The sequence below is a fragment of the Cydia pomonella genome, chromosome 28 (genome assembly GCF_033807575.1).
Source record: "Cydia pomonella isolate Wapato2018A chromosome 28, ilCydPomo1, whole genome shotgun sequence".
Classification (NCBI taxonomy): Eukaryota; Metazoa; Arthropoda; class Insecta; order Lepidoptera; family Tortricidae; genus Cydia; species Cydia pomonella.
This window is the reverse complement of record NC_084730.1, coordinates 7,520,814-8,091,434: the sequence shown is the minus strand read 5'-3', so window position 1 is coordinate 8,091,434 and position 570,621 is coordinate 7,520,814. Positions and strand designations below refer to the sequence as shown.

Below are 570,621 nucleotides of genomic sequence, written 5' to 3'. Positions count from 1 at the left end.
ATCTCAGTGCGTAAATTCATTCGATTCTACTCGCTAAATTGACCTACTTTTACTATGGGACTGACCCAGAAATCGCGAAAACATTTTTTGTTTTTCCATAAAAAATATCTCATCATCATTTAAGAGCATGGCTCTTGTCGGTGGAGTAGACGCCAGTTTTCGCGGTCCTCGGCCAAGTTCTTTAGGTTTTAAAAAATATCTGATCAGCCAAAATGTATCAATTGTATCTAAAGCCCCATGGTGGGAGACATACTGTATACTCGTTGATATTTGTACATTTATTATAATTATACTAATTACACTTTAGTTCGTAATTTATGTTCAGGTGCTAGTTTATAATAATGATCTCGTTATTTATAAGTTTATTATAAGCGCTGGCAGTTGCAAAGGATACACTGATGTACTAAGGTTATGCAAATTAAAATGTCTGTTAATAAAACACCTTTACAGTACATATGGGGCTACTTTATAGCACTAGTGCGAGAAGTAGCATATTACGTTACTGTGTCGAACATTTAAAGGGCCATATGTACTGTAAAACGTTGTACGATACATGTGCGAATAGGTAATTCGCAACTCGTGTCGATTTAAAACACTCCCTTCGGTCGTGTTTTAATTTATCGCCACTCGTTTCGAATTTCCTATTTTTCGCACTTGTATCGTAATGTACTATTTTACACATCAAATAATAGACAACTTTACCAACTTACCACATGACATGACACAACGTTCACGGTCCTAGCTGGTATTTATTCAGTTCGATGAAATTTAAATCGTTTTCAATTGGGACAGGGTTGAATTTGTTTGGTATCGTTCGTAAAACAATATCAACTATATATCTTATACGATTTAAATTTCACAAGCATATTTTGGATTATTCCTAATTGTATGGCTGGACCTTAGGAGGATAACACGACACTAAACACTAACCCCCTTATTCATAAACGTCTACTAAAGTTTACAAGCCGCTAATAATCGTTTGTCCCTTTCCGACGTATTGGTATGATGGAAAGGGACAAACGATTATTAGAGGCTTATCAACTTTAGTAGACGTTTATGAATAAGGAGGTAATTTACTAAGTAAATGGCCCATAATGACCAATCATTTAGACAACTCAAATAACAGTTGCTCTTTTTAGGTTTGAAAGTCCAGAGTAGTATTGTACCTTGTCAACTGCCACAAACATTTGTACATACATTTTTTTGTCACCACACATTGCCCCTGTCATGCATATATCATTGATTACCTGAAGTCACATATCATGTCAGGTATAATATATCTTTACCGTACTTAACTATTTTCCGCCATCTTACTTTCAGATTATCAGAGTAGAAATTTTTTAAATGATGACCAGTCAGCCAACTATAAGACCTTGTCTTTTCTTCTTCCGATGAATTTTATCATAATGTTCATTTGTGATTTTTATCGGGAAAAAATATCCAACATGGTAAAAACACGGTTTCACAGTACAGTACATTAAAATTGTCTTGAAAGGCATCATGCATTGCTTATAATTAAATAAGTCATAAGTCTAAAAAACATGCACTTGTCAATCTTCATCGTCTGGTTCTTATCAAAAGTACAAATAATCTTGTACCAAAATACTTCAGTCCTAATATGGCGTCCAGTTTCCCCAACTCTTTAGGTATGTTTAAAATTGCAATAGAATTTGCCTTAAAAAAGATAAGTCGGTAAAGGTAGGTTATGTCATAGTTGAGAGAATGGATGGATCATTTAAATCATAAATAAATTGTATATTGTTTATTGTAATGATATTGCCTTTAAGTCAGACCCCACGTGTATAAATAAAAATATGATATATTTTTGTGTTCAAAAATGTGAAGGTCTAAGTAAAATGGGATCTTGCGGCATCTTAGTACTCATTGTATTATAAGCTGACCTATGGTCCCATTTTATTTTGGACCATCTAAACATTGTGAAATGTAATTTTGTACTCAATTAATGAAAGTATATTGGTAATTTAGCTTTTTATGATATAAACGACTTAAACGTTTAGCAAAAATGGCCAATACAAAATATTCATTTTCTTCTTGTTTGTGACAACATGAAAAGGCCTGAAATGTAAACAAAAGACCCCTCATGGGTTACGCTAAAAAATGAGTCATCAGCACGACATGTTTATTGATTCTAGACAAAAAATATTGTACAAAATCGGACACGTTAACAAATGTACAACAATCTTTTCATGAATTGTCACATCTATTCTATCATTTCAAATATCTAAACTTTTTCCTGTTTTTCCTAATTTATACTTACGTTGATTATAAAAAAGCTTGTTAAAATTTTGGTTTACCTTAACCTTTTCGACGGCGTGTAAAACACAAAAGCTGTCACTCGGACGCCACGTCACCGAAGTGTCAAACTGAAATTGAACTTTTTGCATGTGCACGTAGGTCTATGTTGCTCTGTGTGACGAATTCATCCGTCTTCGGCGTCAAAAAGGTTTCACTTGTTACTTTTTCTAGTGTTCCTTGTATATTTACCATTTAATATGGAAGATGAACATAGGAACCTTACAAACTCACTCGAGGCATTCGACGTCTTTTTAAATTGCTATAAAAACCTTCAAATGCTTCTAGTGATCAACTGAACGGGCAAAATGTAATACTAATAATAACTTGTTATTATGATGTGTTTGTGACTATTGTAATATATTTAAGGTCTTCGAAGTTAGTCGTTTGCTTTTTGTTTGGAGACCTACGCCCGGAGAAGGCGTGAGCTCTAATAATGTGACTTATGCCTTTTCGAAGGCGACTGCTGTACATTCGTAATATAAGCATCGCTATCTGTACTGTATTGCTTAAGGTATTGGTTAATAAAAAAATAATAAATAAAACAACTATTTAAAATATGCCGTTTCATTTCAAGTTTAGAGGCTCAATTATTACATACTTACAATTGAATATAAATTGGGGCAAAGTTGTAATTAATTAGGGCAAAGTTAGAGAGTAATTAAAAAATATATATATTATTGTAGTTTAATAACCATTAATCACGCACCTTATTCACAATAATTAAGTCAGTTACAACTAATGTTACAGTTTTTACCAAAATCCTTCGAAACTACACAAAAAATATTTCCATCTTCCTGAATTTGTGATGTTTTATATCATAAATTAAACGATACCTTTATTAAGTAGTTTAGTTACATCAAACAAAAAATTGGATTTCAGCAAAAACAAATGCAAATTACATATACTATAAACTAGGTACCTATATCTACATACATAATGGCAATGTGATGTCATATGTACAGCGTTCATGTTTGTGACTTACGAGTTATGCTAATTTACTTAACGAGACAAAGCCCCTATTTTCTTAATAGTTTTTTTATGCGAGAGGGAGTCTAGTCTGTAAAAAATACTAACTTCCCTCTTTTCTAAGCACATAATTTGTCTCCTAGTTTATATATATATATATATGTAGTAAATATTCCAATCTATAAGAATAATCGAAAGTTTTATAATAATTCCATGTCATTTCGTTTATCCTTAATAAACTAGAAAAATAATGCTCCATTTTCCAAAAAATATTCCCTACATCTCTCGTTTGGACGGCAAACATAAAAATAACACACTTCTTAATCCTAAAAAGCAAGATTTTGACAGAGTACCTGCTTAGAGGTAGCATTTGCTAGTCGAACCTATCAAATAGCGGCTAATATATATAGTATATACGTATATATAATTATTTACCTATTAGAATTAACGCCCACAATAAGGGAGGGCGTGATATCGCTCACCCGATTTCATAGAAATAGTATAAACAGCAAAACGCCCTGGCATTTAGAGGTTTGACTTAATTTATGGCTTGGTATAGGCTTATCTTTTGGTGCTTAATTTTTCTGATCAAAAAAGAAAGAAAATATGTCGATTGCGAGTCATTTGAAATCCAGTCCGTAAAGCTATTTGAAGCTTTACGAAACGCCAATGCGATGTTTGTCTTTTTTTAACTTTACTATTCTTGTAAGATAGATACAATACCATTTCAATAAAATAGGTGTTTTTACGAAAAAGCATAGAAAGCTCAGCAATAGCACCTAAGAGTAGAAATTGACATTACACACGTCTTTTATATTACAACCATTTTACATTTATTTGTCCAAGCATACGACCATGGTTAATAAAATGATCATATAACTTCGTATCGTCAACTTTGCCCACTCAACTAGTGGGTGACTTTGCCCACATAATTAGAAAATTGTTAATATCTAAATTCGCTTGAATAAATTTTACTAGTTAATTATTTAATTACTACAAACGTAAAAGGAAATTATTCGTTAGGCAAAGTTGACATGCTTTCATTACTATGGCCATTTATCTATACGTATATTAATATTGATATACAAAAGACGAAACACTGCTTTGGACAAAAGATAGACATAACACATACTGACCATTTTATCACTGTGTTGCTAGAATTTTTGAAATAATAAATAATCGACACCTTTATAAGTTAACCTTTTTTTCCTGATGCAATAGGCACTCTAATTGCCTTGATTTACTCATAATTATGTAATAAAAATAAGTACTAACATTTGGAGAAAAATGCGGGTTCCTTTAAATTAAAGTTAGTATCTGTCATTAAAAATATATATTTACGTCTAAGTTGTAAGGTAGAAGTACTAGTGCTCGACGCTGCACTAGTCACCGACATGGGCACTTTATTTCATGGAAATATAGGTTAAATTTGAACAACGAAGATTTTTCTGTCTCTCTTCTTCCTCGCGTTGTCCCGGCATTTTGCCACGGCTCATGGGAGCCTGGGGTCCGCTTGACAACTAATCCCAAGATTTGGCGTAGGCACTAATTTTTACGAAAGCGACTGCCATCTGCCCTTCCAACCCAGAGGGTAAACTAGGCCTTGTTGGGATTAGTCCGGTTTCCTCACGATGTTTTCCTTCACCGAAAAGCGACTGGTAAATATCAAATGATATTCCGTACATAAGTTCCGAAAAACTCATTGGTACGAGCCGGGGTCTGAACCCGCGACCTCCGGATTGCAAGTCGCAAGCTCTTACCGCTAGGCCACCAGATTTTTCTGAGAACGAAGATTTTTCTGTATTCGAACTTAATCCTTGTCACTTTGGCATAAAGTGCCCATGTCGAGTACTAGTGCAGCGTCGAGCACTAGTACTTCTACCTTATTGTGATTATTTTCATTTTATACTTAATCCTAAAACTTGGTGATGTTTTAATACACTGTAAAAAGGGGTACGTACAGTCAGCATCAAAAGTAGCGGATGAAACAACGCGCCAAAAGTATCTGATATTCCGGATAACATCTCCAAATATAGATTAATTTCTAAAATTCGCGTTCAAAAGTACATCTTTTACAGTCTTAGTTGTACTATATTAAAGACATCACTTTTTGTTAAGCTGTTACAGAATGGTAGTTACTTATGAAACGGTATTTGATCCGCTACTTTTGATGCTGACTGTACACCCGTGCATTTTTCCATATACTTATGCGTAGTAGGAGCAATATTTTTTCCTATTAATAATTGTGTATATAAAGTACCAGCAGGTACATTAATCACTTATATTATTTACCCAGAGACCCGTAACAATAAAGACTGTATATAACTGGTTCTCAGTAATAATTTGTTGTAGATAGTTAAGCTTTAATCCTATATGATTTGTATAGACATTAGTCTCTATTATTTATTTATCTGGTTAAGTCTGACTACAAGACTTTAAAAATGCTGAAAAATACGTATGACACATTAAAAAATGTCTAAACCCAAAATCATGATTCTAACCTATCCTCCTAAGACCCTGAGTACAAATTTTTGTACATATTCCAAAATCTATTTTGAACTTTTATTATGTAACTAAGGGTTCCAAATTCAAAAAACAAATTATTTGTTCTGGGTCTTAGGAGGCTATAGTAAATCCGATTATAGCAAGCAAAATTTTAAAAGTATACCTATGGCCAAATATTCAAACTAGGCCTTCCTATTTTTTAACCGACTTCAAGATTTCAAAAGACGAGGTCATCAATTCGGTTGTATGTTTATTTTTTTTAGATATATGGTCAGATAATTTTGAACACAAACCCACCCACCCACTTAATACGAGTACTTCTACTGCTTACTGTACTTCAGTGGCAGCGTAAGCATACTTAGGCAAGCCGGAGCTTGCCTTTTCTTCAAAACTTGTAAGATAAGGAGGTCAATAGGCATGCCGACTTGCCTTTCGTTAAACACTTGTAGAATCCGTGTATGGTAGGCAAGCCAGTAGGAACCGAGTTGTATGGACGCGCCGCCACTGCTGTGAGTGAGCCGTTATTATAGTTTAGTAGAATCTAAGAACTCTGTGTCTCAGGCGCCCACTTTGTTCCGTCTCTTGTTCAGCAGGGAGTTGTTGCTCTGCTCCAGTGCTTTGATTTGTACCTGCAATTTAAAAAGTAACATTAAACCCAAGAATTTAAATCTAAGAAAAAAAAAATTGGGACTGCCGTGGTTGATACGTGTCATATTGGCAATGAATACCGCGGCAATATTAGCCATATTGCCAAACACTACCGCAGAAACTTAAAAACCTGGTCGTAGACGGTTGTAGTACTTATTCCCAGCTCACAATTAATGTAATTTTGTTCAATGACTACCATGACAATCATCATCATCATGTCCTAGCCGTTTTCGGCCACAGCGACTGCGTTCTACCGCCGAGAGCGTCGCTGGTGCGCTCTCAGGTGACTGATATAGCCAATTTTTGCAGCAAATGTACGACCACACTCGTTGCAAGTCAGCACCCCTCCGACATAATTGTAAAGTATGGCCGCAGGTGGTCAGGCCTTCAGCTCGTCGCGCTTAGCGTCGAGTTCTGTGAGCCGCCTGGCTTCAAACTGACGCACCTGAGTCTGCACAATTTGCCTCCAACGTGGACGGTCACTGGCTAGACTCTCCCACTTCGTTGGCTCTATCATATATCAAGAGTCAGAAAGGAACAGATCTATGTCGGTTATCACACTGCTCCGCACTTCGGAACGACGTCCAATGCTGCGATTTTTAACTTTGTACTGTAGAATCTCGATTTGTATAACCGCTTGGTATAACAAATTGGCGCCGCCTCTCCGTGCGAAGGTGCGAATGCTTTCGTACGGAAATATGCCACACCGTATGGATTTATGTCATATAATCAATTATCGCGGCAATTAGAAACTACCACTGCAAGATACCTGGTCGTAGTCAACGCGCATTGTAGCGAGTGATCGAGTTATTTCATCCACGTCACGTTTCAAGTTCAAAGTTCAAAGTTCAAAGTTATTTATTGTATATAAGAATCAGGTTACATTGCAGGTCGAATATACAATTACACATTCCGTTACACTGAGACTTTACCTTTTCAGGTGTACATACATTTGCATCATATATAGGTATTTACATATTTATCTAAAGAATAACAATACTTATGAGTCACTTAAATAATCATTAACACAATAAAAACATTTTTCTATAAGCCACATTTTTGTGTTTGATTTGAACAGTTTGAGATCCATATCCTTAAAACGATCAGGTAACTTGTTATAAATTGTGATACACATAATATAGGCATTTTTTGCAGTGAGTGACAAGTTTACATATGGCTTAGGTAATCTGTGTCTGTATTTAGGTCTAGTTACGCGGCAATCCAATGGGTTATTATTCGTGAATAGGTATTTATATTTGTGAACGAAAACAGAAACTTCATAAATATAGAGACTGGGAAAAGTAAGAATGCTATGTTTTATAAAATATGGACGGCATGAATCTCTAGGATGAACTGAAAATATGGCTCGAATGCAGCGCTTTTGGACAATGAATACGTTATGTTTATCAGTGCAGTATCCCCAGATTGTTATGCCATATCTTAAAATCGAATGTACATATCCATGATATGCTATTAACGCTGCCTGAATGGAAATAGTTTGGCTAACTCTTCTCAGGGCAAATACAAATCTATTTACTTTGGAACATAATGTGTCTACATGTTCTCTCCAGTTTAGATGTTTGTCAATAAAAATACCCAAAAATCGCGCATGCTGTACTTCTTTTATGGAAATATTGTCATATTGTATGTCTAACTGTTGTGACTTGCCTTTACTAGTATGGAATTCATTGGTCATATAGTCAGTGACTACCGCGGCAATATTAGAGACTAGCGCTGCAACATACCTGGTCGTAGTCCACACGCATTATAGCGAGTGATCGAGTCATTTCATCCACGTCACGTTTCACTGGTCATATAATCAGTGATTACCGCGGCAATATTAGAGACTAGCACTGCAACATACCTGGTCGTAGTCAACGCGCATGGTAGCGAGTGATCGAGTCATTTCATCCACGTCACGTTTCACTGGTCATATAGTCAGTGACTACCGCGGCAATATTAGAGACTAGCACTGCAACATACCTGGTCGTAGTCAACGCGCATGGTAGCGAGTGATCGAGTCATTTCATCCACGTCACGTTTCACTGGTCATATAGTCGGTGATTACCGCGGCAATATTAGAGACTAGCACTGCAACATACCTGGTCGTAGTCAACGCGCATGGTAGCGAGTGATCGAGTCATTTCATCCACGTCACGTTTCACTGGTCATATAGTCAGTGATTACCGCGGCAATATTAGAGACTAGCACTGCAACATACCTGGTCGTAGTCAACGCGCATGGTAGCGAGTGATAGAGTCATTTCATCCACGTCACGTTTCACTGGTCATATAGTCAGTGATTACCGCGGCAATATTAGAGACTAGCACTGCAACATACCTGGTCGTAGTCAACGCGCATGGTAGCGAGTGATCGAGTCATTTCATCCTGGACATCAGCCCAAGCTTCTCCAGTTTCGCGGAGTAACGTGTTGGTGTATAGAGGCGTTTGGGGTACTTGGGTGTATTGGCGGATCCAGGGGCTGGACATCACCTGGGAAACAAATATAGTGTTAGGTTTTGGAAAAAAATAATTAGAAATCCGAATGTATGTGCTTTATTCTTGGTCGTCTTCGAGCAACGCCGGGAAGGGAGACGGCATTCATACTATTTCCCCTCTGCCGAAGCATAGGTACAACTGTACCTATGGCGGTGCATGTTGTGACTCGTCCATACCATGTGAAAGATTTGTCTTTGACGTGTGTCATTTTCTATGTATTTGTGTCGTCATTACAGATTGAATTTTGTATGTAGTGAGTGAGAAGAACTGTGTGCACGTTGCCCCCCGCAAAAAATGGCAGAACGATTTGTACGGTGAGATATCGCTTGGCCTCCTTCCTTCCGACGTGTTGGAAGCCGGTGTTGCTCGAAGTTGGTCGTAGTGCAGGTTGAGTAAGGCTTGTGTCCAGCAGTGGATTTCTTTCGACTCATCATATAATATATGATTTTTATCGTTGAGATCTTTATCGTAGGAGTAGCCTTTGAAATATTTTCCTAAATACTTATAATCAGGACGAGCCATGGAAAATAGAAAAGCTATCGGTGTCCTTATTGGTACCTAAATCTGTTTAGGAGTTATTGCGTAGTTGAGTAAGAGTAACAAAACGTGTAGGAATTAATTAAGGTAAGTAAGTAAGTAAGTAATCATTTATTGCATACCATGGTACAATACAAGTTGTTACAAGTGATAAAAGAGTTCACATGGCACCCCGGGGGGTATGGCAATTTCCTTAAAACTATATTTACACAAGGCTACCTATATCTAAAATATGATTTTTCTTAACTAATTTGTGTAACAATTGTGAAGCTACCACTATATAATATCTATATCGTTGTCCTGCATGAATTCGTCTATGGAATAGTATGATTTTTTTATAAGGATAGTCTTGAGTCGATTTGCAAATAAATGTACTTTTTGTATGTTTTTTATAACCTTTGGTAGCTTATTATATATTTTTATCGCGCGGTAATATGGGCCTTTTTTGAAGATATCTAAAACGGATTCTGGGAGCATTAAGATGTCCTTACGGCGCTCACTTTTATTATATTGGAAAAGATTTATATTGTTTTTTACGAAGGTCGTTATTTCTAGAATGTATAGTGAGGGAAGGGTCAATATTCGAAGATTCTGGAAATGAGACTTACAATTTTCAGTCTGGTGGGGAGTGTTAATTAATATGCGGATGCATTTTTTTTGCATGATAAAGAGGTCATGTGCGTCGCTGGTATGGCCCCAGAGCAATAGACCGTAGCTCAGCCAGGATTGCACATATGCGTAGTAAGCAGACAAGGCGCAATTGGTGTGTGTGTTAGACTTAAGTATGCTGAAGGCGAACAGGAAAGAAGATAATTTTGATTTTATTTTTGCTATATGTTTTTTCCAGTTGAGATGGGTGTCTATAGTTAGTCCTAGAAGGTTGCATTCAGCCTCTTCTTGTATGTTCAGGTCCTTTAGAACTGGTGTTAGATCAAGAGGTCGTTTTTGATATGGTCTAAATTGTATTGTTTTTGTTTTGGATGTGTTTATTACCAAGTTGTGGTCTCGTAGCCACTCCGAAATATTAGTGAACGCTTCTTTTATACTTGAAAAATCGTTAGAGTAGTTTTCGTGTTTAAAAAGGAGGGATATATCGTCCGCGAATAGGATACATTTATGGTTAGTGACTTTTGGGAGGTCGTTGATATATATTAAGAATAACACACATCCAAGGACACTGCCTTGGGGAATGGAGTTGTTAATTGTAATCCACTTAGATTGTATTTTTTGTAGTTGCCCAGAGTCTGTATGGTGATGTTCGATTTGTACGAATTGTTGTCGGTTTTTGAGGTATGATTTAAGCCAGTAGTAGGCATTGCCTCTGATACCTATTTCATACAGTTTCGTTAAGAGGATTGGATGGGATACTCTGTCATACGCTTTAGACATATCCAGCAGAAGACCGAGAGCGTAATGTTTATTTTTAAGGTATTCTAGTATAGTTTGTATGTATGAGTAAACTGCGAGGGTAGTAGAGCGTTTTTTGCGAAAAGCAAACTGGTTTTCTTCCAGCAAATCATATTTTTCTAAAAATGTATAGATTCGGTCTGCCATGCATCTTTCAAATATTTTTGATATGGTTGGAAGGAGGGCGATAGGTCTATAGTCAGGTCAAAGTAAGTAGGTATTTAAATTGAATTGTACACGCTGTTATTCTCTTCACAATATAGTTTTGGGATCAATTCTCAAGCGGCACTGACAGTATATAAAACAGCATTATCATATAAATCGTGGGACAATAAAACCCGACGGTTTTGAAGCATGGAATTCTGAGGTCACAAGGAGCCAAAAATGTTATATGAGTTTTGACCAAATTAGCAAAAAAAAATTTTTTTCCGAAAAAAAAAAAACATACAACGAATGATTAAAGTTTATTTTTATTTACAGATAAAAATTGCGACTTTAAAACGTTAATGTTTGCCTAAAAAGGCGTTTATCACTAAATTATACCAGAAACAAATTTTCACTAAAAATGTCATTTATTCATTAATTTAATCATTATTGCACAAAAGAAAAACAATCTTATAGTACAAAAGGCGGACTTAATGCCACGAGGCATTCTCTACCAGTCAACCAATCAATTATTCTAAAACAAGATCGATTTCAGGAAACTTTGTATGACATTTTAGTCTCTAAATGGTTTAATTTCTGTCGGGGTTTCTTAGTTTTAAGTTTTGACATTTTAACTAAATTTAAGCACTTTAGCAAGATTAATCTTTTAATAATCAATTCATTTTATTATTATCTATCAATGAAATGTCAACTTATCTTTATTTTATCAATTATAAAATGCTCTGTTAATTTAATTTTAATGTCTAGTCAACAATTTTTCTGTTATACACCATTTTTTTTTTGTAAATGTAAATGTATACCTATGGATCGATGTTGTCTGGAATAAATTATTAATTACTATTTATTGGCCCACGGTGTATATGATGATGTCTGCAAGATTCATCAAATACCTGATATATGGTGAGGCGCTTGGCACTATCCACGCAAAGCATGCCCCGGATGAGGTTCTTGGCTTCAGACGATACGTTGGACCACTCCGGCTCGGGGAAGTCGTACTGGCCTAGTCGGATACGCTGGAAGATAAAGTTAGAATTATAATAACTATTAGAGGAATGTTACGCGCTCGTATATCGTTAATATAAGTTAAACTGGCCTAGTTGAATACACTGAAAGATATAATACAATTGGTTACAGTTTGGTTGACAGTTTTTTGTAAATAATGTCAATCGATCATGATTTACTTGAGGATAAAATGATGTTGTAATGTGACGTCACATTACATTAGTCTGTCCTAAATGTATCAAGATCAAGAAAACTTCTATTTTGATCCTGAAATATTCATGCCGGGCGATATGGCGAGCCCGTGGTTGGAGCAGAAGGGAGGGAAGCCGCAGAGTAGGATGTACATCACTTCGCCTAGTGACCAGATGTCGCTTGATTGGTCGTATTTCTTACCTTTTTCATGCCGGGCGATATGGCGAGCCAGTGATTGGAGTAGAAGGGGGGAAAGCCGCAGAGTAGGATGTACATGACTTCGCCTAGTGACCAGATGTCGCATGATTGGTCGTATTTCTTACCTTTTTCATGCCGGGCGATATGGCGAGCCCGTGGTTGGAGCAGAAGCGAGGGAAGCCGCAGAGTAGGATGTACATCACTTCGCCTAGTGACCAGATGTCGCATGATTGGTCGTATTTCTTACCTTTTTCATGCCGGGCGATATGGCGAGCCCGTGGTTGGAGTAGAAGGGGGGAAAGCCGCAGAGTAGGATGTACATCACCACGCCTAATGACCAGATGTCGCATGATTTGTCGTATTTTTCAGGCCCTAGGACCTGTAACAATACAATACAACAACTGCATTATTTCTCTTATTAACGGGGGTTGCATGGAACCAAAGAAGTATATTGAGATAACCTTTGCTTTTTTTTAATACCACGTCGGTGGCAAACAAGCATACGGCCCACCTGATGGTAAGCAGTCACCGTAGCCTATGGACGCCTGCTTAGAAATACAATGAAAATATTAACCATACAAAATAATTCTTCTGCTCGCAATGTAGAGCAAACACACGAGTTACGAGATGCGAGCTTTCTATAGTAACTGTCAACGCTTTAAAAAGCTCGTATTTAATTTAATTTTAATTTATTTATTTAAGAAACAAACAGTCTTTTATAGTTATATATAGCACAGGAACTTTTCTTAAAACTAGACTTACAGTTTCCTTAATGAAAATATTTTAACATCATGCTTATTAAGTAGTTTCTACATAGTAAAACAGAGCTATTTGTGCGCGCAAAAACAAAAAACAAACAAAAGAAAAGAAAAATTATGAGAATAAAAACATAAGAGCATTATAAATAATTATGAATAATTATTAATGTGTAATAATGTCCTATAATATTTATTATTATATTATAATTTTTCGTATCTCGTAATGTCATGTGATGTTGTCTCGTATTGTTTACAGTACATTGTTGCTCGGTAAATTTATAAGTAACTATAAAACACTTCTTGATTCATGATTACACAGGTAATTTCTATGCCTGTCTGGACTTATTGCCCGTATTGGATTAACACACTGTATAAATATGTCTAATAAATACAATGTGTCATAATCATAGATCATATGATATATTTCAAAAGTTTTAATCATGTGTCGAAAGATGGCAGTAAATTTACTGTGGCTACAAAATTTACTTTGACAATCCACCTCAATTTCAAATTTTCTTTGCTATTATAACAAACTATAAGTTAAAGGATGTAGTTAAGCTTCAAATGTGCATAGAAATGTTATAGTATTTTATGCAACAAGAAGGGTCAAAAAAGGCGAGTGGCGTGAGTTACAATGTGAGCCGGAGGCGAAGGCGTAGGCGAACATTGTAAAGGAATACGCTACGAGCATTTTTTGACCTACTTATACAACGTTGCATACAATACTTTTCCTACGAGTCAACAAAAATAAATCTTAATTTAGGTAAACAAAGCAAAAGTGTATAGCCAGGACGCGCGAGCATACCTTGTTACGCGCCCGGCCCGCCCCGGGCCGCGGCCGGCCGGTCGGCGACACCTCCTCGTAACTCATGAGGCCCTGGTACTTGCTACTTGCTAAATTAAATTTTCGGACAGTTTTTTCTCGATTTTGGCCACCGTAGCCTACGGAGACTAACAAGCAACGCTAAGCGGTCTTCGTAGTCTATGGGTGTTTGATATATTACGGGTGTCACATGCGTGTTTCTGACTTATGAAGTAATTGTTTTTACTATGCAACCAAATGAATATTTTGTAAGTTGGCAACAATGCACTTAGTTTAAAACTGTATTCGTTTTGATTTTGTTAGGTTGGTAGCCATTAATCGCAGTAACGTTATAGCGATTAAAAGCACAAGTGCTATAGACTTTCTTTGAAACCTTTTATGTATGTTCTTATATTCGTGTTAATGAATGCATAAATGACAGATAACAGTAGAGGAGTAGGATTTTTTTTTTACAGTGTTTACTTATATTTTGTCTTGTGTAAAACATACCCGCACCAAAAACCAACGGGTTTGTATTAACTGTCTGTGCCACTCCATCCACCTCGGTGTATGTTTACCTATTTAGTCCCTATACCCATAGTAAAATTAGCTTGGCTGGTAAAGATAGTTTATTATTCAAGTAGGCATATTATGTACGTCAAATAAAGCTACGCCGGCTCTAACCCTACACCTCTGACCCGAGAAGATTTAAATCCCTCCTAAATTGTAGAAGGGTATCCCAATATGTGGGCGGCAAGAAACTCGCCGGGACACAACTTTTTAAAACATTACATCTTATAACTAACATGCAATAAAAAATACAATTTAAATTAATAAGGATTTAAAAAAAATAAAAGAAAGGTAAAGAATGTCTTAAGAGGCTGTCAATACCTAAAGCGCGCACACTGTCTATTTGTATCGGAGTAAATGAGATAGCACTGTCGCATGTTACTGGGCCTGGGCAAGGGAATAATAAGAAAAATATTTAAATAAAAAAAGTGGATTATCTATTAGTGTAATATTTAACTCGACCACGGTTTAGATATAAATGTTTTGAAATTGTGATTTTAATTGCAGACCCATAAGTCAAAACAATAAAGACATAAAACCGTTTAATTGTGATTTTAAGACTAATCTTTGCAATTATTTTCTATCGAGCGGATTTCGTTCAATCGTGTATCGAGTACAACCACGGTCTTTGAAATATAATTAATATGAACATATATTTTTCTTACTTGACTAAAACAAATAGTCTTTCTTAAAAAAACTGTTTAAGTAACATCAATTTCAAGGACATTGGGTGTTGACAGCCTCTTAAGGCACTTAATCTGCTATTTGTATAAAATTTACACAACTAATAAAACCCGTTAATAACGCCAATTCCTTTACTCCCACGAAAGCTTTATGAATTTGTGATGAAGCTAATATTATTACAGCTTCGTGTAAAACAGGCTAATGTAAATAATAATCATTTTCCCCCGGGCGGCGCTTTGTGAATTATCCCCTTGGAGAGTTAAAATAGAAAATTATTCGTACTTTTATGAGAAAAAAATTATTCAATGTCCATCAAATTTGATTTATTAGTTTAACTCGTTCTAGCTAGTTCAAGCTTGTTACGCTCCGCAGCGGGCTAAGGAAATTGACATACTAATTACGATGTGTGACCGCGGCCGGCAAAACGTCCCACTCGCTTGCCATAAGGACGAGATATGCTTGTATCTTTATACGAATAATCTGACAAGACGTGCATATGGCAAGCGGGACGTTTGGGACGATAAAGTGGGAAGTTTCGCCGGCCGCGGTCACATATACACTGAAAAGGTTGAGAGATAAACCATTTTTAAATGCGTGCAAGCACGAATCCGCAGTGGGTTTACAGGAATTACTTCTTCTTTTGTGAAGGTATTCCAGTATCTTTATTATAGCTCCTCTACACGATGGGCCATCATACTGGGCACTGGCCAAGATGGGCCAGCATGTAGAGAAGGTAGTAGTGGTGTCGGATGGCTTATGACGCGGCGAGATGGCGATGGGATGCGGCGATTTTTCGTCGAAGGTAGTGGGCCAGCGATGGTGCGTACGCATCTACACGTAGCCCATTCCATAGTGCGTGCTCTCAACCATCGCATGGCCATCTCGCTGGTCCAGCGCTGGGCCATCGTGTAGAAGAGCCATTATACTAATCCTATCGGTATGGTCATGAATGTGCGCCTGTCTACTACTGTTAGTACTGAGATGTCTTTGTATATTATATTTTTGTTAGCTCAGGTGCGACATAATAAGGTGTATAACATGGCGCCTGCAAAGTAACGGCCGGTGTGAGAAGCTCAATATGTGTAATTTCAAGATGGCGTTGGGTTCCCCTGAAGTGTATAAGTTCTTAGTATTAGTATGGTCTTTACTAGAGTCTACTATTCTGTTGCTACCGAGATTTGCGTATATTTTGCATGCTTACCTCAGGTGCGACATAATAAGGTGTGTAACAGGGTGTCTGCAGCGTGTCCGCCGGTGTGAGAGTCTCCTTCGCGAACCCGAAGTCAGTTAATTTCAAGATGGCGTTGGGTTCCGCTGAAGTGTATAATAGGTTCTCGGGTTTGATGTCGCGGTGGGCTATGTTTGACTCGTGCAGGTGGCGGACGGCGACGCATATTGAATGCATTATCTGAAAAAAAAAAAGGTTTGATGAAGTAAAAAAAAAGTCTGAAAAAAAAATTCGCAAGAAACTAGCCGCGGGTACACACAATCGAAGTCATATTGTCATTTCAAACCGAACGACAACTGACGAACTGTCTTTTGGTATCTGTCAAGATTAACATCTTCAAGGCCTCATGAATATCGCAAGGTACCTTAAGATGCTTTACTATGAGATATTGTAAGATACCAAATAGTTATTTACGATACAAGTGCGAAAAATAGGAAATACGCAACGATTAGATATTTAATACAGGCGTCACTTTTTGATATTTAACAAATTTAACACATGTCAGTGAAAGAATAAGGATCAAAGTCAAATGGCGATCTAAAAGTTTTAATCATGTGTCTAACCTCCTGAGTCCCAGAGGCCTTTATAAAGGACAAATTCCAAAACAATATTTTTAACTTTCACTAAACAAGACATGGTTCCAAATTCAAAAACAAAACATCGCTTCTGGGATCCAGGAGGCTAAAGATGACAGTAAATTTACTGTGGCTAAAGTTTTCTTTGACAATCCACCCCTATTTCAAATTCTCTTTGATTGAATGTTGCAATACTAACGCCATCTGTTAGATTGTGGTGACACGACGTCGGACTCACCTCAGCGGCCTGTCGTTCAGTGAACGCTCCGTCTCTGTTGTCCTGTATGCGTTGGAAGAGTTCGCCGCCGTCCATACATTCCATGACTACGAGTAAGCATCGCTTGCCGCTGTATGTGTTGTCGTATACGTCGATTATCTGTGGGCAAAGTTAGGTTTATTTTAGACACTTGTTAGTTAGTTAAACAGTTTGATGAAAATACACGGTGTATTTTTTTAAAGTCCGTTAATTTCAAGAGTGGATATAGTTTCAAGAAAGGCTTACAGTTCTGCCGGTGGGAAGACGAAATAACGCTAACAGCGGGACCGTTTTGGAGAAGAGCGGCTATGGACAGGAACCACTGGAGAGATTTAGAGGAGGCCTTTGCTATACTTGCCGCAAAACTAACTGGCCACTGAGATCATAATGCTATCTCCTTTACCCTTGTTAAGACCAACCAAGAGTGAAAGAGATGGCATTATGACCTGACCGGCCAGATAGTTTTGGCGGATAGTATAGTAAATGCAAAATGTCATTGATATGTCATTGTTTTCAATTGTTTGGTGGATTTAAATGTAATGCCCGTGTTACAACGCGATTAATTACTTTACAAAAATAATAAAAATACTCATTTCATTTCTTTATTTGCATTCAATACACTACACGGTATAACAGTATAGTACATGAAACCCCTAGGGGTGTGGCAAAAGATAAAAATTAATATTTACAGAACAGTCACTGATTATAGCAGTCAAAAAAGTCAGAGCAAAATATAATACATATTATTGGTCAGCATTAAAAACATGTTCGCTTGTATAGAAACTAGCAATTAAAAAATTACAATATAAAATAAATATAAAATAGAAATAAAATATAAATATAAAATAGAACTAGAGTCAGACCAAGGCAAGTCTGCAACGATTTTGATAGCACGCGCTGTGCAAGTGTTATTTATACGTCATAATTTCATAGAAGTTTGACGTATAAATAACACTGGCACTGCATGTGTATAGAAAGAAACCCGCATTGGTCTCAGGAACAAAATTCAATACAAATGGTGACGCAATCGTTTCTTGAATGTCGCAGTGACTAAGCACTTTTACACATTGTACAACAATTGAAGTTGTTTCACGAATGTTTCGAAATATTTTGAGCATACGGTGATATAATTATGAACGTATAAGTAAAGATTTACTTGTAATTACTAGACATGTGTCGTTCACGAGCGAGTGATTTAAATGAACTATATCTTTTGATTGAACTCACTCATTCTTTAACTCACTGAAGATTTAACTCGCTGAGTAACTCATCTATCTCAGCGTTACTCGGTCGCGCTTTCCCACTCATGATTCGAATGAGCCCGCCGAGTCAAACGAGTGAGACGATGCGAATATGCGAAATTAGCGGTTCGGAGGGTGTCGGGAAAACATGGCGGGATCGTATCGAGTGAGTCGCCATCTTGGTCGTACAGTCAAGGTATTAAATATCGACACAGACAAGGTGCCAAAAATATATACACACTAATTTAATATATAGGCAATAAGGTCGTGTATACATATTTTTGGCGCGTTGTCCGTGTCGATATTTAATACCTTGACTGTACTTATGGCTGCGTGTATTACATCTTTTACGCACTCTAGAGATCCACTGAGCGAAATGAGTGATATATATCTCAGCGCATCTTTAGAATATACATAACAGTCATAGCCACGTCTATACCCGACATACCGGTTAAAATCATAACACCTTTTCTTCCCGCCAACGGGGGCAAAAGAAACTAGGAATCACTAAATTGTATTTTTAACAAATCAAGTTATAAAATTAATAAAACACAACACTTTATATTTTTTTTACTAATAAATTACACAATATAAATAAATATGTGTAATGTATATGAAGAACAGCCGAGATAAATATCAAGATAAATGGCGTCACATACATGATAAAAAACGCTCTAAAAGCCCGTCAATGTCGAGTCAGAGGTTTTTATCTATGTGTATATCTAGTTGCATCATAATACAATACTACACATTTTTCCGGTTACATCCTAAAGGAGCACAGAGGCCACATGGACAAACATTATTTAGGATGGAGACAGTCGAAGATGATGATTAAGGGTATAGATTATAGGAGATCCAGGTGACAGATCGTCGTGCAACAAAACTGAAAACCTGGAACTGTATTATATGAACTGTATTCAACGGGTTGACAGTGTGGTTTATGGTTGGTATTTGATTACCACGCCACGTAGTTTCACGGCTTTCCCGTTATCGTTTGCATTCAACCCATTTTACTACTACACGGTCGGAAACGAGGCTTCCGACCACAGCGACCTTGATACTTCCCGACCGTGTTGGTAGTTGGCTGACAAATTGTATAGCATTCCAACCAAGGTCAGTGATCTTGTACTGTCAGAAGCTTAGTTGCTAGTCGTGTACAGTCTTAACAATGTGAACGATGGTATGTGGTTACCTCAACGATGTGTATGCACCCGTTGGCACGCCAGTGTAGTTTCACGGCTTTCGCGTTGTCGTTTAGCGCCTTCAACCCACTTTACTACTACACGGTCGGAAACGAGGCTTCCGACCACTGCGACCTTGATACTTCCCGACCGTGTTGGTAGTTGGCTGACAAAATGTATTGCATTCCAACCAAGGTCAGAGTGATCTTGGACTGTCAGTAGCTTGGTTGCTAGTCGTGTACAGTCTTGACAGTGTGAACGATGGTATGTGATTACCTCAACGATGTGTATGAACCCATTGGCACGCCAGTGATCTTGTACTGTCAGAAGCTTAGTTGTTAGTCGTGTACAGTCTTAACAGTGTGAACGATGGTATGTGATTACCTCAACGATGTGTATGCACCCGCTGGCTCGCCAGTGAAGTTCCACTTCTCTTCTGGCTTTCACGTTGTCGTGGAGCACCTTCAACGCTCGCTTTACGCCTGTGCGCTTTTCTCTGCATTCTACCACCTGGAAAAAACAAATTTATTAAAATTGTAAATATATAAAAATACTTTCGAGAACTTCCTCTTCAAGTTCCTCCCTGAGACTGACTGAAGACTGAAGCTGGGCCGAATTTCACCTTACCATACGAACGGAGTTTCGTTTTCATTTTAAAACTACGTGTTGGATTATAATGAAACTTTGCATCTGAATTAGAGAGATGAAAATGTACCCTTTTAAAATTGATACGGTATCTTTACTACCTTCATGTTCGTGTGTGAAGTCAACACGCCTTGAAAGTTGCAATAATTGACAGTCTTTCTTAGAAAGCACTTAATGTCAATCGTATAAAACTGAGTTTAACTGTTTAGTTTTAACAAATAACACATAACTACATATTTATGTATGATCATAGAATGATTTGCTTCTTCTTCTTCCTCGCGTTGTCCCGGCATTTGCCACGGCTCATGGGAGCCTGGGGTCCGCTTGACAACTAATCCCAAGATTTGGCGTAGGCACTAGTTTTTGCGAAAGCGGCTGCCATCTGACCTTCCAACCCAGAGGGTAAACTAGGCCTTGTTGGGATTAGTCCGGTTTCCTCACGATGTTTTCCTTCACCGAAAAGCGACTGGTAAATATCAAATGATATTTCGTACATAAGTTCCGAAAAACTCATTGGTACGAGCCGGGGTTTGAACCCGCGACCTCCGGATTGCAAGTCGCACGTTCTTACCGCTAGGCCACCAGCGCTTTTTTGATCATAGAATGATTTGCACATAACGATATTGATTTTATGTCGACCGACTTCAAAATAACGAAGCATTGAATGAAACGTGTATTTATTCTTCAGTAAAATGATTTGAATGGGCCTATAGAAATTTTGCGGTTTCATTTTGCAAAAATTTTTGAGCGATGTTTTATTTGTTTACAATTTCGATCTGCTCGACAACCGCAACGTACTTATGTAATATCCAACTAAATCGACTCGTTTTCATTTTTATTTATTACATAATAAATATATCAGAGGTATTACTGTAATTGTACAAATACTAAACTAAATTAACTAGCTTAAATCTAAAATAGGCCCATTTTTTTATACCACGACGGTGGCAAGCAAGCATACGGCCCGCCTGATGGTAAGCAGTCACCGTAGCCTATGGGCGCATGCAACTCCAGAGGTGTTACATGCGCGTTGCCGACCCTTTAAAAATCTGTACACTCCTTTTTTGAAAAACCTCATATTGTAGACCCTCGGGAAAGCCTTTGAGGCATTGTACCAAGGATGCTCTTCGGTCACCAGTTACGTCAACCAGACATTTTGCGATTTCCTGGGACCCACGTTTTCATTGCCTTTGATAAAAGCAATTTACAATATGTGTGTACTAGCGACCCAAACCTTAACAAATTATACACCTAAGGTCCTCAGCACACTGAGCGTAAGCGTGAGACGCGTAAGAGACGCGTAAGCGTATCGTAATACGCGCGTAGAAAGAGAGCGCTGCAAGCACAAACAACTTAACACAAGTCCGCACACGAAGCGTCGTCGTAGCGCAGCGTATCAGGTTTCTGTCGTCATTACGACAGGTGTAGCGTAATACAGGCGTAAAAAACAAAACTACTGATATAATCAAACAATAAAAAATCTTCTTCACGAGAAAGTAAGATCGTCGATCCATCCGCCAAAGACTGAGAGATATCTGACGCCAGCGACGCCATGATTTCAACTAAGTAATTATATTTCACATGTAAAACGATTACGCTTACGCGACGCTTGGTGCCCAGTACCCCTAGTGTAAATTTTATCGACATCATAACGTGACGAACGCGTTTGCGTTAAGTCTCATTTTGTATAGGATTTTGAGTTTCCAAAACGTCCCGCTTGGCGCGCTCTTTCTAAATCCAATACAAAATGAGACTAAACGCAAACGCGTACGTCACGTTTCAAAATCGAATTTATTTACACTAGGGGTACAGTACCCCTAGTGTAACTTTGATCGACATCATAACGTGACGAACGCGTTTGCGTTAAGTGTCATTTTGTATAGGATTTTGAGTTTCCAAAACGTCCCGCTTGGCGCGCTCTTTCGAAATTCAATACAAAATGAGACTAAACGCAAACGCGTACGTCACGTTTGGAAATCGAATTTATTTACACTAGGGGTACTGAACTCTACGAGTCTCGTACTCGTAACGTTTTTACGATACGCTTACGTTTCCACTCCGAGTACTGAGGGCCAAATCACTCAATTGATAGGAGAAAACCGCATGAAAATCCGTTCAGTAGTTTTTGAGTTTCTTGCGACCATACAGACAGACGCGGTAGGGAATTTGTTTTATAAGATGTAATGATTTACTTGGATTAAATTAATTTAAAGAAATTAATGGAATACATCATGAACTCATATTACATAATTACTAATTATAATTACCGTTCAGTATTTATTTATGCGCATAATTTATCTGCTTTGCGCATTTTGCTTTTAATTACCAAATGATCCACACTTTGACTTATTGTCACGTAGTTAAATTACGTCGTTAATCCCTTAATCGAAACAGGATTGAATGGATACTTGAATGGGGCCTATACTTGCCGCAAAACTGGCGACTGAGATCATAGTGCTATCTCCTTTACCCTTGTTAAGACCAACCAAGAGTGAAAGAGATGGCATTATGATCTGACTTGCCACTTAGTTCTGCAGCAAGTATAAGTTCAAGGTTTGCAGAAAACTACACGAAACGCTATTATCTCTGTATCACTCTTCTATGTTAGTGCGATAGAGACAGACAGCGTTTCGTTTCTCTGCGAACGATTGTCATCTTGGCTAGGCCCCCAGAACTTTGAGCAGACGGCGCAGCGCAGCAACCATATTGGTGACGCTCTACGTGTAAAGGTACCGCTTGGCGGTTGGCGCTTACGTCGTTATTAACGACGCTCCAATTCTATACTAATGCGATACTATGCGACATAAGCGACAACCGCCATAAGGTACCTTTACCCGTACAACGTCACAATTTTATAGTGCTTCGTATAAATCTTATGGGATCACTTCCGTCTTGAAAACCGGTAAAATGCGTTTTTGACTCTATGATCGAGTTCCAGGTTTAGAATATAAAAAATAGACCAATTATTCTGTTATGTATGGTGTACGGCAAAAATAGTAGATTACGATACAAGTGCGAAAAATAGGAAATTCGAAACGAGTGGCGATAAATTAAAACACGACCGAAGGGAGTGTTTTAAATCGACACGAGTTGCGAATTACCTATTCGCACATGTATCGTACAACGTTTTACAGTACATATGGCCCTTTAAATGTTCGACACAGTAACGTAATATGCTACTTCTCGCACTAGTGCTATAAAGTAGCCCCATATGTACTGTAATAGTAGATTACGATACAAGTGCGAAAAGTAGGAAATTCGCAACCAGTGGCGATAATTTAAAACCAGACCGAAGGGAGTGTTTTAAATCTACACGAGTCCCCAATTACCTATTTGCACGTACATATATCATACAACGTTTTACAGTACATATGGTGCTAGTTTACCGCACTAGTGCGATAATTAGCACCTTACGTGACTATGTCGAAAATTTAAAGAGCCATTTGTTCTGTATACGTTGTACGATACATGTGCGAGTTTTTTAAATGCGCATTACCTATTCGCACGTGTATCGTTAAACGTTTTACAGTACATATGGCTCTTTAAACTTTCGACAAGGGCACGGAAAGTGCTCGTTCCCGCGCCAGTGAGGAAAAGTAGCACCATATGTATTCCAAAAATATTATTGATGATAAAGTACACCAAAGAAAAATCGGCCATTATCTAAAAATCACTTTTTTGTATGGGAGCCCCTATAAATATTTATTTTATTCTGTTTTTAGTATTTGTTGTTATAGCGGCAAGAGAAATACATAATCTGTAGAAATTTCACCTGGCTAACTATCACGGCTCATGAGATACAGCCTGGTGACAGACGGACGGACGGACGGACAGCGGAGTCTCATAAATAAATAAGTAAATAATAAATATTATAGGACATTATTACACAAATTGACTAAGTCCCACAGTAAGCTCAATAAGGCTTGTGTTGAGGGTACTTACATAGACAACGATATATATAATATATAGATATTAATTTATAAATACTTAAATACATATAAAACACCCATGTCCCAGGAACAAATATCCATGCTCATCACACGAACAAATGCCCTTACCAGGATTTGAACCCGGGGCCATCAGCTTCGTAGGCAGGGTCACTACCCACTAGGCCAAACCGGTCGTCAAAAATACCGGTCCCGTTTGACCCTTTGGGTACGGAACCCTAAAAAACTTGCAGCTACCATAGCGTATATTGGCATTGGCATATTACGCGATATTTTTTCATATACTGTATTCACGTTTAATTGGAGTTAGCACGCAAAAGTGGGCATTGTTGACGTTTTTGTCGGTGAGTAGGTCACGGCCTCGGCTCGGCCGTGACACATTCCGATTTTTTGCTGAATTCAGAGGCCGATCTTACCTCTCGCGTAAATGATGGTACCTATTACAGTTCTTTCAAGTCTTAGGATAGGGCTTAATTACAAGCTTTTATTTACTTTCACCTGACCGTTGTCTGTTTGTAATCAAATCATGCAAGTTAAATTTGACCCACTTCCCGATTTCCAATGAAGCTAAAAATTTGCATACATATGTAAGTCGGGTGACAATGCAATATTATGGTACCATCGAGATGATCTGATGATGGAGACAGGAGGTGGCCATAGGAACTCTGTTTGTTGAATTGTCTCGATGAGTATTAGTTACTTGTGGAAAGAAAAGTACAGTCAGCGATAAAAGCTTGTACCAAAAATGAAGTTTTTGCCAAAAACTTTTTAATAGTACATTGTGCAACGTGCAACGAGCGGGGCACACTGACATAAATGTACTAGACAGGCTATAGGGAGCGTGCATGAACTGTAGGAGGCAGCACAGGAGCCGTCAGATTATTGGCGCGAGGCGTAAATTTGATGTTTATTGTTCTGATGTAGCCCACAAGATGGCAGAACCGAATATGCACAAGAAAACACGTGACGTGTAAATGTACATATTTATTGTTCCGATTCAGGCCACAAGATGGCAGATCCTCCAACGCGCGCGGTCCCTATCGCGAACAAATTGTGTCCGCCATTTTAGGCGTTTGACATCTGTCACTAAGCTAAAGAATAAGCATAGCTGCTGCATATACTTATAATAATAATAATAATAATTCAGCCTATATACGTCCCACTGCTGGGCACAGGCCTCCTCTCATGTGCGAGAGGGCTCGGGCTATAGTCTCCACGCTAGCCCAATGCGGATTGGGGACTTCACATACACCTTTGAATTTCTTCACAAATGTATGCAGGTTTCCTCACGATGTTTTCCTTTACCGAAAAGCTAGTGGTAAATATCAAATGATATTTCGTACATAAGTTCCGAAAAACTCATTGGTACGAGCCAGGATTTGAACCCGCGACCTTCGGATTGAAAGTCAGACGTCATATCTACTCGGCCACCACCGCTAAGCATACAGAATATATATATATATATATATATATATATATATATATATATATATATATATTTTAAACTGTATTTTGAAATAACGAATTTTTACGTCAACGGCATGATATGTACGGGCCCTGTACATAATATTTACTCTCGTTATCCATACTCGGTAACGACAAGGTTCTGTTATTTCGAACGTATGAATGCAAAACGGTTACCCGCCCACGTAACACCTGCCTGACTCACTTATCGCAAGATATATCAGAAATCAGAAATATTTATTGTGCAAACTGTGTAGGTACAAGAATATGACTTAGGTACATTTTTTGATGAGTATCAACAGTTTTACCCTTCTCGGGTATACAATTATTTTTAACTTAAACTAGGTTTTAATATTTTATCTTAAACTATATTTTAATATACATTTAGGTTTACATAGTTATAAAATTCTTTTAAATTATAGAAAACTTTGTCTATTAAAAAGTTTTTTAAGCATCTTTTAAAAGTATTTCCTTCGAGGATTTTTATTTCGTTTGGCAGATGGTTGAAGACATTAATAGCAGATATGAACGTACTTTTTTTATATATTGAGGTGCTAGTTCTCGGAAGTACCATATTGTACTTATGTATATTGTGATCTGATATTTTCTTTGCATGAACGCTTATATATATAACACCAACATACAATTTATATCCGATAAACGAATCCGTGAAATGCCTAGCGTAGAAAATCTAGATCAGTGGTGGTGGGAGAAGTACGGCCCGCAGACCAGCCCCGGCCCGCGAAAGGATTATATCCGGCCTGCCTAAGGTCCTAAGGAAAATATTAATACTTGCTAAATCACTGTCTGACACTGCCTTTACTGTTCCGAGCTATCTTCTTGCCCTGGGCTCCACGGAAGACCAGCGCTGTAGCATATATATGTTAGAGCATATGCTGAGTGGTGTCCAATTGTAGCCTCTATTACAGCATCATCACTGTAACTATTGCATGTTAGTATAAGTTACAAGTATTTATAACTGTTTAGTGTATTAGATCTTCTTTCTTACTTTTTTTGTTTTCTAATGTGGTGCTGTTTGTAGATGGTTTTGCAATAAACGTTTTTTCTATTCTATTCTATTCTACCAAAAAGTAAAGTAAGGGTCCTACGAAGTAATTAGTAGTACATACAAGGCCGTGAAAAAAAAATTAAATTAAATAATCATTTATTTCAGGTATTTACAGCCCATATGTGTGTGTAACATACAAAGTAAAAAATAAAAAATAATGTTAAGAAGACTTACAGCTATATAAAACCTAACATGCAAAAGGTACAGTGCGCTGCGAGATTGCATGGAGAAATTATGAATGAATTCATTGACAAAATCGCCATGCACTTTTACACAAAGCGGATGAGCTTTATATTTTTAAAATGCATTATTGCTGCAATTCCGTCCCTCTGAATTTTCTTAAACTCTGGTCTCCCATGAAGAAAGTTTGCCCAGCTCTAGATCATCGTCATCTTTTTAGCGTTGCCCCGGCTTTTTTTGCCACGGCTCATGTGAGCCTGGGGTCCGCTTGACAACTAATCCCGAGAATTGACGTAGGCACTAGTTTTAACGAAATGGGTCATCCATTAATTACATCACACGAATTTCTAGGTTTTTTGACCCCTCCCCCCCTACTTGTCACACTTGGTCACGTTTGGCAACCCCCCCCCCCTGGTGTGAAATCACATTTTTGGCATTTTTTTTCAACAAAATCGGCGAAGAGAATTAGGTACTATTGATATTTTATAATAATTTTCGCTTAAATCGATTATCGTTCCAAAAACTCGTTAATTAACTGTACTGTACAGCGAATACAAAAATTAAATAAACACTGATGAAGTTAAAGTGACGTCACAAAGTTTGTGACTCCCCCCTCCCCCTTGTCACATTTTCTTGAACCCCTCCCTCCCCCTGTTTGGGAGCTATACATGGCTTAGGCCTCAGATGAGCAGTTAAGGTTTTTTTTAATACCACGTCGGTGGCAAACATGTATACGACCCGCTTGATGGTAAGCAGTCACCGTAGCCTATGGACGCCTGCAACTCGTCGAAAGACGGCAGTAAATTTACTGTGGCCACTAAGTTTTCTTTGACAATCCACCTCTATTTCAAATTCTCTTTGGTATAACGGACCGTTACACTATCAACTTCCCTATTTAAAAAAAAATTATAATTCGTTTATTTATTTTACTGACATACCATGTAACTATTTATTAAGCAAATTAACGTAAGATACAATATACATGAACTTCTCTATTATTTCTGACACATACAAATTCTAAATTCCATTTTCAAATCCTTCTTGGAATCCCTTTCGCTGGTTTTAATTTTCACCCTGATCCACTTCGATCTTTCGAGCAACACCGGGAAGGGAGACGGCATTCGTACTATTTCCCCTCTACCGAAGCATAGGTACAACTGTACCTAGGGCGGTGCATGTTGTGACTCGTCCATACACAAAAAGAGATCGAGGTGTGCAAGATTTGTCTTTGACGTGTGTCATTTTCTATGTATTTGTGTCGTCATTACAGATTGGATTTTGTATGTAGTGAGTGAGAAGTGCGACTGTGTGCACGTTTACCCCGCAAAAAATGGCAGTAAGATTTGTACGGTAAGATATCTTCTTCTTCGATTGATCGGTCGATGAACATCTTTATATTCCAACGTAAAACGTTTCGCGTTAATGTTTTGTATGATGCATGTTTACTTCTCGCAGTTATCAGGAATCAGTGTTCTTGGTAAGTAAATATTTGCTGCTATTTCCCACATTGCGCAGAGCATACATATGTATAACGTGCGAACGTCACGGAATAATGTATGTGCGTTCAAACCAGAGTTAAAACATTTTCATCACATTTATGCTCGTAAACGGCGTTATTATATGCATAATGAGATGGAATGAGCTATATTATGCCCACGGGCGTAATATTTTTTTTTATTAAGCCCATGGTATATTGGGCATCATGTTTTTTTCAAGTAGGTATAAATGAATTTTACTTTTTAAATAATGACGTTGATAATTTTAATATTTTTGTTTATATTTAAAAATATTTAATTTAATTAATTTAATAGCCGTTTAATAGTACATTATGGCAGAGGCCGGGAATTGGAAATACACGGATGAGTATCGATTTTGTCGGACGATGCGTAGCAGAGTCCGACACAGAAGACGAATCCACGAAACTATTCCTGCCGATGCATATATAGTGCTTTACTCCAAACATGCGAGGAAATAAGGTAAACTAATCATTAAGCATCGCCCAAATCGGCCCTTAACATCAAAAACGTCAAAAACAATTTCACTCCTAAAGGACCGTCACAATAGATCACTTCTTGGTCGACGTGACACTCAAAGGCCCACAACACCCCAATAATAATAATAATAATAAATCTGAGAAGGGACTCATACAGTGTGTACCTAGCCATTGGACAAAGCTGAAATGTACGTATGCATTAGGGTATTTAGAACCAGTGTACAAAGTATCATAACAACCGGTGTAGCGGTTTCGAAGAAATTAACAAATTACCATTTTTTTACTTTGGAGCAGCCTGTATGTGTTAGTAACTCCTAAGGTACCTCAAAGAATAGTATGGAACCTTCTTCGACCTTTTTGATTATCTTTTTTATTTATGACACTAATAAGCTTCTGACTTTTGAAAAATGTCATCATTATCAAATATTTCGAACAAATTGTCAAAAACACTGCCAAAGATTAAGAGCCCGGTAACGATTTTAGAGCAAAAATTTTAAAATGATAGATTTAGTCGTTGAAATTGTACACCTTTTGTTACGTAATATCTAAATAACAAGTATTGGTTTCAGTTAGCACGTTCTTTCATCTTACCTTTTCATAATGAGGTCGCAAGCGTGCGTCCCCGGTAATAGGTGACGAGAAGGGATAGTTTTTAAAAATTCATCAAAAAATTATGGTAGTAAATTATACAAAATGATGTATAAGAACAGTTTCAGCAAATGTTGTAGATTGTTTAAGTATCAAAATTACGTTGAAATATAGTCAATTTTCAGAGAAGTTGTCACTTGTTTTGAAGTAATTTCTGGAGAAAATTGATTTCGTCTAACTTTCATTTACACCACTTCAAATTTATAATAACAAAAATGTAGTTTATTAAAGTTGAAGTACAGGATATGTGTAATACAAAATTACCATTTTTAGCAGTCCAAACTTTACGAAATTTACAAATAAGATCGACAAAATCACTGCTTTACGCGCGTTTACCTAAACGTCCATCAGAAAAAAAATCATTACTAATTAAGTGAGCCTGTTTTCAAAAAAATGATTTATTATAATGAAAGATAACATGACGTGCTAATAGAAACCAGTACTTGTTATTTTTAATAGTTAACAAAAAGTCATGCGCTAAACCTATCAATTTGACATTTTTGCGACTAAAATCGATAACGGCCTCTTAACAGTGTTTCTTTTTGTTGTCGATTATCGCAAATAACTTTTGTTCGAACAATTTAACTTTTGTTCTAATTAAAAAAAACATTAACGTCAAAGCATTCCTGAGAAGTAACCCTACGTGGAATTTCAGGGTTTGTCCAATGGCTAAGGTCACCCTGTATACTCTCTTAAGTCCTTTTAACACGAACGACAATTTAATATTGGCAGATATTGCTCCGAACTCTGACCTTTGCCAATGTAAATGAGAATTCAAATTGGCTTGCTCCAGTGTATTTTGTTCAGGATTGGGCAATTGTATTTTTTGCTTAAAGTCAATGTTGACATTATGGAAATGGGTGAAACTTGGTTTTATAAGGTAATGGCTGTTGTATTTATAAATGTTGTTATGTATTTTTCATGTCACTATATGATGTTACTATAAATGTTGTATTGACTTGTAAAAGAGCCCTTGAGGCCTACTTGCAGAATAAATTTTTGAATTTTGAATTTAAGTTTCGAGGCAGTTTTGTATTTTTGCAAGATAACTATTATATTCATTAATTTCCAAAATTAGTCCGGTTCCTCACGATGTTTTCCTTCACCGAAATGCGACTGGTAAATGTCAAATGATATTTCGTACATAAGTTCCGAATAACTTATACGAGCCGGGGTTTGAATCCGGATGTTCTCTACAGGTCGCAATTCTAATAATATTTAGTAAGTAATATATTTTTAAATTTTTTATTAGTATAATTTAATGTATCTCTCTCTCTTTTACTTTAATGTATGTATCTGACCAAAGATAATTGATTGTATCTTTGCTCTGACCATGGGCCACATAGTTTACGCAGTATACAACAGGTGGCGCTGTGCTTTGCTTAACGTGAATGTTCAGTCGGAATTGTATGCACGGGCTTACCTTTACTTTAGATCTGTGTCGCTGTGTTCGTTCCGAACCCGACCGCATACGTACTTCGCTATGACGTCAGCGGCACTATTGATCTGTCGTTTCGCTGAGTTCAAATGGTATTTCATAGGAACCAGTCGACACGCGGCGGCGTGTCGTCTGCGGTCGCCTCACGTCGCCGGGTTCCAATTTGTACCTTTACGCTCATAAGAGTCACACGATCCTGGCCGCCACCATATAATCGTTATGAAATTACATGAAACTTGCCATGTACAGTCAGCAAAGCTATTAGAGTTAGACCAAGTAAAGTTGGCAGCGCAAGAGACTGTGCAAGGGTTAAACGTCAAATTTCCATCAAATTATGACGTTTACATAACACATTCACAGTCTGCGCTGTCAAAATCGATGCCAACTTAGCTTGGTTTAACTGTTGCTTGGCATCCCTGCATACACATATAGAGGGAGTATATTAATTTTAAATTCCTCTACTTCCTCAATTTTCTTGGTATAAGAATTTCAATGAACTGTGAAGAAGATACGACCGTAGAAATCGTACTGAAAATTCTTCCTTATTCCCTTATCAATAGAGTTGTATTCGTTTCACTGACTACACAATGCAGTATTGTGTTGCAGACATTTTCCCAGTGCGCAAAGGGGGGATTTGTATCATATTAGCACCCTTGGGATTCACGATGAGTCATCAGCCAACATCGTTATTGCAGCAATATCATCCAGCGTAGTTGAATTAAATGATGTTGCTAATATAGGAAACTTTCTGCAACTTCTTCCTTAGATAATAAAGTCGTATTTGCAAAGATATAAATCCGTATAAGATAGTCTAAGAAAAAAACGTTCCTCTAAAAATCAAGTAAAATGTATGTTCGAATAGATGGCGATATACCTTTGGCATGAACTCGAGTAGATGGCGACACCGTTACAGTTAACACATATCAGTGAAAGAACATGGGTCGAATACGAATAGCTATATGTCATTCTAAGGGTCTGTTCGCAATGTCCAAGTAAAGTCCCGAATAAGCTTCTTGCCACTTATCTGACGAATAAAGTCATCGTTGGCGTTTCATAATGTTGAAGTTTTATCTAACAGTTAGGGCCTCCGCTAGCTGGCGCGGGTGCACGGAGCGGACGAGCGGGTTAACGAAAAATAGTATGAGCAACGCTAACTGAGGGCCAACGCTAGCAGACGCAGACGCCCGCCGCGTGCGCACGCACGCGGGTGCTATTTGTAGGTGAAATCCACCGCACGCGTCCGCTTCAGTTAGCGTCGCTCATACTATTTTTCGTTAACCCGCTCGTCCGCTCCGTGCACCCGCGTCAGCTAGCGGAGGCCCTGAAGCGGACGCGTGCGGCGGAGTTCACCTACAAATAGCACCCGCGTGCGTGCGCACGCGGCGGGCGTCTGCGTCTGCTAGCGTTGGCCCTAAATTTCTCAATTAACTATCTAATGCTTTACTTGGACGTTGTGAAACAGGCCCTAAGAGTTTTAGTCCTGTGTCGAAAGATGGCAGTAAACTTAGTTGACTACAAAATTTACTTTGACAATACGCTCAATTCTCTTTGGTATTACTGTCGCTGAGTGTACACAACGCAGTATTGTGCCAGTCAATTTCTCAGTGCGCAGTGGGAATTTTTATCACAGCATTAGCTCCCTTGGGTTTTAAGATGAGTCATCATTTATCACGTACCGAGCAATAGAATTACTAAATAACTTCATAGCTACAGTCTAAAACGCAGACATATTGTCAGACAACTGGCCGTCCGTCTAGTTATGTACAGAATGTAGCATTAGTTTATGAGACTGCTAGTTTAACAGTCCAGACGCGGTTTATTTATTTAGTATAAATTATATTTTGACACTTGGAGAGACTTTACACCTCCAAATTTTATTAGTATTAGTACTCTGACATTGGGGACCTTTTACATCTCCAGATTTAATGTGTTTTTAACCATAGAGACTATACATCTCTATTGTATTGTATTAATTATTTATTTTAAGATTATTATAATGTAATGTTTACCCAGGTATTGGCTGTTGTATTTATAAATGTTGTTATGTATTTTTCATGTCACTATATGATGTTACTATAAATGTTGTATTGACTTGTAAAAGAGCCCTTGAGGCCTACTTGCAGAATACATTTTTGAATTTTGAATTTGAATTTTGTCCCTACAACGTAGTATCAGGATTTTTTTAAACTCTACCTATGTTACTTAATATCTTAGTAATACATTATATGTATGTTTCATTCTAGAGACAGTTCAAAAAATGTATGTGTGTAATACAAGTTTACTAATTTTATGTTCTGACTACATAATTATGTATTAACAGTATAAGTGCCTTGGCTGTAGCTGTAAACTTATATTTTGTGTTTGCCTGAATAAAGAATAAGAACTTAGGCGTAGGGTTGCAATACATCAAGATTTTTAAGGTTTTTCAGGCTGATATCTGGAATTTTATCAGGATATTTTTTTTTCATATATTAACCGTATTTTGGCGGCGCTTTTATTATCGTATCCCATTCGTATCCTAATAGGATAATCCTATACATGACTGACTGAAAACGGATTTTATGCGTAAATATTTGCGGGCGTGCATTTAAATGAGACCGCGTTAATATAAGGTTACATTATTTATAAATCGATGTTTATTTTATTTTTATGGTACGACATTTGTCCTCGTTTATTTATTTTTCGATAACATGTTTGTGTTGTCATCTCATCTCAGAAATAATATAATTTAAAAAAAATCAATACACGGATAAAACAAAGAATAAACAAAATTCAGGTCTTAAATTAGCCTATTTACGTGATAAAATGTATAAAAGTTTTTTTTTTTGTAAAACGGTGTTTTCATTGTCTTATAGACAAATATTACTAATTTTGTGTAGTTTATCGTTATACTATTCGCATATTTGTCAGGACAACCGACATTACTTATTCGTAATTTTATATTCGATAAATGACTCATTATTAATGAGATTGCATACCAACTTACCAAGTGTTTTCCTCATTACATTTGTAGACCAAAAGGATCTCGACTCGATTGAACACTCGAAATCCCAATCGATTCGTCACAAATCGATTAGGAAATCGTTTAACCGTGAAGCGGTTCTTAGAAGATCATTACAAAATGACGATAACCAGAGATCGGAAACCGGTATTTTTTGTATGGGAACGAAAACGGTATTTTTTCGTTCTTTGCTAATTATTTCATTTCTAATTGGGCAATTTCATAATACGAAGTCGTTATCTAAAAACTCAACCGAGTCCTATATTTGGAGTATAAAATAAACCGAAATATATGTTTATTTCAAAGTTTTTCCAAAAAACCGGTTCCGATCCCTGATGATAACTATGTTGGGTATGTATTATGACTTTGATATGATTAAACTAAGCGTATGAAAGTACATAGTTTAAACAATGTAAATGTTTAGAAAATACCATTTATGTTTCATCCATGAACATTGCATAGACGTAGAAACGGCTAGATTTTTATTCTGTCGTCCATTTGAATAAAATTCGGATGGTTTGAAGAACTCTGCAGAATAAATTATAATTATCTATTTGTCAAGTAATAGAGTCGAAAAGTGGTAAACTTTCTTGGCTGACTGTACTATAAATTCTCAATATAACATTTTATATGCGAGCCGGGAGGTACAACCATGCTGCCACCGCTGGTTTATAATTAAATTTTTTTATTCAAAAAACTGCAGGTTATCAGTACCCCTAATGTAAATTTGATCGACATCATAACGTGACGAACGCGTTTGCGTTAAGTCTCATTTTGTATAGGATTTTGAGTATCCAAAACGTCCCGCTTGGCGCGCTCTTTCTAAATCCAATACAAAATGAGACTAAACGCAAACGCGTACGTCACGTTTCGAAATCGAATTTATTTACACTAGGGGTACTGAAAATACTATAGCAAGTCATACATTATAGTATTTCCTGATCCTTATAAGATCGAAAACACATTAATGACTAATCATGATTAGGCATAATTATTACTATACATTCGGTCGACTGATAGTCCATTGTTTTATCAGATAAACTGTATCTATATTTATGATAAAACAGGCTTGGCGCCATGAAAATCATTGTTTTAATTTTAGAATATAGTAGCTATCGATTCTGTCATGTCATGACTCATGACCATGCAGTACCCTTACGATAGAGAAATAAGTAAGCATAAAACGCGTATTATTTTCGTAGTCGACATCTAGCGTCAAGTAGCGGTTTTATCAGTACCGCTACTTGGCAATTCCTTTGTTTTTTGCTCATTAATATTGTTTAAAGTGTAATATCGATAGCTTATTATCATACGTCGGGGTTTTCGGTGCGGGAATGTTTTCTTGTATTTATAACTTTGTCTATTGTAAAATAATTACCAAACTATGAATTAAAAATAGAAGGTAAGCTTCAAATGCGCTTAGAAATATTAAAATAGTATTGGTTTTTATAGTTTTAACCTGTTTTTTGGCAAGTGTAAAACATTCCTGCACCGAAAACCCCGGGGTATGCTTATTATACAGTAAACTAATGTGGTAGTGTGCAGTTAATGTAGAATTAATCTTGTAGCGCTTTTGCGTAACCCAAGGACTGATTTCGGTTATGGTAAAACGGTATGGTAGCGGTATAAAATTACGATACCGATACATTACACCGGTTAGCCCGCGCGGCTCCGATATAAAAGTATCGCTACTGTTTTAAAATAACGGTACCGGTATTTTTGCGGTATATACCTAAACCGTTATTATATCGAAACTGATAGTATTAAATAAAATCGAAAGGACTTACGGTCTTACACTTACATAGACAGCTTCATCCAACAGGAACCAACTTGGCGCAAGGCGCGGGCGGCCTGGCAACGACGCCTTAGCTGATAGCGTACCTTTATGAAAGCGGTTAAGGTACCCGAAAAAATAACGGTACCGTTATTTACCGGTACCGAAATAAATTTATTCGGCTAACTAAATGGTTCGGATTAAACCGGTATGACGTCATACAGTTATATAAAGGCATCGTTATTTCTCGGCAGTCCCCGGTTTAACCACCATTTTGGAGTCAATGGCCGCTAGTCCACGTGCTACTTGTTAAGTCGTGCTATCGCTTTACGAATGCTAATAAAATCACCGCACACTGTCTTGTACTAACCGTACAATTTAAGTCGTATTTAAAGCTCCTAATACCTTGATACTGTCGAAACAGTCCCACTGGACTGAAGCCATAATTATAAAAGAAGGAATGAACGAATATGAAAGGTCTAAACATTAAATTCCTTGACAGTTACGTCTACCTATTCTTTATAATGTATATGTACGGTCGAGGAAATTGATTCTTTAGCAATTTGCAGTTCAAGTAAATTTGGTTGTACATACTTATGCTATGAGCTTTCCAGTGTAAAGTGAACCACAACCTGCTAAACAATCAATTTCCTCGACTGTACAAAACAACATTGAAATGTATTAAATTTTTTCTTGTAAATGAATATATTTTTAATATTTGCCGCGTTAGGAGTCACCTACAAGAAGGGGTCAAATAGAAGACCTCTCATTTTGAAACCGGTCCCAAACGCATCATCTTTCTAGAGTTCCGTACCCAATGGGTAGAACAGGACCCTATTACTAAGACTCCGCTGTCCGTCCGTCTGTCACCACCATGATATTTGAATTTTTTACAGATGATGTATTTCTGCTGCCGCTATAACAACAAATACTAAAAAGTACGGAACTCTCGGTGGGCGAGTACGACTCGCACTTGTCCGGGTTTTTAAGGTAGATTGTTTGTTAATTTAGACATTTAGACACTCGCTACCAATACTAGCTATGGAAGGTAGAGGCAAGGAACAGAAACTCCTTAGTCAGAATTGTTGCAAAAGTGTTCAGCTGTCAGCTATAAATAATAGTTCCAAATCTCTTCAGAGTAGCTAAGAACCTAGGCGTTATTGGCGGAGCGAATTGCGCTGTCTATGATTAGATTTTTTTCTCAAGTATTCTAGGTATTGTAGCGCCACCTATTTATGGTTTTTTGTCGGACACATTTTGGTATATGGAGATTTTGTTCCTTGCTCTACCTTCCATACTAGTAACCGTACAACGAAATTGCAGTAAAAGAAAAAAATGCCCGCAATTTGCGATTGTCGGTGTGCGCGGTAGGCCGTCTGACATCGAGTCTGACGAACAGTACCTAAGTACAGTACCCCTAGTGTAAATTTATTCAATAACGTGACGTAACGTACACGTTTAGTCTAATTTTGTATGGGATTTAGAAACAGCACGCCAAGTGGGACGTTTTGGAAACTCAAAATCCCATACAAAATGAAACTTAACGCAAACGCGTACGTCACGTTTCGCTATCGAATAAATGTACACTAGGAATACAGATATATACTTAACAGTTAATGAAATTAGTGAGTTACAGAAAGTGGAGTAATTAGGAAGAGACTTCTCGCCTCCTGTATGGTCGGAAGTGAAAAAGGCCACTTTTCGAGAACTAAACTAAAAAGAACATTCTTTTTTTATTGAGAAAGGCCTTTTTACCTTTTTTGAATAAGTGAAAAGGTTGTAGTACTTTTTATACTATTTAAAAACTGGTATTTATGCTAAATTTATTAGATCCCACTATTTGATTCCTAAGAGAGGCATACAGTCGTATTTTGACTTACACCCAATCAATACGTTGAATACCTATTTTAGGATTTTTAGGCATAAGGTCTTAAGTTCAGATCCGAAACGTAGTATTGTTACTAAAATTATAGGCAAAATGTCGTATCTACTGAGACACACCTAACAATGTGTCTACATTTAAGATGCATAAAGTCTCAAGTCCCTTACCGCCAACCACGAAAATAAAGAAAATCATGAAATCCGACCTTATACACTTTCGGTAACTCGGAACCTAAAAATGATACAAATACCAGAGTCAGTTTGTTAGAAAGATAATTCATTTTTATTACCGTTATGTTAAAATGTCATTTTGGTCGGATGTTCATATCCGACCTCATGGAATTCGTATCGAGACATATTATTTTTTTCTTTTTTTTTCTATTTTTCTCTTATACTTCGCAGTGGATGGATACGGGCTGAATAGATAGCTAGAATATATATACAGTACGTAGTAGTAGTAGTCATATCTACCCCGTTGTTTGCCATTTCTCAACCGTACATCTACCTGTATTACAATATATGTCGTAACTGCATAATGCCATCACTACAGCAATATTTACACTATTCTGATCTTTATTCCGTAGACATAAGCTCTGCAGATATAACATGCCGATAAGATAATTAGTGTAAATAGTGTGTTAATGTATACATTGTTAACTATTATAGAACTTGATGTTAAAGACATAAGGTTTATCTTCGATTAGTTAAATGTTGCTGTTCAGTTATGTGGGAATAAAAATGATCGCTTCGCTATCTGTGTGTGCTATCTGTGTGTATGTGTATGTGTTCCATGGTATTCCCTGTCGCAATTATATAATAATAATTCAGCCAATATACGTCCCACTGCTGGGCACAGGCCTTCTCTCATGTGCGAGAGGGCTTGGGCTATAGTCCCCACGCTGGCCCAATGCGGGTTGGGGACTTCACATACACCTTTGAATTTCTTCGCGGATGTATGCAGGTTTCCTCACGATGATTTCCTTCACCGAAAAGCTAGTGGTGAATATCAAATAATTTTCCGTAACATAAGTTCTATGTCGCAATTTCTCTTATATTATTTATAACACTAATTATTGTTAAGAAAAAAAAATTAAAAAGGAGGGCTAACGGAAAATTACTTTTTGAAACTTTTATTTAATTTGCCCTGTTAGTATGTATGTTGGAAATCTTGGAAGCTAAATTTGACCCACTTCCCGGTATCAGATTGAACTGTAATTTTGCATACATATGTAAGTCGGGTGACAATGACTATGCAATATTATGGTACCATCGAGTTGATCTGATGATGGAGGTAGGAGGTGGCCATGGGAACTATGTGATAAAACAGCGCAACTTAATTGTCTTTGGGGTTTTTAGAATTGACTCGATGAGTATTAGTTGCCTGTGGAAACAAAAGTACAGTCAGCGATAAAAGCTTGTACCAAAAATGAAATTTTTGCCAAAAACTTATTTAATTGAATATTTACATGTTTTAATCAAGATCAAACGTCATAAAAAAACATGGTACTTGGCGACGGAGAGACATTAGCGTATCGTTCACAACGGAGCGAACGATTGGCATCTTGGCTAGGCACCCTGAACTTACGGCGCCTTAAAATAAGACCTTAACTAAATTAATTTTTAACAAGCAGAAACGTTTGCGAACGATGCTATTAAGCTTAGAATAAATTTAAAAGTGCAAAAATTACTGTCTTGGGTGAGACTTGATCCAGAGGCCGTGAGTTCATTTCATTACCTATACATATAATGCAGGCTGTTTATTTAGTCACCTGCAATAATTTACGGGCTGAATATATAGGTCATATTGACCAACCTTTTTGATTTATTGGTATTCAGGATAACAACAGCCGCAAATATAACTAAACATATAAATGCTTACATAAAAGAAGGCCAATGACAGTCATCCATTTAATTGCAATACGTAACAAAGTAAAATAACAAAAAATTTAAAAACGACGAAAATGTACAATATACACACAAATGCTCGAAACCTTAAAAATACATACCGGTCGTAAAATATGTACTTAATGAATAATCGAGTTTAATTTACTTTTGGCAAAAGACCATAAAATTTGCATTAGTTACAAGTCAGTCATCAACAGGAATTACACAAAATATATCCCAATAAATACCTGAACATAGTATTTGAACTGAATTTTTATTAATGGTTGAATTAGGTAGTAAGAAATAAAAATTTCAACATTTAGAAAGAAACTCCATAAAAAAAAACCTATAACAAATTGCATTGTATTTCCCTAGTACCCATCAACACATAGCTTGAAGAAGAACACATTTAGTATGGGACCAATCCCAAAATCGCGAAAAAAATTTACTCTCCCATAGAAAATGTCAAGGTCAGACAGCCAAGATATCTTTTTTTTTTTTATACTACGTCGTTGGCAAACAAGCATACGGCCTGCCTGATGGTAAGCAGTATCCGTAGCCTATGTACGCCTGCAACTCCAGAGGAGTTACATGCGCGTTGCCGACCCTAACCCCCTCCCACCCTCGTTGAGCTCTGGCAACCTTACTCACCGGCAGGAACACAACACTATGAGTAGGGTCTAGTGTTATTTGGCTGCAATTTTCTGTAAGGTGGAGGTACTTCCCCAGTTGGACTCTGCTCTAGATCTGGAATGACATCCGCTGTGCTGTGCCCTACCACACAGAGCGAGATGACATTCACAATGCCCATACCTCTCTTGTGGACGTAGTTCAAGGACATACCCGGGTCCGAAATATCGATAAACAGCCAGTTTTTTTTCGTGATTTCGGGGTTGGTCCCATAGTAAGTTTCTCAGTATGACCTATATATTAACCCCGTAAATTATTGCAGGTGACTACATATATAAATACTTGAATACATAGACAACACACAAGGCTCAAGAACCAATATCCATGCTCATCACACAAATGGCCTTAACGGCTTGAACCTAGAACCATCGGCTTCATAGGCAGGGTCACTACCCACTAGGCCAGAACGGTCGTCAAAATATATATGTATCATTCTAACATAGAAACTTTATTATCATAATTCATAACATAATGCAAGAATGTGGCTAAAGTCCGCATAAGACGTTTTCAATCCGAATAAGGTACTTATCAGATGGCAAGAAAGTCACAATTGCCTTGAACGTTCAAGGGCGTGTATGACGTTTCAATTATGAGTCAAAGTCGTCAAAGATGAGTCATGGAATGTTATCAGCAGCACAGTTATTCCTAATGCGAATACCTAATGCAAGACTAAGTTGAGATAAACCAGCATACATGCTATTATATATTTGAAGCAAATAAATTTCATGCACAGTCTAAATCAGTAACATTAGTAAATAATATTTTTTTACAAAATCCTATACAAAATATAATAATTTAGTTTATATGTAAGAAATCTGCACAGCCAGGCGGCACTCTTGGCCCTAACCTCTGATGTTACTACATCAAGGCTGGTCGAGAACTGAAGGCAGCTACTGAACAACCTTGGAGCCAGGAACAAGGTTGTTCTACGTTGGATACCGGGGCACGCGGGTATCGCGGGAAACGAAAAGGCCTACGAACTCGCGCGAGCAGGGGCTAAGGGGAAGGACTTCAGTCCTGAGAACTCCAGTTTTGTGGCTCACCCTAAAGACCTACTGTAACTACAAAACCATTCAACTCAGGAGAGAAACTACAGGCTTGAATCATTCCAAGGCGGTTATCAAGGCCTTCAGCAAAAAGGCGGCCTCGAACTGAACTGACTGCGCAACTGGCAGCGCAACTTGGTAAGGGTGCTTATTGGGCACTACGGCCTAAATAAGCACTTGCTCACTATGGGGAAACGTGACATGGGGCGGTGCAGACTCTGCATGAAGGCAGAGCAGACGCCTTTGCACATCCTCACAGAGTGCCCTTGCCTTATGCGCACTCGTGACTCAATCCTGGGCAGACATGTACATATTACGCTCGGAGAAGTTAAGGTCTCTCGAGATTAAGAAGATCCTGCAGCTGTTTGAAGTTGCAGGTTTGGATCGAGAGTTGTAGTAGGTGGCGATCACAATAGATCAGGAATGGTCGCAGTGATATATAGGCTATAGACAAAGAAGAAATCTGCAACGCAGGCTTTCATCAGATGACTAGAAATACAACATGTTACGTCCCAAATATAAGTGTTCTGACGACCGGCTTGGCCTAGTGGGTAGTGACCCTGCCTACGAAGCTGATGGTCCCGGGTTCAAATCCTGGTAAGGGCATTTATTCGTGTGATGAGCATGGATATTTGTTCCTGAGTCATGGGTGTTTTCTATGTATTTAAGTATTTATAAATATTTATATATTATATATATCGTTGTCTAAGTCCCCTAAACACAAGCCTTATTGAGCTTACTGTGGGACTTAGTCAATTTGTGTAATAATGTCCTATAATATTTATTTATTTTATTTATTTATAAGTGTGACAAGGAGGGGTCAAAAAACCTAAAAATTCGTGTGAGGTATTTAATGGATGACCCCTTATGGCCTCATTGCATTCGTCTTCTCATACTTTAAATTGATTATAGGACAGTTATAATGGTCTCAAGCATTTAATTCGCCTATACTTTGTAAGCAATGATAATACAGTAATTATCTCTGTCCCTAAATGGAGAGATAGAAAAAGGTGACAAGTCACGTTTACTGCTACTTAAATTTGAGTTTACTGGTGTGTAATTAAGGTTGAATTTTCATTGCCACGTAAATTATTATTGCAATTCCTGGGGATAGGGAGTGGGTGAAATCACGGGAATTCCGAATTCCGAAAATCTGATGTTATTCCTTCAGTAATTGTTACTGTGTTGTTAGTAAATGTTATTTAATGAGTCGTTTATTTATAGTAAAGGGGCTGTTGTGTTAACAATGTTTATATTGTAACTTTTATATATATAGTTACTTTGCAACTCCAGAGATGTTAATATGTCCATAACCTTGGTTTTTCCTCTTATCGCTGAGTTTGAGATTTTATCGCTTAGCTTAACTCCTAGGATACTTCTCTCCATTGCCCTTTGACATTTTGCCAATTTCTCTCTATCGTTGACAGTAAGTGACCAGGTCTCGCACCCATATGTTATGCATGGTAGAACACAAGTGTTGAAAGTCTCTCTTAATATGCATACTGATATCTAGTGTGGACCGTGTGATGGACCGGACCGGCAGGACAGAGGCTCCGAAGAAGGCCCAAAAAGAAGTGGATAGACGACATCTACTCCGTCGCAGGAAAAGACTGGCTCCAAAAAGCCCAAGACAGGGATGAGTGGAGAAAAAGTGAGGAGGCTTTCACCCAGCAGATGGGATCTGCAGTCAGCCCCAAAACAAAGTTAAAGAATTAAAAAATAAATAAATAACAACAATCTGACTGTATAACAAATAAAGCCCTTATAATAATCTAGTATAGAATATACTCTTAGTTTCACTAAAGATAATTGATAGACCTCTCTATTCTTAAGCCTAAACCAAGCTTAGTTTGACATCCAAAACAGATGGCGCTATACCGCGCCATATGTTTTGCAGTCACTGAATTGTCTAATGTCTACTTTTGCAAGTGATTGAGCAAAATGTATGGAGCTGTACAGCGCCATCTCGTTTCCCTGTCAAATTCGAAGCACGAAATTGTCTAAGATTGTACACATCTTATTTAATCAATGTAAGATCTTTCTTTTCATGCATCTTTCACCAGAAATTTCGAAAAAAATGGTGGCATTGTAAACAAAAATATCTTTTTATCAAGCAAGTGTGAAATGCAAGCAAAGAATATCAGTTTTAGCTAGGGAGGTACAAAAACACTTTCGCATGTCCAACTCTTCTCTACAAATGGCATTTCTCAACAAGTTCTAGTGAAATTTGGTGAGCAAATTTGAGAGTTAAGGTGTATTTGGGTAATTCCAAAAATGGACATTAATGTGATGGGTAATTTTCGGAATTAGCGAACATTTTGAAGTAGTTAGAATAACCTGAATACACTTTATATGGAAATTTTGTGTTGATAAAATTTTTGGAAAGTTTCAAGATAGTGGAGTCGTAGGTGTTTCTAGGTGAATAATGTACAGCTCATGGTGCCACTAGTATTAAGTCTTCGCTCGAGGATCACATTTTAAATAATAATGTTAGTACAGTTATCATATGATTTCAATGCTTTTGTATTGAAAACTAACAGTTTTTTTTTCACCTGGAAATTCAAATTCCCATCTTGGGTACAACCTTAGCATGCGGTATTTTTTAAAGTTATACTATTGACTGAACATTATTAGTTTTTATTACACACAATGAAGTCTTGTTTTAATTTTTCTCAGTGTAAATAAATAAATGATTGAAGTAAAAATTAATGTTCTTAACATTTTAACTTTAAAGTCATGGTTGGTGTAACTTTGAAATTTGTTTAATCTAAGTACATAGTAAAAATAACACAAGACACTATAAAATAAGTAAATAGTACAAGTAAACATCCTCAATACAAACTAAAAATGTGAAAAACTTCCTCAACCTGAATGTTTAATTTACCCGTCTACTCAAACCAAAGGAGTCTACGAAAACGAGATAAAAACCGTCGTCTAAAATTATACATTTACGTCATACGGGTAAACAATGAAAATAACATTCTTAGATACGGAGTTTTCAAGTTATCTGCCTTAAAAAGTAAAAAACTCACCTTTCCATTGATGCCTAGACCGAGTACGGTATTTGATATATCGTAATCATCTGTAATAGGCGTAGTTTTCGGTTGCCTCGTACTGTTATTCATGTTTGAAGTTCGCGTACTGTTTCTAAACAATTTTTTCTGCTACACACATGTGCTTGTTCACTTATAACAGAAGATTCGTCACTGACACCGTATTTAATCTTCCACTTACTCACTACACTCGCGTGTGTTCAATGAACAATTATTCAGTTGTAAATTTTTATCTAAATTCGTACGGATGACAAACACCCGTTGAGCAATCGCTGTCGTCACTGTACTACACTACCACAGACTAATTATTAGAAATACTACGGCTTGTGAAATTGATTGCGAGTAGTTCATACAGTGCTACCAACCTAATATTATGAATGGCATAGACAAATTATTCGACGCCGTGACATCTAGTGGCGAGTAGCAAAACTGGTTTGACATGACATTTTACATGGTATAGCGTTTATCACCTAAAGTAGTTCAGCTATTCACTCGTAGATGTCCTTAATTTCTGTATTGGTATTCAGTAAAATACCAGTAATATAAAAGCGTTTTCACTTGATTTTGACATTGGCTGACCCGTATCGGATGTCGGATGACCCTATGCTTGGAGAAGAACAGACGCTATATAGAGAATAACTTATGACACCAAACCATTTGAATTTAGCATTTAAAAAAACATTCATTAAATGTATATTGATATAAAAGGCACTATTTTACATTTCCCTTCTTAGAGGGCGTATCCGAAATCCGATATCCGATCGGACAATGTAAAATCGCTTCAAAATTAAACACATGGTCAGTGATTGTTTTTTTTTTTTAACTTTATTATATCAGTACATGAAAGTACAAATGGCTCAGTTAAGAGTCCGCGGCAAGCTTGGCCGAATTTCACCTTCCGATACAAACAAAGTTTCGTTCTCATTTTTAATACTTGTTGGATTGTAATGAAACTGCACATACAATGACATGGGGTATATCTATGCTTGTAATTAGTTTATATAGCTCCAGCTCATAAAATAAACGAATTAGAGCAAAAAGGAATTGTGTATGAAAAACTTAATTGGATGTATTTTTTTAACTGTGGTATCTGAAGCTACATACATAGTGATTATATGCTCTTTGCTACATAAACGAATTACAGGCATAGATATACCTTGTCCTGTTGTAAGTACAAAGTTTCAGAGCAATCTAGAGCGTACCTACTTAAATTAGGCGTGGTAGGCTGAACCATGAACAAACCCAATAGGTACCTACTTAATTAAGATCTCAGTAACGTGAACAGTGAATATGATGTTTGTAATATCTGGAACAAAATAAACAATAGTATTTATAAAGAGTTTCACAGATTATCGACATACTGTCGACTTAAGGGCCAATTACATCCAAACTCGCTATCGCCCGATGCCAGGCCCGATGTCGGGCCCGAGAAAGAGCCCGTTTAATATTTGACGTTAAAAAACAATACTTTGTTTCTAATCGCCAATAATGTTCAATGTTTGATATTTTTGCATATTAACCATTTTTGTACATTTCAAATATTGTTAACATTGTGCTGATATTTCGTAAAACGGAAAACAATTATCAGGCTCGGCATCGGGACTGGCTTCGGGCCCGATATCGGGAAATCTGGATGTAATTGGCCCATTTGTATTTGGCCATAGTGCATCGGTCGATCAAAACGCGGCAACGTAAAGGCCCGTGCAGACAGGATGACCAAGCGTCCAACGTACACAATTTCATAGTCCTTCGATTTCATTTTCGCGTCCACACCATTTGATTAAGTTGACAATTTAATCAAACCGTCTGCAAGGGCCTTTACGTTGCCGGGTTACTCTACAATAAAGACTTATAATCTAATCTAGATAATCTATACCAAAGATACATTGATTGAGTAAGATGTGTAAAATCTAAGACAATTTTGTGCTCCGAATTTGAGAGGTAAATGAGATAGCGCTGTACAGCTCCATACATTTTGCGGTAACTTTGATTGTCAAAAGTTGACGTTTGACAATTCAGTGACCACAAAACATATGGCGCTGTTTTGGATGTCAAACTAAGGGGCACGTTTTTTTCTTAGACTGTAAAGTCTATTATAAATCTATTATACTACGGAAGGTGGAGGTAAGGAAATAAATCTCCATGTACCAAAAAGTGTCATCAAAAAACCTTAAATAGGTGGCGCTACAATACCTAGAATACTTGAACAAAAAATCTAATCATAGACAACGCACTTCACTCCGTCAATAGCGTCTAGGTTCTTAGCTACTCTAGCGCTACTCTGGAGAGATTTGGAACTATTATTTATAGCTGACAGCTGGGCACTTTTGCAACAGTTCTACCATAAGAGATGTCACTCCTCTTAATTCCACACTCCATATATTATACAATCAATAGGGTTGTTTCCGTCTACAAATTTTAGGGCAGAATTGTATCCCAATAAATTCTTTTGGATTATAAGAACATGTTAAACTACTTTTAGGGGACCTGTAATGACCATATTTTTGTAAATATTAAATTTAAAATATCTTTTGGCACACGTCACGTGACCAAACTCGAAACGTCATTGAAGATTCTGATGATGTCACAACTCTCGGATTGACACTGTTGACAAGCGATAAACAACAAATGACAAATGTCAGTTGACAGTTCGTATGTTCTACGTGTGAATGTAGTTATGTGTCAAACCGTAAACTGTGACGTCAGACAATTTTCAAAGAGCGTTTTGGGCGCGAAAGCATCTGTCAAAATATATTTTGTTAATTAACATATTTAAAGTCGTTTTAGTATGAAAGTTGAATTTTAGGGCAACTTTTAGTTTATATAGAACGTAATACAAGCGTTTCAAAAAATTGGAAACAACCCTATTCTCTTTGTCTACACTTAATTTTGTAGATTCCCTATTTCACCCTAGTTCAGGCCGTTCAGGAGTTCCCAAACTTTTTTGCGACTCTCTTGTAAACGAAGAATACCGCGTAGCTTCTGAATGTAGAGCAAATATAGAGCCAGTGAAGTATGACAATAATATGACAGAATGAGGCGGATTGCAGTCTGGGATATCAAAATAGCCCGATTAGTATGAATGAATGAATGAATTGTTTATTGCATATCACAAACCAGTTATAAAGGTGGTACATATTATGTGGTTAGTTTTAGTGACGTCCTGTAAGGACACAGGACACAGTAAAATAAAGGGTATACTCACAGAAACGAAAAGGTCCATATCGAAATAAAACATATTGAAGGCTGTGATCTTCAGTGGGATCTGAAAAAGTGCAATGTATATTTAAAAAGACAGTAAAAAAATTCAAGAAAATTGGGAGAAATAAGAGCTAGAGGTAGATCTGTTACAGTGAGAAGACAATAATTACGTATATTGCTTTCTCATTCTCGTAGATTAGGGCCTCTACTCATCTTTCAAAAAGTGCCATGATATTTTTGATACATTGCGGCTTTATACTTTATTCGTTGAATTTATACTTTTCACCTCAGCAGTTCGAACAAGCATACTTTCGTCACTCCGGGGAGTGATGAAAGTGCGACTTTCCTCACTCCAGGGAGTGAGACAAGCTTTCGTCATAATGATGATGCCTTTCATTCATGAATGTAAATAAATGTGGTTAATTTTACTTGATGTTGAATTTATTTAACCTTTAATATGTTCTCACTACTGAGGTGAAAAGTTGTATGTGTCACACGAGAGCAAAGTTATTTTACATCTCGTGTTTTTGAGTCCCTCGCTACGCTCAAGATTCTAACTTAGAATCTTTCGCTTACTCAGGACTTAAAATCAACACTCGCAAGAAAAACCAACTTTCCTCTTTTGTTGCACAAATAACTATTGTCGGCAACGTATAGCCGGTGAAACAAGTTTGTTAGTAGAAAAAGGCGCAAATTTTAGATTTTATATGGGACACCGTTTGCGCCTACATTTTTTAAATTTGCCGCTTTTTTCTACTGACGGAAATTGCTTGACAGACTATATCTGAAATAGCATGCGATTTGTTGCAAGGTTTGTAGAAGCCTTAAGATGAAGGTGGACGACCGCCCCGAAACTGCCTTTCCATACAAACGGTGTCCCCATTTTCTTCTCTGGATATTAAAAAATGAGGACCGCTCCTCCATACAAAGTATGGATAAGTGGTCGCCCCCTTTCCTCTTAACGCACTTGCAGAAATCCAAACAGCCATGCAAACTACAGTACCATTCTTAAACCAAACTGACAACCGTGGTCATACTATCTCTTTCACTCTAGCTACGACCATGCAAGTGCGATCGAGAAGTTTTACGTTTACTTTACCTGTGCTCGTGCAATCATGAAGGCGACCATCTTGCGCGCTCGCTCGTCGTTCACGTGCTCCCAACCGCAGCAGTATAGATGTGTGGCGACATCTAGTGCCTGAATGGAGAAATATTACATTAAAATATAAAATTGATAAGGCCGCTTTATATTCAGTGCGTAGAATAGGCAAAAAAAAACAACTAAACAACAGACTATAAGATATTCTTAACCCTCTGCGTTAAACTAACCATAGAGATGTCGATTCTTAATTCTAGAACACCGTGTTAAATGAGCTAGAGGAGCACACCCACTAAAGAGGGCTAACGCGGTTAATTTCGCCGCTAGGGGCGCTAGTGTAGACTGGAGACGGAGTTCTATAGAATGTTAAATGCATAGTATTTTTGGGTACTTTTTTTATCGCGATTTTTCACTCTCAATTCATAATTGTGGAAAATATTATTTCTATCTTTGGTTATTCATGGTAAACATTCGATATAGTTCAAAATTTTCAATATAATCAAATGTTAGTGGTTTAAAAAAGTCCTAACCAAAATGTATGCAAAATAAACAGGTTTAAAAGCGGCAAATTAAGACGTTAAATTACTTTTGTGTATACTATCAGAACGTATTGTCTGTCAAGCCATTTCCGTCAGTAGAAAAAAGCGGCCAAATTAAAAAAATGTAGGCGCTAAGGGTTATCGTGCCCTAGAAAATTGTAATTTATTATTTATTTATTTAATCATTATTGCACAGTACATGGAGGTACAAATGTCGGACTTAATGCCTTAAGGCATTCTCTACCAGTCAACCACTGGATAAAACCAGAAAGATTAAGTAGGTGCAGTGTCTTGTTAAAGTAAATAGTAATAGTAGTGGTAGTAATTTCGCACCTTTTTCTACTGACAAAGTTGTGTGATAGGCTATTTTTTTTTTACCCACGATGGAACGGAGACGGTATATGCGTTTGGGGTGAGAGGATGTTTGTGCAAACCAATGTTGCCATTTTTCTTAAAAACTACTAGTCCGATTTTGATGCGGTTTTCAGTGATCGGTTCGGGTTTGATTGTTGCATGTTCTTAGATAGATGTTACGGTGACAACTCACCAGAGGGCGCTGCAGTAAACATTTGTTTGTGCATCCTTTTTCAACTATAGGTTTTAACCATCGTGGGTTTTTCAAAATCTTTAATTTTGTTTTTGTTATAATATGCTTAGATGCAGAATTTTGAGAGCTGTTTCTCTGGATCACCATCTAAAGTGGCGCCAACTGGTGAGCACACAAACGGTAGCCCTCATTGAGTTTTAAATTTGGAATTGAATTTTCGAAGTCTTTGCTGACCCGATATCGATATGGCCTTACTCGCTTGGTACAAACAGATTGAAACTATTCATAAGTACTTATTGCTAGGCTTTTTTTTTAATAAATATGTAATATTTTGAATCTTGAATCAATTAATTAACTTTGAACTTACACTAATTATAAAAAACTATATTAATTATAATTCCACCTACGGTAACTTGTAACTTGGCCGCATATCGGCATGGCAGATAGATGTGCGCGATGGTGCCTAAAATGAATATTATGTATTTGGGATCAATTCCATACCCCTGCAAAATTAAATCATTAAACATAATTTATTTATAAAGGTAAAGATAGTTTATTATAAAGATAGTAAATTGAGTATCATTTATTTATAAAGATAGGGGATAAAGACGACCGGTTTGGCCTAGTGGGTAGTGAGTTAGTGACCCTGCCTACGAAGCTGATGGTCCCGGGTTCAAATCCTGGTAAGGGCATTTATTCGTGTGATGAGCATGGATATTTGTTCCTGAGTCATGGGTGTTTTCTATGTATTTAAGTATTTATAAATATTTATATATTATATATATCGTTGTCTAGGTACCCTCAACACAAGCCTTATTGAGCTTACTGTGGGAATTAGTCAATTTGTGTAATAATGTCCTATAATATTTATTTATTTATTTATAAAGATTATTTTCCAAGTAAGCATATGTTAAAAATCATGGAACATTCAAGAGAAAAATTTGAGTATTTTTTATATTTCACCGACATTTGTAAAATTCCTACCGCTTTATGCTTTAAAAGTTGAATGTCCAATTCATCCTTTATGTGTTCTATGTATTTAATGAAAGCTACTGCAATTGATTTCAATATTATTAACCAATTAAAACTATGGCTTTTTGCTCCAGTCATGGGATGTATGGCGTCATTAATTTTCAAACTAACAAATATCAATGAAAAGTTAAACTTAAGCAGCTCTGTGGCTTTTGTTTATGGTAAAATGTTGCCAGCGTTTAAAAACTGATGGTAAATACTTGGTTTACAGGATTTGTCTATACCATCCCATTACTGGTGCCTGTTCCATTATAGGGGTGTTTACTATATTACGCTTATGAACGTCTAATAAAGCTTCGACGACTCTAACCCTACACCCCTGACCCGATACATGATCAACTCCAACTTATCAGTAGAAAAAGGCGGCAATTTGAAAAACGTAGGCGCAAACGGTTGATCTCCCATATAAATTTTGAATTTAGCGCCTTTTTCTATTGACAAGTTGTTGCTTTGTGGCTTACCGTGGGACTTAGTAAATTTTGATCATCGCGCCTTTTTCTACTGACAAGTTGGGGCTGACAAGGTATATTTAAACTTCATTGCACGGTAAAATAGCAAACGTACAGGCACAAAAGGCACAGGCCGCGTAGCCAACGTGCATATCGTTCACGCTCCGTGGCGAACGAAACGCAACTGTCACAGTCGCACTAATATGGAAGAGTGATAGAGAGAGATAGCTACGATACGCTACAGAGAGTGAAAGATTGTAACGTTGGCTACGTGGCCAGGACATTCTCTACCAGTCATCCTTTAGGCCAAACAGAACAGTGGGGCGACACTCCTCGTTTCGGGCATTCCCGGCTCCGTTCGGCTCAGCTTTGCTCCGAGTAATTATTAGGGTTGACACAACTTGACGTCCCTTTGCTTGCACAACCACAGATAAGATAATGACTTGTATTAAATTATTGTATGATTTAGAATTTAAGACAAAATTAACGAGATGGCTTCAGGAACATTGTTTCTACTCTGTTAAGGAGTATCTGGACTTGTAAATAATTTTAATGCTGTCGATACTTATTCCTAAAATTTGCATGCCAAATGGCTGAATATTGTTACTCGCTATTTATAAGAACACCTTTGTACATACATATTCTTGCGAATAAATTATTCTATAGAATACTATTCTTGAATATTGACAACCCTAAATAGCCGAAAGGGATAGTGACATACATTAGAACAGGACAGCATGATTCGTCCCTGAAACACAGAATAAATAATAGAATAGAAGAAATAGAAATAGAATTTGTTTTATTCATAAACACACAAACAGTAATAGACAGACATAAAAGAGAACATAGTGAGAGTAAAGTGTCACGAAATGGCCTCATCTCAGCATGTTGCTGGCGACTTCCAGCGCTGATCTTCCGATGAGACCATCGAGTGCGAAATAGTCACGGAAGGTAACAGAAAAAAGGAAAGAAACATAAAATAAACATGACGAACATACTTAACACTAAATAAAATTGCACGGACGAAACGAATGTCCAGTCTGTACCGGTCCGGTCGGATCGTATCGTGGTGCGGCATTAAGCGTGCGCAACTAGCGCCAGGTCAGCGGTAGCTACACGAATTAAATCCAGTGACAGATTTGACAAACATAATAATAAGATGAAACTCATAATCTCAATCCGTTTTCGATCATGAAAACCATAAAACAAAGTTGACTAAAATATGTAAACAAAAGAAAAACTAATAGTAGCATAATCAGCTTAAATAAAATAACTATTATAAGGATGGTGTGTGGGGAATGGTGTCGATTCCATTGCGGAAGGAGCAAAAAAAATTTAAAAATTATTATTCTAGTCATTATCTTATATTTGGTCATGCACGTATAGGGACGTCAAGTTGTGCCAACCCTAATAATTGCCGAACGGAGCCGGGAAAAGCCGAAAGGAGGAGTGTCGCTCCACTGCCTGAATCGCTGTTAAACTTCGGTTTTGTAGGACGTGTCATTTCTGTACGGATTCTGTGGTATAGTTGGTGCGGGATATGTAAACACTAATAATACTCGTAGTAACTAGATTTAGAATAAAGATTGTGGAGTTTTTTCATTGAACCGTCGATTATAAAATACATTTACCTCAATAATTTGGTACATGCAGTTGCATATCTGACACATTGTTGCTATGACGATTAAACCAAGCCAAAAGTTGAATGTTTCTTGTATTAGTTCCACCATACTGTACACAAATAAAATAATATATCCTGAAAACTAAACACTTAAAAGAGTGTTCATATTTTTCCTTTTTTATGCCACACTACAATCTATAAATTGTATAGGGACCGTGCGCGTTGGAGGGTCTGCCATCTTGTGGCCTGAATCGGAACCATAAACATGTACATTTACACGTCACGTGTTTTCTTGTGCATAGTAGGTTCTGCCATCTTGCGGGCTACATCGGAACAATAAACATCACAGTTACGCCTCGCGCCAAAAATATGACGGCTCCTGTGCTGCCTCCTACAGTTCATGCACGCTCCCTATATGCTGGGGGCCTACCGCGAAAATCGAAGTTCGTCAATTGCGGGAATTTTTCTCTGTCACTCTAATTACGTCTTAGTAAGAGTAAAAGAGAAAGATCCCCGCAATTGGCGAATTTCGGTTTTCGCGGTAGGCCCCCTGATGTCAATCACAACAAAGAGAATTAAAAAGACCAAGAGTGAGAGACGATTTTCCGCTAATATTATAACCAGAGTAACCAGTGTAAATTTGATCGACATCATAACGTGACGAACGCGTTTGCGTTAAGTCTCATTTTGTATAGGATTTTGAGTTTCCAAAACGTCCCGCTTGGCGCGCTCTTTCTAAATCCAATACAAAATGAGACTAAACGCAAACGCGTACGTCACGTTTCGAAATCGAATTTATTTACACTAGGGGTACTGAACTCTATTTTCAATTCCTACGTTTACTCTGATTATAATATTAGTTGAAAATCGTTGAGCATTAGAATTTTTGTTTGCCGCGACATCTATTGTCGAGTAGCAGTACTGAGAGTTCCGCTACTTGACGCTAAATGTAGACTACGACAATAATAGTATTTTTGGTAACAAAACCGTTGTATGGAGTGAACACTCTTGGTCTTCTTAATTCTCTTTGCCAACGTGGGACTCGAATCCACATTTTTGGATTAACGGGCCAACGCGTGCGGAATTGGTAACGCGTGTTTTGTATCGTATAGTAACATAACATATGGCAGAACATATTAAAGTATATTGCTTACAAACAAGCCTTACCTAAAAAAGTCATTCTGCTCCGATATTACTTCCTTCATCCTTCTCTGCCGACTATCTCTATCCTCCTCTAACATAGCATCCTCCATTATTTTACAAGCCAACTCCAACTTCATACAAGCATGGTTAATAGTTACACCGAAAAAACGCATCAAATCCTATAAAACTGATAATATACCACAGCGAACAGTACGCCATATAGCCAAACATTATTTCAAAATATGGGGATGCAAATCTGTCTTCTGGGGGTGAAAATGGTTTTTCTAGATCATGGATCATGTATTTGACGGGTTCTTCTTTGAAGACGAAATTGTAGAAGTTGAGTACGACAGCGGTGAGTGGAAACGTGAGGACGGTAACGGCGACTGTTATGGCCCAGCATTTTTCGCTATAATAAAGAAAATTATTTTTAGATTCTGTCCGTGACTTAATTAGAATGAAATTCATATGACACTGATAATATTTGACGACCGGTCTGGCCTCGTGGGTAGTGACCCTGCCTATGAAGCCGATGGTCCCGGGTTCAAATCCTGGTAAGGTCATTTATTCGTGTGATGAGCATGGATATTTGTTCCCGAGTCATGGGTGTTTTCTATGTATTTAAGTATTTATAAATATTTATATATTATATATATCGTCGTCTAAGTACCCTCAACACAAGCCTTATTGAGCTTACTGAGCTTAGTGAATTTGTGTAATAATGTCCTATAATATTATTAATATTAAAATATAAAAAAAGGAAATTCTGCATTTGTGTGGACAGGGTGTCATATGAATATGAACTATGGATTACTATGGATCTCCAAGAAAAACGCAAGAGCGAGATAGACGGAGGAGCCCAAACTTAAACGTTGACAAACATGTAAAGTATAGGTACACTTTATCATATAGGTACAATATAAATAGAACATCGGTTTTTTTTAACATCTTTACAGCGACATCAGAAGTAAAACGAGCGATGTTACGTTCGCATTTCAATGTTTGCAACGGGACACACTGGGGCGTGTGTCTTGCAAGTTGGCCGTGTCGGAGTCCAGAATTTTTGGAAATTAAAACCCGACCAGAAATATATGATCATTGTCAAGAGGGCGCTGTTATTCTCATGTATAGGGTGACAGTTCAATTTTGTATGAAAAAAAATAGTCCCAATGAAATTCCGCAATATGGCGCGTGATCATATATTACTGGTCAGGCTTTATTTATCGATCAATTTCTGTTAATAAGCTGTAACTTTTAAAACTGCTTACTTATTAGAGTTATTAAGGTTTTGAGCCTGAAAGCTATTATTTACCTGTAGTATTGTGTGTTCTGTATGTGACGACGAGCGATTTCTTTATGCGATTCGGAAAGTATATTATACCGTGCGTGATCTGCATCTATCTTTCTGATGATACGCCACGCCTCATCCCGTGTGTAATAGAATAGCATCATCTGTGAAAAACAGTTTTAAGGGGCGTGAAACTTTAGAGCCATCCCACACTAGCGTCTTTTAAGCGTCGGCGTCTAGCGCTATGGAATGACGATCTGACGAATGCTCGACTCCAAAGTCTGGAGCATCGTCGCAAGGTTGCCAGCCTAACGATCTTTTACAGGATACATTTCGGAGAGTGTGCCGAGGAACTGCACAACCTTATTCCTCCGTCCCCATTTGACCATCGGACTACCAGACAATCGGCACTCCGGCATCGCTTCATGGTAGGTATTCCACAAATACGCACGAAGCGTTTTGCTTCAACATTTCTTATGCGAACTGCCAAGGAGTGCAATGCCCTGCCCGAGTCTGTGTTTCCGCATGAGTACAATCTGGGTCCTTCAAGACTAGGGTAAATAGGTATCTCATAGGTAAGCGTGCTCCACCGTAGACCGCATCATCACTTACCATCAGGTGAGATCGTGGTCAAACGCCTGCCTATCGTTATATATAAAAAAAAAAAAAACTAAAATAGGGACTGCTAGACACAAGGCCTTTTTGTTGAGTTGAAAGATTAATGGTGTTTGCTTTTTGAGACAGATTCTTGACTTAAGTTAGCAAGAGGCTAGCCTCTTTTAGCGTGTGATACCCAAAATTCGTCGTATTACCTTAAAAATCGCTGCAAGACATGGCCCCAACACGGTGATATGTCTGACGATGTTGATGATGTCCCCTCGCTGCCAGCTATGCCATACGTCAAGAAGAGCGATGAGAGCCGCCGGTGAAATTGATATCAGTACTAGAGCTGCGGAAAATTAAATGCCAAATTAAAGCTTGTTGTCTACTTCGTACCGACTGATATGTCGCATCCTGGTCATAATTACGGATCGTCAATTGACTCAAATGGTCATGAGTCCGTACTCATGACTCGTCGGAAGTTGCTGCGGAGCGTAAGCGCCATCTGTGGCGCTCTAGGAGAAGGGGGCACTAGACTAGCGAGAGCACAGGGCTATAACCGCGAAAATCGAAGTTCGTCAATTGCGGGCATTTTTCTATGTCACTCTAATTACGTCTTAATCGGATTAAAAGAGAAAAATCCCCGCAAGTCGCGAATTTCGGTTTTCGCGGTAGGCACCCAGAACTAGATGACAAGCGTTAGCGTTTGATAGGTCTGTGATGTGATGCATCCACCGTGTGCGTGGCGCCAGTGTAGAAATGCCTTTAACTCTTACAAACTTAAGGCCAATCCAGACGGGAACAATTGTTCGCCAATCTGATTAAATTGCCTGTTCAAATCAGGTCGTTCCACATGAACCGGAACTCTATTTTCAACTCCTACGCTTACTCTGGTTAAAATATTAGCTGAAAATCGTTGAGCATTAGACTTTTTGTTTACCGCGACATCTATTGTCGAGTAGCAGTACTGAGAGTTCCGCTACTTGACGCTAGATGTAGATTACGAAAATAATAGTATTTTTAGTAACAAAACCGTTGTATGGAGTGAGCACTCTTGGTCTTCTTAATTCTCTTTGGCTATGCTTACTTATTTCTCGTTTTTATACCACGACGGTGGCAAACAAGCATACGGCCCGCCTGATGGTAAGCAGTCACCGCAGCCTATAGACTCCTGCCACTCCAGAGGTGTTACATGCGCGTTGCCGACCCTTTAAAAACCTGTAAACTCCTTTTTTGGAGAACCCCATACTGTAGACCCTCGGGAAAACTTCGGAAGGGAGCTCATTCCACAGCCGGAGCGTCCGTGGGAGGAAATTCCTCTTGAACCGCACAGTACGCGACCATTTAGGTTCTAAGGTGTGAGGATGAACACCCTGCCGACGGCGAGCGGTGCGGTGATAGAAATAAGTGGCCGTTGGCATCATGTCAAACAATTCCTCAGAGCACAGCCCATTGTACAAGCGGTATAACACACACAAGGAGGCAGTCTCTCCTTAGACTTAAGGTTCAATACCGCTTGTGAGTTTGGGATCGTCAACGATTCGCACAGCGTGCCTTTGGACTGAGTCAAAGGGTCCAAGCTGGCAATGCAGGTGCTCCTGCCCAAAGGTGTCTATGAATAAGTACTTCATAAGTAGTAAAAAGTAGAAAGCTTTACCAATTCCAAGTAGCCTGCACACGGCGGTCTCCGGGGTGGGGTACAGCATACCCACTATCATGTTAAACGTGATAATTTTGTACGTTTCGCGAAACGGCTTGAATTCCACGTCTTCGAATACTGGAGCTGTAAGTATGTAATCATTATTAGTACATTTATGTGATTTACGAATATTATGCTAGTATCTGCACTTATATCCCTAGCTTATATTATAGATAAACCTAATTCACTAGCCCTAACTGGCATCCTAAATAGGATCCTTAAAATAATGATTCCAGTTAGAGCGGGCTCTTATTAAAAGCAGTTACACCTTTACGATTTAAGGCTTCAATCGCACGAGAAAGTCGGACTCGCCCATCGAGGGTTTCGTACTTTTTAGTATCATCATCATCTGTGAAAATTTCAACTGTCTAGCTATCACGGTTCATGAGATACAGCCTGGTGACAGACGGACGGACAGCGGAGTCTTAGTAATAGGGTCCCGTTTTACCCTTTGGGTACGGAACCCTAAAAAGCGTTGGGTTAAAAGTGTTTAAAACGTGACGTTAGAAGTTCCGTACGCTAAATTCAATTTAACGGCTCGATAAAAAAAACGCCACCGCCATCGTGTGATATACATACATGGGTATCCATTTGTATCATTTAAACGCTTTTTTAATGCGTGTTTTAAAAGCTTTTAGTGAAAATGAGGCCAAAGATTCTTAATTATATAAAAGGTGACATGTAAAATTGTAATTTTATTAATAAATGATTGAATTGATGTGTTAAGCGCTTTACGTATGGAGTGTGGAGTTAAAAGGAGTGAAAAATATTATGGTAGAACTGTTGCAAAAGTGTCCAGCTGTCAGCTATAATAATAATAAATAAAATAATTATGTTTATATGTATTTTGTATTATTTTGTAAGTGTTTTTATATTTTACTTTTATATTCATATTATAAATGACCTAGCCTAAGATCAAAAATAAATAAAGGGAATAATTAAATAATAACATTATTACACAAATTGACTAAGTCCCACAGTCAGCTCAATATTCTCAATAAGGCTTGTGTTGAGGGTACTTAGACAAAGATATATAATATATAAATACTTAAATACATAGAAAACACCCATGACTCAGAAATAAAGTATCATGCTCATCACACAAATAGGTAAATACCCTTGCCAGGATTTGAACCCGGGACCATCAGCTTCGTAGGCAGGGTCACTTCCCACTAGGCCAAACCGGTCGTCAAAAATAATAATAATAGTTCCAAATCTCTCCAAAGTAGCGCTAGAGTAGCTAGGGACCTAAGCGTTATTGATCGAGTGAAGGGCGCTGTCTATGATTTGTTTTTTTTTTCAAGTATTCTAGGTATCCTAGCGCACCTAATTTAAGGTTTTTTGATGACACTTTTTGGTACATGGAGATACCATTCCTTACCTCCTCCTTCCTTTACTTACACACCGTGTTTTTATTGATTTCCTTTAACTCCGGGGTATGGGTAAGTACGTTTAAGGAAACTAAATGGCATAGTTTATTTTTTTTTTCTTAAAAAGTAATTAAATGCTGCATATAGCGTTGTGATAATACGGGCATTCTATTGAATTAAACCAAACAATTGAAAACTATGACATCAATGTCATTTCGAACATCAATCGTCCGAGATAGTATTTACGTTTAGTAGCAAATGTACACGCTCGTACTAAACACTTATTAATATGCAAACAGGTCCTAAGGTGCTTAGCTATTATGCTGAGTCAGCGCCTTTTCTGTGCCACGACACATGGCGTATTAATTAACTAAAAAATGTTTTTATTAAATTAAGTTTGCATGTTATTATTTTACACTTTTCTTTTTTGTTTGTTTTGATGCTAATGCCATGTATGTTGTGGGTATGAATAAAGAATGTATCTATCTATCTATCTATCTAAGGTAAGTGTATGTACGCTTGTAAGGACCTTATAAGATAAAAATAAATTATTGATTATCTCCGAAATGGAGTTAATATAATAAGAATACCGGTGTCTTTAAGAAAGTTACTTAATTTAAGCTTAAGAAATCACCCTTGAAACTAACGGAAATAAAAAAACACAGTGTATATAGCTTTACGGCTTTAGTGACGCACGATATACGGGGCTGGCGGGACTCTGCGCTCTGCGAATGTGGTGAAGAGGTTCAAACCATCGAGCATATTATACAGCGCTGCCCTTTGCACTCTTTTCCAGGCCCCCCGAAAGATCTGTTTAAATTAACACCAGACGCAATCTCGTGGCTTGAGACCCTGAATGTAGATTTATAATTATTTTATTTAGCTATATATTTTTGAAATGTTTATGTTTATACGCCATACGATTAAATAAATAAATAAATAAATTCTTACATCGAAATGTCCAAAATCTTCTCGCTAGTTTGTCCAGAAGATAGGAGCGGGACGATTTTTCCTAAGACGGAATATCCTAGTATGGGGGTTGAAGTTGTCAGCCAAACGCCAATGAAAAAACCTGTTGAATAAAAAAAAAAAGTTAAAAAATAATACTTACCCAATACAGCTGAACTATCACTTGTCCTAAACGTCTTCGTTGCATCCATTTTTATTTCCGATTGAGTTTCATGACACAATTGTACGAAGGTACGACAAATCTTATGAAGTAGGGTTGTGCATTAATAAACATCGCCTTCGGCAATAGGGTTGTTTCCATCTACAAATCTTAGGGCAGAATTGTATCCCAATAAATTCTTTTGGATTACAAGAACATGTTAAACTACTTTTAGGGGACCTGTAATGACCATATTTTTGTAAATATTGAATTTAAAATATCTTTTGGCACACGTCACGTGACCGAACTCGAAACGTCTTTGAAGATTCTGATGACGTCACAACTCTCGGATTGACACTGTTGACAGTTAGTCGATAAACAACAACTGACAAATGTCAGTTGACAGTTCTATCTTCTACGTGTGTATGTAGTTATGTGTCAAACCGTAAACTGGGACGTCACACAATTTTCAAAGAGCGTTTTGGGCGCGAAAGCATCTGTCAAAATATATTTTGTTAATTTAACATATTTAAAGCCGTTTTTAGTATAAAAGTTGAATTTTAGGGCAACTTTTAGTTAATATAGAACGTAATACTAGCGTTTAAAAAAATTGAAAACAACCCTATTCTTGTTTAGGTACTAGCTTTTGTTCGCGACTTTATTTCCTTCCCATTTTACCTCTAGGTACACGATTATTTCAGAAATAATCCGGACAGATACAGTGACGTAGCCTTGGCGGGGCCCCGTATAAGAAATTCTTTGGGGGCCCTTAGGAAGGGTAAAGATTTCTCACAAATACGCACATTGGGGGCCCCCGTGGCCCGAGGCACCCGTATAATTGATACGGCAGATACGGCGGTAGCTACGCCTCTGGACAGATACGACCCAAAACAACACAAGATTTGACCCACAGTAACTAACAGGGCGAGTTAAATAAAAACTTGTAAAAAGTAACAGACAGAAAAAGTTACTTTCGTTAGAAGCACGTATTAATTTGACGATGATAGGAGGCATTACAATTGTGTCATTCACGAAGACGCACGCCTTGACTCATAATGTTATGTAATTAAAGATTAGATTTGACAAATGTGCGCGTCATTGTGGATGCCACGAACTTTACCAGCTGCATATGACACGGCGATGAAAAGGTTACTTATAATTTGTAAGATTGAAGAGGGTTAAGGGATATATCAAAATGTCAAGCTTACATGTCAGGAATGCGTGAAATAACACATGTTGACAATTACTAGAATCTATTTAAGAGGAAAAGGGATTATCGCTTCTGCATACAAACGTAGTACCCATTTTCCTCTATATCAAAAAATCAAAATCAAAAATCAAAATTGTTTATTTCTTTCAAAAACCATGACAAATGTTACAGTGGCTGGTGTCTCCTTGTAAGTTATTTACAAAATAACCTGTGCTAGGAGGCACCGCTCTTCCATAGCTAAGTACAGTCAGTATTATACAATTCTATTCTTAAAGCTATGTTCCTTAATTATTATATGAGTATGTGTGTGTGTGTGTGTGTGTGCGTGTGTGTGTGTGTGTGTGTGTGTGTGTGTGTGTGTGTGTGTGTGTGTGTGTGTGTGTGTGCCCATGTGTGTATGTATGTTTGTGTGATCTGGCTAGGCTACATATCCTAATAATTCTTCCACCTGATCGTAATTTTTATCTTCCAACCACTTTGTTATTTTATTTTTTACATCATATTGCAGCATTGGATATATATCTAGTGCTTTGTTTAAGGTATTATAAAAGTGAGATGAACGTTTGTTATACTGTCTACTAGCAAAAGTTGTGTACGTTTTAGGTAGGTGCATAGCAATATCTTTCCTCCGTCTTGTCAGAATGTTGCGGTCATAAGTTGTGGTTTTATGCTTTCTTAGGACAGCGGTTAATATATACAATTTTCTGACAGTAAGCAACTTACACATTTGATATAGCTTGTCAGTTGAGAACCACATCTTCTTAAAATACATAATTTTGAGAAGACTACGCTGAGCTCTCTCAACGTCAATAAAGCGAGTCTTAGCAGCGCCACCCCAAACAGGCAAACAATAGGTTAACACGGATTGAACTAATGATGTGTAGATCTCTTTTAAAAGATCTCTACCGTGACCAAGGGCACCCGGAACGACCCTTGGCACCACATGTCTTAAATTTTTAAAAATCCAATTAAGCTTTCGTAGACGTAATATAACATATTCGAGATGTTGGTACCAAGAGAGCCCCCGATCCACAAAGACTCCCAGATATTTTGTGCTATCAACTTTAAGTATAGCGGGACAGGTTTGCTGGGAACAGTTCAGTAGATTGTTACAACAGCTATGTATTTTAATGTCGAAACTATTCACAGGTTGTGTATTACTGTATATACTGTGACATATATAATTTGTTTTAGCGGTATTTAACGTAAGAATATTGTTCTTAAGCCATACATTAATAATTTCAAGTCCATTTTCCGCGAATTTCTGTACATCTTCCCATGAAGTACCAGTGAAGACGATGGCAGTGTCGTCAGCATACGAGAATATATCTGCATGTGGGATCTTTAAGTCGCACAAGTCATTAATATAAATTAGAAATAGCGTTGGTCCAAGCACAGAGCCTTGAGGTACTCCGTACGTCACGTCTTCATCTTCACTTGTACAGCTGCAGTCTCCCAGTTTCACCCTCTGTTTCCTGTTTGTTAAATAGTCCTGGAGAAGACGAAGCGGAATATCTCTTATCCCCATCCTTTCCAACTTGTGTAACAGTATAGGGACAGAGACGGTGTCAAAGGCCTTTTTGATATCTAAATACACAGACATACATTTAGATCCATTGTCAAGATGGTCAACTATTAGTGAAGTTAGAGCAGATACAGCATCTTCGGTAGATTTACCAGGTCTGAAGCCGTATTGAGACGGGGATAATAGGTTGAATTTATTTAAGTACTTAAATAATCTGGTATTCAATAACTTCTCCAGTATTTTGGAAATTGCTGGTAGAACAGATATAGGTCTATAATTATTTACATCGTCTCTGTCTCCACTTTTAAAAACTGGTGTAATGATTGATTGTTTAAGTGGATCTGGAAAAATTCCCTTATCAAAACAAATATTTACTAAATGCGTAATTATTGGAATCAGTACTGGCTTTGCAAGTTTAAGAAATTTATTGGAGATATTATCCCAGCCTGGTGCACTATTATTCTTAAGGCTTGATATTATGGATTGAACTTCATCATGGTCAGTATGGGACAGTATAAAGGAGTTTGGCTGAGACCGAAGGTTTAGAAGGTATGTTTGTTGTACGTTTTTATCCGGTTTAATATTTGTCGCAAGTTGCTTTCCTATATTGGAGAAGTAGCGATTGATGTAGTTTGCAGAAGCAACAGGTGTTGATTTGAGATGAAGGAGCTCAGAATTAGTCCTATTATTTTTATTAGTGTATGTAATATTTTTTATATTTTTCCACAGAAGTTTATTATTTTTAGAAGATTTACTCAATAGCTCTCTCTCATAATTACGTTTTAGTTTTTTTATTAATTTATTGCAATTATTTCTATATCTTTTATATGTTATTTTTAGTATTTCGTTGAAAGGATCACTTTTTAAGTTCTTTTGCATAATATCTCTATTACGTATACAACGTAAAATTCCTGGTGTAATCCAGGGTTTTAAATTTCTGTATTGTTTAGGTATCGTTTTGATTGTAGTATGTTTATTTAGCACCGCTGTTATCTCAAAGATTAGACTATCTATAACTATATTTGGATCGCTGTAGTACAGGAGATTATTAAGATTTTTATTTTTTAATTCCTCAAGAGCTGCATTAAAATCTACTACAGTTTTAGTCTTATTTAAAACGACATTATTTTTCATTTTAGAAATACATAACAACACAGTAAAATGGTCGGTAGTAGTAGTTTGCAATACACATACCGAGGCTTGGAATTTGCATCTATTTATCTTTAGCATTACGTGATCGAGGCAGTTTTCTTCCCTAGTGGGCAAGGTATGTGCAGCTAAAATTCCATGTAAAGAAAGCATATCTAAATACTGAAGTCTATTGTTACGCTCTTGTGGGCGTTCATCAGTCTTAAGTTTTATGTTTATATTAATATCCCCAGTGATTATGATGCTTTTGCTAGTGGATTTGATAGAATTTAAATGATTATTTAATGAAAGTATAAAGGGGTCAGCATTCGTGTTAGACGGGGATCTGTATATACATAGGATTGAATTATTCATAACCTCTATCTGCAAACAAGATGCATGTAATAATTTTACCTCTTTTACTTTGTGCCGAAGAACATTTTTTACATATATAACCACCCCATCATTCTGATTAAGTTGATGTGTGGAAGAGTACATGTTGTAGTTTGGCAATTGGGGGACGAGCTTATTCGAGTCAAGCCTACATTCCGTTAAAACGATTACATCTGTTTCAAACTTAAGACATGCCAATGATAATAGAAAGCTATCAAAGTTACAATATATACTCCTTATGTTTTGAGTAATTAACGTAAAATCGTTACTTTTAACATTTAAATAGTTAGTTAGGTTCAAAGTATCACATTCAAAAGATTGGGCTATCTCTAGTCTATCAATTTCATTAATTGTTTGTAATGTATCAGCCATAGTGGGAGTAGGTGGTATGGCAAAAGCACTTCATTATTAGTTCCGTATTATGTACGTTTTTTATGCATAATGTGTAATAAAAAATGAGATGAGATATAAACCCAAAACAATGCTTAACAATAATTATATTTTTTCTATATGTAAATTGGTGATGTGAAATATGTATATATGCAATTTTATTTTGTTTCGTAGATGATGGTAATGAAATAGCGCCAGAATCATATTGTGTATAATTAAATGTAGAAGTGTGTGTTGTTTGTGTGTGCTGTGTTAACAATATGTGAAAGTTCAATACTAGAATTAAGAGTAATAGCTTTAGATACATGCTGCTATTTAAGTAAACAAAAAATGAATGAATTATTATGTACACTAATTGTCAATCTCCTTGTAGTAAGTGATGTACTTGATCCTCATGTTTTATCAGGATGATTGGCGATTGATCACTTTTCCGGACATATACTTTACCGTACGATGTCCAGCAATATTTATAGTTCTTTGACCTGGACAAGTCACGAGCCAAGAAATGTAGGCGAGCTGCCTTCGAGGTAAGGTTTTCAGAGAGAAATATAGGAGTGTCTTCCTGAGTTTTAAGTCCTAGATGCTTAGCACAGAGTTTGGATTTATTCCTTACATTATATGACTTTGCCATTTTAAGGAAATCGTTTTTCAAGAAGGTGGAGTTGGTCTCAACTACAATAGGTGCATTTTTGTGAGCGGAGTTTTTATAACGAACTCTGTAAATATCGCTAATATCACTTTTGTTGATCTTGCAATCAATGGTTTCAGACAAGGTAGTGACCATTTCAACTAAGTCTTGCTTGCTCTCATTTTCCTTCCTAGGGACATTTTTTATTTCAAAGTTACTTTTCCGGCTCATACATTGCATTTCGTCCAATTTATCTTCCAAAAATGCTATGTGCTCTCTGTCTTCCTTTATATGGTTTTCAAGTTCAGTAATTTGTTTTTTCAGCTCTTGATTTTCCAGGTGTAAGTCATCCAGAGAAGCTTCTATATTGTTGGTTGAATGTCTTATGTCTTTGACAGTGTCTTTCAAGTCGGAGATATCTTTGTGCTGACAGCCCGTGTAGTATCTAATTAAACTTCTCATCTCCTCCTTAAACTCATTAAAGTCTGTAATAGTAATGTAATCTGTCTGTCTTTCCTGTTTTTGTTGCCGTAGAGTTACATAGTCTGTGGAGAATTTGTCATCTATCTCAATCGACATGTTGTCCATAGACACATTCTCATCATTTTTACCGGCCATATTGTACCAGGGTAGCAGTAGTTGCGAAGAGATAAAACAGTAAGTAACAAAACGGGTCACGCGTAGCTGATGACGTACTCACAAAATGTACCAGCGCAGTACCAGGAGCGCATAAGTGCACAGCAGGAGGTCACAGAACCGGGCGCGGCGTAGCAAATGATGCGTAGCGTAGTAGGTGCGTCGGGGGACGGCGTAGCAGCGTAGCACTCACCCGGTCTGCAGCATAGCGTAGGCGTGACGTACTACAGCGGTACGGCAACTGGTCTTTCAAGCTTATGCACTCCTAATATTTCACTTGAATTAAATTAAGTAAATTGTTTATTTATTTTTTTATAAATAAAGTCGCGCGTAATTATGACACGTCTAACCCTTGCGGGGGTCCGAGGGGAAGAGGAGGAGGATCTATATATCAACATAATATGCTTTACTATTATTTTGGACCCGGGTATGTCCTTAACAGGGCCGGATTTAGGGGAGGGCAACCGGGGCTACTGCCCCGGGCCTCCACAAAAGAGGGGCCCCCACAATAGAGAATTCGGAAAATTTACCATTTTATTTGGAAAAAATTTGGGGCCAGGGGGCCTCCACTCCTTTATTGCCCGAGGCCTCCAGACCTCTAAATCCGGCATTGGTCCTTAAACTACGTCCAAAAGAGAGGTATGGGCATTGTGAATGTCATCTCGCTTTGTATGGTAGGGCACAGCACAGCGGATGTCATTCCAGATCTAGAGCAGAGCCCAACTGGGGAAGTATCTCCACCTTACAGAAAACCGCAGCCAAATAACACTAGACCCTACTCATAGTGCTGGTTTCCTGCCAGTAAGGTTGCCAGAGCTCAAAGAGGGTGCGGAGTGTTAGAGTCGGCAACGCGCATGTAACTCCTGTGGAGTTGCAGGCATCCATAGGCTACGGTAACCGCTTACCACCAGGCAGGCCGTATGCTTGTTTGCCACCGATGTAATATAAAAAAAAAATAGTTTATTAATCGGGCATATGTCCATTCGTTTAACTTTATTTCGATTCCTTGATTATTATAAAAGTTAGTAGCGAAAAACAAATTTTTATATATACATTATGATGCAGATTAATATCGAGAGAGGAAAATGAGGACTACGTTTGTATGGAGAAGTGGTCGTCCCTTTTTCTCTTAAGCTTTGTACCAATTTAGCTAGCGGCAGGCAGTGTGTATAAGTGTTGTAAGTGCCACCACATGGTCAAACTCCTGTGAAATATGTATGTCGTCTATAGTGGCACCACTACACTTCGTCTGGGAAATCGTCACATTTACGTGCGAAGTTACAAGTGCGACAGAGAGGCAACACGTCAAACGTGGTTCGCGGTAGGCCCTCTGCTTAGTCGGATCACTTTCTGCTACTATAGTATGGGTACGCTGACAGATGTCATCTCAGTGCAATTTTGAAAGATTTTGTGTTTTAAGGTTATACATTTCGTGGAGATGTCATCGATTCTGTGCGTATTCAAAAATACTTTATTCTTTATTGTATTGCTGTAGAGTATGTTTAGTTTGTCTTTGACTTTTATGTTTTTGTGTCTATGATGAAACAGATGAATAAATCATTCTTAGACCAAACTAGATATGGTTGTTGTTTATTTTAAATACTAATATTACATGGCGCAGTCGGTAGGATGGCTACAGGATTGCAATTGCAGTCATGCTCATTATACATAAGGTGTTACAATTTGAAGAAGAAGAGAATAGGTACATGACACCCTGTAAGGGCACTCAATATTTCTTAAGTCTAGGTATTTAATACTTATGGCAACGAAATCTATATTTATAACGTTATATTTTATCGAGGTTTATGCAATACTAAGGTTACTTCTCAGGAATGCTCTGACGTTCATATTTTTTTAATTAGAACTAAAGATAAAAAAATAAATTTTTCGAACAAAAGTTATTTGCAATAATCGACAACAAAAAGAAACACTGTGTTAATCTTTGGCAGTGTTTTTGACAATTTGTTCGAAATATTTGATAATTATGACATTTTTCAAAAGTCAGAAGTATATTAGGTAGTGTCATAAATAAAAAAGATAATCAAAAAGGTCGAAGAAGGTTCCACACTATTCTTTGAGGATATTACCATAGGAGCTACTAACACATACAGGCTGCTCCAAAGTAAAAAATGGTAATTTGTTAATTTCTTCGAAACCGCTACACCGGCTGTTATCATACTTTGTACACTGGTTCTAAATACCCTAATGCATATGTACATTTCGGCTTTGTCCAATGGCTAGGGACACACTGTATAAGATATAAAATGTCAAGTTCGTTTATTTATCCTGCTTAGTCCCGAAACCGTTAGTTACGCTTTTGAATTTGGAACGAATTGTAATTGAATTATTTAATCAAAGTTAACATTACGTTTTGGAATAAAGACTTTATAAGGGTCTCCGGGACTCGTGAGGATAGATTTTTTGTACCACGTCGGTGACAAACAAGCATACAGCTCGCCTGATGATAAGCAGTCACTGTAGTCTATGGACGCCTGCAACTCCAGAGAAGAACTCTTGTTTACATGTGCGTTGCGTTAAATTTAATTCATTTTTGAAACAAGCTTTTCTCGCTGACTGTTCGCACCTGCAGTGTTGTCACATACAATTTTGGCGAAATGGTAGAACAGGGTGCAAAAATAGGTAGAAATGGGTGAAGATTAAAATGAAAAATAGGTAGATCTACTATTCTACTCTACTACTCTATTTTATGATTAAAAATGTGTATAAAATGTTTTGAATTATTTATAAGTTTTTAATATTGTGACGTTAGTTAGTACACGTGTTTATTAAAGAAATTGAAACAAAATTAGGATTTCCATTGTTTGTAGGTAATAAACCTGCTTGTATAATCTGTTTCTTTGGCAAGTTTTCATTAAATCGAATCTAAATTTGGTAGAAATTAAGTAATTTTCCGTCACATGTATTGAGAATTGCTTACAATTGTACCATTTTGAAAAATAGGTAGATTTCAGGCCGAGGGAGGTAGATAGGTAGAACGCAGGCAAAATAGGTAGATCTACCGAAAAGTTGGTAGGTGTGACAACACTGCGCACCTGGCTGTTGTAAATCCGCACTTAAATGTTCCCTTTACCGTTACTGAACACTGTTAGTTTACTACTACTTCACTGTATCACTGTCACTTCATAATTCATTCTTGGTTACTGACTTGACTATGGGAACTGTTTGACTCCCATTGTTTTAGGAAAACACATCATTATTTAGTTTGAATTTTAAAAATCGACATCTAGCGATCAATTCAGTAACTAATTTACAGTATGTACTCCAAAGAGTATAGTAAGTATATGTACTCTTTACTCGTAGTTACTCGAGAAATTGGGACAGTTAACACCATGACGGGGCCCTTATAGTAGGAGAGCCCACGAGGGGATTTTTCTAGTTACTCGAGCATGTCAGATTAAGATATAAAATTTATATCTCATGCAATCGAGTAGTAGATTTAATATTATAGGACATTATAAATATTATAAAAGATATGAGTGATATCTTGCTACTTGGTTCCATTGGTTGGTGGGGGGTTAAAAAATCGTTATAGTTAGACCAAGTAAGTAAGTAAATATTCTTTATTGCACCAACAATTATACATTGCAAGCTAAGTTGGCAGCGATTTTGATAGCACACTATGCAAGTGTTATTTTAAACGTCAAACTTCTATGAAAATATGACGTTTAAAATACCACTTGCACAGCCTGTGCTATAGACTACGAAAAAAATTCGTAGTTTTGGTAACAAAACCGTAGTATGGAGTGAGTACTCTTGGTCTTCTTAATTCTCTTTGCTTGAAGCGAACGGGTAATAGAGGTGTATTGTCAAAGAAAAGTTTTATTTGAAAGTACACCTTTATTTCAAATTCTCTTTGGTACTATGTACTTAGTACTTAATCTGTGGTAATGAATTAAGAACAAGTATTTAAAACAAAACGTTTATTACAATATTAACGACTCTCAAACTACTATTTACAATGAAATTCATTAATTATAAAGCCTAAAATAATTACGGCATTTGTATAGGAAGGTGAGTACACTTTAATTAGTATGTAACTGCAAATATATATTTTTCAGCCTGGTCAGAAATTGTTATTAATTTATTACATAGAGAAATATAAGTAAAGAAAGAGTGGTTACTCTATAGGGAGCGTGCATGAACTATAGGAGGCAGCACAGGAGCCGTCAGATTTCTGGCGCGAGGCGTAAATGTGATGTTTATTGTTCCAATGTAGCCCACGAGATGGCAGAACCTACTATGCACAACAAAACACGTAACGTGTAAATTTACATGTTTATTGTTCCGATTCAGGCCACAAGATGGCAGACCCTCCAACGCGCACGGTCCCTATACATCAGTTTTCTTACCAAAACGCGAGATATTTCGTAGTCGACATCGAGCGTCAAGTAGTGGATTTATCAGTACCGCTAATTGACACCAGATGTCACAAGTGTCGCAACTGATGAAAAATGTATTGCAAAAGCAATTTACAACTTATATTACAAGCAGAAGGAGTTGAAAAGTTATATTAACTAAAAATTGTTGAGCATTAGTTTTCGTTCGTCGCGCCATCTATTGTCGACTAGCAGTACTGATGAATTTCGCTACTAGATGTCGACTACGAAATAACTCGCGTTTTGGAGTATGGAGTTACCACTCTTTTTTACTTATATTTCTCTATGCTTATAATCACGTTATGACGGTGATAACCACGACGATCTTACTACTAATCTAGAGTACTTAAAAAAAAAACTATATTTTGAACAAGATAGAGTAAATTACAGTAGCCCGAACAATGTTTCGTGATTAGGCGGGTCCACACAGAGCGAGCATACGCGCGAGGCAATTTCCTCACGCACAAACCGGCCAGTGTAGACGTGCCTCGGCCGAGACGGGGCGCTCAGCGCTCAGGCGAGGAAAACGCGCGCGAAATTGCCTCGCGCGTATGCTCGCTCTGTGTATACCCGCCTATTAAGGTACATTTCCACAAATACAAATGTGAAACGTTAGATAACCGAGAAAAAACAACTATCATTAACAGTAAAAATTTATTCCAGATGGATCTAAAAAAAAAACATAAAAACATGTTACTCGGAATATAGATCAGAAGGCCTACCGCGAACCACGTTCGACGTGTTGCCTACCTGTCATACTTACGCACGAATTTACAAGTGCGACAGAGAGGCAACACGTCGAACGTGGTTCGCGGTAGGCCCTCTGTTCCCCAAACGTGTTAGTTCCGTTCCGCGTAGCATTATTTCCATTTTGCCCACTAGGGTTTTTTCCGTTCATGAGTACCTCCCCATTCGCATGGGCTAACAGGCGTTATTTTCTCTAATAGATTTTTATTCGTTTAGTCGTTGCTTTTCCAAAAACATGTCCTTCACAACTTAACTAGACGGAGCCCCGGGGCTCCTGTTTCTGGTCTGTTTGCCTTTCGGGCATCTGGGGGCCTACCGCGAAAACCGAAATTCGTAAATTGCGGGGATCTTTCTCTTTTACTCTATACGTAGAGTGACAGAGAAAAATGACCGCAATTGACGAACTTCGATTTTCACGGTTATAACCCTGAAGCTAACACCTAATGAACCTATACGATTTATTGTTACTACCGTTACAACATTAAACTTTGGGGAAAAAGGGACAAGGGTCACTTATAATAAAACGTATAACTATAAAAATAAACGATAGATTAAAATATAAAATGGGAAAAATGCGAATGGAAATAATGCTACGCGAACTAACGCGTTTGGGGTGTAGATCGAGCTTCTCGGAATAAGACCCAATGAGGTACAACATTTTGTATCTGTGGAATAATGCCATTGGTCGAATGTCATGACTTTTTTGTTTGCAGTCTTCTACACATGGACAATGCATGGAACAGGCTTTAGGTCGGCAACCATCAGAGGCTCCCGCGAATGACGAAAATCGTAATAACGTTATTTGCCTCTCCAGGCAGACAATAAGAACTCCAGCAATACTTTTGACTAATTGATTACTAAGTTCACGATTTGAAAATTAAATACGGAATTATAAGAAATTGGCGGCGATCGGCGGCGCTCTTCTAGCTGCGTCTCGCTTTTCGCGTGTACTGCCTCTATCTCTTGCGTATTCGAGCGATAGAGAGAATAGAGAGGCAAAATACCGAAATATCGATTTTCGTGTTTCGCGGTAGGCCCCCACTTTACTCCAAGTTTACTCAAATTCTGCATACTTCAAAGTAAGACTACATACTTATAATTGTTATTTATCTATTTTTGTAACGACGGTGCTACATTTTTCCCTAACACATTTTCCTTATACTTCAGCTTCTCTACGTTGGTAGGGTCCGTGAGCAGCTTGTCTTCCTGCCTCTCTAGTCTCTGGTCTTCTATTGCTTCTGCAATTAGAAATTCTCTATGTCAAGAGTCGTTAAAACTTGTTTTATAGTATTTATAGACGGCCGCACAGGACCGTGACCTTGGTGCGGTCCGGCGCACGTTCGATCGTGTGGAAGGTGGTCCGCCGTATAGTCGTTAGCTTTGTAGCTGGCCTCTAGCGGCCAGTTAAGGACGCCGATAGCGGCGTCCTCGGCGTCGTCACTTATAGAAGTGAAAGCGAAAAAATATATTCTGAGTGCACCAAGGTCGCGGTCCGGTACGCCCTTCTGTAATTGGCTTTTGAAAAAATGAAAATGAAAAAAAAAAATGAAAAATGTTTTATTTGTTAATGATACAGGGTTCAATTGTAAAGGTTGCTTTTAGGCTACACTATTTCTCGGATGCCCTATCCGATTTACAGACTTAGAGAGTGGGGTAGGGATATATAGGGTACTACGCCGATACATAGGGCCCGAAAAATCGTATAGTCTAAAACGCATTTTAGGGTGCGTCCGATAAAGACGCGGCTATAAGTTAGAACGAGAAATACGATCGAGGTGGTTCGGTACCCCAGTTCGCTTCAAGTTGGCGACCGTTACATGAGAACATCACAGGTACAATTACTAGTACTGTCGACAAAAAATAATTTCGAGTATATAACTTTTTGTGTCTGAATTAAAATATTTGGCCTACTCGTAGTTTAGAGCCTCCTGGGTCCTGGGGCTCACGAGTTACAAAAATATCTTGATAAGGGATTTGTAAAGCACATCAGATTGTGTTATGTTATTAGGCGCGCTCAGGGTAGGAAAACGCACGCGCCGCCTCGGCCGAGGCACGTCGCCGCCGTTTTGTGCCCGAGGAAATTGCCTCGCGCGTATGCTCGTTGTGTGGACCCGCCTATTATTAAGCTTAATAATTGTCTTGCATAATATTAATAATGTGATTGACAGTTGATAACACTCAAATAATATAAAAGGATTATGAAAGTTAATTTTGTCAATTTTTTTGCCCCACCACACACTTGGCTCAGAATTCGCAGCAGAGTGGTATTAAAGAAAAACACTTTTACGAATCTCAGTCTTTTCTTTATTTCTGGTCTTCTATTTAACACATGGCAATATTAAAAAACAAAACTTATTCGTATATCCATTCTTCCATAGCTGGTTTCCATTGAACAAGTTCTTCATCAGAAAACCACAGATCAATCTCTCTTTTTGCACTTTCCACACTGTTTGAACCATAAACAATATTACAATTATCTTTAACGCAAAAGTCTCCTTCAATAGTCCCTGGTTGAGATTGAGACGTACCAAGTATCATCTGTGATATTTTCACAGCATTAAGACCTTCCCAAACCATAGGAATAGCAGGTCCGGATATTCCCAATTTATTATTCTCGTAGTTATCCTGTAACTCTTCAGATTCCATCAGTTTTAGGGCGACCAGCTTTAGACCTTTGCTTTCGAATCGGTTGATAACTGTGCCGATGATTCCTTGATCTAAACCGTCAGAGGTGATCATGATGAATGTTCTTTCGCGAGTTTCTTGCAGGTTTGCTGATAATGGGAATTAGGATAGAAATAAAATCATTTTCATACATCACACTTCGTATTCCATTTTATGGTTCAAGTCATTACACCAAGAAACAATAAAAAATTAACCATATAAGGCAATAAAAGATAGCATACACCAGAGAATTTGGGACGGGTACCACCATGGACGGGTGGTCAATAAGGTAAGGTACGTAAAATAATGTAAATAAGTAAGCATACAGTGCTCCATAGAATAGACATCAATGAATATTTTACTCTTAGATATGTAAATCAAAAATATTTTAAAAGGTAAATAAAAAATAAAACAAAATTATTTTGTTATTTCTTTCCTTTTGTTAATTGCGCGTAACGAAAAGACGAAAGTGGCATCACAGATTATACTGGATTTAACAGACTTATAAATGCTGATTTTCACGCCCTCTGTTGTTAATTTACCCAAGCATATCCAAGTACATCGAATTCACGATTTCCTTTAACTGAAAACACTGTGGAGTGCTCACTCCATATATCAGTTTTCTTACCAAAACTTGTCTTAGTCGACATCTAGTATCGGATTTATTAGTACTGCTACTTGACAATAGGGAGCGTGCATGAACTATAGGAGGCAGCACAGGAGCCGTCAGATTTTTGGTGCGAGGCGTAAATGTGATGTTTTTTGTTCCGATGCATCCCACAAGATGGCAGAACCTACTATGCACAAGAAAACACTTGACGTGTAAATGTGCCTGTTTATGGTTCCGATTCAGACCACAAGATGGCAGACCCTCCAACGCGCACGGTCCCTATAGCTGTCGCGACGAATGAATAGTCTAACGCTCAACAATTTTCAGTTAATATTATAACCGGAACTCTATTTTCACCTTCTGCTTGTAATTCGTTGTATATTTTTGAGCACACTTTTCGTCAGTCGCGACATCTTGTGTCAAGTAGTGGTACTGATAAATCCGCTACTTGACGCTAGAGGTCGACTACGAAAATAAGCGTATTGGTAAGACAACTGATGTGTGGAGTGAGCACTCTATGCTTACTTATTTCTCTATGGCCGCTTAACTTGAAGACGCGACTTCGATTCCCGCCTCGGCCACCAGTGGACTTTGTAACTTTTTCTTTAGTGTGTGATATCTATTTCAAATTATAATAAAAAAATGGTTTTATGAAAATTTATTAAAAATTGAATGTAGTAGCGTTTTATTAAGTGAATATTTAAACATTGTCGCAAACTTTTTATCATACACCACACTGGCAGTAAGAGATGTATAGGCCTGACTTTAGAAATGTTTATAAATAAAAATAAGGGTTACATTCAAGTATAAAAAAAAGAAACATGAAATAAGAGTGAGAGGCTAAGTGCAACACGATTAATTGTGACGGTGATTCCCAAAGTTGACTGGGCTCTGACCCACCTAACAAAAACTTCTTAATTCGGGACCCACCTAATTGACCCGGCCTTACTTAGCTTAGTTTCATCAAACAGGCGAGGATAGTTGCCAGCAACTGAGATCCAGAATTCCGTTAGCTGCATTTTGTTGTTGTTATGTTTCAGGGCCTACTAAAATTTCGCTCACGATCCACCTTTGGGCCGCAACCCATAGTTTGGGAAATGCTGATGTTAATATGTTTATTTCGATATGTTTTTAATTTTCAGTTAGGGTAAAATGGGGTAGCTTTAGGAAGCTTGGGGTTACTTTGATAGCTTTTAATTTTATGGCTATAAATTTACAATTATTCATTGTTTACTGAAACTGTTTGTGTAACTAGTTAAATTACTATAATTTTAAAGATGTCCCTGTATTTCAAAGCCCTGTTTTACCTAAAATGAATTTTGATATCCTTCGAATCTGTAATTTTAGTGTCTGGGAAATAAAACCAAGGCTATATATAATTATAAGCCTTAATCCAGGTAAGCTAAAATAGTTTTTAAATGAACCTGACATATTAAGTACTTACTGTTGTAAGGAGTATATCTATCAGAAAAGTATCCTTCTAAGTTGTACCCTATAACACCAATAACGGCTGCAAAGGGGAGTGTCAAATATGGAGCATTGCTCCGGAGAAACTGCATCAATATTGGCCACATCTGAAAAAATATGAATTGTTTGTTAATTAGTATTGTACAAAGATAACAGATTTTAAGCATGCATTCCTGAAGTAGTAAGGAGCAAAAATGTCTTAGAAATTAATGTGAAATACATAAAATAAATTCCTCTAAAAAGAAGGTTGGAGGAGGCCTTTTGCCAATAAATGGCACACAGACAGGAATAAAAAAAAAATGCAAGAAATGTAGGAAAATTGAAATTTACTTTACTGTCTGAAATAAAGGATTTATATACATAAAATAAATATTCTTAAAATACACTTCTATTGAGCATGTCATTTTTACAAATTTAGATTAACTTTTTACAATTACTTTAGGAATAGATTAGAATAATTCTTATAAAATGTCCCTCAGACACAGTTTATTCTTACATTTTGCACCTGTAAAGGCTGTACACATATTGTGAAACCAAAACACGCGCACGCATAATATGTTTATCTGATTATTTATTACCGAGTTAAAGTACTCTGTATAGTGCAACTAAACTAATATTTACTTTTAGAAACCTAGTAAACTTAAAGGTTATGTTCAGATTTTTTGATGAGCAATGATCGAAACTGTGATTACTTACTGTATTTACGGGAGTGTGTCTATCAGACTCTAAATAATGATGTAAATAGCTAATAAACTTTCATTTCCTCTCTAAAATAAATTTTGAATGAAAATTCGGCATAACCTAACCTTCAAAGTTGACACTATTGACAGTTTTTGGAGCGTTTTTCATGACTCACCAAATAACTTTTTTCCAGTTGTCATTAACGTCTGGGTTAGCATGCATTTTTATCGCTTATTTATTCCAATGTTTTATATCAGCGATAAGCGATATGTGCTGTTTTTAAGAACAATTGATTAATAAATATAAATATAAACGTAAAAACAAATAAATATAATTTAAACGTAATAAATATAAGAGCCTCCGTAGAGAGTACCATTTTGTACCATTTGGCGTTGAAACTCTAGGTCCATGGGGTCCCAGCGCGCACTAAAACGTAGTGATTATATGCTCTTTGGCGCGCACAAGTTTTTTGGAGAAATCGCGAAACGTCTGGTTGACGTAACTGGTGACCGAAGAGCTGGCGGCTTCCTCGCACAACGTATCAGTATTGCGATACAACGAGGAAATGCCGCCAGCATCCTTGGTACAATGCTTCAAGGGCCTATTTTAGATATAAGCTAGTTATAGTTTTGGTTATAGTAATCATCTGTATATATCCATTCGGTTAACTTTCAGAACGAAATTATTATGTCAACTGTCAAACACAACAAAAACAACCTCGAAACGTATAATTTCGCAGCTCTGAAAAACGTAAAAACTATGTTAAAACTGTCTAATTGGTAGTATTAAATATTATATCAAAAACAAAATGTCTCACACACAACTACTTACCATCACAACCCGGCTATGTTGGTTAAACAGCATGAAATACGAGTGTAAATATTTACGTAATGCAACCAAAGTTTTAGTAAGATGTAAAGGCACAAATGCCGCTAAAAAGAAGACTGCGAGCTCTGTGTACCGCACTATGAACATATTTGATAGGCAGGCGAAGATTCTGCAAAGGGAGCGGTCGGCGCAGAGGGAAGATTATCATTTAGCAGAATATATAAAAGAAGAGGTTGGGTGGCGTACGGCAGATAGAATATTGGATATCAAGAGGCTATTTAAAAATGCGGTGGAGCTTGGTAAGTGTGTAAGGTAAATACAGCAGAACCTAAACGAAGATAGGTACTTTTACGTGCTTCTATATAAAGATATGTTTAACAAAAATGGAAATTATAGGTCTAGATTAAGAGAAGAAACAGTAGTAATATTTTCATATTTAAATAAATATAATTTTTTGTTCAATTATTAGTGACTCAATTTTTTTTAACTAGTTTTTATCCCATTTTAATAAAAAAATGGAACAAAGATGGTATGCCTATAAGGGATAAAAAACTAGAGTTTCGTATTGTTTAACCTTTTGACCGCCAAAGACGTCATATCGTCGGGGATAGTGCAATACCGCGTAACTAACAAATGCAGTAAGGTCCAATTACCTTGTACAGTCGAGGAAATTGATTCATTAGCAGGTTGTGGTTCACTTTACACTGGAAAGCTCATAGCATAAGTATGTACAACCAAATTTACTTGAATCGCAAATTGCTAAAGAATCAATTTCCTCGACCGTAGGTACATTGTTTGAATTTCGCACTCTTACGACTTTGTTAGTTGCGCGGTATTGTACTATCCCCGACGATATGACGCACACGGCTACAGCCCAATATCAACCTTCATGCGTACCGACAAGGTTTATGATTACGCGCCGCGTGCGATAAGCGTGGCGTTCAAAAGGGTAATCATTTCAGGTGCTGGCCGCGGCTATGTCTCCAGACACCTTCTACCAGACTCCGTAGAGAAGGTCACACTCTGTGACACATCACAAACGCACCTTGACAAAGCTATCATTGGGGATGGAGTGCAATTTGAGAAACGGGTTATGGACGAAGAGAACATTGATGTAAGTTGTAATGGTTGGTGATAGAACTCAATGTCTATGCTTTTGGAAATCAGTGGAGTTTTGGTTGATTAATCTGCTCTATATAAATAAAAAAATAAAAATAGCCTTTATTATTGAAGTTTTTACATTTGTAAGTATATTTATTTATCATTTCCATCAGCAACTCCAACTCGTCCCTTGACGAAGGCCTCTTCCAAAGTCTTCATCCAAGCTTTTCCTCCAGTCTTTTTTAGGTCGGACCTGCTCTGTAGATATTTAAATTTAAATAAGTTAGCATTTTTTTTTATCCACTGCATATTGTTTGGTTTTGCTTTTTTTTATTATTATTATTATAGCCTTTTTGTCATGACACCCATATGCTGTTTATTTGTTTCTTCACTAATGTGTTGTTAAATGTATGTTGGGTGCCCGCTTGCCAGTCGGCATAGGCCTCCTCCAGCCTTCTCCATTTGTTCCTGTCTGTGGCAACCCTGCTCCATGTGGCTCCAGCAACAGGCCTGATGTCGTCATCCCATCGTTTGAACTGCCTTCCTTTTTAGGGTTCCGTAGCCAAATGGCAAAAAACGGAACCCTTATAGATTTTTCCTTTTACAGTCTCTTGGGTACCACTGGATCACCTTTTTACTCCATTCGTCCATGCCTCTACTGGTATGACCTGACCACTTCCATTTCTGCCTTCTAATTTTTGTTACAATGTCGTGCATCTTGGTTCTGCTTCTTATCACCTGGTTCCTTATCCGATCAGCTTTTCTTATTCCTAGCATGCTTCGTTCCATGGAAACTTGGCAGATACGTAACTTGTTCAGTTGGCGTTTGGTTTTGCTATCCCGTCCTAAATGTAATAGTGTTAATGTTTCTGCTGTTCTTAGCTAGATTTTTTTTTTTTTGTATACTACGTCGGTGGCAAACATACGGCCTGCCTGATGGTAAGCAGTCTCCGTAGCCAATGTACACCTGCAACTCCAGAGGAGTTACATGCGCGTTGCCGACCCTAAACCCTCCCTCATTGAGCTCTGGCAACCTTAGTAGGGTCAAGTGTTATTTGGCTGCAGTTTTCTGTAAGGTGGAGGTATCCCCAGGTCCCCAGTTGGGCTCTGCTCTAGATCTGGAATGACAAATACCGCGGTGGCAGAATAACAGCGTCCGTTGCTGGAAGTCTTTAGAGCCGCTGTGCCCCAAGGCCTTTTGGCGCAGACATTAGCTGAGCCACTTTCCCTTTCAATTAGTTAGTTAGTAGTTCCATATCTGATTGGTACTTTCATACTGTTAGGTAATTTACATATTTAGCACTTATTTATATAACTTTAAACTTCCTTAACTAGTACTTATTCTTAGACATCTTTTACCTGCTACCCCCCAATAGATGGCGCTCTATCAATACCTGTTAATTCTCTGTGCAGTTACCCGAAAACAGTATGGACTTGGTGGTCTCATCATTATGCCTGCACTGGGTCAATGACCTCCCAGGCACCTTTGACAAAATTATGAACGTGCTCAAACCTGACGGCGTAAGTACCCAAATCCCAGAAGGCCTACCGCGAACCACGTTCGACGTATTGCCTTCCTGTCACACTTAGGTACGAATTTACCAGTGCGCCAGAGAGGCAACACGTCCAACGTGGTTCGCGGTAGGCCCTCTGGTATCTAAATTGGCCTACGAAAAAACTACTTAGAATATTTTTTACAGTACATATGGGGCTACTTTATAGCACTAGTGCGAGAAGTAGCATATTATGTTACTGTGTCGAACATTTAAAGGGCCATATGTACTGTAAAACGTTGTACGATACATGTGCGAATAGGTAATTCGCAACTCGTGTCGATTTAAAACACTCCCTTCGGTCGTGTTTTAATTTATCGCCACTCGTTTCGAATTTCCTATTTTTCGCACTTGTATCGTAATGTACTATATATATATTTTTGAATTAAGAATTGAATTTTGATTCTCTTTGCTGATTCAATTCCGAATCTGTAGAAAGCCAAGTGGTGCATTAATGAATGCTAGAGAAAGTCAAAAGATGAATTTTTATCTTTAAGATACTGCTTACCATCAGGCAGGCCGTACGCTTGTTTGCTACCGACGTAGTATAAAAAAAAAGATGCTTCAAGTAATGAATGCTAGAGAAAGTCAAAACATGAATCTTTATCTTTAAGATGCTTCATTGATGCTTACATCAATGACGAATGTAAATCTAAGTCCCGTTTATAAATCGTTACCATGGTATCAGTCGGGTGAAAAGTGTTTCATTTTGTGATTCCTGTACGATTTTACACATTATTATACCTAATATGTCGTGATTTCAATAATTTTATTTATTTCGCAGGCATTCATGGCATCTCTATTCGGTGGTGACACCCTCATGGAACTCCGACAGTCCCTCCAACTAGCAGATGCTGAGAGATTAGGGGGCATGGCCCCACACGTCTCCCCTTTCGTACGAGTGAGGGACATTGGCGGACTTTTGAATGCGTAAGTCATCCTAATCGTCTCAGTTGGAAAGCTTAGGATCCTCTGCTATCTAAACTTGCGAAACAAACATTAAATACTTAAACACATACATAAATCACTTAGATGGTTGGCAGTCCTCACCTGTGCGTTTCTCCAGAAACTTCTTGCCTCGCACAGCTAAACTGTGGAATGAACTGTCGCCTGCGGTACTTCCGAACCGATACGACCTTCAAACCTTCAAGAAAAGAGCGTACTCCTATCTTAAAGGCCGGCAACGCACTTACAACCCCTCTGGTATTGTAGGTGTCCATGGGCGGCGGTAATCGCTTTCCATCAGGTGATCCGTCTGCTCGTTTGCCTCCTGTATCATAAAAAAAATTCAAATCGAACGAAGCCCCGTTTCGATAGCCCCGTTTACAAAAGGGGCATTTTGCGAATAGGCCATTCATATATTTTTTTTAATGCAGGCGGTTAAAAAAACGCGCGTTTTTCAGGAGCGGCTACACACTACAAACCGTCGACGTAGACACAATCACAGTGTGGTACCCGAGCGCGTGGCACGTGATGAACGACCTGCGCACCCTGGGCGAGGGGAACGCGGCGTTTAATCGTCCGCTGCGGTTGAACCGTGACGTGCAGTTCGCAGCCGCAGCGATTTACGAAGAGATGTATGGGAAGGTGAGTGTAATCGTAAGGGTAAACTAAAAACCAGTTATTGCACCAAATTTTATAAGGTCATTCGCGCTCACACATACTGAGGTGCTCTTCTTACTACAAGGGCGGGTGAAGTCTGATATTCGGAGCGTGCTTCGCGCGCTCTCACTTAGGTACTGAGGCGCTCTTCTTACTATTAAAGTCGGGTGAAACCCGACATTCGGAGCGTGCTTCGCGCGCTCACACATATGCACTAAGGCGCTCTTCTAACTATTAAGGTCGGGTGAAACCCGAGATCCACAGCGTAGCTCATACTGAGACGCCCATTTTACTTTAAGGTCGAGTGAAGCCGTCGATAAGTAGAAACAGTGAAGTCAATGGCTTATTTTATTTTATTAGGAAAAGGTAAGCATTTGACCACAATCTCACCTGATGGTAAGTGCCGATACAGTCTAGGATGGAACATGCTTACCTAAAAGATGTTTATTCACTCTCGATTTAAAAAGATCCAAATTATAGTGGACTGGGAATAGATTTGCAGTTAGTGAATTCCACTCCTTAGCCGTTCGCATGATAAAGCTGGATGCGTAGCGTTTAGTGCGAATCAGCGGCAGAGTAACGACGTAAGGGTGAAACGCAAGTCCGCGTCTAGTCCCACGGTGGCAGAACGGAGATGGGGGATTAGATTATGTAATCCCATCGCACACTCCCCGAAATGTATCCTGTAGAATACCGATAAACAGGCTACCTTTCTACGGTGTTCTAGGCTCTGCAGTCTAGCCTCAACCAGTCTCTTATCTCCAATAAGCTTCCTAGCGCGTTTGTCTATTGAATCTAAGGCGGCTAGCTGATACTTGGCGGAACCACCCCAAAGCAAAAATAACTTTGATTTTAGGACCTCCCCGAGCATAAGTCCCACGGAGTTCCCGTGACCTTCGAGATAGTGAACCTTCTCGGTTGGAAGCCGTCGCCCGACCAGCCCCAGCCTCTGCCCCGGGGCTCTGGACAGCTGTCCCTCAAGGACCTTCACCGCATCGACGAAATTGTGAAGGATGTGAAGACGGTTGAGCTTAGTGATGAGGACAAGAAATAAATTGTTGAATGTTTTTAATTAGTTTCATTTGAAGCCTTCCACCTCGGTTATCTTAAAGCACGCCCATCTGTAAGTAGAGTTAGACCAAGCTAAGTTGGCAGTGATTTTGATACTCGACTATGAATGTGTTATTTAAATGTCATAATCATATCATAATGCGATAGAAGTTAGACGTACGGAAGGTGGAGGTAAGGAAATAAATCTCCATGAACCATACCCCCCACCACCCACCTTTCATCACCCCCCGTCCAGGATGTGAACTCCGTTCCTCCTGTTCTCTCAAACTCTCGATTCCTTCACACCGTACTGGTTTTATGTCTAACTCTTTCGCCGTTGAGGCAATCCGTCTCTGGAATTCCCTCCCTCTCTTTATTCGACAAGCCCCAAGCAAACCCGTTTTCAAACGACTACTTCGCAAGCATCTTCTGTCAGAAGAACTTAAATAAGGTTCACCATCATGTATATGTACATAATTATATGTATTAGTCTATCTTTTATACATTATATAAGTAGTAGTATTTAACTATTTATATAATTTTGATATTATTTGACTTCACGTTTAATTTTTTCCTTATTATTTGTTATTATTTTTTCCTGCACCAACATACACAAATGTCTCTGTTTGACCCAATGGTTGACTGGTAGAGAATGCCTTTTGGCATTAAGTTCGCCATTTGTACATTTTTCTTTATATTGTGTGCAATAAAGTTTAAATAAATAAATAAACCATAAAGTGTCCGTCAAAAAACCTTAAATAGGTGGCGCTACAATACCTAGAATACTTGAACAAAAAAAATCAGATCATAGCGCACTTCACTCCGTCAATAACGCCTAGGTTCTTAGCTACTCTAGCGCTACTCTGGAGAGATTTCGAACTATTATTTATAGCTGACAGCTGGACACTTTTGCAACAGTTCCACCATAAGAGATGTCACTCCACTTAATTCCAAACTCCATTTATGAAGTGTGTTTAAAAAATCCTTAAATAGGTGGCGCCAGTATACATCGCGAACAAATTTGATTTTGATAAAAAATGTCAAATCACGGACAGCGCACTTCACTCCGTAAATAACGTCTAAGTTCATGTCATCATGTCCTTTTGCTACCCTATCGCCACCGGAGAGATTTCGAACTATTATTTACAGCTGCCAGCTGGACACTTGCAACAGCTCCCCCATTAGAGATTGTTCTCCTTACCTCTACCCTCCATAATGTAACCCTTGCACAGTCTGGGCTACCACAATCGATGCACGATGGAAAGAGATGCAATCCTCTTTAGATCTGGACTTTTTTGAAAAATCACGAAAAATATCGCAATAAGTATTGTAATTTTGACGACCGGTCTACGAAGCTGATGGTCCCGGGTTCAAATCCTGGTAAGGGCATGTATTCGTGAGATGAGCATGGATATTTGTTCCTGAGTCATGGGTGTTTTCTATGTATTTAAGTATTTATATCGTTGTCTAAGTACCCTCAACACAAGCCTTATTGAGCTTACTGTAGGACTTAGTCAATTTGTGTAATAATGTCCTATAATATTTATTTATTAAATTACAAGTTAGGAAGTTGAAGCAACTCGAGTAAGAGTCTTTTCATCGCACTTGCTCAGTAAGTGTGCTATTTCACGCATAGCCATTTTACTCCCACGGGAGATATGGATTTATTTAGGGTTTCGTAGTCACCTAGAAACCTATTATAATTCCGCCATGTTCATCTGTCCGTCCGTCCGAGGCTTTGCTCCGTGATCGTTAGTGCTAGAAAGCTGCATTTTGGCATGCATACATAAATCATGCATTGCGACAAAACGGTAAAAAAATCTTTATGGGAATCAACTTTTGTCTTTTTTTACATTGGAATATTGCTTACGAAATGAACACCAAAACCTAGTGTTTATTGAAGCCTAATGCTTAATTATCGTTTACACTTTTCTTAATTGGGTAAACTATTTTCTAAAAATTTAACTCACCTATAGGTACGAGAAGCAATCCTTTTTCCAAACATATGGAATGTTTGTGAGTCTCGTACAGGCCACTAAACGTCTGTCAAAAGATAAAATACCATTCCAATATGACAAAACCATGTCATCCGTCATATTAGGCTAGGATACCAAAATTTTGGTGTAGAATTATACACAGAATAAAAACGTAAAATGTAGAAAAAAAAACAGAAAATGCCGTAAGTATTTCAGTAACAGGTTATTCCAGGATAGGATTCTAAATTAAATCAAACTAAAGAAACATGTAAATTACTTATTTATCTTCGGTTCGATTATAAATAAACGTCCCCTACCCATTCTCATATATATGTAGCTCGTAATGAAAATTATAGGTAGGGATATAGACATATATCTAAGGACGGGCCTTACAATAAGAATGGGGCCAGTACAGCGGTGTCGCTCACGAATTCGAGCCAATCGTGCAGTCTAACGCAACTAGTTGCGACCAATCGCGCACGTGATGCAACACATGGAAAATAATGGTTTTAGTCATTTTCTGCCCTCCAGTCGAAAAGCGGCGCTGAGCTAAGTTGCCGATTTAATTCCGGCTCAGTTGAGCAGAAAAATAGCATACCTTCGTAAGAGCCACCCCACACTAGCGTCTCCCGAGCGTCGGCGTCTAGTCAACTACGGCTGCTGCTCGACGCAGCGTTGGTGTAACTGTCCATTTTCCATAGCGCTGGCTACACCCCGACGCTCAAAAGACGCTAGTGTAGGGTGGCCCTAAATCAGTGATTTAGCCAACCAATTTCCGATCTATCTCACTTCTGCTGATCGAATCTGAAATCTGGATGGTTTCTAGAAGCTACGAGGTGTGCCAGCACTGCAGCCACTCCGTGCGGAACAGCGACGCTGCCTTCAGAGGATACAGCTACCACAGACATTGTCGGAAGTGTTGTGAGTACATATAATACCTGTCTTAAAGACTATATTTGGGTTGCCAGGAACTGATACGGGACAATGGGGTAGTTACGGGGAAGGGGGGGGGGGGGGATGTTAGGGGTAAATATGTATTTACAAACAGAGATGATTTTGTCACCCAATGCCGGATTTAGAGGTCTGGAGGCCTCGGGCAATAAAGGAGTGGAGGCCCCCTGGCCCCAAATTATTTTCCTAATAAAATGGTAAATTTTCCGAAGTCTCTATTGTGGGGGCCCCTCTTTTGTGGAGGCCCCGGGGCTGTAGCCCCGGTTGCCCTCCCCTAAATCCGGCCCTGTTGTCACCATTTCTGCGTATTCTGCAGCGGTGTTGATATATGGGATATTCGGAACTCGTCGTAGAAGTTGTTATTTAGGAAATGCGTTTTAAGTCAGAGCTATGAAAACTTCAACATCCAATCTAAACAAATCTAAGCGAGACAGCCGAAGCTGTTATAAGATTCCACTCCCACTTTTGCATTTGTTTCCTAATCAAAATCATTGGAACTAAAAAGGGGCCAAGCAAATCAGGCGTATCAGGTACTACATGCTTAAACAGGCAATATTTAAACGGATCATTTCACAAGAGAGGCATTTAGAGAGACCACACACTAACGTCTCTGACTCTATGACTGCTGCTCGACGCAACGTTGGCGCAATTGCGCAGCGACGCCATTTTACATAGTGCTAACTAGACGTCGACGCTCAAAAGACGCTAGTGTCCGTGGCCCTAAGACATTAAGCACCGGCCACCCCACAGCGTATAAGAAGTTCCCTATGCAGCGTCTTGTGTTCCATCGCATATTTACTACCTAAGAGACGGTGCGTTAACGTCTTTTCGGCTGCGGTGGGGTCGATCATAAGCACGTATACTACATGCCGTTACTATATATTTTACCATTGCAATAATTGAAATAACGCTGTCTCACCCTCTATTACGAGTCAACTTGTATGCCTGTGTGTGTAACTTTCAGACGTGTGCAGCGAAACCGACCTGCACGGTGCGGAGGTATTTAGAGGCGTCATTTTCTGCGCAAGTTGTGCTAAACGCATCTTCAGAGGTTGGTAAAATACTACAACACAACTTTTTAAAACAATTCTACGTCGCCATCAGATATATCGGGGCGGCCAAGGCGCTCACAAATATCTGAACACGCCTTTATTGTCAAGGCGTTTGAGTGCGTGTTCAGATATTGTGAACACTTCGGCCGCTCCGATATATCTGATGGCGGCTGTTCATATAAAACAGTATTAAATAAATAAATATTATAGGACATTATTACACAAATTGACTAAGTCCCACAGTAAGCTCAATGTTAATAAGGCTTGTGTTGAGGGTACTTAGACAACGATATATATTATAATATATAAATATTCTTAAATACTTAAATACATAGAAAACATCCATGACTTCTGAACAAATATCCATGCTCATCACACGAATACATGCCCTTACCAGGATTTGAACCCGGGACCATCAGCTTCGTAGGCAGGGTCACTACCCACTAGGCCAAACCGGTCGTCAAAGTATTCTTTTCATAATTAAAGGTTGTTCATCGGCTCGAAGAGCAAGGCCTGCGCGTACGCAGCGCCGCCGTCGTCGACGCGCTCCCGTGCACGGGGTTATTGAGCGTGCACGAGCACAATCTGACACTACCTCCTCACAGGATAACAGGTTTGTTTCTAAGCTGTTGTGAGTAGGTACAACATAAAACACCAACGGCAAAATATCCCTTCCATATTACTTTGTGGAAGGGATAAATTTTCTTTTTTGAGATCAGCGGTCATCGTCGCCCATGGACGTAAGCAACACCATAGGTGCCACTTAAGCGTTGCCGACTCTTGAGAACCCTAAATACCCGCTTCTTGAAGAATCCCGTGTGGTAGCGCAAAGGACCTCAGGAGGCAACTCATTCCACATTCTGCACGTTCTAGGAAGAAACGAGCGAGATGCCGGCTTATTCTTGATGTGCCATGTATCTAAGAAGTAAAGATAATTTGAAATAGAGGTAAATTGTCAAAGAAAACTTTGTAGCAACAGTAAATTTACTGCCATCATTTGACACATGATTAAAACTTTTAAGAACGCTATTTGACTTTGATCCTTATTGTTTCACTGATATGTGTTAAATTTGTTAAATATCAAAAAGTGACGCCATCTAATAGAGCATAGGCCAAAGGTATGGCATGGCAGCATCGTTTCAGCGCCACTTTTTGATATTTAACAAATGTAACACATGTCAGTGAAAGAATAAGTATCAAAGTGAAATGGCGTTCTAAAAAGTTTTAATCATGTGTTGAACGATGGCAGTAAATTTACTGTGGCTACAAAGTTTTATTTGACAGTCCACCTCTATTTCAAATGCTCTTTGCTAAGAAGTGAGGATGAGCTTTGCTCCTTTGACAGGAGGTGTGGTAATAAAAAGGAGGAGATTACCTTAAGTATAAAAAATGCATTTTGTGAACGGGATATTATCCGCATTGTCCGGTGACCGATAGGATCAGTCGGTGTCGGTATACCTATAATACTAACAATGGCATCTGATCTGTAACTATGTTATTAATAATATGGCCTTAAGAGGCTGTCAATACCTAAAGCGCGCACACTGTCTATTTGTATCGGAGTAAATGAGATAGCACTGTCGCATGTTACTGGGCCTGGGCAAGGGAATAATAAGAAAAATATTTATGTAAAAAAAAGTGGATTACCTATTAGTGTAATATTTTACTCAATAGCGGTTTAGATATAAATGTTTTGAAATTGTGATTTTAATTGCAGACCCATAAGTCAAAACAATAAAGACATAGAACCGTTTAATTGTGATTTTAAGACCAATCTTTGCAATTATTTTCTATCGAGCCGATTTCGTTCAATCATGTATCGAGTACAACCACGGTCTTTGAAATATAATTAATATGAACATATATTTTTCTTACTTGACTAAAACAAATAGTCTTTCTTAAAAAACTGTTAAGTAACATCAATTTCAAGGACATTGGGTGTTGACAGCCTCTTAAATGGATCCTTTTTAGGATTCCGTACCCAAAGGGTAAAAACGGGACCCTATTAGGTACTAAGACTCCACTGTCCGTCCGTCCGTCTGTCTGTCACCAGGCTGTATCTCATGAACCGTGATAGTTAGACAGTTGAAATTTTCACAGATGATGTATTTCCGTTGCCGCTATAATAACAAATACTACAAACAGAATAAAATAAATATTTAAGTGGGGCAAATGTAAACTATACACCGTGTTTTTTTTTATTTCCGTTAATTTCAAGGGTGCATCCCTGAGCTTAAATTAAGTAACGTTCTCATTAACTAATTAACTCCATTTGGGAGATAATCAATATTTGATTTTTATCTTATAAGGCCCTTACGAGCGTGTACACTTGCCTTAGGGCCTGTTTACATATTGATTAGTGTTTAGTATGAGATAACAAACACATTTGCTACTAAACTTAAATACCATTTCGGACGATTGATGTTCGTGAATGACAGTGATATGTCACAGTTTTCAATTGTTTGGTTGAGTTAAATGTAATGCCCGTGTTACAACAACGCTATATGCAAAATTTGATTACTTTTATAATATTAATAATAGGTAATTTAAAAAAAAGTTTTTTTTTTTTAATTAACTATCCCATTTAGTTTCCTTTAACGTTCTTACTGATATCCCGAAGTTAACGGAATTCAATAAAAACACGGTGTATAAGTATACCACGGGATCGTCCATACAAAAAGAGAAAACGTTTTTCCACTTCTAAATATTTTCCATCTCCATGATTTTTTAGTATGTTATTGACACAATAAAAATTAGGTTTATAGGAAAAAAAAATTTTCAAAATTTGCAAATAAAAAAAAGGCTATATATCTAGAATATATTATGCTGAAGCGATCGACATCAAAATCAAAAATTTTACAATAAACTTCCTAATATTATAACTGAATTGTCTGTTAGTAAATTTAAAAATTATGTAAAACGTAAGCTTATCTCTAAAGCCTATTATAGCACACAAGACTACATGAATGATGAAACACCGTGGGATTAAGTGTGATTGTAAAGAATGAATTATTTATTGTTATGTTATTAATGATGAAATTGATAATTCAATGTATATATGTTACTGTAAAAGCCCGAAGTACGGTAAAATCTAGGATATACCGGTAAGACCTAGGTTTTACCAATGCCGATCGGTAAAACCCCGAAATGTGAAATAATTATTGTTCACTTCGGGCTTTTACCGACATGGATTTGGTAAATCCTAGGTCTTACCACGGCGACCGGTAAAGGTTGAATCATGCACTGGTTTTTGACAGTATTAGATGAAAATCTTGTATCAGTGTAAGGGGCGTTACATGTAGCGCCATTTAGAGTGATGCTTCGTATTGTTTCGGCTATTTTACTAGTCATATAGGTCTAGGTTTTTCGGTTTTGCTGAAGGTGAGAGTGAACTCTACTCACTGCAAATTCGAACGCCGTGAGTAGGGATGTAGAAGTCCTGAGAGCAGAGTAATGTACAGTGTGTCACATACCCTTTGTAAGGAATGTGCCCAGTTGGTGGGAATTTTCGGGCTGTAGCTAGCCGCTGTAATGGGTAACAGAAACGCGTTCCGTATGTGCTTCGTTTTCCAGATGACTAGGGTGCACTGCATAATGCAGAGATTATTATATCGCGAACGATTGGCATCTTGACTAGGTACCAAGGTTTAGGTATAGTTTACAGTAAAAACAAATTAGGTATCTATTAATAGTTCTCGCTTGTTGAAGCGATCAAATAACACCCGCTTTCAATTAAATCAATCAACCTTGAGGATGCTGTTGCGGCTGTCGAAGCACTGCAGCGCGTCCGGCATGTTCGCTGAGGCGCGAGTAGATGACTTTTTTGCCATTAGGCAGAAAAGAATCGCCTCCATGCTGAGACGGGTGCGCGGCAGCAGCAATAGTCTACTCAAGGTATTGGCCGAGCGCCTCGAGTGCCCCGTTATAAAGTTTTGGGTGGAGGTGGCAATTGGGGCAGCGAAATAGAGTATGGCAACCTGCGCTCCTACTCTCCACACATCTTAGTTTTTAGTTATAAGTTCTCATTTTTATTTTTCTCTAAGTACCTAAATAGCATAGTTTTAAGTTTATACTAATAGTCGTTATGGATCAGTGATCTGAAATAAACGGTGTCTTTTGTTTTTTTTTTATACCCAGGGTACGACGCGAAACTTAAATACGTCTTTTTCTACACATTAAAGGTTGTGCTAAACTATTTCTTTTATACCTAACATTTTATTCTGTAAGAAAAGGAGACCCTTGACCTGTCCGATGCGTCGCGTGTGATGTCACGGTGCGAAGCTCATGAACACGACCGCACAGGACCGTATCCTAAAGGCAGCAGTGCATCAGCGCCAGAGTACTCTGAACGTACCGCACGAAAGAAAAGTACGGTAAGCGATAAAAACTTGTACAAACAATGTTTTTTGTTTCCAAAAAAATACTAAATCGTACTTTTCTTCCGATTTACATAAACCAAAATTCAAGTGTCAAGTTTAGGTCCCAAGATTAAGTTTTATAAAAGCTTGTAAAAACTCAAGTATGCGAAAAACACATGTACAAAGAAACAACTTGATATAAATAATAAATAGTTTGTATTCAAAATACTACGGACGCCTTATAAAGAAATGTGTCGGAGAATTTTCCGGAGAATATTCTTAGGAGTAATGAGAAATTTGCTCTATTAAGTTTAAAATATTGTTTCGAGACCAGGTCGCTTTACTAATATCAATAAAACACACATAGGCATTTAATTTGAGCAAAAAAAGGAACATTATCCTAATAAATAAGTACCGAGGGACCGCGCTGGAGCTCAGGCAGTACTGAGCGAGGCCATCGCCTCTTGGAACTCCAGCTCGAGTAATAATTAATGCCCTTTACATTTTCGGGGGTCGGTGTGGGTGGTGCAACTAACACCTCTTGAACAGATGGACACATGATTCTACGGGGCATAATTGGATCGCCATTTAGAGGCGACGGGGTTACGTCAGGGTTACGCGGGGTAGTTATTCTGGAAAGCAACAGCATGAATGATAAGCGTGTTCTCCCTGTCCTCTTTTTTTTGACGCAGGGGTAAATGCATTTACGCATCTCACCTCGGGCTGGGGAAGCCCATTGGGGGGTGCACGGTGGGCTGCGCGCCAAGGGAAGGCGGCCATAACTAATATTTTATGATTTTTCCTGATTTCTTCTACTTTTTCTTTAAGGTAGTATATTTAAAAAAAACGTGTTGCATGCAAAATATATTCATAAATTCTAACAAAAAAGTCATTCTCTTACCACCCGGGTGGTATGTGGGACTCGCTCCTCCCGTAACTCCCTCTGTTAGCCAGAGGAAGGGGAAGAGAATACCCACTAACATCCCCTGCGGTGTCATCCTCTTTGCCGTTAGGGGAGCGTCAGGGGATCGCTTGCGGCATTCTATCCGCGACGCCCCTCGGCAGCCCGACTGACCTGTGTTGGACACCCGCGCCAATGAGGAAGAGCACCAGGACGCTTGGCTCTCCTCCCACACGTGCAGAGCCATTCCGTCTGGGCCCCCCAATCCACTGGCTCTACGAAGGGGAGGAACTAGCTGTTGGCTAGGGCACATTGCCTACCTAGGGAGGAGACCCTCCCTCTCCGCCTACGCCGGAGCGGTAGCGCATCTGCACTATCTTCGCGCAACCGCTCCGCTGCTTCCTTTAGGGAAATCACGGTTTCGCAAAAGACCTCAACTTCCTTCCATGCCCTCTTGCTGCGCAACATGGGCGACACGACGTCGTGCAGCGAGAGGTCCCCACTCGTGATTTCCGCTGCCACCACCATGTTTTGGCGTACCACAGCCCATCGCCTGCACGATTCAAGTGTGTGCTGGGCCGTGTCATGGCAGATTGTTGAAGCAACCGTGTCCGGTTGTTACCTGCGTCAATCTGTAGCTGGGCACCCCGTGTTCTCTATGGAGCCACTGGTTGAATGACTGGAGGAGAGCCCCTATACTGCGGACTCTATAGGAGGAATCCTCCTGGTCGCTCTTTCAGCGGTCCCACAGTCTCTTGACAGCCTGTCGTTGCTCTCTCTTCGCCTCCTCTGGGTCGAGGCGTTCTCCACGCGCTCTGGCCTCTGCTTTCATACGGTAATTTCCAGCTATCATTTTAGCTTCCAGCTACCAGGGTGGAGTACCTGCCAGGGCTCATGCCACCGCGAAATAAACCGTATGGTATGCCTTTATTATGCGCAAGGCCACCACCCTCAGCGGACGCCTTAGGAGAGGCTTGGCTTTAGCCAAGAGCCTGTCTGCCCAAATTCGTGCCCCGTATAAGGCCATGCTCCGAACAACGCCCACGTACAGGCACCGACAAGGGGCTATCGGCCCACCCACGTTTGGTAATAGCCGGCTAAGGGCTGAGGCAGCACCCACGATTCGGGGCGCTAACCTGAGGAAATACTGTTCAAAATTCCACCTCCGGTCAAGAACAAGACCCAGGTACTTCATGTGTGAATTGACCGGAACCCTCTCACCTGCAACAGCTATAGTTAAGTCCTCAGGTAGCGCCCTTCCAGGTCCCTCGAAGACAATTGCTTCAGTCTTCGAGAGGGACACATTCAATCCTAGGCGTTCGATGCGACCCACTGACATCTCTGTCGCTACCGCCGCTCTGAAAAAGTTATCGTCCATGTGCCTTCCCCGCACAGCCACCATGGTGTCGTCAGCATAGCAGATGGTGATCATGCAGGGAAGCTGGGCCCCCCTTATGGCCCAGTCATACGATATATTCCATATCAGGGGAGTGTTCTCCCTGTCCCACCTTCCGTACTCCAGAGAGAGCCGCCGCGGCTTGTTGTTGAAAAATTGTAACTAAACCTACAGCAAAACCAGAACATTAACAGTCAGCACTATGACTATTTTTATGAAATACGAGTGTTAAATATATTATCAGTGGGAGCGGGACAGCAATAAACAGTGTAACGATGCACGTTATTCTAATCAAAGTAAGATTAGGTTATACTCTGCGCGACTGTACAATCGCGAGAGTAGTTTCAGCGTAGCAACAACGTTAGCAGTTTTGATCGCGCGGTACGTTCAAAGTACTCTGGCGCTGATGCCTTTAGGGTCCGGTCCTGTGCGGTCGCGTTCATGAGCTTCGCGCCGTGACATCACACGCGACGCGTCGGATAGGTCAAGTGTCTCCTTTTCTTAGAGAATAAAATGTTAGGTATAAAAGAAATAGTTTAGCACAACCTTTAATATGTAGAAAAGGACGTATTTAAGTTTTGTCTCGTACCCTGAGTATAAATAAAAAAAAACCGTTTATTTCAGATCACTAATCCATAACGACTATTAGTATAAACTTAAAACTATGCTAATTAGGTAGGTACTAAGAGAAAAACAAAAATAAGAACTTATAACTAAACACTAAGATGTGTGGAGAGTAGGGGGCGCAGGTTGCCATACTCTATTTCGCTCTCCCAATTGCCACCTCCACCCAAAACTTTATAACGGGGCACTCGAGGCGCTCGGCCAACACCTTGAGTAGACTGTTGCTGCTGCCGCGCACCCGTCTCAGCATGGAGGCGATTCTTTTCCGCCTAATGGCAAAAAAGTCATCTACTCGCTCCTCAGCGAACATGACGGACGCGCTGCAGTGCTTCGGCAGCCGCAACAGCATCCTCAATATGTTATTATATTTAACGCGCAATGCGTTCTAGGCTGGTTGTGTAAACTTCACCCACAGGCTGCATGTGTAGAAAGTCTGACAGTAAGCTCTAAAGAGCGTCAATTTAACTGATGTATTACACCGTGGGAACCTGCGGGCAAGCATATTGCCTCTCACTGCTGTCGCTCTTTTTTCCCTTTCCAGATCCAGATCGTCATTCAATTCAGTTGTAAGCTATGCCCCAGATACTTAAAGCGATCTACAACTTTGAGGGGTACAACATGATCCTCGGCTCCGTAGACGGGTTATACTTACGAGCTTTGAATATAACAAACTGACTTTGGGCCGTGTTGTATTTTAGACCATGCTGCCCGGCGTATTCCTCACAAATATTGATGAGCTGTCGTACCGCGTCAGCCGAAGGCCTCAGCAACGCCATGTCGTCAGCGTAACTTATATTGTTAAAACACACATCATCTGTATGGCAACCGACATGTGCCCTGCTGAGTGCCTCGATCAACTCGTTTACGTAGACGTTGAAAAGGAGAAAGGATGTTAGCCCTCCCTGTCTCGCTCCACTTTGTAGTTTGTACTCGTCAGACTCCTTTCCCGCCCATCTTACTCGGTTGACCTGGCTGTTGTACCAATGTTTAAGCAACGCGATATATTCAATGGAATCTCCCGTTTTTGTAAGCTTGTACTATAGCTTGTCTTACACAACCAGGTCAAACGTCTTTGACAAGTCCAGAAAGTACGCATAGATCGGCGTGTTCCTGTCCTTGTAGTACCTGACAGCTTGCTTAAGACACAAAATCGCATTTTCGGTCGACAGCAGTCTTACAGAATAGAGCTGTAAGATTCCGGTTCAAATAACCCTTTAGCGGCGCGGTTCCTTTGTTCCGACCGGCCGTACTAATAGTTCCTAGGGACGCGGAGGCCTCCTTTCGCATTCACATCAGCTGTCCACGGCGCTTAAAGACGTTCCTGGCTAACCAGGAGCGGCCCTCGGTACGACCAACTAGCATGACAGGGGAGTACCAACATACCACGGAACCAGACAGGCTTATTTCTCTCCCTTACGAACCACTACCATAACCCACGTTTGGCAAAAGGTTTTTTACTTAAAACAAAATTATTTAATTGAAAGCATCTGGGTGTCATTTGATCACCCATCCATAGTCGCTTCAACAGGCGGGAACTATTAATAGATACCTAATTTGTTTTTACTGTAAACTATACCTAAACCTTGGTACCTAGTCAAGATGCCAATCGTTCGCGATATGCACCCTAGTCATCTGGAAAACGAACCACATACGGAACGCGTTTCTGTTACCCATTACAGCGGCTAGCTACAGCCCGAAAATTCCCACCAACTGGGCATATTGCTTACAATGGGTATGTGACACACTGTACATTACTTACGAAGCATCACTCTAACTGGCGCTACATGTAACGCGCCTTACACTGATACAAGATTTTCATCTAATAATGTCAAGAACCAGTGGATGATTCAACCTTTACCGGTCGACGTGGTAAGACCTAGGATTTACCAAATCCATGTCGGTAAAAGCCCGAAGTGAACAATAATTATTTCACATTTCGGGCTTTTACCGATCGGCATCGGTAAAACCTAGGTCTTACTGGTATATCCTAGGTTTTACCGTACTTCGGGCTTTTACAGTAACATATATATACCGTATTATTTGACATTTAGATTTTATTCTAGAAAGGTTCTAGACTAGTATTTTTATACATTTTTGATGTTTGACGATCCTTTTGTGAAATTCTTATTATTAAGTTTACCATATCTATAATAGTACAATGTTTTTTTTAGAACAATAATAACTGCATCAATAAATTGCTCTGATATTTAGATTAAGATGATATTTGTAAAATTTGACGATTTAAAAGTGCTTGTTGCTAGGCCTATTTGAATAAAGAATATTTTGACTTTGACTTTGACTTTGAAAGTGATTTGTTAAGATTTAGTTAGTGGAAAACGTTGTCTCCCGAAATGGAATTTCATAGAAAAATTACCGTTATTTCGTTAGATTTGAAAAGCTATTTTTCCCTCTTAAGGATTAATACAGTATTGTTGTACATTTACAGCAAGACAGAGACCGCAGTGCCGGCGACGGACCCTCGTACCTGTCCCGTCTGCTACTGCGTTTCGGACGTCGTCACGCAGGCGCGTCGGCTCATCAACTTCATCTATTACCAGACGCAGAATCTCATACAAAACGATACAACCGGTAGGTAACTAGTATCTACTGCATAGTCAGTCAACAATAGGGTTGTTTCCATCTACAAATCTTAGGGCAGAAGTTTATCCCAATAAATTCTTTTGGATTAGAAGAACATGTTAAAAACTACTTTTAGGGGACCTGTAATGATCATATTTTTGTAAATACATATTGAATTTAAAATATCTTTTCGCACACGTCACGTGACCAAACTCGAAACGTCATTGAAGATTCTGATGACGTCACAACTCTCGGATTGACACTGTTGACAGTTAGGCGATAAACAACAAATGACAAATGTCAGTTGACAGTTCGTATCTTCTACGTGTGTATGTAGATATGTGTCAAACCGTAAACTGTGACGTCACACAATTTTCAAAGAGCGTTTTGGGCGCGAAAGCATTTGTCAAAATATATTTTGTTAATTTAACATATTTAAAGCCGTTTTTAGTATAAAAGTTGAATTTTGGGGCAACTTTTAGTTAATATAGAACGTAATACAAGCGTTTAATAAAATTGGAAACAACCCTATTGTATAGGTTTTATATAAGTACCTTGAGGCTTTAAATATCTGGAGCGTTGCTTTATACGCGTGTGAGACGTGGACACTGACACAACGGGACAGAGGGCTATTGGAGGCCTTTGTTGTTGGCGGAGAATGCTAAGGATTATAATAAATAAATAAAATAAAAAGTCTCTTTATTTTCTTATCAACTACTTACACACTTGGTATCATTTAGGTACATACTATTAATTAAACTTATTATGGTTAGGTTAGATGCTAAGGATTAGCTGGACAGAAATGAAAACGAACGATGAGGTACTGAGCAAGACAGAGAGAAGAGATGCCTGAGACACAGCAGCTAACAGAAGGGGCAAGATGGTTGGCCATCTGATACGGCACGTCACATTCTTTTTAAACATGCTGGAGGTGGAGGGCAAGATTGAGAGGGAAAAGACACAGAGGAATGTGCAGGCTCACATTTTTTTTTATACTACGTCGGTGGCAAACAAGCATACAGTCCGCCTGATGGTAAGCTGTCTCCGTAGCCTATGTACGCTTGCAACTCCAGAGGTTAACCTCTTTGTTTTTCGATAACAAATGACAAATTGAATGTCATCGGAGTCTGGTTACTTTTGAAAAATCGTATCTCACTCATTTATTTTCTTCATAATCAAACTGCTGTCATAACGGTTAAAGAGGTTTTATCTTTGTTAATTACGTGTTGTAGGGTGTCCATGATTGTAGATAATCAAATTTGTCTTTAAAAAACATAGATAACAGAAAAAAGCGTGATTGTTTTACTTAAATAACATACCCCCTCCAATACGTAACTCTAAAACATTATTCACTTTTAAACTTAAATTTAAACAATATCTTTTCAGGTTTCAACTGCCGTGTTCTTCGCGTTACATGCACCTTAGATAGATCATGATTATTTTATGTTATAAATTGAATTATTTATTTATCTTTAGCGAGTTGCCTTTTTTATGTATATGCTCCACTACATATTAAACTAAATATATGTCTGACTTTACCTGTTTATATTTTTATATATTTTTAGATATTTCCAACCCACTCACTTCCGATTTTGAAATTTTTCTATGCATTCGTTTCTAACTTGTAGGTATTAAATATTACTTGCTAAATCACTGTCTGTCATTGTCTTTACTGTTCTGAGCTACTTGCCCTGGGCTCCAAGGAAGACCAGCGCTGTAGCATATATATGTTAGAGCATATCATATCATATCATATCATTTATTCCATTGAATCATGTTCATTTGTACATTTTGGTCTTAAATATAGTCAAGTAGGTACATGATACCCTGCTAGGGTGTACAATTTAGGACTTCTAGTAGTTATAACTGTTTAGTTTATTAGATCTTCTTTCTTTCACTTTTTCTTTTACTGATGTCGTGCTGTTTGTAGATGGTTTTGCAATAAACGTTTTTCTATTATATTCTATTCTATTCTATTCTAAATATGACGGTGAACGATTCATTAACATTTGCTGATTGTGTAGGCTTGGTCCTGCTCACGTCTCATGAATCACCCTGTATTAAACCAGAAAACTACACCGAGCGTTTATTTTCCATCACAATCTAGGCGACACATTTTACAGGAAGATGTCTCCTAATATTTATTTATTTATTAACATTGAAAAATCGAAATCCTTCTCTATCTCTGTATCAATTTTCGATTTTTATTATTACAAGCTTTTATTTACTTTCACCTGACCGTTGTCTGTTTGTAATCAAATCTTGCAAGTTAAATTTGACCCACTTCCCGGTTTCCGATTGAGCTGAAAATTTGCATACATATGTAAGTCGGGTGAAAATGCAATATTATGGTACCATCGAGCTGATCTGATGATGGAGACAAGAGGTGGACATAGGAACTCTGTGATAAAACAACGCAACCTAATTGTGTTGGGGTTTTTAGAATTTGCTCGATCAGTATTAGTTGCCAGTGGAAAGAAAAGTACAGTCAGCGATAAAAGCTTGTACCAAAAATGGAATTTTTGCCAAAAACTTATTTTCCAGTTACCTTTACCAAAACATTTTGTTTTATTGACAGATATCGCCCAATGTACCGAAATGTGCCAGCGTATGCTTGAAGATTTGAAGTGTCCGATACCAGAGCCCAGGTCACAAGCATTCCCAATACCCTCGCAGCCCGACAGCCTCTTACGGTATAATTACCATGTATTCTATAATTAAGTAAAAAATAAGTCCACTCATAACAGTTTTGAATGATTCACGGTTAGTTTCACTAGACTTAAATCGACCGGGATATAAGTGGTAACGTTGAAAGCGAACGCAGCCGACGCGTACGAATGAGGGTAGACTTTGACACCCACCCGCTATCTCCAGTTACCCGTGAACAAGATGCATGTACCTGCGTCGAAATATCAGGAGCTCACATACAATATAAAAGGTAATATCCCGGTTTATATCCCGGTCGATTTAATTCTAGTGAAGTCCATTCATAGTTTGTAATCAGCAAATATAAATAATTGGGAGACCGAGCTTCTCAAAAATGCGCGTTTTCCCTGAGATAAGATCTAGCTAGATCGATTTTTCGCCTCCGAAAATCCATATAGTAAATTTAATTGTTAGAGTCGTTTCCGAGATCCCCAAATATATGATTTTAGGTCAATTTCACAAAAAAAATTTTATACGAATTCAAAAAGAATTTTTACTTTTTTTTTGTAAAACCTATTTTTTGCAAAGTGTTACTTGTCACTTTTTGACATCTATCACTATAAGGATATTTGTACGGAAGGTGATTTACCAAAAAGTGTTATCAAAAAACCTTAAATAGGTGGCGCTACAATACCTAGAATACTTGAACAAAAACATCAAATCATAGACAGCGCACTTCACTCCGTCAATAGCGCCTAGGTTCTTAGCTACCCTAGCGCTACTCTCGAGAGATTTGGAACTATTATTTATAGCTGACAGCTGGACACTTTTGCAACAGTTCTACCATAAGAGATGACACTCTTCTTAATTCCACACTTCATAGATATTTGGATTAGGTCCCATAGTGCCAACATCGCCGTCAAAAAGACGTTTTGCACTAAGTAACAATAAAAAGATGATTTTTTGTAAGTGGCTTTAACGCTAAAAATTAGGTGAATTCCAAAAAAGTTTAAATATGATCAGGAATATACTGTTTAAATCTCTCGCAATGCTCACGGGCACCGTGTATATGTATATATTTATTTATGTTATTTATGTATATTGTACGGTCAACCAATTTGATTCCTAGGCCACTATAGAACCATGTCATAATGACTTCTACGACAGTGCTTATTGAGTGATGCTTGTCATGTATAGAGTAGTTAAAGCGACAAGGTTCTTATAGTGGCCTACGATTCAAATTGGTTGACTGTACATGGAGGTTGCAATGTGCGTAATCTTTTTTGCGACCAGTGTTGTCACATACAATTTTGCCGAAATGGTAGAACAGGGTGCAAAAATAGGTAGAAATGAGTGGAATTTAAAATGAAAAATAGGTAGATCTACCACTCAATAGAAGTACATCTTTACGATTAAAAATGTTTTGAATTATTTATGTTTTTAATATTGTGACATTAGTACATTAAAGTTCATTACAGAAATGGAAACATTAGTTAGGATTTCCATTGTTTGTAGGTAATAAACCTGCTTGTATAATCTGTTTCTTTGGCAAGTTTTCATCAAATCGAATCTAAAGTCGGTAGAAATTAGGTAATGTTCCGTCACATGTATTGAGAATTGCTTACAATTGTACCATTTTGAAAAATAGGTAGATTTCAGGCTGAGGGAGGTAGATAGGTAGAACGCAGGTAAAATAGGTAGATCTACCAAAAAGTAGGTAGATGTGACAACACTGTTTGCGACTAAATTATTTGGTATGGGTATATGTACCTTATCCTTTATTTTTCTATTTTCTAGTATGAAGTACCAACTGGATTATTTTGAAAAATATATATATTGTAGACCGTAATATATAAGCAATAACGCAACAAAGAACTGATGGTGTCGCTCTTCTAGACATAAGAAAAAAATACTGAAGTTTTAATTCCTACATTAATCCAAGATTTTTTAAAGAAAAATAACATATTATTTAAAGAATATATGAGTATCTATATAGAGATTACCGTACCACAATTTTACGTAAATCGCATTAGCCAGTGTGGGATTTTTTTTATTATTTATGAAATGCGGATGCGGTGGTGGCCGAGTGGATATGACGTCCGACTTTCAATCCGGAGGTCGTGGGTTCAAATCCTGGCTGGTACCAATGAGTTTTTCGGAACTTATGTACGAAATATCATTTGATATTTACCACTAGCTTTTCGGTGAGGGAAAACATCGTGAGGAAACCTGCATACATCTGCGAAGAAATTCAAAGGTGTATGTGAAGTCCCCAATCCGCATTGGGCTAGCGTGGGGACTATAGCCCGAGCCCTCTCGCGCATGAGAGGAGGTCTGTGCCCAGCAGTGAGACGTATATAGGCTGAATTATTATTATTATTTATAAAAAGTTTAATGAAATCATATCTCAGAAAGTAACAGAGGTAGGTAGCTGAAACTAACAGGAAATAATGCTTGTCATGAGGGCTTTTAATAAAAAAGATACTGTAAGGGCCTCCGCTAGCTGGCGCGGGTGCACGGAGCGGACGAGCGGGTTAACGAAAAATAGTATGAGCGACGCTAACTGAAGCGGACGCGTGCGGCGGATTTCACCTACAAATAGCACTCGCGTGCGTGCGCACGCGGCGGGCGTCCGCGTCAGCTAGCGTAGGCCCTAAGGATTTCGTGGAAGGGCCGCTTTACCATGAAAACACGGCTACTTCCTTTGACAACTCTGTTTTTTTAAGGAATTCGATGCCAGCGAAAATAAGCTCAAGAGACACGGGCACGTCTCACTCGCAGTCCCGGTTTCACTGCAAACGCAGAGACAAAAAGAAGATGAAAAAAGAAAAACCGTGTAGTGATCTCAGGATAGCAGGTGATGTAAAGAACATGATTTTTGTACTAAGCTAGAGTTACACCAAGACACTCCTGCAGCGATTTTAATAGTTCATAATGTGCAAGTGTTATTTTAAAAGTCAAACTTCTGTGAGATTCTTCTTCCTCGCGTTGTCCCGGATTGCCACGGCTCATGGGAGCCTGGGGTCCGCTTGACAATTAATCCCAAGATTTGGCGTAGGCACTAGTTTTTACGAAAGCGACTGCCATCTGACCTTCCAAGCCATAGGGTAAACTAGGCCTGGAACCAAAGTATAGGTATAGGTTTTGTACTTCCAGACGTGACAGGCATGGTCCAGACAGGTAAAGACCCTTTATCATTTGTCACCATGCCTGTCACGTTCTAACAAGTATGTAAGCGCGAAAGTGACGGGCATAGTGACAGGTGATAAAAATGGAGCAATGCTGCCATTGCAGCTCCCTTTTCTATTTCTCCTTTATACATTCTCTTACACAACTTTCTCTTCTAAGAATAACATACTTACAATTAGTTTAATATTGTCATTATTTTTAGAACTCGGCGCCTCCTTTGAGATAGCTAATATGGCTTTGAGAAAGACGTCTACAAAAAAAGTGCAATCTGAGTAAGTAAATTTTTCGAAAATGATGTCATCACAAATTCTTAGAAACATTCCTTTATTTATACTCTGTATCTTTAGGTATTTAAATAAAAGTAAATAATTTGTACTTTTTCGGGCAGTTATAACATTTAATTGGTTAAACAACCAAATACAAAACCGCCTGGATCTGTCACTGAACGACCTGAACTTTAACCTACATTATTTGATCATGTAATGTTTTCATCTACCCTCATCTGGCTTGAGCAGCCATTTTAGGGTAGATTTTGTTTACTTTTATTTAAATACCTAAAGATACAAAGTATAGGTTCATTACATAATAGATTTATACTATTAATAACTAGCTTAAATGTAAAATAGGCCCTTGAAGCATTGTAACAAAGATGCTGGCAGAATTTCCTCGTTGTATCGCAATGCTGATACGTTGTGCGAGGAAGCCGCCAGCTCTTCGATCACCAGTTACGTCAGCCAGACGCTTCGCGATTTCTGCAAAAAACTTGTGCGCGCTGGGACCCCATGGACCTAGATACTACTTTCTACATAATGTTTTAGCATTTTTATTCCTCGCTCCCGGGCACGCACTTCCATATCTCGCTCTCATTTACGCTCAGTGGGAGTGAGAGACGAATACGAACTTACTGGGTCTTAAAAGCGTCGTAACTCATCATCATCATCATCATTCGCTTGCCCTTATCCCATTCATTTGGGGTCGGCGCAGCATGTCTTTTTCTTCCATATCTTTCTGTCACCCGTCATCTCATCATTCACTCGCGTTCGTTTCATGTCATCTCTCACACAATCCATCCACCTTTTCCTAGGTTTTCCTCTCCCGTTCCATCCCTCCACATTCATTCGTAATACCTTTCTCGTCACATGACTTTCATCCCTCCGCATCACATGCCCATACCACGCTAGGCGATTCGCTCTTACTTTATCTATTATGGGTGCAACTTTCAGGCTTCCTCTTATATACTCATTCCTTATCCTAAAAAAAAAAAAGCGTCGTAACTATTGATATATAAATCTAAGGACGGGCCCTACGGACAATAAGAATGGGGCCCGTACACCGGTGTCACGCATACGAATTCGAGCCAATCGTGCAGTCTAACGCCGCAACGCGATTGGTTGATGAGTTCGCATCACGCGCGCGATAGGTCGTAACTAGTTGCGTTAGACTGCACGATTGACTCGAATTCGAGGGACACCAGTGAACTAGCGCCATTCTTAGTGCCCGTAAGGCCCGTCCTGAGATATACAGGTTGACCTTAGCTATTGGACAAACCCTGAAATCCCACGTAGGGTTACTTCTCAGGAATGCTCTGACGTTAATATTTTTTTTAATTAGAACAAAAGATAAAAAAAAAATTCTAACAAAAGTTATTTGCAATAATCGACAACAAAAACAAAACACACTTTGTTAATCTTTTTCAGTGTTTTTGACAATTTGTTCGAAATATTTGATAATGATGACATTTTTCAAAAGTCAGAAGCTTATTAGTGTCATAAATAAAAAAGATAATCAAAAAGGTCTAAGATGGTTCCATACTATTCTTTGAGGATATTACCTTAGGAGCTATAACACATACAGGCTGCTTCAAAGTAAAAATTGGTAATTTGTTATTTTCTTCAAAACCGCTACACCGGCTGTTATGATACTTTGTACACTGGTTCTAAATACCCTAATGCATATGTACCTTTCGGCTTTGTCCAATGGCTAGGGACATACTGTATATGTCAATGGTCGTAACCAGTTGTGCCCTTGGCGCCAAGAACGTGTATTTGGGGTCTTGGGAATTGTCTCCATGAGTATTAGTTGCATGTGGACAGAAAAGTACAGTCAGCTATAAAAGCTTGTACTATAATAGTACATTACGATACAAGTGCGAAGAATAGGAAATTCGAAACGAGTGGCGATAAATTAAAATACGACCGAAGGGAGTGTTTTAAATCGACACGAGTTGCGAATTACCTATTCGCACATGTATCGTACAACGTTTTACAGTACATATGGCCATTACAGTATAATTTGGTTGATGACGATTTTATATTATTTTTCAGATTTAAAATAACGACGAATGCTGACGCTCTGGAAACTATCAGTATGTTCACCAACGTAGACTCAGGTACAGCACTAGCAAAGAACATTTAGTATAGAGTTGTACCCGTACGTATTGTAAAAGTAAATTTGTAGTCAAGGGGTCATCCATTAATTACATTACACGTTTAGGGGGAGGGAGGGGTTCAACAAAATGTGACATGTTGTGACAAGGGGGAGGGGGGAGTCACAAACTTTGTGACGTCACTGTAACGTCATCAGTATTTATTTCATTTTTTTATTCGCTGTATAGTTAATAACAAGTTTTTGGAACGATAATAATAGTAATAAATAATAAAATGCTTTATTGCACACTACAAAAAAAAGGTATATATTGTGTAAAGGTATAAATACTATAATAGGCCTATTCATCTGTGTGAGATGTTTTAAGCAGCATCCTGGTAACGACACTTGCGTTCGTGGCTGTATAGCCCTATGCGAGAGAGGATCCCACGTCCACACACGCGGCAGGTGTATGCTTGCCCACGTGGGCGAGGGTTGGAGGCCTGCTCGTGGCGCCTCATACGTTTCTCTCTTAAAGAGGTAAACCAGGCATCGTCGTGTTTGGCTTGACCATCGTGAACAGCACGACGCCATACGGGTCGGTCTTCGGCCAGTTTTTGCCATTGGTTACATGTGATATTAAAAGCAACCATATCACGCTTGACGCAATCTTTGAAGCGCAGCATTGGCCGCCCGACCAGTCTTTTTGCGTCTGCAACCTCCCCTAGCAGGATTTGACGTGGCAAACGAGTCCGTTCCATTCGATACACATGCCCAAGCCACCTCAGTCGTCTCTTCTTTAGTATGGCTGTGATACTATGGAGCTGTGCCTCGCTTAGAACAGACTCATTTGTCACGCGATCCTTCCATGTGATGCCAAGTATGCTTCGCAGACAGCGCATATGAAAGGAGTTCAGCCGGCGTTCTTGTTTTGCGTAAGTTATCCAGGATTCCGCTCCGTACAGAAGAGTGCTTAGGACACACGCTTGGTAAATAAGCATTTTCGTTTTTACCGTAAGATGTTTGTTGTCCCAAGCCCTTGCACGGAGTCTTCCGAACGTAGTGGCCGCTTTGCCGATGCGGGAGTCGATCTCCACGTCGAGCGAGAGATTGCTAAAGATTGAAGGTATAAATATGTAGGTAACAACAGGCGGACTTATCGCTAAACAGCGATCTCTTCCAGACAACCTTCAGATAGTGAAATGACGAACGTAATCAAGTTATAATCGTTTTATGCGATTAATCATCTTTCCTAATCGGTTTTGTGTTATAATTAATTACCTACTAATACCTATTTCCTCTGTCAAAAATATAATGATAAAATATCAATAGTACCTAATTCGCTTCGCCGATTTTATTGAAAAAAATTGCCAAAAATGTGACGTCACTACGGGGGAGAGGAGTTTGCCAAATGTGACCAAGTGTGACAAGGAGGGGGGGAGGGGTCAAAAAACCTAGAAATTCGTGTGATGTAATTAATGGATGACCCCTGAACTAAATTTATTGCCATCTTTCGACACAGGACTAAAACTATTAGGATGACATATAGTAAACACCCCTATAATGGAACAGGCACCAGTAATGGAATGGTATAGACAAATTCTGTAAAGCAGGTATGTAGGTACCTACCTACCATCAGTTTTAATCGCTGGTAACATTTTACCATAAACAAGAGCCAAAGAGCTGCTTAAGTTTACTTTTTCATTGATAGTTGTTATTTTGAAAATGGCGCCATACATTCCATGACTGGAGCAAAAAACACAGTTTTAATTGGTTAATAATATTGAAACCAATTGCAGTAGCCTTCATTAAATACATAGAAAACATAAAGGACGAATTGGATATTCAACTTTTAAAGCGTAAAGCGGTAGAAATTTTACAGGTGTCGGTGAAATATCAAAACCACTCCAATTTTTCCCTTAAATGTTCCATGATTGGTGCCGTTAACATATATATGGCTATCTGACCCATAATATGTTCTTTCAGTGATATGTGTTAAATATCAAACGGTGTCTCCATCTACTCGATTATACAACAAAAGTATATCGCCATCTATTCGAGCAAACATTTTTCTTGATTTTTCGAGGCACGTTTTTTTCTTAGAAAATTTTCAAAGAAAATTTTGTAGCCACAGTCAATTTACTGCCATCTTTCGACACATTATTAAAACTTTGAGAACGCCATTTGACTTTGATCCTTATTCTTTTAGTAATATGTGTTAAATCAGTGTTCCGCAAAATGTCAAATTCGAAGCACGAAGTTGTCTTAGATTATACACATCCTACTCTGTGTATAATCTAATGTATCTTTGGCAATGTTTTACAGACATTAAAATTGTATATGTTGAAATGGAATTTGTTGTACTAATTATATGTATTTCGGTTGTATATTTCAGTCATTTCCCACACAAGTAACGAAGAATATCTAGACTCGGAATGTCACGATTATCGAGGATCGAAGGAATTGGACAGGTAATTTAAAACAATAATTTGTTCGCAAGCACAAACACGAAAAAGAAAATTATGCAATGCAAAACAGAATCACATAAAAAAATGGCCACAACTTAATACAGAACCTCGATACCTCCTCCTTCTGTAAGGTGTGTGAAATATACATGTGCAAAGAATAACTTTGCACATATATATTTCAGAGGGCATGTAAGGTGCTGTGTAGAAAGAAACGTATTGCGTAAAAGAGACAGTATGCTTGAATATACATCAGAAAGAAAGAGAAGAATGATTGATCGAATGAAAGGGATAGAAATAGAATTAAGTAACGAGTAAGATGAAAAAGAAATATATGCATTATGGCCGAAAACGTTGTTTCAATCTTACACTTCTATGAAATTGAAGTCTGTTAAAAAGGAAGTGTCAGGAAATACAAAAACTTCATAAAAAATGGTCTCATCTCAGCATGATGCTGGCGACTTCCAGCTCTGAGGACCTACCGCGAACCATGTTCAACGTGTTGCCTCTCTGTCGCACTTGTAAAGGTGTACGTAAGTGTGACACGGAGGTAATACGTCAAACGTGGTTCGCGGTAGGCTTTATGATCTTCCGATGAGACCATCTGGTGGAACAATCATGACATGTACCGTCTAGTAGGGTAATTGAGACAATATGTTTTATACTACGTCGGTGGCAAACAAGCATACAGCCCGCCTGATGGTTAGCAGTCCCAGTAACCTATGTACGCCTGCAGCTCCGGAGTTAGATGCTCGTTGCCGACCCTAAAACTCCGCACCCTCGTTGAGCTCTGGGAACCTTACTCACCGGCAGGAACGCAACACTATGAGTAGGGTCTAGTGTTATTTGGCTGCGGTTTTCTGTAAGGTGGAGATACTTCCCCAGTTGGGCTCTGCTTTAGATCTGGAATGACCCGCTGTGCTGTGCCCTACGCACAACGTATCAGCATTGCGATGCAACGAGGAAATGCCGCCAGCATCCTTGGTACAATGCCTCAATGGCCTATTTTAGATGTAAGCTAGTTATAGTATTCCTCTGCATATATCCATTATGCATAATGTTATTGTTTTTTTTTTTTTTTATTGTAAATAAAATGAATAAATTTTCAATAAAGAACAACACATCCGATATCCTATATTGGATCAGACAGTGTGAAAACGCTCTTATTCAAATTTCGTTCTTCTCATTTCAGGGATATTCCGGACCAAATACTTAAATACATAATTAAACATCCTTGCAAATTCTGTAAGTATTTATATACAGTTTACCTATTCTGCGCCGATATGGCAAGCAACAGCGTGTGGCAGCGCCACTATTAACATAATAACTATATTAAGAGGGAAGAATAGCTTTTTGAATGTATTCAAAAAGCGCTGGTGGCCTAGCGGTAAGAGCGTGCGACTTGCAATCCGGAGATCGCGGGTTCAAACCCCGGCTCGTACCAATAAGAGTTTTTCGAAACTTATGTACGAAATATCATTTTTTTATGGTAGAGGAGGCAAACGAGCAGACGGATCACCTGATGGTAAGCGATTACCGCCGCCCATGGACACCTGAAACACCAGAGGGGTTGTATTTGATATTTACCAGTCGCTTTTCGGTGAAGGAAAACATCGTGAGGAAACCGGACTAATCCCCACAAGGCCTAGTTTTACCCTCTGGGTTGGAAGGTCGGACGGCAGTCGCTTTCGTAAAAACTAGTGCCTACGCCAAATCTTGGGATTAGTTATCAAGCGGACCCCAGGCTCTCATAAGCTGTGGCAATATGCCGGGACAACGCGAGGAAGAAGAAGTAACTCAATTTCGGGAGAAAACGGTTTCCACTAACTCAATCTTCAGGTTCAGCATAATATATTCTAGGTTTATAGATTTCGATTTAAAGAAAAAAAAATTGTTTTGAAAATTTTGAAAAAAAAGGTAAACCTATAAGCCTAGTTTTTTATTGTGTCTACAACATACTAAAAATTCATGGAGAATGGAATGTATTTAGATGTGGAAGAACGTTATCTCTTATTTCTCGTTTATCACGTGGTATACTCCCCTCTTAAAGAAGAGACGCTTAGCATGAGATTTTTTTTTTTTTTTCTAAAAAAAAAGACAGTATTTTACACAAAAGGATAAAACAAAGGCTTTCACTAAAAGATCGTCAACTTAACATTAAAACAAAAAATATAAAATTAATAAATAAAGAAATGTCACGACAAAAAAGAAAATGTCAATAGCTAGCTAACATAGCTAGGGACAACCTAGGTGTTGTCGAAATGTCAAAAAGAATTAAAAAAAAACAAACATATTTACAAAAACACTAAGTTATAAATAACTTTATCTGTAAAATAATTTAAATGAAAAATATAATGGAAATTTCATACATGTTCGTATTTTGGCGATGAAGTGAGAGGATGGCAGGAACATTGAAGAACCACCGTGTAGTGTAGGATACAACGTTTATTTGTTACATTGTACATACCTTACTCATCACCTCATCAGGATGTATACAGTATACACTATTGGTTTCTAACAATCTAATTTTTTTTGGAGAAATCGCGTCTGGTTGTCGTAACTGGTGCCCGAAGAGCTGGCGGCTTCCTCGCACAACGTATCAGTATTGCGATACAACGAGGAAATGCCGCCGGCATCCTGGTACAATGCCTCAAGGGCCTATTTTAGATATAAGCTAGTTATAGTAATCATCTGTATATATCCATTATGTATATTGTTATCTCAATAAATATATTTTAGTAAAACAATCTAAAATACATGGGTAATAATTCCCTCGCTTACGGAAGGTGGAGGTAAGGAAATAAATCTCCATGTACCAAAAAGTGTCATCAAAAAACCTAGAATACTTGAACAAAAAAGTCAAATCATAGACAGAGCACTTCACTCCGTCAATAGCGCCTAGGTTCTTAGCTATTCTAGCGCTACTCTGGAGAGATTTGGAACTATTATTTATAGCTAACAGCTGGACACTTTTGCAACAGTTCTACCATAAGAGATGTCACTCCTCTTAATTCCACACTCCATACCCTCGCTTTTCTCTCTCTGTCAACATGACAGTCTGAGTGTTGCCGTGGTTGTTTGAAATGGTGGCTATACACGAATGTATGTGGTCGCCACAGTATCTTTGTCGCACGCGCGTAATTTTATATTGCTGTCCCGCCCATGATGCTGGCTGTCTATGTCACTGTGCGAGCGGGACAATATAGTTAACCGCGTACGATAGAGATAGAAACAGGCGGTTTATTTATTTATTTATTTTTAAACTTTATTGCACAATAAAAATAAGTACAAATGGCGGACTTAATGCCTTAAGGCATTCTCTACCAGTCAACCATAGGGCAAAACAGAAATTCTCGAATTCAATGTACAAAATAGGGTTGTTTCCAATTTTTAGAAACGCTTGTATTACGTTCTATATTAACTAAAAGTTGCCCTAAAATTCAACTTTAATACTAAAAACGGCTCTAAATATGTTCAATTAACAAAATATATTTTGACAGATGCTTTCGCGCCCAAAACGCTCTTCGAAAATTGTGTGACTTTCACAGTTGACGGTTTGACACATAACTACATACACACGTAGAAGATACGAGCTGTCAACTGACATATGCCATTTGTTGTTTATCGCCTAACTGTCAACAGTGTCAATCCGAGAGTTGTGACGTCATCATATTCATATTCATATATTCATATTCATATATTTATTCATAATAATTCATATTATATGTCACAATATTATTTAAAATTAATTATTTACAAAACATGATTTGTAACATTTTACATAATAATAAAAAAATAAAATTAATATTAAATCTAAGTTTTTAGGTACTTGTTTTGTACTCTAAAAACTCATTAAAGCTATAAAAAGTGTGCTCGATAAGCCATTTTTTCAGTTGCATTTTAAAATTAATTAATGACGGCGCATTCGTGACATGACCCGGCAGTCGGTTGTACACAGTCGGCCCCATCACGTGCGTTAGTTTCGCTGACTTAGCTAACCTATGCTGAACACCCAAGAGTTTGTGGGCGTTCCGCAAGTTACGACCGTGGACGTCAGCTCCTCTCGCGTATTCATACTTGCCACTTGGTATATCACCATGGAGGGCAGCGTGAGTATCTGGAGGTCCTTGAAGAGCGGTTTTGCAGATGTACTTTGTCCTACCTGCACAATCGCTCGGATGGCTCTTTTTTGCACTCGGAAGACACGCTCCCATTCGGCAGCGCGGCCCCACAGCTCCACGCCGTATTGGAGGATCGAGTGCACAGTGGCAAAATAGCAAGACCTTACCACATCCCTGGACACCACCCTTGCCAGGCGTCGCAATGCGAAGCAAGCACTTGCCAGTTTGTTACAAACTTTAATAGTGTGTGCTCCCCACTGGAGGCCCCTATCAAGTTCAATACCCAGAAATGCGGTGTTTTGGACCTGACCTACTTTGACACGGTCCACGAGTACGATTAACTCCCTAGGATCTTTTCCCCCAAGTTGGAAATGCAGGAAATGGGTCTTTTTTAGGTTTAGTACTAAGCCGTTCACACTAAAATACTGCGACACCTGACTAGCAACTTCATTTAGGCGCTGCTCGAGTTCATCTATATTAGCTGCCGATACTACAACAGCGACGTCATCGGCATACATATAAGCTTCTCCTGCTGTTATTGCTTTCGGGAGGTCATTCAGAAGCAGCGAGAAAAGTATATTCGATACCGACGACCCTTGCGGAACTCCCATTGCCGTCGATATCGGCTCCGATCTCACTGTACCTCCGTCAGCAACCACTGCCTGGGACCTACCATGAAGCATATCTGTTAGGAGTGCGTGAGCTTTACCTCTTATGCCATAGTGTCGCAGTTTGATAGAGAGCACGCTGTGGTCGGCAACATCAAACGCCTTCGACAGGTCGCAGCACAACAAAGCGACCTGTTGGCCCTGTTCGCGAGCGCCCACAATACATCGCACCAGCTCGCGCGTCATCGCGCAAGTCGAGTGGCCCGCGCGGTAGGCATACTGTCGTGCAGACAGAGCCTCGGTAGCCGTAAGAAACTCTGTTAATCGCGAGCTGAGGCCATTTTCGAACACCTTAGCCACCGCTGGTATTATGGAGACGGGTCTGTATCCATCAATGTCTTCTCTTTTCCCTTTTCCCTTAAACACAGGAGAAATTTTACTAGTTTTAAGGGAGGAGGGATAAACTCCTTCGGAAATGCATTGATTACACAGATCCGCCAGCGCAGGTGACAGGGGAGCGGCAGCGGTATATATGAGGTCCATAGAAATGCCGTATAGATCTTTAGTAGCTTTGTGTGGGATGTTTTTGGTGATTATTCGATATACCTCATCTGCGGAGAACGGACGGAGGAGCAGGCCACAATCGGCTGGCGCGCATCAGAGGGCATCAGAATCTTCAATGACGTTTCGAGCTTGGTCACGTGACGTGTGCCAAAAGATATTTAAAATTCAATATTTACAAAAATATGGTCATTACAGGTCCCCTAAAAGTAGTTTAACATGTTCTTATAATCCAAAAGAATTTATTGGGATACAATTCTGCCCTAGGATTTGTAGATGGAAACAACCCTATTGTCATCATACTCTATGTAGCGTGACGTCCTTTTTTTGTCAACGGCATGAAAGAGTTGTGACGTCATCAGAATCTTCAGTGACGTTTCGAGCTTGGTCACGTGACGTGTGCCAAAAGATATTTTAAATTCAATTTTACAAAAATATGGTCATTACAGGTCCCCTAAAAGTAGTTTAACATGTTCTTACAATCCAAAAGAATTTATTGGGATACAATTCTGCCCTAAGATTTGTAGATGGAAACAACCGTATTCCTCGTGTTAAGCGTCTCCTATTTAGCTTATTAGGTAAGATGAAAATATTTAGTTTACCGGTATCATAAGATGAATAATTTCATAAATTTCCAGTCAGAAAGAAGATTCTACAACGCAGTTCCCTCATCAGCGTGATCGCTGGAATCAACGATGGCAAAGAGTGTGTATTTTCTCATACATTTTTGAAACATATTTAACGCGTTCGCTGAAGGTGTAGAGCAGTGTTGTCACATACAATTTTGCCGAAATGGTAGAACAGGGTGCAAAAATAGGTAGAAATGAGTGGAATTTAAAATGAAAAATAGGTAGATCTACCACTCAATAGAAGTACATCTTTACGATTAAAAATGTTTTGAATTATTTATAAGTTTTTAATATTGTGACATTAGTACATTAAAGTTCATTAAAGAAATGGAAACATTAGTTAGGATTTCCATTGTTTGTAGGTAATAAACCTGCTTGTATAATCTGTTTCTTTGGCAAGTTTTCATCAAATCGAATCTAAAGTCGGTAGAAATTAGGTAATGTTCCGTCACATGTATTGAGAATTGCTTACAATTGTACCATTTTGAAAAATAGGTAGATTTCAGGCTGAGGGAGGTAGATAGGTAGAACGCAGGTAAAATAGGTAGATCTACCAAAAAGTAGGTAGATGTGACAACACTGGTGTAGAGGGCGCTTGGAACACAATTTTTGACTTCTTAACTTTGTTTAGACTAGTTAGAAGGTGAAAATATCAAAAATCCCCGGCCGTAGCTCTTGTTCTGGGAGGAGAGATGGGTTTGATTTTCATTTATATCTTGGAAACTTTCCGTCTTAGCGACATGCTCCAAGTATTTCTATAACTTTTTTTGAGCATAAGTTGCCTGGCCTATATTTTGTTTCTTTAATTTCAAGCTTTTCCCATATCTTTAGATAGTTAAATAAATGTAAACAATATATTTTTACATTTTCGGGTACTTGAAAATTTATCAGTTAACCAACCCAATAGAAAACTGCCTGGATCTGTTCCTTCATCGTTCTGGCCTTAACCTATTTCATTTAATCGTGTAATGTTTTTATCTACCCTCAAATAGCTAAATATTCGATCTCGTTTTAGGTTCTTGAATAGGGCGAAGCAATAGCAAATATGACAAAACTAAATTACTATTGTTTAAGAGGCTGTCAACACCCAATGTCCTTGAAATTGGTGCTACTTAAACAGTTTTTTAAGAAAGACTATTTGTTTTAGTCAAGTAAGAAAAATATACGTTCATATTAATTATATTTCAAAGACCGTGGTTGTACTCGATACATTATTGAACGAAATCGGCTCGATAGAAAATAATTGCAAAGATTGGTCTTAAAATCACAATTAAACGCTTTTATGTCTTTATTGTTTTGACTTAAATAAATAAATAAATAATAAAAGCCTTTTATTACCCAACTATAAATGTTACAAATATATTATACAGTTAACACATTTTTTTATTTATTTACAATACAAAAAAAGAAATTAAAACTAAGTTTCATTATGTGGGTTTGTCCATTTTTGGACGTAGGCCTCCTCCATGTTACACCATAGCTTTCTGTCGGCGGCCAGACTGGCCCAGGCTATTCCTGCCTGCTCGGTTATGTCGTCTCGCCAGCGGCGGAGCGGATGACCTTGCCCTCGCCCGCCATCTGGTGGGTACCAGTGCAGAACCCTTTTGCTCCATCGGTCGTCTTTTGCTCTCGCTGTGTGTCCGGCCCATCGCCACTTAAGGCGGCATGCCATTTCCGCTGCATCCATTATATTTGTCCTCTTACGAATGTCAGTGTTTCTTACTCTGTCTTTTAATTTTATACCGAGTAGGCTTCGTTCTATGGCTCTTTGAAATTTCTGTATTTTGTCAATAATTTCTTTGTTTATTGCCCAAGTTTGGCATCCGTAAAGAAGGGTCGGTGTCACTACAGTGTCGATAGCTGTTTTCTTTAGTGTGATTTCTAGTTTGGATTTAAAAATATGTTTGTGTGACCAATATGAGTTCCAAGCTTTCTGAATTCTACGTTCCACTTCATTTATATAGTGACCACTAAAAGAGATGACTTGTCCCAAGTATTTATACTCGGTCACGTATTCGATAATGGTATTTTCTACATGTATACTCTCCTTCTTCCTATTTGTCATGACGCAAGTTTTCTCTAAGTTCATCTCCAGACCACATTCCTTACTGTAAAAATTTAACGTTTCGATCATGTACTGGAGATCTTTGTGGCTTTCAGATAGTAAAACAATATCATCCGCAAAGCGTAAATGATTTAAATACTCGCCGTAGATATAAATTCCTATTTTTGACCACTCTACTTTCCTGAAAATGTGCTCTAAGAGAGAATTAAAAAGGTTTGGTGAAATGGGGTCGCCCTGCCTGACTCCTCGCTGTATTTCAAAGGTATCCCCTGTTTTATCAAGTTTCACCAGCGCCTTGCTGCTTTGATAGATAACTTTCAGGATGTTTATATACTTTTTGTGTATTCCCTGTTCCTTTAAGGCGACCCAGAGCGCTTGATGAGATATAGAGTCGAACGCCTTCGAGTAGTCTATAAAACATAGGTAGAGCGGTTTACGATACTCTGTATAATTTTCAATTATTTGTCTAACTGTGAATATGTGATCCAGGGTAGAGTAATTGCGTCTGAACCCAGCCTGCTCTTTTGGTTGTTGAAACTCTAGTTCATTCCTCACTCTCGAGAGCACGATATTTGTGAAGAGCTTATATGTGCTTTGAAGTAGACTTATTGGACGGTAATTGCTTATATTGTGGGGGTCACCCTTTTTGTAGAGTAGGGTTATTACAGACGATTCCCATTGTTTAGGTATTCTTTCCTGTGTTAGGATCTCATTAAATAATTTAGTCAGAAAAGGAGTTAATGGCTCGTTTAGCGCTTTGATAACGTCGTTGGTTATGTTGTCTTCTCCAGGACTTTTCATTGTTTTTAAAGAATTTATTGCATGGCATACTTCGCTTTTCAGTATGATGGGGATGTCTTCTTCACTATTATTCGAGTCTTGATTTGATTCTAAGGTATACATTGACGACTGTTGCCTGTCACTATATAAATTTTGGTAGAATGTTGTAGCTGCCTGTATGATAGTATGCCGGTTTGTTGTAGATTGTCCTGTTACTTGTTTCAGTGCCGGGATCCATTGCTTCGCATTATTTATTCTCTTGTATCCTCTTTTTACTGACCTTCTATTGCTTAGCTCTTCTTTAAGTACATTGTAGTTATACTGACATTTGTTTCGTTTTAAGTTTTTTCTGATTTTTTCGTACAGCCGTTTGATTTCCTTCTTTTCTAGCGTAGATAAATTAGATTTTTGTTTTAATTCTGACCTTTTTTTAATTAAGCATTTTACGTGGTCAGTGACGATAAGATCCAGTTTGTTTTTCTTTTGTAAGGGGGGCAATATATTGACGCATTCTTTAATGGTGCCTACTATTGTTGTATAGGCCTCTTGAATATTATTTGGGTCAGGTATTATATCCGATTTTTCTAAAAACATGTTTTTGAGACTTTCCTTCTCGATTGGTAGAAATTCGGATTGTTTTCGTCTAAAGTGAGCTCTAGATTTGTTTTGTTTACTATTCAAACTCCATGTCGCTCGTACTAATCTGTGATCAGTCGGGTGAGTTGTGTTTATCACCTCTATATTTTTTAGAAAGCGTATATCACGTCTTCGTGTTATGAAAAAATCTATTTCGTTTTTCGTGTTTCCATTGGGGGATTTCCAGGTCCACTTTGTTTTCAGGTTTTTCTTAAAGTGTGGGTTTAATATGTAAAGTTCGTTTTCCAAGCAGAAATTGATTAATAAGCTTCCTCTTTCATTCCTAGTTCCGTAGCCAAATTGTCCCATTACTAATTTTTCGTTTGATTTTTGTTGACCTATTTTTGCGTTGAAATCACCAGTTAGAATTACATGCAATAGAGTATTTTTCAGTGCTTTTCTTATGTCATTATAAAAAAAATTGATTTCTTTCTCGGGTGCCTTTTTTGTCGGTGCGTAAACCTGGATAATACTGAATGTAGAGTTTGTAAATTTCATGTCTAGACGGGCAACTCTATCTGACACGGCGTTGAAACTGAGTATATTACTTTTTAGATCTTTTTTCAGCATAAATCCCACGCCGTTTCGTCCGCTTTTGCTTCCCGTGTAGTATAGGATATAATTGTCATATTCTGTTATATTTGTTCCTTTTAGTTTTACTTCCGAGAGTCCTAAGATATCCCATTTTATGTTTTGTAGAGCATTTTCCAATTCTTCTCGGCGTCCGATTCCTACTAGCGATCTTACGTTTAGTGTTCCAATATATGTTTGGTGTATGGAGGGTGGTGGTCTACAGCTCCCGCGGGGACCAGCCGTATTGGGAGAGGTATTGTGATTATTTTGTTCTGATAGATTTTGGTTGATAGAGAGAGGCCTTAACTCTAGTTGCTATGAGTTTTGAGGTATTTGTTCTTGGTGGTCTTGGTTGGTATCCGTTTCTTGGGGTGTCATGAACTTAGGTGTCCAGTAGGAGGTAATAGTGCTGTTGGCGGTTTTATTCTTCTTGTTTGCTTTATTAATTTTATCCCTGCCAGATGATGTATTTGGGGTCTCCAGAGATGACGATAGGGTGCGTTTGTTGTTATTTTGTTGATTTTTTGTTTGTCTAGCAGGTTTGTTATTTAAGATCACGATTCTATCATATTTCAGTACAGCGTTTTTCCCCTCATCTCTCAGTCTTGTAACCTCTCCTGATAAGAGTTTCCGTTTTTCTTGAATTTCAGGTGAAAAATCCTCCTTTATGTAACAATTTAAATTAAGTAACATTTTTTTATTTTTTTAAAATTTGAATTTTTTTCCCAAGTGTGGATAGTGTTATCACAATAGGTCTGATCTTATTTTCTTCTCTTTTCCCCCTTCTCGCTGCAGCTTCTATTTCTAGTCTTGTTAACTGTATTTTCATTGTATTTGTAAAAATATCAATTAAATTATTTTCCAGTTTTTCGTAGCTCGTTTCCGTCTCTGCGACTCCAAAAAGCAAGATGTTTTTCTTCCTTATTTCCCTTTCAATGTAACTGAGCCTATGTCCATGTTTTTCTATTTTTTCTTCCAGCCCCTTGTGTTTCTGTTCTAATTTTTCGAATTTATCGTCTATTCTTTGTATGATTGTGTTTGTAATTCTATTTTCCATATCCTTGTTATCGGATTTAAGTCCTTGCATGTCTGCTTGTATTTGTTTGAGCATTTTATTGAGTTCCTCCATTTTAAGTTGCACGCCCTCTTTCGTTATATCTATAAAACTGTTGACGTGTTGGCCCGATGCGGCGATAAATTTTAGATCACTAGCTTCGATCTATTGCGGACAGGTGGTTCGAGTAGTTCGAGAAGGTTGTAATAGATGGCAGCACCAAGTTATTGGTATCAGCGCCCTCTATCGTTGTTGTGTGGATTCTTATTCCCATATGGTTATTAATTTTATTATTGATGGTTATACACAATTTTTATATATTAATTTCATCACAATTTTTATATAGTATCCCGTCTGGCTTCTCACTAGGCAGTTATTCTTGGCTCACTTGGTTTTAGTGTATAAATGTCATTGAAGGTCTCCAATTAATGTTTGTTGACACTGTAAGCACTTGCACTTTTCATTGTTTTTTTTTTACATTTTAACTGTTTGTTTTCACTGTTTTACAATTAATATATATTTATTACACTTAGTTTTTCAACTCAGATATATTTTTCAATGCTATTCACCACTTAATTATTTTAAAAATAGTTTTTTTCACAGAGCAGATGTTACTGCAAACTAGGGCCTACCCTCTCTCTCTTGTTTTGACTTATGGGTCTGCAATTAAAATCACAATTTCAAAACATTTATATCTAAACCGCTATTGTGTAAAATATTACACTAATAATCCACTTTTTTTATTTAAATATTTTTCTTATTATTCCCTTGCCCAGGCCCAGTAACATGCGACAGTGCTATCTCATTTACTCCGATACAAATAGACAGTGTGCGCGCTTCAGGTATTGACAGCCTCTTAATCAAATCATCCCGATATATTCCTATTAACAAAAGGACCCGATTACAACAGCTTCGTTGTTACGTTGAGTAAGTAATATCCAAGAGAATTTGAAATAGAAGTGGATTGTCAAAGAAAACTTTGTAGCCACGGTAAATTTACTGCCTTTCGACACATGATTAAAACTTTTAGAACGCCATTTGAATTTGATCCTTATTCTTTCACTGATATGTGTTAAATTTGTTAAATATCAAAAAGTGGTACCATCTTATAGATCGAAGGCCAATGTTACGGCGGCATCGTTTCGAGCGATGGCGCCACAACCTTTGAGTTATGCCCGGTGAGATGGCGCCACTTTTTGATATTTAACACATATCAGTTCTTTCACTGATATAAGTATCAAATTCAAATGGCGTTCTAAGTTTTAATCATGTGTCTAAAGATGGCAGTAAATTTACTGTTGTTACAAAATTTTCTTTGATAATCCACCTCTATTTCAAATTCTTTTCGGTATTACATCAATAGTATGTATGTATGTATATACTTTATTGTACATAGAAATAAAAACACGAAAAACACAGTTACAGAGTAAATTAAATACAACAAAGGCGAACTTATCCCTGTATGGGATCTCTTCCAGTTAACCTTTGAGGAAATGAGTAAAACAGAAGTAACGGTGAATGAATGACAAATACAAACAAAAGTGTACAATCACTGAAATTAATGAAATGCACGTTTTGAATACACATTGATACAAATATACATAGATAGAAAAATAACCATAAAATAATGCATACATATATATATAAATAAAAATAAATAAACATTCAATATATAATATAAATAAATATGAATTCGAACCAGAAAAGTAAAGGAAATTAAAATATCAATAGTATATCGTAGTGAAACTTCTGTCAGTTTAGGCACATCAAGTTAAATTAATGAAAAATTAATGAATGAATTGAAGTTTTGGACGAAAAATACCTAATTGTGGTTTGTTTACATTCTTTTAACCCTTTACCAGGCTAAGGGATATATATTTCCCACATGCGGCTCTTCAAACGTGTTCTATTGTCGATGAGTAAGACCGACATTCGATTGTGATTTTTGAACTGTCAGCCTGGTAAAGGGTTAAATACCTAAAGATGCAGATTATAGACAGTACTTCGACGGGTGTTTTATGTCTAAGGTTGTGAGGGTTATCTTCAAATTTTAATTTGTTTTAATCCTTTTCCAGGCATAGTACGATTTACCACATAGGCGCCAATAAAATTTCAACTTAAGCATTTCAATTTACGGTTCAGTACCCCTAGTGTAAATATTTTCGACAGCGAAACGTGACGTACGCGTTTGCGTTAAGTGTCATTTTGTATGAGATTTTTGACTTTCCAAAACGTCCCGCTTGGCGCGCTGTTCAAAAACCCATACAAAATGAGACTTAACGCAAACGCGTACGTCACGTTTCGCTATCGACTAAAATTACACTAGGGGTACAGATTAGATTTTACTTTCGGGAAATGTGACTTGTCTTCAAATGAATCATCAAAGCTGGATTTATTGGAATATATTTGGATTTTTTGGGAAAACCTTGTAGATTGGTGGGGCCTGGAAAAGGGTTAATAAGAAGTTTTTCACTATACATGTTCAGTTACAGATCAGCCTACGAACGTATCAAAAGGCTTTTCCATGATGAGGTCTTGGATCACCAACGTAAGTATATTATATCACCAAGGACAAATTCTGCACAATAGTTATTGAATAATTTATTAAATTATGTACATAGAAACTAAATTGACCTAATTTATAAGCTATAAGAATAGTTTTTAGTAAATAATGTCAACCAATCTTTATTTTCCTGAGGATCAAATGTTTATATAGGGCTCATGCAGGACTCATGGCATTTAAGCAACACAAAGGTCAGAAAAGAGAGTTAAAGTCTGACGCTCGCACTCGGCGATTGAAACGTCTCTAACAAAATGATATTCTAATGTGACGTCACATTACATTAGTCTGTCCTAAATGTATAGAAGATCAAGAAAATTGCTATTTTTACCCCAAAATATTGCGTTTATGTGTATAGTTGTCATAGAATTTATTTTTCATTAAAATGTAAGGAATCGAATGGTCCCATTTTCTATTTTCTTTATGAAAGTAAAAATAATAATATTATTTTATTATTTTGATATTTTTTGGCATAGACCGATTATTATTATTATTAATAGAAAACGAGCGATCCATTATAAAAAAGTGGCATTTATAAAGACACATTGAGATTATAAAAAAATACAAGGGTCCAAAGTCTCAAAAAATATTATTATTTTTACTTTCATAAAGAAAATAGAAAATGGGACCATTCGATTCCTTACATTTTAATGAAAAATAAATTGTATGACAACTATACACATCAACTATACAGTCTCCGTAGCCTATGTACGCCTGCAACTCCAGAGGAGTTACATGCGCGTTGCCGACCCTAGCATCCCCCCCCTCGTTGACCTCTGGCAACCTTACTCACCGACACTATGAGTAGGGTCTAGTGTTATTTGGCTGCGGATTTCAGTGAGATGGAGGTACTTCCCCAGTTGTGCTCCGCTCTAGATCTGGAATGACATCCGCTGTGCTATGCCCGACCACACAAAGCGAGATGACATTCACAATGCCCATACCTCTCTTTTGGACGTAGTTTAAGGACGTACCCGGGTTAACCCTTTACCAGGCCAAGGGATATATATTTCCCACGTGCGGCTCTTCAAACATGTGTTCTATTTTCGATGAGTAAGACTGACATTCGATTGTCATTTTTGAACTGTCAGCCTGGTAAAGGGTTAAGGGCTTTAGACCTATCGCAGCCGCGTTATCTAGGGCGTTGAACAGTGAGGGCGAGGCGATTAACGTTTTGAACGCCACGCCTATAGTACGCGGCGTGTAATCGTGAATCTTGTCGGTATGCTTGAAGGTTGATATTGAGCTGTCGCCGCGCGCGTCATATGACGTCTTTGGCAGTCAAAAGGTTAAATTATGACACTAAGAATAAATTATAATCTTATAACTCCTTTCAGATAATGGATACAAGAAACTTTATTCAACTATTAACAAGAAAAACACTCCTTACAAACTGGGGTGGTAAGTAATAATTAACACTTAATAACAGTTAATTTATTTTATTTTATTAGGAAAAGGTAAGCATTTGACCACAATCTCACCTTGCAGTCTAGGATGGAACATGCTTACCTAAAACATGTCTATTCACTCTCGATTTAAAAAGATCCAAATTATAGTGGACTGGGAATAGATTTGCAGTTAGTGAATTCCACTCCTTCGCCGTTCGCATGATAAAACTGGATGCGTAGCGTTTAGTGCGAATCAGCGGCCGAGTAACGACGTAAGGGTGAAACGCAAGTCCGCGTCTAGTCCCACGGTGGCAGAACGGAGATGGGGGGATTAGATTATGTAATCCCATCGCACACTCCCCGAAATGTATCCTGTAGAATACCGATAAACAGGCTACCTTTCTACGGTACGGTTAATGTAGGTAAAGTCACATTAAATCAGGTAAAATTGCTAGTGAATGTTTCTCTTCTTCTTCCTCGCGTTGTCCCGGCATTTTGCCACGGCTCATGAGAGCCTGGGGTCCGCTTGACAACTAATCCCAAGATTTAGCGTAGGCACTAGTTTTTACGAAAGGGACTGCCATCTGACCTTCCAACCCAGAGGGTAAAACTAGGCCTTGTGGGGATTGGTCCGGTTTCCTCACGATGTTTTCCTTCACCGAAAAGCGACTGGTAAATATCAAATGATATTTTGTACATAAGTTCCGAAAAACTCATTGGTACGAGCCGGGGTTTGAACCCGCGACCTCCGGATTGCAAGTCGCACGCTCTTACCGCTAGGCCACCAGCGCTTGCTAGTGAAAGTTTCTAAAAATCCGAAATATTTATTTGAATAAATTACTATAATAGATAACACACTTCACATGAATATTGACGACCGGTCTGGCTTAGTGGGTAGTGACTCTGCTTATGAAGTCAGTGCTCCTGGGTCCGAATCCCGGTAAGGGCTTGTGTGATCAATATCAATATATCAATATCAATATCAATATCAAATATCAATATCAATATCAAACATTTATTCAGCAAATAGGCCACAGGGGCACTTTTACATGTCCATTTTTACAAACAATAAATTAAAAAAAAAAAAAAAACAATTACAAATATCGAATCTATGAAATAATAAATACTTTATTAGAGATGTATACTGTCTCTAAATGTCAAATTACACAAAAAAAACTATGATAAAAAAATAAAAACATAAAATACTAAAATTCTTTAGAGATGTTTAAGTCTCTAAGTGTCAGAGATAAAATATAAAAAATATATTAAATTATCCTTAGAGATGTAGAGGGTCGCCAAGGCTTGAATTCTTATATAAATAATTAAAAGACAAAAAAATTAAAACAGACAAGAACCGAATGAAGTGTCTCACGTTAATGTCACTCAAAAGTAAAGTTACATACTTTAACATAACCTGTACCCCGTGTAAGCTTAAACAGACCGGTCTCCACAAACAGCACCCGTTCCTGTTCCTGAGGTTTTCTATGTATATAAGTATGTACTATATACATCGCCTAGTATCCATAGTAAGAGCTTTCCTTAGTTTGAGGCTAGGACGATCTGTGTAAGATTGTTCCCTATTTTTTTCTAGGCTTGAAGTTGATGGGCCTGGCGACGGCAAAACTAGCCCGTGAGTATGATTTTTATCATTTGCAATGCCGGATTTAGAGGTCTGGAGGCCTCGGGCAATAAAGGAGTGGAGCCCTCCTGGCCCCAATTTTTTTCCAAATAAAATGGTAAATTTTCCGAATTTTCTATTGTGGAGGCCCCGGGGCAGTAGCCCCGGTTGCCCTCCCCTAAATCCGGCCCCGATCACTTGTCACTATGCCCGTCACTTTCGCACTTACATACTTGTTAGAACAGGACAGGCATGGTGACAGGCAAATAAAAATGGAACCATGCTGCATGCTGGAGTGGATTAGTGGATCATCGATTTTCATAGCACAGACGTGCAATATTTTAAACGTCTAACTTATATGAATTTGTGACGTTTAAATAACAATTACTCGTCTGTAATAATGAATAGACGCTGTCCATATAGATTTTCGTACATTGACCCACCTGTTTGCTATTTCTATTGCATAACGTGCCGCGACCGCTGCAGGGGACCATCGAATGCGCCGACTTCTGGCCGAAGGGTGTCGTGTTTCGGAGGTTCCGGGGCAAACTGCCGAATCCGACACAAGAGCAGCCGATTCAACGGAGCCACGCCGTTTTGTCGCCTAAATAGTGTTTAGTTATAATTTTATAAAATGTATATGTATGTTAGTCTGTAAGGTATTTGTAATATGGGCCTTGTTGCCTGAATCAAATTTTAAATAAAATTAAATAAATAAATAATTATATTCTGTTCCGTCCATGATGCCAGTTGTCAATGTCACCGTGCAAGCTTGACAGCAAATTATGGGCGTGCAAAAGAGATCGCCACAGCGGGTCAATATACGTAAATTTACGTGGAATGAGTCTGTTTTATAAAAATCGCTGTAGAGTTATGTATATATATATATATTGAGAGGGAACGCAGAGCGCTGGCTGTGCGCTGCAATATGCTTGCTCGTAGATTTGCACGATGTGCCGAAAGGGTGAAGGCTACGCTTTTTAAAGCATATTGCCAGTCCTACACGTGCAGCCTATGGATCAGCTATACGCAGTGGGCATACAGCGCTTTGCGGGTGCAGTACAACAACGCGTACAGGGTGGTGTTTGGGCTGCCGCAACACTAGTGCCTCGGGTATGTTCACGGAAGGATCGATGGCTTCCACGCGATCAGCAGCAAGCGATGTAGCTCGCTGATGAGGCGGTGGCGCGCCAGCTCGAATACCATCCTGTGCACGTTGGCCGACCGGTGGGACTCACCGTGGCTGAAGCATTGGCTACTATAAGTAGTTAAAAGAACATTATCGATTTACAGGTGTAGACACTTTCACCAGTGCCACAGCTACCGGTGTATGAGGAAGCAGGTCATGCGTCTCGCTGGACCGACAAAGAGCAAGTGAGTAAAGGTTTTTTAACCCTTTGAACGCTTTATATCATAAACGCAAACATCACTCAAACGCCAAGCTCCCAGCCGCAAGGGAGCTGATATAAACCTTACTTTCCTCGTATTAGAATTCATTTCGAGTCGAGTGTTTAACTCGGGTGTATGTGTATGGCATCATTTCAGTCTTAGACTATTGGCTCACTGCATTCGAGCACCAAACTACCTCGACAAAAATGGGTGCCTTTCATCCCTTGGTTAACAATCTACTATTCGCATTAACTACGTCATTGGCATTACATTGATACAATGTGTTTGACGATCCCAGACAATGTTGAGAAATTAATGATTATCTACTCCTATCACTAAAACTAAGTAAAATGTCATGTGCTGCTGTGTGTACTGACATGGATTTCGAAGAATAAATTGCACCTGTTTATATATAGGGACCGTACGCGTTGCCATCTTGTGGCCTGAATCGGAACCATAAACATGTACATTTACACGTCACGTTCTTGTGCATAGTAGGTTCTGCCATCTTGTGGGCTACATCGGAACAATAAACATCACATTTACGCCTGGCGCCAAAATTCCGACGGCTCCTGTGCTGCCTCCTACAGTTCATGCACTCTCTCTATAATCTAATCACTACATCACAGGCCTTTGCGTCTATTGCAGACGATTTAAGCATTGCTGTTTAGACAACGGGTTTGGTGACTGTGGAGGCCGATGCGTGAGCGGCACGACCTCCCACATTTTTGGCAGAGAAAGCTCATGCCACCTGAGGTTCCAGTCCCGATTTGCTTTCTGCGACACCTGATATCGAATGTATTAAACCAGGCTTCGTCGCATAGCCTTCTCCCCTCCACAACACGCTTGCGCCATCCATCACGGTCTTCAGCTAAAGTTTCCCAGGCATGGTGGTCGATTTCAAATGCTGACATGTCTCGCTTAACACAGTCTTTTAGTCTAATCACTACACCTAGGTTATAAAACAAAGTCCCCCGCCGCGTCTGTCTGTGTATGTATGTTGGCATTAACTCGAAAACTACTGAACGGATTTTCATGCGGTTTTCACCTATCAATAGAGTGATTCTTTTTTTTATGTTTCATTAAAAATGTTTTTGCAGAATGGACATCTTTCGAACGAAAATCAAGAAGTTCGTAGTGCCTCCGTTTTTAAAGAGAATATCCTTTCAATGTAAGTAAAGAGTATTCATAAAGAACATACTCTAATATAGAGTGTTCTTAATGAATTCCGTTAACTTCGGGTTATTAAGTATACCCCATTTCATTTACCATGGCGGGATTCCACTTGAAACTGCACAAAGAAAACCATAATGATGATCTATTGTTTAACAATTGCTTTACGCTTTAGCTCTGCTCTTCAAAGCCAGCGTGTGGCCAAATAATAACACAATAGGATCAAGACTGAACAGTTACAAGCAATAAAAGTATCTTTTGTTGTCACTACATGTATTGTGACGCCCAATGACCGTCTCACGTGGAATCCCGCCATGGTAAATGAAATGGGGTATGGTATATTGATTAGTGTTTAGTACGAGTAAAATTACACTTGCTACTAAACGTAAGTACTTACTATCTCGGACGATCGATGTTCGAAATGACATTGATATGTCATAGTTTTCAATTGTTTGTTTGAGCTAAAAAATACCCGTGTGACAAAAATGCTATATGTAACATCTAATTATTTTTTATGAAAAATAAAAATAAAACTTTTTTAAAATTAACCATGCTATTTAGTTTGCTGAAACGCACTTACCCATAGGTACCCCGAAGTTGACGAAATTCAATGAAAAACACGGTGTATATAACGTCAAGAGACAAGCAAAACTCACTAATTACCACCACGAGTTCGTATACATAATGAACCATATTGCTACGGAGTAAGGTTGATTTTTGTTTAATTATTTTTTAGTAATTAGTGAGTTTTGCTTGTCACCATATATATCGTCGCGTTGTATCCATAGTACAATCAGCTGTAGATAAAAGATACCCCTCCTGCATAGAAATTTATATGCAGGGGGGGTGGGTTACCTTTCCTTTGCGGCTGACTGTACAAGCTTTGCTTAGTTTGGGGCTAGGTCGATTTGTGTAGGGCCCACTCTAGCGTCTTTTAAGCGTCGGCGTCCAGTCAGCGCTATGGAAAATGGCGTCGCTTCGCAGTTGCATCAACGTTGCGTTGAGCAGCAACCATATATTGATTTAAACCAACACGTTTTCCATTCATAATTTTAAAATCTGACGTGTCGAACGTGACGTTACGTTCGTGGTCACAGGCAGACTGGCGAGGAATTGTATCAACATCTTGCTGCGCGGGTTTTGCGCACTACCCGCACTTGATCTTGATCAGGCCATATAATAAACGTAAGTTTACGCGATTAAGTCCCATATTAGTTTTAAAATTGATATCTGAATCTTGAGTAGCTAATGGGTCTTTCCTTAGGGGGCAACTACACAAAAGATCCCTATGGGTCGAAGTGTATCCGCAAGGGCCCCCGGAAATTAGAAGATAAGTTTTAAAATTAGCAACCATATAGTTGGCTAGAACGCTCGGCAGACACTAGTTATGCAAAATGGCGTTGCTGCGCCGTTGCGTCAACGTTGCGTTGAGCAGCAACTATAGAGTTGACTAGACGCCGACGCTCGGGAGACGCTAGTATGGGGTGGCAGTTATCCCCAAATATTTATTTATTTATTTTCACAGACAAGACTCCAGCCATAGTGAAGCCCGAAGCTCGTGGCAAGAGTGACAGCCGACTGCCCAAGTCATCTCTGACCTCAAAATCACGGAGCCATGAGAAGAAGAAATGCGACTCACGGCTAAACATGTCTTTACATAAAATGAATCATTGACAGGGGCTATACCTGGGGGGCTAGCCAACATGCCAATCGTTAACGCTCCGTAGCGAACGAAATGCAATTGTCACTGTCGCGCTAATATGGAAGAGTGATAAAGAGACGCTACGCTAATGAGCGTTTACAATTGGCATGTTGGCTATGCGGGCTGGGGGCTTAGCCAAGATAATCATTTGCGGAAAACAGAATGAAATTATCTCCCTATAGTTCGTTTTTTTGCATTAGAAAAAAGGTAACCAATCTAATTTTTTTTAATCAATTTTGTAAAATAAGTCACATCACAGCAAATCCGTATCAATTATAAATCATATACGATCTTTTACATTCTTTTACTTTCATAATTAATATAATCTATTAATTTAAAAGCGTTTTCAATAATTTTCAATAAAAAGACACGTCAAGATTGTTTACCTTTTTTTTTAATGCTAAAAAAACGAAAACCACTCATCGAATTAACACGTGAATAAAAACGAACATAACACGCGAGTTTAAACAGTGAAATGAGTGCGATAGAGACGGGTAGTAGCGTTTCGTTTCGTTTCTCTGCGAACGATTGTCATCTTGGCTAAGCCTCCTGGGGTCTCCAACCAGCGGCCCGCGAGCCACCCTTTCAAAAAGTCAAAAGTTTGGAGGCCCGCGTGAGCCTGGCCGTGGCCCTCGACTCAAAAGTTGATCCTGAGACCCCTAGATAACGAAAGGAAAAGGCGCCATAAACCTTTAACCTTTTGAACGCTTTGAGTCATAAACATAAACGTCACTAACAAGCCAAGGTCCCGGACCCGGGCGCAAGCGAGCTTACTTGAAAGTGTGAAGGTTACTTTGACAGCGTCCGCCATAACACTTAAAGTTGTACTTGGTGCTATGGGCACTAATAGTTACGACGCCTTTAGGTGTTATTGGCGTTCAAAATAGTTAAGATATTGGTATATTCTCGGGAAAATTTATAGAAATTATTCATTCACATAAGTTTAAATCGATTATTGCTCTAGGTACATATTTTGATCCGTTACGAGGATCATCAGCAGGAGCTATAACTTCAGCGAGTGCACGGCGCACACTACAGGCACGGCCATGCGCCCTGATCGCTATCAATTTCAAATGGACTTCACATTAATTACTTGACAATTTATTTCAAATTCAATTGCCAATATTTTTAACGTTGGACCTTAGGAGGATATATGTGACATTCCAAATCAAAAGGGACCTTATGGCGGTCGCTTACGCCATTATTAGCGCGTCAATACTAATGCGGTACAGTCATGTCTGAAAATATCGATACGAAAAAAGTGCCAAAAATATGTATACTCGACTTAATTGCCCATATATTAAGGTAGGTAGTGTATACATATTTTTGCCACTTTTTTCTTATCGATATTTTCAGACGCGACAGTACTACGACGTAAGCACCGACCGCCATAAGGTCTCTTTTGATTTGGACTGTCACATATGTCATATGTATAATCGGCTTGCCGTTCAAAGGGTTAAAATATTTGGGTCTTAGAAACAAATGTAATAAAAACAGCACTATTTAAAATACAATTTATTCTTAAACTAGAACATATCTTTTTCTTCGTCCGTCTCTATGACTTTCTTCCTGCATTTAGTGAAGATTCCACGCCTCCACAGCAACACCACTAAGATTACCATCGGGAACGTGACAAATACACCTGGAACAACGAAAACGTTCTAAAAATCCGGCTTATGTATTCCCATCGACCAGCTGGAGTTGGGCGCGCCGGAGCGCATTTTCAATGTGCCTATACATTATGTATGGCAGAAGCGATGGAGTCCGTCCGGAGCCACGAGGATCCGACCGGCTTGCGGCCGTATAAATATGAAATGCGCTCCGATTCCGCCCGTTCGCTGGGAATCGTAATAAAAAAAAAAATATTCACACTCAAGTTTGGTTAACATCTGTATGTTTACAATTATTTTCTTTGCTTAGTGGTGAACCCCTCTTTGGGTGAAGGCCTCCTCCAACTCTAAAGCTATTTCCATCCATTGCTCTCCTACGGCCTGGGTTAGGTCGTCAGCCCAACGTTGCTGCGGCCGGCCAGACCCCCGCTCCCCTAGTTGTCCTTTCCATTTTGTTGTTTCATCGGGAATCGTTTTAGGATTTATTGTCACTCGTTGCTATGGTTACGGTCACTTGGGTCACTCTTTACTGGTATTATGGCATTTACATAAACGAACAAAATTATATATATATATATTTATATGTATTTGTGTGGTAGTTATAAGCCCTTTACTCAATGGGCCATCTGCAAAGCACGTTAATAGCGCGTCGCCGGGCAAACGGGACAGAATGGCAACAAGAAATAGTTGATTCACCCTTGTTCAGAACCTAATTTTTAAAAGTTGGTAAAACATTTAACCAATATCATTCGCGTTATGGAAAAGGAATCGGTTGACACCTTGTTCATCAAAATAAGCTTAGTAGTTAGTTTCGGTAATGTGGAACTTACGTAACAAATTTCTTGTATACTCGGGAAAAATACGGCCATTGTTATCAAGCCATTACCACGAATTGTTACGACCATTGTTAGCTGCGTAAAGTTTTGGAAAGTTCACGAAAAATAAATAAAATAATTTTATAAAATATAGAACGTTTCCGATTTGTTTTGGTTTATTTTGTTTTCCGAAAGTTTTTGAAAGTTCTCGGAACATAAATAAAATAATTCTATAAAACATAGAACGTTTCCGATTACTCCGAAGAATTGTTGGCATCTGACACATTAGTCACCCATGCGCCTTACCTATGGCCGCCCAGCATGTGGCCGAATCCCTCACTGGCTGCACGATGTTATCCAAACAAACTAATGCCTGGTCGAATTTACATCCAAGGCCAAAAATATGGAAATAAGGTTGTTTTCTTTAATATCTCATGTTTCTGTACTTGTGTACTTTGTTACAATGTTAAATTTACATTAAACAACCACAAAAGGTATTTTTTTAAATAGCCTATTTTGTGTCCCACTGTTGGGCAAAGGCGACCCCTTTTTTCCGCCACTGATCACGGTTTGGAGCATGTTCCCGCCAGTCGCTGCAAAAAGCGTGGATGTCATCCCGCCATCTCTTTTTTGGTCTGCCTCTACCCCGGTTAATCTGCGGTGTCCATTCGGTAACCAATTTGGCCCACCGATCCGGGTGCATACGGTAGACGTGTCCATACTCGCTAAATATTAAAACATCCTAAAATATTGTCAAAAAGATAAAGAAATAAATTAGGAAAAAGTAACTTAATTATACCCTTTTAATTGCTTTGAAAAATATTGAACTAGCAAGTATCATAGCCACAACTTGATTATTTAAAGGGAATTTGAGTAATTTCCTTTTAAAATGGTCTACTATTATATTTACCATTTTGTTTCTAATGAGTAATATATTTATATTACATCGCTTAAAAAATCACACTTTTCTATTAAAATATAAGCTAGCTTGTTTCCATACTTTTGGCCTTGGGACTATGACTAGATTGCAGGTCAGTTTTAACACCATTTGTTAACACCACAGACCAACCAAGGCGGTTTTCTGTGATCTTTATGCACATTCAATGGATTATAAAATAAGTCTACGGGTATCCTTTTTCAGGCAGCTTTCTACGGACCGGGTGAGACAAAACTATATGTTTTTCCCTGTCTCTCTTAGAAGCACGATATCATAATGTGTTCGGTGGACGGATAAATGTAAAAACTTCTTCAGACACATACCTATCATAATTCCCAGCATAATGGCGGAATCAGTCACTGGCTGCTCGAGGTTCTCCATACAGACGAGCGGCCTCGTCGAGTTTATGACCTGGTTGTAGGTTAGGCCACGGAACGGCTCTGGCGTTTTACATCTGAAAAGAAATTACATGGGTGAATCTATCTTTTCTTGTCACTCGTTGCCATGGTTACGGTCGCCTGGGTCACTTATGAGTCACTCTTTAAATGCTGGATTTAGGGCATTTAAATTACCCAAACATGCATTATGTTAGTTTAAGGCCTTTTCTACAATGAGCCATAGCAATTTGTAAAGTGTAACTGAGTATCAAGGACCATGAAATATGGCGTACAATTTGTGAAATAAATTCTTTTTAGTGTTTCTCGTGAAGATTTATCGTAGTTTCAGTATTTGGAGAATTAAGTATCTCAGGCCATATAAGCCATCTGGACGCCGCAGCCGGCTTGTGCCATTATTTTATAAAGGAATGAAAGAATGAATAATGATTGAAATAATGCATATTTGAAATAATATTGAAATTGATCAATGAGTGGATTTATGAATGCTTAATTAATTATTTAATAAATTAATGAATGATAGAATGAAATGGATGGATAGGTACGATGGATGGCATTCGCACGGGTTGATGGTCAAGTCACCGGTTTATAGAAGATTCTAGTCGAGGTAGTGTTTTGACCCATTTTTAGAAGACTGGGATCTCCTGGGGCAATCAATGTGTAAAATTTAGCCATTTTGTAAGAGGTTTTAAAGTTGCTTTTAGATAAAAATTGTATTTAGAATGTTGTGTCCGTACTTTACAAAATACTAAATAAATGAAAGAATATATGAATGAATGGAGAATGAATGAATGAAAAAATTAATTAATGGCTGATTGAAAAAATGAATCAATGAGTATATGTGGAAACGCAGTTAGAAAGCGAATCATGAAAGTTTGAAATTAAATCGGTCTAATAGTGTCTCATTTTAGCGATCTTTAAGAGAAAAAAAATCCTTTTATTTATTTTCAGCAAATTTTGGGGGAATTGAATCTTACGTCATATATGCCATCTGATCTCCACGGCCAGGCAATTCTTGCAGAAGCGGTATGAGCACATCCACCATCCACTGGCTGTCGCAGTCGCAGTCGTAGGGGTTGTTGGTGAAGTCACCGGTTTCCAGAAGGTTCCAGCGATCGAGGTAGTATGCGCTGATTTCGGTTAAGTTGTTGTTGTTTAGGTATAGCTATAAAGAAAAGAAGAGAGTTAAAATGGTGGCAGTGAAGGTGATTTTAAGTCAGCCATTCTCAGTAAGGGCTTGCCTTTTTTGAGGTCTTATCAACAGTATATTCGTTTACCGTCATCAAAAATCTGCTGATGACAATAGATAAACTATTCTGACCTTCAAAATAAAGAATTATTTGGTAGTGACATGTGACTCGTTGTCTATCTCTTTGATCAATGAGTGTCTCATCGTCGTATTTTAATCAAAAAATTTGGGTTTTAATGAATTCCGTTGAGAGTATCGTTTTTCGTATTTTTTTAAATATATTTTATCTCGACAATCAGCATCATCGACGGTTATAAGGGATAAGGAGGATAGAGATAGGCCTCAAATATAAGTAATTGAAGAAACAAGCAAAGTAACAATCTCCAAGCCGCAAAAAGAAACAAATAAACATTTGTGGTTCCTTTGATACCTGACCTCTTTGATTAATGGATGTTTCTCCACCTCATTGTCATCTTCCCACACCAAAAACTTGGATTCCAGAGTGCTTAATCGTGGATTATAAGATATGTGTAGAATAGAGAGGCTCTCCAGCCCTCCGAGAGCACCAGCGGTGATGGATTTAAGCTTACTGCAGCGCCGGATGTAGAGCTCTCGTAGTTTTATTAATGTTTTGAAGGGACTGAAAAAAAGTACAGTCTTTTAAAGTTACTTTTTAAGAAGTTTAGGTTAGTGCAAGTAGCGAAAGGTTTCGAAAAGTTGGAAAAGCTCTCTGAGATGTCAGGAAAAATTCATAGACAACAAAGGAAACTTTTATTTTATAAATGGAAAATACCGATTTTGTTTATTCGCAAGGAAGGAATTGAAAGATAAGTATGCTTCTAGTAACTAACTCACGTGTTGTCATTAATAGTCTCTAAAGGATTCTTGTCCAAGATTAAGACCTGAAGGTTCGAAGCCTCATTAATGATGGCAGGCACGGTGGTGAACCTGTTCGAACTGAGGTCTAAGCCTTGCAGCCGCCGCAGCCGTCGGAATATGCCCTCGGGAAGCGTCTCAAGGTCGCAGGAGCTGAGGGACAGGTTCTAAAAGAGTTTAATTCATATTAGGCCTTTGACCACGCTATGTTTGCAACGACTTGGCAGTAACAATCCCGAAAGATCGCCAGTCTTGAATATGCACTTGACACGAAAACTTGGTGGTCACTAAAAGGAGCCTAGATTAAGCGAAACAACCAAGACTAAGTCTACTTGTAATTAATTTAAATTCGTCCTACTTATGCTATTGATTTGTTCCATATCACGTTCTAAATTAAAAGTTTCCGAATTTCATACAGCAACAAGTCAGGGTATAATGTACTAAAGTATACACACACACACACACTAGTATTGTATAGTAGTAACACGACCTGCGCGATTACGTAACTTAGCCAACCTCCCGACATTTGAAGTTGCAAAAACAAACAATGTATACGGGCAAAGAGTGTGGAAGTGCATGTTACCGAGTATCTTGAATAGATTTCCACAGGAATTATTAAAACTTATAGAAGGACGAACAAGTGGACAAGCTAGAAATATGATTAAAAAATACTTTATTAAAATAAGAGGGCAGTCTACCGAAATCATTTAATTAGATGACCTATGTACCTAAAACTAATAATAATTAAAATGTATAAATATTTCATATAGACTCCTTAACTCAAAAAATCTTTTGAATTTAAGATTAGTAGTTAAGTTTAAGATTACGTAATGTGATTTTTTTATTGAAATAAACAGCTGAAATTTAATTTAATTTTTTTTTTTTTATAAAGAATCGTCCAAATCAAGTGAATATTGTAATTTTAATACAATCCTTTGACTTTGTTAAGGCGTTCAAATCAGTTTTGGTCACGATTCTTCAAATAAATTGAAGTTCTCGGAATCACAGGCAACTTCGTGATTTGTTTTTTAGTAGGTATATCAGATATAAATTTATCTCATAAATGTGGGGAAATTAAAGACAATGGAGTAACTGTTGACCTATTGCGGTGTTTCACAAGGGAGTGTTCTAGACCCGGCACTCTTTATTCTATCATATATGACATAGAGAAATAAGTAAACATAGAGTGCTCACTCCGTACATCACAGTTTTCTTACAAAAACGCTTATTATTTTCGTAGTCGACATCTAGTGTCAAATAGTGGTACTGATAAATCCGCTACTTGACGCTAGATGTCGACTAAGAAAATAATAAGCCTTTAGGTAAGAAAAGTAATGAATGGAATGAGCGCTCCATGCTTACATATTTCTCTATGTCATTGATGAAATCGTTAATATTGGCTGATGTACTAATGATAATTTAATGCTCACCCTCAACATAGTTAAATCACTGATCGTGCCCAACGTAATAGAGTCGATGTAGGCCAGTGGGTTCCCGCTGAGGTCCAGGTGTGTTATCTCTGGCGTGGAGAAGAACATATCTTTGGGTAGAGAGTGGATATCATTGTTCGCCAGGCTGAGGAACGTCAGTTTGCTGAATGGGAGGAGTTTATCTCCTTCCACTATGGTCTGTAATGAAACACAAATTTTCCTTTTTCTTTAATTTTTAATGTAAATAGAAGTACCGTTTTTGACTACTTTAACACACTTTTTAGCCAGTTGAAATTTTAAAGGATATATAGAAAACTTTGTTTAAAATAATCTTTTTTTTGACCTTTTGAAGCGTATATTTACGAATAAGTTTGTAATAGTATATAATGAATAAAATTATTTTATATTAAGTTTATACCAAAATAGCCAAAACCGGCCCAATGGCTAAGCATCTGCCCTTTAAGAAAGTACTTGATCGTGCTTTGGGCATAGCTTCCTAAACGTGCTTAAAACATGATTAGTGAAAGTGAAAGTCTTCAATTTAGGCATATTACAATGCACTTATTATGAATGTCAGAAACTACCACCGGTTCTAACCCTACATCGTATTATTAAGTCTACCACCATTTGTACAATGATATTTAAATAAATAAATAATAAAAATATGTTTTTTTTTTATATGTAGGTATTCTTTAAATCAGAAATTAGTGTATTAAAGTCGATCAACTATATATTTCTTGTTGGTATCTACTCCCGTCAACCAGGGGACTAAAGTAACCTCAGATCATTCTTATATCTATGAAAGTAGCACAATTCGTTAAAATAAATGTTAACTTACGTTCTACTAATATGCTAAATAACTGCTCATTATGGGAAAGACTTATAAACGCCATAATAATGTATGTTTGGTTTTTTTAACCAACCATCAAACCACAAAACCAGGGTTTTAAGGGTGGCCAAGGCGACATTAACCATGTGATCGAGTGATAAGAAAAAGTTGATTTACCCACTATGTCGGATGGGGCCTGTCTGTAATACGAGCAAATAATTGAAACATATATTATACTCCTCAAACGATGACATCGTTTAATAACCTCACAAATTATTTATTTATTTAATCTTTATTGCACAAAAGAAAAACAATCTTATAGTACAAAAGGCGGACTTAATGCCACGAGGCATTCTCTACCAGTCAACCTTAAGGCTAAGCAGAGAGATTGTAAGCGGTGCTACAATTACAACAGTAAAACAAATCAAACAAAAATACATATAATAACATATACATACAAATATAATACACACATATACTATATACATATATGTAGGATCTCAATTGTAACGTTCCTTATTCCTGAACCGAATTAGGAGCGTGCGACCAAGAGAGTGAGTGTAAAAAGGAGAGAGAGGGAAGATGAGAGCTATGGCGGATGGTGAAAATAAAGAAAAGTGTTATTAGTTAAAGTTTGTTTAATTTTGGACTCCATTATATATATATAAATAAAAAGACGAAACATATGAAGCTAATAAATAAATACATTAAGAATCTTTTATTCTGCTGGCAAAGAAAGCACGTAATGATTTTTTGAAAGCGAACTTATTTGGCGCATTTTTGATGTAAAAAGGAAGTCCATTCCAAAGACGCGCCACCTGCACGGTGAACGAATTTGACATGAACCCGGTCCGGTGAAGAGGGATGGACAGAGACATATTGCCAGAAGAGCGAAGTTGACATAATAAAATTCACAATGCATTGCTTAGAATAAACTTTAAACTATGCTAAAAATCAAACAACAAGTTATTTTTATATGTTTATTTTTTGCCTACAGTATATTTTTTGATCCCGATATAAATCAGTACCTAGTAAATTTATTCGATAGCGAAACGTGACGTACGCGTTCGCGTTAAGTCTGATTTTGAGTTTCCAAAACGTCTGTTTCTAAGTCCCATACAAACTGAGACTTAACGCAAACACGTACGTCACATCACGCTATCGAATAAATTTACAATAGGAGTTCAGAAGCAGATTAAAACATTACCCCACATGAACTTACCATAAAAATCCTCCTATCTAACGAAGACGTAGTTATCCTATTATGACTCAAATCCAAAGTAACTAGTGTATCTCTCAAATGCTTGAAACAGGCGGACTCTATCACCTCGATCTCACTGTATGAAACCGTTAGATTCCGCACTGGGAGCGATGGCAGCTCCGATAGAGTGGCTATGCGGTTTCTACTGAGGTCGATCTCTGTTGGTCGGAAGGTCTCTAGAGCTGAAATTATGATCATAATCAGGACTCGGAGTTTTCATGGCACGGTAAGATAAAAGTAACCTATGGAGTCGATGTTTACAGGAATAGTAAATAATAAATATATAAATAATAATAAATATTATAGGATTGGACATTACCTTATTACACAAATTGTTTGACGACCGGTTTGGCCTAGTGGGTAGTGACCCTGCCTACGAAGCTGATGGTCCCGGGTTCAAATCCTGGTAAGGGCATTTATTCGTGTGATGAGCATGGATATTTGTTCCTGAGTCATGGGTGTTTTCTATGTATTTAAGTATTTATAAATATTTATATATTATATATATCGTTGTCTAAGTACCCAAACACAAGCCTTATTGAGCTTACTATGGGACTTAGTCAATTTGTGTAATAATGTCCTATAATATTTATTTATTTATTGACTAAGTCCCACAGTAAGCTCAATAAGGCTTGTGTTGTAGGTACCTAGACAACGATATATATAATATATAATTATAAATACTTAAATACATAGAAAACACCCATGACTCAGAAACAAAGATCCGTGTTCATCACACAAATATATGCTCTTACCAGGATTTGAACCCGGGACCATCAGCTTCGTAGGCAGGGTCACTACCCACTAGGCCAAACCGGTCGTCGAATAGTATTGTATACAATCGTGATATAATAGAGAGCTTTTCAGTCAAGTACTGTGTTTAGGCAACGAAGCTTGCTGAGCTGCCTAAGTAAGGTACGAGATTGAAAAGCTTGATTATATCACTATTATACACAATACTGTTTCTATGAGTCACCTAAAATTATACTTTTTTTATTATAAAAAAATAATATTAAATGAAAATTGGTAAGTATCTCAGTAGACAAAAATATAGTACAAAAGACTTAAAGCGCGACTCCTACCCCGCGCCCTGCGCCCATTTAGTATTTTCTATGGGTACGCGGCGGCACGTGATTGGTCAATTATTTTATAGTTGACTACAGCGTATTCAAATGAATCTTATAGTTGAGTTTGGGAGCCCATACATGAAAAGTACATCAATTACAGTTTGGTATACGAAATCTTGCACGACGAGTAGAAAAATCGTATTAAATCATACTTGCGCATTTTCAATGAAATGTAACAATTTTTATTTTATTTTATTTTATTTATTCATTTTAATTAACACAGTATAACAGTTAAAACTAAAGCACTGTGAAATTACATATTGAACCTAGACAATCTAGACATGTATAATTGGAAAGAGTTGACATGAAACATCAAAATACTAATTAGAATACAGGTGACACTTATAACACAGAGGAGGGACGAATATCCATCATCTCGCTGAACCTCAGACATTCATCACGCACTGACATCCATCTACTTGCAAACACATCACATTCAGGCGCTGATGCGAGGAGTGAATTCAAGCTGCGTAAAGCTCGAACAAAAGGAGCGTTCCTGCGCGACACAGTTCGGGAACCCGGCACAGATAAAAGACAGCGATTACGAGGCCGAAACTCAAATCTAGAAGGTGTTGGGACAAACAGACGCACTACTTGTGTTGTTAACTCGACACAATCAGAGTCACCGCGTAAGATATTACAGATTGTAGTGAGAAGTGCTGAGCTGCGTCTTACCTCTAGGGAGTTAAATCCCATCATTCCCAACAAAAACTTGGTAGGATAAAGGAATGGGTAATACCCGTACATTTTTTTGTATAGGAAGCGCAAGAACACTTTCTGTACTTTTTCCAGTTGTAAGACATATGTTGTCTCGTAGGGACACCAAACGACAGAGGCCGTCTCAAGCTTACTCCTCACTAAGGCATTGTAGAGCAGTTTTATTGTTCTTGAGTCAGTAAAATCCCTGGCATTTCGAATGACAAATCCCAACCTCTTGTAACAATTACGGGTCAATGCATTCAGGTGCTCATGGAAATTGAGACGAGAGTCTAGAATGACACCGAGATCGCGGATGGAGCTAACACGAACTATTGCGTCTGAACCCAAAATATATGTGTAGTTAAGTGGATTTCGTGCCTTGCTAAAACTTATAACCGCACATTTAGAGACATTAAAGGATAGTCTATTTTTTACGCTCCACTCGCGCAGTTGGTCAAGATCCTTTTGAAGAGATTCACAATCTGAGATTCCTTGTACTCCATAGATCAACTTCAAGTCATCGGCATAAAGAAGGCATCTAGCGAAACTCGGAACGGATGCCAAGTCATTAATCATTATACCGAAGAGCAAAGGGCCCAGTACCGATCCCTGACTGACGCCAGACCTAGTCTGATAAGTGTTCGATATAAAGCAGCCATGTTGCACATATTGACTCCTATCGCGGAGATAACTAGCGAAGAAACGGAGTAGTTGCGGGGAAAAACCGATATCGCACAACTTGCTCAATAGCACATCGTTATCCACGCGATCGAATGCTTTTTGGAAGTCGAAGTATAACACGTCTACTTGTATACCCTTGTCCATATGATCGGAAACCGAGTCCACCAAAGTTAGAAGATTCGACTCCACTGAACGCCGAGGCCTAAAACCGTGCTGGGAATCGCTAAGAAAGGGCTTAATTTGAGGAGCTACGAGCCTATTTACAATGCTCTCAAATACCTTGGCAATCGACGAAAGAATGGCTATAGGTCGATAGTCTTCCACGCGAGTTGAGTTACAAGTTTTAGGAATAGGTCTCACTCGTGTGACTTTCCACTGATGCGGGTAAACTCCAGTACACAATGATATGTTCAAAATGTGGCATAAAGGTTGTATAAGCCACTCACTACACCCTTTTAAAATATAGGCCGGGACATTATCAGGTCCAGGGGAGCTACGTGGTTTTAATCGTTTTATTGAGGCTTCTATGTCTTGCGGAGATATTTGGTTAACGTGAACGTAATTAGAATTACAAGACAAATCCTCGCGAACAATTTGTTCAAAGTCAAGATTTGGAACATTTGACAAAAAGACAGATGAAAAGAAATCTGCGAAGGCCTGGGCTGCCTCTGTCCCCTCAAACTCTGCCCCCTGGAAGGTAACTTGAGACTCGAACCCTCCTTTAGCTTTTAAGTTTCCAATATGCTGCCAAAACGCTTGAGGGTTGGACGCAAGCTTGACTTGCAAGTTATTAATGTAGTCATCGTATGCACTTGATATACGAAGTTTGAGACTAGCCCTAAGCCTAGAAAAGGTGGTATATATAGACTCGTCTCCTGAACGTTTCCAATCCCTATGCAATTTAGCCTTCTTCTTAAGGCCCATAATAATATCAGACGTAAACCAAACTGGATAACGCTTACTTGGCTTATTAGGTCTTGCTTTCCTAGGTATACATGCATCGAAAATATCGTATAATATGCCATAAAAGAGATCTACAGCCACATTGGCATCACGAGTCTCAAGAAGATCATGCCAGGACACCTTTGATAATAACAGGTAGAGGAGTTCATAATTGCCCTTCGAAAAATTCCAATCACGGCTTAAATCGACATTGCTGGGTGTCATGAAAACAGATTTGTGCCCTGATCCTGTAAACGGCACTTCAATTTCCAGCGGTAATAACAATGATAATTGTTATGGCAGGTGTCCGGATGTCTTTGCAATAACCCAGTCTCATTGTCCTCCCAAACTTTAATCCATAGACCGTTATACTGTTCACTTTACTATAATAGTCCCAATGCCTGCTGCGACCGGTTCATGGGTGTCTATTGTTGCGCCCGTGAACGGGTTACAGCAGGCGTTCTTCATGACATTAAAGCTCTCCAAGAGGCCTCTACGTGTTGGATCTATATCCCCACGCAAGCCTATCAAAAGACCGGGATTTATAGGCCCGTGAAATCCAAGGAGATACAATGATAATAGGGCTTGGTTATATGGGTTTACCTTTAACGCATAATCATTATTTCAAATGCCTACCTTTCCATTCATCTACGGAGAAAGACGTCCGGATGTCCTTATTGGCGCAGTCGACGCGGCTGTCTGCGCACGAGCATGTTGTGCAAATCACGCCAGAGGGCGCCTCTGTAACATACATCATGTTATATATTTTATGGACGAATAGAACAAGAAGACAGATAATGTCTATTATATTAGACCTCAACTCATTCGTTCAATAGATGGCGTTGTATATTTGAGGAACATAATTTTGTGCAGGATGCAAGGGAAACCAAATCTCTTTAGTTTAAAAGTAAAAACAAATATAAAGCTGGCCATACACACTAGGGTATGCCTGCGCAGTTTTATCAACTGCACAGGTAAAACGGAGCGTGTGTGGTGTAACTTCCCCTACCTACACCCCAAATCTACCCCATCTATTCAACCCCGGACCTAATAAAATACTGAACCTAATCGTTAACAATCCCACCTTTAAAATTACCCCTAAAATTTACCCCAACAATAATTTTACCTTAACAATAATTTGGCCAAGTGATCGTCTAGTTACAGGTTAGGACCCCTCGAAGCGAACCGCGGTACCCTAGATTCTTTAATGAGTAACAACTAAATCTTGGACTCTGATTCTACCTGATTAAGTATTACCTAGACGTTAAGACTCGGAAATTTACTATACTAAATAATTTATTATGTTGAGAGGAAATAATCGATAGGATATTATGTTAAAATTCAACCTTCAGCAAAATACCATAAGATTAAGTTATTCCAAACCATTTCTATATTAAATATGACACCTTATAAGTAGAATGAAAATATATAACAATCGACAAGGTATGAGCAGTGTCGCGATAAAGGATATGGGCTCCGCCCCCACGCGCAAGGTCGTAGACGACGGGTGTAGCCTTAAGTTACAGAAACTATCAATGATTTTTGATGTAATGTAAGATATATTTTTAATAATTAATTAGAAAGATATTTAGTTATTGCAGCATATATGATTATATAAATATAAAAATATTTTTGGTAAAATCCTGCTACTCCTATTAAGTCTTCGGGGTAACATTGAAGCAGCACTCCTGGGATAAGCCCATTTACACATTATTATTTTAAACTAAATGTTATTACCTATTATCTTCTAAACGAGGAGTGAATGGATCACACGTGCTGCCTCTAATGCTAGATGCAGGTCTGAAGACTCTTACTCCGATTAGCAATATCAATCGGGCCACCTACTATCTTATTAGCCAGACGGGCTATGACCAACGCTTCGCAACCCAATGCAAACCTAAGGACTGACGAAAAGAAGCGATAAGTATTCGTCAGACACCATTTACTTATCTCTTTTTTTTATATCCAAAAGCTAAGGCTACTAAGCCAATATCCCAGTCCCCATAGCTAAAAGTAGGCTGAATTCCTAGGCCTTTCAAATGTATAAACGAAGTACAAGTTTAACTCATTACTGTACTTTATGAGATCGAACTATCAAGGTGAGTATTATTCCACTCAAAGATTCCAATGGACTGCGCTCGCCTGCCAAAGGGTCTCTAAAACTAACCATTCTTTAATCCCAGAATAGTCTGTGTTCCTAAACCCAACTTGATATTTAAGGATTGAATATATAAATACCTTAGGACCTGATCGTAATACTCAGTACTTCGTCTCTACACCAAAAACCCAGAAATGAAAATACATAGATAAGATGTTACAGATAACCCTCAACTTTCCACTCAGAGTAACAGTCTGGAAGATTTAGGTAATTAAAACCCATTACCAGTATTTCACTAATATTATCATCAGTACACGTTATAAAACCATAGCTTCACATCATTAGAACCTTTTGAAAGATATATATATACACTAACCAATCAAATTTCTAGATCAAACCTAAGAAAGACCCTATAACAGTGTGTGTGACTCTACCCTATTCCTACCCTTAGACCCTAATCTAGTATGTCCAGAACACAGATCGTACTTACCATTGATCTAGTGATTTGGAACATACACAAGTGTATCCCTAAGTCTAAGCTGTAAGCATTCGGCCGACAAAACCGAGGTATAGCAAACCCTAGTGTCTGTGTGATTGGCCCCCTCCTCATCGCCACGTGGGCACGGTGGATGAGAATAGACCGCCCTAGCATGTCTATAAGTAATCAGCACACTAGCACACACACCCGTACCAGTCACATGGGATACCCTGCCATGACTAAAACTTTATCTGTGTTTGTTACCAATCATGACAGAAGCCCTCCCGTGACCAGCACTAGCATGAGCCAGAGCACCGAAATATATAAATATATTTAATACGAGACCTAGCCTCAATTACTGCAGACTTCAGTGAGCTGAGATTACTCTCAATGGCACGCACGTGATGCCCTCACATTCATCTAACAGCTGGACCTTGAGACTAAGGAGAGTATGCTCGCCTCTTATGTTGGTAAAGAAGAGACGCCAAGTCCTCTCAACTTGGAGCAAAAGACTTCTAAACAGCTGCAATTTGACACCGTTAGGGAGCAGCTGATTAGATGGACAAACTGTTAGTCCAAACAGTGATCTGGCTTTATAAAATAACAAACTAACCTCATAGAAAGGTAATAAAATAACAAAATTAGTTTTTACTAACAAAAAACTCACAATATAGTAACACAGATAAGGAAGTAAAGAATCTCCACCACAGCCTAAGCTTAGCTCTACGACAACATTGTCCCCGCAATGCCAAACATAGACACAATTTACAAGTTTAAATTTACCAGGATAATTCCCAGCAAACACAAACAAATAGAAGGAATAGTAGAGAAACTTTACTTACTCAAAGCCAGAGATACCGCCAGTCCGATGGTTAAAGAATGAATCCCCATCCTCCGTACTTTACGGCCCTTTTATATACTTTAGTAGCGACATAACAGCGACATAACGGCGACATAACGGCGACTAGCGACATAATAGCGACATAACAGCGACATATTGGCGACTAGCGACATAATAGCGACATATTGGCGACATAATAGCGACATAACGGCGACATAACAGCGACATAATAGCGACATAACGGCGACATAATAGCGACATAACGGCGACATAGTAGCGACATAACGGCGACATAGTAGCGACATAGTAGCGACATAACGGCGACATAGTAGCGACATAACGGCGACATAGTAGCGACATAACGGCGACATAGTAGCGACATAACGGCGACATAGTAGCGACATAACGGCGACATAGTAGCGACATAACGGCGACATAGTAGCGACATAACGGCGACATAGTAGCGACATAACGGCGACATAGTAGCGACATAACGGCGACATAGTAGCGACACAACGGCGACATAGTAGCGACACAACGGCGACATAATGGCGACATAGTAGCGACACAACGGCGACATAATAGCGACACAACGGCGACATAGTAGCGACACAACGGCGACATAATAGCGACATAATAGCGACATAACGGCGACATAGTAGCGACATAACGGCGACATAGTAGCGACATAGTAGCGACATAACGGCGACATAGTAACGACATAACGGCGACATAATAGCGACATAACGGCGACATAGTAGCGACACAACGGCGACATAGTAGCGACATAACGGCGACATAGTAGCGACATAACGGCGACATAATGGCGACATAAAGGCGACATAACGGCGACATAGTAGCGACACAACGGCGACATAATGTTTTTTACGCACACAACGACAGTATTCGCTTAGTAGTCAGTTTAAGTAGACCAAAAAAATGATAAAATGAAACGTTTCAAAACCTATCAAGCATGAATATGCTAACATTATTATTTAACTTCAGGTATTATAGTTTTGTTTTCTGAAAATAACGTCTGTATTGTAATATTTTACGTTTATTATTATGTTAGTAACTCAATGTTCTTTATTAAACCAATAATTATGCATTTATTCTAGGTTAACTTCAATTGATTATTATCATTCTTCGCAGCATTTTAAAATAATAAAAAAATGAAAATTTACTGAGTGTTATGTATTTAATCGAAATCACAAGTGGTAAAATACGGAAACGTGTCCTTCAAGTTGTAATTGTTAGAATACGGAGTGAAATCATGAATGAAAGATGCAAACGAAGAGTACTGTAGTTTATAATTATTTTCTATGTGTTTTAATATAAAACCAAGGCCAATATTACGAAATAGGCATATGGCTAGTCACATCCGCCCCCAAATTTAAGGTTTTTATGAATTACCACAGGAATTTATAAAAAACTTCAATTTCCTCTAGATTTAGTCGGAAAATTTCCCCCCCTTTTTTAAACGTGTAGTGTGTATTCCAATACTAAGTGACTGTTAACGACTTGGCGTTGAAATCAGTTCATCAGAACTTCGTCAATGAACCAAGACAACTTTTTCCCCAGAAACCTCGCTCCGCCAGAGATACCAGATTGTGAGTCCGATAGGTCCTATTAACCCGTTCTTGCCAGCTCACCCCGGTCTCGGCGAGATCTTTTTCTCTGTGGACCGTACACTTCCGTAGAAGAGCATCTAATGAGACAGCAAAAACTCCCCATGCAAAACGAAGAAACCTTTAATTTTTATAAGTACGAAGCTTTCAAGTTCCATTGCCAAAATTCGAACCAAATTTCACTGCCTTATCACTCTCAGCCACGTGTTCTTGGCGCGTGTCTCATACTTAAATAAGATACACCGACCTTTAAGTTTGTTTGGGTGTTTTTTTTTTTTTTTTTTTGTTTTTAAACAAACTTAAAATTGACATTAGTTGACACTAGAGAGTACCTCAACATGGTACAGTAAAAATATTTTTGTCTAAACTAAAGAATCATTTTTTTTTTTCTAATTATTAAACCTTAGACCTTATACCAATAAACAACCTTATAATTATGTTTAATTAATTCTTGAGAAGAGCCTCGTCTGTTCTAGACGCTCACGGCCCATAAAATATGTCGAATGTCGGATATATCCCATCCAAGATGAGTGTGTGGATTTCGTAAGTGTCTTCATACCTTGTAGAGTACTAACTAGAAAAATCTACCCTTTTAAATGGGTCTAATCCAAAGGATTTTAACCTACTGATAAGACTTTTCCAGTTAGTTGTGTTTCCCCTTCCCCCCCTTTTTGTTCCCCTGCAAACACCGACAAATCTAGTTCGATTGCACTCCAGCCTTTGTCTATCTGTATCAATCCATTTTTTCCAACAAAGGTACATCCGTCTACTACACGTCCATCATCTAATATACATACATCTCATTCATAAAACCTCACATATTCTTAATTATAAGCACTCATCGCACATATACATTCCTCCTCAGTTACACATTCGTACGATTTTTACAGACAGCCAAGACTCTTGAGATGCAATCAAAAAATAAAAAATCTAACAAAATTTACTATTGTACTTTCAATTGAAAGAAATAAAAAATCTCATTCTGTCCTAGCCCCATACTACCCCAATACCCCTTTTTATTTATTTAATATTTACTACTTGAATACATATCTATATTTTTAATAAATATTTAATTCAACTGACACACGGAGAGAAAACCCAAAAAAATTTTTTTATGATAACGCTCAGCAACTAATCTCCATGTCCTTTAATCACTAATACCGTTCAACAATGCAGTGTTGTCTACCCATTATACAGTAGACCATCGCACCGTGGATATATACAATCAGCTGACAAAAAAAAAAGTATCCCACCCTGTATAGAAGTTTGCATGTTAGAATCCTAAGCAAATATGGCAGAATTGAGAATAGAAATCAACATATTTGCCTACTTCCATGAGAGCATTTGAAAAGAATAGAAAGCTTGAGCGTGCGAAATAACGACCTCATGTAGCCTCGACCCTCAGCCGAAGAGTCGAGAAAGAAAACAAGTGAATAGTACTGCTTACAAATAATGAAATAGTAATCCCGAAATGCGCCTAATTGTAATGTCTAACTATTGCCCTACCAAGAGCCTAAAACCACGCTCTATTATGCAACATTTATATATCAGCTAAATGTCATACAATTTTGTTTTCATTAACTTGATACTGGGAAAATTGTCACATTGGGCAAAAGCCTCTCATCTACAAAACTTTGCCTAAATTAGAATGCTATTGCAATAAAAACTTTAAATTGACTCTAGATGTACTATACCTTTATGTGGTTAGGCCATCTCCCATGCAGAACATTCCAAAATATGCTCAAGAGTGAATAACAAAAAAAAAAGTTAAAACCAACATGTACAATCCGTGTCATAAAATGTATCAAAAATTAGATTTTTTTTTTTTCCTGTACAATTCCGAACATTTCTCAGATAGCATTTGAGATGATGATGATGATAAATAATAAATAAACAAAAAATTGGTCATTTAAATAATGACTTGAATTAAAAACGTTTTATCGCACAATGCATTTTACATAAGTTATTGACATATCACATTTTTATCACACCAAATATACCTATACATATGTAATTATTACATCCAAATTACAGCAATTATATTAAACAAGATTCGAAACAACAATGTGCTTTACACAAAAATATCCGCTTAATTCTGCCTCTTACTTTAGGTATTTCTTAGTAAAATTCAAAATAAATAAATAACGGCAAGAATACAAAAGTTCCATGTATAAATTGTTTAAACGGAAAAGAATTTTATAACAATAATTTTTTTTTTTTTAAGACACAGTATCTCTTCTGGACTAACACAAGTGGCTTACGATTTTATGCATTAATTTTCTTCATCTACCACGATGCTCAGTAGACCTCAGGATAGTTGCAACAGGAAGGCCTGTGTTCGTTGCTACTTGATCATACTAGCAGATTGTAAACTGATGATGGTGTCTTATCTCCTCTTCTGACTTGTCCAGCATAAATAACTTGTAGAGTTTCTCCGGTATTACGATTTCACAAAGCACTTGAAAACACTATTAAATATTACACATTTTGACACAAACACACGTTAACTCACTCAATTCGAATTCAGTTTTTACTTCATTTGAAATGATTTTACACTTTTACTCGCACTAAAACACACACTCCGTTTGACTCAATAAAACAAAATCTAATTCATAATATTAAATACATAGGGTTCCTAATCTACTAAGCATAATTTTATTCATGGCTCCAGTTTGTTATTCACTTATTCACTCATCGGGATTCAATCTTTGATCTAAAATGTTTATGCTCTATACTTTAGTCTATCTTCGAGACCGCTATGCTATGAGAGTGTTATGAACCCGGGCAAATTTAACAATGAGTTTGTGGGAACATACATACATAGATATGTGTACAACAACTGGCGTGTGTTGTCGAGAAACAATGACGTTGTTCTGATAAGAACAGTTTTATTGATTGATCAACAGATACTGCGATTAAGTAGGGAAACGGTGACATTTGCAGATTTGTGTTTGCTACTGGAAGGAGCAGTTTATGCATTACCCTGAGAAATGCAGTTACGCATAATGGCTAATTATAAGGATATTATTTATTATGTGAATACCAAAACAATGTTAAAACCTACGTAAAATAAATCATGCTGATTTTTTTTTTTGGAAACGCGCTATAAATCGAAATTCATGTAGATAGAGAATTAAAAATCCGGAATGTACAATGGGTTTGAGTTTGTAAAGTAGAAGATTTAAGAAATTATATCATATATAAACATAACCTATAAATATTCCGGCTTGTCAAACTTTGTACTCACGTTCTATGCACAATTCTTGTAAATTAAGCTATTCTTCATCACTATCACACTTCACTAATGTACACAATAATAATAGTTTCAATATAAATTTTACTGCATGAACTAATTTTCTTTTCGCGAACGAAACCCACAGCAAGCATATTTGTACTTTGTTTATTCATCCGCCTTACGTTTCTTGTGATTGCGAAATGAAAATGATGATTACTAGTGTTTATAAACTTGTTTTTCATATAATTTTGACCAAATATCACTTTACTTTCTTTCAAAAACGATAATTAATCCGTAAGATCGCTCTTTATTTATTTTCCAAAACGTCAAACTAAATTGTCAAAACAAAGCTAAAAGTGAAGAATATTGATCTATGATCCATTTCAAAACTATTTAGTACATTTGTAGTCTGTTAAGCCTTTCTGTCAGTAAAAAAGGTGGTAAATTTAAAAAATATACGTGAAAGGGAACTTCGCGCCTTCTTCCCTTGACATAGCGAACCGCCAGCGTATGTTTCATAAACTAGAAACTTCATCTTAACTCCATCTAGTGCCGAGCAGCGACACCATGGCTGTCAGTGCTACTATTTACCGTTAGATGGCGTCGTAATGATAATTTAGAAAATTCCATTTTACGACCCGAAACACTACGACTATATGTTTATAATTGTATATTACATAATAAGACGAGTGAAATTTATTAAAGATAGAAATCTATTGCCTATAATCCCTAAATTACTTTGCTTTTCGGAAATTTATAGATCGTCTAAGTACCCCTACTCGTCCCTAGATGGTTCCACTAGCGCTAGTTTGGCATATTATTTTATTTTCTATTCAAAATTTTATCCGCATTTATTTATGTTTAAAGATATATAATTTGCAATATACTTATTAATTATTTTTAACGCTAAATGAAATCGATCGTGTAAACATGCCTTTTTGTCATAGACAATATCTTTTCTAAGGTTGATCTATGTGCGTGCGCTCGTATAATGCAACAAAATTGAAAATACGTCCTACGAACCCTAACAACATGCATAACGCAGCCTACGCAATTTAGTCGGCTTGTGGCTGACTTTGTTAAGGTTCCCCATAGATGGCGTAACTAACTAGAATCAAAATAATTTAATAGAATGCAAAAATTTTAGTATTGAAGGTCTTAAATATATATATTTTATATTAATTTGAATAATAAAGACACATTTAATCAATTAGTAAATTAAAATAATTGATTCAATCACGTCACGTCACACCATATCATTCTAGACTGTGTCAAATCTTACAAAGGAATTTTGCCCCTGGCAGCTCTAGGCTCTGTCACTTTATTTACTTCCGTTCTTTTAGATTCATATTAGTAGTTTTTTTATACAGCATTCATTTTCCTTGCCTAAAATTTGTTATTAAATCCCAAAATTATTAATTAAATTCAAAAATACCAAAGATACCTCAACTACCAGTGTCACAGTGTTTCAACACCTTAATAAGCAGACAAGTGACAAACATCCAACCACCATATTGTAATTCATCAAGTTGCATAGAGAAAGTTGACAAATAATAATTACCATTACCATGACAGAAGTTTAAACTGAACTGGAAAAGATCGTCCTCGAGTCGAGTGCGCTTTTTATGATTCTCTTAATATCCCACCCATTGCATATCGCAAGAACTGTACAAGACAAACGAAATAGAATTTCGGATTCAAACACGATCATGTTCTTCACTTTCGTCAAAAATGTATAAATCTTCAATGAATCTAGTGCCGTAAGATGACCTATTACCTAATGTTTAAACTATCTAGAACCAGGGATGTTTAATTAATGTGCCTAGCTACTTACAGTGCGAGTGAAATAAACTTAAAATATGGAAACTGTTCCTACAAGCAAGGTAAGATTATGTTCGTTTTCCTGCTTTAGAAAAGTCAAGGCTATTGAGATCTTGTTAAATGTACTTAAACGTCAGCAATCAGAAAATAATTAGCCACAAATCGACCTATCTACCATTAAATTTACTTTTCTAATTGATCCTGTCCATCATAACCTAACAAAGATTTCCCAATTTTATTATTATTCTACTTAAAAAGCTTACGTCTAATGTAGTGTCAGGCCTAGTGTATTGTTTTTCCCTATTTTTATGGCTCAGTTCAGCAACATAAAAACATTTATTTTCAAATAAAATTGAATGCGATCAAAGTGCTGACAAGATGACATTTCTAACTTTGTTTTATACTGCCTATTTAATGTTATTTTGTTTTTCACTACGCATTTCTTATTGCAATAAGACTTACAAGCGATGTGTATTTTTTCAGCAGGCTGACAACTATTGAATGTGGTGTGGACAAGTCATTACTGAAGAAAAATATGTTGAAATTACACTGTGAGACTCCGTTTACTGATTTTGATGAATCTTTCCTGAGCTTTAAGAGTAAGTATAACACCTCTGTTACTGGGCAGTTATTTTTATGCTTGTCCATACTATACTTGAAATTTGAAAACTGTTATCGTTCTATAAGATGATATGAGTGATATGAAAATGCAATATGTTATGAAAATGAAAATTATGTGATCACGCCAGCTAAATATATACAGGATTTCTTGCGCTACTGAAGATCTGTTAGTGAATTGGTATTTTCCTTTCTAAGAGAACCCGGCAGTTGTCCGATCATTCATAAAAGTGAACCTAAACTTGAACCTGTCATAAATATTCCTCTTCTTGCAATTAACCTTACAATATATGTTTAATCTTTCAGCAAACAGAGTCAACTCTGATGGCTGCCTATATATACCTATACCTAGCGATCTTGTGATATTTATGCGGAGTGGAGCAAACTTCCATTTGCTGTTTTCATGGGCTTTTCCGAGTCTCTCGATAATCTCCAAGTAAGTATAACAACTATGTCACTAGAAAGCATAAGTTTTAGTCTTAATCCTACTTAGAACCATAAATCTTAGGAAAACCTTTCTCGCTTTCAAAAATTTTTTTTTAATTCTTTTATTTATTAAATGTTAGGACCTTTCTAGTTTAAAATAAACTCTTATAACAATACTTATAAAAAGCTATCCTCAAGTTTAATTAATTTCAGGCTAACTTTAACTAAATAATTTCTATTATAGTGCTATTTGGGACATTGTCCGAGCCACACAGCGAGTCTATCATCCACCTGACCTCTATCTTTCTCCTGCTGACTGCTTCTATTTATGAAAGGTACTTTATTTTATTGTAGTTAATTGTATTAAATATGAACTCATATCATAAATGACACCTTTATTTGAAAAACTTAAAAATGAGTCAAATCATTCCCGGAGGAATGAACAAAAGATGAAAAATGTTCTTAGCCTATCTTATTCTAATCCTGTTGGCTCATTTAATTTACTTTGGCATATTTATGACCTAACTGATGGAAATATGTCCTGCAAGGCAAAGGTTCTCAAACTTTTCTGTATTATTATTTTCAAAAAAATTTCGTACCACTATTTTTACATTATGAATACTAATATTTCCATATAATGTGTTTATGTATTCTTTCATTATGAATTGAAAACAATAACGCGCCCCCGCGAATGGATGTCTTAAGAAAATTGTTGATATATTGCCCAATTAAAACTGACCTTTAAGAAATCAAAAGTTACCTATTTAACTGAATTCTTGTAATGCTTGCCTATTTCATTTCAGATTATGAAGAAGCAGACCACTCCAGACTCCTGTTCAATGACTTTATTTCACGACTTTTGCTGCAACAATGGCTGCTGTCTTCTGACACTTGAAAGCTCCCGTTCAACGGCTCTAGTACAAGAAAACTGCTCCTACATCAGCAGTGGTCTACATTGAATACTACTTATAGGGAAAATTTCACTCAAGATCTTCCTTTATATTAGGTGCTTAGTATGCTACCTTAACCAATTTTGTACTATAATTCAACCGTAATCGGAATACGATAAAAAGTACCGTCAGTAGATCAGTACTGTAATCCTAAGTCAACCTACGTCTAGTACTACAAATAAGTATGCTTTTGTATGTGTGTCGTTAGTCAGGGCAGCAACGGGTTACAAATCTCAGTCGATTTTTGAAAGATAAAGCACTCATAGAGACCCTAGTAAATAATAGCAATGACTGTAGATAGTAACTATGCACATATTTCAGTGCTATTTTTAATAAATACAGTGGGAGTTCTGAAGAATACCTATGTAGCTAAATTCTCATACATATGTGTATGTTCTACTACTCCACTAATAATGCCTTTATGACACCTTTTACTTTCCTAGACTAAATGTCCTAACATGTGTGTTAAATATCTCTGTTTGTCAGATGAACTCAAGCAGTTCCTAGTTCATACATACATACAAGATTATCCTACAATAACAAATGCATGATTTTTATATACAACAATCAAACCAAACATAGTCCAAACATATGTAGTTGTCATTTAGATCTACGCTTAGGCGATTAATTGTACCTAACAGAATAATCTGTCTGTTGCTACTACTCTATGAATGACGAAGCTGTGCTTAACCGTCAGATAACGCATGGTCTTTATTATCCATTCCATAGTCTATTGAGAGATATTTTATCTGTAACATAGATTGAACTCTTATATTATCACACGCGAGTAGCTATTTATATGATATAGAAAGCAAAATGGCAAACGAATCGCCCGATGGTGAGGGGTTGTAAATGCGTTCCGGCATTTAAGATAGAAAAGTAAGAAAGATGCGGAATACGCCCCCTGTTCCTTAGTATTACAAGAAAATCTACGTGAAATGGAACTATTTCACGCCCCCATGATTTTTCGACTAAAGCATAACTTCTAACACACCTGTGTCTTATCTAGGCTATACCTAACTACATCCTAGATTGACTTAGATAATATTTTCTTATATCTAGACTATTGGCAACAGCCTCCTAACTTACAATGTAACGACCCTGCCTATGAATGCTGTCTGTCAAAAGCATCCACTTGCGCGTCTACCACGTATAAGTGCTGCGGGTCTATCAAGAATATGCGTTCCCTAAGTCATGGATATTATCTATTTATCTAGATTCTGAGTATGTGCTTATGCATAGAAATATGCACTAACGTTGCCTAGTACCTATAGCACAACCTTTGCCTACTCTGAGACTAGGTCGATACGAGTATATGAAAGACTTACTTGAAGATATTTATTTATTTATTTCATTATTGTTATTGGTCCCTGCTATAAATATAATTTCTTAACAAATCTATGACGCGAAAGAAACAAATATAATTATTTTCGCTTAAGATAATCGTTTTATGTACTAAAGTTATACTACATGGGTTTAAAATTTGTTACTATTTTTTTTTTTCAGGTATCAAGGCGCAAGAAGGTGAATTTATAATTGATTATTATGTGATGACAATTCTTAGCTGAGGAATATGAAAAGAATCCCTAACAACGGCGAGAACGAGTAAAGAAGATTGATAAACTTATTAAGTAGACAATAACTCTAAGGTTTTTTCTAAGTAGACAATAGCTATGGATTTTGTTGTATATAGTAATAGTTTCAGAAATAAACATTAGGTTTCATGAGTTTTATTCAAAACACAATAAAAAAACAGAGTCCAAAACTCAGTGTACCCACTCCGCTCTCACGGCAACAAAATGTAGCCTGAATGGCTACTTTTACTTTCCTTTATTTTAGAAACCTTGGTATCCAAAATGTGCCCCAAAAGTGGTACACTTTAGATCCCTCGGTCACGGCACCAAAATGTAACTTCCCCTACCTACACCCCAAATCTACCCCATCTATTCAACCCCGGACCTAATAAAATACTGAACCTAATCGTTAACAATCCCACCTTTAAAATTACCCCTAAAATTTACCCCAACAATAATTTTACCTTAACAATAATTTGGCCAAGTGATCGTCTAGTTACAGGTTAGGACCCCTCGAAGCGAACCGCGGTACCCTAGATTCTTTAATGAGTAACAACTAAATCTTGGACTCTGATTCTACCTGATTAAGTATTACCTAGACGTTAAGACTCGGAAATTTACTATACTAAATAATTTATTATGTTGAGAGGAAATAATCGATAGGATATTATGTTAAAATTCAACCTTCAGCAAAATACCATAAGATTAAGTTATTCCAAACCATTTCTATATTAAATATGACACCTTATAAGTAGAATGAAAATATATAACAATCGACAAGGTATGAGCAGTGTCGCGATAAAGGATATGGGCTCCGCCCCCACGCGCAAGGTCGTAGACGACGGGTGTAGCCTTAAGTTACAGAAACTATCAATGATTTTTGATGTAATGTAAGATATATTTTTAATAATTAATTAGAAAGATATTTAGTTATTGCAGCATATATGATTATATAAATATAAAAATATTTTTGGTAAAATCCTGCTACTCCTATTAAGTCTTCGGGGTAACATTGAAGCAGCACTCCTGGGATAAGCCCATTTACACATTATTATTTTAAACTAAATGTTATTACCTATTATCTTCTAAACGAGGAGTGAATGGATCACACGTGCTGCCTCTAATGCTAGATGCAGGTCTGAAGACTCTTACTCCGATTAGCAATATCAATCGGGCCACCTACTATCTTATTAGCCAGACGGGCTATGACCAACGCTTCGCAACCCAATGCAAACCTAAGGACTGACGAAAAGAAGCGATAAGTATTCGTCAGACACCATTTACTTATCTCTTTTTTTTATATCCAAAAGCTAAGGCTACTAAGCCAATATCCCAGTCCCCATAGCTAAAAGTAGGCTGAATTCCTAGGCCTTTCAAATGTATAAACGAAGTACAAGTTTAACTCATTACTGTACTTTATGAGATCGAACTATCAAGGTGAGTATTATTCCACTCAAAGATTCCAATGGACTGCGCTCGCCTGCCAAAGGGTCTCTAAAACTAACCATTCTTTAATCCCAGAATAGTCTGTGTTCCTAAACCCAACTTGATATTTAAGGATTGAATATATAAATACCTTAGGACCTGATCGTAATACTCAGTACTTCGTCTCTACACCAAAAACCCAGAAATGAAAATACATAGATAAGATGTTACAGATAACCCTCAACTTTCCACTCAGAGTAACAGTCTGGAAGATTTAGGTAATTAAAACCCATTACCAGTATTTCACTAATATTATCATCAGTACACGTTATAAAACCATAGCTTCACATCATTAGAACCTTTTGAAAGATATATATATACACTAACCAATCAAATTTCTAGATCAAACCTAAGAAAGACCCTATAACAGTGTGTGTGACTCTACCCTATTCCTACCCTTAGACCCTAATCTAGTATGTCCAGAACACAGATCGTACTTACCATTGATCTAGTGATTTGGAACATACACAAGTGTATCCCTAAGTCTAAGCTGTAAGCATTCGGCCGACAAAACCGAGGTATAGCAAACCCTAGTGTCTGTGTGATTGGCCCCCTCCTCATCGCCACGTGGGCACGGTGGATGAGAATAGACCGCCCTAGCATGTCTATAAGTAATCAGCACACTAGCACACACACCCGTACCAGTCACATGGGATACCCTGCCATGACTAAAACTTTATCTGTGTTTGTTACCAATCATGACAGAAGCCCTCCCGTGACCAGCACTAGCATGAGCCAGAGCACCGAAATATATAAATATATTTAATACGAGACCTAGCCTCAATTACTGCAGACTTCAGTGAGCTGAGATTACTCTCAATGGCACGCACGTGATGCCCTCACATTCATCTAACAGCTGGACCTTGAGACTAAGGAGAGTATGCTCGCCTCTTATGTTGGTAAAGAAGAGACGCCAAGTCCTCTCAACTTGGAGCAAAAGACTTCTAAACAGCTGCAATTTGACACCGTTAGGGAGCAGCTGATTAGATGGACAAACTGTTAGTCCAAACAGTGATCTGGCTTTATAAAATAACAAACTAACCTCATAGAAAGGTAATAAAATAACAAAATTAGTTTTTACTAACAAAAAACTCACAATATAGTAACACAGATAAGGAAGTAAAGAATCTCCACCACAGCCTAAGCTTAGCTCTACGACAACATTGTCCCCGCAATGCCAAACATAGACACAATTTACAAGTTTAAATTTACCAGGATAATTCCCAGCAAACACAAACAAATAGAAGGAATAGTAGAGACACTTTACTTACTCAAAGCCAGAGATACCGCCAGTCCGATGGTTAAAGAATGAATCCCCATCCTCCGTACTTTACGGCCCTTTTATATACTTTAGTAGCGACATAACAGCGACATAACGGCGACATAACGGCGACTAGCGACATAATAGCGACATAACAGCGACATATTGGCGACTAGCGACATAATAGCGACATATTGGCGACATAACGGCGACATAACAGCGACATAATAGCGACATAACGGCGACATAATAGCGACATAACGGCGACATAGTAGCGACATAACGGCGACATAGTAGCGACATAACGGCGACATAGTAGCGACATAACGGCGACATAGTAGCGACATAACGGCGACATAGTAGCGACATAACGGCGACATAGTAGCGACATAGTAGCGACACAACGGCGACATAGTAGCGACACAACGGCGACATAATGGCGACATAGTAGCGACACAACGGCGACATAATAGCGACACAACGGCGACATAGTAGCGACACAACGGCGACATAATAGCGACATAATAGCGACATAACGGCGACATAGTAGCGACATAACGGCGACATAGTAGCGACATAGTAGCGACATAACGGCGACATAGTAACGACATAACGGCGACATAATAGCGACATAGTAGCGACACAACGGCGACATAGTAGCGACATAACGGCGACATAGTAGCGACATAACGGCGACATAATGGCGACATAAAGGCGACATAACGGCGACATAGTAGCGACACAACGGCGACATAATGTTTTTTACGCACACAACGACAGTATTCGCTTAGTAGTCAGTTTAAGTAGACCAAAAAAATGATAAAATGAAACGTTTCAAAACCTATCAAGCATGAATATGCTAACATTATTATTTAACTTCAGGTATTATAGTTTTGTTTTCTGAAAATAACGTCTGTATTGTAATATTTTACGTTTATTATTATGTTAGTAACTCAATGTTCTTTATTAAACCAATAATTATGCATTTATTCTAGGTTAACTTCAATTGATTATTATCATTCTTCGCAGCATTTTAAAATAATAAAAAAATGAAAATTTACTGAGTGTTATGTATTTAATCGAAATCACAAGTGGTAAAATACGGAAACGTGTCCTTCAAGTTGTAATTGTTAGAATACGGAGTGAAATCATGAATGAAAGATGCAAACGAAGAGTACTGTAGTTTATAATTATTTTCTATGTGTTTTAATATAAAACCAAGGCCAATATTACGAAATAGGCATATGGCTAGTCACAGTGGCATTCGACTGTGCAATTTCCTATACAGCTTTACCTGTGCAGTTGAACTGTACAAGCAAAACTGCGTAGGCATACCCTAGTATGTATGGCCAGTTTTAAGAAAAACATTTAATGAAATATTTCACTATAAGTATAAATACTTTGTTCCGTGTATGAGTCATCGAAATCAGTATAATCTAAGAAACGGAGTATAATCTGAGATTATCTAAGAATTCTAAGATATGCCACACACTTCATTCATAAAATACCTTAAGATGTTAAACACAATACATACTTAAATATTCGATGCTTTTACAAACAAAGGAGTTTCTTTTTGCTATCAGAATATTATATTTTGGCCTCACAAGCCCGTAAAAGTCTCGTTACTAATCAAAAAATGTTACATTTTATCCACAAGAGAGGCAATAGTTATTTGTTTCACAAGGGGGCAAAGTTGTTGTTTAACCGCTCGTCGATTGATACCCGAGCAGGCGAGAGATTCCAAAATTGAACCACTAGCGTAGCGAAGGGTTCGAGAAGTGGAATCTTGAGCGTTGCGAGGATTTCAAGGCACGAGGGTTAAACAAACTTTGCCTCCGAGTGAAACAAAATTTTTCACCACACCAACGCGAGGAAAATAGTAACTATGAAATATCAAAAAAAAAATCAAACCAAATCAAATCCAAATGAACGTAATAAAAAAACTATCATTCAATATTTCGACGACCGGTCTGGCCTCGTGGGTAGTGACCCTGCCTACGAAGCCGATGGTCCCGGGTTCAAATCTTGGTAAGGGCATTTATTCGTGTTATGAGCATGGATATTTGTTCCTGAGTCATGGGTGTTTTCTATGTATTTTAAGTATTTATAAATATTTATATACTTATTATATATATCGTTGTCTCAGTACCCTCAACACAAGCCTCATTGTGCTTACTGTGGGACTTAGTCAATTTGTGTAATAATGTCCTATAATTAATAATATAATATCATCATTTAAAAGTCAATTCCTCCAGCTAACATAAGGTAAGTTAATACAACTTTCTCATTAGTTTTTGAGCGATCAAGAAGGCCTTTACCAGTTGGTGTGGTGAAAAATAATTTTACGCAAATTTTAAATTGTTATCTCATGCACTTAATGCAAATATTTTACACATTACCTTTATTTACACATTAGTATTCCCCTAACGTTGGTGTGGTGAACAATTTTAGGTTTTATCCTAATTCTAGGCAAATGTTTTCATTTAAATATTCTCAAACCTACCTTGTGACCTCACTAAAGAAAACAATAAGAACAAATAACACACACTACAACTAAGATTCATGGTTCCGACAACGTGTTGGCGACAAACGACAACTGACGAAAAACGTTGGTCCTTGCTGATAACGAATCAACATAAGACGAAGTCAGAGATTAAGTAAGAACAGATGGCAAAGTTGATAAATAAAATAACACACACTACAACTAAGATTCATGGTTCCGACAACGTGTTGGCGACAAACGACAACTGACGAAAAACGTTGGTCCTTGCTGATAACGAATCAACATAAGACGAAGTCAGAGATTAAGTAAGAACAGATGGCAAAGTGGATAAATAAAATAACACACACTACAATTAAGATTCTTGGTTCGACAACGCGTTGGCGACAAACGACAACTGACGAAAAACGTTGGTCCTTGCTGATAACGAATCAACATAAGACGAAGTCAGAGATTAAGTAAGAACAGATGGCAAAGTTGATAAATAAAATAACACACACTACAACTAAGATTCTTGGTCCGACAATGTGTTGGCGACAAACGACAACTGACGAAAAACGTTGGTCCTTGCTGATAACGAATCAACGTAAGACGAAGTCAGAGATTAAATAAGAACAGATGGCAAAGTTGATAAATAAAATAACACACACTACAACTAAGATTCTTGGTTCGACAACGCGTTGGCGACAAACGACAACTGACGAAAAACGTTGGTCCTTGCTGATAACGATTCAATAAAGACGAAGTCAGAGATTAAGTAAGAACAGAACCCCTAGTGTAAAATTATTTTGCCGTTAGTCTCATTTTGTATATGATTTAGAAACAGCGCGCTAAGCGGGACGTTTTGGAAACTCGAAATCCCATACAAATTGAGACTTATCGCAAACGCGTACGTCACGTCTCGCTATCGAATAAATTTACACTAGAGGTACTGATGGCAAAGTAAAGTTAATGGTACATAGTTATATTGTTGACCATGGGACGGGAAGAGAACAAACACCGTTTTAGTGGAGGTAGTTTGGTGCTCGAACGCAGTGCTCGAAATGGTGCCTTTCACCCGAGCTCTCTACTATTCATTTCGAATTAATTCACGATAGTCGCGTACGAGTATCTCAGTTATCGCCTCCCTCAACTTTCATTCGGGAAAGTGGCGACCCGATCAACGACGCCACCGTAAGCAGACTTTTAAGCGAGCATGATATGTTCAAGCTGCCGGGCTGTATTATTCATATGCCATGATGCAAATTACGTAGAAATGCCATGTCTGATTTCAATAACTTTTATTCTATGAGTAAGATTATTGATTTGGTTATCTTAAGATAAGCTATACGTGTGCTTTGCTATATTGATAGTTAACGGGAAGTAAATAAGGTCCAATATTCAACACCGTTGTGGGGATGTGGGGCTTCAAAATGAAGCCCTGTTGATATTGCTTAAAAGGATAAGCTCGTAAAGCAAATAAGGAGTGGCATTAATTCAAAATATAGTTTTAGAGTTTTTCCGCTTAAAAATATTTTCCATTTTCCATGACTTTTTAGTGCTTTATTGACACAATGAAAAAACTAGGTTTATAGGTTTACTTTTTTGCAATAGATTCAAACTTATAAACACCTAAAAACTTATTGTATTTTATACGGGCGATTTTCCGCAACTCGACGACTTGCGCCTATTTTGCGTGACGTGTTGGGGTGGGCTAGTCCTGCCAGCCCAACTGCTCGAGGAATCCTATCAAACCTTTAATGTTGAGTAGGACCTCGGGGAGGTCTCTCGGGGATCCCTTTTGGCCCTGTATGGAGTCAGTACGCTGCATTCCAGCACCACGTGAATCTTTTCACAACAGGTGTCACAGACAGTCCCCTATTCCGAGGATGCATGGAAACAGAAGAAACCTAAATACTTAATTATTGTGATGAATTAAGCCGTTTGTTTTATTAAAACTATGTGAATTTACTTAAAAAGCGAAACCTAAAAACGTAGAATATATTATGTTGAAGCGATCGGCATCAAAATCAAAGTGATTTGTTAAGATAATATTCAATACTCAATACTGAATATTTTATTGCAAATTCACAAAGTGGTTGTCCAGGTGGTAAACTTATAAGCTAGGTCTTTGTGAACCCTGTTGGGCACTGCAATATTATTATTTACAATTCCAAGGAGAGGAGAATTTGTGATTAAGTATCTTATAAACAATAATAATTTGCAAATATACTTCATAAAATAAAAATTTAATTTATGTCAAAAATACAGACTTCGTGTCAAAAGTTTTAATTTCAATGTCATTTGTCATTTATTATTCAGAACATGAACTTATTATATTAACAAGGACGAATAATCTATAGGTATTATTGAAATGTAATCTGTCATTAAAAAATTCGCTTAGAGTATAATATGTCTTATCTAATAACAGCCGTTTAATTTTATTTAGTTAGTGGAAACCGTTTTCTCCCGAAAAGAAAATTTAATTAAAAAAGCACCTTTATTAGTCAGTCGCAACTCGCAAGTTGCAAGGCTCTCTATCGCACGATGGGGGGTCGGCATGAGCGCACGAGCGATAGTATGTGTTTTTCTAAATACCCTTTTTCGTTAGGATCGCAATGCTATTCTCCCCTCTAAGACATATATGTACACGGAACACGGATCACTCACGTATTTTAAGTCGAAAATCGCTCGAGATGTTTCACTCCGTAACGAGGAGTAATCGGGAGCTCGCGTTGGCGGTCCGGCGCAGACTGAGCTCCTCGGTACGGAGTGAAACATCTCGAGCGATTTTCGACTTAAAATACGTGAGTGAACCGTTTTAATATATTTAATAAATCTATTTTATGCCAAAAACTACTTACATAATTTTGGAAAAGACTTCAAACTTTCAATTTCTATTAAAAATTATGTAATAAATCTATTTTATGCCAAAAACTACTTACATAATTTTGGAAAACACTTCAAACTTTCAATTTCTATTAAAAATAGCCAAGAACCATCCCAAGGAATATCACTTTCACGTAAGAACCACATCGAAATCGGTCCATCCGTTGGAGGTTTACCCAGATATTGGCTGTTGTATATTTATACAAAATTGCTATGTATTTTTCATGTCACTATATGATGTTACTGTAAACGTTGTATTGACTTGTAAAAGAGCCCTTCAGGCCTACTTGAAGAATACATTTTTGAATTTTTGAGAGCTACGATGCCACAGATAGACACACAGACAGACATTGGCGTCAAACATATAACACCCCTATTTGCGCCGGGGGTTATGAATCTGATACTAATCTTGTTTTGATATTTTGTATCTTGTATTGGTATTGACACGGGAGCAGGGTATCAAAATCTAATTCACGAGAATAGGTTGAGAAATGCGACAGACAGTCAAACAATTTGATTTCAAGGCCACTATATAATAACCTTGTCGCTTCAACCCCTAAATAGAAAAAAAAATTGTTATAGGGAGCGTGCATGAACTGTAGGAGGCAGCACAGGAGCCATCAGATTATTGGCGCGAGGCGTAAATGTGATGTTTATTGTTCCGATGTAGCCCACAAGATGGCAAAATCTACTATGCACAAGAAAACACGTGACGTGTACATGTGCATGTTTATGGTTCCGATTCAGGCCACAAGATGGCAGACCCTCCAACGCGTACGGTCCCTATATTTAAGTAGGTATCTTTAAACTGGTAACCACGATACAGGCTTTGCCTAGTGTGGAGACCATCGTTAATCTTAGGGTTTAACATTAAGATTTTAAACCTTTACTGTAAAAGGAAAGATCAAAAAAGGAAAAATGACTGAAAAAAGATGACATACATCACTTAACTTTCTGTTTTTAAAGGGGTATGCCTTGTTTAAGCAAACATAATTTGAAATAGAGGTGGATTGTCAAAGAAAATTTAGCGCTGGAAATCTATCGACGCATGATTAAAACTTTAAGAACGCCATTTGACTTTCCACAGGCAACTAATACTCATCGAGACAATTCTAAAGACCCCAAACACAATTAGTTTGCGTTGTTTTATCACAGAATTCCTATGGCCACCTCCTGTGTCTATCATCAGATCAGCTCGATGGTACTATAATATTACATTGTACCCGACTTACATATGTATGCAAACTTTCAGCTACATTGAAAGTCGGCAAATGGGTCAAATTTAACTACAAGATTTAGCCTACCTACTAAAATCAAAGAGAATTTGAAATAAAGGTGTATTGTCAAAGTAAACTTTGTAGCGACGTAAATTTACTGCCATCATTCGACACATAATTAAAACTTTTAGAACGCCATTTGACTTTGATCCTTATCCTTCCACTGATATGTGTTAAATTTATTAAATATCAAAAAGTGGTGCCATCTAATAGAGCACAGGCCCAAGGTATGGTAGCATCGTTTCGAGCGAACATCTTTAAGCTGAAATGAAGACCGCTGTCGCTCGGTCAATTAGAGTAACCTCCTTTGCCATCAAGAGCTTCAAGGTTTACATCTGCTAGTTTTCTCTAGTGATGTTGGCGTTCGGTGAATTATATTTACGACAAGTAGAAGAATGCGGGTTGGTTAGGTGTTTTGAAAAAAAAAAAAACAACAAAACATTCTTTAATTAAACTCTTTATATATTATATCAATACACAAAGCACCAATGAGAACATGCTTAGAACAGCCAGTAAAACACCTGGAACAGAAAAAAAACAACTAAAATTATTGAACATACTACCTCCATCTCTCTTAAAATGTAAAAACAGAAATTTGTGAATCTACGGGACGAAAAGTCTATGATAAAGTTGGGGATAGATATCACATTTAAACTACACACCAAATATTTTAATTATATTGTCAAAAGTCCGACACACAACACTCACTACATTCACGCAGACATCTGAAGATATATCCTTTGGCTTTAACTTCTGGATCACTGGTCCAGAAGTTAGTGGACGTACGTATGAGTGACAAGAATTATATTTCCATCCCTCTCAGGCCTATTGCCGTTTATGTTTGCTTTCCTCTGTACTTGACGTGGCGTCTCCTCTGTCACTGTCAACGTGCCGGGAGACCGAAGCCCATTGAGTTGACAACTGACATTTGGAACTTCCAAACTACGGAAGGTGGAGATAAGGAATGGAATATCCATATACCAAAAAGTTTCATCAAAAAACCTTAAATAGGTGGCGCTACAATACCTAGAATACTTGAAAAGAAAATCAAATCATAGACAGCGCTCTTCACTCCGTCAATGACGCCTAGGTTCTTAGCTACTCTAGCGCTACTCTGGAGAGATTTGGAACTATTATTTATAGCTGACCACTGGAAACTTTTGCATAAGTTCAGCCTATGGAGATTGCGTTCCTTAACTCTACCTTCCATATTCCAAACCGTGATGTAGGAAATGTATGAGCGTTTATAGAAGGTTGCACTCTTAGTAAATGACGCGGCACTACTAACGCCATCTATTAGAATCTTAGGCGCGACGTTGGCAGACACAGTAGAGACGCCAGATCAGTCCCCTTTAAGAGATAGAGAGAGAACACAGCTACATTATATGACTTAGTAGTTTTACCAATAAGTGTGTCAAGAAGTGTATCACCATCCCTCTCAGCCCTGTTGCCATACTTCTCAACACTGGCTCTGACACGGATTTATCTTCACATCTCAGGAGACTATTCTCATCGTGCAGCTGCTTCATGGTGAGGCCACGCATCTCGATCGGCTCCTGGCAACTGAACAAGACGAATTTATCATGGGGCATTCCATGTCGTTTATTACTTACAAAGGCGTAGCCAGCCAGTGAACTGGGGTGGGAGGTGATATCGCTGGAGTCCTAGAGGGGGAGGGCAGATGCCGCAGAGGGGCATATATTGTACGTATAATTTGAGCTCCGGGGGGCGGGGGGAATCTGCTTGTACCTGTCTACGCCCATGTTTACGTAATGCCTTGTATGGCAGCTACGCTACCTCAATCAAATCTGCAAAGCTCGAACATATACTGCCAATTTATTAGCCAATACATGAAAAAATTACCAGAACAAATATAGCTTCCGCAGCACTTTCAGAAGTATTGGAAAGAAAGGCGTTACGTAAGCGACATTCTCGTAGAATTCATTAAAACAATGTATTTCAACGAAGTAGGATAAATATTAAAATCTCAAACATGTCGTCAACCATCCACAGCGTAGAGCATTGTCATAGCGTCTAAAATGTATGTACGCCTGAAAAGGTAGAGTTTGGTGAGACTACTAGAGTAGCAATTTTAGCTAATATTTGTAACCCATTCTCCACATGCATTAATAAATTATTTCATTTCATTATTATTTCATTATTTCATTATTTTATAGCCACGGGTTGCCGGACAAACGCCTCTATATGAAATTAGACTAGTTTTTCTAACTTGTTGGTCCCTGTGCGCTCCACGTAGGTAACCAGGTTGGGGTTGCCACCCATACTATAATATATAGTATCGTACTATATTTTAGTCAATTATACTATATTTATATTATACAAAAATAGGAAAAATACTATATTTCCATCATTAAAGAAAGGCCTATACAAATGGCATCGATGTCGCAATGTAGGGTCAGACCAAGATAAGTTGGCAAGGATTTTGATAGCCCAGATAGCGCAAGTGTTATTTTAAACTTCAAACAATGAATCTATGAATATATGACGTTTACTTAACACTGGCACAGGCTGGGCTATCAAAATCGCTGCCAACTTAGCTTGGTCTGACTCTATGCGCCTTGGATTTTTATTGGATCAACTCGGTATCCTATTATTTTTCCATTTTCCCAGTAAGTACTATATTTATTTCAATATTTTTAGAAAAATACTATTTTTCGGTAGAAAAAAGGTAGCAACCCTAAACCAGATCGTCAACCATCCACTGTGTGGAACAGTCAGATAAAACACAGGTGGTTAAACACAGTTTTTTACCAACTTACACTAGCTTTTCTGCCGCGTTGGTTCCACTGCGCTTCACGTAGGTAACCAGATCGTCAACCATCCACTTTGTGGAACAGTCGCATAGCCAAGGGTTGTCGGAAACGTCTAGTTTCTCAACCAGCTCCCAGCGTAACAGACGGCTATGTAGCTCTGTGAGGTTGTTGGATTGGAGGTACAGCTGGAACAATGGATAATAACATCGCATCGTTAGGTGACACCCAAAACTCATCGACTGGTGTTTGATGTTCTCGAGGGAATACTTCGTAGTCTACATCTAGCGTCAAGTAGCGGAACTCTCAGTACTGCTACTCACGGCAAACAAAAAGTCTAATGGTCTACGATTTTCCGCTAATATTATAACCAGATTACCAGAGTAACGGGAACTCTATTTTCAACTCCTACGCTTACTCTGGTTATAATATTAGCGGAAAATCGGTGAGCGTTAGACTTTTTATATATATTGTCGAATAGCAGTACTGAGAGTTCCGCTACTGGACGCTAGATGTAGACTACGAAAATAATAGTAATTTGGTAACAAAATCTCGTCTTCTTAATTCTCTTTGGCCATCCATAAATAGAAGGACAGGTATGGGCCTCTTAAAAAAAGGAATGTACAGGTTTTTAAAGGATTGGTAACGCGCATGTAATACCCCTGGTCGCGTAGCCAACATGCAGCATGCTCCGTAGCGATCGGAATACAACGGTCACTGATGCACTAATATGTAAGAGTAGCGATAGCGATTGTCATCTTGGCTAGGGCGGCTGGAGTTGCAGGCGTTCATAGTCTACGGGGACCTCTTACCATCAGGTGGGTCGTAAGCTTGTTTGCCACTAACGAGGTATAATTTTTTTTTTAGATTAAATAGAAGCGGGCCTAAAATAGTTCCTTTCGGTCAAAGAGAATTAAGAAGACCAAGAGTGCTTAATGCTCCATAAAACGGTTTTGTTACCAAAAATACTATTATTTCTTCTATCTATTGTCGAGTAGCAGTACTGAGAGTTCCGTTACTTGACGCTAGATGTAGACTACGGATGTTGTATGGAGTGAGCACTCTTGGTCTTCTTAATTGTCATTGTTTCGGTTTAAGAAATAGTTCTTTTAGAAATAGTTATTTTTACATAGAAATAGTTCCTTTTCCTTTAAGAAAAATCGGTTCGCATCGTTTCTCACCTCCTTGATCATCGGCCAGACGTAGCTCTCCCTGTGATCACCAGGGCTCGCTAGTGCCAGGGGTTCAATCACCGCCAGCTTTGGATTGAAGCTGAGATGCAGCTTGGACAGCATGGGCAGCCTGGCAAGTGCTGCATTGCCGATGCGGTGGAGCTCTGGCATGTTGCTCATGTGCAACTCATGCAATTTGTGTAGCATTGGTAACCCTCTGGAAATGGGACTTCAATCGTTCAATTTTGTTACTGACACGGGCGTAGGCAGGTAGAGGAAGGGGAGGCAGCTGCCTAGAGCTCAAATTTTACATACAACGTATGCCCCTCTGCGTCTGCACCCCCTAGGCCTCTGGACATATCAACTTGCTCTCCCCCTCCTAGTTTACGCCCTTGGTTATTGTACAGAATTTTTTGTCTTGAATTTAAGGGGGAGGACATATTTTTACATGCTTTTATTTAACTTGCCCTGTTAATATGTTAGAGTGGGTCAAATCTTGAAAGCTAATTTTGACCCCCTTCCCGATTTCCGATTGAACGGATATTTTGCGTACATATGAAAATGAAAATCGGATGACAATTCAATATTATGATGACATGGAGCTGATCTGATGATGGGGACAGGAGTAGGTCGTGGGAACTCTGTGATAAAACAACACTAACTAAATGTGTTTGGGGTTGTTACTGGTGTCTGGATGTCTGGATACAGATGTCTGGATGAGTATAGTTTCCTGTGTAAAGAAAAGCGCAGTCAGCGATAAAAGCTTGTACCAAAAATGAAATTTTAACCAGAAACAGATTTTTTCTCTCGGAGCGATTATTTCCGAAAATATTCACTTTATCCAAAAATGGTCGTTAAAGACCCCTATTCGTTTCATAAGACCTATTCAAAGACAACCCGCATCATAGGGTCGAAGCAAAAAAGAATCATCCCCAGAGTGTACAAAGTTAAATTTGACCCACTTCCCGGTTTCCGATGAAGCTGAAAATTTGCATACATATGTAAGTCGGGTGACAATGCAATATTATGGTACCATCGAGATGATCTGATGATGGGAATAGGAACTCTGTGATAAAACAACGTAACCTAATTGAACCCACAGAATACATCTACTTACCATGTTTCAACTACATGTGTATACATAGTTATTATAGTTTCAGAAAAAAGTGGCTATGACATACGGACGGACAGAAAGACAGACATAACGAATCCATAAGGGTTCCGTTTTTTGCCATTTGGCTACGGTACCCTAAAACACTCACCGAGTCTCACATTTGCCCATATCCAACTCCACAATGGGGTTCTGATTGAGGTTAAGATACACCAGATTTATGGCCTCCTTCAGTTCCTGCGGCACCATGGTCAGCTGGTTGTCGCTGAGGTCCAGGTACTCGAGGTAGCGGGGGGCGTGGAAGAATTTGTCCGGGATCTCGGTTAGCTGGCAGGAACGGAGGCGGAGGTCCTGGGGAAATGAGGTTTGTTTTATTCAGGTTACCTTTTTAATTCTTTACCAGACCTTATTAAACAACAGAGTGTTTTTATTAAGTTGTTTTTTCAATTCTTCATCAGGTTTTGGGCTTAGTTAATAACCAAAGCGAACGGGCAGTGGCTGAGGATCTCACCAGGGTAAACGCTACAATTAGAAAGCACCTTCAGGGTAATTCCGGAAAACTGTCGGGTATAAGTATAAAGTTAAAAAGTTTAAATATAAACTAAAACACAGTACAAATCTTTTTATTTACTTTCACCTGACCGTTGTCTGAAGTTAAATTTGATCCACTTCCCGGTTTCCGATTGAGCTGAAAATTTGCATACATATGTAAGTCGGGTGACAATGCAATATTATGGTACCATCGAGCTGATCTGATGATGGAGACAAGAGGTGGACATAGGAACTCTGTGATAAAACAACGCAACCTAATTGTGTTTGGGGTTTTTAGAATTTGCTCGATGAGTATTAGTTGCCTGTGGAAAGAAAAGTACAGTCAGCGATAAAACCTTGTACCAAAAATGAAATTTTTGCCAAAACTTGTTTAACACTTCGGATATAGCTAAGATGCCGATATCTGGTATGATAACGTTTGATTACATAGCTTTATTGCACATTAGCATTGCAAAGAATGATTAATAGAAGGGCGTAGCCAGCCAGTGAACTAAGGGGGGGGGCTTACATTGTATGTAAAATTTGAGCTCCAGGCTGCAGTTGCCCCCAACCCCTGCCTGTACCTGCCTACGCTCTTGAAAATGAAAAAAATGAAAAAAAAATGAAAAATATTTATTTTCCTTATAAAGTAAAGGTTTACAATTTGACATAAGTGGTTGGAGCTTCCTTTTAGGTGAATGAACCTGTATCAGGATGCCCCGCTCCTCCATAACATACAGTCTTTTTACTTAGTAGTAGGGAAATATTCCATAAGTACATGAAAGATTTATAGCTATATTTATTATATATATATATATATATATATATATATGCTATTTGATTTATGTTCTAGCCTAATTAATATATGAATATATGAGTGAATATACGAATGTATATATATACATATATATATATATATATATACATATATACATTCGTATATTTGTGTGTGTGTGTGTGTGTGTGTGTGTGTGTGTGTGTGTGTGTGTGGATTAATGTATGTGTTCAGCCTATATATTACGTATAGTTAATAATTCACGTGGTACAATAATGACTCCGTATCATCATAACTTAGTTGTTTCAGCCATTTTGTGAGTTCTATCTTACACTTATACAACAGTAATGGATGGATATGAATTAGCTTATTTATATTATTGTAGATGTATGCCGATTGCGCTTTATATTGCCCTTTGGCAAACATAGATTTATAGCTTGATAAGGGGGCAACACTGTTTTGACGTCGACGAGTTTCAATAGTAGAGTTAAAATCTAGGGTTTTATGTAGCCTGAGCGTTGTATTCAAAACATACAGTTTCCTGATTGTTAATTGGTCACTAATTTCGTATAGTTCTTTTGTAGGAAACCTGTATGGTTTTGAGTACATCACCTTAAGCAGGCAGCGTTGCCCTCTCTCAACCTCCAAAAATTTTGTTTTGGCAGCGCCACCCCAGACAGTAATACAGTAGCTCATGACAGGTTGTGCTAATGTTATATAAAGTTGATTCAGTAGTTCCTTAGTAGTAATATATCTAAAAATCTTGAAAATCCAATTAAGTTTTCTTATTCTATTGTTTACATTTTCGAGTTGCATGTGCCATGACAGGCGTTGATCAAGTAGTACACCTAGATATTTAGTAAATTTAACTTTTTCCAGTTCAATGCATACACAGGGGGAAGGATCATCTTGGTTACACATGTGTATTTTTAGTTTTAAGTTAACATTAGGTTGCGAACTGTCATATTTACTAAAACATATATAATTAGTTTTGCTGGCATTAAGCGTAAGAAGGTTATTTCTAAGCCATACTGCCACTCTGCGGAGGCCTGATTCTGCACTTCTAAACACTGACTCCCAGGATTCTCCATCGAACACTATAGCTGTGTCATCAGCATAAGAGCCGATGTGCCCACGTTGTAGTTTGAGATTCGTCAAATCATTGATATAAATAAGAAACAACGTGGGCCCCAGAACGCTTCCCTGGGGGACACCATAAGTTATATCCGTTTCGTTGCTAATGAAGTCTCCTATTTTCACCCTTTGCGTACGCCCCTGCAAGTAGTCATTCAGCAATTTAAGAGGTAAACCCCTTATGCCAATTCGTTCCATTTTTTGCGTAAGAGTGGAGAGAGACACGGTATCAAACGCCTTTTTTAGGTCTAAAAATATAGCGAGACATTTCTTTCCCTTATCAATTTTATCGGTAACTAAAGATGTAAGGGATAGTATAGCATCTTCTGTGGATCTGGACTGCCGAAAACCAAATTGGTTTTCGGAGAGTATGCTAAATTTATTTAAATATGATATTAGACGGTTATTTATTAGTTTTTCTATAACTTTAGATATGGCAGTCAACACGGAGATGGGTCGATAATTGCTTACGTCATCTCTCTCTCCACTCTTATGCACTGGTGTCACAATCGATTGTTTAAGTGGGGCGGGGAATACTCCTCTTTCAAAACAGAGGTTTGCTAGGTGGCTAATTATAGGGGCGACAACAGTACAGGCGTGTTTCAGGAATTTAGTTGGTATGTTATCCCACCCAGGGGCGCTATCGGCTCTGAGACCCATGACAATACAGTGTATTTCCTGGGGGTCAGTGTTCAGGAAAACAAGTGAGGAAGTGGTACAGTCGGGCAGGTTTTTTTCTGCATGAACATTTAGGTATCGATTATTTGAAGTACTTAGGATTTCTTCGGCCAGTGTTTTGCCAATGCCAGCAAAATAATTATTTACATAGTTAACAGAGGATGTTGGAGATGATTTAGTGTTTAGTAGATCAGTATTTTTTGTTTTGTCAGATTTGTAATTAGTTATCCTTTTTATTGTCTGCCAGAGCATTTTAGAGTTTTTAGATGATTTAGCCAGTTGTTCTTTTTCGTATTTGCGCCTGATTTTTTTTATTAGATCATTACAAAAATTGCGGTATCGTTTGTAGGTGATTTTGAGAACTTCATTATGAGGTTCCCGTCGCGATTTGAGTTGTAGTTTGTTACGGTTCCTAATGCAGCGCAACAAACCAGGGGTCATCCAGGGTTTTATTATTCGTTGACTTCTGGGTATAGGTCTAGTATTTTTACTTTCATCAAGAGATTGTCTAATCTTGTTTATAAGTTGAATTGTGACAAGATATGGGTCATTGGATAAGAGAAGAATGTCGATGTTTTTTTCCAGAAGCTTTTTTAGTGCACTGTCATAATTAATGGTTACTTTTTTACGAGGAGTTCGTTCATTAGGTTTATTGTACGTTAGCGTTAAGTGAAGTGTTAAATGGTCGGTGACAGAAGTGTTAAGAATAGTGACATATGCAGTGGATTTTTGGGATTGTATTTTCAGCATAAAGTGGTCCAGGCAACTGCCTTGTCTGGTAGGTAAAGTGTGCCCAGGTAGGATACCATGGGATGACAGCATATTTAGATAGCTAGATCTGTTAGATATTTCATAATTTGACTCGTGCTGTTTAGGAATGAGGTTAATATTTATGTCCCCCGTGATAATAATGTTGCTAAATGTTGTCAATTTTTCAAGATGATTACTCAATGAGTTGATAAAGTCTATTGCGTTACAGTTTGAGGGACTTCGATATATACCTAGTATGACAATATTTTTAAGTTTTATCTGTATGCATGTAGCTTGTTCTATTTTGATCTCTATAGCTTGAGCGTTAAGTTGAGTTTTCACATAGGCCACCACTCCATCACATTGATTTACGTTATTGACTGTGGATATAGTAGAGTAAGAATCGATTTGGGGAATTGGTTTATATTGGTTTAGGTGACATTCCGAGAGTATAATAATGTCGACCGTATGATTAAGTTCAGATAGGTTCAACATGAGGTCATCTAGGTTCCTATACACACTCCTAATATTTTGTGAGCAAATCGCTAAATTGGAATTTTCATATGGTACGTGTTTATGTAAGTCCTGGATGTCACACTGCATAGAAACCGCAACTTCCACTTCGTCTATTTCATTTAAAATATTTGTGTTACAAGTCATATTTTGATTGGACTAGAGTTATAAGTCACCATAATAAATGTCAATAATAATAATAGGCTACTTTTATGGCATGAACCAGTCGGTTGAAAGAACAGCATGGCTTTGCTGAGGTGTATGTATGTGCTTGTTTTATTTGAGTTTATCATAAGTGTGTGTGTGTTTATTTGATTAGTGTAAAAGTGAGTGAGTGAGCTGGTAGTAACAGCAGTTATATTATAATAGGGGAAGTTAACTAAACTTAATCTAAGTTTTACCGCTTTTATATAAAAGGAATTATTTTTCTTTTTTTCTCTGGCGGAGTAGAACAAACATTTTGAAAACATAATTACATGTGAAACATAACATAGTCATTTTTGATTTGATAAAGAGGTGATTTGAGCCTCACTTGTTACATGTACGATGTTCGCGTTGTCATCCTTTTTTAGGTAAATGTTGCCGTACGCCGTCCAGCAGTACTTGTACTGTTGTTGCCGTTTGAGCTCCCGGGCTAAGAAGTACAGCCGGGCCGCCCTAGGCGTCAGCTGCTCCGAAACGAACACGGGGGTCTCTTCTGAGCTACGCAGGCCTAGGTGTTTGGCACGAAGTTTTTCTTTATATTTGGCGTTGAAAAGTTTACATGATTTCAGGACATCATTTTTTAAGATAATAGAGGAGGTTTCAACTATAATGGCGGTTGCTTGAGGGCCACCAGGCTTAGCACGGACCCTATAAACGTCTTTGATATCGGACTTTGTTAAGGGGCAGTCAATTGTTTTTGACAAGTTCATGACAATGTTGATGAGTTCGAGTTTTGTCTCACTGCCCAATTTGGGTACATTTTTTATCTCAAAACTCGTCCGCCGACTGTGCTTTAAAACCTCTTCGACCTTGTTCTCCAACAGTGTTATTTGTTTTTTATCCTCAGCACATTGTTTTTCGAGGCACTCGATCCTGCTATTTGTCGCTTCACTTTCCGCCGTTAAAAATTCAATTTTGCTTTCGATATTTCTATTTGATTCTTTAATTTCCGAGAGTGTTTGAGAGTTTTTCTGTATTTCCAATAGTTGCGGCTGCATGAGACTAGTCATTAAGGTTCTCATCTCATTTTTAAACTGCTCCAGGTCGGCTGCAAAGTCGTCATTGTATTTACGTTTAAAGCGCGTAGTGACATTGTTCACCGGAGTGCTGTTGTCATGTGTTCCTAGTCTGAGATCGGATTCAGATTGTGACTTGTTTAGCGCTGCGGAGTCCGTCATTGTACCAGGCGATAATAAACCAGTAGAGGTAGGCATCTTATGCGCCATCTTAGGCGAAGGGAACTCGTCCAGTCACGCGCAAGTAGGCGTGGTCAACCTGTCCAATAGGAATCGGGCGCGGTCGCTGATTGGACGGCGCATACGCACAATAAGTACAACAATACAAATGTAATAGACTCACGGGCCGGGTACCAGGCGCGCAGAGGTTGCAGGCGCTGAGTTGTTGCGTTAGGTTGTTAGCTTCTATTGCCTTCTGCACTCCTATTTTTAGTAACGTTTTATTTCTTGTGATTTAATTTAAAATATTTTAAATACCAGAACGACACGGATTTATTAGACGCGTGCGCCACCAGGGGCGGTCCGAGGGGAAGAGGAAGCTCTTAACATGTTTAATCAACAATATTGATCTTAGCTAAGCACCTGTAAAGCCTGGATCTTCTACGTACCTCTAACATAGGCAAACTGGCGATAGCGATATGTGTGACATGGTCAATAGTTATCAGTGGGTTCCCAGAAAGGTCCAGATACCTCAGCTCAGGAAGATACTTGAAGAGATCCTGATTGAGGGAATTGAACTGGTTGTAGGACAAGTTCAGGGTACGTATGGAGGAGAGCAGCTCGTACGAGTAATCTTCGGAGGAGAATTTACCCTGAAAAAAAAAAATATTACGATAAATTACTAATCGCGAACTGCCTTTATTAACCGACTTCAAGATTTGAAAAGGAGGAGGTTATCAATTCGGTGTATTTTTTTTTTATGTTTGTTACTTCATAACTCCGTCATTTCTGAACCGATTTTGAAAATTATTTTTTTGCTTGAATCTATATATACAGACTGGTCCCGTTTTTGTCAAAACTCAGTTCTGATGATGGGATCCATGAGGAACCGAGGGAACTCTTCAAATGTGAAGAGCATACATATAGTGATTTTTGCATTTTCATCAACAAATTAAACATTTACATTTTAAAAGTGACATTTGATGAAGTGGAACTGCTGATGATGATCAGAATGGAACTCTCCAACGACGCATAGTTCTCGTTTGGCGATTTGTCCTCTTCGCTGTGTTTGTGAAGCAAATTAGATTTTTAAGACATTTTTTTTGTCATGATTGAGTTCTGACGATGGGGTCAATGAGGCATCGAGGAAACTCCTCAAATGTTAAGGCATATATATATAGTGATCTTAGTATTTTCATCATCAAATCAAGCATTTACATTTGTAGAAGTGACATTTGATGAAGCGGAATTGCTGATGATGAACAGAATGGAACTCTTCTATGCCGCATAGTTCACGTTTGGCAATTTGTTCTCTACGCATGTTTGTGAAGCAGTTAGGTTTTCATTTTTGTCAAGCTTGAGTTTTGATGATGGATAAATATATATTTTTCTTCATTGTTTTGAAATTGAAAATTCTGCATCGTGTAGGCACCTACAACCTATTACTTGACATGTGATACTTAAGGTCGAAAAACATTTACGTAAAGGGGGGGGGGGGGGGGGGCTCCGTAGTACTGCAACTCTGGAGTTGCAGGCGTACATATGTAGGCTACGGAGACTGCTTTACCATCAGGTGGGCCGTATGCATGTTTACCACCGACGTAGTATAAAAAAAGATAGATAATAGAAACGAATGTTGAGGGCTGTAAGAGAGGCAAACCGAGAAAAAGGTGTGAGAGAGACTTCGGGGAAAGAGGATACGGCTGTGCTTCCTTTGTTTGTTTTGATCGACTTGGCGGAAGATGGCCACGTAGGGTAGGGCCACAAGCCCGGAGAGTCCAAGAAAGACGCGCTCTCTATGTGAGACCGCTCTCTGCGGTTAGTAAGTTCTCAAACACAATAGTACTTATCTATACTTTTGTTCTGAGTTTGAGCACTAACCTCCAACAGCTGGGCGATCGGCTTGCATTGAAAACGTGCCTCTCTCTAGCGTTTTGAGTCTTCAGCCCTACAAAGGACTTGCTTAGCCTTCGGCACAATTAAGCATTTGTTATTTTATTTCAAGCTCATGATGGTTTTTTTTATTTTTATTATTTAACAGAAAATACAATATTTTAAGTACCGTAATCTAATTTTTCGCCAAACTGTGAAACAGTTTGTTGGCGGTGCGCTCTAAAATAACCTGAAACTAAATAGGTATACTAAAAATTTAGTAATACGTTAAGTAGCATTATGAGCATAGGAACATACCTATACGTACACAACTCAACTCTTATCTTGAGAGACAGCATCACACACAATTGACCAATGAAATAGTAGATGGACTAACAGGCCATCTCAGGCAAACTCCATTAAACAGTGAAGGCTACTGGAGATCAAGACCAATGGAGACAAATCACAGGAGCTGCAACACCAAATCTCCAGTAATGAGGGACCGGCAAAGAAAGATATTAACCTCAAACACTTCCGGACTGAATTTCGACGTCAGGCTATTATAGCTCAAATCCAAAACCCTCATCTTCTGCAGATCACTAAAGCCTCCGTATTCAATCAAACTTATCTTGTTATTTGATAGATTCAGCTCTTCAATGGGGAGGTCTGCTATTCTTGTGATGGTCTGTATATCGTTGCCGCTCAGATCCACGATTGTGGGTTTCAAGTCGGTTAATTCTGTAATATTAAATTAAAAATTGGCATGGACATTTACGTAATATACAATGTGCTTGTGCACGTATAGTGGAGCCGTTAACCACGTATGCTATGGTACGATAAATTTTATCAACAAATCACCCCCAATACCTATGTTTTTTCTCAACCATTTAAAAATGGAACCCTTCAAAGTTTTATGGCGCCCAAGAATAATAGCCCGCCGCCCGAATAATCATTTGGAACTTAAGGAACTTAGTTCGACGTACATTACAGAAGGTCTTGTTTGGACTAGTGTAACTTGTGAAATGTTTTAACTAGGGCTATTATTTTGATATCATCTTTTAACTGATACCCTGTACTGTCTTTTAAAAATAAAAAAAATACAGGTCAACGACCTCGTTTTCGAAAAAAAAGATAAAATGTGAAAAAAAGTAAATTTTTGCAGACAATTTTTATCTTCGTTAATTCTCGAGTATTTGTGGAAAATTCTCTGTAACATTTATGCTTGAAATTTATGCCTTCATTCATAAGCTATCGAATGATATTTTTTTTTAAATGTACTATAGGTAAATGGACAGATAATGGTACATTAACCAAGTGCATTCGTGTTTGACGCCATAAAACTTTGAAGGGGTGCATTTTTAAAATGGTTGAGAAAAAACATCCGTATGGGGGGTGATTTGTCGATAAAATTCATCGTACTATACGTGGTTAACGGCTCCACTATACGTGCACAAACACATTGTATATCTGTCTGGTACTAATTTTCGCTGCAAAAAATTGTCACTTTACAGAAAGGAAAGCGAGTAGAGGTTTTGTTTGTGAAACTTTTACACGCTTCTATGATGTTAGTTGAATATTTATGTCAAATTTCAGCTGCTAGGTTCGTATGACTGTTAAGGGCTGTCAATACCCAATATCCTTGAAATTGATGTTACTGAAGAAATTTTTAAAGAACAACTATTTGGGTTAATAAAGCAATTTCAAAGACCGTGGGCACCGTGGCCTTACTCGATCAAAGAGAATTAAGAAGACCAAGAGTACTCACGTAACCCGAACTCTATTTTCATCTAATACATTTATATTAGCGGAAAATCGTCGAGCTATTTGACGCTAAATGCAGACTCCGAAAATAATAGTATTGTTGGTAACAAAACCGTTGTTGTATGGAGTGAGCACTGTTGGTCTTCTTAATTCTCTTTGATTCGATACATTATTGATCAAAATCGGCTCGATAGAAAATAATTGCAAAGATCCTTCATTCTCGATAGATCCAGTCTATAGATCCAAAATAAGAGCTATGTATGGGTGGCTATGGGACATATTTTTGAGCAGCTTGTGTGCACCCATATTTTTGCACTTGAATGAACATAATTTTATTGGCCTCTTTAACCTTTTTTTTATTATAAAGTGAGTCACACCCAACTTGTTAGTAGATAAAGGCGCGAAATTCAAATTTTCTATGGAATGTCAACTTTCACGCATATACTTTTTAAATTTGCCGCCTTTTTCTACTGAGGTCGCTGTGCCAGAGTATACCTTCCCACTCGTGTACGAAGAAACTAGTCAGCATGTCCTTATTGGCGCAGTCAACGCGGTTGTCGGCGCACGAGCATGTTGAGCAAATCACGCCAGAGGGCGCTTCTGTAACATACATACAGGTAAATATGGCGTGGCGTCTCCTCTGTAACTGTCAACGTTGTGCCACAAGATTCTAAGAGATGGCGTCTGCGTTGCCTACATTGCGCTTACGGAGTTCCGAATGTCAATTGACTATAGATTTGTGGTTATAGTAAAAGAATAAGGCTCAAAGTTAAATGGCGTTCTAAAAGTTTTGATCATGTGTCGAAACATGGCAGTAAATTAACTGTGAATACAAAGTTTTCATTGACAATCCGCCTCTATTTCAAATTCTCTTTGCTCCTGAGCAATATCATAGAGAAATATAACTAAAGAAAGAGTGGTAACTCCATACACCAGTTTTCTTACCAAAACCATAGAGAAATAAGAAGTAATAGAGTGCTCACTCCATACATTAGTTTTCAACGATTTTCCGCTAATATTATAACCAGAGTAACCGGAACTCTATTCTCAACTCCTACGCTTACTCTGGTTATACTATTAACTCAAAATCGTTGAGCATTAGACTTTTTGTTTGCCGCGACATCTATTGTCGAGTAGCAGTACTGAGGGATTCGCTACACGATGCTAGATGTCGACTGCGAAAATAATAAGCATTTTGGTACCAAAACTGATGTATGGAGTGAGCACTCTATTACTTCTTATTTCTCTATGCCAAAACGCAAGTTATTTCGTAGTCGACAGCTAAAGGCAAGTAGCGGATTTCGCAATGTCACAATGTCGCGACTCACGAAAAATGTATTGCCAAAACAATTTACAGCTAATATTACAACCAGAAGGAGTTGAAAATAGAGTTCCGATTAATCTGGTTATAATATTAGCTGAAAATTGTTGACCATCTGAGTTTTCGTTCGTCGCGATAACGACATCTATTGTCAACTAGCAGTACTGATAATTCCGATACTTGACGCTAGATGTCAACTACGAAATAACTCTTGTTTTGGTAAGAAAACTGATGTATGGAGTTACCTTTCTTTCTTTACTTATATTTCTCTATTTCTCTATAGTAGTTAGGTAAGTAATACACGAACTAGTAACATATGTTACTAGTTCGTGTATTACTTACCCGTCCCATGCTCAACGGCATCTGAGACATTCCCTCCGAAGCTTCGCTCAACCCGCTTGGCATCTTGCACATGCAAAGTAAAATTATTAATTAATAATTATTCTCGTCGGTTTGGCAAGGGACGATGGCAAGAGGCCCGACGGTATAACAGCGCGGCTTACATGGGCGATGACTCGCGAATGCGACGCGGCGCGGTGGCCCAACGGCATTCGAAGATCGCCCACGTAGGATACTTCCATAGGTATCAAAGGATTGAATTCACCCGCGCCGCGCCGCAGCGCGCCGCACGGCTTCGCGTTCGCGAGTTATTCGCTTAGGTAAGACACTGCCTAACTCTGGTGCCTTGGAAGTTGGGACGGCCTCTAGTTTGGGATGCCACATGCGTTGACACCCTCGCGCCGTCCGACCCTCCGGGTACCAGCAGTGATGCTGGACGTGCTGCGTCCGCAGCCGAAGACTTCAAACACCGAAAATACGCTATTCTCGGCAGTAGCTACATTTTCGTGGGGCCCAAGCGCGCTATTTAAGGACCAAAGAGAATTAAGAAGACCAAGAGTGCTCACTCTATACAACGGTTTTGTTACCAAAAATACTATTATTTTTGTAGTCTACATCTAGCGTCAAATAGCGGAACTCTCAGTACTGCTACTCGACAATAGATGTCGCGGCAAACAAGAAGTCTAATGCTCAACGATTTTCCGCCAATATTATAACCAGAGAAGGGCTTCCAATACCGGGATCCCGGTATTGCGGGATCTCGGGATCCCGTCTTTTTAAAAGCATTTTTCAATACCGGTATTTTGAAATGCAAAACCGGGATCCCGGTATTTTCAAAAACCCTTTATATCTATTAGAATGGTCACATTTGGCTGTATCAACACGTACCACCCATCTAACTGGCATATACCCCTCATTTTATTATTGAAACAAGATCGTTGCTGTGCGTCAGATAAATATTTGGTGGTTGGTGGTGGATGAATTCTGAAGTTTTCTGGGTGACATTAATATAATTAATAATAATAGTGTCATTAATATAATTAGTTCTTAAAATCTTATCAAACATGAAAAGAGCAAGACAATGTAGCATGGTAAACCAATTTTGGACTTTGGTTGGACTAACAATATGACTGGTGAAGTCAACATGTTGATAAAATTATTTCTAATCTGGAGTGTGAAATAAAATTATTACATATGGCGACATTGATTGCTTAAGGCGCAATGATGGGCAAGGTATGGGCAATGTGAATGTCATCTCGCCTTGTGTGGTAGGGCACAGCACAGCAGATGTCATTCCAGATCTAGAGCAGAGCCCAACTGGGGAAGTACCTCCACCTTACAGAAAACCGCAGCCAAATAACACTTGACCCTACTCATAGTGTTGTGTTCCTGCCGGTGAGTAAGGTTGCCAGAGCTCAACGAGGGGGGGTGGGGTTAGGGTCGGCAACGCGCATGTAACTCCTCTGGAGTTGCAGGGTCTGGGATTTGCCTTAAATTTTAATCACCATCATTTTTAATGGCATCATGTTCAGTTTATTGAATTATGGGGTATCATGAAGGTCCTGCAGTTCTATCTACTATACTTTTTGAAAAATAAAAAAAATCGAGAAATTGCTATGTAAAGTCATAGAAACCAGAAAAACCTAATTTCTCCCTTGTCGCTTATTTATTTCTAATTAAGCTAGTACATGTTGATTGGTTTACTAATAAACTACCTATTATATTCGACTAATGTTGAAAATAACGGTTGTAGGCAGCACCAAATACTGATTTATCAAAAACAGGTTTTATTTTTTTTCTCTAAAACCACTCAATTGGGGTGCCTAATTTTTTTTTTTTACTTTTGTCTATATATAGACCTAACAATAAAAAAAAAAACAAATGTCTATCGGGAAGGACATCAGAGTTACAATTTTTTAAATATTTAGTGTTAGGGTTGTCAGTTGTCATAAGAGTTCACCGCCGTAGGGTAGGAACTAATATTTCAAAGTATGTAATCATTTAATTCTTATTCGTATTAATAAATGCTGCTGTTATTCTAAAACCAGAAATAGATTAGGAGATACATTTTGTAATTGTTTTGATGTTTGGACACTTACATTCTTATGACGACATCCTAATACTTACTAACCTAAGTACTGAGCCGTATTGTGTACCCTAATCAGTACTCAGCTACTGAGACTGCACAGATATTATGTTATAAGTAAATCAAAAAGCATTACCTCTGCTACAGCAGAATGGTCAGTATTCTTGTTTTGCTTATCGATACTGATAGACTTAAAGGAGGATCCACAATCTTTCAGATATTGCCGGCCATTAAAAATTCAATATCGACCAGAGAATAAAGATTTAATACTCAATGAAAAAGCGAGAGTGGAGAAGGAAATAAAGGACTTGTCATCTCTTTACGCAGAAACCGCAGCAGGGCAAAGCGTAATTGCAGATCCTAAGTTATACTTAACCGTTATAGATGGCAAAGTTTATAATATTATAACGAACACCAATTCTCAATTACGTTGCGCTTGTTGTGGTGCGACTACATCCGAATTCAACAAACTGGATGTGGTTCGTAGGAAAAATATAAATTCAAATGCGTTACTTTATGGACTCAGTCCATTGCACTGTTGGATCCGATTATTTGAGTTTTTACTCCACTTGGCATACAAAAATGACCCAGAAGTTAGAAGATGGAGGGTTTTAAAAAATACGGTGGCGGCACAAATTATGCAAGACCGAAAAAAGAAAATTCAAGCAGAAATTAGGTCTAAATTGTCACTTTTAGTCGATGTAGTGAAACCAAATACGGGGACCACAAATGACGGCAATACTGCTCGGACAGCATTCTCAGATAAAAATCGACAAACATTTGCAGAAATTTTAGGCATAGAGTTGTGGCTAGTTGAGGACTTTCATACCATTTTGGTTCTTCTGTCAAGTGGTTTACCAATTGATGCAAATAAATTTCGAATATTTTGTGCATCTGTGGCCGAAAAATATGTAGAACAATATAATTGGTTCCATATGTCGGTCACAATGCACAAAATACTGATGCACGGCTGGCAAATTATCGAGGCGACTCCTTTACCAATAGGAATGCTGTCCGAGCAGGCCGGTGAGTCAAGAAATAAATTCTGGCGATACGACAGAGAACACCACACCAGGAAAATAAATAGGAAGGCCACCATTCTAGACCTGTTCCACCGTGGTCTGGAATCTTCTGATCCTTTCATATCCCAACTGTCTCTTAAAGACCGCATAAGTTTACAAAAACGAACACCGATCCCCACAAAAGTCATAAACCTTTTAAAAGAAATTGAACCATCCAACATGATACTGAACGACGACAATTATTACGAAAACATAATTTTAGGCACAGATGAAAAACTATTGTACTCAGATGAAGAATAAACTTAATATTTACATTTAAATTTTAAGAATAAACTACATTCTAGGTACCTAAACCACTTTCGCTTCAGTCACTCTCATAACATTATTTATACATGCTCGTCAGTTTTTACCATTTAGCGAATAGTACCTACAGAAACAGAACTCTTCAAGTCAGTTGCCTGATTTTCATAAAATCACCTTTGCGTATCGTTTTGCTATGTACTAAATAGACAGAAATTATAACTCATGGATTCCTAAATGTGACACCCCTATTTCCATAGAAATATCTCAAAAACTTAGAAATGCTATAACTCTGATGTCCTTTGAGTTAAACAGCTGAAATTTTCAGTAAATATAGGTATATTTCATTCAAAACCTATTATGAAAAAATAAGGTACCCCAATTGATTACTAATTAATTTAGAAAAAAAAAATGAAAAAAAATATAATATGTCCTAGCGACTTAATTATTAAAGTTAACCTATTGTAATTGATACTAGTAATATATTAAATATCCTAAAATGTAATACAAAGGAAATAATGTCATTACTGGCGATATTTTAGGAAATAAAATTACAAACACTTTTTGATGACGTCATGAACCGCGCCTTTAAAAAATCGTATCGAGAGAACTATTAGTAGTATTCATCTGGGAGTTTGACTGAAGGGTTTAAAAAGTATCAAAGCATTAAAATTAAATATAAAACAGGGGCGCAAAAAACTGACGGTAAATCCCAGACTGTGAGGTGTACATAGGCTACGGAGACTGCTTACCATCAGGCAGGCCGTATGCTTGTTTGCCACCGACGTAGTATATAAAAAAAAATGATGATTTTTCACCAATTTGATCAGAAAAGAAATTGGCATCGGTCTCATCCAGCATCCAAATATACACAATTTAATCACCAATTTTAGATTTTTGGTGAATTAGTGGGCTCGTGGTTTTAAAAAAATGTCCCCAAATGTGCATAAATGTGCATGTCGGAAATTGGTATTCTTGCGTTGGTGCCTTCATTTGATCGATCATATACTTACAATCGAATGAAGTGGAATCGGCGAGCCAATTTCATTTTTGCATCCACACCTCCTGATATGATCAGAATTTTCTAAAATTTATAATTAGATTGGCGAAAAATTGTTCCCGCCTGGATGGACCTTTATCGTTTTACTAAAAGCTTTTACTTAGGATATATCTGGTTTTACAGTGAGCTTTTTCAATTCCCGTTTTTAATAAAACTATACATTTTTAAGCGATTCGTCTTCAATACCGGGATCCCGGTATCCCGGTATTGATGAAGACAGTTTCGGTATTAATAGCGGTATTGTGAGAAGTCCGGTATTTGGAAGCCCTAAGCCAGAGTAAACGTAGGAGTTGAAAATAGAGTTTTGGTTAGTTCTGGTGGTAGAATGTCGGGCCATGCTCAGTGTATGGTTCCGTAGTTAACCGCCCGTCAAAATAGACTACAAAAATTATTAACCATCATGTTCGCTATAGTTTACCTTGAAAGTTTTTGGTAAGCTTTACTTTCACGATTTTTTTCATGTTTCAAAAGTTAGAGGGTAACACATTTTTTTTTCTTTCAGAGCGATTTTTTCAAAAACATTATATTTATCGAAAAATGGTTTGCATTTAGACCCTTGAGAGAGAGACCCTAGAGATTTAAATTTGATCGAAAGATCTATCCAAAGACACCCCACACTATAAGGTTGAAGCGAAAAAAAACATCCCCACTTTTCGTATCCTACATTTTTTGTTATTTAGTTTTATGTTACGACTGTATTGGCGTAACTAATTTAACATATCCATGCCACTAACGCTCAATGCCGCTGACATCAGACGGACATGGCGAAACTATACGCGTTCCTAGTTAACTACGGAGTACGGAACCCTAATTGTACTTCAATTTAGATTCTTACTAGACTGTTTTCGAGAAAATTTTGAAACATACCTGTAATCTGCGGTTTAACTAAACAAAACAGTAGAAACAAATAACAAACACTTAAATTCATGGCTTGTACGTGTTTGCGACAGCTGACCAAAGAGAATAATAACAAAAAACAATTGACGATAAAAGTCGGTCCTTGGTGTTAACCAGAGTCTAGTAAATAAAGAAGACTGACAACCCCCATACAACGCCGCGAGAATCGTCAATAATGTAGAAGACCACAATATCATTTTTAAATTATAGTGTGTATGAAAACGTAAACTCAAACATTTATCCAGCAAATAGGCCACAAGAACACTTTTACATGACTTTTTACAATCAATAAGAATAACCAAAATGACAAATTACTTAGATATAATATTATATATTTTATTAGAGAAGTATACAGTCTCTAAATGTCGAATTACACAAAAAAAACTATAATAATAATAAAATTCTTTATTGCGCACTACATAAAAAACAGATACAGAAACAACAGGCGGACTTATCGCTAAACAGCGATCTCTTCCAGACAACCTTCAGATAGTGAGATGGCGAACGAAGCGAAGTTAACGGGTGGTGCAAAATAAAGAAAAAAGTAGTAAAAATACAATATAATGGGTCTCTATTGTTTCCCATAAAGTTTTAAGTCATAATGTATTGTTTGTCCGCATTTTCGTTAGCCATAATTTGGTTTTTCTCAGAAACGCGTAACTTTTCAGAATTGCCATAAAACAAACCTAACCTAACCTAACCTATCTATAGGATAACCTGAGGAAATTCCTGAAAAGTTAACGGTTTCAGAGTTATGACTAATGATAATATGACTATCATTACATTATGACTTTCAATAATTATGTCAAACAAAGGGATCCGACAATATAATACATATACTATAAAAATATACATACCTACAACTGACAAATACTAAAATTCTTTACAGATTTAACACGTTCACTGCGGGACAAATCTTAAAGAACTTTCAACTGGTGCGGTTGAGATCGAATCAGCCCAAACCTAAGCTCTTTTTCAGTGCGGGTGAGGCCTAATCGACCTCGAATTTCAGTAGGTAATTAAATTCTTCATAACTTTGCCTTTACTCGGAATAGGTGTTTTTTGTTATGTGCTATACATTCCTCACTAAATGCTTAAAATACCCTTAGCTTCGCCTTTGGTTCTGACCTTTGGTTAAAGAAAAAATACCTAAAGAATCTTTAAGGTCTTTTAGGCCTCAAAACGCACTAAATTTTATCTAAGTCTAGTGAAGGGAATGGCAGTTATCGCTAAACTATCGATGATCATCATCTCATCGACCATCTTCGATACAATATTTCAGACGCCATTTTAAGTTAATCTAATGCATTTATGCTATACAGGGTGTAACAAAAATAGTGGGGATCCGTTTAAGGGCATAAAAATTTTTTTCTATGGGGCAGGTCGTCCGAGTCGGCCAACCCTCCATGCAAAGTCCAAAAATTTTTCGCGTCAAAAATTTTTTTTTCTACTTTTTCCTGATCAGAACACGATACCGAATATGCCCTTAAACGGATCCCCACCATTTTTGTTACACCCTGTATTTATTATTTCGAGTTCGAATCCCAGTAAGGTTAGCGGCCCAGTGGATGACACTATAAGGAGGGAATTCACACATTTTTACAAACAACTTCTGAACTATCAAACATACAGACTGCAAGCCTGTGCAAATAAGTAAACCACTTCTTTCTACATGCTATGCGGGCCATAAAATGTATTATACTCTTACCATCGTCAAATTATTTCAGTTTTCTGCAATCTCTCAAATTGTATTAAAATTTTGTTAGAAAGTTAACAAAGTCTAGGATTAAATTTAAGACTAAATTTTAGTATTTAAATTAAATGAATGTCTCGGTTACGTGTGTACAAATGTACGTTATTTTAACCTATCCAACGGTCACGATCGTTGTCGTTTTTAGGTTATACGTATTATTTACGTAAAACACGCGTGGTTCAATATCGATAACTATGGCCGCACTAACGTGAAGCGGTCAACTCCCGCGCCGCCCGCGTCCCGCTCAGTGCGGCCTTGAGGTCACTTTCTTGAGACATTAATAAACCTCAACCCGCACTGAGTGAAAATAAAATATATCTAGTGCGGTTGAGGCTTATTAAGACCTCAAACGTTTTTTTTTGTACCAACGAGTTCGGCTTTGGAAAACATAAAGAAATGTATATTTGACTCTGTCGTACGCCTTGTAGTTAAACGGCAGCAGTTCCCGCACCAGAGAGATAACACGAACTTTTAGCCCCGCACCAGCGTAAAGTCGAGATTGAGGCGGATTTGACTCAACCCGCAGTGAACGTGTTAAAAGTCTCTAAGTGCCACCCTACTGCTAGTTATATATTCAAAACGTAAAACTGGACTGGTCTAACTTGTCTGGCCGCAGTTAGAGTCACAAAAGTGGATTTAAAAGGATATATAAAGGATTTTAACCCTTACAAAAAGTTCTCAAATTTTAAAATGAGATGGCCTAATTAGATAAGAATAGTCTAAAATGTTCATTGTACCTACTTTTGCTCATATCATATGACAGCCGGTCAGGATAGTCACATTTTAGAAGGCATAAAAACAGTTAGCAACCATCTGAAGTCATAAAAGTAGTTACCAACAGTTTGTATAACTAAAGCTAAAATAGAAAAATACCTAGTAAAATGCATGCGAGGAACGCGGTGTTGTATGAAGGTTGTTTATCTTGAATTTTTACTAGTCTTTGATGATAACAATTTGACACCAGACGAAGTCAGAGATTACGTATTTTAAAAACAGGTGCAAAGTGTAATAAAGTTAAAATAATAAAACAGATAAGCCCCTATATTACCTACTGGATTTCTGACGTGAAACGTGATGTGAACTTCTTTAAAAACCCGTAGAGGGGGTCGGTCATGGGCGCTTTCTATGTTTATATATTATTATATATTAGATATTTAATTTATACATTATATACACCGTGTTTTTTTTATTTCCGTTAATTTCAAGGGTGCATTCCTGAGCCAAGTCTTCCTAAAGAAATAGCGATAGAACCAAAATATGATAAATTTGTAAGTAGCTTGAAAACTTATTTAATAAATAATTGTTGCTATTCTTAAAATAATATTTAGATGCTAACAAATACCATAAATAGGCATATACAATTTATTTATCTTTTTTGTGTATTCTGTAATTTGTAGGTATGTAATAATTGTTTTATGTGTTAGTGTTAGATAAAATTGCAATACCCTTACAGGGTGTCATATTGTGAAACATTATATTATTCATTAAGAACATCTGTATGAACACCAAAGTGAAAGCAATAAACGTTATTATGATTATTATCTCCTATCTGATTATTATTGTATCTCCTTGGATTTCACGGGCCTATAAATCCCGGTCTTTTGATAGGCTTGCGTGAGGATATAGATCCAACACGAAGAGGCCTCTTGGAGAGCTTTAATGTCATGTAGAACGCCTACTGGAACCCGTTCACGGGCACAACAATAGACACCCATGAACTGGTCGTAACAGGCATTGGGACTATTGTAGTAAAGTGAACAGTAAAACGGTCTATGGATTGAAGTTTGGGAGGACAATGAGACTGGGTTATTGCAAGACGTCCGGACACCTGCCATAACAATGTTTTCACTAGTTATCGAGGCAGGCGGTGACTCGCCGCCCACTAGATGGGCCCCTGAAACTGCCGTCGTGAAGACGACCAGGAGCAACACCGGTGTGAGCGGCTCAGGGGTGTCGAGAGGTGTACGCCGCTTTCTACCCAGTGGCTGATAACAGCCACTGGGCCAACTCGCGTCTTATGCAAGTTTTCACTTCCACCCCTGGAGCATTTAGCTCTAACGACTCCTCTCTGGACGGCCAATGAAGGCAAGCCAGTGCTGAGAGTCCCCTTGGGGTCCACTCCGACCTACGAAGACACGCCGGAAACAGAGAACCTGACCGACGCTCGGGAGTACTCGGGTCCGTGCATGGGGTCGTTACTCCCCAACAGCTCGCCACAAGCTGCCCTGCAGTTTGCTGATTATTATTATTATTAAGAAGACCAAGAGTGCTCACTCCATACAACCGGGAGACCGGAACTCTATTTTTAACTCCTACGCTTACTCTGGTTATAATAAAATACTTTAAATAATACTTTATAACCTTATAATATAACAATACTTGACTTATATTTAAGTTTAATTATATTAATGAAATAGTCAAAATAATCGTTATCCTACTTAGCCTAATTATGGATCTTAAAAATTAAATAATGTAAACAAAAAAATACGTTACTCAGTCATTCCTCCAATGACAATGGCAAAAAATCCATTTTTGGTACAAGCTTTTATCGCTGACTGTACTTTTCTTTCCACAGGCAACTAATACTCATCGAGACAATTCTAAAGACCCCAAACACAATTAATTTGCGTTTTTTTATCACAGAATTCCTATGGCCACCTCCTGTATCTATCATCAGATCAGCTCGATGGTACTACCCAACTAGCAAAAGAGTCTCAGGTTGCGCACTTTATAAAACTGATGAGCTTATAGAGCTCTTATTATTGTTTTGGAACATATCATCACTCTTATATTAGTCTTAGACAAGCTAGTACCGGCTTTAGTAAGGTCAGTCTTATTACCTAGTCTTATATATGTATATAAGAGCATTTTATAATACTATTATAAACCTCTTGCTCTTACAAGAACATTTACGAAGTCTCATTGAACTTGAGAGTGCCTGGTCTTATATCCCCTTTCTCTAAGTACATTTGATTTTATATTAGACTTTATAAATGCTATTGTAAGAATGTAAGACTAATATCAACATAGTATAATACTATTATAAGCCTCTTGGTTCTACAATAACATTTACGAAGTCTCATTGAACTTGAGAGTACCTAGTCTTATACCCCCTTTCTCTAAGTTCATTTGATTTTATATTAGACTTTATAAATGCTATTGTAAGAATGTAAGACTAATATCAACATAGTATAATACTATTATAAGCCTCTTGGTCCTACAATAACATTTACGAAGTCTTATTGAACTTGAGAGTGCCTGGTCTTATATCCCCTTTCTCTAAGTTCATTTGATTTTATATTAGACTTTATATATGCTATTGTAAGAATGTAAGACTAATATCAACATAGTATTATACTATTATAAGCCTCTTGGTCCTACAATAACATTTACGAAGTCTCATTGAACTTGACTAATGTCAACATAGCATAAGAACACTGTAAGTACGTACTTTTCTGATCTTAAAAAAAGCTATAAACAAGCATAATAAGATCAACAGCAGCACTTTAGTAAGATATTAGAGTGATATAGGATAAAGATACTTATATCACAAAAGACAAGATCAATATAAGATCGTTTGATCTTAAATCGATTTTGGGAACACTTGTAAGTATGATATTTAATTATTTAATTAATTTTTTTTGTAATTTAAAGTAAGAGTGTAATTTTAAATAGGTATGGATTACGACAACTGGAAAAAACGTTCGAGAAGTGATGGTTATCGGCAGAAAATTCAGAAGTACAAAAAAATCATAAGTAAATCAAATACATATACAGCTCCTGCCAAGACAAGGGAGTGTTGGTGAAAATATTAGTGAGGGTTCTGTAGGTTCTGCTTGCATGAAAGATGTAGAGGTTGAGGACAATGTTTCAGTATGTGAAATTAATGATTTTAGTGAAAAAGAATCTTCGACCGATGACGAAACAGATTATGAGAAAGATTTTGCCTTAAAAAGTGAATTACAAAAATGGGCGTTAAAATTTAATATCCCTCATGCAGCAGTAAATGGATTGCTAATTATTTTAAACAGAAGACTAAATAATGTTCTACCAAAGGACGCAAGGACACTGCTTAACACAAACAAAGAGATTGTGCAAATTAATGAGTTGTCTCCTGGAATGTATTGGCATAGTAGCTTAATAACAAGACTTGTATATTGTGTTTCTTCCCAAGGCCATGTTAATTGTTTTAACATGCGGAAGTCTTTCTTCATCAAGTAATGGTCTATATCCATAAATACAACCATTTTGCATCACCAATCTTGTCACTTAAATAAAAAAAACATTTAGTTTATTAGTATGTGTCAAGTGATCTAGTAAGGATAAACAAATGTATTTAGGGTTTTAGTAAGTAAACCAAGGAACCCTAATTAATTTAACATGGCCATATCATTTGTATTCTGAATGCAGAATTTAGTGTAAATAATCTTATAATAGTCTAATAGTGCGCTTTAAAAATACACCTACAGCTATGGCTGACTATCAGTACAAATAAAGAAATAAAATAATTATAAACGGATACAAATACCATATTTGATCAGGCGCATGAAGTTTGAAGTGGAAAACAGGGTCTACTTTACAGTAAATAATATTTTCCCACGTGATTACATACCGTAAAACATAAACACACACGATGATAACGAGCACGTTATTATATTTAAACATAATTCATAAACAGTTAGATAAATACTTACACTAACATATTTATGTCACGCTGCTGCATTTATTTTCACTCGTACACTTATACTTCACAAATAGAATGTTTCAACTCTCTGTGTGACCTTACAAAAAATCTAAATAAGCTTATTTAGGCTCATAAGATTCTAACGTTGGACCAATATAAGCCTATGTAGGCTTACAAGATACTTACGTAAAAGCGATATTAGCCTAAGGTAGCTTAAATAAGTTTTGGAAAGATTACTGTAAATGCAAGCAGCATTCAATTAGACTGATATTAGAACGATATCAAAATAAATACGCTTATAATTTGTGCCCAAATCCGGGCTTATACGATGCTATAAGATCAATATAAGAGCGAAAAAATTGTAGTCTTGAGACTATTCTAAGCGTGTTTTTGCTAGTTGGGTATAATATTACATTGTACCCGACTTACATATGTATGCAAACTTTCAGCTACATTGAAAGTCGGCAAATGGGTCAAATTTAACTACAAGATTTAGCCTACCTACTAAAATCAAAGAGAATTTGAAATAAAGGTGTATTGTCAAAGTAAACTTTGTAGCGACGTAAATTTACTGCCATCATTCGACACATAATTAAAACTTTTAGAACGCCATTTGATCCTTATCCTTCCACTGATATGTGTTAAATTTATTAAATATCAAAAAGTGGTGCCATCTAATAGAGCACAGGCCCAAGGTATGGTAGCATCGTTTCGAGCGAACATCTTTAAGCTGAAATGAAGACCGCTGTCGCTCGGTCAATTAGAGTAACCTCCTTTGCCATCAAGAGCTTCAAGGTTTACATCTGCTAGTTTTCTCTAGTGATGTTGGCGTTCGGTGAATTATATTTACGACAAGTAGATGAATGCGGGTTGGTTAGGTGTTTTGAAAAAAAAAAAACAAACAACAAAACATTCTTTAATTAAACACTTTATATATTATATCAATACACAAAGCACCAATGAGAACATGCTTAGAACAGCCAGTAAAACGCCTGGAACAGAAAAAAAAAAAACAAATAAAATTATTGAACATACTACCTCCATCTCTCTTAAAATGTGAAAACAGAAATTTGTGAATCTACGGGACGAAAAGTCTATGATAAAGTTGGGGGTAGATATCACATTTAAACTACACACCAAATATTTTAATTATATTGTCAAAAGTCCGACACACAACACTCACTACATTCACGCAGACATCTGAAGATATATCCTTTGGCTTTAACTTCACTGGTCCAGAAGTTAGTGGACGTACCAATATGTGTGACAAGAATTATATTTCCATCCCTCTCAGGCCTATTGCCGTTTATGTTTGCTTTCCTCTGTACTTGACGTGGCGTCTTCTCTGTCACTGTCAACGTGCCGGGAGACCGAAGCCCATTGAGTTGACAACTGACATTTGGAACTTCCAAACTACGGAAGGTGGAGATAAGGAATGGAATATCCATATACCAAAAAGTGTCATCAAAAAACCTTAAATAGGTGGCGCTACAATACCTAGAATACTTGAAAAGAAAATCAAATCATAGACAGCGCTCTTCACTCCGTCAAAAAGGTTCTTAGCTACTCTAGCGCTACTCTGGAGAGATTTGGAACTATTATTTATAGCTGACCACTGGAAACTTTTGCATAAGTTCAGCCTATGGAGATTGCGTTCCTTAACTCTACCTTCCATATTCCAAACCGTGATGTAGGAAATGTATGAGCGTTTATAGAAGGTTGCACTCTTAGTAAATGACGCGGCACTACTAACGCCATCTATTAGAATCTTAGGCGCGACGTTGGCAGACACAGTAGAGACGCCAGATCAGTCCCCTTTAAGAGATAGAGAGAGAACACAGCTACATTATATGACTTAGTAGTTTTACCAATAAGTGTGTCAAGAAGTGTATAACCATCCCTCTCAGCCCTGTTGCCATACTTCTCAACACTGGCTCTGACACGGCTTTATCTCCACATCTCAGGAGACTATTCTCATCATGCAGCTGCTTCATGGTGAGGCCACGCATCTCGATCGGCTCCTGGCAACTGAACAAGACGAATTTATCATGGGGCATTCCATGTCGTTTATTACTTACAAAGGCGTAGCCAGCCAGTGAACTGGGGTGGGAGGTGATATCGCTGGAGTCCTAGAGGGCGAGGGCAGATGCAGCAGAGGGGCATATATTGTACGTAAAATTTGAGCTCCGGGGGGGGGGGGGGGGGGGAATCTGCTTGTACCTGCCTACGCCCATGTTTACGTAATGCCTTGTATGGCAGCTACGCTACCTCAATCAAATCTGCAAAGCTCGAACATATACTGCCAATTTATTAGCCAATACATGAAAAAATTACCAGAACAAATATAGCTTCCGCAGCATTTTCAGAAGTATTGGAAAGAAAGGCGTTACGTAAGCGACATTCTCGTAGAATTCATTAAAACAATGTATTTCAACGAAGTAGGATAAATATTAAAATCTCAAACATGTCGTCAACCATCCACAGCGTAGAGCATTGTCATAGCCACGGGTTGCCGGACAAACGGTTTTTCTAACTTGTTGGTCCCTGTGCGCTCCACGTAGGTAACCAGGTTGGGGTTGCCACCCATACTATAATATATAGTATCGTACTATATTTTAGTCAATTATACTATATTTATATTATACAAAAGTAGGAAAAATACTATATTTCCATCATTAAAGAAAGGGCTATACAAATGGCATCGATGTCCAATGTAGGGTCAGACCAAGATAAGTTAGCAAGGATTTTGATAGCCCAGATAGCGCAAGTGTTATTTTAAACTTCAAACATAGAATCTATGAATATATGACGTTTACTTAACACTTGCACAGGCTGGGCTATCAAAATCGCTGCCAACTTAGCTTGGTCTGACTCTATGCGCCTTGGATTTTTATTGGATCAAATCGGTATCCTATTATTTTTCCATTTTCCCAGTAAGTACTATATTTATTTCAATATTTTTAGAAAAATACTATTTTTCGGTAGAAAAAAGGTAGCAACCCTAAACCAGGTCGTCAACCATCCACTGTGTGGAACAGTCAGATAAAACACAGGTGGTTAAACACAGTTTTTTACCAACTTACACTAGTTTTTCTGCCGCGTTGGTTCCACTGCGCTTCACGTAGGTAACCAGATCGTCAACCATCCACTTTGTGGAACAGTCGCATAGCCAAGGGTTGTCGGAAACGTCTAGTTTCTCAACCAGCTCCCAGCGTAACAGACGGCTATGTAGCTCTGTGAGGTTGTTGGATTGGAGGTACAGCTGGAACAATGGATAATAACATCGCATCGTTAGGTGACACCCAAAACTCATCGACTGGTGTTTGATGTTCTCGAGGGAATACTTCGTAGTCTACATCTAGCGTCAAGTAGCGGAACTCTCAGTACTGCTACTCACGGCAAACAAAAAGTCTAATGGTCTACGATTTTCCGCTAATATTATAACCAGATTACCAGAGTAACGGGAACTCTATTTTCAACTCCTACGCTTACTCTGGTTATAATATTAGCGGAAAATCGGTGAGCGTTAGACTTTTTGTTTGCCACGACATCTATTAACGAATAGCAGTACTGAGAGTTCCGCTACTGGACGCTAGATGTAGACTACGGAAATAATAGTAATTTGGTAACAAAATCTCGTCTTCTTAATTCTCTTTGGCCATCCATAAATAGAATGACAGGTATGGGCCTCTTAAAAAAAGGAATGTACAGGTTTTTAAAGGATTGGTAACGCGCATGTAATACCCCTGGTCGCGTAGCCAACATGCAGCATGCTCCGTAGCGATCGGAATACAACGGTCACTGATGCACTAGTATGTAAGAGTAGCGATAGCGATTGTCACCTTGGCTAGGGCGGCTGGAGTTACAGGCGTTCATAGTCTACGGGGACCTCTTACCATCAGGTGGGTCGTAAGCTTGTTTGCCACTAACGCGGTATAATTTTTTTTTAAAGATTAAATAGAAGCGGGCCTAAAATAGTTCCTTTCGGTCAAAGAGAATTAAGAAGACCAAGAGTGCTTAATACTCCATAAAACGGTTTTGTTACTAAAAATACTATTATTTCTTCTATCTATTGTCGAGTAGCAGTACTGAGAGTTCCGCTACTTGACGCTAGATGTAGACTACGGATGTTGTATGGAGTGAGCACTCTTGGTCTTCTTAATTGTCATTATTTCGGTTTAAGAAATAGTTCCATTAGAAATAGTTCCTTTTCCTTTAAAAAAAATCAGTTCGCATCGTTTCTCACCTCCTTGATCATCGGCCAGACGTAGCTCTCCCTGTGATCACCAGGGCTCGCTAGTGCCAGGGGTTCAATTACCGCCAGCTTTGGGTTGAAGCTGAGATGCAGCTTGGACAGCATGGGCAGCCTGGCGAGGGCCGCAGTGCCGATGCGGTGGAGTTCTGGCATGCTGCTCATGTGCAGCTCTTGCAGTTTGCGTATCATTGGGAACCCTCTGGAAATGGGCATCAATCGTTCAATTTTGTTATTTTACAGTATTTTTAACCGACTTCAAGATTTCAAAAGAGGAGGTTATCAATTCGATTGTACGTTTTTTTTTATGTTTGTTACTCCATAACTCCGTCATTTCTGAACCGATTTTCAAAATTATTTTTTTGTTTTAATTTATATATATACAGATTGGTCCCGTTTTTGTCAAAACTCAGTTCTGATGATGGGATCCATGAGGAATCGAGGGAACTCTTCAAGTGTGAAAGGCCTACATATAGTGATTTTTCTATTTTCTGAAACAAATCAAGCATTTACATTTAAAAAAGTGACATTTGATGAAGTGGATCTGCTGATGATGATCAGAATGGAGCTCTTCAACGACGCATAGTACACGTTTGGCGATTTCTCCTCTTCGCTTTGTTTTTTAAGTAAATTAGATTTTGAAGACAATTTTTTGTCAGGTTTGAGTTCTGACGATGGGGTCCATGAGTAATCGAGTGAACTCTTCAAATATGAAAGGCATACATATAGTGATTTTTGTATTTTTTTTTAACAAATCAAGCATTTACATTTAAAAAGTGACATTTGATGAAGTGGAACTGCTGATGATGGTCAGAATGGTACTCTTCAACGACGCATAGTACACGTTTAGCGATTTGTCCTCTTCGCTGTGTTTGTTAAGCAAATTAGATTTTCAAGACAAATTTTTGTCAAGTTCGAGTTCTGACGATGGGGTCCATGAGGACTCGCGGGAACTAAATAAATAAATATTATTACACAAATTGACTGAGTCCCACAGTAAGCTCATAAGGCTTGTGTTGAGGGTACTTAGACAACGATATATATAATATATAAATATTTATAAATACTTAAATACATAGAAACTCCTCAAATGTTAAAGGCTATATAGTGATCTTAGTATTTTCATTAACAAATCAGATATTTACATTTGTATAAGTGATATTTGATGAAGTGGAACTGCTGATGATGAACAGAACGGAACTCTTCAATGATGCATAGTTCACGTTTGGCAATTTGTTCTCTTTGCCAAGCAGTTAGGTTTTCAAGGCACATTTATATATTTCTATCCTATTTAGTTTTTTTAATAATTATCTGGTGCTTTATTTCATGCATGGTGCGAAATAATTTATCTTAAATACAGTCGAATACCCTATTGCCAGTCAACCATAGGGCAAATCTGAAATGTGTAAAGGTGGGCGCAGTGGCAAAAAAAAAACATGTTACCTCCTTTTATACATAATTAGGCATAGGACGCTGTCTTTTTAATTTCATTGTATGAAATCTAAAATCAACAATAATCATTCTTTCACCGGTCTCCCTCAATGAAGTCGGTTTTTTTTTCTTAAAAATTATTTGTTTTGAATTTATGGGGGAGGACATAATTTTACAAGATTTTATCTAACTCAGATCTTGGAAGCTATATTTGACCCATTTTCCGAATTCCGATTGAACTGAAATTTTGCATACATATTTAAATCGGATGAAAATTCAATATTAATGGCTTATCTGATGATGGAGACAGGAGGTGGTCATGGGCACACTGTGATAAAACAACACAAACTAATTGTGTTTGTGGTTGTTAGAATTGTCTCGATGAGTATTAGTTGCCTGTGGAAAGAAAAGCGCAGTTAGCGATAAAAGCTTGTACCAAAAACAAACTGTTTCTTTCGGAGCGATTATTTCCGAAAATATTCACTTTATCCAAAAATGGCCCTTGAAAACCCCTATTCGTTCAAAAGACCTAATCATAGGCTTGAAGCAAAGAAAAAAACATCCCCAGTTTGTAAATTGTTTTTATTTGTGAGTAGGTACAACATATAATTCCAAAGGAATTCAAAAGGCTACCCATAAGCTCCATCATCCGACACATGGAAATGGTCAAAAAGGCTCTCGAGTAGCTAATGGGTCTTTCCTTAGGGGGCAACTACACAAAAGATCCCTATGGGTCGAAGTGTATCCGCAAGGGCCCCCGGTAATTAGAAGATAAGTTAAGATAAGGTACAACATATATGTCAATCTGATTACAGTGGCTGTTAATAAAAATATATGTAATACTAAGTCCAGCCATTACTAATGATGTCTTCTCTGATCTATTTAGTGTTTTTTTTGTTGAGGTGTGCAATAACAATCATCGTTTTTAGAATCTTTCGCTTGCTCGGGTATCAATAGTGCGAGGAGTTAATCAACAACTTTGCCCCTTGTATATTAAATAGCTATTATAAACACGCACAGAACACAATGGACCTCAGTGAGCTAAATAAATGTATGGCTGCACCATTTTGAAAAATTAAAGCAACAAAAAATCTATTTGGTTATTTAACCTGCTCACAAAATTCCACGAAAATCGGTTGAGTATTGTGGCCTGTAAGAGGAGAACATCCAGACACACACAGAATTTTTGCCCAAGCTGAAACGGAGACGTTCGCTAAAGCGTGGTCAATAAAAGATTGGTTAATAAAAAAAAGCTAGTGTGTGTTTACGAATAAAACAAATTCTATTATATTTTTTTAAGTAAGTATGGCTCATGATTTCATTTTCTTTATGCTGTTAGTATGTATGTTAACATTATGTACTTAATAATGAACCTCCAGGTCTATGATTCTTAAGTATGTTAAGTACTCTACATTGTACTTCAAATTCATTTGTATATGTGACTGTTTGTGTTCTAAATAAATTAAAAAAAAATATTCTAAAAAACATTCACAGAGTCTCCCATTTGCCCATATCCAACTCCACAATGGGGTTCTGATTAAGGTTAAGATACACCAGGTTCCTGGCCTCCTCCAGTTCTTGCGGCACCATGGCCAGCTGGTTGTCGCTGAGGTCCAGGTACTCGAGGTAGCGGGGGGTGTGGAGGAATCTGTCTGGGATCTCGGTGAGCTGGCAGGAACGGAGGCGGAGGTCCTGGGGAAATGAAGTTTGTTTTATTCTGGATTCTTTGGAATGTTGGAAATGCGGTGGTGGCCGAGTGGATATGACGTCCGACTTTCAATCCGGAGGTCACGGGTTCAAATCCTTGCTCGTACCAATGAGTTTTTCGGAACTTATACAGGGTGACCTTAGCCACTGGACAAAACCTGAAATTCCACATAGGGTTACTTCTCGGGAATGCTCTGACGTTAATATTTTTTAATTAGAACAAACGATATTTTTTTTTTTTCGAACCAAAGTTATTTGCAATAATCGACAACAAAAATAAACACACTGTGTTAATCTTTGGCAGTGTTTTTGACAATTTGTTATTCGGAATATTTGATAATGATGACATATTTCAAAAGTCAGAAGCTTATTAGTGTCATAAATAAAAAAGATAATCAAAAAGGTCGAAGAAGGTTCCATACTATTCTTTGAAGATATTACCTTAGGAGCTACTAACACATACAGGCTGCTCCAAAGTAAAAAATGGTAATTTGTTATTTCTTCGAAACCGCTACACCGGTTGTTATGATACTTTGTACACAGGTTCTAAATACCCTAATGCATATGTACATTTCAGCTTTGTCCAATGGCTAGGGATACACTGTATACGAAATATCATTTAATATTTACCAGTAGCTTTTCGGTGAAGGAAAACATCGTGAGGAAACCTGCATACATCTGCGAAACAATTCAAAGGTGTATCACCCAACAATTCAAAGGAGTATTGCCCACTGCTGGACACAGGCCTCCTCTCACGCATGGGAGGAGGCCTGTGCCCAGCAGTGGGAAGTATATAAGCTGAATTATTTAATTATTATTATATGGAAAATGCGAAAGTCACTGTCTGTTTAAATTATTTTTACAAGCAGAAACTCTGTGAACGATGCTGTTGCTGCTGTTGTTACATCTTCGCGTTTAAACCGCTGAACCGATTTAAATGAAATTCGGGATGGGATATAGGGTACTTTTAATTAATCATAGATAGATAGATAGAATACTCTTTATTGGCACACCTCAGTAAAAATATACAAGAAAAATAAACAATTGATTAAATTTAGAGGCAGACAACAGGCGGTCTTATCGCTAAAAAGCGATCTCTTCCAGACAATCTCATCATCATTCCATACAGACGAAGTCGCGAGTGGAAACTAGTACAAGTTTTATCAGGCTCTAAGATTAAACAGCACAACCAGAGTAGTAGTCTTAATAACCAGGTCCAGGTCTCTTTATTATATATTTTTTTATTGCGGTACATCTTTTGTATTGCATTTTTGATATTTATATGACTGTTTGGATTCTAAATAATTTGATAAAAAAAACTTTCGTGAGACACAGACATCAAATATATTAAGACGGGTCACTCACCACGTATCGTCCACGGCGGGACATCGGTCGCAGAGAGCTGCAGCCCGCAGTCTGCGCCGGTCCGCCAACGCGAGCTCCCTATGATGCTTATCGGTACGGAGTGAAACAACCTCAGTGTTGTCACTTTGGCTAGGCCCTGGAAAGACTGGAACTTCAACGTACCTCCAACATAGGCAAACTGGAAATAGCCATAAGTGTGACATAGTCAATAGTAGTCAGTGGGTTCCCAGAAAGGTCCAGAGAATTCAGCTCAGGAAGATGCTCGAAGAGGTCCTGGTGGAGGGAGTGGAGCTGGTTGTAGGACAAGTTGAGGGTACGCATGGAGGAGAGCGACTCGTATCTCTCGGCGGAGAATTTACCCTGAAATAATTGTAAAACATTATTACGATAAATTTCAAATTATGAAATGGAAACTGCCTTTATTTTTCTTCATTGTTTTGAGATTGAAATTTCCGCATCTTGTAGGCACCTACATTTAATACTACACCTACCAACATACTACTCGAGACGTGGTACTTAGGGGCGAAAATCATTTACGAAAAATATAGATAATAGAAACGAATGTTGAGGGCCGTAAGAGAGGCAAACCGAGAAAAAGGTTTGAGAACGGATATGAAAAGTCGTAACTGCCCTGAGTGACTTCGAGAAAAGAGGGTATGGACCTCCTTTGTTTGTTTTGGTCGACTTGGCGAAAGATGGCCACGTAGGGTAGGGCCAAAGGCCCGGAGAGTCCGAGAAAGGCGCGCTCTGTGAGACTGCTCTCTGAGGATACTACGTTCTCAAACTCAATAGGTATTATTTATTTATACTTTTGTTCTGTGTTTGAGCACTAACCTCCAACAGCTGAGCGTTCGGCCCGCGTTGAAAACGTGCCTCTCTCGAGCGCTCTGGGCCTTCGGCCCTACGCAGAGCTTGGCCTAAGCATAGCAATTAAGCATTTGTAATTTCGTTTTAAGCTGGTGATGGTAATGAAATAGTAGATAAACTGATAGGACACTTCAGGCAAACTCCATCAAGCGGTGAAGGCTACTGGAGATCGAGATCGAAGGAGACTAATCACAGGAGCTCCAAACCAAATGGTCACGATCTTCAGTAATAAGGGACCGGCAAAGAAGAGGTAATACCTCAAACGCATGCGGACTGAGTCTGGACGTCAGCCTATTATAGCTCAAATTCAGAACCCTCATCTTCTGCAGACCTCTAAAGCTGGCGTTTTCGATGTTCTTTATCTTGTTATTTGAGAGATTCAGCTCTTCAATGGGAAGGTCTGCTATTTCTGTGATGCAGTCTATGTTGTTGCCGCTCAGGTCCACGGTTGTGGGTTTCAAGTTGGTTAATTCTGTAATATTAAATTAAAAATTGGCATAGACATTTATGAAACATATATATGGCGTAGCGTAAGCTAGATTTAGGTATTCAGGACTGGATGCACTAGGTAGTACTGTGGCGATCACTGCACACAGCATTATAATCATGATTAACGTATTAACCTCCCCGCCGGAGTCGGTTAGATAGTATCAGCGCGCGAGCGGATGGTTGGGAATAGCATAGACCACGTAGCCGGTTTGGCTATACAGCGGCCGGCGCTCGCGCCGCTCCGGCAGTGCGATCTCATCCGCGACGGCGAATGCATGTCTCTCCGCTTATCGATCCGCTACATACGCGAGTGCAGTGCTTACGCCTAATTTTGTGTTATTTCGCTTTCTTTCGTGTTTCCTTCCTTCTGACTGTAATCTGTGCTTTCTATGCTCTTGTGCCTGTGCTTCTTCTCTCTTGTAACTGTCCTTAAACTTTTAAATTAAACATAGTGTGTCTACAACGGACTTGTTATTCAACGCCCGGTAGGCACCCTATATTGGTGACCTCCGATTTCGAACTATAATACGCAAGTGAAGTTGATAGCTAGTGAAGTTAAAGGCATGTGCGGCGACGATAAGAAAAAAGAAAATAGTGCCGGCGGGGCTGGTGGTTCGCAGCCGCCATCGAATGATGTGGACTCCAACGGTTCTGTATTTAAGGTGTCCGTGCGCGCACCGCCATTTTGGCCCGCAGAGCCCGCTTTATGGTTTAAACAGATGGAAGCTCAGTTTGATGTATCGGGAATAACGAGCGAATCCACAAAATATAATTACATCGTGTCGCAGTTGGAACACCAATATGTATTGGAGGTTAAGGATATAATAACAAATCCTCCGGCATTAAATAGATATACGAAATTAAAAACCGAGCTTATATCTAGATTATCGGCGTCGCAGGAAAAGCGGGTGTTGCAACTAATGAAGCACGAAGAGCTGGGTGAAAGAAAACCTTCACAGTTTTTGAGACATTTGAGAACGTTAGCCGGTAAAACTGTAACGGACGACTTTTTGAAAACTGTATGGTGATATGGTCTAGTCGCTTGCCTAGCGGCTTGCAAACGTTAATAGCATCCCGGTCAAGTGCCACGTTAGAAGAATTAGCTGATTTAGCGGACAAGGTTCACGATATTGCACCTCAAACGCCCCAGGTATGTGCTGTAGGTGGAGATCCTTACGCCATAGAGATGGCAAAGCAAATGGCGAACCTGGCAAGAGAAGTAGCGTCACTAAAGGCCAATTTTGGAAACCAAGCGCACTCATCAAGGTCCGGCTCGCGAAATAGTTACCGTGGTAGGAGTCGTACGCCATCTACAGGCCGGCACAGGGACCGATCAGCTTCGAAGAATAGAGATCCATCGGTGTGCTGGTATCACAATAGATTTGGAGATAAGTCGACGCGGTGTACCAGGCCTTGCAATTATCCGGGGTCGGAAAACTTCGACGGCAGCCGGAAGTAGCGGCTAGCGACTGCCGATCAAAGCCGAGCCGCCTCTTCGTAGTGGACCAAAACTCTAAGGTACTGTTCCTAGTCGACACAGGATCGGATTTGTGCGTGTACCCGCGCGCAGCGCTTAGAGGACTGCGTAAGAAGACAAATTACGAGTTATTTGCAGCAAACGGCACTATAATACCCACTTACGGCTCGGTTCAACTGCAACTGAATTTGGGACTGCGCCGCGTGTTCAGCTGGAGCTTTGTGGTCGCCGATGTTTCTAAGCCGATCATAGGGGTTGACTTTCTGTACCATTTTGATATTTTGGTTGATTGCAGAAACCAACGCCTAATCGACAACTACACAACGCTCACCGTGAAGGCCCCCACTCAGCCAGCAGCAGAGACCATAATGGCCATATCGTCGGTAAACGTGACGGCTGGAGAATCCAGGTACCTAGACATCTTGCGTAAATACCCAGACATCACCCGTCCAGCAGGTACGCCAACAGTGCCCAAGCATAACACTGTGCATCATATACGTACCACACCTGGCCCACCCGTGTCAAGCAGACCGCGACGCCTCCCTCCCGACCGTCTCAAGATCGCTAAGAAAGAGTTTGAGGCCATGCTCCAGAACGGTACTGCAGTCAGGTCTGAGAGTCCGTGGTCGTCTCCGCTTCATCTAGCTCCTAAAAAGAATGACGGTTGGCGGCCATGTGGTGATTACCGTGCCTTTTATGCACGCACCATTCCAGATAAGTACCCGGTACGGCACATCCAGGATTTCACTCAACAGTTGGCCGGCAGCAAGGTGTTCTCCAAGGTTGACCTGGTGAAAGCATACAACCAGATACCAGTATACCCTCCTGACATTCCCAAAACCTCCATAATAACGCCATTCGGGTTGTTCTCGTTTCCGTATATGACGTTTGGCTTACGTAACGCTGCGCAAACGTTTCAACGTTTTATTGACGAGGCGCTTAGAGGCTTGGACTATTGCTACGGATACCTTGACGACATCCTGATCTTTTCTGCAAATGAGGAGGAACATGAGGAGCATCTACGTCAGCTGTTCCAGCGGCTGTCAGACTATGGAATCCTCATTAACGCTGCAAAGTGCGAGTTTGGTGTGTCATCGATCACCTTCCTCGGCCATGAAGTGAGTGCAGAAGGCATCCGGCCACTACAGTCCAAGGTTCAGGCGGTTTTGGATTACCCTGTCCCCAAAAATGTGAAAGAACTCCGTAGATTTCTCGGGATGATTAACTTCTATCGAAGGTTCATTCCAGGTGCGTCAGCGTTGCAAACAAAGTTGAACGTCGTGCTGAGTGGGCCAAAGAAGAAGCCGACCCAAGAAATCGAGATGACGCCTGAGATGTTGGAAGCTTTTGCAGCATGCAAAGAAGGTTTGTCCAAAGCTGCCATTCTAGCTCATCCGCGGACAGATGTTGAGCTAGCAATCTTCACAGATGCCTCGGATGTCTCGATCGGAGGCGTACTTCAACAACGCGCGTTACAAGGGTAATGGGAACCTCTAGCGTTCTTCTCTCGTCACCTCAAGCCGTCACAGAAAAAGTACAGTCCGTACGACAGGGAACTGCTGGCCATTTACGAAGCTATACGCCATTTCCGTCACATGGTCGAGGCCAGGCCGTTTACCATCTATACGGACCATAAGCCATTGACGTCCGCGTTCACTTCAACGAGAGAGAGCTGTTCCCCTAGGCAGTTCCGCTATTTTGATTTCATCTCCCAATTTACTACTGATGTTCGCTACGTAGCCGGGAAAGACAACGTAGTAGCAGACGCGCTTTCCAGAGTTGAGGAGATCAATGGGCCCATAGATTACGAAGCCTTGTCACGAGCGCAGGATGATGACATTGAATTGAAGGACCTTCTACAAAATGGATCTGGACTCAATTTAAAGAAAATTCAGCTATCTGACACTCATGCACAGCTTTATTGTGACGTCTCGACAGAGAGTGTAAGACCGTACATCACTGATGCCTTTCGACGACCAGTGTTCCACGCTATGCACCAGCTGAGCCATCCAGGTCCCAGGGCTACCACCAGAATGGTGGCACAAAGATTTGTTTGGCCAGGAATCATAAGAGATTGCCGCCAGTGGGCGAAAGAATGCGCAGATTGCCAGAGAAACAAAATCTCGCGCCATACCACCTCTCCTATATCTCCTTTTCCTACTCCATCTGAAAGGTTTTCCCATGTCCACATGGACATCGTAGGGCCGTTACCATACTCTTCTGGTTACAGGTACTGCCTCACGCTTATCGATCGCTTCACTCGTTGGCCTGAGGCATACCCTTTACCTGACATCACGGCGGAGACCTGCGCCCAAGCCTTTGTCGCGGGTTGGGTAGCTCGGTTCGGCTGCCCTCAGAAGATCACAACGGACAGGGGGGCGCAGTTCCAATGTGAACTGTTTCGTGCCCTGTCAGCCATCCTGGGTGCCGAACATCGTCCGACCACATCGTACCATCCACAATGCAACGGGATGTTGGAGAGGCTGCACCGACAGCTCAAGGCGGCCATCATGTGCCACACCAACACTCACTGGACTGAGGTACTACCACTAGTGCTGCTGGGCATCCGCAGCGCCTGGAAGGACGACGTGAAGTCTTCAGCAGCCGAGCTCGTATATGGGGAACCCCTGCGCCTGCCCGGTGAGTTCTTCACGCCTACGTCGGACATTACAGTGGACTACGCTGATTTTACATCCAGGCTACGGCACCACATCTCGACTTTGAATCCAGTACCAGGATCTCGGCACGTTCAGAGAGCATTCTACGTACCAAAAGACCTGAGTACTGCAGACTATGTGTTCCTGCGTCAAGGACCTGCCAAGAGAGCCTTAGATTCCCCATACACAGGTCCATACAAGGTGCTGCAGCGAGGAGACAAGACCTTTAAAATCGACATCAGAGGTAAAGAGAACACTGTAACCATAGACCGACTCAAACCAGCATGTGACCAGGGATGACGACTCCAGAGGTTCCAGCCCCATCCAAACTCCAACCACGGCTACACCGGTACCCGTGGAGCCTGCTACCACCAGGAAGACGCGCTGCGGTCGATCAGTGCGGTTTCCAGATTACTATCGACCGTAGCAAGCAACGGTCTCGGTGGGGGAGTAGTGTGGCGATCACTGCACACAGCATTATAATCATGATTAACGTATTAACCTCCCCGCCGGAGTCGGTTAGATAGTATCAGCGCGCGAGCGGATGGTTGGGAATAGCATAGACCACGTAGCCGGTTTGGCTATACAGCGGCCGGCGCTCGCGCCGCTCCGGCAGTGCGATCTCATCCGCGACGGCGAATGCATGTCTCTCCGCTTATCGATCCGCTACATACGCGAGTGCAGTGCTTACGCCTAATTTTGTGTTATTTCGCTTTCTTTCGTGTTTCCTTCCTTCTGACTGTAATCTGTGCTTTCTATGCTCTTGTGCCTGTGCTTCTTCTCTCTTGTAACTGTCCTTAAACTTTTAAATTAAACATAGTGTGTCTACAACGGACTTGTTATTCAACGCCCGGTAGGCACCCTATAGTACTTCCCCAAGAGCACCTATTGACGCGAGAAATTAGGACGCGAGGTGTAATGCAGTCTCTTTATTGCTACTGTCCGAACAGAACGAGGTTCAATCACAGAGTGTGTCAGCTCTGCCTGAGCTGCACCCTCACTCACGTCTACAAAAACTATGATCTAATTTAATACGAAAACAGAGCAATTTTTATTTTTTATTTTTTTATACTACGTCGGTGGCAAACAAGCATACGGCCCGCCTGATGGTAAGCAGTATCCGTAGCCTATGTACGCCTGTAACTTCAGAGGAGTTACATGCGCGTTGCCGACCCTAAACCCGCCCCCCCTCATTGAGCTCTGGCAACCTTACTCACCGGCAGGAACACAACACTATGAGTAGGGTCTAGTGTTATTTGGCTGCTGTTTTCTGTAAGGTGGAGGTACTTCCTCAGTTGGGCTCTGCTCTAGATCTGGAATGACATCCACTGGCTGTGCCCTACCACACAAAGCGAGATGACATTCACAATACCCCTACCTCTCTTTTGGACGTAGTTTAAGGACGTACCCGGGTCCAAATTCCGAGAACACATTCAAATGTTATAAAAACGCCTGACGCCATATAATACGTTCCCAGCCCACTTGAATTTGAGAGATATCCCTATTACCTACAGCGTTAATAGCACAAGAGCCGTTTATAATTTTTATTGTGACGACCGGTTTGGCCTAGTGGGTAGTGACCCTGCCTACGAAGCTGATGGTCCCGGGTTCAAATCCTGGTAAGGGCATTTATTCGTGTGATGAGCATGGATATTTGTTCCTGAGTCATGGGTGTTTTCTATGTATTTAAGTATTTATAAATATTTATATATTATATATATCGTTGTCTAAGTACCCTCAACACAAGCCTTATTGAGCTTACTGTGGGACTTAGTCAATTTGTGTAATAATGTCCATTAATATTTATTTATTATTTATTTATTTATTTATGATAAATCTTAAGTATGTAAGTAATATAAGCGACCAGTATTAGAATTTACTAATGATTACCTGCTTGTCGACATATATATGCCTGGCACTAGTCTTCGTTGCTAATAATTGTTATTTTACAGAAAATAAAGTGATTAGAAGTTTTTATTTAGGTAAAACTTCTAGTTGCTTCTATATGTTACTTGAATATTTGTGTCAAATTTCAGCTTCTAGGTTCATATGACTATTAAGGGGCTGTCAACACCCAATATCCTTGAAATTGTTGTTATTTAAGTAGTTTTTTAAGAATATCTATTTGGGTTAGTAAATCAATTTCAGAGACCGTGACCGTACTCGATACATGCGTGAACGAAATCGGCTTGATAGAAAATATTTGCAAAGATTGGTTTTAAAATCACCATTAAACGGTGCTGTCTTTATTTTTTTGATTGCAATTCTGCAATTAAAATTACAATTTCAAAACATATATACATAAACCGCTAAACGATTAATATTACACAAATAATCCACATTTTATTTTATTTTAATAGTTTTCTTGGCATTCCCTTGTCCATGCGATTATGCAATTGACCACTAACCATTATAAATTGAACCGTAAACCACAACGGACGGTTTCAGTGTAGGGTTCAATTTATAATGGTAAATGGTCAATTGCATTAACGTTTCGGGCAACACTGGACAGTGCTATCTAATTTACTCCGATATCACAGATATCCGATATTCAGTATTGACAGCCTGTTCATTTTGGGTTGTAATCCCCGTTATCAAAAATATGTCCCATAGCTTTTAATAGGGAAATTACGCGAAACTTTGCGTAGGGGGCGCCACTACCACCATCCATCACAATCTGAGGGTCTACCACGAAACAAGAAAATCGAAATTTCGTGATCTAACCTCTCTATCACCCATGGCCCCCATGGTGATAAAGAGGTAGATAACTAAATTTGTAGCGTTTCCCAGTAGGCCCTCCGTAAACAAACCGCCTTCATGCACCAATGTCATATTTGTATTATCTATGAAAACTTGTCACAATACAGTTTAAGGCACAGTATGTATAAGCATAGAGAAATAAGAAGTAATAGAGTGCTCACTCCATACATCAGTTTTGGTACCATATTTTCGCAGTCGACATTTAGCATCGAGTAGCGGAACTCTCAGTACTGCTACTCGACAATAGATATCGCGGCAAACAAAAAGTCTAATACTCAACGATTTTCAGCTAATATTATAACCAGAGTAAGCGTAGGAGTTGAAAATAGAGTTACTTTGGTTATAATATTAGCCGTAAATCGTTGAGCATTAGACTATTGTTTGCCGCGATATCTATTGTCGAGTACCAGTACTGAGAGTTCCGTTACTCGATGCTAGATGTCGACTGAGAAAATAATAAGCATTTTGGTACCAAAACTGATGTATGGAGTGAGCACTCTATTACTTCTTATTTCTCTATGGTTATACTCCCTATTCGCCAACGTAAGACGGTAGTGCGACTATGGGTGTGGCTATGGGTCATATCTTTGAGCAACTTATTCTGTACACCCATATTTTTGCACTTGACTTTCCATAATTTTACTGGACTAAACATTTTTTTTTGTTATACATATACATAAAGTGAAACACACCGTACTTGTCAGTAGAAAAAGGCGCGAACTTAAAATTTTATATGGAATGTCAACTTTCACGCCTATCTTTTTTAAATTTGCCGCCTTTTTCTACTAAGGTCTCTGTGCCAAAGTATATACCTTTCCACTTGTCTACAGAGAAAAAAGTCCGGATATCCTTTTTGGTGCAGTCCACGCGGTTGTCCTCGCACGAGCATGTTGTACAAATCACGCCAGAGAGCGCCTCTGGAACAGACATAGAGGTAAATATGGTGTGCCGCCTCCTCTGTAACTGTCAACGTTGTGTCACGAGATTCTAAGAGATGGCGTTAGCGTTTGCTACATCGCGCTTAGAGTCAGACCAAGATAGGTTGCCAGCGATTTTGATAGCCCACAGCCTGTGCAAGTGTTAAGTAAACGTCATAATTTTATAGAAGGTGACGTTTAAAATAACACACTGCCTGCTGGCATGTCCAAATCGCTGCCAACTTATATTGGTCTGACTCTAAGGGGCCCAAATGTTAATTGACTATAAATTTATGATTACGACTACGACTAATCGGCGCTCTGATGGCTGATTAGTCAGCCACAGTAAATTTACTTTCATCTTTCGACACATAATGTTTAGATTGGCGCAATATAGTATTTTATGCAACAGTTGTATAAGAAGGGTCAAAAAAGGCGAGTGGCGTGAGTTACAATGTGAGCCGGAGCCGCAGGCGTAGGCGAACATTGTAAAGGAATACGCCACGAGCATTTTTTGACCTACTTATACAACGTTGCAAACAATATTTTTCCTACGAGTCAACAAAAATAAATCTTAATTTAGGTAAACAAAGCAAAAGTATATAGCCAAGACGCGCGAGCATACCTTGTTACGCGCCCAGCCCGCCCCGGGCCGCGGCCGGCCGGTCAGCGACACCTTCTCGTAACTCATGAGGCCCTGGTACTTGCTACTTGCTAAATTAAATTTTTGGACAGTTTTTTCTCAATTTTGGCCACCGTAGCCTACGGATACTAACAAGCAACGCTAAGCGGTCTTCGTAGTCTATGGGTGTTGCTATATTACGGGTGTCACATGCGTGTTTCTGACTTATGAAGTAATTATTTTTACTATGCAACCAATGAATATTTTGTAAGTTGGCAGCAATGCACTTAGTTTAAAACTGTATTCGTTTTGGTTTTGTTAGGTTGGTAGCCATTAATCGCAGTAACGTTATAGCGATTAAAAGCACAAGAGCTTTTATGAGGAATAAACAATATAGACTTTTCTTGAAACCTTTAATGTATGTTCTTATATTCGTGTTAATGAATGCATATATGACAGATAACAGTAGAGGAGTAGGAAAAAGAAATATATTATATTATTATATTATTTAATATATAATTATTATATTATTTACAAGGTATGCTCGCGCGTCTTGGCTATATACTTTTGCTGTAATTTGTTTACCTAAATTAAGATTTATTTTTGTAGACTCGTAGGAAAAATATTGTATGCAACGTTGTATAAGTAGGTCAAAAAATTCTCGTGGCGTATTCCTTTACAATGTTCGCCTACGCCTTCGGCTCCGGCTCACATTGTAACTCACGCCACTCGCCTTTTTTGACCCTTCTTATACAACTGTTGCATAAAATACTATGTTCTCATCATTTTTCTTTTCTTTTTTTTGTGTTTTGTTTTTGCACGCACAAATAGCTCTGTTTTACTATGTAGAAACTACTTAATAAGCATGATGTTAAAATATTTTCATTAAGGAAACTGTAAGTCTAGTTTTAAGAAAAGTTCCAGTGTTACATATAACTATAAAATACTGTTTTTTTCTTAAATAAATAAATAAAATAAAATAATTAAAACTATTAGAACGCCATTTACTTTGATCCATATTCTTTCAACATTTCAAATTCTCTTTGCTCCTGAGTAATATGTTACCAGTTTTCAATTTGCATATTACTTACCCGTCCCATGTTCAACGGAATTTGAGACTCCCCATTCGAAACTTTGCTCAACCCACTTGGCATCTTGTACATGCAATGTAAAATAAAATTAATATTTAATAATTATAATTAAGGCGCCGTAAGTTCAGGTCGTTGTCGCGGCCTACATTGGGCCGATAGTTTTGTGACCAGAATCGCGGATATTGTTTTTGAATTGTTATTTTTTAACAAGAAAACTGGCCAGGAGCATGTCGGGCCGTGCTCAGTGTATGGTTCCGTAGTTACCCGCCCGTCAAAATAGACTACAAAAACACAAAAACTATTAACCATCAGGTTCGCTTCTTGAAAGTTTTTGCTAAGGTTTACTGTCACCATTTTTTTTTTCTTTTTTTTTTGGACTGATGTTTCAAATGTTAAGGGTAACACAATTTTTTTTTACAGTGCGGTTTTTTCAAAAATATTATGTTTATCGAAAAATGGTTTTAGAAGATTCATATACATTTTGATCGAAAGATCTATCCAACGACACCCCACACTATAAGGTTGAAGCGGAAAAAGAAACATCCCCTCTTTTCGTACCCAATTTTTTATTTATTTACTTAGTTTTATGTCACGACTTTATTCTTCTTCTTCTTCCTCGCGTTGTCCCAGCATTTTGTCACGGCTCATGGGAGCCTGAGGTCCGCTTGACAACTAATCCCAAGATTTGGCGTAGGCACTAGTTTTTACGAAAGCGACTACCATCTGACCTTCCAACCTAGAGGGTAAACTAGGCCTTGTTAGGATTAGTCCGGTTTCCTCACGATGTTTCCTTCACCGAAAAGCGACCGGTAAATATCAAATGATATTTCGTACATAAGTTCCGAAAAACTCATTGGTACGAGCCGGGGTTTGAACCCGCGACCTCCGGATTGCAAGTCGCACGCTCTTACCGCTAGGCCACCAGCGCTTCTAGCACTAACAATCACGGAGCAAAGTCACTGACATCAGACGGACAGCCAGACAGACACGGCGAAACTATAAGGGTTCCAAATTGACTACGGAACCCTAACAATAGTATCTAATTTTAGGTACTCACTGAACGGTTTTCGAGAAAATTTTTGAAACATACCTGTACCCCGTGGTTTTACTAAAGGAAACAGTAGAACCAAGTAACAATAACTTAAATTCATGATTTGTACGTGTTTGCGACAACTGATCAAAAAGAATAATTAACAAAAACAACTGACGACAAACGTCGGTCCATGGTGATAACCAGAGTCTAGTAAATAAAGAAGACTGACAACCCCCATACAACGCCGCGAGAATCGTCAATAATGTAGAAGACCAAACCAATATTATTTTTAACTTATAGTTATTTCCAAAAAAATATTCAGCAAATAGGCCACAAGGGCAGTTTTACATGTTTTACAAGCAATAGGTAAGACTACCCAAAAATGACATAATACTTAGGTACAATTACAAATATAGAATCAATGAAATATTAGATACTTTATTAGAGATCTCTACAGTCTCTAAATGTCGAATTACACAAAAAAAAACTATAAAAATATACATACCTACAACTGACAAATACTAAAAGTCTTTACAGATGTAATTAAAGTGCCACCCTACTGCTAGTTATATATTCAAAACGTAAAATTGGACTTGTCAGGCTGCAGTTAGAGTCACAAAAGTGGATTTAAAAGGATATATAAAGAATTTTAACCCTTACAAAAAGTTTTCAAATTTTAAAATGAGATGGCTTAATTAGATAAGAATAGTCTAAAATGTTCATTGTACCTACTTTTGCTCATATCATATGACAGCCGGCCATGACAGTCAGATTTTAGAAGCCATAAAAAGCAGTTAGCAACCATCAGAAGTCATAAAAGTATAGCCCGACCAGAGATATATGATAGGTATATAAAAGATAAAGATAAAGATAAAAAAATATGTTTATTGCACAAGAAAGGACACAGAAAAAGTATACAGCGGTTGTTTTTAAGAGTTGGTGCATAACTAGATTGACAACAGAGTTTCCAGGAGTCCCCGCACTAGCCTAGGCCTGTATCGCGGGAGACCAGAAGTACATATAAATGTCATGCAAGTCAACGAAAAACGAAAATTTATTTTTATATAATAAATATGACATTCAGGTTTATACCTAAGTTGATACATGCAGTTTTCAGTATTAAACTATTTATCTAATGCTTCATTCTTTATAACTTCGGTTCTATACTAATCTTTTAGTCTAGTTCATTTTATATAATTAATAAAGTTAATGTTAAACAATTCTTAGGAGTAATGTCTCAGTTTCGCTATAATCAAGTGACAACAACCAGTTGAAGAGTAACCTTTTGGCTACATGCACAGTGCAATTAATTAATTCGCTCTGAAACTTTACGGCCATGTTGTAAATCGAAGAGCAGAGGAAGTCGCCAAAACGTCTCCCAAAAGCAGTGTTAACCCTCGGAACAGGCAACTTGAATACGCGTTTAGATAGTAATTTCGAATAATATTCGGATTGTATGTAAAGCTGGCGGACTGTCAGTACTTTGGCTTCCTGGTAGAGGCTGTTTGTCGGATATCTGAAGGGCTTTTTGAGCATTACCTTTAAGACCGAACGTTGGGCTCTTTCAGCCATTAAGATTGACGTCTTTGCAGCACTGCCCCATACTCCAATGGCGTATGTAATTAGAGACTGACATAGAGAGATGTATGTAATTTTTAAAAGGCTCATGTTCGCGGAATGTCGAAGTTTCTTAAATATATACATCGTTTTCCTAATCCTATTGGAGAGACAGTTGATATGGGATTTGAAATTTAAGTTTTCGTCTATAACTAAGCCAAGATATTTGATAGAGTTGGAACGACATATGACTTCACAAGAACATGCTAAGTTACTGACATTGTTGCAATTATGAATTTTGATTATATGATCATTGTCAAGAGGGCGCTTTTATTATCATGTACAGAGTGACAGTTCAGTTTAGTATAAAAACTTAGTCTCAATGAAATTCCGCAATATGGCGCGTGATCATATATTACTGGCCAGGCTTTAGTTACCAACAGTTTGTATACCTATAGCTAAATTGGAAAAATACCTAGTAAAATGCATGCGAGGAACGCGGTGTTCTATGCAGATTGTTTGTCTTAAATATTTACTAGTCTTTGGTGATAACGATTCGACATCAGACGAAGTCAGAGATTAAGTATTTTAAGAAGAGATCACAAAGTGAAATAAGGTTAAAATAATAAAAAAGATAAGCTACCTAGTTCACCTACTGGATTTTTGACGTGAAACGAGAAGAGAACGTCTTTAAAAACAAGTAGAGGGGGTCGGTCATGGGTGCTTTCTATGTTTATATATTATATACACCGTGTTTTTTTATTTCCGTTAATTTCAACGGTGCATCTGGAGAGCTCACTCCATACAACGATTTTGTTACCAAAAATACTATTATTTTCGTAGTCTACATCTAGCATCAAGTAGCGAAACTCTCAGTACTGCTACTCGACAATAGATATCGCGGCAAACAAAAGTCTAATGCTCAACTATTTTCAGCTAATATTATAACATGGTATGGGCATTGTGAATTTCATCTCGCTCTGTGTGGTAGGGCACACACAGCACAGCGGCTGTCATTCCAGATCTAGAGCAGAGCCCAACTGGGGAAGTACCTCCACCTTACAGAAAATCGCAGCCAAATAACACTAGACCCTACTCATAGTGTTGTGTTCCTGCCGGTGAGAAAGGTTGCCAGAGCTCAACGAGGGTGGGAGGGGGTTAGGGTCGGCAACGCGCATGTAACTCCTCTGGAGTTGCAGGCGTACATAGGCTACGGATACTGCTTACCATCAGGCAGGCCGTATGCTTGTTTGCCGCCGACGTAGTATAAAAAAAAAAAAAAATAACCAGAGTAAGCGTAGCAGTTGAATATAGAGTTCCAGTTACTCTGGTTACTCTACTTAACGCTAGATGTAGACTACGAAAATAATAGTATTTTTGGTAACAAAACCGTTGTATGGAGTGAGCTCTCTTGGTCTTCTTAATGCTCTTTGACTCTGGTTTATAATATTAGCGGAAAATCGGTGAGCATTAGCCTTTTTGTTTGCCGCGATATCTATTTTCGAGTAGCAGTACTGAGAGTTCCGCTACTTGACGCTAGATGTAGACTATGGGCTGTTTAGAAAGCGGGTTGGTTAGGTGTACCTTCTTTGAAAATAAATAAACCATTTTAACAAAACATACTTTAATAAAATACTTTAAATATTATTTTATAACCTTATAATATAACAATACTCGACTTATACCTTTTTAAGTTTAATTATATTAATGAAATAGTCAAAATAATCGTTATCCTACTTAGTATAATTATGGATCTTAAAAATTTAATAAGTAATGTAAACAAAAAAATACGTTACTCAGTCATTCCTCCAATGTCTTTATTCCATACAATTTTTTTTTGCAAACATTTATTTTTTGGTACAAGCTTTTATCGCTGACTGTACTTTTCTTTCCACAGGCAATTAAGACTCATCGAGACAATTCTAAAAACCCCAAACACAATTAGGTTGCGTAGTTTTATCACAGAATTCCTATGGCCACCTCCTGTCTCCATCATCAGATCAGCTCGATGGTACTATAATATTACATTGTACCCGACTTACATATGTATGCAAACTTTCAGCTACATTGAAAGTCGGGAAATGGGTCAAATTTAACTACAAGATTTGGCCTACCTACTAAAATCAAAGAGAATTTGAAATAGAGGTGTATTGTCAAAGAAAACTTTGTAGCGACGTAAATTTACTGCCATCATTCGATACATAATTAAAACTTTTAGAACGCCATTTGACTTTGATCCTTATTATTTCACTGATATGTGTTCAATTTGTTAAATATCAAAAATTGGCGCCATCTAATAGATCAAAGACCAAAGGTAACGACCTATAGCAGCATCGTTTCGAGCAATGGCGCCATAACCTTTAGGTAGTGCCCGGTAAGATGGCACCACTTTTTCATATTCTACAAATTGAACACGTATCAGTGAAAGAATAAGGATCAAAGTCAAATGGCGTTCTAAAATTTTAATTATGTGTCGAAAGATGGCAGTAAATTTACGTCGCTACATAGTTTTCTTTTACAATACACCTCTATTTCAAATTCTCTTCTAAAATATACCTACCTCATTAGCTGAATGACAGTGTTACGTGGATTTATTGTCTAAATTCTTTTAAGACAATGTGGAATTAAATCATGGTTTATATATAGTTGTCATCGGCCGGGGCGCGCTTGTAGAAGGCCCTGGACACGTCCACGGGCCCCCGGAACCCGAGCCAGCCGAAGTAGCCTCGTCTCCAGAGCAGCATCAGGGACAGCATGATGGGAACTGCCAGTAGAACACCTAAAACAATGTAAAACGTTTTAGACTGCTATTTCTCGTGTACCGCGATGTCTTTCTACCCTCCTTTTACTCCATTTCCTGAGTGCCCTGAACCCTGACTCTTATTTTCTCTTGTCTCTTTCTAGTATCAGTCTATTAAGACTTACCAATTAGTGTGCCAAGGAGTATAGCTCCGTCCCTCTCCGGCCTATTGCCGTATTTGTCTACACATCTCATGTGACTCTTCTTATCGTGCAGCTGCTTCATTGTGAGACCACGCATTTCGATCGGCTCCTGGCAACTGAAAAAAGATTATTGTCAAAATTTTCATTTTTGATAAAACATCTCTTACTGTAATTTTCTTCCAACAGGCAACTAATACTTATTGGGGTCCCAGCGCGCACAAGTTTTTTGCAGAAACCGCGAAGCGTCTGGTTGACGTAACTGGTGATCGAAGAGCTGGCGGATTCTTCGCACAACGTATCTGCGATACAACGAGGAAATGCCGCCAGCATCCTTGGTTCAATGCCTCAAGGCAACGTATACTGTTAAATAAAATATGTTATACTCATTACATCAATTCTACCCGAGTGTTTACTCGCGGATGAGTGATGTCCCAGATAAATTTTAAAACAGAGATTTGTGTAACTATCCGACTAAAAATCTACAAAAATGTTTGCGGTAACCATCTATCACATAGCCACAAGTTGCCGGAGATGTCTAGTCTTCATATTAACTTAAACTAGTTTCTCAGACGCGTTGGCTGCCATAAGCTCGACGTAGGTAACCAGGTCTCAGCCACCCATTGCGTAGAGCAGTCACATAACCACGGGTCGTCAGAAATGTCTAATTTATATATAAACTTACATTAGTTTCTCTGACTCGTTGGTTGCCCGACGCTCGACGTAGGTAACCAGGTCGTCAACCATCCATTGTGTGGAACAGTCGCATAGCCAGGGGTTATCAGAAACGTCTAGTTTCTCAACCAGCTCCCAGCGGGAGAGGAGACGGCGATCGACTTCTGTGAGGTTGTTGGATTGGAGGTATAGCTGGAAGAATAGGTAGGTTTTGAGGTTTTTGAAACGCATGCTTAATTTAGTATAGATCTCGGCAGCGGAACGTAAAATCAGACAGATCATGAAATTCCTACCCATATCATGAATCGTGAAAATCGTTATCCCGTTCCCTGAGTCGATGGAGCCCCGCCGCTTAGGAATCTATACTAACCCCCTTATTCATAAAACGTAGTTGAATTTTGTCTCTTTCTAACAAACAGAAATATTAAAATGACGTACAAACGATTAGAGTCTGTGCGGAAAGAGAAGAGTCGTGGAATGTATGGGACCCAATACATTCCACGAATCGTCTCTTTCAGAACAGACTCTAACAGCTGTTTGTTGGATTTGACACACGTTTATGAATATCGCCATAAATTATGACCGCTTCTTTACACCGTGGGCTGCTAAAACCCTACAGATTTTAACCAGGCATTCCTGAGGTCATAATGAGCAAGAAATGTAGTAGTATTAAACAAGTACAGAGCAAAATAGCGAATACAATAAATCTGTACAAAGGCGAACTTATCGCTTTAAATATTTATTGAGTTTCGGTCAAATTTGGCAAAAAACTAATAAGTTAAGTTTTTATTTTATTTTCAGTTAAAAATTGAGTTTCCTTTAAAACTTTAATGTCTGTCAGTAGGTATGTCTAAACCAACTCACATAGTGGCAACGTCGCAGCCAAGAAGATGTTTTTCACTAAGTTATTACAGAAACAATTTTTCACAAGATTTGTCATTATCTCTAAAACACGACCTAATCCAGCAGTGGCAGCATGGTTCCAATTTTATAGCTTGTCACTATGCCCGTCACGTTCGCACTTACATAGTTGTTAAAACGTGACAGGCATGGTGACAAATGATAAAGAGCCAACCATCTTAGCCCTACAGAAAACGTTGTATGATATTTTAGTCTCTAAATGCGGTATACACCTTTAAAATCTATAGTATTTTACCAGCCGAGCAGTCTATAGCATAAAAATGTTATGCAGAGGCATCTGGATCGGGATCTATACCAAGCATAGTGCCCCGAATCTATACTAGATCCGCTTTTATTCAACATTATACAGTCTTAATAAGACTATCTAGCTATTCAAGTGGTATGTGGTACGTATTTATTCCAAGTGGAGTGCCCCAAGTGTCCATGGTCCGCTGTTATTCAACATTATAAATGACTTATTAAGTATAGCATAGCATAGTTTCCTACCTCCTTGACCAGCGGCCAAACGTAGTTCTCTCCCCGATCATCAGGCCTCGCCAGCGCTTTGGGTGCGATCTCCGCCAGCTTGGGGTTGAAGCTGATATGCAGCTTGGACAGCGTGGTCAGTCCAGCGAGAGCTCCAGTGCCGATGCGACGGAGTTCTGGCATGTTGCACATGTGTAGCTCTTGCAGTTTGCGTAGCATTGGGAAACCGCTGAAACAGGGGAAAGAACTTGGTCAATACCTGTGGCTCCCATTTGACAATCATTCTATCTGCTTTTAACATTTTCAATATTAAATTTAAAAATTACTTCGAACGTACGACTGAAGTAGCCAAGAATCCAGAGGAATAACATATGATTTAAAGTTTGGTTTTCATCTCCTGTTCCTGCAGTTGTATTTCTTGGTTATCCATTCGCAATAGAGACCTTCTGAAGACCAACATCTACTTACCTAGTCAAAAACCGACCAGTTAGACTAGGTAATATATATTTAAGTAACCGTAACACTCACAGAGCATCCTCTTTGTCCATATCCAGTTCCACAATGGGGTTTTGATTAAGGTTAAGATACACCAAATTCTTGGTCTCCTCTAACTCCTGGGGCACCATGGTGAGCTTGTTGTCGCTGAGGTCCAGGTACTCGAGGTAGCGGGGGGTGTGGAGGAACTTGTCTGGGATCTCGGTCAGCTGGCAGGAACGGAGGCGGAGGTCCTGGGGAGGAAATGTAGTGTTAGTGCCGATTTTTAGTGTTAAGTGTCGACGAGCAGATTATACGTACCTTCAACATAGGCAAGCTGGAGATAGCAATAAGAGTGACATGGTCGATGGTAGTCAGTGGATTTCCAGTAAGATCCAGAGACGTCAGCTCAGGGAGATGCTCAAAAAGGTCCTGATGGAGGGAGTGGAACTGGTTGTAGGCTAAGTTCAGGGTGCGCATGGAGGAGAGTGGCTCGTATTCTTCAGCGGAGAATTTACCCTGGAACAGTAAAAAAAGAATGAACAACGGATTTTTTAAGCTGTTTTTCGTAAAATATTTGGAAAGGCCCTAAACAAGATGGACCGATAAAACGGCCGTAATCGACCATAGGAGGAATGGTGGGCAGAAAATTCGTTGAGGACCTTGATGGAGGCCTTTGTCCACATTGATTTAAAATACCGTTTTTAAGTATTATATTTTAATTGGTATTTTAAATCGATGCTTGTCCAGCACATAAGCTCTTTTAAATTTTAATATTTTACCAAAGAAAATGAAACTGTTTTAATTTTCATGCAAGTGCTGCGAAGCCGAGTTTTAACACACTAAAATTGTTAAACCAGGCCATGGAACTTAATGACATCACATTCAGCTTTCTATTATTTTCGGAGCATTTTAAGACGTTCGTAGGGCTCTGATGGAATCATCCTTATATGACTGATTAAGGATGAATTACGATAGAACGGCTCGGGTCCGGGTCGAGGCAACCGGCACGTCGTTTGAGGTGGTCGGCGTACACGTAATGCTATTTTTTGAAAAAATGAAGTCTCGAATCGGACGCCTCAGAGCGGTCTGGATCGTTCTAGCGTGAGTCATCCTTTACTGTATTAACGTTAAAGTATATACTTAATTAAGGAAGCAAGTTTAAAGCAATAAATGTTACCTCAAAAGCGTGCGGACTGAGCTTAGATGTCAGCCTATTATAGCTCAAATCCAGAACCCTCATCTCCTGCAGATCTCTAAAGCTGGCGTTTTCGATGTTTTCTATCTTGTTATTTGAGAGATTCAGCTCTTCAATGGGGAGGTCCGCCATTGTTGTGATGTTTGTTATGACATTGTCACTCAGGTCAACAATTGTGGGTTTGATGTCGGTTAGTTCTGTAATATTGAAAGTAGATATATTATAAACTCGAAGGTAGATTACTTGCGAAACCACACAACGGAACCTAATTATAGCTTCTAGTTGTGTAATAATAGAGCCTAATCCCAAGAAGATATTGATATGGGTGCTTAGCCAACGTGCAAATCGTTAACGCTCCGTAGCGTAGCGTAGTCATCTCTCTCAATCACTCTTCCATATTAGTGTGACTGTGACAGTTGCGTTTCGTTCGCTACGGAGCGTTAACGATAGGCACGTTGCCTATGCACTCAGGTACCGTATAATGGGGTGAGTAGGGACAAAACATACATTCAAACTTTAATAAAAAAAATATTTTTACTTGTGGCACGTTAATTTTTATATATCAAAAATAGTCCGGCCGTGTGAATTTAAGTTTTTTAATGATTATCTATCGTTTAATTTAGTAATTTTGACTATAACCACAAAGTAGTGCGAAATTCGAAATGCATAATGGGGTGAGTTGGGAAAATATATGGGGTAAAACTTTCAATTGTGAATTTCGAATTGGCTTGCCTTGATCCGCTGTCCGTAAACTCTCCGTCAGGGCTAGGAACCGGTTTTTTAAAGCTCCGGTACAGCCCAATATTTTTTTTTTATTATAGTATGCTCCATACGTAGGACTGAATCTTGTATTTAAGTAAACACTTCGTTTTATTATTAGATTGTCTCATTAAAAATGAAATAATAAACCAAAGAACGAAAAAGAACGACATAATACCGGTTTTTTTGTATGAAGAAAAAACCGGTTCCTAGCTTTGCTCTCCGCTCATCCTTATCACTCCTCTTCTCCGTCCCCGCCAACTGGTTCCGCTCCCGGCACCATATCTTACACCTTTCACTTCTAAAGATTCCAGTTTTTTCAACATTATAATTTGGCTACTCAGTGACGCCACAAGAAAAAAAAATTATCTATAGTTAGACCAATATTACTCTGCAACGGTTTTGACAGCACAGACTGTGCAAGTGTTATTTATACGTCATGATTTCATGCAAGTTAGACGTTTGAAATAACACTTGCACAGTCTCTCTCTCTTCCTAGCGTTTGTTCCGGCTTATTGCCACGGCTAATGGGAGCCTGGGGTCTGCTTGGCAATTAGTCCCGAGAATCGGCGTAGGCACTATTTTTTTACGAAAGCGACTGCCATCTCACCTTTCAACCCAGATTGAAAATTAAGCCTTATTAGGAAAACGTCGTAAGGACACCATACGACGTTTTCCTTCACCGAAAAGCTACTGGTAAATATCAAATAATATATCATACATAAGCCCCGAAGACTCATTGGTACGAGCCGGGGTTTGAAAGTCGCACGCCCTTACTGCTAGACTACCATGCATTTTTTCCCTTCTCACCCCATTTTACGGTATAGAACCTATTTAAGAATATGCCATTTATACTCCCAAAACAGAAAGGAAATAAGTATATTTAGAATATTTTCGTTCACCAAATTGGTAAATATCAATAGATATTGTTAGATACGTAAACATGGACACAAATGAAACAACTGGTAAGTAGCACTGGTTTATGACGTATTGGTATCGTAGTAGGCGCAGCCGCGCACATATGCAAGCATACCCTAAATAGTAGGTATATATAACATTCCTCCACCTATTAAAATATTAATACTTTAATTTGATTTCATTTTAGACACTAGTGAAATTGCTTAAAATCTATTTTGGGTTGGGACTCATCCCTCCTCGTGTTTCGCCTGGAGGCGGCCTATAAGGTTGCGGGAGTGGCGGCGGTGGCAGCAGTGGCGGCGGTGGCGGCAGTGGCGGCGGTAGCGGCGGTGGCGGCGGTAGCGGCGGTGGCGGCATTGGCGGCTCTCGCCTGGAGGTGATGTTTTATAGTGGCGGGAGTGGCGGCGGTGGCAGCAGTGGCGGCGGTGGCGGCAGTGGCGGCGGTAGCAGCGGTGGCGGCGGTAGCAGCGGTGGCGGCATAGGCAGCTCTCGCCTGGAGGTGACGTATTATAATGGCGGGAGTGGCGGCGGTGGCAGCAGTGGCAGCGGTGGCAGCGGTGGCGGCGGTTGCCGCGGTGGCGGCAGTAACAGCAGTGGCGGATCTTGCCTGGCGGCGACGTATTATAGTGGCCGGAGTGACTGCGGTGGCAGCAGTGGCGGCGGTGGCGGCAGTGGCGGCGGTAGCGGCGGTGGCGGCCGTAGCGGCGGTAGCGGCATTGGCGGCTCTCGCCTGGAGGTGATGTATTACAGTGGCGGGAGTGGCGGCGGTGGCAGCAGTGGCAGCGGTGGCGGTGGTTGCTGCGGTGGCTGCAGTGGCAGCAGTGGCGGATCTCGCCTGGAGGCGATGTATTATGATGGCGGGAGAGCCGGCGCTGACGGCGGTGGCGGCGGTAGTGGCATTGGCGGCTCTCGCCTGGAGGTGACGTATTATAGTGGCGGGAGTGGCGGCGGTGGCAGCAGTGGCAGCGGTGGCAGCGGTGGCAGCGGTGGCAGCGGTTACCGCGGTGGCGGCAGTGGCAGCAGTGGCGGATCTTGCCTGGAGGCGACGTATTATAGTGGCCGGAGTGGCGGCGGTGGCAGCAGTGGCGGCAGTGGCGGCAGTGGCGGTGGTGGCGGCGGTGGCGGCGGTGGCAGCAGTGGCGGCGGTAGCAGCAGTGGCGGAGGTTGCTGCGGTGGCGGCGACTAATTACGCGGGACACAACTCAGTGGTAGTACTAGTTACTAGTATGTTTCGAATTACGGTAATCAAACAAATATTAAAGAAAGAAAACAATTTTCGCTTTACCCCCTTATTTTAACTTTATACCCTTTTAACTACCTTTGCATTCTCAACCTGACTGTTGCTTGCGGGATGGTACGGCGGTAACGTAACATGTGTTACTCCATCCAGATTACAAAAATATTGAAATTCTTGGGACAAAAAGCTGTGCCATTGTCCGTTCCCAAAGTTAGCGGTATACCGAATCTGGACATAAATTCATAATTTTTTTCGATAGTGGCAGTGGATGTAGTTGTGTTGGTCAAGTCGTACATTTCTCGCCACTTAGATTATGCCTACCTACTGCTTGATTTCTGTTTGGCCCTAGGGTTAACTAACTGTTAGAGAATCTGGCATTACGTTCGCCTTTTGTACAATTTTAACTGTGCAATAAGTTTTAAATAAATAAATATGCATCCAATAGCACTAGGTACAGTCACGTCTGAAAACATCGACACGATCGAAGTGCCAAAAATATGTATACACGACTTCCCATATATTATGGGTAGTCTATACATATTTTTGGCACTTTGTATCGATATTTTCAGACGTGGCCGTACATTCGACCATTTATTGGGCCGATGATGTCGGCATAGACACGACTACAAGCTTCTTTCGGTGTCCACGGGCTTGACTCGACACAATCAATTGTACCTCGGATGCCTCGAGTTATATAAGTTATATTAACTTTGCCTCGAGCGAGACACATCTTCACAGATCGCTTGCTTGTGAAGATACTCATTCTGTGTGGACATAGAGAAATAAGTATAGAGTGCTCTCCATGTATCAGCTTTCTTACCATAACGGTTATTATTTTCGTAGTCGACATCTAGCGTCAAATAGTGGATTTATCAGTACCGCTACGTATTGTTCAACAGTTTACAACTTATATTAAAACCAGAAGGAGTTGAAAATAGAGTTCCGGTTAATCCGGTTATAATATTAGCTGAAATCGTTGAGCATTTGAATCTTCGTTCGACGCGACATCTATTGTCAAGTAGTAGTACTGATAAATCCGTTACTTGACGCTAGATGTCGCTTTCGAAATAATTCTCATTCTGGTACGAAAACTGATGTATGGAGTTACCACTCTTCGTTTACTTATATTTCTCTATGGTTTTGCTTAGTTTAGGGCTAGGACGATTTGTATAAGATTGTCCACAAATATTTATTTACCTGCCCATTGTTCTAATTTGAAGAAAGTGCCTAGCTTCTGATCCTTGCAGTTCACCTTGCCGTCCTTACACACACAAACGCGGCAGATACCGGTTTCTTTCGACACTGCATTTTCTATAGCACTGCTATCTTCTGGTGCACTGGTAGATTCATCTAAAAGAAAAGCACAATATTTTAAACATTGACATTTAATACCCCGTTTCTCGGCGAGATTTTTATAGCGCTTTCCTCAAATTTACGAAAAAAATAGTCAATTTGTTCATTCGTAGGTTTAGACAACTACAGAGCGTACTCGTAACTACTCGTAACGAAGCTTGCTGTGGACCCTTATTAAGTATATTGTGTTAGTGTTCGAAACCGGATTATTTGCCAAAACCGAAACCAAAAACTAAATCAAATTATTGAATAAAAAATATTTTAAATAATTAATAAAAAAAAATTACTATTTTGGTACGTTCTAACGTGTTATTTTAAACGTCAAATTTCTATGAAGATATGACGTTTAAATAATACTTGCACGTATGTGCTAAAAGAAAAATCCAATAGAAAAAACAAATAATGTAAACAAATAAGACAGCTTTTGTTGGCATTTGACATTTAACAAAAAAAATTATAGAGGTTGATTTCACTGAAATATTATTAACTAACATTCATTTCAAACAATGATACAAATAAAATATAAGCATATAAATATTTGATAAGATCTTGATTGTCATCAAACAGTGCGTAATTTAGAAGTATTGAAGGTAAATTGGTTTGTTTACATTATTTGCAATTTCTATTGGACGCCATTTTATCCGTAGGTAGACAACTAGAAATGTATTAGTTTTGCTACTCAACCATAGATGGCGGCGATGTCTGTTAAAGTTGTAATAATGAAAGTTCTTCTTAGATTAGGACAGTAGTACCGCTACTCGGCAAGAGATGGCGTTATACTACACAATTTAAACTAGTGGTTCTGTGAGCTGTGTAACTTGCCGCTAGCTTAGAGGTTAAAAAATGTAAAAATAAAAAAATATATACATTGACTCATTATCAAAGCGAACTCACAATGGACTTAAGTGCCATAGATCCTAATGGCACATAAGTCCTTTATGCTTATATCCGCCATTTTCAACATTTTCCAAAAAAATTCTATCTAACCTGTCCACAAAATTTCACGAGACGCTCGGTCAATTACACTAGGTAATTTAACAAAGCGTTATAATCCCCTAACACATTAACACAGTAAATTATTGACTGAAGCGTTTGCGAAGGTCTGCCTTTTGACTCTGGCAAACTACTTTCGTGTGTCCGGATGTTCTCCACTACAGTACCCCTAGTGTAAATTTATTCGACAGCGAAACGTGACGTACGCGTTTGCGTTAACTCTCATTTTGTATGGGATTTTGAGTTTCCAAAACGTCCCGCTTGGCGCGCTGTGTCTAAATCTCATACAAAATGAGACTTTACGTTTCGTTTCGCCGTTTCGCTGGCGAATAAATTTACACTTACTAGGGGTACAGGTCGCAATGACTTACATTGAATTATTCTGTCGTTTAATTTTTTGGAAAATGTTCAATATGGTGGAAAAAATAAAGAACTTAAGTGCCATTGTGTCTATGGCATTGTGAGTACTCTGTGATAATGGCACAACGAAGTATTTTGACTTTTTTTTTTAAGCTTATGAATCTTAATGCGAGATCTACAGCTCACACAGCCACATAAAGATACATATGTCTGTCCTTAGCTGTCTTTTAGAATCTGGGATATAGAATAGAAATTTATTATTAAACATCAACACAAAAAACCGGCCAAGTGCGAGTCGGACTCGCGCACAAAGGGTTCCGTACCATTATCTATAAAAACGGCAAATAAAATACGTTTGTTGTATGGGAGGCCCCTTAAATATTTATTTTATTCTGTTTTTTAGCATTTCTTGTCATAGCGGCAACAGAAATACATCACATCTGAGAATTTCAAGTGTCTAACTATCACGGTTCATGAGATACAGTCTGGTGACAGACGGACGGACCGACAGCGGAGTCTTAGTAATAAGGTCCCGTTTTACCCTTTGGGTACGGAACCCTAAAAAGACAAATATCTTTTATTTCTTTTTTTTTCTCGCCCTCTTTCATAATTTTATTGATTTTCCTCTAGTCGTCTATTGTACTCGGTGCTATATTTTTCTACCATTCTTCATCAATTCTCATCTACTTAAAGGTTAACTGGAAGAAATCCCTTAAAGGGATAAGTTCGCCTTTGTACTGCTTATCCTGTGCCATATTTATAGATTTTTTTTACACTACGTCGGTGGCAAACAAGCATACGGCCTGCCTGATGGTAAGCAGTATCCGTAGCCTATGTACGCCTGCAACTCCAGAGGAGTTACATGCGCGTTGCCGACCCTAACCCCCTCATCTTCTCTCAATCAATCTTTTGTCTTTTGTACAATAAAGAGTTTATATATATATAATATATACAGGATGATTCAGGAGACGTGAGCGGGATCAAGCCTGCATATTCGGTATATTATTAGCAACTGTTTCGTACCAGTATTTGTGAGATTAACGTTAATTTAATTTTTACTGTTCAAAAAAAAGAGTTTTATTTTATTTACGATATTTATGGTCACCCTCTTTGTTTTATCCATAATAAGTGACAAATTGAATGTCATCGGAGTGTGGTTACTTTTATAAAATCGTATCTCACTCAAGTGTGACATTTTATTTTCTTCATAATCAAAGTGCTGTCATAACGGTTAAAGAGGTTTTATCTTTGTTAATTAATTGTTTTAGGGTGTCCATGGTTGTAGATGATCAAATTTGTCCTTAAGAAAAAGTTAAATAACAGATAAAAAGCGTGATTGTTTTACTTAAATATGATGGTCAACGATTCATTAACATTTACTGATTGTGTAGTCTTAGTCCAGCTCACGTCTCATGAATCACCCTGTATATATATATATATATATATACATACATAATATAACAAAAAGAAAGTATAAAGTGCCACGAAATGATAATCACACTCACCTTGACAATTGGCTCCAATGAGAAGCAACGCCAATACCAAGGATGTGTATCGCTCCATTTTCCCTGAAATCCACAAATATATTTGTGACGTTCCACGAACCTTATGGCGGTCGGCGCTTTCGTCCCTTCGTCGTCGTCGTTTTGCTACTAAATTACTCGCCACTAGACTAAAATACTAGCCTAGTCCGAACAAGGCTATAGTACCGCATTAGTATTTGGGGCGCCGCTAATAATGGCGTAAGGCCGGCGCCCCACTGCAGCGCACGCTATGTACACGACCCACGTTCCTATACAAAATTTCGTGGGCTTGCCCACGGTTTGTATTAAAACGTGGGCCGTGGATGTAGCGTGCGCAGCAGTGGGGCGCCGGCCTAAGCGTCAACTGCCATAAGATTTCATCGTGGAACGTCATATTTGACACTAACCTGATATAGGCTATCGCTATTGATAATATTAATCAGTTATTATCTGTACCTAGAAATACAATCACAATTACGAATACCTGTAAACCTTTTAACGTCAAGTTAGAATATTGAATATATTGTCTTAGGTTTTAGTTCCAGACCATCGTTTTATACCGTCTATACGCAATGCGATGCAATTAAAAACACGTTTTAACATTCCTAATAAAATACCTACCAAAAACAACCTAGGTACTTAATTTGGTCGGGTCACAGAATAAATAATAGTACTACCATACAGAAATGACTGGTGCTTAAAAAAAATGTTTTTCACCTCAGCAGCTCGAACAAGCCTACTTTCGTCACCCCGGGGAGTGATGAAAGTGCGACTTTCCTCACTCCAGGAAGTGAAACAAGCTTTCGTCATAATGATGATGCCGTTCATTCATGAATGTAAATAAATGTGGTTACCTTTACTTGATGTTGAATTTTTTAAACCTTTAACATGTTCTCACTGCTGAGATGAAAAGTTGTATGTGTCACACGAGAGCAAAGTTATTTTACATCTCGTCTTTTTGAGTTCCTCGCTACGCTCAAGATTCTTTCGCTTACTCAGGACTCAAATACAACACTCGCAAGAAAAACCAACTTTCCTCTCTTGTTGCACAAATAACTATTTCATCACACCAACTGGTAAAGGCCCTCTTGATTGTTCAAAAACTAATGAGAAAGTTGCATTTTATCCACATGTGGGGCAAGGTAATCACTTTAATCAGATTTTGAAAGCAAATTTTGAGTTATTTTTAAATTTAAATGACGGAAAAGCGGTGGTGGCCGAGTAGATATAACGTCCTACTATCAATCCGGGGGTCGCGGGTTCAAATGCTGGCTCGTACCAATGAGTTTTTCGGAACGAATGTGCGAAATATCATTTTATTTCATATTTACCACTAGCTTTTCGGTGAAGGAAAACATCGTAAGGAAATAAAACCAGATTGGTTTGTCTCGATACTGCATTCCGCACTTAAATAATTAAATATACAATGCAATACCTACTTAAACACATTTAATTCGTAAACAACATAATTACAAAAAAAATCACAAACCGAACGCATCCTGGGGCCTACCGCGAATTCGATTACCTTCGATTTTCGAGGTTGTAGCCCAGAGGGCCTACCGCGGACCACGTTCGACGTGTTGCCTCTCTGTCGCACTTGTAAATTCGTACAAGTCTGTAAATCGAAGTTCGTCAAGTGCGGGCATTTTTCTCTGTCACTTTAATTCTTATATATATTTAAGCTTCATATATATTTAAGTTGTTACGAGGCAAGTTGTGCAATCCTGGAGTCCTGGCAGAGGTGCGTTTGAACGTACCAGATCGGTATGTGTGGCGACGGCGGCGGCCGAGCCTGCTGGCCGAGCCGCGCGCTCGAACGCAACTCCTTCGCAAGGCCCCCTTTACGCGCGCAATTCGGACACTTAATCGAGTAGCGATCGAGTTAGATTTGTTTCTTTGTTCTTTGAGCGAATTCACAAGGGCCACGCTGTATGAATTGTGTTACTGTAGTTTGTAATACTTAATCTATTTACTGTATACCTATGTAATTATTTTATTTTGTGTGTCAAATTCCATACTGTCGAATTAGGATATCCTGTAACGATGGTTGTGTGTATGTAATTAAAAAAAAAGCAAATTACGTCTTAATGATAGTAAAAGAGAAAGATCCTCGCAATTTGCGAATTTTAGTTTTCGCGGTAGGCGAATGTTATCACACCGGCCGGACGAACAAAACAAGAACCGGTCGGCGCATATACTTAGAGGTCGCTCAAAATATAACAATTCTTCAATGTACGAAATGAATTTGACTAAAGAAAAATTCTTACTTGTAGGCGTTTGACGACCGATCTGGTCTAGTGGGTAGTGACCCTACCTATGAAGCCGATGGTCCCGGGTTCAAATCCCGGTTAGGGTTAGGACATTTATATGTGTGATGAACACAGATATTTGTTCGTCAGTTGTGGCCGTTGTGGGTGTTTTCTCGGTATTTAAGTATTTGTAATAAAAATATATACACCGTGTTTTTTTTTTATTTGCGTTAATTTCGAGAGTGCATTCCTGAGCTTAAATTAAGTAACTCTCTCAAAGACACCGATATTCTAATTAACTCCATTTCGGAGATAATCAATCATTAATTTTTATCTTATAAGGCCCTTACGAGCGTGTACACTTGCCTTAGGGCCTGTTTACTTATTGTTAGTGTTTAGTGCGAGTTCATACATTTGCTACTAAACGTAAGTACTATCTCGGACGATCGACGTTCGAAATGACATTGATATGTCACAGTTTTCAATTGTTTGGTTGAGTTAAATGTAATGCCCGTGTTACAACAACGCTATATGCAACATTTAGTTACTTTTTATAAAAATAAATATTGTAAAAAAAAAACAAAAAAAAATATTTTTTTTTTTTGAAAATTAACTATGCCATTTAGTTTTCTTAAACGTACTTACCGATACCCCGAAGTTAACGAAATTCAATAAAAACACGGTGTATATCGTTGTCTGACTACCCAACACAAGCCTTCTTGAGCTTACTGTGGGTGGGGCTTAGTCGATTTGTGTAGGAATGTCCCTATAATACTTATTTTATTTACTTAAATGGTTTTATAAATTGTTTTCATATTTCGTTACCAACAAACAAGCATACGGCCCGCCTGGTGGTAAGCAGGCTCCGTAGCCTATGTACCCCTGCAACTTACTGGAGTTACATGCGCATTGCCGACCCTAACGCTCCGCACCCTCGTTGAGCTCTGGCAACCTTACTCACCGGCAGGAACACAACACTATGAGTGGGGTCTAGTGTCTAGTTTATCAAGGAAATTGACAGATACGGCAACAAGGACGCCACAACAGTGCTGCATTACTGTTGTTTTTTTATTATACCACGACGGTGGCAAGCAAGCATACGGCCCGCCTGATGGTAAGCAGTCACCGTAGCCTATGGACTCCTGCAACTCCAGAGGTGTTACATGCGCGTTGCCGACCCTTTAAAAATCTGTTGTTGTTGTGTTGTGGCGATGTTGCCGCAATAGCGTCGCTAGCTGATGGGGGAGGGACAGTTCATATGATCGATGGCTAAGGGGAGAACATTCTCCATACAAAACGGAGAACGTTCTCGAGAACGGCATAACTATAGGGGAGGGGGTGGGGCATACATTTAGTTTGAAAGTTTATTCTCTAGAGGGGGCGGCTGCCCCCTGCGCCCCCTTGGCGACGCCCATGAATGCAGTTGACATCAGGGGGCCTACCGCGAAAACCGAAATTCGCAAATTGCGGGGATCTTTCTCTTTTACTCTTAGTAAGACGCCATTAGAGTGACAGAGAAAAATGCCCGCAATTGACGAATTTCGATTTTCCCGGTAGCCGCCCAGAGGGCCTACCGCGAACCACGTTCGACGTGTTGCCTCTCTGTCACACTTGTACATTCGTACGTAAGTGTGACAGGGAGGTAACACGTCGAACGTGGTTCGCGGTAGGCACTCAGAACTTCACCTTTGGATTGAGTAAGATAGTTATATGAGCAATAGGTATATGTAGTTTATGCTATGCAGGTATAAGTAAGTCTTTATCAGGAAACATATATATCTATAATTTCAACAATAAGGTGCATATAGCTATAGATTTATATATAGTTAACTACATCAAAACTTTTCCATTCACACGCGCCTGACAATAATATAGATCGTGTCATTCAAGATGACGCATGCCTTGATTCATATTGTCATGCCAATAAAGGTTAGATTTGAAAAATCTGTGTCATCGTGGATGATATTTGTCACGTAAGTTTATTAGAAACACGAAGGTTACCGAGTACTGATAATATTCTGATTTCACTGTATGTTAGTATCTTACAACTTACAAAACAGTCCCCCGCCACGTCTGTCTGTCTGTATGTTCGCGATATACTAAAAAAAAATGCGAGTCGGACTCACGCACGAAGGGTTCCGTACCAGTACGCAAAAAACGGCAATAATCACGTTTGTTGTCTGGGAGCCCCATTTAAATATTTATTTCAATCTGTTTTTAGTATTTGTTGTTATAGCGGGAACAGAAATACATTATCTGTGAAAATTTCAACTGCCTAGCTATCACGGTTCATGAGATACAGCCTGGTGAGACAGACACACAGAGAGTGGAGTCTTAGTAATAGGGTCGCGTTTTTACACTTTGGGTACGGAACCCTAAAAACTACCGAACGGATTTTCATACGACATTCATCTATCAATATTCTTGAGGATGGTTTAGGTGTATAACTTGTTAAGGTTTTGTGTAATCATAATCATAATCATAATCATAATCATAATCATTCTTTATTGCAACCATGGTACAGTACAATCCGTGTGAAGCCGGAGGGGTCGCTAGTTTCAGTAAGACCAGCTTAACAGGATTCTTTCTCAGGACATCTATAGCAGCTTCACAGCTAAAGTATTAACCGTAGAAGAAATATGAAAACAAGTTATCGGGATCAATGTAAAATGGCGTCTTATGCGAGAAATCTATATAAACGTTATCATATTAAGCGGGTTCTAAAACTAATCTTATTTCTCAAAAACAAACACAAATAACTCACCTTTTAAGACCGAATAATCACTAAAACACATAAAAAAATCACATAAAGTAGCAGTTTTTCATGAAAGCGTGTTATTCACACATAGACACTCGCTGCACTGACAAAATGGAGGCTATCTTATCTTTGTTATCATTGGGCGAGGCTTTATCAATGCTGACGAGAGCCCTATTCGTACTTAGAGCGTTTTCACATTGTCCTCACCAAGGCTTGGAACCGGTTTATAAAATTCCGGTAAATACCGGTTTATTTCTGTTTTCCTCCGAACTTTTATAAGAACGCGAACGTTTTAAAACTTTATTGTAACCTAAAAAAACTAGTTTATTTGACGAGCGCGCAGTCCCGAACAATATGCGCAGGATCCTGCTCCGCAGCACCACACTCACACTTCGGAGACTCCACCCAGCCGCAGTTGTGCAGGAACGCTCGTGACCGTCCACAACCGGTTCTCAGTCTGTTCAACTGACAATTCCTTTCTAGGCAGTAAAAAGCCAGGTGGTTTCACTGTAGGGATTTATAGTAGCAGCCTGTAGCTGTGGCACCATGGTAGATGAGCTGGGTCACCACGGCTTGTCTTGCCAGGGGACGCAGGCCGTATCTTCCACCACGCATCCTTGAATGATGTCACCCGTAAGGCACTTGCTTCCATCATCAGCCTACCGGCCATCCTTGAGCCGAATGGTATCGCACGCGACGACGGCCAGCGGCCCACCGGGATGACACTCATTCCGTGGAAGTTGGTGAGGACGCTTGTGTGGGACGCTACCTGTGTTGACACGCTCGCGCCATCCCCTCCATCATCTACAGGTGACATCCGTCAAGACGGGGGCTGCGGCCAAAACCGCGGAACAAAACAAGCGGCGCAAATATTCTGCCCTCGGCAATGGGCTAAATCAAAATCCATATTCAAAGATATTTCCGAGCGCCTTGTTGGATGCCTCTGGTGACCAGAAGGCTGGCAGCTACTTCGGCCAGAGACTAAGGCCATCCAGGTAACGCTACCAGTCTTCTGGGCACCTAAGTTTGTTTTAAGTTTTAGAATACATGTAGTTTAGTTAGTTTACTTTTTTAATTTTTAATTTTACTGTTTATTGTAATGTTATGTCCCTGCCTTTACTTGAAATAAAAATACAATTTAACTATCGTATTTTACTTTCATCCGACATCCGATATCGGATCGCATAATGAGAAGACGCTTTTACACTTACAAATTAAGAGGAAAGTGGACAACTGCGCACAAACCGCTTTTTCATAGAATCGTATCGAATATTAACATTATAAACATTATTTTTACGCATTCTATGTGTATAGACCACAGCTATATTTTTAAAAATTGTTTTGGAATTTGTTTTTCACTTTCGTACTTTCATTACATGAGAGCTTTCTGGCGGACGCTTAAGGTCACATTCGGAATGCTATTGCAGCAACATTACCTGCACCATACAGAAATAAGTAAGCATAGAGTGCTCACTCCATACATCAGTTTTCTTACTAGAACGCTTATTATTTTCGTAGTTGACATTTAGCGTTGAGTAGCGGATTTATCAGTACCGCTACTTGACACTAGATGTCACGTGTATTGCTCAACAATTTACAACTTATATTATAAGTAGAATTGAAAATAGAGTTCCGGTTAATCCGTTTCTACTTTTTTTTTCCCTTTACTTTTCTGGTTCGTATTCATATCTTTTTATATTATATATTGAATATTTATTTATATATATATATATATATATATATATATATATATATTAATTATTTTATGGTTATTTTTCTATCTAGGTATATTGTATCAATGTGTATTCAAAACGTGCATTAATTTCAGTGATTGTACACTTTTGTTTGCGTTTGTCATTCATTCACCGTTATTTCTGTTTGACTCATTTCCTCAAAGGTTGACTGGAAGAGATCCCATACAGGGATAAGTTCGCCTTTGTTGTATTTAATTTACTCTGTAACTGTGTTTTTATTTCTATGTACAATAAAGTATACACATACATACATAATATTAGCGCAAAATTGTTGAGCATTAGACTTTTCGTCCGACGCGACATCTATTGTCAAGTAGCAGTACTGATAAATCCGCTACTCGACGCTTGATGTCGACTACGAAAATAATAAGAGTTTTGGTAAGAAAACTGTTATATGGACTTTATGGAGTCAGCAGTCTATGCTTACTTATTTCTCTATGCCTGCACTCGTCATCCGTAGCGTGTCGTATAATGCAGTTACTGCAGTTAACTACTATGGAAGGTGGAGGTAAGGAATGGAATCTCCATGTACCAAAACGTGTCATCAAAAAATCTTAAATAGGTGGCGCTACAATACCTGGAATACTTGCAAAAAAATCAAATCATAGACAGCGCAATTCACTCCGTCAATAACGCCTAGGTTCTTAGCTACTCTAGCACTACTCTGGAGAGATTTGGAACTATTATTTATAGCTGACAGCTGTACTGGCAGCATGGTTCCATTTTTATCGCTTGTCACTATGCCTGTCACTTTCGCACTTATATCCTTGTTAGAACGTGACAGGCATGGTGACAAATGCTAAAGAGCCGACTATCATACTGGACACTTTTGCAACAGTTCTACCATAAACAGACTCCCAGAAGATGTGGTTTCAGCACCAAATGTGAACCAGTTTAAAAATAAATTAGACAAGCACATTATATCTACAACTCGTTCATGATAACTATCTTTATGAATATTGGATACAGGTCATATCAGTTGTCAAACTGCCTGCCTGCTTATTAAATGATAATAATAAATAAATAAGAGATTTCACTCTTTTTAATTCCACACTCCATATTAACTACCTTATTATTCTTATTAAACCTCTCGTCACGATTTAGGCTGCGGGCTGGACACACGCTCTCGGCGGCGCGCATAGCGGGGCGGCTAGAATGGTAAACTGAGTATGGTAACCAGTGTTATAACAGGTCACGGACTATTTAACAAACATCTCTTAATAACAGGTGTCACATCTCATCTATAGTAATCTAAATTGTATTTTATTTTTCTTATTTAATGAATCTTAATTATAAGATGTAATGTTTTGAAAAAATGTGCCCCGCCGAGTTTGTTGCCGGTCCATATGGGATACCCTCTTCCAATTGAGGGGGGATTTAAATCTTCTCGGGTCAGAGGTGTAGGGTTAGAGCCGGTGTAGTTTTATTTGACGTTCATAAGGGCATTGTAATATGCCTACTCCTATGCAGAGGATGCTTGGAGATAGAAGAAACAGCTTCTTACGTGGTGCTGGAATGCAGTGGAGTGGTTCCATACAGGGCAAAACATCTCGGATCCCCGAGAGACCTCCCCGAGGTCCAACTCAACATCAATTTCTCGGGGAGCCGGGCTGGCAGGACTAGCCCACCTCCCCATATCACGCAAAATAGGCGCCAGTCGTCGAGTTGCGGAAAATCGCCCGTATACAATACAATACAATACAATAGGATAGTAAAATTGTTTTTTAAACGGGCGTTCACTTATGAGGGAGTTAGTAGCAGTAGTAACCGCTGTATAAAATAAATAATACCTTTTCATTAGGGTTGGCAACGCGCATGTAACTCCTCTGGAGTTGCAGGCGTACATATTAGGCTACGGAGACTGCTTACCATCAGGCGGGCCGTAGGCTTGTTTGCCACCGGCGCAGTACATAATTTTTTTTTAACAGATTAGAGGTTTCAGCCCAATAATTCACCTCAGAACATTGCAACTGTACCTACATGACCCAACCCCTCTGGTGTTGCAGGTGTCCATGGGCGGTGGTAATCGCTTACCATCAGGTGATCCGTCTGCTCATTTGCCTCCTGTATCATAAAAAAAAACATGATCGAGTCGTGCGAACCATCGCTAGCGCCGTTCGGCATTGATATATAACATCGTGTGACAGGGACAATGTTATTGTGTTATATTATGTTCTCCCTGTCACACGGTGTTATATATCGTTATGTACCTGTCAGATTAAGAGCACCATGAGCTGTCGTCGCTCGCGTGCGTGCAGTCCGCAGCCTTAGGTACGTTGCATGTTTACTCACAACAAATGACAAGTTACATAACGCTCATGGATTTTGTTCGATGAATATTAAATCAAATGGGTTTCTCGTCGACTCGGCTTGTGTTGCGTGAAATATTGGCCTTGACTCGACATTCCTACTTTTATTATAAATGTGAAATTAACTATGTGTAAAATTTAGTACGTTTGGTTAGTAGTTAGAGGCACAGGGAAGGACATAGGATTATTATTATGTAGATCTCAACTTGTAACTGCTTTCAGACTTCGCTCCGGGCACATACCACTCAATAAATTTGCATTTTTAATGAGAAAAGTCCAGTCACCGGAATGTTCAGAGTGTGGTAAATTAGAAGATGTCTATCATATCATGATGGAGTGTGTTCGGAACGAGGACAGAAGGAATGATCTTTTGCTCCAAGGCATTAATATTAAGGAGTTGGACGGCAGTAACAGGATTTTAGCTTTCCCTCAATCAAGGGAGGCTAGAGCTCTGTTCAGTATGGTGATGGTGGGCATCCAAAGACGAAAATAATGATCTGTTTAGGTTTTAAATGTTTTAGTGTAAGAACACTTCTCGATGTGTACTATTGAGCGGCATCGTCTTTTAGACTAAGCTCGTTAAATAAAGATAAAAAAAAGGATTATTATTATTATAGTTTGTGGGCCTTTGAATGCCACGTCGACCAGGCATTGGTCTATTGTGACAGCCCTTTAAAGTTCATTACTGATGCCCGTTGAATCCAGGAAATTCCAGATTCTTTGGGCCGTAATGTTCTGTACCTCATAGGGTTGTAATACGTGCCGCCCTAGGTGGGTACTTCTTTTGACATTAGTGGTCCACAGGAGCAGAGAATGTGCATTGCAGTCTCCTCTGACTCATGGCAGAACCTGCATGTCGCGTCTTGTTTCTTTCCAATTCCAAAAGGACATAGGATAGTGTTATTATATAAATAATAAGTCAATTTATATGCGATCAGTTTTATTCGGCTAATGGGTGACAACAGACGACCGGAACCATAGATCAAAAAACAAGACGAACGGACGCGTTCGAAAACACTTATAACTAAATAATCACGTTCGGAAACAGATAGCAAGTAAGTAAGTAAATAAACATTCTTTACTGTGCACCATACAGCTAAAATTACACAGAAAATGAAATACAGTTAAAAAAGGCTAAGTAACAACAGGCGGTCTTTTCGCTATGAAGCTATCTCTTCTAGACAACCTTTGGGTATCAGGAAACTAAGAACATACAACATTTAATGGGTAGTGCTGATATATATATAATTCAACAAACTGAAGGCGCAAACAATTATATACTTTAATATAATACATACTTACCTACAATATAATGAATACATATATATACAATCATAAATAAAGCTAAAAGCAGTGAGTCTTCAAAAGATTTTTGAAGCTGGGAAGGGATTTAGCACGTCTAATGTCTAATGGCAAAGCATTCCACAACCGAATAGCACTAAAAGTAAAAGAGTTGATATAAAATTTTGATGAAGAAGATGGTGGAGCAAGGAGATGTTTCTCCTCACAGCGGACTGAAGAAAGATAGTTGGAACGCTCTTTAACATAAAGAATATATATTGGGCCCAAAATATACAACAGAATTCCTAATGACATTACTATTACGCTGCACAAATTTCTTCAATGATGTATAATAACTAAGTAGTAGGCGTTATCATGAAGCCTTCGACCATGAAATTCAGAGTAAAAGTTAAAATTTCTGAACGCAACGGCCACGTTCCCGCGAACAGAACTGTCAACTTCATTGTGTTTATTCATGTAAGCCGACGACCATTAGGGCATAATAAAATAAAACGTTTTTAACTGAAAATAACAGTAAACATTTTATAAGAATGCGAAAAAATAAAGAAAATAGTGTTAACAGTGACGAATTGCAAAATTGGAGGGAAAAAACCAGAAGATCGGAGAAGAAAATGCAACTTTCGCGATCAAGGTCAATTGCGGCGTCCTTTCCTCGATAGCATAGCTACACGGACGTGATAAATATCAAGATAAAAATGTAGCAGACCATGGATGTACCTACATTAATAGTGCCAGCGAACGAATGTTTAATGCATACATCACTAAAATTCCGAAAAGGAACATAAACGTCGGGTAAGAAATACAGTGGAGTAATATCAAGTGCTAATTCGTTTGTTTTTGACGTTTCTGCTATGCATTCTGGAGCACTATTCTAGATGTCTTTGTTTGCTAATTGCATATGGTGGTTGTGCTGTGCATTCTGGAGCACTATTCTAGGTGTCTCTGTGTGCTAACTGCATATGGTGGTTGTGCTGTGCATTCTGGAGCACTATTCTAGGTGTCTCTGTTTGCTAACTGCATATGGTTGTTGTGCTGTGCATTCTGGAGCACTATTCTAGGTGTCTCTGTTTGCTAACTGCATATAGTGGTTGTGCTGTGCATTCTGGAGCACTATTCTAGGTGTCTCTGTTTGCTAAATGCATAAAATGGCTGAGCTAAGCAGTTTGGAGTGCTAACCTAGGCATCTCTGCCGCTATTTGCGCTTGCCAATCTTTCGCATACTATACTAGGTGCGTTCACTGCCAGTAGCCTTGGGATATTGTGGTGTTATCAAATATCCCTTACCAACAGCACTAAGATGTTGCTCATGTCCTACCCGCCAATGGGTAGTGGACCATAAGCCACCTACAAGTCTTACTAGATATACCTACTGGGTTTTGTGGCGTGTTAGACTAGACACAGCTCTTAACACCAAGAATTAATCAAAGTGGTATGCCAGACTAGGCTGTCTCTTAATATATACTTATCTTCAAGTAGGTGAATTTAAGTACTTATTCTAATTTCAGCAAGTGAAGAATGAAGCGAGTTAATTTTGACCTTGTTGGAAGGAGGCACCGCGCCAGAAGGTTGAATATGGGAATAATCCTTCTAGGACAATCTTGTTGTTTGCTTGCAGATATATAATTACGAACATTACAAAACAACAATGACCCGGACAAGATTATGAAAAAATACTCTGCCTTGTTAAATTACTGGTGCTCTGAAGATGAACCCAGAGACTCAAGCTGCGGCTGGTGAGACGTTTGTCAGTTGGGAACAAGGCTAGGTATTGAAATGAAACAAAATAAAGTTTCCTGTGACCTGTTCCCTCACTGTGATGATTTAGCACTCAATAATTTGTCTGCTGTAACCAGCTATGAAAAAGTAATGTCACTCTTAAGTGACCACTGGTTTTTTGTGTGATTATTATCACTGAGAATCTTACCTACGGCAGCTGTTCAATTATTAAATCACAATCAATGGCATAAGAGGTTTTTAAATCATTTACTTAAACATGCTGTTGACAAGTGGTGTTTTAAGAAAGTTTAGCAGAAGTACTAATGACTTATAAATTAATGTAAGTCCTAAAGCCCGGTACTTTAAACTTTGAGGGCTCAACTATCAATAATTTTTTTAATGTATGTTTTGCTGTTGCTTTTCTTTGTTATCATATAATAAAGTATTTATTACTTATTTACTAACAACATACAAAAACCCTGGTCAAAAGCAGCAATAAGGAAGCGGAGCAACACTTTCCCCTCTGCGTCACAATGTGGTCGCACTCAGCGACACCACAACAGCCTGTGTTCATTTAGAACAAATTTTTGAAGGTTGTGGTTAACTTAAATACACTTTTTTTTTCAGTGCAATGACATCATATTTACAAGGACCCAAGGATTTTGTCCTGGTTAATCATACAAAATTCCCTTGTGATCTGTGCCAATACCTACATTAATTCTGAAAAATTATTACTATTGAGCAATCGACAGTCAATACTAGGAAGTTATGTGACTGTGATATATACTGTGTGTACAAAATATATGCCTATGATGTTCTTACACAAGAATATACACTTTACACAGCTTAATATTCAACTAAAATATTTTATGTACAAAACCCTAAGGGAAGTAAATACAGTTATATTTTTAATATAAGTAAATTGATTGCAACTAAGCAGTTTAAGTTAACAAAGCATTGGAATTGCCATGAAACTAATTGTTGCATGAACACTTTTTACTTGATTTTATGAGTGTAGAAAATATCTCTGATTCATGTGGAAAGCTGAGATAACAGTTTTAAGTCCTGTCATTAGACTATTTGACTATATGTCTCTCTAGCTATGTGTCAGATCTTTCATGAAGTGTCCAAGATCTAGAGGTCACACAATGAGCAGCTGTTTAGATGTTATATCTATTGTCCTTATGATAAATGTTTTTTAGACTATACAAGATGCACTCTATTATTCTTGATACCATATGGAGCTAGGTATAATCAAATTAAACTAGCTCCTTAGTACCTTGGAAAGCTGTCTAATATCTGGATTTATTTCTTTACCCAATAAGAAATAATGTCAATATATCACCTAGTGTGACTTATTTTGGTGGCTAATTGAAAGTAAAGGGTTATAAATATACTTTTTGAAGATACCTATTTATTTACTATACAGTAATAGTTTATTGACCTGCTGGGGCAACCGTGTGGAAATGAGTTATCTGTGGGATTATGGAAGGAGCCTATTAATAGAATACATTACATTAATTTTATTCAGCTTAATGGTGGTCTTTATATTTAAAGACGTTTCTTTCCGATTTACCAGACTGTGACATACTTCTGAGAAAATACAACACAGCTATCTCAATTATAAACCGCTTTGGTGAACTGAAATACTACTGTACAGTATTTTTACCTCAAAACAATGTTGAGGAACAATTGGCATTGGTGTGAAACGAGACATTACAATATTAGTCTTAAATATTATAGGTGAACTGTGTCATAGCTGATTGAGAGATAACTATATAAGATTTCGGAGATTAAACGTAAATTAAACAATGAATATTTAGAAATTTCCTGCATCATTTTGGAACTCATATACCGAGTTATTGGAGTCGCGCAGATGAAATATGTGAACGCTATATATATCCTGGTGTAGTAACCCAGATATTTTTTCTACATATGTAGATGCTTGCAGATTTTCTTTGATGAATTATTTTATCTATGCTTTCCTTCCATTCGAAATGAAATTTAAGGTACCTATTAAAGTTTTAGGTAAAGCAGAAGACATGGCAATAACCATATTGTACACAGTTTTTACAAATACATGTTACATACAATTGTATAGACTTGAGCCCCAGCTCACATTTATAAAAACTTATTCCATTAACCGGCAGTTTCAGTAGTGTCCTTGCCTGGTTACCCCGGTATTATCCGGGAAGTTCCATCACTGAAGGAGCGGAAAAGAGAAGGGGAAAGGAGGAACTTTCGATTGGTGCGGCCAACAGCATGGTGGGGTGGAGTCTCTTATGCCCAACACCGTCAAGCAGTATCGTAAACACTTAACACTGGTGTATGTTTTGTGGAAATAATTACATTAATGATCTTATCGCATCTGTTCTAGCAATGTTTGCCATTCTGATAGCATTATGTGATGAGGGATCGAGGTATGGAAGTGTCCATTTTTCTAAATCTGCTCATGTGCTTTTATTGGGATATAGACGACTCCTCAAATGATGAGTGAAACGCTTTATGAAGAACGTTTTGTTTCGATTACACCCACCTCAACCTTAAAGTGTGACCTGGGACCCTTAATCAGTCTCAAATTATTTATCAACAATGCCACCAATGAAAATCTTTCATTACAGAATTAAGAGAAAGTTATGAAATTGCTTAGGTACTTACCTTATTTGCTATTGTTACTGCACGCAGCGTGCAAACCCTGTCCTTGATAAAATATGTAATTTTTACTATTATTCTGATTTTCTGATAAAGTCCTTACAAAAATTTCAGCTACCTTTGCTATCCGTAGCATTTTTCAAGGAAAAACTAATTTGAAATGGAATGAGGCTTGCTCAGGGCGAATATATTTTAGCTATATATAAAAATAACGAATGGTATTCGTGATGGTAGTTGTTAGTAATTATTTATTGCCCTCAAAAACCTCATATGATCATCACTTCCCAAACGATTTGTTCTTGATTAAGTCAACTTTTAAAGATAGTGGTATTGATATTTTTGTTTTCACCACCCATTCAACCTATTATGCGTTGGTTTCAGCCAAAATCATTTAGGAGTAATATTGATGGAAAGAAAAACATCAAGTCCGAGTCTAATGATTTTGCTCATTTCATAATAAGGCCATAGTGCCATCCGATGATTGTGCTTGATCCTTAGTTAAGGAGAAAATAAGTATTACTAAAGGTTGTAAGTAGCAACACACCGTTCTGTTAAATGGTATTAATGAAATACCTATTAATAAGGAACAATTCATTTTTTGTTTCAACTATTGTTGAGGATGCCTAAGCAGGTCTTCAAGGAAGACTTCTTATTAAAACTTTTGTACTTGTATTTATTTATATAATAAATAAATAAGGATCAAATTACAGTACAACTTGTCGCTCGTGTCTTTCAGAGGATTTATATATGATGATATATTCTTTTTGGTGATCTCACTAGATCTCTAAATAATGTTGTAAGAACTAAATATCTATATTGGAAATACAGTTATAGCTAAAAAAGTTCCTTTTCTAAATGAAATCTTAGATTTCATTATTGAAATACAAAGCCAAAATAAAAACTTTGAAAACCTATCTCTAAACATCTACTTAGTTATTATACATCATTGAAGAAATTTGTGCAGCGTAATAGTAATTAGAAATTAAACGAACTTACCTGTAAGTGAAGTTCAATTCTAATTATATTAGCTGCACAAATTTCGAAATGATGATCCCTCCCGCCCAGTACCCGGGTTGTCTTGAGACAACCAGGGATTCTAATATTCTAATCCCTGTCAAAGTTTTAAAGCAATATTGGCTTTGCAGAGTTGTGGGCCAAGCTGTTCCATCTGTTGCCATATTCACTGCCAGCATGGGCTACGAGCATAGCGGATACCAAGTGTTTTTTCCGCTTTGTAGCGACTTGTGCCTGAGAATAGAGAACCCTAGCAGGTTACTGGCAGTGAAAGTGTTGTGTCTTGGCTTGTTACTCTAAACTAAATGAAGTTGACAGTTCTGTTCGCGGGAACGTGGCCGTTGCGTTCAGAAATTTTAACTTTTACTCTGAATTTCATGGTCGAAGGCTTCATGATAACGCCTACTACTTAGTTATTATACATCATTTCGAAATTTGTGCAGCTAATATAATTAGAATTGAACTTCACTTACAGGTAAGTTCGTTTAATTTCTAATTAAATTGACTGAAAGCGACTCAATATTCGCTAAAAAACTTAAATGTTTACTACTAGACCAAGCATGTTATTCTGTCGATGATTTTATGAAGGAGATAATTAAAAAATATATATATATTGTAATAACTATTAAGGAACCGTAAACTTTCACATAATAATTTTTATATAGAATTATGTATAACTTTGACCTGTAATTTTTTTTTTTTATCAATAAAAAAAACTAAACTAAACTAATATAAAGATGGTTTTTATCAAGTCATGGATCATCATCATTCCACGCGTGAAATGATAATGATGCATGCGCAGTCGCAGTCGCGGGCAGAAGCTAGTATGTCGATAAAAAATTACAATAAACATACGTAAGTTCTTAGTTTTTCTTATCATTATTTTTGAACAATAGACTGTCAAGACTTACTCATTCCTTTGAGGTCATTGACATATATCTAAGGACAGGCCTTACGGGCACTAGGAATGGTGCTCGTTCAGTGGTGTCACTCACGGATTCGTGCCAATCGTGCTGTGTAACGCAACTAGTTGCGACCAATTGCACGCGTGACGGGAATAAATAAATAAATAATAAATATTATAGGACATTATTACACAAATTGACTGTCCCACAGTAAGCTCAATAAGGCTTGTGTTGAGGGTACTTAGACAACGATATATATAATATATAAATATTTATAAATACTTAAATACATAGAAAACACCCATGACTCAGGAACAAATATCCATCCTCATCACACGAATAAATGCCCTTACCAGGATTTGAACCCGGGACCATCAGCTTCGTAGGCCGGGTCACTACCCACTAGGCCAAACCGGTGGTCGAAACTTATCAACCAATCGCGTTGTGGCGTTAGACTGCACGATGGGCTCGAATTCGTGCGCGTGACACCGCTGTACTAGCCCCATTCTCGTTGTCCTTAGATATATGTCAATGTTAGAGGAAAGGTTACTTACCCCTGGTAAGTTGATATTTATAAATAGCATCATGCTTCTGATTGTAATAATAATAAATAAATACAATAAATATTATAGGACATTCTTACACAAATTGACTAAGTCCCAGGGTAAGCTCAAGAAGTCTTGTGTTGTGGGTACCCAGACAACGATATATATAATATACAAATACTTAAATACATACAAAACACCCATAACTCTGGAACAAATATATGTGCTTATCACACAAAGAAATGCCCTTACTGGGATTGAAACCAGAGACGTAATAGTTGGCTGGTAGAGAATGCCTCAAGGCGTTAAGTCCGCCATTTGTACTCTTTTTGTAAATTTGTGCAATAAAGTTTAAACAAACAAACAAACAAACCCAGGACCATCAGCTTCATAGGCAGGGTCACTATCCACTAGGCCAGACCGGTCGTCCAACACAACAACACAACAACAACAACATTAACAATTGTGATTTAACAATTTGTAACGGTTTTGTATTTTGTCTTGTTTTGATACGACTTTAAAGAACGCTTACGCCGATTTAATGAAGTGAAACTCGTGCGAAACCAAGGCTCGGAACCGGTTTTCAAAATACTAGTAAATACCGGTTTAATTCGGTATTCCTCCGAATTAAACCGGAACTTTATTGTAACCTAAAAAACCGGTTTATTCGACGACCGACACAATGGCCGGTCGGCCTGGTGGTGTACCACGTAAACATAGACACCGACATAGGAAGAAACCGGCTTTTATTGTTCTAAACCGATTCATTTGTCAAGAACTGTTTACATAAAACCCGGGTTATAAATAACGGTTTTTCGAGCGAAACCGAAATCAAAAGGTTTTGCACCAAGTACATGATAACGGTTTGGAAATTAAACCGGTTTCCGAGCCATGTGCGAAACAATGTTGGTCGTTGAGTTAAGTCGGGAACAAATTATATCCAGTTTTATAGTTTTTTGTTTCTACGACTTCATTTATCAACATAATGTGTATAAATTTATCACCTAAACAATATTTCACCAACAAAACAACCTTAACAAAGAGTCAAATCTGATACAACCCCCTCATGCTAGATAGAATTACGGATTACTACAAAAAACTCCTTTAATTCATAATCCACTAACTCCAATATAAAAAGCGGACGAATTTCAACTCTAATGCTTCTGCTTTAAGTCCAAAATAACAGCAGATTCTATAAAAACTTACGCTCTTGTGTTATATATTAATCTAAATCCGTAAAGTATTAACAACAATCATAATACTGAACCAATTTAAACCCTAATCGCTTGCACATAAAGTCCATAATCGTGAAACATTAAGCAATATTTAAGTTGTTATGTTTTTGAGGTTGTCCATTGTTCGTTGTAGGATTTAGTTCCGCTACTCGCCGCGTGGCGGCGCGTGTCGCCACTCAAGTTGCTCGTTCGCTCCATTGTTTAGGATATCCTGTCATTTTATTAAAGACGCGCGGTGCCTTGACATGCAATTAAGATTTTTTTTAAATACCTATTAGAGCGTTGACTCTTAAACAGACGGAAGTGATGTTTAAGTAAACTTGAGAGTTTTTTCCGGCTTAATATATTATGTATGACGACCGGTCTGGCCTAGTGGGTAGTGACCCTGCCTGTGAAGCCGATGGTCCTGGGTTCGAATCCCGGTAAGGGCATTTATTTGCGTGATGAACACAGATATTTGTTCCTGAGTCATGGAAGTTTTCTGTGTATTTAAGTATTTGTAGATGATATATGTATATCGTTGTTTGAGTACCCACAATACAAACCTTCTTGAGCTTTACTGTGGGGCTTAGTCAATTTGTGTAAGAATAAGAATGTTCAATATCATCAATGTCATATTTTATTATCTGCGAAAACTTGTCAAAAACAGGTTAAGGCACAGTATGTATAAGTTACTCTATGATTTACGAAAGATGCTAGTGCTGCACTCTAGTGGCAGAACATTGCAGTAATACTCCCTATTGGGTCAAAATTCTTTTCGTTGTCTTGTCACAATTGTAGCTATGTCTTCTATCAAATAAATATCAGTCGACTATTGTATGTCTTTCTAGCTGTAGATTATATTTTACATGAGAAAAATTAAAAACAAAATTTCATTTCATACAAAAAGCGCCAATCCGACATATTTTTTGGGGAAAACAAACAAGACAACAAAAAATCGTTGACCCAATTGTCCTTGTATATTTAAAGGTGATTTAAAAAAAAAAAACAAAATTACTTATTTTCAGACAACAAAGGCCCACAGGTATACCTTACAGACTATCATACATACAATAATTATAATCTTGACGAGCGTTTCTTTTCTTATTTGACACATTTTTTATGTGACCATTTTTACCACATTTGTGTTATTTCTAGTCAAGATCGCGATCCTTTTTCATCCTTATAAGAGAAAAAAAGTGTCCCAAAATTTCCATACATTTTGCAAACTCAAAAAATTCAAAATTCAAAATTCAAAATTTTATTCTGCAAGTAGGCCTCAAGGGCTCTTTTACAAGTCAATACAACATTTATAGTAACATCATATAGTGACATGAAAAATACATAACAACATTTATAAATACAACAGCCAATACCTGGGTAAACATTACATTATAATAATCTTTAATAAATAATTAATACAATACAATAGAGATGTATAGTCTCTATGGTTAAAAACACATTAAATCTGGAGATGTAAAAGGTCCCCAATGTCAGAGTACTAATATTAATAAAATTTGGAGGTGTAAAGTCTCTCCAAGTGTCAAAATAAAATTTATACTAAATAAATAAACCGCGTCTGGACTGTTAAACTAGCAGTTTCATAAACTAATGCTACATTCTGTACATAACTAGTATGTACCAAGTCAAGTATATTATACAATATGACAGAGACGTATAGTCTCCACGGTTAATACATTAAGTTTGGAGATGTATAAGGTCCCCACGGTCTGAGAAAAATAATAATACACAATAATAAGAGAGGTGTAAAGGTTCTCCAAATGTCAAAGAATAAAAAATATAAAAAATTGTATGAAATACATATTTCACGTCAAGAGACTGTTAAGCTAACAATCTTAAAACTAGTTCTACAGAATACATAACTACTATGTATTTAATATGTCAATGTCATCATCAAAATAACTTCCTTCCTTCCTTCCTTTTTGTTACCGCCATACAAAGTACATGGGAAAATGGTAATACAATAGGAGAGAACTCTCGGACATTTTTTTATTCCATCAGGACCGAAAAAGCTCGTGATACTGAGTAGAAAAAAGACAAAATTTATGAAATAATACAAAATTAATGAAAGTGGTTTTTTTTAAGACACGTTTTTGCTGCGTCACCTGTTCTGTTGTAGGAAATGGTAGAAAAATATCTCTATAACTCTCTAGATGCAAAACTACAGACCCCGCAAAACCACGAACGCTTTTAAGCGCGAAAAAATAAACTAATTAGTTCCCACAAAAACTAACGTAAGCACTTAACACTTCAAGTGCTACTGATGACAGATAACACACGTCTGTGTTGTGTCAACACGGCAGTAGGAGGGTTAATTATGGAACAGCACGATTGCGCTTTTTACCTGGGTTTATGAAGGGTTGAAATAACACTTCAATGATCTTAATGATAGGTACTTAATGATTCGTTTTCTAAAAGGTTTCAATAATGCTGGACCCATTTATTATTGATTACCTTATGCCTTGGATGATTTAACAACTGGAGACGCTTTTAAGAGCTTACCCCTCTGTCGAAAACTTTGGCCAATGGTCATATGTATATATTGTATGGACTGACGTTTATCTGACATGGCTATTTGTACGTTACATACAAATAGCCATACATTTGACGTGTCCCTCTCCCGCAAAAATCGGCAGACTGTTTTGTACAGAGAATTACAGACAAGGCGTCTCCAGTTGTTGTATCATCCAAGCCTTATGCAGTCGAATTTAATTTTTTTAATTTATTAGTTACTGCAGCAGCGAATGTAAAAATCGATGTGGATACCCGAATTATCGACATTTGTGGCAGTAATGCAGTCGACAGTAATGTCGCGCTGCATTACTGCTGCAGTAACTATATAATGCACTTAGTTTTAATCCAACTTAATCCAATACTCCAAATTGGTCCAACTGACCAATTGTGAAAGTGTAACCGCAATTAGAGACTAAAATGTTGTACAAAGTTTTCTAAAATCTGTCTTGTTTTAGAGATAATGTCATGTTTTGTGTTTTTTTTTTCTGTAATAACTTAGTGAAAAACGCCTTTTTGTCTACAACGATGCCACTATAGGGACCGTGCGCGTTGGAGGGTCTGCCGTCTTGTGGGCTACATCGGAACAATAAACATCACATTTACGCCTCGCGCCAAAAATCTGACGGCTCCTGTGCTGCCTCCTACAGTTAATGCACGCTCCCTATAAGCCACTATAGGCACTATATGACTTGATTAGACATATCTACTGACAGACATCAAACAATTTTTTTTGCTGAATCTCATATAATTTTTTGCTCCTTTATAACTTCAGGAATACGTGGCTAAAATCTATCGGGTTTTACCAACCCACGGTCTATAACCTGTCAAATGATTAGAAGCACAAATATGTCTTTGATTTAAGGTAGGTAACATGCGGATGTCAACTGGAACTGCTTTCTGTTACATTACTGCTGTACGTGGCCTTAACGGATTGAACGTCATAATCGCTAGACTTAAATCGATCGGGATACCCGCTATCTCCAGTTGCCCGTGAACAAGATGCATGTATCTGCGTCGAAGTATCGGGAGCTCAAAAATAATATAAAAGGAATCACCTGGTCTGGCGCGCGACGATGGCAAGAGGCCAGATGGAATAACCATCATCCCCTGGCAGATGGGACGGCCGCTCATCTGGGATGCCACATGTGTGGAGCACCCTAGCACCGTCCTATCTAGCCATCACGTCTCTTAGGGCTGGCGGGGCGGCGGCAGTGGCTGAAGCTGTCAAGCGCCGCAGATATGCTGGTCTCTCCAACAACCACATATTTGCGGTGTTTGCAGTAGAGACTTTAGACCGTGCAGCAACGACGCCCATATCTTATACAATCTAAAAAAACCTCCTTGAGACTACGGGTGACCCTAGGACTGGCTCATTCCTAGGCCAAAGAATAGGCATTGCACCCTTCCGTAGGGGACAGACCTGGGGGACTGTTCATTAGATTTAATATAAAAGGTAATCACGGTCCATATCCCGGTTGATTTAAGTCTAGTGAAACTAACCGTGAATCATTCAAAACAGTCATAATTGCGCTAGTCATGTGGCAGGAAACTTTACACATTTTATGAAGGAAATTCACAGACACAGCGTCGACATCAATACCGTAGCCGTAATATCGCAACAGTAATGCAGTTGCAGTTTAGTAGGTGACCCTGCCCATGAAGCCGGTCCTGGGTTCGAATCCTGGTAAATGCATTTATTTGTTAATCCTGGTAAGGGCATTTATTCGTGTGATGAGCACAGATATTTGTTCCTGAGTCATGGGTGTTTCTAAGTACCCACAACATTGTTACCAAAAATACTATTTTTTTCGTAGTCTACATCTAGCGTGAAGTAGCGAAACTCTCAGTACTGCTACTCGATAATAGATGTCGCGGCAAACAAAAACTCTAATGCTGAACAATTTTCAGCTAATATTATAACCAGAGTAAGCGTAGGAGTTGAAAATAGAGTTCCGATTACTCTGGTTTCTTGGTCATGGGTGGTTTCTATGTATATGTATAAGTATGTATTTATCTTACTTCTTACTTCCGATGGCGGCCCTTTGTGGTTTTGTTTTGGCCAGTGTTGGCCGAACGTTAATTGCAATTGATGATTAACCATTACAAATTGAACCGTAACGGACGGTTACAGTTTACGGTTCAATTTGTGATGGTTAGTGGTGAATTGCATTAAAGTTTTCGCCAACAATGGTCTTGGCCTCTTCCAGTATCCTCCAGTTGTCCGGATTCTTGGCAACCTTCCACAAAGCATCAGTTAGTATGTATTTATCTATATATTATATATGCATATCGTCATCCTCCAGTTGGTATGTATTTATCTATATATTATGTATGCATATCGTCACCTAGTACCCATAGTACAAGCTTTGCTTAGTTTAGGGCTAGGCTCTGTGTAAGATTGTCCCCAAATATTTATTTATTTTTAATTTCTATTTACCCAAAGATTACGAAGATTCCATGTAAAGTGAAAGCTTTGATGAAATCAACTTTAATCAATATTGTCATAACGTTTTCAAATTGAATATAATTCGTGAAACAGGGTGCACGTGGGGTGCCGCCATTGATGTTCCTAATAAACTGAATTAAGTACAGCTCTATTATTCGCTTCAGAACGTATTAGTGGACCCTTAACATGACACTTGGTGCCTTTAGTTAGACATTTATGAAAAAAATAGCTTCTTCCCGCGACCAAGACTCTGAACCGGTTTTAAAAATAAGTGAATACCGGTTTATTTCGGATTTACTCCGAACGCCTTTAGAACGCAAACGATTTAGGAATTTTATCGTAACTTAAACCTGTTTATTCGACAAGCGACGAGCGGCCGACCGGCCTGGTGGTGTGCCGTGTAAACGCAGACACCGACATAGAAATAAACCGGTTTTTACTATTCTAAACCGGTTAATCTGATAAGAACTTTATGGGAATGTACTCCTAAAAACCGGTTTAAAAATAACGGTTTTACGAACGAAACCGAAATTAAAAGGTTTTGCACCAAGTTAATGATAACGGTTTGGAAATTTAACCGGTTTCCGAGCCTTGCCCATGACTTCGTGAGTTCGCATTTGTAAAAATGATGTGTGTTCTTTCCTGTTTTATGTTTTTTTTTGTACAATAAACTGTTTTACTACTACTACTACTACTTCCTCTGCGTGAAATGATGATGATGATTGATGAAAACTACCTACAATATCCTTCCCTGGGCCTCAAACTACAACCATACCAAATTTCATCTAAATCGGTTCAGCGGTTAAAGCGTGAAGAGAAGAGAAGAGAAAAAAAAATTTTATCAATCAAAATAATCAATTAAAAGTCAAATCTACCAGCCAACATGAGAAAACTCAATATTTGCATTGACTTACTTTGCCAGATTTGAAGAATAAAGAAAGCCTCGAAAACTAAAAAAATCAAAATTCAAAAAAATATTCTGCAAGTAGGTCCCAAGGGTTCTTTTACAAGTCAATACATTTACAGTTATATCAAAAAATGACATGAAAAATGCATAACAACATTTATGAATACAACAGCCAATACCAGTTGCAGGCGTAGGCTACGGTGACTGCCTACCATCAGGCGGGCCGTATGCTTGTTTGCCACCGTCGTGGTATAAAAAAAATACCTGGATAACATTACATTGTAATAATCTTAAAAACAAATAATTACTACAATATAACAGAGATGTATAGTCTCTATAGTTAATAATACATTGAATCTGGAGATGTAAAAGGTCCCCAATGTCAGAGTACTAATACTAATAAGATTTAGAGATGTAAAGTCTCTCCAAGTGTCAAAATGAAATTTATATTAAATAAATCGTCAAGACTTCCGGTTCGAGATATTCACGTGTCGTGATTAATTCCTTTGTTTTTTGCTCATTATTATTATTTAAAGTACCTATATCGATAGCTTATTATATGTAGGTATAGTAAAATAATGTGGTAGTGTGCAGTGAATGGAGAATTCATCTTGAAACTCGATTAGCCACCATTTTGGAGTCAACGGCCCGTAGTCTACGTGCTTCTTGTAAAGTCCAGTTATCGCTTTACAAAAGCCAATAAAATCACCGTACACTGTCTTGTACTAACCGTACACTTTTAGTCGTATTTAAAGCTCCTACTCGTAATATCTTGATACTGGCAAAATAGTCTCACTGGACTGAAGCCGTAATTTTAAAAGAATTAATGAAAGTCGCGTCCAGACCCTTTACTTTATATACCAACAGCTCTTCCACAATACCTATAGTATAATTACGAACAAAGTTAAACTTTCTTTCCATCACTTCTCAAATCGAACAGTTTCCCAACAAAGCCCCTGCCAAATTAGGTTTGCGCCCAATTTGCCCCAATTTCCCCCCGACACAGGCCACAATGCGCTCAAATTGCCCGTGGGATACATGTAACAAACGTTTTGTTTCCATACACAATTGTTATGGACACGTGTTTGCAAACTGGGTTTAAACGTCGTGTTATTGATGAATTTGCCAGCGTCAAGGTTAGAAGATCAAATTTATAGGGCAAACCTGGCCTATTCGGTGATACTTGGTTATTCAGTGATAGTCAGCTTTATTTGACGACCGGTTTAAAAAAAAAAAAATCATTTATTCTGGTAAAAAAAAAACCCTGATTTTACAATTTTGTTTTCTTCTGCCAAACTGTAAAACAGTTGGTTGGCAGAGGGAACTCCCTTAAATACAGATGGGTTAGCTTATTGCCTAGTTAATGAATAAGTAAGTACGGTACATCTTATAGCTTATTGTGGTGGTAATTTAATTTTGTTTAATAGAAACGTTTTCAATTTACATTTAAACATCCTAAATGATTTACATTCCCTTATATCATACGGTATTTCATTATTATTAGTGGGTAGTGACCCTGCCTACCAAGCTGATGGTCCCGGGTTCAAATCCTGGTAAGGGCATTTATTCGTGTGATGAGCATGGATATTTGTTCCTGAGTCATGGGTGTTTTCTATGTATTTAAGTATTTATAAATATTTATACATTATATATATATCGTTGTCTAAGTACCCTCAACACAAGCCTTATTGAGCTTACTGTGGGACTTAGGACTTCAATTTGTGTAATAATGTCCTATAATATTTATTTATTTATATATTGTCTTTTAGCCGAGTTGCCCTGTAATTGTATTGCTTAAAACGATGTCTAAGAAATAGCACGAATGTGGCTAATGTGGTGTAATATGGTTTCAATTTAAAATTATCAGTTAACTTGGCTAAAAGAAAATAAAACTGACTATCACCGAATAACTATGTGTCACCAAATAGCCGACGTTTGCCTTACTTAATGATTTCGCCAATAATAAAAGTATGCTCATAGAGCTTGACGTTGTATGGTGATTGTTCTATAGTACAGTGCTATTGTGACAGCTCGACTTTACTAAAGTCAAAATATTCTTTATTCAAATAGGCCCAGCAACATGCACTTTTAAATTGGCTACTTGACTGTTTTTTGTAAATAATGTCAAACGATCTTGATTTTCCTGAGGATCAAATGTCTATATAGGACTCATGGCATTTAAGCAACACAAAGATCAGAAATGAGAGTTAAAGTCTGACGCTCGCACTCGACGATTGAAACGCCTCTAACAAAATGATAAGGTGATGTGACGTCACATCATATAAGTCTGTCCTAAATGTATGGAAGATCAAGGAAATTGCCATTTTGACCCTGAAATATTGCGTTTATGTGTATAGTTGTTATACAATTTATTTTTCAATAAAATGTAAGGAATCGAATGGACCATTTTCTTTTCTATTTTTTAAAGACAATTTTTTTTTTTTTAGATTTTCCGAGCCTTGTATTTTTTTATAATCTCAATATAATTTTTTTAATTCCCTTTTTTTATAATGGATGGCTCATTTTCTATCCATTTAACTAAATTTTGTTATAACATTCAACATGTGTCAAGTACCCAATTGTCAAATTTTACAAATATCATCTTAATCTAAATATCAGAGCAATTTATTGATGCAGTTATTATTGTTCTTTAAAAAACATTGAATTATTATAGATATGTCAAACTTAACAATAATAATTTCACAAAAGGATCATCAAACTCCAAAATATAGGTACTTTGATTGAGTAACAGGCGTAAAATAAAAGACAAATTCGTGTTTCGAATTTAACAGGTAAACGAGATGGCGCTACAGCTTCATACATTTTGAGGTAACTGATTGACAAAAGTTGAGGTTTGACAATCATTGATCGCATGGATGTCCAACTAAGGGGAACGTATTTTTCTTAGACGTTACCTTTCTATTACAATATCTCTCGATCAATCAATCAATTACGATCAATCTCTTCTCTTAGCCACGATGATTTGCCATTTGTTGACTAAAAATGGTTCAACGTTTCATTAGCTGAGCTGCATACTTCTACATTAGTTTACTGCATAATAAGCTATCAATATCACACTTTAAACAACAATAAACAAAAAAGGAAAGTAATAATTATTCTTGACGCCTCGCCTTTACCATTTTGAAGTTGAACAGGAAATCTCGAGGTTTAACATGAGGGCTACCGCCAAAGAGAATATAACCACTACGTTTTAGCTACCGCGTTTAATTTCTCCGCTACGAGCGCTACTGTAGATGGAGGTCTGTCTAAATATCAAATGCATAGAATTTTTGGGGGTTGCAAGCTTTTTTTATCGCTAATTTTCACTCCTTATTCATAATTGTCGTAATTGTGGTCTTTGTCTGTGTTTGATTAATTGATTCAACGGTTAACATTGGATATAGTTGGATAAATGTTAGTGGTTTTCATAAAGTGGCGACTAAAATATATGCAAAAACAAACAGGTTGTAAAACGGCAAATTTTGACGTTAAAATAAACAAATAAGCATAATAAATATTATAGGACATTATTACACAAATTGACTAAGTCCCACAGTAAGCTCAATAAGGCTTGTGTTGAGGGTACCTAGACAACGATATATATAATATATTTTTATTTTATTTTTATTTTATTGGTATTCAGGACAACAACAGCCGTAGATATACAATTTACATAGGTATTTTTACATAGTATTAGGCCAATAACAGTAATCCGTTGGGTGCAAAATAATATACAAATATAATTAGTTAAACAAAGTAATAATCAAAGTGAAACTGTGCAAGCCCACAGTAACAGTAACAGTAACAGTAGGTGATAATCAACATGAACATTGAAGTTAGAGGTGGGTACACATGCTTGCATAAAGTTGATAGGTGTGCATTAACGTTAATAGTTGATTTAATTTATTTATATTGCTCTTGTAAATAATTTAAGTGATCACGCTTTTACCCAAAGATCACTATTTAGCGCTCCTGTAAAGTAACTGTTTTACCTACTACATGGGACCATCCCTTGCATAAGATACCAAAATTTGTATTATGCCAAGACGCCAATGATGAGTACTCCTACAGTATAATATAGGATTAACATTTACAACAGTGTTTGGTTAATCTTTAGAACCTATTAAAACCCAAAATAATTATTATATTCATCTTTTTTTGTTAAGTAATATATCTAATACGTCATTTTTAAATTTATTTTTAGGGCCATTAAAAGGATCCGTTGAGTCAAATTCTTGATTGTAAAGATGGGGAATGCGAGATAGTACGGCATTTGCGCCGTAGTTAGTGGAGTGTAGTGGGACTTGAAAGAGGGTGGTATACCTGGTGCGACGTTTAGGAACCCGAAATAATATGCAAGACAGTAGCTCAGGGCAATCAAGACGGCTTCGAACGATATCAAAAAGGAGGTTCATGTCTGCCAACTTGCGTCTATTTTCAAGTGTAAGAAGATTGTATTCATGGCAGCTGTCAGAGTAAGAAGCAATTTGTAATTTAAATGGTTAATAAACTTTTTCTGGATTCGTTCGATGCGGTCTTTGTGGGTGGAATAGCAGACTGACCAAACAGGGGAAGCGTACTCAAGAACGCAGCGTACGTATGCATAATAAATAATTTTTAAACTTAGTAAACTACGAAATGGTTTGCAGGTTCTCATTAAAAATCCAAGGTTACGATAGGATTTATTTACTATTAGGTCAACGTGGTTTCTCATAGTCATTTTGGTGTCAAGCATCACCCCCAGATCCCGCACTACATCGACTCTCTGGACTGTGATGCCGTTAAAATGATAGGAAAAATTTATAGGTTTTTTTTTTGCGAGTAAAACTAATGCATTGACATTTATTGATGCTGATTGTAATCCTGTTTTCTAGGTAATATTTCATAAGATTAGTAAGGTCACTTTGCAAGAGCTCACAATCAGCTAATGATTTAACACGCATGTAAACTTTTTTGTCATCAGCGTACAATAAATGGTGAGCATTTGTGAAACATTTGTCTATATCAAATATGTACGCGTTATAAAAGAGAGGGCCAAGATGAGAGCCCTGGGGCACGCCAGATGATATTGCAATATAGTCAGATCTGAAACCCCCCAGAACAACAGCTTGTGAACGATTTCTGAGGTATGATTGAATCCACCGGAGTAAGTCACCATGTATTCCAAGCGTCTGTAGTTTTGAGAGCAGGATGGCGTGATCTACACGGTCGAAAGCTTTTTCGAAGTCCGTGTATATCACGTCAACCTGACCACCTCCTTCCATTTCAGTAAGAACAAAATTTGTGAAACAGGCTAGGTTAGAGACAGTGGAGCGACCTTTAAGGAATCCGTGCTGCCTGCCGGAGATACCGCGACTTATTAGGGGATAAATATGATTAAAAATAATTAACTCGAATAGTTTACCAATGGTGTTGAGAATAGAAATGGGTCGGTAGTTATCAATTTTAGACTTAGAACCTTTTTTATGAATGGGAATAATGTGGGCTTTTTTCCAAATAGTAGGGAAAATGCAGCTCTTTAGCGAGTTTTGAAACAAGATTGATAAAGGAAATGCAAGTGATTCGGCACAAGAATATAAGAAAATTGGCGGGACGCCATCACAGCCAGGTCCTTTGGATTTATCAAGTGCTTTTAAGTGTTTGAATATTTATAAATACTTAAATACATAGAAAACACCCATGACTCAGGAACAAATATCCATGCTCATCACACGAATACATGCCCTTACCAGGATTTGAACCCGGGACCATCAGCTTCGTAGGCAGGGTCACTACCCACTAGGACAAACCGGTCGCCAAAAGCATAAGCATAGCATAATAAGCATAATAAGCATAATAAGCATAGCATAATTTAGAGATCCGCTATTTCTTGACCTACATCTACAGTGGCGCCAACTGGTGAGCACAAAGACGGTAGCCCTAATTATATTATTTACATTATGACTGACAAGTGTCATTTACATTTGTTGGTGTACAGTCACGTCTGAAATTATCGATACGGACCAAGTACCAAAAATATGTATACGTGACCTTGGACATAACATGGACGACACTGCCAATTATTGGTTTTAAACTGTTTGTATCAACGCTAGAGTCCCCTCTCACTAATGAGAGCGTGCTTTATCTCGGCAACTCTCGTTGAGTTGAACGAACACTCAAATTGGCTGATTTAGGGCTAACCTTTAAGGTTTTACAAGCTTTTATTTAACTTGCCCTATTAGTGTCTGTTCTACCGTCTGTACAATGGGGAATGCTCTGAAGAATCTTCGCGTTTTTATCACCGCACGTCCCGCCAAAGAAACAAAGTTCATCCTCACTAGACTTAATTATTCAAAATTCAAAACAAATTTCTGCAAGTAGGCCTCAAGGGCTCTTTTACAAGTCAATACAATATTTGTAGTAACATCATATAGGGACCGTGCGCGTTGGAGGGTCTGCCATCTTGTGGTCTGAATCGGAACCATAAACATGCACATGTACACGTCACGTGTTTTCTTGTGCATAGTAGGTTCTGCCATCTTGTGGGCTACATCGGAACAAAAAACATCACATTTACGCCTCGCGCCAAAAATCTGACGGCTCCTGTGCTGCCTCCTACAGTTCATGCACGCTCCCTATAGAGATATGAATAACACATAAAAACATTTAATAAATAAATCAATCGCGTCTAGACTGTTAAGCTAGCAGTCTCAAAAAAAATTATATAATTAGACTTAAAAGGTAATCATGGTTTATATCCCGGTCGATTGGTCTAGTGAAACTAACCGTGAATCATTCAAAACTGTTAAAGGTCATCCTCACTTCCCCGACACGTGGCAAACCAAGAACAAGCGGGCATCTCGCTCGTTTTTTCCCAGAACGTGCAAGTTGTGGAATGAGCTACCTTCTGTGTTTCCCTTGCGCTATGACATGGGGTTCTTCAAGAAGCAGGTTTTTAGGGTTCTCAAAGGTTGGCAACGCATAAATGGCTCCTCTGATGTTGCTTATGTCCATGGGCGGCGATGACTGTGACTGAACCGGATCAGGCAGGGGTATATGGGGTTTAAGAGATAAAAGGTTTTGATCGTTGTTAATTGGTTTGGTTTTATATATATATGTATGTTTCTTTATATATATTGAATATGTATATATGTAGGTATATTTAAAATATATATTTGTGTAAGTACAATATCATAGTAGTCTCTCTTTACAATCCTGCACCAAACTAACTATTTCTGTGTAGCCCAATGGTTGCTGGTAGAGAATGCCTCAAGGCGTTAAGTCCGCCATTTGTACTCTTTTTGTAAATTTGTGCAATAAAGTTTAAACAAACAAACAAACAAACATTTAGGGTACATTTTGTATGGAAGAGTAATTTTTTTTTTTCCCGGTTTTGGGGTTTGTCTCATAGTCAAAGTCAGGTTACAGGTGACTAAATAAACATCCTATATTCTAATATAACCTTAACATTTATTAATATACCTAATTTATCAATAAAGCCAGCCAAAGCCGCGCGTATTCATTAGTATCCTATAAACGTTCGCGAAACGACAAACGGCCCAAAGCGACCCCATAATCTGCGTCTTTTGATCCTTAAATACTGCACTCTGATTGGCCGATACGGCGTCGGGGTGAAAATGCCGGCTCCTGATTGGCTGACGAGCGGGGAGGCCCCGCCTACGACCGGATCAGGCAGGGGTATATGGGGTTTAAGAGATAAAAGGTTTTGATCGTTGTTAATTGGTTTGGTTTTTATTAAAAATGCCAATCGATAACGAGGTATTGTATAAATATCGGTAGGTACAGTAATTTTTTCACAAAATATAATTTTTTACAAACTTGCAATGAAATTTTGACATGACTTACTTGAAATTAGGATCGCAAATACGTATCCGGTGCGATAAGTGAAGATGATATGTAAAGAAATTTCATACAGCCTTACACACCTAGGCCTGTAAAGCAACCTTCTTTTGTTTTTAAACGTCAAATTGTGACACAACGTCTTGGCATTCAACCATCAAATAGTAGTAGATTCGTAATTTGTTTTTAGCTGTGTAAACCTAGGAATAGAACAAATTCACTACAATGTTTTTTTATTTCATTGCAAGTTTGAGAAAATCACTATAGCAATCTTAGCAAGAAACGGAGTTACCGGCCACAACTTGACCTGCAACCCTTCGTTTCCCGGCCTCTATAGTACTGTACCATTACAGCACTTTCAACGGCCTCTTAGCCATCGGTAGTGACTGCCTCCTAGTAGGGGCATTTATCTGTGCGTTTATCACAGACATTTGTTTTAGAGTTTATTATATTATATTTTCTATGTAAGTCTTTATTATACAGTGTGTAAATCCAATACGGGCGGTAAATTAAACCAGATATAGAATTTATCCGTGTAATCATTAATTACGAAGTCAAATCTAGAAAAGGTCTAATCAAGTTCCTTGGTTTTTCAGAGATGTTCGAAATTTGAATGTCATTATTAAATGAATATCGACATTATTATCACGCTATAAAAACATTTTCACGAGAAAGAGATATTTCTTTGTAAATGGGATCTACTCGCGAGATATAGAATAGTAGGTTCATGGTGATTTATCTATGTATGTATATTGTCGTTTAGGACCCATAGTACAAGCATTGCTTAGTTTGGAGCTAGGTGGATCTGTGTAAGATTTTATTATTATTATTTATGAATGCACAGGCCGCTTATAGCTGATACGTGCACATCAATGTCCTGTACTTGTGTTTTGTCCATTTATAAAATGTTTGTCGATTGAAAGATTGAAATATATATATATTATTCTTCTCTTTATTCATTGCATATCTTAGATTAGGTTTTTTTATAATATGAATATAAAAGTAAAATATAAAAACACTTACAAAACAATACAAAATACATATAAACACATTATAAAAAACCTAACCTAGGGTGCCGCCATATTATTCTTATTCTTATTGTTACATGTGTTTATTTTATCTTCATATTACATTTATATTTGTGCCTATTACTTTTAAGCGTCAAGTCTTAGTGTTTTTTACATACCCTGCACCAACTATGCTTCTCTGTTTGGCCTAAAGGTTGACTGGTAGAGAATGCCGCGTGGCATCAAGTCCGCCTCTTGTCACTGTATATTTTTTACTGTGCAATAAAGTTTAAATTAATAAAGATTGTTCCCAAATATTTATTTATTGATTAGTATCGCTATTTGCAAAAGTATCAAGAAATGTGCGTCTCCCGCCACTTATCCGGATGATCCGGGTTGTCTCTAACCTGCCCCCTGCAGTAAGGGTGCGTTCACCTTTCACTTATCTAGGAAAGCCTGTTAAGAGGCTGTCAACACCCAATGTCCTTGAAATTGATGTTACTTAAACAGTTTTTTAAGAAAGACTATTTGTTTTAGTCAAGTAAGTTTTAAGAAAGACTACTTGTTTTAGTCAAGTAAGCAAAATATTATGTTCATATTAATTATATTTCAAAGACCGCGGTTGTACTCGATACATGATTGAACGAAATCGGCTCGATAGAAAATAATTGCAAAGATTGGTCTTAAAATCACAATTAAACGGTTCTATGTCTTTATTGTTTTGACTTATGGGTCTGCTATTAAAATCACAATTTCAAAACATTTATATTTAAACCCCTATTGAGTAAAATATTACACTAATAATCCACTTTTTTTTATTTAAATATTTTTCTTATTATTCCCTTGCCCAGGCCCAGTAACATGCGACAGTGCTATCTCATTTACTCCGATACAAATAGACAGTGTGCGCGCTTTAGGTATTGACAGCCTCTTAACCGGGAAATACCTATTTGAAAACCATCGCATTTCATTAATAATTGTACATCTATGCACTGATAATAACCGCAAAATTTAATTTAAACTAGACGTACGTAGTTTTAGTGCTATCATATCATATCATATCATTTATTCATTGTGAAGTCATGTACATTTCAATTAAGATGTTATATATACGAACAAGTCAGGTCATGACACCCCGTAGGGGCATACAATATAACTTAAAGCTAATTACAGTACCTACATAATTAACTAACAAAATAATTACAAGAATGAGAAACTTATACTAAAGGTCAGTTATTACATGTCTTAAACGAATAAAAAAAAATGAATTCTGTAACATTTTTTTTTAATTTAGCCCTTACTTAAGTTTTGTTATTGTACCTTTAATTCTAGAATAAAAACGAGCATTTAATTGAGACTCTCTTTAAATTGAGATTTTATTTAAATTCTCTCTTATACCACTATACAGGGTGAACTCTGCCTAACGTCGACATATTGCCAACATAACGTATCGGAAGCTCGCGGAATCTTTCCGATTGATTCGATTTGTCGACGGCAGAATTCCGCCATTTATTAGACGCACACGGAGATATATACACATGTATATTATACGTAAATCATGTTAACATAAAAAGGATAGATGACGATAGAAAAGTCAAAGCTTTGCAATGTTCACACGTAAAACATATATGTGTTTCTTTATACTACTTACCTCGTTGGCAAACAAGCATACGGTCCGCCTGATAGTAAGGTCTCTCCGTAGCCTATGTACGCCTGCAAGTCCAGAAGAGTTACTCGCGTAGGTCGCTTTTCGTCGTCTTATTTTTTGTCCCCGAAAAATGCGACTGAGGTACTCATAAATATCTGAACATGCACTGTAACGCCTTGGCAATAGAGACGTGTTCAGATATTTGTGAGCACCTTGGCCGCTCCGATATATCTGATGGCGAGTGTACCCAGTCTGATTCATGTCTTTTAATGCGACTAAAATAATATGCCAATTGTCGACTCGAAGCTCGCGCAGATCCGCGTCCACCATGTCGCTCCAGCAATACCTAGGGCGTCCGATAGGACGTCCTCCTGCTAGGCGACCCAGGTACGCTCTTTTTACGTACACACAGGACCGAGAAAAGTGTCGCTGTCTTGTGTCGGAGGCCAAGTCTCATTTTGGGTCGCTGAGCCAACGGAGTAAGTAAAATAATATGACTGACCCGTTTTAATACTTTTTATATGTATGTTTTTAGTGTTAGTGTTTTTTTTTTAATTTATTTAGAAACCAAACAGTCGTATAAACATGTCAACAATGTACCACAACAAAAGCAAAATACAACGAAAAGACCTGGAGGTTCATAAATTATAAATTATGTTAACTGAAATAAATATAGTTATATAGCTAATGCAAATTTTTGAATCCGATAGGAAAAACAACTGATATCTGTACTTATATATTAAAACAACTTACGTTTAACTATATTTTTTAGACTAGCCAACGAATTTTGAAAACAATCTACTTCAAATAGATGTTTATTGTAGTAACTAGGAACTCGTCTGAAAAATGTAATGCCTGGAATAGTTTTTGACCGAAAAACTAATATGTAACAGCGATCGAGGGCGTAAGGGGTGATGCGGACAACTGAAAGTAACTAATCTTAGTGTTGTTTTTTACACACGATATGTTATTTAGTTTTATATCTTGACGAAAAAAATCATTACAGCGAACAAGTAAAGCTTTTTCTTTATTTACTGAAAAAATTGCGAGTTTCTTTTAAAACTTTAATGTCTGTCAGTAGGTATGTCTAAACCAACTCACAATAGTGGCAACGTCGCATCCAAAAAGGCGTTTTTCACTGAATTATTACAGAAACAATTTTTCACAAGAATTGTCATTATCTCTAAAACAAGACCGATTTCAGAAAACATTGTAGGAAATTTTAGTTTCAAAGTGCAGTCAAGAATGCACCTTTAAAATCTGTCGGGTTACTCGAGCACATGGTGTATATTCGGTGATAAAATCTTATATTAACATTTCTAGTAAATAGTAAGTCCTTTATACCAGTGCAAGGCTTTTTTTCATACCAGAACTCATAAAAATATAATATTATTAAATACAATTGAACATATTAACGAGGTACCAAAGAAAATTCTAGGCAAGTGAATTTATTTACTAAAAAGATAAACCTAATTTTATAATTATTCCTTAATCATTAATTACCCCAAACCCATCTCGTCTCGTCGTTTTCAACTTAAAGTACGTGAGTGACCCGTTGCAACATATTTAATATACCCAAAACATCTTTAAAAATTAATATCACGAATAACGAAGCAGTTTTAAAACCCAACGGCATAACACTCAAACGATAAAGCCCATACTTAACGGTAAAAGTTCTAAGCTCACAAAACTAATAAAAGCTAAGCCAACCCCGACCAATGGCAGGCCGGGGGTGGCGCCCGTTATACCGAGCCTCCCTCAGTTATACCGTAACCGCCGTACCGCGTTGTTGTAATGGCAAAAACGGGCGTAATGGCTTAATCATAATTTTAATCACTCGCATATTGACGGTAACTGAATTTTATATTGGAAATTTGGAATTTTGAGGACAGTTTTCGGCGAAGGCTTAAATTATTCGACTATAATAGTGATATGTGAAGAAATGGAATACGATATTGATTAAGATATTAAGCGTATTTTTATGTTTGTGCAGTGACATTCGATTGACTAGAAAAATAACTAACTAGGTAGTTAGGTAGTTATAAATGTGTGTAATATACCTTTGAAACACAAGTGTCTTGAAAATAATCTTTGAAATCTATAAGGAACGGAATAAATACGTTGTTTTAATAGGGATAGTTTCTGATATCTGATCAAAGAAAACTTTGTTGCTACCTACGTCTTATCAGTAATATTTGTAAATTTGGTAGCTATAAAACAGTGCGGAAAATCAATTTAAAAACAAACTCTAAAACACCCCAATCAAAAAAACCGAATCATGTAAATTAACCTCAAAAGTAAAACTCAAAAATGGACACACGTAGCGACAGCCCCACTGACTCCAACCGGCAAGAGACGGCCAAGACCTCATTCCTAATCGAAGATATCTTGTACAGAGGCCAAATAAAGCCTCAAGAAAGAAGGTTTGAATATGAAAGAGAGCCTAAGCCGTATTTCCCAGTGCCGAGTGAAATACGGCCCGTGGCGAGAGAAGGCTCGTATCTGCAGGTCATGGGTGCTTTAGGGGCGTATCTACACGCGCCTAATACGTATAAGACTGTGGAGGCTCCTTATTTTTTATCGCAAGGTAAGATTTTTTTTTTTATACTACGTCGGTGGCAAACAAGCATACGGCCCGCCTGATGGTAAGCAGTCTCCGTAGCCTATGTACGCCTGCAACTCCAGAGGAGTTACATGCGCGTTGCCGACCCTAAACCCGCCCCCCCCCCCCCTCGTTGAGCTCTGGCAACCTTACTCACCGGCAGGAACACAACACTATGAGTAGGGTCTAGTGTTATTTGGCTGCTGTTTTCTGTAAGGCGGAGGTACTTCCCCAGTTGGGCTCTGCTCTAGATCTGGAATGACATCCACTGGCTGTGCTCTACCACACAAAGCGAGATGACATTCACAATGCCCATACCTCTCTTAAAAAGATGCTTGGATTTTATGTTTTGGCAGAGTCAGTAAATACCTTGAAGGATTTAAAAACTGGAGACGCCTTGACTGTTATTTTCTGTACAAAACAGTCAGCCGATTTTTGCGGGGGAGGGGCACGTCAAATGTATGGCTATTTCTACGTAACGTACAAATAGCCATGTCAGATAAACGTTAGTCCATACAATACATATGACCATTGGCCGAGCTTTTCGACAGAGGGGTTAGCTCTTAAAGGCGTCTCCAGTTGTTAAATCCTCCAATGTAAATAAAGAAGACTGACATAACGTACAACGCCGCGAGAATCGTTAATGCCAATGGCATTACATATTATTTTTAAAATTTTAGATATTTGCGTATGAACACCGTTATACTATTTTAAATTTCAAAACGTAAAATTGGACTTGACCGACCATAAGTTATACTCACAACAGTATATTTTAAGCATAGGTAAATAAAGTCAGACCAAGATAAGTTCGAAGCGATTTTGATAGCCCAGGCCCAGACGTTGTGATTTCCTAGAAGTCAAAATAATCTGTGCACGTCTGGGCTATGAAAATCTCTGCCAACTGATCTTGATTTGACTCTGAAGCAGTTTGAGCCCTTAAAAAATGTTAAACAATCTTCAAACTAGATGGCGCCATGAAAAAAAAAAGAAATGTCATAAAAGCAATATGTGACAGATTTCATACGGGTATAGTATAAAAAAAACGGCCAAGTGCATGTCGGACTAGCGCATGAAGGGTTCCGTACCATTATCTCTAAAAATGCAAAGCAATGAAAAAGGCTCATCATCATCATATCAGCCCTTTATCGCCCACTGCTGAGCATAGGCCTCTCTTCCAGTACGCCACTTGTTCCGGTCCTGAGCTAATCTCATCCAGAAGTGACCCGCAATCTTTCGAATGTCGTCCACCCAACGAGCCAGCGGATGCCAGGGGCTTCTTTCATCCGAAAGCGGCCACCACTCCGTTAACATTTTAGTCCACCTGCCATCACTCTGCCTAACTACATGTCCCGCCCAACTCCATTTTAGTTTCGTAATGACGCAACCCATGTCTCGTACCTTGGTGCGGCGACGGATCTCGATATTCCTTACTCGATCATGAAGCTTGATACCGAGCATGGCTCTCTGTGTGTGCTACACGGAAAAATACTCACTTAGATAGAACTCGTCTAAGGCCCAACGGATCATCCATGATTTCAATTCGGATCCCCATAACATACTCATTTGTTTAAAGCAAACATTAACTTACCTATAAACTGAAATAGATATCACACACTAAAGAAAAAAATACCAAGTCAAATAAATATTTCATAAAATAATTTAATTTGTTCCCTAGTTGGGTTAACCTACCTTTTTGTTGTTCAACCAGGGGTGCCATACCACGCTTTATTCACTCCGTCCGAGCTCTCGCTGTCAGCCCTGAAACACTGCCGACGGCGGAAGGCGCGGACGGTCTTCTCTGACCCACAACTCACAGGTGAGTGACAGTGGTATGTTGTGAGTGACAACTCTGTCTGTTAGTAAACGTTGTCAGCCCTGAAACATTAGGTACCGACGGCGGAAGGCGCGGACTATCTGTTATGATTCTCCGGTCACAGGTGGGTGACGGCAGGGTGTTGTGAGTGACAAATCTGTCTGTAAGTAAACGTTGTTAGCCCTGAAATATCAGGCACCGACGACGGTAGGCGCGGACTATCTGTTATGATTCTCCGGTCACAGGTGAGTGACGGCAGGGTGTTGTGAGTGACAAATCTGTCTGTATTAAGTAAACGTTGTTAGCCCTGAAACATCAGGCACCGACGACGGAAGGCGCGGACTATCTGTTGTGATCTTCCGGTCACAGGTGAGTGACGGCAGGGTGTTGTGAGTGACAACTCTGTCTGTTAGTAAACGTTGTCAGCCCTGAAATACTGCGGACGGCGGAAAGCGCGGACGGTGTTTTCTAACCCTCACCACACAGGTGAGGTTACTCTGAGTGACAATTCCATCAGAGCATAGAGAAATAAGAAATACATAGTGTGATCACTCCATACATCAGTTTTGGTACCAAAACGCTTATTATTTTCGTTACAATGCTCAACGATTTTCAGCTAATATTATAACCAGAGTAAGCGTGGAAGTTGAAAATAGAGTTCCGGTTACTCTGGTTATAATATTAGCGGTAAATCGTTGAGCATTAGACTTTTTGTTTGCCGCGATATCTATTGTCGAGTAGCAGTACGGAGAGTTCCGCAACTCCATGCTAGATGTCGACTACGAAAATAATAGTGCTTTTGTTAACAAAACCATTGTATGGAGTGAGCACTCTTGGTCTTCTTAATTCTCTTTGATCAGAGAAATATATGTACAGATATGTCTAAGAAAATGTGCCTGGTCTATAAATCTGCCAATTTAGTAAACTGAGATGGAAGATGCCATATAATATCTAAAGAAAAAGTGGCCAAGCCCTCTAGTGGTCAGTGCCGGAATCAAAATTTGAATCTAATTGTGACTAACAAGCCAATTCTAACGTAGTCTGATATAAGATTGACATCTAACCCCCCTCGTGCGGCAGGATGGTTCAAAATGGATGCTCTTTGACAACCGCACATGCGGCGGCCACCATTTTTACAAGCTTTTATTTAACTTGCAATGTATGTTTGTACGGGTCAAATCTGTCAAGATGAATTTGACCCTCTTCCCGGTTTCCGATGAAGCTGAAAATTTGCATACATATGTAAGTCGGGTGACAATGTAATATTATGGTACCATCAAGCTGATCTGATGATGGAGATAGGAGGTAGCCATAGAAACACAACTTAATTGTGTTTGGGGTTTTTAGAATTGTCTCGATGAGTATTTGTTCCTCGTGGAAAGAATAGTTGCCAAAAACGTATTAATATTTAAAAGTTTTCAGGCCTAGAGGCTGCCCGCCGCAAGGCGCGAAAATTTCAAATTAAAATATTGCTTTGCCGCCCGACGAGCTATTAACTAATGGCGTTTGTGGGTATCTTGATAATCACAATAATGTGGGTAGGCTAAGTGATACATGATCAAAATAGTCTATGCTCGATATTGGTCGTTTTTTATATATTTCCTGACCGAAGTGAATTTGAAGTAGATGTGGATTCTCAAAGTAAACTTTGTATGGCGCCATCGCTCGAAAAGATGTCGCCATAGCTTTGGCCTATGCTCGAGTACATGGCGCCACTTTTTGATATTTAACAAATCTAACACATATCAGTGAAAGAATAAGGATCAAACTCTTGTCTCCAGGAAATGGATTTCTAAAAGTTTTAATCATGTATCGAAAGATGGCAGTAAATTTACTGTGGCTACAAAGTTTACTGTGGCTACAAAGTTTACTTTGGCAATCCACCTCTATTTCACATTCTCTTTGCTCCTGACATGGCGCAGTCGGTAGGATATCAAATATCATGCTTGTCCATATTATTTGACAGATCTAGAGAAACGTTTCGTAATATTTCGTTATTATGATGAATCAGACCGGTCTTGCCTCGTCGGGTAGTGACCGTGCCTATGAAGCCGATGGTCCCGGGTTTGAATCCCGGTAAGAGCATGTATTTGTTTTATGAGCGCAGTGATTTGTTTCTGTGTCATGGATATTTTCTCTGTATTTAAATATTTGTATATTATATAAATCGTTGTCTGAGTACCCACAATACAAGCATTTTTTGAGCTTACTGCGGGACTTAATCAATTTGTATAAGAATATCCGTATAATATTTAATTATTTATTATTCATTTATTATTCACAGGATTTCCCTATAATTGGAAACTACGCACTCCAAAGCTAAAATAAAATGTTCTTTGACAGGTCTCGAGAAGCGCTTCGAAACGCAACGCTACCTGTCAACTCCAGAACGCGTGGAGCTGGCCGGGGCCCTCAACCTCTCCGAGACACAGGTTAAGACCTGGTTTCAGAACCGGCGCATGAAGCATAAGAAACAAATGAGAAAACAACAACAACGAGGTAACATTATCGTTATCAGTTCCTGTGTATGAGCGTGACAGCGATATTCGCGTATATAGCGATGTGCCACTCGCACACCGGAGCCGCGCGATACAATGTGCAGAGCGCCTGGCAGGCCAATTCGAACGTATTGCTCTGACATAAGAATAACAATTTTAATCATATTATTGAAGATAAAAAGAATTTATAAGCACAAAAAGAACGTAATACGCAAATTAATATTTAAAAGAACAGAAAATTGCGCTAATAGGTCTTCACTCAGCTTTTGAAGTGAGTCCTAGGACACACTACGGGACGCTGATTATCAGTGAAGCCTGGTAAGACTGACATTAAAACTAGAATTAGGTGACACTAATATTCAAGAATACAGAACAACATAGTAAATAATCACAGCATTAGTCCAATATTAAGTAACGAAAACATAAGTATGGATCAATGAATAAAAGTGACAAAAACAGATATAAAAAGCAACATAACAAATTTCAAGGTTCTTAATTTTGTATATACACTTATATGTGTGTGTATGCCCGTACGCGCGTATTAGTGTGTGAGTGTATTTGTTGCCACGGTTGCCTAAATGCTACAATTTAGTTATCGTGCAGCTTCGTTGCAGATTATGATTTATTTTCCTCCAATAGGTTACATACACGTTCTTATATACAATGCTTACGTACTAATTATACATTACACTACAATTTCAATTCAACTTGCGCCAATCACAGATTGTAACAAAAGTAATGCAAACATATGTATGTATGTTATTATGTAACGTTATATAACTTTGTTTCAACAATTTCTACATGGTAACAAACTATAACATTTGTTAAAATGTTATTTAACAAAAGTTATAGATATATAATATAACATAACATATGCATCTATAATGTTGTATAACAATTCGTAACTTTTGTTACAAGTGTTTGTTTGTTTATTAAACAATATATTATATACATATTTATTTATTGTTGCTTGTTGTTGACGACCGGTTTGGCCTAGTGGGTAGTGACCCTGCCTACGAAGCTGATGGTCCCGAGTTCAAATCCTGGTAAGGGCATTTATTCGTGTGATGAGCATGGATATTTTGTTCCTGAGTCATGGGTGTTTATAAATATTTATATATTATATATATCGTTGTCTAAGTACCCTCAACACAAGCCTTATTGAGCTTACTGTGGGACTTAGTCAATTTGTGTAATAATGTCCTATAATATTTATTTATTTATTTGCTATTAGGGTAATTTGTCTATTCGTTTGGCTCTAATACGAGTAACATTAAAAAATAGGTAAAAACAGATACGTAGATATATAACTAAGACATAAACCTAATTTCTCTCACAACAATTTACACCATACTTACATCGCTCGAGTTCCCAACTAAGTTGACAAGAATTCCGCCAAGTTCTGGGCAAATTACTGCTATTATATCTTACCTGGGCAAAGTTACAGTTCGAAACTATGCAGTGTAACATCACAGTATAGGTAAAAAACTTAAGTAAGTCACCTGTTGTATGTAGTTGTGACGTGTTCGAATACACATTTGTTTTGTTTGTGTGTGTCTTTTAAACATGTATTGTCTATTCGAACACGTCACAACTACATACAACAGGTGACTTACTTAAGTTTTTTACCTATACTGTGATTTACTATACTTTTACCTATAGATCATGCCATTCACGAAGACGCGTGCTTGAACTCGTAATGTCATGCTATTATAGGTTAGATTTGACAAATCTACGCGTCATCGTGGATGACACGAACTATAGAGCATTTGACCAAAAGGAGTCAGTCACCTTTAAGAGCTTACCCCTCTGACGAAAACCTCGGCCAATGGTCATACTGACTACATACCTTCGAGCAACACCGGAAAGGGAGACGGCATTCATACTATTTCCCCTCTGCCGAAGCATAAGGTACAACTGTACCTATGGCGGTGCGTGTTGTGACTCGTCCGTACACAAAAAGAGATCGAGGTGTGCAAGATTTGTCTTTGACGTGTGTCATTTTCTATGTATATGTGACGTCATTACAGATTGGATTTTGTATGTAGTGAGTGAGAAGTGCGAAAATGCGCGTTTTCCCAGAGATAAGACCAAGCTAGATCGATTTTCCGCCCCCGAAAACCCCAATATAGCAAATTTAATGGAAATCGTTACAGCCATTTCCGAGATCCCCGAAATACATAAATATACAAGAATTGCTCGTTTAAAGGTATAAGATATTTATGTTTCACTTAAGGCCAATTATGTGATTTAAGTAAATTCAGAAATTTCTGTAACAAAATGTTATTCACACATACACACAATAGGGTTGTTTCCAGATGTTATGAATAGGGTTGTTGGATGGATCAGAAGATTTGTAGATACAAATCTTAGGGCAGAATTGTATCCCAATAAATTGTTTTGGATTATAAGAACATGTTAAATCGTACTTTTAGGGGACCTGTAATGACCATATTTTTGTAAATATTGAATTTAAAATATCTTTTGGCACACGTCACGTGACCAAGCTCTAATTGGAAAAGATCTAACTCTCGGATCGACACTGTTGACAGACGATAAACAACAAATGACAAATGTCAGTTGACAGTTCGTATCTTCTACGTGTGTATGTAGTTATGTGTCAAACCGTAAACTGTGACGTCACACAATTTTCAAAGAGCGTTTTGGGCGCGAAAGCATCTGTCAAAATATATTTTGTTAATTTAACATATTTAAAGCCGTTTTTAGTGTAAAAGTTGAATTTTAGGGCAACTTTTAGTTAATATAGAACGTATTAACAATTATAAGTAGATTTACTTAGGAATAGAAGGATCGCCTGCAAAGATATCTTAACAAAGCGTGCAAAATTATCTAAACAAAAATATTTGTAATTTATAGATCTCTATGAACATGTCACATTATATTTTTTGATAACCTTTAAGAGGGAAATGATCGTCCAATACAAAAAGAGGATTTTTTTTATACTACGTCGGTGGCAAACAAGCATACGGCCCGCCTGATGGTAAGCAGTCTCCGTAGCCCATGTACGACTGCAACTCCAGAGGAGTTACATGCGCGTTGCCGACCCTAAACCCGCCCCCTCCCCTCGTTGAGCTCTGGCAACCTTAACTCACCGGCAGGAACACAACACTATGAGTAGGGTCTAGTGTTAATGTTTTTCCACTTCTAAATATTTTCCATTCACCATTATTTTTTGAAAAACTAAGTTTATAGGTTATCTTTTTTTTTTATCCAAAACTGCAGCCAATTAACACTAGACCCTACTCATAGTGATGTGTTCCTGCCGGTAAGTAAGGTTGCCGGAGCTCAACGAGGTGGGGGGGATGTTAGGGTCAGCAACGCGCATGTAGGTAACTCCTCTACGGGTTACAGGAGACTGCTTACCATCAGGCGGGCCGTATGCTTGTTTGCCACCGACGTAGTATAAAAATAAATCATTTTTTTTCTAAATAGCGAAACCTATAAACCTAGAATATAATTATGCTGAAGCGATCGACATCAAAATCAAAGTTATTTGTTAAGATTTAGTTAGTGATAACCGTTTTCTCCCGGAATGGAATTTCATAGAAAAATTACCGTTACTGTCTTAGATTCCAAATACTAATCTTTCCTCTTAATATAAATTATATCTAAATACTGTCTTAGATTCCAAATACTAATCTTTCCTCTTAATATAAATTATATCTAAATCCAATGCTTATTAAATACCTGTCCTCTTATATTAATTTCGTCTCGTACACACCTAACGATTTCACAGCGACGGCATAATTACTGAAATTATAATGAAGACGAAAATGAAGGTAATATCGTGAAACATCCCATTAATGGGGCTTTTAATTGAACGACAATTTTCATTAGCGAAAATCCTCGCTGCAAAAATGCTCTTCGCTTTCAAAATTGCGCTATTTCAAAGGCCGTTTAAGGACCGTTTATGTATATTATTAATAGTAAATAAAGAATTATTCAAGAAAAAACTTAACTATTAACTTAATTTACTTTTGAACTTAAAAATAAGTGCCATTAAGTCGTTTTTATTGGTTTGTAAAACTTATTTTTAAGTTCAAAAGTAAATTAAGTTAATAGTTAAGTTTTTTCTTGAATAATTCTTTATTTACATTAAAAAATATACATAATGATTTAACTATACTTTAAGCTTAAATTTAAAATAGGCCCTTCAGGCATTGTACCAAGGATGCTAGCAGCATTGCCTCGTTGTATCGCAATGCTGATACGTTGCGCGAGGAAGCTGCCAGCTCTTCGGTCACCAGTTACGTCAACCAGACGCTTCACGATTTCTGCTTTTCAACGCCACGTTTCAACGCCAAATGGTACAAAATGGTACTCTTTGCCGAGGCGCTTAGTTAAGTTAAATTGAAGATTATTATGTTCAGAAAGTTAAAATTAAACTATTAGCAGCAGGCCCACTTTAACCTGCTGAGACCTAGAAGCATTTTTTTTTTACTTAAGAACCTTTATTTTCTCAATTAAAGAATATATACAAAAATGTGTACGCAGGGTCTTAGGAGGTTCTTGCTTACTGAAAAAGACACTTGTAAAACGCAGTTATCATCTACATATATTAAGTAAGTAAGTAAATATTCTTTATTGCACGGGCAATTATACACTTTACATACATGTAAAATTACAATATATTTTAAAAGAAAATAGAACCAGGCAACAACAGGCGGTCTTATTACTAAAAAGCGACACACATCTCTCCCAGACACACACAGACAGACTATATCACATATTTTACTATTGTTATAATATGTAGATTGTAGATATCGGCACATTTGTGTTGTTTTTTCGTATTGCTGACGTGTGCCATATATGCAATAAGTATCTGATCTAATCTGTTTAAGTATATAAGCTAAATAATTCACCTCAATTCTTCTGCCAATATATTTACCTTTATATTTGATATGCTATATGAATGCTATAACCAGTGAATTTAAAACAACGTTCTCAATATTTAAATTTGAGATTCCCAGTTCCTAAAAATCAGACATCTCTCCTCTAAAATCAAAGCAAGTTCACTCGCCCTGGAAAGCTCCCATAATTGCCCCTACCAACCTCAAAGACGCCCAAATTAAATTACGAACACCGCTTTCGCGCCACAATTCAAGACGTTCCCGTAACGAACTTACTCCCAAGATGGCCGCCTACGTTGCTAGGCAACCGCGCCAACGTCTTGGCTTAACCGCCGTTCGAATAACAACCTTAACTTCTAGTGTTAAAGTTGAAACTTAGATGAATTGGTATTTACCAACTAATAAACGTCTTGGAAATATGGGTAGAGGAATAAAGGTTTTAATGCATTTCAGATAGAGTTGGATATTGACTAGCGATTTAAGAGGGGTGGTTCAGAGTTTCGACATAAGGGTCATGCTTGTATTATGTGCTTGCTTGGTCTGATATTTTTAGTAAGAAATTTAGTTTGAAATTAAATGATATTAATAGTATACTTAGTTATATATTATTGATTAGGCTTTATGAGTAACGAGAGATTGAGTGGTATAATAACTTATCTACACACCTATCATAAGTATGATTCTTTCAAAAATCGCAAATAACGGCCAGCATTAAGATAAACTGTATTGTTACAGATATATTTTTATTTGTGAAAGTGTTATTATTCCGTAGTAATAATATCAAAATCGATTTTCTTATGAGATTCGAATTTAGAACATCTTTGAGAAAAAAACATTTGCGTGATCCTTTTATAAGACTCATTTTAATCATTTCATAAATCCACACTCGTATTTTAATGCCTTTCATTGTGTAGCAGTCACATAAACTTATTTATATTTATATGAGCCTAGAGTGTCCCACTGCTGGGCAAAGGCCTCCCCCCCTCCCTTCATGTTAATTATAACGTTAATTATGTGTAATAGATATAAACAGTTTTAAAGAATATTTGGTAGTCAATGAGTTTTGTATACTAGATTTAAACAATGTGAACATCAGGCAAACATTTTCATAGGTATTATTTGACATCTATCTACTATTATTAACATTCGAGCAACACCGACAACAGCCCAAGCGATATCTCACAGTACAAATCGTTCTGCCATTTTTTGCGAGGGGAAACATGCACACAGTGCGACTGTGTGCATGTTTCTCACTCACTACAAACAAAATCCAATCTGTAATGACGACACAAATACATAGAAAATGACACACGTCATAGACAAATCTTGCACACCTCGATCTTTTTTTGTGTACGGACGAGTCAACAGTTCAACACGCACCGCGCTATGCCCAGTTGGGCATGTCCTTCGGCAGAGGGGAAATAGAGCGAATGCCGACTCCCTTCCCGGTGTTACTCGAAGGTACTATGTCACGTACTACACACCTAAATAAGGTAGGTATGTAAACATTTGCTGCTAATTTAATTTCTTGTTCGCAGGCAATGCAGCAGTGGACTTTACGAAACACACACCACAGCAGGCAGAATGTAGAAAGGTACCTAGGTTTAGGTTTAAAGATCATTTATTCCCATTAAGAATTTTACAATTCACTTATTATGAGAACATAAATTAATTACTTAGTAATAAGCGTTAAGTTACCTAAGTAGTTAAATATCGAATTGTTCTTAAAAACGATGTTATCGAACATCCTACAAAGAAGCAAAAAAAGAAATATTTTCTGAACTTATTGATTACAATTTACTTACACCTGTATAACAGTAATTTTGCTTAGTTGGGTAATTCCACGACACTGTAACGTCAGTTATTTCGTGTGTTCGTACATAAATTAAGCAAATTTAAGTATCTAGATATCTACCTGTAGGGCTACGCCAGACATACAGACACTTAAATTTGCTTAATTAATGTAAGAACACACGAAAGAATTGGTAACTGACGTTACAGTCTCGTGGAATTACCCAGTTGGGCAAAGTTGTAAATACATGAGGCAAAGTTACCTATATTTACTTGTTTAGAATTTCATTTTATTTGTATTATACCAAATTAAGTGCATCTAATCGTCTTATTTATTATCTTAGCAACAATTACTAAAAAGCTATTTATATCAAATACATATTTATATACATTTTTTCCAATTTTTCCCATAGCCGGATGACACCCGATTAACACACACGTCGGACTCCGAGAGCGAGCACAGCGATAGCGACATTGACATCGTTGGTGAAACCAACTACACGCGCTACAACACGTAAATATGTCTGTCTGTCAGACGTGACTGACACACGTCGGAGTCCGAGAACGAAAGAAGAGACGAGAAGTACTCAGTACTCAGGAAAACGGAACCTTGAGCCATCTGGATACTTGATTCAATTGGCACATCAGTCAGGCATTTATTGAATAAATCTAAACATAGATTTGTTATACGCCCTGACAAGATTTTATTTGGTCTTCGCCGAGTTGCGAGTTTCAGTGGTACTAACTTATTTTACTGGCAAGGAAATTTTGACATCAGGGGGCCTACCGCGAACACCGAAATTGGTAAATTGCAGGAATCTTTCTCTTTTACTCTCAGTAAAACGTAAATTCACGTAATTTGAATGACGGAGAAAAATGCCCGCAATTGACGAACTTCGATTTTCACGGTTATAGCCCAGATGTTGGAATTTTGAATACATCGAATGTCACCGATGAAAACAAGAATTCAAAATTTCCCAAAGGTGCAAGAAAAAATATTTTAAATAGAATAAATCATTTACATCAATAAAATACGACGGATTACGTAACATTCCATTAAAATAATGTTTTGGAATTAGTCCTTTACGCATATTCTTGCAATATGTAAGCTGCTTGTCGCATCACTATTTCAGGGCCAAATAGAAATTTGTCAGGCTGGCACACATGTTGATATTTCCTTGTCTTAAGAATTATTAAATACAGACTTTTTGTAGAAATTTGTATAGTTTACAGATGTGTGGGTAATAATACCTAATAGAGTCGTGGAGTGCAATAAGATTATGTAAATAAAACATGTGATTTTGTGTGCTAGCTGTACTGAAGCTATATTAGCTGTAGCTGTATTTAAGATAACTTGTTGTTTTTTAGACGTCTTAGTGCTTCTTTAGACTGTAATCTAATAGAATTTTTTTCAGTAATTCAATGAATTGCGAGGGTTTTAAGGCAGGGAACCAGAAATGTTTTATTTGCGATTACATTTAAAGTTGTTATGTACTCGTACCTTTACAAATCTATGCGCACTTTCGTTTCGGTGAATATGTTAAATTATTTTGTCGGACTATAAAGATGATTTTTACGTCCAAGAAAAGATTTTTCAAAGTGAGGTGTAAAATTTTCTGTATCTATATTTTTTGTTTGTACATGTAGCTGTAACAAACAACACCTTATTCAATTAATTACAATAAAAATAACCCTTATATTTTCTTTATCGGTGTGCCCCTATGCCATTTTGCCAGCCGACTATAAGCCAAATAAATAATAATGTAAATAAGTAGTCTACTGTGAGCTCAATAATAGGTTAAGATTAATGTTACCATAAATATTTTTAAGAACTTCTAGTATAGGATACCTCTAGAAAAAGGTACCCAGTTAACGTTTGCAATATAGTCACTCAATATTTAATTACTTATAATGAGAGTGTATATTTATTAGTTTATTTAATTTACCGCAAAAAACATTATTAAGCAAAGTTAAAAATTACTTAAAGAAACTTTTTCCAACTTGAGGGAACCTCTTCAAGTTAATTGAAAGAAGTTTCTTTGTAATAATAAACAACTTTATGGGTTATTTCGATTAGTTATAAAAAAAATGTATTTAGACTGAATAGTCTATACCAGTGGTGGGCAAACTACGGCCCGCGGGCCAGCTCCGGCCCGCGAAAGGCTTTTATCCGGCCCGCCGACGGTCCTATGAAATAATTATTAGTATACTCGTATGGCATTGGCCCACGATAATCACAAATCATAATACAGTTTTGCTGCAATTCTGGCCCTTCTCTTAAATTTCTTAAACTTTCTGGCCCCCCATGAAAAAAGTTTGCCCACCACAGGTCTATACAAAACAATAAATATAATACAAATAAAATACCAATTAATAGCCAAATGTAAATTATTTAACGTCTGCACTTTGATGGTGCAAAGTTGCAATACATGGGCAAACTTGTCCTAACTTAATCGTATATTATTATGTACTGTTTTAGAATTATACTTGGAGACAGTCAGTAGTATAAGGTGTTTTTCTAGTCACATTGTTATTTTGTTTTTAATGTCTAGTCAATAATAGTCCGTATTCATATCAAATCTTGATCATGATTGTATTTTTCAGATATTGCCATATATCGAATCAGTGGTGTCACGCACACGAATTCGAGCCAATCTTGCAGTCTAATGCTACAACGCGATTGGTTGATGAGTAGGCATCACGCGCGCGATTGGTCGCAACTAGTTACGTTAGACTGCACGATTGGCTCGAATTAGTAAGTGACACCACTGAACTAGCACCATTCTTTGTGCCTGTAAGGCCTGTCCTTAGATATATGTAAATGTTTTCAGAGGAAAACAAAATCATACAACGTGTAACATTTATCCCAGAAAACATACTTTTTGTTCAAAATAAGTAGAACAGTCAATTAAACTATTTTCAAGTTAATTATTTATTGATATTTTTTAATGCTTTAAAATATTAAGAGTAGCATTATCAACATTTTAAACCAACCGGTTATTACTTTTGGTTACCAACCGGTAACCAGAAGTCTAGTTTGTGATTGTCTCACCCATTGGTTTGTATACCACTGATTTTAACCTTATCATATCACAAAACTCAAAATCCATTACAAGTCAGAATTAACATCATATAATAGGTTGTTTTTTTTAATGACTTTATTTTGAATACCAAAATATGGAATCAAATGAAATACACAATTCTCTGGATCACAAATAGGACTAAATAACCTATTCCGCCCTACCACGCATTTCAACGGATATTGAAAACTCATTCTGTTTTTTATCGTATTCTTTTAAAAACTTCCAATTTAAACTAAATTTTGATTTCCACATACGGCCGTTATTTTTATGCGTGGTGGGACAGTAATTGTAATGAGGGCTAACGCGTTTAATTTCGCTAATAGGGGCGCTAGTGTAGACGGAAGTCTACAAAATGTCAAATTCATAGTATTTTTGGGGGTTACAGGCTTCTTTATCGCGAGTTTTCACTCCTTATTCATAATTGTGAAAAATCTCATTTATATTTTTGATTATTCATGGTAAACAGTAAATAAAGCTCAATAAATGTTATGGTTTCAAAAAATTGGCAACTAATATAAATGTGAAATTAAACAGGTTTAAAAAATAAAAAACGGCAAATTTAGACGTTAAAATACTTTTGTTAAAATTACAACAATTTTTTTTATAAATAACTATTTTGAGAGCTCTTTTTCTTGACCACCAGCTACAGTGGCGTCAACTGGTGAGCACAAAAACGGTACAGTGACGTCTGAAAATATCGGTACAAAAATGTGCCAAAAATATGTATACACTACCTTAATATATGGGCAATAAAGTCGTGTATACATATTTTTGGCACTTTTTTCGTATCGATATTTTCAAACGTGACCGTACTTAGCCCTCACTAAGATCAATTTAGAGAAGACGGGTATACTCGTATAAGGTTCTTGGTTGGGAAGACCGTCTTTTGCGCCTTCTCAAATTTTGCGCCTAATTCATGATAACCGAGCCTTGTCGGGGAGGGCGTCGTCGATAATTAAACATGCATTAATTATACTTTCATATATTTTATTCGCGTTCATCGATTTAAATACAACGTCTACTCTTGACGTCTGCCTCTTCTGGAATGCCGGCCCGCACATCCTTTCCATCTGACAGTAACTGCCCGTTCTAAAGGGCCATTCGGACGGATTCGGACGGTCTTTCCCCACATTGACCTTACCGGCGTTTTGAAAACATTTTGCTGTCAACAAGTGAAAAATCGCATCTCAAAAAACTTCTGTCATGAAAAGTCAATCTAGTAAAGTTTAAAATAAAATTGTTCGTCTTTTATTTTTATTTCCTTCCTTCTCACTCTTCCCAGCGATACTGAAAAGCAATACGTCCTTAAGATGAAAGTGGAGGACCCGCGCGAAATCACGTGTTCATACAAATGGAGTCCTCGTTTTCCTCTCTGGATATTAATATTATTGAAAATATATTGACACAGTTTGTAGTACAGTTAGCGTCAAATACTTCGTAACGGTCAAAGTGGCCAAATAGTTCGGTACACCATACTAAATATATGGTGTACCAAACTATTTGGCTACTTTGACTGCTACGAAGTATTTGACGCTGACTGTACATCATCTACAGCTATGCCCCTACGTTTGAATATTTCGAATTTTATAATTACATATAATAAGAGTTAGAAGCATTTAAATATTTGTATTAAATCAGTTTTTCGCTCCAAATTTTTACAATAATCAAATAATCGAAAAAAGTCTAACGTAGGGGCATAGCTATGGTTAATATATATCAAACTATGTCAAAATATTTTAGAGGAGAGGACTACGTTTGTATGCCGAAGCAGCGGTCCCCATTCCTCTTAAGTACGAGCGAGATTAACAGAGAGTAATATCAAATCAACCGGTCTTAGTTCTTCCTCGCGTTGTCCCGGCATTTTGCCACGGCTCATAGGAGCCTGGGGTCCGCTTGACAACTAATCCCAAGATTTGGCGTAGGCACTAGTTTTTACGAAAGCGACTGCCATCTGACCTTCCAACCCAGAGGGTAAACTAGGCCTTGTTGGGATTAATCCGGTTTCCTCACGATGTTTTCCTTCACCAAAAAGCGACTGGTAAATATCAAATGATATTTCGTACATAAAGTTCCGAAAAACTCATTGGTGCGAGCCGGGGCTTGAACCCGCGACCTTCGGTTTGCACGCTCTTGACTTTTAGAATTTGAATGTTGTTTTTAATATTCACAGCGTTATGCCGTAGTATTCCCTGCTTTGTAGGAAAGAATCCCCGTAGAGGTGTGATGGCACTGAATTCTCTGTACCTTAGTAAACCTATGATGACTAACCCTGATCAACCATCAACTGATGAACAACCACCAATTAAATCCACAGTGCAGGCTTCGTCAAAAGCATAGGTACTTAACAGAATCCGCAACAAACTTCGTCCAATCTATATAAGTGATGATTTATAGCTTACTACTAAGGTAAGGTGGGGTAAGACTGTCAACGGGACAAAACAAACACATTGTACGGAATCCTCATACTGTTTGTCTTGCCCCGAGCAAAATAAACTATGTTCATCTTACCCCACCTTAACATATACTTGTTTTTTTTTTGCATTAGAAAAAGGGCAAACAATATTGACGTGTTTTTTTTTATAAAAAATAAAAACACTTTTAATAATAAGTCGCAGCAAAAATTTTACAAATATTTATCATATATATTGATTTACATTCTTTTGGTTTCATAAGTAATAATCATTTTTTAAAAGCATTTTTCAACATAAAGACACGTCAAGATTGTTTACCCTTTTTCAACACTTCGGCAACACAGAACAGCCATATATCCGACCCGACTAAAAAACCACAAGGGTTCGACCTTCCTCGGAAAATCTGGTGCCGCCTGAACAGGCTGAGAACCGGACATGGCCGCTGCAATTCTGCCACACACAAATGGGGATGGACGGCTTCCCCACTTTGCGAATGCGGAGAGGAAGAGCAGACCATCGAACATATTTTCCAGCGCTGCCCACTCCACTCATATCCTGGGCCTGCTGAGGACCTGAACACCGTGACCTCTGACTTGGTTGCCTGGCTTAGCAACCTCAAGGCTACACTCTGATTGCCCTCAATGTATATAATGCCATACGATTAAATAAATAAAACCCTTTTTCAAATGCAAAAAAAAAACACAAGTATCGTAGCAAGTTATTAGTCGTAGGTTTACCAAGGTAAAAAGAATAGTGTCATTAGAAAACTAATGCTTAAAGAACGAGATATAGGTAGTGAATCTGGGAGCTGTAAACACTGTAAACAATATCTAAAACCGAGTAGAAAAATGTTCAGAAAATTTCACAAGAATCGGTTGAAAAATGCGACCTGCGGAAGAGAACATCTGGACTTATGAAAGTGTTTTTGCCCAAGCTGGAATGGAGACCTCCACTTCACTCGGTCAACTAAAATTATAACTCCTCCTTTTAGTATCATCACGTACGTGTAATTTTTCACCGCACCAGCTGGGAGAGGCTCTTTTGATTGTTTATAACCTGATGAGAAATTTGCATTTTACCCTCATGTGAGGCAAAGTAATCTGATGCAAATTTTAAGTTGTTTGCTCATGTTGGCTGATAGAATGATGATTTTTAATGACAAATATATAATAAAGTTCATTTTGTGTTCATTTGGTTACATTTTGTTTGATGTTTTCAAGTTGGTATTTTCCTCGCGTTGGTGTGGTGAAAATTTTTGTGTCACTCGGTAGCAAAATTTGTTTAACCCTAATGTCTTGAAACCCTCGCAATGCTCAACATTTCACTTTTCGAACCACTACGCTCGTGGTTCAATTTTGGAATCTCTCGCTTGCTCGGGTATCGATATTAGCACGAACGGTTAAACGGAAACTTTGCCGACTTGTAAAACAAATAACTATATTAACTATTTCCATAATTATAGGACCAAATAAGCTATAGCTATCGGATAATGGTCCTAAACGCTGCAAGAATTAGCAGCAAAGGTTAACTGTCGCCAGGGGACGGGTTGACATTCAATACAAACTGTCACCCCTTCTGAATTTACGGGTTAAAAAGCTATTAGAGAAGTTAATGTTAGGAAAGCATACCACGTGATTGTCCATATAAAAGGAGAAAACGTTTTTCCACTTCTAAATGATTTTTTAGTATGTTATTGACACAATGAAAAACTAGGTTTATAGGTTCTCCTTTTTTTCAAAATTTGCCGTACAATTTTTTTAAGTGTAACTTATAAACCTAGAATATATTATGGTGATGCGATCGACATAAAAAACAAAGTGATTTGTTAAGATTTAGTTAGTGATAAACGTTTTCTCCCGAATTAGAATTTTATAGAAAAAGTACCGTTATAATAAGGAAAACGTGAGGAAACCGGACTAATAAGGCCAATAAGGCCTAGTTTACCCTTGGAAGGTCAATGGCAGTCGCAGTCGTCACTAAAGGCAGGGAAGAGGGGTAAAAAAATCTAGAAATTCGTGTGATGTAATTAATGGATGTAATAGGCAGAGCGCCGGGGTGGAGGGGTTGAATCACTTTACACAGTATACAGGTTAACAGATGTATTGTCTCCCAGCTTGTACACTCGAATCCCCTAATACTTACTATTCTATCATTATATATATTTATTGTACGTGACAGAAGAGGAAATCCCTTATCGAGTGGAGGCGCAAGATCTATATTAAATGTGCTGATCACTCAATATGCACTGACGTGCCAATATGAGTGTCTGCCTATCGCACCTCCCCTGAAAAGGTAGGGGTTCCCTCCCCTGAAAAGAACACTATTGGTAATACAACTTTACTCTATTCTACTATGTACTAAATAAGACCCTATTATGTCTTTTATTTTACATGGTCCTAAATATAGGTCATTTAATTTATTGTAACATTCATTCTTAATTTATACCAAATCACCTTAAAATTAACAATGCTTGATTTACAATTTCCTTTTAAAATTAAATTATTTTTAACATAACCATTGCATTTCACAAGTAATATTTCACATTTAAAAGTTACAACATACTTATATCGTGTTTTATCCAAGTCCAACTAATCTAAAAGTTCCTCCTCAACAGATGCTGAAGCTGTGATAGGTAGTTATACATTATAACCATAACATTATTACCTTCCGTTTGCTAAACTTCTGCTCCTGACAATCTTTACATCGTTTTACATAATTCAGTTTTCCCAATAATACTCGTACCTCTTCTGGATACCGTTAATCATTCTAGTTCTACCAGCATATCCACTAGTTAGTAATAGTAATAATCCTTTAAATCATTTCCCGATCGGTAGTAAGAGTAAGACCGAAGTAAAAACTAAATAGTTCCTACATAACCTAGGTAATTCATCATGTCCCGCGCGAAAGACATTAATTAATCAACATTGTAACATCCTTTTTACTTGTGCTCATTTTAATATAGAACAACTCTACTATATTTAAACTTTTCCACAAAGAGCCATAAATAATCCTAATGTCTAATTTGGGACCTTTCCATACCATGATCAAGTCTCGTAACGATACGTCTATGCGTGCCTTCGTTCATGGAGAATCTTGATTCATATAAATTGTAGAGTTCACAGAACAGCATTATCAGTATCATATTTTAAACTTCTGCACAGTATAACCAAGTCTCGTAACGATACGTCTAAGCGTGCCTTCGTTAATAGAGAATCTTGATTTATGCAAATTGCAGAATTTACGTAAACAACATCATCAGTGTCATTTTTACCGGGTCGTTCCGAATATTCTATCAATCTTATCATTATTTACTCGACCAAATTATTAATTCTGTATCTTCCTGCGTCCCTTTCATGATATCTACTACTCTAGGCTGGGTAAGCTCCAAAGACGTAGTATCATAGTGTCGTGTCCAGTTTATTAGTTTAAGTATAATCCGTTAGAATCCTCAACCAGTAATCATTATCTATTTATAATCCGTAAAAAACAAAACTTGATAATTCCCTTTCTAAACAAGTTACATCTATGTGATAACTAGTATTATAATACCAAATATTTACATAATCTTCGTTAGACACGAAAAAAAAAACAAATTCATCACATACATATGTCATCCACCTAAATCACGTGCTGACTAACATTGACATTACACTATCCGTCTAACGTACAGAAACTACATGATTTCTGCCTACTCGCGAAAACACCCGTCCTCGACCTTGCTGACTCGCACTAATCGCACCGCGATTATAGTTTGAGTGTGCAGAAATAAATTCGATACAATCATTTTTAGAATGCAAAGAAAGAGGCATCTCTAATTAAACTTCGGTAATTATCGATACCGTATCCAACCTTAATAAATTAAAAATCCCCGATTTGCTAATCGCCGAGAATATCCGCTCACCTCAACATCAAAATCCACAGCTGCAACTTCTTTTCCTTACAATATTGCTCTACTAAGGACTCCAACTTTTAACACTTGGCCCCCCTAATAACTTATCTAGACTACTCATTAAACAAAATAAACACATATATAACACATGAATATTAAAAAAAATCTAATCATAAACATATCACCTAAACATTTTCACGAAGAATCGCTCGCCGTACCGCTTGACACTCCAGCACCCGGCCGCAATGCGTAACCAGACGCGTAGCCGACGACATCCCGAACCTCCAACAAATCCAAACCCGCCGAAGCCAATGAAGCAATACTGATACTGGCAGCGGTTACCATAACATTGTCCTTCATTTAACATTATGATCTCATTCTCCGTTTCAGACCACCCATGTTGGTACGTTGATTACCCAAATTAACAAAACAATAAATCACTGGGTAAGCTTGACGCCGCCGACTCGTCCTCAAAGTCCTCTTCATTGTCGTCGTCCATGATGATTTTATATCCGCAGTATCCTCACACAGAATTCGTGTCTACGGTCGCCATGTAATAGGCAGAGCGCCGGGGTGGAGGGGTTGAATCACTTTACACAGTATACAGGTTAACAGATGTATTGTCTCCCAGCTTGTACACTCGAATCCCCTAATACTTACTATTCTATCATTATATATATTTATTGTACGTGACAGAAGAGGAAATCCCTTATCGAGTGGAGGCGCAAGATCTATATTAAATGTGCTGATCACTCAATATGCACTGACGTGCCAATATGAGTGTCTGCCTATCGCAGGATGACCCCTTACAAGTCCAATTATAGATAGATGGCCTTTACTCTAAATTACCATTCTTAGGTAGTCAGGTCCACTCCAGGGATGGCCCTTTATTTGACTTTGTAGTCTATTTTTCATAGAATCGGTAATCCGTTGGATCTACAAGATGGTTCTAACAACTTTTTACTATCGAGTTTTGCGCTAAGCCGTACCATTGCTTTGTAGAATACAAAACACATTGTAAAGAAAAACGAAACAATATATATACTCGCGTTCGTCATTTGTCATCGTTCGCGCGCGGTGTTTCCACATGAGTAAAATACGCCAAAATATGCTTAGCTACATATACACCCCTAGTGTAAATTTATTCGATAGCGTAACGTGACGTACGCGTTTGCATTTGGTCTCTTTTTGTATGGGATTTAGGAACAGCGCGCCAAGTGGAACGTTTTGGAAACTCAAAATCCCATACAAAATGAGACTTAACGCTAACGCGTACGTCACGTCTCGCTATCAAATAAATTTACACTAGAGGTACTGGTTTTGCAACAGTTATCAATAAATCATTCAAAATATTTATTTAAGAAACATGCAGTAAATAATTGTAGGTAGCAAAATTGACTTAGAGCTAATATTAGTATAAATCCTTTGACATGTCCTTCTGAGCAATGTTAAAGATTCCAGTGCTCCTGGATGCGACCGTGACATCTATGATGTTTAGTATGTTACTTGAGCTGCTCCAAAACTTCTGAAACTACGGAAGGAGGAAAACTAAGGATGCCACACTTTTGCGCCACGAAATAGTGCCAAAGCAGCACACAACACAGCAGCATCAAATAGGCAGTGATGACCAAAAAGGCTACTACTTCACTGGCTCAGTGACCCAAACAGTATCTTGGCCTCTGACACAAGAGAGCGCCACTCTGCCCTATCCTGCGCCACTTCGCGCCAGCTGGGTATTCCGAGGGCAAACAGATCTTCAGATCGAGGGGAAAGCAGTGTGCTATAAACCAACGCTCGTGTCACTCATCCCATCCTCGTCGCCACTGATAAGTATAGGGCCGAGGGGACGAGTGACACGAGCGTTGGTTTATAGCACACTGCTTTATTGACGTAAAGATGGATCGTGGGCGCAGCCATACACACATGCATAGGTAATAGTTGCATACATATACAACAGGCTTCGTCACTCCAGCGGTATCTGGGCGCCCAGACGGACATTTTCCACCCGGGTGCCCCACATACGCTCTTCTCACAGCACAATCCTCTCCCATCCTCTCTAGGATCAAAAAGGCCAAATTAAATATATCGTAACACACCTAACCATGAAATAGTTATGGAAGTGTTCCAATATATTTAGCCACTTTGGCCGTATTCATCTATTAGAGGCTGACTTGTACTCACAATTGTTTATTGATAAGCCATTTAAGATTTATTTTACAGCGGAAATTGTTTATAACCTTAGTTCTTAAATGGATTACTAATGAAAATGTCCTTCATCAGTTACTTAACACTTCTGCTAGCTCTCATCCTAAGAACTGGGATGATAAAAAGTCGATCAAAGTGTGAGTTTGCCCAATAAATTTCTTATTTATTGCCAAAATAAAGATATTTAAAATTAGAAAACTATAGTACCCGTACCTATAGTAGTAAGTCACTGACAGTGTCAAAACTAACATATACGAACGTAGTTTACTACTATACATCTCGCTCCCACTTATATGCGAGTACGAGCGAGATGCATAGAAAATAAGTTACGTTCTCGATGGCTTTATGTCAGTGCCTAACTGGTGGTAGCCACATAGGTCTATTACGAAATCAAATTTTAGGATTGTAGCTATAGCCGATCAAACAATTTTGTCAATAGAAAAAGGCGCGAAATTCAAATTTTCTTTGGAAACCGTTCGCGCCAAATTTTTTAAACTAACTGCTTTGGCTCAGCGATCCAAAAAGGATCTCGGCCTCCGAAACGAGAGAACGCCACCTGTCCCGATCCAGCGCGGTTTCCTGCCATGAATTGGCATTCAACCGACGCAAGTCCGCCTCCACGACATCACACCAGCGGTATTTGAGGCGCCCGATCGATTTCTTAAAATTTACGATTTTTTTCTACTGACGGAAATGGCTTGGCAGACATTATATAAGCTATGTTAAAATAATGATCCACAGCCCATTCTACCACTACCACGAGACCATTCCTCACAATACGACGTAAGGCTTCAGACGGCAACTTAATTCGATAACATCAAATCAAATCAACATCTTGTAACGTTTAATCAAATAGCTACTCTATAGAAACAATTTAGGGGCAAATAATAGTCGCCACAGACGAATTTAATCAACTGTATTCAACATGCTTCGTGATTGTATTGCTAACTTTATACCGAGAGGACACTATGTGCATAGAATATTAGTTTTTTTACGTGACCGATGAAACTAGAGTCAAAAATGGCAACTTTGCCCGTGTTTGCGATATTTTTTCGAGTGTATTGCTTCAATAACAGTTTTGAACGGTTAACGGTTACCGCGGTATGGATCGTGATTACCTTTTGTTTTGTTTTAGAGCTTCCGATATTTCGACGGAGTTACATGCATCTCAAACAACAAAAGGTAATCAGGTCCCGGTCAATATAAGTTTTTTTGCTTCATAATTTACGTAAGTGATTGTTTTTTTTTTATCTGTAGCAATTACGAGTTCTCACAATTTTATAGGTATAGTATTTTAGCAATTAGGTAGATTTAATGTGCAGTTAGCTGCAGAGATAACTGACATGTATGGAAATTTTTTTGCAAAGGGGGGGATGACAATTATAATATTACTGCAGCTGACTTTGCGTACCTTCTACTACTATTTTAATTTCTACTGAAATGTATCGCGATGGGCAAAGTTATGTCCAATGAGCAAAGTTACCTGTTCAGAAAGTAAGTATCCCTATTCCTACCTTCAACATTATAGGTTACTCTACTGTTTCCTAGCCTTAGTTTTTTACACAAAATTACGTCTTTAAACGATTGTTAATATCGTTGAAATCTAATTTAAGATTTCAGGCATTTATTGTGGAGAATATTATATATTAAGTAACAGATGTTAAAACTGTAAAGTAGCACTCAACAATACATCCATCCAAAGTAAATGCATGAACCTGTAATAAACTTTAGATTATCTGGTAATTAGATTAAACGAAAAGGTCAGCTAATATCACCTTTGGAGTGCCTACCCTAAACCTAAGTCACTCAGGAGCAAAATGGCAAATCTAAGTAGAAAACTCCATTCAATTCTAACATTTTATTTGTTAACAGCAAAGTGGATCAAAGAGCGTTCTGGCTTGCAATAACGACGAATTACCCTGGAACAAAGTCACTAGAATACTCAAAATAATCCAAAAATAGAAGACAACTTTAGGCCTTTGGAATAAGGTTTTGAATTGAGTGGCTTAAGTTTTGAAAGTGCAGATATATTTTGGTATTTAACGCTAACACAAACTTGAGAAAGCGTTCAAAAATTTAGAAAAATAAATAACCAACCGTATGTGCTTCCTATAAGGTCGCGAGTTGTGTAGCATTAGTTTACGAAGCGCAGATGTGAGCTGGCGTTTTAGACAATAGACGGCCATATTGAACTGTCGTGAAATGAAGGGGATCAAATACAACTCTTTTGATTTTGGAACAGAAGCTTCAATATTGTAGTGATTCGATTAGGGTGGCAGGTTTATGCAATATCTTGCCATGAATACACAAACAACACTTTTGTTTCAGATATACCATAATGTAATGTGTGTAATGTTTTTTATAATGTAGTATAAATTCAACGTACATCTTATAATATACCTACACATAAAAACCCGGATATTTAACAAAAAATGTCAATTATAATTATAAACTAAACATAAATAATACTAAACTTAAAAAACTTATACATAAACTTAAAAATAATAATAAAAACTATAAATAAACTTAAAATAAAGGTCCTATAAATAAAACACGTCCTCCAAGTCACTGCCGATGGGCAGTGTGCCCAGAAGGCAGGCCGCATTGCCACGTTGAATGGCAATGCTAATGCGTTGAGCAGAATACTGGCCAGCCTTCTGGTCACCAGTGGCGTCTATAAGGCGCGCGGCTAAGTCCCTGTAAAGCCGGCGCGCGCTTGGCCCCCACGGCCCCAGCGTTTCGACCCCAAACGCCTCAAAAATATAACTACTGCCGAGGGTGGCATATTTGCGGCGTTTGAGGTCTTCTGCCATGGACGCGGCATGACCAGCATCATTTTTGTTTTGATTTACGACAATACCAATATATTATTACCAATGTATTTCTTTGTGATCTTTGTTATTTGAGTTTGAGGCATAGAGAAATAAGTATGCATAAGAGTGCTTACTCCATTCATCAGTTTTCTTACCAAAACGCTTATTATTTTCGTAGACGACGTCTAGCGTCAAGTAGCGGATTTATCAGTACCGCTACTTAACACTAGATGTCACGAGTGTCGCGACTGACGAAAAGTGTATCGCTTAACACTTTACAACTAATATTACAAGCAGAGTTGAAAATAGAGTTCCGGTTAATCCGGTTATAATATTAGCTGAAGATTGTTGAGCATTCGACTTTTCGTTCGTCGCGACATCTATTGTTAAGTAGCAGTACTGATAAATCTACTATTTGACGCTAGATGTCGACTAAATAATAAGTGTTTTACATTTATCTATGGTTTTTATTTCTCTATGTCTGATGTAACCGGACTAGTACAGTCAGCATTAATACAAACAACACACTAAAAGTATCTGTCGCCCTGGAATTATTTTGCAAATAGAGTTAACCTTGGTTTAAATTCTCGTATAGGTAAGGTTCCAGGCACGTCCGAGAGGTTCCTGCTTTTTTGAGGCTAGTCAGCAACTTGCATATTGCTAATTCGGATTGATGATGCAGATTTCGGATTTTTTTTATACTATACATTGGTGGCAAACAAGCATAAGGCCCGCCCGGTGGTAAACGGTTACCGTAGCCTATGGACGCCTGCAACTCCAGAGGAGTTACTCGTACATGCGCGTTGCCAACCCTAACACTCCGCACTCTCGTTGAGCTCTGGCAACCCTACTCACCGGCAGGAACACAACACAATGTGTGGGGTCTAGTGTTATTTGGCTGCGGTTTTCTGTAAGGAGGAGGTACTTCCCCAGTTGGGCTCTGGATCTGGATTGACATCCGCTGTGCTGTGCTCTACCACACTAAACGAGATGACAGTGCCGCCCATACCTCTCCGTTGGACGTAGTTTAAGGACATACCCGGGTCCAGGGTATATCGGATCGGCCACTGTAAAAACGCTCTACACTTTATTAAGATATAATAAAGAAAAGTTGTTTTCATCTAACTTTTGACATTTACTTAGCGAAATTCAATTAAGACGACAGTTTTGAATGCATAATTTTTCGGAAACCAATACTGACACGACCTAATTTCGCCCCAAATTGAATAAGTTTTAGCTCCCAAGAACAAAACTGTTATTTTATAACAAACTTTGAACCGATGTTCATTTATGGACCCGACGTAAAAACGACGTAATTTTATGCTGCGTTTTGTTGGGTTAGGTAAATCTATAATGGATAAGTGTTATCATCATACTTTATACGTGCTTAACTCTAAAGGGGACTCAGGTACAATATCGCATAACGCCATCCAAGCTTTTAAGCGCTACGTTTGATCCGCAATCTTGCAATAACAGGTGTACCCCTCTATTATACCGTCGGGCTAGAGTATTACACCTACTTATTATGTATTAAATGTATTATAGCGAGTCACTTACATATCTTAAGTTGAAAATTGCTTCGCTACACATGTTTACATGTTTCGCTTCATAACGAGGAGCTTAAATAAAGAGCTACGCACGACCAACGCAGAGAAACAGTAAGTTAGTTGGTGCTTCTGGGCATTTTTCGCAAATCTACAACCATTGTGTCTATTTTGCGTGAAATCGAGGTAGCGCTACTCTAACCACCCCAGCTCCTCCACGAAGCCTAGCAAGGCTTTCAGGTTGCTAAAACTGCCTCATTTAGTGTGCATGGAGTCCCTAGGTATTTAGGTAGGAGCAGAGAGACAACGCGCGTGGCTGCTGCTGAAGCTCCTCGTCATAAATCCTGTGAGATAAATTAGTGATGAAAAATTATAAACAATTTTCATTTTTTCGAAACAAATTCAATTTTAATACGAAAACGTAAAACGATTATTTAATAATATTTAATAATAACAATAGATATTGCGACGAACGAAAAGTCTAATGCTCAACAATTTAGCTGCTATTAACAGCTAATATTATAACAGGGTTAATTGGATCCCTATTTTCAACTCCTGCTTGTAATATTATTTGTAAATTGTTGAAAAATACAATTTTCATCAGTAGCGACACCTGAGGCATCTAGTGTCAAGTAGCGGTAATCATAATTCCGCTACTTGGTATTAGATGTCGGCTACGAAAATAATAAGCGTTTTGGTAACAAAACTGATGTATGGAGTATGGAGTGAGCCTCTTACTTATTTCTCTATGCCAAGACGATCGTGCAGGCATCAAAACCAATTCTAGCGCATATCAAATTGGTACATTAGAATCATTCTCCAGGTATAAACATGTTAAAATGGGGACTGAACATAACCCTCCCCTGCACAGTCAGTTAATAAAAGGGGTGTTATGGGAACAATTTGGCATGTTTTGATTCACCAATTGTTTCATAATTGACATTTATTGGACGAAGGGTGGAATTTAGTTACGCTTAATAATATTGATGTTTGGGTAAATGATTTGATTTAATGGAGCGTTACAGTACAGATTCAATGGTGATAGTTATTTATAATATGTCGAATTAACTTAAATAAAAAATCCGATCATGTGCGGAACCAATCTATTGCGGAACCAAGCGGCAGTGCCCCCGCCAAGACGTGCCAAGCGAAGCGCAAGGGCAATACCTACCTTTTCTCGACTTTCGTCGTTTTTTTGAACCCTCATAACTTGGGTTTGGATTATACCAGATAAACAAAATGCTCGGGTTATAGTAAACACCCCTATAATTAAACAGGCACCAGTAATGGGATGGTATAGACAACTCCTGTAAAACAAGTATTAACCATCAGTTTTTAAACGATGACAACATTTTACCATAAACAAGAGCCAAAGAGCTGCTTAAGTTCAATTTTTCATTGATATTTGTTAGTTTAAAAATTAATGCCGCCATACATCCCATGACTGGAGCAAAAAAACATAGTTTTAATTGGTTAATAATATTGAAACCAATTGCAGTAGCTTTCATAAAATACATAGAAAACATAAAGGACGTATTGGACATTCAAATTTTAAAACATAAAGCGGTAGAAATTTAACAGATGTCGGTGAAATATTAAAAATACTCCAAATTTTCTCTTAAATGTCCCATGACTGGTGCTGTTAACATATGATGACAAGTGGACTTATTAAACCCCACTAAGACTAAATCCCACAGTAAGCTCAATAAGGCTTGTGTTGAGGGTACTTAGACAACGACATATATAATATATAAATACTTAAATATATAGAAAACACCCATGACTCAGGAACAAATATCCATGTTCGTCACACGAATAAATGCCGTTACCAGGATTTGAACCCGGGACCATCGGCTTCATAGGCAGGGTCACTACCTACTAGGCCAGACCGGTCGTCGGTGTATGATTAGATTAGATTAGATTAGATTAGATGATTTATTTCATGAAAGACAATTACATAATAAATTTGCATTGATGTCAAAAATATAAGAATTTCTATCATGATCGTCAAAATAAAATAATAAAAATGAAAATAATAACAATACTAATGAAATAAAATTATAGCTCCAATAAGGATTGTCAATACAATTAGAATAAATAAGAGAAACAGTAAGTAGGTAAATACTTACAAAAATCCAAAATATAAATGTACAATGTCAAAACTTACGAAAATACGAGAACAATAAAAATAAAAACGATAAATTAATAAAAGAACACAAATAATATCTCCCAATAAGAATATGTTTGGACAACAACTTAAAAAGACCCGAACTGCGACCTAACAACGCGCGAAGTCCAGCGAGCGTACTGACCGTGTCGTGGTAGACTTTTTTAGCATCGAACGATGTTAAATTACGAAAATAATTTTGTTACTCGTAAGTTTTGTGTTAGACTTACAAAGTCATTCTGCTGCCTAAAACATTGCGTTTTGAAAAGTGTCTTTTTAAGGGGTCTCTATTATTTTCAATAAAGTTTTAAGTCATAATATATTGTTTGTCCGCATTTCGTTAGCCATAATTTGCTTTTTTTTCAGTAACGCGTAACTTTTCAGGATTGCCTTAAAACAAACCTAACCTAACCTATCTATAGGATAACCTAAGGAAATTCCTGAAAAGTTAACAGTGTCAGAGTTATGACTAAATGGTAATATGACTATCATTACATTATGACTTTCAATAATTATGTCAAACAAAGGGATCCATCCATCGCAGTTCACCTAACACGCTCCTCCTCACTTCGCTCGTCGTCGCACCTATCTTGACTCTCAAGGGTTAAATGACTAGACTTTATCGTATTAATAAATATTTATTCAATTGAATAATTTTATTGATATGGCAAAATAAATGTATTCCAAATGTTGTATGCCATAATAATAATCTACATAACAATAATTTTACGGAGTAAAACGTTATCATATCAGCAAGTGAAATTCGGACAGTAAAACTTCGGTGAAAAGGCAGAACTATGGAAGGTCAGAAATCTCCATGTACCAAAAAGTGTCCGTCAAAAAAACTTAAATAGGTGGCGCTACAATACCTAGAATATTTGAAAAAAAGAATCAAATCATAGACAGCGCACTTTACTCCGTCAATAACTCCTAGGTTTTTAGCTACTTTAGCGCTACTCTGGAGAGTTTTGGAACTATTATTTACAGTACATATGGTGCTACTGTACCGCACTAATGCGAAAATTACCATATTACGTTACTGTGTCGAACATTAAAAGGGCCATATGTACTGTAAAACGTTGTACGATACATGTGCGAATAAGTAATTCGCAACTCGTGTCGATATAAAACACTCCCTTCGGTCGTGTTTTAATTTATTGCCACTCGTTTCGAATTTCCTATTTTTCGCACTTGTATCGTAATGTACTATTATAGCTGACAGCTGGACACTTTTGCAACAGTTCTGCCTATGGAGATTGCATTCCTTAGGCAGAACGTCAACGACCATTCATCTTTTCTACCTTCTTCTTCCTCGCGTTGTCCCGGCATTTTGCCACGGCTCATAGGAGCCGGACCCCCTTGACAACTAATACCAAGATTTTGCGTAGGCACTATAGTTTTTACGAAAGTGACTGCCATCTAACCTTCCAACCCAGAGGGTAAACTAGGCCTTGTTGGGATTAGTCCGGTTTCCTCACGATGTTTTCCTTCACCGAAAAGCGACTGGTAAATATCAAATGATATTTCGTACATATACACTGAAAAAAATAGATAGCCGAACTGGTTTTGTAACTTTACTAAATAACTAAACTACGGTTATAAGAAAATAAACTTTGCATAAATTTACAAACTTATTTTGTAGTGTATACCCAGTACCTGAACACTGATAGCCAAACACGGTTTTGTAACATATAACACATAGTTCGCAAGTCCCAATTTTTGTGCAAACAGTAACCAAAATTTTGTTACAGTTATGCAAACATTTCTTTCAGTGTCAGTTCCGAAAAACTCATCGGTACGAGCCGGGGTTTGAACCCGCGACCTCCGGATTGCAAGTCGCACGCTCTTACCGCTAAGCCACCAGCGCTTACATTATCTGTTCCACCATAGACAACAAAACAAACATAAACTCTACAGCTTGGTACCTTACGCCTTGGCGATTACGTGTTCAAAGAAACTTATCGGCTCTGTGAGATGGTGCGCCATTCAAAAATGGTTTATGTCTAAGAGTGGTGTCCGGTTTAAGGAGCATGTCTAGCCGTCATACTTCCTTTCTCATGTCTCGTGGAAGGATGCTGTCCTCTCAAGTGTGCAGGAGTGGCAGGAGCGCGCGTGGCGCGAGTAACGCGGTACGCGGCAGGGCTGACAACTTGGGTCATACGATTTATTTATTTATTTAATCTTTATTGCACAATACATGAAGGTACAAATGGCGGGCTTAATGCCTTAAAGCATTCTCTACCAGTCAACCAATGGGTTAAACCAGAAAGATTAAGTAGGTGCAGTGTCTTTTAAAGTAAATGAATACCATCATAGAGAAATGTAAATAAAGAAATGGTAACTCCATACAACAGTTTTCTTACCAAAACGCGAGCTATTTAGAAGTAGACATCTAACGTCAAGTAGTGAATTTATCAGTACCGCTACGTACGAGAAAACACGCGCCGCGCTATGCCCAGTTGGGCATGTGCTTCGGCAGAGGCATAGAGAAATAAGTGACAATAAATAAATAAAATAAATAAATAAATATTACAGGACATTATTACACAAATTGACTAAGTCCCATAGTAAGCTCAATAAGGCTTGTGTTGAGGGTACTTAGACAACGATATATATAATATATAAATATTTATAAATACTTAAATAGATAGAAAACACCCATGACTCAGGAACAAATATCCATGCTAATCACACAAATACATGCCCTTACCAGGATTTGAACCCGGGACCATCAGCTTACGGGACAATAGAGTACTCACTCCATACACATATCATATTATATTATAATTGTAGTCAGTTATCAGTACCGCTACTTGACATAAGATGTCACGAGTGACGCGACTGAGGAAAAATGTATTGTTAAAACAATTTACAACTAATATTACAAGCAGGAGTTGAAAATAGACTTCCAGTTAATCCGGTTATAATATTAGCTGAAAATAGTTTTTGTTCGTCACGACATCTATTGTTAATTAGCAGTAATTGACGATGTACACTACGAAATAACTCGCATCATGGTAAGAAAACTGATGTATGATGTAACCACTCTTCCTTTACTTATATTTCTCTATGGTACCATGGAAGAATTCGATAATGACAGTGACATTAACCTTTTTGACGCCGTGTCAAAAGCTGACACTCGGACGCCACGTCACTGAAGTGTCAAAACTGTACCCCTAGTGTAAATCTATTCGATAGCGAGACGTGATGTACGCGTTTGCGTTAAGTCTCATTTTGTATGGGATTTGGAAACAGCGCGCCAAGCGGGACGTGTTGGAAACTCAAAATCCCATACAAAATGAGACTTAACGCAAACACGTAAGTCACGTCACGCTACATGAAATCATGGTTCTGAATTCGAACCTTATTTTTTTTATATGTTTACCATTTAAATAATTTACACTAATATTTTCTGGCCAATCATTGTGATTGATTCTGGCAAATCACATAAGCTTTTGTGGGCATAGGTCTGCCGGTTGGCCTATTGTATTGTATTTATAACAAGCAACATGGCTAGTCATAAAAGCTTTTAAACAAAAAAAATTAATATTAAATTTCAAACTTAAACTTAAAATATTAACTAATTATAATCGTAACGTATCAGTATTGCGATACAACGAGGAAATGCCGCCAACATCCTTGGTACAATGCCTCAAGGGTCTATTTTAGATATAAGCTAGTTATAGAAATCATCTGTATATATCCATTATGTATATTGTTATTGTCAATAAATAGATTACATTATAATATTATTACTTTTATTTATTCATTTCTGACACCAGCGACAACCCTACCGGTTGTCACAAGCTGTCACCATTCTAACATCCTTAGGAAGCGCTTTGTTTACAAAAACAACAGGTTCTATGACAACCAACCTTAATGTCAATGCACTACGGCACAATATTGAACAACACAATTTTCTTAAGAAATTAAATCGTTTCAACTGTTTTATTTCATTTCACATATGTGACATTATCTATGAAAAGGGACCTTTCATGTCGATGGCGCTTAAGCCGCACTGCGTACGCGGCGTTGTTTATAATATGGGAGCATCGTCGATAATGACGTAAGCGCCACCGACAATAAGGTCCCTTTTCATAGATAATGTCACATATAGAGTCGTAAGTTGTTTTAATACCTACCTATGATGATTAACATCAAGGTCTTCCAGACGCTGCTGCTCAAATTGAGCTACTTTCTTGTGAAGACTAGAACGCCATTCCGATCTTTGCAATGCAATGCCCTCCCAGCAGTCAGTCGGTATCCCGCAAGCGACGAGGTGGCGTTTGAGAACGTCTTTATGTCGCAGGTATTGGACCCCCTGCTTCCGCTTTCCACAAGAGAGCTCCGAGTAGAAAATTGCTTTGGGCAGTCTCTCACTCTCCATACGCACGACATGGCCACACCACCTTAGCTGATGCTTCATGATCAGTGCTTCAATACCAGGCATCCCGACGCGACGTAAAACTTCCGTGTTCGGTACCTTGTCTCCACAACAACTCCACAACAAACAACTCCATTGCGCATCGTGTGACCGCATCTTCAAAACAAAGTTTGGCTTTGCGAGCCACATAAGGGCATTTCATAATCCGGATAAGAATTGTTGATGGAGTCGCCATTGCCGGATACGGCAAGGAAGGAGTATATGATGATTAAAGATCGCTCTTATTTTTATAACTAAATATTCTGCCAGTCATTTTACACCTGTAGCCTATGGACGAATTATACACAGCGGTCATATTATGTCCTGCGCATACAATATAATAATGCATTCAGGACCCTGCTGCGGCTGCCCCGGCATCGGGTATGTTTGCGGACGCACGCACCGGCGGGTTCCATGCCATCACCCGCAAGAGAGTGGCGTCTCTCATGCGCAGGTTGTCAGGCGGCCCCGGCGCGCTCCTGAATGCATTATCATCCAAATTTGACTGTCCTTTTGTGCAGAAATGGAATGACATTCATATGGGTTTATGACATGCTGCTGACATTTTATTTTTATACTCTATTTAATGTGATTTTAATTTTAATTTGAACTTGATTTTAATTGTGATATTAATTTAATTGATATATCATACTAGTTCATTATTTAATAACAATTTTAATTTATTTATTTATTTGTGACTGTAATTATTTAAATAATTATACTGTGGATACTAAGTTACTAACATAGTCTTAAAGAAAATTTGTAACTAATCTTACATATATGGGTAAAATACCTGAAATAAATAGTTCAATTTCTATTTCAATATAAAGCTAAATCAACTAATCAATCCAGCAAACTAGATTTAGAGCTGAAATTCAAATTAAGACTCGAGTCCTTTGAGTCCTACATAGTTACGCTCTCATAACGACTTGCTGGATTTCTCTGAAACTTAGTACTTACAATAGGATAAGGTATATCTTGTCCTGTAATCAGTTTACGTGGCCTCAGATTAGCCGTACTTAAAAAAATACAGTTAATATAAGTTTTTCATACAAAACTTGTTTTTGCTCTATTTCGTTTGTCTTATAAACTGGAGCTATATAAACTGATTACAGGACTAGAATCATGAAGAAGCGCTGGTGGCCTAGCGGTAAGAGCGTGCGACTTGCAATCCGGACGTCGCGGGTTCAAACCTGGCTCGCACCAATGAGTTTTTCGAAACTTATGTACGAAATATCATTTGATATTTACCAGTCGCTTTTCGGTGAAGGAAAACATCGTGAGGAAACCGGACTAATCCCAACAAGGCCTAGTTTACCCTCTGGGTTGGAAGGTCAGATGGCAGTCGCTTTCGTAAAAACTAGTGTCTGCGCCAAATCTTGGGATTAGTTGTCAAGTGGACCCCAGGCTCCCATGAGCCGTGGCAAAATGCCGGGACAACGCGAGGAAAAAGAAAGACAGGACTAGAATCATGGAATTATATTTGCAAAGTTTCATTACAATCCAACACGTAGTTTTAAAATGAGAACGAAACTACATTTGTATGGAAAGGTGAAATATGTCCGATTTTTTTAAAATTTTGAGTAAATCTTTGCTCTAGTTTGTTATTTAGTTATAAGATTGCTGGGTCCTTGCAGGGTACATATTATGTAATTTTATGTAATATGATTGCAGTAAATGCGTTGTCTTATCTTTTAAAGATTTGTTAGATGAGTTTCCCAAACGCAGTTATTCCTTGCAGCTAATTTTCTTTTCGCATTTTTTCCCGAAAGCGATTATCCTAAACACTTTTTTTCTCTGCAGCTTATTTTTACAGTCGCTTTGCTTCTGATTCCGATTTTTTTTTGTCTGAATTTTAACCTGCAGTTAATTTTTCCTCTGCAGCTTATTTTTACAGTCGCTTTGCTTCTGTTTCTGATATTTTTTTGTCTGAATTTTAACCTGCAGTTAATTTTTCCTCTGCAGCTTATTTTTACAGTCGCTTTGCTTCTGTTTCTGATATTTTTTTGTCTGAATTTTAACCTGCAGTAAATTTTTCCTCTGCAGCTTATGTTAACAGTCGCTTTGCTTCTGTTTCTGATATTTTTTTTGTCTGACTTTTAACCTGCAGTTAATTTATAAATTATTTTTGTTTCGTTTTGTGTTTTTTTTCTGTTTTTTCACCCGTAGCCATATTTCCTAATAGTTTTCTCACTGTTCCGTTTTTTCGTCTTGTCGTGTTATTTTAATGTCCGCGACCAGCTACCAGAGGGGAGAAGGGGGGGGGGGGGATATATTATATATAATTTGAAAAAAGTCGAATTTGTATTTATGTAAAAATAATCACAATATTTAAAAAAAATTGTGTAGCACCCATATTAATCTTTTAATGTAAGGTACACTCGGCTAATTCCGAAAATCGGGATATTCCGAAAATTACTAATATCACTAATATTCTACTAAACGCGGCTACATTATTTGCTCAGATTAGTGAGCGAGTGAAAAATTCCCGCTTTTTTGACATATCTTATTTATCTGCAATATATATAATAGATTTATCTTTATTTTTTATGAAATCTGTTTTTTGCTCCTAATTATTACAATAATAAAATAAAACCGGCCAAGAGCATGTCGGGCCATGCTCAGTGTAGGGTTCCGTAGTTACTCTTCCGTCACAATAAGCTAAACTGGAGCTTAAAGTATAGTAATTGTTAACCAAGGGATGAAACGGTACCTTTCACCCGAGTTAAACAAATAGGCAAATTTGCATAATCAGTACCTAATGAAAGTAAGTCTTTTTACTATGAAGGGGAAACTTTTTGCGATAACTCAAAAACAGCTAAACTGATCATATCCGCTATAGTTTTCATTTAATGTCTTTTTTAAGCTCTACTTCCAAGATTTTTTTCATATTTTTTGGACCTATGGTTCAAATTTAGAGGGGGGGGGACACATTTTTTTTTCTTTAGGAGCAATTATCTCCGAATATATTCACTTTATCAAGAAATGTTTGTTGAAGACCCCTATTAGTTTTGAAAGACCTTTCCAACGATATCCCACACTGTAGGGTTGAAGCAAAAAAAAAAAGTTCATCCCCACCCTAAGTATAGGGGAGGTACCCTAAAAAAAAAATTTTTAGATTTTATTGTACGACTTTGTCGGCTTTATTGATTTATATATCCATGCCAAATTTCAGCTTTCTAGCACTAACGACCACGGAGCAAAGCCTCGGACAGACAGACAGACAGACAGACAGACGGACATGGCGAAACTATGAGGGTTCCTAGTTGACTACGGAACCCTAAAAACGCGTTTGTAAACAAATTCGAGCATGTTAGAAATTGTTTTAGGGAAATATTGCGAGCAACAAATATACTACAGAGTAATAAAAGGAATGTAAAAAAACGCGTTTGTAAACAAATTCAAGCATGTAAAAAATTCGTTTTGGAAAATATTGCGAGCAAAAAACTATACTACAGAGTAATAAAACGAAAGTGAAAAAATGCGTTTGTGAACAAATGCGATCATAAAAGTCGCTACCGAGAAATAGTAAGACAGGGAAATTAAAAAAGTGGGAAAATTTGCGACTGTGAATAACGGCGAAAAGAAAATTAGCTGCAAGGAATAACTGCGTTTGGGAAACTCATCTAACAAATCTCTACTCTACTTTTAAGACTGTCAAAAACCTCTCGTGAACTTTTTCATTTCCATTTTTGAAGCTCCAAAAACATATAGGTATAAAAAAAAAGAGAATATTACACAAATTGACTAAGTCCCACAGTAAGCTCAATAAGGCTTGTGTTGAGGGTACTTAGACAACGATATATATAATATATAAATACGTATAAATACTTAAATACATAGAAAACACCCATGACTCAGGAACAAATATCCATGCTCATCACATCATCAGGTAGGTATGTATTTTTGTATTTAGTAACAAATATCTACCAATCTACCTTTTAGAAATCAGAGTCTAAAGTCATATTGTTTCTATAATTAAACTTTTGCCTAAAAACGATCATTTCAATTGCCATGACAAAAATCTGGGTCAAATTGTCATACTGACTGGCATCTGTGATCTAAAGATCTAGAGTAATTTTACGCTATTGTATTTGGAAATATGAAATTGGCAATCATACGAGTATCTAGTAAATATTTATCAAACAGGTTTGCGTACAAACAGGTTTTTAGGTTATTAATTATAAATTATGAGACGAGACATGTTACCGTACCCATCGAGTTTGAAAAATCCTATGTTTAAAAGTCGCCGATTCGCCTTAAAAACATTCCTTATTAATGGAGCCATTGTATCATTTTGTAACATAAGCTGTAAAGGGTCGTTCCATGTCATCAGTAACAAGCCACATGGGAGCGCCATCTAGCGGCGGGTAGGATAAGCGCACTTAATTGACGTAAGCATCCGAGCGACGACATAAGTCGAAAATAAATCCCTTTACGTCTTTAAAGATTAAATGAATGACGGTTATTTCATTAATAGTTGTATGATACCGACTCATTGATTCATTTTGATATAATATATACGGTGGCATTTATATTAGTTTTTTAGCATATGTACCTACTTATACTTATATATACTATATAATTCGAAAAAATATCAAAAAAAAATATCAAAAAAATCTTGGGATTAGTTGTCAAGCGGACCCAGGTTCCCATGAGCCGTGGCAAAATGCCGGGACAACGCGAGGAAGAAGAGAAGAAGAGAATTCGAAAAAATATCATACTTGGAGGTAACAATAAGTCTGTGCCTACTCTATATTGGACACATATACCACAGTCACCATCAGATATATCAAAGTGGCCAAGGTGCTCACAAATATCTGAACACGCACTCTAACGCCTTATCAATAGAGGCGTGATCAGATATTTTTGAGCACTTTGGCCGCGCCGATATATATGATCGCGACTGTACTACATTAACTGTGTAGGTGATACTTTATCATATAAAATATGAAGGACTAATCCTATGAAACCAATAAATACCTCTTGATCCTCTTGTCTTAAAACATAAGATTAAATAGTAGAAAGGGCGTAAATGTGTTATTTTCTCAGATTTATATAAGAATATAAATAGGTATATAAAAACGTATCCTACAATAAAATGAAAATTAGTCTAACGACACTTATTGACAACTTTTAATCCGTCAATCTGTTTTGGTTTTATGGCAAAAAATAGACATGAAAACATAAAAAAGGAAAACAATCCTCAGTCATAAACTTGAAAATTCGATTTAAAAACATTCATCCTAACCAAAAATCAACTCTTAAAAACTAACCTAAGAATCTCGGGTTTGTTTTCAAACTGACAGATAAGCGGAGAATGCGACACTATTCGCAGATAATTGGGCTTACACACTAACTAGCCAGCATATCTAGATCTCTCACATCTTTCGATTTTCACAGACTCACTAACATAACCTCAAATGTAAATAGCCTTAAACGCCAAAGGCCCTCACACATACACGGTCGCTGGTCACTTCAAAAGAGCTGGGGGCTTACCGCGAAAAACGAAATTCGCAAATTGCTGGGATCTTTCTCTTTTACTCTCACTAAGACGTACTTAGAGTGACAGAGAAAAATGTCCGCAATTGACGAACTTCGATTTTCGCGGTTATAGCCCTGACACGAATGGAATGAATGAATGAATGAAAATATCTACATGTCTATGACATGCAAACGATGGCTCAGGGCGATAACCGCGACAGTCGAAGTTCGTCAATTGCCGACATTTTTCTCTGTCACTCTAATTACGTCTTAGTGAGAGTAAAAGAGAAAGATCCCCGCAATTTGCGAATTTCGGTTTACGTGGTAGGCTTGATTTTATACCAATACAGGGGGCCGATTTTGAATTCCGTCCACTCGATTTCGTGTATTTTGTTCAATAATATCTCCACTACTAGGCATTTAAATTCTCCTAATGGAATTGAAAACGAGTGGTCAATACCACTCGATTCCCAATTTCTATTGCTCGTAATTCAAAAATAACATTTCGCTGTTTTCCACAGATTTTCGAGTGCTCGAAATTCAAAAATCGGTCCCCAGGTGTCATGCACTCATCATACAATGAAGGTTCGTTCAATCCATTCGTGCTATCTTTCGTGAATCAACCTTGAACTTAAGACGTTTCTCGTTTCACGTATACAAGCTTAGGGGAGATCAACGTAACATGGACGCTTGAACAAAGGGTGAACGGTGTCAAATTACGTACCAAGGGAGTTTTTTATAGCAATTATTGGACAATTATTTTTGGTTTACGCTAGATTTGACCGAGGGCTTTTATGTTTCGTGACAGACGTTTTTTACTGTTTAATTTTGAGGAATAATTATGAGGATCAGTGGTTCTCGAGTTAGGGAGGCTGTGGCCTGTTTTAAAGGAGTTAGTTAATGAGGTACTTAGCTAAATGTTAAGAAAAATATTGTTATTTGTTTACTTTGTCATTTTTAAACATACAAGTTGAATGAGGGTTGTGTGGGTGTATACATTTGTATGGATACGTGTTGTATGGATCAGACTAACAAAAGTATTAGAGCAAGATCCCAGAGCCGCCAGGCTTTACTTATTTTCTCATGAATAAAATGTATCGGATAATATACTTAGTGTTAGTATGTACTTTTACAGTACATATGGGGCTACTTTATAGCACTAGTGCGAGAAGTAGCATATTACGTTACTGTGTCGAACATTTAAAGGGCCATATGTACTGTAAACGTTGTACGATACATGTGCGAATAGGTAATTCGCAACTCGTGTCGATTTAAAACACTCCCTTCGGTCGTGTTTTAATTTATCGCCACTCGTTTCGAATTTCCTATTTTTACGCACTTGTATCGTAATGTACTATTAATGTCTGCATACTTGCTATATTGGCCCGACGGCCATTTGTCCGGTACAAGGTGCTAAAGGTTGGTACAAATAATACTAATTTTTCTAAAGTTCTCATGGTTGATTTTAATGTATGTTTTAGAAAATATTGTAAAAAAAAGATAATCAACATTGCCAGACCATTTCCGCCGTTTACCGGACGCTTTAAAGCTATAAAATATCGTAACTTTACCATATTCTCGCCCATTCATTCATTCATCATTCATTCATTCATCACTCATTCATTCATCACTCATTCAAAATCATCAAAACAATCATTTGATGTTTTCAAAATCGCTTCTTATATTTCGTATATATTATAAACGTAGCCATCTATAGAGAAATAAAAAGTACATAGTGTGCTCACTCCATACATCAGTTTTCTTTCCAAACGCTTATTACTACTTTTGTAGTCGACATCTAGCGTAAGGTAGCGGATTTATGAGTACCGCTAGCGCCAGCGGCGGCTTGAGAAACTAATGAAATTGTTTTATTGTCAAAGAAAACTTTGTAGCCACAGTTAATTTACTGAAATGTTTTGACACATGATTAATACTTATAGAACGCCATTTGACTTTGATCCTTAACCTTTTACTGATATGTGTTTCATTTGTTAAATATCAAAAAATGGCGCCATATAATAGATCAAAGGACAAAGGTATGGCGGCATCGTTTCCACAGAGCCACAATCTTTGGAAAATTCCCCGTAAGATGAATGAATTAACTGTGCTACAAAAATTTCTTTGACAATCCACCTCTATTTCTAATTCAGTTTGCGCGGAGTAAACGCAAGCTCACGTTTGTTAGCATTTACACGACATTACCGCCATCTTGTGGCGAGTAGTGGAACTAATCATAGGTGTCATGCACAGAGGTTAGTACATTTAAAATGAGACAGATGGCGGACAAAAACATAAAAATAAACAAAATCAGAATGTACAGGCTGAAATATGTAATGTGTGTATGTATAATGTTGACCTTTTTTCGGCAAATCCATATGGAAGGGTTTCTGTTTCAATAGTCTGTATGATAATAATTGACGTGGTATTACATGTGATATTATCTCAAGGTGGCATTTCCACATGTGTCATTAAATTTTATGATATAGAGACCGTGTGTGATGGAGGGTCTGCCATCTCGTGAACTAAATCGAAAGCGAAAACAATTCACGCGGCACGCCGGCTCTATTTCACATAGCAGGGTCTGCCATCTAGTGGCTTAAATCTAAAACTGGAAACTTGACATTATTCTTCGCGCCAATGAATAGGGGGCTCCTGTGCTGCTGTCTACAGTTGCACGCTCCTTATTGGGAGCATAATAAGATTAAGTTTTCGATTGAGGCCTTAAGAGGAAAGAGGACGGTTATTTTTCCATACAAACGTACTCCCCATTTTCCTCTTTGGATATTGACGTTGTGGAAAATATTTATGCACAATTTAATGTATATTAATCATAGCTATGCACATGTTTGCTTTTTTTAGATTATTGTAAAAATTAGAAGCGAAAAAAGGATTTCATACATTTTTTAAAATTACTTTTATAATAATTAAAAAAATCGAAAAAAATCAGATGTAGGGGCATAGCTGTGGTTGATACACAAGATATTGTGTCCAAATATTTTCAATAATATTAATATCAAGGTTCGTAAACCGGTTAAATTACCAAACCGTTATCATGTACTTGCCGCAAAACCTTTTAATTCCGGTTTCGCTCGAATAACCGTTATTTTTAAACGTTTTTATGAGAACAGTTCGTGTCAAATTAACCGGTTTAGAGCAATAAAAAACGGTTTCTTCCTATGTCGGTGTCTGTTTACGTGGCACACTACCAGGCCGGCCGGCCGTTTCGTCGCTCGGTAAACGGGTTTTTTAGGTAATAATAAAGTTCTTAAAACATTCGCGTTCTTACAAGTTTGGAAGAACACCGAAGTAAACCATAATTTACCGGTATTTTATAAACCGGTTTCGAGCCTTGCAGGTTAATATCCAGAGAGGAGGAAGGTCCTCGCCTTTCGTCTTAAGTTGACAGACGTTCCAACGCATATATGTTAACGGCACCTATCATGGAACATTTAAGAGAAAATTTGGAGTGGTTTTGATATTTCACCGACACCTGTAAAATTTCTACCGCTTTACGCTTTAACCTTTTGACCGCCACCGTCGGCTATGGCCGACATCTGAAATACTTGCCAAGGACGCCAACGACGGCTACAGCCGACAGTTTCGCCAATGCAATAGGGACTAACGCGCGACTCCGTAAAGTTCAATTTCGTTTAAATAACCGTGATCGCCGGCGTCCGGGGCACGGCAAATTCCTTCGCTGGCGTTCAAGAGGTTAAATGTTGAATGTCCAATTCGTCCTTTAAGTTTTCTGTGTATTTAATGAAAGCTTCTGCAATTGATTTCAATATTTTTATATTAACCAATTAAAACTGTTTTTGTTTTGCTCCAGTCATGGAATGTATGGCGCCATTCATTTTCAAAATAACAAATATCAATGAAAAATTAAACTTAAGCAGCTCTTTGGCTCTTGTTTATGGTAAAATATTGCCAGCGATTAAAGACTGATTGTAAATACTTGTTTAACAGGATTTGTCTATACCATTCTATTACTGGTGCCTGTTCCATTATAGGGGTGTTTACTATAGTCTCTATAACAGGGGTGGCCAACAGGTCGATCGCAACTGTTAATCCAGTCGATCGTGGCATGGCAAAAAATATAAATACGTAGACCAGTTTCTTTAAGGTTTCACGAAATATGTAATTGGTAGATCGCACAGAGTTTCGTTAGTAAACAGGAGATCTTGGGTCTAATCAACCACCCCTGCTCTATAATATTCTTGACAGTATTCAAAATAAAACACACAACTAAGAGAAATTATATATATTTCAATATATTTCTTCACAACATGTATCGCACGGCACCACCTACGCTATATACGTACAAGATCAACACAACAAATCATATTCTAAATCACAATGCCACCAAACTCACACAAACGTGCAAACAGAAAGTTTACGAACCAGCCCACAGCGGCGCACGGTCAGTGTTGGCCAAAACGTGCAATTGACCAATAACCGTACCTTACAAATTGAACCGTAACCGTAACGGACGGTCACAGTTTATGGTTCAATTTATAATGGTTATTTGTCAATTGCAATTAACGTTCGGCCAACACGGCGCACGGTATGAAAGGTAGAGGTAGGGAATGAAATCTCCATTTACCAAAAAGTGTCCGTCAAAAAACCTTAAATAGGTGGCGCTACACTACCTAGAATATTTGAAAAAAAAAAACAAATCACAGACAGCGCACTTCACTCCGTCAATACACCTAGGTTCTTAGCTACTCTAGCGCTACTCTGGAGAGCTATAGAACTATTATTTATAGCTGATAGCTGGACACTTTTGCAACAGTTCTGCCTATGGGGATTGCATTCCTTAGCGCACGGTTATGTTTTATTAGGGTTCCGTAGCCAAATGGCAAAAAACGGACCCTTATAGATTCGTCATGTCCGTCTGTCTGTCCGATTATGTTTTTATATAAAAATAATAAAATTATACTATAAAGGACGCTTAGAGTCAGACCAAGTGAAGTTGGCAGCGATTTTAATAGCCCAGACGATGCACGTATTATTTTAAACATCAATTTCTATGAAATTATAACGTTTACTTTAAATATAGACGCATATACAGTGACATACTCGTAGGTATACTTTACACAAAACAAATAAAATATTTCATTTTTACATAACTCTTGTGCATGGTCTTCGTTGCGTCGATGGTTGCGAGACCCAAAACAAACTCTAAAACTTGCGCGTATGTATGTCCTTTTCCAATGTATGGAAGCATTCAAGATAGCAAGATTTGTCTCGGCGTCATCATCAACTTCTTTGGTTCGTAAACTTTTTAAATTTGCACTGCACTGGGCACGACATTTGACATAATATTTAATAACCTAATGTAACGTTTCGTATAATTTAAATTAATTCATTGATATTTGTGTTGTTATAGTTTTTATGTATTTTACTATACCTTTTAAAATAACCCTATTATACGCATGTTGTAATAAACGTTACATTAGGTTATAAAGCATATAATATCACGCGCCCAAAAATCGATAAATAAATATTACAATATTTTTACAAAATAAGCGTAAACTAAGGCGTTATATGCAATGATTTTTGTATGAGAGTCATATATTAATACTTATATGACCCACGTAACAAAAACATTAAAAATATATGTAAAAAAAAAACTAAAAATATTGACTGGAGTTTAGCAAGAATTGATCATGACTATCATACAAAAAATAATTTACCATTTTAGCCCCAAAAACTATCAAGATATTTTATAGTATGCCTATAAAGATGAGGTTTAAATATTATTATTATAGAAGACTGATTCAGTCATTTTTATAGCAAGGGAAAATTATGTCATCATTTTAGTCATAAAATGAGTATAACTTCCAACATTTTTACCATATTTTAGGCTATGAGAGCACATTTATATAGTCACTTTTCTTAACGTCAACTAATTTAGAATGACATATCTTGATATTTTTTTGGGACCTTTAAATACAAAAGACGAGAGATTTGTTATATTTGTGTATGCATACCCTTACTAGATACATCTAGAGGGTTTATCAAATGAGTCTTTATTCAAAATATTCATCTAAGGACGAATAATCGAATAAAATTGTATAACTACGAATTTAAAATAAAAAGACATGTCACTAACCGCTTTTAAAGCAAGTTAATCCATTATTATAGATCGTAGTTTCATATAATTAAATAATATATTAAAAAAAAGCCTCAATTTTATGACACGAAATTCAAACTCGATCAAGATTCAGCCTCAAAATTTAGTTAAATTTAATTCGATTTTTAATCTTATGTCGAAACACTACCACAACTATACCACTGAGAATTTTTATACATTCTATTTTTTCTTAGCAATGACTTCTAAATTATTATTGCTGGTATCGAAACCTCGCCACTAGTTTTTTTTTATTGTAACTTACATATTGATTTTAATTTATTGTATTCATGAGTTAAAATAAATTGTATTCTACTCTACAATTATATCTTAAGTTTTATTTATATATTTTTTTTAATGTTTGTGAATGCAGTCACTTTTCTAAATAAACAAACGCTTTCACTCTTGTTAATTGTATTATTCTCGTGCGTAGTAATCTCGTTAATATACCTCTAAATAGTAAAGAAGTCATTGCATTTATAATTTTGTTTTTTCTCCTAAACATTAGTGCCTCAAACAATACTGTCATAAATTTAAAATGCGTTTCGCCTAATTTTCCTTCACATAATATTTCCAATGGCTTTAAATGTAATAAATTTATCATGAGGTGAACTCGTTAATGTGGTAAAATATTCAAAATATACTATTAGTAAAATGATTGATTGTATATTATTATTGAAAGTATGATAAAAAAAATTAACTACTGAGTATATAGAATTGAATATAATTTTTCATTTATAAGCGCCTCTAATAAGATCAATACGGGCAAGTATGGCTGCGGTATAACCCCTTATTCATCAAACTTTACGGGCCTGATTAAGTTACATTATGTTTTATCGCTTTCTTACAAATACTTAAGTCAAAATGACAGATAAAGACAAACGATTCATAGCTAATTCAGGCCAGTAACCCGTTTATGAATTCATACCGGGCTGCTTTCAGGAGTCAAAATTCTTTAGGTTGTCATGTTTGTCCCCAAAAAATGTGACAGAGTGAAGCTTTTTGTATGAGATGAAATTTAGTAGGTAATTAATTTATCTCATTTGAAATATAATCTACAGCTAAAGACATGCACTCGACATTTTTTTATTATTTTAATAGAAGACACAAATATAAGTGTGACAGAGTGGTCGGAAACAAGACAACGAGAATATTTTTTACCCTCATGCGCCGGTATGTGCAATTTTAAGTATATTATTTCCAAATTGCCACTAAACATATGTAGCAAATGTATGAACCGCTTGTACAATGGGCTGTGGTCTGAAGAATTGTTTGACATGATGCCAGCGGCCACTTTCTATCACCGCACCGCCCGCCGTCGGCAGGGTGTTCATCCTCACACCTTAGAACCTAAATGGTCGCGCACTGTGCGGTTTAAGAGGAATTTCTTCCCGCGGACGCTCCGGCTGTGGAATGAGCTCCCTGCCAAGGTTTTCCCGAGGGTCTACAGTATGGGGTTCTTCAAAAAAGGAGTGTTCAGATTTTTAAAGGGTCAGCAACGTGCATGTAACACCTCTGGAGTTGCAGGCGTCCATAAGCTACTTACCTTCACGCGGCTGTATGCTTGTTTGCAACCGACGTGGTATAAAAAAATAAAAATTGCAGTAAACACTGTAAATAGGCGTGAATGTGAAGGCCAGCCACACTTACTCATGCGCATTGATCCTACATTAAACGATATATTTTATTACTAAAGAAAACATTGTTGTAAGCAAAGCAAATGAGAAAACCAAAAGTGCCGATTATATATTGAGGTATCTTGTTAATTATTTAAATTTTGAAGTGATAATATATTTTTGAATACGGGATGTAACAAAAATTGTGGGGATCGGTTTAAGGGCATATTAGGTGTCGTGTTCTGATTAGGACAATATATATAGATATATTTTATAATCAAACATGGTACCGAATATGCTTAAACGTAAGCCACTATTTTTGTTACACCTTGTATATCCGCTAATATTGCAGTTAGTAGCCATTTCGTTAAATTATACACACGTACGTTAAAGTTGGTGTTGCCATCTTAAAATTTCAAAACCCTACTAAATTTATTATTTATTACCTAAATTACATATTAATACATATTGCCATATATTAACTTGTGTATACACATCAGAATGTTTTGGTGTTTCTTTAGACTTTTATTTTAAATCTTTTAGATGTTATTTCTGAGAATGAATAGTCTTTTTCTTAAGTAAATTATGTATTGTATCTTAAAATCTATAGAAACACCATTTCTACACAATAAACCGGGTCGGTACCCGGACAAAGGGACTAGTTTTATTCAAAATATTACCATAACATTACATTTAAATGCACATTTTTTAAAACCAGAATGTCTAAATTTGTTTGCAGTTCTGAGATCACATTTGTATGGTTATTGTACTATTTTTGGGATCAATCCACTGGATTTTATTTTGTATTTTAGCTCTAGGCTTAGGAATCTTACCGTCAGTGTTGGCCGAAACCTTAATGCAATTGACACTTAATCATTACAAATTGAACCGTAAGCTGTAACCGTCCATTACGGTTTACGGTTCAATTTGTAATGGTCAATTGTAATTAACATTCGGCCAACACTGCTTCACCGTACTATAGATCGTGGATGACACGAACTATATTGAGCTACGTATATTTTCAAAGTCTACAAGACCTACTTGAACAGAATGTTTTTATTTTTAATGTAAAATAGATGTCATACACGAAAGAAAACCGCGACCGAGGCCTCCAGTACCCAGGGTTTGAATCGATCCAGCGTCCTCTGCATTCGCGGCAGGCTAGACCACTCGGCCCCCGGGCCACGGCGGCATGGGTTGAATTTTCTCAAGTGTACAGTATGTAACAAAAATAGTGAGAATCTGTTTAAAGGCATCGATATCGTTTCCTAATAAGGAAAAAGTAGAAGATTTTTTTTTGGCCTTTGTATAGAGGGTTCGCCGTGTTGGACGACCTGCCCCATAGAAAAACAATATTTCGAGTCAAAAAATGTTTCTCCTACTTTCTCCTAATTAGAACATGATAGAATATTGCCTTAAACAGATCCCCACTATTTTTGTTACATTCTGTATGCAATCTCTTAAGGGCTTACGGCGCGCTCTGATTTTTATTTCTGCCTAGTTCGGCGAAAATCAACTGTACGTAGCTTTCTTAATTAATTTTCACACTATTGCGATGGAAGTCATAAATGTATCAAGCTTTCATTTGACAAAAAGTCTCAAGCTAAAGTCAACCGTAACTTTATAATCGTAAGGTTGAATGTCTTAAGATATTTCAAAAATTTAAATCAAAATCGTAGCGTGCAATATTCACAAGTTTTAACTGATTGTTATTTAATTTAACACTAAGTTTTCTACATATTTTAAAATCCAGTTAAAAGCAAATTTTCCTTTAGAAAATTTTGCCTAACCGAAGAAACTTAGTCACTACGGACGATTTACCTAATTATAGATTCAGATGTAGAGTATTATAAATACAGTGATGGATGCATCGTTTTTGATATAAAGTTTTTTCACCTAAAATTTTGCCTTGTGTAAAGTTTGACATAAAACATGGTACAGTATTTCGACTGGTTGTTTTATATGAAATTCAACATTCTATGTCGCACAGATATAAAATAACGTGTCGTATCATCCTCTAGTATCCCACAGTCCTAATAATAGTACAAATTACCTCCAATAAAATTTAAATCATCATTAAATGGAATAGATTTGCTTTTAAAACAAAACAAATTGAATTATATTTTGTAATATTTGTAAGTCCCAGCGCGCACAAGTTTTTTGTAGAAATCGCAAAGCGTCTGGTTGACTAACTGGTGACTGATGAGCTGGCGGCTTCCTCGCACAACGTATCAGCATTGCGATACAAGGAGGAAACGCCGCCAGCATCCTTGGCACAATGCCTATTTTAGATTTAAGCTAGTAATTAATTTAGTTTAGTATTTATAAAGTTACTGTAGTACCTCTGTATATATCTATTATGTAAATAAAGGATGTTATAAAATTCTTTTCTTATAACATTTATTCAAAATTGACTGCCATTTTTTCTTGTATTGTTGGCTACTAGAGGTTATATCAAACATTACATTATGCGAAACATTGTATTAGATTAAAAACCTTATATCCGAAAGAAGCACCGTGTTAAATCTTCCTACAAAACAGACGAAATTGCTTTATTCCGTAGCTACGAAACTAAAATAGGTCTGCTGTAGTCGAACGCAGCTAAGATGTCATTTTGTGACAGTTATCAGTTAAACGAACCTTAGCTTCGTAAACATAGGGGTCATATCATAACTGTCAAAATTGACTTTTTAACGTACAGCGACTATAGGGGAAAGGTTCCATCTACTTTTATTTATTTGTAAAGGTCTTGGGCGTCGCGACGGGGGGGAAGCTGCCATCCATACGATGCGATATCGGTGAAATTTGTATACCCCTTACTTTAGTGATGAAAGTACAGTATTTTTTGTACTATATTGTTTTTGTATAATATACAGTACAATTATTGACTAAAATATAGTACGACACTATATACAAGGTGCCCGTGAGCATTGCGAGAGATTTTAACGGTGCATTCCTGATGGCAACAGAAGCAACAAATGTTATATGACGTTTTGTGAAATTCGATAAAAAAAAATGATTTTTTTTTCCCCTTTTTTGAACACTCCGTACATAAAATGTAATTTTTATTAATAAACACATAACCTAAAATTAACAAATAAGTTTTTTTTTTTGGTGGTAGCCTCTGGAATACATTTATTTAATTTTTCGATGTCAATCTATAGGTATGTCCAGACTAGACCTCAAAGTGGCAATACCGCAGTCAAAAATGTGTTTTGTACCGACTTATGGCGACAGAATGATTTCGAAAAACATTTAATTATATCTGAAACTAGGCCTAATCCAGAAAATTTTATATGACATTTTAGTTTCCAAATATTACCAGGAATGCTTAGTTAAAATGTCTCGCAATGCTCAGGGGCACCTTGTATTATAGTACGGGTGGCAGCCCTATACCGGACGCCCTATAACTGAGTTCAACAGTGTTGAATTGTACAAGAATGAGGAACCATTTTGCCAAGTTTTTTTTACACGTTTTGTCAAACTACAAACTACATCCGCCTTTGATATATATATTTTTTTAAACATAACTATGACGACAATCGTTTCGTGTTGGACGTCATTGTTTCATGCGTCACCTTATCGACCTTACACGACAATAACAACACAATTTGTATGATTCATCAATTGCGCATTTTTAAAGAACGCCTTTAGTTATAAATATCCAAGCTGAAATAGTATATTACATAGCAGCTTCGTAAGGTATGCCTTACATCACATGCAATTGTCGGCCGAGGCGAAGCCGAGGTCACCAAACATGTGATTTACTGGTCGAGGTGTATATATTATTTTTCTGTTCAACGGAGCCGGAAAGCGACAACTTTTGTTTGGCGCAGCGGGCCGAAAGTGACGCTTTCCGGCCGGAGGGCAGAAAAATATGTTGTAAGCATGCTCAAAGTTTATACTTTTAATTTGGCTCACATAGACAAACTATAATACATAAAAAAACAGTATGTCACATCATATAAAAATATCAAAATCATAAAATTACACAATATCTCAGATTCCAACTACACACACTTAAACAATTAAATGATATTTACATAACTTATAAATAATATTGTTAATATCATAGTCTAAATGAAATGAAACTTTTGCCAGGTCTTTAAGATAATAGTTTAGTATAATTCCCTTAGACCGACATAATCGTTAATATCATTAATATAAACAACCAACATTACACCATTTTCTCGTTAATTTCTTTGATTAGTCAATACCAATTCATTATTTCCCACTTTTTTCGCCATCAGATATATCGGAACAGCCAAGGCGCTCACAAATATCTGAACAAGCTTCTATTGTTAAAGCGTTAGAGTGCGTGTTCAGATATCTTTGAGCTCTAATCAGACTGTATTTGTACAGATCACTCTTCCTCCCATGAATGATGATTTTTGCCGTCAACGTTCAATATCATTTAATTTGCCTTAATTGTTAACCTAAGAAAATATTAGGCCATTTAGTATTCGCTGTTTAATCAAAAATGGCAATACTACTACATACTCATAGTGTTGTATTCCTGCCGGTGAGTAAGGTTGCCAGAGCTCAACGAGGGGGTTTAGGGTCGGCAACGCGCATGTAACTCCTCTGGAGTTGGAAGTGTACATAGGCAACGGAGACTGCTTACCATCAGGCAGGCCGTATGCTTGTTTGCCACCGACGTAGTATAAAAAAAATAGTCAACTGTTAAATACCAATTTGTTATCTCTTACATATTTACTTAAAAAATACATGGTCTGTATAGATCGTGTCATTCATGAAGACGCGTATTGACATGTAATTAAAGGTTAAATTTGACAAATCTACGCGTCATCTTGTATGACACGAACCATACTTATCTGACGCTAACGTTTTTCTTCTTCACGCGAAAAAATGGACTAAATCAACGCCCTATCTTTCTCTAGAGATCTTTGTCTTAACATAACTTTCTATTACTCCGTCCTTGCCTCTCGCTCTAGTTTATAGCGGCGTCTCTTTCCTCCACTGGAAGGCGTTGGTTTTGACAGCTGGGTTGGCAGAGCTGGCGCTAGCTGCCAGAGCTACCCCTGTGCGACGGATATTGGCGGCGGCGCTGTCTGTTAAATAAATAAATAAAAAATTAGTATGACACTGGCACCAACTTTAGAAATAGACTTTTAATTGTATAGGTTTCTTAGGAAAACATCGTGTGGAAACCTGCATACGTTTGCAAAGAAATTCAAAAAAGGACTATAGCCCAAGCCCTCCCGCGTATGAGAGGCCTGTGCCCAGCGGTGGGACGAATGTAGTCTGAAGTATATATTATTATTATAAGTAAAATAAACTCAATTTGTAATAAATATATGCATGTATTATATAGACTTTTCTTTGACAATAAAAATTTATGACATAAGTGATGTTCTTATTTAAATGTTCTAAAATACCAAAGAGTAAAAAAGGAGGTTGGGTCATTACAATAAGATTTTTAACGAATAAATATAAATTTATTTACATTGTTTAGACATAATATAAAGTTTAATTTTTTTTTTAAGTTGTATAATGGTAACGTTAAAATTATTCAAAAAATCCCCCGCACTGGCTTCGTGAATTTAAACAAGTACTAGGGAATGCTCCCGGTACCGTCAACCGGGGTGAATAGGGACAGCTGGGGTGAAAGGGACAAAACTTTAAATGTGATTTACCTGGCAATTACTTACAAATACCCACACTAATTGTATCATATATAATCTACTATTATTTTTAGTCGAATGATATAATTTGGGTAAGTATTTTTTTGTAGAAATTATCAGGTAAATCACATTTTAGGATTTGACCCTATTCACCCCAGCCGTCCCTATTCACCCTGGTTGACGCTACTGAGTTTGTATGTATGTATGTATATACTTTATTGTACATAGAAATAAAAACACGAAAAACACAGTTACAGAGTAAATTAAATACAACAAAGGCGAACTTATCCCTGTATGGGATCTCCTCCAGTTAACCTTTGAGGAAATGAGTAAAACAGAAGTAACGGTGAATGAATGACAAACACAAACAAAAGTGTACAATCACTGAAATTAATGAAATGCACGTTTTGAATACACATTGATACAAATATACATAGATAGAAAAATAACCATAAAATAATGCATTAAATATATATATATATAAATAAAAATAAATAAATATTATTATTATTATTATTTTAAACTTTATTGCACATAAAAAAGAGTACAACAGGCGGACTTAATGCCAATAGGCATTCTCTACCAAAAAAAAAAATAAAAAAAATAATAATTCTTTAAATATTCAATATATAATATAAATAAATATGAATTCGAACCAGAAAAGTAAAGGAAATTAAAAAAGTATGTTATAGCGAGAACCGGGAATTCCCGGTTCCGGTAACGTATTTATATAGAACACTTATAAATAGGGCACTTACCCAGGCCGTTTCTGACATTCGCAACAAGTCTCATCGCCGGATTGGTCACGATACCGTTCCTCTTTCCCTTACTGTGAACAAATCATACATTCAATAAAATGTTAAACACAAACGTTTAATTCACCAGATTGATTTATACATATACTCTTTAGATTTTTCGGGAATGCTAAGAAACCTAGTTTTGGTTTGACACTTATATCAAAGAGAATTTGATATAGAGGTGAATCTTGCATCTTTTCAAGCGATGCGATGCCGCCATACCTTTGGCCTATGCTCTATGATGTTCCTGTTCCTTCTTTCTTCTTTTCTTTCTTCCTAGCGTTGTCCCGGCATATTGCCACGGCTCAAGGGAGCCTGGGGTCCGCTTTGACAAATAATCCCAAGATTTGGCGTAGGCACTAGTTTTTACGAAAGCGACTGCCATCTGACCTTCCAACCCAGAGGGTACTAGGCCTTGTTGGGATTAGTCCGGTTTCCTCACGATGTTTTCCTTCACCGAAAAGCGACTGGTAAATATCAAATAACATTTCGTACATAAGTTCCGAAAAACTCATTGGTACGAGCCGGGGTTTAAACCTGTTCCATGATGTTCCTGTTCCTGTGGACCACTAATGTCAAAAAGAAGTACCCACTTAGGGCGGCACGTATTGCAACCCTGTGTGGTACAGAACATTACGGCCCAAAGAATCTGGAATTTCCTGGATTCAACGGGCATCAGTAATGAACTTTAAAGGGCTGTCACAATAGATCACTACCTGGTCGACGTGGCACTCAAAGGCCCAAAACCCCAATAATAATAATAATGCTCTATGATTTTAACAAATTTAACACATATCAGTGAAAGAATAGGGATAAAAGTCAAATGGCGTTCTTAAAGTTTTAATCATGTTTCGAAAGATGGCAGTAAATTTACTGTGGCTACAAAGTTTACTTTGACAATCCGACTCTAAATATTTCAAATTCTCTTTGCTTATATATTTTAGGGCAAGCCATATTACGGTCGAGCGTACAATCATCTCTACTAGTCAATGTATCAAAAATGTATTGAAATTACCTTATTGTCAGTTTCGTAATCGACACTTGTTTAATATTTTATAAAATATATTACATTCCATCTAAAGCCATTTTAAATTCTACCCAAATACATTATTAATTTATTACCTTAACCGTGCTTAACCTAACCTGCATTTTGCATATACAGTATGTAGCTGAACGTAAAGCAATTGGCTATTTGACAGTTTTTTGTAAATAATGTCAATCAATCTTAATTTTCCCGAGGATCAAATGTCTATATAGGACTCATGGCATTTAAGCAACACAAAGGTCAGAAATGAGGGTTAAAGTCTGACGCTCGCACTCGACGATTGAAACGCCTTTAGGCCGGCGCCCCACTGCAGCGCACGCTATGTACACGACCCACGTTCCTATACAAAATTTCGTGGGCTTGCCCACGGTTTGTATTAAAACGTGGGCCGTGGATGTAGCGTGCGCAGCAGTGGGGCGCCGGCCTTAACAAAATGATAATGTAATGTGACGTCACATTACACAAGTCTGTCCTAAATGTATGGAAGATTAAGGAAATTGCAATTTTGACCCTGAAATATTGCGTTTATGTGTATAGTTGTTATACAATTTATTTTTCAATAACGTGTAAGGAATCGAATGGCACCGCATTAGTTTCTGTTTTTGAAAAAAAAAAAAAAATTTTGAGAGCCTTGTACTTTTTTATAATCTCAATATATTTTTTTAAATTCCACTTTTTTTATAATGGATGGCTCATTCTCTATCTATTTAACTAAATTTTGTTATAATATTCAACATGTGTCAAGTACCCAATTACTCAAACCCTGAACGTTTAACTCACACTGAGCAACTTTTACTATGAGACCAACCCCGAAATCAAATGGCATGACATTTCAACATAAGACCAGGAAAATGTATGAAACAGCCAATTTTTTTTCGCGATTTTAGTTTGCTCAGTATGGCCTAAACATTAACGGGTTTACGTAATTGCTTTACGTTCAGTACCCCTAGTGTAAATTTAATCAACATCATAACGTGACGAACGCGTTTGCGTTAAGTCTCATTTTGTATAGGACTTTGAGTTTCCAAAACGTCCCGCTTGGCGCGCTCTTTCTAAATCCAATACAAAATGAGACTAAACGCAAACGCGTACGTCACGTTTCGAAATCGAATTTATTTACACTAGGGGTACAGATAAATACTGTATATGGTTAACGTTTTGTAGACCAATTATCACAAATATGCATATTATTATGTCAACAGTTAGTTAGGTGAAACATTAGATTAGGCGAAGAAAAGTTATGCCAAAGCCACAGAATTTTTCCATACATAGAAGGCACAAAATCCTAACCAGCAGATTCTACTGTTAGTTACCACGCACCACAACTGGTTATTATAATAAGCCAACAACAAGCCAATAGACGTTTATACTGTAACATAAAATCTATAGAATATATTAAGTTAATGTTACAATATTTTAGCGACATATTTGATTTATTTATTGCATAATCTTAAAATAACATTTACAGAGACAAACATAATACCATGAAGACAGAGGTGACAACAGGCGGTCTTGTCGCTAAAGAGCGATCTCTTCCAGACAACCTTAATTCATAAATCGCTCTTGTTTCTAACAATCTACCATATTTAATTATGACTATAGTAATAAGTTAATGTGTCGAAGTCTAATCAACGGTCCCCACTTTGTCGCTTACCATAAGGGCGAGATTTGCTTGTATCTTTATACGAGTTACCCAACACCCGTTACCCAACACCCGTTACCCAACACCCGTTACCCAAATAACTTGTACTTGCCTAAAATAAAAACAAAATTATTTAAAAACAGTTGCTATCCGATGGCCGTCAGTTTATTTAATGCTCTTCCGAGTAGTTTCAAAAACTTGTCCTTAAGGGAACTGAAAAGGAAACTTTCACAATGGTTGCTAGAGGAATGTTTTTACTCTGTTAACGAATTCTTGAAGAGAAATGAAATTGCCCGTAGCTATTAAGTACCTATGTTAATTAATAAATCGATTATGGTTTGGTAATAATAGTTTAGAATAAGTTTATATATTTGCATGTCTTTACTGACAAAACATGTGAAACTTTATACCTCTGTTATAATACCTTTGTACTGACCATGTTTTAAGCAAATAAAATTTCTGATTTCTGAGTAACCTGTCAAAGAGTCCTTATGGCAAGGGACAAAGTGGGAAATTTTGCTTGGATATGACACGAATATTCTTGCTACATAGGTACATAATAACCGGAAAAATAGTTCAATTAGAGAAATAAAATTAGGATTTGTGTTCAAATTGCATACCTGCATTTTCACAAAAAAAATTAAGCAAAAAAACTTAATAAATTCTATAGATTAAATTATGAGACCGGTGACGATGATATATTTAATAATTGTTAATAAGCTACTTAAACATAATTTAAACTACGCAATTGAATATTTAAAAGTCCCACAACCCAGTCGGACGTAAACCTAGCATTAATCTAAGCTCGTATTACATAGATTTTAACTTTGCCCTCAGATAATATGTATTTTCGATGTAAACATTATAAAGTTACAAATAATTTAACATTTTACTCATTAACTTCTCAAGACCTTTCTAATGATTATTGCATTATTATTGAAATTACAAGTTTTTTTTTTTTTTCAAATTTTAACTTAACCCAAACTCGGAACTTGTGTACGGAATATCATTTGATATTTACCACTAGCTTTTCGGTGAAGGAAAACATCGTGAGGAAACCTGCATACATCCGCGAAGAAATTCAAAGGTGCATAGGTGTAAGTCCATTTCCGCATTGGGCCAGCGTGGCCCAAACCCTCTCGCACATGAGAGGAGGCCTGTGCCCAGCAGTGGGACGTATATAAAGAAGAGAAGCTAAGTAAAAACGTGTGAAAACACTTTTGTGTTAAAAATAAACAATCATTTATATGAAGCCGTGGGCAAAGTTACAAACCTATGAAATAAATAATACATCTTAATAATATGTGCCCCCTGCCTATGTGAGCCCTTCTCTTGTCTTCTATATGATAATTTTGCTCATAAGTTTAAGGTGCAAACCCAATGCCTCAGAAAAACCTAGAATTCTTATGAAACCTTTATTGGTAATGTGACCTAAGCCCAACAGATGATGAGTGGATGATATCACAGAAAAAGTATTAAACCAGTATCTTGTCTACGTAAGAACGTCCCAATTTAAATACAATATAGCCTGCAAAGACAGAATAGGCAAGTTTCTTCACATTTGAATATTTCATTTCAATTAACTAACGAACCTGAAAACTGATATGTAATTTTAATTTACGTTATGTTTAATTATTTTTATGATTAGGACATTTGGAATATCCTTTGCACTGCAGTGCTTTATCTTTACTTTGTGATTTCAACTTAATTTTTTACTTTATTTTAATGAATATTCAATAGGTACCATCAACCGGGGTGAATAGAGATGGCAGGGGTGAGAATAGGCATAAAAATTTGGAATGAGATTTACCTGATAATTTCTTAAAAACTATCTACACAAATTGTAAGTAAGTACATAAAACTTCATTGTACGAGAAATATTGATTACATCAGATAGAACATAATTGTGTAAAACAAAGGCGAACTTATCCGTAAGAGGGATCTCTTCCAATTGTATTATGCGATTGAAAATAATAGTAGATTTTGTATGATACGATTTGTGGTGGTAGTTTTTAAGAAATTGTCAGGTAAATCTCATTCCAGATTTTATTCCTATTCACCCCCGCCATCCCCAGTCACCCTTGTTGTCGGTAATACAAGCATTTTAAGTTTGGGCGTCATTTTTAACCTATCGTCTGTATGATAAGGATCCTGAACGAATTTTTAGTCATCTTCTTGCTTTTTTTCGCGAACGTTTTTTTTTTTTTTGCTTGAGCCCACGATTTTTGACCACCAACACGTCGTCAGCTGAGAATACCTTTGTGCCATATCCATTTTTGAGCAAAATAGTTTTTTAATGATTCCGAAAATAACAAAAACATGCTATAATTGACACACATTTAATAAAAATATTTTTCAAAAATGTTGTTACATATCTGCATTTTAAAGGATAATTTAAACTATGTTAACAGAAACATATCCAAAACTTTGTGTAATGTCAATCATTGTACGTTTAATATTTACTCGTCAAGAACAGATATGGCAATAATAACAATGCTCTTTTTGTTGCGCAGCGACTCCATTTTCCAGTGTCGACGCTCAAAAGACGCTGGGGTATCTCTTAGAAGGTCGTTTTTACGAGATCAAAATACTGGTTACACCACTTTAGCCGTGTCGTTACAGTATAAACCTCTCTCGCTCACTCACGTTTTCTTAAATATTCGCCCTCTCGCTCGCCCCAAACTGCCTACAAGCCTGTTGTACGCCTGCCGGCTCTTGGATGCTGCGACACTATGTACACAAACTATACTATAAACTTTGTTAAGCCTAAACCCTCGTTTCTATCGTACTAAAACTATATGAATTAACATTTTCTAATATCTAAAACAATATAGCACTTTATGGCTCAGTTTCATTGGTCGATAACTCGGTCAATATAAAGCGCGCGGGGACTCCCCGCGGTGGTAAGGTGGTATAGCAACTAGTGAAACTCATAATGGCATGCGTTTTGGAAATCTCCCGCACCCCGCATACGGGCCCTATCTTCTTCTTCTCCTAAGCTTTTTCCCATCATCTGGGGTCAGCTCTTCTTGTCTGTCTTTTCCATTTTTCTCTATCCTGCGCTATTGCTGCGTCCATCTCGGTCTCCTTCAGATCTCTCCGGACCATCGTCAGCCAGGTGGCGGGGGATCTTCCGTGACGACGCGTCGTGGTGGGTAGGCTTAACGCTACGTTTACCATGTGGTGTGTAGGGCGGCGGAGTATATGGCCATACCATCGCAAGCAACGTTCCTTGACCTTGTCAATGATGGGAGCGACTTTGTAACTGCCTCGGATGTGTATGTTTCGAACTTACACCATACGGAAGCATACGGACCCTATCGATCAATGAAATGTCTATCGCGATATTATTTCATTATTATTCTCGTATCCGACGTTTCAGTTGTTACACCAGCTGTGGTCACGGATGTCATCCGATATGGCTCAGTTTCATTGGTCGATAGAGGTGCGGCAGATTTTCTTAAAGCATGCCATAGGGCCCGCATTCGGGGAACTGTTTTCAGTGGTCGATAGGGCCTGTATGCGGGGTGTGGGAGATTTCAAAAACGCTTGCCATTATGAGTTTCACGAGTCGTTATGCCACCTTACCGCCTGCGGGGAGTCACCCGCATGCTGTATATCGACCGAACTATCGACTTATGAGTTTCACTAGTCGTTCTACCGCCTGCGGGGAGTCCCCGCACGCTTTATATCGACCGAGTTACCGACCAAAATGAAATTATGACGTGTTAGACCAGTTTATATCACTAAACATCAAAATTAACATAAAAAGACAAACACTTCTAAACTATGTCTACGCTCAATATAGAAAAAACATCGTTTGATTGACTTCTTGATTCTGCCAATAAAGCAATGAATATTTGTTCCTGTGGTATGTAGGTTTTCTATGTATGAATACATCATACAGGATGGGTTTTCTTTTTGGGTAAGTGAGGGCAGTTATCAGATTCCGCGCTGCTACGCGAAAATGATCTTAGAAGACCTTCCCTCGATTTCAAATTAATGTAGATTGGCGTTTACAGATTTTGGAAAAAACGTACCAGGTGCGAGAAAAAGGTTATTTTTGACGAACTTTTTTTTTATGTCAGTTACAACGTAATAGGACTGAATGGCGAGATAGAAAATTGTAAATAAAATTTCATGGTTTTCTCCATAAATTTATGGAAAAAAACTTTAATTTGTGGCATTTTAGTACAATAACTTAAGTTGACCCCTAGGAAACTATTGATACTAGATAGGAATGGATTCATTGGCATAAAAAAATAGCATGTGAAAAATAAAAGTTCATTTTCATACAAATTGTATAGGAAAAGTTTTCCTCGATTTGTGGTTTTTCTAGCCGGATTTTTTATTGATCCCATACAAGCTTTAGATCCTCGATAGGAGTGGGATCAATTGGCATAAAAAAAAGTTTTGTCAAAAATGACCTTAATGTATGTTTTTTCCAAAATCTGTAAACGCCAATCTTCATTAATTTGAAATCAAGGGAAGGTCTTCTAAGACCGTTTTGGCGTTGCAGCACGAGATCTGCTAGCTGCCCTCACTTACCCAAAAAGAAAATCCAACCTGTATATTATAGGATAGCGACGAACAAACGCACATTGTGTTAAATTGTTTAAGCTTAGTTGTATACAAAAACCTTATACCTGAATACGAAAAAAAGCAATACACACAGCGGAGTACATTAACAAACAAATATGTATACACAAGTGAGAGACTTTCCATATACCGTACACCGGGGTGAATAGGGACGGCTGGGGTGAATAGGGTCAAAACTTTAAATGTGATTTATCTGATAATTTCTTAATAACTAACCAGACCAATTGTATCATTCGATTGAATATAATAGTCGATTTCGTATGAGACAATTTGTGTAGTACCAGTTTTCTGCGTATATAAGTATATATATATACCTATCTATTATATATGTCGTCGCCTAGTACCCACAACACAAGCCTTATTGAGCTTAACTTGTGGCCAGGTCGATTTGTGTAAAAATGTCCGTTAATATTTATTTATTTATTAAGAAAAAAATAAGTCAATGTCTAGTATATATCGACTAGACATCGACTTATTATATATATATATAATAAGCGGTGGTGGCCGAGTGGATATGACGTCCGACTTTCAATCCGGTGGTCGTGGGTTCAAATCCTGGCTCGTACCAATGAGTTTTTCGGAACTTAAGTACGAAATATCATTTGATATTTACCACTTGCTTTTCGGTGAAGGAAAACATCGGGAGGAAACCTGCATGCATCTGCGAAGAAATTCAAAGGTGTATGTGAAGTCCCCAATCCGCATTGGGCTAGCGTGGGGACTATAGCCCGAGCCCTCTCGCGCATGAGAGGAGGCCTGTGCCCAGCAGTGGGACGTATATAGGCTAAATTATTATATTATATATATATATATATATATATATATATATATATATATATATATATATATATATATATATATATATGTTGATATATGAATGTGCCCTCAGGGACAATTGTGGCATTTTCTATACAAAGTGCTGAATTCTCATTTTTTCGTGATGATTAATATGTTATTATTCTGGAACTACCAAAGCTGTTATTTTCAACCTATCTTCTTTTGTTAGCTTTGTTTATACCTATGAATCTCCAGGTCTATTTGTTATTTACCTTTGTCTCTGTACATTGAGTACAATATTATGTAATATGGCTATTACGAATGTGTTATAATTAATAACATTTATTTATACAGTCTGTGTTATAGTTTTTTTTTTTATAACTTATAAAAAAAGGAAATTATCAGGTAAATCACATTTAAAGTTTTGTCCCTACTCACCCCGGTTGACGGTACTTGTTCAAAGTAAGAACATCATTAATATTCTTAAGTTAGATAGCCTCATACTTTTTAATTATTCCTATACGTATTCCTCAAAAGGCACAAATTATGCAAGTTCTTACCTATCTCGTTCTTGCTGTGGCTTCGTGTCCCGTCCGAGTATGATACGCATATGTGTATCGCGGTTGAAGTGTGTGTCCGTCAACACAGGTTGAGCTGTCAGGCTTGGGGGTTGAGAACCTGTGACAAATAGATAAATATTATATGACATTATTACACAAATTGACTAAGTCCCACAGTAAGCTCATTAAGGCTTGTGTTGTGGGTACTTAGACAACGATATATATATATATAAATATATGAATACCCGTTGCCAGGGAGGTTTTGGGATTATACTGAGCAACTTTTACTATGGGACCAACCCCGAAATGAAGAAAAAAAAAATTACCCTCTCATAGAAAATGGACCAGCTAAAATGTATGAAACAGCCAGAAATTTTTTTCGCGATTTCTGGGTTGGTCCCACAGTAAAAGTTGGTCAGTATAAGCCCAAAACCTCGCTGGCAACGGGAATGCACATATTTTTTGGCCACCGTGTATAAATATTTATAAATACTTAAATACATAGAAAACACCCAGCACTCAGGAACAAATATCTGTGTTCATCATACAAATAAATGCCCTTACCAGGATTTGAACCTGGGACCATCAACCTACCGGGAGAACTATTGCGACTCCATAGATTGTGCTACTAACCACCGTGTGCTACCAAAAGTCCTAAGCCTACAAATAACGTTAGGTTAGGTTACACGCTTTTTACATTGTGATCTGTCACAGGATGGATGTGCCATACCTACTACGGTATACCCCATTTCATTTACCATGGCGGGATTCCACTTGAAACTGTACAAAGAGAACCATAATGTTGAACTATTGTTTAACAATTGGCTACTTGACAGTTTTTTGTAAATAATATTTTCCTGGGGATCAAATGTCTATGATATGAAATGAAAATCTTTATTTTCAGGCAATCATAATCTTAATAATATTAGTGAAATTTGCGACAACTTAAACGCAACCGCGATCGGCTGAGCGGAGCGATCCGAAGATAGCCGAAAGCATCGCAGAGCGAGAGCGAGTGAGCACTGAGTGCGAGTGCGAACGAGATAACACGGTAATGATGGCTTGGCAAACAAACATGACACTATCTCAAGTGGCATTATACATTACGCGCACTGTCTATAGACTTGAACTGAACATTCCTATCGGCGCGTCAATCTATATCGAATTGAATCCATTAATCCATTATTCGCTTCGGCCGGTCGTTCGCGCTCGCGTAATGAGTGATGGTTGAAGTAATGGTTGATTTCTCGGAGTGATACGTAATGCCATATTACGCGTTGGAGTGATATCTCATTTGTGATATTACGAACATTACTGACATATGTCTAAAAACTGGCATACTTATTATAAAATATATCTTAAAAACTAAAACACACACTATGATTGCGATGCATTGCGGTGTGTCTATATAGGACTCAAGGCATTAAATGCCTAAATAAGGCAGTAAATAATGTCAAACGATATTGATTTTCCTGAGGATCAAATGTCTATATGGGACTCATGGCATTTAAGCAACACGAACGTCAGAAATGAGGGTTAAAGTCTGACGCTCGCACTCGACGATTGAAACGCCTCTAACAAAATGATATTGTGATGTGACGTCACATTACATTTGTTCTAAATGTATGGAAGATCGAGAAAATTGCTATTTTGACCCTGAAATATTGCGTATATGCATATAATTGTCATGTAATTTATTTTCAATAAAATGTAAGGAATCGAACGGTACCATTTTCTTTTTGAAAGTAAAAAAAAACAACGGGTTGCACTCCGGGAGTGCCAGCAGAAGTGAAAACTTGAATATTAACGTTGTGCATTTTTGATATTTTGGAATGGTTAGGGAAGATTTTTGAACGAATTTCTTTAATTATCAGTATAAAAGTAATATCATTTATGTGGTAAAATACAATATTCATTTATTACGCTATCGTACACAAACATGACAATTTATGTAACATTAAAAATTTAACACTTTTTTGATCAGGTCACGTGTCCATCTTACGAATTTTCAATCTGACGAATCTGTCGGTCACGTGACCTGTTGCGAGTTTTAAAAAAATTTCCAATCACAAAAAGTGCACAGCGCCGCTAAAGAAGTTTTCACTTCAAAAAATATTTTTTTTTTTACATTTTGGAGTCTTGTATTTCTTTTTAAATCTCGATATGTCTTTTTAATTTCCACTTTTTTATAATGGATGGCTCTTTTTCTAAATTTTGTTATAATATTCAACGTTTTGTTAAAGTACCCAATTGCATAGGACAGTATAGTAGCAGCACTCACGTGTCTCCTGTTTCACTTACCATGTGTGGGCTGTGTGGGGCTACAAATGTCGCTGATAGGGCTCCGCGGCGGGGACGCGTAGAGCGGACTCATGTTGTCTCTGTCGCACGGGTAGCCGTGGCGCTCGTCGCGCCGTCTGTCTCGCTCGCACGCGTAGCCGCGTAGGTCGGCGTCGCGTTCGTTGGCTGCGTAACTCCTATACGATAAAATAATTATATTTATTAATATTAAATTAACATACATTCAAGTTTGTCTGGCAATATCTTGCCCTTTATACTCTCCATCTTTAGGTATTTAAAGAAAATTAAACAAACAATTTGTACATTTTCGGGTAGTTATAATATTTATTGGTTAACCAACCAAATACCAAACCGCCTAGATCTGTCACTGAACCTGACTTTCACCTACATTATTTGATCATGTAATGTTTTATCTACCCTCAACTGGCTTAAGGAGCCATTTGAGGGTAGATTTTGTTTACTTTTATTTAAATACCTAAACATACAGAGTATAGACAAAAACGCCTGTTCTCTGGCATAGTTTATTTTATATTCTTGATTTGTGTGTACTATTTTTTTATTATTAAATAAATAAATATTTGGGGACAATCTTACACAGATCGACTTACGGCCCGATTCGAAGAATGATTAAGACACGTTTAAGATCTTGGAAATATCTTTAAAAGATCGATAACTAAACGACATGTCAAAATAGTACATTACGATACAAGTGCGAAAAATAGGAAATTCGAAACGAGTGGCGATAAATTAAAACACGACCGAAGGGAGTGTTTTAAATCGACACGAGTTGCGAATTACCTATTCGCACATGTATCGTACAACGTTTTACAGTACATATGGCCCTTTAAATGTTCGACACAGTAACATAATATGCTACTTCTCGCACTAGTGCTATAAAGTAGCCCCATATGTACTGTAAATGACGTTTAGTTCGATTCCGCTGTGATCCCAGTAAGATCTATCTACGATATTTCTAACGTCAAACTGACATTGGTTGCCCGAATCGAACTGCTTCTGTCAATTATACGACATACAAACGATATCTATTTTTTTTTTATGTAATAGGACATTTATTACACAAATTGACTAAGTCCCACAGTAAGCTCAATAAGGCTTGTGTTGAGGGTACTTAGACAACGATATATATAATATATAAATATTTATAAATACTTAAATACATAGAAAACACCCATGACTCAGGAACAAATATTCATGCTCATCACACGAATAAATGCCCTTACCAGGATTTGAACCCGGGACCATCGGCTTCGTAGGCAGGGTCACTACCCACTAGGCCAAACCGGTCGTCACATATCTAAATGAGAACTTGTCTAAACCAGAACTTATCGTATCTCATTCTTCGAATCGGGCCGCTAGACCCACACTAAGCAAAGCTTGTACAATATCTTGGGCCGCAATAAGAGTATTTTACCTAAGTTTAGAATCCTTTTCGACGGCATGATGTTCGGGTATCACGTTTTCTCTCTCTTTCTCGCGCCTGCTTCGGCCACATCGTGCGACCTGTTGCGCGAAAGAGAGCGATAGATTCGCTCGGTTTGGCTGTAAAATATAAAATTTTAGCGGGGTTAAGTTTAGAGCCATACAAACAATAGCCTAGATCACTGGCTGGCTATGCCCTTGAGCATAGCCGTAACGTATACAAGTGCATGTACGTGTTATTTAAGCCATTATACGTTTATATTGAACCCGGGTACGTCCTTAAACTACGTCCACAAGAGAGGTATGGGCATTGTGAATGTCATCTCGCTTTGTGTAGTAGGGCACAGCCAGTGGATGTCATTCCAGATCTAGAGCAGAGCCCAACTGGGGAAGTACCGCCACCTTACAGACAACAGCAGCCAAATAACACTAGACCCTACTCATAGTGTTGTGTTCCTGCCGGTGAGTAGGGTTGCCAGAGCTCAACGAAGGGTGGGAGGGGTGTTAGGGTCGGCAACGCGCATGCATCTCCTCTGGAGTTGTAGGCGTACATAGGCTACGGAGACTTCTTACCATCAGGCGGGCCGTATGCTTGTTTGCCAAGGACGTAGAATAAAAAAAAATTGAATCTAGTTGTTTGTCTTTACGTCACACCTCACATGGCGATCCTACCAGCGCGGCCTTGTGCTGCACTGGTGGCACGCCGCGCCAGCCAGTGAAGGTCAAAAAGGAAATTGAGAAAAAAAAAATTATCAATTAAAAATACATTTATGCAAAAGTGACTATTCGAACATCATTGTGAATTTGTCCCTAACGAACTATCATCTCGATTTTCGTGCCCGAACTGTACACATTTGATCCTTACAGAGATCCGATTTAAATTGTAATTTTTTTTATTTTTTTATTTATTTAGGTAAACAAATAGACACTACAAGAAAGGCTTAAATATAAAGTATTTTAAACACTGTTTACAGTATGTGTGAGCAACACCATTCACCACTTATTAATTAGGTACAATTAGTTAGATTATTCGGAGATTTTTTTTTACAAGTTTTACAACACTGAAGCTTAAGGCAGGGAGGCATTGACATTGATAAATTCATGAAGAAGATAAAATAATCTTTAACGCTTAACAGTTAACAGTGCATGCAGTGTTACGTTAATATTGAATAGTTACAATTTTTTTTCGCTTCATAACAGTAGACAAATTAACACGAAATTAGAGAACGCCATTTACCTTTTCGTGGTGTGTGAGATCGGGTGGTGGCTCGTGGTCTCTGGTGGAGCCGGCGGACGATTTGGTAGAGTTGCTGTGTGTGCTGCGACGCTTGTACTCTGGAGAGTCTTCTGCAAAATTATGAGGAATAAACATTTATAGCGCTTTTAAGAGATATTGTAGTAGTCAGTAGTAACTGGTACATTTAAATGTCGTAAAAAATACCCAGACCCAGAAGCAACTGTTTTGTTTTTGAAATTGGAATCCTTTACACAATAAAATTTCAAAATAGATTTTGGAATTAGTACAAAAATTTGTACTCAGGGTCTTAGGAGGTTAAATCTAAAAATGAAAATAAACATTCTCATTTGCCTTTTTGGTGACGATTTATGGTGTTACGAGTACATTGGGGGTGACTGTCCCCCCAGAATTGTTTTGAATTTGAATTGAATTGTTTTTTTTATTAGTGATGATGATATTGTTAGGGATAAGTTCGCCTTTGTACTACCCAATTATATTCCATCTGTTGTAATATTTATTTTTCTCGTACAATAAAGTGTTTACTTACTTACTTGTATATTATCACACACAATATTAACAATAATTAGTTTGTAAGCGTTTCATGATCACATAGACTTACTGATGTTGTGTTCGGCGTGCGGCCTGGACCAACAATACGAGTATATCGTCGAGTATTACTCGTATATAGACTTACTAGTGTTGTGTTCGGGCACCCACTGGACCAACAATACGAGTATATCGTCGAGTATTATATAGACTTACTGGTGTTGTGTTCGGGCACCCACTGGACCAACAATACGAGTATATCGTCGAGTATTATATAGACTTACTGGTGTTGTGTTCGGGCACCCACTGGACCAACAATACGAGTATATCGTCGAGTATTATATAGACTTACTGGTGTTGTGTTCGGGCACCCACTGGACCAACAATACGAGTATATCGTCGAGTATTGTATAGACTGACTGGTGTTGTGTTCGGGCACCCACTGGACCAACAATACGAGTATATCGTCGAGTATTATATAGACTTACTGGTGTTGTGTTCGGGCACCCACTGGACCAACAATACGAGTATATCGTCAAGTATTGTATAGACTGACTGGTGTTGTGTTCGGGCACCCACTGGACCAACAATACGAGTATATCGTCGAGTATTGTATAGACTGACTGGTGTTGTGTTCGGGCACCCACTGGACCAACAATACGAGTATATCGTCGAGTATTGTATAGACTTACTGGTGTTGTGTTCGGGCACCCACTGGACCAACAATACGAGTATATCGTCGAGTATTGTATAGACTTACTGGTGTTGTGTTCGGGCACCCACTGGACCAACAATACGAGTATATCGTCGAGTATTATATAGACTTACTGGTGTTGTGTTCGGGCACCCACTGGACCAACAATACGAGTATATCGTCGAGTATTATATAGACTTACTGGTGTTGTGTTCGGGCACCCACTGGACCAACAATACGAGTATATCGTCGAGTATGATATAGACTTACTGGTGTTGTGTTCGGGCACCCACTGGACCAACAATACGAGTATATCGTCGAGTAGGTATTATATAGACTTACTGGTGTTGTGTTCGGGCACCCACTGGACCAACAATACGAGTATATTGTCGAGTATTATATAGACTGACTAGTGTTGTGTTCGGGCACCCACTGGACCAACAATACGAGTATATCGTCGAGTAATGTATAGACTGACTGGTGTTGTGTTCGGGCACCCACTGGACCAACAATACGAGTATATCGTCGAGTATTATATAGACTTACTGGTGTTGTGTTCGGGCACCCACTGGACCAACAATACGAGTATATCGTCAAGTATTGTATAGACTGACTGGTGTTGTGTTCGGGCACCCACTGGACCAACAATACGAGTATATCGTCGAGTATTGTATAGACTGACTGGTGTTGTGTTCGGGCACCCACTGGACCAACAATACGAGTATATCGTCGAGTATTGTATAGACTTACTGGTGTTGTGTTCGGGCACCCACTGGACCAACAATACGAGTATATCGTCGAGTATTGTATAGACTGACTGGTGTTGTGTTCGGGCACCCACTGGACCAACAATACGAGTATATCGTCGAGTATTGTATAGACTGACTGGTGTTGTGTTCGGGCACCCACTGGACCAACAATACGAGTATATCGTCGAGTATTGTATAGACTGACTGGTGTTGTGTTCGGGCACCCACTGGACCAACAATACGAGTATATCGTCGAGTATTGTATAGACTTACTGGTGTTGTGTTCGGGCACCCACTGGACCAACAATACGAGTATATCGTCGAGTATTGTATAGACTTACTGGTGTTGTGTTCGGGCACCCACTGGACCAACAATACGAGTATATCGTCGAGTATTGTATAGACTTACTGGTGTTGTGTTCGGGCACCCACTGGACCAACAATACGAGTATATCGTCGAGTATTGTATAGACTTACTGGTGTTGTGTTCGGGCAGCAGCGCGGGCGCGGCGCGCTCCAGCAGGCGGCTGATGTGCGCGTGGCCGGCGCGCCACGCCACCGTGCCCGGCGTGCGGCCTGCCCCACAGGACCAGTATAGCGACACGGTGGTATACTACAATACTACGGAGGCCGGGAGACGAAGGATTGCAGGCCAAGTAGATATAGATAGGATACAAGACCGGCAACCCCGTTTCTCGCCGAGATTTGTATAGTGCTTTTCTCAAACTTCAATTTGTTTTATTCGTACACAGCTTTAAACAAATTACGATTATTTGATGATTGAATGCCAAGACGTTATATCACAATTTGACGTTTAAAAACAAAAGAAGATTGCTTTACAGGCCTAGATCTGTAAGGCTGCATAAAATTCCTTTACATATCATCTACACTCATCGCACCGGTATACGCATCGCTGGATACGTAGTATTTCCGGACCTAATTTAAAGTAAGTCATGTCAATATTTTATTGCAAGTTTGAGAAAAGCCCATTTAGATGGTGCGAGTTTCTCGCCTCGACCATACGATTATTACAGCATAAAAAAAAGTATCATGTAAACTATACATATGTACGATATCGCATAAGAAGGAGCAATAATCGCCTGACGTATGATGATTATAGTATAGTAAGTGGTGCTATAATTGTATAGTAAATGCACAAAAAACTATAAACAGGAAAATGTAATCAATAGCAAAAATATTTGTAAAGCATCCTGGAATGTAATAAAAAATCAAACAGACAAACCGATCAATAATCAATACATCGAAAACATTCAGCATAATGGTTTGAATATTACGGATCCATCTAATATAGCTATATTTACCAACCATTTTATAGAAACAAAAAACTTAACAACACTGTAAGGAGTTAGTTCATAAGGAAGTAATAATGCAACCTTGCTGTTTTTGTAGCTATAAATTACGTGTTTATTGAATAAAACTTTAGTATTTAATCAGCATTCACTTGTTTAATTGGCTACTTGACAGTTTTTTATAAATAGTGTCAAACGATCTTTATTTTCCTGAGGATCAAATGTCTATATACGAGTAGGACTCATGGCATTTAAGCAACAAAAAGGTCAGAAATGAGAGTTAAAGTCTGACGCTCGCACTCGACGATTGAAACGCCTCTAACAAAATGATAAGGTGATGTGACGTCACATCATATAAGTCTGTCCTAAATGTATGGAAGATCAAGGAAATTGCCATTTTGTCCCTGAAATATTGCGTTTGTGTGTATAGTTGACATACAATTAATTTTTCAATAAAATGTAAGGAATCGAATGGTACCATTTACTTTTCTATTTTTGAAAGACAAAAATCTTTTTTTTTTGAGACATCGGAGCCTTGTATTTTTTTTTATAATCTCAATGTAATTTTTTTAAATTCCACTTTTTTATAATGGATGGCTCATTTTCTATCCATTGAACTAAATTTTGTTATAATATTCAACATGTGTCAAGTACAAAATTGCTTCAACTTCCCGCACCACATGGCGACCCTGCTACGTTTGCGAAATTGCATTAATCGGACAAAAGCCGAGGCACTCATACATCTTTAATTGACATTTAAATACATATAATTTAATTTCTTTTAAACTTAATTTTTTGATTGTAATGGGTTTTTATTCTTAATTTATTATTCTTACTTATAGACTATAATTCTTGATTATTCAATCAATCAATCAATATTTTTATTTGTTATTCATTTTGACATTTCCATTGTATAATGTTTTTATCTGAAAATAATATTGATTGAGTGATTGATCTGGTCTGATCAGGGATACATGCCATATATGATTCATGTATCCCTGCCAAATTGCAGCTTTCTAGTACTAACGATCACGGAGCACTGCCGAGGACGGACGGACATGGCGAAGCTATAAGGGTTTCTACGTGACTAGGAAACCCTAAAAGATGCTATATGCTGTGATCTATAAACTTACCGCAATGATCAGCCTGCAAGGGATCCGCTCCGTGCTGCAGCAGCCACAACACGCATTCCTCGTGACCCTCCTGGGCTGCGATACCTGAAAACATAATGTATCGGTCAAATCATTTCCAGCCACCAGTTTATTTGACCGAACGAGCGCCGGGCGCGAGCGAAGCGGCTGTTTCAGCTTGCGCAAAAATGTTTTCATATGTCCGGCTTTTCTCCTCTATACATATATTTTTCTATATATTTATATAAAATTTGTATTATAGCGTGTAGTAGCGCTCTCTCGGAAAGGTTTAGCGTCGAGATCCTTAGACAAGCCCACGGCGCCGTGTGCAAGCAGCGCCGCCAGAACGTCGTATTAGCGCCGTTGTTCCACATCTATAGCGCCCCTCTACGTCTATAGTCTAGCGTATTACCTAACGGAGTGGCGCCTTGTGTGCAAACAGCGGCAGTGTCGGCGCCGTGTGCAAGTAATGCCGCCAGCACGTAGTAGTAGCGCCGTTGTTCCACATCTATAGCGCCCCTCTGCGTCTATAGTCTAGCGTATTACCTAACGGAGTGGCGCCTTGTGTGCAAACAGCGGCAGTGTCGGCGCCGTGTGCAAGTAATGCCGCCAGCACGTAGTAGTAGCGCCGTTGTTCCACATCTATAGCGCCCCTCTGCGTCTATAGTCTAGCGTATTACCTAACGGAGTGGCGCCTTGTGTGCAAACAGCGGCAGTGTCAGCGCCGTGTGCAAGTAATGCCGCCAGCACGTAGTAGTAGCGCCGTTGTTCCACATCTATAGCGCCCCTCTACGTCTATAGTCTAGCGTATTACCTAACGGAGTGGCGCCTTGTGTGCAAACAGCGGCAGTGTCGGCGCCGTGTGCAAGTAATGCCGCCAGCACGTAGTAGTAGCGCCGTTGTTCCACATCTATAGCGCCCCTCTACGTCTATAGTCTAGCGTATTACCTAACGGAGTGGCGCCTTGTGTGCAAACAGCGGCAGTGTCGGCGCCGTGTGCAAGTAATGCCGCCAGCACGTAGTAGTAGCGCCGTTGTTCCACATCTATAGCGCCCCTCTACGTCTATAGTCTAGCGTATTACCTAACGGAGTGGCGCCTTGTGTGCAAACAGCGGCAGTGTCGGCGCCGTGTGCAAGTAATGCCGCCAGCACGTAGTAGTAGCGCAGTTGTTCCACATCTATAGCGCCCCTCTACGTCTATAGTCTAGCGTATTACCTAACGGAGTGGCGCCTTGTGTGCAAACAGCGGCAGTGTCGGCGCCGTGTGCAAGCAGCGCCGCCAGCACGGCGCCGCGACCGCGCCACGCTGCTGCATGTAGCGCTGTTCTTCCACACCGGTCGCGTCCGTCTACGTCAGCGCCGCCTAACATATTCACGACGCATTAGTTTAGACAAAAAAAAACACAAATAATTAACTGAAAAAAGTATAGTACAGTGGGAGCACTTAAAGACTAAGGATTAAGGATAAGGAAAAGTTTACGAATGCCTGAACTAGGAGTTCCTGTGTTTCAGGCAGAATAGGACAATATTAATTAATTTGGACTGTTAGTAAGTTCTCTGTATCATCGTATGTCATATTTTGAAGAGCTCGTCGTAGAGTATTCTTACAACCAGCATAGCTAAGTGGGTATAAGTCTAGTTTTGAATTTAACCTGCCATATAAAAATTGGGCCCAAAAGACAAAAAATCTAGATGAAAATACGTGCTTTATTGTACGGTTTGAATACATACGAGTATAATATATTTGCGCCTTTTATTACTGTATTCAGTGTTGAACAGACAAAAAAAATAACACATTTGACGACGTAATAGAGCACATTTTGAAATACAGGGTGGGAAAAAAAATGGACCATGGAGGAAAAGTGCATTAATACCTTAAGTTAGCTGATTTCACTTGAAGGAAACATTCTTTTATTTTTAAAAAGAAACAAAACAGCATTCAAAGTCGGTTCCTTTCCCGGGCGAGACAAGCGAATTAAAAAAAAATCTTTGTTGATGTTGCGGCTCCTACCAACGAAGGGGAAGCGGGGACCGCATACCACTAAACCAGTTGGCCCATCTGCCGCGCCCCCGCACCTCTAGACGCCTAGCGAGCCTCTTGGCTCTGAGATACGCGCTCATGTGCGCGTCACACGCAATTCGAAATATATTTTTACAGTACATATGGGGCTACTTTATAACACTAGTGCGAGAAGTAGCATATTACGTTACTGTGTCGAACATTTAAAGGGCCATATGTACTGTAAAACGTTGTACGATACATGTGCGAATAGGTAATTCGCAACTCGTGTCGATTTAAAACACTCCCTTCGGTCGTGTTTTAATTTATCGCCACTCGTTTCGAATTTCCTATTTTTCGCACTTGTATCGTAATGTACTATTTTATTTTAAATACAAATTAACCTTAAGTACCATTGTGGAACCGGAATTAGAAGTTTTTTTAAGTATTTGCGATTTTTATTTTAATACTCAAGACTCCAATCTTGAACAGAATGCACTGATTTAAACTTTCACGATTTTTACACATTATTAAATTAATACAATCAATAAGCGATTAAGTCCCGTTCTATACTTAGTTTAATAGTCCTTGAATGCAATTTTGTTTGTTTAGGCACTTTCCCTTCATCGCGTCGGATGAGGATTGAAATTGAACGTTTTATTGAGTACTTACCAACTTTTATGAGTAAATTCACCATGTCGACGTGCCCTTGCCACGCCGACACGTGTAGCGGAGTTCGACCCTGCAATAAAAAAAAATTAGTTACAGAAAACTGCACTAACTGATTCTAAAGGGCCAGTGGCTCCAAATTATTCTCTCACTCTCACTGTCTGTAAGCGTGAGCGAGATGGCTGCGCCGTGCCGGGGATGGCAGATACAAAAACTTTCAATTTTTTTTTGTAAGTTTTAGGACGAATTACACCAATTACAGGCCTATTGCTATATTACCAGTAATAAACAAGATAGTAGAAAAAGTTGTAATAGAACAGGTAAGCCATTTTTTAGAGCATCATAATATAGTATCACAGGTCCAGCACGGCTTCAGGAGAGGTCGGAGCACTACCACTGCCTTGACTGAGTTTTCTAATTATGTAAATAACAACCTCGGCGACGGACAACAGGTCATGGTCCTATTTATTGATTTCAAAAAAGCATTCGACACTTTGGACCATGAACAGCTGCTGCGGGCCATGGATGAATGTGGTATCAGGGGCCCCACAAACCAGTGGTTCCGTGAATACCTAATGAACAGGACCCTGCGCACTGTCATCAATAGGACGGCCGGAGACGAAGCCCGCGTCAGCCTCGGTGTGCCGACCGGCTCGGTATACGGGCCCGTCGGCTACATCATGCATGTGAACAGCGTGTCGAATGTCATCAAAAACTGTAAAGTGTGTACGCGGATGATATGTGCCTGTTGTTCGCCGGCAGGTGTGTGGCAGACATGGTAGACATAGTGCAGGATGATTTTGAGAATATAACCAGGTGGGCACATGATAATGGAATAATTCTAAACATTAATAGAACCAAATGTATGATCCTACACTCTCCGTATAATAAAGCGGCGAAAACTATATTGCCTAATGATATTAACGTCATAGGACACTCATATCAATGTTTATATATAAATAAATGTAACTGCACGTGTAATAAAATAGAATTAGTTAACGAATTTAAATATTTGGGACTTTTGATTGATAAGCACTTTAACTGGAATTTACACATTAATCAAGTATGCAATAAACTAACATCTATATTGGGTCAGTTCTACCATTTAAATCGAATAGTTAATAGACGCACACTGCTCATTGTCTACCATGCACTCGCTGACGCATTGATAAGCTATGGACTCAGTAGCTATGGGCTTACCTTTAAATCGTATTTGGACCGAATAAAGCAACTGCAGTTAAGAATAATTAAATATTTGGTTAATAAAACCACTAAACATGAGCACCGCTATAATTACGATCTACTTTTTTCAACGTGTGGTATTCTTCCCGTGCAATGTAAGGTCGTATATTTAAATGTTTTACATAGCTACTATAGTGAAGAATTTAAAGTAAGAAGAATAAGTAAACGAAACACTAGGTCAACTAACATAATTAAACTATTGCAACCTTCAGTTAAAAATTACTACGGAAAAAGAACAAGAGAATATATGATCCCAAAGATTTATAATGAGTACCCACTATTGCTTGACGAGACTAAGTTAAGAATAGGCAGTTTGAAATTACAACTCAAAAAAATGTTATTAGATAAATACAAAATTTCAAATACATAAAACTAAGTCCTAAAAAACATACAATAAAAAACCGAATGTATAAAATACTATTCATATGTTAAATAATATAACAATATACGTATTACTATACTCCTAAAATGTTATGTAAAGAAAGACTTACTTACCTGCCTACAATAGTAAACCCTATTTTGATCTAAGGTAGACTTTAATATATAATTTGCACCTTTACTCGCGGAAATAACAATAATTTAGCGCGAGCCGTGCGGCGTAGGTATTACTTACCGGACAAATGCTGTGACATCTTATTGCGCCGAAATACGGTTTATTATTGGCCGGGTGACAGCTGTGTTGTCGATATATGGCTCTCAAGCAGTACCTATTATTGTTTTAGTTTAGTTGGAGCGCATCGCCAACAAACTGTTTTACAGTTTGGCGAAACTTTAATTATAAGTACATTGTATATTGTGATTTGTGAAATAAACTAAAAAAAAAAAAAAAAAAGTATAATAATGCACTTCGGGGTGCGGCGTCTTTCGCGCGTAGATATTGTTCTACGAAAAACTATCGTCAGTGCCATACAACGCCATCTAGTGGCAAATGTGACCAACCTCAAGATGAGTAGTGTCCGCGCGGACATATAATGCACATCGGCAGTCAGTTTCTTTAGCAAATAATCACCTCAAGATCAGTAGTTTCTGCTCATGGCCGACATTCTGTCAAGAGGAATATTGCCATGGCAAGGAGGTTGTCATGTGAGGACGTAGAATGTATCGGCAGTCAGCGTCTCCCGGGCAGATATAGTTTCTACGGTAAACTATCGTTAGCGCGATGCAGCGTGCTTTATTGCCCCATCTATCGACCAATTTCGATACTAACCTTGTAGCCGCCGTGCAGGTCAGGATCTCGACGAATCAAATAAAACTTTGATATATAATGAAGTGTTAGGTATAATCTTCCAAAAGGTACTTGGGGGGTTGGAGGGTTCTTGACAACGGTTAAATGTAGAAAGTGGGTGTTGATAGTTTGGAGGATCATGAAAGAGTGAATTTGCAATATTTGATGGGTACAAAAGGTGGTTTTAATTTAGGTGCTTCTAATTGGCCGCGATACAGAATATGTGGAGCGCTCCTATTGGTGCTTTTGAAAGCCTCCGAATACTAGCCGAGCCCGACGGCTGCGTTTAGCTATTGCATTCGAATATTTTCTTATATAATAATAAGTTGTATTCGCAAAAAACCTCGAAGTCCGTAGTATCCGCTAGCGCCCCGCATTCAGTTAGAAGGAATCTTGCCATAGCCAGGCGGTTATTTAAAACTAGTACGTATAATGCGCTTCGTCGATCGGTGTCCAAGGCATCCATGTCGACACTGCATTAGAACAACGCTCATATCATCGAAACGGTCTTACGATACTTATACAATCTACGGGAAACTAGTTAGCGCGATGCAGCGCCCGTTACAGCGCCATCTATCGACACTAACCTCTAGGTCTGTGGTGTCCGCGCGAGCACCACATTCCGTTAGCAGGAATCTTGCCATAGCCAGGCGATTGTCTAACGCTAGAACGTATAATGCGCTCCATAGGTCGGCCTCGCGATACTATAACTCAATTCATTGAAACGGTCTTACGATACTTATATAATCTACGGGAAACTATTGATAGCGCGATGCAGCGCCCGTTACAGCGCCATCTATCGACAAATTTCGATACTAACCTCCAGGTCTGTAGCGTCCGCGCGAGCTCCACACTCCGTTAGCAGGAATCTTGTCATAGCCTAGCGATTGTCAAACGCTAGAACGTATAATGCGCTACATGGGTCGGCGTCGCGTTACTATAACTCTTATATCATCGAAACGAGCCTACGATACTTATATAATCTACGGGAAACTATTGATAGCGCGATGCAGCGCCCGTTACAGCGCCATCTATCGACAAATTTCGATACTAACCTCCAGGTCTGTAGCGTCCGCGCGAGCTCCACACTCCGTTAGCAGGAATCTTGCCATAGCCTAGCGATTGTCAAACGCTAGAACGTATAATGCGCTACATGGGTCGTTGTCGCGTTACTATAACTCTTATATCATCGAAACGGTCCTACGATACTTATATAATCTACGGGAAACTATTGATAGCGCGATGCAGCGCCCGTTACAGCGCCATCTATCGACAAATTTCGATACTAACCTCTAGGTCTGTGGTGTCCGCGCGAGCTCCACACTCCGTTGGCAGGAATCTTGCCATAGCCAAGCGATTGTCTAACGCTAGAACGTATAATGCGCTACATGGGTCGGCGTCGCGTTACTATAACTCTCATATCATCGAAACTGTCTTACGATACTTATATAATCTACGGGAAACTATTGATAGCGCGATGCAGCGCCCGTTACAGCGCCATCTATCGACAAATTTCGATACTAACCTCCAAGTCTGTAGTGTCCGCGCGTGCACCACACTCCGTTAGCAGGAATCTTGCCATAGCCAAGCGATTGTCTAACGCTAGAACGTATAATGCGCTACATGGGTCGGCGTCGCGTTACTATAACTCTCATATCATCGAAGCGGTCCTACGATACTTATATAATCTACGGGAAACTATTGATAGCGCGATGCAGCGCCCGTTACAGCGCCATCTATAGACAAATTTCGATACTAACCTCCAAGTCTGTAGTGTCCGCGCGTGCACCACACTCCGTTAGCAGGAATCTTGCCATAGCCAAGCGATTGTCTAACGCTAGAACGTATAATGCGCTACATGGGTCGGCGTCGCGTTACTATAACTCTCATATCATCGAAACTGTCTTACGATACTTATATAATCTACGGGAAACTATTGATAGCGCGATGCAGCGCCCGTTACAGCGCCATCTATCGACAAATTTCGATACTAACCTCCAAGTCTGTAGTGTCCGCGCGTGCACCACACTCCGTTAGCAGGAATCTTGCCATAGCCAAGCGATTGTCTAACGCTAGAACGTATAATGCGCTACATGGGTCGGCGTCGCGTTACTATAACTCTTATATCATCGAAACGGTCCTACGATACTTATATAATCTACGGGAAACTATTGATAGCGCGATGCAGCGCCCGTTACAGCGCCATCTATCGACAAATTTCGATACTAACCTCCAGGTCTGTAGTGTCCGCGCGAGCTCCACACTCCGTTAGCAGGAATCTTGCCATAGCCAGGCGATTGTCTAACGCTAGAACGTATAATGCGCTGCGCCGGTCGGCGTCTAAGGCGTCTGCGTCGGCGCCGCGTTGGTACAACGCTCGTACTGTGTCGAAGTGGCCTTCTAGGGCCGCTAGTCTGGGGAAGAGAATATATAAATAAATAAATATTATAGGGATATTCTTAGACAAATTGACTAAGCACAGTAAGCTCATTAAGGCTTGTGTTGTGGGTACTTAGACAACGATAGGTATGTATAATATATAAATATTTATAAATACTTAAATACATAGGAAAACATCTATGACTCAGGAACAAGTATCTGTGCTCATCACACAAATAAATGTCCTTACCGGGATTCGAACCCAGGACCATCGGCCTAATAGGCAGGGTCACTACCCACTATGCCAGACCGGTCGTCAAACTACTGTTGGATAATGTCAGTTAAGTTCAATTTTGTTGGAAATTTGGACTTGAAATAAAAAAGCTGGTGGGATTCGAGTTCTAATTGGGCAAGCTTAAGTGATTTAGCCACTTACATACATTTTGGATTATTCCTATCCTCCTAAGGCCCAGCTATACAAATGAAAATTCCAAAATTTGCCACTGAAATCTGAACCTATTATGTTGGAAATAGAGTTCATTTTGCGTTGTTTGAAATTTGAACCAAACAATGAAAAAACGACTGTTCCAATTGAATATGATTTAAATTTCACCAAACTGAAGAAGTACTATAGGTGGGACCTTGGGCCTTAGGAGGCTATAGGGGCTTATAAAGCTGGTGGGAGATGAGTGGTAATTAGACAAGCCGATAAAATCGAGTTTTGATATGGCAACCTGGTGGAAATCGAGTTCTGATTGGGCAATATAGGTATTGCATCCAAATTGGGCAAATCGGAGCAAATCGGGATACCTGAGCGCAGTTTTTCCATCATGTGCCCGCTGGTCGACGGGCGCGGACCAGTCATCGAGCAGCAGCTCCACCAGCGCCGCGTGCCCCTCCTGCGCCGCCAGCAGCAGCGCTCCCTTGCCGTCGTTGTCCGCCTCGTCCACCTTGGCGCCCGCTTCTAGTAGGGCTTCGCATACTTCTATGTGACCTGTTGGTCAAATTACATTATTAAACAAAAACCGAAATCACGTTTGTTGTATGGGAGCCCCCTTAACCTTTTGAACGCCACGCCTATCGCACGCGGCGCGTAATCGTGAACCTTGTCGGTACGCATGAAGGTTGATATTAGGCTGTAGCCGCGCGCGTCATATGACGTCTTTGGCGGTCAAAAGGTTAAATAGTTATTTTGTTTTTTAGCATTTATGTTTATAGCGGCAACAGAAATTCATCATCTGTGAAAATTCCAACTGTCTACCTATCACGGTTCACGAGATACAGCCTGGTGACAGACGGACGGACGGACAGCGGAATCTTAGTAATTCAATTCAATAATTTAATTCAGAAATTAATTCCATATACATTACATCAAAATAAAATTTTAATTAAATATGTTACTAACAATGTGATATAGGGTCCCATTTTACCCTTTGCGTACGGAACCCTAAAAATTACATTAACTACGACTAGTAATGATGGCATCTTTAAATTACTTCGTAAATATATTTCTGTAACTTTGTTATTGCTCTGGTCATAATCTACTCATAAATAAATAAATAAATAAATAAATAAATATTATAGGACATTATTACACAAATTGACTAAGTCCCACAGTAAGCTCAATAAGGCTTGTGTTGAGGGTACTTAGACAACGATATATATAATATATAAATATTTATAAATACTTAAATACATAGAAAACACCCATGACTCAGGAACAAATATCCATGCTCATCACACAAATAAATGCCTTTACCAGGATTTACTTACTTTGATAAAATGAATCAGATCATATCTCCACTCCAACAGCTCTCAAAAATATTTTATGAATAGTGGCGGTACATTAGGTACTCCTGCTTTTAAATTTTAAACTAATCTTCTTCCTCGCGTTGTCCCGGCACATTGCCACGGCTCATAGGAGCCTGGGGTCCACTTGACAACTAATCCCAAGATTTGGCGTAGGCACTAATTTTTACGAAAGCGACTGCCATCTGACCTTCCAACCCAGTGGGTAAAACTAGGCCTTGTTGGGATTAGTTCGGTTTCCTCACGATGTTTTCCTTCACCGAAAAGCGACTGCTAAAATATCAAATGATACTTCGTACATAAGTTCCGAAAAACCAAGCCGGGGTTTAAACCCGCGACCTCCGGATTGAAAGTCGAACGCTCTTACCGCTAAGCCATCAGCGCTTCCAAATTTTAAACTGATCGTTTTAAAAAAAATCTTTGCAAAGCGTAGGCCCCGGTGCGCCCACGCATGATACATCTCTGATCAACGTACCTTCAAAAGCGGCGTAATGCAGCGGTGTCCACCCGGAGTTATCTCTGTGATGTTCATCTAGGCCTCGGTCTAGGAGCTGCCGAACCACTTCCACGTTGCCTGTTCAATATGCATTTTTGTAAAAAAACATTACCAATACTTTACTTTTATAGCTCAAGTAAATCCAAATGCTAGAGCTAATCGACTGAACAAACTTCTTGGAACAAAAAACAATTTGGCGCTTTATCGAAATAATGTCGATGGGATGACATACACAATATATAATAAACTGCCACAATCGTTAAGAGACATGCCACTTATTAAATTTAAACGAGCGATTATAATATTTTTAAGCCAGCACAATTTTTATAGCGTTAAGGAATATTTAAATATAGATTTCTATTGATATTGTGACATTTTATTATTTATTAATTCTATTCTTGGCTCTATTTTCATTGTTAATATTTAATAATAATAATTTATTGAAATATGTTATTGTAATTGATTATGCAAATATGTAATTTAATGTAATATAATGTAAATAGGTTTTTAAAATATTTTGCATGCCTACTAGTATAAGGTATTGACATTATCTGGACATAATATTATTGACTATACCATCCTATCTGTACATAATGTTAAGCAAATAAACACATTTCATTTCATTTCATTTCATTTCATTTCAACAAATAAGAAACAACATATAACGAGAAGAAATACAGAAAAAAAAAATGCAACTGCTCGATATGTAAGTCTGTTTTACAGATACCATAGAGAACATCAGTGTTTGATTGGTGTTCATCCGCTGCTCTCCGTAAACTGTGACCAGTCTGTAGCCCACAATACTTGGTCCTTTTTTCGCGATCCAAAGAGTCTAAACTAGCGCCCAAGAACAGCAGTAACTGCTTGACCCACATATGACCCACACGTAACTAACCTTGAGCCGCAGCTGTAGTTAGCACAGTCCGTCCCTCCCGGTCCATCGAGTCCACGCAAGCGCCCCAGAACAGCAGCAGCCGCGTGGCGCGCGCGTGGCCCGCGGACGCGGCGGCCCACAGCGCGGTGCGCCCGAGCACGTCGTGCGCCTCGATGTCCGCTTCGTGTTCTAGTAGGAGCTCGCAGATTTCACTGGCGGAATAAACATTTTTATGGACGAACCAGAGCAATTCAAATACAAACAAGAGCTGTGGCGTACCAAAAGCAGCATTTAGGTAAAGGAAATTAAAAGAAATATAGAGATTCTCTAGCAGTTAAATGAGTTTATAAACCAATTTAAAAATTATAAATGAACCGATACGTCAACTGAACTTAATAATTACAGTTTCGACATTATTCAACGCAGTGTTGGTACTATGGGTTTAGCAGATTTTTTTTTTTGAGATAGCTACAGAAAAACAAAACCACGATCTATTATCATACTCACGTATGCCCCTCAAACGCGGCGACTAGTAAAGGAGTGGCGCGGTCGCGGTCGCAGCGGGAAACGTCCGCACCTCTTTCTAGAAGAAGAGCCGCGCAAGCAGCTCCGGAAGCGCAGAGAGACGCTACTGACAGTGCTGTTCGACCTGGGGACAGAATATTACAATGAGACGTTAATTTATAACATATCATTGGAGTAGCGTCTCTTCTGTAAGGGAAGTGTAACTTGGAGATAGAACAAACAATAATTTATTGCAATCAAACCTGCAGCCAACTTTATCAAAGTTACCTTGGCCTATGAGCGCTTGCAACTCCGAGGGTGACAGACGCGCGTTGCAGAACGTTTACAATAAAAAAAAAAACAGGATTAGGATACGTACGTCTTTTATGAAAAGTGTTCATGCTATAGCATTAAACTAAGTTTAAATGTCAAACTTTCCAATCAAATATGTATTTTACTGATTGACACCGTTTTTTTAAGTTTTTATGCTGAACACTTGAATACAGGGAGTCATTTCAGATCATGTGTCCCAAGTTTGTTTGACTAAGTGTATCCCAAATCAACGTGTACGTGTTGGATTTAAACACAAGAAAAGTGGGTTACCATCTTCATCAGCATGGTCGACGCTCGCGCCGGCGTCCAGCAGCGCGCGCACGATGTCGGCGTGGCCCATGTAGGCGGCCGCGATGAGCGGCGTGCGGCCCTCCGCGTCCGCGCGGTCCGGCGCCGCGCCCGCCGCCAGCAGCCGCGCCACCACGCACTCGTGGCCCGACCACGCCGCCGCTCTGTTGGACAGTCTCGATTTCAATTTTATTCGTTAATAAGTCGTATAAATCTAAAAGCGTGGGCCACATATGGGTCACGCAAAGTAGCCGTCATAAAAGTGAACAATTATTTTTCTAAAAGCGTGGTAAACTGGTTTAATTAATAAAAAAATTTATGAAAATGACAATAATTTTTTTTTTTACATATTTATTTACAAGTCTGATTCTAGTGTTACTACTGTTACTTTGCTTGTCATTATTTATTCTGCGTATGACAAATGAAATAAAAACAACAGTTACATAGGCATTATTTATTCCAAATACGAGGAATTTCGATAAAAACGTAAGGCTAAATACCCAAATGACTATTAGACATATAAAATAGTACATTACGATACAAGTGCGAAAAATAGGAAATTCGAAACGAGTGGCGATAAATTAAAACACGACCGAAGGGAGTGTTTTAAATCGACACGAGTTGCGAATTACCTATTCGCACATGTATCGTACAACGTTTTACAGTACATATGGCCCTTTAAATGTTCGACACAGTAACGTAATATGCTACTTCTCGCACTAGTGCTATAAAGTAGCCCCATATGTACTGTAAATAATATTATACTTCTGCTCTCACCTTAAAGCCGTCCTGTTGTCTGCATCAACGCAATCTACGTCGCATCCAAACTCGAGTAGAACCTCGACCACCTGCAATAATAAAGTAACAATATTTACACGAATTCGAGTGCTATAGCTGGCGATAGTCTTGTGATAGCACAGCTCCGAATCACATATCTGTAGCATCCGTCTATATTGTAAACCAAGATGTCGTATTTAGGTATCAGTTTTTGACGCATAATAGTAAAAACAAGTTGATGCGCGCTAAGAGTGTTGTAGTACCTCAGTATGTCCCGCCCAGGCCGCAGCCCTCAACGCGCTCCAAGCGTCAGCGTCGGGAGCGTCAGGTCTAGCCCCGGCGCGTAGCAACACGCAACAAGTTGACGCGCGACCAGCGCGTGCTGCGGCGTGTAACGCGGTGCCACCCGTCGCGTCTGTTACTAGTGCTAGCTCCGGGCAGCGCTGTGAAAAGAAACAATAGAATAGTAATTTAATCGTGATATGTTAAATATATGTATAGAGTACTACTCCGTCCTACCACGCATAATATCCGTAGCAACAATTGAAAAGATACTATCTATAAATTCCCAAAATAAAAAAGGAAAAATATTAACATGGAAGGATACAAATTATCGAATAGATAGTTTGCCGTATTAAGGCGCTCTAAATTTCAAATTAGATCTGGTTTTCAAATATTTATTACAACTGTTGTGTCGTAAGATTGTACATAAATTCCACAACAATATATACTTACAAAACACGTAAAATAGGTACAATGTTTGTCGACTTGCGGAAAATGCCCAGAAGCACTAACTAAATATACTTAGAAAACAAGTGCCACGATGTTTCATCTCAGCATGGACCTATTAACCTTTTGACCGCCAAAGACGTCATATGACGCGCGCGGCTACAGCCCAATATCAATCTTCATGCGTACCGACAAGGTTCACGATTATGCGCCGCGTGCGATAGGCGTGGCGTTCAAAAGTTTAATAAATAAAATCCAAGTCTGTAAAAGCCAATTTGAAAAATAATCCGTACGACTTAGTGGGTAATGACCCTGCCTATGAAGCCGATAGTCCCGGGTTTAAAATGTGTGTTGAACACAGATATTTGTTCCTGAGTCATGGATGTTTTCTATATATATATATATATATATATATATAAGTATGTATTGATCTATATACGTATGTATCGCCGCCTAGTTCAATCTTTGCTTAGTTTGGGGCTAGGTCGATCTGCGTAATCTTGTCCCCAAACATTTATTTATTTAATACTTTTTAATTGTTCATCAAAATAAGTAAACAATCCATATTGCGATAAAAAGTAAATAAACAAGAGGAAAACAGTGGTATTTATTACATTACAATTAAATTATTAAATCAGTAACATTTATGAACTTCCTGTTACAGCGGCTGTCTTGAAATATGAATTAATATTCTATGATTAACAGGTAAATTTTATACATTTAATTTTCTACGCAATCGGAATAAACTCCATATTTAAACACGCCTTGTGTTTATGATTCTTACTTAGGTCTTTCGAAATAATTTACTTATTTTTTTTCGTAGTTGGTCCGGAGTTTAAGCAGTTCAGTGTTACAAAACCATTTTTTTTAATAATTATTACTGTAGGGTTCGCGATGTCTACAGCTCATAGAGTCACTAATAATAGACAAACTTTTAGCAAAACCGGGAGAGCGTGATCCTCGCCCTTGCTCGGCAATTCAGACTGCTATCGGATGAATGACGACCGGCTCTTCTCCAGCCCTTCTATTTCGATGTGTGATAAAATAAAAGCTGGTTATAAATAATAGACAAACCTTCAAAAATGCTGTCAACGCCTCATCTTCACCTCAAATTATAATTCAAAGACGTTGACGACCGGTTTGGCCTAGTGCGTAGTGACCTTGCCTACGAAGATGATGGTCCCGGGTTCAAATCCTGGTAAGGGCATTTATTCGTGTGATGAGCATGGATATTTGTTCCTGAGTCATGGGTGTTTTCTATGTATTTAAGTATTTATAAATATTTATATATTATATATCGTTGTCTAAGTACCCTCAAGACAAGCCTTATTGAGCTTACTGTGGGACTTAGTCAATTTGTGTAATAATGTCCTATAATATTTATAAAAAAAAAAGACTGCTTTCGGATCAACGACGACCGGCTCTTTTTTATATAATAGGCAGCAAACTAGCAGACGAGCCGCCTGATGGGAAGCAGTCATCGCCGCCCATGGACTACGCAACATCGGAGGAGCCACTTATGCGTTGCCAACCTTTGAGGAACCTAAATACCTGCTTCTTGAAGAATGTCATAGCGCAAGGGAAACACAGAAGGTAGCTCATTCCACAACTTGCACGTTCTGGGCATAAACGAGCGAGATGCCCGCTTATTCTAAATTTACCACGCGTCGAGAAAGTGAGGATGAACTTTCTTTCCTTGGCGGTAGGTGCGGTGATAAAGGCTCTTCTCTAGCTATTCTGTTTCGGGTTTGATAAAATAAAAGCTTGTTATATATAATAGACCAACCTTCACCAATGCTGTTAACGCCTCATCTTCACCTCTACCCGCTAATTAATTGACTGTATTCGGATCAATGACGACCGGCTCTTCTCTAGCCCTTCTATTTCGGTGTTTAATAAAATAAAAGCTAGTTATTAAGAATAGACAAACCTTCAACAATGCTGTTAACGCTTCATCTTCACCTCTAGTTACCAATTCAAACACTGCATTCGGATCAATGACGACCGGCTCTTCTCTTTCGGTGTGTGATAAAATGAAAGCTTGTTATAAATAATAGACACACCTTCAACAATGCTGTTAACGCTTCATCTTCACCTCTAGTCACCAATTCAAACACTGCATTCGGATCAATGACGACCGGCTCTTCTCTTTCGGTGTGTGATAAAATGAAAGCTTGTTATAAATAATAGACACACCTTCAACAATGCTGTTAACGCTTCATCTTCACCTCTACTCGCTAATTCAAACACTGCATTCGGATCAATGACGACCGGCTCTTCGGATTCCACGTCCGGCGCTAGCACATCTGTTTCTATGGCCGCATCCAAGGATAGCTGTAACGAAAATAACTATAAATTTCATGATTTATAGACTCCTAACATTCCTAACAACTTATAGGTTATACTGACTTAAAAACAATAGTTTTCACTCCAAGAAATAATAATATAGTTTCATCATGCATGCTCATAAACGGTGTTAGTGTATGCCAGCATATTGAGATGGAATGGAATGGAAAGGAAAACATCGTGAGGAAACCGGACTAATCCCAACAAGGCCTAGTTTACCCTCTGGGTTGAAAGGTCAGATAGCAGTCGCTTTCGTAAAACTAGTGCCTACGCCAATCCTCGGGATTAGTTGCCAAGCGGATCTCAGGCTCCCAAGAGCCGTGGCAAAATACCGGAACAACGCCAGGAAGAAGAAGACAAGGTTGGCAACATTATTGAAACAGTGAAAGCATGACATTGTACGCAATCTATTTTAGATTATTTGTACAATACAGTATCTTATCTCTTTTATGCAGATTCCATATGGTAAATATACATACGTATATGCATATAAAACATTAAGTAACATTAGTCATTATGACTGTTTGTCTACTTGGATGATTGACTACCAGAAACTACCAGGGAAATTCTTAAAATCTGACGCATTTGAATTAACAGAAGAAATGACATTCATTATCGTGTGAATGCGACTTTGCCATAACAATATGTAGCTTATATGTATAAGAAATTATACGCTTAACTGTACTTGGATGAATCTAATTTTTAATAAATATATAAAAGTTTATTGTCATAAACTAGAAATCTTACATTCCTTAAACATTAATTAGTAACAATTCATAGCATAAAGAGAAAAAAACAACGGGTTGCGCTCCGGGAGTGCCGGCAGAAGTGAAAACTTGAATATTAACGTTGTGAATTTTTGATATTTTGGAATGGTTAGGGAATAATTTTGCACGAATTGCTTTAATTATCAGTATAAAAGTACTATCATTTATGTGGTAAAATACAATATTCATTTATTGCGCTATCGTACACAAACATGACAATTTATATTACATTAAAAATTTAACTACTGGCTTCAATGACACTGTAACAGTTTTTCGATCAGGTCACGTGTCCGTCTTACGAATTTTCAATCTGACGAATCTGTCGGTCACGTGACCTGTCGCGAGTTTTTACATTTTTTCCCCATAACAAAAAGTGCACAGCGCCGCTAAAGAAGTTTTCACTTCAAAAATGTATATACCACTCGTTATGATTACGTTCTCCTGCAGCGGTATCATGGTCACATTTTTATCACCTGTCACTTTCGCACCTACATACTTGTTAAAACGTGACAGGCTTGAGTAGTCTGAAGATTATGGACTTTAAGGCTTTCATTTTAAACTTTATTACTCACACAATAAGGTGTAATTAACCAAATCAGGAACTTCCTCTGTAGTCTTTCCAGGCGCTGAATCAGAGCGGCTCAGTTCCAACAGCGCGCGAAGTACTAACTTACTTACTGTACTAACTTAATCGGTTTACCAAATTTCCTGGAAGATGGCGCTGTTCCATCCGGAACAAATCGTACAACGCGCTAACGTTTGTTTGTCGTAGAAACATGACTAGGAGCAGTCTCTCTCTCAGAGTAAGACAGTCGGTCGGACAGTCGTGCAGCCTGCTAACTTGTTTCCTAAAATATTGGACTCGCCCGGATCGCAACTTTTTTTTTTTTTTTTTGAGTTCTTTATTTAACATAATTTAGTACAATGTGATTACTTAATCTAGTGTACATTTCCATCCTAGACAGTAATAACAATAAATTAATACAGTTTAGTGAGCTATAGGCGCTCATTATAAACTTTTTAACAACTTAGTGTTTATAACATTGCCATGGGTAAAATCATACTTACACTAAAGCTTAGAACAACAGCATAACTATTATTACGTTCGCTCAGATATAGCTTACGTTTGTTGCATACATAATAACCACCTATAATTAAAACATTTAACGATTAAGCTAAACTAACAAATTTGATATAGTTTATAATTATAACGTATACAAATAGACATGATTGTTAGTTGTGGGTAATCATAACAAGAGATAAGCATGCTAAGTGCATAACAAGCAACCAGGGCTGGCGGTACGCGGCCGGCCGGCCGTCAGAACCGGTCCCGCGACGTCACGTCTGACTCGAGAACGTAGTGATGGGGTAACCTATAACGTTTGTACTTGTCGATGTAGGGCAAATCTTTTAATCGACTGCGACCGATGTTGCATACGAGCTTGTTTTTATGTTTAGGGTTTTTAATTAAATAAAATGTTTTTGTTTGATTAAGTATGAATTCTTTTAGTAATGGTAAATTGATTTTAAAATGTAGTTTACGTAGATTTGTGTAAAATGGGGTATTGTATGCAATTTTAAGTGCTTTATTTTGAATTATTTGAAGTTTGTCATAATTAGTGTTACAGGTGCTGCTCCAAACAGGGCAGGCGTAAGTGATAACAGGTCTCACAAGAGTTTTGTAGATAGCTACTTTAACTTGGCTACTAAGAGATGACTTGCGATTCATTACTGGAGAGAGTGCACCAAGAGCTTGAGTTCCCTTAGAACATAATAATTTAAGGTGAGGACTCCAATTTAATTTATTGTCCAAAGTCACCCCTAGATATTTGACGCTCAAGCTCCACGGTATTTCGTAACCATTCATCTTTAGTCTTCTGTTAGGTAGTTTACGTCGTCTGGTAAAAATAATGGCTTCAGTTTTGGCCTCATTCAGCTTTAGTTTCCATGTAGTAAAGTACTGGTGAAGAAGATCAATAGACATTTGAAGACGGGATATTACAAGATCTGTATCCTTTGAAGTAGTAAGAGACGCAGTATCGTCAGCAAAACATGCTAAAGTAGTTCTAGGTTGTACAGGTATATCGTTTAAGTAAATCAGAAATAAATACGGCCCTAAAACCGAACCCTGTGGTACCCCAGCTATAATAGAACGTATCGCAACTACTTACCGCACCATCCACCTAGCACCGTGGTGTCACCGCCGTGCCCGGCCTCCCACAAGCGGGTCCCACCGGGTCCGGCTTTGACTAACGGAGCGAAGTGGGTGACGCAGCCGCGATCGCGAGTGGCTGTACTCCGGAAAATCCCGCCTCCCGGAGTCCCAAACTCCGCCCCCCGCCCCCGCCGGTGCGTTAGCATAGGTGGGGGTAATTCGGAAAACGGCGTTTCTCCAACTACCCGCACACTGGGTATGTGTCCGCCCCACTACCTCTAGTGACATCAGTCACCACCACCATGCCATCGACCCCGCGGACCAGCGACCCCGCCGTCCGCAAGGCCACCCGGCCTCGGATCGCCCCGACTAGACGCCGCCCGGAGGACCTCACGGCGATGCAGCGCGCTATGGACATTTTGCGCGCCGCCGGCCAAGAGGCCATTCGAGCCCCCAAGACTCCGACATCGGAGGGAGCTGGCGAGTTCCAGTTCCTCCCCCAGACGCTTCACGCGCTGGAGCAGCTCCAGCCCCTGCAACGCCCCGCCCCGCAGGTGCCACAACCCGGCCCATCGAGGGCGCACGCGTCTGCCTTTTTTAAGGCCGACGCCCCTCAGTCGACCTTCGCGAAAGCGGCCGCATCACCGCCGCCGCCCTCTCGCCGCACCCCCCCGAGTGCGCCGAAGCCCCAGAAGCCACCAGCGCCTCAACCGGCCCTAGCCAGGACCAGTAAGGCGCCGTCGACCGCGACCGCAGCCGCCAGCCGCATCCAGCCCCGCGCCTCCCGCGCCGCGACCGCGCCTGCGCCCCGCGCGCCAAGGCCTTCCGCGCCCGCCGCGCCCGCGCCCGCTGCGCCCGCCGCGCCCGCGCCCGCTGCGCCCGCCGCGCCCGCGCCCGCTGCGCCCGCCGCGCCCGCGCCCGCTGCGCCCGCCGCGCCCGCGCCTGCTGCGCCCGTTGCTCGCGCAGGCACGCCCCGGAACGCCGCGACAAAGCCTGTGCCAACGCCACTGCCACGTGCTCCCTGCGCGCCCACACCCGCGCCCCTGGGCCCTCCCCAAGTGCCCACGCCCGTGCGCGTCCTATCGCCGTCGCGCTTCCCGCCGCCGACAAACCTCATGCCGCCATTCGTCGTAGCCAGCCCTGCTCAGAAGCGGCAGGGTGGCGCAACGCCACCGCCGCACTCACTTCCCCGGCTCGACCTGTCCCCCATGGACACGGACCCGGCGCCGGCGAAGTCACCAACTCCGCCCGCCTCATCCACCGCCGGACCAGCGCCCCCCGCCGCCCCTACCGCGAAGGGGAAGCGATACCCACCCCTCATTGTGGAGGTGATGCCTGATTGGCCCATGCATTTCCGCGAGCTGCGGAAGGTGCTGGGCCACCAGGTCAACGCACGCCCCCTGGGGAAAGGCATTATCTTCACCCCGAGGGACGAGGATGAGTACCGGGCGATCCAGCAGTACCTTCAGACCACGGGGCTACACTGGTTCTGCTACGGCCTCCCAGCAGAACGCAGCCTCAAGATCGCCATCCGCGGCCTGCCGGCGAACACCGACCCGGCAGAAATAGAAGAAGACCTGAGGGAGAAGGGCTTCTTACCCGAATTCGTCCGCCAAATCCGCGCGCGCAGCGGCCGGCCTGGATGCATATTCCACGCCCAACTGCAGCGCACCGCGGACACGACGCCGGGGATCTACGCCCTCACCGAGCTCCTGGGTATGCCAGGAGTAAAGGTCGAAGCCTGGCGAGGACGAAAGGGCCCCGCGCAGTGCCACAGGTGCCAGGGTTTTCGGCACTCGTCGGTGAACTGCCACCGCCCTCTCGCCTGCGTTCGTTGCGGCGAGCCTCACCCCGCAAACGAATGCCCACGCCCACGCGAGGAGCCAGCGACGTGCACCAACTGCAACGGTGCGCACCCCGCTAACAGCGCGCAGTGCCCGGTCTACAAGCGGGAGGCGCGCAACAAGAAGGCCGGAGTCGCAGCGCGCACTGGTGCAGCACTGCCAACCACCTTGCAGCCAGCCGTTGACACGGGCAACGCCGCGAACTCCCTCATGGCGAACGCCAATGACGGGAGACGCCCGCCCAAAAGAAGACGCAAACGTGGAGGGAAGAAGACCAAGACGGGCCCGGAACCCTCCTCTGCCCCGCAGCAGCAGCAACCCACGACCGCCCCGGCTACAGCGTTGCAGCCGCGACCCCCATCAGCCCCGTTCCCCACGACGGCCGCCCCTCTCCAGGGGAAGAAGGCGAAGCCAGGAGCGGGACCCAGCGATGGCCGAGCCGAGGCCATCACCATGCTCGTGGAGATCCTGCAGGAGCTCCTCGTTGCCATCCAGTCGGGACAGAGTCCTGTTCCGATTATCCTCAGAAGGCTGGCAGACCTCTATAGCGTTCGCTAGCCAACTGAGGATCCTACACTGGAATGCCGACGGGCTCTCTGCAGCCAAAGTCACCCTGCTGCGACATCTTCTGGCCGAGAAGAAGATCGACGTAGCCCTGATCTCGGAAACCCATCTTAAGGCGGGCGACCGCCTTAAAATACCAGGCTACGTCGCCTACAGAAAGGAGGAAACATCTTCACTCGGACGCGCCTATCGGGGACTGGCCGTCCTTGTGAAGCGTCAGGTCATCCACCAGCCGCTGCCAGTGCCGACAACTCTCCGGTCGTCATACGCCCTAGGCGTGGAAATCTGCGTCGACCGCCACCCTCTGCGTGTGTTTGCGTTCTACAAGCCACCCAGCTCTCGCCTTGCAGTGGCTGATGTCCACGACCTGCTGGACTCGCCGCTGCCCTCGATTGTAGCCGGTGACTTCAACTGCAAACACACTGCATGGAACTCAGTGAAGACCTGCCCAGATGGGCAGCGACTCCTTGCCGATGCAGAAGCCCAAGGATACGAGGTGCTAGGACCAGAGGTCCCCACGCACTTCCCGTACACGGCAGCCCACACACCGGACGTCATCGACCTTATGGTAGTACGCGGCCTGACTTCCTGGCCCGCGCAGGACGTCCTGGATGACCATCTCCTTTCTGACCACCAGCCCGTCTTGGCAACACTGGACTTGACGCCGACTCGGACGGCTCCGCCCTCACCTCGCCGACGACAGGATTGGGATCGTTTTGCGACCTACATGAGCGAACACACTCCATCCTTCCCCGTGACTACAGCGGAGGAAGTCGACCGACTCGCTGAGGAGTTCGCCTCATGCGCCACTGCCGCCCTGACAGACTCTTCCGCCGAGACCGGCGCCAGTCAGTCGCGCCGTAAGCAAAGCATCCCCGCCTTTATCCTGACCCTCATCGAGAGGAAGAGGAAACTGCGTCGACAATTCCAGCGCACACGATGTCCCACCATGAAGTCCCAGCTGAACTCTCTCGCCGAGAAGATCTCGCAAAGCCTCGCGGCTTACACCGAGGACTCTTGGCTCGAGTACATCGAGTCAGCTGGTGAGGACTGGAACGACATCCATCGTCTGTGCCGCAGAGTAACAGGAAGACCAGCACCCATCCGCCCTCTTTTCGCCAGTGACGGTACCCCACGTTACCGCGCAGAAGATCGAGCGGAGATTTTCGCTGACCACCTGGAGACGCAGTTCAGACCGAATCCGTCCGACGACACCGAGCACGAAGCAGCTGTAAAGCAGCACCTGGCGGACTACTTCGCCACGTCCATTGCTCCAGACGAAGATCCCATCATCCTCACACCGGGCCAAGTCCAGAGGATGATAAGACGCACCCCGCTGAAGAAGGCACCCGGCCCCGACCGCATACCGAACGAGGCGCTGCGCCACCTGCCCCCGCGAGCCATCGCGACGTTGGCGCGGCTCTTCACCGGAGTCCTGCGGACCGGCCACTTCCCGCGCCCCTGGAAGCAGGGTCGCGTCATCATGATTCCCAAGCCCGGGAAGAATATTCTTCGTCCTGAGAGCTATCGACCCATCACGCTGCTGCCTACTATCTCGAAAGTTTTCGAGAAGCTGCTTCTGCCTCACCTGACGCCCCACATTCAGCCACGCGACGAACAGTTCGGCTTCCGCCCGGAACACTCGACGACGCTCCAGCTTGCCCGCGTGCTGCACCTTGCTGCAGCAGCTTACAACAAGAGGGAGCACACGGTCGCTGTTCTTCTGGACATGGAGAAGGCGTTCGATCGCGTATGGCACCCCGGCCTCCTCTACAAGCTGTCCACGTCTACTACTCCGCGTCGAGTAGTCAAGACTGTGGCCACCTTCCTGGAAGACCGCCGCTTCCACGTGGCGGTAGAAGACGCCGTATCATCCGACCGCACCATCCTTGCCGGAGTGCCCCAAGGGAGCTGCCTCTCGCCCGTGTGTTATGGGCGCTACACCGACGACATCCCGGTCAGCGAGGGCGTTACGCTCGCGCTATATGCCGACGACGCTGCCTACATCACGTCATCCATCCGCCTATCACACGCAGCGCACAAAGCCCAGTGCGCCCTAGAGGCTCTCCCTCCATGGCTGAAGAAGTGGAGACTATCAGTCAACGTGTCGAAGACCCAGGCGATTGCTATATCCCGTAAGGTGCTGATGCCGCCGCGTCTCACACTCCTGGGGCAGGCCATCGAGTGGTCCCCGATGGTGAAATACCTGGGGGTGACCATAGACCGCCACCTCACCATGGCCCCTCACGTCAAGAACGTGATCGCCCAGACGCGTGCCGCTCGCATCTTACTTGCCCCGGTTCTGAAGTCCCGGCTATCGCTACGCGTGAAGCTAGGCGTGTACAAGACTTACGTCCGAACACGCCTAACATATGCAGCCCCCGCGTGGTACGCGCTAGTGGGAGAGTGCAACAGGAAGCGACTGGACGCTCAGCAGTCGCTCTCTCTACGCACCATCGTCGAAGCCCCTCGCTATGTGAGGAACGACGTTATAGCCCGGGACCTGAGAGCAGAACCGCTACGTGATTTCGTAGCTCGCCTGGCGGGTCGGATGTTCGAGCGCGCGGACCAGTCGCGCTGGAGCCACCTCCGTGGCATAGCGCCGTACCACGCGCGCCCGCCCGACCACAGGGGTCTGCCGCGCGAGCTCGCGCCTGCAACCCCTGCCACACCGGACTGACCACACCACAGACCGACACCACCCTGACACCGGTTGACGATCGCTGGCTGGGCCTCCCCCAACGGGGTCCCACCTGGCTGGCTTGATCTCGCCGGTGTGAGAAGACCCGGACACGACCACTGGGGCCTCACCCGAGGCCCCACCCCGACGACCCAGCCATATTCATGGCTGGCGGTTTGACACCGCTGCAGGGGGCCAACGCCCCGAACAGCATCCCCAATCCCCTGAGGGGGAATTGAGAAGACGTCCACTGCTGTCAGAGTAAGACGTGATGGATTCCATTCCAAGGCTGATGGTTCTGTATAATTTGAACTTTATTGAATACACAGTAAGGTGTAACTTACCAAATCAGGTACTTCCTCTGTAGTCTCTCCCGGCGCGGAATCAGACCGGCTCAGTTCTAAAAGCGCGCGAAGCACACGCCTGTCGTGAGGCCATCTGGCATCGGTGTTGCCTGATATCAGCTCGGGCATGATGGACTCTAAGGCTGAGGGGTCTGTTGACAATAAATATAATATCGTTTAACCTCGTACCGCCCAATGTACATTACGAGGTACATTCACTTTCGGTGGAACCTCAACCTTCATTCAAATCCAACAAAGTAACATTTCATTTGTCTCGCTTTAAAAAAAAAAACCAATTAAAAATACAACTAGATTCAAACTTAATTGGCTATAATTTTGTATGGGCGCGCAACATGTCATGTATTTCAGTTTATGATTTCTAATAGTAATGCGACTACTTACAAGTTACAACGACAATAACATTCTCATGTTATTAAAGGTTATATTTGACAAATTTGTGCGTCATCGTGGATGACACAAACTATAGCGGTCACTAAAAAATAATATTTATAATATTTTAACAACACTACTTACAATACCATGTTGTCCTACTTTCTTTCATTTTACTTGAAAATTATAGATTGTTTCATAAATAAACACTACACTACACACATAAACACTAATCAATACTATAACCCAACATTTATTATTTAAAAAAATCGAAATTAGTTCCCTATTAAAAAAATCAGTTACGAACTTTTTTTCTCGTACGTAAAATTAAAAAACACAACTATTCATCACCGCAATAAATCAACAACTGCTTACAACAAATAATGTATTTCTCTAAAACAATTGCGAATCCTTTTCAATTCAACTTTATCACTTTAGAGATACAGTCCAAATTGCTATACTTGCGTAATATTAAATCTAAAAGAAGGAAAACGATCAGGTCCTCAAAACTTCACAAAGCAATTTGAGCTTTATTCCGTTCAGAAATAACTCAAATTAAGTAACACTTCTAATCGACTTAAGACATTTTCATATATGATAATCAAATTATCATTAAATTTCAACCTAATCGCGTGAGCAATAAGTTTTAAATTGACTTGCTGACGGCATGTAAACACAGGTTGAGATAAGAGTTAGTAGTAATTGGTAATCAGTTAGTGGAACTGATACTGTAATGAGGGCTAATGACACTTGACAGTGACACGGTTTGTTTAATATTTGACAGTTAATTTGACGTTTTACCCAACTGATAACGGGTTCAAGATCGTAAGTTAATTCGCTGACGTGAAATTTTCGTACCAAGCGACAGTCATATGTGACCGCCGCCGGCAAAACGTGCCACTTTATGGCTTGCCATAAGGACGCCTGTCAGGTCATTCGTATAAAGATACAAGCAAATCTCGTCCTTATGGCAAGCGACTGGGAAGTTTTGCCGGTTTCGATCACATATTCTTTCAAACATCAAACATTTATTCAGAAAATAGGCCACAGGGGCACTTTTACATGTCAATTTTTTACAAGCAATAAAAATTACGAAATACAATTACAAATTCAATGAATGAATTTATTTTTGAATGAATGAAAAAATAAATTCATTCATTCAATTTGTTATTGTATTTCGTAATTTTTATTGCTTGTAAAAAATTGACATGAACTAATGAATTTATTTTTGAATGAATGAATTTATTTTTGAATGAATGAATTTATTTTTGAATGAATGAATTTATTTTTCATAAACATCAAATTACATAGAAATCCTTAAATTAGAGACTGCTTCCTAAATAGGTATAACCTGTACTTTAGGGTAAACAGCGCTCCTCCCAAAATTGCAGATGTTTTTTGCAGAAATATAGAATCAATTAAATATAAGATAATGAAATCTTAAAGATGTATACGGTCTCTAAATGTCAAATTATACAAAAAAACTATGGTATAAAAATACAAACAACAAATACTAAAATTCTTTAGAGATGTAAAAGTCTCTAGAATAATTTATACTGCAATTCATCATTACCGGACCAGTCTGGTCTAGTGGGTAGTGGCCCTGCCTATGAAGCCGATGATCCTGGGTTCGAATCCCGGTAATGGCAATTATTTTTTATGATTTATGATTTACCGTGGGCCTTAGGCAATTTGTATGAGAATGTCCCTGTAATATTTATTTATTTATCATTATGAAAATAAATAAATCTAAATCTGAGGTGCTAACAAATTAGTTACCGATATTTTGAGATGGTACTTCACATCAAAATAATTAACTACAAATAGAAATTAAGAAAAATTTTCATTTACCGAAAGAAGCGCTGGTGGCCTAGCGGTAAGAGGACGCGCTGGTGGCCTAACGGTAAGAGGAAGCGCTGGTGGCCTAGTGGTAAGAGCGTGCGACTTGCAATCCGGAGGTCGCGGGTTCAAACCCCGGCTCGTACCAATGACATTTTCGGAACTTATGTACGAAATATCATTTGATGTTTACTAGTCGCATTTCGGTGAAGGAACACATCATGAGGAAACCGGACTAATCCCAATAAGGCCTAGTTTACCCTCTGGGTTGGAAGGTCAGATGGCAGTCGCTTTCGTAAAAACTAGTGCCTACGCCAAATCTTGGGATTAGTTGTCAAGCGGACCTCAGGCTCCCATGAGCCGTGGCAAAATGCTGGGACAACGCGAGGAAGAAGATTTACCGAAAAAATAAAAAACAAAAGAAAAGTCGCATTTCTCAAGTAAGCAACGCCTAATCACGAACAAAAGGTGAATAACATATCGACCAGGTATGAACCGTGATTAACTTTTATATTGTTTATGAGCTCCCGATATTTCGACACCCACCCGCTATCTCCAGTTACCCGTGAACAAGATGCATGTAACTGCGTCGCAATATCGGGAGCTCAAAAATGGCTCTCAGTGCATGAAAACGGGAACAAAAAATACTAATAATTTATTATTTTACTTGTTTTAATTTTAAGAAATTCTCTTTAGTGCGATATGGGTGTACTAATGTACAGTCAACCAATTTGAATCGTAGGCCACTATAGAACCTTGTCACTTTAACTAGTCTATACATGACATGCATCACTCAATAAGCACTGTCGTAGAAGTCATTATGACATGGTTCTATAGTGGCCTAGGAATCAAATTGGTTGACCGTACGTGATGCCTGAAAATAAAACTTTATTTATTTATTTTACTTTATTTAAAAACAATATAAAAGGTAATCACGGTTTATAACCCGGTCGGTTTAAGTCTAGTGAAACTAACCGTGAATCATTCAAAACTGTTAATAACCTATTATTAATTTCATTAAAACTTCTCAAAAGTAAACTAAAGACGATGATTTTACAATCATCAGTAAGTATAAATCTGCTAATTCGTTTCTGACGCGAATGGAAAACACAATTATAAGGATACAAGGAAATAAAAGGTAATGTGAGTCACGGAGTTAATAATTTAAAAAAAGCGGCCAAGTGCGATTCGGACTCGCCCATGAAGGGTTCCGTACCATTTATGACGTATAAAAAAAAACTACTTACTAGATCTCGTTCAAACCAATTTTCGGTGGAAGTTTGCATGGTAATGTACATCATATTTTTTTTTTTTGCTTTATCATTCTCTTATTTTAGAAGTTACAGGAGGTGGGGGACACATTTTGCCACTTTGGAACTGTCTCTCGCGCAAACTATTCAGTTAATAAAAAAAAGGTTATATTAGAAACCTCATTTTCGAAAACTTATCCAAAGATACCCCACACGTTATGGGTTTAAGGAAAAATATATTTGACTTTCAGTTCGAAGTATGGGGAACCACCAAAATTTATTGTTTTTTTTTTCTATTTTTGTGTGAAAATCTTAATCCGGTTCACAGAATACATCTGCTTACCAAGTTTCAACAGTATAGTTCATATAGTTTCAGAAAAAAGTTGCTGTGACATACGGACGGACAGACAGACACACAGACATGACGAATCCATAAGGGTTCCGTTTTTTGCCATTCGGCTACGGAACCCTAAAAATGTAAGCGTGAAGAGTTATCGCCCCATAGAACATTTGAATTTCGCGCCTTTTTCTACCGACAAAGTTGTTTGACAGACTGTATGAATTGAAAATATAAGTATATACACCGTGTTTTTTGTGATTTGCGTTAATTTCGAGGGTGCATTCCTGAGCTTAAATAAAGTAACTTTCTCAAAGATACCGATATTCTAACTAACTCCATTTCGGAGATAATCAATCATTAATTTTTATCTTATAAGACCCTTACGAGCGTGTACACTTGCCTTAGGGCCTGTTTACTTATTGATTAGTGTTTAGTGCGAGTTCATACATTTGCTACTAAACATACGTACTATCTCGGACGATCGACGTTCGAAATGACATTGATATGTCACAGTTTTCAATTGTTTGGTTGAGTTAAATGTAATGCCCGTGTTACAACAACGCTATATGCAACATTTAGGTACTTTTATAAAAATAAAAATAGTAAAAAAAAACAATTTTTTTTTTTTTTTTGAAAACTAACTATGCCATTTAGTTTCCTTAAACGTACTTACCGAAACCCCGGAGTTAACGCAATTCAATAAAAACACGGTGTATATATATATATATATGAACTAAACCTACCAGAAATAGAATCCTTGCCTTCGGACTCAGGGTCACCTTCTTTATCCTCGGGTTTACTATCAGTTTTCTGTAACAAAAATATCCATTATAATCTAATAAAGAATCAAAAGACAAACTTCAAAAATTTATTCTGAAAGTAGGCCTCAAGGGCTCGTTTACAAGTCAATACAACATTTATAAATACAACAGCCAATACCTGGGTAAACATTACATTATAATAATCTTAAAATAAATAATTACTACACTACAACAGAGATGTAGTCTCTATGGTAAAAAATATATTAAATCTGGAGATGTATAAGATCCCCAATGTCAGATTTGGAGGTGTAAAGTCTCCAAGTGTCCAAATGAAATGTATACTAAATAAATAAATCGCGTCTAGACTGTTAAGCTAGCAGTCTCATAAACTTATGCTACAGACTACAGAATACATAACTAGTGTGTATCCAGCAAGTCAAGTACTTATATTATACAATATTACACGGTTAATACATTAAGTTTGGAGATGTATAAAGTCTCCAAGGAGTCCACGGTATGAGAAAGATAATTTAAAGCAATGAAAGGCACCAGATTTTTGATTTTTTGGGATCTTTATTTCTATGTATATGGGCAGAGTAATCTACAAAGTTGAGTAAGTAATATATTCCATAATGGCAATGTGATTTCCTGTTCGAAGAATTTAATGTGATTCATGTCCATATTATCTATCCATTTGCCAGGGAGTCAGTCAAAAGTAGGTCACTGGCCTGATTTTACAGTGAAATGCAGAAACATGTGCAGTAGCGGCAAATAATTTATCATATTTTTTCAGACACATTTTCATTTTTTTTTTTTGGTAATTTTTGGACCAAATAGAGAGGTATGGGCACTATGAATGTGATCTCGCTTTGTGTGGTAGCGCACAGCACAGCGGATGTCATTCCAGATCTAGAGCAGAGCCCAACTGGGGAAGCTGGGGAAGGACCTTACAGAAAACCACAGCCAAATAACACTAGACCCTACTCATAGTGTTAGGTGCCTACCCGTGAATAAGGTTGCCAGAGCTCAACGAGGGTGCGGAGTGTTAGGGTCGGCAACGCGCATGTAACTTCCTTGGAGTTGCAGGCGTACATAGGCTACGGAGACTGCTTACCATCAGGCGGGCCGTATGCTTGTTGGCCACCGACGTAGTATAAGTATGAAATTTTCAAAAGCGGCGTTAGCGATTACGATGAAATCTACAATATAGGGACGTATGAAAACGACAATTCTATCAACTAGGGTACATTTTTAAAATAATTAGTTTGTCCGCGTTTTCGCAGTAGCCCGGTGGGTATTAAATTGTAATGTATAATTCCATTTAATTTTCAAACTAATCAGGGCGAAACATCGAGCCATCTAGGTTTTGTTGTTGATAAGATTCGCTTTTGAGTGTTTTCAAATAATAAATTCAATAGAGTCAGACCAAGCCAAGTTGGCAGCGTTTTTGATAGCACAGCCTGTGCAAGTGTTAAGTAAACGTTTTAATTTCATAGAAGTTTGACGTTTAAAATAACACTTGCACTGTCTGGGCTGTCAAAATCACTGCCAACTTATCTTGGTCTGACTCTATTTATAACATAATATATATATGTAGTCCTCAATCTGCGTTGTGCTAACGTGGCTGCCTGTTGCAATGGGACGTAAGTATATACATACATATATATGGTCGTGATGATAAATAAATAAATAAATATTATAGGGCATTATTACACAAATTGACTAAGTCCCACAGTAAGCTCAATAAGGCTTGTGTTGAGGGTACTTAGACAACGATATATATAATATATAAATATTTATAAATACTTAAATACATAGAAAACACCTATGACTCAGGAACAAATATCCATGCTCATCACACGAATAAATGCCCGATCCACTGGCAGGCCAGTTTTACCCTTTGGGTACGGAACGCTAATAAGTTTTTGCAAAAAAATCATTTTTGGTACAAGCTTTTATCGCTGACTGTACTTTCCACAGGCAACTAATACTCATCGAGACAATTCTAAAAACCCCAAACACAATTAGGTTGCGTTGTTTTATCACAGAGTTCCTATGGCTACCTCCTGTCTCCATCATCAGATCAGCTCCATGGTACCATATTATATATTGCATTGTCACCCGACTTACATATATACGCACGCTATGTACGCAAATTTTCAGCTTCATCGGAAACCGGGAAGTGGGTCAAATTTAACTTGCAAGATTTGTCCCATACATACTAACAGGGCAAGTTAAATAAAAGCTTGTAAAAAGAACTCTACGCTTTTTGCGATTGGCGGGAACATGCACCAAACCGTGATGAGTGGCGGAAGAAAGAAGTCCTTTGCCCAGCAGTGGGACACGAAATAAGCTATATGAAGATTTCATTTTAATCCATAAGTATATATATACCTGAATGTCGATTATCTCTAGATGTCGCATAGTATCGTTTTCTCGCCGCAATGCCGACTCCACGTCGCAGCCTGAATCTAGTACCCATAAGAGTACCAGTGTGTGGAGATCTATCACTTCCTCTTGGTCGCTGCACACAAAAAAAAAGAATACGTAAGAAACCTAAATGCAAAAATCATAAAAAATGTATAAACTGTAATAGCGTTTTCAAATTGGGTACTAGACACAATGAAACGGAATTTAAAGTTTCAATTCTACACTACCTATGTTGTCTGGAAGAGATCGCTCTGTAGCGATAAGGCCGCCTTTTATGTACCTCTATCTTCATGTATGTCAACTTTTAGCTGATATCCTGTCTTCTTCTTCCTCGCGTTGTCCCGGCATTTGCCACGGCTCATGGGAGCCTGGGGTCCGCTTGACAACTAATCCCAAAATTTGGCGTAGGCACTAGTTTTTGCGAAAGCGACTGCCATCTGACCTTCCAACCCAGAGGGTGAAGGGTGAACTAGGCCTTGTTGGGATTAGTCCGGTTTCCTCACGATGTTTTCCTTCACCGAAAAGCGACTGGTAAATATCAAATGATATTTCGTACATAAGTTCCGAAAAACTCATTGGTACGAGCCGGGGTTTGAACCAGCGACCTCCGGATTGCAAGTCGCACGTTCTTACCGCTAGGCCACCAGCGCTTGTTAGCTGATATCCTGTACTACCATTTAACAACAACAGGTACAGATGAACGACCTCGTTTTCGAGAAAAAAATATAAAATATAAAAAAAAGTAAATTTTTGAAGACAATTTTTATCTTTGATATCAATTCTCGAGTAACTGTGGAAAATTTTCTGTAACATTTATGCTTGAAATTGATGCCCTAATTCATAAGCTATCGAATGACATTTTTTTAATGTGCGATAGGTAAATGGACAGATAATGGTACATTAACCAAGTGCAGTCGTGTCTAGCAGCATAAAACTTTGTTTAAAAATGGTTGAGAAAAAACATAGGCATAGGGGGTGATTTGTCGATAAAATTCATCGTATTACACGTGGTTAACGGCTCGACTATACGTGGACAAACATATTGTATAAATGTAGCCGCCGTGCAGGTCGGGATCTCGACGACTCAAATAAAACTTCTTCCAATGTACTGGTTACAAGGGTTTAATCACCAAAACGGTTAAATGTAGAAAGTGGTTGCTTGTTGATAGTATGGAAGATTAAAGAGTGATCTTGCAATATTGGATCAGTACAAAAGGTAGTTTAAAAGGTGCTTCTAATTGGCCGCGATACAGAATATGTGGAGCGCTCCTATTGGTGCTTTTGAAAGCCTGCGAATACTAGCCGAGCCGGCGGCTGCGTTTAGCTACTGCATTGGGAATAATTTTATATAATAATAAGTTGCATTCGCAACATAAATAGAAAATTGTGCTAAAAGGCCTTCATTCAGCTTGATGCCACGAAGTGAGTCCTAGGACACACTACGTAACGCTGATTATCAGTGAAACCTGGTAAGACTAAAACTAAAATTAGAAAAACTAGTTTACTTCAGCCGTCAAACCAACTAATTCTATGCAATAAGTATGCAAAACAAAGGGTTACTTTATACAACTCACTTCGCCTTTTTCTTCTGTGCGGCCATATGTTGTTCCAAACTAGTCATGTGGAACACGTAGTTGTGTATTTCCAGAGCGCTCAATCTGAAAAAAAAGATGTTACAGCTACAAACACTTTTTACTACAAACATAAATAACAAAACGTTTAAAAAACTTTGAACTGGAACTATTTTTAGTAAAAAATCTCCCTTTTCAAAGTCAAAATTAAACAGCGGCACAGTCGCATCTTTTTATTACGGCTACGTGAATTCGATGTCCCGATATGGCTCTTATTTTTGGGGAAATCATGACTTACCTTTTAGCCAACAGAGTGTAGTACATGGCGAAGTAGGGCGTACAACTACAGGGTGAAACATAAGTCGTAAACAGAAATTGTTGTTTCTATTACAGTATTTTAAGGCAAATTCATAGCATTATCTCTACAAGCAAACAATTAAACTTTATTGATAATAATTTTTAATAACCAAAACACCAACCTTATGGTCACCCTATTCGACAAGATTTGGTCTGTAGCTTAAACTACCACTTGTTTTTCTTCCTCGCGTTATCCCGGCATTTTGCCACGGCTCTTGGGAGCCTGGGGTCCGCTTGACAACTAATTCCTAGATTTGGCGTAGGCACTAGGTTTTACGGAAGCTACTGCCATATGATTTTCTAAAGCAGAGGGTAAACTAGGCCTTATTGGGATTAGTCCGATTTCCTCACGATGTTTTCCTTCACCGAAAAACGACTGGTAAAATATCAAATGATATCATTACATAAGTTCCGAAAAATTCATTGGTTCGAGCCGGGGTTTAATCCCGCGACCTCCGGATTGCAAGTCGCACGCTTTTATCGCTAAGCCACCAGCGTTTAAGCTACCACTTGTTATGCAGAATTATTTTATCTCATTTATTGAGCCTACTTACGTTATCAAACAAGATCATCATGTGTACTTCAAAAACCTACACTGTACATTTAATGCAAACACACTTATTGGTTCTTAATCGTAGTTTATTTTAAAATTAACGCTAATTTCATACATACTTTAACAAATGTTCAAAATACTCGCCTCCTAATTCATCACACAACTGTGCCCGTCTCCTGTTGTTATCTTTGACTCTCCTTAGTACAAATTCGTCCGCTTTTACTTCGTCAAAAGCGGCTATGATTTTAAGACGAAGTTCTGCCACTGTGTTGGATACCTGCTCATAAACCTTTCTCTTGATTTCACCCCATAGGTAAAAGTCCAAAGGCGTTAAGTCAGGACTACGCGGTGGCCATTGTATGGGTCCATTTCGGCCTATCCAGCGTTCCGGGTATTCATTATCCAAGTAATTACGGACGTCACGTTGAAAATGAGCTGGAGCTCCGTCCTGCTGATAATGCAAGTCCACTAACTCCCCCTCAGGCACTCCTTCAAGCAATCCTGGGAGGACATGACGTAGGAAATGAAGATAGTTTGGGCCATTCTGACGCCCTACAATAAAGTGAGGCCCAATTACTGTATTATTGACAATACCCGCCCAAACATTCACACTGAACCTCACTTGATACGCATTCTTTCGCGCAACGTGTGGGTTTTGTTTGCTCCACCAATGTTCGTTGTGCTGGTTGAAAAGTCCGAACCTAGTAAATGTCGCTTCGTCGGTCCATAGGATGTTTGTATCCTAGTTTTGCAACAGCCACCGACAAAATTCTACTCTTTTCGCGTAATCTGCCAACACGAGATCCTGTACGGGCTGAAAATGAAAAGGATGTTGGCCAGACGCATTAAGCAAACGCCACACGTACATTTGGCTTACACGAAAGCGTCTGGCAGCTTGTCTTGTGCTCGCTTGTGGGTTTCTGTTAAAGTAGTTCCGTATCCGTCTGTACAGGTATTCCGGGCGAATAATCGGCCTTCCTCTCGCCTGTGCATGAGCTGGAACAGTAAACTGTCCATAGTCCCGGAGATTTTGAACCATGCTACGAATCAGGTTGTGTGTCGGCACTGGTGATTCGGGGTAATGTTCTTGAAATCCTTCTCGTGTTTGCTCTGTACTGTTGGTTCGAGCGTAAAGTCTTACCATTTCGAAACGCTCAATAAAAGTGTAAGGATATGCAGCCGGCATTTTAAACGCGAATTGATAATTTTCAATTTAAATTCGTACCGTCATGTTATGACTTTTGAATTTGTCATTGTCAATTTAATCTTTTTTCAACGTTCTTACCAGCAAATACAAAAAGGTTGAATGATTAATCTTAATAACATGCCCTGGGTCTATGACAGTTTGACGTACCAATTAGGGTGACCATGAGACTCAGTAAATTTAAAACAATTTTTTAATTAAAGAATTGAGAAACAACGCGTACATATTTTTGCCTGTTGTCACGTCCACATGTTTAAACTAAATTTAAACAGAAAGAAACATATGTTTCTGTTCACGACTTAGGATTCACCCTGTATATCATTTTGGACCTGTTACTGCTATATGCATTCGACGTCATGATATGGCTTTCATATTTGGAAAAAAATATGATTTACCTTTTAACCGGTAGAGTGAAATACACGGCAAGTATGCAAGAAGTAGATTGCTTTCAAAATTCGTTGGCTAGTCTAGAAAATATAGATAAACGTAAGTTGTTTTAGTACATAAGTACAGATATCAGTTATTTTTCTATCTGATACAAAGAAACTTGCATTAGCTATAACTATGTTTATTTCATTTCATTTGTGGCGACAGATATTTTAATTGTTAATATATTAATAAATAATATTAATGTTATTATATTCAAACGCCATTACGGTTCCGCGCGACGCGAGCGCGGTGAACAAGAACTTGCCTTATCGCTCGGTTCGCTTCGCCGTAGATCGGTGACCCGAGCGTGCATTCGTGCGCGCTCGGAAATCCTAGTTAGTCGGCAGATATCCACTCTCGAGGCTGGACGCATGCGCTTGCGCCGCCCGAGTAACGGTTAATGCTTACGCACCGACTCGCTTACATTTGGGATTATATTCGGTTTGCGCTGCGCGCCGAATAGCGCTTATAGTTTTAGTTTCTTTTTATGTACGCTATCCTTATGTGCTTTTTCTATCTCCTGTGCTTACTTTAAGTTTCTCTTCAACTATACTGTGCTGTGCTTTGTACTCTTATTTCTTTTCTTTGTGCTTGTGACTCTTGTGTGCCGTTATTGACAATATATATAATTAGTGTGGAAACTAGCTGGTTTTACTTCTCTCATTAGGCTAGTTCACCACATAATTGGTGACCCCGACGTGATTACGGACAGTTGTGTAACGGACATTTTTAAATATTACCGTGTAACCGGTGTGACGGCCATTTTTGAATTTTAATTTATAACAAACGTTTGTATTTTAAACTTTTACATACTTTATTGAGTTTTATATTTAAACAAGCATTACGCTCTCAAGATTTTGAGTACAGTTTCAAGTTTAAAATAGACCTTTTGAATTTTAAGTTGAAAATGCCTAATGGTAATCAGGGCGCACCTGAGGTGACTGTTCAGGTCCCTGGACCGGGGGCCAGTTCGAGTGAGTCATCCGTTAGCCACATAAGTGTTAAGCCACCGCCCTTTTATCCGGATAAGCCGACTATGTGGTTCGCTCAGCTAGATGGCCAGTTTACGTTGACAAAGATTACGAGTGACACTACCAAGTTTTATCATGCCATATCCGTTTTGGAGTATAAATACGCGGTTGAAGTTGAGGATATTATAACCAACCCGCCGGCGAGTGATAAATATGGCACCCTCAAGAGGGAACTCATTGCTCGTTTGTCAAGTTCTAAGCAGGAGCGTTTAAAGCAGTTGATGTCGAAAGAGGAGCTCGGTGACAGGAAGCCGAGCCAGTTTTTGCGGCATATTCGGAGTTTAGCGGGTGCAGATTATCCGGATGATTTTATTCGCCATTTGTGGATGAGTCGATTACCTACAGTGTTGCAAAGCATAGTCGCTTACCAGGATAATTTGCCCTTGGATACCGTGGCCCAGATGGCGGACAAGGTGCATGAAGTTACACCGCTCGGACCTGGTTATCAGGTGGCTGCGGCGTCGTCATCAAGCGTTCCTGGTTCCATGATAGACCAGTTGCACCAGAAAATTGATGCATTAGCGTCAAGGCTTGACGCGATGTCCACCTCCCGGGGCCGTCAGGGTCAGCCCCGGTCGAGGTCCCGCGGCAAGCCACGTAATCGTTCCAGGAGCCGGCCGCGAGCTGGCAAGCCCAGCAGCGACGCCCAGCGCCTCTGCTGGTACCACTACAAGTATGCGGAAAAGGCAGATAAGTGCATTCCCCCTTGTGCGTATTCAAAAAACTAGTAGATCGGTCGCTCGTAGCGGCCAGTGAAAGTGTTCCAGTGTCAAAGCGTTTATTTGTTACTGACGCTAAAACAAAAATTCAGTTTTTGGTGGACACCGGGTCCGATCTATGTGTTTATCCGGTTAGCTTTTTGCGTGCGCAACGACGTCATATTAAGACTGATTATGAACTTTACGCCGCAAATAATACTACCATTAGTACTTATGGCTGGCTTACCTTGTCGCTTGATTTTAATTTACGCCGTATGTTTTGTTGGCGCTTTGTAATCGCTGATGTGAGCAAACCTATTATCGGAGTGGATTTTCTCTCATTTTATCATTTACTTGTCGATGTTCGTTATGCTCGTTTAGTCGATGGAATAACTTTGCTCTCATCAGCCGCTGTAGATGCTTCAGCTTGTCCTTACCCCAAAATTAAAGTAATTTCTGGTAATATGCCGTTTCACACCTTACTTGAGGAATACCCGGACATTATTAAGCCTGCCGGTAATCCTCAGGAGCGTAAGTGTAAACACCAGACGCAGCACTTTATTAAGACTACGCCAGGTGCGCCTGTATTTTCAAGGCCACGGCGTTTAGCACCGGATCGCCTCAAAATTGCGAAGCGGGAATTTGAGGATATGGTGCGCTCGGGGATTGCGCGACGATCGGAGAGTCCTTGGTCGTCTCCGCTGCACTTAGTACCTAAAAAGGACAATGGCTGGCGTCCTTGTGGCGATTATCGCGCTCTTAACGCACGGACTGTCCCTGATAGGTACCCAGTGCGGCACATCGCTGATTTCTCGCATAACCTTTTTAAATGCAAGGTATTTAGCAAGTTGGATTTAGTGCGCGCATATAATCAAATTCCCGTCGCGCCCGAGGATGTTCCGAAAACGGCAATCACGACACCTTTTGGACTTTTCGAATTCCCATTTATGAGTTTTGGTTTGCGCAATGCGGCGCAAACATTCCAACGGTTTATGGACGAAGTCCTTAGGGGTCTTGATTTCTGTTTTTCCGTTTATCGATGACGTTTTAGTAGCCTCTGCCAATGACTCAGAACATGAAGCCCATTTACGAGCGGTTTTTGAGCGTTTCAATGACCATGGTATATTGCTTAATGCTAATAAATGTGTATTTGCGGTACCGGAAGTAGAGTTTTTAGGTTACCTGGTCTCGTCGGAGGGTACTAAGCCTATAGGAGCTAGGGTGAAGGCTATTCAAGATTTTCCTAAGCCTAAGATGATTAAGGACCTGAGGCGTTTCCTAGGGGCACTAAATTTTTACAGGCGGTTTATTACTGGTGCTGCTAAATTACAAGCTCCTCTCCATGCACTACTAAGTGGTCCAGGGGTGAAGAGCAACAGCCCGGTTGTCTGGACTCCAGAGTCAGAGGAGGCTTTTAATGCTTGCAAGTCAAGTATTGCAAATGCCGCTCTTTTGGCGCATCCAGACCCTTCCGCTCCCCTAGCGGTGGTTACAGATGCTTCAGATTTCGCCATTGGTTCTGTCATCCAACAACAGGTCGAGGGACATTGGCAACCATTGGGATTTTTCTCTCGCAAGTTGACACCCGCTCAGACGAGGTATAGCACCTACGATCGCGAACTTTTAGCCATTTATGAGTCAGTGAAGTACTTTAGATACATGATCGAGTTGAAACCGTTTTTTATACTCACTGACCATAAACCTATAGTCTCCGCTCTTAAAAAATCCCTCGATTCGTGTTCTCCGCGGCAATTCCGGTATTTAGATTTTATTTCTCAGTTTACGTCGGATATCCGGTATATATCAGGTGAAGAGAATGTCGTCGCGGACTCGCTATCGAGGATTGAGGCCATCACAGATGGACTTGACTTACAGGTTTTAGCTTTGTCACAGGCTACGGATACAGAGCTTCGGGACTTAATCAATGGCGGTTCATCTCTGAATTTAGAAAAAAAATCATTTGGATCGGTCAAGTTATTTTGTGATGTATCCCGGCCAGCCCCGCGTCCCTTCATTACATCAGAGTTCCGGAAGCAAGTTTTTGATTCCCTCCATGGACTCAGTCACCCTAGCGCTAGAAACACTATCAGGTTGGTGACTGAGCGTTACGTGTGGCCAGGGATTAAGAAGGATTGTAGGATATGGGCGCGAGCGTGTATTCCGTGCCAGCGCTCTAAAGTTTCACGCCACGTGCATGCCCCGGTTCATGATTTCAAGCCACCTACTGGTAGGTTCTCACACGTTCACGTCGATCTAATTGGCCCTATGCCTGTGTCGAACGGTTTTAAATACTGTCTCACGGCTGTAGATAGGTTTACGCGTTGGCCTGAGGCAGTACCGTTGTACGATATCACGGCGGAAAGTGTTGCCAAAGCTTTCATTTCGACGTGGGTGGCACGTTTTGGCTGTCCTCAGAATGTTACTACTGACCGAGGCAGGCAATTCGACTCCAATTTATTCCGGCAGATAGCAACAATGACTGGGTCTCGTCACTTGCAAACTACTGCGTATCACCCGGCCGCGAATGGAATCGTGGAGAGGTTCCATCGCCAGCTCAAGGCTGCCATTATGTGCCACGCAGATGAATGTTGGACTGAAACCCTTCCACTAGTACTTTTAGGTATACGTAGTGCATGGAAGGAAGATCTGTCTGCTTCGACCGCCGAGTTAGTTTACGGCGAGCCATTAAGACTTCCCAGCGATTTATTGCAACCGACACCTGACCAACTGACGGACTATACCGATTTCTTGTCACGTTTGCGTCAGCATATGAAAAAGTTGCAACCGACAACGGTTACACGTCATGGCTCTGCCAAAATTTTTATTTATAAGGACTTGGCAACTGCAACTCACGTTTTTGTGAGACAAGATTTTGTTCGTAGGTCGCTACAGCCACCGTATGCTGGCCCCTACAGAGTAATCGATAGGTCGGATAAGTATTATAGGGTTGACATCGCCGGTAATGAGGTTTCTATTTCTATTGATAGGTTAAAACCTGCCTACATTTTGACCGAAACGTCTGGCCCTACCAAAACGTCATCGACCGTCTTGCCTAGCTCAGTTGCCATTCCTTCTGAACCTAAAGTGTCTCGTTCTGGTCGCCATATACGTTTCCCCGATTATTATCGACCATAAAGGTCTCGGGGGGGCTGATGTGGCGACAGATATTTTAATTGTTAATATATTAATAAATAATATTAATGTTATTATATTCAAACGCCATTACGGTTCCGCGCGACGCGAGCGCGGTGAACAAGAACTTGCCTTATCGCTCGGTTCGCTTCGCCGTAGATCGGTGACCCGAGCGTGCATTCGTGCGCGCTCGGAAATCCTAGTTAGTCGGCAGATATCCACTCTCGAGGCTGGACGCATGCGCTTGCGCCGCCCGAGTAACGGTTAATGCTTACGCACCGACTCGCTTACATTTGGGATTATATTCGGTTTGCGCTGCGCGCCGAATAGCGCTTATAGTTTTAGTTTCTTTTTATGTACGCTATCCTTATGTGCTTTTTCTATCTCCTGTGCTTACTTTAAGTTTCTCTTCAACTATACTGTGCTGTGCTTTGTACTCTTATTTCTTTTCTTTGTGCTTGTGACTCTTGTGTGCCGTTATTGACAATATATATAATTAGTGTGGAAACTAGCTGGTTTTACTTCTCTCATTAGGCTAGTTCACCACACATTTATTTCGTTGTAAGCTCATGTACATAAAATATAAAAGGTGTTAAGTAAGTACTAATATCAGTCCAAAACGCCCTGCTAGGGCACACATCATACTTAAAACTAATTAAATTAGGCCAAAACAAAACAAAAATATTAAAATTCAAATAATTAAAAGAAAATAATTTAAATTAAAGTAGAAATAATACAAAATATATATAGTTGGTCAAGCAAATCTTGTCAGTAGAAAAACGCGGCAAATTTGAAAAATCGCGGGCTAGCAACACTGTGTTCGAATAATTCCAAAATCGCGTGTAATCTGTGTTTTATCTGTAGAATGTGGATCGTCCATCTTGTTTGTTTACATTCCGAATCGGTGCTAATTCAAGAGAAATTTCTGCTCCCAGCATTAAAATAAATATAAATATATTAAATAATATTGTGCATGACCATAAGCAAAGTCAAGATGCCTACAATGTAAGTAAAATCATGCTCGTTGATCTTAACCATTAGAAAATTTTGAGGTTATGATAATTACTTCAAGATCCCGGAGAATTTTTAAGATAATGTGCAGTTTTTTCTGTTTCAGGGTTAAAAGGCTTAAATAAAGATAAAACGTATGCCTAAATATATCCAATAAGACCACGAATTGTGCCCTCGAAACCGCAACTGATTCGATTGTTCCCAATATCAACAGACGAAGTCCTCAAATATTTTCAAAGGTAACTTTTTTAAACAATCTTAAGACGTTTAAGAACCTTGATTATACCTACTTTCTTTCGCAACATCAACCTAATACTTCCATATGTTTGTTGCAGGATTAAAACTCGCCCAATATAAGGCGTTCGTAAAAGTTTCTCTTCATACAAAACTTACCTACGGCGGTTTACGTACATACGTGTACAACGCAAACAAGACGAAAAATAAACTTGTTAATTAAAAAAACTAAAAAAATTGGGACAATAGTTTAGATTATTATTGTAAAAGTTGTCCGTTTGTTAATCATCACGAAAATATATTATTTAGGCTGATTTGTTTCATGCACTCAGCTATTGCACATGTATACCTATGGAAAATCCTAGTTTATACTTTCTGAAGTCGGTATGTACCTATTTAAAAGAAGTTTTAAGTCGCTTTACCTGTTTGTTCAATAAATTAAAATAATTTATTCAGTGTGCATAATTTTAGAAAAATATTTTAACATTTAAATCATACCTTCTTTTATCCAGAAACAATATAACTCCATATTACTCAAACAGATTCAAACAGATCTGTTTTATGCTTAAGATGCAATAAGTGACTAGGTACAAAGTATTCTGATGCTTGGTTGGAGTGGACCAGTAACATTGGTAACTTAATGATATTTTTTCAATGAATGGCCTGAATTAAGTGTAAGTAAGCTAAAGTGACCCGTATCTTAATTGCCTTGAAATTAAATGAACACCAAAATATCTGCAGTTGTGTTTTATTTATTTTTAATCTGTATATTTATATAAATATATTGTAAAACCATTTCAAAATTACACTGGTATGTGAATGTGACATTGTTCAAGAGAAATACACTAATTTACAATTAACAAGTGGCATAATTATTTTCTTTGGGCTTCTTCAGTTTCTGAACTGATGTTAAAAACAGCTTTCTACCGTGGTGCTCATGTTCTCTTTGCTCCCTATTTGTCTTCTAAGTTTGCTAAAACAGAATAAAACCATGATGATGATGAAATGATGTAAATAGTCCAGATATTTGATATTTAATAAGCCCTGCAATTGTGACAAGAATAGTTACAGTGATACCCTACCAGGGCTACCGCTGCCAGTGATGGCTCAGGGGTTACTTACCTAGGTTTTAATATTTACCTATATAAAACAATGGATTGTTTTATTCTAGTTAAATTCAGTAGTATAGGTACCTACTAACAGCTCGTTTGGTAAAAAGTACTCGAGTGCAAATGCCTTAACCTTTACATTTATTTAGCTATGACATCTTCATGTTTAAGTTGAATATATATGTAGCAGATCTGCTCCTAAGCATACCAAAGGTTAAGAATGCGAGCGCTCGCCTTTTGCGACCACCTTTTACTAAGCATACAAACCTTTATTTTAATTCAATCTATTGATATATTTTTCGATTGTACCTACCTAAATATGTCTAATTAGCTTTTGAAGGTTGCATAAAGGAGCATTTGTATTGCATTTTATCGTGATATATCTTTAATATTGAATTCCAACCGAGAAATCTGATAATATATTAAAATCCAGCTACCTGCGGAAGCAATGTCTTGATTCAAACATTATTTTCTCCAGCATAGTCCGTTTGCAAATAGGTATTTTTTGATCTCGTTTATCATATTGATTGACATCGTTTTTACTCCAGTTTAAATTGTCCCTCTCATAATAATAACAATTTCCAAATGCTTCAATAAACCGCGAGCTGCAATTTTAGTTGACGTACGAAGAGCGCGCTCAGCGGAAAAAAATATGTTTCGGTTCGATGTACATTGCTGCTTTTCTTAGCGCAATACTGCTCTGTGAGTGTTGCCATACTTCAGTTTGCTTTACATTGCTACTGACAGACTTTGCTTGACAGACTATATATATATTCATTCTCAACTCATTCATTTCAGTTAACATAATTTATAATTTATGAACCTCCAGGTCTTTTTGTTGTATTTTCCTTTTGTTGTGGTACACCATTTGTATTACATTGTTGATATGTTTATATGACTGTTTGGTTACAAAATAAATTATATAAAAAAGTGTGGCGTAGCCGTTGATTGTTAACTGATGGTTCATATGTCTTATGGCATCGAGATAAAGTCCAACTATAGCACATCTCTTGGCCAATAGCGTGGTGGTGACAGGTTGCCGGTGATTGGATGGACACGTGTCATTGTGAACACAGTCTAACCGATTATAAACCTTATAGCGACGAGATAAGATCCACCAATAACATTCCTCTTGGTTAAAAGAGTGTAGGAGGTAGCATTTACTCCAACCACCGAAAGACCTTTCTAGACAATTTCTGTATTACTGCTACGTGCATTAGATATTCAGACATGGCTTTCATATTTGGGGAAAAATTGAGACTTACCTTTTACCCAAAATGGGGTAACATGGCGAGGTAGCGGCGCCATATTCCATTTTGTATCACGGCTATATGCATTCGGTATCCCGATATGGCGTTCAGAATTGGGGAAATCATGACTTACCTTTTTGCTAAAAGGGTGTAATACATAGCAAGAGCGGCGTGACCGTCAGCCGGGCAGCAGAGGTAGCGCCGCGTGCAGTGCTTCACGTCTAGCAGCCACACGGCGAACGAGTGGTGGAAGATGGATAGGTAGCCGGTGGAACGCTCCATTACTAGTATTCTAGAAAAGATGGATGGCGTAAATAACAGAATTACCAGTCATTTAAAACTACTTGCACGCACAATTGCGTATTTCATCCCTCTTAAATGCTATTTCTTAATATAAACTGAAATAGATGTCATAAACTACAGAAAAGAAGACAAAGTCCTTCAGCAGCCAAGGCGTAACCTAACTGGCAGATTCAGCGTTCTCGGCTGACGCCATAACTTTTGCGTGCATAAATTGTAGGGGGCAGCACAGATGACGACAGATTTTTGGCGCGAAGTGTAAATGTTAAGTTTATGCTTCCAAGGCGGAAGATGCACAAGGAAACGTACGAGAACGGTAGATTGCTTTAACGTTAAGTGTCAATTTACATGTTTATGTTTCCGATTCGGCCCACAAGATGTTAGACCCTCCTGGCGCACGATGCCTTTGACCATCTCTTACTACGCGTCGTAGGAGCAGATGGAACTGAGAAGTATCATAGTAATATTAAAAATACTATCTTCTTTTATTCCCTTTCTTACAGCCTTTTGACTCGATTTTAAATGTCTATTGTTTAAGCTAGCCCGTAAACATAACTCCTCAGTAAGGCAGTTGTAACTTTTAAAATGTATACACCGTGTTTTTATTTATTTCATTAACTTCGGGGTATTGGTAAGTACATTTAAGGAAACTACATGACATAGTAAATTTTCCAAAAAAAAAAATATTTATATTTTTTTTTTACATTTTTTTTTTTTGTTATAAAAAGTAATTAAATGTTGCGTATAGCGTTGTTGTTGCACGGGCATTACATTTATCTCAATCAAACAATTGAAAACTGGGACATGTCAATTAGGGTGGATCAAAAATAGTTTTTTTTGAATTTTGATTTTGGCTACCACAAGAAACTTGTTACCCACTAACATTATATCAGATGAGTAAAAATTTTTAATTTATTCCAATGTTTTATACTGCCCCAGAGCTGTTAAAGTTTTCTAAAAAAATCCATAAACCGCCACCTATAAACTGAACTTGTGGGTAAATATAAAGCAGGAAGTCACTGTATATTATACTCTAATCGTTATTAAGGATTACAAAAACAATATGGAATGAAAATAAAGCTCATAATCAATAGTCCATATAAAAAAAAAAAACATGAAAAAACGTTAATTGTAGGTTTTTCACTGTAATTTAAATCTTTTTTGGAGTTGAAAAATGGAATAATTTTTCGAGATTTCAATCTCGTTTTGATGAATGCATGCCTTCTGAATGGGCCACAAACTGCTGCAGCTGCCTCAGTGACTATTTTGACGCACCTTTCTGTGGCTTGAGTGTGGTAGCGATATTTTTTTATACGAGGTATAATCTGCGTTTCGACTAACAGTGGGTTTTAAATACAGTCAAGAATCAAATCTTTGCTTTAATTTTTGGTTTAGTGATGGTTCTGTCAAAGTAACTTGGTTCCAATTTGTATAGTTTTTCGTGTAGTTTTCAGCTTCTAAATTAAATTTTGGCAGCACGAAAACTCGCAGAGATGTTTGTGACCGATTCTCGTGCTTTTACAATACTTGTAAAGCTGAAACTCTCACTTGCTCTCCTTCATCAGCTAACATGACCAATAAAATATTTCTGGGGTGCCCAAAATAGCCATACCGTGGATAACACGGTCCACGATGACTCTCATGTGCTGGGGAAGGTATCGCGATAGCATCATGGTTTTATGTAAATGTTTGGCTCCGTGAATTCAAAGTGGTTCAGTTTTAATCGAAAATCACATAGGGGCATAGAATTTAATTACAAAATTTACTAATAATACCAAATTTTCTGTCGGTGCAGACGTAGAAATATACAACCGCAGAATCCAGTTTCCTATTGTAAGCTCTTGAATGTACTATTTTGCCCGGGTTTTATTAGTAAGACTTTCACTACAAGATCCCAAACTGAAACAAATAAAGCTGATCCGTACTCAAATCACTTTTATTTGTAATTACAGGCAGAGTACACTCCATTGCCTGAAAGGGCTTCAGTGGAAGTGTCTCACAATCTTTCAACGCTTTCCCTATATCGCCTGAAACGCTGCGAGGTCCAGTCGTAGTGTCATCAAGGGTTTCAAATTTAATAAATGACACAAATATTTGTAGTGGTACACCACGGCATAATTGACCGATTTATCAACATTCGATGGTAAAATAATCGAATCGTATTAAATAGTGGGTAACAGAAATCACGCCAAATAAGACTATTTTGTAAAAGTTCCGTTAGCTTGGGGCAGTACTAAATATGAATGTAACTCTTTGATATTTTATATTATGAATGTTAGGTAGGTGTAACAACTTTTGCATAGCAGCCGAAAAGGACAGAAGCAAAAAATTTTTTTTTTCATACATTGAATGATCCACCCTAATGTCAATGTCATTTCGAACATCGATCGTCCGAGATAGTACTTACGTTTAGTAGCAAATGTATTAACCCGTACTAAACACTAATCAATATGTGAACGGGCCCTAAGGTAAGTGTACACACTCGTAAGAGCTTTATAAGATAAAAATAAAATATTGATTATCTCCGAAATGGAGTTAATTAGAATACCGGTGTCTTCGAGAAAGTTACTTAATTTAAGCTCAGGAATGCACCCTTGAAATTAACGCAAATAAAAAAAACACGGTGTATACTTAATTAGATAGATAGATAAAATCTTTATTCAACCACAACTTACATGCTTTGTGACACAAACAAATAACAAGAGAAAAAGAAAATTGACAAGAGACAAAGAAAAAGTAACATACAATTTGACACTAATATCAATAACAATATATTACGTGTCTTATTTTTAGATTAATAGAGATATTAGTAGAGGGTCATGTGTTGTGGTAAAGAATAGGCGCTGACTCAGCATAAATGCTGCGGAGACCACAGCGCTGATCTTCCGTCAGAACCTTAAAACCTACACTAATAAACGACTAGTGCCAGTCAATTATATTTTGCATATTTTTTTCAAAGGTAATTACATATGAAACCTACCTTCTAAGCAAATGCAGGCGTCTGTTGAAATCCTCTCTAGTAACACTGTACTCCTTGGTGAGAAGACATTTGTATAACATTTCCTCTGTGACGCCGCAGCGAGCGGCCAGCAACACGTCTAGCAGTAGACGGACCTGCAACATGGTTTAGTTTTATATATAATGAAGAAATATATTAAAAAAAAAAAAATTAATCTGTTTATTTCAGCGTTTGTTTTTTTTGAGGTACAGTCTGCACTCAGTTACAATCTCTATATTTGGAGATTATGTTAACTAAGTTTAGCCTTAACTAAGTATATAATTAGTCCTGTTGGCAGTTAGTGCTTACATGTTATTATAATACTATTTGTAACAAAATTAATTCATTTTAATCAGTGCTTTCTTAAGTGTACTCTTTATTTTATCAGGATGTTACATGTGGAGGTGTGTTTTATGTGGATGTATACATTATAAATAAATATTATAGGACATTATTACACAAATTGATTAAGTCCCACAGTAAGTACGATAAGGCTTGTGTTGAGGGTACTTAGACAACGATATATATAATATATAAATATTTATAAATACTTAAATACATAGAAAATACCCATGACTCAGGAACAAATATCCATGCTCATGACACAAATAAATGCCACAGTATATTATATAAAGAAGAATACATATTTGACATCCGAAATAAACGGTGCAGTTTAACACCTAAATATTGTTACATAATTTAGGAAAATGTTATCGAATTTCGCATCTTCAATTTAGCTTGCCATATTAATTTATAACGCTAAATGTAGAAAATAATAGTACCTTAGTAAATCGCCGTCCATGGAATAGCCGCTGAGCCAGCCATAGATACAGCCCGTTGAGTGTACCTGGTATCTCTTTGATTTCACGGAGCGCTATGAAGCCGTCTACCACTCCGTCCAACACCTGTAAATAAATTAGTACATTACGATACAAGTGCGAAATCCGAAACGAGTGGTGATGTATTAAAACACGACCGAAGGGAGTGTTTTAAATCGACACGAGTTGGGAATTACCTATTCGCACATGTAGCGTACAAAGTTTTACAGTACATATGGCCCTTTAAATGTTCGACACAGTAACTCAATATGCTAATTTTCTCACTAGTGCGGTAAAATAGCACCATATGTACTGTAATAGTACATTACGATACAAGTGCGAAAAATAGGAAATTCGAAACGAGTGCGGAAAAATTAAAACACGACCGAAGGGAGTGTTTTAAATTGACACGAGTTGCGAATTACCTATTCGCACATGTATCGTACAACGTTTTACAGTTCATATGGCCTTTTAAATGTTCGACACAGTAACGTAATATGTATTTCAGTATTTTCGCACTAGTGTGGTAAAGTAGCACCATATGTACTGTAAGAACACATTTAGGGCAACCTCTGGTTAATATAGAACGTATTACAAGCGCTTCAAAAAATTGGAAACAACCTTATTAAGTGTAAGTTCGTTTATCTTACTATCTCACTCTATCCTATAGCTTGAAATGATGCTGACCGGGTAGTGTAGACGCAGCCCGCGGCTATATTAATTGGCTTTTTGCGCTTTTCTTAGTGGATACATGATTTTAAAAAGAAAAAAAACAATACAGTAATAACTTCCTGTCCGCTAAAACACGAAAATAATGGTTAGATTTTTTTTGACCATAATGAAGAACTTCCCGTACTATTTTTGCTACAATAAGGTGAAGATGTCGTAGCATATTGGAGGAAAGGATATATACTGTATTGTGTTGTATTGGATATATATTGCTTTGATATGAATGATGAAATTCTTGACATAAGATTGATTATTATTTTTAGGACATGTTTTGAATTGCATCCATTTTATTATATAATACTATTTATGTACATATAAATGACGATCATAATATAAATTCATGTAGATTAGTTTAGCAAAATTTATGTTGTAATTTTATATTATGAGAATAAATATCAAAATCTAACCGCCTTATTCATAAACGTGTACTAAAGTTACGATGCCGCTGATCATCGTTTGTCCCTTTCCGACGTATTGGTACCATGGAAATGATCAGCGGCATTGTATCTTTAACTCTCTCTGTTTAAGCTTACACGGGCAACATGTTATGTTATTTATAAGTATGTAACTTTACTTTTGAGTGACATTAACGTGAGACACTTCATTCGGTTCTTGTCTGATTTATTTTTTTTGTCTTTTAATTATTTATATAATAATTCAAGCCTTGGAGACCCTATACATCTCTAAGGATAATTTAATATCTTTTTTTATATTATACATCTCTAAAGAATTTTAGTATTTGATGGTTTTATTTTTTTAATCATTTTTTTTGTGTAAGTTGACATTTAGAGACAGTATACATCTCTAATAAAGTATATATTATTTCATCGATTCCATATTTGTAATTTTTATTGTTTGTAAAAATGGACATGTAAAAGTGCCCCTGTGGCCTATTTGCTGAATAATTGTTTGATATTTGATATTTAGTAGACGTTTATGAATAAGACGGTGAATGAAAATCCTATCCTAATAAATAATAATCCTATTATGAAAAAAAAAAGAAAAAAAAAAAAAAAAAAAAAAGTATACCTTCTCGAGGTAGAGCAGGCAGCCGTCGCTCTTGATGCGCAGGTGGTCGAGCGCGGCCGCGGCCGCCGCGGCGGCGCTGGCGTCGTGCGACACGCGCGCTCTACCGACGATAACAATCAACTATTATATAAATAAATATCAACGGATTCTATCATATTCAATAGTTTTCGACGACCTGTCTGGCCTAGTGGGTAGTGACCCTGCCTATGAAGCCGATGGTCCCGGGTTCAAATCCTGGTAAAGGCATATTTGTGCGATGAGCATGGATATTTGTTCATTCGTCAGTCATGGGTGTTTTCTATGTAGTTAAGTATTTATATTTTTTTATATTACGAGTATATATATATGGTTGTCTAAGTACCCTCAACACAAGCCTTATTGAACTTAAATAAATAAATAAATATTATAAGACATTACTACACAAATTGACTAAGTCCCACAGTAAGTTCGATAAGGCTTGTGTTGAGGGTACTTAGACAACGATATATATAATATATAAATATTTTATAAATACATAGAAAACACCCATGACTCAGGAACAAACATCCTTGATCATCACACGAATAAATGCCCTTACCAAGATTTGAACCCGGGACCAATCGGCTTCATAGACAGGGTCACTACCCACTAGGCCAGACAGGTCGTCAAAGCTTACTGTAGGACTTAGTCAATTTGAATAATAATGTCCTATAATATTTATTTATTTATTTATCAACGGATTCTATTATATTCAATAGGTTTTCTTTGTTTAGGCTGCGTTTCCACTCTATAAGACCTTAGAAAAGAAAGCTCAGAGAAAGTCAGTATCATTTTTTCAATCCGTAAATGTGTGTGTGGTAAATAATGAATTATTTATTGTTATGTTAATAATGATGACATTGATAATTCAATGTATATGTACTGTATTATTAGACATTTAGATTTTATTCTAGTATGTTTCTATACTCTACAATTTTAGGTATTTAAAAAAAAGGTAAACAAAATCTACCCTCAAATGGCTCCTTAAGCCAGTTGAGGGTAGATGAAAACATTACATGATCAAATAATGTAGGTTAAAGTCAGGTCGTTCAGTCACAGATCCAGGCGGTTTTGTATTTGGTTGGTTAACCAATAAATGTTATAACTACCCGAAAATTTACAAATTGTTTGTGTAATTTTATTTAAATACCTAAAAATACACAGTAGGTATAGTATTTTTATACATATTTTGGTGTTTGACAATCCTTTTGTGAAATTCTTTGTATTAAGTTTGACATATAATATAATAAATAATCCAGCCTATATACGTCCCACTGCTGGGCACAGGCCTCCTCCCATGTGCGAGAGGGCCATTTAAAAGTGCTTATTGCTAGGCCTATTTGAATAAAGCATATATTGACTTTGACTTTTAATCCCAAAAACAGATTAAATGTGACATTATCTATGAAAAGGGACCTTATTATCGATGGCGCTTCCGCCGTCATAAACGATGCTCCGATACAAATACAACGCTGCGTGACGCAGTGCGGCGTAAGCGCCATCGACAATAAGGTCCCTTTTCATAGATAATGCCACAAATACAAACCATTAAATTGCGATAAACTTACCTGAGTCTGGGCTCCGTATCAAGACGAGACAGAACGTATCTCTGAACGTCGGCCGACACGTGGGCTCGCTGTAGCTCATCCAACGTTATCTTCCTGAATCCTTTGAACAAACGAATAAATATTATTATTTATAACTCCTAGTGACGTGTAACGTGAGTAAAAAGCGGTGGTGGCCGAGTGGATATGACGTCCGACTTTCAATCCGGAGGTCGTGGGTTCAAATCCTGGCTCGTACCAATGAGTTTTTCGGAACTTATGTACGAAATATCATTTGATATTTACCACTAGCTTTTCGGTGAAGGAAAACATCGTGAGGAAACCTGCATGCATCTGCGAAGAAATTCAAAGGTGTATGTGAAGTCCCCAATCCGCATTGGGCTAGCGTGGGGACTATAGCCCGAGCCCTCTCGCGCATGAGAGGAGGCCTGTGCCCAGCAGTGGGACGTATATAGGCTGAATTATTATATATATATAACTCCTAGTAATGGCTACTATACATAATTTTCCTATTTTTAATTTGAACCTTGTTGCAGAAGGAAATTGGGATGAATTCCATTTGTTTGAAAAAGAAATGACTAATCAATGAATTAGACTGCAACGAATATGTACATGGTAATGAACATTTGAGTCTTACGAGGTTAAACAATAGTACATTGTGCAACGAGGGGGGTAAGTGAAATTTTGGATAGGAGGGTGGTAATTTCCGACAGCCGGAGGCTGGAGGGAATTAAAAACCCGAGTTTGCAATATTCTTACCCCCGGAGTTACACACAATGTTTTTCATCACACTTGGGAAGAAAAAAACTAAATTTTAAGCGAAATAATTCTTAAATACGGTGACATATCAAACATTCGTCCGCCATTTTGTAATTTTTTGGCAGGTGGAGGCATCGAAGGCCTATTCGGCATTCAGCCACGATTGAAAGTTATGTAAAAATATTTTAAACGGCTGTTAAATTAATCAAATGAAATAATTTTAAACATAAACAAAAATATTAAATTATAAACATCAATATTTTAAAAGTAAAACTCATTTATGCTATCTTGGTTTTTATGAATAAGTGACATAATTAAAAAAAAAACTAGAACTCCCTTGGGAGTCATAGCTTTTTTTTCACAATCCTAAACTCGCGCGGGAACAAAATAGGCCTTCGTCCTTCAGCACACCTGCATGAAATAAGATCTTTTTCGAGCAAGTGTGATGAAAAATATTTTTGCTAAAGGTATGCCAGGAAGAGATCGCTCATAACTCTAGTGGGATGTCAATTTTGAATCACTCCGATCTGAATAGCGACATCTAGTGGACGATTGAGACAAGTTTAATTTTCTTAGGGCCTGTTTCACAATGTCCAAGTAAAGTCCTGAATAAGCTACTTGCCACTTATCTGATGAATAAATTCATCGTTGTCGTTTAACAATCTTCAAATAAACTTAACTGGCAGATAAAGTGCTAAGTTTAATTTATTTGCAATACTTTTAATTAACTATGCAATACTTTTACTTGAACAGTGAATTAAATCTCCATAGGCAGAACTGTTGCAAGTGTCCAGCTGTCAGCTATAAATAATAGTTCCAAATCTCTCCAGAGTAGCGCTAGAGTAGCTAAGAACCTAGGCGTCATTGACGGAATGAAGTGCGCTGTCTATGATAAGTTTTTTTTTTTTAATTACCTAGGTATCGTAGAGCCACCTATTTAAGGTTTTTTGACGGACACTTTTTGGTACATGTACGGAAGGTGGAGGTAAGGAAATAAATCTCCATGTACCAAAAAGTGTCATCAAAAAACCTTAAATAGGTGGCGCTACAATACCTAGAATATTTGAAAAAAAATCAAATCATAGACAGCGCACTTCACTCCGTCAATAGCACCTAGGTTCTTAGCTACTCTGGAGAGATTTGGAACTATTATTTGTAGCTAACAGCTGGACACTCTTAATTCCACACTCCATAGGTACATGGAGATTTAATTTAATTCCTTACCTCTACCATCCATATTGAACAGGCCCTTAATACTTCACACCTTACATTCGACTTTACACTCTATGTCCATGGGAACTAGATTGAAAAGGAAGCAGGAAGAAAAAAACTACAGTGACTACTTGTAAGTTCTACGTCAGCACATCGTTAGCGCGATGAAGAAATCGCCGCGAACGATACACCGCCATCTAGCGGACGATTGCGTCAACTTAACCTTTACCCTTGAACATTAGTTCTGAACTTTACACCAACGACACTAGGTTGAAAGTCGCTTATACCTGTAAACATCTTGGTGAGACTCTTGCTTTGTCTTCTGGCGCAGCAGACGAGCAGCAGCCACTGCGGGAACAGGTGCTGGTGACGAGAGAGGAGAGCGGCAACAGTGCGGGATTCCGTCGTGCTGTCTCGCTCTGGCGGTTGTCCTAAGGAAGAAAGATGCTTGTAAGTGAAAATGAACAGAGTAACGATTTTAAATCCGGAATTCTTCTAGTTGGTTTTCTATATCCTTATTACTAGATCCAGGCATCTGGCATCTGTTCAACGGTGGAGGTTAGAGTAGCAGGCTAGCAAATCATCAATAAATAAATAAACAAAAATTAATAAATATTGGATATCCTTACACAAATTGAGTCCCACAGTAAGCTCAAGAAGGCTTGTGTTATGGGTACTCAGGCAACGATATATATAATATATAAATAATTAAAATACATATAAACATAACTCAGGAACAAACATCTGTGCTCATCACACAAATAAATGTAAAATTCCCGGGTTCAAATCCTGGTAAGGGTACCAGGATTTGAACCCGGGAACATTGGCTTCACAGGCAGGGTCGCTACCCACTAGGCCAAACCGGTCATCAATACAAAAAAAATATAATAAAGAAAACTTACCATTGAGTCCTTCATCAATAGCGTCCACCAATAAAAACAAGCACTGCTTGGGAGGATCTATTTCCAACAGCGGAAACAATAACGCCTTCTTAAAACACTCATCTGGATTCTTCTCCAAATTATGAGGCAACAATGCTTGCTGGATCTCCGGTTCAGCCAATAATTTATCATAATAAGCATTAGCTATTAATGTCCTTGGACTAACTGGTAAAGAAGGTATTGGCGGTGGATCATCTTCTTTTTTCTCTCGTTCTAGAACATTCTGATATTCCGGCAACTCTTTAACTTCTTTCGACTTCTGCGGCGAATTTTCAACAGAGTTAGGTTTGAGCTCGCTTTTATTTGGGTATTTAAAATTGGCGACCGGTATTCTTGATTTAGGAGGACTGTTTGTCTTTTCGTTTTCACTGTTACTATCAGTTTTTTGCTCTGTAGATAAAGATTTATGTAGAACGCTTGGTTTTTTCTCGGTCAGCGGCTCTGAGCTTTGACGAAGAAGCCTTGAGTTGCGTATTTCTTTGGATTGGCGTTGGGAAATGTTGCGCAGGAACAGGTTTTCGTGGTTCTCGTATAGAGGGTTATCTTTTTCGTCTGTTGCGAACGGGTTGGTTGTCTTTACGCTGGAGCGGGGTAGGATTTCTGGCACCTGAAAAGAAAATTAGTTCATGTATCGTTTCTATAACATTAAGGTAGGGTTAAGGCGGAAACAGTGGCTCAGTCGTCTAAATATTGCCTCTCTCGTGTGGAAATTAGGTGGAGTGAGCCGCTGTACCCTTTTTTCTACCGAGCCACTGTTCCCTCCTTGACCTTACCTAATATGAAGCAGGTGGTCCTTCGAGCAAGATTTAGCCAGTGGAATCTTCGAGCAACACCGGCTTCCGACACGTCCGGGAGGAGCCAAGACTCAGAAACCGATTAAATTTCCAAACCCTTACCATGTGCTTGGCGCAAAACCTTTTCAGTTTCGCTCGTAAAACCGTTATTATTAAACCGGTTATTAGAAAACAGTTCTTGTCAAATTTACCGGTTTAGAACAATAAAAGTTTTTTCCTATGCCGGTGTCTATGTTTACGTGGCACAGCATCAGACCGGTCGGCCGTTGTGTCGCTCGTCAAATAAACCGGTTTTATAAGGTTACAATAATAGTATTTTATGCAACAGTTGTATAAGAAGGGTCAAAAAAGGCGAGTGGCGTGCCACACGCATACGCCACGAGCATTTTTTGACCTACTTATACAACGTTGCATACAATACTTTTCCTACGAGTCAACAAAAATAAATCTTAATTTAGGTAAACAAAGCAAAAGTATATAGCCAAGACGCGCGAGCATACTTTGTTACGCGCCCGGCCCGCCGCGGGCCGCGGCCGGCCGGTCGGCGACACCTCCTCGTAACTCATGAGGCCCTGGTACAGTCAGCATCAAAAGTAGCGGATGAAACAACGCGCCAAAAGTATCTGATATTCCGTATAACTTTTCCAAATGTAGATAATTTTCTAAAATTCGCGTTCAAAAATATATCTTTTACAGTCTTAGTTGTTCTACATTAAAGACATCTCTTTTCGTTAAGCTATTACAGAATGGAAGATATTTGATCCGCTACTTTTGATGCTGACTGTACTTGCTCTTTGCTAAATTAAATTTTTGGACAGTTTTGTTCTCGATTTTGGCCACAGTAGCCTATGGAGACTAACAAGCAACGCTAAGCGGTCTTCGTAGTCTATGGGTGTTACTATATTACGGGTGTCACATGCGTGTTTCTGACTTATGAAGCAATTGTTTCTACTATGCATCCAAATTAATATTTTGTAAGTTGGCAGCAATGCACTTAGTTTGAAACTGTATTAGTTTTGATTTTGTTAGGTTGGTAGCCATTAATCGCAGTAACGTTATAGCGATTTTAAAACACAAGTGCTGTTATGAGGAATAGACAATATAGACTTTCCTTGAAATCTTTTATGTATGTTCTTATATTCGTGTTAATGAATGCATAAATGACAGATAACAGTAGAGGAGTAGGAAAAAATAGTAAACGACCAATATAAATGTTAATAATATTTTTCCTTTAACACATTCGCTACCACCGTTTTCGTAGCACTATCCCAGAGTTTTCCCGCTTTGTAGAGGAAAGCCTTATACCGACCCCCCCCCCCCCCAACGTGATCTGTCGTCGATTTTTTCGTGACCCCTGCCCGTATCGAACCTCGCGTGCTTTGTGCATAAACCCTTAATGAAATAAATAAAATGAAATATTAACGAGCAATATTTTGAACTCGTTTACTCACATTAATTTTTAACAGAAACGTCTGCGAACGATGCTATTAAGCTTAGAATAAATTTAAAAAAAAAATGACTGCCTCGGGTGAGACTTGAACTCACGGCCAAGGCAGTAATTTTTCCACTTTTACTCACATTGTCAGCAGGTGTGTCGGCCATGGCGTCGGTGTACGCGTCCCGCTCGTGGATGCGGTCGATGGTGCGCGCGCGCCGCCCGCCGCCATCTTCCTCATCCGTCCGTTGATCTGTTTATTCATTCATTTATTTATTTATTTTTCTTCTCTATACTTCTATTTTGTATAAATGTGTATTTCTCTCGTATAATTTTGTATTATCTGTTTTTTCGTCATTTTATTATTTGTATTTCCTGTGTGTATTGTGGCAAACAAATAAACAGATTATCTATCTACTTGGCGCGGCGAATGATAATCCCAATGACAGTTCCTCGAATTCGCTTTTGGATAGACATACTTTAGTAGTTATGTATTCTGTAGAACTAGTTTTAAGATTGTTAGCTTAAGCGGGCCACTCACACACCTGCCGCAGGGGCAATATTGGAATTGGACCCTTAATATTGCCTCCTTAATTGTGATGTGTGTAGAGAAGCAGGGGCAATTTTAAGATTGGGCCTGCAGCAGGGCGGCAGGGACGCAAGACCTTCCTAGCTCCCTAGATTGTATCTACCGCCCTGCTAGGTTGTTTATTTTATTTTATACTAAATTGTAATTTAAAAAAAAAAAATTGTTATACGGTTACTTTACTTTTTACACTTTTGTGCCATTATAAATTGTAAATTCTGTGTATCACGTTATTTTATATGGGTGCTTGCCTGAAATAAGATCAATTTATTATTTATTTATTTATTTGTTACATGTGTAGTACGATTGGGGCAATTCCAGTCAGTTCATTGGAGACTACCGAACCAAACGGAAGTCACTTGTCACAATGAATAAAGAACGTGAAATTTGGAAACGGATAATAGATGTATATAAAGGCCGGCCCCACATGTGGGATAAAAAAAAAAAACAAAAAATATTTTGACCGGGACATGCGAAACCAAACTTTCGAATAATGTTCGAAATATATCGCGAACTCGCCAACGGTGTAGACATTTCAATTTTTTTTTTTAAATTTGAAAACATGCGCACGTCTTACTCGCGTGAGTTGAAAAAGGTCAGTATTTTCTTTGCAAATACCTATATTTAAGTGTAATAATATATTATTTTCGTTTTACAATAGTTATTGCTAACATTCTAAATACATAATTATTATTTTTTCATAACCTCTTTGCCATCGGTATCTGTCAGAGCGCTCTTCAATTGTTTATAACACAGGAGCCATTCTCGTCGACGTGCGTTCAGCGGGACTATCACTTACACACCGAGTGGCAGGCTAGTGTGTAGAAAATAGCCTAAAATTGCTCCGACCGCCGTACGACCGGTATTGCCCCTGCGGCAGGAGCGCTTTAAGAGGCTGTCAACACCCAATGTCCTTGAAATTGATGTTACTTAAACAGTTTTTTAAGAAATACTATTTGTTTTAGTCAAGTAAGAAAAATATATGTTCATATTAATTATATTTCAAAGACCGTGGTTGTACTCGATACATGATTGAACGAAATCGGCTCGATAGAAAATAATTGCAAAGATTGGTCTTAAAATCACAATTAAACGGTTTTATGTCTTTATTGTTTTGACTTATGGGTCTGCAATTAAAATCACAATTTCAAAACATTTATATCTAAACCGTGGTTGTGTAAAATATTACACTAATAATCCACTTTTTTTTATTTAAATATTTTTCTTATTATTCCCTTGCCCAGGCCCAGTAACATGCGACAGTGCTATCTCATTTACTCCGATAGAAATAGACAGTGTGCGCGCTTTAGGTATTGACAGCCTCTTAACAGTCTCTTGACGTGAAACATATATTTCATACACTTTTTTATTTTTTATTCTTTGACACTTGGAGAACCTTTACACCTCCAAATCTTATTAATGTCATTATTATTATTTTTCTCAGTCCGTGGGGACCTTATACATCTCCAAACTTAATGTATTAACCGTGGAGACTATACGTCTCTGTAACATTGTATAATATACTTGACTTGATACATACTAGTTATGTATTCTGTAGCATTAGTTTATGAGGCTGCTAGCTTAACAGTCTAGACGCAATTTATTTATTTAGTATACAAGTGCGCGCGAGCTGTAAGCGAACGCGCAATAAGAAAGCCGATGTGGGTAATGACCAATGCACACGTGTTTCATACGACGTTTTTCAACACACTTGCGAGGAAAAAACAAAACTAATAAATCAGATTTTTTTGTCAAGACAGTAAAGGTAACGTTTATTTGTTTATAACGATACAAACCTTCACTATCAGCGAGAAGAGGTTTGGAGCTATCTTCCCCATCATCGCCCAGCTCTTGAAATTTGCTGATCAATCGCTCCTCATCGGAATTGCGTCTGTCAATAAAAAAAAATCTTTAGTTTTTTGAGCCAAATTATATTTGTTTTATAACGAATAAAAAAAAATATTTAACTTCTACACATAAATTCTAAATAGGGAGAGAAAAGACTATATCTTTGGGTTCCATCCACCAACGGAGCGGCAGCTGACCTTCAGAACGCTTCATTACATACTATTAACTAGTGATTTTAATTCGTTTTTTAGGTAAGCGATCTTGATGTGTCTTTTTATTTGGATTTTATTAAAAAGAAATCTTTTGATAAATAAGTCACAACAAATATGTAACAATTATAAATCATAATTATACGATATACGATTATTTACATTATTTTTCATTCATAAGTAATATAAACTAGATTTTAAAAAGCGTATTTTAATAATTTTCAATAAAAAGACATGTTTATATTGTTTGCCTTTTTTCTAATGCTAAAAAAACGACGTATATAAAGTAATCGCCTTTGGTTACATAAATCTTAAGCACGTCAGGCTTCCTGTCTATAATACTCGTATGTTTAAATTTTAAGTCTGTTTTAGGAGTCCGGTAACGATTTTAGAGCAAAAATGTAAAATTTATAGATTTAGTCCTTGAAATTGTACACCTTTTGTTACGTTTTTTTTTTTTTTTATACTACGTCAGTGGCAAACAAGCATACGGCCTGCCGGATGGTAAGCAGTCTCCGTAGCCTATGTACACCTGCAACTCCAGAGGCGTTGCATGCGCGTTGCCGACCCTAACCCCACCCCCCTCGTTGAGATCTGGCAACCTTACTCACCGGCAGGAACACAACACTATGAGTAGGGTCTAGTGTTATTTGGCTGCGGTTTTCTGTAAGGTGGAGGTACTTCCCCAGTTGGGCTCTGCTCTAGATCTGGAATGACATCTGCTGTGCTGTGCCCTACCACACAAGGCGAGATGACATTCACATTGCCCATACCTCTCTTTTGGACGTAGTTTAAGGACATACCCGGGTCCAAAATATCGTGATATCTAAATAACAAGTATTGGTTTCTATTAGCATGTTCTCATCTTGCCTTTTAATAATGAGGTCGCAAGCGTGCGTCCCCGGTAATTTGTGACGAGAAGGGACAGTTTTTAAAAATTCACCAAGAAATTATGGTGGTAAATCATAGAAAATGATGTATAAGAATTGTAGATAGTTTAAGTATCAAAATTACGTTAAAATTAAGTCGATTTTCAGAGAAATTGTCACTTGTTTTGAAGTAATTTCTGGAGAAAATTGATTTCATTTACACCACTTCAAATTTGTAATAACAAAAATATAGTTTATTAAAGTTGAAGTACAGGATATGTCTAATACAAAATTATTCTTTTTAGCAGTCCAAACTTAACGAAATTTACAAATAAGATCCACAAAATCAGTGCTTTACGCGCGTTTACCTAAACGTCCATCAGAAAAAACATTACTAATTAAGTGAGTCTGTTTTCAAAACAAATTATTGCGTAGACACACTGGCCCCGTCCCACCTCCAACGGACTAATGTAAAAGCGGGCGCAGCGGCGGAAAGCGCCGAAATTTTGAAACGTAATAAATATAAGAGCCTCGGTAGAGAGTACCATTTTGTACCTTATGGCGTTGAAACTCTAGATCCATGGGGTCCCAGCGCGCACAAGTTTTTTGGAGAAATCGCGAAACGTCTGTTTGACGTAACTGGTGACCGAAGAGCTGGCGGCTTCCTCGCACAACGTATCAGTATTGCGATACAACGAGGAAATGCCGCCAGCATCCTTGGTACAATGCCTCAAGGGCCTATTTTAGATATAAGCTAGTTATAGTAATCATCTGTATATATCCATTAAGTATATTGTTATTGTCAATAAATAATTTATTTTTTTATTATTATTTATTAAAATGAAAGATAACAAGACGTGTTAATAGAATCCAGTATTTGTTATTTCTGATATTTAACAAAAGGTGTAAAATATCATCGACTAAATCTATAATTTGACATTTTTGCTACTAATATCGATAACGGCTTCTTAAGTTTAGATTCTATAATTATATCTTATATCCATATCGGTCGTGTCAGAGGAGTAAATTGTCTTACAAAGTCACCCATTTTCATGGGTGTTGAGTGGAAATGTTACCCGTCACAATCCCTAGGGGAGGCATCTCTCTCGCTCGTGTCGGCGCGGGGCCGGCGCGACGATTGGCTCAGAATCTGCATAGCCAGGGAGCGGATGAACTCGCCCGGACGGAGGCTGCTTTCGCTGTGCCCCTGCGATTATAAAGTGGTTACTATTTTGGTCCTTAGCTTTAATATTCGTTAATATTTTGGCTATAAAGCCTAATTTTTTTATTGCTTATCTTTCTTCTTTCCGCTATTATACTAAACACCCCTATAATGGAACAGGCACCAGTAATGGGATGGTATAGACAGATTCTGTAAAACAAGTATTTACCATCAGTTTTTAATCGCGGGCAACATTTTACCATAAACAAGAGCCAAAGAGCTACTCAAGTTTAATTTTTCATTGATATTTTGTTAGTTTGAAAATTAATATATAAATAAATAAATAAATATTATAGGACATTATTACACAAATTGACTAAGTCCCACAGTAAGCTCAATAAGGCTTGTGTTGAGGGTACTTAGACAACGATATATATAATATATAAATATTTTATAAATACTTAAATACATAGAAAACACCCATGACTCAGGAACAAATATCCATGCTCATCACACAAATACATGCCCTTACCAGGATTTGAACCCGGGACCATCAGCTTCGTAGGCAGGGTCACTACCCACTAGGCCAAACCGGTCCATACATACAAACATACATCCAAACCATGACTGGAGCAAAAACCCATAGTTTTAAATGGTTAATAACTAGGGCCCGTACTTTTCATGCCGTTGACGCAAAAATGACGTAATTTAACATACAGGCAGTTACTACAAATTTAGATAACTTACTTATTGATGGGTATCATAATAAATACTTGTTACGTGAATAAAAGCTTGTTACGCTGTTAAAAAACAATAATATTTATTATTTAATAAATTAATAATCTATTATTTCTTTGAGTGACAATAGGATGAAAGTCAGTTAGACATTTCTGTACTGATTGTCAAGTATATGTATCAGTTAGCTAAAGAGGTTGACAAATGATTAATTATTGGGATCAAACTCTATGTAGCGTGACGTCATTTTTCTGTCAACGGCATGAAATGTACGGGCTCTGTTAATAATATTGAAACCAATTGCAGTAGAAAGCGGTAGCGGTAGAAATTATAAAAATGTCGGCGAAATATCAAAAATACTCCAAATTTTCTCTTAAATGTTCCATGAATGGTGCCGTTACATAATACACACCATAGAGAAATAAGTAAACATAGAATGCTCACTCCATACATCAGTTTTCTTACCAAAACGCTTATTATCTTTGTAGGTGACATCTAGCGTCAAGTAGTAGATTTATCAGTACTGCTACTTGATAATAGATGGCGCGACGAACATGTCTAATGCTCAACATTTTTCATCCTATTTTTTTTTTATACAACTTCGGTGGCAAACAAGCATACGGCCCGCCTGATGGTAAGCAGTATCCGTAGCCTATGCACGCCTGCGACTCCAGAGGAGTTACATGCGCGTTGCCGACCCTACACCCGCCCCCCCTCGTTGAGCTCTGGCAACCTTACTCACCGGCAGGAACAACACTATGAGTAGGGTCTAGTGTTATTTGGCTGCGGTTTTCTGTAAGGTGGAGGTACTTCCCCAGTTGGGCTCTGCTCTAGGTCTGAAATGACATCCGCTGTGCTGTGCCCTACCACACAAAGCGAGACGACATTCACAATGCCCATAACTCTCTTTTGGACGTAGTTTAAGGACGTACCCGGGTCCGTATTATAACCGGAACTCTATTTTCAACTTCAGCTTGTAATATTAGTTGTAAATTGTTGAACAATACACTTTTCGCCAGTCGCGACATCTACTGTGAAGTAGCAATACCTACTGATAAATTCGCTACTTGACGCTAGATGTCGACTACGAAAATAATAAACGGTTTGGTAAGAAAACAGATGTATGAAGTGAGCACTCCATACTTACTTATTTCTCTATGATGCACTCATTAAGGAATAAATAAATTTCAAAATCTATTTATGACTCATACATACATCGGATTTTTTAGAAGAAAAATAAATATAATATATTTATTTTTCTTCTAAATAGTATATATTATATACTAAACTCAGTTATCGATTCCTTCCCCCTAAACTAGTGATCACTCCTTTGTTTAGTTATTCTTAAGGCAGAGTCAAATTAGAACTCTGTTTAAAAGATATAGAGTTCAATTTTGTATAATTCCGTCCACCCTTATGCCAGTTAAGGGCGTCCCTTACGCCAATGACCTTCAATCTGAATCTCTTAGTTTTCTAATGTTTTTTGTAGCTGATCATATTAACAGTAACTGCTGTAAGCAATATAGTATACCATATTTACTTCAAAGTTCGCTGTCTTCGAGATATTTGGCATCAAAGTTAGCAATTTTAGTCCAAAAAACTGGTTTGCCGGCCGTAACTTTTATGTTAATTAGTTTAAAATTAAAACCTCTGACCAGTTTTTAGAGACGTCAAAGACGATCCCAAATGTGTAGATTTCGTACATGTAAAATCCTTCACAGCAATCTAGTAACGTAAACTATTGTCTTTAGACATTGTTTAAAAAATATATAAAAAAAAAAATAAGTGTTCATTTCTTTCAAAACTCGGCAGACCAGAATGGAGATAAAAAATTGAAGAACCGATAGCCATTTGTCTTATAATTCTATCTATAGTGCAAATGTAGGAATAACGACTCAAAACTAGTCAAAAATCGATGAAAAACGCGGGGAGCCCCGTAAAAGGTTAGTATAGGTAGTGAGTCACAAAAATAATAACCTGCAAGAAATGCCTGGCCAGCAGTCTTCTGTTCAGCGCCCTCTGTTGGCGAGCCTGGGGCCCTTGCCCGGGATCACTTAGCTCCTGACATAACGCCGTTTTCCCGCTGCCAGCATCACCTAAAATAAAATAATAATGTTAGTTAACATTCCCCGTTTCAGCTTGGGCAAAAATACTTTCGTATGTCCGGATGGTCAGATCCGTCTGCTCTTGGCCTGGCGTGCTTCGGTTAACCTGCGGGACGCTTTTTTTTATCGGTGTGGGAATGCTGTTACGCATCGTCCCCTGGCCTGAGGTGGGGCCATTTTGGGGGTAAGGGGGACTCACACCTCCCGGCTTTTTCCATGCAGAAAGAGGGGGAGGAGCCTACAAAGTAAACCCACACCGATGTTCCCACATTATGCCGTTTGGGGAGGCGTCATGGGACCGCGAACATTCTACCACGACGGGCGCTCCGGGGCTCCGGGCTCCGGTCCGGGCCTCCGGGCTCCGCTGCGTCCCGCAGCGCCCCGCAGCGCCCCGCGGGGCTCCGGGCCGCCGCGTCGCTTTTAAGGTGCTCGGGGAGGGATGGTTTTGCTTTGGGGGTAGTGCCGGGAGTTGGAGCTTAAACATGACCCAATAATAAAAGTGTCTTCGACAAGCGAAGCGGTGGGTTGAAGGCCGTGTTTAAGCTCCAACTTCCCCCTCTCAGTTAACGCTTCGGGCTTTCGGCCCAACGCGGAGCTCGGCTTTCGGCCTTCACTACAGGTGTTTCTGTGAAAAATATTGTACCTACCTAATATGAGAGCCCCGCACGCCTTGCTAGCAGGTCTCTACTCCAAACAGTGCGCAGTCTTTTGAAAGGCCTACTCGCGACACAAAAACCTCTTGTCTGCCGAAATTGTTTCGGAAACGCGATGTGCCGATGAAGATTTGCGAATTGGACGGGATGATGGTGGGGTTAGAGGTGTTCCTGGGCAAAAATATTATACTTACCTAATATGAGAGCCCCGCACGCCTTACTAGCAGGTCTCTGCTCCAAACAGTGTGCAATCTTCTGAAACGCCCACTCGCGACAGAAGAACCTCCTCTTGTCTGCCGAAATGGTTTCGGTGACGCGGTGTGCAGACGACGACTTGCGGACTGGTCTGGATGATGGCGGAGTTAAAGGTGTTCCTAGGAAAACAAACACAATTAGGCGTTTACCAACTTAACATCCAATAAAGATTATACGTTCATTCATTGACACACAAAATCAATGAATATGCAAATGGAATGTGTTAATCCAGGGGTCTCCAAACCGGCTCGCGGACACCCTATGCCACAGCCCACGGTCCGGCCCGCGGGAGGCCAAGCGGATCCCAGACTCCAGGGGTTCAGCATTAATTGGGAGTGAAACTGTTCCTAAGAGCATCTAGACACTATTTTTGTTACACCTTGTATATGATACCTACCATAAAAACCCGTCTTTAGTTAAAACCCGTTTTCCGTAATTAAAACTAGATTTCCGTAACGCATCAGTGAAAACGCGTTTTCACAAGTTCAAACTCATCCGTGCCTCGGTGCAAACTAGGTCAAAACTAGTTTTCGCAAAGTGCCTCAGTGAAAACTAGTTTTGACTAATTGTTCAAATAGTTATATTAGTGAAAACAAATTTTATATATTAAATAATTAAAATGCGTTTTCACCAAGACTATACTTACGGAAAACTAGTTTTAACTAAGGAAAATGCGTTTTCACTTAAAACGGGTTTTTACAGCATCATATATAATAATGAGAGCGGACCACGCTCGACGTGTTTCATTCCTTACCGAGGAGTGTCGTGAACGTACCATACCATATTGTGGTTTGTTTTTCGACTTAAAATACGTGAGTGACCCGTTTTTAGGGTTCCGTAGCCAAATGGCGAAAAACGGAACCCTTATGGATTCGTCATGTCTGTCTGCCTGTCCGTCCGTATGTCACAGCCACTTTTTTCCGAAACGATAAGAACTATACTGTTGAAACTTGGTAAGTAGATGTATTCTGTGAAGCGCATTCAGATTTTCTCAACATATCCTCGTAAGGCCCAAGGTCCTACCTATAGGACTTATTCAGTTCGATGAAATTTAAATCATATTCAATTAGGACAGAGTTGCATTTGTTTTGTTTCGTGCAATTTTCAAACAAAATAAAATCTACTGTATTCCGTGCACTATAGGTTCAAATTCCAGTGGCAAATTTTGGATGTTTCATTTCTATGGCTGGGCCTTAAGAGGATAAAAAAAAAACAATAATAATCAATGGTTTATTTTTCTTGTATATTTTTACTGAGGTGTGCCAATAAAGAGTATTCTATCTATCTATCTAATATTTTTTGGGGGTTCCCCATACTTAGAACTGAAATTCAAAAAATTTTTTTTTTTAAAGATAGCGGAAAGAAAGGTGTTACGGAAGATCCTGGAACCTATCGAGAGAGATGGCGGCACCTGGAGGATCCGTAAGAATGTTCGAGGAGTTAGTGGCCCAACCTAATATCATCGGTGAAACAACGGATCTGTGCCAACTCCAAGCCGATAACTGGCAGGAAGTGGCACAGGATCGGGACAGGTGGCGTTCTCTCGTTTTGGAGGCCAAGACCCTCTTTGGATCACTACGTCACAATAGGTAGTTAGTTAAAAGTGACCCAGACGACGTAACCATGGACACCAAGTGCACAAAAATTGATTCACCATCAATGAAGTTATTACTCACCATCAAACTCCAAATCTCTCTCCCTGTCTCTATCTCTATCCTTGTCTCTCTCGCGGCGATGCTCTCTCGGTTCTCTCTCTCGCTCACGTTCAAGAAAACCTGCAATAAAAAGATAGCAACTTTTGACAATCAGAGTTACTGCAAAATGTATGGAGCTCTAGCGCCATCTCGTTTACCTGTCAAATTCAAATCCTGTCAAATTGGGACTTTAGACAAGCACGAAATTGTCTAAAGTCCCGGATAGACGTGCGAGTAAGTTCGCGAACTTACAGCTCGACGACCTTTTTCGCTCGTGTGTGAGCCTAAGTACGCGTACTTTACAAGCGAAAAAAGTCGTCGAGCCATAAGTTCGCGAACTTACTCGCCCGTCTATCAGCCACTTTAGATTTTACGCATCTTATTATTATTGTAGTTTGTGGGCCTTTGATTGCCACGTCGACCAGGCATTGGTCTATTGTGACAGCCCTTTAAAGTTCATTACTGATGCCCGTTGAATCCAGGAAATTCCAGATTCTTTGGGCCGTAATGTTCTGTACCTCATAGGGTTGCAATACATGCCGCCCTAAGTGGGTACTTCTTTTAGACATTAGTGGTTCACAGGAGCAGAGAATGTGCATTGCAGTCTCCTCTGACTCATGGCAGAACCTGCATGTCGCGTCTTGTTTCTTTCCAATTTGAAACATGTGTTTGTTCAATTTACAGTGTCCAGTCAAAATTCTGGTTACCGCGCAGGCTTTGTGTCTTTTGAGCCTTAGAAGCTCCCTAGCAGTTTTGCTGTTGAACCCTTTGATTAAGAGCTTTCGAGTGTTCTTGTCCTTTTAAGAACTTCCACCAATCGTTTACCCTTATTTTTTCTAAATTGCTGAGCAGAGAATATGCATCCCGTTTTATGATTCCACAGAACGGTTCTGGGCCGACCAGGGGTGTGTCTGCGCCCTTTCTAGCAAGTTCGTCCGCTTCTTCGTTTCCGTTAATGTCGGAGTGCCCTGGTACCCATCTAAGTATGACTTTGTTGGAGTTAGCCAATGCACTGAGGTTTGTTTTACAGTTCTGGACTAGTTTTACGCATCTTACTCAATCAATGTATCTTTGATATAAGTATATGAAAGTTTACAATTTTCCAACGCTATGGGTTTGTCATTCCTTAAATATATATGTTACGGCGGCCGGCAAAACGTCCCACTTTATCGCTTGCCATAAGGACGAGATTTGCTTGTATCTTTATACTAATAACCGGACAAGGTGTCCTCATGGCAAGCGACAAAGTGGGACGTTTGGCCGGCCGCGGTCACATAAATATGAGTATGTTATTTTGTTTCTGTGGATCAAATCTTGGAAGCTAAATTTGACCCACTTCCCTATTTCCGATTGAGCTAAAATTTTGCATACATTCGTAAATCGGACGACAATGCAATATTATGATGACATGGAGATGATCTGATGATGGAGACAGGAGGTGGCCATGGGAACTCTGTGATAAAACATCGCAAACTAATTGTGTTTGGGGTTTTTAAAATTGTCTAGATGAGTATTAGTTGCCTGTGGAAGGAAAAGTACAGTCAGCGGCAAAAGGTTGTACAGTCAGCGTCAAATAATTCGTAGCAGTCAAAGTCAAAGTCAAAGTTTGACTGCTACGAAGTATTTGACGCTGACTGTACCAAAAAAAATATTTTTTGCCAAAAACTTATTCCCACTAAATACGCACTTCGCACACAGACAATAAAAAAATATAAAAACGAATATATGTTTTCTCACCATCAAACTCATCCCGTTCCCTGTCTCTATCCCTGTCCCTGTCCTTATCTCTTTCCCGTCGATGCTCCCTCTCCCGTTCTCTGTCCCTCTCTCGCTCGAAACCTCGGTGCCGTTCGGTCGGTGTTCTGTCATGGCCGCGATCTCGAGATATAGCGTTCTCGTTTAGCGGAAGAGATCTGTAAAAAAACATACACAAAATTTTATCGATTTAAAAAGTAGGGATACAACATGCATTTTAGTATAAAATATACAATTATTCGTTTAGTTATGTCCTTAATTATCTTCACTTACTTTTATGTTATTCTTTTTATTTGCGTTGTCTCAACCATCTTTCTTTATACGTCGGTCGCAAACAAGCATACGGCCCGCCTGATGGTAAGCAGTCTCCGAAGCCTATATGCGCCTGCAACTTGAGAGGAGTGGCGCGTTGCCGACCCTAACACTCCCGCACCCTCGTTGTGCTCTGGCAACCTTACTCACCGGCAGGAACACAACACTAGGTCTAGTGTTATTTGGCTGCGGTTCCATCTAGAAGGTTGTCTGCGAGTGGTCGCTTCAAGGGCGTCGTCAGGTGATGAGCTAGGAGGGGTGAGGTGGTGGGGGGACGGAGGGTCATACATAGTTACAAATTTTGTTCTTGGGGGGAGGGGGGCAGCGCAAACGCATGTGCTGGTGCTGCACTCTGGCGGCAGAATATTGTATTATAGTCTGTATTGGACGATCGCGGGGCACTTTTGCACTTTTTGAATGGCTTACACGAAGAGAGATCTATGGTATACACTGCACGACAGGAGGCTAAAATATGATGATGACGATATTGTGAATGTTACCTCAAATTGACTCTGTGTTCGGCTTGCCTCACCGCCGAGTGTCTGTGTTGTTGCTGCCGTATGCTCACTTGGTTTTGCCTCAAATATGCCTCCACCTGGAAAATTAAAATGTGAAATACATCAGCTTTCATGTTACTACTAGACCAATCGGTCGATGGCATCGATAAGGAGAATGGAACTGTCGACGTCATAGTTTCTACTAGACCACACCAATCGATCGATGGTATAGATCGATTAGTGTATCCGTCGATCAGCCAAAGCTACCACACCAAACGATTGATGTCGATCGATTGATCTTTGATGGTAACACCCTATCGCTGACAGGCAGGAGGGCTCAGAAGCGAGGTTCCTTTTCGCGACTTTCGAGTACGGGACCTCAAAAAGAAAAGAACCTCAATTATGTGACGTGAATGGGATGTTCCACCTGATCTATAGAGATTTGGACAGCACAGATGTTTAGAAAAATCTTTCTCGACATTATTTCACTTTTTAGGGTTCCGTAGCCAAATGGCATAAAACGGAACCCTTATAGTTTCGCCATGTCCGTCTGTCTGTCTGTCTGTCTGTCTGTCTGTCCGAGACTTTGCTCCGTGGTCGTTAGTGCTAGAAAGCTGAAATTTGGCATGGATATATAAATCAATAAAGCCGACAAAGTCATACAATAAAATCTAAAAATTTAATTTTTTTTGGGTACCTCCCCTACACGTAAAGTGGGGGTGATTTTTTTTTTCGCTTCAACCCTAGAGTGTGGGGTATCGTTGGAAAGGTCTTTCAAAACTAATAGGGGTTTTCAAGAAACATTTTTTGATAAAGTGAATATATTCGGAGATAATCGCTCCGAAAGAAAAAAAAAATGTGTCCCCCCCCTCTAACTTTTGAACCATAGGTCCAAAAAATATGAAAAAAATCGTGGAAGTAGAGCTTAAGAAAGACATTAAATGAAAACTATGGCGGACATGATCAGTTTAGCTGTTTTTGAGTTATCGCAAAAAGTTTTCCCTTCATAGTAAAAAGACTTACTTTAATTAGGTACTGATTATGCAAATTTGCCTATTTGTTTAACTCGGGTGAAAGGTACCATTTACTACACTTTAAGCTCCAGTTTAGCTTATTGTGACGGGAGAGTAACTACGGAACCCTACACTGAGCGTGGCCCGACATGCTCTTGGCCGGTTTTTATGTTATTTGATAATAAAAAAAATTATGCATTTTTATCACCTGTCATGTCATGCGTCACCTTCGCGCTTACATACTTGTTAGAACGTGACAGGCATAGCGACAAATGATAAAGAGCCGAACATCTTAGCCCTACAGACAGATGAGAGCATTACTTATGTTCTTAACAACCAGTTACAAATAATGCTAATATAACAAAAGGCATCCCAAACCCTTATATTACAATCCCAAGAAAAATGTCACTAGCGCGATGTAGAAATCTCTGCGCCCGGCAAAGCGCCATCTAACGTGATATTTGGTAAACCGAATCGTATGAAAATACTCAACAGAAGTATCGACGCGAAATCATCAGTGTCCGGTAAATAGATAGATGGAATAAAATAACCCCTGTATGACTGTCAGTTAATATTACCCCTCAAATTTAATCATTTTTAGGGTTCCGTAGTCAACTAGGAACCCTTATAGTTTCGCCATGTCCGTCTGTCTGTCTGTCTGTCTGTCTGTCTGTCCGAGGCTTTGCTCCGTGCTCGTTAGTGCCAGAAAGCTGAAATTTGGCATGGATATATAAATCAATAAAGCCGACAAAGTCGTACAATAAAATCTAAAAAAAAATAATTTTTTTTAGGGTACCTCCCCTACACGTAAAGTGGGGGTGATTTTTTTTTTCGCTTCAACCCTAGAGTGTGGGGTATCGTTGGAAAGGTCTTTCAAAACTAATAGGGGTTTTCAAGAAACATTTTTTGATAAAGTGAATATATTCGGAGATAATCGCTCCGAAAGAAAAAAAAAATGTGTCCCCCCCCTCTAACTTTTGAACCATAGGTCCAAAAAATATGAAAAAAATCGTGGAAGTAGAGCTTAAGAAAGACATTAAATGAAAACTATAGCGGACATGATCAGTTTAGCTGTTTTTGAGTTATCGCAAAAAGTTTTCCCTTCATAGTAAAAAGACTTACTTTAATTAGGTACTGATTATGCAAATTTGCCTATTTGTTTATTTCGGGTGAAAGGTACCGTTGCATCCCTTGGTTAACAATTTACTATACTTTAAGCTCCAGTTTAGCTTATTGTGACGGAAGAGTAACTACGGAACCCTACACTGAGCGTGGCCCGACATGCTCTTGGCCGGTTATTATTTATGATACAAGAGGCAAAAGACCAGACGAATCGCCTGACAATAAGCAACTACCAACGCCAATGGACACCAGAGGGGTTGCCAGTGCGTTTTGCCGGCCTTTAAATCGGAGTAAGTTCTTTACTTGGAAATGTCAAGGTAGTATCTGTTCGGAAATATCGCGGGCGACAGTTCATTCCACAGTTTCGCTGTGCGGAAAGCAACTAAACTTACGAAAAGATAGGAAGAATTTATAAGCACAAATAGAACATAATACATAGAACATAATATGACGACCGGTTTGGCCTAGTGGGTAGTGACCCTGCCTACGAAGCTGATGGTCCATCGTTGTCTAAGTACCCTCAACACAAGCCTTATTGAGCTTACTGTGGGACTTAGTCAATTTGTGTAATAATGTCGTATAATATTAAAAAAAAAAAAAAAAAAAAAAAAAAAAAAAAAAAAAAAAAAAAAAAAAAATACACGAACAGAAAACTGCGCTAATAAGCGTTCATTCAGCTTGTTGCCACGATGTGAGTCCTAGTGACGCTGATTTTCAGTGAAGCGGTAAGACTACAATTCAAACTAGAATTAGGTGGTACTAATATCCAAGAAAACATAACAACATAGTAAATAATCACAGCCTTAGTCCATTATTAAGTTACAAAAACATAATGATCGATCAATGAATAAATGTGACAAAGAGATATACTTTAAAGAACAAATTGATAATTATTACCTTTCCATCATTCGTGTCCGCTCGCTGCGTCTTCCTCCTTTCCCCTCTGTCCCTTTCTCTTTCTCCCCTATCTCTTCTCTCTTTCTTCTCCTTATCCATCTTCACCTCCAGCGGAGCGTTGAGGAGTTGGAAGTTGCCCCCGTGGTTATAGTTCAAGGGGTCGAAATCGGTCCGCGCCAAGTTCTGGGGGCGTTCACGTGTGCTGACCGGTTTCGTTTTACGGTATTGTGATTTAGGGACTACCTGAAATGGAAAATTAGATTTTTTTGGAAATATAAATAGCAACACTCTCCCTCGAGTCCCAAGGTACAATGGATTGATTTTCAGCTAGTATTGCCATACGTTTGTGTGTGACCATTTGTCCGTTGGTGACCATAAGGTAGAAAATATGCATTCTAGCTTTTATAGAGACCGGGTGTATTGGAGGGTCTGCCATCTCGTGACCTGAATCGAAAGCGAAAACAATTCACGTTTCTAAGCACAGGTGCTTCCCCCTACACTTCACGCTGGCTCTATTTCGCAAAGTAGGGTCTGCCATCCAGTGGCATAAATCTAAAAAACCGACCAAGTGCGAGTCGGACTCGCGCACGAAGGGTTCCGTACCATTATCTAAAAATCACTTTTTTGTATGGGAGCCCCCTTAAATATTTATTTTATTCTGTTTTTAGTATTTGTTGTTATAGCGGCAACAAAAATACATATACTGTAGAAATTTCAACTGGCTAGCTATCACGGTCCATGAGATACAGACTGGTGACAGACGGACGGACGGACAGCGGAGTCTCAGTAATAGGGTCCCGTTTGACCTTTTGGGTACGGAACCCTAAAAATGGAAACTTGACATAATGTTTTGCGCCAATGAATTAGTCCCCTATTCTGTGCTGAGGTCTACAGTTCATGCACTCTCCCATGGGCGTCGCCAAGAGGGTGAGCTGCCCCCCGCTCGCCCTCTAACTAAATGTATGCCCCTCCACCTCCCCTTGGCCATCGGCCATATGAACTGCCTCCCCCTCTCCCCCAGCCCATCAGCTGGCAACGCCCTCGTACGCATATTGTGTTGTGAAGTTGTACCAAACAACCGTACACCCAGTACCAGTACCAGTACTACTTTAAACCTCGATCAGACACTTTCTGTGTTATTAATTCCTCGCTTTGCTCTCACGTCCCTCAAATCCTAGCATTTGAAACTTATTTTTAGTAAGAAAATAAATTAGAGGGTGTATGACAGAGGCGGTTATCGACATGATTCTCTTTCATTTTTGACTCTCGATCGAAAGAGACGGCCGGTTTTTCTGTACGAGACAAAAAGACCAAGAAATAATGGATTGACGGACGAAGGCTGAGCGAGGCCGTTTAGTATCACAAGGTTGGCAATTCTATTTTTTTTTTTTTTTTGTTTGTTTTTTTTTTTTTTTGAAAACTCACCTGACTATAGATCGGCATGTGATTCGACATCTTACACTAGCTTTGGTTAATATATCTAGAGGTTTAGCTTTGGTAATTGACAGTACGATTGAGGAACGATAGGCTGCATATCACAGGGGCTATGGTGGCTGCGGTGAATCTGAAACAAAGAAAAAAAAAAGTAAAAACGTGATATCGGTTAATTATTCTCAAGTACAAAACCTGCACCTAACAAACATCTCTTTTTCACCCAGTGGTTGACTGGTAGAGAATGCCTTAAGGCATCAAGTCCACCAGTTGTACTTAATAATTTATGTGCAATAAAGTATAAAATAAATAAATAATAATAAAAATATAGTCCACTCAAGTGCAACAAAACGAGTCACATTACAGTGCGTGGTTCTCGGGAAATTGCAAGAAAATTACTTAAATTTAATTTTTAGTATGTTTCTAGACTAAAACATGGCGAAATCTGACACAACTAGCAGAATACTACCAGGCTGACGCAACTAAGAACAAAATAAGTTTTGTATGGAACTTGTTTCGCAAATCTTTGCCAACGAAGAAAAATAAAACGTCAGTGCCATTTATTCTGTCAAGTTTACATCAAGTCAACTGTCAGCCTAATTGTTTTGTTTGTTATGAAGGCTTCAATGTTTTGTTCGGGTAGGTATTTCGAGCAATTTCTTTATTATTTAGTTAAAATATCGAAAATAGTGAACCGTGATCAGAGTAAAGAGCGACTTTGTTACAATGCCACCGAGAAAACGGTTTACTAAGTGTGAAATATGTGGCAAGCGAGCCACTCGAGAAAATCACGAAAAAAGGAATTTTATGGCGAAATTTCCCTTGGATAAAGACCGGTACGTATTGCTTTAGATACTTTTGACCTTATTTTGGTCCAGCAGGCTATAAACACATCGAAAATTTGATATTTTATATCATTTTTAGTTGTGAACTAGAGATGTACTAAGACTATCGATAATTGTATGTTTATTTGTATATCAGTGTAAGTAATTAAATAAAATATGTGAAATTTCCTGAGAACTTCATGCAATATGACACAAAATTAATTCGTCGAAGATTTTCAGTGGAAAATTATCTATCATCTATGCATTAATGGTCATTATTTGATATATATTTTTAAATCTAGTAATTAGTTAATATATTAATCTGAAATGTAAGTAATCTCTCTTTTTGTGATCAATAATAAATATTATACGACATTATTACACAAATTGACTTAATCCCATAGGAAGCTCAATAAGACATGTGTTGTGGGTACTTAGGCAACGATATATACATATAAATACATAGAAAACACACATGACTCAGGAACAAATACGCATCACACAAATAAATGCCCGTACCAGGATTTGAACCTGGGACCATCGGCTTCATAGGCAGGGTTACTGCCCAGTAGGCCAGACCGGTTCTCATGATTAACAGACATATAAATACATAAAAAGTTAGAGCATTGATAAAGGGTTGTTGATATCTGGATGCCTAAAAACATGATTTATAGATGCATATTAGCACTAAATTATCAGTTGATCATCTCATTAGCAAATACTTGGAATATAAACTGTAGATAAAGTCATGTTTATCCAAGGCTGTATGTTTTCAGATGCAGGCAGTGGGTCAAATTTGTTGGGAACGAAGACCTGACGATACGTCTTCCCATAGAAAAGTTACATTTATTGAAACATGTATGTGCAGAACATTTTGAAAATAAAGCTTTAAATAAAAAAAAAAAACGACTTAAAAACTGTATTAATATAATTCGGGTCCACATTAAGCCCGACCAGATATTAGTCCACTCAAAGAACTATCCACTATATAACATACAACTTAAATGTGGACTCGATGCTATTTGATTTCGAGTACAAAATTTGTAGACAGGAGCCTATGTTTCAACCCTCCCCATTTTATCGATATCGATAAAAATCGCAAGCGTGTAGCGTACTACACTATTTAAATGGGTTATGTTGGTATTATGGTTCCTTGACAGTTCTTTGTCGTAGATTTTGGTAATGATTTGCGAAACAACCTGATTCCACTCGCTAGTATGGAAGTCCCGTCTCTTAAAACGTAGTGATTATATGCTCTTTGAATACTACTCTTAACAAAAAAAATCGAATTAATGTTTTTTTTTTATATAATCCATCGCTACAAACACAAATAAACACATATTTATACTCATAATACAAATTCTGAAAGACCTCATGTGAGATTAAGGGCGCGGAGGCAAGTCTCACGAAATATAAAAGGGGGGAGGAGGGGTCAAAAACATCTCACGAAATTAATGGATGCCCCCATACCTAACTAGGAAACAAATCAAATTATTTTATGATTTATTTTTTATTTGTTTTTTGAAGAAGTCACATATGTAAATTATAAACTAAAATAGATATCATACACTAAAGAAAAAAGAAGCGCTGGTGGCCTAACGGTAAGAGCGTGCGACTTGCAATCCGGAGGTCGCGGGTTCAAACCCCGGCTCGTACCCATGAGTTATTCGGAACTTATGTTCGAAATATCATTTGATATTTACTAGTCGCTTTTCGGTGAAGGAAAACATCGTGAGGAAACCGGACTAATCCTAGGCCTAGTTTACCATCTGGGTTGAGAGGTCAGATGGCAGTAGTTTTCGTAAAAACTAGTGCCTACGCCAAATCTTGGGATTAGTTGTCAAGCGGACCTCAGGCTCCCATGAGCCGTGGCAAAATGACGGGACAACGCGAGGAAGAAGAAGATGCACTAAAGAAAAAGTGACCAAGTCCACTGGTGGCCCCCACACCTGTAAAAAAATTTTTGAGACTTTTGAGCCTTGCATTTTTTTTTAATTCCGGTTCCGTAGCCAAATGACAAAAAACGGAACCCTTATAGATTCGTCATTTCCGTCTGTCTGACCGTTTATGTCACAGCCACTTTTTTCCTAAACTATAAGAACTATACTGTTCAAACTTGGTAAGTAGATGTATTCTATGAACCGCATTAAGATTTTCACACAAAAATAGAAAAAAAAAAAACAAAAAATTTTGGGGGTTCTCCATACTTAGAATTGAAACTCAAAAAATGATTTTTCATCAAACCCATACGTGCGGGGTATCTGTGGATAGGTCTTCAAAAATGATATTGAGGTTTCTAATATCATTTTTTTCTAAACTGAATAGTTTGCGCGACAGACGCTTCCAAAGTGGTAAAATGTGCCCCCCCCCCCCCTGTAACTTTTAAAATAACAGAACGATAAAACTAAAAAAATATATAATATACATTACCATGCAAACTTCCATCGAAAATTGGTTTGAACGAGATCTAGTAAGTAGTTTTTTTTTAATACGTCATAAATGGTACTGGGCGAGTCCGACTCGCACTTGGCCGCTTTTATATACTGGATGGCTCATTTTCTATCCATTTAACTAAATTTTGTTATAATATTCAACATGTGTCAAGTACCCAATGGTACAGAAAGAAGTGCACGGCCACTTAATGATTGAATTACACTCATAATACCTGCTAAATAGTTAAAGGGATAATTATAATCGCAGATAAAGGCATCGATAGTCGTCAGCTCCTCTCGCTATCCGTATGTAAATGTCGTATGACTTATCCCGTGTGGGCGGAAACATTCCGGAGGTCTGAGATCTGAGAGACCTCGGTACTACTTACAAGGTCCCTAGAAAGACACGGTGAAACGTGTATTTTGATTGTACTTATTTCCAAACTTTACGTTACTACCTATAGGTACGGCAAAGTCCCGTAAGTATCGCGTCCCGTATTCGTACCAGTCCCGTACATCAACGCCGCTGTAGAACAGCTACATAAATGGTGACAATTATCTCTATGTAAGCCATGGGCGTATGCAGGTACAGGCAGGGGGGCAGCTGCCCCTCCCCAGAGCTCAAATTTTACGTAAAATATGCCCCTCTGCGGCGTCTGCCCCTCCCCCAGGTCTCCAGCGATATCAACTTGCCCCCCTCTAGTTCTATTTATGTATTTGCAATTTTGCACCCTTAAAATTGAAGATAGAATTAACTTGAAACTTCGCATGGACATTCAACTAACAATACACGGTGTTCTTTTTAAAGTCCGTTAATTTCAAGGGTGCATTCCTGAGCTTAAATTAAGCAACTTTCTCAAAGAACCGGTATTCTAATTAACCCCATTTTGGAGATAATCGATGATTTATTTTAACCTGACAAGGCCCTTACGAGCGTGTCTTGCCTTAGGACCTGATTACATATTGATTAGTGTTCAGTATGAGTTTATAGATTTGCTACTAAACGCAAGTGCTATCTCGGACGATCGTTATTCGGAATGTCATTGATATGTCATAGTTTTCAATTAATAGGATTTAAATATTAACGAGTATTCTAAAATATATTTTTTTAACTATTAAACCTAAATAAGTAATGAAAATTGGTAAATATCTAAGTAGACAAAACGACTCCCGTTCTATGGGAGCGCGGCGGCACGTGAATGGAATTTTTTTTAATAGTTGACTACAGTCCACTAAACTACGTCCAAAAGAGAGGTATGGGCAATGTGAATGTCATCTCGCCTTGTGTGGTAGGGCACAGCACAGCAGATGTTATTCCAGATCTAGAGCAGAGCCCAACTGGGGAAGTACCTCCACCTTACAGAAAACCGCAGCCAAATAACACTTGACCCTACTCATAGTGTTGTGTTCCTGCCGGTGAGTAAGGTTGCCAGAGCTCAACGAGGGGGGTGGGGTTAGGGTCGGCAACGCGCATAACTCCTCTGGAGTTGCAGGTGTACATAGGCTACGGAGACTGCTTACCATCAGGCAGGCCGTATGCTTGTTTGCCACCGACGTAGTATAAAAAAAAAAGTATCGAAAGAGTTTTTATAGTTGAGTTGGGATACATGAAAAGTACGCAATTATAGTTTGGTACACGAAATCTTTATTAAAAAAAAAAACCATTACAGTCGACGAGTAGAAAAAGAAATTAAAGCGAGTAGAAGTTCTCATAAAAAATTTACCAAGATTTTATTTAGGTAGGCGTTGAAACTCTAGGTCCATGGGGTCCCAGCGCGCACAAGTTTTTTGGAGAAATCGCGAAACGTCTGGTTGACGTAACTGGTGACCGAAGAGCTGACGGCTTCCTCGCACAACGTATCAGTATTGCGATACAACGAGGAAATGCCGCCAGCATCCTTGGTACAATGCCTCAAGGGCCTATTTTAGATATAAGCTAGTTATAGTAATCATCTGTATATATCCATTATGTATATTGTTATTGTCAATAAATTTAGGTAGGTACTAGATTTGTAAGTGCGATGCGGCCTACCGGTCATCGTTTTGACGCAGACCAGACACAAGGGAGCAAATAGACCTCGCCTCCCACACATGAATATTAACGAAGCGCCAGCTGAGCAACGAACGCTATGTTTGAGGAGTTTTTCAAATTGGCTTACAGTACCCCTAGTGTAACTTTGATCGACATCATAACGTGACGAACGCGTTTGCGTTAAGTGTCATTTTGTATAGGATTTTGAGTCTCCAAAACGTCCCGCTTGGCGCGCTCTTTCGAAATTCAATACAAAATGAGACTAAACGCAAACGCGTACGTCACGTTTGGAAATCGAATTTATTTACACTAGGGGTACAGTAAAGCCACGTAAATATAGTTGAATACAATTATGGTTCAAAAGTTCAATACCTAAATATGAACATCAATGTTTCATTTATTTAAACTTTATTGCAATTGTAAAACTAAAGTAAATATTGTGAACTTAATGCCTAAAGGCATTCTCTACCAGTCAACCATCAGAAGGATTGACGTACGTCCCGTATATACGGGACTGTCACGTCGTTTTAACTACATTTTTGTCTGCTGAGATACTTATCAATGTTCATTAATGATTTAGGTTTTATAGTAAAAAAAGTATTGTTTTAGATTACTCGTAGTAAAAGTATTGTATACAACAGTGATATAATAAGCTTTTCCATCTCGTACCTTACTTAGGCAACTTAGCAAGCTTCGTTGCCTAAACACGGTAGTCTACTGAAAAGCTCTCTATTATATCACGATTATATACTATTTCGTGTTAATCTGAGATTTTTCTCTAAAGGTCACAGCTCATTAGAGCCACCCCGCACCCGACCCTCACCGCCTCGCCTCGAGCGGTTAGTATTCTTCGTATGGATTTCTATGGGCATGCGCTCACTACATCAACTTCGTACCACCACCGGATAAGTTGATGTAGTGAGCGCATGCCCATAGAAATCCATACGAAGAATACTAACCGCTCGAGGCGAGGCGGTGAGGGTCGGGTGCGGGGTGGCTCTAATGAGCTGTGACCTTATTTATGAAACATGTACAGAGAACAAAACTAGGTCTTTATCAATATAAAACTCTTGATGCCAGTATGTTATCGTGTCTGTGAACCTAGCATATCAAGTGTTAGCATCTCAAGTTTTCTTGGGAGTTCTAGTAGCATCCCTAATAGTTCTATAGTTCTAGGTAGTTTTTTTTAATAGTTCTACTTATTTACGCGAAAAAAATGAAAATTGAAAATGAGATGCTAACTTCCCATTTTGACACACTAGCATCCCAGCCGTTATCCACTCCACAGCCTCAAAATAGCATTTAAATGGAAGCTAGTAACATTTCTAGGCGATCTATAATGAGTTCTAGTCAAAACTGTAAAAAATTTTTTTTTCATATATGTATGGGATACGAACATCAAAAAAATTGTAGGTTTCTTCTAACTAAAACTAAGTTCGAGCTGAAATCCAAAGTTTGACAGCCAGCATCTCAGGAGTTCTGGATAGCCAGCTCCCTAGTGCATTAGAATACATACAGTTCTATCTTCTAGAACGAAATTTGACAGAGTTTTGATAGAAATTGTCCGAAAATAGTCTTGAAATCCTGTAAATGCTAAGTTCTGAGCATCGCATCCCAGCCGATGCAGATCTGATACCCAGCATCTCAGCAGTTCTAGATAGCCCGCTCCCTACTGCATTAGAAAACACACAGTTTTATCTTCTAGAATGAAAATTGAAAAAGTTCCGAAGGATTTTTGTTCGAAATAGTCTAAAAATCGAGTAAATGTTAAGTTTTGAGCTAGCATCCCAGCCCATCCAGGTCTGATACCTGGCATCTAACCAGTTATAGATAGCCAGCTCCCTAGTGCATTAGAATATATACAGTTCTATCTTCTAGAACGAAATTTGACGGAGTTATGATGGAAATTGTCTGAAAATAGTCTTGAAATCCAGTAAATGCTAAGTTCCGAGCATCGCATCCCACCCGATGAAAATCTGATACCCAGCATCTCAGCAGTTCTGGATAGCCCGCTCCCTAGTGCATTAGAAGACATACAGGTTTATCTTCTAGAATGAAAATTGAAAAAGTTCCGAAGGATTTTTGTTCGAAATAGTATAAAAATTACTCGAATATTAACTTTTGAGGTAGCATCTCAGCGAAAGCTGGTCTGATACATAGCATCTCAGGAGTTCTAGATAGACAGCTTCCTAGTGCACTAGAATATACAGAGTTTTATCTTCAAGAACGAAATTTCACCGTTTTTTTACAGACTTCGTCCGATACTAATCTGAAATTCGTGAAATTGCTAAGTTCTGGGCTTAGCATCCCAGGGAATGCAAGTCTAATACCCAGGATCTCAGCAGTTTTGGATAGCTAGCTTCCCAGTTCATTAGCATCCACACGGTTCTATCTTCTAGAACGAAATTTAGCAGAGTTTTGATAGACTATGTCCGAAAATAGTATCGATATCGAGATATTGCAAAGTTCTGAGCTTAGCATCCCAGCCAATGCAGGTCTGGTACCCGGCATCTCAGGAGTTCTGGATAGCCAGCTCCTTAGTGAACTAAAATACACACAGTTCTATCTTCTAGAACTAAGTTTGGCAGAGTTTTGAAAGGCTATGTCCGATAATGGTATCGAAATCGATGTAATGCTAAGTTCTGAGCTTAGCATCCCAACGAAAGCTGGTCTGATACCTAGCATCTCAGAAGTTCTAGATAGACAGCTTCCTAGTGCACTAGAATACACACAGTTTTATCTTCTAGAACGAAATTTGGCAGAGTTTTGATGGATTATGTCCGAAAATAGTATCGATATCGAGATATTGCAAAGTTTTGAGCTTAGCATCCCAGCCAATGCAGGTCTGGTACCCGGCATCTCAGAAGTTCTGGATATCCAGCTCCTTAGTGAACCAAAATACACACAGTTCTATCTTCTAGAACTAGCTTTGGCAGAGTTTTGATAGATTATGTCCGAAAATAGTACCGATATCGAGATATTGCTAAGTTCTGAGCTTAGCATCCCAGCGAAAGCTGGTCGGATACCTAGCATCTCAGGAGTTCTAGATAGCTAGCTTCCTGTTGCACTAGAATACAGACAGTTTTATCTTCTATAACGAAATTTCACCGTGTTTTGACAGACTTAGTCCGATACTACTCTGAAATTCGTGAAATTGCTAAGTTCTGGGCTTAGCATCCCAGAGAATGCATGTTTAATACCCAGGATCTCAGCAGTTTTGGATAGCTAGCTTCCCAGTTCATTAGCATCCACACAGTTCTATCTTCTAGAACGAAATTTAGCAGAGTTTTGATAGACTATGTCCGAAAATAGTATCGATATCGAGATATTGCAAAGTTCTGAGCTTAGCATCCCAGCCAATGCAGGTCTGGTACCCGGCATCTCAGGAGTTCTGGATAGCCAGCTCCTTAGTGAACTAAAATACACACAGTTCTATCTTCTAGAACTAAGTTTGGCAGAGTTTTGAAAGGCTATGTCCGATAATGGTATCGAAATCGATGTAATGCTAAGTTCTGAGCTTAGCATCCCAACGAAAGCTGGTCTGATACCTAGCATCTCAGAAGTTCTAGATAGACAGCTTCCTAGTGCACTAGAATACACACAGTTTTATCTTCTAGAACGAAATTTGGCAGAGTTTTGATGGATTATGTCCGAAAATAGTATCGATATCGAGATATTGCAAAGTTTTGAGCTTAGCATCCCAGCCAATGCAGGTCTGGTACCCGGCATCTCAGAAGTTCTGGATATCCAGCTCCTTAGTGAACCAAAATACACACAGTTCTATCTTCTAGAACTAACTTTGGCAGAGTTTTGATAGATTATGTCCGAAAATAGTACCGATATCGAGATATTGCTAAGTTCTGAGCTTAGCATCCCAGCGAAAGCTGGTCGGATACCTAGCATCTCAGGAGTTCTAGATAGCTAGCTTCCTGTTGCACTAGAATACAGACAGTTTTATCTTCTATAACGAAATTTCACCGTGTTTTGACAGACTTAGTCCGATACTACTCTGAAATTCGTGAAATTGCTAAGTTCTGGGCTTAGCATCCCAGAGAATGCATGTTTAATACCCAGGATCTCAGCAGTTCTAGATAGCCAGCTCCCCAGTTCATTAGCATCCACACAGTTCTATCTTCTAGAACGAAATTTGACAGAGTTTTGATAGACTATGTCCGAAAATAGTATCGATATCGAGATATTGCAAAGTTCTGAGCTTAGCATCCCAGCCAATGCAGGTCTGGTACCCGGCATCTCAGCAGTTCTGGATAGCCAACTCCCTAGTGAACTAAAATACACACAGTTCTATCTTCTAGAACTAAGTTTGGCAGAGTTTTGAAAGGCTATGTCCGATAATGGTATCGAAATCGATGTAATGCTAAGTTCTGAGCTTAGCATCCCAACGAAAGCTGGTCTGATACCTAGCATCTCAGAAGTTCTAGATAGACAGCTTCCTAGTGCACTAGAATACACACAGTTTTATCTTCTAGAACGAAATTTGGCAGAGTTTTGATGGATTATGTCCGAAAATAGTATCGATATCGAGATATTGCAAAGTTTTGAGCTTAGCATCCCAGCCAATGCAGGTCTGGTACCCGGCATCTCAGAAGTTCTGGATATCCAGCTCCTTAGTGAACCAAAATACACACAGTTCTATCTTCTAGAACTAGCTTTGGCAGAGTTTTGATAGATTATGTCCGAAAATAGTACCGATATCGAGATATTGCTAAGTTCTGAGCTTAGCATCCCAGCGAAAGCTGGTCGGATACCTAGCATCTCAGGAGTTCTAGATAGCTAGCTTCCTGTTGCACTAGAATACAGACAGTTTTATCTTCTATAATGAAATTTCACCGTGTTTTGACAGACTTAGTCCGATACTACTCTGAAATTCGTGAAATTGCTAAGTTCTGGGCTTAGCATCCCAGAGAATGCATGTTTAATACCCAGGATCTCAGCAGTTTTGGATAGCTAGCTTCCCAGTTCATTAGCATCCACACAGTTCTATCTTCTAGAACGAAATTTAGCAGAGTTTTGATAGACTATGTCCGAAAATAGTATCGATATCGAGATATTGCAAAGTTCTGAGCTTAGCATCCCAGCCAATGCAGGTCTGGTACCCGGCATCTCAGGAGTTCTGGATAGCCAGCTCCTTAGTGAACTAAAATACACACAGTTCTATCTTCTAGAACTAAGTTTGGCAGAGTTTTGAAAGGCTATGTCCGATAATGGTATCGAAATCGATGTAATGCTAAGTTCTGAGCTTAGCATCCCAACGAAAGCTGGTCTGATACCTAGCATCTCAGAAGTTCTAGATAGACAGCTTCCTAGTGCACTAGAATACACACAGTTTTATCTTCTAGAACGAAATTTGGCAGAGTTTTGATGGATTATGTCCGAAAATAGTATCGATATCGAGATATTGCAAAGTTTTGAGCTTAGCATCCCAGCCAATGCAGGTCTGGTACCCGGCATCTCAGAAGTTCTGGATATCCAGCTCCTTAGTGAACCAAAATACACACAGTTCTATCTTCTAGAACTAACTTTGGCAGAGTTTTGATAGATTATGTCCGAAAATAGTACCGATATCGAGATATTGCTAAGTTCTGAGCTTAGCATCCCAGCGAAAGCTGGTCGGATACCTAGCATCTCAGGAGTTCTAGATAGCTAGCTTCCTGTTGCACTAGAATACAGACAGTTTTATCTTCTATAACGAAATTTCACCGTGTTTTGACAGACTTAGTCCGATACTACTCTGAAATTCGTGAAATTGCTAAGTTCTGGGCTTAGCATCCCAGAGAATGCATGTTTAATACCCAGGATCTCAGCAGTTCTAGATAGCCAGCTCCCCAGTTCATTAGCATCCACACAGTTCTATCTTCTAGAACGAAATTTGACAGAGTTTTGATAGACTATGTCCGAAAATAGTATCGATATCGAGATATTGCAAAGTTCTGAGCTTAGCATCCCAGCCAATGCAGGTCTGGTACCCGGCATCTCAGCAGTTCTGGATAGCCAACTCCCTAGTGAACTAAAATACACACAGTTCTATCTTCTAGAACTAAGTTTGGCAGAGTTTTGAAAGACTATGTCCGATAATGGTATCGAAATCGATGTAATGCTAAGTTCTGAGCTTAGCATCCCAACGAAAGCTGGTCTGATACCTAGCATCTCAGAAGTTCTAGATAGACAGCTTCCTAGTGCACTAGAATACACACAGTTTTATCTTCTAGAACGAAATTTGGCAGAGTTTTGATGGATTATGTCCGAAAATAGTATCGATATCGAGCTATTGCAAAGTTTCGAGCTTAGCATCCCAGCCAATGCAGGTCTGATACCCGGCATCTCAGGAGTTCTGGATAGCCAGCTCCTTAGTGAACCAAAATACACACAGTTCTATCTTCTAGAACGAAATTTCACCGTGTTTTGACAGACATAGTCCGATACTACTCTGAAATTCGTGAAATTGCTAAGTTCTGGGCTTAGCATCCCAGCGAATGCAAGTCAAATACCCAGGACCTCAGCAGTTCTAGATAGTCAACTCCCTAATACATTAGCATCCACACAGTTCTGTCTTCTAGAACGAAATTTGGCAGAGTTTTGATAGACTATGGCCGAAAATAGTATCGATATCAAGATATTGCAAAGTTCTGAGCTTAGCATCCCAGCCAATGCAGGTCTGGCACCTGGCATCTCAGCAGTTCTGGATAGCCAGCTCCTTAGTGAACTAACATACACACAGTTCTATCTTCTAGAACTAAATTTGGTAGAGTTTTGAAAGACTATATCTGAGAATGGTATAGAAATCGAGGTAATGCTAAGTTCTGAGCTTAGCATCCCAGCGAACGCTGGTCTGATACCTAGCATCTCAGAAGTTCTAGATAGCCAGCTTCCTAAAGCACTTGAATACACACAGTTCTGTCTTCTAGAACGAAATTTGGCAGAGTTTTGATATACTATGTCCGAAAATAGTATCGATATCGAGATATTGCAAAGTTCTGAGCTTAGCATCCCAGCCAATGCAGGTCTGGTACCCGGCATCTCAGCAGTTCTGGATAGCCAGCTCCCTAGTGAACTAAAATACACACAGTTCTATCTTCTAGAACTAAATTTGGTAGAGTTTTGAAAGACTATGTCTGAAAATGGTATAGAAAACGAGGTAATGCTAAGTTCTGAGCTTAGCATCCCAGCGAAAGCTGGTCTGATACCTAGCATCTCAGGAGTTCTAGATAGCCAGCTTCCTAAAGCACTTGAATACACACAGTTCTGTCTTCTAGAACGAAATTTGGCAGAGTTTTGATATACTATGTCCGAAAATAGTATCGATATCGAGATATTGCAAAGTTCTGAGCTTAGCATCCCAGCCAATGCAGGTCTGGTACCCGGCATCTCAGCAGTTCTGGATAGCCAGCTCCTTAGTGAACTAAAATACACACAGTTCTATCTTCTAGAACTAAATTTGGTAGAGTTTTGAAAGACTATATCTGAAAATGGTACAGAAATCGAGGTAATGCTAAGTTCTGAGCTTAGCATCCCAGCGAAAGCTAGTCTGATATCTAACATCTCAAGAGTTCTAGATAGCCAGCTTCCTAAAGCACTTGAATACACACAGTTCTGTCTTCTAGAACGAAATTTGGCAGAGTTTTGATATACTATGTCCGAAAATAGTATCGATATCGAGATATTGCAAAGTTCTGAGCTTAGCATCCCAGCCAATGCAGGTCTGGTACCCGGCATCTCAGCAGTTCTGGATAGCCAGCTCCCTAGTGAACTAAAATACACACAGTTCTATCTTCTAGAACTAAATATGGCCGAGTTTTGGAAGATTGTCCGATATAGGTATCGAATTCGAGGTAATACTAAGTTCGGAGCTTAGCATCCCAGTGAAAGCTAGTCTGATACCTAGCATCTCAGGAGTTCTATATAGCCAGTTTCCTAATGCACTAGAATACACACAGTTTTATCTTCTAGAACAAAATTTCACCGTGTTTTGACAGACTTAGTCCGGAATTACTCGGAAAATAATGAAATTGCTTAGTGTTTGAGCTAGCATCCCAGCCAGTGCTGGTCTGATACCAAGCATCTCAGCAGTTCTAGATAGCCAGCTTCCTAGTGAACTAAAATACACACAGTTCTATCTTCTAGAACTAAATTTGGCATAGTGTTGATAGCCAATGTCCGAAAATAGTATCGATATCGAGATATTGGAAAGTTCTGAGCTTAGCATCCCAGCCAATGCAGGTCTGGTACCCGGCATCTCAGCAGTTCTGGATAGCCAGCTCCCTAGTGAACTAAAATACACACAGTTCTATCTTCTAGAACTAAATTTGGTAGAGTTTTGAAAGACTATGTCTGAAAATGGTATAGAAAACGAGGTAATGCTAAGTTCTGAGCTTAGCATCCCAGCGAAAGCTGGTCTGATACCTAGCATCTCAGGAGTTCTAGATAGCCAGCTTCCTAAAGCACTTGAATACACACAGTTCTGTCTTCTAGAACGAAATTTGGCAGAGTTTTGATAGACTATGTCCGAAAATAGTATCGATATCGAGATATTGCTTAGTTCTAAGCTTAGCATCCCAGCCAATGCAGGTCTGATACCTGGTATCTCAGCAGTTCTGAAAAGCCAGTACTCTAGTGAACTAAAATACACATAGTTCTTTCTTCTAGAACGAAATTTGATATAGTTCTGATTGACAATGTCCGAAACTACATTAAAAATCTAGTGAATGCTAAGTTCGGATCCAGCATTCCGGCCAATGCAAGTTTGATACTCATTATCTCAGCAGATATAGATAGCCAGCTCCATATTGAACTAAAGTACATACAGTTCTATCTTTTAGAACGAAATTTGGCTGAGTTTTGAAAGACTATGTCCGAAAATAGTATAGATATCGAGATATTGCTATGTTCTGAGCTTAGCATCCCAGCCAATACAGGTCTCATACCCGGCATCTCAGCAGTACTGGATAGCCATCACTCTAGTGCACTAGGACACACAGTTTTATTTTCTAGAACGAAATTTGACCGAGTTTTGATAGACTTAGTCCGAAACTACTTGGAAAATCGTGAAATTACTAAGTTCTGAGCTTAGCATCCCAGCCAATGCAAGTCTGATGCCTAAAATTTTAGCAGTTATCGATAGCCAGCTCTCTAATGCACTAGAATCCATAAAGTTCTATCTTCTAGAACGAAATTTGCAGTTTTGATCGACTAGGTCCGAAAATAGTATTGTTATCGAGATATTACTAAGTTCTAATCTTAGCGTCCCAGCGAAAGCTGGTCTGATACCTAGCATCTCAGCAGTTCTAGATAGCGATATTCCCGGTGTACTAGAACACACACAGTTTTATTTTCTAGAACGAAAGGACCATGGGCAACTTTGTATGGAACTTCGCCGCAAAACCAACACAGCTAAGAGTTAGGTCTTTAAATCTACTTCATTTCGTTCTATAGGCATCAAGTTGAATTCCATTGCAGAACTATGATATTCATATGTTAGTCACTGTGAATACAATCTATCAGAAAACGGGTTACCTACTCAGAGAATACCGGTCATTAATCATTAGGATACCGAAGATATTTTGTAGTTACTTATTGGTTTTATTAACACAGTTACTATTTACAGCAAGTTGTTATAAATAATAAATAAATAAAATATTATAGGACAATATTACATAAATTGACTAAGTCCCACAGTATGCTCAATAAGGCTTGTATTGAGGGTACTTAGACAACGATATATGTAATATATAAATATTTATAAATACTTAAATACATAGAAAACACCCATGACTCAGGAACAAATATCCATGCTCATCACACGAATAAATGCCCTTACCAGGATTTGAACTCGGGACCATTAGCTTCGTAGGCAGGGTCACTTCACTACCCACTAGGCCAAACCGGTCGTCTCAGTCTGTTAGCCTGTTATCTCAGCTGTTTGCCAACATCGTGGACATGTGGCTTGAATATTATTAAATGCAACCTACAAATAAAACAATAAAAACTCAGTAGTAATAAAACAATATAAGTCAATATCGTAATGCATAGTAGAGTGTGTATTTACCTCAATATGAGCATGTTCGTGTAGGTATTCTGCATTTCGAGGTTGTGCTTATGGTAATCTGTCTTCTAAAATATATCGACGCACTCGCAAAACCGAACGAGGACATAATACACAATAGCGTCCTTCTAATACCATAGTTATATATTATTAAACGGCAGGTGACATAGCTATTATAATTGAACACTTGAACATAGAACATAGGTACTCATATATGTACCTAGAGTAGATAAGAGTTTTTGAACGGTTTTATATAGTAATAAAACATGATATTCCAGAAAAAAATACAAGTTAACCCAACGAATGTAGGATACGCCATATTCGGTAAGAATACCTTCGATATTCATATATTTTGTTTTAACTACTCACCAGAATTATTATATCTACAGAATTTTCATAGCTCGTATTCACGCTGACAAACATATTAATATCTCAGTTCTGCAATGGAATTCCATTATAGTGCCTATAGAATGAAATAAAGTAGATTTACAGTACATATGGTGCTAATTTACTGCACTAGTACGAAAATTAGCATATTACGTTACTATGTCAAACATTTAAAGAGCCATATGTACTGTAAAACGTTGTACGATACATGTGCGAATAGGTAATTCGCAACTCGTGTCGATTTAAAACACTCCCTTGGGTCGTGTTTTAATTTATCGCCACACGTTTCGAATTTCCTATTATTCGCACTTGTATCGTAATGTACTGTTGAAGACCTAATTAATGGCCCAACTCTCATGATTGTTGGTTTTGGGGCAATTTTGACGCAAGGTCCTTTCACCGAGTTTTGACAGACTAAGTTCGAAACTACTCTGAAATTTGTGAGGATACAAAAAATTTAGCTAGCATCCAAGCCAATGCAGATCTGATACCCAGCGTCTCGAGAGTTCTGATAAGCCCACTTCCTAGTGCATTAGAAAACTTACAGTTTCATCTTCTAAAGAGAAAATTGAGAAAGTTCTGAACGATTTTTATTCGAGTTAGTCTAAAAATCAAGTAAACGCTAAAGTTCTGAGCTAGCATCCCAGCCAATGCTGGTCTGATACCTAGCGTCTCAGCAGTTCTGGATAGCCGGCTCTTTTGTACACTAGACTCCACACAGTTCTAACTTCAAGAACGAAATTTGGCAGTTTTCATAGACAAATTAGACAATGTCCGAAAATAGTATCGATATCGAGATATTGCTAAGTTCTGAGCTTAGCATCCCAGCCAATGCAGGTCTGGTACCCGGCATCTCAGGAGTTCTGGATAGCCAGCTCCTTAGTGAACTAAAATACACACAGTTCTATCTTCTAGAACTAAGTTTGGCAGAGTTTTGAAAGGCTATGTCCGATAATGGTATCGAAATCGATGTAATGCTAAGTTCTGAGCTTAGCATCCCAACGAAAGCTGGTCTGATACCTAGCATCTCAGAAGTTCTAGATAGACAGCTTCCTAGTGCACTAGAATACACACAGTTTTATCTTCTAGAACGAAATTTGGCAGAGTTTTGATGGATTATGTCCGAAAATAGTATCGATATCGAGATATTGCAAAGTTTTGAGCTTAGCATCCCAGCCAATGCAGGTCTGGTACCCGGCATCTCAGAAGTTCTGGATATCCAGCTCCTTAGTGAACCAAAATACACACAGTTCTATCTTCTAGAACTAGCTTTGGCAGAGTTTTGATAGATTATGTCCGAAAATAGTACCGATATCGAGATATTGCTAAGTTCTGAGCTTAGCATCCCAGGCAGTGCAGGTCTGATACCCAGCTTCTCAGCAGTTCTGGATAGCCAGCTCCCTAGTGAACTAAAAACACACAGTTCTACCTTCTAGAACTAAATTTGGCAGAGTTTTGAAAGACTATGTCCGAAAATTGTATCGAAATCGAGGAATGCCTAAGTTCTGAGCTAGCATCCCAGCCAATGCCGGTCTGATACTTAGTATCACAGCAGTTCTGGATAGATAGCTTCCACGTGCACTAGAATCCACACAGTTTTATCTTCTAGAAGAAAATTTCACCGAGTTTTGATAGACTTAGTCCGAAACTACTCTGAAAATCGTGAAATTGCTAAGTTTTGAGCTAGCATCCAAGCCAATGCAGGTCTGATACCTAGCATCTGAACACTTACGGATAGCCAGCTCCTTATTGAACTAGAGTACTTACAGTTTTATTTTCTAGACTGAAATTTGATACAGTTTTGATAGACTATGTCCGTAACTACACTGAAAATCCAGCATCCGAAAATAGTATGGAAATCGAAATATTACTTGTTTCTGAGCTTAGCATCCTAGCCACTGCAGGTCTGATACAGCATCTCAGCAGTTACAGATAGCCAAATCCCTTGTCCACTATAATATATACAGTTCTAACTTCCAGAACAAAATTTGACAGAGTTTTGATAGAGTGTGTCCGAAAATAGTATCGATATCGAGATATTGTTAAGTTCTGAGCTTAGCATCCCAGCCAATGCAAGTCTGATATAGCATATGAGTGCATATATATCATATATCATTTGAAAACAAAAATACTTTTATTTACGTAAAAAGAGTTAAAACTAAATCTCTTAAAAGAATATTTGTGTGATTTGTGTGAAATATTTAAAAACCTATTCTTTCTCGTTTGCGCTTTATTCTTGCAAATAATGTCCTAGACTTTGAAGAATGTCTGAAAATAAGTTTTTCATTTTAAATTCAAATATATTTTTTAATATATGATGAAAAACGCTCCAAAATTGGTTAAGCAGTTTTTAAGATAGATACAAGTTTCAGAAGTTGGCTTACTTTAATTTGTATGGAAGTTTTTGTCTTTATAAGTCCAAAGAGCGTGTAATTAGTAAATTTGATAATAATTTGTTTTTTGTTCACTTGTTAGAATAGAATAGAATAGATTTTGAACTAATGCTACGGATTCCACTCACGTGTTTTTAGTCACTCGCGCGACATGTTTCGGACTTCGGCGAGTGACTAAAAACACATGAGTGAAATCCGTAGAATTAGTTTAATGTTAGTATAACTCACGACAGTTAATTTCGAAAATAGATTTTATTTGTATGATTGTACACTGTCATATTACCTAAAACGAATGATTTACACATAACAATGAGCAAAACCAGAAAATACATTACTATGCAAGTCAATATAAGTCTATGTAAGTTACGCGTTACATGTTACACGTTTTGGTATTTGTAAGTAGTCACTAATTAAAAATCTTCATGTCAATAAAACTAGGCCAACTTCTGGAACATACATTTTAATAAAAAGCGGCCAAGTGTGAGTCGGACTCGCCCATGAAGGGTTCCGTACCATTTATGACGTATTAAAAAAAACTACTTACTAGATCTCGTTCAAACCAATTTTCCGTGGAAGTTTGCATGGTAATGTATATCATATATTTTTTTTCTATTCGGTTTAGAAAAAAATTATATTAGAAACCTCGATATCATTTTATCGATATTATTTAAAGACCTATCCATAGATACCCCACACGTATGGGTTTGATGAAAAAAGATTTTTTGAGATTCAGTTCTAAGTATGGGGACCCCCAAAATTTATTGTTTTTTTTTTTTCTATTTTTATGTAAAAAATATTAATGCGGTTCATAGAATACATCTACATACCAAGTTTGAACAGTATAGCACTTATAGTTTCGGAAAAAGTGGCTGTGACATAATCGGACAGACAGACGGACATGAAGAATCTATAAGGGTTCCGTTTTTTGCCATTTGGCTACGGAACCCTAAAAAGTACTTAAATGATTTTGATGCGGTTTCCAGTTTTCGATAAGAAATATGTTTGACTTTATAATAAAGTACTTATTAGTAGATATTTTCCAACGTGGAAGACACTTTTTGAAAAAAAGCGTCAAAAAGTTTTGTTTATATTTGAATACTTTAATACTAAATTTCTTTAAAAATATTTTGTGTATATTTTTTTACATAAAACAAAGCTATTTTCTTTCGATTGACACAAAATGTATCTTAATGGAATGATTTGTGAAGGTTGTAGATTTTTTTTCTTTTTTTGAACAGACCTCACTTTACCTTGGCTCCCAAGGGACTAAATTACGGGTGCTTCCAAAAAAAATCGTTTTATTAAGTCTCCACTATCATCGTGCAAAGTGGCTTGCTTCCATCTCAAAATGTAGCTTTTTGACAAAAAAGCTCGATAGCCAGTAAGATTATAAGTTCCGAGTTCTATAATTATAAGCATAGATGGAGTTACTAATTTTGTTATTTCGCACGTCATGTACATTACGCAGTTTCTATCGGTGGAAACTTGTAATTACATAACTTAATGCTTCTATTTCGAAACCTATTTTGTTACTCTAACTCTAAATTTTCCTATGAAATAAAATAAAAATCGAGTAAATGCAAAGTTTTGGGCTTATAGTACGGTCGCCAAGCCGCTCCGAGGCCAGATTTAATTGACTCAGCTCGGCCTTACCCACAACCGGTATCAATGTGTTCGGACAGTTCTCCTGATCACCGTACATGCGGTAGTAAAGCGGAAAAATGGTGGAGGGGATAGTAATGACGTCACAAAGATGGCGGCCGGACCTATTCTTTTTGGCGGTGTATCTCGAAAACCACTTAACCGATTTTAATCATCGAGGTGTCAAATAATAGCTTATATTATGGAGATTATTTCCTTTTCTACAAACATTTACGTGAAATCTATAGGAAAAAAAATAATCACAAAAAACAGTTTTTTTATAAAATTATTATTTTTTATTTTGTAAAAATCTCCGTAAATATTAGCATTTCGCAAATTTTGTTTCATATAAAACATATTGCTTCATTATCAAGGAATATAATGAGCCTTAAAACATACAGATCGAGTAATAAACAATGAAGCTACACTCATTTATTTGCGCATGGGTAACGATAACTGGCTTTTACCGGTCGAAACTGTGGTGACTGTTACGATACGTATTGAATGGAATTTATAGAGTATCGGTTTTAATTACTGAAATTATAATTAAAATTATAAAAACCAGACACAATAATGTTACCTTACTTCGACGTTTAGTCTCTTTTTTCGTCTTAATCATAGGTAGGTACATATTTCTTTTTACTTAAAAATTTTATACAGGGTGAACTTTTAACCACCAGTCATACTCTGCGCAGCGACTTTATAGGTCATACTTAACAACTTTTACTATGGGACCAATTCCGAAATCGCGAAAAAAATTTTGACTGTCCCATATAAAGGTGCGACCAACTTTACCAGACCTGTTGGCGACAAGCCCGCCGCCGCATCGAATTAACTCCACAGCAACAGCGATGACGTCCACCGTCACGTCACCGGACCGGTTAGCCAGCGACGGGGACCGGGGCCGGTCCGCGGGGGGACGGTCAGAATCGAAATCACGGCTCGCGGAACGCACACATATCGCGTCGCGCCAAAAATACCTCTGTAATTATCAGTAATTAAATTAGTGTATACAGTCCGCTATAGTTTTATTCAGCAGTCTAGATATCCTAGATTCAACATACTACACGAATTAGGCACTAGACGCATCAAGACCAACACTTTTCCAAACTGAGCTACAGCTGTCCGATGAAGTTAAGTACTTAGGACTAACTCTCGACAATAAACTCAATTGGAACAACCACATCAACAAACGGATAGACAAGGCGGGAGTTGTCTTCTGGCAGTGCAGAAGGATGATTGGTAAGAGGTGGGGACTCAACCCGAAAATTACCCTCTGGCTCTATAAGACGATAATCCGCCCCTTACTCTGTTACGGTGCTCTGGTTTGGTGGCCAAGAACAAACCTAGGCAACGTACGAGACAAACTACAAAGACTTCAAAGGCTCGCATGCGCGGCCACCACTGGCTGCACGAGGTCTACCCCGACTGCAGCCATGGAGGTCATGCTAAACCTTCCACCGCTGCACCTACACATACAGCAAGAGGCCAGTCTCTCAGCGGTAAGGTTGCGAACCCTCAAGATATGGTCTAACATCACAGGAGCTCTTCACACAAAATGCCTGGAAAAGGTGTATGACGAATTTCCAGTGCTTAGGTCAGGCACGGACCGGATTCACAAACAAGCTATCTTCGATAAAAGGTACAAAATACAGTTATATGAGGACGACAATCATGAAGGACTCAATCCCCGGGAGCTGAGAATCTTCACTGATGGGTCCAAAACAGACAGCGGATCGGGCTCTGGAACCTTCTCAGAAGACCTGAACATGTCGATCACCACTCCGCTAGGAGCCCATAACTCGGTATTCCAAGCTGAGTGCATGGGCATCATAAACGCGGCGGCTGCCATCACTGCAAGGAAGGTAGTAGGATCCTCCATCCGCATACTCTCCGACAGTAGAGCAGTCTTAATGGCTCTACATAGCCATATAGTTACATCCAAACCTATACACGAATGCCACGAACGACTAATGGAGGTATGTCATAATAACAAGATCACCCTACAATGGATCAAGGGACACAGTGGATCCCGAGGTAACGATGCTGCGGACGAGCTTGCCAGGCAAGGATCGAATGCGGGGGCAATTGGTCCGGAACCGATTCTTCCGATACCATTTAGCAAGGTACGCTCAATGCTGCTGGCACGTACAGGGAAACTACACACAGAACACTGGCTGAACCAGACTGGATGCAGACAGGCAAAAGAAGCCATGCCTGGCATCAACGGAAAACTCACAAGGGCGCTCCTGCAACTAGGGAAGGTCCGACTGAGTATGGTAACCAGTGTCATAACAGGTCATGGACTATTTAACAAACATCTTTTCACAACAGGTGTCACAGACAGTCCCCTGTGCCGAGGTTGCATGGAGACAGAAGAAACAGCCTCTCACGTGGTGCTGGAATGCAGCGGAGTGACTCCATACAGGGCTAAACATCTCGGATCTCCGAGAGACCTCCCCGAGGTCCTACTCAACATCAAAGGTTTGATAGGATTCCTCGAGGAGCTGGGCTGGCAGGACTAGCCCACCCCCAACATATCACGCAAAATAGGCGCAAGTCGTCGAGTTGCGGAAAAATCGCCCGAATACAATACAATACAATACAATACAATACAAGGTGCGACCAGACCGCAGCTTAAAAAACGGTCACGATACGAAATCGCAGTGACGCGTCGTATGCGTACCGTTTTTGACGCATGCTCCCCACACCGCTGTTTAAAAAACGGTGACGGTACGGAATCGCAGTGACGTGCTTCACGCGAATCTTTTTTGTTCGCAAAACAGTTGCGTCTTTTACGTCACCGGTACGGTGTCTGCCATAAGATCTCCGTGTAATATTTTTTGCGATTTTTACGCAGTTCAATTTACGGTGCGTCAGCTTATTTTTAGCAGCGGTGTGGCGAGCATGCGTCATGGACCCGGGTACGTCCTTAAACTACGTCCAAAAGAGAGGTATGGGCATTGTGAATGTCATCTCGCTTTGTGTGGTAGGGCACAGCCAGTGGGTGTCATTCCAGATCCAAATTTTCTTGCGTGATTCGGCATTGGTCCCATAATAAAAGTTGTTCAGTATGACCTGTAAAGTCACTGCGCAGAGTATGGCTGGTGGTTAAAATTTCATCTTATACCTATATTCGACACAAGTAGTAAGTACTTACAGACCAACTATGATACACATTTTGCCTGTATAGTGATACATAGTGAATAAATTAATACCTGATTTAAAAAATAAAACAAAAATAACAAATAGCATGTTATTTAATTCAGTAATCACTAATCAGTCTTAAACACTCAACGAGGGGGGGCGGGTTTAGGGTCGGCAACGCGCATGTAACTCCTCTGGAGTTGCAGGCGTACATAGGCTACGGAGACTGCTTACCATCAGGCGGGCCGTATGCTTGTTTGCCACCAACGTAGTATAAAAAAAAAAAAAAACAATGAACATCATACTTTTAGATTAGACAACAAAATGTATATTTATACTGTGTTTCGACTTGAAAGATTTTACTGCTTTAAAACATAAGACAAACCTACCAACCAAATGTATAAAAAAAAATGTTTTTTGTGATTATTATTTTCCTATAGGTTTCACGTAAATGTTTGTAAAAAGGAAATAATCTCCATAATATAAGCTATTAGTTGACACCTCGATGAATACAATCGGTTAAGTGGTTTTCGAGATACACCGCCAAAAAGAATAGGTCCGGACGCCATCTTTGTGACGTCATTACTATCCCCTCCCACCATTTTTCCGCTTTACTACCGCATGTACGGTGATCAGGAGAAACGCCCGAACACATTGATACCGGTTGTGGGTAAGGCCGAGCTGAGTCAATTAAATCTGGCCTCGGAGCGGCTTGGGGACTACTAATAGTAAAAGTTGTTCAGTATGACCTATAAAGTCGCTGCGCAGAGTATGACTGGTGGTTAAAAGTTCACCCTGTATAAAATTTTTAAGTAAAAAGAAATATGTACCTACCTATGATTAAGACGAAAAAAGAGACTAAACGTCGAAGTAAGGTAACATTATTGTGTCTGGTTTTTATAATTGTCATTATAATTTCAGTAATTAAAACCGATACTCTATAAATTCCATTCAATACGTATCGTAACAGTCACCACAGTTTCGACCGGTAAAAGCCAGTTATCGTTACCCATGCGCAAATAAATGAGTGTAGCTTCATTGTTTATTACTCGATCTGTATGTTTTAAGGCTCATTATATTCCTTGATAATGAAGCAATATGTTTTATATGAAACAAAATTTGCGAAATGCTAATATTTACGGAGATTTTTACAAAATAAAAAAAAATTGTTTTATAAAAAAACTGTTTTTTGTGATTATTTTTTTTTCTATAGGTTTCACGTAAATGTTTGTAGAAAAGGAAATAATCTCCATAATATAAGCTATTATTTGACACCTCGATGATTAAAATCGGTTAAGTGGTTTTCGAGATACACCGCCAAAAAGAATAGGTCCGGCCGCCATCTTTGTGACGTCATTACTATCCCCTCCACCATTTTTCCGCTTTACTACCGCATGTACGGTGATCAGGAGAACTGTCCGAACACATTGATACCGGTTGTGGGTAAGGCCGAGCCGAGTCAATTAAATCGTGTTTCTAGAGGGCTTTTGAGATTTGGCGACCGTACTATTATAACGTTCAGAACTGCTGAAGTGCTGGGTATCAGACCTGCATTAGCTGGGATACCAAGCTCTAAACTTTCAATAGGGAGTATTACTGCAATGTTCTGCCACCAGAATGCAGCACTAGCACCTTTCGCACACCATAGAGTAACTACATAGAGTACTATGCCTTAAGCTGTGTAATGACAAGTATTCACAGATAATAAAATATGACATTGACGTATCACCGGGAAACGCGAAAATCCAAATTTAGCTATCTGCCTCTTCATCGCTCGAATATGCAAGAGTTATAGATAGGTTAGATGACGAAATTTCGGTTTTTCTTGTTTTGCGGTAGATCCGCAGATCGTGATGGATTGTGGTAGTGGCGCCCCCTACGCAGAGTTTCGCGTAATATTCCCTATAGACTGCTAAATTTCGTTGTAGAAGATAAAACTGTGTGTATTCCAGTTCACTATCGATAACTTTTGACATGCTGAGTATTAGACCTGCATTGGCTGGGATGTTAGCTATAAACTTAGCATATAATCATTTCCTAGATTTTCAGAATAGTTTCGGACATAGACTATCAATATATTGTTAAATTTCGTTCTAATCGATAGAACTGTATGTATTCTAGTGCAATAGGGAGCTGGCTATTCGGAAATACTGAGACGCAGGGTGTCACATCTGCATTGGCTAGGATGCTAGCTCAGAACTTAGCATTTACCCGATTTTTAGACTATTTCGAACAAAAATCCTTCTGTACTTTTTAATTTTCATTCTAGAAGATAAAACTGTGTGTTTTCTAATGAACTAGGGAGCTGGCTATCCAGAACTGCTTAGATGCTGGGTATCAGATCTGGATTGGCTGGGATAGCTCAAAACTTAGCATTTAATCATTTATTCGATTTTCAGAGTAGTTTCGGACATAGTCTATCCACATTTCGTCAATTTACGTTCTAGAAGATAGAACTGTGTGTATTCTAGTGCACTAGGAAGCTTACGATCTAGAACAGCTGAGATGCTAGGTATTAGTCCTGCATTGGCTGGGATGCTAAGTCAGAACTTGGCAATTTCACGATTTTCAGAGTAGTTTCGGACATAGTTTATCCATATTTTATCAATTTACGTTCTAGAAGATAGAACTGTGTGCATTATAGTGCACTAGAAAGCTGACTATCTAGTACTGTTTAGATGCGAGGTATCCGACCTGTATTGGTTGGGAAGCTAGGCTCAAGACTTAGCAATTTCCCAATTTTCCGAGTAGTTTCGGAGTTAGTCTAATAAAACTCGGTCAAATTTCATTCTTGAAGATAAAACTGTATCTATTCTAGTGCACTACTAAGCAGGCTATCTGGAACTGCTGAGATCCTCGGTATCAAATCTGCATTGGCTGGGATGCTAGCTCAGAACTTAGCATTTACTCGATTTCTAGACTATTCCGAAAAAAATCCTTCAGAACTTTTTCAATTTTCGTTCTGGAAGATAAAACTGTAAGTTTTCTAATGCACTAGGCACCGAACTATCCAGAACTCTTGAGATGCTGGGTATCAGACCTGCATTAGCTTGGATGCTAGCCCAAAACTTAGCATTTACTGGATTTATGTATGTATGTATGTATGTATATACTTTATTGTACATAGAAATAAAAACGCGAAAAACACAGTTACAGAGTAAATTAAATACAACAAAGGCGATCTGTATGAGATCTCTTCCAGTTAACCTTTGAGGAAATGAGTAAAACAGAAGTAACGGTGAATGAATGACAAACACAAACTAAAGTGTACAATCACTGAAATTAATGAAATGCACGTTTTACAGTGTAGTTTCGGACTTAGTCTATCAAAACTCGGTCAAATTTAGTTCTAGAAGATAAAACGGTGTGAAATCTAGTGCAATAGGAAGCTGACTATCTAGAACTGTTGAGATGCTAGGTATCAGACTAGCATTGGTCGAAATGCTAGCTCAGAACTTAGCAATTCCTCGATTTCGATACTATTTTCGGACATAGTCTTACAAAACTATAAAACTATGCGATTTCTACTGCACTATGTAGTGAGCTGGCTATCCATAACTGCTGAGATGCTAGGTATCAGACCTGCTTTGGCTGGGATGCTAATTTCATAATTTTGTGGTTTAACCCTTAACCACCTACGTGCGGTCTCACAGACCATAGATTATTCAAAGTTGTCAATAACTGAACGCCAGTACATTGCACACGCGTCTGTGACCTTGTACCTTTTCCCAGCCCCCCCTTAGTGCCGGCCATGCCGTCGACCTGTTCAGACGTGTTCTCATTTGGATTTGGTGAGTAAAAAAATATCATCGGCGGTCTGTGAAACCGCATGTAGGTGGTTACTATATTTTTAAATGGTCTCCCAGACCGCGTGTAGGTGGCTGTGTTATTTTTAATTTCATAGTAATCTTTACTATAGTTTGGCACGTTTCTTGTTTTTTTCTAGTAAAACATGCTTCCTAGTGACGCAGCAATTGAAAAGTGGCTAGAGGAAGTATCGTCTGGCAACTTTGTTTGGGTTTACTTCGGATATGACTATCTCTTCATTATGTACCAAAGAAAAATAAAGCAGTGGTCACTATCTCAAGCATGCATCATACACCAACTTGTGATGAAGCTACAAAAAAGCCGGAAATAATAATATACTATAACCATTCAAAATTTGGAGTCAATGTTCTTGATCAAAGGTGCTCAAATTATTCTACGGGTCGTCGGACTCGCAGGTGGCCACTAGCAGTATTCTACAGATTGTTGGACATATCAGTCTCAAACAGTTGTTATGTTGTCAGCGTATCTACACAAACCTGAAATAAGGTTCAAATTTATGAAGACACTGGCTGAACAATTAGTAAGACCACATCTAGAGCGTCGTGCAAATAATCAGCGTCTTCCGCGGGACTTGAAGATTGCTCTGAGCCAAATCCTAAAAACAGAGACCAGTTTACCAATACTACCGGGTCCCAGCAATACTGAAGAACGGTTAACCGTCGGAACAACGTGCTCGTCTTGTGACCCCAAGAAGAAACGCAAGACACAGTACATCTGTATCCAATGTAAAAACCCGATTTACATTGAATGTTCTAATAAGCTGTGTGTTGACTGCCGAGAAAAATGGTTATTTTAAAGGCCTGTAATTTTATAAAACCAGCCCATTTCTAACCAAAGTAGATTGTCTAATAGCATTTTTGATTACTTAATTTTAATATTTTATAATGAAAAGCTTTATATAATATTCCAAAATATTGAGATCTCATGTCCTGAAGGATACCTAGTTTTATGATTAAAAACGTAACAAGTTCCTAAGTATGTTAAGTTTGAAACGTATAATGTTGATTATTTTTGTAATAGTTATGCCTAATAAATGCCTTAAACTGTGTAAAGAGTACTTACTATATTAAAACACCCTTCAGTTACGTCAAAATAAATAAATCAGGTCCCATAACAAGTAGCGGTTTCTATGACCGCAAGTAGGTGGTTGTGCGATACAAATAGGACGTAGGTAGTTAAGGGTTAAGACATTTATTCTCATAAGAATATACATTATTCACTTAATATGAGAATTTAAATTTACCTTAATGCTATACAATAACTTGGTGTGTATGTTTTGGCATCCCAAGGAAACACGAGTACCTAAATTCGAATAGTTACTTATTTGAATAGTAGTAAGGTCGGTATTCGTAGCGCACCCGCGGCCGTGCGATGAAAAAACTACAATATTAATTAATTAAGAGCCCGGTAACGATTTTAGAGCATAAATGTAAAATTGATAGATTTAGTTGTTGAAATTGTACACCTTTTGTTACGTAATATCTAAATAACACGTATTGGTTACTATTAGCACGTTTTATCATCTAGCCTTTTAATAATGAGGTCGCTTGTTGTGTAATATGTAACAAAAAGGGACAGTTTTTAAAAAATCATCAAAAACTATGGTAGTATATTATACAAAATGATGTATATGGACAGTTTCAGCAAATGTTGTGGATTGTTTAAGTATCAAAAGTACTTTGAAATTAAGTCGATTTTCAGAGAAATTGTCACTTCTTATGAAGTAATTTCTGGAAAAAATTGATTTTGTCAACTTTCATTTACACTGCTTCAAATTTATAATAACAAAAATGTAGTTTATTAAAGTTAAAGTACAGGATATGTGTAATACAAAAATACCATTTTTAGCAGTGCAAACTTTACGAAATTTATAAATAAGCTGCGCTGCTGCACTGCTTTACGCACGTTGACCTAAACGTCCATCAAAAAAATAATCATTACTAATTAAGTGACTCTGTTTTCAAAAAAATGATTTGTTATAATGAAAGATAACAAGACGTGCTAATAGAAACTAGTACTTATTATTTATAATAATTAACATAAGGTGTACAATTTCATACGCTAAATCTATCGATTTGACTTTTTTGTGACTAAATTCGAAAACGGCGTCTTAGTATGCGAGTGCAGTATTTAAGAATTAATAGATTTAGATCGAAATATATCATGGTTTTTTAGGGGCAGTTAATTTTTTTTTTCATGTTAGCTAACATGGTATAGCGGGTTTGTATTTGAAAACATTCGTTCAAGCTAATGGGCTGATTTTGTTTTTACATATTTGCAATTGTTATATTTAACTATTAAAACGAAATGTTTTCACTTTTAATAACATATCGTTTAAGTTTATTTTTCAATATTTAGAACGAAAGACTATTTTTAATACCCGGCGTTAGTTTGTTGCACAATTTTGCACCTTCGTTTAACATATTTCGTTTTCCGTATAATTTGTTCTATGAAAGTGTAAATTTAAACTATGTTGATATCGAAGATTATATTTATTCTGCTTATATATAAATAAAAGTTTCTTATGCAGTTTTTTATGTAAAATTTTATAGACCAAGATACAGGTTTTAAAAACGTAAATTTGTTTTCTCCAATATACTCGGAAATGTTCACCTTATTGTAGCAAAAATAGTACGAGAAGTTCTTCGTTATAGTCAAACACAAATTTAAAAAATTCAAGCCATTATTGTTGTGTTTTAGCCGACGGAAAAGTTATTACTGTATTGTTTTTTACTTTTTGAAAACATGTATCCACTAAGAGAAACGCATACAGCCAATTAATATAGCTGCGGGCCGCGTCTACACGACCCGGTCAGCATGATTTCAAGATATAGGATAGAGTCGTGTAAAACCGACGTGTATGATCGTGTGAATACTGCTTAATAAAATCAAAGACTATATATAACTTTTATATTTTTTTAAGGATTCCTTCGTGCAAATACAGCTTATATTGCACAATTATATTGAATGAGCGAATATTGAATGGTACTGAATGGCAGAATAGTTGTGCCTTTAACTTATCAAAACTGCTGAGATGCCAGGTATCAGACCTGCATTGGCTGGGATGCTAGTCTATCAAAACTCTGCCAAATTTATTTCTAGAAGACAGAACTGTGTGGATAGTAATGTACTAGGGAGCAGGCTATCTAGAACTGCTGAGATCCTGGGTGTTAGACTTGCATTCGCTGGGATGCTAAGCTCAGAACTTAGCATTACCTCGATTTCTATACCATTTTCAGACATAGTCTTTCAAAACTCTACCAAATTTAGTTCTAGAAGATAGAACTGTGTGGATGCTAATATACTAGGGAGTTGACTATCTAGAACTGCTGAGGTCCTGTGTATTAGACTTGCATTCGCTAGGATGCTAAGCCCAGAACTTAGCAATTTCACGAATTTCAGAGTAGTATCGGACTAAGTCTGTCAAAATACGGTGAAATTTCGTTCTGGAAGATAAAACTGTGTGTATTCTAGTGCACTAGGAAGCTGGCTATCTAGAACTATTGAGATGCTAGGTATCAGACCAGCTTTCGCTGGGATGCTAAGCTCAGAACTTAGCATTACCTCGATTTCTATACCATTTTCAGACATAGTCTTTCAAAACTCGACCAAATTAAGTCCTAGAAGAGAGATCTGTGTGTATTTTAGTTCACTAGGGAGCTGGCTATCCAGAACTGCTGAGATGCCGGGTACCAGACCTGCATTGGCTGGGATGCTAAGCTCAGAACTTTGCAATATCTCGATATCGATACAATTTTCGGACATAGTCTTACAAAACTCTACCAAATTTAGTTCTAGAAGATAGAACTGTGTGTAATTTAGTTCACTAAGAAGCTGGCTATCTAGAACTACTGGGATGCTGGGTATCAGACCAGCACTGGCTGGGATGCTTGCTCAAAAACTAAGCAATTTCATTATTTTCCGAGTAATTTCGGACTAAGTCTGTCAAAACACAGTGAAATTTTGTTCTAGAAGATAAAACTGTGTGTATTCTAGTGCATTAGGAAGCTGGCTATACAGAACTCCTGATATGCTAGGTATCAGACTAGCTTTCACTGGGATGCTAAGCTCCGAACTTAGTATTACCTCGATTTCGATACCTATATCGGACAGTCCTCCAAAACTCGGCCAAATTTAGTTCTACAAGATAGAACTGTGTGTATTTTAGTTCACTAGGGAGCTGGCTATCCAGAACTGCTGAGATGCCGGGTACCAGACCTGCATTGGCTGGGATGCTAAGCTCAGAACTTAGCATTACCTCGATATCGATACTATTTTCGGACATAGTCTATCAAAACTTTGCCAAATTTCGTTCTAGAAGATAGAACTGTGTGTATTCAAGTGCTTTAGGAAGCTGGCTATCTAGAACTTCTGAGATGCTAGGTATCAGACCAGCTTTCGCTGGGATGCTAAGCTCAGAACTTAGCATTACCTCGTTTTCTATACCATTTTCAGATATAGACTTCCAAAACTCGGCAAAATTTAGTTCTAGAAGATAGAACTGTGTGTATTTTAGTTCACTAGGGAGCTGGCTATTTAGAACTCCTGAGATGCTAAGTATCAGACCAGCTTTCGCTGGGATGCTAAGCTCAGAACTTAGCAATATCTCGATATTGATACTATTTTCGGACATAATCTATTAAAACTGCCAAAATTAGTTCTAGAAGATAGAACTGTGTATATTTTGGTTCACTAAGGAGCTGGCTATCCAGAACTCCTGAGATGCCGGGTACCAGACCTGCATTGGCTGGGATGCTAAGCTCAAAACTTTGCAATATCTCGATATCGATGCTATTTTCGGACATAATCCATCAAAACTCTGCCAAATTTCGTTCTAGAAGATAAAACTGTGTGTATTCAAGTGCACTAGGAAGCTGTCTATCTAGAACTTCAGAGATGCTAGGTATCAGACCAGCTTTCGTTGGGATGCTAAGCTCAGAACTTAGCATTACATCGATTTCGATACCATTATCGGACATAGTCTTTCAAAACTCTGCCAAACTTAGTTCTAGAAGATAGAACTGTGTGTATTTTAGTTCAATAGGAAGTTGGCTATCCAGAACTGCTGAGATGCCGGGTACCAGACCTGCATTGGCTGGGATGCTAAGCTCAGAACTATGCAATATCTCGATATCGTTACTATTTTCGGACATAGTCTATCAAAACTCTGCCAAATATCGTTCTAGAAGACAGAACTGTGTGTATTCAAGTGCTTTAGGAAGCTGGCTATCTAGAACTCCTGAGATGCTAGGTATCAGACCAGCTTTCGCTGGGATGCTAAGCTCAGAACTTAGCAATATCTCGATATCGATACTATTTTCGGACATAATCTATTAAAACTGCCAAAATTAGTTCTAGAAGATAGAACTGTGTGTATTTTGGTTCACTAAGGAGCTGGCTATCCAGAACTCCTGAGATGCCGGGTACCAGACCTGCATTGGCTGGGATGCTAAGCTCAAAACTTTGCAATATCTCGATATCGATGCTATTTTCGGACATAATCCATCAAAACTCTGCCAAATTTCGTTCTAGAAGATAAAACTGTGTGTATTCAAGTGCACTAGGAAGCTGTCTATCTAGAACTTCAGAGATGCTAGGTATCAGACCAGCTTTCGTTGGGATGCTAAGCTCAGAACTTAGCATTACATCGATTTCGATACCATTATCGGACATAGTCTTTCAAAACTCTGCCAAACTTAGTTCTAGAAGATAGAACTGTGTGTATTTTAGTTCAATAGGAAGTTGGCTATCCAGAACTGCTGAGATGCCGGGTACCAGACCTGCATTGGCTGGGATGCTAAGCTCAGAACTATGCAATATCTCGATATCGTTACTATTTTCGGACATAGTCTATCAAAACTCTGCCAAATATCGTTCTAGAAGACAGAACTGTGTGTATTCAAGTGCTTTAGGAAGCTGGCTATCTAGAACTTCTGAGATGCTAGGTATCAGACCAGCTTTCGCTGGGATGCTAAGCTCAGAACTTAGCATTACCTCCATTTCTATACCATTTTCAGATATAGTCTTCCAAAACTCGGCCAAATTTAGTTCTAGAAGATAGAACTGTGTGTATCTTAGTTCACTATGGAGCTGGCTATCCAGAACTGCTGAGATGCCGGCTACCAGACCTGCATTGGCTGGGATGCTAAGCTCAGAACTTTGCAATATCTCGATATCGATACTATTTTCGGAGATAGTCTATCAAAACTCTGCCAAATTACGTTCTAGAAGACAGAACTGTGTGGATAGTACTGAACTAGGGAGCTATCTATCTAGAACTGCTGAGATTTAGGGTATTAGACGTGCATTCGCTGGGATGCTAAGCTCAGAACTTAGCATTACCTCGATTCCTATACCATTTTCGGACATAATCTATCAAAACTCTGCCAAATTTCGTTCTAGAAGACAGAACTGTGTGGATGCTAATGTACTAGGGAGTTGACTATCTAGAACTGCTGAGGTCCTGTGTATTAGACTTGCATTCGCTGGGATGCTAAGCCCAGAACTTAGCAATTTCACGAATTTCAGAGTAGTATCGGACTAATTCTGTCAAAACACGGTGTAATTTCGTTCTAGAAGATAAAACTGTGTGTATTCTAGTGCACTAGGAAGATGGCTATCTAGAACTCCTGAGATGCTAGGTATCAGACCAGCTTTCGCTGGGATGCTAAGCTCAGAACTTAGCATTACCTCGATTTCTATACCATTTTCAGACATAGTCTTTCAAAACTCTGCCAAATTACGTTATAGAAGACAGAACTGTGTGGATAGTAATGAACTAGGGAGCTATCTATCTAGAACTGCTGAGATTTTGGGTATTAGACTTGCATTCGCTGGGATGCTAAGCTCAGAACTTTGCAATATCTCGATATCGATACAATTTTCGGACATAGTCTTACAAAACTCTACCAAATTTAGTTCTAGAAGATAGAACTGTGTGTATTTTAGTTCACTAGAAAGCTGGCTATCTAGAACTGCTGAGATGCCAGGTACCAGACCTGCATTGGCTGGGATGCTAAGCTCAGAACTTTGCAATATCTTGATATCGATACTATTTTCGGACATAGTCTATCAAAACTCTGCCAAATTTCGTTCTAGAAGACAGAACTGTGTGGATGCTAATGTACTAGGGAGTTGACTATCTAGAACTGCTGAGGTCCTGGATATTTGACTTGCATTCGCTGGGATGCTAAGCCCAGAACTTAGCAGTTTCACGAATTTCAGAGTAGTATCGGACTATGTCTGTCAAAACACGGTGAAATTTCGTTCTAGAAGATAGAACTGTGTGTATTCAAGTGCACTAGGAAGCTGGCTATCTAGAACTATTGAGCTGCTAGGTATCAGACCAGCTTTCGCTGGGATGCTAAGCTCAGAACTTAGCATTACATCGATTTCGATACCATTATCGGACATAGTCTTTCAAAACTCTGCCAAAGTTAGTTCTAGAAGATAGAACTGTGTGTATTTTAGTTCACTAGGGAGCTGGCTATCCAGAACTGCTGAGATGCTGCGTACCAGACCTGCATTGGCTGGGATGCTAAGCTCAGAACTTTGCAAATCTCGATATCGATACTATTTTCGGACATAGTTTATCAAAACTCTGCCAAATTTCGTTCTAGAAGACAGAACTGTGTGGATAGTAATGTACTAGGGAGCTGGCTATCTAGAACTGCTCCTGGGAGATCCTGGGTATTAGACATGCATTCTCTGGGATGCTAAGCACAGAACTTAGCAATTTCACGAATTTCAGAGTAGTATCGGACTAAGTCTGTCAAAACACGGTGAAATTTCGTTCTAGAAGATAAAACTGTGTGTATTCTAGTGCACTAGGAAGCTGGCTATTTAGAACTCTTGAGATGCTAGGTATCAGACCAGCTTTCGCTGGGATGCTAAGCTCAGAACTTAGCAATATCTCGATATCGATACTATTTTCGGACATAATCTATTAAAACTGCCAAAATTAGTTCTAGAAGATAGAACTGTGTGTATTTTGGTTCACTAAGGAGCTGGCTATCCAGAACTCCTGAGATGCCGGGTACCAGACCTGCATTGGCTGGGATGCTAAGCTCAAAACTTTGCAATATCTCGATATCGATGCTATTTTCGAACATAATCCATCAAAACTCTGCCAAATTTCGTTCTAGAAGATAAAACTGTGTGTATTCTAGTGCACTAGGAAGCTGTCTATCTAGAACTTCTGAGATGCTAGGTATCAGACCAGCTTTCGTTGGGATGCTAAGCTCAGAACTTAGCATTACATCGATTTCGATACCATTATCGGACATAGTCTTTCAAAACTCTGCCAAACTTAGTTCTAGAAGATAGAACTGTGTGTATTTTAGTTCAATAGGGAGTTGGCTATCCAGAACTGCTGAGATGCCGGGTACCAGACCTGCATTGGCTGGGATGCTAAGCTCAGAACTTTGCAATATCTGGATATCGATATTATTTTCGGACATAGTCTATCAAAACTCTGCTAAATTTCGTTCTAGAAGATAGAACTGTGTGGATGCTAATGAACTGGGGAGCTAGCTATCCAAAACTGCTGAGATCCTGGGTATTAGACTTGCATTCGCTGGGATGCTAAGCCCAGAACTTAGCAATTTCACGAATTTCAGAGTAGTATCGGACTAAGTCTGTCAAAAAACGGTGAAATTTCGTTCTAGAAGATAAAACTCTGTATATTCTAGTGCACTAGGAAGCTGTCTATCTAGAACTCCTGAGATGCTATGTATCAGACCAGCTTTCGCTGGAATGCTAGCTCAAAACTTAACATTTACTCGATTTCTGGACTATTTCGAACAAAAATCCTTCGGAACTTTTTCAATTTTCATTCTAGAAGATAAAACTGTGTGTTTTCTAATGCACTAGGGAGCGGGCTATCTAGAACTGCTGAGATGCTGGGTATCATATCTGCATCGGCTGGGATGCGATGCTCAGAGCTTAGCATTTACTGGATTTCAAGACTATTTTCGGACAATTTCTATCAAAACTCTGTCAAATTTCGTTCTAGAAGATAGAACTGTATGTATTCTAATGCACTAGGGAGCTGGCTATCCAGAACTCCTGAGATGCTAGCTGTCAAACCTTGGATTTCAGCTCGAACTTAGTTTTAGTTAGAAGAAACCTATAATTTTTTTTGATGTTCGTATCCCATACCTATATGAAAAAATTTTTTTTTACAGTTTTGACTAGAACTCATTATAGATCGCCTTGAAATGTTACTAGCTTCCATTTAAATGCTATTTTGAGGCTGTAGAGTGGATAACGGCTGGGATGCTAGTGTGTCAAAATGGGAAGTTAGCATCTCATTTTCAATTTTCATTTTTTTCCCGTAAATAAGTAGAACTATTAAAAAAAACTACCTAGAACTATAGAACTATTAGGGATGCTACTAGAACTCTCAAGAAAACTTGAGATGCTAGCACTTGATATGCTAGGTTCACAGACACTATGTTATCCACTACTGAGCATGTACATTTATTCGTAATATCTGGGAGATCGAGCTTTGTTCGGAAAACAAATTAAAAAAAAAGCGCGTTTTCCCAGAGTTAAGACCTAGCTTTTTTTTTTTTTTTTATACCACGACGGTGGCAAACAAGCATACGGCCCGCCTGATGGTAAGCAGTCACCGTAGCCTATGGACGCCTGCAACACCAGAGGCATTACATGCGCGTTGCCGACCCTTTAAAAACCTGTACACTCCTTTTTTGAAGAACCCCATACTGTAGCCCCTCGGGAAAACCTCGGCAGGAAGCTCATTCCACAGCCGAAGCGTTCGCGGGAGGAAATTCCTCTTAAACCGCACAGTACGCGACCATTTAGGTTCTAGGGTGTGAGGATGAACACCCTGCCGACGGCGAGCGGTGCGGTGATAGAAAGCGGCCGTTGGCATCATGTCAAACAATTCTTCAGAGCACAGCCCATTGTACAAGCGGTAGAACACACACAAGGAGGCAAAGTCTCTCCTTAGACTTAAAGGTTCAATACCGCTTGTGAGTTTGGGATCGTCGACGATTCGTACAGCGCGCCTTTGGACTGAGTCGAATGGTCCAAGCTGGCATGCAGGTGCTCCTGCCCAAAGGTGACAGCAATACTCCATATGGGGTCTGACTTGCGATTTATAAAGCAGCAGTCTTTGCCCCGGAGTAAAGTATCGCCTTGCTTTATTGAGCACACCCAGTTTTTTGGATGCCAGCGCAGCCTTTCCTTCCAGGTGGCTACGGAATTGGACGTCACTGGAAATGTCGACACCGAGGATCCCAATACTCCCTGATAAGGTAAGGACTGAGCCTTGGAACTGTGGGACCACAGTAAATGGGGTTTTCTTAGCGGTAAACGCGCAAACTTGTGTCTTGGTGGGGTTGAATCGGACTAGATTGTCCCGACCCCACACCGAAACTCTGGATAGAGTGCTCTCAATGTCCGACACAAGCTTTTCACGACTCTCCAGCACCACAGAACGAGGGATATTGGCACGGCCTGTGTAATAGCTAGATCGATTATTCGCCTCAGAAAACCGCCATATAGCAAATTTCATCAAAATCGTTAGAGCCGTTTTCGATATCCCCAAAATATATAAATATACAAGAATTGCTCGTTTGAAGGTGTAAGATACGCCCTTATCCCGATCCTGAATTAGTATTTTCCAGGATTGTACAGTCAGCATCAAAAGTAGCGGATCAAACAAGGTTTCAAAAGTGTCTACCATTCTGTAACAGCTTAACAAAAAGTGATGGTTCTATATGTAGAACAGTTAAGACTGTAAAAGATATGCTTTTGAAGATGAATTTTAGAGATTTATCTATATTTGGAAAAGTTATCCGGAATATCAGATACTTATGGCTCGTTGTTTCATCCGTTACTATTGATGCTGACTGTACATATTTAAGCTTATACCCAGTACACTCTTCGCGTGACAAATATTAAGCTATGTTGTATAAATTCTTGGGCGATTCCATTAAACGTCCGTTTTTCCTTTCAACATGGATCCCTAACTCAAGCCAATTTTCGTAATCGCTTACTATTCTTCTGTATTAGACGCGTGCCGTATTAGGGAAAACCACCCTAGTCGTAACTATACCCACTCAAAATTGCACTCTATTCTTAAACAAACTAGGTTCATATTGCTCAAACAATAGCGCATTTAAAAATTGATACTCTGCTGGGCTTCCGGCAATTGTCAGTTTAAGGAGGAAATTCACTTAAAAATGTCTCATTCCAAAATGAACTTTAATCTAAATAAATAAAGTACAAACTTGTATTTGTTCGAAAACTGCTAGTCGAAATTAAAAGTAGCTGGGCTGTTTGAAAATGGTTCTTGGACAGGAAGGAATAGGGATTAAGGTAGGTGTTTATGAAACTTTGTTAGGTTTGGTTGGTTTGGAGCGTGCTAGAAGTTTTTGAATTGCCTAAGTGTAGCCAATGTAAGTATGTACAGTTGTATACACTACCGTAATATATGGGCCATAAAGTCGTGTATACATATTTTTGGCACTTTGTCCGTATCGATATTTTCAGTCGTACTGTACATACGTAGAGCTGTTTGGCAAAATGTACTAGTCATTATGTTATTCATTAAATTTTAGGTTAAAAACAAATTAAATACACAAAAAAAAACAAGTCTAATTTGTTTTTTTTTCTTAAAGGAGGTGGCTATGTGATTGTTTAGTTAGGAAAACCAGCCGACGTAAGTTAGATGTCGCATCACTGACGTGGGATGCGCGTCTACGCAAGTTACGCAACGCAAGCAATGTGACAGCTGACTAGTAATTCCAAATATTACAACTGGTCAACGTGCGTTTCTACGACCGCTCGCCCACGCTTGTGGTACGTTTCAGCCTTTATGTATGACTTTGACCGTTGACATTATTGTCATTTATCAAGTACAAACGGACACTGCTACAATGATTAAGTGTGTCAAGTAGATAATGAAGTGACGGCTGTAATTAATGGTGACATGTTACAATATGTCATTTCTTTTATCCCAGTGTTCAGCCGAAAGTAAATGTTTTTAGTACGGAAGGTGGAGGTAAGGAAATAAATCTCCATGTACCAAAAAGTGTCATCAAAAAACCTTAAATAGGTGGCGCTACAATACCTAGAGTACTTGAACAAAAAAATGAACAAAAGAGGGTAGGTGCTCATTAAAGTGACAAGTCATCTTAAACATAAATAAATATTTATTAGAATTAAAACAGTATTTCTTAAGTAATTTGTTAAAATAATAGTGTAAAATTAACAAATATATACATACAGTGTAGGCAAGTTCCATCAATGTCCCAATAAAAAGTTATACATTAGCACCTGCCGGCAATCTCACTGCACATCACTTTACTGGACTTTGGACTTACAGTCTTTATATCAAAAATGTCTTCGCTGGAGGCTATATCTACTGCACAAAGTTCCCTGGAAGCCATGATGACAAAACGATTTGCAGAGTTTGAAGCAGCCCTACAGGCAGCCTCTCCGCAGTGTGATACAATTGAAGCCTTAAGTGCGGAGCTGCAAAAGTTCAAGCAGCTGACTCTAGGCATGGTATCAGCTATCAATGCACAAATCACAGCACTAAACAACAGCATCGACCACATTGAAATGCGTCACCGGCGTAAATATCTGCTGTTTGCGGGCGTTCCGGAGGTTTCGGGCGAAAATGTGGCCGAGACAATTTCCGCCATATGTCAGGACAGACTGCAGCTTGCGGAGGCTTCGTCGTCATCCTTCTCCGTGTGCCACAGGCTTGGTGCTGCTACCGCGGGGCGTACTCGCGTTATTTTGGTGCGCTGTAACAACCCAGCAGTCAAAGATGCGATTTGGAGGAAGAAGACTGCACTTAAGGGATCCTCTGTTGTTGTATCGGAGTACTTGACACGTGATCGTCAAGCCGTATTTCTCGAAGCCCGTAAGCATTACGGCATGCGTAGCGTCTGGACGTTGGAAGGTACGATTTTCGTCAAGGTGTCGGCCGGTAAGACGCGTCGGGTGGTTACGGCGGAGCAGCTGCGTAAGCTGGTCAGCGAGTGCCCACCTGCCGTCCCACAACAAGCTGCAACGACCAGTGGCACGGCTACTGGCCTTGATAATGATAAGGCTTCAAAGAACTCCAGCGACACGATGACTCGTAGTGCGAGGCGAGCCAAAACAAATTTGAAATAAGCCCATATTTAATGCGGTAGTGATGAATTTATTACTTTTTCTTGTTGTTATATGTGTACCCTTTTCTTTTAATTTCTTTTTGCACTTTTATAGTCTACCGACAATCAGCGTATTGTAAATTGTAATTCGTTTTGTTTATTTAAGTGACAGCACTCGTACTACTTGACATTTGACAGCCGCTGAATGCAGGGTACGTTCGGAAATAATATGAAGTTTTTGCACAGAGTTTTTGTAACGTTTCTTATAATTTACGTGTCTTACTTAACTTCACTTATAGTAACTTATTACTTTGGCAAATTTAATGTATTCTTCCAGAGCAGTTTACATATATGTATAGATAAGTTTTCTACAATAATTATTAGTGTTGTGTATTGTAGTTGACCGGCGGGTTAAACAGGCCTGTGATAGTTTAGGTCTGGTGAGATTATATTATTTATATATAGTGCGTATAGTATTTATATTTATTTATTTTTATGTCTACTGATGAATGTGACGATTCATTTTATTCTGCTTGCAGCTTGTCTAGCTCTTTTCACTCGTTTGACGACCCGAGTGAGCCTGTTACACTTGGTACGTCATTGAGAGGAGAGTTTCATAGTAATAAAAATGTTTTCAACGTATGCCATATAAACGCTCAGAGTATCTTGAGCCACTTCACTGATTTTCTTGATTCTTTTTACTCGTGCAATGTACATGCTATTCTTATCAGTGAAAGTTGGCTAAAACCTAGCATACCTTCAACTTCTTGTAGCCTCCCTGGTTTCGTCCTATTACGCAACGATCGCACAGGCAAAGGCGGCGGAGGTGTAGCTATGTATCTTCGAGCTGACATTCCCTATAAAATTGTCGATTCTTCTCCTTCACAATATTCCGGCTCCATGGAACATTTAGTTGTTGAGGTGAAGCTTCTTGGCGTACGCATTATGTTAGGTACTGTATACTGCCCACCAACAATTGATTATTTTTCATCTCTCGAGGTGCTTCTGTCGGATATTGGTACTGAATGCACCCATCATTTAGTTATGGGAGATTTTAATACAGACCTGCTGAGAGATAATTCCAGATCGCGCAAGCTGAGATCCGTTATTGTTTCATCTGACTTTCACTTATTGCCTTTAGACGCGACGCACCACAATAACGACTCCTCAGACTCCTGGTTAGACGTGATCCTTACATCGTCGCCTCAGCACGTTTTGAAAGCCGGACAATTGTCTGCGCCTGGCTTTTCGCGACATGACCTGATTTATGTGTCATACAAAATTAAGCCCCCTAAACCGGAACCAATAGTCGTTCACTTACGTGGCTTTGCGCGCATTGATGTAAATAAATTAAAGGAAGATGCCACTAGAGCCGATTGGACGGGCACGCTGCAGGCACCAACAGTTGATGATAAAATCTCTCATTTCAATTCTGTCCTTCTGAAGCTGTTTGATGCTCATGCTCCGGTTCGACCAGTTCGGCTAAAGAGGCCACCAGCGCCATGGATTTCAAAAGGCGTGCGTATGGCGATGATGAAGAGAGACAGGGCTTTCCGTGCTTACAAGCGAGATCGGTGCGAGGATAACTGGCGGCTTTTTAAAGTAGCCAGAAATCGCTGCAACCAAATGGTAAGAGCAGCGAAACGACGTTACATACACGACAACATCACGACATCTTCTCCCGCGGACACGTGGAAATTTCTCCGATCACTCGGGATTGGTAAAACCAAGGCCGATATCGACTCGCTTCCTTTTTCTCTTGACCACTTAAATTCGCATTTCTCTCAAACTCCTGTTCTTAATTCCATAATAAAGTTTAAAACCCTATGTTATATCGCGTCTCTACCTACTCCCAATGTTGATCCTTTTTCTTTTGCCCCAGTTACGGATGATGAGGTCCGAAAGATAGTCATGTCAATTAGGTCGAAAGCTGTTGGACACGACAATGTGAGTAGAGTCATGATCACCCTTATCCTCGACAGCATATTGCCCATCGTCACCTATATTGTAAATACTTCGTTGCTCACTGGGGTCTTTCCTTCATGTTGGCGTAAGGCCTTTGTTATCCCACTTCCTAAATTATCTAACCCTAGTTCTCTAAATCATTTTCGGCCCATCTCCATTCTTCCTTTTCTCTCGAAAATTCTTGAGGCAGCAGCTCATAAACAGATTTCCAAATTTATACACGGTAACAACCTGCTTTCTTCGTTTCAATCGGGATTTAGATCAGGGCACAGCACCACCACCGCACTTCTCAATGTTGTTGAAGATGTCAGAAATGGCATGGAGAATTCCAGAGTAACGGTGTTGGTGCTTATCGATTTCTCCAACGCTTTTAATGCGGTTGATCATGACCTACTTGTTGCGACTCTTACACATCTGAGGGTCTCATCAAAAGCGACTGAGTGGTTCGCGTCTTACCTTTCTGACCGCGTTCAGGCTGTTAAAGCCAGTGGATGCTTATCTGCTTGGTGTGACCTGAACACGGGAGTACCACAAGGTGGGATCCTTTCTCCTCTTTTATTCTCAATCTTTATTGACCAAATCACCTCCAAAATCCGCAGCTCTTACCATTTATATGCAGATGATTTGCAACTTTACGCCCATGCTTCTGTGGAAAACGTAAATTCTGCTGTTTCCCTCATCAATGACGATCTAGTTTACATAGCTGAATGGTCCAATAGCTTTGGCATCAGTGTCAATCCGGCAAAATGTCAGGCTATTATTCTGGGTAGCCATCATCAACAAGTAAAGCTTGGTGCGGTTTCCGTCGCGCCGATTTTGTTTGATGGCACTGTTATTCCAGTTACTAAACAAGTGAAAGATCTCGGCCTTGTATTAGATTCTAGCCTTACCTGGAATGACCAAGTCTCTGAAATAAGTCGGAAAGTTTCAGGAACATTGCGTTATCTCTATAAATTTAAGAATTTTCTCCCAGTAGGTACTAAGAAATTACTTGTGCAGACTCTAATTTTGCCAGTTATTGACTATGCGGACGCGTGCACGACTAATATCTCTCAGGAGTACCTCAATAAGCTAGACCGTCTTATGAATAATGGCATACGTTTCATTTTCGGACTTCGCAAATACGACCATGTTTCTTTTTATCGCCGTCAGCTAAATTGGCTCTCCATCCGTCGTCGTAGGTCCCTTAGAATCCTGAGTATTTTATTCTCCATTTTGTTCGAGCCTTCCTCCCCTGGTTATCTTAAACGTAAATTCACTTTCATCACCCCCCGTCCAGGATGTGAACTCCGTTCCTCCCGTTCTCTCAAACTCTCGATTCCTTCACACCGTACTGGTTTTATGTCTAACTCTTTCGCCGTTGAGGCAATCCGTCTCTGGAATTCCCTCCCTCTCTTTATTCGACAAGCCCCAAGCAAACCCGTTTTCAAACGACTACTTCGCAAGCATCTTCTGTCAGAAGAACTTAAATAAGGTTCACCATCATGTATATGTACATAATTATATGTATTAGTCTATCTTTTATACATTATATAAGTAGTAGTATTTAACTATTTATATATTTTTGATATTATTTGACTTCACGTTTAATTTTTTCCTTATTATTTGTTATTATTTTTTCCTGCACCAACATACACAAATGTCTCTGTTTGACCCAATGGTTGACTGGTAGAGAATGCCTTTTGGCATTAAGTTCGCCATTTGTACATTTTTCTTTATGTGTGCAATAAAGTTTAAATAAAATAAATAAAATAAATAAAAAAATCAAATCATAGACAGCGCTTCACTCCGTCAATAGCGCCTAGGTTCTTAGCTACTATAGCGCTACTCTGGAGAGATTTGGAACTATTATTTATAGCTTACAGCTGGACACTTTTGCAACAATTCGACCGCAATAGATGTCACTCCTCTTAATTTCACATAGTTTTTAGGGTTCCGTATCAAAGCAAATATTCATTGTAAAAATAAGACGTGTACAGTCTAAGACAAAGTGATCAGTAGTAAAGTGTAGGAAATAGAGTTGATTTTGCTTTGTTTGTTAACGGAGGTAACAAAACAAATTCAACTCTGTTTCAATTCAATATGATTTAAATTTCATCGAACTGAATAAGTGCTATAGGTAGGACCTTGGGCCTTAGGAGGTTAAGATATAGCAATGTGCAAGATGCAGAACTTGAAGAACATTCAGGCAATTGAAACACCCGAACAACGAAATCTAACCTTCGGATACACTTCAAAACAGGGATCGGAACCGGTTTTTTGCAAAAACATCGAAATAACCATATATTTCGGTTTATTTTATACTCTAAATGTAGGACTCAGTTGCGTTTTAAGATAACGACTTCGTATTATTAGATTGCCTAATTAGAAATGAAGTAATTAACAAAGAACGAAAAAGTACCGTTTTCGTTCCCATACAAAAAATACCGGTTTCCGATCCCTGCTTCAAAAAGCGCAGTTTACCTCAAGCGTAGCCCGTATGTGGTAGTCTCAGGCCATCGCTCTATATGTGGAGCTGTGGGCGGGCCGTAATTTTCAACAGCCTCTGTATTTGCATTATTGTACTATTTATAGAACGCTTCACGGAATGATAACTTGCTTTATAAAGTCGAAGTTGTTGATTTTCGACTCACAAGAAGGTAGTTTGGGTCGGATATTTCAAATTCATTTCATGAAAACGACAAAAAAGTCGGGCGAGTGCGAGGGCTCGGAAACCGGTTAAATTTCTAAATTTGGAAGCATGTACTTGGTGCAAAACCTTTTAATTTCAGTTTCGCTCGAAAAACAGGTTTTTATGAGAACAGTCCTGGTCGAATTAACCGGTTTAGAGCAATAAAAACCGGTTTCTTCTTATGTTGGTGTCTATGTTTATCTGGCATACCGACAGGCTGGCCGGTCGTTTCGTCGCTCGTCGAATAAACCGTTTTTTTAGGTTACAAAATTCTTAAAACGTTCGCGTTCTTATAAAAGTTAGGAGGAACACCGAAATAAACCGGTATTTACCGGTATTTTATAAACCGGTTCAGAGCCTTGGTCATACTCACTGGACTGGCGACCCGTGGGCTAAGGGTTTAATTAATTCGATTTTATACTTTTAAAACACGCTGCCCAATTGCCTTTTTATAGGCATCTGGGCGGTTAGAGCATATGATGAAAAATGGGTCATATCTTTGATATATAATTCGGGGATGTTACGAATGTTGCATTCTCCACATTCACGAATGCGAATGTCCGAATGCGAATCCGAATGTCGGAATGCGAATCCAAATGTCCGAATGCGAATCCAAATGTCCGAATGCGAATACGAATGTCAGGGAATATGTAGTTGTTATTATCATTCCTAATTAGAAAAAATCTGTTAGTACATAAAACATAGTTATCTTAGAACGGGATGTTATAACCATTTAAATTTCAAATTTGATTAATTGAAATAAAATCAAATTACCAATAACTCAAAAACGACATATGCCACTTGAAGAGATAAAGTGTTGAATAATGCTGTCTACTGGTCAAAATGCATTACTTGAAAACAGTTTGCGCCACTGCCCAAACGTGAGTCGACGAGACAGGACACGACCTGCGCACATTCGCATTCGCAAAACATTCGCCTCATTTGATGCGAATGCGAATGTTTAAAATGATACGAATATCCGTATATGCGAATGCGAATATTGGTGACGTCCCTAGTATAATTAATTAATTATATATCTTACGCACAGGGTACAAACTAGAAAGGTTAAAACAATGAACCTCCTAACGTAAAGCTGCAAATGAAAAGCCCCCATTACGGCGGCGAGGGCTCATTTCCCGTGCAGCTTTGACGGATAAATTGTGGACAAATTGGGTTCCTTGGGTAATAACGTAGTTTAGTTTAGCCGACCTACGGGAAGGGTTACGATTGACGATCGGTCTGGCCTAGTGGCTGACCCTGCCTATGAAGTCGATGGTCCCGGGTTAGAATCCCGGTAAGAGCATTTATTTGTGTAATTAAAACAGATATTTGTTCCGGAGTCATGAGTGTTTTCTATGTATCTATCTATATATCTGAGTATGTATTTATCTATATACGTATGTATATTTGTTTCCTTAGCTTGGGGCTAGATTGACATCATTAAGAGGGCGTCTAGATTTCGCAAAACTTAAATTATTCAAATTTTGGATTATTGTTATTATGAGTAGGTATAAATGCGTTTGATTAATTAAACAAAACACAAATTTGCTTTTTTATTTTTATGAAGCGCCACTTGAACCATCCCGCTAACCCGAGGTTAACCGGTTTAACCCAGCGTCAAATTGTACTGCTAACCATGGTAACTCCATGTTTAACCGGTTAACCCCGGGTTAGAAATTGGTCCAAGTGACCCTAAGAGTAGTAAAGATGACAGGGACCAAATCTCTTATTAGTCGTAAATAATTTTACATCTATTCACGGATTTTGATATATAGAAGAATTGTGTCATATTTTGGCATATTTTAACTAACATGTTTTACTATAAAGTAGTCTGTGTCTCTCACATTTCTACACTATTTCTTTTTATCTAAACCCCCCTCCACCCCACGTGAGATTTAGTGACATTCGGATTGACCTCCCCCCCCTGAAGCCCTCACGTAATACCCTTTTGCGATTTATTTTTGTACAACTATTAACAAAATCGATTAAAACTAAACTAACCTAGCCTAACCAGACACAATCGTATTCTACGGCACCCTATGAAAGTATACAACATATGTGACCCAGACATTTGGCTGATATCCGTTATCAACGTATGACCGATAACGTAACGTTGTATACTGCTTAATTAAATTAATATTGTTTTTGACATACAGTCAAAAAATTTAATGTGTGACCCATTTCGTACAGTCACAGTGACAATAGTATGAAGTCTCTAGCGACTTTCATGTTGTTTGTCATTCTTACAAGGTACGGATTGGATCACAAATGAAATCTTTTGACTATAGCTTTGCTTTCCATGAACTAAGTTAATTTATTTTTTGTTAGAATTGTAAGTAAACTTCAAAGATTTAATTTGTGACCCATTTCGTACCTTGTCACAGTGACAAACAACATGAAAGTCGCTAGAGAACTCATACTATGGAAGGTAGAGGCAAGGAACAGAATCTCCTTAGGCAGACCTGTTGCAAAAGTGTCCAGCTGTCAGCTATAAATAATAGTTCCAAATCTCTCCAGAGTAGCGCTAGAGTAGCTATGAACCTAGGCGTTATTGACGGAGTGAAGTGCGCCGTCTATGATTAGATATTTTTCTCATGTATTGTAGGTATTGTAGCGCCACCTATTTATGGTTTTTTGTCGGACACTTTTTGGTATATAGAGATGCTGTTCCTTGCCTCTACCTACCATACCTCATACTATTGTCACTGTGACAAGGTACGAAATGGGTCACAAATTAAATCATTTGACTGTACAGTCAGCGTCAAATACTTTGTAGCACCCAAAGTAGCCAAATAGTTCGGTATACCATATATTTAGTATGGTGTACCGAACTATTTGGCCACTTTGACTGCTACAAAGTATTTGACGCTGACTGTACCTAACATTTTGTGCCCTACCATGGCTCGTACGAATTAGTTTTTCGGAACTTATGTACGAAATATCATTTGATTACAGTGAAGGAAAACATCGTGACGAAACCTGCATACATCCGCGAAGAAATTCAAATGTGTATGTGAAATCCTCAACCCGCATTGGGCCGGCGTGGAGACAATAGGCCCAAACTCTCGCGAATGAAAGAAGGCCTGTGCCCAGCAGTGGGACGTATTTAGGCTGAATTATTATGATCTCTTTATTCATAGATTAGGTTTTTTTTACAATATGAATATAAAAGTAAAATATAACACATTATAAAAAACCTAACTAGGGTGCCGCCAGCAGCGGCGCACGGCCCAAGCTGCCGGTATTCAGCCGCAGAGAGGAACAGGAGTACTAATACTCGCCGTGCCCAAGATCACCGCCTTCTGCATCTGACCCTCTATCCAACCACCTAGCGAGAGTCTTTCAAGGTGTTGTTCGAGACTCTTCGCTATGAGACCGTTCGCTGAAACGACTATCGGGACAATGATCGTCAAATCAACATCCCACATGGCGGTTATCTCGTGAGTCAAGTCTAGGTACTTACTGGACTTGTCCTTCTCGGCTTTCACGTGATTCTCATCATGGGGGATGGTGATGTCGACGAGCACGGCCCGGCGTTGAATGATCATTATTATTATAGCTACATACATGGCAAATCCGTTATAAACGCCTGACCGAAAACGATAACAAATATGACACACGTTATCCGCATGTCTTGACCCTCGACAAAACTTTTGACATGTTATTACGTGTTATTTATGATGCCAAAGTTTTTCCTGTTAAGCTGATTGGTTTGCCGCGGCTTCGCTCGTTTTAGAACTATGGATAGGCTATTTTAGGAAAAGGTCAAAATAACTGTCCAGTTACTCCAAGGGCCTATTGGGACCGTGCGAAGTGCATGGTGGGGGTAAGTAAAGCGATCCCAGCGCACAAGGTGGTAAAAATTAGAACTAACTGCGGATAGCGTCTTTAACATTTCGTACAATTATATGGCTCGAAATGAAACTTTGATTTACGATTACTCCTGAAATATTCATTTAAATACTATGGTGTAAGGGACCAATGTAATCTGTATGAAATGCTTAATATAACTAACGTATTTATTTTGATAATTGTTAATAATGTATCCATGTAAATAGCTTTGCAAATGCCACATATTACGTGATATTTTTCTAGAAGTTACGAATGTGTATAGTAAGTTATCCTTAAAAGATAGACATTTAACATCGCGGACTTTTTTGTAGACCTATGAATGAGAAACAACCCCACCATACATTGTGTTGTTATAGCTCAAACGGATTAGGCAGCGTTTTCGATTAAAGCTCCTAGCCAGCGTGATTTTTTCCGACAACATCGTTATATTTCAAACAATTTACACAAAACCTTAACAAGTTATATACTTAAGCCTTCCTCAAGAATCACTCTATTGATAGATGAAAGTCGTATGAAAATCCGTTCAGTAGTTTTTAGTTTTGGAGTAGTTTTATAAGATGTAGTGAATTGACGTTTTCCCCTAGACTTGCGGACACTAGGTTGCGTGACAGTCGTGCACGCTTCCAATATCTCGAACGATATTAGACTTAATATTATTAGTACGGAAGGTGGAGGTAAGGAAATAAATCTCCATGTACCAAAAAGTGTCATCAAAAACCTTAAATAGGTGGCGCTACAATACCTAGAATACTTGAAAAAAAAAAACAAATCATAGACAGCGCACTTTACTCCGTCAATAACGCCTAGGTTCTTAGCTACTCTAGCGCTACTCTGGGGAGATTTGGAACTATTATTTATAGCTGACAGCTGAACACTTTTGCAACAGTTCTGCCATAAGAGATTTCACTCCTCTTAAATCCACACTCCATAACTAATACCGTCCGAGAAATGAACCCTGATGTCAAGTTAAATAAAAGCTTGTAAAAAGTACCCTACGTCCTTTATCCAGATACCAAATCACTGTGTAGTAGTGAGCCTAATTTCATCGAAATCCATTCAGCCTATTGCGTGAAGGAAGAACAATCATCAAAACATTCTTACATATAAGAATCTTTATATGTGACCGCGGTCGGCAAAACGTCCCACTTTGTCGCTTGCCATAAGGACGCGTTGACAGGTTATACGTATACAGATTCAAGCAAATCTCGTCCTTATGGCAAGCGACAAAGTGGGACGATTTGCCGGCCGCGGTCTCAAATCCTTACCTATCCTCGCCTATAATTGGGTGAATACTTCGTTATGATTTTTGTGTTTATTTTTTATGTCCATTTGTATTACACCTGTTGGAAAACCTTAACAAATAAATAAATAAAAATTTCTAGACATGCGTCGCTTAATGACATAATCCGTCGATCTCTTGCCACCATCAATGTGCGTGCTCTTCTTGAGCCGACTGGCATTATCAGGGATGATGGCAAGAGGCCTGATGGGGTGTCCTTGGTTCCTTGGAGCTTGGGACGGATGTTAGTGTGGGATGCTACCTGCGTAGACACACTGGCACCGTCCCACCTCCAACGGACTAATGTAAAAGCGGGCGCAGCGGCGGAAAGCGCCGAAAATTTGAAACGTAATAAATATAAGAGTACCATTTGGTGTTGAAACTCTAGGTCCTTGGGGTTCCAGCGCGCACAAGTTTTTTGGAGAAATCGCGAAACGTCTGGCTGACGTAACTGGTGACCGAAGAGCTGGCGGCTTCCTCGCACAACGTATCAGTATTGCTATACAACGAGGAAATGCCGCCAGCAACCTTGGTATAATGCTTCAAGGGCCTATTTTAGATATAAGCTAGTTATAGTAATCATCTGTATATATCCATTATATATATTGTTATTGTAAATAAAAATAAAATAAGCTTTTAGCTTTCCATTAAGCATGGTCTATCTATAGTCTCTAATATAGTTTACCAAAGCTCTAACCCGAATGAGCACAAACGTGCTATCTATACCGACCACGTGTTCCCTTCCATAAATACATCCAAACCTAGTCGCCATCAGATATATCGGAGCAGTCGAAGTGCTCAAAAATATCTGAACTCGCACTCTAACGCCTTGGCAATAGAGGCGTGTTCAGATATTTGTGAGCAGCGAGGACGCTCCGATATATCTGATGGCGACTGTACAGTTGTACACGAATTCGTAGAGGAGTATTGATCTATAAATACTCTATCAATCAACAATCAATCTTATCTTCAAGCCGTAAGGTCATATTTTCTTTGACTCTCTTTAGAAGATTGTTTAGTACTACAATTAAAGAAAGGACGTATGTAGTAAGATTAAGAAAATTGATTGTGGACTCTACTCCGTTTCAATAAGGTTTATTTTTGTAAGAGTTAAGTCGTTTCTTATACAGGCTGCAGAAGTAATTGTAAACATTTCAGTATGATCATGTCATAACTGGGTGTGATGGTAAAAAGTGGTTTTTATAGCAAGTTCAATAACATGTGGTTTTTGTACATTTTATAAGTAATGGTAATTGTTTGGTTGCTACGTATAATGTGTTTTTTTTTTCTTTAAGAAATATGATTACTAAACTATAATAACTATGACCAAGATTCTTCAATAGAAGTTATCGACCAATGTTGTTCGTGTTTTGTTAACTTTCCTTAAAAAAACCCCTTCGGCCGCGTACGCAACCAGAGCTTCGTAACCAGATGCGATCGAAAACTATTTCTGCCTTGTACGAAACCGGTTGCGATCAAAAACTAATTCCGTCTTACTAGTTATCAGTTACGATCGAACACTTTTCTTTGTTGTACGAAACCTTTCGACTGTTGATAAAGTCAGCTAAGATTATATTTATACACCTTGTTATACAGTATAAGTACTGTACGCGTTATATATCTAGTCAAAAATCAGAACACAAAAATTGTACCAGTTGATAATATTCAAATACTTTGTTGGCAAATACAATGTAACCTTGTTCCTCAAAAGACACTGGCTTAAGAGACATGGAGCACTGACATTCAGGATAAGAAATTATCATGAGTATCATGACAAAATATTTGAAAAAAAAACCTATAGCTAGATGGCCCAGACATTGGTTTCGTATAAGAACGAGAAGTGTTCGATCGTAACTGGTTACGGGTAAGACGAAATTAGTTTTTGATCGCAACCGGTTTCGTACAAGGCAGAAATAGTTTTCGATCGCATCTGGTTACGAAGCTCTGGTTGCGTACGCGGCCGAAGGGAAAAAAAACGACATTAAGTAGGTACATTTATAATTTCGATTATTAAGATCATATCCAGAAGCCACAGGACAGGTCTCCAGCCCCAGCGCATCAACACGCGAGAACTGCACCCATTACACCTCGACAGGATAATGCCGCCAGGGCTACCAGAAACAAGAAACCAATTCAACTGTGTATTCTAATTTCTAAGTAACAAAAAAAATAGTGGCATTTTGAAGGCCATTAACAACACTTTCGATAGTAATGTCAGCTTGGTCACTCAAAAGCTTAGAGCTCCTAATATTAATATTATCCGGCCTTCGCCACTGGAGGGCTGGGCACTTTTTGTATAGTAGGCATATTTATTTATTTTATTAGTGAAATAAATAAGACAGCATTAGAGTAAAACCAACGCACTGTAAAAGTACAAAATAAAAAACAATACAAAGAAACAACACCTATACATGAAAACAAAATATAGTCCTCATAGTTTTCGATGACGGCGACCCTAAATAAACATTATGGACGTTGTCTAGCCAGGGGGCCTACCGCGAAAACCGAAATTCGCAAATTGTGGGGATCTTTCTCTTTTACTCTCACTAAGACGTTATTAGAGTGACAGAGAAAAATGCCCGCAATTGACGAACTTCGATTTTCGCGGTTATAGCCCTGGCCAGGCCGAACTTGCTCTTTAATACTCTATTGCAAGCGTAACAATAAAGTTGGCCAGCTGCGTTGAACGTGTGCAGTAGGACTTAGGTCTCTCTTTCCGTAACTGGCGTTTTATGTCTAGGCTAGTGAGGCGGTTATCTTCAAATGTTTTGACACCGTTATGGATGGTAGAACGCCAAGACCGTTCAGCAAGCTCCTCCCAACAAAATACAAGTTAAACATTGGATTTGGGCGACGACGTGAATTATATCAAGCTCGCAAAATGTTACCGAGTACCGAGTAATAACCGATGTTTTAGTTATGTAAATTAATTAATGCTCCCCCGTGTTCGGTAAAGCATTTGGAATCACACTGGCTACCTATTATTATTATTGGAGTTTGTGGGTCTTTAACTGCCACGTCGACCAGGCATTGATCTATTGTGACAGCCCTTTAAAGTTCATTACTGATGCCCGTTGAATCCAGGAAATTCCAGATTCTTTGGGCCGTAATGTTCTGTACCTCATAGGGTTGCAATACGTGCCGCCCTAAGTGGGTACTTCTTTTTGACATTAGTGGTCCACAGGAACAGAGAATGTGCATTGCAGTCTCCTCTGACTCATGGCAGAACCTGCATGCCGCATCTTGTTTCTTTCCAATTTGAAACATGTGTTTGTTCAACTTACAGTGTCCAGTCAATATTCTGGTCACCGCGCAGGCTTTGTGTCTTTTGAGCCCTAGAAGCTCCCTAGCAGTTTTGCTGTTGAACCCTAAAGCATTTGGAATCGCACTGGCTACTAACGAAGTAAAAACTCCGAACAAACCGCAAGCTTGTTCAACGCAATTCAATTTGTTCACAACTGATAAACCCTTGGAATAACTAACTGGATGCTTTATTGTTATATTTTTCTACTGCGAGCGTAAGTTATTATCACGAACCTACTATAGTAAACACCCCTATAATGGAACAGACACCAGTAATGGGATGGTATAGACAAATCCTGTAAAACAAGTATCTACCATCAGTTTTTAAACGCTGGCGACATTTTACCATAAACAAGAGCCAAAGAGCTGCTAGTTTAATTTTTAATGGTATTTGTTTGAAAATTAATGGCGCCATACATCCCATGACTGGAGCAAAAAACATAGTTTAAATTTGTTAATAAAATTGAAACCAATTGCAGTAGCTTTCATTCAATACATAGAATACGTAAAGGACGAATTGGACATTCAACTTTTAAAGTATAAAGCGGTAGAATTTTTACAGGCGTCGGTGAAATATCAAAAAACACTCCAAATTTTACAAGCTTCACTTGCCCCGTTAGTATGTATGGGACAAATCTTACAAGTTAAATTTGACCCACTTCCCGGTTTCCGATGAAGCTGAAAATTTGCATACATATGTAAGTCGGGTGACAATGCAATATTATGGTACTATCAGGCTGATCTGATGAGACAGGAGGTAGCCATAGGAACTCTGTGATAAAACAACGCAACCTAATTGTGTTTGGGGTTTTTAGAATTGTCTCGATGAGTATTAGTTGCCTGTCAAAGTACAGTCAGCGATAAAAGCTTGTACCAAAAATATTTTTATTGCCAAAAACTTATTCTCTTAAATGTCCCATGACTGGTGCCGTTAACATAGTCGTTATATGCTGTTCGGTAGATAATAGAGTAGATGACAAGTTGTTTGCTGTTCCCAGTTCTAAAAGCTTATAAAGCAGATTCTGTGGGTGTAGTACAGACAGTATCTCCGTGTCACGTGACAATCCGGATTTCCGGAAGCGAAGCGATATAAAACCGATAGTAAAGCTACACCCACATGGCAACCATTGTAAATAGGTACATATTTGTAGAGCTTCCGATTATCCAACGCGGAATGACGTTCGAACTTCATAGACCGCGAGGCAGGAACAGATTTCCATGACCAATCGCTTCGTATCGTATAGTGGTTAACGGCTATGTATGATGAACCCTCTTGGACGTCAGCTGCAGCTCCGTTGGTGGGTTGAGGAATGAGGAATGGAAAAAATACAGGCGAAGGTGTAGATGGGTGGCAAAGTTACGGTACCAATTTTTTTTTACTTTCTTGAGAATTCAATGGATATATTTCTTGGTAAAAATACCACATTATTCAGGCTGCACCCGGCGCTAACGACCTCGCGCGTGTCGGCGGAGCTTATACCGCTCACCGAAACACCCGCTGCAACAAATCGAGCGCGCAGAACTATGCGTTTGAAATAGAATTTCGCTTGCTCACGCGCGCAACGCAGCACAGGTCCGTCTAGCAACACGACTTGCCCCGCACTGACTATGCGGACGAAAGCGGGGGAATGGTAGAAACCTAGGCGGGATTTAGGCTTTTACTTTTTTTAGGAATTGAGGCTTACTTCTATGAATTTGCAAAAAGCAAGAAAACCAAATCATTTCAAAGTGTTTTGTGAGAAAGATTGTAAAGTTTCATATATTTTCAATAAAAGTTGCAGTAGTAATAAGGATACAACTTAAAGAAATAGAGGTGAATTGAAGATTTTTTTCTTCACTTATTTAAATTAAAATAGATTTCCAAAAAAAGAATATCATTGCTCGTATCTTGTAGATTGATATATTTTTTTTCTGCTCAGAAAGTGTTATATTTAATATAAAAAATGGTTCAGAGTAGCTCAATTTTACGGTATTTTGCGGGATGAGAAGCCTTAATCTAATTGGGCGAAGTTGGGCACCAACGGTGAAGTTAGGGTTTTCTACGATTATAGATAGTATTGCAAACCCTTATTATTGCCAAGTTGACTCGACCTCGACACCCACGCCACATCGTATCGATTGTAAAGCTCCCAACTTGTTTCCAACTATCCAGGGCGAAATGAAGCCGCGCCTGTGTTTACACATTGTACGTTGTGCACTAGACTTGGTAAGGCCGTGGACTGGATGCACGCCGCGTGCGTCCAGTCCGAGGCCTAAAAGCTAATAAGTATTTTGTCAAAATACAAGCCTTTATCGCTGACTGTACTTTTCTCTCTTAAGACAAATCTAACAAACACAATTCGGTTGCGTTGTTTTATCACAGAGTTCCTAAGGCCACCTCCTGTCTCCATCACAAGACCAGCTCGAATAGCTCGATGGTACCATAATATTGCATTGTCACCCAACTTACATAAGTACGTGGAGTTTCAGCTCAATCAAATAATGGGAAGAAGTTATAAATTGTATGGAGATGACACCTGTCAGTGTGACAATCGTGTTTGAAATTACTATAGTTTCTCTTTTAGTGTGGATCAAACGAACGTGACAAATATGACAATGACATCACTTGTACATTGATAGAATTAGGCCGTGAATTTGTAACGGCATTCATAATATAGATGCATATCATTATGCGATAATGTTACTCGTCAATATTACGTAATAGGAAGCTCATTTACAGAAAGGAAGACTGACGGTAGTTTTAGAATAGTAATTAGTATAGTACCTATTTTTTTATTCGTTTAATTGACTGAGCGTTAGCGAAGGTCTTCGTTTCAGCTTGGACAAAAATGCTTTATACATTCCGGCCGCAATTCTCAACCCATTCTCGTGGAATGTTGTAAGTTGTCTACTATTATAAAACGCCTAATTTGCTGTGTTGACTCAATATCCTGGTAGATGTCGCTGTTATACCCAGCAAGAGTCCTACATCTGGCGAACGTTAGGTCAACGTAGAATTCATAAGACTAAACTTATATTTGTATTTTTAAAGGATACGTGTGGATAATAGTATTAATAGTTCAGTGATAAGAAATATACGTTTGTTTATAATTAAACTAGAAGTTTGTTTCTAGCTAGTGCTATCCATGCGATGCCAAAGATGCGAAGTTATACCAGTGTTGCCAGGCGTACGATAATTGTCGTACACGTACGATAATTTGGGCTCCGGTACGTTGTACGTTCCAATTCCAAAGAGCATTATCGTACGCAAAAGTACGATAATTTCAGCCCTTAGACAATGCCACCAAAAAAGTCTAGTTTTTGAAGCAAACTATGACACTTTCCTTGCGAAATAGGCTAAAATTAGTTCCATTTGGGTGTTCGGCTAAGGAACCAAGGGGTTTACGTCAAATATATCGAAATTTCCTGTAAACCGTTTGGATCTATCACAACAATACACAAATATAAAACTGTTTTTTGCGCAATTTAGACGAAAATTGCGTTTTTGTTTGATTATACATTAGACATGTAAGCTTATTTTGCCAGAAATTTTGGAAGTAGTGCCTTTTTGATAGGCGTACGATAATTTTTTCATCGGTACGATAATTTTGACACTCAAATACGATAATTCTCTTCCGCTCACCAGGCAACACTGAGTTATACATCTACTCCTAATTCAGTTCTCTGTAATTTCTTGTGCAGAATTAATCGCGATCTCAAAATACACATGTCAGTTGTCAGATCGTATTTATCGGACTATCATCCAATCCGCTAAAAGCCTCCATCTTTTGTGAGCGATCGCTCATCCCAAGAGAAATGACCGATATGTTCCGTGCTTTTGTCAACTATAAGGCTTCGCAGTTGTGCACATTTGTTCCTTTGTTTCATCCTACATCCCTAGAAAAGTGATTCGGAGTTACGGAGGTTTCCCCTGTTTTCCGCTTACCTCAATCAAAGAGAATTTAAAACAGAGGTGGATTGTCAAAGTTAACTTTGTAGCCACAGTAAATTTACTGCCATCTTTCGACACATGATTAAAACTTTTAGAACGCCATTTGACTTTGATTTTTATTCTTTCAGTTTCTGTTTGACCCAATGTTTGCCTGGTAGAGAATGCTTTAAGGCATTAAGTCCGCCATTTGTACAATTTTATACGGTGCAATAAAGTTTTAATAAATAAATATATATTTATATATTATATATATCGTTGTCTAAGTACCCTCACCACAAGCCTTATTGAGCTTACTGTGGGACTTAGACAATTTGTGTAATAATGTCCTATAATATTTATTTATTTATTTATTTAAATATAATTTATTGTTATTATTTAGAGTTCAGATCTTTTCAGTCTCCTATAGAATCTAAACTATTCTAGACTCAAACAAGCAATTGACATAGGTACACTGAAATCTCGATAATCCGGCGCTTCAACGGTCCGGTACACCCAGTAATCCGTGATCATTTATGTCCCGTACTCACTATTTGAATTACATCATCATCATCACACAGCCTTTCTTCGTAAATGGATAAAGACTAGTTAACGGTCAAATTTTCTATGAATTTAGTATTTTAGCGTAATAATGTGTGTATTTTAGTATTTCTACACAATAATTAAAACACACATCAAAATGTATGCAAATTTCCTCTAACTTCCAGTTATCCGAATTTTCCACTAATCCGGCTCTGTTTTGTCAGCCTTAGTGCCGGATAAGCGAGATTGTACTGTAATAGGACTAATAGGTATAAATAGTATAATTAACTAAAATCGCCTTGATTTTTACAAGCTTTTATTTAACTTTGAGTCAAATCTTGGAAGCTAAATTTAACCCACTTTCCGATTTCTGAGCTAAATTTTGCTTCTATCTGTAAATCGGATGACAATGCAATATCAATAGACAGGAGATGGCCATGGGATACAACAACGCAAACTAATTGTGTTTGGGGTTGGTAAAATTGTCTCGATGAGTATTAGTTACCTGTGGGACGAAAAGTACAGACAGCGATAAATATATGAATTTCTTGTCAAAAACGTATTGACGCTACGGTGGAATACACGACACAGACATACTCATACATAAAATGGAAATAACAATAACAAATGTTAGATAGCCCAACAGCTGCTGAGCCCAGCAGTGGGACGTATATAGGCTGAATTATTATTATTTTATGTTAGATAGTACATCATGAGCAAACCTGTGACAACTCGGGATTTGATACTCGTATCGATATATGATAATACATTACATGTGCTCATTGAAAATTCTCGTATAATTCTCTCTTTCAGGTATATTTTTCAAAATAAATCAGGTTTGTCTCGAAATGGTTTATGTACGTAATGGTATTTTTATAACCTAGGGTAAATTTCATTTTTTTATGTACTTTTGGCAATAAATGAAGATGGAGTAATCTATAAGAAATAATAAATAACGATATAAAATGATTAGAATAAAACATTTACTTAGTGCCAATGTGGAAATAGGTACTGCCAAAAATAAAATAAATTCTTCCCAAAAAACACCTTTTTTGAATTTAAGAAGCAGTATATAAAGCGACCATGTATAAAAATATTTATTTTGTAGAACATTTAGATGTTGACAGTAACATCGATATATTTAATTGTTCGCGTTCGTAGTTCCGTAGAGTCATATAAAATATGTTTACCAAATATAACGCGAGATGGCGGTGTACCAGGAGCGGCGATTTCTACATCGCGCTATTGAAATGTTCATAGGGATTGTATATAAGGGTTTGGGATTATTTTTAATACGTTGGCTTTATTTGTGGTTGGTTGTTTATATTTATAATCAAATCAATCCTGCTAAAATAAAGAGTGCCCTTTTTTAACGAGATAGGGGTACATACATAATAATAAATATTTTGCTACGTCACTTTAGTATAAGTGCCCCGAGTTATCCCAGGTTTGATCATGAGTAGAGTATAATATATATAACATAACTAACGTGTAACTCATTAGGATTTGTCCAAGCATCAGCTAAGCCCAGATAAGCTTAGCGGCGCGGCGTCTGTCCTACATATGTCACGGGTATCCGTAGCTAGAAAAACACTTCGATCTGTGCATAGCTCGATATACAATTGAATCCATTCTAGACTTCTACTATCGATATCGGATCTGCCGGCCTAGCCAAGGTGACAATCGCTATCGCTTCGACAACGAATTGCTTTGTGTCTCTCTATCACTCTTCCATATTAGTGCGACAGTGACAGTTGCGTTTCGATCGCTACGGAGCGTAAGTGATTTGCATGTTGGCTAGGCGGCCTTTGAAAATACAAGCTTTACGCCGTTGTTAAGAGGATAGGCCATATAATCATAACTAGGTATGCCTTTTGACTTTTTGGTTTTTTTATTTGTGTAAAAATTAGGTGCGCGAAATTTTTTATAATAACTAAATATTCGAAAAATATCTATCATAGGGGCATAGCGGTGGTTGATATACAACAAACTGTGTCAAAATATTTTTAATTATGTTAATGTCCAGAGAGGAAAATGAGGACTACGTTTGTATGAAAAGGCGATTTCATGGCGCCCGTAGCCTAATATCCTATTTTTTTTAAAATCCAGCCGTCTTTGACGTCTACGTGGGCAAAGTCGCGGGCAGAAGCAACTACTAAACAGTAAAAGCTCACATATATTTGAAAGTGCGGCATCGTAAATCAAACTTGACGTACGATATAATTTACGATGTATTGTTTCGTAGCAAAGCCAATGTCTCCATTGTGGATCTAAACACATAAATAGTAAAGATGCCTAAACGCACACATGAATAATACAAGCATTACACTCGGTAGTAAAGAGGGGTAGGTCAGAAAACAACATTACTTCCTTATGTCATACTAGGAGTTCGCCACGAACTGACAACTCGCGGTTCACCAAATTTGTTGCACCTACGTAGTCGCCAAAGCATCGAAAACCGAGTGCGATTTATTGCAAGATCCGTGGAGCCCTTGACTGAATTGACTGATAGATTTAAGTCACCATAGATAATAAAATAAACTGTATCTGTGGTAAGTAGTAATCTTTCTTGTCAAATGCAAATGCTAATTATATCTGTTTATACCGTACCGTAATAAAATTCATATACTAGCCGTCTCTTATCCAACCTCGACATTGGCAGAATCATCAACACCTTGATGGAGCCATAACACGAAAAATTGATTGATTGAAAATGAAAAATATCAAAACAATATAAATGTGTAAACCGAACACTTTGATTTGATACCAAACTCGACCATAATTTCGTGCAAATTAGATGACCAGATTAGCAAGACACCTCACAAATAGCTTTTTGGTCTTCTAGCTCCATAACCCCTTGATCGAGCCTGCTCATAATTTAATGACTAAAATATAATGCCCTACGCTACACGTTTACCCAATTTCATTGAAATTAGATCAAATTTACTTAAGTTTATGGTGCTTCTTATTGCATGGTTACCCTAAACTGTTACTACTACAGCAATCGGGATACTTGCAGGTACTCTGACCTAACCAGTTCATTACGATGCTTCCTCTTTGACAGCCTCAACCCAAGTGAACGAGCCTGTCCAACATTTACCGTGTCCCCACCACCTGCTAAAACTACCGTGGTTTGACATAATGTTAAATCGTGTTCAGTATAATGTTATTTTTCCAACTACCCCTGTATTAATCGGGGTAACATAATAATGTTGTCACGGTATAATTATTATTTAACTGCTATCTTAAATGTAAACATAAATAAATCATGACATTCGGCCATCCAACTTCGTGCATGACTCCGGCGCACGAACCTTCTCACTAAAAGCTAGATCGGTTTAAATCTTACACCAACCGTGAAAAATTATTTAAAGCGTCAAAACAGTTTCTAATGAAGTAAATTGAAACTTAACTTATCACAATTGATACATTTACATAATCAGGAAATGTGTTAAATAAAATTATAATGAGATACATGAAAATAATATCATGACATTCGGTCTTCTGTTTCCCCTTGTTCATATAACTTACTACTATGCCCCGACATTAGCATTTTGCTACGTTAATGAAAAATCTTAATACCTGTTGTTAATTTCGTATAACTAAAAAAAAAAACAGACAAAGCTCAGTTTTTATTACGTATAAAGTTTGTTTTGGTTTCTCAAAAAACCAAACATTACTTCTGTCCGTTAAAACTTGTCTTTGATTTAATTCAATACCCGTTGTTTTACAGGCAAAAGTGGTTCGACTTCAGCACTATCTGTTTCAGTTCTACATTTAACAATCAAACCTTTCTTGACCCAATATTGTATTATACTACATTGCGTTAATGTAGACTTCATCTTACTCCATTCATGTATTAATCGTTACGTAACGTAGCAACAGGTTAGAGATAATATTTAACCCCTAAATGGCTTTAACTCTGAAGTCGACGTGACAATCTTTATAGTCATTAGTCCTGTGTTCAGCTCAAAACTATTAAGTTCAGTTGAAATTTTACACATTTACAATATTATGTCTCTGGATCCATATCTGCACGTGAAGTGTCAAACTTATATAAACGTATAATTGGATTGTTATAGGTAACAATACCTATAACAATGTTCAAGTTTTTGTACTTTTTTATTTAAAAGGTTGCTCTGATTGTTAATAATACTACTCATTTCATAATGGGTGTTCGTATGACAATAACACACGACAATTTCTTTATTCAAATGCCACCTTGAATAACATCGCTTTCAGAGGCTATTATACAACTCTGCTAGGGGTGATACTAAAGTGTCCTTGAGGTAATTAAATTTTGTGTCTTGAAATTTCAAAGGATGCCAAACATTTTGCAAAAGTTTCAGTTTCAATAATTGGTTGTATTTATACATTAACATAAGATTCCCGTATACTGCTTTTAAGGTGACTAAAGCACTGCTAGATACGCCTTTGACATCAATGTAAAATGACAAGTGTCAATACTAAAAACTCAAGTTCATTTAATTTAAACAATGATTGAAACTACCAAATCAAATTATTGTCATATCCAATAAAATCCATTTTTTTCTTTATATATATATTTTTTTTTTCTAGGACTACATCTATGCCATAATATATTGTTCATGTCATTGATCGAAGTTCACATTTTTATTAATATTATCTTGCCTTAAACCTCTACGAGCTTTTTTTTTTCTTCCAATATCTTGTATTACTTTTGTAAACAATATAAATTATGACAATTAGCAAACCATAACAGATATATCTTTACTAAAAGGACAATAACCCCAAATGTGCCTCATGGCATTAAGTCCGCCTTTTAATAAATAAGGTTTTCTTTTGTGCAATAAAAATTAAATAAATAACTGTTCTGTCAAACCTATATCTATAGCTTATTTGGGCGTTACTTGTTATTATCGTCAGGTAAATACTATATTAACTAACTATCCTCATTAAGCTTATTACATACAATTTATTGCGTATTTACCTTGTAACGCTACTAATAACTCTACAGATACGTCAAATCTCTATCGTCTATGCACTCTTTTCTCACACATCACTTTTTCATTCGTTTTTTTTATAAATTATACATCGTTTTTTACTACTTCCACTTTTGAATTTCAAGAACTACGTAGCAGTTTAAAACGTTTTCTGGATATCTGTATCATATTTTTATACTTTCAACTTGCGAAATATGACCATGTACATTTGCGTTCAACTCAATTATCTTATCTGTCCCGTCGTAATTATCTAACTTTAACATCGCTACTAACTGATGCTGTTACAACGCATACTCCCATAGGTACTACAAGTACAAATTATATTGAATCGTTCGAACTGAACACCGCGTTTGCTAAGTTTCAAACGTTAGTTATGTAAATATAACTTCCAACCAATTCTAGATAATCACCATTCAATCTGCAAACAAAAGATTCGTCTCTCTATTGGTCTTTCTGAATAATTGTTCCTTTATCTTCCCTGTTTCCCTACGTAATCTATATTTAGGGCAATTATCATCATCTACACTCAAGTGCCTACTTTTTTTCACTTGTTAGCCTTTGTCACAAATCCCATGGATACAACAAATCGTTTGCAATATGTCCGATCTGTTGTTTACTTTACAATCTCGACTACTCAAAATCTGTTTACCTGAGATACTCTTGTACTGTCTGAAGTCTACTCTATACTATATTTGTTCTATATTTAAGTCGTACAGTAAAACATATTTATTATACTATAACATTTGGTATTTTGGTAATCTCCATAGGTAGGTATACATATGCTTATATAGGCACTATACTGTTTATTTGTTAGCACTTATCACTTCAACATTATGCGTCCATCTGCATTCATTAGTTTTATTAATAATAATTAGTTTTATTTAACGGAATATCTCGTTTAATCCATGATAATTACCTCTGATCTCTTATTTAATGCATTTCTATACATTTAACACCTTTTTATTCGAATAATAATTAAAGTTACTTCAAAATTATGATAGTTAGAACTTCGTGTGCATAAAATATACTCATACAACAATGTCTCTATTGTCTAATGTCTGTACAATATCTCAAAATGCAATATGAATATCGTCTAATCTATCGAAACATGAAAATAATTAACAATTATTTAAAATTTCACATATATATATAAAGATATTTCTTCTAATACTGATCATCAACAACATCGAGTTAATTATCCCAAAAGTTTAATCAATTTCACGAACTCGCTGTCACAAGAGTTTGCGACTCAAAAATTCAGTCAAAAACACTAAACATCCATAGCCAATATAAGATGTCAAATGTTATCACAATTTCATTTTACTATTTTTAATACTATCATATTTAGCTTGTTGGATACTAAAAAGGAGCTACAACTCTAACACATGTATCTTTCCTCAAGACTGCGTATAAGTAGTCATTTAGTCAACTATGTTGTTCTGAGTGGATTAAATTGAACAAAAGTTTATTTTTACATCGATAAAGCGACGTGTATACTATAATATTTACAAAAGCTCAACTAAACATGGATAGGTTTATTAGCATCCACTTCATTTGATAAACTCCTGATCATCAGGTAACTCGAATCAGTCAATCGTGTCATGTCTTTTAAGTATTTGATAGGATACAATCATCTTTCTATACTCCTATTTTGTTCCATATTCCTCTCGATATCAATTATAAAGAAACAGCTGTATGTTATAACATACCCAATCTCTCTGCTCTATTGTTTTTGTCTTTTTTCAATAATTTTAATAATTCCTTTCTTTTACTACGTTCAACACTTATCTATTAGTTATCCTATTGTTCGAACATATGCGTTAAATTTTTTCAGGGATCATATTTTCAAATCTTCTATTATCCTCTATCTTGTCGCCTCTCTTTTTTTTAACTGTTTGGGTCATTATTTACGTTTCTGTTTCTCATTTCACTATCGACTCACAAGAGATCACGAATTGTTCTACTATAAGTAAGCTAACAAACTACAGCAAACTTTTGCAATACTGTTTCGTGTCTTAATTATTGGTTGCATTAAGAAAACCCAGAATTCATTTATGAAAATACTACTAGCTTGTAGTTAATTTCATGTTCAAACTGGGTAACTTGATACTTTAGTCTGTAATGACATCACCTGTACACAGTTTGTCAATAAAATATTTCTATTCTATTTTAACTATGCATTTTGTCCACCTCTCAAAAAGATTACTCACACTGCTCTGGTCTATCCATTATAAGTCTCTTTATCCCGTCAAATGACAATTAATTTCTGTTATATTTATCAATCTCGTATAAACTTTCAATATCTTTTTCTCTAGTATATCGGCTTCTGCTTACCTACCTAAGTACCTCGATACTTTTCAATTTCCTGCTTAAAGGCAAATCTCTTTACTCGAAAGAAAGAAAGAAAACCTCGATCTGTGTTAGAACTCAGTCACTTTACGTACTTGCTACTGTATCATTACTCACGACGGTTTAAATTTCTGCAGTTCAGTTTTGGATCACTATATCAAACTCAAGAGCCTTAATCAATGCTCAAGCATTAAACGCATTCATGTTCAATTACGTTCTTCATCTGGCTCAACACCCGAAATTCAAACAACTGTTTTTTCCTAGAAAAAGAGAAAAACTTCCCCAAATTCTAACAATTTTTTTTGTAAAAAATATTAATTGTAACACACATTTCAATCGAACAATAGTCACAGACATACAGTATCTGTTCTCTATGTACAACTTGTCTCTCTTTTCATTTTAGCATCTATTAATAGTATTAACCATTTCAATCGGACAATGCTCACACACATACAATATGTTTTCTATGTATAACTTATCTCTCTTTTCATTTTACCATCTATCATTAGGTAGATGTAAACCATTAGGTTTTGTTATACTTTTTTTTTTTTACTTCATTTCATAAAATAAAATATTTAATACTCTGTATTATAGAATTTAACGGAGATCAAACTTGATTTCGATCTAACTTGTAATCAAGACGCTGTCTTACATTTTACCCACTTATACTTTATATTCTCTTCTCACAAGGCCACTGTAAATTCAATATCTAAAAAAATCGCGTAAGTATATCTCCACACACGACAGTCGTGAAACTGCCAGCGTCGATAAAAATCTATAATTCTTATCTTCATAAGAGTGTAATTTCACTAATTCATCCTTCGTTTGATTCATCTCTTCAAAATTTGAGGGTTATTTTAATTTCAACCATATATAAAATAAAAAAATATATGAACCATTTCAAGAGAACGAACGTTCGCTACAAACGTTCCGTTTTTTTCATATTTCACTTACAGCTCTCACAAGTCACTATTGTGATTCTGTATCTCCGTTTAATCAATACATACGTATGCTTGTTGGAATTAAAAATCAATATAAGCTACAAATTACTTTTTTTTATTATCATTCCATCAATAACCAGTTGCATTCTCGTCATCGTACTAAATATTGTAAATATTACTTGCAATGTCACGTTAGAATATAATTTATGAACAATGAAAGAAAAGATTAGTCATCTTATTTGGACAAAAAAAAACATCCGTCGCGTTCTCGCGACCACCATAGTCAAATCTTTAGCAACTAGTCATACAGAATTCACCATTCGCACATTCGCATTTTATAATTCGCAATTTCAATGTGTACACTTCCGTCAAAAACAAACAATTTCATCTAATTCTCAATCATCCGTGACGAACCCTCACGTCAAACAAAAATAAAATATTAAGATGTACTCTCACGTACTTTAATGTTTACTTTCCTTGACGCACGCTCACTTCACACAAAAATCAAATTTCAGATGTACTCTCACGTCAAATAACTTCTAACTACCTTGACGTATGCTCATGTCAAATAAAAAACAATTTCCTTGACGTGCTCTCACGATAAACAAAAATCAAATTTAAAACGCACGCTCACATCAAATAAAAATCAAATTTAAGACGCACTCTCTCGTCAAATTATTTTCAACTTCCTTGACGCACACTCACGTCAAGTACAAATCATATTTCAGACGAACTCTCACGTCAAAAAATTTCCTACTTCTATGACGCATGCTCACGTCAATCGATAATCAAATTTTAGACGCACTCTCACGTCCAACAAAAGTTAAATAACTTGATTGAACAATAGTTATTTGTACAACAAGAAAGCAAAGTTTGATATTTCTTCGAGTGCTTGTTTTGATTGTATAATAAAATACGTAAAATATGGTGTTTTTATTAAATTTTAAACTTTTATTTCATTAATTAATTATTACGAATGAAGACTCGTAGGGTGTTTTGGAACGATGCGGTCTGACTTATTTCGGGGGTCTATTATAAACCGTCAATATACCGTTGAATTACGTATGCACTTTTTTTTGTTCAAATATTCCGAACTTGTATTAGGCCCCGCTCGTTGAAATGACATTCGACTCTAAAGGTCACTTGAATGTTATTTTGTCTCACTCGGTGAGCAAAATGTGATTTTGCTCACTGTTTTTAAGCAGCAAATTACCCTTGTTCGAGCTGCTGACGTGATAAAATATTTTCATCAGTGAAACAAACAAATTCGTTATAAATTATATTTCTTTCGCTCTTTGTTGTCTTTAACAAAACTATCATCTGGCACTGACACTGAATAGTTCTGTATACAACAAACTCTCAATACTCGCTCTCATGCTATATGCATATATTATTTATTATTGTCATACAAAAACTTGAGTTAACTTCTCTTAAGTTACCTTCGCTTATGTTAAGCTACCATAATGCTCTCTCACATTATTATTATATATCGTGTACCTGCGTAACTTTAAATCATACTAGTAGACCATATGATTGACCAGCAATTTTACACAGACTCTGCATGAATTTTATTATCATAACTTCTTTCCAAGTTCTATATTGTCGTTTAATACTAAATAAGTGATTTAGAATCAATGCATTTAAATTTACACACTGTCAAAATCCATTGTCACATTATACATAAGTATAGTGTCATTTAACCCAATTAAATTAACTCATTAATAAAATAAAAAAAAGGATTGTCTATTTCAGGCTTCTAGCCCATAACAAATCTCTTTATGTTTCATTAAGATCTCTTAGATACGCTCATTTAAAATTACTAGTACCTGGGCGACCGAGCTCCGCTCGGCTACAACTATCCATTGCAATATGGTGGCGTATAATAGGTGATAATCTACATAAACTTAAAAAGTAAAATGTGAACTGACAATTATTATTATTTACAATCGAATTCAACCTTACAGCACTTGTCACAGAGTAACGCCATCTATTGCCAATTTCTCTTATTACATAGCTAATTTTTTTACCAAACCAAACCTGTTCAAAACAATAAAAATTAAAAATTATATATAAACTTGAACATATAAAAAAAAAACAAAGGTTAGTCACCGGGCGAGATTCGAACCCGTAACACTCGTTTCTAGCCGTCCGCGTCCCAACCCGCCGGACCAGACGGACAGTGGCCAGCAACACGAAATCAGCGACCACATTCTGCGTCGAAAGAAAAACGCATGAAAACTCGAAAACACGCGCCTTTCCAAACACAAGACTAATCTAGACCGACTGTACACCCCCAAAAACCCTCATATACCAAATTTCAGCAAAATCGCCAGAGCCGTTTCCGAGACCACAGAAAACTATATATATAAGTATACAAGAATTGCTCGTTCAAAGGTATAAGATAATGCAACGTCAGAACGTTATGTCGAACTATCATCTTCTAATTTACATACGCTCATGTAAATTTACCATAATGTACGCTCACATTATGAAGAACTATCATCATCTAATTTACTTACACTCAAGTAAATTTACATAATGTACGCTCACATTATGAAAAACTATCATCATCTAATTTACATACGCTCATGTAAATTTACCATAATGTACGCTCACATTATGAAAAACTATCATCATCCAATTTACATACGCTCATGTAAATTTACCGTAATGTACGCTCACATTATGAAGTACTATCATCTAATTTACATTCGCTCATGTAAATTTACCATAATGTACGCTCACATTATGAATCTGTTATTCTATTTATCTCATCTTTCACGTCCAACTCTTAATATTACCCTCTTAATATTACTCATGTTATTAAAACTACATAAGTATATACTACACAAAACGCTTGTTTACGTTGTTGTACACTAGCTTACTTTAAATAAGTATCTGTATTTACTTATATTTTTATGCTAGCCCGCTTTCAACTGTAAGGCTTTCATTAGCATAAATAAACTATGAGTCTCATACAATTTTAGCTAAATTGGAGTAAAATTTACAGATAACATGTGTAACACTGTCACCTGTATAACACTGTCACTGCCACCATTAAACGTAGGTATTTATTTCGACAAAAATATGTCTATAAATAGATACTTATTATTTCGCATTTTAGTGCTGTCCAATTCACTGATTTCGTATAGATTTAACTAAAACTGCTGCATTGAACATAAATCATGACGTGTACAACAATGAAATACATAAATGCTTTTAAAAATTCTTATCAAAAATATATAGGAAAGCATAACCTACTCCATGTGTAAAAATGACAAAACTAATTTATTTCTGGTCATGATGCCTCATATACTGATGTCTTAAAGGAACTTTTATTATCATAATATATATTTAATTAACTTTCTTGGGCCATCATATGATTTACAACAATCATATAATATTATCTGTCTAAATTATTATAAATTCATTATCTATCACAATAAACTACCAGCCAATTTATTGTTTTCAGTTGCTTGCAAAGAAGTGGTAAGATATACTTCTTAATGACTATTTTTACTCACGAGTTTTAAAGCTACCTGCAACTTCATCATGCATTTTTTTAAATTGCTAATACATATAATAGTTACTTACAAGCAGTCGCCAAAAACATATATCTGAAGCATGTAAATCGTCCTAAACTCATGAAATAAAATACTTTTTATTTCTATAACTTACGTTTCATAAAACTTAGGAATCAAAATAAATCTCAAAATCCCAATGTGGGTTAGTGGTACGTTAACACTTCTGATTTATGGTGCTTCTTATTGCATGGTTACCCTAAACTGTTACTACTACAGCAATCGGGATACTTGCAGGTACTCTGACCTAACCAGTTCATTACGATGCTTCCTCTTTGACAGCCTCAACCCAAGTGAACGAGCCTGTCCAACATTTACCGTGTCCCCACCACCTGCTAAAACTACCGTGTTTTGACATAATGTTAAATCGTGTTCAGTATAATGTTATTTTTCCAACTACCCCTGTATTAATCGGGGTAACATAATAATGTTGTCACGGTATAATTATTATTTAACTGCTATCTTAAATGTAAACATAAATAAATCATGACAAGTTATTGTCCAAACTATCCTCTGATAGTAGTGTCACAATAGATCACTGCCTGGTCGACGTGGCACTCAAAGGCCCACAAACTCCAATAATAATAAATAAAAATAATCCTGTGGGGGGACGCGCTAGGGGCAGCCGTGTGTTCTAAGTTGAATGTCTGACGACCGGTTTGGCCTAGTGGGTAGTAACCCTGCCTACGAAGCTGACAGTCCCGGGTTCAAATCCTGGTAAGGGTATTTATTCGTGTGATGATCACGGATATTTGTTCCTGAGTCATGGGTGTTTCCTATGTATTTAAGTATTTATAAATATTTATATATTATATATATCGTTGTCTAAGTACCCTCAACACAAGCCTTATTGCGCTTACTGTGGGACTTAGTCAATTTGGGTAATAATGTCCTATAATTTTTATTATTTTAGCGCTCGACTAGCTTCGGCCCGCAACATTGCTAGGTCTCCCAGGTACGGTCACGTCTGAAAATATCAATACGAAGAAAGTGCCAAAAATATGTATACACGATTTTATTGCCCATATGTTAAGGTAGTGTATACATATTTTTGGCACATTTTTCGTACCGATATTTTCAGACGTGACTGTACTATACTTAAAATTATACAATATTTTACTTGTTTATTTATTTCCTCGATCTTCCACGTCAATGTAGACAGCTTTACAACAAATATCATGTTCCGATGTAGACGCAGCTTTACGAGAAATGTCATATGAATCCGGCATGTCTACAACGGGACTATTAACCGAGAACGCGAGATGTCGCGTATTTAAAGGAACATTAAAAACCAGCCAAGTGCGAGTCGGTCTCGCGCACGAAGGATTCCGTACCATTACGCAAAAAACTTTAAAAAAATTGCGTTAGTTGTATGGGAGACCCACTTAACATTTTTTTTTTCTGTTTTTAGTATTTGTTTTGTTATAGCGATAACAGAAATACATCATCTGTGAATATTTCAACTGTCTAGTTATCTCTGTTCATGAGACCTGGTGACAGACAGACAGACGGACAGTGGCGTGTTAGTAATAGGGTTCCGTTTTTACCATCTGGGTTGGTAAAACTACTTCTTTCATTAAAAAAAATCTATTTCAATGTCGGTTTAAAATGTACGTCTACAAGTATATAATACCTATTTAATATTATACGAATTTTTCCTTTTTTTTATTTTATTTCCTCGGTCTTCCTCGTAAATGTAGACGCAGCTTAACGACGAATGTCATATGAATCCGGCATGCCTAGAACGGGACTGCTAACCGAGAACGCGATGCCTCGATACCGGGAATAGAAAAGTGGGCAATCCACTAATCTCAGGGCTTAGATGGCTTGTGACTGCTAATTACGGATAGTTTTCTATACAGGATGGTTTTAATAGGTGTTCAAATGGATTTGAGTCTCCTTTAGGGGCATATATGTCAGGAATCGTGTATATCATACTTAGAGAGTGAAATACGATGTTCAACTCAATAGTCTTCTTCTTCCTTTTGCCACGGCTCATGGGAGCCTGGGGTCAGCTTGACAACTAATCCCAAGATTTGGCGTAGGCACTAGTTTTTACGAAAGCGCCTGACGTCTGACCTTCCAACCCAGAGGGTAAACTAGGCCTTGTTGGGATTAGTCCGGTTTCCTCACGATGTTTTCCTTCACCGAAAACCGACTGGTAAATATCAAATGATATTTCGTACATAAAGTTCCGAAAAACTCATTAGTACGAACCGGGGTTTGAACCCGCGACCTGCGGATTGCAAGTCGCACGCTCTTACCGCTAGGCCACCAGCGCTTCACAAATCATAGTATACGTTACATTTCTTATCTTACTCGTAAGTAAGCCAATGGGTTTGACCCAGGAACCGCTACCGACGTCATCTTCTCTCGTTCTGGGCTGGAGATTGATTAGCAGCATAACTTCAATTGTTCTCGAATTCAATTGTTTTAACAGCGCACTCTATGACGCCTTGGCGGAACTACGTCGAACACCACTCAGGTGCAACTTAACAACCTAGCTTGCTCTATTTGTCAAATATGGCGTGATGAAACGCTTCTTAAAGGCATTGGCACGATTCAGTCGTTTCCGACCTATGTCCAAGTGTAAGAAAGGCTAGGGATCATTATGTCCATGGTTAATTAGTCCAAGTTCAAAGTCGACGATCGGTCTACCCTAGTGAGTAGTGACCCTGCCTACGAAGCCGATGGTCCTAGGTGCGAATCCTAGTAAGGGCATTTATTTGTGTGATGAGTACGAATATTTGTTCCCGATTCACGGGTGTTTTACGTATATGAGTATGTATTTATTTATACACGTATATATCTCGTCGCCTAGTACCCATAGTACAAGCTTTGCTTAGTTTAGAGCTAGGTCGAGTTGTGTGAGATCGTCCCCAAATATGAAAAAAACATGAATTTGAATTTGATGACTACTTACCTACTGGTAATTATTTGATCCTCCTTTAGGGGAATATATGTCCAAGTGTCAGAAAGGCTAGGGGTCATAATATCCATGGTTAATTAGTCCAAAGTAACAATGCACTCTTACTACCCAACGCTGTTTTTTAACAACCTTTTTAGGGTTCCGTAGTCAACTAGGAACCCTTATAGTTTCGCCATGTCCGTCTGTCTGTTTGTCCGAGGCTTTGCTGCGTGGTCGTTAGTCCTAGAAAGCTAAAATTTGGCATGGATATAAATCAATAAATCCGACTAAGTCGTACAATAAAATCAAAAAAAAAATTATGATACCTCCCCTACACGTAAAGTGGGGGTGAATTTTTTTTGCTTCAACCCTACAGTGTGAGGTATCCTTGGAAAGGTCTTTCAAAACTAATAGGGGTCTTCAACAAACATTTTTTTATAACGTGAATATATTCGGAGATAATCGCTCTGAAAGAAAAAAATATGTGTGTGTGTGTGTGTGTGTGTGTCCCTCTAACTTTTGAACCGTAGGTCCAAAAAATATGAAAAAAATCGTGGAAGTAGAGCTTAAGAAAGACATTAAATTAAAACTATAGCGGACATAAAAAGACGTACATCCACAGTTCATCCCTTGGTTAACAATCTACTATACTTTAAGCTTCAGTTTAGCTTATTGTGACGGAAGAGTAACTACGGAACCCTACACTGAACATGGCCCGATATGCTCTTAGCCGGTTTATTTTATCTGGCCATTGCAAGTTCAAGTTAAATCAATTAAAATCCCGTAAAAGTAGACTGTTTTGTGTAACTCTTAGCGGGGTGAACTGTGTTTCGCGATAGAAATATGGCTGCAGATACCCTAGAGTGCATTCAATCCAGGCAGGCAAATGTTAATGCTATTTATTACCACTGAAAGCGGGCGAAAGGTAAATAGGGGGCGAGATGTGATTTAAGATATTACTAGAAGTGTCATGAACGATACACTAATTTCAACTTTTACGATTTTTCCACATTATTAAATTTAAAACGTCCTCGAAACGTCGGAGGTAATTTTTTTTTTTATACTACGTCGGTGGCAAACAAGCATACGGCCCGCCTGATGGTAAGCAGTTTCCGTAGCCTATGTACGCCTGCAACTCCAGAGGAGTTACATGCGCGTTGCCGACCCTAAACCCCCCTCCCCCTCGTTGAGCTCTGGCGACCTTACTCACCGGCAGGAACACAACACTATGAGTAGGGTCTAGTGTTATTTGGCTGCGGTTTTCTGTAAGGACGGAAACGCAGAAACGGAATACGCGATTAAGTCCCGTTTCTATAATTTAATAATGTCATGATTCATGAATGATGTTCATTAGGGTGGTCCACGTTTATATGGAATAAAAAACACACATTCATAGGTTTTAATAAAAAAAAAACAGACGACTTTTTTTTTTCCATATAAAGCATTTACGAAAGCGACTGCCATCTGTCCTTCCAACCCAGAGGGTAAACTAGGCCTTGTTGGAATTAGTCCGGTTTCCTCACGATGTTTTCCTTCACCGAAAAGCGACTGGTAAATATCAAATGATATTTCGTACATAAGTTCCGAAAAACTCATTGGTACGAGCCGGGGGCATTCTACCTTTGAAGTTGAGTGGAACGCACGTCGCTTAAATATCGATCTCTGCTACGGTTTGAAATAACGAATCCGTAATCGAATTTTGACTTCGTCTCTTTGTGTTCCTCGACTATTATAAAATCACTGTGGTGTTTAATTATGTTTTTAAGTGTACCCCGAATTGGGGTCCAAAGTCCAGAGTGACTTTTTTTTATTGGCTTCCTGCTTGCCGCCCGCTTGCCGTTTTGCTACTGGCGTGCTTCTGGCCCTTTCCCCGACTCAGCGCCACGAAGTTGCAGCTGCGCTGAACTCAGCGCTGACCAGAAAAATCGGCGCCTACCACCTCGGCACCGTCAGGGGAGTACCCTGGCTACGAACGACTTGCGGAATCCGATCTTGCATAGTATTAGCGCGAACCACGCTATTATACCCATTTTACCAACTGAGCTGTTTGTGGTAATAAATATTTTGAGCGTTCTTCTGCCTCCTCATTTATAATTCCTCATACCTAAAGAGACGTTTTAGGAGGTAGAACTAACCAAACGCGACACTGGCCCGCGACCTCCGGATTGCAAGTCGCACGCTCCTACCGCTAGGCCACCAGCGCTTCTAGCGCGTACGAAATACAATGCCGCTCGAAATATTTCCAAAATATTATTATGCTATGGTAGTTGGGACTAAATTTAATAAATATAATCTTACAGAATTGTTTTACAGCACTAAAACCTACGTCTAGTTTAAGTTTGCGTTTATATCAAAAATACACACTGTAGAGGGTTTGCACTTCCAGAAATCTAGATCATCCCGAGATCGCAGACAGGGGGGCAGCCGTTACTATATTGGGGAGCATTGATTGAGGCGCCGTCTACGTCCACCCTTCACTTGAGGGCTCATTGAAAAATAAAATATGGATTCGAGCTTTATTTACTTGCTGCGTTTATAACCCTTAAAATACATACTTATACTTTATACCTAGTCGATAATTGATATTGACAAATCTCTTACACCTATTTTGCGTCACCGCCATGGCCATTTTAATAATGCAATTTGTATTCAATGCCGATTGCTTAGCAAATATAGATACTTCCTATTCCTAGGGCATCTCTTTGTTTAGTGTAAATAATGTCATGTAATGAATTCATGATTAACCAGAACATTTGACACCCATAAACGAAATCAGGGTTGCAAGGTAAGCGGAAGTGAATTACCGTATTTACAGTACATACGGTGCTACTTTACTGCACTGGTGCGGAAATTAGCATATTACGTTACTATGTCGAACATTTAAAGGGCCATATGTACTGTAAAATGTTGTACGATACATGTGCGAATAGGTAATTCGCATTCGAGTCGATTTAAAACACTCCCGTCGGTCGCGTTTTAATTTATCGCCACTCGTTTCGAATTTCCTATTTTTCGCACTTGTATCGTAATGTACTATTGAGTGTCAAACATTATCGTACCGCACCAATAAAACCAAATACAACGGACCCGCTGAAGATTTCAAAAACCGAATGAATAATGCGAGTTCATATCTGCATAACTGTAAATTTTGAATATTTAGTTTTTAGGGTTCCGTAGCCAAATGGCAAAAAACGGAACCCTTATAGATTCGTCATGTCCGTCTGTCTGTCCGATTCTGTCACAGCCACTTTTTTCCGAAACTATTAAAGCTATACTGTTCAAACTTGGTAAGTAGATGTATCCTATGAACCGCATTATGATGTTTACACAAAAATAGAAAAAAAACAATAAATTTTGGGGGTTCCCCATACTTGGAACTGAAACTCAAAAAATCTTTTTTCATCAAATCCATACGTGTGGGGTATCTATGGATAGGTCTTTAAAAATGATATTGAGGTTTCTAATATCATTTTTTTCTAAACTGAATAGTTTGCGCGAGAGACACTTCCAAAGTGGTAAAAAGTGTGTCCCCCCCCCCCGTAACTTCTAAAATAACAGAATGAAAAATCTAAAAAAAATATATGATATACATTGCCATGCAAACTTCCACCGAAAATTGGTTCGAACGAGATCTAGTAAGTAGTTTTTTTTTTAAACGTCATAAAAATTTAAATTTTTTTTTTTTTCATCAAACCCATACGTGTGGGGTATCTAGGGATAGGTCTTCAAAAATGATATTTAGGTTTCTAATATCATTTTTTTCTAAACTGAATAGTTTGCGCGAGAGACACTTCCAAAGTGAAAAAATGTGTGTGTCCCCCCCCCCCCCCCCCGTAACTTCTAAAATAACAGAATGAAAAATCTAAAAAAAAGATATCATATACATTACCATGCAAACTTCCACCGAAAATTGGTTTGAACGAGATCTAGTAAGTAGTTTTTTTAATAAGTCATAAAATAAAAAAAATTTTTTTTTTTTTCATCAAACCCATATGTGTGGGGTATCTACGGATAGGTCTTCAAAAATGATATTGAGGTTTCAAATATCATTTTTTTCTAAACTGAATAGTTTGCGCGAGAGACACTTCCAAAGTGGTAAAATGTGTGTCCTAAGTGGTAAAATGTTGAACGAGATCTAGTAAGTAGATTTTTTTTAATACGTCATAAATGGTACGGAACCCTTCATGCGCGAGTCCGACTCGCACTTGTTTTAACCAGTGGGGTACACACCATACGATAAATAAATATAGAATTGACTAACTACTGCCCTCGACTATGTCAGCGTTAAAAATATCCTAAATTCAAAATTCAAAAATTTATTCTGCAAGTAGGCCTCAAGGGCTCTTTTACAAGTCAATACAACATTTATAGTAACATCATATAGTGACATGAAAAATACATAACAACATTTATAAATACAACAGCCAATACCTGGGTAAACATTACATTATAATAATCTTAAAATAAATAATTACAATACAATAGAGATGTATAGTCTCTATAGTTAAAAATACATTAAATCTGGAGATGTAAAAGGTCCCCAATGTCAGAGTACTAATACTAATAAGATTTGGAAGTGTAAAGTCTCTCCAAGTGTCAAAATAAAATTTATACTGAATAAATAAATCGCGTCTGGTCTGGATTCTATGTTTTTTCTCGAGTCTCAAAATATGTCCTTATCAAATTTCAGTAAATCAGTTCAGGGGTTTAAGTATGTAGAAATAGACAGACAGCTAGAGCTACTATCGCATTTATAATATTAGCACAGAATAAATAATAGTACTGCCAAACAGAAAGGAAACTTCCTACAAAACTGAAGTTTGACAGCGATTCAGGGACGAATCATGTTGTCCCTTTCTAATGTATGGCACTATAACCCTTTCGGCTATGTAGGGTTGTCAAAATTCAAGTCATTATATTATCTATGGTTGTGCACGCAAAGGAACTTTTATTTTAAAATATTGATTGATAAATTTATTTATGATAAGCCTTCTCCAACTTAAGATTGATTCACTTTTCCCCAGAAATCGTTATGATAATGATAAGTAACCATTCTTATCTTTCTTTCATAGAAATTGATATACTTGATATAGCAGTAAAAGAAAAGGAAAACTAAACTGTTATGATCAATATTTCAAATATCCTTTAGCCCTTCATATGGCACACTTAAATATGATAGTAGTGATAGGTTCTTATTTGTTTCCCGTGGTAATTTCATGTTTATAGACATTCCTAAATGGACCATAAGAAAAACAGTGCTACAATATTACATTTAGGGAGGCTTGTCAATTACCTTCCGAATGATCGCATATCTAGAATACCTACACGAGCGAATTTTAAAGAACTAAAATTTTTTTTTGACCCAAATGACACTCTTATTTAGCCTTATTGGTGTTGGCGCCATAGATTATCTTAAATATGTAAGCTTAAAGCTATGGTAATAAATGAGAGTAAATCCTAGCTACTCTCTACTGAAATAAATTGGTTGAAAGTACTGGGAAAAAATATCTCAGAAATTACTTGTAATTCACCAATTTTTCGCAGTATTATACGATATCGCAGTATACTAAGAAATACAAACAATAATAATTTTTGGAACTTAGCGATGATGAGGGTTGAATTTGGGCTATAAAACGATTAAAATGCTGACAAACAAAAAGCATTTAAGCCTTTGAAAAGATGTTGTATTTATTTTTAGTCAAATATTTTATTGACATAGAACTTACATTGTGCATCAAAGTAATCATGTGTCCCATATTTAGTATTGTCCATTATTTATTTATTTATATTAAGTCAGGCAACAAGGCCCATATTTGTTATGTCCCAGGGAATGTTATAGATCTGATCTAATACATACATTTTAAATTTTTATTTCTGCTGTTTTTTTTTTCTGGGAAAAAGCCTCTTCCAGCTGTTTCCATCTGACTTTATGCAGTAGCAACAATTTCGTCCTACCACCTGGCTCCTGGTCCTCTCTTTCTAGAGCCCATTTATTTTAATTGAATATAATAACTGAATAGGTGAGTCCACACAGAGCGAGCATACGCGCGAGGCAATTTTCTCACGCTCAAACCGGCCAGTGTAGACGTGCCTCCACCGAGGCAGCGCACTGTGGGCTGAAATTCGGCTTTCATTGACATAGAAACCGAAGTTGTTATTTTTACGTTTTTTTTATTAAAATAGGTTTTGTCCAGCATTGTTATGGTAACCTATGAATTTTAGACAATTTGGAATGAAAATTGTGGAGTTACGATTTTTTTTCAAAATAAATGTATGGAGCAGGAACAAGAAATCATCATTACTCAAGAACCGCAAAACAAACCGTAATATCCTCGCAGGTGGTTATACTACGAATTATTTGTGATTTTTTGGCTTACTACATATATCCGCCACAGGTGCGATTTTTTAAATATTCGGTTTGCATTTGACTTAGAGTTTAGCAGTGAATACTTGCCTGTGCACCATGATTGCACAGCTAACTTGCAATATTCTACTTTAATTCGATGCATCAGGGAAAATAGTTGACGGTTGTGTTTTTAAATAAACAGATTAAGAGAGGTGTATGAGTGTCCACTCAGTAAATTGAACAGGCCTTATTGGAGCTTCGTTGATTGTGTCCTTTAAAAATTAAAACTTAGAATAAGTTCATTTTATTTTACGTTTTTTGTACTAAATTTGTTTTATTTTGTACCACCTATGCGCTGCCACCTATAGCTAGTAGGCAGTGGCTCAACAGGACAATTAAAAGTAAGAAACACATTAATTGGGTAAACAATAGTAATGGCTCATTATGGATAATTCCCACGTTGACTAAGATTAAATATGCATTAAGTTACTGTAGTTTCACACACTTTCAGTTTTTAACTTTTTGTATTATGTAACTAATGATTTTTAAAAGGAATTGTTCTTCTTCCTTACATTTTTTAAAAGTAGAATAAAAACTTAAAACAATATGTACAATAATGGTTCCTTAAAATCTAGTTATCAGTGTATGTTACAGCTTAGCAGTATAAACAGTTTTCTAGTATATTCTGGATTCTGGTGTAGGATTTTAAGTAGAAGAGCAGAAATTTGATCAGACAGTAATTTGACAATTTTTCAACAAAGAGCGAGCGAGCAAGCAAGTACGTGCGAGGCAATTTCCTCACGCACAAACCGGCCACTGTAGACGTGCCTCGGCCGAGGCGGTGCGTACGTTTTCCTCGCCCTGGCTATTGTTTTTGTGTTGGCATCAAGACTTTTTTGTTGAATAATGTTTATATGGCAGTATTATACAAGGTTAATATGAAAATAAAAAATTTTGGTCATTTTTATACATTGTATGGAAGAATCGCATGAAAAATCGGGTTACAGTTACAGGAATGACCTGAAATTTATTTTCAGTGTTTTGGGATAAAAGAAACTGATTTAGGGGTATGCATTATTAATTTCTGAAAATCGTAAAAGGGACACCCTATTGTATTGTATTGTATACGGGCGATTTTCCGCAACTCGACGACTTGCGCCTATTTTGCGTGATAAAGGGACACCCTAATAGGTTCTTTGTATTTTCGGTATTTATACAAGGTGTAAAATATTTTTGAAAAGACCTATTTGCAAACTCACCACAAATTACATTTACTTTAATGGCACTACCTTTCTACCATTCAAAGGAGACATTGAACTAGCAGGTTGAAGATCACATATCAATAAACATTACCATAATAATAAACTGTTTGTCGGCGGCATCATAATAAAGTAACACATCCGACCTGCATTCCGTTAATTGAAGATAATGAGATGCCGACATATCGCGGAAATTAACACCTAACATAAACATTTGAAATAAAACAAAAGGACTGTGACTCATCAACACAACATACTGTAAGCAGATGTGTGAAAAAGTAATATAAAACTAACTCATGATGAAAACAATAAAAAAACCAACTTACTTTTTTAAAACCTGAAGCTGAAGCCAGGCCAAGGAAAGTGTTTTAGTCTCTTAAAAAAACACTGATAACTACACATAAATATAAGAGCAATGAACCGAAAAGACGTCACTTCACTTTACACCCACGATTACAACCTTTCACGTCCATTTTGTGCGATAATATCAATTAATTATTTACATTAGGAATCACATGTTAGACGCTGTAAGAGTATGATGTATGAAAAATTATATGTATTGACGTTTTTCTATCTTTTACCAGTAAACGCGTTCATCGTTTATTGTTAAAACTGAGGCACACTACACACACTCGCGGCGAGAAATGTTTATAGAAAGCTTTAATTCAAGGAATACGATACGAAGACAAAATAAATGAGACGAGCGTAAAGTAGATGAGACTATAGTATACAACAAATTGTAGCGATATAAAAATGTTGACAGCGTCAAAAAACAAAACTTACTACTTGTTATTTTTACCACTAATTACTTGAGAAATTATGAAACTGCGCAAGGTATTTAGGTATTAAACAAGAAGAAATTGCAAATTAGTAGAGCAAAAATATGATAGTAATGAGAATAAAATATTACCACTACAACTAATACTGCAATGACAAGGCAACCCTTTGCTACTAAATTTTATTGCAATGGTTAAAAATAGATGCAATTAATTTATGTTATTAGTGTGTGTAGCGATATTTTTTTTGTCTCAATAAATTAATTCAAAATATGAGTACTAAATCACAGATCATTAATTAAAACCTATGAATATAAAATACCCATGCTCGTTAGCTTTACACTTAGTGTAGCTACTGAGCAATAGATGGCGCTGTTTATACTTAATGTTGCAATTCAAAAATAGATGGCGTGGTTATCTCGCTTTTGTAGATATCACATTTGCGAAGTTAGGTATACTCTGGCACGGCGACCTTGTCAGAAGAAAAAGGCGGCAAATTTAAAAAGTGTAGGCGCGAAGGTTTAGGTTGTGGTTTAGGTCAAGCCCATAGAAAATTTGAATGTCGCGCCTTTTTAGGCAAAGGCCAAATGGCAAAAAACAGAACCCTTATAGATTCGTCATGTCCGTCTGTCTGTCCGATTCTGTCACAGCCACTTTTTTCCGAAACTATAAGAGCTGTACTGTTCAAACTTAGTAAGTGGATGTATTCTATGAACCGCATTAAGATTTTCACACAAAAATAGAAAAAAAAACAATAAATTTTGGGGGTTCCCCATACTTAGAACTGAAACTCAAAAAATCTTTTTTCATCAAACCCATACGTGTGGGGTATCTATGGATAGGTCTTCAAAAATGATATTGAGGTTTCTAATATCATTTTTTTCTAAAATGAATAGTTTGCGCGAGAGACACTTCCAAAGTGGTAAAATTAGTGGCAAAGCGTAATTGCAGTGTGCAGTTGGTGACACCTCAACATGTTTCAGCAGCATTTCGTGGGAGCTTTAGGTACATGGCAACCAAATGCTGGAACAACATTCCTCCACCGCTCAGAAACCTACAAAATATAGTGACTTTTAAAACTAAGCTTAAGCTATCTACTTTACAACACCAGCGGCAACAGGAGACTTTAAGACAGGACACTAGTTTTTTTTAATATTGTTTTTATTCCAATAATTGTATGTCTTCTGTACTTGTGAGCAACTCCAATCGATAATATTATAATATATTTACCTGTTTTTCTGTCCTATCCTCACGTTTCAGTCAATGTGTCTGTATAATGTCATAATGTATAATGTTATAATGTTGTTAGTTGTCATTTGTTTTATCGCTGCTTTGCAACTCTTGCGTCACCGTTGTGCGTGATATTTATGTTATTTATGTTATTTTATCTTCTTAATGTACACAACTTGTAACCGAAGAGCCAAGCTTTACTTTACTTTATTTTGATTATTTTTTATTATCATTCATGGGTAAACACTCTCACTTTGGCGAAGTTAACACATTGTTATGGTAGTTATAAAACCTTAATCACCTAGGTGGTATCCTTAGTTTTAATATTGTAAGATTGAATTGAATGTCTGTTTAATTTCTTGCCATGTAAACACGTTTATTTTCGTTCATGTTTTGCACTGATGCTAGTAAGTAGTAAACTAAAAAGTAAGTAATAAATGGTCTTGTTATCGTTGTTATCTGTATCTATCAGCACGCGTACGACATGGCCTCTTTTCTCATCATGACGTCTCGCCGTCAGACTAGATGGCGTTGATCGCCGCCCTTTCGCCGCCGCAAAGCCGCGTTCAGTTTTATGTTTTATGTTTATGCCGTGTCGTACAGCTGCGTTCGTGACCCACAAATGGTCTCGCCGGAAGATCAGCGCTGACTTTTGGGTTAGCATTAATGCTGAGGCGGGACCATTTCGTGGTAAACTATTTATTTATTCTATATTTCTTCCTTTTGTTATGTTGTTATACTTTTGTATGTCATAGTTTATCACGAATAAATGCTATGATTTCTGATTTCTGATTTCTGATAAAATCAAATCAAAGGAAAAAGAACATCTCATAAATATCAGCAACTACAACCTAGCGGCATCAATGTCTCGAGTCAACTACGCGGGAGGAGGCTGCTGCATACTGCTGCGCGACGAAATGGAATACGTCGAGCGAAAGGACATTATGGACTACTCTATCGAATACGTAATTGAAATTGCTGCTGTTGAATTAACTAAATTAAATGTAATACTTATAGTAATATACTGGAATAGTCGATTACCTGACATATTTTATACACAATTAAAACTTGTTCTAGAATTTTTAAATAAGAAATATACTAAGAAAAATATAATATTAGGAGGTGATTTTAACATAAATATTTTAGAAAATGATAAAAAATCGTTGGATTTATTACACTGTATGGTACAATACAATTTTAATCAACACATACATGAACCAACGCGAGTAACAAATAATTCATCTACCTGCTTAGACTTAATATTTACCAATTTTACGGGAAAGTCTATATCAACATATGTATATGATTTCGGTTTGTCTGACCATAAAGGCACTATAATACATATAAATAAGCAACAAAATACCCATAAAATGACGTGGAGAAGCCAGAAAAGAATCTTTAACAAGAAAAATATGTATGATTTTAAAGCACATCTGCAAAAAATTGAATGGAATAAAATACTAAATAGTGATAATAATATTAATGACAATTACAACAACTTTGAATTTATACTAAAGAACATTCTCGACATTTGTATACCTATTAGAAAAATAAAGTTTGGACTAACACCTAAAAAAACATGGCTATCAAAAGGCATTAAAATATCGTGTAAATCGAAAAGACTTCTTAAAATCCTTGTTTCGTACACAAAAAATCCGATCCTAACTAAGCACTACAAGCAGTATGAAAAGGTACTAAAACGAGTTATCCTTAATTCCAAGAGAAACCAGTACATTAAAGAAATAAGTAGTTCTAAAAACATATCTAAATCTATGTGGCGGATAATTAAAGAACGCACTAACAAAAATGTAAAACTGCAAAAGCATAACATTGAACTGGATATCCATAATAATATTACGTCCGATCCAAAGCAGGTTGCGAATGCATTCAATACATTTTTTGCGTCAGTTGGAGGGGACAGCGGGGGACCCGCCCCGCGCGGGCGACCCGTACGCCAGCCGGTTTCCAACACAATGTACCTTCGCCCGGTCGAGCCGCTTGAAGTAAACAAGATAATTAAGGAATTAAAAGATAAGTATAGTTACGGCATAGACGAGCTACCATCTGCATTGATTAGGTTATGCGCTGATGAACTGACTTTACCATATTTTATCCTGATTAATCAATCTTTTTTAGAAGGAATATTTCCCGACAGATTAAAAATTTCCGTCATAAAACCGATATATAAAAAAGACGGCAAATCAAACCCTAGCAACTATCGACCTATTTCTCTTTTGCCCGCGTCCTCAAAGGTGTTTGAAACGGCAATGTCTAAACGTCTTTACTCATTCTGCGAAAAATACGATGTTTTTGACGACTGTCAGAACGGCTTTCGTAAGAACCGATCCACTGTCCTTGCTACTTATAAATTTATACAGGAGGTGCTAAATACCCTAAATAACAAAAAATATGCAGTTGGAATCCTTCTAGATATGTCTAAAGCATACGACCGCGTACAATGTAACCTACTATTAGATAAATTATACGACATAGGAGTGAGAGGAATAACACATAAATGGTTTGCTTCCTACCTAACAAATCGTAAGCAATACGTTGAAGTCCAATACCACGATCATAACACGAGCTTAATAACAAATGTTAAATCAGACGAGCAAACCATCAACCACTCTATACCACAGGGAAGTGTAATTAGCTGTTTGTTATTTATAATTTACATAAACGAACTCCCTAAAGTCATAGACAAATCATGCGTGTTGTTTGCGGATGACGTTTCAATCCTGACATCATGTTCAAATAACGACAGTCTGGACGCTGACCTTAATGACACAATGAATAAAGTAGTAAGTTGGCTCAATGACCACAATCTGGAATTAAATCTAAACAAAACAAAAATCATGCAATTTAAACCAGCACAAAAGCGCGCTTTAGAAATTGATTATTCGTTTAACGGTTATAAACTGGACTGTGTAGATACCTTCACCCTACTAGGCTTTGATATTGACACAGGCATAAACTGGAAAGCACATGTTCAGAAAATCAAGAATAAAATGCTCAAATTCATCTATGCCCTGCGAGAATTAAAAAAATCGACTAGTCTACACTCGGCAAAAATAGCCTATTATGCATATGCCTATTCTTGGCTCAAGTACGGTATCATCCTTTGGGGAAATAGCACAGACGTAAACGATTTATTTTTGCTTCAGAAGAAATGCATACGCATCCTCGCAAATATATGGAGTCCAGAAAGCTGTAGACCACATTTCATTAAGTACGAAATTCTAACCCTAACCTCTATGTATATTTTCGAAATTTGTAAGTTCGTAAGAAAACATTCGGACCTATTTACAAAATTAGTCGACCAGCCCCGACGCTTCGAAACAAGGTTTAAACATAATCTAGCTTTGCCTTCAACCTCTAAACTCAAACTCCATAGTACAAGTCCAAACGTCATGGCAGTTAAAATATATAACCACCTTAAAAATGATATCAAGGCTCAAAAAAATTACAAACAATTTAATAAAATGTTGAAAGACTTTCTGATAAATAAATGTTACTACAACTTACAGGACTTTTTTGATGATGATGTTACAGACACCTTCTAAGCAATTATAATTAACTATACTTAATGAAAACAATTTATTTACAAACTTACCTACATTTATAACCAAAAACTAAATCTGTATTATGAATATTGTACATTAATTAATTTATTTGTTTGACATTTATTAGTGATCTCATGTGTAATATAATAATTGCTTCATGACTTTCTTAAATAAGTAGATAATTTTGATAATATGTTATGAGTTATGAATAATAAGATATTATATGCTGTGCCCTTGCAGGGTCCATGTGAGACATTGTATATCATATTGTATAACATCTGTACTGTACCATGGTTGCAATAAAGAATGATTATGATTATGATTATGAAAATGTGTGTCCCCCCCCCCCCCCCGTAACTTCTAAAATAACAGAATGAAAAATCTAAAAAAAATATATGATATACATTGCTATGTAAACTTCCACCGAAAATTGGTTTGAACGAGATCTAGTAAGTAGTTTTTTTTTAATACGTCATGAAATAAAAAAAAATTTTTTTTTTCATCATACCCATACGTGTGGGGTATCTATGGATAGGTCTTCAAAAATGATATTAAGGTTTCTAATATCATTTTTTTCTAAACTGAATAGTTTACGCGAGAGAACCTTCCAAAGTGAAAAAAAGTGTGTCCCCCCCCCCTGTAACTTCTAAAATAACAGAATGAAAAATCTAAAAAAAATATATGTATGTATGTATGTATGTATATACTTTATTGTACATAGAAATAAAAACACGAAAAACACAGTTACAGAGTAAATTAACCTTTTGAACGCCGCTTAGGATGTCATCGGACGTGCCCGTGTCGCCGCCTATACTAAGTAATAACAAACTGTGTAGTGCTTGCCACATAACTTACGATAACATATTTTATTGTTTATAGTTTACAGTGATTAACTTCATTTTTTACCACCTTATCATTAAAAAAAAATATTATAATAATTAAATCACGTTTACCAATGTCTTTTTTATGGTTTCGTTCCTTTATTAATGGATTGAATCTGTGAATTTTACCAGCTATGCAAATTTATTGATGGACTTTGCTACATCACTATTATTTTTTATTTCGTATCTGTGACGTCATGAGCGGTCTACTATTTCAGACATTGGCGAAGGCTTCATTGTATTTTCGTTGATAAGTTGACACTAGTAGGGAGAGGATTGATCACATTAGAAACGTATCGAATCTGAAAATTTCAACGTTGTTTGGCATAATAAATCATGAAATTTTACACAGTAACACAATTCTTTTGATAAATAAATATTGTAAACTCAATATTATTATAGTATTCAAAGTTTTAAAACTACTAAATAGTACCTTCTTATATATTTTGTTGACCTAACATAACTTTGAAATATCGAGTAATCTACACCACTAAAATTTTCTAAGTTATATCTTTGACGTCACATGCGGTCTCATTTTTAAGACGACGGCGTAGTCTGTATTGATTATTATTGCGGAATATAATAACTTAGTAGGGATTACCGATGAACCACGATAACAGAGTCTCGCCTTATTTATCGATTCAAATATCTATCATCGATGAAAAAAACCGACTTCACGAAACCCTGGAAGGTAGGCACTAGTACAATTCAAATATATTTATTTCTAAGTTCAACTTTGAAAACGTCCAAGGACTCAATATGTCCAAGTGTCAAAATGTCCAAGGGTCAAAACATCCATGGAATCAAAATGTCCAAAGAGTAAATGGTAAAGTGGAACTGCTTGGATCGGGATCACAATGACAAGGATTAGGTACTCGATCATTTACTGCGAGGCCATCATGGCATGTCGTGTTGCTAGAGTCAAGTTTCTGGACGCTGAACGTGCACCTAGAACTGCAGAAGGAGTCTCTGCATGGCAATTGCGTATGAAGCGAATGTATCAACACTTGTTGTGGCTACTTAAGTCATTGGGTAACTTGATTCAGTTAAGGACAGATTCTGGTTACGGCAGATTATTTTTATGACAGATTCAGTCATTGAAAAAGTGTCTACCAAATCTATCATTCATGGATCTATAAAATATTTTACAGTACATATGGTGCTACTTTATAGCACTAGTGCGAAAATTAGCATATTACGTTACTGTGTCGAACATTTAAAGGGCCATATGTACTGTAAAACGTTGTACGATACATGTGCGAATAGGTAATTCGCAACTCGTGTCGATTTAAAACACTCCCTTCGGTCGTGTTTTAATTTATTGCCACTCGTTTCGAATTTCCTATTTTTCGCACTTGTATCGTAATGTACTAATATGTATAGACAATATAGTAGGTGACGCCAAACCGCATCAGACCGGTAGGTCAGGATTATTGGTAACAATCAACCAGGGTCGCGTTTTATAAATCTTCAGCGGACGACATTGTAGAATAATAGACAACTTACGTCATAATTTTATAAGAACATATCGAAGTGATAAAATAGGTTAGCTAAGTAAGGTCAGTCGCATGCATAAATCTTACGTCGTAAATCTAAACATCGAATGAGAAAGTCGACGTAGATATTTCAATACCAATCATCGTCACATCACTGGTGTCTTTTAAATAAGACTTTGGCTACGAGACTTGGGGTAAAATCATACATAATCTAATGGTATAATTAAAGTTTATTTTCAACTAGAAAATATAATAAAATCAACAGATCAGTCTCACTGTTACTTAATTAACAATTACTGCGACTTACTTATGCAAAGAACCAAAGTAAACTTTATTAAAGTAAAGAATGTCTTGAGAAAAACATGAAAAAAATTGTCTTATTTATCAGACTGCGGCGACACGAGCTGGGTATTGATTGTCTGATATATCAGACTACGGCGGTCAAAAGGTTAAATACAACAAAGGCGAACTTATCCCTGTATGGGATCTCTTCCAGTTAACCTATATATATATACATTACCATGCAAACTTCCACCGAAAATTGGTTTGAACGAGATCTAGTGAGTAGTTTTTTTTTTTACGTCATAAAATTTTAAAAAATTTTTTTTCATTAAACATATACGTGTGGGGTATCTATGGATAGGTCTTCAAAAATGATATTTAGGTTCCTAATATCATTTTTTTCTAAACTGAATAATTTGCGCGAGAGACACTTCCAAAGTGGTAAAATGTGTGTTCAAAACTTCAAAGTGGTAAAATGTTGAACAAGATCTAGTAAGTAGATTTTTTTTAATACGTTAAATTGTACGGAACCCTTCATGCGCGAGTCCGACTCGCACTTGGCCGCTTTTTCTATTGACGAGTTGGGTGTTCCACTGTAAGTACTGAGAATATTGGTGAGTTCATAAAAAAACATCCATAATAACAAACGCAAATAGCATGTATAAACTGGATAGTGGAAATTGCTTGTAAGCTAGAATAAGTTTAGGCCCGCTATGACACCTATTCAAATATTCTCTGGTATGTAAATAAAATATAAGTACATACTGCAGTGATAGCTCTCTGGCTGAATTATTGAAAGAGGCAGAGACAGAAATGGTTGTATTTAGCCGACAGTTTTTAGCAGATTGGGCCACTATGCTTGTGTGTCTTATGTATAAATAAGTAAGTGTAGGAGTTGAAAATAGAGTTCCAGTTACTCTGGTTATAATATTAGCGGAAAATCGTTGAGCATTAGCCTTTTTGTTTGCCGCGATATCTATTTTCGAGTAGCAGTACTGAGAGTTCCGCTACTTGACACTAGATGTCGACTGCGAAAATAATAAGTATTTTGGTACCAAAATCGATGTATGGAGTGAGCAGTCTATTACTTCTTATTTCTCTATATCTCAATGGAAGATCAGCACTGGCATAGAGAAATAAGTAACCATATAGTGCTCACTCCATACAAAGATAAAACCTATATATAAGAAGTTTTAAAGTTGGCCATAGCAAAAGAGACCACTATCTTAAACTAGACCTGGTCATTAACCTCTTGTATGCACCTGTCAAAAATTTGACATTTAGCAGCCATGACATCTTCATGTTCATGTTGAATTTTGTTGTATATATATGGAGCAGATCTGCTCCTAAGCATACCATAGGTTAAACAATATTATATTGGAGCTAGAGAACCCGAGTTCAACTTGGCTAGCTGCCGTTATAATGGGTAGCCACCCATTATAATGGCCTGGCATTTTAAAGGATTGTTAAGTCTGAAACTAGCTGACCACTCATCAGTATATTAGAGAAACCAATTGTCAAATAAAGTAAATTAATAATACTAGACTTATCAACCGGGATATAAACTGTGACTTCCTTTAATATTATTTTTGAGCTCCCTATATTTCGACGCATACAAGATGAATGTAACTGCATTTAAATATTGCTCAAAAATAATATAAAGGTAATCATGGTTTATATCCCGATGGATTTAAGTCTAGTGAAACTAACCATGAATCATTCAAAACTGTGAAGTAAACTTATTTTTTTGAAAAACTTGAATAGGTGCCCACAGCACTCCGCCTTGGCCGAGGCACGACTACACTGGCCGATTAGTGCGCGAGTAAATTGCCTCGCGCGTATGCTCTCTCTGTGTGGACCCGCCCAATAATCAATCAGAATCTATAGAAGTTATTTACATATTAATACCAGCTTTACCATACCTTGCATATAAATTGCATATTAACAAATTAAAACAAGCAGAATCAATATAGCATATTTTTATTTAAGCTTACACTTATTATTTACACGTACTTAACACTCCAAAACAAATTCTACGACTTTTAGGTTATGTTCATCTCGTAGAAACCGTCGCTTCTTTCCTAGCAGCGTCTTGCAAAAGCTGGGTGTCCACTTCGTCTGCTGGTAACTGGACGTAGCGGACTACAGAGCCTCTGATGAAACAGTTCTTCACTGACAACATATGAGGATATTTGTCTGGGTCGATGACGCTGATGTCCGAAAGCTTTATATTCAAGTATTGATCAACAGAATGTAATGTTCCACATATGCTAAGATCATTTTTTAACTCGACCACAACATCTTTTCCCACAAGAGACTTGAAAAAAGAGTAGAAGAGCATTTTTATGTACTAAAATTGTGAAAAGGCGGCACAACAGAGCACAACAGTCAAACAATTTTAAGTACCATAGATATTATAGACACTGACAATGTTCACAATGTTGACATTTGGCCAAAGAGTAAAGTAAGTATATATTTGGCAGTTTGTCTTTTTTTAACCGTATAAAGTTTGTTTTTATATTATCAAGTCTACAGAGAGACATGTCAAACAACCTTGCTAGGCAACTACCAAAGAACAGCTATATAAGTAAAAAGTAGGTATGTAAAGAAGGTTACATATCTTCACATCCACAATACTTTTTAGAATTTGGACAAATCTTGAAGTCCAATTCTTTGACTTAGCATGGTCAGTCTCGGTCCAAACAATGGTTTGGTAAACATGTCCGCTAATTGAAGATCAGAGGAAACTTGCTTCAAAACGAAGTCACCATTCTGTAAGCACTCTCGAATAAAGAAGTGTTTAATTCTAATATGTTTTGTCCTCTTGTGGAACTCGTAAGGCGGATTCTCGGAAAGCTTGATCGTTGATTCATTATCCACATAAATGGTTGGTTTTTCAATGAATCCAGCCAATTCCTCCAGAAGTTTTTTTAGCCATAACGCTTCTCTCGCAGTTTCAGTTAAAGCCACAAGTTCTGATTCGGTTGACGAGATTGCAACGGTTGGCTGCTTCTGGCTTTTCCACATTATGGGACCGTTGAACAGGAAAACCATCCCTGATGTTGAGTGGCCCGTAGACGAGTCGCCACCGAAATCAGCGTCACTGAAGCATATCAACTTCTTGTCCCGGCCTTTTGAAAATACCAATCCTTTGTTCACTGTACCTTTGAGATACCTAAAAATACGTTTGACTCTCATTACATCAATATTACTAGGTTTTTCCAGGTTTCTTGAGGCAACACTAACTGCATAGCTTATATCTGGCCTTGTAGCGACCATTAGGTACGCTAGAGCTCCTACGGCTTGACGATAAGGAAAAACTACATCATCATCCTCTTCGTCGTCTTTATTAACTTTTACTGCCGGGGTTGGCATTGCTTTGCAGTTATCCATTCCGAATTTATTGAGTATCTTCTCCGTGTATTTAGTTTGATTTAGCGTGATATTACCTTCTCTGGTTTTGTTAATCTCCAGTCCCAAAAAGTAAGACGCCGGTTTTGTGGTTATTTTAAATCTATTTTTTAACTCTTCTATAAATTTCCTTCCAGATTTTTCATTGACTGAAGCCACTAAACCGTCATCTACGTAAAGTGCAATTAAAACTTTATCACGCATGTACAGGCAGGGATCTTTCTTGCTTTGGGTAAAACCTGAGTTTATAAGGTATTCAGATATGCAAGCGTTCCAGCATAGTGGAGCCTGTTTAAGTCCGTACAAACTTCTTTTAAGTTTGCAAACTTTATTTGTACCATCAGTGAATCCTTCTGGTTGCTTCATGAATATGTCTTCTTTGACATCACCATTCAAGAATGCAGTAGATACATCAAATTGTTGAAGAACTAGGTTTTCTTGAGCTGCCATCCCTAAAACAGCTCTTATGGTACTGAGGCGGGCGACTGGGCTAAAGGTCTTTTGGTAATCGATGCCTGGTTTTTGCGTGAAACCTTTTACCACCAGCCTTGCCTTGTAACGTTCAATAGTGCCATCTGGATTGTTTTTAATTTTGTAGACCCATTTGCACGAAAGAGGTTTGCGGTTTTTGGGCGGACTAACTAGTTCCCAAGTTCGCATTTCATCCAGCGACTGCATCTCACTTTGCATGGCCTCTAACCATTTGGCTTTATCTTTGCTTATCATAGCATCTTTAAATGTTTGAGGTTCTGTTTCGTTATCCATATTTATAGCTGCCAAAACATAATCCTCTAATATTTTTGGCGTTTCTATGCGCGATCTATCACGAAGATCGTATGTCCTCCGTACTTCTACTTCCTCTGGTGCATGGACTGATGCATCGACATCCGAAACAGGTTCTGGTTCTGCTTCATGATATACCACATTATCATCTGCCTCGTTGTCTAATCCATTTACATTTTCTCCGTTCTCGTCGATCTCAACGGTCTCGTAAAATGGTTCGTTTTCATTCAGGTCATCAGGATTTTCTGTGGTATGGTCATAATTTTCGAAGTCATAGAATAACTCGTACTTGTTTTGTCCATGATTAGGTGAGAGGTAAGGAAAATCTTGCCCATTTTCGTAGAACATTTTGTTGAGAATACGAACATCTTTGGATATTATTGTTCGCTTCTTTGACGGAACATAGATTCTGAACGCTTTGGAAACTTCAGAATAGCCTGCGAACATTCCAGGTAATGCCTTAGGAGAAAATTTGCTCTCACGTTTTCCTTTCTTTAGGACAAAGGCTTTAGCACCAAAGATATATAGATGGTGTACACAGGGTTTCCTTCCTACCCATCTTTCAAATGGTGTTTGGTTATCGATACTTTGATTTATGCTCCGGTTAGACAAATAATTTGCTGTATATACTGCGTCTGCCCATAGACACATGGGGGCTTTAGATTCCAACATCATGCATCTCGCTTTTTCGATTAGAGTTCTATTTTTTCTTTCGGCAATGCCGTTCTGGTGAGCAGTATATGGAGCAGATAACCTTTTTGCTATACCATGTCTCTTTAAAAATGAGTCGAATTTTTGGTTCCTGTATTCTGTACCATTATCGCTCTGTAGGCATTTTATTTTATTTCCTGTGAAGTTCTCGACTTCTGCTTTATATTCTTCAAATTTCTGCAGCACTTCGCTTTTGTTTTTGATGAAATATACTCGGCAATATCTACTATAGTCATCGATGAAAGTTACTATATACTTATTGCCGTTCAGCGAAGGCTGTTTAAACGGACCGCAGACGTCACTATGGACGATTTCAAGACGTTGAGTCGTACGTGATACTTTCTTATCACTTGGCTTGCTGGGAGTTCTGGTCAGTTTTCCTTGTATGCATATTTCGCATTCTGCCAAAGAACTATTACTGTCAAAATTTAATCCAATCAGGCTTTCATTCTTTAAGGCTAACTTCAGGTCCTTTTCATTCATGTGTCCCATTTTGCAGTGCCATTTCATGATATCTGTAGACTCATCTTGTTTTCGATCATTATCAGCATTATCATCAGATTCTGCAGCATTGTTGGCTCTGGCAACATTATTGTTTTTAGTTTTCAAATAATATAGGCCATCATCGTCTCTGATTGCTTGCATTTGTACTCTTCGCTTGTGATCTTTAATTATTGCTTTTGTCTTTGTAAATAAAACAGTTAATCCCTTATCAGTAATTTTTCCAACAGGTAGGAGGTTAACGCACAGGCTTGGTACATAAAGTGCATCAGTTAAAGCAATTTTTCCTTCTTTAATTTCAATCAAAGCAGGCCCAGATCCTTTTATTTTTTGCAGTTTGGTCTTTTGACGCCAATCTTAATGTTTTTGAAGTATTTTTAATATTGGTAAAGGGCTTGTCCGAATATGTCATGTGTGATGTGCAACCACTGTCTAGAATCCAACTAGCTTTTGTTTTTTCATTCATTAAGTAGCAACTGTAGAGGTTCGTTTCGCTTTTAGGTTTGCTGAAACTGTTCTTAGGTTTTCTTTTTTTCTTGCTAGTATTATTTTTATTTTTCGACCAGCATTTTGTAGTGTCGTGGCCTTTCTTTTTACAGATCTTGCAAAACGCGTAGAATGCTTCTTCAGTGCTGTTGGAGTTGCTAGTGCTGGGGATATCTCGTCGACGAGCATCACTCTCTTCGATTATTTTGATTTTAAGCTTTTCAGGATCAGGCAGCGAGTCTTGAGACTCTATAGCTGTTCTAAAATTCTCGTAATCGGAAGAAAGGCTGTAAAGCATCATAATTGAAAGTAAGTCACTGTTGATGTCGATTTCCATCTCTTTTAATTTATCAACTGTGTCCATTATTTTCTTTAGGTGCTCTCGTACGTCTTCACCTTCTTCAAGTTTCGCTAGTAGCAATTGTTTTAAGAGAGTTGCCTTCCTGGCAGGACCCTTACTCGCATATATAGATTCGAGGGTGGTCCAGACATCTTTCGCAAATTTGCAGTTTTTTACTTGTCTTAGCTCCGACGGTGCTATTAATAGCATTAATTCTGACTTCGCCAGTTCGTCTTCGTCGAGTTCGGATTGTGTTGCATCTGCTTTAGGAGTTTCCGATACATGTTTCCATAATTTGTTTTAATTAAATACGCCTTGGCGTGTATGCGCCATGTATCATAATTTTCCTTGTCTAGGGCTTCTAAGCCCGCTTTAATACGTATAGTTGACATACCCTTTTTTTTCTCGTATTTCCGTTTTCGTGGAGATTTTACATTTCTCTTTTTCGCTCTGCTACCATATAAAGTTTGTTTTTATATTATCAAGTCTACAGAGAGACATGTCAAACAACCTTGCTAGGCAACTACCAAAGAACAGCTAAGTAAAAAGTAGGTATGTAAAGAAGGTTACATATCTTCACAAACCGTTATGGGGTTATGGCTTGGATGCACTAGCATTAAGCCCCTTAGCAGTTTGTCTCTTAAGGGCCTTCGACACAACCTTACCAAACGTTATAAAACCACGCACTGGCAAGTGAATTGATTTAAAAAACTCAAACCCATGAACGCGAACGAAATTTTTTCATGACAATTATGACATTTCGTTTTCTGTAAATAAGCGGGCAAAACCATGGCAAAACTGCTTTAGATTACAGATTTCATTAATAAATTACATTAATTATGGCTGATGTGAAAATTAAAGTAACATTCGTTATTCCTAAACATTGTAGCAACGAAAATGACTGTTCCGAAGACATGCTTATTGCCTATACGGTGAGTTATTGTATTCATATGTTTGTTTATAATAATTTGACCGGAATGTATTAATTCCCCAGTTGAAAATTGATGTTTTTTAAACTCTAGCTAATAAATGGAACTCTTTAGTCTCAGAAAATCGACGTTTTTAGTCAAAACTACACATTGATTCCACTGTTTCTGTTTTCTTAAGGAATCGATTTTAACAGTTGATTTTTCTTCAGGCATGTGAAAATCATCGTGGGGGAGGGCTCCAAGCACAGTGGGCGCATGAGAACTCACTCACATTTGACCAACCACCCATGAAAAATGACATTTTCGTGTTATCAGAGTTTGAAGGGGAATTGTATGAGACGTTGAAAGCTACAAAGTGTTTGTAAGTATTCTCTTCTAAGAAGTTTAGAATCAAAGATGCAAGTGGCAACATATTACTCACAAACGCAATTTTTGAAATCTAAGACTAGGGAATGCAAACTGGCAAATATTTCTATAGAAATTAGCAGTAAATTGGTAGATTACCATTGTTTTTCACACTAAGTTTTTACCAGTTCCATTCCCTACCTAAGACCCAGGTTGCTATACGTCTACTACTTAGGGTGACCACTAGCTGGCACGGTTGCATGGAGTGGGTGAGCAGGTTAGCAAAAAAACTGATGTGGACATGTGCAACAAATTTTATCTACTCTGTGCACCCACCAACACGATACTGACACCCGTACCTGAGTTAGTTGGTTAGAAGTCATATTGGTTAACTATGGGCTGGTTGAAGGCTTGGATGATGACAGAAAACCACCATGCGGATACCTTACCAATAAGTTGACTTTGCGCGGCAAAGGACCATACAGTGTTTTGTTCGCGCAGTTGGGACGGATGTGTATATATTTTAGTTGGCTCATGCGGTCATACTTTAATTTAATTATACTGCTCTAAACAGTTTCTATGGAACAGGAAATATTGTGATTATCGCAACAAATAATTAAGTAATGATGCATAGAATGTTATTAGTGCAGGGCCTGCCTGTAAACTGGTTGATCATACGATCGCTTGTTCAAAATGGCTCACAAGCCAAAATGCCAATTTACCGCGGTCAAACAATATCGAGACACAGCCTTAATGATACAAACTACTAGGGTTATTGACCGAGCATTAGGAATGGCCTATGTTGCAGCTTGGGCAAAAATGCTTGTCTGATGTTTTCCTCTACAGGCTGCAATTTTCAATCAATTCTCATGAAATTTTGTGAGCAGTTTCGATGATTAAATAGATTTATGGTCAATTCAGACTATGGAAATTTTTCAAAATGGTAGACCTATACATTTTTTAAGTTTAAAGCAATCCTCGCGAGGTCCACAGCTCACAGAGCCATAGTTATTAGATATTATCAACATTTTTTCCCTTTTTGGGCTTACATTTGTTATATAACACAAATCCCTTTCAATTAGTTTGTAAGCATTATTGTGTACTTTTATTATGTACCTATGTTTAAACTTTTTGAATAAACGTCTTTATTATTATTATTAAGTTCAACGTTTTTATTTGCTAGTATCATGGTCAGGTACAACATGATGGACAAAAAATAACATGGGTCAACACAATTCACCATTTTTAGTGGCATGAAATTAAAATATACAATTTGAAATAAGTAAATAAATAAATAAAATTAATGCCATTTCAATGAAAATAAAATAAAATCACAGTCATAAAGAATATAAAAATTTACAATGTCAACTTTTAACCTAGGTATATCAATTATTGGGATGTTCTTTTTATTATCAAAAAGTAAAATACTCTCTTTCATCTCATTATATTCAAATAATAAAATGGCAGGGGTCACACATCTTTTTTAAATATATTTTTGTTGTTGTTGGCCTAAGGCACCCCAGAGGTGCAAAGAGCCTTCACAAGCTCGCGCCACGGTTCCTAACTCCAGCTCCTCCAGCTCAACCCAATAACAACAGTATATTATTTGTATTATGTATTTTCTTAAAATAAACTTAGACTAATTTGGCACAGAGTGGTTGGTCCACGATGCTTGTCCTGCTCTCTGACCGAGGGCAGCCCCATCCCAGCAAAAGGACATCCCGTGTACACAGTAGCAATGCGGGGTTTGATTGTTACCCTCAGTGGACTTTCAAAGGAATCAAAGGTATGTAAGATATTACTGTGTTTTTTTTTTGGAAAATACTTAAAAGTAGACACAGACAAAGAAGTATTCCATAAAATATTTTTTGTGTATCTAATCTCTCAAATCCCAGTATTCAAAATCCTACAAACCTAATGCTTTGGAAGTCAATGGTTGGTGTTTAATATATTAATAATTTCCAGATAAACATAAAGCAGAAGATAGAATGGATGGGAGGCATATACAGCGCGGTCTTATCGTCAGAGACCACGCATTTGATCGCCAACAACGTGTTCTCCGACAAATACATAGTAAGTTAACATCAACTTTGAAGCATATTAAATATAAACACTTTTTACTGAATAGCTACAAAAATTACAGAATGCTCATCCAAAATTGTCTTCAGCCCAAAAACTAACCTAATTAGCCGGGTCCACACAGAGCGAGCATACGCGCGAGGCAATTTCCTCACGCACAAACCGAGGAAAGCGCACGCGCCGCCTCGGCCGAGGCACGTCTACACTGGCCGGTTTGTGCGTGAGGAAATTGCCTCGCGCGTATGCTCGCTCTGTGTGGACCCGGCTATTCATGTTTTTTTTCTTTTTTTTATATATTATAGGACATTATTAAGTACACAAATTGACTAAGTCCCACAGTAAGCTCAATAAGGCTTGTGTTGAGGGTACTTAAACAACGATATATATAATATATAAATATTTATAAATACTTAAATACATAGAAAACACCCACACATGACTCAGGAACAAATATCCATGCTCATCACACGAATAAATGCCCTTACCAGGATTTGAACCCCGGACCATCAGCTTCATAGGCATGGTCACTACTCACTAGGCCAAACCGGTCGTTAATTTGTTTAAAATCCTACCATTTCATGGTCATGAAATAGTGCTTCGGAAACAAATGCACAAAAACTATACATAGGAATTATACAAACGCTATGGAAGGAGGAATATTGTAATATTGGAAGAGTTCTCTCTGTTTCTTGGACTTCTTCATCTGATTCTGAATTAATAACAATGGGACCAACTGTACTATTTACATTTCAAACAAAAATAATTCTCGAATGAGTTCTAGCTGTCTTTGAGGAATCAAGAAACATACCTTGGAGAAGCTGACATCTATCTTTTTCCTTTTGAAGTTGGTTACCTCTGATGATTTTATTCCAATTACTTCCATTCACAGAAAGCAGCAGAACGCGGAATACCAGTAATGAAAGAATCCTGGGTCACCGCAGTCTGGGACGCCTCTCTCAAACTGGACATCAACGGTGGCTCATCAGAATTCAACGCACACCGCTTGCCTCCATTCGCCAACTTGCAGATCACCACATCGGGATTGAATAGTCATGACAAGAAACTGATTATGAAGCTGGTTAATGCTAATGGAGGTGACTTTTCAAGGGTGTTTTTGAGTCAGACAACTGATGTTTTGGTGCTGACCAAGTAAGTGATTTAAGCATGTTCTGACTTCAAATGTACAAAGAAGGTTTTTCAGGCCAGTAATGAAGGAATCCTGTGTCATCGCTGTCTGGGATGCCTCTCTCAACATCAACGGTGCTTCACCAGAATTTAACACACACCGCTTGCCTGCATTCGCCAACTTGCAGATCACAACGTCGGGGTTGAATAGTCATGACAAGAAGCCGATTATGAATCTGGTTAATGCCAATGGTTTCGAGGGATTCTAGTGCCAGCAGAGCAACCTAGCTATCGGAGTTGATGTAGATTTGTTGGTGTTCTAGGTTTCTATCCAGGTTAATGGCCGCACATTTGTTGATGGCGAAGACTTCTGCCTGGAAGATTGAGGCCTGTGTGCCTGCCCATGCTGACTCTAGCTCTGAGCTTAGATCTCTCATCATACACCCCGCACCAACATCATTGCCTTTCTTGGAACCATCCGTGTACCAAATATGGCTTCCTTCTGTTTTTAAAGAGCTTACCCCTCTGTTGAAAACCTCGTCCAATGTTTATATGGGCTTGTACACAAATCACGCGAGGCTTTTTCGGCAAATGTTTTGGACCCCCCCTCCCCTTTGGTGATATTTGTCGAGGTTCTTGGCTAACCCCCACTCCCCCACATAGCCTCACGTGTATTTTGATTTTATATTTTCATTCGACTTAATTTTAAGATAAATAGTATTGTATAGAGTAAATCTTGTTTATACTCGCTATTTTGAAGTGTAAAGTGAAGATTTATTGAGAAAAAGTCTATGGTAGATATTTTTACTTAGTTTCGTTCACTATAGAAAAGTACACGTGAGGTCTCCTTATATACGGTCTCCATATTGATATATACAGATGATTACTATAACTAGCTTATATCTAAAATAGGCCCTTGAGGCATTGTACCAAGGATGCTGGTCCATTTTAGATTTGATTTTTTTTTTCAGGGACTCGACATCTAGCGAAAAATACAAAGCTGCCATAGAGTTCGGCAAGGTATGCGTGAACCCTCACTGGGTAAAGGATTCCGCAGCTCTGGGCTTCGCTCTCCCAGTGTCGCGGTACAAAGTCACCTCCACTATTACGTCGTCGCCGGTCGGTAACCGACCTGTGCCGGACATGAGTAAGATGTTTTCCAAATTACGTTTCGGTTAAATGCCTAATATCGTTATACAGGTCATAATAAGCAATACTACTCCCAGGGGAATAATAATTTATATTACTCCCCAGGGAGTAATGTACAATATTACTCACTAGGGAGTAATGATTTATGTTACCGTCCAGGAGAATAGCCATTGCCTCTCCAAAGAGTAATTGATATTATTACTCCCTACTGAGTGATAGTCATGATTACTCTCAAGGGAGTAATAGTCAGAGTAAGAATCCAAATTATTCCCAAAAGAGTTATTGCCAGAATAATATTCACTTATTATAAGGGAGTAATAGATAATATTACTCCCTAGGGAGTAACAGCCTTGTTACATAAATATTGTTTTTATTGTTGACAGGTTTAAATCTTACGAGAATAACGAAAGAAGGACAGCCTAATAATTTCGTTGATGAAAGTAAAATGGCGGAATCCATGATGCTATCAGGAACCTCAAAGGTAAAATAGTAAGAGTAAGATATTATCACAGCTGACTGTACCCAAATATAATATCTTTTACAGTACATATGGGGCTACATTTATAGCACTAGTGCGAGAAGTAGCATATTACGTTACTGTGTCGAACATTTAAAGGGCCATATGTACTGTAAAACGTTGTACGATACATGTGCGAATAGGTAATTCGCAACTCGTGTCGATTTAAAACACTCCCTTCGGTCGTGTTTTAATTTATCGCCACTCGTTTCGAATTTCCTATTTTTCGCACTTGTATCGTAATGTACTATTTTGTTTTTTCGTAAACGACTTACGAACTAGGCAAAAAAATCGAAATTATTTTATTAAAAAATCGTGTATAATACAGAGCTTTTCAGTCGAGAACCGTGTTCAGGCAACGATGTTTTTTTTAACTATAAAACCTAAATAAGTAATGAACATTGATAAGTATCTAATAAGGTGTACACATAAAAAAAACCGCAAATCGGTGTACAGTTTAGCCATTTGGCACACGCATACTAGAGGTCAAAATATTTTTTTTGACTCGCAGTTCCTAAAAAAAATCCCTTAGGAGGGGAGTGCTGAGTAATTATTTTTTGTATGGATTTTTTTTTTCAGAAACCTGTCGTGTATCGTGGTATTGTATGAAAGGGCTTTCTGAGGAATCGTTTTTGAAAATTATTTTTGTTTTAGTAAAAAAAATGACTGAAATGTAATAATGTAGTATCTTTCTAGAATCGCCTTCAGAAAGCCCTTTCATACGACACCACACACGATAGGTTTCTGAAAAAAAATGACTCGGCACTCCCTTCTAAGGGATTTTTTTTAGGAACTGCGGGCCAAAGGTTTTGTTTTGACCTCTAGTATGCGTGTACCAAATTGCTAAACTGTACATCAATTTACGGTTTTTCTTTGAAATTGGGCTCTGAAGCCGTACGGCTTCCACTATAAGTAGACAGTACCTGGACGACCGAGCGTTTATAACTATTTATTGTAATATGGTGGTGTGTAGGTGATAATCTTAACTACATTTTTTTACTAAATTAAACTTGTCTAAAACAATAAAAATTAAAAAAATATATATAAACTTGAACATATAAAAAAAAAAAACAAAAGTTAGTCACCGGGCGAGATTCGAACCCGTAACACTCGTTTCTAGCAGTCCGCGTCTTAACCCGCTGGGCCAGACGGACAGTGGCCGGCAAAACGAAATTAGCGACCATATTCTGCGTCGAAAGAAAAACGCATGAAAACTCGAAAACACGCGTTTTCCCAAACATAAGACTAATCTAAATCGATTGTATACCCCCCAAAACTCCCATATACCAAATTTCAGCGAAATCGTTAGAGCCGTTTTCGAAATCACAGAAATATATTTATATATATATATATATATACAAGAATTGCTCGTTTAAAGGTATAAGATAAAGACATAACCAATGAGCGGAATTCTTCATAGCAAAAATCAAACTGTCAGAGGGATTGACCTAACTGTTTTATCGACTTATCGATGTTACGGAATAATATCGCATTAGGTATCCATAATCAACTTAAAAGATTATTATGTAACATTTGACCTCTTTGATAAGCAACTTGCATCTCCGTATTAAAGTAAATCATGTCAGCGTCACATATGTCATTTATGTCACTTGAGTTTTCATGAGTGAATTCCGTGCCATGTTACTAAAATGGTTAATCCTAAAAGAAAACAATAAAAAAATGGATACAGAAAGATTCTTATTTCAGTTTCAAAGAAGATTTTTCCACAATATATTGCTCTAAATGTTACGTTCATTTACATCATAAAAGTATTTTCTGTTTTATTCTTTACTATTATACCAAAATACAGTGGCGGTCAGCTAATTAGGGACACCTGTGTTTCGTTAAGTGACAAATATTTATCGATAAGTCGATAAAACAGTTAGGTCAATCCCTCTGACAGTTTGATTTTTGCTATGAAGAATTCCGCTCATTGGACATAACGCGCGAGCCCCCGCCCGCCCGTCCCCCGTTCTATGGGAGCGCGGCGGCACGTCATTCCTATTTTTTTTAATAGTTTACTACAGCGTATCGAAATAAATTTTACAGTACATATGGTGCTACTTTACCGCACTAGTGCGAGAATTAGCACATTACGTAACTATGTGGAAAATTTAAAGGGCCATATGTACTGTAAAACGTTGTACGATACATATGCCAATAGGTAATTCGCAACTCGTGTCGATTTAAAACACTCCCTTCGGTCGTGTTTTAACTTAACGCCACTCGTTTCGGATTTCCTATTTTTCGCACTTGTATCGTAATGTACTATTACAGTACATATGGTTCTACTTTACCGCACTAGTGCGATTATTAGCACATTACGTAACTATGTCGAAATTTTAAAGGGCCATATGTACTGTAAAACGTTGTACGATACATGTTTCGAATTTCCTATTTTTCGAACTTGTATCGTAATGTACTATTACAGTACATATGGGGCTACTTTATAGCACTAGTGCGAGAAGTAGCATATTACGTTACTGTGTCGAACATTTAAAGGGCCATATGTACTGTAAAACGTTGTACGATACATGTGCGAATAGGTAATTCGCAACTCGTGTCGATTTAAAACACTCCCTTCGGTCGTGTTTTAATCTATCGCCACTCGTTTCGAATTTCCTATTTTTCGCACTTGTATCGTAATGTACTATTATAGTTGAGTTTGGAGCCCATACATAAAAAGTATGCAATTATAGTTTAGTATACGAAATCTTAATTCAAACATTACAGTCGACGAATAGAAAAAAATATAACTTTTTTTCAGTTGCAAGAGTCCAAGAGAGATTCAAATGTGGATGAAATTCAGAAAGCGTTCGAAGCTTTTGACGTCGCAGCCATCAAAAAGGCAGGCCCTATTTTTGATGGATTTTGTGTAAGTAAACATTCTTTTGCATTCATTCATTATCTGTTTATGACATAGCTTTGTCATACCTACCAATTTATTTTAGTTTAGCTTAGTATTTCTATTTTAATCTCATTTGTTTTTAGGGTTCCGTAGCCAAATGGCAAAAAACGGAACCCTTATAGATTCATGTCCGTCTGTCTGTCCGATTCTGTCACAGCCACTTTTTTCCGAAACTATAAGATCTATATTGTTCAAACTTAGTAAGTGGATGTATTCTATGAACCGCATTAAGATGTTCACACAAAAATAGAAAAAAAACAATAAATTTTGGGGGTTCCCCATACTTAGAACTGAAACTCAAAAAATCTTTTTTCATCAAAGCCATACGTGTGGGGTATCTATGGATAGGTCTTCAAAAATGATATTGAGGTTTCTAATATCATTTTTTTCTAAAATGAATAGTTTGCGCGAGAGACACTTCCAAAGTGGTAAAATGTTGAACAAGATCTAGTAAGTAGATTTTTTTTAATACGTCTTAAATGGTACGGAACCCTTCATGCCCGAGTCAGACTCGCACTTGGCCGCTTTTTATTTCCATTATGTCATTGTTTCTATTAGGATTATTAAAATTTTATGCATGTACCTGATGTACTCTACTAGTAAATGTAAATTACAAACATTTTGCATGTTGGCTTTATGTCGACTGAATACTGATACTAAAACTGTTTGAAGACCTAATCGTAACGTATTCTGGCAAATAAATATTTCTATTTCTATTGCTTATCCTTTATTTCCTTGTGTATTTATACACCGTGTTTTTTTGATTTGCGTTAATTTCGAGGGTGCACTACTGAGCTTAAATTAAGTAACTTTCTCAAAGACACCGATATTCTAATTAACTCCATTTCGGAGATAATCAATCATTAATTTTTATCTTATAAGGCCCTTACGAGCGTGTACACTTGCCTTAGGGCCTGTTTACTTATTGATTAGTGTTTAGTGCGAGTTCATACATTTGCTACTAAACGTAAGTACTATCTCGGACGATCGACGTTCGAAATGACATTGATATGTCACAGGTTTCAATTGTTTGGTTGAGTTAAATGTAATGCCCGTGTTACAACAACGCTATATGCAACATTTAGTTACTTTTTATAAAAATAAAAATAGTAAAAAAAACAAAAATTTTTTTTTTTTGAAAATTAACTATGCCATTTAGTTTCTGTAAACGTACTTACCCCCCCCCCCCCCCCGTACCCCGAAGTTAACGAAATTCAATAAAAACACGGTGTATAATTTATACTTACTAACATGTAGCGATAATGACACGGCATTATAGTACATTACGATACAAGTGCGAAAAATAGGAAATTCGAAACGAGTGGCGATAAATTAAAACACGACCGAAGGGAGTGTTTTAATTCGACACGAGTTGCGAATTACCTATTCGCACATGTATCGTACAACGTTTTACAGTACATATGGCCCTTTAAATGTTCGACACAGTAACGTAATATGCAAATTTTCGCACTAGTGCGGTAAAGTAGCACCATATGTACTGTAAAGAATATTTTATGGAATTTTAATATTCTGAAATAAAGATAATCACGAGTTGGAGTTGTATAAGTTGAAATTTTCACAGATGATGTATCTCTGTTGCCTCTGTAACAACAAATATTAAAAAGTACGGAACACTCGGTGGGCGAGTCCGACTCGCACTTGTCCGGTTTTTTATTGAAGTGAAACTTTTTTATGCGAATTGCAACAAGGTTGCGTTAAACGTTTAACGCTATAATCGGTAACATAAAGTACTACATAAAAACAGTCTTTATTTATTCATAAAGTTAAATTTGGCAGATGTTAATGTTAATCTAAAAAGACTAAAATCTAAAAAGTCAAATTATCCTTCATGGTTTAGCCATGCACTTATAAAAGTACTGGGGGAGAAAAATAAAATTCGGCTTAGGTATCGTAAATATCAAAACCCTCGTGACGAAATTGAGTTCAAACTCCTCCGTTGTCGGTGCCATAAGCTGTATGATGAATGCTACAAATATTATAAACAAACCGTTGAAGGAAACATTCCAAATAACCCTAAGGCATTTTGGAGTTTTATTAAAAACAAAAGAGGTGGTCGGTCTACTCTCCCTGCGAAGATGCATCTGAAAGACGATATAGCCGAAAGTGGACTAAATATAGCTAATCTATTTGCTAAACACTTTTCGTCCGTATATACATCAAAGAACTCTAGTAACGTGGTAACGGATGAATCGAGTACAAGTTCTAAATTTATTAACAAAATACACCTGACCGAATCAGAAATACTACGGGCTATCAAAAAACTCGACTGTTCAAAAGGTGCAGGACCCGATGGCATACCCCCTATATTCGTGAAACGGTGTGGACCGGCTTTAGCATTTCCACTCTATCTGATCTTTAATCAGTCACTCACAGAAGGCTGCTTTCCTGATGCGTGGAAAGAGGCTCGAATTGTGCCAGTATACAAGAAAGGCGACGAAGCTGATATGCAAAACTATCGCCCGATTTCAATCCTGTCGTGTTTCTCGAAGCTATTCGAGTCCCTTATTGTGCCTATACTATCAGGATTGGCGGAATCCAGTCTGTCAGATCATCAACATGGGTTCAGACCTGGTCGATCAGTGGCGACTAATCTCGTGCCTTTTGTTACTGATCTATGCCAGCAGCTTGATAGAGGATCCCAAGTAGACACTATATACACTGATTTCAGTAGCGCGTTTGATAAAGTTGATCACGCAATCCTACTGAAAAAGCTGAACCTTTTCGGTGTAGGATATGATTGGTTGAGATGGTTTGAGTCGTATCTCACTAACAGGCCGCAGTGTGTTGTTGTTCACGGCTACAAATCATTTACTTATTATGCCGAATCGGGAGTTCCGCAGGGGTCGCATTTGGGACCGGTGCTTTTCTTAATATTCATTAACGATATCACAGGCCATATAAAACACTCCAACTATTCACTTTACGCAGATGACCTAAAAATCTATAAATCTGTGTCCTGCGAGTCGGATGCCAAAATGCTTCAAAACGACCTAAGTAACGTAATGTCCTGGTGCAATAAGAATGGAATGACTCTAAACGTGAAGAAGTGCTTTTTTATAAAGTATTGCAGAAAGAAAAAACCGCTTGTGACTAAGTACGAGATAGGCGGCGTCGAGTTAAGGGAAGTTGCTGAAATGAGAGACCTTGGTGTTATACTCGACAGTGAATTGAAATTCCATGCACACATTGATGCAGTAGTTAAAAAGGCTGCACAAATGCTTGGCTTTATAAGGAGAAACTCTAATGGTTTTAGACATCAACAAACTAAAATTATTCTATATAACACCCTTGTACGCAGCCATCTAGAATCCGCCTCAATTGTCTGGAGTCCATACTATCATGTTCACTCACAGCGTATTGAAAGTATACAGAGAGCATTTACAAGACATCTTGCGTTTCATACCCCTGGATTTTCACATAGAAATACCTATGACTGCCGGCTTGCTAGATACAAAATGCACAGCTTACGCGATCGGCGCCGAATGCTAGACCTGTGCTTCCTACACAAGGTAGTCAACGGACAGGTAAACAGCAGCAAACTACTTGAGAAAATCTCGTTAACTACACCCTACAACTACCCACGGCGGCCTATAGTTAAACCCTTTTCTATACCGGCTACCAGGACAAACATTGGTCTGCAAGCCCCCATGGTACGAATATGCTCGAGTTACAACAGTCTTACAACCCACAAAAATCTCGTTGACATCTTTCATGACCGTCTAGCCACATTTAAATCTAAGATATTGCCGAAACAAAAATAATAATTAGTTTCAAATTTCAAATTTAAATTAAATTATTCTGTGTTAAATTATATATTAGTATTAGTATTTATTTGTAAAATTGTAAATAATGTACATATAGTAGTTAATTGTTTTATAAGTCTTATAAATGTAATGTTATAAAATGTAATGTCCCATAGTTCTTATGTCGTTCCCTATATCATGCTTGGACAACGCTATGTACTCCATAATTGTCGTATTATATCAGGTGAAGTACTTTAAGATTATTGTGATGTAACATATGTAATATATACGATGTGGTTGTACTTAATAAATAATAAAAAAAAAAAATAAAAAAAATAATGTTATTTTAAGTGACGTTTCACTTCTTCCGCGCGGAGGGACTCCACGCACAATTTTTTTTTATGCTGCAGTAGGTTCAGAAAATGGAGTTTTTAAAAAGTCGTTGCGCTTTTTTGTATCTCAATACGGCTACCATAAATTTAATTAGCAATCTAGAGGCTACCTAAAGGTTGTCTGGAAGAGATCGCTTTTTAGCGATAAGACCGCCTGTTGTTTACCTCTTCTTTATGTGTTGTATTATTTGTACTGTTTCTGTATTGAGGTGTGCAATAAAGAGTATTTGTATAGTATTGTATTGTAGAGGCTTTTCTCGAGGACTTTATTGATTCGAATCCTGATTTAGTGACTTTCACTCGATAGAAAAAAATCACGAACATGGGTCTAAAATGCACTTTAAAATTTTGTAACAAATCCTCGAAAGCTACAAATTTGAAAATTGCTTCTGAACACCGGCAATATCATTTTTGAATCGTTCCACTGATAACTTTTTTATTTATTTAAACGTAAAATAAATATATAAAATAAAATTTTATAAAAAATAATGTATGTGAACTATATACATAAACGCAATATTTTATCGACAGAATCGCAATTTTCTTGTTTTCCATATATTAAAACGGTTTCATCTAAATCATAGTACAGTCGCCATCAGATATTTCTATGCATCCAAGGTGCCCAAATATATCTGAGCAATACTAAATTTCAATAAATTCTGCACACTGCAAATGCCATATTCATCTGAACTGTTGGAATGGCAAAAAAATTTGAGCATGTATTTTTTCAATAAATTCTTAGCATACTTCCAGTCAAAAATATCTGATCATGTAAAATGTCAATTGTATCTAAGCAATAACTCAATAAGAACGTTCACAAAGATCTGCGCATTAAAGCAAAACATGCCTTTAGCCTTTGTGTTAAGGTTAAATATTAGAACAATAAATGAAATTTTTGACACCTATAAATATGTACAAAATTTGTTCAAAGTTCGGAAATCGAAATTATGCGTTTTCACTTCGTTATCGAGTGGACATAAGGGTGTTATGAGCGTGGCAAAGTAGTTTTGATTGATACTTGATAAATATGCGTGATTCCGCCAATCGTTGTCAAACTTGTCATAATCGAAATGTATTGAACGGTTTAGATAAACTACGAGTATTATTTAATGAATAATATATAATTAATAAATGATTTACGAATAAATGGGTTCAATATTAAATACTACGAAGTTATCATCATCATCATGAGCCAAATAACGTGAACTGATGGATACAGGCCTCCTCCATGCAGTTTTATGGAGGGAAATGGCATAATCGCCGCGTTTGGCAGGCGGGTTGGCAATCGCAGTCAGATGGCTTTTGTTCCACGAAGTGTGCTGCTGCCTGCCCTCCGGTCTACAGTCCCTTAAGCCACTATTTCGCATTTCCGATTTAGGAAGCCAATTTAGAAAATTAGGATGTGAAATAGCTGATTGGGGTGAAGGAGAGGTCGAGGGAGGCAAGTTAAACCAAACCAAGGTAAAATAATAAAGAAAAAGTGGCGTGATTTTACTGAGGGCCGGGACATTAAATTACTTTACATAAAGTTAGAAAAATGTGTTTTTAATCACTGATCACAGATCATAATATTTTTCTGTGTATACTTAGACTACGGTGACTGCCTAGCTGGGCCGTGTGCTTGTTTTCCACCGTCATAGTATAGAAATCGCCAAGTTATTTTGAACGTATTTAAATCTATTTTTAGGTTCCATTTTGCAATTTATGCTACGGTACCCAAAAAACAGGAAGTTTGTTTCAGAAAACATGATGCTCTGGCGGGAAAGACCGAATCTGCGGTTTGCTTTTGAAAAAGCTGTTGGTATAATTTAGTTACTCAAACTCAACACGCCAAGCAGTTCTTAACAAAGACGCTAGTATTGGGAGTAGTTATTACGTTGAATGGTATGGTATATATGTGGTCAGGCAACATTGATTGGGGCAGTTTCCTGCAATTTAGACTTGTCAAAACTATGAATGTACGAAGTAGGTATTAGTTTATTTTATCCTATCTGAAAAGGCACTTGAAAATCGTGTCTAATCAACACATTTCTGCGACTATGCTCTACTATAAGTGCTACTTTAATGACACCTAAGTTTCAGCGGCCAGCATTTGACTTATACATATAGTTATTATTTTATTATTATTTATTTATTAGCTTGAAAAAGATACAGCTTACACAAATAAAGGGTCCCACAAAACAGTTTTCACGGTTTGACTGTGGGATTAAGTTGACTTAACCAATTAGAGAAGACTGTTAGTAATTTGTCTTTGATTTGAAAACTCCTTTGCATACTCTTAATAGTCTAATCGTTTTTCCATATTTAATATTGTCAATTTTATTCAATTGTCTTCTTTCATTTCTGTCAGATTTCAATAATCTGCAGCTTTTGTGAAATACATTTGCGATTTTAAATTGAATAATGGCATATCCGTATCGTATTGACAACGATGTTAAAAAGAAAATAATAGATTTGAAAACTGATGGCTTACCCGTTACTGATATTGCCAACGAACTCGGAATAGCAGTAAGTACTTTGAAATCGTTTTCTATTTTATCTACCGCTATAAAGAAGACTGGTATTAAAAATATGTGTTTTTTTACAGAGAAACACCGTCTATTTATGGTTAGAAAGGTTCCAGCAGGAAGCTGGACTAAGCAACCACGTGTCATTTGGGCGTCCAAGGTCGACAACGCGTCTCCAAGACGTAAATATGTTAGAAAAGGCCCGGAACGAACGTTTCATTAATACCACCCAGTTTTCTGGTGAATTCAATGTCTCAAGTAGTACAATACGAAGACGGCTCAAAGAAGGAGGTTTACAAAACCGAGTGCCTGCGCGGAAGCCAGCTCTTACCCAAAGACATATGGATGAAAGGCTGCAGTTTGCAGTCTCCAATCGCAATAAAAACTTCGATGATGTCCTTTTTATGGACGAAAAGGTGTTTTGTTCGTCTGACAATGGCAGGTTAACACTATGGAGGCCAGATAATACTCGATACCATGCACGACATGTAGTACCTGATAGACTTAGCGGACGGATAACTATTGGCTTCTGGGGTTGGATGTCGAAGGAAAGACCCGGAGAGCTTGTCGAAATAACTGGGCGGATGAATGCCAAGGATTATGTGGAAATACTCGAAGATTCATTCCTGCCCAGTGTAGACATATGTTATCCGAACCGTCGTGTGACATTTATGCAAGACAATAGCTCTGTTCACAACTCTCGGCTAGTGCAAGCATGGCTTCATGAACACAGAGAGACAATTACACGAATCAAAATGCCCGCGAAAAGTCCAGATCTCAACCCAATAGAGAATTTGTGGGGGAAAATGGTCCAGGAGTGGGATACTGACCAGTGTAGGACGAAAGAACAATTAAGACGACATGCACTCGCTGTGTGGGAGTCTTTCAGGGGCCGCGATTACTGTGCGAAACTTGTGGGCTCCATGCAACACCGGCTGAGGGCGGTGAGGAATGCTGATGGTGGTTACACTAAATACTGAAGACAATTTTAATAAAATACGAGTATGTATACATTAAGTTTTAGTACTCGGTACTTAGAAATTATAATAAATAAAATTAATTGATAGTTTTATTCCAATGTTAGTTGGTCTTGACCAACCCTTAACCCTTGGCTTAGGAGTTTCAAAATGTAGAGCGGTATCGAATTTAGTGCGAAACCACTCTTACTTAAATACTAACTACCTTATAAAGATGCCTGTCCACTGCATTCGAGTGATAAAAAAATAACCAAACGAATACATACAATGCAAATATTATTTACGAGCAGCCCGTCCCGTTTCGCAGGGTTCACGGCAATTTTTAGTACGGATCCCTAATATCTAATTAGTTTCAATTTTAGGTGCACACAACTTAATTGTCAAATAAAAGTTAAATCGGTGGTCAGGTGTGTGACGACAATTAAGCATGAAATCTTTATGAGGGTCAACTTTATTCACGAATTTATAGTACAATAACGCATAATGTTTATGAATTAAGCACAAAAAAGTAGTTTAAATTTAAAGCTTAATTGTCGTCACAACACTTTACCACCGATTTAACCTTTTTTTGACAGCTAAGCTAATTGGGTGACCCTGAAAGTGAAAAAGCCCTAATATGTATAGCCTATGATACTCGCAAAGAGTGTAGCTTACCAACGGTGAAAGAATTTTTCAAATTGAAATAGAAATAGAAACATTTATTGCAAACCATGGTACATACAGTAGTTACAAATATAAATAATTATATATTTTGCACAAAAGCTAAACATAATGAAAATTATTTCTAAAAGCGGCCAAGTGCGAGTCGGACTCGCGCATGAAGGGTTCCGTACCATTTAAGACGTATTAAAAAAAAATCTACTTGCTAGATCTTGTTCAACATTTTACCACTTTGGACACACATTTTACCACTTTGGGACTGTCTCTCGCGCAAACTATTCAGTTTAGAAAAAAATGATGTTAGAAACCTAAATATCATTTTTGAAGACCTATCCATAGATACCCCACACGTATGGGTTTGATGAAAAAAATTTTTTTTTAATTTATTGACGTATTAAAAAAAAACTATTCACTAGATCTCGTTCAAACCAATTTTCGGTGGAAGTTTGCATGGTAATGTATATCATATATTTTTTTTAGATTTTTCATTCTGTTATTTTAGAAGTTACAGGGGGGGGGACACACATTTTTTCACTTTGGAAGTGTCTCTCGCGCAAACTATTCAGTTTAGAAAAAAATGATATTAGAAACCTAAATATCATTTTTGAAGACCTATCCATAGATACCCCACACGTATGGGTTTGATGAAATTTTTTTTTTTTTTTTAATTTTTATGACGTATTAAAAAAAAACTACTTACTAGATCTCGTTCGAACCAATTTTCGGTGGAAGTTTGCATGGCAATGTATATCATATATTTTTTTTAGATTTTTCATTCTGTTATTTTAGAAGTTACAGGGGGGGGGACACACATTTTTTCACTTTGGAAGTGTCTCTCGCGCAAACTATTCAGTTTAGAAAAAAATGATATTAGAAACCTAAATATCATTTTTGAAGACCTATCCATAGATACCCCACACGTATGGGTTTGATGAAAAAAATTTTTTTTTTAAATTTTTATGACGTATTAAAAAAAAACTACTTACTAGATCTCGTTCGAACCAATTTTCGGTGGAAGTTTGCATGGCAATGTATATCATATATTTTTTTTTGATTTTTCATTCTGTTATTTTAGAAGTTACGGGGGGGGGACACACTTTTTACCACTTTGGAAGTGTCTCTCGCGCAAACTTTTCAGTTTAGAAAAAAAATGATATTAGAAACCTCAATATCATTTTTAAACACCTATCCATAGATACCCCACACGTATGAGTTTGATGAAAAAAGATTTTTTGAGTTTCAGTTCTAAGTATGGGGAACCCCCAAAATTTATTGTTTTTTTTCTATTTTTGTGTGAACATCATAATGCGGTTCATAGAATACATCTACTTACCAAGTTTGAACAGTATAGCTTTTATAGTTTCGGAAAAAAGTGGCTGTGACAGAATCGGACAGACAGACGGACATGACGAATCTATAAGGGTTCCGTTTTTTGCCATTTGGCTACGGAACCCTAAAAATAGAATCACATGGCACCCTGGTAAGGTATGGCAAGTATTCTTGCTACAGTTAGTCCAGTATTTTCGGAGCCTATTCAATACAAACAAACAAATCTTTCTTCTTTCTACTATTAGTATATATAGTACAGTCGCCATTAGATATATGTGAGCTTTTTTTAGAAGTACTCATAAATATCTGAACACGTCTCTATTTCCAAAGCGTTAGAGTCCATGTTCAGATATTTATGAGCACCCTGATAGCTCAGATGTATCTGATGGCGACTGTACTAGCGGCCCGTCCCGGCGTCGCACGGATCGTAGCTTTCCAATGGTGAAAGAGTTTTTGAAATCGGCACAGCAGTTTTTAAGTTTATTCATTACTAAACGTATACAAATCTAAAAACATAAATCTAACAATTATACGACGTAAGGCATATAATATACAGTATATTCTTCTCAAATGAACAGATATGTGTGAACGCCTTTGTTGCTTAGATACGTTTGGTATTTTGTTCGATCAGATATTTTTGACTGGACGTATGCAAAGAAATTATTGAAAAACAGCATGCTCAGATGTTTATGGCATTGCAGTAGTTGCGATATAAATGGCATTTGGAGAGTGCAGAATTTATAGAAATTTAGTCTTGCTCAGAAATATTTGGACACCTTGGCCGCTCCGATATATCTGATGGCGACTGTACAAAGAGTGGGGAAGTACGTTATCTTCATACAACCGCACCGCGCGCGGCGTGGATGTGTTCGCCATAGTATCTATGCGTCGCCGCACGCACACTCAGACAAAATCTCGACCCGTGTCTCAGTGCGCCAGTGGGGGCTTTTTATTTATTTATTTAATCTTTATTGCACAAAAGAAAAACAATCTTATAGTACAAAAGGCGGACTTAATGCCACGAGGCATTCTCTACCAGTCAACCTTAAGGCTATGCAGAGAGGTTGTGAGCGGTGCTACAATTACAATAGCAAAACAAATCAAACAATAATACATATAATGACATAGTACCTGGGCGACCGAACATTGCTCGGTTATAACTTTTATTGTAATATGATGGTGTATAGGTGATAATCTTATCTAAATTTTTTTACTAAATTAAACTTGTCTAAAACAATAAAAATTAAAAAATTATATATAAACTTGAACATATAAAAGAAAAAAAGTTAAGTCATCGGGCGAGATTCGAACCCGTAACACTCGTTAAGCAGTCCGCGTCTTAACCCGCTGGACCAGACGGACAGTGGCCGGTAACACGAAATTAGCGACCATATTCTGCGTCGAAAGAAAAACGCATGAAAACTCGAAAACACGCGTTTTCCCAAGCATAAGACTAATCTAGATCGATTGTATACCCCCAAAAACCCCCATATACCAAATTTCAGCGAAATCGCTAGAGCCGTTTTCGAGATCACAGAAATATATATATATATATATATACAAGAATTGCTCGTTTAAAGGTATAAGATAAGATACATACAAATATAATACACACATATACTATATATATAAAGACGAAACATATGTGATTATTCAAGTAAATTTGTAAGAATATCCCTATAATATTTATTTATTTATTAATATTAACATCACTATTTGAAATTAATTGATTATCTTTCGGAATACAGATTTGGGTCAGTGGTCTGGACGGGATGCCTCGCGAGCGTGCTTGGGCGTGCGTTTCGAAAGCTGGAGGCACGAGGTAAGGGTCTAGCCGCAATCCTATAGTGAAACTGCCCCTGGCTGAAATGTATACCTTTCTTAGAAGCGTTAATTGGTCTTATTATAAGATATCATTTTACAATATTTCAAGCCTGGAATCCCCTTGGTTTGGATAAAAAAAATATATATATATAAAATCTTTTTAATTTGTCTAAGCTAAACTAATGGTTAGATTTCTTTGAAATTCGGATTATACATGGCACTAATAGCAATACATTTTCAAAAAAAAATCTAGGTTCTAACTTATTTACAAAGGCCTAAAAAAATTTTTTTTTTGTTTAATTTTTTTTTATTATTATTTACAAGAGGGCGACAACCTCAATTTTTAGGTATTTAATGCACAATACAATATTGTATGAAATATATTTTTTTCATAAAAATCCATCTGGGGCAACAAGGTAAAAATGTCTTATTAATGCAGGCCATTCGACTTAAGGCGTCTGTAGGTTACACATTGGGCCAACGTACTTGGCTCATTGTGTACTTCCGCCTTTACAACCATTTAGTAGGTATTAACGAGCAGCAGCTAGTCTGTGAACCTTTATACCTTTATATTCATAGATAGTACAAAAACATGAGAAAATTAATAAATATACACACGACGAAAATTAACGCATCGCAATTTCCGCAATGCAATTTCTATCAAAGACTGACTACAGCGGAAACAAGTTACAACTTGCACCGCGCACGCACGCGCGCGTTAGAATTTACTTCATTTTAGGTAAAACTGCTAACCGAATATTCGGCTATTCGGCCGATGGCTCCGCCGGATATTCGGCATTCGGCCAAGCCGCTATTCGTTGCATCTCTAATGTCATAGTTTTTTAATAATAATACTAAATAGTGTAAGCAAATAATGCAAAAAAAAAGTAAGCAAGAAAAAAAAATACCTAAATTAATGTCAGAGTGATGGGTAATGTTTCATGACATGCCTGGCAACACTTTATTTAGAAAGTGGTAGGGATAAGCGGAAGCTTAAGAACATCTTGATGTTGACGGGTTGAGAAAAGTTAAAGAGGCACTTCCATTTTATAATTAGAGCAATAGGATATATTTATAATACTAGTTAAAAGTTATGACAGTTTTACCTCGTGTTCAGGTACGACGGGCCGAATTCAAGAGTAACGCACGCTGTGTCGTGGGGCGCGGCGGCGGCGGCGGCGGCGGCCGCGCTGCCCGCCGTGCCGCTGCTGTCGCCGCTGTGGCTCGTGCGGAGCGTCGAGGCCGGAAGGGTGTTGGACGAGGCCGAGGTATTCTATTTACCCCGTGTTCAGGTACGACGGGCCGAATTTAAGAGTAACGCACGCCGTGCCGCTGCTGTCGCCGCTGTGGCTCGTGCGGAGCGTCGAGGCCGGGAGCGTGTTGGACGAGGCCGAGGTATTCTATTTACCCCGTGTTCAGGTACGACGGGCCGAATTTAAGAGTAACGCACGCCGTGCCGCTGCTGTCGCCGCTGTGGCTCGTGCGGAGCGTCGAGGCCGGGAGGGTGTTGGACGAGGCCGAGGTATTCTATTTACCCCGTGTTCAGGTACGACGGGCTGAATTCAAGAGTAACGCACGCTGTGTCGTGGGGCGCGGCGGCGGCTCGTGCGGAGCGTCGAGGCCGGGAGGGTGTTGGACGAGGCCGAGGTATTCTATTTACCCCGTGTTCAGGTACGACGGGCCGAATTTAAGAGTAACGCACGCTGTGCCGCTGCTGTCGCCGCTGTGGCTCGTGCGTAGCGTCGAGGCCGGGAGGGTGTTGGACGAGGCCAAAGTATTTACATTTCTTTTTTCAGGTTTCGATTTAAAGGATAAGACAAACAATGAACCGTTATTCGTTTTGAAAACAGCGATTGATAATAAACATAGATGACGAACTAGCTCTGTAAAATGACCCCACACATATTGTGCCGAAGCGGGCGGGGCGTCAACTTTGTGCCGATGAGCTATTTAGTTCGCAAATGGCGGCCCATTGTCACAGTCGTAGTAAGAAGTATTAAAATTATATCTTTAATAAAAGAAATATGCCTTATTGTGCGGATAAATGATGTGCTAGTCGTTCCAACAAACACTGGAAAAAATATGGGATTACCATTCACGTATAGTTTAGCTAGGATCATATTATTTTCATTTCTCTTGATCAAAACAGATTTTCTATGGGGATGATGTTATGCATTTTAAACAATCGTTGATATTAAGAAACTTTCATTTTAAATTGTGCAGGTTGTAGTTTTGATAATTTAAATTCGTGATAGTAAATACGAATCGTCGTTGTAGGTGGCGCTTTTTATGTGTACATTTTTACTAAGTCCTGGTATCTCGGTGCTATTTATAACTTTTCGTTAAATTCGCGAACGGCTGGACCGATTTGGCTAATTTTGATATTGGAATATTTCTAGGTCCAGGGACGGTTTGAACGGTGAAAAAATATGGAAAGAATGCGAGGAAAATAGTAAAAACAATAATGATATTTTCCCATACAAACTGTTCCTACGACGTTTTCAATACGATTTCTGCATGTTTGCTCTGATCAAGATTAAAATGGAAATCCAAGATGGCGGGCGTTTTTTTTTTTCATGTTTGATCTAAAATTCGTTATAAAGGTCCTCTCAGATCCTCAGATATCGATTTTCGTCTTGATCGGATGAAAAATTCTGAAATTCAAACCTGCGGATTTTTTTTTATTTTGATTTCAAATTCATAATAAAAGGCCTCTCAGATCCTCAGATATCGGTTTTCATCTTGATCAGAGCAAAATTTAAAAATCCCAAATGCCAGCTGTTTTTTTCCGATTTTGACCATTCAAATTTACATTAATTTCTATCAGACATATTTTTGTGCCACTTATAAACTAAATATCACAGGTGCCCATAAGATGAACGATACAATGTATTAATTGGTTCGGAGGCCTAAATGCCTTTAAACACGTGCGACAAACGAACAAATAACAAGCCTGTATATTAATACACTTTAAAATAAAATAATAAATTATCATACAAAAATATTGCATTTAAAACGTTCTATATCGCATGAAACCGTCTACTTCGAGTTGGTTTCCATTGTCATGTATTTTCAAGTGTCAACGCTACAGCCAATCACAGCGCCTTATTTTATAATGCACCAATCGTAGTTTGGGTGGTTTAAATTGACTAATCATGGTCAAACGAAGTTACGTCGAAGAAAACAAGACCCGAGTTGCAATTGGTCCGTTATAAGTACTGCGTGTTTTAATAGTGGGGCCACTTTTACGCTGATATTTTGTTCGCTGTTTGAAAATAATAAAATAAAGATAAGCTAATTAGTTGTCTATTGTAAAAAAGTGTTACTCATAGTGTTGTGTTCCAGCCGGTAAGGTTGCCTGAGCTCAACGAGGGTGCGGAGTGCTAGGGTCGGCAATGCGCATGTAACTCCTCTGGGGTTGCAAGCGGGCCGTATGGTTGTTTGCCACCGACGTTGTATAAAAAAAAGAGCTTAAGTGATTTCTTACATGTACAAAAAGCTAAGGTAATATTGTGTGTGTGTATTAAAGTTCAATGTCAAATGACATCACTAGGCATCGGAGTTTTTGTCGCATGGTAAGACTAATAGCGAGCTATGGAGTCGACATTAGCAATAAAATTAAACTCATATTCATACTCATTAAAAAGCGCTGGTGGCCTAGCGGTAAGAGCGTGCGACTTGCAATCCGGAGGTCGCGGGTTCAAACCCCGGCTCGTACCAATGAGTTTTTCGGAATTTATGTACGAAATATCATTTGATATTTACCAGTCGCTTTTCGGTGAAGGAAAACATCATGAGGAAACCGGACTAATCCCAACAAGGCCTAGTTTATCCTCTGGGTTGGAAGGACAGATGGCAGTCGCTTTCGTAAAAACTAGTGCCTACGCCACATCTTGGGATTAGTTGTCAAGCGGACCCCAGGCTCCCATGAGCCGTGGCAAAATGCCGGGACCACGCGAGGAAGAAGAAGATTCATACTCATTAATCTATTTAATTACTGATTTTGATTTTATAGTCAAGGACACGAATGTTAACGAGTTTGTAAACGACCCTTTAATTTTGTCTTTCAAAACACAAATATAACAAATAAGAATAATGACCATTTTTTTGTATTGATTAATTTATTTATATTCATAACGTTTTTACCTCTTTTATTATACAAATTAGATTTTTTTAGAAATTTCTTAATATAATTATTACAAAAATGATGATTATTCTTATTTCTCATATATATATTCAAAGATAAAATAAAGGATCGTTTACAAACTCGTCAACGTTCTTGTCCTTGATTATAAAATTAAAATCAGTAGTTAAATAGACCAATGAGTATGAGTATGAATATGAGTTTAATTTTATTGCTAATGTCGACTCCATAGCTCGCTATTAGTCTTACCATGCGATAGAAACTCAAATGCCTAGACATCACTAAAATTGCAATGGCAATAAAAAATATTGGAGGGTTGCAACAATCGGGAATTTAAGACTAGTATTCAGTAGTAACTGGTCTATTGATTGGTATATAAGCCATTAACGTGTTTTAATAAAAAATAAATTCCGTCCTAGATAAAAAGGAAACTGGTTGCATACGGGTTCGGACACTCCAGCCTTTTTTTTTTTTTACCACGACGGTGGCAAACAATCATACGGCCCGCCTGATGGTAAGCAGTCACCGTAGCCTATGGACTACTACTACTATGGACGCCTGCAACTCCAGAGGTGTTACATGCGCGTTGCCAACCCTTTACCTTTACGATAATAATAACGATATATGACTATGATAGTGTTAATTATGGTAATAGCTGTTTATAGTATGTCCCTGAATTATTGTATTATTTTGTCACTTATTGCATTTGTGACAACCCTATACAGGTGTGAAGATATGTATTGTTTGAGAAACATAAAAATCACTTTAAGCTTTAATAAACTTAAACTTCGACTTTAAATCTAAGTGTAAACCTAGAAAAAAATGAAAATAGTACAACAGGGAATATTACGTGAAACTCTGCGTAGGGGGCGCCACTACCACAATCCATGACAATCTGATGGTCTACCGCGAAATATGTAAATCGAAATATCGTTATTGAATGAATGAATGAATGAAAATCATTTATTTCGAGCTAAAAACTCATATAGTGTTAGTACATACAACAATTATTATTTATCTACCTATATATCTAAGTTAGTACAATATAAACAAAACAATAAATACCTAAAACTACTTAACATAATCTATGTCGATGATGCGTTGGACCGTTGGGTTCATGCAGTTGGTTCCAACGCCTCATCAGTGGGCAGTCCACTCTGACGACAAATACGTTTAGGAGACTGTTGGTGCTACCCTGCAACCTATGCAATAGGGATGCCGCTCTTTTACGCATAATAGCGTAAAAGTCATCCGTACGGGCATCGGCGAACATCCCTGATGCACTGCAGTACCGAGGCAGACCCATCAGTATCCTAAACGCATTATTATATTGCACACGCAGCGCATTGTACGATCGCTGCGAGAAGCTGGTCCACAGGCTGCAAGCATAAAAAGACTGACAATAAGCTTTAAAAAGTGTAACCTTTACGTCATTGCTACACTTTGCAAACCTGCGCACCAGCATATTGCATCTGACCGTCAACGCCCTGCGCTCTCGTTCCAAATCAGGATCGTCATTAAGGCTTTCGGTGAGCCATTGACCCAGGTACTTAAACCGCTCTACTCTCCTCAGGGCGGTACCATTTAACTCAACCCTAGGAACTTCCTCTAGTTTCTTGTTGCCGGCCCTGAAGATGAGTAGTTCACTTTTTGTAGTGTTATACCTGAGCCCATGTCTCTCCGCATAATGCTCACATATTTTTAGGAGCTTCCTGAGCGCTCTGATTGAGGGAGCCAGCAGCACCATATCATCAGCGTAACTTATGTTGTTGAGGCAGGTACCGCCAATGTTACAACCAACCTTGGCGCCACTGAGTTCCTCAATCAGCCCGTCCATATATATATTAAATAGGGTCGGAGAGGTTACCCCCCCCTGCCGCACTCCACAGTTCAGCACGTATTCGTCTGAGTGCACGCCTGCCCACCGCACAGAGTTGATTTGGTTGCTGTACCAGTATTCAAAGACCGCTAATAACTCTGCAGGGAGACTGGTCTCGGACGACACCTTGCTCCACAAGATGTCGTACGAGACCAGATCGAACGCTTTGGAAAGGTCCAGAAAACAGGCGTACACTGGACTATCTTGCTTTCCATAGTACTGGACTGTACTTTTTAAACAAAATATGGCAGATTCCGTCGACACTCCTGGCTGGAAACCGAACTGAGCATCTTTAGCCTTATAGTGTTTCCGAAGCTGCCTATCCAGAAGCCTGTCCAGCACCTTAGCAGTAATTGTCGCCAGCGAAATCGGCCTATAATTGCCCAAGTCAGACACATCCCCCGTTTTGTTTTTTATTATAGGCACAACAATAGTTTGCATCAGTGCACTCGGCAGGTACGAGTGACTAACACACAAATTAAACAATAACGCAAGCACTCGCGGAAGATGTGTCCCAGCATACAGCAAGTGCTCGATACTTAGTCCATCGTGTCCCGGTGATTTCCCCGTCTTCATGGTTTTAATGACAGAAGAAACATCACTTACCGAGAAACGAACCGACACACTTGATGGACCCGCACCGAGCACCGGCACAGACCGACTTAGCGACGACTTCACCTGGAAATGCTCTTTAAATAAGTTGGCTATATCAGTGGGCTCACATTTACCCGCAATGCTCACAGGCAGGCTTGGTTTCGGATTAAGTTTACCCGTTTCTTTCCAAAACTTGCTAAAGTTTTTTGCTGAGTGATTTTATTATTTAACCTCTCTCTCACTCTTGCATATTCGAGCGATGAAGAGGCAGATAACTAAATTTGGATTTTCGCGTTTGCCAAAAAACCGCCTTGATGCATCAATGTCATATTTTATTATCTGCGAAAACTTGTCAAAAAACAGTTTAAGGCACATAATGTATAAGTTACTCTATGGTTTTGAAAAGTTGCTAGTGCTGCACTCTGGCGGCAGAACATTGCAGTAATACTCCATATTTATAAATTATTAACAGGTACCAAAAAGTGTTAATGTGGTTATGAACAGTAAACAAGTTGAACAAGTAAATAGTTCAAACTTCTTAGGAGTCACAATAGATGGCAACCTAAACTGGAAGCATCACATAGATAAAATAAAAAAAAACTGACCAGCGCATGTTACGCATTATCAATATTGAATGATATAACCAATGTTGCAAAGAAGGCGTACTATGGAAATATTTATCCCCACCTGACATATGCCATAATATTTTGGGGTAATTCAGTAAACGGTATTCAAACTTAGGTATCTGGAATCTCTTAAACTTTTAAAGATAATTAAATATTAACTCTGACATGTATCTACATTTTAGAAATTTGTGTATTAGTTATGGAACAAAATAACATATTTATAAAGAAAAATGTCTTAAAATATAATATAAATATAAATATGATGATGATAAAGGCAGCGTAAAAACTACACCAATGTTTCATCAAATTAATTGGCTACGTGACTGTTTTTTGTAAATAATGTCAAACGATCTTGATTTTCCTGAGGATCAAAAATGTCTATATGGGACTCATGGCATTTAAGCAACACAAAGATCAGAAATGAGAGTTAAAGTCTGACGCTCGCACTCGACGATTGAAACGCCTCTAACAAAATGATAAGGTGATGTGACGTCACATCATATAAGTCTGTCCTAAATGTATGGAAGATCAAGGAAATTGCCATTTTGACCCTGAAATATTGCGTTTATGTGTATAGTTCTCATACAATTTATTTTTCAATAAAATGTAAGGAATCGAATGGTATCGTTTGCTTTTCTATTTTTGAAAGACAAAAAAAAAATTTTTTTGCGACTTCGGAGCCTTGTATTTTTTTATAATCTCAATAAAATAAAATAAAACCACTTTTTTATAATGGATGGCTCATTTTCTATCCATTTAACTAAATTTTGTTATAAAATGCAACATGTGTCAAGTACCCAATTGTCACATAAAATTGAGAACCATTACAATGTACCTATCAAATACGTATCGAAATTGTGTTTCTCATAGATATATTAAGTTTTAAAAATATTTTATCTTAATTTTTTTTCAGTTTCTCATAAACACCGAACCGGCCACACCACGTAAAGCAAGTCAACCTCCCATAGCAGCCGCGTCTCCTATGAGCAAACGGACGTTGCAACTATTACTACCCCCACCAGAGCCTATAGTCGAAGAACAACCACAACGGGATCATATCGTCGATCATTATCTTAGTCGTAAGTTAAAAATGCCAAATGTACCATATTTAGTACATTTGGCCCCAACCGCACCTATAAGTAAAAAAATTAGGAGTAACATGAAATAGTTGATCCACACTGATTTATTTTCAGAACACTTGTCACAGCAACAGGCAGCCGAAGCAAGCACATCACCAGAACCGGTAAAGAAGGAAACTTCTCGAAACGATGACGACACAGCCGTTGAGTTCACGCAGTCGGAAAATATATTTAAAGGTGCGTAAATAATGTAAATCACCTTCTCATCTTAGCATTTATCCTGCTTGTCTCGGATGCTTTGGAGTTTTTTTTTTTTTTTCCCCAAATACAATTGGGCAGGGCACATAGCCAGGATGAAAAATAACAGATGGACAAAAATAGCAACGAATTGGAATCCAAAAGTTGGCAAAAGAAAAAAAGGGCAAACCAAAAACAGGATGGGAAAAAGACCTCATAGAAACAATAGGAAAAAACTGGAAAGAAATGGCAATAGATAGACAAAAATGGAATAAAATGCTGGACAAATACCTAAATATAATAGAAAAAGGCGATTCGGAAGAGGCCTAGGTCAAAAGACCTTACGAACATGTTCATAGGAATTGTTAATATAATAAGGAATTGTTAAATAGGCTGCCAACAGTTCGTATAATAAAGGCTTTAATTATAAATAATAACATGTAATTTACTTAGGTCAGTTCTGTCAAAAAGGTTTTGGCTGATAAACGTGATAAAAAAGCTATTGGTACAGGTATCCCCTATTATTCATATCTGCTTAAATTCAAGTTTTTCTAAAAACACCCGTCTTTATGTGTATCTTTAGCGATAAGATATTATAAAACTTCGGATGTCGATTTTTTTTAGGAAAAAATGAGTTTCAGCCGATATAACAAAACACGAGCTCATTCTTTTTCAAACGCAAGTTTGGCGAACATAACACAAGTTTAAAATGTACCATACTATTTGTGATAATAAATAAATAAAAAAAAAAGAAAAAAAAAACATATACTCAAGCCAGTCATTACCTAGCAAGTTGCTTGAGCATCACTTTCTATAGGAGTTAGAAGATTTAGTAATTTCTTAAAACTTTGGTGGACAATTTCTCCCAATAGGTCGAGTTTGGGCAGCTATAAAAAAATACGTGTATGTTATTTTAAACTACTCTATAACATATATAAATATAAATCAAATCGGAACCGGACAGTTGGGTACCTTTCCTTGTGAGACAATTTTGAAAATTATTCAGTGGAAATTCTTAATAGAAGTAAAGTTCTAGTGCCAATATAATTAAGAGGGCTGCTAAATGTAGTCTCTGAATTGACTATTTGGAGAACATTTTTTTTTTATACTACGTCGGTGGCAAACAAGCATACGGCCCGCCAGATGGTAAGCAGTATCCGTAGCCTATGTACGCCTGCAATATAATAAATATAATATAATGTTATATATGTAGTCACTTTCCTCTAGAAAATAAAATAAAATGCGATCAGCTAAGGGCGAGTCGAACTCGCGCACCGAGGGTTCCCAACATCGCAAATTTTATTACAAATCAATTTTTTGTAATGTCGACTCTCGTTTGCCTTTTATATAGGATTTCCTGTAATATATAGACATATAAACCTAGACGGTAAAGAACCATTTACTTATTTTTTTATTTTATATTTTTGGCCAATTAGTAGCAAAAGAAATTTTCCAGAAAATTTCCCTAAGTGTAATTTATTTAATTTCAATCCTAGACTTAATATTCGAAGTGCAAGGCCTAGAAGATGAAGCGATATGCGAGATTGGGGCGGAAATCCGAGCGGAGGGAGGGATGCTAGCGGCGGCGGGCGCGGGCGGCACCCACGTGCTGGTGCCGCTGGACTTCGACCACAGCCAGCTGGTCACTAAGAGTGCTGAAGCGGTTACTGTGTTCTGGGTGGTAAGTGTCATATTTTAAACCTTGTTTTTGACCCCCAGACGCAAATGTGTGTTATATGTTTAACACCATTGTCTGTCTGTGGTATCGTAGCTCTCCGACGGATGGACCGATTTCGATACCGTTTTATTACGAGAAAGCCAGTTTCCTTGCGGTGTATGTTTGATAGAAATCGATCCTGTTTTCCAAAATGCTGTAAGGTATTTTTGGCATAAAATTGTTTTTTTAAAGAAATTAGCGTGGGGCGTTTTTAATTTTGATAGTGGATCTTAGCTATTTTTGATAAAAATCTAGCCACCCGTTTGAAGAATATCGGCACCAAAATGAAATAAGGCATTTTTGGCATAATTGTTTTTTTTATTTAAATTTTATATTTAAAAGTTATAATGTCGTATTGCGCAGACTTTGATAGTTTATGTCACCCTAAACGTACGAAACAAAAAAAACCTAACCCTTATGGAAGGTAGAAAAAGAGCAAGGAACAGAAACTCCTTAGGCAGAATTGTTGCAAGTGTCCAGCTGTCAGCTATAAACAATAGTTCCAAACCTCTCCAGAGTAGCGCTAGAGTAGCTAAGAACCTAGACGTTATTGACGGAGTGAAATGCGCTGTCTATGATTAGATTTTTTTTCTCAAGTATTCTAGGTATTGTAGCGCCATCTATTTATGGTTTTTTGTTGGACACTTTTTGGTATATGGAGATTTTGTTCCTTGCCTCTACCTTCCATACTAATCCTATAGTTATTGTCATAATTTATTTACAGAAAGACTGCCTCTCCCAGCAAGCGTTGACTCCCATCGAATACTACCACCGCCCCGTGCACCTCAAGTCCCCGGCCTCCAACCCGCTGCACGGGGTCGTGGCGTGCTTGAGCACTTACAGCGGGGTTGAACGGGCCTTTCTAGATGAACTGGCTAAACTTTGCGGCGCTGTGTAAGTGTCTTTAAGCTATAATTGTCCATATGTAGCCTTCTATCCTAAATCCTAGTCATTTTTGCAGGTTTAAATTGGGACCTTCTAATTCCATACCACTTTAAAATTCGATTTAAATTTGTCCTTTTAAAAGGACATTGGGTTTTGGGAGGTTATATATTGAAGCACTCACTCTGAAAGTCTCAGTTCTTATTTAGAACCCTCTTTAAATCCATAAGAGTTCAAAATTCGCTTTGGAGTTGTCCTTTTAAAAGAACACTGGGACGGAGGTGAAGTATGGCTAAACTTTGCGGTGCTGCAAAAGTGTTTTAAGCTTTAATTGCCCATATATAGCTTCCTAACCTAAATCCTAGTCATATTTGCAGTTTTAAATTGGGACATTCTTATTCCATAAGTCTTTAAAATTCGAATTAAATTTGTCCTTTTAAAAGGACATTGGGATTTGGGAGGTTATATATTGAAACATTCAGTCTGACGGTGTCAGGTCTCCCTCTTTAAATCCATAAGAGTTCAAAATTCGCTTTGCAGTTGTCCTAAAAGAACACTGGGACGGAGGTTAAGTATTGAAGTAGTCTCAGGTCTTTAACCCACTCTCCGGAGTCGCGGCGAGCTTGAGCACCCACAGCGGGGACGAACGGGCATTTCTAGACGAATTAGCAATGCTGTGTGGTGCAGAAAAATTACATTTCGAAAGCGATATTCTCGTGGAAATATAGGATAGTATCAAAGAGTTGGTTGAGCTATAAGCTATCACAAACATTCACATGTAGGTTTGGCGATTTGCTGGTCCGAGATAATGTCCGATTTTGGCGGAACAGGTACAGGAAGAACTTGGTTTTTGCTCTGCAGATGATCCTCATAAAAATCTATATATTGCTGTCATCGTGCAATTTATTTGCCTTTCAGTATGCAACAACGCTTCTGCCGCCGCAGCAACTCCAGCGCGCTCGCCTCCACCCACCTCATCTGCCCCGAGCCCGGCGGCGCCAAGTACTGCGCCGCCAGGAAGTGGGGCGTGCCCGTCGTGCGCGCCGGCTGGCTGCTGGCCTGCGCGCGCAGCGGCGAGCGGCCGGGCGAGGCGGAGCATGCCGTGCTGCCCGAGGCTGCAGGTAACTAGTACTGCCCGCCAGGGGGCGGAGCTCCCCGTGGTCCGCGCCGGCTGGCTGCTGGCCTGCGCGCGCAGCGGCGAGCGGCCGGGCGAGGCGGAGCATGCCGTGCTGCCCGAGGCTGCAGGTAACTAGTACTGCCCGCCAGGGGGCGGGGCTCCCCGTGGTCCGCGCCGGCTGGCTGCTGGCCTGCGCGCGCAGCGGCGAGCGGCCGGGCGAGGCGGAGCATGCCGTGCTGCCCGAGGCTGCAGGTAACTAGTACTGCCCGCCAGGGGGCGGGGCTCCCCGTGGTCCGCGCCGGCTGGCTGCTGGCCTGCGCGCGCAGCGGCGAGCGGCCGGGCGAGGCGGAGCATGCCGTGCTGCCCGAGGCTGCAGGTAACTAGTACTGCCCGCCAGGGGGCGGGGCTCCCCGTGGTCCGCGCCGGCTGGCTGCTGGCCTGCGCGCGCAGCGGCGAGCGGCCGGGCGAGGCGGAGCATGCCGTGCTGCCCGAGGCTGCAGGTAACTAGTACTGCCCGCCAGGGGGCGGGGCTCCCCGTGGTCCGCGCCGGCTGGCTGCTGGCCTGCGCGCGCAGCGGCGAGCGGCCGGGCGAGGCGGAGCATGCCGTGCTGCCCGAGGCTGCAGGTAACTAGTACTGCCCGCCAGGGGGCGGAGCTCCCCGTGGTCCGCGCCGGCTGGCTGCTGGCCTGCGCGCGCAGCGGCGAGCGGCCGGGCGAGGCGGAGCATGCCGTGCTGCCCGAGGCTGCAGGTAACTAGTACTGCCCGCCAGGGGGCGGGGCTCCCCGTGGTCCGCGCCGGCTGGCTGCTGGCCTGCGCGCGCAGCGGCGAGCGGCCGGGCGAGGCGGAGCATGCCGTGCTGCCCGAGGCTGCAGGTAACTAGTACTGCCCGCCAGGGGGCGGGGCTCCCCGTGGTCCGCGCCGGCTGGCTGCTGGCCTGCGCGCGCAGCGGCGAGCGGCCGGGCGAGGCGGAGCATGCCGTGCTGCCCGAGGCTGCAGGTAACTAGTACTGCCCGCCAGGGGGCGGGGCTCCCCGTGGTCCGCGCCGGCTGGCTGCTGGCCTGCGCGCGCAGCGGCGAGCGGCCGGGCGAGGCGGAGCATGCCGTGCTGCCCGAGGCTGCAGGTAACTAGTACTGCCCGCCAGGGGGCGGGGCTCCCCGTGGTCCGCGCCGGCTGGCTGCTGGCCTGCGCGCGCAGCGGCGAGCGGCCGGGCGAGGCGGAGCATGCCGTGCTGCCCGAGGCTGCAGGTAACTAGTACTGCCCGCCAGGGGGCGGGGCTCCCCGTGGTCCGCGCCGGCTGGCTGCTGGCCTGCGCGCGCAGCGGCGAGCGGCCGGGCGAGGCGGAGCATGCCGTGCTGCCCGAGGCTGCAGGTAACTAGTACTGCCCGCCAGGGGGCGGGGCTCCCCGTGGTCCGCGCCGGCTGGCTGCTGGCCTGCGCGCGCAGCGGCGAGCGGCCGGGCGAGGCGGAGCATGCCGTGCTGCCCGAGGCTGCAGGTAACTAGTACTGCCCGCCAGGGGGCGGGGCTCCCCGTCGTGCGCGCCGGCTGGCTGCTGGCCTGCGCGCGCAGCGGCGAGCGGCCGGGCGAGGCGGAGCATGCCGTGCTGCCCGAGGCTGCAGGTAACTAGTACTGCCCGCCAGGGGGCGGGGCTCCCCGTGGTCCGCGCCGGCTGGCTGCTGGCCTGCGCGCGCAGCGGCGAGCGGCCGGGCGAGGCGGAGCATGCCGTGCTGCCCGAGGCTGCAGGTAACTAGTACTGCCCGCCAGGGGGCGGGGCTCCCCGTGGTCCGCGCCGGCTGGCTGCTGGCCTGCGCGCGCAGCGGCGAGCGGCCGGGCGAGGCGGAGCATGCCGTGCTGCCCGAGGCTGCAGGTAACTAGTACTGCCCGCCAGGGGGCGGGGCTCCCCGTGGTCCGCGCCGGCTGGCTGCTGGCCTGCGCGCGCAGCGGCGAGCGGCCGGGCGAGGCGGAGCATGCCGTGCTGCCCGAGGCTGCAGGTAACTAGTACTGCCCGCCAGGGGGCGGGGCTCCCCGTGGTCCGCGCCGGCTGGCTGCTGGCCTGCGCGCGCAGCGGCGAGCGGCCGGGCGAGGCGGAGCATGCCGTGCTGCCCGAGGCTGCAGGTAACTAGTACTGCCCGCCAGGGGGCGGGGCTCCCCGTGGTCCGCGCCGGCTGGCTGCTGGCCTGCGCGCGCAGCGGCGAGCGGCCGGGCGAGGCGGAGCATGCCGTGCTGCCCGAGGCTGCAGGTAACTAGTACTGCCCGCCAGGGGGCGGAGCTCCCCGTGGTCCGCGCCGGCTGGCTGCTGGCCTGCGCGCGCAGCGGCGAGCGGCCGGGCGAGGCGGAGCATGCCGTGCTGCCCGAGGCTGCAGGTAACTAGTACTGCCCGCCAGGGGGCGGGGCTCCCCGTGGTCCGCGCCGGCTGGCTGCTGGCCTGCGCGCGCAGCGGCGAGCGGCCGGGCGAGGCGGAGCATGCCGTGCTGCCCGAGGCTGCAGGTAACTAGTACTGCCCGCCAGGGGGCGGGGCTCCCCGTGGTCCGCGCCGGCTGGCTGCTGGCCTGCGCGCGCAGCGGCGAGCGGCCGGGCGAGGCGGAGCATGCCGTGCTGCCCGAGGCTGCAGGTAACTAGTACTGCCCGCCAGGGGGCGGGGCTCCCCGTGGTCCGCGCCGGCTGGCTGCTGGCCTGCGCGCGCAGCGGCGAGCGGCCGGGCGAGGCGGAGCATGCCGTGCTGCCCGAGGCTGCAGGTAACTAGTACTGCCCGCCAGGGGGCGGGGCTCCCCGTGGTCCGCGCCGGCTGGCTGCTGGCCTGCGCGCGCAGCGGCGAGCGGCCGGGCGAGGCGGAGCATGCCGTGCTGCCCGAGGCTGCAGGTAACTAGTACTGCCCGCCAGGGCGCGGGGCTCCCCGTGGTCCGCGCCGGCTGGCTGCTAACATAAATATAACCATTTAACCAATATGGAGCATTTAGTTACAATTTAGAACTTTTGTTCCATATAATAAACTTAATATATAATATACCCCTAATTTGACCCGAATCTACCGACGCAATTGGCGCAAAGTATACAGCCGCGAGGAAATGGAGAGGGGATGGGATCCCTGTAATCTGTGCCTCTTGGCTGTTGCCACTATTGGCGGCAGGAAGCTGCAAAAAAAATTGGAATCTTATTTTTTCCATTGTACTTCAATATTCATTCAATCATATAGTTCATTTTGTCCTTTTAAAAGAACATTAAAAAGAAAGATTTTGGGCTTGTTCCGAGACTAGCGTTAGAGTGGACGAGGCGGCTGTTGGTAAAATAAAATTGGAACCTTCTTTAATACCTTTTAGATCAAACTGCATTGTATTGTCATTGTGTTTTCGGGTAATTTCGGAAATTGGGTAATCCCAAAAAACATGTTAAAATTCATATTATATATTAACAAGTCACTTTTCAGAATTATCCGGCATTTTTTAGTGCTTCTCCTTTCGGGATCACCTGAATACAGTTTAATTATTTTTGTCCTTTTAAAAGGACATTGAGATTTAGAAGGATATGTTCAATATTTTGGCTTATGCGGAGAGCGGGATAAAGTGGATGAGGCGGAGCATTCCGTAGATCTCGAGGCTGTTACTACAACATAGATGAAGTATGCAACATTTGGTCAAAGTATAGAAACCTATTGTACGAGGTCCAAAATCAACACCAGACTATACCACCACTTTATTTATTATTTACATTTTTGCTGCACACTGCGTATAACACTCATTGCATGATTTGATTTTGAGCTTTAGACCTTTGTTGGACCTTTTTAACGTTGAGAACAAAGTGCCAGCTTTTGACTAATTCGGTAATTAATTTTCTTAAACGATAAATTGCTAAGTTGTGACTTTAAATGCAAAATATTACATACGTTATTCCAAATAATTTTACAAATATTTTAGTGTTAATTGCCAACAAAAACAACCATAATTAAATTCGAAAATGGCTACTACTAATGCCATCTATCGGCGAACTAAGTCAAACTGTGAAGTACTAAAGAAACGGTTTCAACACTTTGGTTAGAAGCCATTGCAATACGGCGGTCTTGCTGGTTTTTATCTATCTATAAATCACTATAATTAATATTATAAAATTGTTACAGACTCGTCTCACGTTCAGCAGAATACACTAGTAAACGCAGCAGAAACACCTGAACCCAAAAGAAGTATTCCTCAACCTGAAGAAAAACCAGAACCACAAACAGAAACACCGGAACCGGAAAAAAGACCTAAACCGAAATCCAAAACTCCAGAACCTGAACTGAAGAGCAAAACACCAGAACCTCAAGATTTAGATGCAAATGTGGGGCCTGAATTCGAACAGATACCTCCCGAAGTTGGTACCGCTGTGTCGCCGCTGCAGACCAAGAAAAAGTTTACTGTCAATACTAATAAAAGTAAGTTTTGTATTTACTTATACTTTACCCATCTCGGCTCAATGGTCCGGACATTTGGGAGACGTGCGCGGAGCCGAAGCCAACACGTAGAGGCCTTTTGATACTTGAAATGTAAGGGGTACACACGCAGAGGCACCCGCCAGGGTGTAAGGACTATTGAGATTCGAGGCTATTGGATGAAAGCGATGGACTATAGTCCTCTATCTTTAGATATTTAAAAGAATGTAAACAAACCACCATAGAATTTTATCTTACATTTCTTACAACAGATATAAATTACAATCATTCAAAATACTTAAAACTAGGGAATAAATTCGTTATAAATTAAACTTAACCTAAACTACACCCTAAAAACTATTCGAACAACCCACCCCGCATCGTTCTTGGCGCAAAGGTGCCAACCACAATTAGGTATTTAATAAGGCAAGAAAATTCTTCAAGTCAATTCATTTAACTTGATGTGTCAAAACTTACAGAAGTTTTACTACGATATCTGGGGGCACGGTAGTAGTAGTAGTAGTAAAATTATAAAATTGTCTTGTCTTAAAAACGAAGAAGAGTACATTGAGTTATTATTTATACCCTAACCCTAATTTATAATTAAATTCCATCAAATCTACCAAGAAATGTCACTGTCACAATGACATCTGTCAACGTCAGTATGACGGACCAGATGTCACCAACCTTTTTGGAATCATAAAAAATATTATTACGAACATAATAAAACCGTTTTTGTATGGAATACAGAAATTACGTCAAAATATGTGACCGAAACCCGATTTCGGTCACTCCATTTTCTATACCTTTAATGAAACGCTGCCAACTACATAAATGAAGGGTTTTTGTTAAATGTGTCGCCTGTACTTCGATTCTTAGATGTTTGTTATGTTAGTTATGTATATAAGTAAATATTTATTCACTATAAGTACAAAATTACGCACTTAATCTTTAAGCACTTATCATTTATACAGTACAAGCCTTACTCAGTTGGGGACTAGAGTATTTATAAAACATGCTGGGTACGCTGGGTGAGGTGGCATCTCCATACAATTTATAATCTTAAAATGCCAAATCTCGCAAAATTGTATTTAGAGATGACATCTGTTCTTTTCTGATTACCCTTTCTGTTTGAAAAAGACGTCAGATGCCGAATGAAGTGACAACTTGACTTGACAAGTGAGTGTCATGGCCGGCATAAATCTATCATGGTAACCATAACGGCGTATTACACTATCCTGTAGTTCACGTTTTCGAATTTACGTATTAAGGTATAGTAATAATACTAATAATACACATCTTAAGACGATAATGTTATTGTATTAAAACGGAATACCAAATGTTGTGTAGACCTGACGTAGTATATAGTATTCATAATTCAATATTAATTTATGGGACTGCTTTTTTAATAAGTCTAATTATTTGAACTTAGCATTTAAATGTTGTATTTCAAATTAGTAGTAAATTATTTATTTACGTGCATTCCTTCGCCAATAATATATTTACTATTTATGGAACGTTTCATTTTACTGGCAACACAGTGGTAGATTTGATGGAATTTAATTATGATTCAGGGTATAATTATTATTTTTACTCTGAATAAAAACATATTTTTACAAGCAAACCCTTGATTGATCACTAGTATATAAAACTAGCATCGATAGTCGAGTTATCGATACAGGAACTCCCTACTTGTCAAACAATTTTGCCCCATGGATTCCTATGTCTCAAAATTCAAATTCAAAATTCAAAATTCAAAAATGTATTCTGCAAGTAGGCCTCAAGGGCTCTTTTACAAGTCAATACAACATTTATAGTAACATCATATAGTGACATGAAAAATACATAACAACATTTATAAATACAACAGCCAATACCTGGGTAAACATTACATTATAATAATCTTAAAATAAATAATTACTACAATACAATAGAGATGTATAGTCTCTATGGTTAAAAACACATTAAATCTGGAGATGTAAAAGGTCCCCAATGTCAGAGTACTAATACTAATAAAATTTGGAGATGTAAAGTCTCTCCAAGTGTCAAAATAAAATTTATACTAAATAAATAAACCGCGTCTGGACTGTTAAACTAGCAGTCTCATAAACTAATGCTACATTGCTTCTGAATTAATTATTATTATTCTGCTTCTGCTTGTGAATTAATTATTATTATTTGTAGACGAGCAATTTGAGGGTATGTCCCCCGCGTCGAGATTCATCGCGATGCGTCGCATGGGAATGTTCAGTGACCATGACGACAGTTCCAAGGAAAACACACCGAAGAGACCTGGAAACGAATCTGACAGTAAGCTCATCATCATCTACTTGGAGTTATTCTCGTTTCGGTGAACCGTTTATCATATAGCACACGTTACACTTCTCATTTTGAGCAAACCAGTGGGTTCGTTTCAGCAAAGATAATTTGAAATAGACGTGGATTTTCAAAGAAAACTTTGTAGCCGCGGTAAATTTACTGCCATCTTTCGACACATGATTAAAACTTTTAGAACGCCATTTGACTTTGATCCTTATTTCTTCACTGATATGTGTTTAATTTATTATATCAAAAGTGGCGCCATCTAAGTAGAGCATAGGCCAAAGGTTATTGCTCGAAACGATGCCGCCATACCTTTGGCGATATTTAACAAATTAAACATATATTATCGGTGAAATAATAAAGTCAAATGGCGTTCTAAAAGTTTTAATCATTTGTCGAGAGATGGCAGTAAATTTACTGTGGATGCAAAGTTTTCTTTGACAATCCACCTCTATTTCAAATTCTTTTGGTTCTAGGAACCACCACCGACGACATCTCCTTTTCGGAAGGATATTTGGCAATGATAACGAACGAAAAGTCTAAAGCTCAACAATTTTCACCTAACATTCGAATTAACCGGAACTCTATTTTCAACTCCTTCTGCTTGTAATATTAGTTATAAATTGTTAAGCGATACACTTTTCGTCTGTCGCGACACTCGTGACATCTAGTGTCAATCAGCAGTACCGATAAATTCGCTACTTGACGCTAGATGTCGACTGCGAAAATAATAAGCGTTTTGGTAACAAAACTGATGTGTGGAGTGAACGCTTATTTCTCATCCATAGGCGAGATCCTCTCAAGCCCCAACCTGAAAGGCTTCAGTCCAAACACGAGGAAAAATCTACAAGCCATCAGGAGAGGCGAAATACCTGATGGACCAATCAAGACGCCTAATAATCCATGTAAGTACCTATATTAGAAATAAACTTCGCTCTCTTTTCCTTATTAGTAGTAGTAAGGGTCACGGCTCCTCGCCGCATCATACTGATGCTGGAGACTTAATATCTTCATCATTAGACCGTTGACTACTGACTCTTTCACTTTTCGAGCTGTTCGGTCTTCGGTTTCGGAGCTGAAAAATCATTACTTGCCTCTTTCTTAATGTGCCGCTGTGTTATATTATGTATGTATGTATATTTAGATATGTATCTAATATTTATTTATTTTAATATAAGTATGTATTGTTTATATTGATATGTTTATTTAAATTGTAAATGTACTGTATGTACTGTCTGCTTGATGTATGTGTAATTTTCCTATTCCTCTAATTCATTCGTGCACTACCTGTTCTAAAAACTTACTGGTCTTTATATCCTGCTACCCTAAGGTTGTCTGGAAGAGATCGCTTACAGCGATAAGACCGCCTGTTGCTACCTTTCTTTACATTGTTAATCTGTTTTTTAAATTTGTTTTCTTTGTGGTGCAACAAAGAATATTTTACTTTACTTTTTTACTTTACCGTTTACCCAATCGCTTTTAAAGAGCTTACTCCTCTGTCGGAAACCTCGGCCAATGGTCATACTGTAGCCGGCTAACTAAAGCTGTAATAACTAAATGAAACCAGGTTTTTATAGTAAAAATATAATTGTAAAAATATGTACAATAAAATAAACTAATATCTGTCAGTACGCGAGTCTACTCTAAAACAATAAAATATCGTCACTGGCCTTAAAGTTCTTGAATCTTCATCGAGCCAGACGATGAATCCTGGCAGCAGGTGCTACCGAGGGCTACGCGGTCCCACCAGGCGCAAGCAGATGAAAACATCAGCAGCGATTGTCAAGAAATAAGTAGTCTCCAATTTATACGAGAAGAAAGGGGTTCTTAAATTTCGGGTCGGAACCTAACCCAAGCCTCATTCAGTTACGAGAACCAGTGACGTACAAATAAGACTCGGATTAGGTTAAAACACAAGCAGAACTTAAACTATTATACATATGTACAATCTTTACCTGCGTTAGGGGCAGCCCATTAAGTAAGATTTTTTTGACGACCGGTTTGGCCTAGTGGGTAGTGACCCTGCCTACGAAGCTGATGGTCCCGGGTTCAAATCCTGGTAAGGGCATGTATTCGTGTGATGAGCATGGATATTTGTTCCTGAGTCATGGGTTTTCTATGTATTTAAGTATTTATAAATATTTATATATTATGTATATCGTTGTCTAAATACCCTCAACACAAGCCTTATTGAGCTTACTGTGGGACTTAGTCAATTTGTGTAATAATGTCCTATAGTATTTATTTATTTTAAATAATAATACAGCGTTTAAGCTTTAATAACATTAGATAAATGTAATTTGAGTCGTGCGATTCGCCTTCAAATTGTCGAGAAAATTTCACCCGAAGAAAACAAAAGACGAGCGAAAAGGGCATATTTTTTTATTACCGGCCAGTGCGCGCGGTGACTGCACCATACAGGTTTGCCATGTTGCAATACTCACGTATTACTTATTGTACGGACTGACGTCTGTTTATCTGACACGGTTATTATTATTACGTACATTTTACGTGCCCCTCCCCTGCAAAAGTCGACAGACTGGTTTGTACAGAAAACTACAGACAAGGCGTCTTCGGTTGGTGGTCGGTTAAATACTCAGAATACAGAATTTTTACTCTTGGAGACCCTATACATCTCTAAGCATACTTTGATAAACTATATATATTTTTTTAGTTGTGACAGAGATATTTTTTTTTTCTGTTCGTTTTTTTTTAAATATTAGTTTTATTTATTTATTCGACATTAAGATACTTTATACATCTCTAATAGTACTTTAGTTTGTATTGATATTTTCTGTTAATTGTATTTTATAAAATTGTTGATGTGCTTTTCTTTGCTTGTATGTAAATGACATGTTGACGTGTAAAAGTGCCCATGTGGCCTATTTGCTGAATAAATGTTGAAGTTGACTAAATCTTCGTCAAAATAAATATTTATAAAACAATTGAAATCTAGTCTGTCTTTCTGAAATTCGGGTTAAAGATATTTATTATTCTCAAAAGAAATGAACATTTCACTTCATGAGACTTAATAACTATTTACATACATGCCATGCAATTGCACCCGCGAGCATTGATTTTATGCTTACATTATTCACAAATATCTCAATAACAAAGTTCACAAAGACAATAGTGGGTAGTTATGGCACTGCGACAAATAGAGGGACTAAAATACAATATCCGCACGCACACTGCACTTTGCGCTCGGTCTAAATCAATATATTAATGTGATAAGTTTTCTGATAATGTATAAACTTGTCGAGCAGTCGACAACAGGATCCCGACGCCGGACAGCGCCTTCGGCGCCGCGCTGCGGCCCGGCCGCCCGCGCATGTCCGTCGACGCGCGCAAGCTGCTCTGGGAGTTCGTCGACGGCCTGCCTACTAATGAATCCCGTACTGAAATGGTAAGCATATATGAATAATTCAATAATTTTACGTTGTGGTCCTAAGTGGGATCCCTGAGGTACCCCGTACGAAATTAGCATTGAAGACCAGAAATGCCGAAGTCCTATAGGAGACCCCTGAGGGACTCCGAATTGACAGCGACTTCGGCGTCGCGCTCCATCCTAGCCGTAAACGGATGTCCGTCGACACGCGGAAACTGCTCTAGGAGTTATGGTCTATCTACTAACGAATCCTGCAGTGAAATGGTACGCATTAATTAGGCTACATTGTTAAATAATTTATCGTTTAAACGGGACCTCTGACTTTAAATCATGTGAATAGAGCTCTTAATTTCGATCCTTGAGGCACTCCATACGAAATTACCATTGAAAACGAGATGTATTATTAATTACTTTTTCACAAGACACGATACCTTGGAATTGTACTGCCTAACTGTAAAGCAAAACCATTTAAAGTAGAATTAAATATAGTTGTAAAATTATTTAAAATAGAGGTCCTAACAGGGACCCCTGAGAAACTCCATGCGAACAAATTTTTTTTTAGTCAAGCTTTCGTTTTTATTACAATAATTGATTGATGCCAGGCTTGCAGGATTGCACACTTTTGAACAGCGAAATATACTCGTACAACTCCAGATGCTTAAGCTTGCTAACGTGAATGTCGTGATCAACAATATCAAACGCTTTAGTTAAAACTAACCGAATGGGTTTATTGGATTAGTCATTGCCATTACTAACCGACCGAACTTGACGACCGGTCTGGCCTAGTGGGTAGTGACCCTGCCTACGAAGCTGATGGTCCCAGGTTCAAATCCTGGTAAGGGCATGTATTCGTGTGATGAGCATGGATATTTGTTCCTGAGTCATGGGTGTTTTCTATGTATTTAAGTATTTATAAATATTTATATGTTGTCTAAGTACCCTCAACACAAGCCCCAAGCAGCACATTAGTGAATTTTGCAGCTTATCTTATAGCTTTATGTTCTAAATGAGTGGTTTAACAGTGTTTGATAAAACTTATACCTTTAAGCACAACTCAAAATTGTATATGAGTTCATCCTGTCACTTGTAGTTGCTTAGGAACGCTTATTGTTTCTACTTTATTACTTATGGTTGGGTAAAGTCGATTTTGCTACTTAAAGTTGCATGCAGGTTTTAATTGTCACTGAATAAGAAGCAATAGTGCTATATAAGGCCCTAAAGTCACTTATAAGCAACTTCTACATATAAGTGGGAACATACCCTTATTTGGAACTTTTAATTCCAAATGACTAGTATAATAGAGTAGTATATCACCAATAGTGGCTAAAGAGATAATTTTACGGCCCTTTTGGAACCTAAAGTGATTGCAACTTTAAGGGCTAGAAATACTCTTATTGCCACTCCAACGCATAATTAAGTCTCAATAGGAGGTTCTTGAAAACCAAAAGCAGTTATTTTCACTTATTTCAAACCACTAACGATCTAACAGTTCCAAAATTAGGTCATATACATAATATCCTATCAAAAACATTTTCATGAAAATGTTGCCAAGACGAAACCATAAGGCTCGCACTGTCAAAATGTTATCAGATTTCTCGTAGAGACAAGCTTCTAACTCTACAAGCCATATCTTCAGAAACTCTACAACAAGAGTCAAAATATGTGGCATGGCCGTTTCACTACTGTCACATGGGCGTAAGGTGCAAAATTTATTCACTAAGTATACTTGTAGTAACGAAACGGCCAAGCCACATATTTTGACTAAGGTGTAGAGTTTGTGAAGTAAGCGCTTGTAGAGTTAGAAGCTTGGCTCTACAAGAAATCTGATAACTTTTTGACAGTGCCCTTATGGTTTCGTCTAGGCAACATTTTCCATGAAAATGTTTTTGATAGGATTTCACTTCTTTTTGTAAGTGTCTTCTTTGTGTATTGTCATAAGCATGACAATCTTCCATCCCCTAATATAAATGGTAAAGTAAGTAGAGTAAATACACTTTATTGGACCACAGAAGAAAAATTCAGTAACAGATTTACAATGTAAATAAAGGTAGCAACAGGCGTTCTTATCGCTGTGAGCGATCTCTTCCAGACAACCTTAGGGTAGCAGGATATAAAGAACAAAAAGCTTTAGTGACAGGTAGTGCAGGAATACATTACAGGAATAAGAAGATTACACATTACAATGAAATACATACCAATGGGTACAACCAAATAGTTAAATATTTATCAGATACATATATAATGGTTGGGGGAAATTTACTATTAAAAATCCCGAAATACGTATCTGGGGGCATCTTTTATACAATCTTCTTTTTTTACTGATCCTCCCTACAAACTTTCCTCTATTCCCCCTAATGCCCTTTTCCTTCCCTTTTCACCTTTACGGGTGATTTTGGGGTTGATAACTATTCTATATCCTTCCCTATAGGAAAAACTATCTACACACTAAATTTCATCTAAATCGGTTCAGCGGTTATTGATTCCCCATACAAAATTCCACCCCCCTTTTCACCCCCTTAAGGGCTATATCTTTCCAATTTTTTTTATTTCTTTTGTTGTTTGTATACTAATACTATGCTACATACCAAATTTTTGCTTCCTAGGACTTCAGGAAGTACCCCAAGGGTTTTGGTGATCATCAGTGAGTGAGTGAAGTGAGTCAGTGACGAAAACGGGGTTTTTCCGATACGAACAAAATCTTAAGTATGAGAGCTATGCATCTGAATTTTTTTATGCTTATTAAGTCCACTATTGATATTATATCCCGAGAATTTTGTTTATCTGGTATAATCCAAACCCAAGTTATGAGGGTTCAAAAAAACGACGAAGCGCTTTTAGAAAAGGTAGGCCATGCGCTTCGCTTTGCTCGTCTTGGCGGGGGCACTACCCTGCCCCCAGATTTATTTTTCCTATTGCGGCGCCTCCTCTGTCAATAGCATTCACTGCTTTGCCACTCGCAAGATACAAATAAGTGATTTTCAGACCTGATAGTTCTAAATAGAGAATAAATAAGTGAAAATAAACACTGTAAAATATTTTTTATTCCGCCATGTTTACAAATGGAGTCCTTGAAAATGAATTATTTTAAACAGAATTTTATCACACTGACGCATAATCACAGACCTTTGATAGTTGTGACGATGTTACTTTAACATTGTACGTAACCTACAATCATTAGGTCAGGTTTTTAACAGTTTTATTTCTTATCAGTATCAATTCCTCATTTGATTTAGCACTCTCCTTTTAAATATTCCTGGATCAAATCAAAGGCGCATCGAAATTTACAAAGAAACCATACTATAGTTTCACATAGGGAATGCACGTTATAGAAACATCGACAAAACAAAATAATGAAAATAAACTATAAACATTAAACAAGATAATATATTATATTTCCTAATCATATTAAATAAAAAATCAAACATGTATCATTTCAAAGCGAAATGAACTTGTACATTAAATAAGCAACATCAAACTTTTTTAATTCTTTAAAAATCGCAGTAATCAAAGGGTAACAAAAATTATAACTAAAGAGTGACAGTCGTCATTTAAATGTCATACAAGTTTGCATTTACACATCTATCAATATAATATTGTTATTAAAGTAACTAAAATCGTAATTAACATTCATTAAAATCTAGTAAATATAAGAAAAAAAAATTTAACAGCAAGATTAGTTTCATATCATTTTAACACTAGTTACTTTAAAATTGCACTTTAAGAGGCCGTTATCGATTTTAGTCGCAAAAATGTCAAATTGATAGATTAAGCGCATGAAATTGTACACCTTTTGTTAACTATTAAAAATAACAAGTACTGGTTTCTTTTAGCACGTCTTGTTATCTTTCATTATAATCAATATTTTTTTTTAAAAAACAGACTCACTTAATTAGTAATGATTTTTTTTTGATGGACGTTTAGGTAAACGCGCGAAAAGCAGTGATTTTGTCGATCTTATTTGTAAATTTCGTTAAGTTTGGACTGCTAAAAATGGTAATTTTGTATTACACATATCCTGTACTTCAACTTTAATAAACTACATTTTTGTTACTATAAATTTGAAGTAGTGTAAATGAAAGTTAGACGAAATCAATTTTCTTCAGAAATTACTTCAAAACAAGTGACAATTACTCTGAAAATTGACTTAATTTCAACGTAATTTTGATACTTAAACAATCTACAACATTTGCTGAAACTGTTCTTATACATCATTTTGTATACTACCATAATTTATATGAATTTTTAAAAACTATCCCTTCTCGTCACCTATTACCGGGGACGCACGCTTGCGACCTCATTATTAAAAGGCAAGATGAAAAAACGTGCTAATAGAAACCAATACTTGTTATTTAGATATTACGTAACAAAAGGTGTACAATTCTAACGACTAAATCTATCAATTTAAATTTTTTGCTCTAAAATCGTTACCGGGCTCTTAAGATAGGAGTTGGAATCAGGAACTTGTCATCATCAGATAATTCTGTTAATTATATATAAAATAATTGCGTTTGTTAAATATCTAGGCGATTAATTAGAACGTTGCTTAGACATTCGTGAACGATATCTTGAACACAAGTAACCAGCGGTAGAAAATGTTCTTTCGCATTCCACACTTGTTGGACACTACAGACTAAAACAAAGGACACTGAACATAGTAAGGCGGGTCGGGTAGGGGTGGCGAGAAGGGAAAGGGCGAGGGATTAGCGACCACTCATTTGTCACAAAACATTGCTTCCTAGTTCCTACTCCGACGAGATCATAAGATGCAGAAAAGTATGTATTTTAAGTGTCTCTTCGTAATCGTAAACCGTAGTAATTGTTTTTTTTTTGTAAGTACGAAGACATAGATAGGCTAATTCAACAGGTTGTTACATTTTTATTTGCCTATACAACGTTCGGTAAATTCCCGGTTACGGCTGGAAATTACCGGTATTTTACCGACTGTAATATTGGTCAAATTACCGGGTAACCGGTTAACCGGTTAACCGGTTAGCATTCCCTAGTTTCACAGTAAAAAATCATTCCCAAGGATTTTGTGCTTATTTCAATTCCTGTATAACGTGAAGTTTTCATCACTTTACCAAACAGATATGTACATCCAAAATTAAAATGGCAGATCACATTCACTTTTAAAAAACACAACTTATTGTCTTAATTGTTGCCACGCCACTCAAAGGAAATTGGGCGTCTCATTTATCACTCCTTGACCGAACTGAAATTGTAATACATTCATTCGTTCAATATAAATCGTTCACTGCGCATAACTGTCACCCATAGTTCTAATTGCCACTTAAGGTAATCGAGAGATCTCTTATGGATTCAATTTAGAACCAAAAATAGGCTGCAATTTTTCTCCTTTTTGGTCTATATTGGGTCTATATGGGTTCTTTCCACCTATATAGAACTTAGTCATGGCTATATATTTCACTTAAGTATCTAAATAGATATGATATACGAGCTATTTCCCACCCCGTGTGCTACTTGGGGCCTTATTGAGCTTACTGTGGGACTTAGTCAATTTGTGTAATAATGTCCTATAATATTTATTTATTTATTTATTACTAGCATTTAGCTAGTAATAGCATTATTTAGTAAGTTATTTCAACCTGATATTTTTGCAGGAAACGCCGCCGTCCAAAATGGCAAAATTCACTGAAGATCAGGTAAGACTATTATTTACTGTGTATGACACCTATGTTTATGAATACTTATTTTTATATCTTTGTGTATATAAAGACGTGACGACTGGTTTGGCTTAGTAAATAGTGAAGCCCGCTTATGAAGCCGATAGTCCCGGGTTCGAGTCCCGGTAAGGGTATTTATTTGAGTGATGAACACAGATATTTGTTCCCGAGTCATGGATGGTTTTCTATGTATATAAGTATGTTATGTATTTATCTACGTATATCGTGGCCTGAGACCCATAGTACAAGCTTTGCTTAGTTTGGGCTAGGTCGATCTGTGTAAGATTGTAACCAAATATTTATTATTGATTTATAATGAACTCGAAGCATACGTGACTATAATACGTCATGAAACTTTTAGAACGTCATTGGACTTTGATCCTTATTATTTCAGTGATATGTGTTAAATTTGTTAAATATCAAAAAGTGGCGCCATCTTACCGGGCATCGGCTAAAGGTTGTGGCGCCATCGCTCCAAACGATGCCGCCATACCTTTCATCTATTAGATGGCGCCTCTTTTTGATATTTAACATATATCAGTGAAATAATAGGGGTCAAAGTCAAATGGCGTTCTAAAAGTTTTAATCATGTGTCGAAAGATGGCAGTAAATTTACTGTGGCCACAAAGTTTTCTTTGACAATCCACCTCTATTTCAAATTCTCTTTGCCATAAGCATACTTCGACACTCTGATGCTGCCTGTGCCACATTTTTTTAAACATCTAACAAAATATCTTTTTTCTATAAAGTGTGCGGGTGGAGCAAGAATACCAGACATACAGACCACCCCTCTAGCTCCCAAGCCAGTTCAAGACTCTCGACCCAGCGTGGTTCCGTTAGAAGTAGATGAACAGCTACAACGGCTCAATGTGGTGCTCACGGGGAGGCGGACTCCTCGGCGCGTGAGCAGGGTGCAGCCGCTGCCAGAGAAGCCTGCAGGTAATACAGCCTGTAACATAGGGTGTAACACATTGTAACATAGGATGCAACTTTGGGAACAACACAGTTTGTAATATAGGGTGTAACAAAGTTGTAACATAGGGTGTAACATTGGGAATAATAGTTTGTAATATAGGGTGTAACAAAGATGTAACATGGGGTGTAACACATTGTATCAAAGGATGCAACATTGGGAATAACATAGTTTGTTATATAGGGTGTAACAAAGTTGTAACATAGGATGCAACATTGGGAATAACAGTTTGTAATATAGGGTGTAACAAAGTTGTAACATGGGGTGTAACACATTGTAACAAAGGATGCAACATTGGGAATAACATAATTTGTTATATAGGGTGTAACAACGTTGTAACATAGGATGCAACATTGGGAATAACAGTTTATAATATAGGGTGTAACAAAGTTGTAACACGGGGTGTAACACATTGTAACATAGGATGCAGCATTGGGTATAACAGTTTGTAATATAGGGTGTAATAAAGTTGTAACATGGGGTGTAGCACATTGTAATGTAGGATGCAACATTGGGAATAACAGATTGTAATATAGGGTGTAACACAATGTAACAGAGGGTGTAACATAAATTCTACTGTACTGTGTGGTACTCAGCCTGCCACAAGTAGGAACAAAAAATAATCTATGGAGTTGGGCAGACAACTAATGGCCGATATTGCCGCCCCATTCTCTCAGTTTATCCATCTTATTTCATCTCATAGTCGCCATTTTTATCTTCTCTGTGGCCATTTTGTGTAATTTGCCGCCTTTTTCTACTGTCAAAGTGGCTGTGCCAAAGTATACATGTTTTAGTTTTAAGCCCCGGCGCAAAAATAAGGGTCGTGTTATGTTTGACGCCAATGTCTGCCTGTCTGTGGCATCCAAGCTCTTCAACGAATGGACCGATTTCGATGTGGATTTTTTTACGTAAAACCAAGTTTCCTTGCGGTGGTGTTAGGTATGTTTGATAGAAATCGATCCTCTTTTCCAAAATAATGTAAGGTCTTTTTGGCATAAAATTGATTTTTTTAGCAAAATTTGCGTGGGTTTAATTTAATAGTTATGTTATATTTGGTCACAGACATGGAGTACGAGTCCGGACCAGAGTCCCAACCCAACACCGTCGGCTGGGACGACACAACGCCATCACAAAAGGAATCTTTTGAATCCAGCAAACCCCATACCACCGTCACAACTCTAGACAAATCAGATAAAACTAAAAGTAATATAGAACCGAAAGAAAATAATGCAAGTAGTGAAATCAATGTAGAAAAAGATAGTTCTAAAATGGTAGTAAATGTGTCAAATAGTGTATTGAAAGTGGACAAAGCTGTGGAAGCGAAGAGAGAAGAGAAGAGAACCGTGAAGAATTTTATGCTGTCTTCGAATGTTGATGTAAGTTTTGAATATGTTTATTTTTCTCCAATATGCTAACATTTCCATGTTCACCTTATTGTAGCAAAAATAGTACGGGAAGGTCTTTATTATGGTCAAACTCAAGTTAAAAAAATTCAAACCATTACTGTCGTGTTTTAGCGGCCGGGAAGTTATTACTGTATTGTTTTTTACTTTTTAAAATACGTATCCACTAAGAAAAACCCAAACAGCCAATTATTATAGCCGCGCGCCGCGTCTACACGACCCGGTTAGCATAATATCAAGCTGTGTCATGTCTCGTTTTTACAAGACCGTCGTGTATGATCGTGCGAATACTGCTTAATAAAATGAAAGACTATAACTTTTTTTTAAGGATCTCGTGCCTGCACTTTATCAGAAATCAGAAATTAGAAATTTTATTTGCTTAAAACATGGTCAGTACAAAGGTATTATAACAGAGGTATTAAGTTTCACATGCTTTGTCAGTAAAGACATGCAAATATATAAACTTATTCTAAACTATTATTACCAAACCATAATCAATTTATTAATTAACGTAAGTACTTAATAGCTATGGGCAATTTCATTTCTCTTCAAGAATTCGTTAACAGAGTAAAAACATTCCTCTAGCAACCATTGTGAAAGTTTCCTTTTCAGTTCCCTTAAGGACAAGTTTTTGAAACTACTCGGAAGAGCATTAAATAATCTGACGGCCATCGGATAGCAACTGTTTTTAAATAATTTTGTTTTTATTTTAGGCAAATACAAGTTATTTGGGTAACGGGTGTTGAAACTCCATACATCACTCCCTTTTTTAAATAGGTTTGGATTTGTCTTTACTAAAACACACATTTCGAATATATACAGTGATGGCACTGTTAATAGTTTAAGCTCGTTCAATAAAGGTTTACAAGATACATGTTGTCTGTCGTACGTCACAGATACTGCGTATGCATTGTTTTTGTGCGATAAAAAGTCTATTTATATGCACCGAGTTACCCCATACCAAAATCCCGTATCTAAGTATCGAGCAAACGTAGCCATGATAAGCTTGAATAGCAGTTTGTCTATCCGTACTTTTGTCAAACGCTACTTATATACTACTCTTATCTTATTTCCTCTTCCTTTCCTCGCATGTTTGGAGAAAAGCACTATATATGCCTCAGCAGGAACAGCAATTCGTGGATTCGTCTGCTTTCGAAATCGATTGCTTTTTCCCGGGCTCTGCAATAATGTACTATTGATGAAAAAAAAAAAATAAAAAAAAAAAAACTGGATAAATTAATATTTTATTTGTTATGATGACAGGTTATATTTTTGGGGTAGGAAACATAAAAAGCGTGGTAGTTTGGAAATAGCTAATATCCTTCATAGATTTTTTCCTAAAATATTTGCTAAATTCTTCAACCCCTTTCCAGGCCGCACCAATCTACAAGGTCTTCCCAAAAAATCTAAATATATTCCAATTAATCTAGTTTTGATGATTCATTTGAAGACAAGTAACATTTCCTGTAAGTGTAATCTAATTTGAACCTTAAATCGGAATGCTGAAGTTGAAATTCTAATGGCGCGTATGTGGTCGATAAATCGTACTATGCCTGGAAAAGGGTTAAAAAACTCCTTATTAAATACTTTTGTTTGTAGTCAAGATTGTGGTTTTTGTATGATTATTTAAGTAATTTTAATTCGACATTCCCTAATAATACGTACATGGCATCTCATACTTTGTGACTATTAAAAAGAAGTTTTCCTACTCCTCTACTGTTATCTGCCATTTATACATTCATTAACACGAATATAAGAACATACATAAAAGGTTTCAAGAAAAGTCTATATTGTCTATTCCTCATAACAGCACTTGTGCTTTAAAATCCCTATAACGTTACTGCGATTAATGGCTACCAACCTAACAAATTCAAAACTAATGCAGTTTCAAACAATTCAAAGTTTCAAGTTTCTTTATTTGGCCAAGTAACAACAGAACGTTACATCTAGCATGTCAAAATACAGGTCATTGCTAAAACTAATCATGCAATGTCTTATTAGGTATATAGGTAGACAAAATTATATAAATCAAAATATATTAAATGGTAAATGATCAAATACATCAATATAATACAGTATAAAAGCACCTACGCTTAGAATTATTTTACATAATAAAATCATAATTTTTCATTTTATCTGTAAATTCATTGATTGAGTAAAATGGATTTAATTGGAAGAAACGTTTACGTTTATTTTTAAATTGTATGCATGTTAAATTAGTTATGTGTAGAGGCAATAGATTGTAAAGGGTAACTTTTAGTAACAAGGTATACTCGCGCGTCTTAGCTATATACTTTTGCTTTGTTTACCTAAATTAAGATTTATTTTTGTTGACTCGTAGGAAAAGTATTGTATGCAACGTTGTATAAGGGCCAGTTGCACCAAACCACCTGCTAACGTAAGCACAGTTCGCTAAATTTTAACGCTTACGTGGGGGTCTTAACGATTGCTAAATAAAATGCGTTGCACCAACTATAAAATAACAGAATGTCGTCGCTAATCGTGAGGCCATACTATGAACGCGTTCCTACCAAAATTTTTATGGTAGAATTATTTTTTCATATAGCAACCCAGTCATAAATGTCAGAGTTGTCAAATTTTTCAACAACGAGAAAACTTTTGTAGGCGCGAACTAGTTTCTTTTCAGGTTTTAAATCTAAATACTACACAAGTTATGCCATGCCAATCTTCTATATATTTATGATTATATTAAAAACAATGTATCTTCATGGCACTTTAAAGTGAAACTGCTGACTACGATTGTTCAGCGGCCAAGTGCTTTCCAAGCTGCAAAGCCGAATCAAACAAGGAGCTGCATTGCCCGGTAAGTTATCTTATTCGTTTAATACGTATCCCTAACTACTTTCAGAGCCCTAAGCACAAGGAATTACCTACGCTACCTACAAATACCGACAGTTGGGGCAACATTTCCAAATTATATTGTTGACACAATAATACATAACTGGTAGTTCTGTTAGTAGCAGATATTCAAGTTACTTTTGTACTTTAATTTAAACCTGCTTGATCTAAGCATTTTCTTTTTGCCAATGGTTGAAACGGATCACAATATATTTTTATGCACAATAATTTCATGTTACTTTCTTTTCAGGTTTGATATACACCATTTGATATGGAATACAAGATGAAAGTTACACACAAGTGAATCAATTCAAGAAATCAAAGAATCATACACTAGATTAACTGGAAAAACTTGTTGCGAAAAATAAAGTATTATAAATGATATCTGAATTTAATTTTTGATAATAAAATACATTTTTAGTTACCTTATCTTACTTTATTTTCTATCTTACACTAAATCCTTTTTAGGTAGTGACTAATGGAGGTAAAAGGTTATCCGGAGAGAAATCAACAACTCATTGACATATAATATATTATTTCACAATTATATTTAAGTGCCTACTTATTATATTTTCTGTCATACTGGTGACTTCACTTGTTTATTCCAACTATTATTTATTTTTTTCTTTATTGGGGTGATCATGATATAAATCATTTATGAAACATGCATGGGCTGTTGAAAAACTGGTATGGGGAAAACAAATAAAATCAATCTGAGGGCCTTTTATTATGACTGATTTTAGAGCTATTTAGGTATGTTAGGTTTTAAATGATGATGAATAGGGATTGGTGGGTTAATATGTAGGTAGGGTATTGTCAGTAGTCAGTCGTGTGTATAATAAATGTGTAGTCAGGTTTAATAATAATGGGTTTACACATTCTCTAAAGTATGTTGTAATGCTCTTTTGCAAATTAAGACCTATGGATTATATTTTTACTAATTAACTGTTATGTTATTTCCAATACATGGCTAGGGTTACATACAATTGTTACATTGTAATTTATTTATATGCGACTTCACTGTATGACTGGTTGAATACAAGTAAAATTCAGGTGACAGAAGGGAGGCCATATTATATTTTATCTAACCCAGGTATTGGCTGTTATATTTATAAATGTTATCCAGTATGAAAGGAAACAATTAAGATGGTCAGCTCTTTATCATTTGTCACCATGCCTGTCATGTTCTAACAAGTATGTATGTGCAAAAGTGACAGGCATAGTGACAAGTGGATAAAAATGGAACCATGCTGCCACCGCAGGTTATACCTATTAAACTACTCAGTTGTTCTCATGTATATTCGATATTTCCAGAAGAATTACTTTATTAGGCTCGGAGGCCACTATTGTCTAGACACAGTAAGAGATCCTTTGGCGTAGTATCAAGGTAAGTATGTCAGGGCATGCCGAGGCATCCCTCACACAAACAAATGCTAAGAACATCTGGCATTTCTAAGACACTGTGGTAAACCTGAAAATTCCAGAGGGATACCTTGACATTCACAAGCAGAGCTCAATGTGTAGGGATGCCTCGGCAATATGCTGAAGGACACCCTGCCATGCCATGTCGCTAACGGGTGCGGGACCCTATAATAGGTATAATGTAATAATTGAAGATAAGAGATACCCAGGTAGCCCACACTCAAAATAAATGTAGATTTTTGGAGCTGTTAATTGTTAAATCTAATTGTAACTTTGTATTCTAATAAATATTAATTTAAATATAAATATCACCATAAATAAAACTGTTTTAGTTAATTACTTGCAAAGTTGTTGTTTCTAGGGTTAATGAATAAGATATGTTGTAAAAGCAAATAAAACACAAGCAAGTATGTATGAATTGAAGTATTATAATCAGTTTTACATTAGGTACACATTTTGCCCACTTATATATAACCTATTATGCCGACTGGTCTGGAATTGTCCAATACATTTTCTTCGCACTAAAATACTTGATTTCATATGTAGCATCTTGTTTTATGTGATTTTATAGTTATAAATATAGTTCACTTCTCTTCTGGGTTACGATTTTCAGAGGCCGACTTTGTATATGTTTATAGTTGTCATCTCGCTGTTTTCGAATATCATAGTTAGTCCACTAATATTTCCAAGGGATATAACATTCTTATCTTGATTCCAATAAACAGAGAGCGTTTTAAATTGATTTTAATGACCAGTCTGTCGATAAATAGTGTTCATTACGTGCCGTCGAGTTTCACTTTATGGGACGTATTTGTTAACCTGTGATAGCATCAATCTGGTCTTATCCTCAACTTAAACTCATTCTGCACTCGATTTCAATTTAAAACACACCTTTTCTTTGAATATCCGGAACAAATTAATGTATTTTATGAAACACAAGTAGTCTCGCAACTAAAATGACATTTAAAACCATTATGTCAACTATCACACGTTTTTGCGTTTAGATATTTCCACCTTTTTATTGTTATAAATATATTTTTAATAATTTACATTACTTTTTACTCAAATTATTTAATAATCAAACATAAATTCGTGAAATACGGACGATTTCCAAAAAGCGCCGCCATATTTATCGAACGACTTTGCTGTTAACCAGTGCTCTACCACCGGTTAAGGGCAGCGTAACTTTTTAACGGACACATAGCGTGGTGCAACCCAAATATGCAGTTAGCATTCGCTAGCGCCATATTTACACATGATCAGTACATCAAATGGGCATGGTGCAACTGGCCCTAAGTGAGTCAAAAACTAAGTGCATTGCTGCCAACTTGCAAAATGTTCATTTGGTTGCATAGTAGACACAATTGCTTCATAAGTCAGAAACACGCATGTGACACCCGTAATATAGCAACACCCATAGACTACGAAGACCGCTTAGCGTTGCTTTTTAGTCTCCATAGGCTACTGTGGCCAAAATCGAGAAAAAAAACTGTCCAAAAATGTAATTTAGCAAAGAGCAAGTACCAGGGTCTCATGAGTTACGAGAAGGTGTCGCCGACCGGCCGGGCCGCGGCGGGCCAGGCGCGTAACAAGGTATACTCGCGCGTCTTAGCTATATACTTTTGCTTTGTTTACCTAAATTAAGATTTATTTTTGTTGACTCGTAGGAAAAGTATTGTATGCAACGTTGTATAAGTGAGTCAAAAAATGCTCGTGGCGTATTCCTTTACAATGTTCGCCTACGCCTTCGGCTCCGGCTCACATTGTAACTCACGCCACTCGCCTTTTTTGACCCTTCTTATACAACTGTTGCTTAGAATACTATAATAGTAAGTAGATATAATTTCTTCATAAGTCATAAACGCACATGTGACATCCTTAATATAGCAACATCCATAGACTACGAAAACCGCTTACCGTTGCTTGTTAGTCTCCATAGGCTACGGTGGCCAAAATTGAGAAAAAAACTGTCTAAAAATAGAAATTAGCCCAGGGCAAGTACCAGGGCCTCATGAGTTACGAGAAGGTGTCGCTGCCCAGCCCGCCGGGCCCCGTACGAGTATAAAGGTATCGCGGCTGCTCGCGTATCTTAAATTACTATTATTATTATTTATTAATCAGGTAGCCAGTTGAAACAACTGATGGTTGCCTGTATCTGAATGATCTTCACTTAAAATGCATTCTTTGCGCTGGTTAAGTATTTGTCTCGTCTGTTCTTAAACTGATTGACATTCAGTGCTGAAACCACATCTTCTGGTAGTTTATCCCACGCTTTGATTACTCTGTTGCTGAGAAAATGTCTGCGGGGATTGATTCTAGACAGTTCAGACATTAACTTATATTGGTGGCCTCGCAGACGGGTGTTACCTACTATTGCGCTTGTACAGGTCTTGAAACTGGTCTATATCAAAGTGTCCCGTCAGAATCTTAAACGTTTCGATCAGGTCTCCGCGCTCTCGACGATCCTTTAATGTTGTGAGCTTCAACACTTCAAGTCTTTCTTCATAAGACATGTTTTTTAGTTGTCTCGGTATTTAATTGTAACTACGTTGCACTTGCTCAAGCATATCAACATCTTTGACGAAATAAGGACTCGAGACTTGAAAAGCGTACTCTAAGATGAGTCTAACATGTCTTATATATCTTAAGCATGAGTTCTGGCGTTAGGATTCCAAAGGCTTTTCTAGCGAGGTAAATGAAGGATTTAATGAGGCTCTTTTGGTAACGGCTGTTAGATGTTCTTCCCACATAGGCTACGGAGACTGCTTACGATCAGGCGGGCCGTATGCTTGTTTGCCACCGACGTAGTATAAAATATAAATACATGAGGTTTTCAGTAATTTTGACTCCCAAGTCCGTTTGCACTTCAACTGGTATAAGTTTGGTTCCTTCTAGGGCGTAGCTAAGATGTAGATTGCGGTTACCAACTTGTAGCACTGTACATTTTTCAGCATTCAGCCTTATAAACCATTCCTTTGACCATTTTGCTATCTCGTCTAGATTTTTTGGAATCGGTAGAAGTCGTGTAGAGGGTTAGAAAATATCTTCGTGTCGTCGGCAAAGATACTAACGCTACAATGGAGATTATGAGGCAGGTCAAATGTGTATATTATATACAGCACAGGTCCAAGGATAGATCCTTGAGGCACACCGCTGTGAATTTCTCGCTGCTCTGACAGCGTATCACCAACTCTTACACAGACGGTTCTTTCTGGAAGGAACGCCTCAACCCAGCTGAGAAGTTTTCCTCGTATACCCACGAATTCAAATTTATGTAACAGTCTTGTTGTAGGGACTTTGTCAAATGCTTTCTCGAAGTCTAGGTAAATGATATCTACGGGTTCTCCGGCTATGTAGCTCTTGGTCCGGGGCGAGAGACAGGTTTGACACTGAAGATCGGCGTGGACATAAGCCGTGCTACTGGTCACTTATCACTTTATGCTGGCTGAGAAAGTTCCTTATGTGTTTAACTACGATTTTTTCCATTAATTTACACACTACACTCGTTAGGCTGATTGGTCTGTAGTTAGCTGGTTCCAGTTTATTACCCTTTTTGAATATTGGTGTTACAATAGCAGTTTTCCATTGTTTTGGTAAGTTTCCAGAATCGTAAGATTGTTGCATCATGTTAGCTAGTGAGTCCGCCACATCACAGCTCTTTAATAATATCACAAGGATGCCGCCTGGTCCTGACGAGGAATCCGCTCTCACCTCTTTGATCAATTGTCTTACTTTATCTGCTGTAAAGTCTGTCAGTGATGGGATCGTCTATTCCAAGATGTGGTTCTAAGATAGGTAGTTCGCCTTGTGGTTCCTTTTGGAAGACATCTGTGAATTACGATATAAATTTACAAACAGAATTGGTTGCTTTTTCCATTCAAAAGAAATGTCAAGATTGATTAAAGAAAGTGTGAAAATATTACATTATATCTATTTTTCATCCAGAACCGCGAAGAGACAGTAGAAATGATCCTCCGGCTCGGCGGCCTGGTGACCGACCTGGACGACGACGAGGCGGGGCGCGCCGCGCCGGCCACGCACCTGCTGTGCGCGGCGCCGGCCCGCAGCCAGCGCGTGCTCAACTGCATCGCCGGCGGCTGCTGGGTGCTGCACCCCGCCTACGTGGCCAGGAGCGCCGCCCACGGCACCTTCCTGCCCGTGAGTCTATACAGCTCTCATCACTGAAGGCCCGCAGCCAGCGCGTGCTCAACTGCATCGCCGGCGGCTGCTGGGTGCTGCACCCCGCCTACGTGGCCAGGAGCGCCGCCCACGGCACCTTCCTGCCCGTGAGTCTATACAGCTCTCATCACTGAAGGCCCGCAGCCAGCGCGTGCTCAACTGCATCGCCGGCGGCTGCTGGGTGCTGCACCCCGCCTACGTGGCCAGGAGCGCCGCCCACGGCACCTTCCTGCCCGTGAGTCTATACAGCTCTCATCACTGAAGGCCCGCAGCCAGCGCGTGCTCAACTGCATCGCCGGCGGCTGCTGGGTGCTGCACCCCGCCTACGTGGCCAGGAGCGCCGCCCACGGCACCTTCCTGCCCGTGAGTCTATACAGCTCTCATCACTGAAGGCCCGCAGCCAGCGCGTGCTCAACTGCATCGCCGGCGGCTGCTGGGTGCTGCACCCCGCCTACGTGGCCAGGAGCGCCGCCCACGGCACCTTCCTGCCCGTGAGTCTATACAGCTCTCATCACTGAAGGCCCGCAGCCAGCGCGTGCTCAACTGCATCGCCGGCGGCTGCTGGGTGCTGCACCCCGCCTACGTGGCCAGGAGCGCCGCCCACGGCACCTTCCTGCCCGTGAGTCTATACAGCTCTCATCACTGAAGGCCCGCAGCCAGCGCGTGCTCAACTGCATCGCCGGCGGCTGCTGGGTGCTGCACCCCGCCTACGTGGCCAGGAGCGCCGCCCACGGCACCTTCCTGCCCGTGAGTCTATACAGCTCTCATCACTGAAGGCCCGCAGCCAGCGCGTGCTCAACTGCATCGCCGGCGGCTGCTGGGTGCTGCACCCCGCCTACGTGGCCAGGAGCGCCGCCCACGGCACCTTCCTGCCCGTGAGTCTATACAGCTCTCATCACTGAAGGCCCGCAGCCAGCGCGTGCTCAACTGCATCGCCGGCGGCTGCTGGGTGCTGCACCCCGCCTACGTGGCCAGGAGCGCCGCCCACGGCACCTTCCTGCCCGTGAGTCTATACAGCTCTCATCACTGAAGGCCCGCAGCCAGCGCGTGCTCAACTGCATCGCCGGCGGCTGCTGGGTGCTGCACCCCGCCTACGTGGCCAGGAGCGCCGCCCACGGCACCTTCCTGCCCGTGAGTCTATACAGCTCTCATCATTGAAGGCCCGCAGCCAGCGCGTGCTCAACTGCATCGCCGGCGGCTGCTGGGTGCTGCACCCCGCCTACGTGGCCAGGAGCGCCGCCCACGGCACCTTCCTGCCCGTGAGTCTATACAGCTCTCATCACTGAAGGCCCGCAGCCAGCGCGTGCTCAACTGCATCGCCGGCGGCTGCTGGGTGCTGCACCCCGCCTACGTGGCCAGGAGCGCCGCCCACGGCACCTTCCTGCCCGTGAGTCTATACAGCTCTCATCACTGAAGGCCCGCAGCCAGCGCGTGCTCAACTGCATCGCCGGCGGCTGCTGGGTGCTGCACCCCGCCTACGTGGCCAGGAGCGCCGCCCACGGCACCTTCCTGCCCGTGAGTCTATACAGCTCTCATCACTGAAGGCCCGCAGCCAGCGCGTGCTCAACTGCATCGCCGGCGGCTGCTGGGTGCTGCACCCCGCCTACGTGGCCAGGAGCGCCGCCCACGGCACCTTCCTGCCCGTGAGTCTATACAGCTCTCATCACTGAAGGCCCGCAGCCAGCGCGTGCTCAACTGCATCGCCGGCGGCTGCTGGGTGATTCTGACAACCATAAACAGCCGAAAGTGCCATACATTAAAAAGAGACATGATTCGTCCCTGAATCGCTGTCAAACTTCAGTATCGAGGAAGTATCATTTCTGTACGGAAGTACTATTATTTAATCTGTGATACAGGTTTCTATAGACTTAGGCTAAGGGTTTCCGAACACATGTATTGTTTCAGGAAGAAAACTTCGAATGGGGGAACCCCGTCGCGAGCTGCCTGCCGCCAGTGAGCGGCGGGGAGCGCGTGCTGGCCCTCGCCGCGCACCGCTGGCGGACCAGGCGCGCCCGAGGGCAACCTGGGCCGTTCGCTGGCGTCGTAGCACTCTTACATGCGCCCGAACAGAGGAGGAAATTGCTGGCGAGATTAGTGAAAGCTGGAGAAGGGACTGTTGTGGACGAAGAGTGAGTATCCTGGTCAAGGCACCAAATTGTAATGAGCCCACCCTTTAAATTTTGATGTTTTGTTTTGTTTTTTAAATTATTTCTGGCAATAGGCAAATTTAAGAAATTTTGATGCGGAGAATAGATCAATGGTATTTTAGTCATATCTATAGTAAGGTGTTTTATAGTTAATACGAGTAATAATATAAAAGAAATGTTATTATTTTATTACATAGTGAATTCAATCAGATCTTTTTTTATTTACGAACAATTGTTTCAGACCCCCATACACCGACGAAACCATCAACGTCTGCTTCGCCGACCCGAAGCGCTACCCGATGAAAGAGCGAGACAGGGCATGGCTCGTGTCTCGTCGCGTCCCTGTCTGCGCCTCCATACTTCTTAGCGCGTTTCTGACGGAAGAAAATCGTCCGGATTTGAACCAGCACTGTTTATCTGAGTTTAGACAATAACCCCAGATAGGTATGCCATAAGCAAATGTATCTTATGCGTAACCATAATATGCAGTTTATAAGCTTGTATTCTAGCCAATTTAAACCAAGCTACCATTCCGAAAAAAAAAGAAAATACCATCAAATTGTTGCCATGAGATATACACACAAAAACAATGAAAATGAGTCACTTTATTAAGGAAATGTCTTTACAAAATTACCCTAAATTGCTCTTAAAGGTGCATTACCTTTTGTCCCAGTCCTACATGTCCATGAGGCGAGTACACAAGGGAATGATGAATGCACTTATTCCCATCTGTGTCCGGCGGGGACAAATAGGAATACAACCTCATGACACAGATTATATGTATGTTGAAATGTGAGATCAGCTACATTTACTTAAAACTAGTTAAAAGTTAGACCTATTTGTAGATTTATTAGGGCGTTTATAGGTAATATAAGATAATGTTAATTTGTCCTACTTCGCAGGAACGAATAGAGTATTGCAGAAGAATATGATGACATTTTGGGATGACTGACTAATACCAAAGATAATTTGAAATAAAACTTTGTAGCCACCTAAATTTACTGCCATCTTTCAACACATAATTAAAACTTTTAGAACGCCATTTAACTTTGATGCTTATTCTTTCACTGATATGTGTAAAAACTTGTGTCGAAACGATGCCGCCATACCTTTGGCCTTTGATCTATTAGATGGCGTTACATTTTGATATTTAGTGAAAGAATAAGGATCAAAGTCAAATGTCGTTCTAAAAGTTTTAATCATTTGTCGAAAGATTAGTAAATGTTTTCAGGCTGCAAATTTTTCTTTGACAATTCACCTCTATTTCAAATTCTCTTTGCTAATACATATTCTAATGGAAATATTTTAACTTGAGGTCAATACTAGTAAGTGTGGTTGACCTTCACATTGGGGCCTATTTACACATTCATTAATGTTTATTGCACGTTCATACATTTCCTACTTGCTGTTTGCATTTATTGGCAAATGTGTGAACTCTCACTAAATACGAATCAATGTGTAAATAGATCCCAATTAGGTGGCAAATGTGTGAACTCTCACTAAATACTTATCAATGTGTAAACAGGCCCCAATGTGTGAACTCTCACTAAATACTAATCAATGTGTAAACAGGCCCCAATGTAACTTTCACTAATAACTTATCAATATGTAAACACGCTCCAATGTGGCGGCTAATGTGTGAACTTTCACTAAATACTTATCAATGTGTAAACAGGCCCTAATGTGAAGGCCAGGCACACTTATCCTGCAGCCACGCTTACCCGTATTGACCTTACATGGTTATGATGGGCATTAGACTATCTGGGAGCTCTTTAAGAATATGACTGCTATATGATTAACAAGTAATAATATTCTATCATCATAGTTTTTTTTTTTAAATATGACTTTAATTCCATAGTTCTTGTAATATTAAACATAATTTAATATAATAATTGTATAGTTTTGGTTAAAATGTATTTTAAGTTAAGTTTTAAAATACGAATTCATTCATTTCTCAAAAATATGCATTGATGATATGACATCGAAACAATTATGCTGTAACATATTTTTGAGTGTTTGAGTGTTTTGTATTATTTACAATATTTGACTGTATTATATACTTAAACACGTTATTTTGACATTCAATATTTCACCTTAAATCCGTATAGATATAAAACTTAGTTAAAAATAGTTAAAAATATTGTATCACAATTGTTCCTAATATCGCAGTAAATTAGTTTGACATAATACTTATTTTAATTTACGTATCCACCCTAATTCTAGTTTATTTCCTTAATAAATAATAATAATAAATAAATATTATAGGACATTAATACACAAATTGACTAAGTCCCACAGTAAGCTCAATAAGGCTTGTGTTGAAGGTACTTAGACAACGATATATATAGTATATAAATATTTATAAATACTTAAATACATAGAAAACACCCATGACTCAGGAACAAATATCCATGCTCATCACACGAATAAATGCCCTTACCAGGATTTGAACCCGGGACCATCGGCTTCATAGGCAGGGTCACTACCCACTAGGCCAGACCGGTCGTCAAATATTAATAAAGCCAATGTTGGGAAGAGCAGCATATACTTACCTAAATGTTTTGGTTGGGAAGAGCGTCATACAGTAATAACTATCGTATTTATTATGTACGTCGCGTCGCTCAGACAGAAAGTAAGAGCTTCGTTCCTCTACCGACCTTCAAACGCAAGAGTTAGAAGCGATAAAACACCATGTAGGCGATCTTACTTGACGCTGCCGTTTTTTCTTAAAAATGAAATCGATACGGTGAAAAATTATAATGTAAGTATTATAGTGCGAAAGTGTAATAGTGAGCAAAATTTAAAATGAGTAAAACTTGGAAACCACGAATAAAATGGCTCATATTATAATTGAATATGAAGGTACAAAAATTTGGTTTTTATAGTATTTTATCATCAATAATCGTGGGACCATCGCGTAATAAAATACACCCGCCATTCTGACTGTCAGAATACTGGTAATGGTATACTGTTTTTTAGTGATAACTTTAAGTACCGTGAGGTACAATTTTTTTTTTAAGGAGGTACTAAATAGTACAAAAATATGGTATGCTTTTTATTCGTTTTTATTTAGGTACACCCGCCATACTGACTCTCAATACTAATCAAGGGGTATTTAGGTTTTGAAATCATATAAGCGGACTCTTAAGGGCCAATTACATTCACACTAGCTATCGCCCGATGTCAGTCCTGACGTCGGGCCCAAGCAAGAGTATTTTTCTCTCCAAATATTTAATAATCTTTATTGCGCAAAAGAAAACCTTATAGTACAAAAGGCGAATTTAATGGCATGGCATGGCTTTTACAATATTTGTCATGTAAAAAATACATTGTCATTAATTGCCAGAAGTGTGCAATGTTTGATATTTTTGCATATGAACTATTAATGATAGAATGCGCTGGTTCATTGATAGCACTTTATTCGTTGGAAACAAGAAGAAGAATGCACAATATCAGAATATAAAAAAGAACAAAAATCGATAGAATTCAAAAAATATAAAAAAGTATATAAAGCAAACATTTCCTAAAAAGGTGCATCGCCCAAATGAACCATTTTTTACATTTCAAATATTGTTAACGATGTGCTGATATTCCGTGAAACGGAAATCGATTATCAGGCCCGACATCGGGACTGACTTCGGACACGATATCGGGAAGTCTGGACGTAATTGGCCCATTAGTCAAGAATCAACCACTAAAATAAGCCAGATCAATCAATAGGCTAGGAGGCTGGAAGTTCGCAGTAGACGCCCACAAATGCACTGCACCGAGCATTACGATCTTTAACCCTTTGAACGCTACGCTTAACCTTGTAGGAATGCACGAACAGTGGCGGGGAAAGACCAACATTTTGTGGGCAAGGTACATTTAGCGAGGCCCTCTGGTGGCACAAGAAATAACCAAGATTTTTACGTTGTGTCCGAGATATAGGTACTTACTAGACGAGACGTAGGTAACTCTCATCAAAAAATGTACTGTTAGGGAAGTTCAGAAAAAAATATCTTTATGGCTCAGCTCCCTTTCTTACGAGAATATAGAAGAACTTCTAAAAGTTGATAAATAACCACTTTCTCTTTTCACATACACTCACACACATATACACACACACACACACTTTCACTCGCAACAATCTACTTGATCGAGTCGCACACATAATGATAAATTTAAATTAGTTTAATTTAGTTTTAAGTAGTGTTAAATTGCTTGTTTATTAATTTAATTGTAAAAATGTAAAATTATATTATTTTAGTATATCAATTGTATAAACTCTTTTGAATCTGGGTTACCTACGAGACAGGCTGAGCCTAGTGTAGGAGCCAGAGCAAACTGACTAGTATATTTCCTAGCATAAAAAAATACGCATACGCATACTTATTTGAGGCGTGAGGCCGTAGGCGGTGGCTGACCTGTGCACGAATATTGATATTGCGATGCAACCGCGCGCATCAGCTGACGTCTTTGGCGGTGGAAGGATTAACATGCTGTAACTTTGGAGGATTTAACAACTGGAGACGCCTTGTCTGTAATTCTCTGTACCTACAAAACAGTCTGCCGATTTTTGCGGGGCAGGGGCACGTCAAATATATGGCTATTTCTACGTAACGTACAAATAGCTATGTCAGATAAACCACAGTCCATACAATACATATGACCATTGGCCGAGGGTTTCGACAGAGGAGTAAGCTTTTAAAGGCCACTCCAGTTGTTAAATCCTCCAAGGCTGCAAATAATCAAGTAAAAGTAACATCAACTGAACTTCAACTCGTTCAAACAATGACTTACAAAAAACAACCCAAAACAATCCAATACAAAAACTCTTTATTGCACACCTCAATACAGAAACAATACAACGAATACAGCACATAAAGAAGAGGCGGTCTTATCGCTAAAAAGTGATCTCTTCCAGACAACCTTTAGGTAGCGAAATTTAATGAATTTTTCTCAACTTATAATGAAATGTTGACATG

The 570,621-nt window shown here is 38.5% G+C and overlaps 11 protein-coding genes, 4 long non-coding RNA genes and 1 pseudogene across 23 annotated transcripts; 6 read left to right on the top strand and 10 right to left on the bottom strand.

Moving 5' to 3' along the window:
• Window positions 1–3,113: 3,113 nt before the first annotated feature.
• LOC133532858 (MAP kinase-activated protein kinase 2-like) lies at window positions 3,114–44,737 on the bottom strand. The gene is made up of 8 exons (XM_061871709.1): window positions 44,423–44,737; window positions 20,115–20,240; window positions 17,291–17,428; window positions 16,451–16,657; window positions 12,683–12,814; window positions 11,934–12,056; window positions 8,776–8,928; window positions 3,114–6,416 (listed from the first exon to the last, which is right to left on the bottom strand). The coding sequence occupies exons 1-8, from the start codon at window positions 44,513–44,515 to the stop codon at window positions 6,345–6,347; spliced, it is 1,044 nt and encodes a 347-aa protein (XP_061727693.1). The 5' UTR covers window positions 44,516–44,737; the 3' UTR covers window positions 3,114–6,344.
• Window positions 44,738–45,339: 602 nt separating this feature from the next.
• On the bottom strand, window positions 45,340–60,533 carry LOC133533135 (uncharacterized; annotated as a pseudogene).
• Window positions 60,534–77,309: 16,776 nt separating this feature from the next.
• On the top strand, window positions 77,310–82,766 carry LOC133533023 (arginine-hydroxylase NDUFAF5, mitochondrial-like). Its single transcript, XM_061871934.1, has 6 exons — window positions 77,310–77,742; window positions 78,406–78,557; window positions 79,958–80,065; window positions 80,882–81,027; window positions 81,501–81,684; window positions 82,556–82,766. Exons 1-6 carry the CDS (start codon window positions 77,424–77,426, stop codon window positions 82,751–82,753), a joined length of 1,107 nt encoding a protein of 368 aa, XP_061727918.1. The 5' UTR covers window positions 77,310–77,423; the 3' UTR covers window positions 82,754–82,766.
• A 1,919-nt stretch (window positions 82,767–84,685) lies between these two features.
• Window positions 84,686–129,640, top strand: LOC133533131 (uncharacterized). Of its 2 annotated transcripts, none has more exons than XM_061872093.1 (18): window positions 84,686–84,928; window positions 85,552–85,646; window positions 86,641–86,727; window positions 87,215–87,341; window positions 96,454–96,596; window positions 99,166–99,280; window positions 101,960–102,090; window positions 102,625–102,694; window positions 104,747–104,811; window positions 107,182–107,257; window positions 108,444–108,496; window positions 113,180–113,246; window positions 120,771–120,826; window positions 122,176–122,239; window positions 123,818–123,856; window positions 125,138–125,218; window positions 126,334–126,404; window positions 127,932–129,640. In XM_061872093.1, exons 1-18 carry the CDS (start codon window positions 84,924–84,926, stop codon window positions 128,078–128,080), a joined length of 1,494 nt encoding a protein of 497 aa, XP_061728077.1. In that variant the 5' UTR covers window positions 84,686–84,923; the 3' UTR covers window positions 128,081–129,640. The 2 variants fall into 2 exon arrangements, with proteins under 2 accessions (XP_061728077.1, XP_061728076.1); XM_061872092.1 differs by having other exon boundaries at window positions 120,765–120,826.
• Window positions 129,609–160,736, bottom strand: LOC133533133 (leucine-rich repeat neuronal protein 1-like). Its single transcript, XM_061872097.1, has 9 exons — window positions 159,818–160,736; window positions 141,536–141,640; window positions 137,412–137,632; window positions 135,361–135,558; window positions 133,910–134,097; window positions 133,490–133,694; window positions 132,843–133,030; window positions 131,794–131,924; window positions 129,609–129,750 (listed from the first exon to the last, which is right to left on the bottom strand). The coding sequence occupies exons 1-9, from the start codon at window positions 159,876–159,878 to the stop codon at window positions 129,635–129,637; spliced, it is 1,413 nt and encodes a 470-aa protein (XP_061728081.1). The 5' UTR covers window positions 159,879–160,736; the 3' UTR covers window positions 129,609–129,634.
• LOC133532921 (uncharacterized) lies at window positions 149,021–154,722 on the top strand. Of its 2 annotated transcripts, none has more exons than XR_009801774.1 (6): window positions 149,021–151,062; window positions 151,487–151,599; window positions 151,925–152,054; window positions 152,289–152,379; window positions 152,848–153,050; window positions 154,501–154,722. It is a non-coding gene; the product is annotated as an uncharacterized LOC133532921 (long non-coding RNA). The 2 variants fall into 2 exon arrangements; XR_009801773.1 differs by having other exon boundaries at window positions 149,022–151,062; window positions 151,484–151,599.
• Window positions 160,737–164,400: 3,664 nt separating the features above from the next.
• On the bottom strand, window positions 164,401–185,672 carry LOC133533134 (trophoblast glycoprotein-like). Its single transcript, XM_061872098.1, is given in 10 exon segments — window positions 164,401–164,480; window positions 165,363–165,447; window positions 165,450–165,522; window positions 166,740–166,918; window positions 167,912–168,119; window positions 169,165–169,364; window positions 175,223–175,426; window positions 177,169–177,383; window positions 178,902–179,006; window positions 185,402–185,672. Coding segments are annotated over 10 exon segments (1,386 nt in total). The 5' UTR covers window positions 185,463–185,672; the 3' UTR covers window positions 164,401–164,424.
• Window positions 185,673–193,187: 7,515 nt separating this feature from the next.
• On the bottom strand, window positions 193,188–213,388 carry LOC133533132 (leucine-rich repeat neuronal protein 2-like). 2 transcript variants are annotated; one of them, XM_061872094.1, is made up of 9 exons: window positions 212,594–213,388; window positions 211,504–211,566; window positions 209,686–209,790; window positions 201,748–201,962; window positions 200,786–200,983; window positions 199,044–199,243; window positions 196,115–196,322; window positions 194,952–195,130; window positions 193,188–193,896 (listed from the first exon to the last, which is right to left on the bottom strand). In XM_061872094.1, the coding sequence occupies exons 1-9, from the start codon at window positions 212,652–212,654 to the stop codon at window positions 193,710–193,712; spliced, it is 1,416 nt and encodes a 471-aa protein (XP_061728078.1). In that variant the 5' UTR covers window positions 212,655–213,388; the 3' UTR covers window positions 193,188–193,709. The 2 variants fall into 2 exon arrangements, with proteins under 2 accessions (XP_061728078.1, XP_061728079.1); XM_061872095.1 differs by lacking the exon at window positions 193,188–193,896 and having other exon boundaries at window positions 194,948–195,130.
• A 2,312-nt stretch (window positions 213,389–215,700) lies between these two features.
• LOC133533130 (leucine-rich repeat neuronal protein 3-like) lies at window positions 215,701–233,004 on the bottom strand. The gene is made up of 10 exons (XM_061872091.1): window positions 232,923–233,004; window positions 227,892–227,954; window positions 224,878–225,030; window positions 220,749–220,963; window positions 219,890–220,087; window positions 219,623–219,822; window positions 219,116–219,323; window positions 217,719–217,900; window positions 217,019–217,152; window positions 215,701–216,872 (listed from the first exon to the last, which is right to left on the bottom strand). Exons 1-10 carry the CDS (start codon window positions 232,951–232,953, stop codon window positions 216,730–216,732), a joined length of 1,527 nt encoding a protein of 508 aa, XP_061728075.1. The 5' UTR covers window positions 232,954–233,004; the 3' UTR covers window positions 215,701–216,729.
• Window positions 233,005–238,649: 5,645 nt separating this feature from the next.
• Window positions 238,650–243,364, top strand: LOC133532944 (uncharacterized). Of its 2 annotated transcripts, XR_009801780.1 has the most exons (3): window positions 238,665–239,073; window positions 239,787–240,337; window positions 240,625–243,364. It is a non-coding gene; the product is annotated as an uncharacterized LOC133532944 (long non-coding RNA). The 2 variants fall into 2 exon arrangements; XR_009801779.1 differs by having other exon boundaries at window positions 238,650–239,073; window positions 239,787–243,364.
• A 20,132-nt stretch (window positions 243,365–263,496) lies between these two features.
• On the top strand, window positions 263,497–278,793 carry LOC133533010 (brain-specific homeobox protein homolog). Its single transcript, XM_061871919.1, has 5 exons — window positions 263,497–265,296; window positions 267,020–267,127; window positions 269,468–269,623; window positions 276,032–276,087; window positions 276,698–278,793. Exons 1-5 carry the CDS (start codon window positions 265,020–265,022, stop codon window positions 276,800–276,802), a joined length of 702 nt encoding a protein of 233 aa, XP_061727903.1. The 5' UTR covers window positions 263,497–265,019; the 3' UTR covers window positions 276,803–278,793.
• Window positions 278,794–300,679: 21,886 nt separating this feature from the next.
• Window positions 300,680–302,453, bottom strand: LOC133533028 (uncharacterized). Its single transcript, XR_009801786.1, has 2 exons — window positions 302,339–302,453; window positions 300,680–300,841 (listed from the first exon to the last, which is right to left on the bottom strand). It is a non-coding gene; the product is annotated as an uncharacterized LOC133533028 (long non-coding RNA).
• A 13,491-nt stretch (window positions 302,454–315,944) lies between these two features.
• On the bottom strand, window positions 315,945–492,446 carry LOC133533129 (ankyrin repeat domain-containing protein 50). 5 transcript variants are annotated; one of them, XM_061872086.1, is made up of 43 exons: window positions 491,645–492,446; window positions 489,965–491,468; window positions 409,873–410,011; window positions 408,448–408,690; window positions 405,419–405,513; window positions 404,589–404,764; window positions 402,834–402,932; window positions 401,097–401,276; window positions 400,122–400,240; window positions 397,324–397,454; window positions 395,118–395,212; window positions 392,879–392,988; window positions 390,468–391,113; window positions 389,853–389,996; window positions 387,598–387,697; window positions 386,012–386,111; window positions 384,218–384,340; window positions 383,418–383,551; window positions 380,271–380,429; window positions 369,133–369,216; window positions 367,523–367,652; window positions 365,111–365,177; window positions 360,549–360,700; window positions 352,045–352,182; window positions 349,383–349,562; window positions 349,120–349,190; window positions 348,325–348,506; window positions 347,725–347,866; window positions 347,239–347,429; window positions 346,323–346,421; window positions 344,849–345,032; window positions 343,890–344,073; window positions 339,196–339,265; window positions 337,741–337,887; window positions 336,528–336,611; window positions 334,562–334,660; window positions 332,096–332,205; window positions 330,851–330,978; window positions 329,419–329,594; window positions 327,118–327,235; window positions 323,828–323,911; window positions 318,456–318,526; window positions 315,945–317,124 (listed from the first exon to the last, which is right to left on the bottom strand). In XM_061872086.1, the coding sequence occupies exons 3-43, from the start codon at window positions 409,900–409,902 to the stop codon at window positions 317,009–317,011; spliced, it is 5,691 nt and encodes a 1,896-aa protein (XP_061728070.1). In that variant the 5' UTR covers window positions 409,903–410,011; window positions 489,965–491,468; window positions 491,645–492,446; the 3' UTR covers window positions 315,945–317,008. The 5 variants fall into 5 exon arrangements, with proteins under 5 accessions (XP_061728070.1, XP_061728069.1, XP_061728073.1 ...); XM_061872085.1 differs by having other exon boundaries at window positions 489,965–492,446; XM_061872089.1 differs by lacking the exon at window positions 323,828–323,911 and having other exon boundaries at window positions 489,965–492,446.
• LOC133533137 (uncharacterized) lies at window positions 378,510–379,666 on the bottom strand. The gene is made up of 2 exons (XR_009801810.1): window positions 379,325–379,666; window positions 378,510–378,751 (listed from the first exon to the last, which is right to left on the bottom strand). It is a non-coding gene; the product is annotated as an uncharacterized LOC133533137 (long non-coding RNA).
• Window positions 492,447–499,830: 7,384 nt separating the features above from the next.
• Window positions 499,831–500,310, bottom strand: LOC133533029 (U6 snRNA-associated Sm-like protein LSm2). Its single transcript, XM_061871941.1, has one exon. The coding sequence runs from the start codon at window positions 500,205–500,207 to the stop codon at window positions 499,920–499,922; it is 288 nt and encodes a 95-aa protein (XP_061727925.1). The 5' UTR covers window positions 500,208–500,310; the 3' UTR covers window positions 499,831–499,919.
• A 4,400-nt stretch (window positions 500,311–504,710) lies between these two features.
• Window positions 504,711–567,841, top strand: LOC133532892 (uncharacterized). The gene is made up of 36 exons (XM_061871752.1): window positions 504,711–505,030; window positions 505,237–505,388; window positions 507,026–507,158; window positions 507,338–507,445; window positions 508,341–508,600; window positions 509,548–509,723; window positions 510,109–510,206; window positions 513,010–513,117; window positions 524,528–524,601; window positions 525,721–525,871; window positions 532,760–532,925; window positions 533,040–533,162; window positions 534,659–534,843; window positions 535,604–535,773; window positions 536,680–536,882; window positions 536,957–537,130; window positions 537,205–537,378; window positions 537,453–537,626; window positions 537,701–537,874; window positions 537,949–538,122; window positions 538,197–538,370; window positions 538,445–538,618; window positions 538,693–538,866; window positions 538,941–539,114; window positions 539,189–539,362; window positions 539,495–539,734; window positions 540,987–541,280; window positions 543,462–543,587; window positions 544,388–544,504; window positions 546,866–547,005; window positions 552,609–552,650; window positions 553,421–553,610; window positions 554,707–555,020; window positions 563,274–563,486; window positions 565,413–565,636; window positions 565,896–567,841. The coding sequence occupies exons 1-36, from the start codon at window positions 504,938–504,940 to the stop codon at window positions 566,086–566,088; spliced, it is 6,033 nt and encodes a 2,010-aa protein (XP_061727736.1). The 5' UTR covers window positions 504,711–504,937; the 3' UTR covers window positions 566,089–567,841.
• Window positions 567,842–570,621: the final 2,780 nt, after the last annotated feature.

What these genes read in the sequence shown, in the direction of transcription:
- LOC133533129 (XM_061872085.1), bottom strand. Translation starts at nt 409,902, where the DNA reads ATGTCGAATCACATGCCGATCTATAGTCAG. An exon ending in GTGCGGGGCTCTCATATTAG is followed by an intron (nt 400,241 to 401,096) that starts GTAAGTATAATA and finishes ATTTTATTTTAG; the next exon opens with GTGATGCTGGCAGCGGGAAA. An exon ending in CGCCTGCATTTGCTTAGAAG is followed by an intron (nt 380,430 to 383,417) that starts GTAGGTTTCATA and finishes CATCTTTTCTAG; the next exon opens with AATACTAGTAATGGAGCGTT.
- LOC133532858 (XM_061871709.1), bottom strand. Translation starts at nt 44,515, where the DNA reads ATGAATAACAGTACGAGGCAACCGAAAACTACGCCTATTACAGATGAT. An exon ending in GTCTAGGCATCAATGGAAAG is followed by an intron (nt 20,241 to 44,422) that starts GTGAGTTTTTTA and finishes TGTTTTTTCCAG; the next exon opens with GTGGTAGAATGCAGAGAAAA. An exon ending in TGCGCGTTGACTACGACCAG is followed by an intron (nt 6,417 to 8,775) that starts GTATGTTGCAGT and finishes TTTAAATTGCAG; the next exon opens with GTACAAATCAAAGCACTGGA.
- LOC133533133 (XM_061872097.1), bottom strand. Translation starts at nt 159,878, where the DNA reads ATGAATCTTAGTTGTAGTGTGTGTTATTTGTTCTTATTGTTTTCTTTA. An exon ending in TTCTTTAGTGAGGTCACAAG is followed by an intron (nt 141,641 to 159,817) that starts GTAGGTTTGAGA and finishes TGTATGTTACAG; the next exon opens with AGGCGCCCTCTGGCGTGATT. An exon ending in TAGATAGGAGGATTTTTATG is followed by an intron (nt 135,559 to 137,411) that starts GTAAGTTCATGT and finishes GTTTCATTACAG; the next exon opens with ACCATAGTGGAAGGAGATAA.
- LOC133533029 (XM_061871941.1), bottom strand. Translation starts at nt 500,207, where the DNA reads ATGCTCTTCTACTCTTTTTTCAAGTCTCTTGTGGGAAAAGATGTTGTG.
- LOC133532892 (XM_061871752.1), top strand. Translation starts at nt 504,938, where the DNA reads ATGGCTGATGTGAAAATTAAAGTAACATTCGTTATTCCTAAACATTGT. An exon ending in TGTTCTCCGACAAATACATA is followed by an intron (nt 507,446 to 508,340) that starts GTAAGTTAACAT and finishes TTCCATTCACAG; the next exon opens with AAAGCAGCAGAACGCGGAAT. An exon ending in CGTGCTGCCCGAGGCTGCAG is followed by an intron (nt 536,883 to 536,956) that starts GTAACTAGTACT and finishes CTGCGCGCGCAG; the next exon opens with CGGCGAGCGGCCGGGCGAGG.
- LOC133533131 (XM_061872092.1), top strand. An exon ending in ACCTCCTCACAGGATAACAG is followed by an intron (nt 87,342 to 96,453) that starts GTTTGTTTCTAA and finishes GTACATTTACAG; the next exon opens with CAAGACAGAGACCGCAGTGC. An exon ending in GGATCGAAGGAATTGGACAG is followed by an intron (nt 107,258 to 108,443) that starts GTAATTTAAAAC and finishes TTCTCATTTCAG; the next exon opens with GGATATTCCGGACCAAATAC.
- LOC133533010 (XM_061871919.1), top strand. Translation starts at nt 265,020, where the DNA reads ATGGACACACGTAGCGACAGCCCCACTGACTCCAACCGGCAAGAGACG. An exon ending in TCCTTATTTTTTATCGCAAG is followed by an intron (nt 265,297 to 267,019) that starts GTAAGATTTTTT and finishes TTGTTCAACCAG; the next exon opens with GGGTGCCATACCACGCTTTA. An exon ending in CTCTGACCCACAACTCACAG is followed by an intron (nt 267,128 to 269,467) that starts GTGAGTGACAGT and finishes GTTCTTTGACAG; the next exon opens with GTCTCGAGAAGCGCTTCGAA.
- LOC133533023 (XM_061871934.1), top strand. Translation starts at nt 77,424, where the DNA reads ATGTCTCACACACAACTACTTACCATCACAACCCGGCTATGTTGGTTA. An exon ending in ATTGGCGGACTTTTGAATGC is followed by an intron (nt 81,028 to 81,500) that starts GTAAGTCATCCT and finishes CGCGTTTTTCAG; the next exon opens with GAGCGGCTACACACTACAAA. An exon ending in ACGAAGAGATGTATGGGAAG is followed by an intron (nt 81,685 to 82,555) that starts GTGAGTGTAATC and finishes CTTTGATTTTAG; the next exon opens with GACCTCCCCGAGCATAAGTC.
- LOC133533132 (XM_061872094.1), bottom strand. Translation starts at nt 212,654, where the DNA reads ATGAATTTAAGTTATTGTTACTTGGTTCTACTGTTTCCTTTAGTAAAA. An exon ending in CCAGTTTGCCTATGTTGGAG is followed by an intron (nt 199,244 to 200,785) that starts GTACGTTGAAGT and finishes TCATTTCCCCAG; the next exon opens with GACCTCCGCCTCCGTTCCTG. An exon ending in TCTGGCCGATGATCAAGGAG is followed by an intron (nt 195,131 to 196,114) that starts GTGAGAAACGAT and finishes CCATTGTTCCAG; the next exon opens with CTGTACCTCCAATCCAACAA.
- LOC133533130 (XM_061872091.1), bottom strand. Translation starts at nt 232,953, where the DNA reads ATGTGTTTTAGTGATTATTCGGTCTTAAAAG. An exon ending in CATTGGAGCCAATTGTCAAG is followed by an intron (nt 225,031 to 227,891) that starts GTGAGTGTGATT and finishes CTTTTCTTTTAG; the next exon opens with ATGAATCTACCAGTGCACCA. An exon ending in ATGGACAAAGAGGATGCTCT is followed by an intron (nt 219,324 to 219,622) that starts GTGAGTGTTACG and finishes CCCCTGTTTCAG; the next exon opens with CGGTTTCCCAATGCTACGCA.